This window comes from Fringilla coelebs, assembly GCF_963513975.1.
Source record: "Fringilla coelebs genome assembly, chromosome: 1".
Classification (NCBI taxonomy): domain Eukaryota; kingdom Metazoa; phylum Chordata; class Aves; order Passeriformes; family Fringillidae; genus Fringilla; species Fringilla coelebs.
Window position 1 is genome coordinate 19,408,840 of NC_140028.1, and position 576,716 is coordinate 19,985,555.

Genomic DNA, 576,716 nt, shown 5'->3' on the forward strand with positions numbered 1-576,716 from the left:
GTACACCCCCAAACAGCTTTCTGGCTGACCTAAGTGCCTATTGGCTGACATCAGCTGGGAGAGCTGAAGAGTCCTGAGAATATCCTCATCGTTAGGACCAAGATGTTCAACTCATACAAGAGCCAAATAATTTTTGGACTCTCAAGTGCAGATTGATTAAAAATATATTAATAGATTTACAGGAGCCTATTTGTGTCTTTACCACAAATGCAGATAGAATATAGCAAGAAAAATTTAAAGAATAACTAGAAAAAAATCCCATATATCTTTGATTAAATTATATCATCATTGTTACTTTGTTATATTATAGCATCCTCTCTAGATTTTTCATGTACTGATCTGCTTCTAATAAAAGGCTTTAATGGAGTAAATAGAGGATCAGTAAGACCCTGACATGTAAATTCAACACAAGCAAAGAACTGACTCTATCCAGTCCAAGCTTTCTTGAAATCTTTACAGTTTTGAAGATATTTTTAAGATCTATAAATTTACATTAATTGTAATAGCCCTAAAATTAAAAAAAAAAAGTTTAGAAACAATGTAATACGGTAGCTGGAAATTATCTGGAATGTAAACACAATCACCAAGAACCCCATTTGGGGGAAGTGGGTGCATAATACAGGAGTTGGGGCAGCTCCATTAGCATCACTGGAATTACACTAACCTAGAAAGACTGCTTCCATCTGGGATCTACTTTAAAGACTTTACACTCCTTTAAATAATGTGAATCATCTGGAGTCAATCCCAATACCAACATGCTCCAATACCTGTGGTATATAAAACCTCATGCAGGTTACTTGAGACAAAGTGAATCTCATGTTCTGCCATTTTCAAACAAGTCATATGTTGGTCAGTTGAAGACAAATTCTAAAAAATCTCTCTGAAAGACTGTCCTAGTCCTTAGTGCAAATCAGATAATTGTTACGACAAGAAAAGATAATCAGGTGTTCAGGTGCACCCTGTCCCCTCCCTTGCTGTTGTCTCTGATAGGCAATATGATTTGTCCAAAGATCAGAACACCGGGTAGGAATTTCAAGAGGAAGTGTCTGAATTTCTCCCATAATGAATGCATTAGGGGCATTGTGATGATTGGATTGAATTTGATACAAATAGGCTTGAAAAGGAGTATAAAATTCTGCTGGAGACTGGGGCAGCTGGGCAAACTGGCGTCCTAAGGTTGCAGGAAGCTTCTGTGTTGATCCTTCCCCTGGCAAGGATGTCTGCAGGGTGCATCCAGCCCAAAGACAGGGAACACACACCTATGGAGAGGTGAGTAAAAATGCTAAGATCTGGTCACATGCAGAGATAAAACCCTGAAGCAGCTACATAGGTGCTTTGCTGCTTTCCTGTTGTTCACTCTGTAAGGCCAAAGACTTTAAACCTGTATGCTTCTAGCTGGACCTGCTTATCATAAAACTTTAGACCTGCTTATATTTTATACTACACTGATGATATTTAGATACTGTATTAGCAATAAATACAATCATATCCATCCACATAATCAGTGGCATTTCTCATGCCTGACTGGGACACTTCTCTTTACTACTTCAACACAGTTGTTATTAAAAACAAGCAATTTTCTTTTTGCTTTTAAGTATTTTTCTTTTGCTTTTAAGTAGAAAATGAATTGTCATCAAGGCTGTGATTCTCAAAAGTTGCATGGCCTTACCAGAGGATACATCACCACAGAAAAATGAAATCTCATCAAAAAAGGTTAATTTTCAAGAGTTATTTCAAGAGTAAAAAATGTCTTACTTTCTGATACACTATGAGTGTATCAGGAAGGACTCAATGCAGTCGCCCAAACAAAGGCTCCTGGTGCCATTTGAAATGTCTGAGGGTAGCTGACAAGGTGTCACTGGGGAAGAGGAAACAGGTCCTCCCAGACAACTGCGTTGTTGTGGAGCAGCAGTTGGAAGCTGGGTTGTCTGTGTGATTTACCTCCTCCTTTGAGGCAGCTGAAAGGAGGATGAATGCTCACACATTTATAAGCAGTAAGGCTTCAGATTATAGACAAGCTCAAAAAATGAAGACGTATTCTGATATCTCTAGCTCTGAAATGAAGACCCTAACTCATCATAGCATTAGTAGTTTATATCCAGTTGAAGTTAAAAATAACTTTGGGGTACTAGAGCAATTTTGCCATGAAAAAGATGGAAGTTAAAAATTCTGGGAAATTCTTTTATTAACTTGAAAAAAAAATGAATATAAACATCTCAGTTTCAGTAAACTCTTGGGAAACAAGTCAATAAGATTCTAGCTAGATAATTGATGAATCTGAATGTTCTTTGGATTTGCGTGACCTACTTTGTAGACATTTAGCTGACAGAGTGCTGAGAAATATTGTTGATGATTTACGACTGATAATGTTCTTGTGTTTTAGGGTTTGCAAGAAATGCTTGCTACTATCTTCCACTGGCTTTAGGATAGCATCTGGTCTTCTCTGATTCAACGCCAACAATGATAATTCATTTCTTCACCATGTTCCATTTTGGTTACAGCAATGCAATTTATGGAAACTGGAAAGCATCAGCCCTGGGAAAGTTGCAGCGGGTACAGATGCAGGAGAAGTTCTCTTCCTCACTCTCATCAGTCACAAACTCTTTGATTTGTGCTTGCAGCCCACACACCATCTGAGTTGGTCTCCAGAGATGAACTCCATCTTCTCATAAGTTCAATAAAATCCTGTGGGTCCATGTGGTGCCTGTTTGGGACACTGGGTCAAGGCCGGGTCCATGCTGTTGGTGAGATGAACTCAGGCCTAAGTGTGACTGTGGTGTCTGTGACTGTGGTGTCTGTGCCATTCTGCTTCATAGGAGACACTCCCCAGTCCCTTTCCTGGACTTTATTCCTTGTCTAGAAAATTACCGTATTAAAATTCATTTTACTATTTGGAAGCCAAAATAAAAGAAGTGGATTTTTATCAAAATTAAATATATTTAGATTTTTTTCACTGCTCATGGGATGGAGGGAGTTCCTGGGTGTGAAGGCAAGCACAGATACTGAAGTTGTTGGCTTATATAAGCAATCAGGTGTCTAATACATTAAAAAAAAATTTTGTAACACATCTTATTGAAAATTCTCCAGAGTTTCTTTTAGATATTACTAAGATTTTGAGTTACACTATAAATTAGAATTGCATCCAAATGCAGGGTTTGATAGAACTTTAGTTGAAAGCCTTCAGAAATATATTGATGGACTGTCATATTTAATACTAAGACTAGAGGCTAGACAAAGACTGTCACTTTTTCCTGGGTTTATGTACAAACATAAGTATAAAATAATGTATCCTAGAATAATAAAATTCTTTGGGTTAGAAGGAACATTAAAGATCAGATAATTCCACCCCTCCTGCCAGGGGCAGGGACACCTTCCACTAAAAAGTTGCTGAGAGACTTTTTCCCTTTGTACACATAACCATCAGTCAAACCATCAGTCTACTCTGCTTGCTAACAGGAAGATATCCAACACCTGAAGGAAAATGGACTTTGTTAGTTTGATCTTCAGGATTTTTTGTGGAATATTTTTGTGTATATTTTGCAATAAATAGAAGTGGATTATATGCAGAAAGCTTTATGGTTTTTGTTCCTTTTATCTATCACCTAACGTCTCCTTTGAAAATGCCTTAATCCAAAGCAAACTTGAAAAATAACCTTTTCTCTAGAGGGAGTGAACTGTGCATTTTAAAGTCAACAACAGCAAAGCGCATCCAATTTACCTCAGACAGATACATTAAAAAAAAAAGGACAAGGACTTAAAAAAGCACAAAGAAAAAATCTGGTATTAAAGGCACATGCATAAAAAAGTAATATAGAAGAACAAGGAGAAAAAAAGAGAGGGGATAGAGAGACAGAATGTCACCATAAGCCATACCAGCTAAAATCTTGATAACAAAATATGCAAAATATTTCTAAAGTATACTGCAGCCTACCCTCTAGCCACAGAGAAATGAAGACCTCACATAAGCAAAGACATTACTTAACATCTAATCTTCATGGAGAGATCAGTTCCATATAGTCCCAAAGTTCAGAGAGGAGCAGTCAATTGCATTTATTGTGAATGTGTTGCCAAGTATAGACATGGTTCAATTGTACTGAACGGTTCTTAATGTCATTGAATATCATTTTGCTGAGGCTTCCAGCTGGCAACTTCATTCTCTCACTGACTCCTTTATTCTCTTGTGTTTATTTTACAATTGTACTCATGACAGCAGAATTACTGAACCAGCCTGTGCAGTCACAAGATGGTCGTTCTCAACAGAAAGTGTGTGAAAAAGGGTCTGTAAGCAAGTGAATCAGATTACACTGTTCAGTCTTGACCTCACATTTATAATTCATATCCAACCTTTAATTTGATTTTTTCAGGGCCTTTTCAGCTTCTGAAAGCCCTTGTCTAGGAAAAGGAGGTGAACTGTTTTACCAGATTTTATTAGTAAGTAATAAAATTAGAGAGTCCATTTGTAAATTGTGGTTGTGTAATCTGGGAAACCAAGCTGGAATTAGTGTAACATTTATTGCCCATAGACTATAAAACCAGCTGTGTGTTGGGAACCAGCTCTTTGCTCTCATTAGTTAATCCACTGTCTGCAGCATGACAGCAGCAGGGCCCTTTAGCAATATGGACAATAGAAGAGTTTTACTATTGAGCAGTCAGATTCTTTTTCCTCCAAATCTGGCAACATTGTGCTCGTTCTGTCTTGGCAAATGTAAAGTTGAGAGCAGCCCATTGCTGAGAATCTCACCAGCTACATGACTGTACACAAATCTTGAAAGTTGCACGAAAGGCAATAATTAAGGAATCCAGTGGAGTCAGAAAAGAAGGGTATTTCCTGATCAAAATTGAGGGATGTCATCTTCAGGTGTTTACATATAGGCAGTTCCACAAGAGAGTGGTGATTGCAAGGAGGATGAGCAAGCAGAGTCCTGAGCAGGTCCAGACACTGAGTCAGCCCTGGGTGATCAGCTGAACATCTCTCACTGCTGCTCTATTGACTTGACATCCACAGACCATCAATCTGAGTGCACACAGACACACAGATGGATACCCAAGGTTGTTCATCTAGATCTGCTTCCCCCTGTGAAGTTGCCTGAACAGAGAGACAGAATGGCATCTGCTGTGTATCTGAGGGGCCTCTGTTCTCTCCTTCAGGTGAGGTTTTTTAGCTCCTGTGTCTTACATGTCTGTGTTGCATGGATAACAACCTGAGTAACAGAACCACAGCCTAGGAGAGCAAGAGAGCACTCCCCACACACACTCTTTGGAGAGGGGGGGACATTTAATTCAGGATTTTATATCTATAAAGGTTTCTGCATTGCACTGGCAGAGGACATCTGTAGAAGTAGGTTGACCTGTTTTTTGCAGGACAGTGGAGAAATTTGCACTATAACATTCCTCTTATCACTTTATTGTTATTTTTTAAGTCATATGTCTCTAAAGTGACTTCGGCATTTGCTTCTAATTTTCTTTTTTTGTTTTGCATTCAATTCCTAAATAACTGCTGTGGGGTTTTGTACAGCAAAAATGCCAGGCTTGCAGTATCCCATGTTGCTGCAGCGCAGAACATTGGATTTCATTCATACATTTATCTTCCCATTTGCCCAGGCCAGCCACTTTATGTTTAATGAAAACATATATTTTTCAGAAATGGATGGCTAAAATTTCCTGGTTTTTTTTCAAATTTGGTATTAAAAATGGTTGGATAAAATCCAGAAACATTCCAAAGAGGAGATAAGGACCTTATAGCTGTGTGCCCCAGCCTGCAGAGATCATGTCCTAGTGGGCCTGGGTCCAGGGCTCAACACTAAACATTCAGCAGACAGAGATTTTATTGCATTTTTCTTTTAATTATTTCTTCTTTCCTTTAGCATTTGCTAAATTCATACAGATTCAGTTAGGCAAAGGAATTCTTGTTTTTCTTTCAATTTATACCCACCTGTTCCTCTCTAGCAACTTCTGCTTACAATCTGTGACATCCTAACACTTTGAGATTTGCAAAAATAGACAAGATTATAGAGGAAAACAAGGGTTCCAAACCTATATTTAATGATATTTTCCCTTTTTTTGATGTGGTCTGCAAACCAGCATTTCTGTGTCTGGAAATTAGGACTCTCAGACAGAGATGTCACGCTCATAGTACTGTAATTTTTGATATTTTCTTTCCCTAATTGTAAATTCTTTACCCTCCTGAAAGTAACATTTTCCAGAAGTGGAAAGCTAGTCATCCTAGTACTTAACAAACAGAAAAACCTCTCCAGATGCTACTATCATGCAAAGGAATAAGTTAATTAAGCACTGAGTATTTTTTTTTTAAAGTGTCAAGACTGAGCCAATACTTCACAATAAACTTCTGCTTTTTCAAACTGTGAACTCCAACATGAAAATGCAGCACTGAACTGCTAGGGGGTGATAGGTTCTAAATGATATTGTTTTTCTTACTGTTGCTAAACTGATAGAAGATAATTTTAATTTAAAACAAACAAGGAGTCAATTTATGCCAGGTGTTTTTCTGATATATAGAAAAACAGGAGAGGAAGACAAAGATGTGGGCATAAGAGAATTTATTTGTGAAGTTATATCTATTTTAAGAATGTCAAAATCTGGGAGGATTCTGGCTATGAATAAGATGACTTCACTTGCTCTAAATTCTTGCATTTATAATTGAGGACATTCCTGCAAGAAAATATATTGGAAAAGGAATATAATAATTCCACTGCACTATGAAGGAAGAATTGAAAATCTTCTGCTTTTCCCACAACATTGAAGGCTGAAGTTCTTTAAATACCCTAAGCTGCTTTAATCTGTTGGAGTCCTGCACCTTGAGAGTCTATAAATCTCCAGTGAGATAGTTTTGAAAAATTCAGTTCCAATTTTTCTGGAATGAAACATTTTAAGATGTTCTTCCAAAGGAAACATTACATATTTTTCTATATTGTGAATGGATAGATAGACCTACCTCGTCCCTGCTAAAGCTCTTTGGTTTGACAGTAAAAAACCCCAACACATGGGAAATTTAAGTTCCTAAACAGGGCTTGCATCTTCCTTATCACACACACACTTTGATGCTGGAGAATTTCCCCATTTAATGGTGAAGTATGTGTCCTTTCTTTCAAAATCAAAACTCTGAAAATGTGACAGGCACTTGAACTTGCCCCGTTTACAGTCAGTGTTTCAGGTGATCTGACATTTATTTCCTTTATTAGCAACTTCCTCCCCCTCCCCCCAAGTAGTAGTAGTAGTAGTAACAATACTAATTTTTAAAAAGAAAAAGAGACGGGGAGCTTTGGGAAAGAGGAATGCAGAAAGGTTGAAAGGAAACTTTAGTAGAGTGTTAATAGTTTGCTATTCTTCCACCTAATAATAATCAGAGTATCTTTCTGAAAAGAAGGTAATTTTTCCACTATGCTGCTAAAAGACCTTTTAATTTAATTCTTATTTTTTTCCTCGCTAACCTTGCATCAATAGAAATTAAACAGGAATTTGACTTCTAAGTGATAAGAAACTAAAATTATTTTTTTAAGGTTAAATAGTTCAATCTAAACTAAAGGAAAGTATTGTTGCAAGTGATTTAGGTTTTTGAAATCCAAAAGTGGAATTTTAGTCTGTGTCACCTTGTATTTTGGGTGTAGGTACAGGAGGTGCAAAAGGCAAGAGGCAAGAACCTCTTGTTTAGATGGGAGAGGAAGGGAAGCAAGAAGAGTTCCTATAGAGAATGAGGCACTGAGAAGGAAAAGGCTCCCCAGCATCAGCTCCTACATCCCTCACCCAATGCAACATGGGCACGAATCTTAACCCACCTGGGTGTGTGAAACTTTCCCCCTTGTGCAGGCAGCCAGTGCAAAACCACTGCACCATTTCCTGCTCAGTTTATAACTTCACTCACACAATGCCTTTCCTTTGCAGAGGAGCACAGTCCTGAGATAAAAGCAGTAGTTATGCTGCATGAGCTCATGTCAAATACTTTCATCAGTCAGTCCTTAATACTCTGTTCTGCTTTTCTTATTGAGTAAACCCAAAGGTATAATATTTTTGGTTTAACAAGACTGGACCCCGCCTGCCCACCCAAGGAAAAAACATATGCTAAAGAAAAAAACTATCTTTTGTTCAAATTTTTAGATTTAAAATGTAAATCACAGCATTAGGTCATTGTTCTGTTTTAGGGGTGAATAAGTGATGTTTATAAAGATTTTACTACCCAGTAATGTCTTCATTCAAAGCATGAACAATTACTAGATAACTATTTCCAAATTTAAGGACAGATGGGGAATTCTAGTCACTGGAAGACAGAAAATTCTGTATGAAAATCATTAATCCTCTGGGCTGACTTGTCTACATCTAAAGTTGGTGATTAGGAGACACTTTGTTAAGCATCCAGCATTTCTATCATAAAGATGTTAGTTCCTTTCTCCCTTGTCTTTCTTGCCTTTCTGCTTATCTTCTATGAATTATGTCTGAAATTTTCAAGGATGTCCAGTGTTTAGATCAGCAGGATTTGACTTGTAGACTTCCTGAATGTTTCTACAGAGTTCATTTCCACAAGATGGAAAGTGTCAACCAGGGTTCTTTATATACGTATATATGCTTCATTCCACAGATTTTATGTGCATAGAACCAAAGAGACTAATGCATAAACTGCTGGGGAGAATTCCATTGACCTTATGTGAAAATCACTATTTGTGAGAGTTTTGTGAAATGAGAATGCATGTTTTTACAGAGCTGTGGGGTTCTTTAACTGAAGAATAAAATTGAATTGTGACCCTCTTTGAGGGGAAAAACAAAAAGTTTTCCTGGGGTTTATTAAAAATACAGGCTAAGAGATTTTTGTTCCTTTTTTAATTCTTGGTTACAGTTATCTCTCTGCTAGCCTGTGGGCCCTTACTGTGAGGACCTTTGAACCACACCTGGTCTGAGTAATAAACTAACTTTTAAACTTTAGGAAGAATAGTATTGCTAGGGAAACCTAGCAAAATATTCACTTTGATGTTAGCATTATGGAGCAGAGCAGTATATAAAGGCATCAATCTACCACAGTGCTCCATTAGTCTTTACAATGTACCTAACTAAAATGAGGAATAGATGAAAATAAAAAGGGAAAAAAAACCAAACAAGCTTCCCCACCCAGGCCCTGCCCTTGATTTTCAGAGTGAACAAGCAGCAGGGGAAATAGATGAAAATATCTTCATTGATTCCATTTATAGGTTGAGAAGAGAGCCACAGAAAGACTGAACCACGTGATGTCACAGAGGTTGTTTGTGGCATCCTGGGACAGAGCCCTGACCACCTGGATCCTGGATGGCAATGAAAACATCTAGTTTCCAGAAACTACTGTAGATTAAAATGCATGGTCTTGCCACTGATGTGTAATTAAATTGCACTTAAAAGGGTCACGTTATAAAGGAACTGTTTGATTTAAATAGGAGCAACCTGTTTCCTTGACCACAAAATACATTCTTCTTGAGCATCTTCAGCTTTCAAGGACAAGCTTGATCCTCAATTGACCCAATATAATTGCATATAGAAAATTAAATATTGCCTAAGGTTTACTTCCTCTGAAGTAAGCAGGAGTATTATCATTGTTTTATGGAATATTTGAAGTTCATCATATTGTGGTCATCTGAAGTCCTTGCTAACCAGAAGAGATATTTATTGCTGTGCAGAACTATTTGCAGGTCTGAACTCTAAGAGACAACAGAATACTGACTTTTACACAAATGGGGATGGGAGGGTGGGTACAAAAAATTAATTTAGTAAAGCAAAACCCAGATAAATAAATAGCACGTTATTACCAATGCATTTTTTCTAACATGAAGTTCTGAAATTAGTTTGGATAAAAACCTAAATACAAATAGATGTGGAATAGATATACAGCAGAAGAAAATATTTTTAAACCCACTTCTGATTTTAAAAACTCAAAATAATTAGCAGCTTATTCCAGATTCATCTCAAATGATACATTAAAATTATTTCCAAAATAGCAATTATTATCCACATCACACATAATGAAGCTAGGGAAAAAAATATGTTAAATGTTAGTTACTGTCAGTTTCTTCTCTTATATAAAGGTGACATTTTACAGCCACTATATGTCTAATAAAAATACATGTATTTGTAGGCCAACTCCTTTTTTTAATATTTACCATTTTGAAATTGCATTCTTTTCTATTACTGTTCATAGTAAGCAACTTCAGCAACTGAAGTTATTTATTTCCTCTCAAGGATTTAGTGATATTAAATTAATATTACTATATTACATTATTTGTCAATTAAAAAATCTATCAACATAGTTTTTTTTACATTTTGCAAGAGATCTACCTTTACAAAAAGTTGCAGCCACTGTATCAATTCTCATCTTCTTTCCAAAAAACTGAAACCTGATGTGCCTTAAAAATTCACTTTCTGTTGAACAGCATCTTTTTCAGTAATCTCTGTTACTGAGGATAAAACAGTCGTGCATTAATGGACAACTGTTGTAGGAGCTACTAAATGATTGCGTGTTTGAGACACATGAAAGGCCAAACAGCTCGGAATTAACTTCAGCTATTGATAAGATGAGATAGGAACTTGGTTTGCACATTGAATTAATTATCCTAAGATGATAACTGGCAACAGTTAAATAAGTCCTAATTCTTCACCTAACCTAGTAAGGCTTATATAAGACTTTGGGGCAGACTAGGTTAAAAGTTTCATTTGAAATATTTGTCAGGATTTCCTCTGAGAAGCTTGGAGAACAAAGCTGTCGTTCGTTCCCACAAGGTCTTCAACCACAAAAACTTCCAAATACCTTTTTCTATTACATTAATTTTGTACCTCAACATTGGTGCCTCTACATTTATTGTATTTGGCTCTTTTGCAAACCACCTCTTTCCTATTTAAAAAGTCTCACAGTTATCATTTACACCTACATCCCTTTACACCATGGAAGAGAGGAACTCTTACTCCCCTGTGCATACTTCTACACACCAAGCCTTTTTAAGTAGCAGAATTACTGGGGTCCTAGATGTATTGGTTGGTCAAGTGTGCAAGTAACAAAGTATATATACTCAAATACAAGTTACTGTTTATCAGGATGTAAAAGAATCCCTTGTCAATCTGAATTAGAAAATAATATTTCTGATATGGGAAAGGTTCAGACCACTGAAGAACTTGGGAGCAGCTTTGAATCCATGCTGGGCCGTTATTGCATTAAGTGTGCAGAATCTTGAAGTTAAGTACAAACAGAGCTAGGATATCTCAGAGCATTTTGAAATATGAGGTTATGTATTGCTTAAGTATAAAAGTCAAAAGGACAAGGTTAATACAGCATAAGAGAAAGAATGAAGGTGGAGAAGAGGCTATATCGGCAAAAATTGTTAGAGGACGAATCAAAATAAATGAGTCTGTACAATACATTAGCAAGGACCCTGCCATTTCTACTGAGGATAAAATAAGAATGCACAACAGGAAATCTGGAAACTAGAAAAAGACATTTTGTTTTATTTTTATCTTTGTATGGCAATAAAATTACTGATATATATTCTGGTGTCTTCATTTGGATTAAGAATCCCTTTTTTTTGTTAAATACAGACAGACAATTGCAGGACAAGAAATCAAAAAAATAGAAAATGCTACATAGTACACAAGCAGGGCTGAACACAGTTTTATTTTCTAGTTGTTAAAGTTAGATAATTATTACAGAAATTTTGTTATTACAAGGTAAAATTGTCCACAACCTGACATGTTCCAGAGAAATGTTATTAGGTGATCAACTCTGGGTTCTGAATACACTCTTGTGTTAAAGTAAAATTTCTAAATCATTTAGCTTTCAGTGATCAGAATCCAGGGTGTTTCTCTTCCTAAGTGTGCTTTCAATAAAGTAACTATTTAAAATTTTCTAATTCCTTTATAATGCAGCTGGACATCCTAAAAAGTCTGTTTTTTCATTCCATTAAAAATATTTAAGGATGTATTTAGGTCATTGCCTAAAATTGGTCTCTTGCTGTTCCAATATGAGTGTTAGAAACTATGAAATATAGAAATAGAACATAAATAGCTAGAACAGAAATAACTAACATAAAACTAATTTTACTTGCAGGTGTACATGTGGGAGCTTATTACAAAGTAATGGCTAAAGAAAGCTCTCGAGGAGCAATGAAGTAATGATCTTTTATGATGTATTTGCATTGCACAGCCAGAAAATGCCACGGACTTCTTTCCTCATTTTACTGTCACAGGAAGAGAAGCAAAAACCAAATATTTGCTGGAGAGTAGGAGAGAATAAAAATTCCCTTTCCCTCCATCACGTCCAGTAGCAACATGAAGCTAGAACAGCTGAGAAAGTGTGGTCCTGTGCAGTTAAGAAATAAAGATGAAATTAAATTCAAGCCCATCCTGCAAGGAAATAAGGGAAGGTAACAGAAGGCAGTACCAACAGCAAGAAACAATGCTCACTGAGATGGCTCATACATCCAGAAGCAGGAAACCTTAGTGTGAATAACCTTAGTGAAATATCAGCAATGTCCTCTACTGCTGAACACAAATACTCTGACACATTGTCCATGTTAGCAAAACTCTTCTGATTTGAAGCATGAAACCTCTAGTCTATGATAAGGGTACAGGCAACTATGGCTAGGATTAAAAAGTTTAGTGTAAATATCCTGTGTTCTGTAAAACAACTGCCAATCCCCTTACATGGTACTTTGTCAGAACTTTTGAACCAAATCTCCTTCTGGGTAACATGCAATACAGAAGATGAGGTAAACGTTTTGATTGCTGTGAGTCTCCCAAAATAATTCCAATCTACTTTTGGTGAACCAGATCATTGCTTAATCAGTCTGTACAGCAACTTCTCACTACCTGTGTTGAAACTTAACTCCAACACTGATTCCCCTTTCTGCAGAAAGGGGAATCAGTTACAGGTTACTTTACAGGTCTTTAGATTCTCCTGATGAGCCACACTTAACATTTCTAAACATTGAGGTCTTTTGTTTATTATTTTCTGTCTGGGGTGGGGTTTTTAGTTTGTTTGGTGTTTTTCCTTTTTGTGTTCAGCTCTCGGGTTTCCATTCATCTGTGCTGGCACAGGTCATGTTGGCAGTGTAGGCACATTTAGTTATTTTTTTCTTCCTTTCCTGGTCAGTAATTCAGCAATCACCTTTGGAACTGCTCTATGGTATTAGCTCTGCAGATTTAGAGGAACTGAGCAGTCAAGAGTTATGACTGTTCACCTCCCAGCTTATCCATTTATAACTAATTTCTAAATGTCTGTTCAGAATTCAATTTCCTCATTACCTCAAAGATAAATCCCTGGGGAATCTCCCATGTCCCATGTTTCTCTTTATCATGAAGATTTCACTTTCTAATAAGGTGAAATGTGACCTGTTGTCAGATAATATTTTTTTATTTCTTTCTCAGATGAGAACTGTTGGCAGGAACAATTATCACAGCACAAATGGATTTTGCTGTAAATGTTATCTCTGATTACTGACCACAGGATTCTGGCATTGTAACAGGCCAAAATGGAGACCCTTGTGTTTTATCTGATGTCAGCTGCAGCTCTGCTGATGAAAGTAAGAGACGGGTGACAATGTATAAATCACTGTCATAATATGATGAGTAGAAAACAACATTTAGAAAAATTTCACCTCTGGTATTAATCCTAGCCAGTGCTGTAAACTTAATGCCATGTTCTGGCAATTCCTTCATGCCACATCATGAGCAAAGTTTCAATTTTCCCTTTAATTTCCATCAAAAATGTATTTATTTATTTCTTAGTCCTTATTTGGGCATCAGATTAAGATAAATTAAAATCAAGACAAGTAATCAGACATCATATTTTTATTGCTCATGGAACAGAAATAGCAGTAATGTCACAGACCATGAAGGGCACCACTATTTGCTCTTCCTTGGGTTCTCTGCTTTCTCCAGAGCCATAACAGACATCAGGTGAGCATGCAGGTTAAGTCCTAGGCTACAGATGAGAATCTATATTACATGCCTCATGCAACACCAATGCCTCTTTTTCTGAAAAAGATACTGCTCCCTATTTTTATAGATGTTTCTGAAGCAAACATGTTCCCATCCTGGTTTGCATTAATGGATTATTTACAATGATGCTATTCAAAATATGCTACCTGAGACATGCATGTAAGAATATGTGGTCTTTATATGTTGGCTTGCAGGCAATTGCACCATCATGACATAGCATGGATCATAGATCAGATATCAGAGAATAGGGAGAAGCATTTGCAAAATATTAATATCCTGAAATAGCAATAAAAAGTACATCTCAGGAAAAAGCCTGGTTTTCATTAGAAATAGCCTCTAATATGTCTTGGTACTTGGCAAGGAATAACCCTTGCCCATACTTAATTCTGTTTCCCTTCAAAATGTTGTTGGCCATATTGAAAATGCCCACTGAGAATAGTTCTGTGCCGAGTCCTTATTTATGCCTGGAACTTGTTGGTCATGGCTGTGACTGTTATGGAGATCAGTCCAGCAATTTATTGGATGATGGAGTTTCAGGGTCAGGGGGCAGTATTTGGGAACATTCTTTTCACTGGGAATGATGTAGTCCCAAGAACTGCTCCTGGGCTGCAACATTGTCTAGAACACCTTCAAAACTAGGGAAAGATAAACCCTCTTCATGGTTTGTATACCAAGTACTTATTTCTGTGAAAATTATTTACAGAAAGAGAAATGAGAAAACTCTTTTTATGTCAGTTAATGGGAAATAAAAGGAAGAATGCGGTGAGATGGTACAAAGAATGTTGCTCTTATTTTAGGAAAACCCAAACTAGAAATGCATTTGCTAATCTGCTGATTTAGATTTTTACAGAGGTCTTTTTTTTTGTAGCCCCAACAATTTCAACTCTTATTCTGCAAGAAAAGTAAGACAATAGATCCCAGCAGAGTGAACTGAGAGCCCAGCAGTCAATATAATAAGCATTCATTATTAAGCACCACATTTATATAAATTTCCAGCTAAATTAAGGAGTTAATATCTTCCTAAGCATAAATGATACAAATCTGAAGTTAAATGGCTGGTTTTTGGAGGTAGTGGTCATCTGCTTTACTCATAGACTTCTGAAGATAAAATATCCAAAATATTTTAAAATCAAAAGTTTTGGACTGGCAGTGGGTTTTAGGCATTTTACCCATATGCATGCACTTGCAGAGGCACTTTGGTGTCCTGGATGGAACACTGAACACCCCAGAAATGCACATTTGCGAGTGCTCTATAAAAAGGTTATGTTTGCCTGTCAGGCCACTCAATGGAAAATGGCTCAAGGCGAGCCAGGAGCAGAACAGTGATTAACAACTCCCTTTTTGCTGTTTAACCATCATGTATCAAGCAAAGGAACAGCTAGACACTCCTAGACTTTACAAGACTTCTGGATTCTGGGAAAATAAAAGATTCACAGCTTCAGAGAGCTTCTTTGAGCAGTGCACTTTGCTCGCTTGCACTTTGGGAAAACCCGGGCTGAGTCTGGGCCTTCAAGTGACCCTGCACGCTAATGGAATGATGCCAAATTAAGCAATGGACCGAGGCTTCAGGTAAGATGTCTGAGCTACTGGAGGCAGAATGAAAAGAAAAAATGCTGACACATGTGTGAACAAAGCTATAATTACATCATGTCTCCAAATCCAAGAAATTTCTCAGCAGCTCTTCAAAGAATTTCTGTCAGATGCCATACATCATTGAGATAGCAAACCTGAATAAAGACAGTACGGATTACATTTCTTGGATGTGAAAGCCCAAGGCAGTCTCCTCCCAGAGATCTACCAATGGGATTTTAAATTACATGGAACTTCTAAGCCAACACAAATACAGGATCAACATTGGTGTAGTGCCTATAAAACATTTGAGAAGCAAAAAAATAACAGATAACAAATGTGAAAAATCAAACACATTAAAAGCTATACACTACAGAGACTCTGAAATTCACTGTGAGACCATATTGCTGAAGGATGAAGAAGATCAAGAAGAATAAATTTAAAAAGCTATAAACTATATCCCACAAAAATAAAATTACAATGTCAAGAACATATTTATGTTTTATTGATAAATGGAGACTTAAATGTAAACAGGGAAATACTTCTTTATTTTAAAGATGAACAACAATAAAGAATAGCTGTGTATGTAAGAAGAACAAAGAAAAAAATGTAATGAAATTATAAATAAATAAATAAATGAACCGGATTTGGTTTTGGAAAAAATGCAAATAAATGAACTTGCTGGTAATTTATTTTGCCATTTTGCAATAACATGGTGGCATATGTAGTCAATTGGAACTCTTGAAGATCATGTCACTGAAAGGGACAATGTGCTTGTCAAATAGCATTCTGAACTTTGGCTGATCCATATAAAGAAACATCTCCAGCTTCTGTGATTCCAGCAGTGTCCATCTGCATCCTATCATGCATGGTGATATGCTCTGAAATCAGGTCCTGCAGCATTACTTCACATAAAGACAGGTAACAAATGGAATTTTAAATTGAAGTTTGTGCCTGTAGGAAATGCCCTGCTTCTTTTACCAATCAATCATGATGCCAAACTTTGATCGTGGTGTTCTCTGTTCTCTGTTCTACTCTACTGCACCTCAGTGCCAGCATGGCCTTTTCTGATGCTTTTTAGTTCTAAGATACCACCCCTCCATTTTAACTTGAGATGACAGGCACCAGAAACCTCACATTGGGATGTTTTTATTCTTCACCCTGGCCAAATTCCTAAGAGTATATGAGACCTATAGATCCCTCTGCAGCAAGCAGGACACCCTCCTCCCTACTTCCCTTTCTTTGAATACCTCTCCTTGGCCTAGTAGAAAAGGAGGACATTCCATACCTTCTACAAACAGGTTTTTGATCTTTATTCAACACTCACTATGTTGAAAAAATAAAAATAAGTTTTTAGATGATCTGAAATGTTAGAAAAACACCATAAATAACCCTAAAATCTTTGTTCTAGAAGCAAAGTACGTAAGAGAATACATACAAACAAAGTGGGGCATATAAAATAGACTTCCAGTATTTAAAATACAATACACAAAATACAATCGTACCATTTCAAAATTTTGAGATTTTGATGTTTTACATTAGAAGACCTAGGATGTTACATTTACTAGGATTTCATATTTACTTTTAGAAAGAAAGTGCTCCATGACAGGAATTCAGTCTTCAGGAAGAGGCATTAAGATTGTGTAAATAGTCAGATACACAGATTGTTCTGTGCCTGTACAGAATGTAAAACACATTACAGACTTAATCCTGACTGAGTCTTTAGACATTAGGATGATTCTAGATAATTGGAAAAATAAGGAGTGAAATGACAAAAAGATCCTGATAAAGTCCTTAAGGATGTGACAGGTTACACTAGTTAGGGTGTGAGCAATCTCAAGGGCCATTGAATCACTTGGTTGTATTTCAGATTATACAGCCAGAGTCGCTGCTTAGCATCTCTGAACAGCTAAAGCATGACAAGGAGAATTCAGCACTCTTTGGTAAGAATGAAGGAGAGCTGAATTTACTGCAGGAGTATTTCTGAAGTATGAAGCAATGATCTTTTCCTTTTTGGGACCTGACTTGTCTTGCTGGGCATGTAGATATAAGCAAACATCAATACTTGAAGGAGTGAAGAAATATCCAGCACAAGTCCATGTGATATCTAGGACCAAACACGAGAAGCTGTTGACACCTTTACTCCTCATAATATATTTTCAGGATCAACACTTGCATAACCCTGAAAATAACTGTAACTGGCAGCAAGTGACAGTTCCTATGACAGACCCATGCAGGGCTTTTTTTATGTCATACTGAGGCCCTGTCCTTTAAAATAGGTTAACTAAACCTTGTTTGCCAGAGGAAATTTATAGCACTCTCTTCCTTTCACACGTGAAAACTGTTCTTCAATATTGCCTTAGTGTAAGGCATTGTGTTAGGAGAAATCTGTCCAGCTGTAGTGATCATTTTCCTAACTACAAAAATCACTGCAGATTCCAACATCTGCTAGGCAGTGACTTGCAGTGCTAGAAAGAGGGGCGCAATGTTATTTATGCAATGGAAGTTTTGCCATAAAAATGCGGACTCAAAATGTGACTCTGGAAGATAACATCATGTTTTAATGTACAGAAATTACATCTTCTGTCAGTTTTAGTGGTTTTAAAATACCTGCAAAGGATCTCCATTGTGTAAATAGTAAGAGGAGTATGGAAAGGACAGGAGTGGTGTGGCAGGGAGGCGCTTTGCCGTTGCATAACCACCATAAGTGCCCCCATCCCACCTCTGGCACCTCCTTACCATGTACTGTGGAGAGTTCAGGCTTTGTCCACGTGGTGTTTGTGTGGTAGTTTCTCTGAGCAAAACTCCCAGAAAGCCCAAATGTCAGAAATCACAAAACTGCATCAACAAAAGCAGTCATACTACTGACTGGATCAGCCTCTCCAGTAACTGAGAGCAGAAAGTAACTCTCAGCTCCTTTTCCTCAGCTGGCTAATTTTTGTTGAGCATGTTGTGTAGGTTGTAGCCAGTTGGTAATAGACATTGGTAGTTGATGGCACAACCATAATTCTTTGCTAATGAAAATGTGGGTATGAAAAGGCATTTTTTACATTTTCCTGGTTTTTACAAAAATGTAGCAATACTTATATTTACGTTCTTACACTTGTGGAAAGTACTTTTTTCAAAAGAAAATCCTTCTTTAAGTGGTTATGCATGGAAAATATCACATAGTAGTAATAAAAAGCCAGATAAAGTGAGGATTAGGAGGCAGGATTAAAATTTAATGGCTACAAAAGCAACGATGGCAATATATAAATTCTGTATGCTTAATCACATGATCAGCTATATTCATCTGTGTTTTATCTGTACAAAATCATGCTAAAAGAAGATGATAACCTGAATGGAAGATGTTCAGAGGACATTATAAATTGCAGTCACATGCTTTAAAGCATTTGAATAAAAATCCCAAACTGATAATGTTGCACTTAAATTTAGAAAGGAAGCAAAAATGTAATTGTCAGCTAAATCTATACTAATGCATTATTCAATTGTAGAACATATGCGCTAAGAAAAGGCCAGATTGAGAGTCATGAGTTTGCAGGTGCCAAAACAAATGGAAATCATTGCAGAAACAAGCCAGAACAGCACATCTGCAGCAGAAAAGAAATTAGTTGTCAATCTGGCAGTAGCCACTACAAAAAGAAAAGCAATATGTTACTCGATGGTAGAAATTTAGCAGATATGAAGCCAGTTTTGTGCTGAAGATTTACATACTGGAAAGAAGTGTCTTTATCTGGAGAAAAGGATTGTGGATGCCAGGAAAGCTGACTGTCTGCTTTTCATGGTTTGTGAGGTTTTATGGAGGTCCATGTCTGAGGCAAGAAAAATGCCCAATTTTGCAGTCTTGAGCAATTTTTACATTTATATAAATTAATTCAAAAAATTCCACATACTCTTATTTGCACACGATATGCTAGGAATCATGCAGGCAATAATCAGATAGTAAATAAATACAACAGTGAAGAAAGAATACCATAAAATCCTACACACAACACAATATCCACTATCCTTTCTAGAGCCCAAATCCTTTCTTATATCCACTGTGCTCCATGAGGAGTAAATTCTCTGAATCTCACCATTGCTCTGTTTGAACACCTGCTCAACTCACCCTTTGCCCATTGCTAAAAAATACCCAAAAGAGCCTTTTTTGCTCTCTTTATGGGACGAATATAGGCACTCTCCCACAAATACAGGAACTCTTGCAATGAGTTGACAAGTAGTCTGTTTATTTCTGTTCGTTTCTTAAGCACTGACACACATAAGCAAGTATTTTTAAATGTGTATGTTCAATGTCGGTGACAGTTCTAGACATTTATAGGAAACTTTTCAAGCTTTTAGTCTGAAATCTTTCAAGACTTTGAGCTTGCAAACAGTCATAATCACCAACACAGCATGAAGTGCTGGGATATAAGACATGCCTTTATCTCTACATCACAAATGCATACCTGTTATAAGGTGTTTCAATGTTTGTTGATTCTTCCAGACCTCTAATTCAAGGACATAAAATATAAAAAGTGTTTTTCTATATGTCTATAATTTTATACACTTAATATAGGAATGTCACACAAAGCAACCTCCAATTGCTATGCACATTCCACCATTATCAAATCTATCATGGTGTAGGTACACAGAAGTGGTGATGGTAGATCTAGACAAATGTCTTGGACTCCATCCCTCATTTCAGCATTTCAGCATTAGGCCTGCAACCTTTCTTTCTTATTTTCATTTCAAGAACAAGCAGGAGTATTTTTAATCTAAAAACATAATTCCTCACTTAAGATTACTTAGTTCTTCCAGACAGGGAATAGTTTTATGTGACTTTGTACTTAGTAGGCTAAACAAAGCATGTATCTGCATTTACCTGCAAGAAAAATTACCATGCAAAGCTTCTCTTTAGCTTGTACTTCATTTTAGATTTAAGAATACTGAAAATCACATGTTGAGTCCTGTGGCTACTAAAACCTATTGCCTGGAGGACTTCTACTATCTTTTGATGTGACTTCTTCTAAGTCACATGCTGAATTACAAATATTTTCATTATTGTTTATTGTTGTACCAGAAAATTAAAAGTAAAAGACAATGGATATTTTGCTATTTTGAACACCATATATATCTTGTGATTATGAAATCTATATTAAGATCCATATTGCAATGAAGGTTTGTTCCCGAGTCCAGCATAATTATTCTGGCCTATAAAATGTTTGAAATCAATATTATGTCTAAAGGTTTGCAATACATTTCAATGGAAGTGCTTTTCCTATCACTAAGATGTTCTGAAATCAAAATGTCTGTATGTGTGTCTGTACATGGATTAAGCTGTATGGCAAAGAGTGAAACCATGTAACTAAAAGCAGGCAATATCTCTTTTCTTGTAACTTCCCCTAGAAATGTCTCAAGATTTCTGATAGTTATGGAGGCTGGCCAAATTTCTGGGCTATATCCAGCCCTGGTCTATGCTACTCCATGAGATAAGCTAACTTCTTGAAACTAAACTCCAAAATCCAGTATAAAGGTCACAAATTAAGACACCCTTTAAAATTCATCTTTTCAAAATAATTTTTTCAGACCTATTTTATGCCTCTGAGCAACTAAAGGGTTTTTTTACAGCTATATTTAAAAATACCTGAGAGCGCATGTTCTGCTGTGAGAGCTCCATCAACTGTACTTTGCAGTGAAGTAACTACCCCAATTAATGTGGGGTATTAACATGTCTGAAAGCTACAGTCAGTATGAAGGAAGCAGAACTGAACCACCAGAGTGTCTAATGAACCAAAGCTGCTAATTTATTCAGTGTTAGACAAGAAAAACTATTTATTGCAAATCTCATGCCATCCTCTCAGAAATCCCTCTGGGAAGCAGTGCAATGTGGCAGTGTGGTGCAAGTAACCCTAGAAACCATTACTGAATCAGGATATCTGAAATGAAATATTTCCTGATTAAGAGCAATGAGAACATTCCAAGTGAATTCTGATCAAACACATAGCACAGTTAAGGACAGACAGTCTGCTGATTTCAAAGGGCCTAGGCACGCTGTTCACAACAATCAGAGAATGGCTTGGGTTGGAAAGACCTTAAATATCATCTAGTTCCAACCTCCTGGCCATGGACAGGGACACCAGCCACTAAAACTATGGAAATAGCAATTTATGCATGCACACAAATAAGCATACATATATTTATAAGGCATTTACCTACATATGCAAGGAGAGTAGATTGTAGCTAGAAAAGGGGAGAGGGAAACAGGGAGGCTCTGGACAATATAAATGAATTTTCAGGTTATCACTAATTGTTTTTTTAATTTTTATCTTATTAACACTCTGCTAAACAAAAGATTCAGCTACATTTTAACCTCAGTCCATTCTACACAACTTAGACTCATGGGGTCATTTTTAAGGTTGGAAAAGGCAACTGAGATTATCCAATCCACCCATTAACTCAGCACCATGTCCACCACTAAACCATATACCCAACAGCTACTTCCAAATACCTTTTGAAAACTTCCAGGGACTACGATTCCATCACTTGCATGGGTAGTTTACTCCACTGGTAAAAGTTTGCAATGCAAAGGTTGGTGGTCCAAAACAGCTCATAATAGGAGCAGGATGTTGGGCTGCTGACTGGAGCACTCTGTAAGTGCACTTGCCTCCTTTTCTGAGAAGATAAAGAGCCCTGACAACAAACAAAGGACCCTGGGCTGGATGTCTGCACTAGAACATGAGCCCTTCCAACAGAGTCTGAGGTGAAGCAAAATTAGATTTATCCATGCGTAAGTTTGGGAAATTATTAAGGCATACCCAACAACTCCAGGACAGGCTACAAATTTCAACAGAAAGTGGTAGTTGTAAATTGACATCCTTCATATGTTCTGACCCATAAACCACTCATCACTCCCTCTCTCATTTCTACTGTACAGGAAAATGAAGAAATCACAAGAGACGGCTTTTGGTTTAAATTTTCTTGAAGGGTCAGGCCGATGACAGGAACATCTGGCAATTGGAAGTGGCATACTTCTAATAGCTACCTAGGAGATGAGGTGAGAGAAGCACTATTACTCAACTGAGACCTGAAAAATTGAACAGACTTGACAGAAGAGAAAATCATAGCTTTTAATTGCATCCAGTTGTTACTTTGGAAATAAAACAACCAGCCTTAATGATGGCTTGATTATCATATTGGCGTCCTGTCATCTTGTAATACATTTAGGAGTAAAATTGCTGATAGTCTGGTATTTAGTGTTTATCTACTGTGTATTTTAAGGTTATTGAGATATGCTTGAAGGCCAAAGTCATCTGTAGTGTAAGTGACAAAGCACAAACTGCATTCTACTTAATCTCTGGACAGGTGCTGGAAAGAAGGCCAAATAGTGACAGATGTATCAACACCTCCGCTTAGAATTTTTTACCAGTGGCATATTTGCCACATCAGCCAAAGGCTTTTACTCCTAACACTCCTTCTGCTGGAGTATAATCATCTTCAGTACCACTAAAATAGAAAGTTATGGGGTTTTTTTAATCAACAAGGAAGAAGAATCATTGCAATGAAAAAGCAGGAAAAAATACATGCCCTGTCAAATTAATAAATTGCCAGACAAAAATAAGTGCTTCTCATATTGTGCATGTTTTCTCACCTCTTAGTGCCCTATAATTACATTGAAAATGATGGGGGAAAATGTGATATATTAAATAGAACCACATAATTTTCTCACCTAATGAAACTTCTTCACCTTCTGACCAACAAACTCAAATTTCTAGGCAAAGCCATGCTGGCTGTCTTGAATCACAGCCCTGCCCTCCATGTTCCTTAGCAAAGTTTCTAGAAGGATCTGTTCCATGGTGTTCCCAGGCACAGAGGTGATGTTGACAGGTCAGTAGTTCCCAGGGTCACTCTTTCTAAAGTTTTTTTTTTTTAAAGATGGGTACAATGTTTCCCATGATTCAGTCACCTGGAACTTCACCTGATTGCCATGACTTTTCCAATATCATGGAGAGTGGCTTGCCCACTCCACCACCAGGAAAGACTTGTAATTAAATTGAATGTTTTCAGAATAGACATCAAACAGGAAAATAGAGAAAAAACTCTCTTGTGAAGAAATCAGTGGTTAAAATTTTTAACACTTCCAAAAGCTTTCTTTTCCCAGATATTGAGAGACCAGACACCACTAGTCCAACACACAGTTTTTATACTGCTGTCTGATGATGGTCAGAAGCCAGACCCTCACCACAGCCTTTGAATTTTAACAGAAGTGTCTACAGCAAAATGTAGTATTTTACTTTAAATTTAATTCTATGCTTCTGAAGAATTTTTTACCATTTTCTGGAACTGCTATCCTAATTTTTCCCATATCAATATTATTCACTAAAGCAGTGGATATTATTCAATTTTGTGGCACCTATTTATCACCCAGGGCACCATTTATCACCCAGGACAAGCTCTGGATTTAAAGAGGCTATTTGGATTCAGAGAGTTTTGTTCTGAAAGCTGTGGTTGTTCTCCATGTGTTGCTGTTTCATATGCCTGTACTATAGCCAGATAGGAGAAAAAAAATCCACTTTTAATTGAGCCTCACAATGATTTAGTGTAATTTCCTACATCTTTTAGCGGTGTGGTTCATAGCAAGTGCCTTTGTCTTAAATCCACAATCTGTTCCCTTGATCTCCTTCAGGAAACACAAGCTGCAGTATATGACTAAACAGTCTCTCTCTTTTGTTGCTTCACTGGGAGTAAAGCAATGCTGTCCAAGAATTGGGGTAAACATTAGTAAAATGCTGAAAACATTATAGTTCTTTTACATTCTTTACATAATTATGTCATCTTCTTTTTTCAAGAGAGAAGCTTCTATGGGTGCAGAAAAAAATAAAACCATTGAAAAAGCAAGAATTTATAGGATGTTTCCCAGTGCAGTTAGAGACTCAGAAGTTTTAGGGCTGAGGAGTGAACTTTGTTATCTGGGTCAGTTCTGACTCAGACTCTTCTTACACTTTCTGCATTAGTAAAGTTAAATAACTATTGGTCAACATAGACTATCTAGAAAACAAGAAATCAAGAGTGGTATAAAAATCATATGGGAAATTTGCAGAGTGCAAAATAATTGGTACCATTTTCATCAAAAACTACACAGCCAACAGAACAGAATCAGGGAATCATTTTCATTTGACTGTCAAGTAGAGTTTATCAATAATGATACAGAAGTATACATAAATATATATACATGTGTAAGACAAAACAAATGAGTATGTCTAGTACAGAATACTGAAAATCATGTTAAGCCAGCAGAGAAGTGTTGTATCTGGACACATATTTCACACAAAAATTGGTGTGAACAGAATAAACCCCATTTGCCAAAATACAAGTATTTTGGTTTTTATTTTTACTTCTAGAGTGCTTGATTTAAGGACCAAACAAGGCATTTCTATTGGGTGAGAATTCAGTCATCATTGCATTGGAGAAAGGATATGAGAGACAGAGGAAAGTAATTCAGAACTGATGCCTTAAGTAACATATGGACCCCTTTCTCTTCCATCTTAACATTCAATGTAAGGTTTCTCAATGCTCTGGTTAAACACACAAACATCAGACAATAAATGTGAAGTCCAAGGCCTCCAATAGATAATGAAGACTGAGTGTTCTGAGATGGATAGCTAAAATCATTCAAGATTCAATCCCTCTTCCATAGTGATTTTCTGGGAGAAAAATTTCAATTATATATCTAAATATTCTCTGAAGTTACACAAGTAACTTCTCATGTTAATTGCAGGGATGCCTGCATAAATAGGAAGTCATGATTTTTTGACCTCTTATTAAAGTCACTCTTTCTGTCATTAGGAATGCTCATACACTAAAAATCCATGTTGACCTCAAGCCCCATGCAATTTTTCCTGGCATGGTTAATGCAGCTGGAATTAATTTTTTAATTTAAAAGCCTTCTATGGTTTTAAGATGTCCATATAAATTAAATTTTTCTATTTGAGGCTTCTGACAGCATGGCAGATGCTTCTGTCAGGCCTTGAGCTGTGCAGGCAAAAGCAGGGAAAAAGGCAAGAGAAGGGTTCAGTTGCAAGAGTTGTCTCAAGCTATTTCTGTGTACACAAGGGCACTGCAAATGGAGTTTGCCACTTAGGTGCCACCTCCCTCTGTTCAACCCTACCAGCAAACTCAGAGGCAACTAATTGACAGGCTCAAAGCTTGCTCTTCAAGCCACAAAGTGTCCCCCGATTCTGCACTGCCCCAGGTCTGCATCCCCCTTTCCCAACCCATGCCCAAACCCTTGAGATACTGCCTCTGCTGCTCACAACACCTCCTGCCCAGGCTGATTCTCCCCGTCCCTGGTGTGTGATATCAGCCTCCCCAGACCAAGGTGTTTGCCCTTCCTCATACATCTCAGCTCCACAATCAGTCCAAACACCCTGGAAAAGCTTGTGCTGAGTTGATGTGAACATAAGGGCTTCCTTAACCTCCAGAGCTTGAAGGGACCACTGGGGAAGGGAAGTCTGAAGGAACATCCTTCCTCTGCAGTACCCCAGGAGGAGGATAGGATGGAGGGCTTGTTGCAGTCATATCTTGCAGCTATACACAGGCCAGCCTCTGCCTGCTCTGAAGGAGAGGGCAGAAGAATCTGCTCCCATTCACCATCCAGGCTGGATCTGCTCTCACCACAGTTTGCAAACTTGAATTATACTTTGTACGTAGTGGCAGACGAGAGAAGATGACTAATATGTGGGCAAATTATTAGATTTTTTTGTTTCTTATTTCCCTCACCCTTAGAGCTTTAATTATTTTCTTAAGAACAGAGCAATATTTTTCTGGACGGCAACAGAAATAAGAAAATATAAGGGCATTCCAGATGTCTGCATTTTTGGTGTCCCTTTTTCTTTTGCCTGCATAGATTCAAAAGTTCTGTCATAAGACCAAGAAATATTGGACTAATTAGCCAAAAAGAGCTGGCATGGAGGAGATCACAATGGCTACACACATTTGCTTGTATCTTAAGACAAGCAAGGCAGAATTTTTGCTTGTTAATCTTTACTCCTAGGGTAGAGTTTCAAACAAACTTTATACTCATTACAGGAGAACCAAAGATAATTTGTTATGACTCTTTAATCTACTTTAAAAGATGACTTTCACATATTTATTTTGGAGTACTCTTATTTTACCCTTGGGATAAGAGATTAACCAAATTCAAATGCTCTAATTCAGGGTTTATTGACTGCAGTGGCCTCTTTTCCTCTGTCTTTACTGGAAGTCTCTGGCACACTGAAAAAAATTACCCTAAAACATTTACTGTACAGAAGTGATTCTGCCAGAGACACCAAGTAATTTCCATGGGGTGATTAAAACCTGCTGATGTTTTTCCATGTGAAAAAGTTGAATTTTATATAATAGTGGTAACTGAAACAGCAGTGGTTATCAAAGTGGATTAATGGGCTTTAGGGAATTTCTGTCAACTGTGATATGGGTGGCTCGTGCTGACAACTTCCTTTGTATAACAGCATATCCCAAGACTGTGAATACAAACCAGAAAGTACCAAGATAACAGCAAAAAATATGTTTCAATGTCTAAAAATATTCCATGTAAAAAAGGTAAATATATAGTTAAAAAACATTGTTTTTATTTAAAAGCAAACATCAGTTTAAATTTTTTAGAGTTTTGTTAGCAACAGCTTTACAATAGCTGTACTTTTTAAACTGACCTCATCCAGCTCTGACCAACAGCTTTTTTTTTCTTTTTGGAAGTGCATTTATTTCAGCTAACTATTTAAAATAAATTCCTTAAATAAGCTCCTTGGTAAAAGTCTTGCCTACCATTTATTTTTCTATTTGTTTCATTAGGTTCCCTATACAGAATAAAAATAAAATTGTTCCTCTCAAACAATCACAGAGATCAGATCTTTTATTAAGCCTGTTCTAGAACATGTGAGACTTCTGAATTAAATATAATCAGAATTAAGTGGCAGTAAAAAGGCTCATGTTACCTACTTCCCAATCCATTTCAGTGTAGTTGATTTATGATGACTCTGAGAAGACTTTGTACATAACCCCATATCTGTGTAATTTACCACAAGGACTAGATCAGTCAAGAAGGATATTAGACAATTTTTTTATTACCAGCTAAGAATAATGCTATAAACTCAGGGATTAAACAACATGTACAGACTCATGTCTGGACATTTCAGTTTTCAAGTCACGTTGGTAGAGCTCATTTATAACATTCTCTTCTTTGGCTAGAAGTGTAGATTTAGACATTGTCATTTTCCTGGAGAAGTGGCCAAGGTGAAATATTTTCACAAGTTTTGCTGTATAATAAAGGGGTTTTTCAAGAGTATCCCAAATATAGTCCAAAATTATCCCCAAAGTAGCCCGAAGGATTTTGTCTCATCTGTATCAAAGAAATAACTCTTCAACACTTTAAAACAGAGTAGGAAACATGTCCTATTCCTAATGGCATATTTTGAATGTAAACTCATTAAAAAATTGAAATTAAAATACTTACTTTATTTTCACAAGGAATGGTTCCAAAACCATGTCTTTATATTATACCTTAGTTATATGAGTTAAGGGTTTTGGCTAAGATCATCCACGGTCCAAGGAAAAACCAAAAGCCACTGGTTTGTTTCCTTTCTTACTCTTTGCATGTTTTTGTTTATTCATAAAGCTAAAAATTACTTAATTTGTTCCAGCTACATGGGAAGGAAAGGGTATGCCCTGCTCAGGTGAGTGCCACTCAGTTTGATCATGGTCAGTATTACCCAGATGTGACCCAGCTCTCCGCTGCAAAACCAGAGGTTGCATAAATGGGCTGTTAAATCCAATTCAAATTTTCTGCCTGAAAAACTGGAAACAGAGCAGTCAGACACTGCTGGATGGCTTCCTGGCCAGGGCTGGCCTGGGTCAGGTTAGCAGAGAGCAGGATGGGCAGAAGCTCAGCCATGCTCATCCTCATTCAGCAGGAAACAAAAGAGAGTAATCCTTCTGTCTTTGAATTCCCAGGTTTTTAGGTCTAATGCCACATTTTAGGATATTTTAGAAGAAAGTAAAAAACCAGAAATTTTCTGTTGTTTGACATCAAGGGCACCTTATTGTCACGCAGTCTTTGATTATGTAGGTTGCTTTTGTTACTGGACAGTTAGTTTAATTCACTTGGATAAAAAGGTCCTCAGGATCTTTCACCTTCTCTGGGTCCTGATTCCACTGCTGGGAAAACACTGGGCTTTCAGCCCACACCAGACATGGGTTGTTTTTTTTTCACTGAGAACCAAGGATATTTTTGAGCATCCTTAAACAAGTTCTATGCATGTGTCTTCCATTTTATCAGTCAGAGAGATTCTAAGGAGATAACTTTCTTTTCCAGTATCATCAGAATGTCATAAAGCTCTTAGTATTTTTATATTAAAAACAACAGGATATTTGCCACTGCTTTTAATGAGGGTAGGATTAGGGCCAAAATCTTAACTGAAGGGTTGTTTCTTTTAAGAAGAAGAATTATTTCATACTATTCCCTTGCTTGTGCTTTATCTGACTAAACTGCATACTCTATGTTAAGTATTTATTTTCAACTAGATAAGGCAAAAATCATTTTTGTTGGCATTTATTCTTAAGCGAACAAGTCCTTAGAAAGCCTTCAGAAAAGGATTGCACTCAAACCTTGTTTTTTAAGCATGGTTTAATATTCTAATATTTTAAAATTAATCTTTCATGTTTTTGAAATTGACTGCAACGGTGGATAGAAATTGCATCTTCGAATAAAACATCTTGAACTAAGGAACTATATTTTTAGTCCACAATTTTAAAATTCTGTGGCAAATATTTTCAATTGTATAAAATACTTTGTATGTACTATCTTAGACATTTCTTTGTCAAAAGCTTTTTTATATCCTGAAACTTATTTTATTTTTGTTTTTTGTCTTTCAGTTCAACAGTGTACATTGATCAGTCTTAAAATTTATAAGGACAGCAACTGTAAAAATGTCAAAATATGCTTGAAAAACATAGCACAGAAAATAGAATCCAAACAGATTTTCCCAACTAGTTCATCATATGAAACAGGACTGTAAAAGCATTGAATAAGAAATAAAAATTTATTTAAGTATTTACTCACTTGAATACTGTCCAATGTTCTCTGAAACATAAGGTTAAAATAATGGAGATAAGAAAGAACATGCTATCTTCCTGTATAGATCCAGTTTTACTTTGATGTTTAACAGCTCATTATGCGTTATTTTTAGTAGTGGTAGGTCAGTTTTCTGTTTTGATTTTATGGGTGTTTCATAGAGTGAACAGTGGGAAATAGCATTGAAACCATACAAAAAAATGGTAGCCCTTCAAATTGTTGGGGTTTTTTTTCTTATGAGGCACATTTTTTATGTAAACCACTTATGTACTATTTTGTCTCACAGTATTTCCCTCCTTTTAATTCATAGTTACCTTTAAATACGCTTTCCAAATGACTGTGAAAAGCCACTAGTATAGCTGCAGCAAAATTTACATTTTGCTCAGTGATCTTGACAGCCTCTTTCCCATCTGCGTGTTACTAACATTGCCAGACTTTGGAAAACATATATTTCTGTTAAGAAAAAAAAATTGAGTTCAAGATCTTCAGTATTTTTTGGTAAGTTATTTGCAGTACATATTCTGCCTTACTTTAAAATATTTTAGAATATTTATTATAAAATACCCTTCTAACTAATGCATTACAAAACAGTATTGCCCTGGTTTTGGAACTCAGGTCAGTGGGAGAGGGTGTGGCCAAGACCTAAATGATATTTGATGCCACTCCACATCATTGTTGGAGCATTGTTGGGGCATTTTTGGGGCAGGGCAAAGAGAGTCCCACTTCTGTGGAGCAGGGTATTCCTTGTGGGCAGAGAAAGTGTGTCAGACAAAAGAGTCTGGTATTGTTTCCTTTTGTCTGTAAATAATTTCTTTGTCTTATGCCTTTTGTTATTATTATTGTTGTCCTTACTCTTTTCTTCTGTGTTCTAGCTTGAAAGCAAACCAGTGGGAGATCCCAAGTCAGAAATACAATTTAATAGGAAAATTAAGATAAATGCAAAATAATACAGAAACACTGATGGAGTCAGAATACAGCCTGAGACCCTGTTGGTCAGAGTGTTGGTACAGTTCGATTAAATGGTAGCTGCCGTCCTCCTGGAGTGACAGATGTGGTTCTGTTGAAGCAGTGAGCCTGTAGAGGTCTGGTCTTCCTCTGAAGATCCAGTGGTGGTTATGTAGCTCTTGTCCTCTGGGAATTCAGTGGATAAGGCTGCCTGTGCTGTTTCAAGCCTCAGATTATATCCAGGTATCTCCCCCTGGGCAGAGCATCTAACAATGGGATGAAGTAATTTTTTCAGTCATGCAGTGAGATTCAATAGCCCATTAACAGAGGACATCCCCCTGAAAGGGAGGATGGGTCGTGGAAGAGATAAAGAACACTGCCCCACCTGGTTTTAACAGCTTATGAAGATGGTGATAGAACACATACTTTTGGTACATCTTACATTGTAACCTAAAGCATTAAGTCATTCCTTTTTTCCAGAAAGTGGTTCTTATCTTAACCTGGGATCTTTGTCTTTTATGCTTTCCATTCAGGAGGGGAAAGGAGTAGCTCATGGTCATTTTAGTGAAAGTACTATATTGAGGAAAACAATTTCTAAACCACAACAATTGTGGAAAATGCTACTGAGCCAAGAATGATATGGCAGTCAAGCTGAGTTTTCTTTAGCAAAATCAACAGATACTGCTTTCATTGTTCCTCATTACACAGAAAATCATGGGCGCTTAAGAACCCATGGCATTCAACTATTTGTCAGTCTTCAGTATTTACAGACCTAACTCAAACTGAATGAAAACATCCTGAGGTTTTCAGTTTTCTGCATGGAATTGTTTCCAATGAGCAGTACAGCTGTCTTGAACATATGATAAAAAGCAAAACTTTCATCAAACTAGTCCTGATGGGACATTACACAACAGATTTTGAAGAAGATGTAGCCTTCTTTTTTTTTTTTTTTTTGTTTGACTGGCTTTGAGCTATCCTGTGAAATTATGAGGACATTATACATTTACATACTTTAGACATTCTTAAAAATCTAAATTTCTGGTAGTAACTATCTTCTGAACCTGTAAATTAAATTTCTCCCAGAAATATATCTGAATGTGAATTTAACTGCATGCACATATTGGAAGTCATTCAACAGCATTTTATTCTAAGTATGAATTTCAAAAAGGCTTGTCAACGAAAAAAACGCTGATTTTGCAGTTATCAACAAATAAAAATAACCTCATAGATCTGCTTCTAATGGAATTAGGTGATACTGTAAAAAATGAAGGAAATATATTGCTTTCAGTCTTTCAACCATGAACTATTATACTGTACTATTATAACAATACTATGCCATTTTATAAACTGTCATTAGTAATAAGACTAAAATTTTCTTCATTTGCTGCAAGTTTACAACATATCTCCCTGGGTTAGTTCTGGAAAGCATTTGAGGTGACCTATTGCTTTATTTTGCTCATTATTTGAGGCAGGGTTGAAAGCCAGACACGGATTTATTACTGTCACCTCATCTGAGGGAATGGCCCCCAGCTTTCAAAGGCTCAGAATATTTTTGCTTCTGCTACACTGAAGTGTTCCAAGATCATACTGAAAATCCTGCAGCAACTGAGCTCTGAGTTAGTGTTGGTCTTTATTTATTTTTGTTCTAGTGTATGTTGTGGTGTTCTAGTGCAGAAAAGCCTGTTAAAAAGCAGAAAAAAATTATCCTATTTGCTTAATTTTCATGAGATAGCAAGTATTTTAAATTCTAATAGCAATTTCTCTTTTTCTTAATTTTGTTTTCTAATCTCCAGGCTTTTGATACTCATCAGAAAGATCTAAGAAAGTCTTCCAAAAGTTTCCTAGTGTCAGTGATATATACTTGAGGTAAAACACTGGTTCAACTGAAAATAAAAACAGCACTTGATTTTGTATTATTAGTAAAACATAGTCAGGAAACCAAACTAAAAGAAGCACCCAATAAAAATGAGACTCTCTCTTTGACATCAAGCCAATACACATTTCTCTCAGAAGTAACAAAGTATCCAATGTATTTTCCCTGGCCTAAACTTTACTATCAGAAAGATAACTAAAAATCCTCTTCCCTCTATTTAAAAGAAAACTGAAAAGGTAATACCCAGCTGATTTCCATTTGGACAGCATGAACTTAGACGACTGTGTTAGGACATCTGAAATGGAATCTCTGACCTGGGGCAGCTATAAATGGTCAAAGAGTACAGTTGAGCGATCAGGTATTACTGCTGATGAAGAATCTCATCCAACAGCTTGAGGGAAGAGCTGAAAGAACAAAAGAAAGCAAAAAAAGAAAGTGTTTTTCTTTTGTTGTATTTAACTTAAAATTAGCATAAGCCTTGTTTTCTTAGGGTTTTTTGTAATCAATCTGTAGTATTACCAGAAAGTTGCCTATCTTTAGGGAAAAAAAAAGTTTTTCCCTGCAATAATGACAACTGCTTACCTAAGTTTCCATTATGATTCTGATTTAGCTTTAGAGGAAATCTAAACCACTCTTTGGGATGATGGAATTAAATAGAGCTCCTGGAATCTGAAGGCTCAGTACTGAGGTGGAAATGATGGACCTCAACTGGAGTAAGAGGGAGATGACTGGAATTACCCACAGGCACTAGGTCTAAGGGAAAGCCCCTTGGTTCAACCCACAGCAGCAGGGAACATGCAGACCTAACCCAGAGAGTCACACCTGGTGAGATGAGAAATAGCTAATTGGCTTTTTGGGGTGGGGAGGGATAAGACCACTGTCTGGCCTCTCCATTAAGGCTGACAAAGGAGCAGGATAGCACTAGGTTTAAGGGTGAATAATTTTTTATTTTCATAAGGAAGCAGTGTAATGGGCTCTCCAGCAAGGGAATGGGAAATTATATTCCCAAGCCCACATAAACAGTGCCAGTTCTGTTTGACTGCATTTCCCTATTAGCATATCTTTAATCTACGATATCTTTTCCTTTCCCTATTAACATACCTTTGTTTTAAAGAGCCATTTGTGGTTTCTGATGTTTTCTAATATACACATATATTAACACAATATGATGCACAAACATTTAGGAAAAACCAGTTGAAAGCAGTAAGGAAAAATCTCAGCAAATTAAAATTCAGTGGAAAACCAAACTGTTGTTCTTTTGCTAATTCACAACTGAGAATGTCTTTAGCTTACTTAGAAGGTACTCATTATTTCTTAGTTGCAATCACAGAAAGCTAAAATTAGATTTATACTTCATATATCACCCACATTTGCAGACTGGTGACTCAAATTTTTTGGAATTAACTTTCTCCTGTGTGAGACCTCTCCTGTCTGCTTTTAATTCTGCCTACAAGGAGCAGCTCTTGCAGTCATTTCATTATTCAGCTTCTTTATAAATTCATGGGATGGGTATATTCAAAAATCCTATAGATATATGAAGTCATAAAATATACTAAATATGTATTAGTAGCAGTCAAAAAAGTGCATTAATCCTCTTGGCTTTCCTGAGCATCTGGGAGTGGCGTCTAAATATTTTCTTTTGCAAAAGGTTTATGTCTGCAACATCTGAAACACTCATTTGCCCCAGTACTTTTGAATAACTCCTTGACAAGGAAAATAAATTTCCTACATTCTCTTTGTAGTCATCAGTGGGGCTACCTGTCTGCATTCCAGAGTATGTTAACAAATCATATTGCATAGCTTAAAGTTGCTTCATTGCTTTCAACTCAAATTCACAGCTACAGCTATGTAAACATGTTCTGGACTTCTAGAGTTGTAATTTTAATGTCTCATGATCTCATACTGTCACTGTTTATTGTAAAATGATAAACACATTGAAGTAATAATGATACATTTAATTTAACTGATTTAATAGAGTACTCAATACTCAATAGGTTTTTCCCAAATTAGTGTATAGGTCTGACTTCTGTAAATCGAAATTGTTATACTGACTCCTGTTTTGGTATGATCTTTCTGGAAATAGATATCTATTTGTCTTGTTTGCAATTCAGAATAATTTACTTTTACTCAGGAAACCCGAATATTCCTAGGAGCTATTTAGGAGCAAGTGGATCAACGTGTATCTATTATATTCAATATTTATTTCCATATCACCCTGTAGGAAGGGACCCACAAGGTTGTCAAGTCCAGCTCTTAAGTGAATGGCTTGTAGGGAGATTGGACCCACAGCCTTGGTACCATTAGCACCATGCTCCAGACTCTAATCTCAGGGTCATTCAGAAATGGAGAAGAGGCATTCTCTGAGGGAGGGTCCAGCTTGAGCTGCATTGAACAGTAAGCATTTTATATCTAGCTGGAAACAGAGATATTTATCTTAACTTTGTATAAAAAAGCAGTAAATAATGTCATAATATGCAATGGTATCATCATTGTCTTTGGCTACTGCCAGCATTTCAAATTCTCCTTTTCGTTTGTAGGCATATATTTTGAGCTAGTAGATCAAGGCAAGTCACAGTTGGTGCAGCTCAGAGGTAAAGTTTGCATGACACCTGCAGCAGCCTCAAATATCAGCCAGAGCTGGTTTTGACTCTGCTTTTCTGAGCACTAAATTCACTCAAGTTCTGAAATGTAAGTGAGATTATTACATATGAGTAATTTCTGAGCATTTGAAGAGAATGGGGTATGCAACTAAGTCCTCATCTGGATTTAACATTTGGGCATGCCAACAAATTTACAGCAATAAGAAGATGGACTGATATCACTAAAATTAGATACTGGTTAGATTTTTCAATGGAAAAATAGATAATAAGAATATATTTTTATTTCTAATGAAAATGTTTTCTTATTAAGACTTTCAGTCCTGGGCTTGGCCATTGTTTTTTTCATATGTTCAGACTTTTCTCACTCTAGGCCAGCTCTCCTGATAATGTACATTGTCACAGTGAGCTCATTCTCACGTAGTTCTTTGGATTTCTCAGAATCTGGAGATTGAAGGAGCAATTAATTTGGCTGGGATAAAATTAAATAGACACATCCAGAAATATTGGAAACTTACTTGTTGATGCTGGCTACAATGGCTATCTATTTTTATTGTACTGTTTTTCTTTGCAATAAACCATTGCAAGTTGGAAAATACTCTAAAAGCTGAAAATGGGCTTGGAATGTTACAGTATAAAGATCAGCATTACTCTCTACTAGAATTATTGACAGCATCAATTAATACTTTTAAGTAGCGCAGAGAGTGTAAAAATTAAATGCAGTTAACTTCAAACTAAGCCCTACTTTGTGTTCTAATCATGCTTCAAAAAACTACAATAAATTACTTTTGTAAACATAGAATTTGGCATCTACAACTTCAAGTTGCAAAAGAAATGGCCTAGGAAAGTGCTCTAGCTTCTGTATGGCAGGCACCAAGGAAATAAAATTTTCAGTGGGAAGAAACAGATCCTGAAGTAGGAGGGAAGCAAAATTCATCTCTTGCTTACCACATGTCTCTAAGCAATTTCTCTCAAACTTATGCCAGCACTAAAATGAGATGTGTAGCATTGCTTTAATACTACACATTCAATACTCTGTGTGCTAATGGCTCTCCTTTTATGTGAGAAGCAATGTTTTCATAGTGGCCATAGATTTATAAATCCTAGCTCATTTTTTTCACCCATTTTTACTGGGAAGTTTTGATAAAGTTCATCAGAAAGCAACACTCAGGAGGGATTTTTAACTAATTTTTGGTTTGATGGAGATTTTGTTTGAATAGAGAAATTTCCACCTCTTCTCTCATTTTCACAAGAAATAAGAGCTGCTCATGGAAATTCAAGTTCATCCAAAAACATGAGAACTCTGGAGGGAACTTCTACCATAGAGAATCTGGTATTTTTCTTTTGATTACAAAGCCCTTCAACAGACAAAAAAGGATTTACAACTGCACCTACAATTTCAAAGTATGCTTTTAGGATACCAATGAAGCTACTTTCTGATGTGGAAAGGTTCCCACAATATCTTGTTTGCTATAATTATATGATAGCATGTCAAAACATGTAAAATTGAGAGGCAGAGGCAAAAGGCAGTTTTGTGCCATTGGATCTGTTTAATTTCGTAAAACTACTATTGTGCATGAATGTAATGAATCATAAAATCTGTTCCAGTGGCTTTCATTTACCACTGCATATGCAAGTCCTTACCTTTAATTTACATTGGATTTCTTGAGGTAACTGTGTCAATTGTAAAGGAGAGAGAATTCCAATGGGGAAAAACAAACAAAACAAAAACCACCAAGAATAATGTGCCACCATCATCCTTACTGCTTTCCAGGGAGGAGTTTATCTCACCAGCAAGGAATGAAGGTCTTGTGTCAGCAGGGGAGACTCTCTTACATCTATGCAGAAGTAGTAACCCTTAGACATAAGTTGATAAAACAATGTCCTAAGATGAATGAAAGTATTAAAAGAAATATTCTGAGTAAGAATTGGACATAGGTTCTGTACCATTAGTATTTATTTGCTGATATACAAGATTAAATAATCATTTTATGACAAATCTCCATTTTATGCAATATTTTTTATCAAATGAGATAATTAATAGAGGTAGAAGGGGAAAAAAATCTGTTTAATTAGCTGATTTTTAATTTTATTATCCAGAGCTCTCAGGAACTAAATAACACTATCAAAGCCAGATAAGCATATGGGCAGAAACTAGTAAAGCCAAGTTTCCATTGCCAGACAATTACATTAAACATGTGCTGATTTCCAGGTGCAGGCAAATATCTCCATAGGAACAGTGTTACTCCACCTAGAATTTAATGAATTTGAACTAACTTCTTTACCACTCAGTGTGTATCTCACCTGCCATATGAGATTCAGTCATTAGTGGGATGTCTGTGATAACTCTTGGTGAGTAGCTTTTAGTTTGACTACTTGATATACAAAATGTCTGGGTTTGTCACATTTTAGCCTGTTAATTGCTACATTCATTTGGCTCTGCACTATAAATGATAAAATGATGACTTCCAGTCTCTTCTTCTCATACTTTTACAGGCTTCTGCTGGATACCCTCAGACATCCTTTTTCAGCTTGCCAAGTCACAGCCTACATCAGATGTTCTTTGTACAGAAAGTCTTTCACCTTTCAGACATCTCCTGTTCCAGTTTTGTATCTTTCCTGAGATGGGAGGACTGTGCAGAGCAGGCAGGACAAGTGCACTTCCTAGAGCATACAGTGCTATACTGATGCTCTGTTTATGTCTGTTCAACATGTACTCCAAATACAGGTAGTTCTGCCTGTCTCACTTTACAGCTTTGTACTTTGGAAACAGACCATTTCATAGGTTCAGTATTTCTTCTGAAAACTTTTTTTCCAAATATGGCATTTTGCTTGGCAGTCTGTATATGATAATAGGTCCCCATATGAAACAGAAAAGTGTTATTTAAATTACATATGAAATTAAGAGTCTTCCTGCTTTTTAATGGGAAATCAGAAAAATCACCCCTCACTCAAAGTAAGACATGAAAAATAATTAAATGCATTGTAATATGAATGCTTTATACTTCTAGAAGAAAGCATTATTGATTATCTCTTCTGAAGTGAGCTAGATCTGGGAAAGAAGGGAAACTTGGTCTGGTTCTTATAGAGAGAGATTTCAATACCATATAGACATAGAGGAGAACTCATCTAAAAATCAATAAAATTTGAAAGAGTCTTCATCATTAATAGAATTTGAATAGTACCATATGTATGAATCTACAGATATGAGCAATATTCATACAACTTGAGCTTCAAGACCCTAATATATAGAAAATGAGAAACATAACCCTTTTTCATTCTCTTTTGCCCATTATGGATGAAATTACAAGCCTCTATTGGATAGCATAAGTTCCAAACCAGGGATCAATAGTGGATTCAGCTGAAGGAAGTGAAACATCTACAGATATCTACAATCAAAAAAATGAAGACAAAAAGAAGGTTATACAATTATACTGACTTTTTAAAGAAGTCATATATTAACAATAAGAGTACATATTAAAATCAGATATAAAGTTAAGAACACTCTTTTGTAACTGTGGAAAATTAACTTAGCCAACAACATGGAAGAAACAGAACTGCTTCTAAGAGCTGAATTTACCAAGAATTTGCATTGGTGTGGCAACTAATTAACATAAAAATTCACCAAGAACTTGTGTAACCTTGAGCAACCTTCATTTAGATTCAAAACCAATCCCCCTCTGGTGAAATGCCCCTGAAAAATATAGGAAAATTATAATTTTCTTTCTATATTAAGCTTCTTTATTGTATTTCATATAAACCAGTTCCAGCTGAGGTTAAGTCTAAAATCCACAGTACACCCTAACACCTAGTGCTAAGGTACTGCTCTTTTTTTTGGCAGTGTTGTTATTTTCACAGTCATAGGTCAAGAGATAAGTCTTTCGCACTAGAACTGGTTCTCACTTGGTTTGACCCACTTTAGTGTGAAGTCCTCCAAATCTGAATGTTTCCAGTGATTTTCTGATATCATAAACCTTTTGTAGTTAAAAGTAGATCTAGTAATATTATTCCTCTTTTTGATAATTTGTAGCCAAAAAAAGGAACTTTGACTTAAGGGAGAATTAAAAGAGAATTACGAATCAAGCTACCTTGATTGCAAAACAAAACCTAAAACCTAGGGGTGTTAAGTTTTTCTTCTTGAATGTATCAGGTCACTTGCACTAAGGACTTAGTCCAAGATACTGAAATCAGTTAGAGGTAGGAGGTAATATGGTTGAAGTTAACTTATACTAAGTTCTATTTGCTTTATGTAATCTGCAGAAGCAGGCAGAAAAGGACTCAGTACAGAAATGTAGAGAGACATTCCTCTGAATGCCTGCAGATTCCTCTCTGCAGAAATGTGCAGGGGAGAAGATAGAAAGGGATCAGGATGGGATCAGAAGGGGTTGTGTTCTGGTTCTTGAGAAGCATAAATCTCTTTTCTGAAGCAGGAAACTCTTCTTAAGCAGGCTTTGAAAACTGCTGAAAACACCAAAAACATATTTAGTGGTCTGTGTTAACAAGTAAAATTGAGGATAAGCATGATCTTTACTGAGACACTAAACAGATTCTAGTGTGACTCAGACACACTGAGGCATATAAGTTAGTGAAAAGGTATCATTCTGCATTGACAATTAACAAATGAATGACACTTTCTTGTAATTCACTAATTTAGCTGAAGTATAGGAAGGCATTAAAAAGATAACAAGTAGGGAGTGCAGAGACAACTGCTACACTTAAACATTTTAATGGTATCTTCAGGTTCATTAGTTAGTTTTAGATATTAGCCAGAGTGTTTTATAAATCTCTCCTGCTATCCATAACTGACTCATCAATCCATAGTCAGAGCTAAGTTTCTTCAACCTCTAATTGTAAACCTTGTTCAGAGGGGCTCTGTGTCTATTTCCTCAGAAACTAAGAAAAAGCACAAAAATAGATTAATGGATTAGGGAGATTTGGAAAGCATTTCTAAAAGCAGAGCAGAAAGAGAGCTTACATCCTTCCTCCTATGAAACATTCAACAAACACTTGTGGGCTTACTCTATCAAATAAATGGTAATGGAATTACACCAACAGAAAATTCACCTCCCATTCCCTTTCCTCCTCCTTGCACCATTTCTTTGTCCCTCATGAGAGTCCATGTGGATTTGTGGTAGCTAGAGAGACATTTTCCATTTTTCACAGCAACCACAACTAAACAATGACATGCAGCAGCATTAGAGGCTGAGGAGGTACAGAAAAAATTCAGCACTGAAGATACACCAAGGAATTTTAAAAATATTATATTTCCCTGTAAATAAACTTTATTTCATAAGTCAAATCCTGCCATAGTGTCTCTCCCTTCAATCCTCCTATATTCATATAGGCACTGTAAAGGAAAATTAAAATAAAGTTCACAAGGTAGTTAGAAGTGCTCTTTCTTGGTCACAATCAATGTATTATTCATAAAGAATACTGAATATTTTCTGTTATTAGCAAACATCTTGTGTTTGATGCTTATATACAAAAAGAACACAGTTTAGCTTAATTTAACCCCTACAAATCAAAGCTGAAATATCAACTAGACCAGTAGGCAATAAAAAATGCACTAATGTTGCAATTTCACAGGCTGGTACTGTGCAAACTGAATTTGTAGTTATAGGCCAGGCTGTGCCTTTGAACAGTGAAATTTTCTTACACCTATTTCATTAGTCCATTCTAGTTGAATCTGTGTCTTGAGACATGAACTGCTAGTGAGTCTTCACATGCCTCCTAACTCTCCTGCAAGTGAAAACAATGCTTCTGTTATTGGGGTTCTCTTTGAGCTGATCAAACAATTCTTCTTGCAAGAAATGCCATCCCTCTCCTGGCAGCCAGGGGTCCAGTTTCTCCTACAGGGCAGGAAGCTGCCTGGCCAGAGTTCTCCTCCTCCTTTCTTACCATACTCAGCGTTCCTTCTAAGCCTGCCTCTAAAGGAAACGAGATCTACAAATCTGGCATCAGGGTCACTTGTAAAATGCCTGTGTCACCTCTGACAGCCTAAGAAGAATGAACTTTTCCTGGCTGGGTCCTCTCAGGAATTGTGGTAAGGATGGCCCATCTGACCTGAGTTTGTATCCCAAGTGAAAGCAGCAGTGCTGAGACACCACATTTATTTTTTTAATCTTAGGTCTAAACAGTTTTCACATCTCCTCCCAGTCTTCCTGGAAAAGGCTCAGATTCAGTTTGGTTTAAGCACTGGGCAGAGGTTCAGTGAGACTGCATCCGAAACAGCAGTTTTCCTGAGAAGAGAGATTCGTGTTCAGAAGAAAAATAAAGCAGAATAAACAGTTGAAGAAACCCAAAGCCTCTTTCTACTCCATCTCGATGAAATATCAGCAAGTGATTAGATTGTATTTCTCCTTCTCATTTTCTTTAATATAAGAAAGGGACACACATAGTTTAACTCCCAGCAGTAACTCAGTCTAGTGTGGAAAATACAGTTCTCTCCTGGACTCTGTTTATGTTTAACCTATTAGATAAATGCTCAGCCAAAGCCTCCTCTCATTTACACAAAGAAACCTACCACTTATAGCATGGCTTCATTGTTACTTGAGGGAGAATTTGTTCCAGTCTCTTCTATATGCTCTGCACTTTTGGATAACTCCTCACAAAAGTTTATCTTACCACCTTTGTGCCCAAATACTCTCAGGCTTGAGTAACTTTCAATCTCTTTTTTCCAGCCTTGAGACTCTCATCATGGCAGTTTGGCTTTGGTATAGGTGCTGAAAACTAGGTTAGATGAGGGAGAGTAAAATGACCTGATAGAGTGCTGTGGATTGGCATGAAGGCTGTGTTGGCACTTGCATGAGTTAATTGGATTACTCAATAGTACCAAAGATTCAATCAAACTATTCAATTCACCCCAAAATCTTCTCACTTTAGCAGTTCTTGTAATATATATACCATAAATACTCATTTAGAAGAGTGAAAGCATTTTTGCTCAATATGGATTAAACAATACCAAGTACATTGTAATATTATTTAAGGAGATAGTACTGGTCTTCATTAAATGCTTGTTTCCTGATTGTTTTAGTTTGAAATATGCAACATGGAGAAATAATTCACAAGAAGTTTTTCAGTGAAGTATGTTCAAAAGTACTGTAGCACAGAAAGAAGTAGTTTAGATATCTGTAGAGGGTTTCTGCCTCTCTCTTGCTCCCCCTACATATGTATTTATTAAAATACATATTTTTAAATGGCCTTCTAAGGCACTCCCTAAAGAAAACAGTAATCCAGTAAGTGGAAGGCATTGTGAAAACAACTGAAAAAGATATTGAACCAGCAAGACAACCCTCTGCAGGGACGAACTGCAGATTTGAGGGGCACAGCACTGAAGGCAGACTGACTGAAGGAATTCCTTCTGAAAGCTGGTGTTGACAGGGTAACAGCAGTGCTGGCTCCTACAAGGGCATGCCAGCATATAACTCAATATGCAAGCTGTGACATACATTAGCTAAAATTAAAGAAAACATTAGTCAAATCAAGAGAATGGATTCTCAGCTAACAACAGGGTCAGTAGTAAGAATGTAAATTCAAGTGTGAGACTTCATCTCCCATCAATGAGATCAGGCATGATGTATGTGGCTTCTGCTATTAAATTTAGTGACCAACACCAGTACAATTTTCATGAGAGAAAATGGAGAAACAATCAAAGGCATATGTGACTGCACATCTGCATGCGGATCTCTTAGGGATCTTTTCCTCACTAATATTTCTTATAAATGATCACCAGAATCAACGGCCTCAGTGTGATTTTATATTTCCTGTACACTTTAATATGGCCTAAAAAATGGGAAGAAGGGAATTCTCCCCAGTACTGCATACCTCTAACAGAAGGTTTTCCACAACAGTTCAAAACAATTTATAGTATTCAAATAACGTTTTCTGAAGGCTCTATCTTGTTAAAGTATAATGTAGGGAGGGAAATAACTTGCACACAGCACATGCTTTGCAGCTGTCCAAAGTCAGTGACCAGGGATAATAAAAATGTTGGGCAGACACAGAGCTTCTCTGGGTCTGGGTGGTGGGATGTGAGAGGGACCTGCAGGGCTCTTTGGAGTGATATAAACAGTGAGAGAGGAGAGGAGAGGAGAGGAGAGGAGAGGAGAGGAGAGGAGAGGAGAGGAGAGGAGAGGAGAGGAGAGGAGAGGAGAGGAGAGGAGAGGAGAGGAGAGGAGAGGAGAGGAGAGGAGAGGAGAGGAGAGGAGAGGAGAGGAGAGGAGAGGAGAGGAGAGGAGAGGAGAGGAGAGGAGAGGAGAGGAGAGGAGAGGAGAGGAGAGGAGAGGAGAGGAGAGGAGAGGAGAGGAGAGGAGAGGAGAGGAGAGGAGAGGAGAGGAGAGGAGAGGAGAGGAGAGGAGAGGAGAGGAGAGGAGAGGAGAGGAGAGGAGAGGAGAGGAGAGGAGAGGAACCAGCTATTGCAAATTAAAGTACTTTTCATTATTTACATTTTCATCAAAAGGCAAACATATCATCAAAATATTTTCTATTTTAAGCATAAAGTTATCATCTCCTTTTAGAATATATTTGGCTTGCTCTGCTCTTTCTATATGCTGGTATGAACTAACAGCAGTTTTATTTTCATTATCTGGTAAATCTATTATCTTGAAATATCCTTCTGTAACACTCTTCTAACACATCTAAAATTAATATATTGTAAGGGAACTGTAGCCAAAAGCTACATAACCTCGCTTATACATTAATTTTTAATCTGGTTATGGAAACAAGCCCTCAAAATATGAAAGGCCATTCTGATCTTTTAAATATAAGATAGTAATTTGATTTGTACTTGATAAATGAGTTTTTAAGATGGAAGTTTTTAGGAGGAACTTCTAAGTATAGCGCAATCCCCATTATATTCACTTGCCAATCTTACATATTTTTAAAAACTATACTTTTTTTCCATGAAGTAAAATTTTGTAACAGTTTTACAAACTTTAAGTGCATCTTTTCAAATGATTCTTAGGTTTTAAGTCCAATTATATTCTATCCTTACACTGTTCTTAGGAAAAGAAGCAAGCTACTTTTCTTCATTCACATCAGCAAAAAGCTTTTTAAATTTACACCAAAACAGATTGTTACTTAAAGATATTTTTAAGAATGGATATTAAACACTTACTGTTACATTTTGAATATAAAGCAGGAACTGTGAGATATATGCCAAGCACTTAGAAAAATATGCTAAGCGGGGGCATCATACAACTTTTATATCAGCAATAGACGTTCTTAATCCAAAATTTAAGGTGAAAATTTTTTGTTATGCAACTTTAATCTCAGCTAACCCTGAGTTAGTTGTTATGATGAACCCTCTCCAGTATCAACAGAGGGAGTTGCAGTGTGACTGAGGCTGGAGCACCTTCATTCCCCTCAGAGAACTTCTGGAGCTTGTCCAGTCCAGTCCAGTCCAACCCCACTTGAGCAGGGTCAGCCAGATATGGCTGCTCATGTCCAGTCATGTTTTGAATATCTGCAAGGATGGAGACTCCACAACCTCTCTCATCGACCTACTCCAATGTTTGACCACCCTCATAGCACAAAAGTTCCCTCTAACATTTAAATGGAATTTCCTGTACTTCAATTTTTGCCCATTGCCTCTTCTGTCACTGGGCACCACTGAGAAGAGTCTGCTTCTCTTCTTCACTCCTCCCTGAGCCTTCCCAAGTCTGGGCTAAACAGCCTCTGCTCTCTCAGTCTCTAGATCTGACAGATATTTCAATGACTGAAGCCATTAGCATCCCTTTCAGATGGAGTTGTGTGTATAATACATCCTCGTTGTACTGGGCTCAGAGTTGGATGTTTTGATACACAAAAGTTCAATGTGCCATTTGTGTATAGCTTAATTCATTATTAACCTTGTTGAAGTAATGTGGTGAGAGAACCACATTTTAACTTTCCATCTAGCTTGTATATAGAATTTTGCAGAAATTATTCTGAAATTTGAATCATCCAGTGTGTATATCAAGATACACAGTACAGAAATCTAAACTTATTTTTTATCTTCCATAAAATGTGCCATGGTTACCACAAATGACAGTTCATAAATCCATCTGAACTGCCAGTAAGAAAGCAGTGAACATTTTTATCTTTCACATTTCCTTTTAAACTTGATTCCCAGAACTTTTGTATTCCATTTCATTGTTACAGTAATGTGAGGGCTAATGAGTTTATTGACTTTATAGATAGTTTTCAATTTAGAGGAAAGAAAAATTCTTAGAAACAAATTGTGCCTAAGATCTTCTGTCATCACTGAGAACATCTCTCAATTAGAGGGTAATAACTGTCTCCAACAGAAATATATTCAAAAACTGGCTCAGGAATTATTATCTGCTCATATCAGATACCATTTCAAGTGCAGAAGAATAGACACTTCCACTGCAGGAAATAAAATGAAAAGCTAAGGCAAATAAAAAGCTCTGAGCAAGAACAGCAAGGCACAGAAGAGTAAGGCAGTATAACTTCCAGTATCAGTGCACATGGACCTTTTATGGCCCCGAGTTAGGAACTGATAAGCATCTTCTCATAGGAGCTGGCAGTCACCTAAAAACCAACAGACATTTGCAGTTCTGAACAGAGATAACCAAAGTCACAGAACACGTGCAAACTCTTAGTGTTCACAGAATTGTACCTGAAATGGAGAGGGAGATATCATTTCCAGGCCCATCAATTGCATCCCAATCACCTAATTTTGCATTTCTAGCTAACCACTTTGTCAGTTATAAGAATGTTACAACTGGCTGATTTGAAGTTGTCTAGTTTGTTTTTTTTTTAAGGAATATCTTCCATAAATTATGTTTCTTTTCAATATTTTCTCTTAGTTTTGCCTTTTGTTTTGCTAAGGCTTGGTATTGGTAAAGTAAGGGCAATGGATTTTAACAAAATGATGAGGAAGATTCTAAGCCAAAAAGAATAACAAAATTTTACTATAAAAGTGTGTTTACTCAAATTATATTATTAAGCTTCTGATCATGACATTAAAAATATTTTGTATAATGAAAAAATGCATAATTTATAAAATTTTAAAGTGTCTAACACTGAGAGATATCATTGCATTGCTTTTTGTCATCATTATACTGTTCCAATTTAAAATTTTTTTATCTATTATCCAAAGGCTGTCTTCAAAAGAGTGTTTTCTACTTTTTCCTCATTGAAAAAATGAGGAAAAAGTAGAAAAAACTATTTTTTTCCAAATTTATTATAAAATCTTGACCTCGGTTCATAAAATAACAGTAAAACTTATCTTCAGCAGTTTAAATGCTCCTCCATATCAAAGACACGACCAAAATAGAATGAAATACCTTAGTATGTACCATCAATCTGTCTCTAATACCAGATATAATTGAAAAAATAGGTAAGAATAGCCAAAGTAATTTTGCTCTTATATTTTATCAATATATATAATTCTACCATTGGTCTCTCAATAATTAGACATAACTCATTTTGAAAAAGAACTGTACATATTTCAGTAGACAAGGTATTGTTAAAAAAATCCCCATTTTGTTTCAATACCCTTTTTGTTTCCAAAAAGACTAAACAATACAACAATAACTTTTTCCTTCAAAATATCTGTATTGTTTTTCTCAAACATCAGTGATCTAGATGAAGATTAAAATATTTAAATATATAATTTTCTTTGTAGCTATTCACACATACATCTGCTCATTCTATATTCATATGCCATAAATATATCAGTCAATACTAAAGAAATCTGAGAAGAAGAAGAAAACATGGCAAATTATTTTTTGTTCTTTTGCCATATATAGCATTTCAGAGAGAAAACAGTTGTGCCAAATGCTAAAGCTGCTCTGTGTCAATGGTTTATGGAAGTTTATAATATAAAACACATTCTTCAGGATTTCAGCTCAATTTTTTCCCTGATGTAATATTAATACTTTCATAAATATTACTGATAAGATTCTGAACAATATTATTTCCAACTTAAACTTAACTTCTTTCTCCCACAGTAAAACAATGATGTCATTTAGCCCACTAGAGTCAATGTAAATCATGTTATTAATATAGTAGACTGTTATATGTAAATCTAAAGAATCCTTTGAGCTATTTCTTTAAAGGTTTCCCAGCCTGTAGTGGTTCCACGACAATACATTTGAAGGGCAATGCAGAGGAAGGTCATCAGTCTGAAAAATGAAAATAAGTTCAGTTCCCAAATATACCTTCCTCTCTACATCACAGACATATCCTCCCCTCTTTTCCCCTCAACTGTTACAACCATTAACAAACTTCCACTTACCAAGGGATCATTGACATTTCCAGGAAGCAATTTTGTAAAGAAGGCAAACTTTCTTGTTTTCCTATTCCACTTGGGAAAGCACTTAGTGGAAAGCAAAATGAGGGCTGACTTCCAACATCAGAGATATGTGTCATTTGTGGGGGACAGGATGGAAGAAGCTAATTTGAAAAATACAAGACTACAGTGATGTTTTCTATTTGCGCCTCTATTTTAGAAGAAGTCTTCAATCTTGTTCCTTAAATATTATGCAATGAAATCACAAAACGTAGAAAAGTAAACTGACAAAGAACAAGAAATATTTAACTTTTTGTTGGGAGATTTGGGCTGATTGTGGGGTTTCTGTAGTAGGAAAAGAAGCAAAAAAATCGAGGAGGACAGTGAAGAAGGAAACACTAGGTTTTGCTCATATGTCTAATGTATGCTGCCCTAAGGAATTCGATACAATAGAGATTATTTGTTTTGTGAAATTGGAACCCACATGAAAAAGAGCATCATTATGCTGGGTGTTACAGGGGAATGCATATCTCCAGCAGTTTACAAAGCAAATATAATCTCTATCCTTAATCTAATTTGCAAGTGAAATCTTCTCAGTGTCAATATTGCTAAAGTACAAGAAATACAAGTTCAAAACTTCCCGTAATTCTGCGTGATTTAATTTTTATAGTGGCTAATCTGGAAATATGGTAAGTCTCAGCAACTTCTCCAGCTGTTCATAATTTCCTTGATCAACTTACAAGAAACAGGAGTATTACCCAGAGTACTGCCACTTAGAGACATAAGGTGAAAATGTACATGGCCAGTGAAATATTAAATTTTTAGCAAAAGTGACAAAATCTACGTTACGATAAAATATTTCCTTTCTGACAAAGTGTAAAGTAAACATTTCTTATAATTAAGGACAGAAACATTTTCTCATTTTCATTTTCATTTTCAAGACAAGCTTAATTAAAATAAATATTGAAAGAAATCAGACATGTATGGAAGAAAAAGTCTTCCAGTGAGTGAAAGATAATCCCTAAGGGATAAAGTTACAGATTCAAGGAACATGTTAATGAAACCTTCATGTTTTAAGACCATGACAGTATTGGCACTATAAAACATCCATATGGCACCGACAATAATAGCAGTACTATCACATCAGCACCACACTGTTCTGGTATTTTGTGTAGTTTCGTGCAGAAACCTTGACACTGGACTAATCTCATTAGTGTACTGTGCTTTCTAGTGGTTTGGCTTTATTTCAACAGGACCCAGTGGTAACAGAGCCACTTTCCTTCCACTCTTCTGTGCATAGTATTGATCGCAAATCTTATGTGATTTTAAGGACTGACTCAAAGTATAATAATATATTGAATTTGTTTATGAATTGAAGAAATAAAAACACAAAGTTTGGAAGAAGTTTAAGATGGTGACCCTGAGAAGACTGGCATAGTTGGTGTTAATCTCTATTCACATTTGAGTCACAGTCATATAGATCAGGAACCAAGTCAAGAGAAGTGACTACATTGACGAAACTGTAGTGATGAACCTTTTATTTATGGTCTGGTGCACCAGCAGACAGCATCAGCAAATATGTTAATAAAATGAACTTCATGTACAGGATTTTGAGGAAGCATGTCCAGAAACAACCCCTTCACCTTTTTTACACATGTAATATAGGTTCCTGAAGTATTTATTGGAACATTGGGGGAAAGATTTCTAAGTAAGGTAGATGGCTTTGTACTGTGTCAGTGTCACATCTGGCTCTAGCCAGATGTGGAGGGTTACTGGATACTGCTGATTCTGCCCAAATGTGTCAGACTTGACATTTAAGCCAGGGTTCTCCAAGGGAAGTAACTTCTCAGGCCACTTGTCTATGCCATATTTCCAGAAGGCAGGCAGCCAAGGATTGGAGGTATCACATCACTGAAAAGTTGCAGAGGGTGGCAGCCTGCTCAGTCATAGGAAGGACAAAAAAGCTTAGACACCTAGAAAGTTAATGTAAAGAAAAAGTAATTTTAGGTGTCTCAAAGGGAGTCTATCAGAATCCTCTTTTCCTTCCAGTTTATTCTTTTCCTTGTTTGAATAAAAGCAAGCATGCAAGTAAGCAATAAAATGCCCCTGGAAAAACTCAATTATACAGACAGTTTCACTTATGCCTCCACTTGCTTCCATTGAGTGAATTACGCACAACGAGTTACATCAGTTCATGGCACGCTATTTTTACAGGATTTCTCCTTGAATCTGAATATATTCTGAGGGAGATTTTTCTGAGGGGTGTGGATGCTTTTTTAGAATTGGAAAGCTCCCTTGGGGAAGTTTTCATGTCAGCTAAACAATCTACAGAAGTGTACAAGTGTTCTGTATTAGTTTGTACATAGGCTTATGCATGCATAACCGTGAGTATTACACTTACTTCTCTCACGTGTTCTTTTTCCTTTGGATTCCAATCTCAAAAATATTTTTGTTAGCAAGTTTGAATCTTTGAGGTTATTGTTCTTCCCAAAAGAGATACTACTAGTGCCAACACAGTTCATGGATGACTGTATGTCATTAAAGTTGGAATTTATCTTTTGTTTTTTCTGATGATACTGACAGCTCAATATTAAGAACTGAAAAATAATATTTAATTTCACTGTTTTTATCTATCTGTCTGACAAGTTCAATTGAATTGATTGCTACCTAAATTGATCTTTTTCTACCTAAACCCTTGCTGAAAAGAAAGGACTATTTATTCTATGTTTTATGTACTGTCTGGTTATTGTCCTGGCAATTGATACTGCAAGCTTAAAGCATTCTCTGAATTATGAAAAAGGATTACATAGAGAAAGTGTTTACATGCCACATTATGCACTACAGTAATGAACATCTCAGTTTTTGCTTCTCTCATTTCCATCTTCCAGTATGTCAGGTCTTTTATTTGAACCTGAATGTTACAATTGCTGGTTTAACTATCCATAATGGAGATCCACGTTCTGCAAAAAGCTTCATTCAAACCTGGATATTAATGTGACTTCTGTTACTTCACTGAAAACAAAAAGCCCTGACAGTTTCTGGGTTCATTCCCAGGCATATTGCTGTGGGAGATTCCTTCTTACAAGTCATGCCCATGTTCTGCACTCTGGCATGAGCCAGGTTCCCACACTCCTGGGTCCATGGTCCCTGATGCCATGCTCTGGAGCTGGCGTAGCTGAGCAAGGGCTGGGCATGCTGATGTAGCGCCCACCATTCAATTTCCTTGCTGTGACAATGTTGTTCCATAAAGTTTCCTTTGGTATTAAGCCTTCTCAATATAACAACAGCAGAGAAACAAGACAGCTCCCTTACTAGAAACAAAATGGAGCTGAGAAAATAAGGTTTGGCTATGTTACAGTGTTGCTACTAACCTTAGTAGTGACTCTATCTCTTCAGACCTCCTGTCTTCAGTTCATTAGTCAAAACTCCTCTGACACAAACATGGTTTTGGTATGTTGCTATCTCACAGCCCTTGTTTCTGTCAGTTTTGATGTTGTTGCTATGCATAAAATCAAACTAAGTCTTGTTTTACAATCCCAGTGTTGCCTGTGGAATCTGAGCAGCGCAAGGGCTCCATTAACAATGTTATTCTTCTCTATGGTCACTGTCACACTCAATTTAGCTTCAGTTTTATTTTTTGCCGTAAAACAGCATTCCTGGTCACAGTAATTCTGTTACCACAATGATCCAAGAGCCACTAAAGGACACTAATGGATTAACAAAGCGGATGGCTCAGTGCACAGTCCCCAGGCTTCACTGAGGTGGGAGGGCTGAGGGCTGGATCAGTAAGTGTCCATCCCTGGGGATGACCACAGCTCCTAAGAGTGGTCTGCTGAGGTTGGGCATCAACTCACAGACAGACTCTTGGGGGCTTGGACCTCCAAAGTGAAGGCAGGACAGAAAAGACTGTTTGTTCAAAGGGGTCTGGGAAGAAATTGCAGACTGGAATCTGCTGGTTAGGAGACCTCTGTCAAGAAAAGGAGCTTTAGAATAAAGCAGTTCCCCAATCTCCAGTAAAATGCACTTTCCAAATGTCATAAAACTCATGGACTGAAAACACATGCACATGGCCCTCTGTTTGTCACCTAGGGGTGTTCATCCCATCCCCTTTGTTATCTGTGGTTGTCTCTCAGCTCTTGGGTGCTCTGTCACTTTGAATCTCCTGTTGCTTGCACCAGAAAGGAATGCCTCAGCATTTGACCAAGGCTCTGCCTGAAATTGGTGATTGCTCAATGATGGTACAAAGATAGGAAAGAAAGGCATTGTAAAAACATCAGGTGGTAAATTATTCTAGAAACTGTTACCATATTGCTGGGCCTAGGAATGAGATCCACATATAGTATATGGACCGTTGGTCTTCCTGTGGGATCACTAATGACTCAGGCACATATTAAAGACAAATGAAGACTGAAGTTCCTATTTTCCTCTTTTCATATATACCTAAAAGACTAGTAATTTAAAAACAACTCTGAAAAAATGAAATAACACATTAGAAATAAAATATAAATGAGTCAAACTCACAGTCGAGGTCATATTGTGCTGTCCACTGTACAAGTAGAGGACAAGATATATATTCCTGCTCCAAAAGTGCAAGGTTGGCAGTCATTACAGCTCACCTCCAACTTACTTCTTCTTAAAGATACTATAAGACAAAATTGTGGTAGAAGGGGTAAAAAAACCTGATTTTTCTAGTAAGTTAAAAATAAAGTTTTACATCTTATTTCTGATACTTTCCATGTTAGGCCCATGAGTTTTATAAAGGTGAGCAAGAGTTGGAAATCTTCTATTTCACTCTACCAGAGTCTTTTGAGTTTTTTTCCAACATTTTGTCCTACCTTTTAAAATATTATAAACATGACAATTTAGCAGTCACTTTCTCCAACATTCTAGCCTCTTTCATAGGATTAGGAAAAGGAGAACTGGGAATAAAAGCACATATTAGGAGCCGGGCACATGGAATGTGGTGGCAGAGTGTTGGCTTCTCCAGATGTGAGGCGACAGAGTGGAAAATTGTCTATTGAAATGACAAGGAGAAACCCTACAAAAAAGCTGAAGAGGCTGCAGTGATGAACACAAAAATGCAAATTTCCAAATGAAGAGTTCACTCCAACCCTTGCTGAGGATATCTTATGAAGTTCTGGTTAACTCAGTCCCTCTGTTCCTCAGCTATCTACCTGGAAAGTCATCCACTCACATAGTTCTTTTAGTCTTTAGGTTCCTCAAGGGGAAAGGTTATTTTGTGTGGCTGTCATTCAAGACAGAGATGTTTTAGGCAACAGAGTGATAGTATCTACTCACTTTCATTCCCTAAGCATAAATAAAATAAAACTGAACCCAAAATGAAACCACCAGCAAAATCAAAACCCAAAAAGTACATTTTTCAGAAACAAGAAATCATAGAATTAGTATTCCTGTACATATATACTATGTTATGATACTAGATCTATTCATATAACCTTCACTGTTGCTAAATACAATGGAAGTTAGCATCTGAAGTTTTAGTAAGAACATATATGGGGCCTCAGCAGTTATAAAATTGGGAAAAGAACAAAGGGTCCAAAGACCATGACCATTAAGGTGAATTGCTCAGTAGATATGTTCGTGCCTTAGGATGGAGTACAGAGGAAACCTAGAGGACTAAGTTATGATTAGACACTTCACTTTGAGATGGCACAGGTTGCTCAAGTTAAACCTTAACCTAAATGAGAAATCGACCTTAAATAGTAGAATGTGAATGTTTATTTTCCAGAAACTTTTATAGGAAAGACTATTCTTAAATCCTATACCTCCAGGAATTCTGTTTAATTTAAACTGTAGAGCTCTCAGCACCTTGTAGGGATTATAGTCATGAAAGAATAAGAACAAAACACTGGTTGTTTTTCTTGTGAGTGAACATAAAATAATAATGTTTCATGGTAAGTAAACCATTCTTTCTGCTGCACAGTCAACCAGTGTAGAAACTTGACAACAAGAGTTACTGGGAGATGAATGTTTCAGAACTTCATTCAGAACCATGCTATAACTAAGAAAGTTTTGGAGGTTTTTTTAGCTTTTTTTTCCTGATGTTCTTAAGAATATGAATAAAATTACTCAGTGGAAGAATTCTTAACAGATGGTTGCCATTTCGGCCTCAGATGGCAGAAATCCCTAGAACCAAGCAATTACAGAATTCTTTGATGCAGAACCAGCTGAACAGATTTTAATAATTTCTTCCAAATTGGAGACACCTGGCCTCCCAGAGAGTGCTGCAAGCTGGATGATAGGGGAGGGCAATAGAAATAAATTCCTGATGTCACCAGCATGGTTTTGGTGACAAAATCATGAAGACCAATAGGAAATATTATGAAAAATGCCTTCTTCTTTCTACTGTTGATGCAATGAAATGTTGTAAATAGCCCTGTAAAATAATTTTAAAAATACTCTGAGGCAAGATTGTTTTGTTTTGATTTTCCATTACTAGAACATTTTATCTCCCGTGGAAGAATGTGGTACAGGATATGGATACTCAACAACACCAGCTTTTATTGCTCACCTTTTTAAAGCTCATGGGCCTAACTCAGAAAGGATTTAAGAAACACATGTAAAATGTAACTTCATCGAACTTACTCTACTTTCTTTGTGTAACTCCTGCCTTTGGGAAGTTCAGATATATTCCTCTAGATGCACCACATGCCCTAGGGAAGCCACTAGGCCAAACCCATTGGTATGACTCTTCTGTGACAATTCTCCTGCACGGAGAGAGAAGAAAAGGGGCATTATTTCCAAGGTTCTGCTTCACCTGAGTCACTGCCAAATTCTTCCATTCTCTTCTCATTCATTCAGGTCTGTCTCTGCTATTGTGAGGTTATACCCATCTCATGCTTGGCAAAGCCCTGTCCCAATGCTGTCCATGCCTCCAGTGCAAGGAGCTGCAGCCAGCCAATTGCATGGCTCTGGCTCAGGATATCAGTGCTATGGGTGCTACAAACGCTTTGCAGGAGATCTGGTAAACCAGTTTGCTGTGGTGGCTGACAGCTCAGCTTGTCCAATGAGCCAATTGCACTTGATAAAGCTGAGAAAATAGAAAGGAGTTTTACAATGCTGTCCCTCCCTGGACTTCATAACCTTAGACTTCTCCCATCCTGTGGGTCAATTTTCCTTAAAACCTCTCCTTTTTGGTAAAATTAATTTCTTGGTATAAAATATTAAAGTAATTTTGACTGTGTTTATAGAATATCACATATACTTGGGAACTCAAATTGTGAGTGTTGGAGCATAGAAGGGACTGTAAAAATGCTAAATATTACTAAAAAATCCAGTTAATTGATTTTTCTGTGTTCATGAATGTAAATGAAACCACTGAATCTATCTTTGGTGGATTTACTAATTCTCTGTGTACTAAAGAACATTATTTGTTATTAAAGATTATTTGTCTTACAAATAATGTACCAGAATAGCATTTCTGAATAATTCATTTTTTTAAAAAAATGGAACAGGAGACACAAATAAATTTTTCTGATTTTCTCAGCCGACAGTATTTTTGAACTGTAGTAAAATGGGGTGAGTAAAAGTGAAGGGGAAGAAATGCCATGATTTTATTTATCAAGTCACATGTCCTGATCCAAAATGAGCATTTAAAAGGCTAAAGTTTACATCCCAAAGCTGTATGTACAGTACAGCCAAGATAATACATTTTTAACTTGGCTACTTTTATATGTTTAGAATCAGATTTCATTTCCATGAAAATCAAAATCAGAAAACTCCCTGTGCATAAGATACACAAACTCAGTACAGACATCACACATCCTTCTGGTTTTCCATGTCCAAATTATATTTGACTGATTTATGTTATGCTATCATATACAATAGCTTTTTACAATGTATATCTGGCAAAGTTATCCATAAAATTGAATACAATAAACATTATAGTGCAAGCATTCCGTTTTGGTTTGAGATTTGGGAATTAGTTCCATTTAAGTGGACTGCTTTTCACAATATGATGCATTCAATTGCATGTTTTCTCTCTTCATTGGAACAACCTCAGTAACAGAGTAGATTTGTACTCAGTGCCTTGCAACTTAGTTTAATCTCTTTGTTTCCTACAAAAAGAAATCAGTAGAATCAAACATTAGTGATCACTTTTACAGTCAGAACAAAGTGAGGTCAAATGGAAAGCAAGCACCTAATTTCATTCCCATGTCTCATAGGATACTTTCACATAGCACATAAAACATACAAAAATACTTAAACAAGGTTACACTGCAATCTATTTTCAGACCTTTATTCACCTTCACTGTAAACAGAGACAAAGCATCAAATTTGCCTGTAGCCCTCCTGAATATTTAAAACTCTCTCTCAGTGTTTGCTACATTATATTTAAATGCCTTTTACAACTGAAATTTCCATAAAGTAAGTCAGAGTGTTCTGTTCCTGTTCCAAGCCTGGACATTTTAAAGTTGCAGGATGGCAAAACCCAAATGATGTCAGCCATGCTATGATGATTAAGGGTCACGATGCTGCAATAATGGGGAATTAAAGGTGAAGTATAGCTTCACTTAAAAAAGGGATGAAGGAAGGAGGGGTTGATAAAAGAAACTTCCATGGGCCTTTGCAGCACCTCAGATTGGTAGAGATAACTGGGAAATGGTGGCCCTAAGCAGGTGTCAGGTATGGAGGTTGCAGGAAGATTTATTCCTTAATTTAGAAATACAGTTGCAGTTGCCATTGCCTGGTTGCTGTGAAAAGAGCAGCTACTGCTTGTGAAATCTGACAGTGTTATGCCTTCAACCTGGAGTGAAGAGATAAGTATAAAACATTTAAGGTTACAAGTACTTGAATTTTTTTTTGTTATAATACTATGTAAATCACATTGTGATGGGAAAATATAATGAATTCTGATTCAATTTGAAAGAACTAAACTAATTGCTAAAAACCTTTGTTTAACACATTATAAGATGGACAAATTAATGGTATGTTAAATTCTAGGACAGCGTTTATGTAAGATCAGAGTATGAGCTCTTACACTGCAGTTATTGGCTTATTTCACTCATTATAATATTGATTCTTCTTTTCCACCAATGACAAAATAATTTTCATGAGACTTTGCAGACTTTTCTAAAACAATTTGACATAGTTTCTTGCCTTGTAATTGCTGAAATTTGACTGAAGTAACTCAGTAGATAATTACCTAGCTCTCTCTTGAAAGCAGGAAATACAGCTTCCACATTTTGCAGATCACACTCAGGATGGGTGTAGCCATGCTGTGCTTCCTGATTCTGCACAGCTGTGTTGGGATTGATGTGTGGTTGACAATGCAAAGATCATGCTGTGACTCCAGCAGTTCATCCACATTCTTCAGCTCACAGGCTGGGTCCTTGGTAATGGTCTATAATACCAATATAGTGGGATGTAATCTTTGACTGTGCTTAATACAGATGAAATTAAAACTATAGTAATGAGTGTCCTTTAGGAACTTAGTCAAGAGTACATATTCACCCATGCAGCAAGCCTGAAATGAAACATTACTGGTCAAGAAATGTGTTTTGTTTCTTAGTGTGGTGTTTTCATCATTAGATCTGCAACAGTTCAAAAATTATTTCCTTGGTCTTTATTTATCTTCTACTTCTCACAAAAACTCATCCTGAAATGGCTGGTCAGTCTTTTGCTTCCCTAGTCAACTTTTCCAGCTCACAGTGCTGTTAGTGTTGTTGTCATTAATTATCAGAAGGAAAGTCAATCTTCTGCAGCAGAACCATTAAAGTCTCTCAGAAGATCATACAGACCCTCGCCCTGGCTCCAAGAATGACTGATTATAGACTGATGTGAAGGTCAAATTCCATCCTACTTTTAGGCGTTCTTCATTCTTTCGGGTATTAACATTTGTATGTGTAGATCTCCTGTCTTCTGTGTGGTTATGATGTGTGACTAAGAAATACTTTCCTACTGTGTGGTAGGGTCTGTGGTTTTGGTCCTGTTTGTTTTCTATGTCCTTTGTTGGAACCTGGCCTCTTTTTTCATTATTTTTCACAATTCTTACTTGCCAAGCACTGCTTGATATCTGCTGTCACTGTGTTTTTTCTCAGTCAAAGAAAGGAGAGGTTTATGAGCCAAGATCAGACAGCCCATTGACTTCACCTCCACAAACTCTTTCTCCTTTACTAAGGCCAAAACCAGATGTCTGGTGAGAAATTTCAGAACAGAGAAAACGTATAGGATATATTCAGTCAATGATTAAGTAATTCAAAAAAATTCTTCCAGCCTCCAATGTTTTATGACTCAGGAACTTCCTAAGCCTGCAGCTCTGTGTCTGAGCAAAATGATCATAATCATCAGAAGAGGCAAAATTCAATATTATTAATTTTTGTTTAGTAGCATGTCATTAAAACTGCATTACCAAAAGTGAAATGTTTTCATTTCACACATGATTAACAAGGGCTGAAGAAGTTGAATTCAGCCATGACTGTACAGGTGGCAGGCTAGTGCTGTGTGCCTTCATCTTCAGCTGCAGATTACTGACACCATAGCATGGGCAGCAGAACAGAAGACATTCAGCACAATTCTGATACTCTATTAGCACCTTTCAGGCAAGTGATGCTAATCTGTGGTTTGATGCAACTGTGAGCTGTGATGGCTGAGAGCTTTGAGACATACCTGTCCCCAGGATGATCTTCAGCACAGGACCAGTTAGGACAGCTGAGGGTGACACTGCTGCCTAACCTAAGGAAACCCTGACTTCCTAAGCAGGAGACTCAAATCCACTCTTGATGCAAGCTTCTGCATAAATCTGAAGCTAAACTGAATGAAAGAACGAACATCTGGACTCTTGTTCCTATGAGTGGAGGGTTCTTGAAGATCTCTAGTCACCTTATGAAATTTTCAGCAGCCCAAACAGAAGTGGTAAACTTCAGTAAAAACATATCTGTTACTTATTGACATTTAAAACAGTTAGGGAGCATTATTTGGCAGTAAATCTACTGTGTTTCAATAGTAAACATGCTTTAGTAAATAACTCATGTTTGTAAAACATCTGTGTATCACATTCATTTCAAGGCTACAGGACTTGCTAAAAAGAAGCATGGACTTAATAGAAAACATTGTATGACCAAATTCCTAATTAAACTGCTATAGCCAATGTAGCATAACTTCAAACTCTTCCTGCCTTGCCTTCTTTTACCACTGTATCACATCCCCCATAAAAGGAAAATCTCTGTTGATAGTGTTTTATATTCTTTAGTCTACTGGAGCCAAGCATAACCAAATCATATTTTCATTCTATTTCATATTCTGCTTACTAATATTTGTACTATGTGACTAAGTTTCACTAGAAAAACAGTCAGTGTACCCAGCAACAGAAGTAGAATGGAGAAGAGTACATTAAAAGAGCTTGTTTCAATACTGTAATTTATGGACTCAACAACGTAAATCTTAGACTGACACACTCTCTGGTTTCTCAGAAGAGCACCTATGGATGCCTGCTGCAGCACAAAGTTATAATATTTGTGCAGGTTTCTTCAACTCTGGCCTTAGTTATAAAGATTTCCATAAATATTATTTTTAAATAGATTTATAGCTTTCGTGTCTTGTTTCCATGACCTTCCCAATTCAGTCACACTTTTGTCTCATCTTTACAAAAATGCCTTGGGTCATTTGCTTATTTTTATCAGCATGAAATAACTCTATCTCAGTATACTCAGAGAGAGCTGAAATGTTTAAGAAAAGCAAAATAAATCTCATGTGTAACCAGCCAGGAGGTATCAGGGTACCAACAATATTCCTGCTTACTTCTGTTACCACAAGGTACTTTGAAACCCCAATTCCTTTTAGGCCTGCATTCCTTGGAGAATTTAAAAAAAAAGCAGGACTATTTAGGCTTGTACTATGGGCATTTCAGTTGGACAGGCTAAATATAACACATGCTTGGCAGTGAGTCAGTTGGATTACAACCTGGACAAGCATTTGTTGGGACAGGAAAATGATATTTTGGTTCTTGTTCTGACACCACCACTGAGTTTCTATCTCACTCTGAAAAGCTCACATGATCTCTTCATTTTTTTCCTTTTCTAATTATTTTCTGTCTCGTATTTTTATTTTTGTTTTTTTTAAAACCTCATCAGCGTTGGGACTGTCACATCCCAGGATATTGTGAAGTACTTCACATAAACCTGGTCCCCATATGAGACAAGCACCATTCCTGAAGTACTAGTTGTAAGCATCTGGGAATTGTCAAAAACAAATTTCAGGGATCCAAAAAAATTAAAAATGTTTTTCGTATCTGTCATTCTGAACTTTTATTTTCTTGGGAATTTTCAAAATATATTTGTTATATTACAGCACAATATCCACCCACCCTCAACTGTTAAAATAAAAAGTCCCCTTTTCTTGACAGAGTACTCAACAGAAGAGTCTCTGAAGCTTTTGCTGGGAGAGAGGAAGAACCAAGAAAGGACACACACATAAACATGGTGTTAAATTCTATTAATGGGATAATTCATCATGCTAAGGTTACACCTGCTTGCAGAATTGCCAGGGAAGATTTAGGAAGAGCCAAGATCTCAATCTCAACTGGAAAACAACTGTGAAATTCTGATATCCAAACTGATGATTCAAGCGTTAACTGAAGTAAAAATATGTATTCCCAGGCTTTGTCAGATTGTGCTGTTCCAAGCATCATACTGAATATGCAGCAGATGTACAGAAGACAGGAAAAATCATGAGATTTTCCTGTGTTTAATGGCATTTTCAGAGAGCTCTACAAAAAAACCCCAAAAACTTCTGATGTAAAAATGAGCTATCAGCTGAGCATGATTTTTAAGGTGCATAAAGTAACAGAGTGTCTGTGTAGATTTAGTGAAAAACTACCATGTTACAATTGGAATGGAAAAATCAGCTAGCTTTATAAAGAATTTGTGCACCTCAGAAGTGATGATTAGTCTTAATTCCGATTCTTTCTCCTCTCTGGTCTCCCTTCAAATCCCCAGAAGACAAGGGAGATGGCTTCGACACCAGATCTGTCACTTCTACCATTGCAGAGAGAGGAAGGAGAAATCACTTTACTGATCCTACCAGCAATTTCATTAACCAATCATTCCCCTGAGAGCAAGATACTCAGCTAAATTGAGTGGAATAGGAAGGCTTATGCCCAAGAGAAAGCAAAAACTTATAGAGCTATTTTCTATTCTTTTCCCTTACTTGAAGTCCTTGTGTTATCTTAAGAGACCAATTTCACGTACTGGGACTGAGATGTCCATTGTGAATAATGATGGACAATGTAGCCTCCCGTTTTGCAAGATGGTTTCAAAATCCTAGAAGGCAACACATTCAAAACTGGGCAGCCTGCTGTGCGTACAAAGTCTCAGCTCACTGGGACTCCTGGGGGAGTCCAACAGGGTCCTTGGTATGTATTTGGATGCTCAGGTGTTGGAAGCAAATTTGACACATGGGAAATGTAACTGCTTCCCAGCACATCAGCAGCAGAGACACATGGCTTTCTATGATTTAAATCTTGGCTTTAAATGTCTCACCTTAGCCCCAGCACTCTTGCTCTCTACTGCAGGAAACACTTTAGCTGCAGAGACTGTGACCAGTTTGACATCTGTCCAGAATTCCCTGTGCTAATAATGTTTTATTACATTTTAGAGAACTCCCAGCAAGGTTCCTGCTACATAACTCCTCAGGACAGGTGGACACCAGACTATAATAATACACTACTATAATTATATATATATATTGGATCCTATATGATGGCTATTACATTTTAATTACTATGATTATTTTACAGATATTTCAAACATGAATTTTGTCATCGCAACTGTGTTACTTATTGCTAAATTGAAATAAAAAAATGCCTTACATATTTTTCCATCTTGGAGAAAAATCCTCCCCCATGCCTCCTAAAGTTTGCACATTTATACAGAATTTACTACTCACAATGGAATTCTAGCTTAAAGGATTGGGCAGCTCACTCTGCTTGAACTCTTTTCTCTGTAAAACAAAAAACAGTGACTCAAATGCAAGAACATTGATATTATAGAAACTGCTCTTTTATTTTTCACTTACCACTGTACAAGGAAAAAATGTGTATTATAAAGCGTTATGACTTTCAGATACTAATAAATTTGATTTTCCCAATCACACACTCTCTTTGTTTTGGTAAAAATCTAATAATTTTTTTTTTACCAATACATCACTTTTAGTATTAACATAATTCATTACCTGTTGCAGGTAACAATTATACGTAAAAACTTATCCTAGCTAGTAGCTCTGATTAATATTGATCTAATTGGTCTACTGATATTTTTTTTAGTCATAACCTCTTCTGGTGACCAGTGTTCACTAGATGAGAAAGAGAAAAATTAGGCACAATGGTTTCAGTATCTTAGGGGGATATTACTAGGAGGCAAAAGTTCTGACATTTCATATTGAAACACACCATGTGAATACCTTTTATGCATGTTTGGAAAAGATCATGGTCTAGGTTTGTATCACAGCAGGTCTACCTCTGACATGACTGCTCATTTCTGCGTGGCCCTGGGGCAGAGAATTTGCATTGTAAAGAAATGCTTGAGTCTGAATGCTGTTCTTTAGCATTCTTTATTTGTATTCTAAATCCAAATCCACCCCTTGTTCATATAATTTGTGAGTTTTCTTGGTAGTGCTTACTGGTAGAACTGTATTTTTAGAGAGCAGAATGGAAAAATAAAAATATTAAAACCAGAAGGACTGAAACATATATCCATTTTACTGACAGATATGACTTTAAATATTTACCTCCAGTTACACTACTTGCAAAATTAAGCATTGTTATCACATTATTGAAGTTTTCAAGCTTTTGTCATATACAATTCTACAGCACAGATGTAGAAATAAAACCTTTCCCAGCTCTTTCCCTTCAAAATGAATTTAGGAAACTCAGGCATATTATTAAACATTCATTATTCCTCCTGTATTGTTTTTTGTGTTGCTTTATTTATTTTCATGTCCTTGGAGTAAGATTTTTAGATTGATAAGCCAATATTTAAACATATAATTAAGTTTGTATTCTGGGGGTTTATTAGAAACAGCAGAAACATTTTATTATACTGCTTTTGGTGTGGGCTGGTGTTGCTGTCCCTGAATCACTGCTGTACTTACTTGGAGATTGAGACAGATAACCTTGGTTTTCATGCATGAAACCTACACAACATTTTTAGGTGTGTGGCCAGAATTCACACAAGCAGCAGCAAAGACAGCTTTTCCATGTACTTAAAGTTGAAGAGGATTCTGAAAGGTTTGTTGCATGAGGATCATAATGCTACCTCCAGTCATATGTCAAAAATATTTCTGAATTTTACAGTTCTTGTCACTTTTATGAGACAAACCTAATTCTTAAAAAGGTTTCCTAAGTGGATATTTGGCTAGTGTTATGAGCTTCTACATATAAAGGGCTTCATTTTTGATAGCTACTGAATGACTGCTGAGTGATCAAGCTTGAGATTTGTCTCCTCTATTCTTTTTAGTCTGAATAATTTAATGAAATTTTCTACTCATAGATCACAAGGGTGTTCTTCACCTGGATATTTTACAAGAAAAATTGAGTAGCAAGTCTTAAAATGTTGCTGAAGTGTTCTCTACATTAGACATATTTCTCTTTGTGAGTATGTGCATTTATTACGATTTAACAGAGGGTTGATTTTTAACCTTAAGGAGAAAGAAAGATCTCGTTCATGCTATTTATAATATCACAATAGTTCTGAAAATTTGTGAAGGATTGAAGCTATGCTTTATTCCCCTATTAGACACACTGCCTCAAGGGTGCAGCAACAATCACAGCTCTGTGTAGTCCAAGCTTTCCCCTAGTTTGCAGCGTATGCACCAATCTGGATTTGCATGATTGAAGATTTTGGCATGGAGATAAAACCTCCCTCATTTTCCTCCAGAAGACCAGGATATCACAAGCAGCTGTTGACAGAACTTTGACATATCTTCTCACTGTCAGCCCCAGCTCCACCCTGAAATGTAATCTGGGACTTGGTGGGATTTAATTGACCATATTTGCTCTTACACATGCATGTGAATTTACTAACAAATAGAATGTTGCTGCTCATGTGGACAACTAATTGTTCATTGTTCTCCCAAACATATCTCTCTTTAAGAAAAATGGTAACAATCTTTTTAATACAATGGATTTCTTGGCACTCATATCCAGATAAATAAACTTGAATAACAGAACACAAGAATGACTTGTAACTTGTATTGAGCTTTCAAGAAGAGCAAGCAGCTAAATGAAACAATACTATATTATATTTGAAACATTAAATGAATATACGTATGGAGATTTTGAAAGTTGAATATCAAATCTTGCTCTTGCAATTGATGAGTTTTAATTGATGCATGGGTTTGATTGTGCCTTAAGTTATCTGAACATGGTTTTGTTTTTCTTTGTTATATTATTACTGCTACTAATTTGGGCTCAGGTTGTACCTGTGACGCATTATGCAGGAATGAAGGCATGGTACTCTGCCAGCCATAGCCTTTCATAATTAAAAACTGCTACATGGGTTTTCTGCAACTGTGGCAAAAGAAGGAAAGTGAGAGACAAAAAGTGGTGTTTTTAATTAAAACTTATGGTACAAAAAGATAAAAATATTATGGAAACATCTCTTCAAGGCTAATACTGAACTACCAGACTGTTGACCCTCAGGTTCAACAATTGAGCAATATTAGGTTCAACAACATGTAGAGTGATATAATGTTATAGGGGCCTGACCCTATTGAAACCAATAGGAAGAATTTCAAAGAATTTTGAGAGCTTTGGATATGATCCAAAAAGTAAACTGATACTCCTGGGGGAGACATTTTGCATACCACTTTTGGATTGTCATTTGCACTGTTATTGAATGTGTCATTCACCTTAATATTAATGCATAGAACGGGTAGGGATCTTTTAGTAACCAGAAATTTTATCTCATTCTAGCAATTACTACAGAAATACTGTCTGTTTAATAAGAACATGGGTGTTTCTTCCCTATAAATATTTAATGACACCTTATCTTGCCACACATGGTAGATGAAATGCCTTTTGTCAAGTACATCTAGAAAGTAACTACTGCTTTTCTTTTTTTCTCAGATTTATTTGCATGTAAAATGGCTTTTTAATTGTTTGTTGTTTTAGGCTTGAAGTCTACAAATAGAATAGAGTATAATCTGAGATTCTGGTCTTTCATCTGTAATGACAGAGATCACACTGAGGACTGGTTTTTTACTGAATTTGTATTCTTGTTTCATAAAGACTGTAATGTTACACTTGGGTCAGTAAGGGAAGAGCTTTGCTGACCAAAGGTCTCAGATTTGTTTATTTCAAAAGAAGAATGTTTTTGGAAACATTTTTATGTTCTCGTTATGCTCACTATAAATCACCAGACTGCAATTTTTTAAGTTTAAAAGCTGACAAGTTGGGACTTTGAAGCTGTCACCAAACTATTTCTCCACTGGACTCTTACTCATGATGGTTCAGAGTGTTACTCTCTGCACAGGAGTAGTCAAGCTTTCTGTGCTGATGAAAATGCCATTACTTCATGAAAACTGAGGTACTGCCCTGCTCTATTTCCCTGGAAGGAAACCAGACTGAATCTCTCCAGAGCTTCTGGAGACATGTCTTGAATCCTTCCCACAAGATCACCCAAGTGTGTCCCACAAGGTGAAAAAAGGGAAATTCCTTTCTACGCAGCAGAGAGGGAGCAGAGAGGTCAAGACCCAACAGCAATACTAGTTCCTCTGATGTCTCTGGTTACTAATAAGCATGGGAACTTCTTCTGGAGGACTTAGAGAAAAGTTGAAGAATTGGGGTGTTAATGTCCATATTTCTTCCATGTCATACCAGGACATATTCAGTAACTTTGGTTTCAGAGCTGTGTTATAAAGCATGAGGGATTTATATTCAGAGTGGATGTTCATTAAACACTCCCCCTCAAGGACAGCACAGCTGGCAATCTTGACGTGTGACTGACACTCTGTCAATGGTTTCATTAGCTGGACAGAAAATGTCAGAAAATCTGGATTTTCTAGATTTAGGATTTAGGCTCTCTGACATCAGTTTTGCTTCTAGGTTTAGTGAACTTTGAAAACAGATATTACAAAAGGAAATGCTTCACTTTCTGAACTACTAGGAGAGATCAATATCCCTGGTTAGTATTAGAAGGAGTCATTTGGAATAGAAAGACATAAATAAGAGATAATTGTTTCCATGGAAAAAATAAAATATCCTTGACCTTTCATTTCACTTACAATTGCGATTAGCAACTATTATTTATCCATAGCTTTAATTGTTGTCCTATAGATATCGTCTGTTTCACACATTACAAACCCAAAATAGTTGCAGAATATTAAATCTTTAACTTTCTTGAGTTCTTTTCTAATTCATCTTTTTTAATTATAAGAGATGGCTTTTCAAGCTTAAATGAATTTTTTTCATATTTTGCTTGTGTTTTGTATGTCTTAGAATATAGCTGTGTATAATAAAATGATTACTGAAATATGAAAATCAAATTTGTGAGGGTTTTATACACATTTTAGTATACAAAGACTAAAACACCAGGGAGACTTTCTAGAACCCTTACACTACATAAAGGGGGCCTACAAGAAGGCTGAGTCTGATCTTTGGTTTTAGCTGTAAAAGACAAAATTTTTTAAAAAGTCAAAAAATCTAAATCTGTTAAATGTATGATTGGAATATTTTCACAGCTCTACAAAAAAGTGCACATTTAAGAGCCTGTCTCCTTGCCTGTTAACAGCTAAAATGTATCAGCAGAAACACTAAAAATTTCACTGGTGGTTTATCCAGGTTATCCCGAATTTTGTTCTTCCTCCTAGCTGCATATATATATATATATATATATATATATATATATATACATATACATATATGTGTGTGTGTGTGTGTTTGTATATATATGTATATATATGTATGTGTGTGTGTGTGCATGTATATATATGTATATATATGTGTGTATATGTGTGTGTGTGTATATATATGTATATATATATATATATATATATATATATATATATATATATATACACACACTTGTCACAGCACATTGATGGTTAAAGAAGATGTTCACGTGTGGTTTTACCTGAATTTATGTTCTGATGCTCCTTTTCTTGTTCAAATATATCAAACATCAGAAAAATGGTTACAAACAAATAGGTGAGAGATTTGAAAACAGGTGTTTCTATGCAACTGCTTAATCAATGAACATTGGCATGTTCATTGATTGAACCTTGAAAGAAAATCTTGACTGAAATCAGTCTCAGCTGATGGATAAAAAAAGAATCTCAGCTGATGGATTAAAAAGAAGGCTTTCAGGAAGCTGTGGAAATGTTTAATATGGAGGATAGCCCCAGAAATTATTTCAAAACTAGGTGCATGAAATGCCATTCTGAGCAGAGAAATATTTTTTCCTGGCTGGTGCTGCACTGGTGTCAGTCATGAGACTGACGAAGCCACCACTCTCCTTATGATTAACCAGCAGTGAACACACACTTGACACATGTGAGATTTGTATCTGCTCAGGGGAGGATGGGGTAATGTGAGCCTGATGTTCTCACTCTGACTGGGGCTGGCTATTGGCAAGCACTGATCCTTACAGGATCTCAGGCTGACATGCTCCAATACTGTTAATCTGATTCATCTGTGTTTGCCTTTCATATACACTCAAATGTATCTTGAGGAGGAAGGGCATGTTTTTTAGAAAAACAGCATATACTAGCCTGAGGGATGATCTATTTTGATAGAGATGCCTTTATTTGCCATACCAAAAAAAGAAAATTATTTACTGTATCAAGCCAAAAATACTTTGTATTTCCAGCCTTTCCCAGTAAAATATTATGTTTAATGCTCTCACTACTTTTGAAGGCATGGTCAATAAAGCTGCTTCTTGACAAGTTCTTGACTCCTAAAGCTGTTATTTTTTTGGCCAGGATCTGCAAAATAAGATAACATATGTGTTAATAACAAAGACCTGATGTATAACTCTTGAAATAAATGTATGTATTTCAATGGTTTGAAGTGAATCAATCAGCAGTAATTTTGTAGAGTGATTTGGGCACTTAGACACCAAATTCCATTGGTTTATCATTGAAATTGAGGCACAGGAACCAGTCTCTTCTGGTTTCTAAGTCGCTCAACTCCTGCTAGGCATAGAGTAGTGCAGAATCTGAGGTGTCTAAAGGAGTTGATAGCAAAAAGATGGGGTAAGGGAGATGAAGAGGTCCTTAAGCAAGTGATCTTCAAAAAGAGTTAGTGGAAAATTATTGGGATAGTCAGAGGGACAGAAGCTGACAAAAGTCCCAAGCTTGTGATTTGAATCTGCTTAGCTTTCCCAATCCCTCAGTCTCCTCTTGATCTCTGCCAGCTGGAGCTGATCCCAGAGGGGATGCCTTTTGCTCTTTCACAGATGTGCCTTTCCTCCACCCAGATCCCCTCCCTTAAACCACAGACCACCTGATAAGAGGAAATTATAGAAAAAGTGCACTTGCTGGGTAAATGATGTTACAATTGATTCTAGCATAGTTTACAGAGATATAAATCATTAGAGTGTCAGAGCTAGAAATTAATTTCATCGAGTATATTAAAGAAGACAACATAAAAGAATCTGATCTAACAGTCAAGCCAAGATCTCATATCAGTGTAAGAATATCATCTGCTTTGAAAAGAAATATCAAAGACTGTTCTTTCTGTCCAACCTGAATTCCATACCATCATTGCTTTGGAACAGGCTGCTCAGGGAAGTGATTTAGTCAACATCCCTAGAGGTATTTAACAGACATGCAGATGCAGCACTTGAGGGTGGTAATTAGTGGTGGACTTGGCAGTGTTAGGTTAATGGTTGGACTTTGGGAATTTAAGGATCTTTTCCAATCCAAATGATTTTGTGATTTCTTGCTTTATCTTCCAGGACTACTGATTAATTTTTTATATTTCCCTCACTATAGGAATAACATTCTGTAGTACAGGACACAAAGACAATGAGACATGAAGGAGAGGTACAATTTCCAGCACCAGCAGTGAGAATGCAGTGTCACCACAAAAACCCAAAGGATCATACAAGTTGTGACCATGACAAAAAGCAATGTCATTAAGTACATTGGGTTCTCTAGACTACTTAGCAACATTGGCACAAAAATAGGTTTCTCATGACCAAACGTGGTGGATTTTGATTCATTATAAGGAAAGACTACTCATTGCAGGGGCCAGTTGAATGAGTATATGTATTAACAAAATTAATTGCACAATATCTTCTCTGATTCCTGATTTCTCATTGTGCAGCTGAACTTGTCTTTCAGCTACTTGACATCTTTTTGTCTCATTATTTACTCCTGCTGGCAGAATAACAGCAGAACTAAAATCAGTGCTGAAGCAGTCCAAGAACTAAAGCCATGTGATCTCAGCTCAGCCTAGAGCATGAGGAATGAAGCCTTGCTCAAAGCCAGTGTCCTGGTGAGTGACAGTATAAAGCTGTGGCATGAAGTCAGTTCACTGGACTGCATCATAATTTACTTTGTCCTTTCACCAGGATCACTGCTGGCCACCTTAGAGCATATTGTATGCTGCATTCATCAAAAGGAAACTTGTTCAGCCTCCCTTTCCAGAAATCATAGCCCACCTAAAGCAATCATGATTTATTTGTCCTCACAAACCCTTCTACTGACTTAGCTTCTGCATGAGGTTCAGAACTCCTATTTTCTTTTACTGCCTAGGTCTGATGCAGTTTAAGATAACCCTGCAGACCACACTGCAGCTCCTGTGAAGTTAAAAATTCACTTTGTGTATCTGAAGAACCTCTGCCAGGAGGCCTGCATGCAGACCAGAGCCAAAGGGACTACACAGGCTGCTGGCTGCTATTTCATTCCTCAGGTACCATCCCTTCCCATCTTGCAGAATACTTCTGAGCTGCATAAAGCAATGTACCAGGGCAAATCTTTCCTCATTAGATGCTAGAATTATAGACAGCAGAAAACACAGTTGTCACCAACATGGACTGAGTCACAAGAGACCCCTGCAGTGCATCAGTCATGTAAATAAAAACATGATCAGCATGTTATTGCTGTGAACTGGAAAGGCTGTGAGAGGAAAGATTAAGCAATCAATTTTGTTTCCTTAGCAATGTTAGTCTTCAGGACAGTAACAGAGATAAGTCCATTTCTCTGTATAAAACTATTAACCCTGATCTCAGTCACTTGATGATTGAGTGGTCTCAATCATTTGGTGAAACACTAAATATGTAGAAATGTAATTATAGAAAAGTAAAGAGAAGTAAAATATCCATAAATTAAATCTATAGTAAAAATGAGGTATAATTGTCTCAGTTACAACTTTTGCTTTTCTATAGTGATCTATTACTGTAGAATTTCAAACTAAATGTAATATAAAAATCAACTTAGTTTTCATTTTTAGACAGTAATTCCGTGTAACCAAGGGAATTAAGCACTCCAATCACCATAAATACTTTCAGCAAATATTTTTGTCTTAAATTTTGAATAATTTCAGACAATATTTTTTTCTCAGTGTGACTGTAATATCAGGATTTTTTACACACAGATTATTAAGCTTTGGGTGTCCATGTGTTATTTTTAAGGAACTCACTAAATATAGTGAAAACACGCATGCATCTTTTGGGAATACAACAAATTCTAGATATTTTAAGTATCTGTGCACTGGTAAAGTTGCTATAACCTATGTATCCCTGCTACAAGTATAAGCAAAGACTTACATGGAATGTAAGATGCCAGAATTCAAAGAGTGTGAATGAACTGCAGATAGGACTGAAAAATTGCAGTTTATCTGCAGCATTTGTGGTAATAACAGGTTTGGGATCCTAAAATTAGGTCTATTTCCCTGTGTTTAAACTCAGCTTCCTTTTCCCAGACTCATCCCAGACAGCTTTAGACTCTTGACTAAGAAATATCATTTTTCTCCACCAATTTGGTAAAATGTGTCTATCCCATCAGTCTGTGACTAGCTTGAGATTCCTAAATGGCCAAAAGCAGTATGACAACAATCCTATCACTTGCTTATTAATTGCAGATAGTTGAAAGAAGAGGAAATATGTTTTTATTTTCTGTGCCAGCCACTGTGGCTCATGAGAGATGGGTCTGTTTCCTGCTTGCTCCTGATGTTATTGCATTGAATCACACCATCATTCTGACTTTCCAAGCTTTAAAAGATTAACTTATTTTATGAGTACTACTTAATGTAGCAAACGTAGTGAATGTTTATCAGCGAACTCTTTTTTCAGAAGTCCTGTCTGCATCATTCCAGATATGTTTTATAAGGATCTTTCTGCTAGAGCTCAACTACAATTAAGGTTTTGCTTGATTGATGCCTTTTCCTTTGCAGAAGAAAAGGCTTTTACATTTTTCATAAAGAAAGCAATGCCCTTTTTTTACAGTCAAACATTTTCATGTGAGTAAAAGTATATGAGTTTAAATACACTCTTTTATATTTATTTGAAATTTTTGTCCTTTTAGTGACATACTTTCCATGAGTTTATTTCCAGGTATTTTGACTTAATTTTAAAAATATTTTTTTTACAGCATGATGACTTCTGATGATCATATGGCCTCATACAATTTTTTTGGATATGTTTCACCGGTGGCTTCAATAAAAAAAATGTGACTGTCATTTTTCTATCATTTTTGAAAGTATTGTTGAATTTATTTTCTATGTACTTGTTATAGTAGGCTGAGGTATATTGTGTTATGAAAAACTGAAACTATAGTCCAATCCTGTAAGCCTCATGATTTGTAAGCCTGAACAATGGTATAGCAGAAGTGGCATAGCAGTGGTATAACAGTGGTATAGCAGCAGTATAGAATGAACCAGACAAGAGGATGAAGTATAGAATGAACCAAGTATAGAAGTATAGCAGAAGTATAGGATGAACCAAACAAGAGGATGAAGTATAGAATGAACCAAACAAGAGGAATCACCTGGAAATTTTCTCGACCGCGCTACCACCCCAGATCTCAGAGTCACAGAAGGTATGGTTGGAAAGTAGCACAGTGAGTCCTGTGGCCCAGCCTTGCTGCTCAGTTAGGGTCATCCCAGAGCACATTACACAAGGTTGTGTCCAGAAGGTTTTTGAATGTCTCCAGTGAGGGAGACTCCACAAACTCTCTGGACAATCTGTTCCAGTGCACGGTCACTGCACTGTAAAGAAGTTCTTCCTTACATTCAGGTGGAAGCTCCTGTGCATCAACTCCTGTGCATTTCCTCCTGTCCTAACACTTGGCATCACAAGAAGAGCCTGCATCCACCCTCTCGACACCTTCTCTTCAGGTACTGATAGACAGTGATAAACACCACACTGAGGTCAGATGCAAGCTCAAATCAATCAGTTGGAGCTCATACTGAAAGTCATTGCTCTCCTCAATCCTCAGTCCAACATTCCCCCACTTTTCTGCATTCTATATGCAGACATGATTTTTACTGTGACTTTGGAAACTCCTAACTGAGCAACTGACAAAATATGGCAAGAATGACCCTGGAAGCATTCTAACTTTTCCATCTATATGGTTGATTTGTCATTCTTCCACCTTAGGTATGTTCAAGGTTCGATTCATTACATCTGAAAAAAGTTGAGTCTAAGTTATGTGGTACTATTTTCTCCGTATTTAAAAAAAACATATTGGCAAAGGAACAAATTTCAGCTCAGAGACAGACAGATTGACACCAAATGTTATCTGTGTCTGTTGTCTGTGGGCTTTATGCTCACAGGTAGATAAAAGCAAACTGGACTCTGGGAACTGGGTTTACAGCAGGAAGGAGATGCAGTTTCTTCTGCCTGTGTATGGCTCTGTTTAGACTAAAAAGACCTCACTGAGATAAAACATGAGGTTTTCACCCGTGCAAACAGAAGAAAAATCAGCCTCTTGGTAATTGTTTTTCATGCTGGAATATGTTATTTATTTCATATTCATCCTCTTTTCTGTAAAAAAGTGGCTTTAGGGATCGCCAAAAGGCTTAGGACAGATTAGATACAGACCTGTGACACTAAACATTTATTTTCAACTGGAGATTCAAAATGTTCTATTTAGCAGACGTTAAAATAACTCAAAATGTTGTCTCTGTCTTTGATGTATGAAGCCTGAAGAAATGTGGCTGCCAGCTTTATCTGATTACTGAATCTTTATGGTCTGATACATTCTAGGATGCAGAGTTCAAGAGATGTTTGCATTAGAGTGTATAGGTAACCTAGGAATTGTCAGACTTAAGCAGACCAGTTACCAATTATTCTCTCTCCAAGTATTAGCTCCTTAAGGGAGAGGCTCCAGAGGTCATTGGTAGGGGAAGACTTGTGTACTTTATGTAACTCACTCTGCAGTCTTGTTGTATATAACAAAGTCAGTTATCCATTTAAGAGTTATACTCTATACAAAAAAAGTTATTTTTTAATGTTGATGTTATTTAATTGCAAAAATTCCCATTATATATATTTTTAATATCCATAGAACTAATCAGAGAGGAAAATAATTTTCTTTTTCTAGATGTAGAAGACTGCCTATTCATTTATCATAGATTTCATTCTTATCCTTCTTAAACTAATGAGGAGCAGCTGTAGTTTAGAGATACTTAGTCTAATGGAAAACTGTGATGAGAGAGATGCAGCTCTTCATGAATTTAATAGGCTTTAAATTAATTTGGTTTCTTCTTTACTTTCTTATTCAAGTCCAGCTAATCAAAGTGGCTAAAAGGAAGGAAGTTTGGACTTGAAGATTCAAAATCATCTCTATTTCTTCTATTTTTCCCACTATATTTCCCTTTCTCTTCTACATATATATATATATACAGTATTTCCCAGGATTCAGAGTGAAATATTAGAGATTTGATAGGATAAAATGTGCTATAGAGATGTTCAGATTCAAATTAATTGGCTCTGTCTTTTTATTAATTCATTTTTCTTCACTCATTTTTCCAAAACCTTAAAATAACCTAAAACATTTACAAAATCATTTGATCTGTCACAGGCAAAAACCAACTCAATTGAAATTTCCTTTAAAGATTTCCCCCTCTTATCATGCCTGCTTCCCCCTCCCCTAGTTTTTTAATTTTTCACTTTTTTCATTATTTTCATTTCCCAATCTCACCTTTTACCTGAGATCACTTCTCCTTGATTCTTAATATTGTACCAAGCAACCAAGTTCTTGTATTCTATATTCAAATATATATTAGTATTCGATAGTGGAAGGAACAAGTTACAAATGACCTTTATTTTATGTATCTGGATGACCAGAAAACCTCTTGATTTATTCAAACCTAATAATTTTTTATTACAACTGTCATGTGAAACTCTGCCTTGCCTGATCTCAGCAGCCTCTTTCCCCACAGCTTCCATGCTTAGTTTTAGGAGGGAGAGCCTTGAAAAAGAAGTTGTGCAATCCTCTTATAAAAGAAATGGTTTAACACTTGGCTACACTAGGAATCTAAAAATCTGAGAAAACAGTTCACCTTTTCCCATTCAAGGAGCATTCTGCATCTTATAAATTTTAATTTCCAATGAAAATGACACATTCTGGTTTGGTTCAGTGCTAGACAGCTGAGGCCAGGCAGGTGAGGCATGTCTAAAAGAAGATAAGACATTATTTTGTTACAAACTGGTAGAAGTCAGGCTTGTTTAGCAGCAAATATATTGCTTTTTTTCTCCCCACCCCCAACAAAATCATTAGAGAATATGTAATTATAAAGAATAAGCTCACAAACATTGTGCACTTTGATTTGCACAGAAGTTTTTTAAAAGCCACACCTTATTTGATAATATTACAAAGTTTACTTCCTTGGCCTCCTTCAGAGAAGTGCCTTTAGCTGCTTTGCAAAGGTTTAGAAACTGGGTTTCTGCTGAATGGTCAAGCTCTTAGACAATGTTACAGCATAAAGAAGCAATGACAAAAGAGTTTCTTTCTGACATGCTTTGCCATAATATAAACCTTTGAAGAGAAGGCAATTATTTTCTTTCACCTTCAAAAGCTATTTTAACCAATTGTGAGATTTTGCTGAGTTTATGTTATTAATTGCCTTTTATCCTTCTGAACACCATTTTAAAAAAGACCCATAAGTATTAAATTGAAATGAATCATTATTGTAAATTAGACCCAAAAAAAGAGTGCACCCTGAAGCCTCATAGAAAGAATCTGGTTTTACCCCTGAGTGTCAATACCTTTTCCCAATTGTGAAAATTGTGATACAGGCTGTTCAATCAGTGAGAGGTTTAACAAGTCTAGAACTGAGACACTGATATAATTATAAAATCAGAACTACCTTTGGATTAAGGGAATGCTTTTGTTTAATTCTGACCTTGGAAATTCGTTCAACAATGGCTTTGAAAACAGTTACATTCATGAAGAGAATAAATCAACTTTAAGTTAAGTTAGCTATTTTTTTTCCTTTTGGTGCTTTCTTCAGCTCACAATATCCTTAATGTACAAGATCTGGTTTTAAGCAGGGAAGTAGAATTTACACCCGATACACATTATGTGTCCTACACTTATGCAAATGGAAGCTTTATTCCAGGAATAAACAAAACTCAATCAAATGTCTACTAAAATGCCTGGAAATTGGAACATTCCCACTACAGTTCTGTGCTCATTAGCACCAGCAAACATGTGAACTGATGCTTCTTGGGCAGTGCCAAGCATGCATACCATAACAAGGAGTTTAAAAATGCTCCCCAAGCAATAATAACTGAGTACATGAAACTCAAGCTAAAACTTCTTAGCAATGGCCAACAGACTTGCAGCTTACCTGGTAGTTCCTGTCTCCCCCACCTAACCTCAGGGTCCTATTTCACTGTGTTTGGTTTGAGAGAACTTTTAACAACTGTTTTCTAGAATATTTTCCTCATGGCTAAACTATAATGTCCCTCCCCAGTGTTACTCACTCCTCCCCAGTGTTACTTCTCAGGAAGAGTTGGACTGAACTGATCCAGACCTCCTTGAAAGGTTTTAGTTTTAATTGGCTACCCTGGTGCCTCAAAATGTAAGTGACTGAAAGAAGGAACTTATGACAAGAAGTCTTACTAAACTCTAATGACAGATAACACTGAAAATCCAGCCTAAAGTGGCATGTAAACTAAGATGTCTAACTCTATATTTTAAATTAGGTCCATTTGCAATTTTTGCTTCCTTCCTTTCTTTCATTCTTTTTGGCTTTGTTTTGGTTTTTGGTTTTGTTTTGATTTTTTTTTAAATAAATTATTTAAATCTAAATCACATCTATTTAAAGAATTTCTGCTTTTAAGGTATGGGGAGATGAATACGATTTTGGCCAAAACCTAGGAACAGTCTATAAGTAACCTCAGTTGTTGAGCATCTGGGACTGATTGCACTGAACCTGTGTTAAAAAGAACACATTTGATGAATCCCAGATGTTTTAATATGACACTCCCTCCCAAACTAACTGGATCAGGATGGGAAAGAAATAAAAGATAAAAGTTTTAAAATTAAAGACCCAAGCCATCTTAAATGTAGGCAACTTGGAGGTGATGGAGATGGTGTCATATCCAAGTAGACACAAGTCCAAGCAAATCAGTCTCTATATTTTCTTTATTTGGTTGTTTTAGAGGGCTGAAATCTCATATGGACATAGAACTGGAGGAAAATGCTTAGTCTTGACAGTGAAGATGGTGTTTGGATGCACTTCTCTTGCTGGTAGCCGTGCTTCAGCCTTGTTTCATTCTACAGATCAGCATGGTAATGATTTCCTAACAAATTTTAAAGACAAACTAATGCGCATGGTAACTTCAAGGATAAGAAAAGCAAAGCAGAAGTGGCAGTCAGATAAAAAGCTGGTAAGTTTTTACCAATTTCTCTGTAGCTTAATAAGAGATAGACCAGCTAATTAATTAAAAAACACACTCTAGGTTTATTAACATTTTCCTACAGCTGACACACACAAACATAGAACCATCTTTGTCTCATTTTTCTCTTTTGGGCTATTTCCTCATCCTTGGTTTTGGCTAAGTCAGGCATAAAGCATATTGTTCTTCATAAAATAATCTGGCATTTAATATTTTCTTCTTTCCTCCCTCCAACCCCTTTAAATTGTGAGAAAATAAGAAGTTTGCTGTTATTGCAGCTTGGAGAGTTGTCCATGGCTTTTGCTAGTACAAGGAACATGGAGAGGGCAAGGATCTTTTGCTTCATTGTGGTAGCAGATCAGCAAAAGCATAATTCTCACCTTCCCAGAGTGCTGTGCAGACATAAACAGCCAATACTTACCTTTGAGGCCTTTGATTAGGCCAAGGAGAATAAAAAAAAGAAAAAATATGAAAGTATTTTCTAAATGTTATCATTTAAGCCTAATGGGAAAGGAGCATGAGATATTCTGAAATAAAAGGCCATTGTCTGTGTTAGAAAGAATAATTTTAGCTGGGATATTAGGTAAATTTTGTCCTCCAGTGTGTCCTTCTAAGCAGAGGCAGGAGTGTTTTTCTGCTCCTTTTTACTAGTGGTAGTGTGGCTTGAGATGCAATGTGGGAGTCTGTCAAATCTTTTATCAGAGTGACTTTGGGGTGGTTTGGCCTTGGCTGGATGTCAGGTGCCCACTGAGGTGCCCTATCACACCCCTTCTGAGCACGAGAGGGTGGGGAGAAAGTAAGATGGGAAAATCATCTGGGTCAAGATTATGCCATTTTAATAAAGCAAAAGGACAGGTCACACACACAGAAGCAGAGGGAAACAAAAGATTTTATTCTCTGTTTCCCACCAGCAACCCATTCCTGGGAAGCTTCAGTATACATAGAGGTTGCTCAGGAAGACAGGTAGCTAATAGGGAATATTCTATTTCCTTCTTTTTCCTAGCTTTTGATGCTGGGAATACTCTATTGATTTTGCCCACCCCCAGCCTGCAGGCCAGGTGGGAATGTTGGAAAGGGGGACTTGGTGCTGTGTCAGCACTGCTCAGCACCACCAAAACACCTTCCTCATTCCCAATGCAGAGCACAGAACAGTGAGAGCTGCTGTGGAGAAAATGAGCTGCATGTCAGCCCCAGCACAAACACAGAGCTGATTTTGTTTGCCCCACTCTCATGTGGAAATTGCCCTCTATTTTTCCAGGAAATCCTGGGCATTAACATCTTGATCATCCATATCACTTTTATTTTATTTATTTTCTTTTGCTCTTAGTTGAACCTTTTTTGTTAGTTTTATTTATAGCCAGGAGTAATGTATATACTGTCCTCTAAGCATGTGCATGTGTGCACACATTTGCTACCCTGTGGAGTATGGAAGAGAAATTGTTACCAACATGAGTTAGTTTCACTGGAAAAATATGTGCTGCATTATGGAGCAATAAAGTGTTTCATTTCGTGAACAGGAATATACTGCAAGCCTGTACCTACAGAAATGAAAGCAAGTGCCTTTACAGGGCACATATTTTTATTTTGAGACAAAGTAATTAATTTTGGAACTTGTGACTTTAAAAAATTACATTTGAATGTCTAAAGTATTGAGTCCTTTTTTGTCCACCAAAAATACCAAAGTTTATCTAGTCAAGACAACTCCTAAAGTAAATGTTATGAATTCATGATGAATAAAATTATTAAATCATTAAATTATTTAAATTGGATTGGAAAACATTGAAAGAACACGTTTAAAGCTACATTAAAGACTTGATCAACATTCCAGAAAATTTAAAACTAATATATTAAAAGCACATAAATCAACAGTGACAACGCAAATCCAACATGAAGACAGACCTTATGTGATATAATATTACAAATACTTTTACTTTAGAAGAACCATTAATGATTTAATCAGGATTGATAAAAAGGAAAATAAGTCAGAGATAAGGCTCTTACTTTGAACTACTCTTGACCTTTTTTTAGGAGTTTTGTCAGAATAAATGATCTTATACTCTTCAGCATGGCATGTCTCAGGTGCAATGAAGTACAGTCTGGTAACTTGTTTTTTGGAAAAAGCCTTGTTTCTTGGGGAAAAAAAAGCTGCATTTGAGCTCCTGTGAGCATGTCTGTGCTGGGTTGGACTAAAGATTCTTCTAGTCCAAGATCCTGTCTCTGGCACTGCCAGTAGCAGCTGTTTCAGAAAAAAGGAATAAATATTGAATGAGCATAACATGATAGTCCCCATGGCAAATCCTTCCAGATGCTGGCAATCTGGGATTTAGGGAAACCCTGAGCCAGAGGTTGTAATCTTTCTTTCCCATTTCACAACACTCCATGAAGCTACTGATGATTTTACTTAATATCTTTTTGCACCATTTATACTTCTGGCATTCTGCACACCTTGTGGCAATGAGCTCCAGAGATTAAGTAGAAAGCTGTGAACAGCTGTATCTTCAGTTTGTTTCAATCTTAAACTTGATTACATTTCTTTATTCTTCTAATATGAGGCCTAGTAATTTCTTTATTCTTCTGATATGAGGCCTACTCACCACCTTCTCATTACTTCTGCTTTTACTTTCCCTCTAGTTATAAATCTTCTCAGTTGTCTTTTCCTTTGCTGAGTTTTTGAGGTTTTAACTGAACTCTCCTTCAAAAAAGGTCATTCTAAATCTGTCTCTTGAAAATGTCTTAATCCACCTACCTTTCAGAAGTGAATTGTTGAAGTTAGGGTCTTGTTTACTTATGATTCCTGAAGTGACTGGTGCACACGTGTACCAAGACATACCATAACTTTTTATCTGCCAAGATTAAATGAGAGCTGCAAAGACAGGCATGGCATTTAACTTTAAAAGGGTGTTAGAAGCCAACTACAGTCTCCAAACCACTGAAGAAAAGTTGATCTAAGGGCAAATTTTGGCCCTAAAATTGCATTACATGAAGTAGGTGCTATGGGGAGCAATTAACAACTCACCATCTGCCAATAAATACATAGATATTTTCTGTTGGAAGAATAGGGAGTGAGTGATAGATTAGGTACCATTTTGTAATGACAACCACTGTACCAAAGTAAAAGTTTTAAAACACTCAAGAGGTCTTTCAGAAACTAAATCTTATGCCCTTTGTGTCATCAGACCAAATATATGACACACAGAGGAAAAACTAGGAGACATCAGAAAATGTGTGTTGTGCGAATACACTCGGACCACAGTCACGGGACAAGGTTGCATAAAATAAAGAAAACAAGGTTGCATAATACACAACTCCAGTTTTAAGGACTTACATTTATGGAGAGTTTGTAATTAAAATTATAATGCAGTTAAGAATTGCAATTTTTCACCTTAGAGAAGTTGCGGTTGAAGTTCAAGTCATAAAGAAAAGGAATGTATTTAAACAGAAATCCTAGCAGGCGTTTTAGAGTCGTGTGTTACCACTGAAGAGTCCCAAAGCTTTATTAATGCACATCAGTAGCATTCACCCAGACAGTCTAGATCTGTCATGAGAGGAGACAAGGGCTTTTCTGACTTGGTTAGCTTGACCAAGGCCTTCCCTTCCCCAAGTCCTGGATAAAACACAGGCTGCCATGCCTGGGAAGAATGGCCTCCTACACAGCCTCAGCCACCTGACTTCATGAAGGCATATTGTAACAGAAACCTGCTGATGAAAAAGAACAATTTTAAAATTTCCAGAGATAAATGCTTTTTATAAACTTTAAGAATTTCCCATTACTCCTCAACTTTTGTCATATTATTTTCATGCTACTGCTATATTACTTGTGTGTCTCACATTACATTGGCATATTATTCTTATATATACCTAAACATACTCAGTTTCATATTACTTATTAGTAAGTATTGGTGTTTAATTATAAAGTGACTTTTTCTACTAATGAGTTCCATCCTTTCAATTTTTAATTTTTCTCTTACATTTCAGCCATCCACCTGTGAAATGGAGCTCTTCTTAGAGAATACATATAAACAGTGCTCAATCAGCCTGAAATCTTCTCCTTGAAAAACAGACTATTTATCAATCCTTCGTTATAAAGTATAATTTTCAAACAACTGGTTACCCTCTGAATGTTTTTAGAACCTCATTTAATATTTCTATATTTTTCTTAAATTATATGTACTTAATCTGAATCTCTTTGAGAACTGCAAAGGCAAAAAATACTAATTTGTACACTATGTACCTACTCCTTCTTAATATTTTATCTTCAGTCAAAGAAAATCTTCAAAAATTTACAGCGAACTGACTGTGCTTATCAAGGTCACAACAGCCTTTGCTATTTAAACAAGTCATTAATATTACTGTAACTATGACCCACTTTTTGACTTCCAGCAAGTACAAATTTCTCATTTTGCCATGAATCGTTTGCCTCCCATGGGTTGTCTCTCATCTGTAGGGTGATCCACATCACATCAGTCAACTGCTTTATCTCTTACCTAAACGTGGAATTAAATGTAACTGAATTCCATGATAACTTTATAGTTTTTTCATTTATGATAATTTTTTTAAGCCCAGGACCAAGAAATCTTTAAAAAAGTGCATTTTAACACAGTTTCCTCCTCCATGCAAGTAATAAACGCCAATTTGCATTCACATACACTCAAGGTTTATTCCATTCAAAATGTATAATTTGTAACACTCTGATTTCTGAAATGAAACCACAATGGTATAATAATTCAAGTATTTAATAGCACATTCAATATACTATGTCATTAATATTCTATCTATGGACCAAAGGGATTATGCAATGTTAATATGACTAGTGCTACAAGACCATGCTGACTATTGTTAATTTTACTTGATTTTTTATTAATTGATTACCATACCATCATTTATCAAAGTTATGATGACAGGTCTATGAATTATTCAGATTTTTTCATATCTCAATTTTGGCTTGACATTAGCTTAGATTGGATTTTTTTCAGTATTCCCTGGTTTACTAAAAATAAATGAGACAGCTCCCAAGCCATAGTTTTTAAATCTCTTGGACACAGTTTATCTGGACCAGTAATTTAAAAATAACTAAAATTTAGTAATTACCTTATGATATCTGGCTAAGATTCCACTGGAAAGGACATTTGCAACATTATGTAATGCAATCCTATTTTCTTTTCCTAAAGATAGATAATAATTAAAATAATACTTTAAATTTTCTACATTATTCAATCCAACATTAGTATTGTAATTTTCCATGTTTCTAGCACTGAATGAAAATTCATCAGAGCTCTACTTTACATTGCCACGCTAATAATTTTCCTCTTTTTTTTCATTTAATTTCAAAAGAATGCTTAATTTTTCAATTTAGGTATCCCAAAGACATTCAGGTTTCACTAGGAATCATTGTCTCCAATTCCTATCTTTTAATTTATATCCATTGCTATAAAATTAAATTTAGATTGTTCAATTTCTTCTCTAGACAGATTCTTATGCTTATGATTTGGATTTTTTGATCAGCATGGTATTTTTTTCCAACTGGTTTCTGAGGAATTCAGTTAAGTTTTCTTCAGCATTTTCAGATACAAATCATAATTTTCTGTTTAAATTTTCTTTTAGATTCCTTGACTCATATTAATTTCACCTTGGTGAAATTAGTCTCTTATGGCATTATATATTTATTTATATGAAGCAATTTGTTTTAATTCATTCACAATATTTTAAATCTACTTTTATAACAATTTTTTGACCGTGTCATTAACGGTTCAATATGTGACAAGATGGGGAATAGTAAAACATCACACTTACTCCAAATATTTCACTTATTTGTTGTAATTAATTTACTGAATAAAATTCATCTATAGAATTTCATAAAATTAATCTATAGAATTTCACTTATTTGCTGTAATTAATTTACTGAATAAGATTCATCTATAATTTCCAAAAATTGTGACATTTAAATATAGGCAACAGGATAGTACAAGCAGCTGCTTATTTTGAATTCCACCATGATAATGTTATTTTACCTTCCCTCTGCAGTTCTGTCTTCAGGTGTCATTTGCTGACTGATTAATACTAGCTGCTACCTAAGTGACTATATTCTGTGTATGTATTCAAAAAAACAAGAGTAGGCAATGTGTTTTTCCTTCTCCCTTACAGATTAGAGGTCTTAATTTTAGAGTCATGCAAATCTTGTGGAAAGATCTGGTTAACACTACAATTCCAATTTCGCCCTTTACTATTGCTCTTAGGGTGAAACTTTTCTGTCTTATACATCAGTTTGTTTTCTCTGAAAATGGAGGTTCTGTTTCTGCTGGGCTGTAAATGCATTCAGATCACATAATTTCCAACTGAGCTCAAAATGTTCATGCCTACAAGTCTCAGGATTCGTATCCTCTGTTCTCATGTACCTAAAGTTATTCAATTACACCTTTTGGGACTAAAACGTAGAGTTCCTTAAACTGGACTATGAAGTGCTTTGCACTGGGAACCATGTCCACATCCTGCTGGAAAATGCTTAATTAAAATCTAAACAGCCATAGGGAAACAGTCCAACAGGTATGCTTAAGCTCCCAGCTCCCTTGGATAGAACTGAGTTTAATGCAAAGCTTACCCTCTTTCATTCCAAAACACAAACAGAGAAACACAAAGGGAAATAGTAGCCTGGAAGCAATGGCCTACACATGAAAGCATATCCTCAGGAAATTGGAAAACAGGCTTTTAGGCTCATCTCCACCTTAGGTGGCTTGAATTCATTTTGCTGAGCAGCAAGGTGCAACTGCCAGACTGGAATTTTGCAATTTTAGTTTTGCAGCTGTCATAGTGCCACCAGAAATGTGGAAATTGAGACGCCAAATAAAGATTTAAACTAGATCTTGACCCTCTGTTGAGCAAAAATAAATGCTAATTTTGTTCCCTTGAACACTGGAGTAAGTGGGATCATCCTTGGTGTCTCATCTTACCTAAAAAGGATCAGGGAAATCATCATCATGTGATGCAAGAGGGGTAATGCTGTTCTAGTTGAGTAACATCACACCTCTCTGTGGCTGGTCACTAGTTCCACAAACGCACAATGAATTGCGTATTTTAGAATTAAACCTTTTGTTTCCTCCTGTAGCTATTCCCATTGCTACTTTACCCAACATTTGACTTGGAGGCCCCTGTCTCATGGCCTGTCCCAAAGTGAGATTGTCCTGTGCAGAAGCCCTGTGCACAGGGCCTGCTGGGGGCACAGCTGCTGCACTTGGCCACACATCACAGACCTGGGCTAGAGGGACTTTAGACAGTGAGGTCTAAGACAAAGAGGTCAAATTTTTGTCCTTTGAATGAGTTAATTTGAAAATCTTAGGAGCAGGAGAAGTCACGTGGATGGGCAGAGAAGAACACCCCAGACTTCCCACCGTGTAAGGCAGCGAGGCTGCCAAAGCATGACCACACACAGAAACACGGCCCTGTCAGACAAGCACGAACCACAGAGGCATTCCTCCAGCCAGGGATTCCCACAACATCTCCCAATCTGTCTGAATTTGTCACAGACATGCTCTTTCACCACAAACAGGATGGTGTTACACATCTTACCCTGCTCCCTCTAAGACATAGAAGAATGACATAACGGGGTGTTAAAACCCCGACACAGCTGGGAAAGCATTCTTTCAGAGCAGGCAAGACAACATCACACATACTCCAAGAATCCAATCCAAAGCCTTGGAATAATTCAAGCATGTGTTATGCTTCCCTGGACCCTGAGTGCCTCCTAAACTCAAGCACTTTAAGAGATGACAGCACAAACACCTCTGGGGCAAACAAACACTCATGTAAAGACATATTTACTATTTCCCTTTCCCCAAATACACTTTTGGATGGAATCTGAGATAAGAATTTCCGAAGGAGAAGAATGTCAAAGAAAAGTGTCTATCGTTATTCAAATGAGCATTGATAGATTTTTTGTTTGGTATCTCAAAGCTGAGTTTGTGACACCTGAAAGAAGCTGACCTTGGAAAGTAAACCATTGGTGAAAGCCTGTGTTTCTAAAGGAATGAACTGCATGCAGAGATAGAAAAAAGAAATATAAATAAATAAGATGAATATTGAAAATATTAGCTTGGCCAGAGAATAGTGAGACTCTGTATGTGTTAATAAAGAGAGAACGCTATTTGTTAATAAAACAATAAGACTGAAATTTATCTGATAAGAAGTCTTCAAGAATGAGAGAAACCCACATCACAGAGAGTATGTAAGATTCATTGCTGTGTTTCATAAACTTTGCAAGCGAAAGATAAGGAGTGAGACTGATTAGAACTATATGGCACTTTTATTTATAACTTTTAACACAATGTGTACTGTGTTAAAATATTTGTACCCATTAAATGTGGGCTCACAATTTACCATCTAAGCTGTCCTCGCTGAATTCAGCTTAAAGAGAAATGCAAACACTGTCATATACATGGTAATTAGGTACAGATGTGATTATTTGACAAATAATCATAACGAATAATTGTCACTTCCTTGTTTATAAACCACTAATTTAAAACATGTGTGTGCTGACCTAACCTCACTGGTGCACCCTTTTCTGATGTGGGTAGAGAAGAGGGAGAGGGGTTCAAGCTGTTATCTTTTCTTCAAGAAAACTAACCTTTTGTTCTCTGGTTCTAACTTTCTGCTTCACAGAGTTACTTTGCTCAGAAGCACGTTTCCCACTGGCTTCTGTTTTGCAACACTTGTCATGAAAAACCACTTTAGGAGAGAGGAGCAGGAGGACAGAGGCACGAGACACGGTATGTGGTTGATACCATTTCTTCCAGACATAGCAGTGAAAGTGGTTTACATCATTAAAGGGCTGCGCACTCCCAGACATGAAGGATACACAAGTGTCTTCTCAGTCAGAAGAACCATAGCTTAGATTAAGGCAACAATGTAATTGAGAGATATTTCTTGTGTGAGAGAATGAATCATTTCATAGAGACAGAGACCCAAACTACCTTCTCACTTTGCACGTAAGCAAAGTTTTCAGTTTGTTCATGGACCAGATATGAAGTTAGTAATGGCCTTTAATAACATCTCCTAAATTCATAACAAATACATGAAATTTAGTTGTTTACATATTAGAAAATAAGAATTTAAATTTTCCCAATTCCATCATTAAAATCAAAGGTAATTTCACTTCAATTAATGATGTTATACCAAGGACAAACAAGCGATATTGTCAGTAATGATTAAAATTTCTAAGGTTGCACATGTCACAAAGCAGTATTCACTTTGAAGTATGTTGTTTATCTGTACTGAAAAATGTTAAACTCACTCTTCAAACAATTTAATTTAAATTTGCAGTCAAGTGCTGGTGTGGAGTCTTTACAAAAAAGAGCAAGACTCTTAGTGAGTCTGTTTATGTAAAAAAGTACTGTTTACATTTCAGCTTCCCCTCAGGCTCTCTAGTGCAATGTTTATAGAAAGCAGACAGCAAAGCTGTATAATTTTATTAAAATGAACAAAACCATTTAAATTAATTATTATGACTTTCTCCTAGATCATCATTATTAAAAATGGAGATAACAGGGGTCTTGTACAATCACAGGTTTTTGACTTGTCTTTTTTTTTTTTTTGTAGATGTTTCCTATAGCACAATAGAAACCCAACTTTTGACATCCCTGACGATGCTGCCAAGATCTGCTCTTCACAGTGATATCAGCACTGCTCTCCATGCAGAGACTCTGGCTATGGAGAGGATGCAGGATGGTGCACCCACAACCCTGGTCCTCAGAATATGCTGTCTGGGAAGATATCAGAGCATACCACAGATTCCACCCTGTCCACAACCCCAGGTTGTGTTTTGAAAGGAAACCAATGTACATCGGAAGATGACAAGCACACAGATCTTCTCTTGGAGCTGAGTGAGAATGAAAAAGATTCTGGTAACAAAACAATCAGAACTGGAAGTGAAACCTGAACCACATCCTCCTGCTCAGCAAGGATTCAACATGTTCTTTGGGTGTAATTGAGATTTTGTGCATCTGAATCTGCTAGAGCAGTAGAGCATGCAGGTAAAAAAACCTTCCAACATTAATACTTCTCAATTAACTAATATTATTCTCAATTATGATTTTGAAAAATATTTATTCAACTCATACCTTAAGGCAGACTTAAAGGGCAAAATCCATTCAAGATAAGAGAACCATACTTTTCTGAATAAAGTCCTTGGTCCTGCTTTTGAATTTATGAGTTGATCAAAATTTTTCATGCTACACTCTGAATGTTAGTGTCGTGCAGAGAGCGTGCACAGCTAGTCTGTCCCAAAAATGGGAGACAACAATATCCTTGAGCAACATGTGACCACGGGTAGAACCACAGCACCTCAGAATGATCCACCTCAGGGGAGACTGGGGGTCATAAACCAGTCTCTTCTCTCCAGCACCATGCCACTGCACTGGCACTCCCTTCCTTCCTATCCTCTTTACAGCAGCCTGTGCCACATACTACCACCCCTCCCATCCCAGCCATTTTCTCTCCCTCCCTTTCTTTGGTTCCATGGCTCTGCACTCCCTCTGTAGAGCAGCCCCAGAAGTTCAGGAGAGGCAGCGGGAGCCAAGCTGGACAGGTTGCAGCTTTAGCTGTGGGACTGAGACAAACTTGCCAATCCAGCAGCTGAGGTTGAACCAGGGGCTCTGACCACCCACCACAAATAAACATCTGCTTTTGGCTCCCAGGCCTCAGAGAAAACCCCAACAACCTCACCTGATACTACCAAACCTCTCATCCTTCCTCTTCTCTCTACTTTTTTACCAGAGAGAGCAAAAGACTAAAATCAACCTTGTGCTTCAGAGTGCTTTATAGAAACCTTCAGCAGAAACAGTTTACTTTTCTCTAATAATATTTAAGATTAATGCAGACTAAGAGGCCCTGACCAATATCTCTGACCAAAAAAAAAGGCTCAGGAAACTCCCAAATAAATTAACTTTAACAATAATGCTGTTTCCTAAACTTGTTTTGGTTTGGTTTGTTGTGTTTTTTCCTCCCTTACAGTCTAATCTAAACTTTGTATGTGTGTGTGAGTGCGTGTGTTTAGCATGAATATTCCAGTTTATTTATCATGGGTATTAGCCATGGTGATCCAGAGTCTCTATACTCAGATATTTGAAATACTTGTGACTGCTTTACAGTGACTTGATCAGGTTAACACCTTTGTGATCCTTGGGTCCATTTAATCTGTCAAAATTAATACCATATTTTGATCCATAATGATTGTAAATTTTTTTTAATGTTATTTAAGTGCAGATAATCTAAAGTAGATAATCTACTAATCATCTAAAGCAGATAATTTGGCCTCACTTTATTCTACAGAGATCAGCTCATTTTCTGAATAAAGTACATGATGTTTCCTCAGAGAAATTTCTTATGGAAAAATATGTGTACATTTAAAGCTCAATCTGTGTTTTTCTGGATTCATCACTAAATAAATGCAAATAATTAGACTTGATATCAGGAGATCTATTTCAATATAATTTGATTCAATTAGGAAGAAAAAAGGCCAGAAAACAACTCTTTACTCCAAAACAATTCAGAAGGTAAATTCTGTTGATGCAACATCTGTTCTCAGCTCCCCTTAGTGTCTGATCTCAGCATACTGAGACATCTGTTATTTTTGTGTATGACTGAGGTCAGAGACAGAATTTGGCTTCTTTCATGTCCTGACACAACTATGGAAAGAAAATTTCTAATACCAGGGTCAACTTCTCCTCACCCTGCAAAAGACAGAAACAAGTGGAATGAGTAACTGACAGATAGAGTGAGAAATATATATATATATATATATATATATATATATATATATATATATAAATCAGTTTAACACTTAAAAAGGGATACATTTACTTCTTTTTTTTCCACCATTTTAGGAGAGTGAAATATGCAAACTCTAGAGTGTCAACAAAAGAAGTGGATTCCTTTCGTTTATTAATGTATCTTTGACTATGGCACTGGGAATAATTTTTCTGTGGGTGGAAAAGAGCACCAGGAAAACACAAAAGATGCAGTGAAAACCTGAAATTCAGGGAATTATGATAGCTTTTCTGACTTCACTGAGTAAGCTGGCTTGCTAAGCTACATCAACCTGATGTGAAGCTTTTCTGTGTCCTTGATTAACATATGCATAATCGATCTTAACCAAACACAACTCTCATACTCTTGCTCTGGCTTTGGGAAAATTATTTAATGGGGTAGGTCTACAGAAAAAGAACTGCTTAGCACTTGGCCCATAAATTTCCACTGTCTAGTGGCGCTGCTCACCCAGACCTGGTGCTCACTTGCTCTCCTCAATGCCTCTAGGTGACCACTGGAGGTTTGATGAAATACGAGGTGTTCCTTGCACCCGCAGTCTCGCTGAAGCAGCCAGCAGTTCAAGTGGTCTTTTTCCCACCCCCTACAATTTGTCTGCAGGTTTGTGTCAGAAAACAAAGCAAAATACATCACCACTGCAAAGGAAAAAAAAAAAAAGAGAGAGAGAAAATTCAAACCACAAAAAAACCCAAAAAAACCCCAAAACCAAAAACACAATCAATCATACTAAAGGCTCAGTGTATGTGGTTACCTTGTTATAAGTCTTAGCACCTTACATTTCAACAGCTCCTCACAGCAAGTCCCCTGTGTGCAACTTGTTACTTGAAAGCTCAGATGCAATTTTTTTACATTCCTTTGGACTGAGGCTCACTCAAGTGAAAGAGCTAAATTACACATCCACTTACTGGCCAGAAGCAATACACTTCAAGAAATATATTCACCTTAGATCATCCATGGAATGAAAAATGGCTTACTGCAGAACTGTGTTACAGATATATGGTCTGGTACACACTTCTTTCAGTCAATTTTTTTTTTTATTTTTGTAAATTCCTCTAAAAACTACTAGAAAGAAATTTTTAAACGTATCTTTTATTCACTAAGTAGTATAGAAGAAGAAAACATACTGGCTATCCATGAAAAATTGATTTTTACAAATACTTTACTGTATCACAATTTAAATGTTTCCTGAGTGAATATTTCAGCTATTCCAGGGTTCATTATTTTTCCCTGTTGGTCAGAATGCAGTCTCCATTTCTGTGCTGCATTAGTTACGTCAAAATGCTTGCAGTGTGAATTTGGGAAAGTCACTCTGATAAGAGCAGGTGAGTAACAGTCAACTAATCTCTCCCTAAGAGTGTTCAAAATCCTACTGAAATAAAAAGTATTATAAATATAGAAACATTAGGGTTAGAAAAGACCACCACTGAGTTAAATCTTTATACTCATGTTTACTTATCTTCTTTACCTCTAAGGATTTTTTTCCACCATTACACAGAAAAATGTCATTGATTCAACAATTTCAGAGGTTGTGTAAAAACAAAATACTTAAAGGTGGATGGTAAAATATTGAAACTTGTATTTAGCACATCAGTAATTGTTACTTGTCATCAAAACATTTCAATTTAGGCAGAAATAATGGGAAAACAAACCAAGATACTATCTAACAGCTCTACAAAAACAATTATGTGTGTTTTGGTGAATAGCAACCTAATCACAAAATAATTGTGATTTTTTTTTTATACATTGAAAATTCCTGAAAATTGTATAACACCTGGAAAGACTCTGGAGGGAAGTGGTAAATGATGTCTTGAAAAGGTCTTCACTGAGGAAGGGATGAAAGAAACAGTGCTGTGCATCTTAAGGAAGGGGAGGATGGAGGAGAGTGGAAGACAGTAGTGCTCCAGTATGCAGATCATTGATACACGAGAAACAATTATTATTTAATTGGAGATGCTGTTATTAGCTATGCCCACAAAAAAGTGGAAAAGAAGATGAAGGAAAGAAGGTTGAGTGAGTCACTGAAAGCCCAAAATAATGGAATATCAGGGTGCCTTGCCTGGAGGGAGGCCTGGGAGGGTCCATGGCTGGAGGCTTTAGGGTCTGGTTATGGAACTGTCACTGGGGACACAGGCAGACCTGACAGCCCACATGCAAGCTGGATACTGCTGACTTTCCATTGCTGGCTGTGCTCTGATCTGTGTCAGAACAGGAGGAGAGCAGAATCCAAGTGCTATGAAATTTCCCAGCTAAAAGTCACTCAGTGTCTGCTTTGACTCTTGATTATTTATGCTAAGGGAAAAGTTACTCTATATTCTTTCAGGTTGTCTCTGAATAGTTTTGAAAACAGAAGACCAGTGGCCAAAATGACAAGAGAGCAAACAATAAATTGTGAGAAATGGATACTCTGATATTACATGTGAATATGGGTATTGATACAAATAGAAACCATTTATCAATGTTTTCTCAGAGAAGAAATCAACGGTTTATTGAAGACAACAGGTTGTAAATTGGTGAAACAAACAAGTTTTTAGGATTCCACCCATTGTTATAAACTATATGCAGGGTTTGTCCAACTCCACTGTAGGTTACAGATACAGGGCCAGGTCCCCCACTGATGCAAGCGCTGTTCAGCAGTTAATTACATTAGCTAAACATAGGTAAAGGTCACCAAAATTCCTCTTTTCATCTGGATGATTTTGGACTGAGCTGTATTTCCTCCCCCTAACCTGCTCATTTTGTCAAAGACAAACCTGTCACTTCATGGATCTGCAGCATTCATTTCATCAAGTATTTACAGTGCTGAGGTCAGTTCTGGCTCACTAAGACAGAGGAAAATTTATCATTTCCATATCTAGAGTCACAGTGAAGTGTGTCATTATTGGCTCCATTTTTCAGTCATCTATAAGACTCATTTCTATTTCATATTATCAGCTCTTGTTTAGCTTGTGTTTCTCTTGGTCTGAGATGTTCCTCAGTCTGCCATTAGCTCAACTGTCCTCCCACAGAATTGTCATTCCTGAGCAGCTTTTGGTCTCTCTATCTCTCTTTAACTTGGGTTGTTGGCAATTTATAAATGTGACAGCTGCTTTCAACAGAACTGAGCACTGGATGTAGCACAATGTGTGTTGGGGGACATCTACAGGCTGATTCCTGACACAGAAATTTAACAAAGAAGCTTTTGCAGGCAAGTCAAGGACATCTCAGTCCCACCTAGGTTATCTTCCTTATTTGTTTTAATTGGTCAGTCTTGAAAAGTTATATTCTCACTCCAAAAAAAAACCAAAAAACCAATAAATCCATGATTCCACATGATACATGCAATTACAAGAAACTGCTTATTGCTATCACAATAGCAGGAAAGCAATTATTTGATCTCAAAGTACTAAATTTTATGATGTTACACTATAGCTCATGAATGAAGATTTTGGCAAAGCAAAAAGAAAAGAAAACAAAACAAAATTTAAATACTCTTACTCCAAAGCAATTTGTGTTACACACTACTCAGGTATCATAGCTGTGAGGTAAGGAATAGGTAAGTTCTTCACAATATTTTCCTTTCTATTATCTTCCAAAAATCAAACTAGTGAGAAAAATGGTCTGCCTGACATGACAAGAATATGGGTAAATCTAGCTGAAAATTCAATTTCTCACACATAAAATTAATATCTTTCTTCTGAGCCTATGAAGATGTCATTAAGAAGCAAAAATCAGGTCTTCAAGGAAATTCAGGCATCCATTTCATAGTGAGCCCAGGGATGCTGAGAAATGGAGTAGGCCTAATTAGCCCATAGGAAGGTGAATATTGAAATGTATACAGTATATCATACTCAATGTTTGCATAAAAATGTTTTGTGAGAGACAGAGTTACAGATGAGCTTGGAAGATTTCCACCTGAAAAAGTCCAGTGACTTTCATATATCCTGCATGGCAGAAATCATCTCTCTGCCAGTATGGCCTGGCTCACCTTTGTTGGAAGAAGTCATTATGAAGTGTTTAGTTTATATATTCTCCAATTCCCAAACTGTCTGGTCACATTTTACTTCAGTGACCACTGCTGAGAATTCCCTCAGTTGGGATAGGGGAAAAAGCAATTTCATAATTCAAGGTTCTCAGCCATACCTTCCTAGTAGTTGAGTATATAATGAGCCTCTGTCCCAAAAAAAACCCCAGGAGTATGTGAAGAAATATCCACTGAAATCATATTTTTGATCTGTGGCTCAGGGTTTGTTTGTTCAACTCTAGTTTACACTTAACACTCAATTCTGTGTTTATAGAAGTGAAAGTTGCCTCATAGTGAAATTTTCACTAAAAGCCTAGTTTGTTGGGATTTTAGTGGACAGAAGGAATCCAAACCTGATAGAGACCCAAAGATTTTTAATCAGGAGGCAGAGGTTGCATTCATAGCACCAAGCAGATCAGTCCTATTCTCTCCTCTGACATCTCATACCCAGATTTCTGGAGATTTCAGAGTTCAGCTGCATGAGTGCCAAGCAACCAGCACAAAAAAGGTTTGTGTGCTTTCAGCAGATACTCAGGACTGTGCTCCCTGTGCTTACACAGCTGAGCTATTGGCAGCATCCTATTACACATTTTCCAGCAGAGAAAATCTTTTCCAGACCACTGATTTCTTTCTCTTTGCATGTGCCAATGTATTCAAGTGGCTCCACACTTGGTAGAAGCAAGGTGAAACAGTTTCCCATGTGAAGCCAAAGGATGGAAGGATCTGGGGTTTAGGCTGGGAGCCTTTTGTGGAATACAGGCACCTACTTCCTATGATGGGATTTCTTCAAATCACTGGCTAAAGCCAAGGTCATTTCGCTTCCTCCCATCTCTCCTAAGACTGAGCTATGATGAAGAGTGACCAAAGGGATAACTAGTGGAAGAAGTGAGGGGAAGCATGGAGGACAAGCCCTTGGGAGACTCTTGTGGTCTCTTCAGACCTCTGCAACAGAGGGCTTTTGTAACACAAATAATACGGTATTCTCATTTGAGTCTATCCTAGAACTGCAAGAAAAATACAAATTAATTTTCAATTGGTAGTTAAAGACTCTAATCAACTGGGTTAAGGTGGTCTGAAACTCTGCAGAACATCTTTTTTAAAAGGCAGTGTGGTAGTATGACTTGATATGAAGCTCATCATAGAGGTTTCCAGCCATAATTTGCTTGTTTATTAACTTTCTTCTTGTAATTATTCACTTTCCTTTCTGTAATAACTAATTTTCGATTTGCTTTCCTAAAATTTCTTGTTGAAATACATCCAATCTACATCAAAGTCAAAAACATTAAAAAAATTTTCTTTGTGTTTGGAGCAAAAGGTAGGTTCAGTGGTGTGTTCGTGATATTCTGAGTTACTCCAAAAATATAATTCACAGTCCCAGACCAAACTTCAGAAAGTTGTTTCAGTAATGAAATTTTATCCATACACTTAAATACATTCTTCCCTAACAGCAACCTGAGCTAGACAGACTACAATACCACCATTAGGGTGTGGGTTAGATTTTAATATAACAACACTTTCTACGCTAAAAATATTTATCTGTATATCATATGCTCACATTCCAGGCACATGTATAATAAAGCTATTCCTCCCTCTCAAGGTTTTCAGTCAGCACACAGTTCTTATGAAGGTACTGAAAAATTGCTAACTTGCAGAGGTAAATGTCTCAGTTGTGAAATGAAGCCATATTTATTTTTTATTTGCCTGAGAATCTAGAAAGTGACAGCTCTCTGCAGGTCATGTGGTGATAAAAGAGAAGAAAAGGAGGAAGTGAGCCAACATGAGAACTGTGATGCCATTTCCGAACACCTGAATTCCCTGGCAATTGGTGACATCATCAGAAGGACCATGCACAAGCTTGTAGATTTTCTACCTTTACACTCAAAAATTATAATATTTTAAATGTGGATTTCTTCCTCTAAATTGGTTGATATGAGATTTAGGAAAGAACTTTTTTTTATATGCCCACAAATATTTTACTACCTTGAGGACATCATAAAACCTGAAGCAATCTGCTGCGGTTGAGAGATTCAGAAGAGTGAATTATTATATATTACCTTTCCATGTTAACATTTCAGCATCCATTATTGACAGTGTTTCCTAGTAGCAGACATATTGCAGTTCTTGGAGGATAACCTGTCTGCTGAACACCACCATATTAAACTAAATGGGAGACCAGGTTGCCAAAATGCTCTGGCAAATCATGATATACAGCTATGGAAAGGGCCAGAGAAAAAACTCCTTGTGACAGAAAGGCACAATTTCAGGGTCATTCAAGTGCTAGTCCAAATCAGCTCTGCTTCTGCTAGTTTTGTGTCTCACAGGAGAAGTATCTAACAGGCATCATCCCTTGGCATAGCTCTCTCTACTCCTGCAACAGGTATGGAAACCCAGCACTGCACTGTGGAAGAGAAGGCATGACAGTGACAATCCTCATGGGCACAGCTACCCTGTATTCTTCACAAAATGCTCCCTAAAATAGTCACTAGCAAAAGCTAAGATAGTAAATCCACATCTTCAATCTTAAAGTCATACTAAGGCATGGTGTACATGCCTTTATAAATTGATTCCCTGAGGATGATCTCTTCACAGGACTGAAAGTTTTCAGTGCTCAGTTTTTTTTCCAAGGGAAATATTTGCCTCTGTCAGGCCAAGGCAAGGTCTTAGAAGTGTCTCTTGTCCCTCAGCTGCCTCTTTCAGCAGATACAAAAAAGCTTGAATGTCCATAAGGTACCTTATTCTCCTGAGAAGAGGTAAGGTTTTCAGGCACAGCACAACTACTTTTCAAAAGGTCTTTTTTGGTCAGCTTCTTTATTTTAGAAAGGGATCTGTGCATGCATGGCACAAGATAACACATAATGAATACTGATAACACAGCCTGCTCCTTTGCCCAAAAGCCAAGGATTCCCTCTTGCAGCAGCACCGGCCACCAGCACCCTGATGGTCTAGCAGCTCTGTGTTATCTCCTGCTTTCCTGGCCATCCTTCCAAGTGGGGGATATGATTTTCTGTCTAGCCACAAGACTTGCCATTACCCTATCACCTCCTGCATCCTTTCATCAGATGGAGACCTCATTCCCCATCCCCATCCCACAAAATCTGTCCTGCTCAATTCCTGCTCTGTCCTCTTCACTTGACTGACAAAAGCAATCCCTGTGTCCCAAAAACATTTTTTGCTTCACCTGTGTGGTCCCTGCCCTAGTAACCTGGAGGGAAATGCAGATTACAGGACTAGGGGTGTTTCCAAAGCAGGCCCTATGAACAAATTAAAGATCACAGCAGGAAGTTATCAGCATTCAAGTGACCAGCACTCAGTTACACCATCTGCAAAAACTGCTTGCCTTATGGCAAACTAGGCACAAAGGCATAGACCAGATTGTGCAAAACTCCTGGAGAAAGTTGTTCTACACCTCAAGTAAAAAACCACAAGCAGGGAGGGCCAGGAGGAAAATATTACTTCACGCAGAGACATCACACATGAAGGAATTCTTCAAGAAAGGAAAGGGAGGGGCTGCATCTATAGAGTGAGGACTAAATTTATCAAACTAAACTCAGTTGCAACAAGGACTATATCCAGGCCCAAGGACTCACTACTTTTTCTATTAAGTTATTAAAATGGTCTCTGAACATGTTTTGGCTTCCCAAACAATCTTCTTTTCTCTCTTTTGTGGATGTTTTTGGAGTCTGGATGGGCCACTGTTGCCATCAATAGGCAGCTCTCCTGCAAATGACCATTTGGATGGGAGAGATGGCAGAGTGCAGTAATGACAATGATCCTAATCCACTCCAGGATTCAATGTCAGAGAATGGACATGACCAAATTTAGCCAGAGTGGTTGAGAAACCCATGGACTGCAGCTGCAGCTCTTGCTAAGAGAGCCAAGCCAGGAAAGCTGTCACGGGCAGAAAGCCCAGCTGAACAACAGCAGATCCATCCTGCTCCATCCAGCACTGAGCTGCTCTCGCCATCCTTTGAGGCTGAACAGCCTCAGTCAGGCCTCCCTCCCTTGGCTGAAGGCTCAGCAAACTCAAACAGCATTTCCTGTGCCCTGAAGATTTGCCCCAGAAAGCTGTAATTCTGTGCAGCACTACTACATTCACTTTCAAGGGATCCATGTATCAGCAGTGTACCACAGCGTGGGAACTCCACTTCATGTATCATTAATCCTGCCTGGGGATAGGAAAATGAAGTAGGTGACCTTTTGAAATCTCTCCTAGCCCTTTCTTCTATGATAAATATGGATTCAGGATGCAAACTTTCCATTTTAATTTCTTCTTTTTTTTTTTTTTAAGTTATTCCCCAATTTCTATACTTCACCAAAAAGAGAGAAAATATTTAAGGAGATAATCCAAGCCATGCTCATTTAATGCCTGAGAAAATAAATAGGTCTGCCAAGCTCTGTCAGGCTCTGAGACCAATCAAGGAGGCCAATTTTTAATTCTATCGGTGTCCCATGAGAATAATGGGCTAATATTTATATTTCTGTTCCAATTTGGGTGATTGCCCAACCTCCTCAGCTGAACTCATCCACTAACCCAATGTCAAGAGAAAAGGGACAGTTGTTTCTCTCTTGTGAAAGCTGCACCACCGGGCATCCAGCCCAATGCCAAGTCTCAAGCTGTAGCCACCAAGAATAAAAGATGTGCAAGTCTAACTGCTCTTTTGGGTCAAGAGATTTGGGGGCTTGTTTTGCTGATGCTTGCTGAGACTTACAGTGATGCTCAGAGTATTTATTTATGCTTTCATATCTAAGTTCTGAGACATGATCACTGAATACACAGAAACGTGGATATTTTCTCTTAAAGGTCATGGGACTCCTCCTGGGTAGCATGATCAGGGTGCGCTTTCTCAGACAGAACATGGATTATCCAGTTGCTTCTAATGCTATGGCTTCAGCTGTGCCACTAGCAGCATATGGGAGAAAAAACTCAGAAATCTTCTGTCAGAATCTTGTATTTTCTAGGTCCCTCATTCATCCAACCATATTCTAGCTGTCTGCATTGTAAAGATATATTATGGATCAAAAAAAGAGCATAAAAACATTTGAACCTGCTAAAAAAAAATCTAACAAAACTCAAAATATTTTCAACTAGGAGTGACACAAAAGAGCTTATCAACATGGAGTTTATCAAGTTATATGTAAGATCAAAACATCATAATGGCCATGGCCAGTAAGCAACTCTTCAAAATACCACAGTCAAAATCCTGCAACTCTTCTCTACATCATTATTCACCAAAGCCAACTCAAGGAAGAGAAGGAAGATGTTCTTTAGTTGAGAGTATTTATTTTAGGCCTCTCATAACTATGTCTTTAGGAAAGCCCTTTTAGAAAGCAGAACTGAATGTGTTTGCTTTTGCTCACCTTTAAGCAATAGACTCCTGATGTTCCAAATTCCCCAGCTTTCCTAGATCAAGTTATTTTTAAGATACCAAATTGTTTAAAGGCAAGTGCTCGTTTTAAAGTCACATGACAACACAACAAAAAGAATTGTCAAAGGTCCATCATGAAATATGAAATAATGTGCTTTATAAATCAATGGCTCTGCAGGTAAATGAAAGGGGGTCCCATCTCTTCGTTCGCTCACAAAAGACCTACAATTGCAGAAGCATGATTTTCACACCCTAACTACTGATTTTTAAATATCAGATTGACCACAAACCTTCCTGTTCTAAAGTATTATACTAAAAATGCAGTAAATTCCAGAAGAAAGGTTGCTTATGCATCCAAATTGGTGAATAACTTCTATACTGATTGAATTTTTCCCAACTTGGACACAACAACCTTAAACCACGGCATAAATGAAACTATAAACAGGCATTGCAAACATATTCCACATCCACCATGGATTTCTAGTCTGAAAATTCCATATTTTGTAACTCACTAAAAAATGAATGATGGAGTCTGCATCTTTTACTCGGAAATCTACTCATTTCTGTTAATTTCTTCTTTTTCAGCTCTGGGTCACAAGAATTTTGTCCACATCTGAAGGCAATCCCTGGCAGCTTCACTCATTAAGGTTTATGGAATTCTATTTCAAACCTCAGAGCAAACCCTTTGTCACAAATTTGAAGCAGAACAGAGGAAAACCATTCTGATTTTAAGAAAAACAAATCCTGTCACTCCCCTTTTGCTGGTTCCTTCTGCTCACAGTGTGAAGAGCTGTCTCTGCTAGACCAGCAAATTTCTTGCATCACCTTCTGTTACACACTCCTACAAAAAAAAATAATTTTTTTTGCATTTCAGGTGTGACTATGTTATTTCTCAGACTAAAGTCACACAATCTGTTGTGTTGAATACAGATTAATCAATTCCAGTCTCCAGACTTTCCTTAATGGTCATTCCCGCTATTCTACTCCCATGATGCCAGCAGGATATAACATTTTTTTGACCATTTTATGGTCCAGATTGATAATGAACGGGCTTTTATAGCAGGCATAAGTTAAGGAGCAGGAAATTCAGGTGGGTTAGTTCAGACAAAACTAACTGGGAGTGAAGAGGGGATGAAAAAAACATGAATCAGATTTTTCTTGAATCTAGTTAACTTGTGCAAACAGGCTCTAAGTGCACTTGACAAGTGGCAAAGCTGACCAGGAAAGTTTAAAAAGGAGATATCCTGGTATAGAGGTCAGGTTTACATTTTGTTCAACAGCAATTTTAACAACAGGAGCAAAGGAAGAGGGAACTGGGACATGGAATGAGAGCTGTGACTGAGGATGGGAACAAGGAGGCAGGAGGAAAGGGTTTCCTAAACCAGAGTCCCTGCCATGACTGCTACAGAACCTCATCCCTTGCAGTGGTTCTTGCCTTAGTTTACCACCCCCAGGATCAGATATTCAGGAGCAACACTGGGCTCTGTCCCTGGGCTCACAGCACTGGATCATACAACCCTCAGCACCATGAAAGCTGTTTGCAGCCTCCCCTTGGGAGCACAGCCCCACCAGCCTGCCTCCCACTGAGCACCCACTGCCTTCCTTGAGGAGGAGGCAGACCACCATCCCAGCCAGGACTGCCAAACATCTCTACAGGCTCTTCAGAGACTAACTTGGATAATTCAGGACTCAGTCCCCAGAAGAGTTAATAGTTTATCACCTTCTGTCACAGATTAGCTATTTTCTCACTTTAAAGATGTCTGTCTCTCCCCTGTCAGATCAGTTCCTGTGTCTATACAGCTCTCCTACACATGGTGAGAAATTCAGTGTTGTGAATGGAGCTCTGTGTCCTTGCTGAGCTGGGGGCTGACTGTGTTCCTGCCAGTGCTCGTACAGCAGCCTGCTAGGAGGGAGGAGAGCCTGGCTGACACTGGAAGTACACCCCAACTGCCAGAGTAGTTTGATCTGAAGAAATGATGTCATTCTTCCATAATGGCAGTATTCCCAAGACATTAAAAGCTTTTTCAAAGTTCACAAAAGGCAGGCACATCTCACAGCCCAGAAAAGTGTGTCTTGAAAGCCAGAGTAAAGGACGACAAAGTGCTGAAGGGAGCAAATCTGTTCCTGTCTGCTCCTCTGCATTGCCAAGGACACCAGACTAAGCTTGATTTGTATTGTCCCTACTCTCTGTTTCTAATCCACATAATGCTAAATTATACAAGTAGAGAAGAGCCAAATAAAAGTGATATTTCTAGTAGCAAGTGCTGGATCTGCCTTACAAGCTGAAAGATGCTTTTCCTCTCCCTCTCAGGTGGTCAGAGTATACCCTGGAAGAGCCATAAGAGGTACTGGTGGTCATAGACTTGTTAGGAAATGTAAGCCTATTGAAATCCATCTTAATCCACAAAACCAAGATAGCACTACAAAGTACTCTGCCTAAGAAGGAGCTGGCCTTCCTACTTCTTTAATCCACATAAGGCAGTGGCTTATAAGCTTTTAGGCATTAGTGCCAATGATCATTATTTCAAAATGTCAAGAATACTATTTAAAGTCTTAGTCCCTTTACCACCCTACCTCCCCTTGTTTTTATTTTTCTTGCATTCTTGAGAAATTGAATGGGAATTTAAATCAGTTCCAGTTCACCCCCCGTGATAGATTTCAGCTTCCCCAGAGCAATACATCAGTGTGCTGAGAACTGTCTGCTAGGCAGTTCCCTATAAGTATAGGCTACATTAATTCAGTAATGAATTAGTGGGGGGAAATGCAAGCAGAATGGAGAAAAAGATCCAACCAGATAGCAGATTTTTAGAAAAAACATCAAAGTAATGCATTTAGTGTTGCTGCTTTGATAGCAACATTTGTTTTCTGAAGATTATTAAACAAGTTCATATGTCTCAGCTAAGACCTGGAAATAAATTTCTTCTTTTAGCTACAAAAATGCAGAGTAAGCTTCAGAAGCTACTGTGTGACAAACTGGCATGCAGCCCAGAGAAGGGAAAAGCTCCATTCAGGTAGGCCTTCTTGTACTCATTTATAATTCTAGATTAGAAAACCCCCACTTTGTCATTTCATGTTGTCGTGAGAGTAAACTGCATTACGAAAATATTAATTAACCTAGAATTGCCTTTTTGCCAAATGAGGTGCAGCCAGAAACGGAGATAAGTAAAAAATAATATCATAAATAACTAAGGAAACCTGGACAAAATGCACAACATTACACTGCTTTACAGACAGTCAAGTCTACTGGCACTAGCATAGATGCTGAGCTGTAAACTTAAAAAAGAATTAAATTATGTTCTCCTTATTCTGTGCATACCCCACTCTCCTGTGGATTCAAGCCATTTCTGAAGGAAAAGAGATGTTATTCAACTGGCAGAAACTCATCCAGAAAGCCCAGACTGTGAAAAAAGGTTTAACCACGGAGAAGAGTTTGAAAAAGTGCAATGAGTCTGTAACTCAGATGAATAATGTGCAAATTTGAAGAGAAGTGAAACATAATGTTGCTTTGCACTGAGCATGTTGAAAGCATTTCACAATGCATTAGAAGAACAAAAAATATTCCATACTCAGTTATACCAACTCAAACCATTCTGTGATTCTACAGTTCTGTGATCTGAGTTCTCCATCAACCCAGAGCAGTTTTCATGTCCCCTTCAAGTTTGGGAGGAAACATTTTCTGCTCCACCTGCCAGCTATGGCCCCTGTTCCTTTCTTTAAACCAGATAAAAGCTTGCTATCTTCTCCATTCTTGTTCCCAGCTAACTGAAAGCTGGTGAATGATCTCCTGATTTTGAGGAAGGGCAAGAAGAATGACCCCAGAAAATACAGGCCTGTTAGTCTCATGTCAGTGCCTAGTAAAATTATGGAGGAGGTATTGAAAAACACCTGAAAGGTGCTGCAGTCATTGGTCCCAAACAGCGTAGCATCCTGAGGAAAGTCTTGCTTATCAAACCTGATTTCCTTTCATGACAAGGCAGCCACTTACTGATGAAAGGAAGCCAGTTGATGTAATCTTTTCACTTCAGTACTGTCTGTCATAGGACTCTTCCAGAAAAAATCTCCTGATCCCAACTGGATAAACACATCATGTGATGGCGGGAGCAACTGGCTCACAGGTTGGGCACAAAGGGTTACAGGGGCTGGGGTGACATCAGACTGGAGATGTCACTAGTGGGGTTCTGCAGGGCTCCATTCTCAGCCCAGTTCTCTTCCACATCTTCATACATGGGATACTGAGCCAGTTTGCAGATGCTGCAAGACTGGGAGGAGCTGCTGACTCCCTCCAAGGGATGGAGGCCCTGCAGAGGGGCCTCAGCAAATCAGGAAACTGGGCAATGACCAACCAGGGAATTTCAACAAGGGACAGTGCTGGATTCTTCTCCTGGGATGGGGCAACCCTGGATGTAGATACAGAATAGAGATTGAGATGCTGGAGAGCAGTGCCATGGAAAGGGACCTGGGGGTCCTGGATGATGGCATGATGAACATGAAGATGAAGATGAAGATGAAGATGAAGATGAACAGGAGCCAGCAGTGCCCTGGCAGCCAGGAGGGCCAAGTGTGTGCTGGGGTGCATCAGACACAGCATCACCAGCCAGGCAAGGGAGGGGATTGTCCTGCTCTGCTCTGCACTGGGGCAGCCTCACCTCCAGTGCTGGGGGCAGTTTGGGGCACCACAATATAAGAAGGACATTAAGCTACTATAGAGCATCCAAGGGAGGGCAACAAAGATGCTGAAGGGCCTTGAGGAGAAGCTGTATGGGGAGCATCTAAGATCACTTGGTGTGTTCAGCCTGGAGAAGAGGAAACTGAGGAGAGACCTCATGGCAATCTAGAGCTTCCTCCTGAGGAAAAAAGGAGGGGCAGACACTGACCTCTTCTCTGTGGTGAGCAGTGACAGGAGATGAATGGCCTGAAATCGTGTCAGGGAAGGTTCAGGTTGGATTTTAGAAAAAGTTTCTTCTCCCAGTGTGTGGCTGGGCACTGGAACAGACTCCCCAGGGAAGTGATCAGAGCACCAGCCTGACAGAGTTCAGGAAGTGTTTGAACTCTTGAGCACCTGGTGAGACTCTTGGGGATGGGGCTGTGCAGGGCCAGGAGCAGGACTCAGGGATCCTTGTTGGTCTTTTTCAACTCAGCTTATTAATCAGTGATTCTGTGATTCTCAGTGTGTACCGAGCTCTCTACATGGTGGCAGTGCTGGTTAGACTCATGAGGCTCAAGTGAGTAGATTTTATGCCAAGATAGAAGCAATAAATTACAACAAAGAAACACAAAGAATAGTTTTTGCAGCCAGCAGTGTACATGCAGTAATAACACTGTGTGTGATAATTAATGAATGACTTTTCTGCAGCTATTTAGAAGGGTACTGTAGATTCAATCTTCAAAGAGCTGATGGATGACCATTGGAATATGTAAGGAAGAAATTATTTGTTTAATCATTGAACACAAATAAATTAGGATTGCACATTATTTTGATTCCATGGGAAACATGGTTCATTGCATTTATATTTTCAAAACTATGCTTAAAAATGGCCAACTCTGTAGCCTAAAACCAGAACTTTTTGCTGCCAAACAAGGACACACATTCAAATCCCAGGTTTGGCAGGATTTAGATAATACTATCTGATATAGAAATGAATAATACTGGTTTATGCCACAGAAATATAATGAGCTCACAAAGGTAAGATTGATTTGCTGAAAGTGTGGCAAGTCTTTCCAGAGATCTCCATGCAACATAAACCTACACTCTGTATAAAGACATAAATTACACAAATAGAAATGCAAAGAGGTTTCATCTTTCTGTTTTATCTCATCAGCAACTTAGTTACTCGATGTCAACACCTCTAACCTGGAAAATTCAGCACATACTTGTGCTCCCCTGCTGTAAGAAAAAACAGCAATTTACTTCATTGCAGTAGAACATATCAGGGACTAAATGGAGAGAGCACTTGGAATTCTTGAGCCTCTACCAATTGAGCTGGTTAAGAATATCATAAACATTCATTTCTTTGAAAATAAAGCCTGCATGATTTAGTGACCTTCGTACATACTGAAGATTTCATAGATTCCATCTTAAAGGTGTGCTTGAAAGTAGAATATCCAACTCACCAAAGGGAAACTTTCTCTTTTGATTGTTATGATAAGGCTTATTCTAAATAAATTTCTTACCAAATTGCTTAAGGAATATCTTGATATAGTGCAAGATGCAGCAGAGTGTGACTGTACTTATCTGCTTACGCAGAACCCAGAATCTCAAGGAGATAATTAAACTGGATTAAGTACTAAAGATTCCTCTACCCAACAAGTAGATACAAGGTAGCTCTTCAGTAAGTCACTATTTGATAAGGATACACAAATTAATCTTAGGGAAGCGAACCCTGTCAACTGTAATTCCACTACAAGCAGGAAGTTGGGTGAGTTTTAACAGTGATAAAACTGTCCTACTGGGGTACCTACCCCTTTTCCCAACAAAAAAATTTAGAAATCAAGTGTTTTCTAAAGCACAGTCAGAACCTAATTCGGGGGGAAAAGAAAAAAAATTGCAAGGGAAGGATGGAAATAGCAATGCTATCACCACTCTGAAAGACTGGCCAAAAAATTACCACCCCATATATTGTCACTGTCCTAGCAATTGGATAGATATTTCTTGATCCTTCTACCTTGTCTCAGTCTTTATTTTAATATTTGCTACTTTAACTAGTATAAACATTTTATTCCATCATTTTTTGGTAAGATTTTCTGTTTACATGTATTTCTGTTTAGTGGTTTCTGCAGTACAGCAAATTTTGTTGGTTTTTTTTATCTTATCCTTTTTTTTCCAAGTAGCAGGTAATATGACATCAAAGCCACATTGAAAACATTGAAAACTGTCACAAACTACTATAACTTAAAGAAGTTCTAGATAGAGTTTATTACTGTAAATTGTTCTAGCCATTTAAACCTCTCTGACCCATAGAGGAAACTTCACAAAAAGACACATTTAGGTGAGTCAATTTCCTTTACCTTTTCGAGACATGAAAGTGAAGTTATCTTAATTAGTTACTGTGCTCCTATAAACTAAGACAGCCTGGCTGCACCTGCTCCTAGAACTGAGCTTTAATAGCTGGAACCTGATTACACATATTTCACATTTGAAAGCATGGATATTTCTGGTGTGTGGTTAGGATTGCAATTAGAGTGTTCCTTGATTCATGCCCATAAGCCTAAGCACAGGCAAGTGGGGTAATGCACAAATGTAGTTCAGGTTTCTGTTTCTCTCTGTGCTGAGAGCTTCCCTGTGGTTGCAGAAAACAGATCAGGATGAGGCAGTAAAGAAAATTTCTTAATGACACAGTCAATAGTAATGTTCCAGCCTGAAATATTTCTTTAATGAGCACACTCAGAGTAATATATTCTTTATGTTCAAATTAGGAAACTGAGACATGGGCTTCAGTCATATAACCCCAAGGGAATAGGAGCATGGAATCCCATTCTAGCAAGTTTTCTTAATATATTTATCAAATGACGGTAAAGAACAGTTAAAGTCTATTATACAAGTTTAAAAAGCAGAAAACAGTACATACAAATACAGATCTGATTTCTTTCCCCTCACATTTGTGTCTGTGTCCTCTCTTAGCCCAAAAATGTTTGATAAGCTGAATATGTAAACAGGGGTGTCTATTAGAGGGGTTAATTCATATCAGTTCATTAATGACAGGCTATGCTAAATTGAGCCTGTGTCTGTCTTTGCTGGCTTTCTTGGCAATCTGATCTATCTAGACTGAGGTGAATATGATAGTCTATTGCATGAGATATTAACAGATAAACCATGAAAAATAGAAGGAATAAGAGCATTGTGAAAGGCTGAAAACAGCTGTGGGTAGTGTTGAGAGGTGAAGTATGAGGTTGAGAGAAGAAAAAGGAGCTACAACAGAGCCCTGTGAGGCTTGGTGTGGGGAGGAGTTTCATTACAGATTTTGTCACAAAAAGTGGCGTGGTTGTAGGGCTTGCTGGTGACACATAGCTGGAAAGCAACACCAGAGGAAGATCAAAACAGCAGAAAGATAGACTGGTGATCACTGGGAAGAGAGGGACAGAAGGAACAAGAGTGGGAACAGGATAAATTCCCAGGTACGTGTGTATGTACAGAATGACTAGTACGGATTTTAGGTGTAAATTGGCACAGTCTCACAGTGTAAAATGAGAGGAGGTGAGCAATCATAAAATGGCTACATGTTCTGAAATGTTATAATTGAAACAGGACATACAATGCAAAGGGCTTTTACCTCCACCAGAGGCTGAGTTGATACCATTCCATAAGGTATGGATGGAATAAGAGAAATCGGGGCAGCTGTGTCTGAAAGGAGGTTTGAATGCTTGAAAGTGCTGAAGAGAAAGAATAAATGGCTTTTATCCAAGCTTGTGTAGAGCCTTTCTAATTCTCTAGCCTGAGTTCTTTTCCAATTAATTGTTTTCTACCTAGGAAACAGAGTTTTCTTTTAACAGCTAATCAGAGTAGAACATGTTTTACAGCATAGAGGTAGAAGATGACTACTGTTCTCATTAATGCTTGTAGGGTTACTGAAGATAGTTATCTGTTTTTAGTGGCACAGTGCTGGGTCTCAAGAGGATTACAGGAAAAAGCAGGGGTAAAAGTTAGAGCTGGTAAGATCTTCAGCTTATCAGTTACTAGAAAGAAAGGGCAGAAAATCCAAACTGTCTCTGATGAAAGTAAGGGCAGACAAATTGTGTCAGTGGCTCCTCTCTGGTCTTTCTTGGTGATCTATGAAAGGACACTCAAAGGGCTGATTTTGAGATGACATTAAATTTGGCACATCCCTATGTATTTGGTGTAAGGCCTTCAAAAAGGACAATTTTAACAAGAAGCAAACAAGTTTGCTGCTGAGCCATCTTAACCTTCTCAGTTGGGTTTCCTCCCCAATACTGCTTTGAGAGCAGACAGTTTGAATTGTTTCCACAAGCCTGAGAATAAGGGATCATACTGTTTATTTAGTTGCATTAGCATGTAGTGTTAACTTGACACAGACACAGTTAGATCAGGACTAAGATCACTGTAACTTTTGTGTGTTAACTCCAAATTAAAAAAAAAACCAAAAACAAAACCACTGAGATTGTATAAGAGGTAGTTGATTTAGAAGTCAAATTTGTTAAGTTTGGATTTAACCAGTGATTGAATTAAAAATTCAAATTCACTCTCAAAAGGCAAAAGTTGAAGCAAGGAGTTTTTTATACTTCCTGCTGCTGCCTGAGTGGCTGAAAAAGACTCCAGCTTTGTTTCCATATGATGCAGTAGGAAGATCCTAAGCCAAACAAAAGGGCAATGCTTTCTCTTGCTCATCAGTGGAAATCGTGATGATCATCTCTCATGTGAGATCTACACAGATCTCATAAATTCTCAATTTATGGGATTCTCAACAGAGGCTGGAATAGCCTCTCTGGGTGTCATTCTATGTTTGCTCACTGACAGAGACAGGGAATGCAGCCATTGTTTCACAAGGGTTGATTACTCTGTGGATGACACGATGTTGGACAGGGACCATACAGTCTCCAGAAACAGAACATCCCACTCTCCTTGCCCAGGGCCACCAGAGGGAGAGCAGGTGAGGGTTTTGCATACAATATTGTCCATCTGGGTAAACTCACAATCTGCTACTTTAGATCTCATATTTGATCTTGGTTTAGGAGTTTGGAGGGAATTGGAAAACAGAAGCTGGAATAACATTGCTCTGCTTCTAGTATTGACAAGGACATTTCTTTGCCTGTTTGTGCTAAGCATCCACATCCAGCAACAAAAAGCAGCACTGACCACATATCCTATAGGAACCTACCAAGAGGCTTGAAGAAAGATGTCTGTTGCCATCTGATTCAACAACACCATGTAAAACATCATAAACTTGGTTGTGGTTACTCTGTTTTGTATACAAAAGGTCACAAAGATATTTTCTGTTTGCAGGGCTGCTGTTCCTGCTCTGTGGCCAATCCAGTGTGCTGAGAAGGATCCTCTGCTGAGAATCTCTGGTAGAAAGAACGGATGGGTCACGGCTCACATTGCCTTGGCATCCTCCCAATGAGTTTGCAGTACTGATGAAGCCAGAAAAGCAGCACTCCTGGCTGAAGTGATTTATTTTTATTAGTTAAAAACTAATATAAAGTATGGAAGTAATGTGAAACCATCTTTACTTAATAAATTCCCAAAGGTTTAATGAATTTTTCATTGTCTTAAAGTTGCATCCTCGTTCAGTGCAGTCTCAGTTCCCCACACGAGATGGCAGCTCCTCTTTCCTTCTGCTCAGCTATTCCTCAGTGAGAGCTGTCCCTCTCACACTGGCACTGCAGGGGCTACTGCAATACAGCAATTAACCAAACCAGCCCCGAGAGTCTCATCATTATTCACTCCAAAAAGAGCATCTCACACAGAACAGCGTGGTTTGTGAGGAGCAGCAGAGTTTTATTCTATACTCCATTTATCTAATTCCAGCAAATAGCAGTAACTGGTTTGCATTTGTGCTGGCTTTGACTGAGATAAAATTAATTTTCTTCACAGTAGCTGGCACAGACAGAGCTGTGATTTGAATTTGGGCATGATAACACGGAGATGAGTTTTTACTGCTGAGCAGAGCTTGCATAGAGCCAAGGCCTTTCTGCTTTTGTCCAGCCATGCTGACAAAGTTGGGGGTTAATGGGAGACTGGAGGAGAAACAGCCAGAACAGGTGACCCAAACTGACCAGAGGGATACTCTGGTATCCCAGGGTATCTCTGGTACACAAAGTGGGGGCAAAAAGAAGGGAGGGAGATGATGGGGTTTGTCTTCCTAAGTCACCACTGTGTGTGATGGAGCCCTGCTCTCCTGGGGGTGCTGAACACCTGCCTGTGGGAAGGAGTGAATAAATTCCTTGCTTTTCTTTGCTTTTGTGTGCAAATTTTGCTTTCCCAATTAAACTGTCTTTATTTCAATTCAAGGGTTTTCAAGGGTAATTGTTACCCTTCTGATTCTCTCTCTGGATCCTGTTGGTAGGGGAGTGACTCGGTGGCTATGTGATACCTGGTTGCTTGATGGGGATTAAACCTCAACAGTACTGCATGTTGCAGTTTTTGAGGTTTGGAACTGCAAACTAAAAGGCAAAAAAAAAGCCAAAACCACTTCCTTCAGTTCAGATTATAGGGCGTTCACTTGCAGAGATCAATGTGAAACCCTATGCTCAAACTTTTAGACTGTGTCTCCTACTATCCTGGCTGCACTGTCATTTAGAGAAATGTAAAGTTATTTACATTTCACATTTTTTTTAGTCCACTAAATAAGTGACTGCATTTCAGTCAAGGCAACAGAAAATTAGATCTTTCTGTAACTCCAGCTTGCTAGAAAATAAGTACTAGATTTTCCAGCCTGATACCTGTTTGACCCCAGCATTGCATTGAGTATCCCTGTGAAGTCAGAAACTCTGAAGTAGTGATAACAATTAATATTTCATAATGTCCTGTCATAAAAGATGCCAAATAGCCAGCACTGCTGTTTCATTTTGAAACATATGATGAGTCAATTTACACTGTACATCTGCTCAGCTGAAACTCTTGTCTCCTCGAATAGGTTGTGGGATGCCTCGTTCTGTGGTGAGCCAGCCCCCAGCTGGTGTGAAGTGGAACTCTGCTCCATGGTCACCAGCTTGGCATGTCCCATTTTCAGAAGAAATACTGAAGCATCTCAGGATCATGTTTACAGTCCTCCCAGGTGCAGAGTAGAGATATTCTTCTTATGCCATGATTGTGGCATAATGTAGGCTTAGCCCAATAAATATTTGTTCTAAATATATAAATCTCCACTACAGTTCAGCAACCGGCAGCTCAGAGCCTCGAAGGCAGCAGCAGCAGCAGGAGAAGAGAGCTGGCCCCTTCCCCGTGCAGATGTCCCCCAGCACTCTGAGCTTCCCTCCAGCGGGAGGCCAGCAGGTGTCAGCAGGAGTCTGGGAATGGGACAGAAGCTCACCGACCCCGGGAGCGGCAGAACCTCCTCGCTGACAGAAATAAGACAAGACTTGTTTACCAATTAATAAAAAAAAAATTCCACCCAACCAACCAAAAAAACCCAACCCAGAGCCGAACCCCAAAGCAAAAGAAAACGTAAAACCCCACGACTTTTTAAGTGTCTCGAAAGCGCCACCGATCCCTTCCCTCGGGCTGTTCCCGGTGGAGCAGCGGCTGTCGGGCCGGAGCCGGAGCCGGAGCCGGGCGCTCTCGCACCGCGCCCGGTCCCGCCCTGTCCCCGCCCGGAGCGCGGCCCGTCCGCAGCTCCGCTCTGCACGGAGCTTACCGGGAACCTGCGGGGCTTTGGCGGAGCGCTGCGGGTCTGGGGCCGCCCGGAGCTGCCCGGCTGCCGCCAGGGCCTGTCCCGCTGCCGGGCTGCGGCGGGGAGCGGGCGGCGGCGGCGGCGGGAGCGCAGAGGGAGGCGCCGGCTGCGGGGCTCAGCGCCGAACCGCCGCTCCTCTTCAGCTCCCAGCCAATGCACCCCTGCGCACCTCCTGGCGAATGTGACCTAATTAATTGAAAGTTACTTACTTTTCAATTAAGGTACAAATTAATTTATTTTTCATCTCTTGAAGCTGAAGAGCATAGGAAGATAGTTACCATAGAGAATTTCCCATGGTAACTTGTCTTTTGACAGCTTGTTTGTATATCAAAGTCTTTATTTAAATATCTGCCTTCCTCAAAAAGCACTGAGAAGTCTGGCTTGAGATACTTAGCAGTTCCCACAGTTGAGAGTTAACTGTCCATCACCAGCCCTCTGCACAGGTCCTGCACTGCAGCCCTCATTCCTGCAAACACCTAATGGATCCCTTTTGTTCCAAACAAGAGAAAGATCCCACGGGGGCCTCAGCACCATGGAGCACTGTTGCTATCCACCAGCAGCTGTGGTTGACTATCAGGGTATCTGACAGGTGAAAATGCATTGCATTATTTCCAGCTATGTTTGTTTCAAATTAAGTGAGTCAGGCCCTTTGATTTTATCATAGGTTGGAAGGGACATTAAAGATCATCTATTTCCAATTCCCCTGCCATAGGCAGGGAACATTTCACTAGACCAGGTTGCTCAGAGCCCCATCCCACATGGTCTTGAACACCTCCAGGGATAGCGATTCCACAGCTTCTCTGGACAAAGTGTGTCAGTGTCTCCCCACTCTTGGAGTAAAAAATTTGCTCATAATATCCAATATAAATGTATTCTCATTCAGTTTAAGGCCATTTCCCCTTGACCTAAATCACTAAATGTCCCTGCAAAAAGCCCCTCTCTGGCTTTTCTGTAACCTCCTTTAGGCACTGGAAGGTGCTCTAAGGTCTCCACAGAGCCTTCTCTTCAGCTGAATAGCCCCAGCTTTCCCAGCCTGGCTTCACAGGAGAGGTGTTCCAGCCTTTGGATCATCTTCTTGACCCTCCTCTGGACTAGCTCCAACAGGTCAATGTCTTTTTTCTGTAAGGGAGCCCAGATGGACACAATACTCCAGGTGGGGTTTAACAAGGGCAGAGTAGAAGGAGGAAATCACCTCCCTTGACCTTCTGGTAAGGTAAGATAACGGAGCAGTTCATACTGAGTGCTATCACACAGCACTTACAGGATGGCCAGGATATCAGACCCAGCCAGCAGGGGTTTGGGAGGGGTAGGTCACACCAACTGATCTCCTTTAATGACTGAGTGACCCACCTGGTGGATGCAGGAAAGGCTGTGCATGTTGTCTATCTGGACTTCAGCAAGGCCTTTGACACCATCTCCCACAGCACACTCCTGGGAAAGCTGCAGCCCAGGGCTTGGACAGGAGCACTCTGTGCTGGGTTAGGGACTGGCTGGATGGCCAGCCCAGAGTGTGGTGAATGTTACTGCATCCAGCTGGCAGCCAGTCACCAGTGGTGTCCCTCAGGGGTCTGTGATGGGCCAAATACCTGTTCAATATTTTTATAGGTGACATGGATGAGGGCATCAAGTCCTTCATTAGTAAATTTGCAGACGACACTAAGCTGGGAGCTTGTGTTGATCTGTTGGAAGGTAGGAGGGCTCTGCAGAGAGACTTAGATCTGTTGGATGGATGGGCAGAGTCCAACAGCATGAAGTTTAATAAGTCTAAGTGCCGAGTTCTACACTTTGGCCACAAAGATCCCCTACAGCATTACAAGCTGAGGACAGTGTGGCTGGACAGTGTTCAGACAGAAAGGCACCTGGGGGTACTGGTCCGGCTGAGTGCGAGCCAGCAGTGAGCCCTGGTGGCCAAGAAGGCCAAGGGCATCCTGGCCTGTGTCAGGAACAGTGTGGCCAGCAGGAGCAGGGAGGTCATCCTTTCATCCTTCCCCTGTACTCAGCACTGGTGAGGTCACACCCTGAGTGCTGTGTCCAGCTCTGGCCCCTCAGTTTGGGAAGGACGTGGAGACGCTTGAGCGCGTCCAGAGGAGGCAACGAGGCTGGAGAGGGGCTGGGAACACAAACCCTGTGAGGAACCACTGAGGGAGCTGGGGGTGTTTAGCCTGGAGAAGAGGAGACTCAGAGGTGACCTTATCACTCTCTACAACTCCTGAAAGGTGGTTGCGGTCAGGTGGGGGTTGGTCTCTCTTTGTCCAGGCAGAAACTGACAGAACCAGAGGACACAGTCTCAAGCTATGTCAGGGAAGGTATAGGTTGGATATTAGAAAAAAAAATTTCACCAAAAGAATAATGAAATACTGGAATGCTCTTCCCAGGGAGGTGTTAGAATCATCATGTCTGGATGTGTTTAAAAAAAGACTGGACATGGCACTTGGTGCTATACTATATTTGAAGTGTTAGGGCATAGGTTGGACTTGATGATCTTAGAGGTCTCTTCCAACCTCATTATTCTGAGACTCTGTGATTCTGTGGTGCCTCTTGTGATACAGCCCAGGATACAATCCTTACTGACTTTTTATTTGCTTGATTCTTTTTTTCTTTCTTCTATAAAGAAGCTTGGCAATGCAGCAATATAGTCACTTTAAGCAAAAATGGGAAATTTACTATTAAGTTGGATCTTTGAAATTTGTTACTTTATGAAAATATATAGAGCTAATGTTACAACTTGAAAAAAGGTGAGAAAAACAAAAGAACAGGAAAACCATTATGGTAACAAAGTTTTGGGTTGCAAAAGTAAAAATGTTGGGGGTTTTAAAAATATTTTGATCTGTCATTTTGAGATACATTTTCTGCTTTAGGAGAGGGTAGTATAATAAGATCTTCCAGCAGTTCTTCAAGAAGTATGAGAAGAACTAGAGTACAAGCTGTGTAAAATCAAATCACTTTTCCTTTGATTTTCCAGGGTGTTGGTGAGCTAGTCAGGGTTTGTGTGTATCCTGTAATCAGGACAGTGAAAGCTGTACCACAGCTTGTATCAATGCAGTGGGAAAGTGCTGCCTTAGTCCAGCCCATAATTACTGACAGTTTGTGCATGCATATTTTTTTTCTCTCATTCCCAGTTTTACAGAACCATTTTTCATTACCAAATAGTAAAAATCTAATACCTATAGAATTTAGTGACTCCACTCACTGATTGAAGTTCTGAGTGCATAATGACTTTCATTGACAGACAAAACGTTGATGAATAAGAATTCCTTGTGGAGGTAACATAAATGGCATAAAGTACAAGAAGGTTCTTGAGAAAACAGTGCACATTGTTTTTATTTAAAGGGATGCCGCAGGGTGTGTTAGGACCCTTTTCCTGAGATAGCTATATGAAGTGTAAGGTAATACTGATTTAAAATTTCTTTTTAATGTTGGAAGAGTAGAAGGCTCTGTAGATAGCAACATTACAAACTGGAAACAACCTGCTCCTTCTGCACAACGCTGTGCAGCCAGAATGGCAAAGTGCAGGTGCCTGGCCACAAGCTGAAAATACCCACTGACCTCAGGGGGAGTTGCACATTCCAGAAGAGTCCTGGGAACAACCCTGGGACATCACATGGGCTGCAGCCAACTTTGGTGGCAGTTTGGCATGCCCACCCCAACAGAGCCCTCCTGCATCCGCTGCATTTGAGTTTCCTTGAATGCTTAGAGGATGTGGCTTCTCACTGCTCTAAGAGAGAAGCTGTGTGCTCACAAAGCAGCTGAGAATGAAGGAGAGGGCTCAGGGCTGCCCACACCATGCATCTCCCAGCACACAGCAGTGGCCCAGCACCAGCAGAGCCTGATGCTTGCCCACATTCCCTTCCAATGAGCAGCAGAAGGGAAGGAAGTACATATTGCTGCAACTGCACCTGGGAAAGGTGCTAGCCCAAATGCAGGCCCAAATTCCAGGAGAGAAAAATGTTCTTCTCCTCCCTGCAAACTCCTACCGCCAGTGTTCCTTCCCCAGAAAAGTTCACCTTGCTACAGTGACTGCTCTACAAAGAGAGGAAACAGTTGCAAGACTTAGTTGAATATGTCTGAAACATTTTTTGCTTTCTCTGCTTGGAAAGAGCTGGGTCAGGTTTCCCGGTACTTCCCAATTAAAGCATCTAAAGGAAATATCCTGCTGAACAGCAGGACTTACAATACAGGAAGTTGTCACTGGAAATGCTGAGTAATTGTACATAAATGTGCTAGCAATACTCCCTTAAAAAGTATGTGACCATCTTTGATCCAAGTTTATAGAAATACTTCAAAAATAATTGCTCCTTGATTTGTTTGACAAGCCGGGTTCAAAATTCAGTTTCCCTGACAACATCCAAAAACATTAAACTGTGCAATGCATTTGGGAAAGAAAATAAAGGGGAATGGAAAATTACTCCCAAAAGGAGTTAAAAGGATATGCAGAGAGAAGGAAAAACAAGAATGGGCAAACAGTCATGCATCAATAACCTCAAAGATCAAATATTTCATCTCTCTAACTCTTGCAGGAAATAAAGGACTGAAGCTGGTAGTTGCTGCTGTTGCTTTATCACCCAGTTGATTTGATTGCTGCAGTAAGCAATATGTGGCAGAACTATTTTGGCTGCTTCCAAGAGACAAAGCAGGCAGAAGACTGCCCTGTTCTCCTTAAGCATGGCTGGCCAAGGCAGCCTTGCACAAGCTGGGCTCAGTGGCCATCTGCAGAAGTGACTGCTGGCACCTCTTGTTAATAGAAACCCCACAATGTGTGGAGATGATGGGCAGCCATTTGTGAGACACCAAAGCTAATAATGATCAGAGAACACAGTCAGGGTCCTTAGGGTCCCACCCTGAGCCTCAGCACAGCCTCCTGCTCACCCCACCCTGCACAGAGCCCATGTGAGACAGAGCAGGGCAGTGAGCCATGCCCAGCCTGCAGCGCCAGCTCTGGCTCCTGACCCATGGCTCCCTGCAGCCACAGAGCTCCTGACAGGCAACATCCCAACAAAGCCACTGCTGAGCCCACCAGAGTGGGGGGAAAGCTTGGCAGCACTATTTGCACAGAGTGGCTCTGTTTGCAGCCTGGCATTTCTGAGGTTCTCATTTCTATTAAATATAAACCACAAATGTGTTATCTTTACCTGAGTTCTAATCAGCAGGCTGACATAGTTTGCTAGCTGAAATATTTCTGGGCATTCCCAGAGCAATAGCTGCTTCAGAGCTTTCAGAAATGCTTCTGTACTTCCTTTCTACCTCCTGTTCAAATGATAGGAACAAGTCCTTTCTGCACAGAATCACATTCTTTATATTGAATAAACCACTAGACCTTCTGGGCTATTGGGTCCACACCAAGGGAATACTACAATAGAACAGTGGTACTATCCCTACCTGTCCTCCATATACCAATAATGATTACCTGGAAAAACAACACTGGGAAAATGTGACTTGTTTAAGAAACAGACAGCTGTGGCATCCAAAATGATTTGTGTCTGTGTACTTCAGTGCTCAACTCTGCTAACTGAAAAAAATAAACAAAAGCCTGAAATTGCAATGAAGTACCAGGTATTTATGGAGTCATTTATTGTGTTTCCAGCCTGTTTGTCTCTAGATTGATTTAAGAGCTCCTCTTCACCTTTTGTAAATTAAACTTGTTTTCTAGCCTCATTTCACATTAAGAGTGATTTTAGAGTGATCTGGCACATTTGCTGCCCCTTTCCTCAGGGAACTGTGAATGTACTTAATGTGAAGTATTTTACACCACCCCCCTCAGCCACAGGAGTCTCTCCCTGTCCAGAGGGCACCCTCCAGCAGGCTGGCTGGGGGCTGACAACATCAATTGTCAGATTTCAGGTGAAATATCCCCTCTGCTACCACTGCTGCACAATCAAATTCAGGAAAGCACGATGAAAACTGCCACAGCAAAGGAACAAGCGGCTCTTTTTTCACATGAATGGTCCAGTGTTATTGATGATGCTCAAGGGGGACACCAAATACCTAATACTATTGTGGATGGCTGTGGCACTTTACTGTCATGCTCTTTTTGATTATGTTTAGCAGGAGCCAGTAGGAAGAAATGAGTGCTGCACAAGGTTCGAGATCCTCACTGATCATAGTTTGAACCTCCTTTCAAGAAAAGTTCCTGTTTCTGTACATGCCCTTCCTTTGTGCAAATTAGAGGAAGGAGAGCAAATCTGGTTGTAGCAAAGTAAGATCAGTCTTAGTTATGGGAGAGAGATGAAGCTATTGGGAAAAAATTCCTTAAAAGAAATTTAAAAAAGCAGTTCTTAGAATCAGTCTGTGGCTAAGAAGCTTTTTAGGTAATACCAGCTAGGATTTGAAATTTGATGTGAAATCCCCTCAGTCTTCAATCCTGTAGCCTCAGTATGATTTCAGGATGACAGGACTAGAAAGGCTGTAGCTGCATTCTGAGTGCTGGGTTGTGTGCCACTGGCACAGAGCAGCAGACTGCTCCAGCCACCAGCTTCAGCCTCGGACAGAGGGAGAGCAGCAGCAAATTATCATTGAGGTGTCACGTCTGTGCCCACTTCTGCCCAGGCTCCAGTTTCAGGAACATGACATGATCTGAAGCCATCCTCTGCCTCCAGCAAAATAAACATCAAGTGCCTTTCCTAGGAAGAAGCAGTTTTCCATTTTTGTACCAGCCCTGGGTGATTCCTTGTTGGCAAAGTTCTGCCCTTACTTGCAAGCCAATATTGCCTGAGACTGTTCTGCCAAAATGATCATGCTTCCTTGACCTGTGACTTTTAAACTTTAAAGGCTGCTCTGAGCTGCTTAGACAAGCAGTTTAGGTAAGCAGGTGCTCTATGAGGAACAGTAATATATGAACAGTTGTTTGCTGAGGAAGGGTGACAAAACTTATTCTTGCCCCTGTGGAGCTTTATTTCAGAGAATGGCCCCAGTAAAGACTGCTGCTTCCCACATATCATTACTACAACTGGAGGCTTCCTTGTACCCAGGAAATTATTTTTATCAGTGACCATCTTCATACTAGAGTTTTATGCAATCATTAAAAAAAAAACAAAAACCAAACAAATCATTTTACTCTTTCTGAAATAAGAACAAAGTCTCCAGTCTGGCTTTTCTTTTTCTCCACCACTATGGAGAAAAGCAAAGGTTTGTGGTGCTTCTGAAAACATTTGGTGTTGGTTAGATGTGCAGTACTGCTTTGTCCTAGCTGAACCTTCCTAAATACACTTTCCTGTGTGTTCATTGATGTCATCTGGTTCCTAAATAAGCATATAAGCTAACTGAGGACAATTTTGTATCCATTAGGCTGGAAGGCAAGGTTTTAGTAAAGCTGAGAAAGAACACTTGCATTGCTTAAGGAGCCTTTTTGGGTTTCCTTCACCAGTAAACCCTGAGGAAGAGCCATGGAAGGAGGGGGAATGATAACAAGGCAGCTGACACCAGCCATGGCTTTCACAGCCCGCAGCAGCTGACATCCAGACAGCCTCCGTTTCCCACAGAGCTTCACTCGAGTTTTGATAGACTTGAGGAGAAAAGAAGAGAATTACAGAATATGGCTGTAGGAAGAAGACAAGGTTTAGTGGCAGACATTCCTTTCTTAACCTTTTGGGGACCCCCAAGAAGAATCTATCAGATTTTAGTACACTTCTCAAGGCCTTACTGTTTTTCTGCAGTCTGCAGAGAGGTCTAAGAACCAGGGATCAGTTCCTGCCCAGCATCTATTACCAACAGGGGACCATCCATCACTGACTCCAAAATTATTTCCATTCCTAGTCATGACCTGAATCCATGTTGTCAATGATCCAGTGCTACCTTCAATTAGAGAAACTTGTACAAATCTTAGCATTTTATTTGTGACTGCTGGGGAATGAGAGGTTTGACAGCCCATGGCAGTGCTAGGTGGCATTTCTTCAGGACTGGCCTTGCTATGATGCCTTGGCCGTAGGAACAGGAAGGTTCTCCCTGAGTGATCTGCTTCTTATTTTAATCAAATCTGGCAGCAGTTTTCCATGATCCTCACATTAGTTAAAAGACCATGGAACAGATCACAAGGTTTGGGTCAAGATGCCATTAAGATAGTCTTTCAACATATCACATCACACACATTCTTTTTTTTTTTAATGTTTTGTGTATTTGGAAGACTTTAAAAAGTTTCTTTTTATAATAAAATGCAGTTAATAGATGTGTTGATGTTTAACATTTGCAATTCAGTTTAAAATTTTTGATTGGAAATTTTAAGCCCAAGGCTCTATTTAAATAAAACAAAAGCAAAATACCCTCATCTTTGATGCTAACTCTGTTTATCAACTTTTTATGCCATCAGCTGTATTCAAAGATATATTTCAGAACAGTCACTATATCAAATGGAAATACCAGTGAACAAAGATGGAGCCAGTGAGTTGCAATAAAACAAAAATCAAGATACAGCGTGACCATAGCACTTTGTAAAATCCAAATTAACAATGATAGAACTCATACACAGAATGTTATTAAGTTTAAATTACTCTGAAACTTATCTGGGTTTGGTGAAACACCAACCTTTGCAGACAGTGAGAAAAAAAATTCAAAAGAAATCATAGTCCACAGAATTATTGAGCAGCCTAATTTCAGTGTAAAAAATATTTGAATTGACAGAAGTCTAGCCCAAGGCTGAGATGAAGAAGTCCAGAGAATTGTGTGGAAATGAAGTTCTCCTGCATGTTATTACAGAAACACATAAATAGGTTCTTTCCAGAATTTCTGAGAAACTGCAGAACTGCTGAAGTCTCAGACCCTGGAAACTGCTGACTGAAGGTGTTGCAATTCTCATCAGTTTTATTTTGGGAAGACCAAGCCTGGTAATGACAGTGAGGATGAGGATAGGAGCTCTGACAAGGACTGCAATAACTTAGTTCAGCAGCTGGCCGTGCTCACAAAGTGCACGTGTGTGAGACAATAAGTAACTTTCTTTTTTCGATGCAGCAAAAAAGAAAGTCTCCTGCTTTCCGTCCAAATTAAAAATCAGTGAAGGAATCAGAAACAATTAATTAACTAAGAAACCCAACAAAAACTTTTTGATTTTCTTTCATTGCAGAAGTAAGGCTTACAGCGTGAGTTTACATTTAATATTACATACAGTAAATTATTAAATAAAAGTGAAAAATGAACTGTAATATTTTTCATTTTCAAACTTTGAAAGGGAAAAGTTTTGAATTTTTACAAACTGTTTTCTCTTTTTCCTGGCAAACTCTTTCGGTTTCAGAGGGTGCAGGTGAAAGGTCTTATGTGGCAAGAAAAGATGAAGTTATGAAAATTCCCAATGTTTTGTCAGAACTTTGTTGAGACTGAACTCTTTTCAAGAAAATTTTGGGTTTTCTATAGCTTTATGTTCCAATAGAGAAGGTGGTCCATAGAAAATTTTCTAACAAACTGTGATATGCTTTGTGGCATGCGGGACGCTGCTTTTGTTGTATTACAGTATTAGGGGTACTACTGTACAAAAATAAAAAAGAGCTGTGCTTTTGGAGACCTGCTCCCCTCCTGCCCCAAGCATCTCTCTCCACCCAGGAACTTTGTACACCTTCCTCAGAAACTTGTCCTCATTCAGTGCACAGGGACAAAAATGTTTTGCAACAAGCCATTATTCTTTTTATCCGAGGTTTGTTATCACACACTACCCTGAGAACATCAACAATAAAAAAATGTTGATAGCAGTTGTCTGCACTGATACTGGTCAGCTGTCATAAAGCATCCAGCAGCAGGAGATTCACCATTCTCATCATTCAGATAAGAGCTATTGATTGTAAGAGCTCTTCTAAATGTGCAGTGTAAAACATGGCATTTAATACAGCTCAAATACAGCTTAGTGGATCGTTAGTAAGAGTTATCAAACACTGTTTGCTACTATTCTGGCAATCCTTTTAGGTGAGTTCAAAGGCCACCCATATTTAAAAAGGAGAAGCTTTATTAGTCCCTCTTTCTCCTTGATAAACCCTTTTACAAAAGCCATGGAGGGAGGGTTAAGTGGTTCCACGTGCAGAGGAGCGTGCGCCTTCTGGGGCGTCACGCAGCACCAGAGGGCTGACCGAGGCTGCTCTCAGGTTTCCCTCAGAGCCCTGGTGGGAAGCATTGCTGCTCAGTGACCGTGCCAGTCAGATCAGAGCTGAGTTTTTCATGTTATACTAAACCCACACCAGGCCCTGGCAGCATGACCTCATTAACCTCATGACTCTTGATCTCTCAATTATGTCCAAGTCTCCGCTCACTGAAGAATTTGGGACAAGTCTGGCTCCAACACTAATTTATTTATTTCCATAAATGATCTATTTACATTGGCTTGGGGGTCAGCATCTTTTTTTTAAAGACAGTCACACCTAGAAGAGAATATCTATGTTTTTGAGGTGCCATAATGGTCTAATAATACAGCTGTGGGACAGACAGTTTTGTAGAAGGAAATTTAAGCTGGGAATTCATTTACCATCCAAAATTTCAGCAAGAAACCAAAAATTATGTGTTTGAAGTGATACTTGAGATTTATTTTAGTCATGCAACTATATGAACTAATCCTGCCTAAGCAATGAAAATGCCCTTGTTCAGAAAGCAGCTGAAATACAGAAAAGAGCTAAGCTGTAGGAAGATATCAAACAGGAGCATAGACAGACAATACCAGTGTGCAAACAGAGGGAGGTGATAGCACTGTGCTTACAGAAGTTACATGCACTGCTCATTAACAGCAGAACATTTCTGTCTGATCCAGTAGGAAGGCTCTGGATCAATGCTGGTATCTTAATCCTGTTACTATTTCTTCTGCAGCCCTTGGTGTCATGTTCAAAGTTAAAACAGTCACAAGGACTTTTGCTTCTTGTTCTGTCCTAGACTCAGGATGCAAAACGATAAACACAAAGTCAATGTGAATTTGGCAGAGAAGTCTTCTGGCTATTGCTTCAGAGCTTCATGTTCTTCTTACAAATTCTCTTCAAGAGAATCTACTGAATTTTCATTTACAGAAGTACCTGAGCAACCTGATCAAGAGCTTCATTTTGATGAAATGTTTTGCCCAGAGAGGCTGTGGAGTCTCCCTCACTGGAAATATTCAAGAACCTTCTGGATGCAATCCTGTGCCATGTATTCCAGAATGACCCTGCTTGAGAGGGATGTTGGACCAGATGACCCACTGTGGTCCCTTCCAACCTGACACATTTTATTATTCTGTGATTCTGATTCTGTGATCAAAGTCCTTCTAGATTTAGGCATACATATAAACATCTATGGCAGAATTCTATGGCAAATGCTCAGGATTATTCAAGACAGTAAAGACAGACAACTTTTTGTAGAATGGAGTGGGTAGGAGTTAATTCACACTAACCTACAAGGATATTTCTAAAACTAACTCATGATACATTGATGTTTCTCTATTTTTCAGTGTCACTGAGGTACTTTTACAACTGCTGCCATTGTTATTCTTAAACACATTAAAGTTAGCAGTTGCCAAATGAGCAGGAGGAACACTTTCCTAAAATTCATATAGTAAGATGCACCATGTGTTCCACAGGGAAAATCCATCCAACACTCAAAGGAACACTGATCATGTACTCAGATTTATTTGGGTGATCACACAGTGGCTGTTTACCTTTGTGTTAGTATGTGGTATGTGCATTCATCACTGCCATCATTTAACCCTGCACTCTAGCCAGGGCAGCCAGGAACCTTGAATTCCATTCTGTGCCCTTCACCATCTGGTTTGTCCACACTTGTGCATATCTTCCAGTCCCAATAACAAGAGGTTTTCTGTAGCTCAATTAAAACAGTTTTCTCTTCATTTGATGGACCACCACCCTTTATTGGATCATATGAAAATCACTTATCTTGCCAGTGCACTCACTAGTGTCATTGCAAGTCCCTGTGTAATGAGCCTTAAGCAGCAGCAGTAGATGTTAGAATCTGATTCTTTCTGATTTCTCTAGATTTGAACTGCTTTCTGTACTAAAACACTAAATATGCTTAAAGTAAGATATCCAGTGTGCTTTTCATGTAGGAAAAAAATTAAAATAGGAGAACTGCTGCACTTTGATCTGTGTCTAATACTGCAACTTCCAAAAAGTACTGTTCCATAGATGGACTACAATCTCTGGTCTGTGTTAATAAATGTCAAGGAACCATCCTGATCTACAGGCAACTGCACAAATATGGAAGATGGAATGGTTCAGTACCATGATTTACTGAAGATTAGATAAAGTTAGATAAAACTATGCTCATAGAAATCAAATCTTCCCTTAAACATTCTTCTGCATTGCTAACCTACTTCATTTACTACCAAGGATTATTCCCATAAACATTCCAGGATCACAAATTCTCACTAATAGACAACAAAAGAAGGCCATCCTCCCTTTGACCTCCTCAGCTGGCCACTTGTTGCAGAGCCCTTCTCTGGGTATCTGACTCTTGCCATGACACTCTTTAAAGACCATAATTTCCTGGCACCCTGGACTCTGCTCAGGGTGCAGCGGGCAGGCAGTCTCCTGCCGCACTGCTCAGCCTCCTGGCCTCTCCATGGATCCAATCTCACTGGCACAGCACAGGAATCACGGGCAGCACCAGTGGGAGGAGCTGCTCAGAGAGCCAGAGCCCTTCATGGGAGCGCTGTGCACTCCATGGGAGCATTGTAACTCCATGGGAACATTGGGCACTCCATGGGAGCATTGTAACTCCATGGGAACATTGGGCACTCCATGGGAGCACTGTGCACTGCATGGGAGCATTGTAACTCCATGGGAACATTGGGCACTCCATGGGAGCACTGTGCACCCCATGGGAACCTTGCACACTCCATGGGAGCACTGTGCACTCTCCATGGGAACATTGCGCACTCCATAGGAACACTATGCACCCCATGGGAACACTGTGCACTCCATGGGAACACTGGGCACTCCATGGGAACACTGGGCACTCCATGGGAACATTGTGCACTCCATGGGAGCGCTGTGCACTCCATGGGAACATTGTAACTCCATGGGAACATTGTGCACACCAAGGGAGCACTGTGCACCCCATGGGAGCCTTCTACACTCCATGGGAACACTGTGCACTCCATGGGAGCAATGTGCACACCATGGGAACGTTGCACGCTTCATGGGAACACTGTACACTCCATGGGAACATTGTACACTCCACGGGAACGCTGTGCACTCCACAGGAGCACTGTAATTCCATGGGTGCACTGTAAATCCACGGGAGCACTGTACACTCTATGGGAGCACTGTACACTCTATGGGAGCGCTGTGCACTCCATGGGAGCCCTGTGCACTCCAGGGGAACACTGCACACTCCATGGGAACATTGTGCACACCAAGGGAACACTGTGCTCTCCATGGGAATCTTCCACACTCCATGGGAGCACTGTGCACTCCATGGGAACACTGTAATTCCATGGGAGCACTGCGCACTCCGTGGGAGTGGTGGATGGGCAGAAGTTGCCCCAAGGGTTCATCGCAGCAAGGCTCCCCCCATGGAATAAAAGGAGAAAGTACCCTTGGAAGGACTTCATAACAAGTACCTCCTAAACAATAACAATGAGAAATGTTCTTCCTTCACCCAATGCTTGGAATTGCGCCTTTAGTGCATACACAGCAGATCTACTTCCTGGGAAGGATTCTTCCTAAGCTGCAGAAAACTGTATCCCTGGGACTTAAGTAAACTGTATGCTTTTTATTATTCAGCTCTCAAAATAGGAGAGGCCTTAGAGAAATACCTACCTCTGCTCATTACTTTTTCTCATACCAGTTTTTGCCTGTGGATTCCACTCACTGAAATGCTTCTCATGTGATTCCCATGGGTTTCAAAGGTATGACGAGAAGATTTTATCTTTATTACATCTTTCCTACCATTCAAAACCTCCCAATCACTTTCTCCTTCTTCCCTGAGTAAACCTGGAACTTTATAAATCACTATCTGAAGAGAAATACCAAGAGGGAAATAAAGACCACTGTTGAAACACTGCAGTAATTTCAACAACAAAAATTATTGGCAATTATATGGCTAAGAAAAGAGCCATAAAAAATAGATTACTTTCAACTGATTTAAAATTCTGATATTGTTATTATATTGGGACACTTGTTAGAACCTCAGGGACAGATCCATTGACCTCTGCCACAAACCTTAGCAGGTTCCACAGAGAAAAAAGAAAAATGTAATTGGCCCAAAATTACTCTATTCAGTCAAGTTATATGAGTACCAAAGTACTCTTCAAATGTAAACACGTGTTTCTCCTTTATTTTAAGAAAAGAGGCAGAAAAGCTAAGAAAGCAGTTGGTGATAATACTGATTTTGTTAGTGCTCACTGAAATTCCAAGCCTACAAATCTCCTGGGACATACAAGACTGGATTAATTCAGCAGTGACTAGTGATGCAGGGAAGGAGCTAGGAAGGTCCAGGTCTCCAGTCTAGTGAGAGCTACAGTTTACCTGCCTGAGAAGCAAAACGCTTCAAGCTGACCAGTCACATATTTTTAAATATCAAAAACCACCCTTGAAATTTCATCACCTTCTCAAATTTTCTGTGCTGAAACGGCTGACCCCATTGTGAGGGATATTGTCGTGGTTCAGTCAAGTGAAGAGGATCAGGAAGTTGATTTTTCCCTCAAAGTCACTGTTAGTACTCTTAGTATTTTCAGTCACTAAGTCATCCACTGCATTAACAGGCACAGCTGTCTCTGTGCTGAAGCATGAGGTAGCCACACAATTAAAGATCAAGTTGATGACAAAAACAAGTAGATACTTGCCACTGCCTCCCAGAACAGCTCATTCCAGTTTGGGTGCTGCTACTAGCAATTAGATATCCTTGTATCCAAGAGGAATGCACCGCTTGCTCCCATACTGCAAACCAAAAGATGAGCAGTTTTAGACAATGACCTCAAATTCCCACTCCTACTCTCAGCTTCTTTTTGCAAAGAATTTTACCCTATAATCATGGCCTGTTAATTACTGTTACATCATGTGAGAAGTAAGGCAGATGTCTGAAGTACAGTTTAAAAATGAGGTAGGTGTGGAATTTAATCTAATGAGGTTTAAAAGTTTCTGATGAAAACTAGGCCCACCATTGGGCCTCTCAGCTCTTCATCACCAGCTTCCTTGGCAGCTGAAGCTTAGCCATGAGCCAAGGCAGCATCCACGGGGCACTGTAAATATCACATGATCTTCCAGTAATTCCCATCACTCACTTCTTGACACCTAAAGTCAACGGGGCTGGGCACCAGAGCTCCCTCAAAGCCAGGGGTCTGCCTGTGCTAGCAGGAGCACAGCTGCACGCTGCCAGAGCAGCTGGTGGCCGAGGAGAGCCGATAAATAAGGGTCTGCCCGCCTGTGGCAGGGGAATGTGACAGCGGGGAGCGGCAGAGCCAGCGGCGCCCGCGAGGATCCACCCGCCTCGGCCAAAGGTCAGGAATCAGTCACAGGGCACGGCTTCAGCACGCTGCTACCACCTGTAAAACAAGATCCCCCACACTGCAAGAAAAAAACACAATGAATTAGTCAAGAGGACTTCTGGTTTTTACCGTAGATACTTCCAAATCTGAGCCGTGACATCAATTGTTTCAAACAATCCTCTGTGTCGGGGTCTTTCAGGATATGGAATAAAAAAAGAGCTGAGTAAGGTTTTGACTGAGGCATTGATTTTATGCTAATTGCTTTAGATTAGAACAGAAATGCAGTATTTACCTAATTCAAGGTATTTCCCTCAGTGAATATTTAAAAATCTTCACAATAAAATATCAAAATTATACTGAGGCTTTTTTCCTGAGTTCTGAGACTGGTTCTAAATTACACTTGAAAGCAAATAATGAAATATTGCATTTCTATTATAATGAATATTATATTCATTGCATTTGTATTATATTCAGGCTCAATTTTTGTTTTTTTTTTCTTTTTTTTGTATAGAGTTTTCCACATTCAAACATATTTCCTAAAATTTGCAGTCTGTTTTCCACTCCATTCTCAAAAGATAATTTTAGAAACAAAGATTTTAATTTTTTTTAAGTTGCAATACTTATAAGGTAAATAAAATAACTAGCAACTCTATTAGAAGTGCAAATGTAAATTTTCAGTGATCCTTCCAAAAACACATGCTAGGTCCACTATACACATCAAAGGCATAACTGTTTATGTTTATACTTTTTATTGGCAGATTTTACTATGCTAATAAATATAGTAGACTGCAAAGACAATACAGAAGAACCAAGTGGTGCAGTGATAACTGGAAATAAATGCACTTTAAACAGACTAATGATAAAGCAAACATAAAGTAGTCCATTCAGGTCAGATTTGTTCTGCTGCAATTAAGTAAGTGGACACTGTCCCTGACAGGACTTTTTTTTTTTAATTGTGAAAATTCTATTTTCTTCTCACATTTGCCACCTTGAAATCTGAGAAAGAGCCATTAGCAGAAACATGCAGTTAATATTACCCTGAAAAATACAAGCCACAATGCATGGAAGCACTGCCTGGAGAACACTGATTTGATTATGCCTCTTATCTCTTGTCTGTAACATATTTTGACTGTATAGAACTGTACTTTATTTATTTTTTTACCTGTAATTTCTTTCTTGTAGATGTGTAAAATACATTTATCATCTCTCACATTACATCCAGGTGTCAGATTTCGAGTTCTCCCATTCTGGTATGCCTCCCATCCATCTTGTATTGCAAAGTTATGTGAAGACTTTCAATTCCTCGTATCGAGTGTTCTTCTCAGATTTCAATAGCAGCAAAAAGGCCATATTCTCAAAGCCATAAGACTATTTCTAGGTAAACTTTAAACTAAGATACGTCAGCCAGTTGGAACCACAAAATTAAATTAATTATAATATGACAAAATTTTCTTTTCAGAAAAGGATAACTATTCACTAAGAAATAGATATGACCAATATAATCTTGAATAGCAACATATTTGTGGATTTATTTCAAAGGCTATCTTGTTTAAATTATCTTCAGAAATTCCTTCATAATGCAAGTGGAACTAAATGCCTGATGCAAATGATTTCCTGCAAGTGTTTGCTTAGATTTTTAAACAAAATTCTTTCATTACTGCTTGTTACTTGTTTCTGTTAATTTTCCATAGTTATTCAAATAAGAGTTGTATTTATGCTCAAAGGTAAAATGGGACTAAAAGCATGTGGTCTTACCTCTTCTTCCCTTTCCTGTATAAATTTGATTAAACTTGTACAGATTTCTTGCAAGCACCTGACTCCAAAACAAAGCTGTGGTCACTATATAAAAAAGTAGGAAAAGTGTGCCAAAAGGCTTTAAGGCTCCATATCCCAGTCTTAGTTTTCATCTTCTGAAACGTGAAGACAACTTTACAAGGCAGCTGAGAGCTTTGTCACTTGAGTAGCAGGGCATGGGGAGGAACCTGAAGATCCACAGATGTGTGCAAACCTGTCTTGAACTTGGTTTGTTTCAGCTCTAACAGCCAGGTCTCCCTACCAGACTGCAGTGAAAAATTATGCTGAACTCCCATCATCAGCCAGTTGAGAATCTGCAGGGCTGTTTTCTATTACTTGAGTGATTTGCATTTAAATCAGTCTCACCTGAGGGGAGAGGAGCTTGGGGCTGCACTCCACAAGGAGGAGGGAATTTGTTTGTTGTGAGCTCTAAAAATAAGGAAATCCCAAGCTCTAACTCTCCTTACAGGTTTCCTGTGATAACTGGCAATGTGTGATGTTATGACACAGTGTACTTTAACTGTGTCGTGGTGAGAAGAATTCCTGAGATTCCTGATAACTGCAGCTGGTTATGCTTAGGAAAGAAACACATCTTGTTTTTGTTATTCACCACTAACTCTGGGGAGCAAGACAGCATTGTTCATACACTTACAATTGGTTCAAAATTAAATTCTTTGGAATCAAAAACATTGAATAACTTATGTCAGCGTCTGGCAAGGTAAAGTGATGTATGAAGGATGCAGTTCTACCTTTAAAATTAATCATCCTTGAAGAAAACAAAAATAATTTGATGGCATACACTGTTAGTCTTCTACAGCAAAGAGAAAATGAAAGGATTTTAAAACAGCTTATAACCATACAGGGAAAAATCCACCGGTGGGGGGTGGGGGGGAACCAAACCATCACACAGCAAAAACATCCCAACTTTTATCTCTGACACTGGCAATTCCTCAGCTGGTCCTTCTCAACTTTGGATTCAGGAAGTCAGAGATACTATGTGAAATGCATCAATCCACAAGCAGCAACAAGGTCTTAGGGACATGTGCAGACTTATCTAAAGGTGTCAAAGAGATCTAATCCCAGAAATGTAGGCAGCCAGGGTCAAGGAAAAAGAAGTTTACAACGTCAGCATGTGTCAAGCTTGCTCATCAAAGTTAAAACTCTCTCCAATTACCTTTTCTCCTATAGATATTCTGCAAGAAATGGTCCCTCCACTCTGGCCTCAAGGATAGTTGCTGAATTTGTGAAAGTCTGTGACAGTCACCCTCACACAGCCTTGCTAAGCATTTAGAGTGCATTTTGTGACCTTGTGATGTGTGGAAGACACACAGAAAATGTGTTTGGGTCCAGCCTGCCTAAAATATTCCTGTGCCTTTAGGGCTGGCTATTGACTTGTGAAAGTCACAGTAGGGAAATTACATGCAGAAATGTAACTTTGGCTGATTATCTCATTAAGAATAAAAACTTAAAATCATAAAGTAATAAATTTTAGCCTTACAGCAATAAAACATTTGCAAAGTAAACAACACAAGAAGTATGAATATCACTGGCTGATTTGGACATAATTTATACTTATAATTAACTTCTGGCTGGCAGCACTATCATATCAAATGAGACAACATTCAATACATTCAAGGCAACATCATTGTGCACCCTAAAATTAAGAATTATAAAGATAATTATCCTCAGAATAATTATATCAAAGTTTCACTGGCACTTTGGACAAGTCTGTGATAACACTTCAGCTTAATACAGTGACCAATTTAAACTGAACATTTGTTTAACATATAGTTGTGCAATATGGATTTATTAGTAGTTTAGATCTGTAATCTTGGTGGTTTTCATTCGTCTGGAACCTTTCATTGTCATTTATCTAAACTATGTAAGCATTAAGATTGTAGGACTTTGACCAGTATACTAAGGTCAAGTCTGTTAGGAAAAAAACCAGAAGTCTCTATATTAACAACTTCTTTGAAATGTGCTGTAATTTCTAAACATTCCTCAGGAATGCAATTATTTTTCACTGTTATGAATTTCAATACAACTACTTGCAAATTGTGTATGAGAGCAAAAGCGTTCAAGAACCTCAAGAGTATTTGCAGTAATAAACTGAGAAGAGGCCTTTGATTGCAAAATACAGGCAGTTAACCAGTGGAATAGATTGCCTAGACAGTGGGGAGTATCTGCTCCTGGTAGTCTTTAGGAGCAGGTAAGAGGATCCATGCAGGACACATGGAGGTGGAGCTGACCCTGCCTTTTGACAGGGATCTCAACTGCCCTTATGCTCCAGGATCGTCCTTCCGCAGTCCCTTGTTTTACTGCACTCCTTCCTTGGCCTGACCCCTTATCTGTATTTAGCTTTCAGCTCATTCTAAAGGCCTCAGCCACCCTTACACTCCAGAAACCACACAGACTGACATAATGAACTGGTGTAATGCTCCTGTTTTGCACGTGCATTATTTTCTTTCAATTGACTCTTCCTTGTATTTCAGGGAGCATACACCACCCTGTGTACGTGCATGGACATGTGTAAATTCTATGCCCAAGGAGGTCCCACTCTCGATTAGCCTTAAAATTACCCCAAAATAAATGTTTGGTGACACATGTTCCTTAATAAAATTGTATGGGTACATCTCCCAATGTCATCTCACAGCTATGACGCAGTAGGCAATAGCTGAGACTGTACAGTACACAGAGGTGACACATTTTTTTCTAAAATAAAAGCATGAGTAAATATCTAATAGCAACACAAACTTACATTATGTCATCCGTTCTGAAGAGGAAATTAGTCCATAGATTAATGAGGAATTCTACATGGAAGTCAAAAGTATGATGTAGTCTTATAGCATTAATCAAGAGCTAAATATGATCTGACCTACTTCAAACAGCCCAGCCTTTAACAGAGAGAAGATTAAAAAAAGACAGAGTATGAGAGTCCATATTTATCTCTGATGTAACACCAACAAAGCCAGCAGAATTCCTTGAAGTTCTGAGTGCCTCAAAGCACCACATGGCAAGTCCCACAGGTCATCCTGTAATCTGCAAGGTATGATGGATTGAAAAAGCAATGACATTTTCCGTTCCTATTTAGGAAACATTGTACTAAGAAATAAGATATCACAGGACTGTATCTCAGAAAAATGTTTATTACCATGCAACAATGGATGTATCAATTCACTAAACAATTTTACAAGTTTGAATATGAACTCACTCTATAAAGTCCTCTGGAATTAACAAATCATAAGGTTTCCTAGAATAACTGATTTTTTCTGTATTGTACACAGTAGACATAATTCTGCTGCATATAACTCTATTGAAAAAGCAGTGAGAAATTAAATAGGTTATATTTTATTTTCTCAAAACCCTAAAACTTGGAGATCATTTATCCATCTGATCAAGTCAGGCTCACTATACTGATCCCCAGACAGAGTGATTTCCTCTTTCTTGGCGCTGACACCAAACACGATAGTGTTCCCAGGCCCCCCTGAAGGTACATTCTAAAGAGAGAGACATTAATAGATAATGACTGGGAAGAGAGCACATAAATACCTTTTAAAAAATTAACAAACCTCAATTTCCTTGGATACATGAGCAATAAGAAAAAATCATCCAGTATCTTTTTAGGAAATACCTCTAAAAATTTCTCAGTCATAACTTGCTTCTGGCTTCACACTCCATGACAAGGTCCACTATTTTCTTGTGATGATGAGGAGTATTCACTCTGGCCAAAATTCCTAGCCACTGACAGCCCTTCACATTTAGCATTTTCAGTCACTCTCATCAGGATCTCTAACTCAAATGATGCATTTCCAACAGAACAAGACCCTTGTCAACAAACTGGAAAGTCAGCAGTCCCAGGGAGGGGGGGGGGGGGGAGGGTAAAGGAGCTGTTACTTTCCCACTATTTCCAGAACAGGTTTGTGTCACACAGTTTACATCATGCATCATTTATCTGCTGTGATGAAATGTAACCCTGCATTTTAAAAAAAGACTTCTGCAACAGTGAGGATACTCTATCTTTGTGAGAAGCATGTCACATATTTTCCACAGGCATCAACTGCTCCTGCTTCTATTTAAATCTGTGTGGCCCTCTTCAGAGGGCATTATTCACTTCAGGAAGCCCATTCAGGAGGTGCTGAGCAGAAGGAGGGGAGAAGCCAGGATGGCAGCAGACAGCAGCATGGCTCCCGAAGAAAAGCCGAGCGCTGCTCCTGTGAGAAGGGCTGTCCACAAGATCCGCATGGCCAGCCAGGTCTTCAGCTTGGCACGAGGCTGGCAGCAGTGGGCATCTGACCACCACGTAAAGCAAGAGCAAGAGCCCTCTGGATGGGTCCCCTGTGCAGAAAGCTCCTCAGCTCAGCCCGTACAAGAAAGTTCCTTTGAAAAATGGCAAATTCCGTCCGTCAAGAGGGACCAAGAAAAAGATGATGAAAAATCCTTGGCAAAGGATTCGGTGGCAATAAGAGATGCTGAAAAAACTCCAAGGGAATCAGATGAAGACCTCAAAATGTTCAGCATTAAAAGCAAAGAGGTGACCAAAACAGTTGTCAGCAAAGCCTATGAACGAGGAGGCGACGTCAGCCTCCTCAGTGAAAGATACGAGAACAACAACAGCAGCTCCGAGATGACCAAACTCAAAGAAGAATCAAGCGCTATTGACAAAATTCTTAGCAACAAATTACCTTCAACCATAAGGAGGAAGTGTTCAAATGTGGTATCAGAGCTGACCAAGGGCTGGGAGAAGATGGAAGACGAGGACAAGGATGGGGCCAAGGGAGAGCTGCTGCTGAAGTGCCGTGATGACAGCCTGGATGCCCAGGACAGTGGCTATGGGGAAGCAGAGGACAAGCTCGAGCAGGAGGACAGTGACCGGGAGGTGACAGCTGTGAGGATTAAACGGCCTGTCCCATCTCTGTAAGTAAAGCATCTTCAGTACATCAACACAAATGGCAGAGGGGCACAGCTTTCCATCAGGAAATTGGTGTTTTGGCAGGGGTGGTTTGTAGGAAGTGGTCAAAGATAAACTATTATTCTTGATTTAGAAGAAATTAATCAAAATTCGGAAGACCTTTCACTTATCCCTCCACACTTAAGTAGCTACTCAACAACATTGGACTATGTACCTAATACAAAAAGTTAGGAAGGTATATCTGGGACATGTTAATTATACTTAATTTTCAAACTGGATTTACCAGTTCATCAAAATAACTACTTATTTCTTAGTACTTCAGTCCATATTTCAGAATCACAACTTTTACCTCATTGAGAGACTTTATCTACTTATTTATTTGAGAAAATGTTGCCTAAATCAATATATTTGACAAATAGCATTTCCAAATGCCTATTCATTATTTTGCTTAGTATAAATTGTAAATATTCTCAGGAGCAATTTGAAGAGAATGTCCCAAATTAATGTTGCAGGAATTACTTCCACGTATTTCTTACCAAAAGTTGACTTCACCGCTTCTCTTTGGAAGCTTTCTGTAAATTTGGAATTCATCAATTCAAAGAAAGGAAAATTATGCTACGACCCCCAAGTTCATACCATAACCCAATGACATTTTCAGAAATTAAAAACTGGGACAGCACCGACAATGAAAAACTGATGAAAGTGCCAAAACAGACTTTGTGATCCCTGTGCAGGCTGTGTCATCGTCACTATTTCGGTTTTACACCTCACTACTGATGACCATTATCGTGACCATTAGGCTGTGACTAACAGAGTTATGGATTTCAACCATCCAGTACCTTTAAGCACAGCTATCTGAACACACACCCCCAGAGCTATTTTAACTATTCAAATGGAATTAGAATGATGCTTTGCTGTACAGCTGAGCAGTCAGCTCCTGTAAGAAGAAAATGGTTAACAGCGCAAGTGAAAAAAACTCCCCAGTAACCTAGGGCTTGAAAGTTTTTGGTACCTGCTTTTGGCAAGGTCTGTGGGCACCACCCTTTCACAGAAGTTATGACCTCAAAACAAAGATTCCAAATATACAGTGGAAAAAAGATACATTTGCAGCACTTATCTGTAAACAACTTCAACTAAAACAAATTTTCTCAGTTTCAAATGTTATAGTAGAAACAGACCAACCATCTACCTTCTGTTTAACTTTTCTTATATTTTCCTTGTATGGCTAATTTTACTGCTGCTACCATGAAAAGAGATTGATTAGCCATATTTACTGTGGTCCAAATTATTGAAATAACACCCTCTATGTTACTTACAGCTCTTTCCTCCACTGAAATTAAACACAGAACTAATTTTCTACACTTACAGTGCTGCTATCAGGACTGAACTTTTTTAACTATTCATTTTTTAAAATTTATTTTACAGCCTAAGAATATAATATTTCAGCCTGCTACTTTTATGAACATTTCAGTGTGGTTTAAGCTTCTTCAAAAAGGCCATAAGTACACAGTTGTTAAACCATATCTCCTATTTTCCTCTCCACATTCCAGGAAAAAAGCATCAATACAAGTATTTTGTTTTCCTCACATCAGCACCTTCATTATTTCCAGCTTCACTGCATACTAGAATAAGGTTGCTTCCTTAGTAGAAGGCTTGTTGACTCCTACTGGCATAAGAACTCTTCTGAACTCTTCTGTTCATGCTTAGAAGCAAAAAGGATGCAACAGAAGGGATATGAAACTCAAAACATTAAAATGGGTTTCATACCTTTCCCCTACAGACAGAAACAGGGCAAATATGCAACATGGACATTATTTGCCTAGAAGGTCAGAATGCATTTAGGATAGTCATCCTGGTTAACAGGTTAAGGTACTTGATTGTTGCATGTAAAGCACTTCTTAGAGTGGGTAGAAGTTCAAAACCTTCACTTTGGGCGCACAATCCTTTGTGTAGGTGCAGTAGAAAGATGAAAAAATGCTTCTATGTGTACACAATTCACATTTTAAACCGGCCATTAAGCTAAACAACGGCAAAAATAGCACTTCATCGACTAGAAATGTCTAAATTACAAGCTGCATTAAAAAAGGTAGGTTTTTTCAAGCCCACATGAGGCACGATAAAAGCAAAAAGATAAGATGGCTTTCTCAACCACTGAGAAGATGATTTGGATGAGGAATGCAATAATTATCTGCTAGAAAGGAAAATTAGTTTCAGTAGAAAAAGGAGGGAATACATTCTAGACCATTAAATTAAAGTAAGTAACAAAGACTGCACAGCCTCCTGATGTCTCAATCCTGTTCTTGTCTCCACCAAACCTGGGGAACTGAACATGTAGAACTTTCTCAGCGGTCATAGTCCCTGGAGAGAAGGGGAAGCAGGTGGCTGTGGCTGAGGAATAAGCCCTCCATGATGATATCTACTCATAAACTCCACTGAGACTGACGGCATCACTTCTTCAAGGCAATTTTGATTCCCTTAGGATCTTTTTTCCCCTGCCTTAACTGATAGCTTCCACATGGAAAGCTAGGGAAGCAATCTGATCTTCAGCTGGAGTTCAGACTGTGCTGGCACAGGGTTTCTGTGACTTTGGAGACAACCATAGGATTCAGGAGACAAAATCCTTTGCATAGTGAAATCCTGTGCCCACAGTTCCTCTGACAATGAAGGCACAATTCAGGTGAAGGGACAAAGAATCACAGCTCTCCCTTTCTCTTCATGACAATAGCTTATATAGAGCAGCATTTGGTTTATTGCTGGAAAACCAAATTTTCTAGATTTACCCTACTAGTATATTTTAATGCTTTCCTGCCAACACCTACCTGTTAGTGTAATTTACACAAAATTACACGTACAGACATGCTGCCTAATCTCAGTATGCTCTGTAGTCACACCAGAAAGGTGCACTTGGCAACTCAGTGTGCTAGATTCTTCTGATGGTATTTCACCAAATTGATAGGGAATAGTATTTTCGAGCTTTTTAAATACAGTTCTTCAATACAGCTAAGCCAATCTTAGGGCAACTCCACAGCTAATTAGGTAGTGCAGCTCTCCTAGTTTTTTTTCTATCCCTGGCACTTGGTGTTTGCAATTCTTACCCTAGCATAGCCTTGTCCAATACTGACATCTTTCTGGTGCACCAATCTGAACTAGGGATATGTCTATGACTCCTATTCTCTATTTCAACCAGCTTAGTAGAAAACAAAGGAATGTCCAAACAGCGGGGGAACAGATTTTTCTGCAACTTTGCAGCCCTGTGTGCTGTTTGCTAAGTGCATTTTGATTTTCTGGTGTTAATATTCAGCTGACGCTACTGGGGAGGTTGCAGAGCAGCCTTTTGGGGAGTAAAAATATTAGAAAACAAATTACTTTGGCACAGTCACAGCACAGCACAGTCCCAGCAGATTTCAGTACATATACATTGACAGAACGTGGACAGCACAATGACTAGCTCAGACTATCTATAGCTCCCCCACAACACGTGAAATTGGCCACAAGAGGATAGTGTGTCTGCTTGGAGTCATCCAGAACTATTACACAAAGTAAAAAAGAAAAAAAAAATCTCTGAAGGTCTTTTCTTATCCTTTGTCCTTGACACTCATAGGAATGTGAATTTTGAACTCCAATATTTGGTCAGAACCATACTCCAAATACAGAAGCATAGACAGAGCTACTGCACGCAATTAGGTTTTTGCTGTTGCTATAATCATTGACATCTATTACAAAGGACAGATTTTTCTAGGCACTGCCCTCTAGTTTTCAGCCAGGTCATACACCTATAGCAATCAGCATCTCTAACCTCGGGGGAGGCACACTTCAGGCTTGGCCAAGCAGGCAGGAATGGGGAACTGCATGACTGACCAAACATACAGAAAGTGCAGGCGACCAGCAATGTACGGTTTTGTTCCCTTACAGAATTAAGTCATTCTGGGACAAAGTTTGTGAAACCAGGCTCAGATCAGGGCTGGAAGGTGGTAGTGCAAACAGGATAAAGCTGTGGTCATGGAACTTGCCTTTGTGTGCAAACTGAATGGGATGAACAGCCCCCAGAGAAGTAATTTAGAAGTGGTGAACTCGTGCCACCTGGTGGATTCCAGCTCGCCCCTAAAACACAGAACTCAGTTACAGCAGAGACCAATAAACAGCAGAACTGCGTCAGCAAAGCAGGAGATGCAAAGCTCAGGTGTGTTTCTGTGTCTTTCAGCGCCAGCCGGCTGAGCGAGGAGGCGCGGAGCAAGGCGCGCAGGAAAAGCAGCGCCGTGCACAGCCTCAAGGACAGGTGGCAGGAATGGGCTGACCAGCACATCGCCACGCAGAAGCTGAACCCCTTCAGCGAGGAGTTTGACCACGAGCTGGCCATGTCCACACGCCTGCACAAAGGAGACGAAGGGTACGGCCGCCCCAAGGAAGGAACCAAAACTGCCGAGAGAGCCAAGCGAGCCGAGGCGCACATCCACCGGGAGATCAGGGACATGTGCTTCATCATTGAGTCCATGGCCAAGCCACGGCCCGACGGCAAGATCCAAGTCACCTTTGGGGAACTCTTCGACAGATATGTTCGTATTTCAGACAAGGTTGTTGGGATTCTGATGAGAGCCAGGAAACACGGGCTGGTGGACTTTGAAGGAGAAATGTTATGGCAAGGAAGAGATGATAATGTCATCATTACTTTATTAAAATAAGTTAGGCTAGAACCAGAACAACTTTTGGAAAACTTTTCTCCTCTTCTCCCTTGCCATTAGCATTTGCACATTTTGAACATAAGATTCCCCTGTTCACCATATAGAAAAGTGTACTTTTTGAAATATGTATTTTATAATTAGTGCATGAGAACCTAAACACCCAAATGGACTTCGTTTTGTACCAGAAGTGCTTTCAGGACAATTAAGTTAATTACTACATAAAAAATAAGGAGAAAAAGCTATATGGAATATAAGCAGCTGATGATAAAAGTCCAATATAAATAGCTACAGGAATATGAAACATGCCAGATCAGAAGCTGAATGACAAAATAAACTCAGACAAAGGTTTTGATCTGAAAAATGCTCTTGTGCATGCACTTTCTAAGTAATTGATTTAAATACAAATAAAATTACCTTATTTTAATACAGAATCAAAGATACATTTGTTTTCTTTACAAGCACAATATGTAACTATTACTGCAGTACTCTCTTGTTGATACAACTGTTGACACAGCTTTCTCTTACATATCACAAAAAAAATCTTTTTATAAATGAGATTTTATATATTTATTGTATTTATATAACTAATTTTTTGATTGTTTAATATTTAAACTTATGGAGGTTGGAATGTAATGAATAAAAATGTTTTGATTAGACAGCTACAAAAAATACCTTCTGTGTAATGCTGTGCAATGTCTTATCTGATTATCTATGCCGATACTGTTCTTATAAATACAGAGAAAAAATAATATGTAACATATAAAAACTAGCCAGGCACTTGTACTTTTATATACAGCAAAAAGTGACTAACATCATCAACTTCCATTGAAATGTACTTCTGTGAAAAAAGAGAGAAACAGCATTCATAACTTTGAGGAAAATGTTGTTCCACATTACACAGAAATACTGACCCAATTTTACAGTATTTGCCATTCCAATGTCACTAAAATAATGTATTTCAGTTCAGGTGATGCTAGAGAGGACTAAGTGCTAATGAACTAATACTTTTAGGACTTAAAATTGTATTATTCACAAATCTGAGATCTCTATAAGGTCTCTGCTACTTGATGGATTAGAGAGAACACTTTCTCTACCACTGTAAAAGTAGCTATCCTGGTAAAATGTGTGTGCTTCACAGGAAAAGCATTTGTTTCAGAGCAGATGCCTGGGCAAGTAATGAAAAAAAAGTAGTTTTTTCCCCCCTTAATATTCTTTCAAACTGAAAGAACAAATATGTTCTTACAGAAGTAGAGGTGTCTTAACATCTTGTCTCTGATAAACAAATATTGCTGTCTTACTATGAGTACAGGTACTCCAGTTTGGAGCTTTGCTGTATAAATAAACCAAATATTTTATAACTTAATGATACAAGAACTGACTACTACATCTATTCTAAATCTATGCAAATCATTAACACCCAGGCATAGTTATATTATGTAACTACAGAAGAAAAAATTGTAAGATGGAATCCATGGAGCTTATTTAATATTTTCTTGAGATCTCTTAGACTACTCAAGCTGACCTACAAAACTGATGTCTTAGTGCAATACTTACATATAATAATTTTTACCTGCATAGTCTTACCTTATTCTTTACATCTTTATATAATGACCTTTTATAGCTGTCTAAATTGTCTTGATAAAATTTTGTTGTCAAAGGAATACATGAACTCCTTAATTATTTCTTGGGTTATTCTCCCACACACTAGGAAACAAACGTGTGCATATTCAGTGAAGTAAGATGTCAGTAAGTTGCTTCAAAATATAAGCACGGATATATTCTCCTTTTCATAGGCTGTTAAAATATTTCCTCTGAAGCTTTCTCTGTCCAAAGTACAAGAAAAAGATTTCAGAATACATGGCAACAGACCTTATACAAAACACCTGTTCAAAAAATACACACTAAAGGCATGAAAGTGTTAAGTGAATTAAACTCACAGACTGGTAACTCACTGCAGGTAACTTGAGCCTCCTATTCAGTCATCCCTATGCAAAATAAGCCAAACCCCCACCTTTTTCCTATTCTTCCCCTCAACTATTTTATTTCCAATCAGATGATAAAACCATGTGACATAATATTTTGCTTTGAGTAGGCAGTATCATACAAAATTTCTGAAAAGAATTTATTATTTTTGTCAAAAAGAAATATTAAATGTTGATATAAGCAATGGTGTTTGGAAGCATTTCATGTAGGTTATATGCTTTATAGCATTTTTTCCATTAAGTTGTGTGACAAATTTATCCATGGTGTGGGAGATAATAAATCTGATCTCACTAAAAATCAAAACTAAAAGTGTTCCCTGAATTACCCACCCTAACTCTCCTACTATACTGTGTTACATTCCTGTGCAACTAGCACAACCTCTGCCAAATTTAAATATTCTAAGCAGAGATGATAAGGGTCAAAACCTGCTTGATTAAAGCACTCTAAATTTTTATTTAAGACCTGCTTTTCTCATTCTGACTTGCTTTGAAAATAAAACTTTTAATATTTGATGAGCAACTCTCAGCTTATAGTTGCACATTCTTTTCTTAAATACTTTATTCACTCCCAAAATGTTTTACTTGAAACAGAGCTCCTGCACTCTCCTGTCTGAAACTAGTGCTGTTTTTGCACATCCTTGGTAGTGAAAAAATTCTATCTTCTTCTGTAGCAACTTAGATACATTTTTCATATTCTAATGCAAAGTCTAGGTGACAGCATGAAACTTGTATCAGAAGAAATAAATTTGACTTTTACACCTTTGTATTTTTCCAACTCTTACCACAGTGGCTTGAAGTGACTGGAAGGTTCATTGGACACGTACTGCACCCAGTAGGAATCAGCTCCCTCCTTCACAGCAATAATTCCTTCTTTACAAATATTTCTGTACAAGCAAGGTTCAGTAACACAGCTCATTTTTAGATCAGGGGAAGGCTCTTGAAATAAAATGAGCTGTAGTGAAGAGCATACTATTCATGGTGATATGTTCAATCATCACTCATCACAGAACAGATACTGGCAGGCCCTCCTCCCACAGCCATTTCAGCTGCTATGTACACACTGCCCTGCCCCAACATCTCAACTAAAGCCACTGCTGAGACCTCAGGGCACGAAGCAGTTCAGCATTCAACAGCACGTGTACTATTAGCAGTGTAATTATCACAAGAGAAAACAAACTAAGATGCACAGCTTGTAAGGTAAGCAGGACAGCAGAAAGCAGAGTTGGCACTGGCACTTCTGCAGTGAGACAGCCAGCAGGACTGGCTTGCACATACTACACCAAGTGTACACCATTCCCTCAGCTGGACAATTCCTCTCTGTGCTCCAGAAGCACAGGGTAGCTCTCCATCTTTGCAGTAGCACATACTCTTTAAGAGGAGAAAGAGAAGTTTTGCTCCCTTAATTGAGCTCTAAATGGCAATGCCAACAGTAAAATACCCTGATAACATCTGCTTTTTTATGAAGGGAGAACATATCAGTGAGATTTAAAATTCAAATACTGAATGAAGAATACAAGATTATCTTTATTTGAAGTCAAAGGAATAGTCAATGTTCTTACTCATCTTCCAAGAGCAAATTTTATGCAGACATTCTAATTCCCGTACAAAAAATAACTCTAATGCAATATAAACAGGTGAGCAGGAAGATGCAAGCACAAGACCTATGACATAAATTATGACCTTTCTGCAGATGACACAAAAGCAGTAACGAACACAGACAGGATTTGGAGCCAAAAGGTGTTAATTTAAGAATCCCATGTTTGGATCCCAGCTACCCAAATAAAACATCGAGTTACTCAGTGAATCCATCTAAGTACTGGATGCTGAGAAACACTCTTCTGGCAGCCAACTCCAGATCATGGGTCTCATAAGCCTTCAGGGAATGTCAAATTTTCAATGCTTTACAACCACAGAAATAAACCTTTCCAGGAAAGATGTAAAGGAATTCTACTGTAAAAAAAGGATAATGAACTGAAGGCAGAAGGGACTGTGCTTTTATGTGTGTCATACAGAAATTAACTGCACCTCTGATAATAAAATTCATGGTCTTGCCTAAATAGATATGCACTACTTTCAATAGATCCCTTACACAGTCAGTTGCCTCACCAAGCATTGCCACAGTCACTTACGCTTCTATTTCTTAACTAATTTAGTATTTTACAAGCATGATTGTGAATCTACTGCTTACTAAACACTAGTAAGCATTAATTTTCACTTTTTTACTTCCCATTTGCTTTTCCAAGACTGGTCTAACACTTGGCAACATTCAACTACTGAAGATTTTTGCGTGCGTTCATTTAATTATTCAAAGTATAATAATTTACAAAATTCTTCACACCATCCTCTAAAAAACTAAAATATGCTTTATTTGCAATGTGAGCTTAGGATAGAGATGATACAGTTGAATTAATGGTTTTGTCAGCAAGGACGATCTGGGACTTTTCTTTTTCTTTCTCCTTCTTCAAAATGGTTGAAGACAATGTATTTCATTCCCATTGCTTTCCATGGGGCTTTAAAAAGCCCCAGAAATGCCAGAAAACATGAGAAAATGCATCCTATACATTCAGTTGTTAAATGAAGAGCAAAAAACAGCCTTTGTGCTTCTACATAAACTCAACCTTCTAAATAAACTCCAACTCAAGTTTATTTTTACATATATTTAGATTTATTTGCTATACATCACTGTGAGCTTATAGTACTTGAAATCCATTACAGGATTTTTTTTTTGTTGTAATAATCAGTTGTAACTCCACAAAGACAATAATACTGCTGTGGAAGACCAAAGGGGAGAAAAGCCATTTCAATTTATTTACAGTTCCTTATTTTGTAAACATTTACTCTACACATTGTACTAAGTTCTAAGAAGGATAAAGAGATATACATAGAGACAGGAAACAAAGCCCTGTTTTTCTATTCATATTGAGCATTAGCATATTATAGATGAAACATCTGCCCTTTCTCGTTACCATAGCAGTAAGCTGTCTTCAAATAAGTTTTTTTTTTTAACTTTCCAGAAATGTAAATATTTTGAAATATACAACTACATCTACGTAAGCCAACCCATTTGGCTTTTATTCCATTTCTAGAATAATTTAAAGTGCTATAAGCAACCCGTCAATCAACACTTTTCTATAATAACAAAACTACTTTAAACATTAATTTACAAGATAATATACAATGTCTGTCTGAAATAGCTGAAATTTCAGCACAAAGTCAGTCACTGTCACACTTAACAGCAATTTTTTTGTTCTTTTTTGTTTGGTTTTTTTTTTTGCAGAACATAGAATAAAAGCTTTGAAACAAACAGTTTTGTTGAGCTGTTATTGCCACAATGGCTTATCAAGTTTTCTACAAAAGTGGACAAGAGCTACTGGAACTGTATTCTAGCCTGTCATTTATTTTTTGAGGTCACATGACAGTAATTTGCATATTCCACAAGTCTACTGAATTACAATATTGTCTACCTATGATACATGATGTCATTTTAATCAGAGCTGGTGCTAATTGTAAATTTACAACATAGACCCACTCAAAAACATCACAAGTTTTTTCTTCTTTGGACAGGAATAAGCTATATTCTTGGAGCTGATGTGCTACACGGCTACAACAGTATAACAGTATATATCTGACACTTTATGTTGAAGAAAGATGCATCTGTTTCTGTACTTTTAATGCCCTACTATAGCTACAAATTGTTCACTGAGTTTTGCTTGCTTTAGCCTTTTAGTTTTTTGGAACTATCATATTCTTACATTCTTCTGCTATTTTGTAAGTCTTTGCCACTTAGCTCAATATTGTCAGTATTTGTCCCAAACCTGTGGATCATTAACAGCATGTGCAAAACACTCTTTAAATACAATCAGCATGCAGCTACAACACATATTAACTGACTTTTTTCTACACATGAACAAGAAACAAGACAAGTGGCACTGTTGACTTTGGATCTCTTCTAACTTCACCACATGTGTACTGGGATGCATTTAGAAGGAATGCTCAGCTTCTCATCCATTTGTGGCACCACTTGAATAACCCATCATTGGTCTGGACCAATCTCTGCAGTGCTGCTGCCAAATACCCACACGCAGCTTTCTTAGAGGTTCACAGAGGGCAACTTCATTCATAGACATAATTTGAATACAAAAATAATAAGCTATATTCAATGAAGCAGCCCCCTAGCAGGATTGCAGGAAAGGTGTGTGTGGGAAACCTGGGAGACATCCGTAATATGGATAAGAAAATTTTGCAGGCCACAAGGCTCAAAGTAACTAATGTTAATTTTTAGTCCACAAGGTCAATATTTTGTACAAGAGTCTATAGCTTAGAAAAAGTATGATAGTATATTACAGATGCAAGAGCATGAAAAAACATCTGCTATTTAAAAATAATAACTAATGGCCACACTGGAAAATTAGAAAAAAAACCAAAACAGGTAAGAAAAATACATTATATTGCTCCTAGGGATTTTTAAGCTGCACTGATTCATGTCAGGTTTGGGACAATAACCTGTAGGAATAGTGAAATACTTATTCAAAAGCCCATATTTCTATGTCTTGAATAGTGAAGTCTTCTCGCTTAGAAAGTGTGTGATTCCCAAATGTTTTACACGAATGACTTCTTCCATGGTAGAGATCACCATCAAGCCAAAGAGCAAACTCTCCTCTGCAAGACAGACAGTGTATTATAGCAAAAGACTGAGAGAAAAAGCATTTAATCCATTGATGCATTTTGCACTCAAAATTTAGAAATGAGAAGGAATTAAAGGATTAGTTTTTAACACAAGTACCTCATGGCTGTTCATAAATTTATGCTACAAGGATTTTATTTATTTTTACTATTTATTATTAATTTGGGAATATCCCTTTTGCAGATATTCTGAAATAAGCTAACTAGAATTCCTTGGTTTTCAGCCTCTTCCATTTTTATTAAAGAGATGGCATAATAGCACTTTTATATCTAAAGAGAATGCTAGCAACAAATAAGGAAAGCATTCTAGAAGCATATGCACCTGCATGGGCAGAAAAAAGCCAGGACATGACAATGCATGATTTCTGGAGACCCTGACATGTTTTGGGGTGGCTCAGATTCAATTCAGGCCTCTTCTAGTGACACATAATTTTCACATTTACATCCTTCCACAATCATATCTTGTGCCCATTCTGAATACAGGAAGACACACATGCAAGTCAAGCATGGAAGGCATCATAACCTTGCAGGGCTGAAACTTTATGCCACACTATGGGGAAGACAAATCTTTGTCAGCATTGGAAGCTAAACACCTGACATACTAAAGTTTCTTGGCTGGTAACTGTTGAGTCCTGAGCTACCAAACAGAAATTTACTGAATTCCAATTTTTCTTTTCAAAGGTGTTTAGACAAATATTTTTAACAGATTCTAACTGTAACTTACCCGCCTCCACCAAAAGCAAGAGAGTCCATGTCTCCTTTAATGAAGAACATGTTGTCTCCTGTCCATTTAAAAACCTAAGGGGAAAAAAACCCACAAAAACAGACTAGCAAGTAAAAATATATGAACTTTTCATTTTGGCAGAAAGGAAACCAACCATCAGTAAAGACAGACTATGGGTGAGTAGAGGCCAGTTTAATGAAGTTGACACAGAAAATTCAGGAAACAGATAGCTGAAGATAAAAATTCTCTGATATTTTATGCTAATTAAAATAAGACCATTCCAAAACAGGTCGTTTTTGAGCACCAAAACTCCTACACAATGAAAAATGCTAAGGAAATATGCTTAGATTAGATGATATGCCCCTAAAAAGGATGCAGTTTATAAATTTTCAGACATACACCTAGAAGAATTTAAACAGTAGAAAAACCTTCAGTACAATTAAAGAGTCGGGTTGAATGTGTTCTTCAGCATGCAAACACTACCAATTCACTCTGCACTTAAAGATTCCACAAAAAACTAGTGTGATGACTTTTTTTGGGCCATCTTGTAATATTTTTCAGATTTACAGTTAGATTTATTCCTTAAGGATTTTAATATCATGCACTTGAGGGGGTGGTGAGGAAGGGAGCAAAAGCCTACAAAGTCATTACTACTTACCTCAAAATCTGGAGAAAAAGTGAACATAAAGGTCTCCCCAGTGCCATAAAAGCCATCACTCACTTTAAATGGTTCAGATGCTAGTGCACCAAAAACCTGTAGCAAAAGTACATCAGAGCAAGAAAAACTTCAGAGAAACAACATAGAATCCAAGAATCTCTTATAATAGTAACTGATAAATCAGGTTGTAAATAATGTCAATTTGAAATTCACTCTATGAATTTCACTGCACCATGGTTCTGAGTGCACTGAGATATGGTCTTTGCACAAGTAAACTCTAAAAAGCAGGACAGATGAGACACTTTTTGTTATTTAAAGCACCTGGCTCAATAGACTAGACTTCAGAAAACTGGCTGTAAACTTTTCTCTGTCAAAGATTTTGTGACCTTAGATTGCACTTAGTGTATGCAGTTATATAGAGCATGTTTTAGAATAAAAATCCATATTGAATTAAAATTTAGTTTCATCAATAAATATAACAAAATTGGCTGGTGAAACACTTAATATTCTATATTTAAGTAACTACATGCATATTTTCCAGCAATGGGAACCCTTGCAATTATTTCTTAGTCCTCAAACTATTTGAGTCTCTGTACCCTAACTTCTTTTAAGGGCTCAAGTCATTCTTTGAATAACTGCAGCGGTTCCGGTAGCTAAGCTACATTCAGGTAGCTATGACATGCCTTACTTCAGATAAATATCCTTAGGGCTGATACCACATCTAGTAAATAAATATCAATAAAAGAGATAAAAAGTAAATTTAAGATTTCATTAACAATGTAACATTTCATTTCCTTGAGAGGAATTAACCTTCAGGTAAAGTACCAAACAGAGTTTTGTCAAACCTAAATCATCTCAGTTCAGCCTCTATACAGGTGTAAACTTTACACACAACACTTAGTCCAGTGTTTGTCTTGGATCCTCTCAAAGATGTTATCTGTACATCCAGTAAAACACAAAACTAGTCCATTCCAACCGTGTAGAAGACCTAATGTATTTTACTTAAGAGACTCTGAAGCTTTATTTCCAATTATGGAATAAATTTAGCTATTAAGAATTTCAGACAGCCTCCCACATAATTTCCTACTCAATGGAGGACTGATTCTGAAGCTATTAGGTTGACTCAGTTTTGTCCAGTTGAGCTTCGAGTACCCTCAGGAATCAGGATTTGACAATCTCTCTGTGTTCTAGATACGTCAAGCTGACTCTTGAAAGATCACCTCTTTGCTACAAGCAGCAATAAAAGAATAAGGCTTGACAGAAAAAGTGCAATTTTCTTCTCAACAGTCACTCTAGTTCTTGAGAAGCAATGTCCCTAGGATTTTTCTATGCGTTCCAATTTTTGTGGCTAGTTGTTAGGGTGGAAAACTAGAATTCCCATGTCCTAGGTTCCATGTCTCACACTTCTGCAGGGCATACAATGTGAAGAATGACTTTTTATAAAACAGACAGTCTTTGGAATGGTTAACTGCATTAATCCCATTTCTAGACCACCACTTATTTAGTGACTCATGTTCAGGAATCAGGTGCCAATTCCTTTTTAAATGGCTCTCTAACAGAAGCACAAAACTGTAGACAGACAATCCCTAACAATTGTAATGATGCAACTATAGATTTCATGGATTTTTAAGGAATCTCCTGGATTTGACTAGAGCAGGCAATTTAGGTTGCTTTACATTCCAAATTCCAACTAGGCACTGCTCAGCTTTTACACAATTAAAGTTTGCAAAAGTTCAGTGTTTTGCTTGTTTTTTTTCTTTTGTTTGTTTGGCCAGCCATTTAAATAAAATTATAAATTGATCTGAAAAAGAAAGCAAAATTGGAAAAGGTTTTTTAATAAAAAAATTCAGTAGCATGAAGCTTAGCAGCCTTTAATAGAACATTATGAAGAGTTACAAGGTACACTTGCTCCTTACTCAACCTATTATTAACACAATAAAAAAGCAGTCTTCATAAACATGGGCAACAAAGAAACATATCTGGGGACCCAGGGAAGCATCCCAGGAAAGAAATAAATTCTAGTTTAAAAGAAGAGTGCCTCAACCAAGGAAGGATATGACAATTCCACATCTTTCACAAAGGTGGAAGATACAAAGGGAGCAGAACAACTAATACCAAAGAGGACTGAGCAGATATGCTCAATGTCAAGAAAATGGCTGAATCTCATTTGGGATCCTCTCTGAACTAGAATCTCAGAAAACAGGCACTGATCTTCAAGTGTAAGGTATGAATAACCACCTGGTCTCCTAAAACACATTTTTGGAGGGCATATACAGTATTTATCTTAGCATACTGCTAGTGAACTATTCCTGGACACATTCTCCTACAAAGTACTTAAGAGGTTTTTTTCAGTCATGGAAAGCAGTTTTAAAGGGCAATCTGCCAGGAAGATACAAGACATTAAAAATAAATTAACCTCTTTCAAAAAAATCAATAGCTTCACAAATAAAATGAATTACCCAGACTAATTATCAAAGAGCATTGTTAGTTACCATTGTCTTATGTTTCATGATTGTAGATCCTTGCATGAAGAGGAGAAAGACTCTCTGCTTAATTTCCATATGTTTTGAACAGAAAAATAGTGCAAATTGATTTTCTGCTGTCAAATGCAGACATTTTTCATTAATAACACGGGACAGAGCTACTGAAAACACCACTCCCATTATACTGGTGAAGCACTGAGCATGTAAAACTCATCTGAACCACTCCTTCTGCATATGCTGCTCACTGAATAGACACAGATTTCCCCCACACTTGTGTGGAGTTCAGTGACCACTTGATCCAGAATTCCAAGGCATGCTTTCATACATATTCCTAGGTATGAGGCTGAAATGAACTCCACGTTTTCACAGGGCAACCATGACATTTTTGAACATTCAAGCAAAGATGCTCATACACAAAAAGTAACATGAATTCCTTCAGCAACAGACAATACTACATAGTGGTGGCAAGAAAGCCCCACCAGAAAAAGGACATTTTTTTCTGGGACAGATTAGGTACTAGGAAGCAGGTATATCTTACTAATTTATCCTGAGAAGCTAATAAGTGAATTAGAGAAGTCATCAAAGTACATTTATGAGACTGATGAGTCTGCTGAGACATCCCAACTCTATTCAATTGTTTTTTTCTTCAAGAACAAAAGGTAAATGAAGAAAATATTTTTAAAGAACTTCTGGGAAAGAATCCACTACTAGCAGAGAGAGTTAGAAGGGATTTTTCTTTTTAAGGGACCCCTGGGGTAGGAATAATGAAAAAATCAGGTTGTGACTCGAATAAGAAAAGATATACTTCCTCTACTGTTTTCAGACCCCCTGAATGAGACCGTGCTTCCTGAGAATAAAAACTGTGGCTACCAAACAGGAGAGGTAAGTGAACTGAATGCTACAGACTTTATAGAGGTTCTGTCAATTTTTCATGACAGCAGTAACATGCTTCCACAAACAAACACAGAAGTTGCAGAAAAAGGATCAAGAAGTTTCATACTGCCTGCTGTGTTCACGTGTTACTACATTATTCAAGAGAGGATGTTTGCTATTCAAATGGTGAGATTTGAGCCACTTCCTGAAGTTCATAACCTAGTCAAAAGAAAACAGAGCACAACTACAGAGACTCAAAAAACAAGTTAATAATGTAACAAAGGCAGTACAGCTCTTGAAAGATGTTGGTTGCAGCCACAAAATATACCAAGAAGCACCAGACACAGCTAACAGGCTTCCAACTCAACGAGACCTTCCAGCATTGGAAAGTTTTAGAGACTGTATTTCTCGTGCCTTAAATGCATTAAAAAAAAAATTAAAATTATATTGATTAATTGGATATTACCAGACTCTTGCATTACAACAGCTAACTTATATCATTAAAGTTTTTCCTAGGCATGTAGTATGTTGGAGGACTGCTTAAGAGTAAAACACATTTCTAAGGAGAAAATTTGCTTGATATGCAACATTTTAACTTGCTTGATACACATAATTTTATCTCCCATGATGGATTGAAGCATCAGCCATTCCTTTATACTTCTCAAATATTTTTCTTGATGGGTCCCCTACTGCCACACAAGTATTTTCCTACCTGTCCATCACTGTCTTTGATAACCAACAGCACAGGTGTGTCCAACCCCATCATTGTCCGATACAAGGTCTTCAAGCTCATGCCATGCTTTGCAGTACTGTAGACAAGAGTCCATGGATAGCCAATAGTCCGTGGTGGAAGAGACTTTGTGAGCTATTAACAAGAAAATAAAACCCTTTATTTAATATGTGTTTAATACTTAAGAATGTATTACACGTAAATGAAAGCAGATTATGTTCTGCCCAACCATTTTTACGTGGCCTTAAAACCTAAGACCTAAACCTGAAGTTTCACATGTGTATTTTCTACTTTTTGTCACTCAAGCAGGTTTCTTTTCCTACCTCTACTAGTGACCTGCAGAAGAATGATTTATCAACTAAAGAACATGTGTTTGTTAAGGTCTCTAAAAGGTTTACCCATGTAATTATTCTTCCATAACAATATTACATGTCCCACCAGTGCCTTAGTATTGAGTAAGCAGATCATTCAAGTCAGCAAGTGTATCATTCAAGCTGAAGGGTAAATGCTGCTTGTTGCCCTGTTCTTGTGCTTTTTAAGCCAAAACTTCAATTAACACATTTGCAATGAAATCACTTTGGACTGGACAGCAAGAACTGCCGTGTTTCCACTGATGTTTTCAAGAAAGAATGGAAGTAGGGCAGAGACAGACAAAAGTCTGTCTGAATATATTGTGTATTCAAAGGTAGGATTTTTAAAAAAACCAGTATTTTAGCTATGAATTGTGCTCTGCTTCGACACTTAGACACTCACATGTCTATGGTGCCAGATGGGATCCACCCCAGGAAACAGACAGAGCTGGCAGATATGCTCACTGAGCCATTTCCCACCATTTACCAGTATTCCAGGATAACTGGGGACATCTTGGTTAGCAAATGTGTGTCCATTTACAAGATGGGCTGTAGGAAGGATCCCAGGAAGTACAAGCCTGTCAGTCTGACCTCAGGGCATGGGAAGGTCACCTTGAGTGCCATGACAGAGCACATGCAGGAAAACTGGGGGATCAGGCCCAGCCAGGGCGGGTTCATAAGAACTTAGTACTTGGCAAATGTGATTTTCATCTATGACAAGGTGACCTGCTTGATGGATGGGGCTGTCAATATTGTCCACCTGGACTTGAATAAAGCCTTTGACAGCACTTCCCACAGCACTCTCCTGGAGAAGCTGGCTGCTTGGACAACTGCACTGTTTGCTGGGTAAAAAACTGGCTGGATGATTGTGGGAGTGAGCCACAGGGAGGACAGGACAGAGATCAGGCCCTGAGAGTAAAATCCACTTTGTGGCCAGTCACTTCTGGTGCTCCCAGGGCTCAGTACTGGTGCCAGTCCTGTTTAATGTCTTTACTAATGAACTGGATGAGGGGATGAAGGGCATCCTCAGTGTGTTTGCAGATTGCAGCAAGCTGGGCAAAAGTGTCAATCTGCTGGAGGGTATGTAGGCTCTGCAGAGATCTGGACAGGCTGGACTGATGGGCCATGGCCAACAGTATGAGGTTCAATAAGGCTAAGTGCCAGGTCCTGCAAAAGTCCCTGCAGCACTCCAGGCTGGGAGAAGAGCAGCTGGAAAGAGGAAAAGCACCTAAGGGTCCTGCTTGACAGAGAGCTGTGCATGAGATAGTGGGTGCCCAGGTGGCCAAGAAGGGAATCATCACTTGCCCCCCTGTACTGAGCACTGCTGAGGCCACACCTTGAGTACTGTGTGCTGTTCTGGGCCCCGTCACTAAAAGAAAAACATTGAAATGCTGGCATGTGTCCAAAGAAGGGCAGTGAAGCTGGTGCAGGGTCTGGAGAGGACTGAGGGAGCTGGGATTGTTAAGCCTGGGAAAAGGAGGCTCAGAGGGACCTCATCACTCTCTGCAACTACCTGAGAGGAGGTTGTAACAGTCAGTCTTTTCTCCCAAAACTGGACAGGAGAAAAGGTCCTCAAGTTGAGTCACCGGAAGCCTGGATTGGATATTGGGCAAAAGTTCTTCAGTGAAAGGGCTGTCAAGCATTGGAACAGGGCACCCAGGGAAGTGGCTGAGTTACCACCCCTGTAGAAATCTTTAAAGGAGGTGTAAGCCACGGCACTTAGGGAAAGGGTTTAGTGGTGGACTTGGCAGTGCTGATGTAACAGCTGGACTCAGTGGTCTTAGCCATCTTTTCTAATATACACAGTTTATTTTCTTCTATTTAATATCACACAAGGCTTCTTAATGGTGTGCTTTACACTGCAGTTATAGCATTTGTGATACATTAATGTGCAAGAGTAAAAAATAATATATCTAAATCCATACCTTTTCAATTTGTTCTGGCTGTAGTAATTCACTTGGATCACTAAGATTTGGCCGGAATGCTTCAGGCTCCAGGTCTGTTTTGATATTTGTTGCCTGTTGTGAATTGATATCTTCTCTTGTTGTTATCTACAAAAAGAATAGCAAGAAAATAAGTATATGCCACCCTATTAGCAGACAAGGTAAAACTTCACAGGTTTAAAATCATGCAGTTATCAATTATGCAAGTCCTTCCAAAGTTTAAAAATCCAACAGATTTGATCTGATAGAGATTTTCACTGCTTCCAATAGCAAACTGGTACACAACTATATAGCAATAACTTACATGGACACCTACACAGAAGAAAGCTATGGTTTTATGCTAAAACAACAAACAGTTCTCATACACAGCTGAAGAGCTTCAAATGCTTTTCAGATTATACTTTAAAAAGTTCTTGTATTTTAATAATGACATAGCATTCTAAGTGTAATTAAAAAAAATAATAGAAAGGAAAGGAATTAAAACTTCAACACTGACATTTCTTAGTAGCTTCTGAATCAATACTCTTTTAGAGTACTTAAGAAACTTTTCAGATATGCAGTAGACTCTGGGAAGACTGCTGCCATATATTTTGAGCAAACCATTTGAATGGAGCCTTAGAAATAGTGCTGCTCCAGAAGCTGATCTGCTGGAGTACTTATGGGAATCAAAGAAGAAAGAATTGAGCTGGTGGGGTGGGAAAGCAGCAATAATGCTTAAGTTGCATAGTGAGCACTGAGGTCTGGCAAAGACACACTATGCAGGGTCCTGCAGTAATTTAAAATACCTGACCTACATATCAACCCTACTGAGTGGAGATGGCAAAAGCCACAAAATTCCTCATCAGATGTAGCTCACAACAGCTTCTTACCCCAGTCAACACTCACTGGCACTTCCAAGTTCAAGTGCCATGACTCAATAACTAGAATAGCTGCAATCCAAACAGATTTCCATCTATAAATCCAGCTGCAGGGATACTTAAAACTTTCTAGGAACAGTGAAATTCAACAGAGGAGTAGGAAAAAGTGAGGAAGTTAATAAAATAAGCCACTGCAGCAAGATTTACTAAAATGTTGAGAGAAAAAAGAAATCTTAACAAGATTAAGTGCATCTGAAAAATTTATTGGCCTAAATCAGGTTTCACTGAAAGCCAGACTATCTAAATTAAGTCCTGAATCCTGAAAATTTCAAGGAAATACCTGCCAAATCCAGTTTGTCACACCCCTCATACTTCAAACATACAGGACACAACTGCAATATTTCACAGTATCACCATGGTAAACTTTGCCAACCTTTTGTGAACTTCCTTAGTTAATCAAAAAAATAGGCAAATCAAAGAAAACGCGGAAATACAGATAGGAATATGTACACAAATACAGCCACCTGAGCCAAAAAAAAGGACACCCCTTTCATGTCCCTCAAGAACTGCAAAAAAAGTTCCTATCACAAACTCTTGTTATTTAAAAATCGGCTAATAAAGTCAACATATCAAAGTATATTCATACAATAACTCAATTACAGGATTAATTCCAAACCCAAGAAAAGGTGTGCTTAAACTGAGTATCAAGCAAGAAAAAACTGAAACTTTCCTTTTTTCAATGCAAGGTAACAAGAATTTCCAACATAGACTAAGCACAAATTTCCATGTCGCAACAAAAAATGCAATTATCCATACAGCTTCATGTACAAAAAGATGATCTGCATGCTGCTTTACAGAGTGCTATCTCTAAAATGTTATTGCATATTCCACGTATTTTACACTTTAAATGCCTGTCATCCATCATATCACTGCTTCAGCTCCAGAGAAGTTCAGCATTGTCCAACTGTAAAGCAGGAAGTTTTTTCCCCTTGTCATTCTTTAATTTTCATTAAAGACCACCATGCAAAACATGAATTATTTGGATTCAAGTGGTGTTGCAAACTGAGTTTTTTGGTTAAGAGTTTTTGGCAATTGGTGTATTTTTTGGATGAATTTTTTTTTTAATTATCATTAAAGTAAAGCAGTTTTCTTCTAGGAAGAACGCTGCTTTGTAGAAGCAGTCAAAGAGTGTCTGTTCAAGAGAATCTGAGAGAAAGCACTCTAACTTCAAAATTTGTAGATTTATTTCCTGCCAAAGTTGGACAGAGCAGACTGAGCTATACTAAGATTTCAGGGGCTTCCACGATTGGTAAATGCCACACCACATTTGAGAGCACAACTCTCAAATGGCCTCAGAGCAGAGTTTGTAGGCTGCAGCCCATCACATCAGATTTTTCTAGTCAGCCTAAACCATGAGTTTGGGCATATCAGGTGAAAGGTATTTGGAAAGAGCTCCTACACTTCCAGAACATTAATACAGGGATTCTCCTCCACCACTTGCCAAAAACAGAATAGTTCTGTTCTCAAGTGGGAATAATTTTTTTTTCCAAGATTTTTGACTTTCCTATATAACAGTGCAGCTTTTGGGTTCAAGGGTCATACTCATTATTAATCTATGTAACTGTACTACTTACAAAAAAATTTAAAGCAATTAATTTTGGATTATTAAACAAACTGAAATATCAGAGCTAAGAAAATGTTTGCTTATTAATATGTAGAAAAAAGCCAAGATCAAAGAAATAAAAAAATACAGAAAAAAATTTTAAATTTTCAGCAGCCAAGTACTAGAGAAAAACAAAATACTCAATGCTTCTAAGGAAATCTAAGCTATGTTTCCATCAGTAAGGCATATACAATGTGCACAACAGCTAACAATTTTATAACTCTCACAAAACTATGGAATACCTAAAGAGAATGCAAATATCAGTTTCAATCCATAGCCACAGACCTTCAAAAATCCAAACTGATTTCAATGTAGTGTTTTGTGTATGTGTATGACCTTTGCCATGTTGAACTGCCTCAGTTACCTGCTTTTATAATGGGAAAAATACTTACCTATTTCACAGAAGTTGTGACGCTTCATACTTGCCATATACTGTGAGATTCTTGATGAAAGATTCCTATATAAAATTAAACACCCATGCAACAAGGTTTTGATTCTTCACCTGTTTTGCATTCTTTTTAGGGAAGCTTCTAACACAACACACCAGTCTAAAGTAGAAGTTAAAACACAACACTGCAAGTCAAGTAGCACTGAAAACAAATTTTCAAATTCTAACAGAAAATTCCTGTGTGAAAAGGGTGGAAATAGTAACTCCATCATAAAATTACTGATTCCATCATAGAATTGCACAATTAAATACATCCAAAACAAAGGAATTTTCTGCTGGATCCTTGTAGTGCTGTAGACAAGACAAACCCACTGAGTGCAGGAATTGCCCTGATCCAAGACACTACAAAGAAAGATGTTTTAGTATCTGGAGATGGGGTTTAAACTACTGAAGAGGGCACCTGGAGACGTCTGCAGAGTGTGCGCAGTTCTTCGCTATTTAGAGCATCGATCCTGCGGTGATACTCAGCCACTGACACTACCTGAATATGGAGACAGGAAGACAATAATTCCACTGACAGTTGAAGAAAAGTAAAAAGGTATGAAAGAAAAAAACTGGAGGAGAATAATGAAGGGAAAATGTGCAATGACAACAAACAAACAAGAAGGGCCAAAAGATGTTTGTTTCTGCAAGGACAGTGCACATGTAGGTGATTTTAGACATATGAGTAAACACAGCAAGATTACAAAATCAACACTAAGGGCACTAGCAGTCATATATCTCACTGATCTAGGATGAATAAAGAACTGATATAGGAGTGCATAAAGTTTCCAGTATCAGGATGCTAAATGAAAAGTCAATCTGAGTTACATGCCTTAACCCAAACTCTTCAGCCCAAGGTCCTCTCAAACATTCTTTACACTCAGATTAATGAACCTTGTGAACCTGGTTTGCTTTCCTAGATGAAGACTAGAAGCAAATCTCAGGCTTTTTAGTAAGCTCTAACTCTTGTGTCTGGCAGTGAAGATAAAGACAACGTAGCAAGACTACAGTTTAATAACATCCCAATACCACCCGACAATTTCTTTGTCCCGGACTTTCCATTCCCCTCCAAAGCTTCTGGAGTTGCTCATCTGTCATCACATTCACTTCAAATGGCATCTCCACTTTGGCAGGAGGTGTACAGCCAGAAAGTCTTTAGTCAGAAAGCTCTAGAACATGCTGCTCTGGTGCAACAAGCTGGCTAAAAGGACTACGACAGTCATTTTGATGTAACTAGAGCAAATAATGTGATTTTGAGAACAACTCAAAATCATCATTGGTATGAAAGCATCTTTAAACAGCTGGTGAAGAGATTAAATGGATGTCCCATGTAGTAAGAGCATATTAAAAACTTCTAGAGCCTACCACAGTGCAAAGGAAGACAACCACAAGTCCAGCAGCTCCCCATCTACCTGTCCCTACTACAAGGAGTTTGGCCAGATACTCGCCACTGTCCTGAGTACAGAGCCCACAGTCATGCATGACTGGCTCTTGAGCAGCGATGGTTCACTCTACCCCATGCAACTGCAAGGCAAGGAAAAAGGAATACTTGTGACATCCAGCTTTATTACTGAATAATCTGTCATTACTAGCACTCAATTTATCTCCATTATTTTCTACTGTTCTCTCAAATCAGATAACAAATATTGTTGTAAATTGTATTGGCTTGTGCATTCTCAGAGTTAAACAGCTATATGTAAAGCTTTAGCAGTATACCACTCAAACATGTGATAGTGTAGTTTTAGCCTTTTATTTGCTATGACACTTCATTGCAAATTTACACTGTTCACACCAGCAACTTATGAATGTAACCCTGAAAGCAGTAATGTGAGGAGCCTTTAGCCTTACTGTTTCTTTAAGCTACACCCTACCACTGTGAGGCAGTAGGTAACTTACAATAGTCTGTAAAAGTGTGGTTACTCAAGGAGATTCTTGAGAAAAAAGATCTCAAAATCTCCGACACCATTATATAGTTGTTGTTTCACATAATGGAAATGTAGACAGTTTTGTGGGCACTGCCATCTCGCCTTCAACCTCTCAAATGCATACTTATCATCTTGCATCTGTGAATTGCTTATCAGCTTTTTAACTCAGAGATCGACCTTTTCATATGCCATGGAGATGCCTTATTTTTCTTGCTTGAGAGAAACATGAATACCTATTCATGTGTGTACAATATAATAGCTTCTTGGCATGCTGAATCTGTTGCACACTGTCACATTCCATTTGTTTTGAGAACAAAAACCTGCATAATGGCAGACCATTGGTATGCAATGACAAACATCATAAATAGCATGTCGTAGAATGTCAAACTAGCCACAGGAAAATTAAAGGAAAAGAACCCACACTCTCAAACCCAGAGTTTATTTTAAGTATACAGTGTGCACTAAGTATACAGCCCATACCAAGTTCTGCAAGTAAGCCATGAGACACTGTCTCAAGTTTATCCACTCATCACTGAACCAGGCTTCAAATGATTGTGTTAAGATACTTAAACCTTTCAGATGCAGCACCTGGCCTTCTATATAATGCCTGTGGTTTAGGCCAACATGCTTTGCTCTTGCTTTGCAGTAGACAAGACTACAAACTTTATTAAGTGAGCTACAGAACCTTGAAGTCACATATGTCTAAGCTTACTAGCAGCTACCTTCAACTTCATTCAGGAATTAAGATATATCTTGCAAACAGACAGCATTTGGTCACTTCCAGGCTCAAGAGCACTGCTTTGAAATGTTAGTAGTAACATTAGAAGTTTATTCTTCCTTATAACCTGGTTCAATTCATAGACTGCTTATGCTATTTGCTCTTCCATCTAGATTTCCTCATGTTCCTTCCTTGCAATCCTATTAATCTTCTATTCTACTTCATCAAGCTAAATGAACCAGTGCTTTCTTCCATTTCCTGCCCCACTCCCTGCCCCTCATCACCTGTCTGTTTTCCTACCATTCCAGAACCTACTTCTACCTCATTCTACTTTGAACTTTGATTCTCAAACACAGAACGTAGTCTTTCATACCGTATGATAAATACCTAGGAAGCAAGACATTTCATAAATAGAAGGTAGATGCAGATTCATATTCCTCATACTGGACTGTAGTTTTCTATAGAAAATTTTCTTTTGAGATAAAATTTTTCCACCAAAATAAGGAGTTTAAGGTCTACCTATATGACTCTGCTATGTGCTTTACTTACTATGCTCTCTTTACTATGTCATCTCAGCATCCAGTTTCCTAGATAACCAAAGCTAATTTTTGAGGATCAGGAAGTGTTCCTGAAGGACGCTTTGTTCTCTAGTTTTTTCTGCTTTAAAAAGAATGTAGGAGAAGAGAAAAATAGCTAAACCTCTTATGGTTAATCTGGGCACTGGTTGGAATACAGCAAAACAAGTAACGTGTATAGCCTGGATTGTTAGTGTACTTCAGGGCAAAAAGGGTTCTGGAACTGTCTATTGCAGATGATACAGCACTGGGAAGAGCTGCTGACTCCCTCAAAGAGATGGAGGCCCTACAGAGAGACCTCAGCAAATCAGAGGATGGGGCAATCACCAACCACCTGCAGTTCCACAAGGGACAGCGCTGAATTCCACTCCCGGGATGCAGCAACCCTGGATGTATGTACAGACTGGGCAAGGAGATGCTGGAGAGCAGTGCCATGGAAAGGGACCTGGGGGTTCCTGGTCCTTGGCAAGCTGAACAGGAGCCAGCAGTGCCCTGGCAGCCAGGAGGGCCAAGGGTGTCCTGGGGGCATCAGGCACAGCATCACCAGCCAGGCAGCCAGCCAGGCAGGAGGGGATTGTCCTGCTCTGCTCTGAGATGGGGCGGCCTCACCTTTAGTGCTGGGGGCAGTTTTGGGTGCCACAAGAAAAGACAGATAGAAAACTATCAGAAAGTGTCCAAAGGAGGGCAACAAAGACGGTGAAAGGCCTTGAGGGGAAACTCTATCAGGAGAGGCTGAGGTCACTTGGTCTGTTCAGCCAGAAGACCTTGCTGCAGTTACAACTTCCTCATGAGGGGAAGAGGAGGGGCAGGCACAGATCCCTGCTCTGTGGTGAGCAGTGACAGGACCCAAAGGAATGGCCTGAAGCTGTGTCAGGGGAGGGCTAGTTTGGGTATCGGAAAAAGGTGGGTATCAGAAGGGGGTTGGGCACTGGACCAGGCTCCCCAGGGAAGTGGTCACAGCACCAGCCTGACAGAGTTCAAGAAGTTTGGACAATGCTCTTGGGCACATGGTGTGAGTCTTGGAGATGGTGCTGTGCAGGGCCAGGAGCTGGAGTGGATGATCCTTGTGGGTCCTTTCCAACTCAGTCTATTCTGTGATTCCAAGTTTGAAAAGACATTGAATATATCCTTAGATATCTAATACTACCTGCTGTATTCATATTGGCAGCACTGGTGAAAAACACAGGATGTATTGTATGACTCGTGGCATGACTCTTCAACCTTTTTAATCTCTCCACACTATGTATATGTGAGTTAACCACTTAGCAAAACAGCCAGCAGTTCTAATATTTAATGCAATAAGTTGAGGGTTTGCATACTAATGATTCAAACAATCAAGAAGGCAAGGATTCTCCTTCTGGAGAAACTCATGTTTCTAAACTTTGTTTTTCTGAAAATATCTCAAAAGTACCTAGCTTGACAAGCTATGCTGGCCACTTGCAGTGAATGAAACTGAAGACAAAATTCCAATTATGGAACATTTCTTGTCCTTCAACAACACACATGAAAACGCAGGTAATTTTTTAAATGTTTGATCAACCCCTTCAGCCACTGATCATATCATCCTGCTACAGGCAGATGTAGAAAAAGCTTTTTACACCAGTGAGGGATTCCTCAGTTTAACAAAGCCACAAGTGACATGTCCCACCCCCTGCTGCCCCCCCATGCCTGTTTGCTAATAGGGAGCAGCTTTCATTGCTGCCCTCAAAACAAACACAGCTAACTGTTCAGAGCTAACAAGTAGCTCAAACTGTCTCCATCGAGAATGGGAGGGTCTTATCAGAGCTGAACAGTGCTTCTGGAAGTAAGAACAGATAAAGCTTGTTGGCATAAACAGCTCTGAAATGTAAGTTATCTATAACCTTGATACCAACTCAGAATATGAAATAAAAAGACAAGTATTAAGAAAGAACACAAGCTGAACAATTTTACTTTGAATATTAATATATAGGTGTAAACTTGGCTGAATTGTAAACTTCATGAATATTAATTCCTGAGATTCAAAAATATTTCAGGATATTTAATTAAAGATAAAAAAAACCAATGTAGTTTTATTAAGCCACCTACAAAATTACTTTAGAATACCTTCCAATAAAAAGCTGCCTATGCAAACTGAATGCTGTTATGAATATTTTAAGAGAAAACACTAACTTCATTTTTCAGACAAATTTAGTTTCCTCCCACAAATATAAGACTGCTGGAGAGAAGACAATATTGAGAAAGCACTCTGCTCCACCATATCAAATATGATTATTTGGGATATTTTAATTACATCACAAAAATGCATTAATTCAGGGGTCATACTGCACCAGATAAACAGTTGTAAGGTATCATTTGAAAAAAACTCTAAACCTTAAGACTAATTTAATTTGATTAATTTTTAAAGCATGTGGCTGCAAAGGTATTCATTTTCTGTTTTGTGTGGTATTCAGTCAATTCAATTTCCTGCCACTCTACTGGTGACAAGGAAGTGAAGGGATGACAGCTGGCCATTTTATGCAGAGAAGGACCATAGAATGACAGCAGTCCCCTGGTTTGGCTGTCACCATGGCTCTTTCTCTCAGTATTTTTAAAGCTGTCCCTCTTCAAACTGTTGTGCACACTGGGGTGTTTTCCAGAGCAGGGACAGAAATGCTGAGTAGGTCACATGAGAGCAGCATTGTCCCTGTGACCGCTATTGTCCCCACAGCTTTGCAGGATGAGCTGTTAAATATCTGCCTCAAAGTGCTCTAAGCCCACAACAACTGTACCAAGCTGTGATTAACATATACTGAAGATAAACTGAAGTATCTGCAATAACCAGAATAAATGAACCTGAAAAGAATGCAATCAAAGCCTGAAGCACACAAAGTGTTACATCAAGTCTGTAGACCTTAATAACAAGCTATTTTTTTCAAGATAGGAGAAAACACTCATACGAGAGATATGATAATGCCAGCAAGATAACTAAATTTAGCATGCATTCAACAGTTCAGGAGGTTTGTGCAAAGAATTAAGAACTAAGATTTAAGAAAATTACTTTCTTAAAGAGGCAGGCCAGACAACTTTACTCATTTTGTCCTAATAATAAAAAGATCTGTAGCAACATGACCAATAAAACCCAGCTCCCTTGCAAAACTATTTCAGGAAGTTTCAGCACTTGCAAGCAGAGAAACCAGAGGTTCAGCTGCTGAAACCACAGCACCTGGTGCTTGAGTGCAAGCTGCCATTACAGGAGAAGGCAGACCGAGCGAGGTTACATCTCAGCCCTGATACTGCCCTGCAAAGATCCTCTCAGGTATGACAAGAAAGCATTACACAGGCTTAGAAATAACTGAATCACAGCCCAGCATGAAGATATTTGTCTCCTGCTTTAAGCAGAAAAAAGTCAATTAAGGACCAGCTTCAGATTCCACAGATCATTAAAGACATACAGGAAAAATATAAGTCTTTACTACTCATTTGCTTTCTTTTAACTTATAAACAACCTTTTCAAAAGCTCCTCTGCTACTCTACCTCAACTCTGTCAAGGTACACTAATATTTCATAACTATTAAAAATGCAAACAACATAACACCCAATAATTCAATGGAATAACCACAATAATTGAATAGTTCAGGTTGGAACAGACCTTACAGATCATACAGCTCTAACCCCCCCCCAGTTATGGATAGGGAACCTTCAACTATACTCAAAGCCCCATCCAGCCTGGCATTGAACACTTCCAGGGATGGGAATTCCACAAATCCTATTGAGAAATCTATTCCAGTGCCTCACCATCCTCATAGTGAAGAATTTCTTCATAGTATCTAATCTAGATCTTTCCTCCTTCAGATTAAGGCCATTCCCCTTTGTCCTATCAAAACATGCCATTTTGAAAAGTCCCCCTCCAGCCCTCTCACTAGAGAGCCCCTGTAGGCTTTGCAAGGTGCCATAATAAGGTCTCTCCAGAGCCTTCTCTCCTTCAGGCTGAACAGTCCCAACTGTCTCAGCCTGTCTCCCATAGCAGAGGTGTCCAGCTGATACCAAAACACAGCCCCTGGATCAGACCAGTGGCCCTCCTCTGGACTTGCTCCAGGAGGCCTGCATGAGACCATGCAGTCATGGCAAAAGCACAAACATGGTGCATAAACCCCCAAATTATCTAGGACAACAGGTACAGCAAATATCTGTCAAGGAAAGGTTCTAGGCCAAATGACCTGTATAAGAAAGTACTAGATTTCACTCTGCTTTTTTATTATTAAAAATATATAATTAGTTCACTCAATTACTCAAAAAACTTAACATGGAAAACTGAGTAAAAAATATTTCAGTAGTATTACTGAATTGATAGTGTGCAATTCTGACATCTACAGAGAAGTATTAAATTCTCATCTTTCACATGTAAGCCTCTATTATTATACCTTCATAATTGACAAAGAAATACAGCCATTAGCTTACCAAATAAAGTTAACCCATAACTCAAAATGTCAGAAGTTGTGCAAGTGTCAAACAATTCAAGCTATTAAAACCAACATTTTAATTCTCTTTGCACACTAATAACTTGAGAACATAAAAGCCAAAATCAGTTTTCATTGGTTTTGTCCCCTTTGGCTATAGTGCCTATCCAAGCTGTGCAAAGCACAGACAAGCATTCCCAAAGATGGCAATCCACCTTTTGTTCCCTTGCATTGTCTGATGTCTTTTGTCTGAAATGCTTTAATAGGAAGAACCATTGCCTGCATTTTTGACATTCTAGAAACTTACTGACATCTCTTGTATTGCCATAAAATAAAGAGACATAGTAAATACCAAACATTTACTAAAACGTGGGAAGCTGACATTACTAGCTTTTTAAAGGGGAGCATAATACACCAGTAAGTCACCAAAATTTTGATTTCTTACCCTGGGAAAGTACCAAACCCTCTCAAATGCTCAGCTCAAATTAATAGTATCATCAGGAAAGGCCTTTCTGGTAAATAATCTAGAGCAACTTAGTTGCTTCAAGCATTTCTGTTTTATTGTATCACTTAACCTAGCCCAGCAACTGTTATTTCATGTCAGATGAGACTTCATCCAAATTCAGAACTACCACTAATGAGAGATTCAGTCAGAAACCTGTACACTTTATATGCTGCCAGGCTCTTTAGTATGCTTTCCACAGGTCTTGCATAACAGAAATAATTATACCAATACTCTTTCCTTTCTGTAAAAAGATTACACTTGCACACTAGGTTAATGAACATTCATTGAAGAAAAAACCCAACTTCAAGAATAGAGCTTATTGACATAGCAACATTTTAAAAATATCCCCACCTGTAGGTACTTCTGTAACTTTTTTTCCAATTTGACTTTTTACATATTTTAATAACTTCTTCTCTACCTCTCCCACAGCAAAGTTGATCCTTATTATCACTGAGTCTTCTTTAATTCAAACAGTCCTTAAAAGCTGATAAGTATTGTTTTTATAACGCAGTTAGACTCTGGCTAAAGTGCAGAATTGGTCCTAAGGGAAACAATTACAATGAGGGATACTATTACTTCTTAAAATATCTGTGCAAGTTACACCTATGTATCTATGTATCTAGATACATGTTAAAAACCACATTCTTTGTAAACTGAACTTCAGATAGTTTTTACACTGCTACAGGGTATGCTACAATAACATTTCAATTCATTTAGTTATTATATCTCCCTTCTACTCCACTACCACAGAGGAAAGTTAAGAGACTATTGCTTCAAAAACGTGTTGTTGTTTAGTAACACACATTTTATAGAACCACTTGTTTCAACAAGTCAATTTCATATTTTGCATGTATCCTGGCTAAAAATAAATATAGAAACAATACATAAAAGATAAAGAATAAAAGCATGTTAATAAATTTTAAAAACCAAACAAACAACTCAACAGCACCCTGAAAGAAGTATGCTTCAAAGCCCACTAAGATATAATTCTTAAGAAATAGACTGTCCTGTCACAAGGAGAGTCTAAATGAAAACTATCTTCCAAATTTACCCAGTGGCTAAAAGGACAGTATATTGTCAAGATCACTTCTTCCCTATCCTCAAGTTGTTGTTTTGCAGGTCTCACTGAAAACCTTTTCCTTTAGATTCTACTACATATTAAACAGTACTACAAAAATTCTGTTTGGGAAAACAACACTGAAAAATCCCAGTTCCTTTCATTTATCTAATAAACTGCAAAGCCACTGTTTTTTCTTCCTCCCCTTCACTATAAACATGAGAATGGGACAACAGTGGACTCATGACCATGGATGTAGAAGTATCATCAGACCTTTATAGGTTGATTGACTTCTGAGAAGGTAATGGTAAGTCAGGAAATTTATATTTCTCTAATTGCATGCACATGCAAACTCTTGGTCCTGGTACTTAGGCAAAAAGCACATTTTTTTGTGAAAAAATGCATTACTGCAAGAAAGGGGGAAAAAAAACACCTTAAAACTGCTGAACTCCTTAATGCTCAAAGTAGTTTCTATTACCTAACGCAAATGGAATACCAGTAATTTCAAAGATAATAAAAATTTGTGACTTGGCATCCTGTTTACATATTCAAAATTTAAACTTCCAGAAACTGTCTCTGCACCACAACATTTAAAGACTGCAATAACAGACATGAACACACTACACTGAAAATTACCAGAGTGCATTTACGATTAACTGGCTGGTGCTTTCTTCCCTTCTTCCCATACCAGAGACGAGACATTTCCCTTCTAAAAATAAAACGTGACTAAAACCAGAAATGAAACAAAACCCACGGTTGCAGGCTGTTTGAAAGCATTCTCTGTACCTGCTGTCGGCTCCAGGCAGAGGCAGAGCCCCACGACGCTGTGACAGGAGAGTTTGCTGGACGCTCGCATTTGACTGACAGGGCAGGGAGCAAATGAGCGAGTGTGCAGCAGGGGATGTATCGCAAATGATGACGATACACCAGGAGGAAGGCTTCCTGTGCTCAAGTGTGGTTGCAGAGCACTAGTTTGTCAAAAGGCGAAAGTATTTAAAGATACAGAGCTGAATTGTTCGTACACAATATTGATGAACACAAAAATAATCCCCAAGAACTGATTGCAATAGTTGGTTATAAGGCAATTGCTCATAAACAATTTCTAATGGAAAAGTGTTTGCATTCAATATTAAACAAATAGTTTGTCTTCCTTATGCTGACAACCTTACATAAACCATGTAAGTAATTTCTGAGAGTCCAGAAGCAGTTAGAAAAGTGGTCAGTGAAGATTTAAAATATTTTTAAAAAGGGGGTTTGAAAGCATTTGGAAACTGCTAATCTTGCAGCCTTTTCAGTTTGTAAGCTACAAAAAGAAAATGAATCCTTTTGTCTATAAGCTAAATTTGCTGTATGAGTTAAATGCTAGTCCCAGCAAGAAAGTATTTTTGGAATCACGATTACTTTTTCCCTTAGGGAAGGATGTTTATTTAAACAGGCATGTGCAATACTAAAAAGCATGACAACCCTGTAAAAAATCTCCCTGCAGAAGCACTTGCAGTCTTTCTACCCCACACCCAAAATGAAACACCTCCCTTTCCCCCACAACATCCCCAAAACAAACAACAACCACCAAAGTAATCCCCACATACCCGCGCTCCAAATTCTGTAGGAAACTATTAAATAGGCCAGGGCAGCAACAGAACAACATTAAATCATTGCTCGCTCAGGCTGTTGTGCTGTGATCTAAAAGCCAAGACATCCAAGGAGAAGAAAACCAGAACCAAAATTTGTATTTTACTGCAAATTATGTATTGGAACACCTCACCTTGTACTACTGTCTAACATTCAGATGGATAAAATGTTTTTCTTTTCAGTAAAACCTTTTATGGGAGCTGGCATCTGTAAAAGCAAATTTGTTCTAACTTATCAGAAGCATTAAGCTGGCAAATAAAAACATTATCATTGGAACATTGAAGGTGGGATTTAGGAAATTCAAATATGTAACAATGATTTGACTAAATATATATAGTCAAATGGTGTATGATTTCAATAATTGGCCATATGTCTATTTATGTGCTTAAGTTTTTTTACTGGGTTTAATTTTCAAATAATAAGTGAACTAATACTGAGGCTTAAAACAAGAACAAAACCAAGACACCCTTAAAACTGTTTTAAATTAGAATTATCATCTCTACAAAAATATAATATAAGCTACAGATATCACCCCCTTCTCTGCAAAGTATGGGAAATCTTAAAGGAATGGAGAATATGCAGCAAAAGTATTTCAAACTTTCTTTGGAAATAAAACCTTTAAGGCTGAAAGCAAAAACTAGTAATACAACTAACTCTTCCACAGCCTACTTTATCAGTCATCTGTCCCCTGCCCTTCAAGAAAAAAAAAATTCTTTCCTAGCACAAGCCAACACTTTGTTTCTGGGAAGGAAGAAAAGAATCTGCATAACTGAATAATTTTTCATCCTGCAACATTTAATCTTAAACAATTCTAACAATTTGCTTAGAAGTTTAAAGCTTCTCTCTGAATAAAAATGACTTTTCTTATAACTTCTCAAAAGGATTTTAATAACTTGTTCAAAAGAAAAGTGAGCAACTCACTTTTTCACTTAATTACAGCTGCAAAGTTTAACGGGAATGAATGCACAAGTAACTTTATGAAACCCCCTGGCAGTGTTTTGCTGCTCAGCCCTGCAGCAGCAGCTGATTCCAGGAGCTGGCAGCTGCCCTCAGCTGGGAGCATCTGCTGCAGAGGGAGTGGCAGAACCTGAGCAGCACCGAGACACAGAGCACTCAGGGAAGTGGCAAAATTGTCACTGGTGACAGACCTCCACCCCAACCACAGAAAGAATCCCACATGAGAAATCTGACCTCAGGGGCAACACTTAGTTAAAGATTAATAAACTGCCCTTTTATTTTTTCATGCATTTGGGGATTACAGTACAGATCTGTTAACTGGAATTTAGAATCTCATATCTTGTTGCAATTAATGTAGGCCTTGCCATCAGTGTTCTTAATAAAAGATTCTAATGAGGAGCACCAGCTCACACATGACCTGTGCAGAACAGCAGCAAACACTTAAGGGCATCCACCTATTTCTTACACAGACAATAGAGCAACAGAAAATGTATCTAATTACACTGAATGATAATCTTGTTATTGTCACTGTTGATTCATAACCAAGATAAAGATCTCTACACAATCAATGTGCATAGTCCTTTCAGGATTTTACCTCACAATTTCACTTCTTCTAATAAACTAATCTGTCTCAAAAAAAACCCCTTAAGCAACGACAGAGAAAAAGCAGAGTAACAACAAATAAAGGTACAATTATGGAATGTCTTATTTCTATTCCAAACCAATTACCTGGTTTAGACCTTTTGCCATACCAGATTTCAAGTTATCACATGAAAAAATAACATAACACTGAAACAAGGCAGTAACTCTCAACTTCAGTAGGAAGACTGGACACCAGGTGTGGAAAAAGGTTTTTGCAGCTGGAGAAGATGGAACTATTTTGTTTCACATAGTCACTAACAATGTCCTGATACCACAGCAACAGCAAAGTCGTGACACTGAGTTCTACAATCCCTACATTTAACATTCATGCTTTTTGAGTGAGGTTACATTAGTAGAAAATATATTTCTCATGCTCCACCCCTCTTAAGAGACAGAGGTTAGCCCAGAAGGATAACAGGACAGGCAGGAAGGGGCCTGTTTATTTACAGTTTCTTTACAACTTGCTGTTGTAAATAAACAGTGTATTTACAATTTGCTGTTGTAAATAAACAGTGTATTTACAATTTGCTGTTGATTCCACATGAAAAAGTGTAAAGTTCAGGAGTAATGAAGTTAGAATGCAGTTGAAATAAAAATATTAAAAATCAGGTACTGGCTTCTATACAAAATTACTACTCTGTCTGCTAGAACAAGTGAGTTTGTAAAAATTATCAGAGGTGAAGCTAACATTCAATTACAGTTAAGTAAGGTTTGATCCCTTTTCCCTTTACAGGTACAAGAAACACTAAAACCTTACAAAAAGCTATCTCCTGTAGTGTCAATACAACATGGACTGGCACAACTACTTAGTTGGCTGAGAAAGTTTCCATAAGAAAGGAAGTCTAATTTGAGAAGTAATCCTTTGTTTCCTGTCAACAGCTTAAGGAAAGGGAGGGGGGGAAAAAAAAGGAAGTATTTTTCCATCACAAAGTTTTCCTGAGGATTTTCAAAGGTATGCTGAAAGCCATTAAGAATCTCAAAAGCACAAGCTTTTTAGCTGAATTGCTCTGCTTTAACTGTTAGCAGAGGGACCATCCCAGATCCCTCTATTAGATCCAAGAAATAGCAATCAATTAGCCAACTGCACATTCACGACTTCAACTACCGTACAGCTCCAAGTCATCAAAACCTCTGAATTTTCACTTACAGGTTAAAAATAGATTTGAAATAGATTAAGAAGTGACAATAAATACAGCAAAACAAGAAATACCCTAATGAAGTTGAGAGACAGTACAATATCATTCAAGTTAACTGCAAAAGAATGAAATTGCAAAGAATGAAAGTTACCAATCCCTGCAAGGAGCATTGGATTATGTAAATAGGCACCAAAGTCCTTTTCTCCAACCACACAACAAATTAACAGAAACATTTCTACTGTCACATGACTGCTAGAATTGAAGAGACTCATCCTCCAGTAAAAGAGCAAAGCCTATTAGAAATTCTGTGGTAATGCACAGCAACACATGCATAGTGACACAACCAATTTCTTTACTGACAATACAAAATGTAAAAACCAAATAACCATGTAGCTTGTAATTCATTATCATAAACAGACAGCTGCTCCAGAAACATATTGGGAAAAAATATTCTTCTTCTGAAGACTGTTAGCATGGTTCATCCTTACACATCCTGTGCAATGTTTCATTCAAGAAGCCTACAAGTTTCAGGCTTCCTCTTCTCTCTGCTCATCCAGTATTATCCAACTTGTCATACAGCATTATGTTCATATCACATTTTAAATGCAAGACACAACAAGCAGATGTTGCACCAGCATCCAAGCACTGAAGTATACAGCAAAGAATGGAAGCAAATTTACAGAAAGAACATGACTAAGAAAACAAAAAAATTAAGATAGCAGTGCATTCTAAAACTGCAACACCCACTTTAATATAGGAACATTGTAGGTTCCAGTCCAGATCCAATAAAGAACTTAACATCTGAAAAAGGCTTCAAGATTGGGATATTGGACATAGGTACTTATCTAACCAGGAGACAACCACTGTTTGTGACCTTCACGTTTCCATAAATACACAGAAACAGAATTCTGAGACACTCCAGAAGTTACAGCTCCAGTAATGTTGGATGACTGAATGTCTGAATCAAATACCATTTCAAGAAGACAGAACTTCAATTGCAACTAATGGCTTGATCTAGCAAGCATCTTCAAACCACATGAAATTCAGTTGGACAAGTGAGTTACTGCTTTCCAGAAGCATTGTGTCCATGTTTCCTACAGACATTCAACTGGCAAAACCAAAGGTAATTACTACGAAATCCAAGTCCAGAACATGATCTACCATGTCTAGGAAAAAATATCTGCAAGTATCTATCAACTCAAGCTTCATTTTGGAAATAAACTTCTAGACAGTTTAAAATCAAAATTTCTGTATTTCCTCCACAATTAATAAAGTTAATGAAAAAATCAAACTGATGAGTTTCCAACTACTTTAAGACCAGTTTGTGGGTCATAAGACAAGAAATTTCCCATTTTCAAATATCTTGTGAATGAGGATTTATATTTTCATGGACATTAAGTACGACTCAGTCTTGAATAATGGCAATGAGATCAAGTGACAGGGAAGAGAAAGGAAGAATCAATGCTTTAAACAAGATTTACTGTAATGCAGAGCAATTCAAGTGTTTCCTTAACAGATTTCAGGTTTAAATAGGATCCATAGTGTACTAAATACACTACTTGAACTTAAAAAAGAAACAGGATTAGACCCTAAGTAACAATGGAAATAGTTTCTGAGACACTGCACAACAGAAGGAGTCAGCTTGCTGTCAAGTCTTGCCATGTTTAGATGCAAGTACAGAATATGCTTAGGAGAATGAGTTTGTTTATTAACACATAACAGTATTCATCATTTGTGCTAACAGATATAGAAAGCCATTAGCACTTGAACTTAGACACATCAAGTAAAAAAAGCATACCAAGATAAATATACCTTGTAGCTCAATACAGATGGTAAAAAAAACCAGCACCAAAACAAAAAACATCCAACAACTCCACACAAGTCAAAACACCCTCTCTTTCTTGGTGTAAGCCCATTCACTAAAGTGCAAGATAAAAGAGATACTCAAGAAAAATAGGGATAACACAACTGAGAATTTAGCATTACTTTCATTTCTTAGATAGTATATTAAATAAAGTTATTGCCTATTCATTTCTAGTGGATACCAGAGACAAGCCCTTAGTATGGGCTGACAGAGTGTTTCAGACTCTGTGAATTAGTCACCTTTACTGATGGTAACATGAGACAGCAGTAGATGAATACTTATTTCTAGTAAGTCAATTTTCTATCAAGGGTGCATCACATAATTGCTGGACTTTTCCCTGACACTATGTACAATGCAGTATTTCATCAAGGTAGAAGCAAGCACACAAAAACTGAAGTTTGAATAAGCATTCAGTCCTATTTGTTCATAAACTTAATAAATCTACTACTTATTTCATGTTACTGATCTTTGCCTTTGCTTGTTACTTCTTCCCATAATTTCTTTTCCACTAAACAAGCATAGAGTTTCTTGTTGATAAAAAGCTGGACCTGAATGTATTAACCGAACTTGCAAAGAAACAAAAGCTGTTTCAGAGCACCACATCTGGTTTACCCATTAATCCTCTTCCCTGTTCTTCTAGTTTTAAGATACTGTACAATGACAGCAGGAAGAACATGTTTTGGAAAAGAAAAGTACTCCCCTACCTTCATCCTTTGCTAAATGAACAGCACTTTGTCATGCATTTCCACTTCCCTTCCACCCAGAGTTCTCCTATCCTTGTAATCTGAAAAAGGCAGCCTGTTTTTCAGCCCAATACCCAGAAAAATGCTTCAATTATACTATTCACCTGCTATTTTAGATTGCACCTGGAGCAAAAGCTGACAGAAGAAAAGCTTGTTGCATTGAAGGAAGGAAGTACATTGGTTAAAAATAATGACTGAAATTCAGTGGAAATAATGGGTATGACAATAATGGCTACAATTCCCCATATTTACTTATATTTTCTAGCATACATGTTAAAAGCCACTAAAATGCAGTTTTATGTAACGACAGCTCAAACCATGCAGCATTGTCAAACATCTCTGATTAGAAAGCTTTTAAGAGCTTTCAGATTTGTGCTAAAAGTCATAGGAAGTCCCATTACACAAATTAAAATGCACATAAGACCACATTTGCATATTTCTTGTACTTGCATAAAGTTTTTTAATAAAGTTATCCATCTCACTAATCACCTTATCATATAAATCCAGAAATTATTTGATAATATTAAGAGAACCAGGCTTGACAATTTTACATAACACATAGAAATAAAAGTATTTTTGAAATGTTTCCTATGACTGTTTCCAGAGCAGACCTAAATACAAGCTTAAGGTGTGGCCTCATTCTGTGGTAAATAACTTACAGATTTTAATACTTGCAAAAAATGTATTGCCTCAATTATTTTCAGAAATAGTTTCTAAAATCCATCATGAAAAAAACATTACATCCTGAAAAAAAAAATTCACTCTATTCTGTGGGAATTATTTTGTAGTTATATTAAGGCACCAAATTACTTCAGAGCTCAATAAAGGAGAGATATACTGTGCTTTAAACCATAATAAAGATCACTATTCACTGATAGCCTTGTTCCAAAAGACCAAATTTTAAAACTCCAAATATTTACAAAGGCTTTGAGCAAGAGTTAGCACCAAAATACACTGCTAGTAAAAATTCAAGCAATACATATGCTGAAAATATGAAAGTTAAAGAGACGTGTTTTTTATGATACTAATTTCAGTGTTTCAAAGCAAAAATGCTCCATGCACAATCACTGAGTTGCAGGGAATCTTTTACAACCACGGCCTAATTCTTCAACTAGCTACATTTCAACTCTGAATCCAGAGTTCTATGGTTCTAAGTTTTGGAGCTAAGCAGAAAACTACTACCTGTAGTTAGACTACTGCAGTTCTTTAAAATTTCTTTTATGCTCTATGCTCTACAGTATAGACTTCCTTAATTTCAACATGTTCCACTGCAGGGTAGGGGGAATAAAAACAAAACGAATCTTACAGTCAGAGATTGCAATTGCTGTTCCAAGACTCAAATCAAACAGTGCTGATGGGATACTTCTACTAAATATATATATATATGACAAGAATCATCAAACTTTTGACCAACACTTGAATGTACAAGACTGGAAGTGCTTTAACTGTATGTACACTACAAAACAAAACCACGTAGACGTGTAAAGATGTGTCCATAGAAACACAGTGGACACAGATTCACATGAGAGAAATGTGCTTATTATTAAAAAAAAAAAAGAAATCATTCCAGTTACAATATATTTCTAAAATACAGTCAAGAGCATTATAATGCATGAATAAGTCACAACTGAAAAATTAATTACTAAATTATTTAAAAGACATGTCATTAATAGCTGTTCTTTTACTCTTCTTCTGTCCCATCTCTTTTTTAGAATCTTGCCAATAAACACTGAACACTCTAAATACAGGAATAATAAATATCAGAAAACTCAGTTTATAAGACTGAAAAGTAAGTCTGCTTCACCAAAATTCCAACTTTGTTGCTGTACTCACATTCCTTTCCCTAGGAGTTTTAAGTTACAACTTGCTCCACACAAAAAATGATTTGGAATTGTGAAATGTTGCCCTGATCTGATGTTAGAGTAAAGCATTAGGATGGCATAAATTGAACAGCCATGATCATGATAATCAGACTAATAAGATGTTTTTTTTTTTTTCCTCTTGGAAAATACTTAATACTATTTTAATATGTTCTAATGAGTATATTAAAAAAAATCTCTGATACTGCTCTTTCTTACCTCCCATTCTTTAGCAGCATCTTCAGTACTTGATTCTTCACTCGTTTCAGGCTCTTCCTTCTTTTTTACCACTATAAATCCAGGTTCCCGAAGAGACTCCCCAGTATCTTCTGCATATATTTCTGGACTCCACTGGATAAAGAAGACATACAAGTGATCTGTCCTAGAAAAGTCAAGTTATGACACAGAAAAAAAATAAGGTAAGTTTGTGATGTTTAATAATATTAAGTATTTAAAGTTAAAATAAAAATACTATTTCATATTTTACTAGATATTAGAGACACACACACATTTGAAAAAAACCTAGTCAGTTCTTTAGGTTTTTTTTTTTCATTTTTAAATATATGAAGCTGACTCTGGAGAAAGAAAACAGGAAACAAGTTGGCAATAGATTAGCTGTGGTTTCACACATAAGTACAATGTTTCAACCACTTTGTCCCATTGGATACCTCCACTTAAAATTGAAATAACTCCCAAAATAAAACAGAGACTTTTGTTATCTTATTTAGAAAGAGTTACATAAAACCAAACAAAATTAGAATTTAAAAAATGTCTGCATGTTTGTTTTCCCTATGCCTGAAGAACAGCTGACCACTTCTAAGACATTAACAGAATTATACAAATTGGGGGAAGTACTACAGATGTGGGGGCAGACTGCTGAGAGCACGCACATATATAAATGAATCCTAAAATCATAAACTATAGACTATTCTAACTATAGTAAGTACCAAGATTCAAAGTTACCTCATTTTAAGTTATGTGCCACAAATGGCACTATTATCGAGTTAGAAGAGAAAAATCACCCAAATTCACAGGAGAAAATTATTTGCAACCCTAAGAGATGTCAGTCTATTCTGTATTTGCTGCAGGTGCACAGACAGAGTACTCAGGAAAAGGATTTGCAATGAATCCACTAGTATGTCTTGATCATGGAAAAGAGTCAGAGCTAGAGCTTCATGGCTCTGGTTGCAAGAGTTTGAATATTCCTTATGTCTTTCTCCAGAGATGTTTGCTTTATCTGGGTATTGTATTAGCATGAAGAATAATATTTGAGCCTTTTCTTCTCCCTTCCTTAATAATCCTTGAAAACCTGAACACTTAAAGAACAGCAAGAGATACAGAACTGCAAAGTTTCTCAAAAGTGCAGTTATATTTTTCATGCACCACTGCCCAAAAGATTTCTGCACACGGGTATGTAGTAACTGTCTCTGGACAGGGTCAGTTACCCAGAATCACCCTTGTTAAAATTGAGGTTCCTGAATAACAATGATAAAGGGGGAGGAAAAAAAAAGGGGCAAATCTTTCTCTGGCAGTAGAAAAGAATAAAACATTCTGGAAGCATAAGTTTAGGTAAATTCTATCACAGAAGTCCAAACCGAGAAGCTACAGACCCCTCATGGACTGAATGAGGCATCAATTTTAAGTTGTCATGCAAGTGTGAAAGTTTCTTTAAGTTCCTATTTTAGCTTTTCAAGAACTTTGAGTTATGTACAATTATAGCAGTTAGAAAAACTACCTGAAACTTGATGCTTAAGGAACTATCAGACTCTCCTTCCCAGACTGGCTCCTTTGAGAGTAAGAACACTGAAATAATGCTTTTCTCTCTTTTGTACCACTTGGTGACAAAGACAACTGGATTGGCAATAAGTATTTTCATCTATGCAGACTAGCATTCAACAAGGTTAACACCAAATTAAGAAAATAAACACCCCACTATGAGGACATAGCTTTTTCTTTACATAAAACATAGGACACACATTGAAAGAATAAAGAACTGATACTGATAGTATACTCCCCCATTCAGTCAGAGAGACCCTTCACAGATGAAAATAATTTCCAAGGAGGTCAGGACAGACTGTAAAAATAAGCAACATTTCTTCCAAAATAGGTGGTAAATTCTGCTTTATGCTGAAGGTAAGTACTTGCTACATTAGAAAATGAATCAAAGAGACAGTAATCATTTTAATCAACTAATCTAGACATCATTGCCATATATGAAACATTTATATTTTTAAATTAATTATGATACTTCTAGAACAAACAGATTTGAGTTAACTGTAACTACAAGAGAACTCCTGGCCTAGAGAGAATTAACAGCAGCAGAATTAGTGGGACAGACCTTTTGACTCAAAACTTTGCATCCTCTCTACCACTTAAGAGGTAGCAGGTGTGGTGTTTAAAAGCAGGTTAGTGATGCACTACCACAGACTCAATTCTACCTGTTGGATAAGTATAACACTTGATATAGTTTCAGTCCATCACACATTTCCATCCATAGTGGACAAAAAAAAAAAAAAAAAAAAAGAAAAAGAAATACTGCCTTTCTTGTTGCAGCCAATTTCAGTATAAAATAATTTTATTGCTGTAATTAACCTCTTCTCCTTTAGATTAAAGAACCCCACTTACTTCTAATTTTCTTTATATGTTACACTTTCTAGGCAATAAATAGTCTTGCTGTTTTCCTCTGGACTCTCTCCAATTGATCCATATCTGTCCTCAACTGCAGTGCCCCAACTGGACATTCTATGCCATTCAGCTCAAAAGAAAAGATGGAAAAGTGACTTGATCATTGTGGGTAGGTACTTATACCAGATGATAACTGATAGTTATTTCTTTCTTTCTTTTCCCCCCACTCTTTGACAAGGATGTAACACCCCTAAAAACCTCTTTTGGGCTGAAAAGTCACAGTTTCCTAGGAATAAAGATCATTGCAGAATACAAGGCTGTACCAGTGAGTGAGCGTGACCAATCTCATGTCTTTAGATGAGTTCAACAAATTCAGGTATTCTTCCAGTAGACCGCTTAAGGCGGTTAATGGAAAGGTTTCACCTTCCATATACAAAGATAAGACAAAAGAACCCCAGCTGTCTCTTCTGAACTCAGAAAGGACTTTTAGAAAGTTTCCAAATAATGGGAAGCACAGATAAAGACAAAAATTTGCTGCAGAACTTACTTCCTCCACCAGACACCACTTGACTATTTCTTTTGTAATTTGGTGGCTACAGACAAGAGCCTAAATAATATAATAAGAAACTACTTGCCAAACTCACAATTAACTCAAGTAAATCAGTAAAATGTCAGTAAGGTAATGAGGCAAATACAATACAAGCCAATCAACAACATCCTCAGACATTGACCCTTTTTTGTGATTACTTAGAGAGATACAGTCGCTGCAAAATTTTGCATGGTGCAGAAAAAATGAAAAGCTCAAACACCTACGGGCAATTGCTGATTTTTACAGTTTGCCTCTGTCTTACCTTTCTTGTGGAACTGCAAACCAGTACTCATGTTTTTTGTCCCTTTGTGCATACTGTTGCATTGTTGCACTTGCTTGAGAAACAAATGTTTTTCTCATGGGTTTTCCAACCCTGAGACACAGAAACTTGTGAGATCGATGTCGTCTTTTTTCTTTCATAACAGAAGAACCTAATAAAAAAGACAAAGTAAGCTGTCTACAAGGTACTAAAGAGCTTAACAAAATCATTAATTAATTTTATAATAGACAATTATAATAGGGATATAGGACATTTATGTAAGCAAGTAGTGGGAGATGGGGTAAGATAAGTAGCAATAATAACCTGCCCTTTTTTGTTATGAATATCACAACAGCAGAATTAACTTCAGAGTACAACACACTAAATAACTCCAACATTAATTTCTGCTTCCAACTACAGATCACAGATTGTTATAGTATTTCATCCAAGCTTGCAAGTATTCAGACAGTGCTCTTGATACATACTCTCAACACTGAATTACCACCCTCCCACTATTAAACAGCTATCCCACATATATGAAAAAGAAATAGTGTTAAATATGTATTAAAAAAAATTGTAATCTATATTTAATACACTTGATTTACACGTGTCAGAGCTGTTTGTTAGTTACTTATCATTTACAAGGGAAAACATTCTGGCCCTACTGATACAGGATTAAGATGAATTTTAATTTTTTAGCTATATCTATGGTATGAACACCACCTCAGGATGAAGTATACTGGATTCTGCAGTACAGGATTTTTCTCTCTGGTAGTATATTTAATTGAACTAGTAGAGTTATCTGATTACCCTCAAGGTCTGAATTGTCAACTCAGCACAAGGTAAAGAAAGAAGCCCTCTTAAAATTGTTTCTTTACTATATTTGCCAAATCCTCCAGCCACAAGAGACATTTTAAAGTGAGGAAAATGTAATTTAAAGAGCTATTACAATCAGTTATGACAATAAAAGGTTTATCCTAGCTCTGGTATTACATGTACATACAGATAAATTTCAGTTTCCCAGGACACATCTTTACCACAGATCCACTAAGCACAGAAAACATCACCTTTTCTTGCTCTATAAACGTTTTCTCAATGAGATTTTCACCATGAAGTTTGGAACAGCACTGTTCCACAAAAGACTATTTTTTTCTAGTAACTATTTAAATGTGTGCCTCCTGTTGAGTTTTCAGTCAACATTCTAGAATTATACTGGCAGCATATAGTATAGTAAATTAGCCATAATAACATGCATTATTTAGAAGTATTTTATTAATGTGTAAGCTCAAAGGTAAATTGTCAGACTGAAAAAAAACCACTAAAAAGAAACAAAAAGAAACAAAAAAGCCTGGTTAATAGGACTGGCATGCAAACTCTGTGGCAGTGCTAGATAAATACTCTTCAAATGATTTGGTATTTGTGATTTTGGTCCTTCAGAGGCACAAGATTAGGACTTTCCTGAGCTCAGAGAAGTGGGATTATGGTTCCAGCTATTAGATAAAATAAAAACAAACAATTTAGTTCTGCCCCAGATCTGAAAATTACTATTTTGATTTTTTTTAGTGAGTTCTCCCATGTCTTCTTGCATATTTGGTACAGAATTAATGAGAAAAGATTTCAGCAATGGCTACTGAGTCTCATTCTTCTTGTCTTTCCTTTTAATCTCTGCCAGTATTCAGCTAAGCAGCAAATATTTTGACATGTTATCATTAATGATATTTTAAATTGTTTATACATACAAAAAAATTATAGATTTTTACAATTTCTCCAAAGTATCAACCACATCTAGCTTTATTTCAGTCCAGTGGTTAACAAAGGTGTCTATAAAGACAGAAGCTTGGGCAACTAAAAAATAAAAGCAGATACAAGTGAGACCTTTTTAGTTATTCTAAATTTGATGTGTTTACTCATAAGTATCTACTTGCATTGTTCACCTCAACATTCAGAACAAACACTGAGATCACTAATTCCAAACTCAAATATCTGGCCTCTGCAAAGTTCAAAAAACAATAGTTCTCAAAACCTAAATTCTCAAAACTGCCAGAAAAGAGAAAAAATTCAACAAAGTTCCTGCTATATGAAAGTAACAAAAAGACTGTCTAGGTACGTTATTGATCCAAAACTCATATCATGACTACTTCAGAGTTTTATTTTGAGAAAGGCTACTTGAAAGTGTTTACTATATTTCAAATTTTAAATGACCTGGTGTTTTTAGTGACCTTCTATTAATAGCTGTCATATTCAGTCTGATATTTTTCAAGAGTTATAAAGAAGACCTATGCTTTTCCTTCGTTCTGTTTAATCATGCTGTAGAAGCTTCACCAAATCTATCTAGTTTAAGAAACATTACTTCATAATTTATTCATTTATTTGCATTCTGCTAATACAACATGCAAGAATAAGAGATGGAATAATTCCTACTGAAGTTGGACTGAATTGGTATAAATCTCTAAAAGACATCTTGTGCTTTTTGTGGTTTTTTCTTTGTACTTCACCCCATCAACTTGGATGGCAGCAGCACTACGTGTACATAAGGTTTCTAGTCAGCACTCTTCTGTAGGACTGTATGCAGACACTTTTTTGGTTATATATATATTTACTGTGCAAATATACAGATCACATAACACATGAACAACTTGCAGTCAGTCAATGATACCATCTTACAAAAAAACAAAACTAAAGCATTTAATGCAACTGAGTTACAAATATTGATTTGTAAGAAAAGCAGCAATTGTGCCAAAGAACACTTAGTACCTGAATTTTTTTGAAGTCATAACCAGCAAGTACTGCTAGCTGACATCTGGCAGAGGTATTAGAAAGTAGTATTAGTAAGTATATTAGAAAGTAACCAGAAGTATTAGAAATACTTCTAGTATTTAGGGCATAAAGGCCAAATTTATCTCAGAATGACGCAAGTAAAAAACCCCAACCCAACCAACCTAAAAAAAAAAAAAAACCAAAAACCAACATGCAATACCATTAAATAAGATTTGGAAGTGTAGAGGAACTTCTGTTAACCAAAGATGTACTTCTATTCAATATAATTTCAACTTTAAATTAACATAATGAATTTAACCTTCAAATGCACTTCACTTATCTTTAATGCCTGTCACACACTAATAGTCTTTTCTAGTCCTCCAAATATTGCACAATTAAAACAAATAGTTATCTCCATTAGTAAGATGGGAAGACATCAGAAAGTAACTTGTGAATTTTTTAGAAAGCAAATTCAAATTTAACCAGAAGCATATTTAAGTTGTTTAAAGGCACAGCATATTTCTGTATGATAAACTTGAACAGACTTTAAGGGTAACTTCCAACTAATAATCCCAGGACCCTGATCTTTGCAGAAGAATCAAGGTATTAAGAAATAAAACCTAGCTGTTCACTGTATCCACAGCACTAGCTTCCTAATATCTAGCCCTTATTTTTCCTGAATCATGCTTTTTGGATGCTTAACCTTGTTCTAGTCAGCATCAAAGTAAGACAGGATGCAAGTGAAACAGCATTCTGAAGGCATCAAATATTTTCTTGAAAAGTTTACGTAAAGTTTAACTTTGAAGTATCTTCAAGTCAGTGAGAACTATAACCAGCACATGGAGAAATATGCTGTACAGAATGAAAAAATCCAAAATTTCCATTAAACTGGAGGGTGATATATTTTAAATCTGAGGGTTAATATTGTACTCATAAATACCCACTGACTCACCTTCTAACCGCCCATCTCCTGCTGATACAGCTTTCTGGCTGATCTCTTTTTGTGAATCCTGGTGCATGTTTTCTCTTTGCTGTTTTGTTTGTTGCATAGTGTGGGTCTTCCAGAGCTTGCGGAGCTCTTCAACTTCTGCCTCTGAATCTTGACTTTGCTCTCCCACTGCTTTTCCTTTGCTAGGTGTCTCTTTCTTTTGAGAGTCTGTGGTATCTTCACAACCCGGACATTCCTCTTCCATCTCATTATCTGCTTCTTTTCCTAGCGAGGAACCCTGATCCTTGCCTACTTCTGTCTCCTTGCTGTGCTCCTCACTATGCTGTGATCTTTGCAAAGACTGCTGGAGGACATCTGCAGTGTTTTCACCAGGTTCTCGTCCTCCCTTTAGAGACATTTTAGCACTTTCTGAACTTAAGTGGGCACCAAACTGTTTAACACCTACAACCATTTCGGCACTGGGCTTTAAGTCACTGGCAGCTTCATTGGAGTCTGAAATGACTGTCAAACATTCAGCGCTAGTCTGGTTTATTGTTTGGACAGATTCCGATGATGCTCCGGAAGATTTATCTTGTCGAAGCTCATCTGAGGAAACAAGTTCCTCCCGTATTGGAGAGAGTTCTGATTCTGTGAATACATCTTCTGAAAGAGACTCCTCTGTGCTTCTTGGGGCAGTACTAGCACTGTCATTGCCTGTGTCCCGAACCCTGGAATCCGTGTCATCTGTATTGCTCTTTGCAGCTTTCTTGGAATGGCCAAGTTCCCTTACTGACAGCTGTTCTACATCTCTGTTGAGCAAAATAAGAATGTTGTTATAACAGGTACCTCTAAAGTATCAAGCTCGTTGCTTCACTATTTTGTTCAAGCTCTTAAAACAAACAAATACCCTAAAAACCAACTTAATCCAGAACTTCAGTAATAAACAAGCATAAAATGTCATATCATAATGGTAGATGTGGCTGACCTTTTGCCAGCACAACACAGCTGGGACTTCCCAAGTTCATGACATTACTTTCACAAGAAACTCTCCTATGAGACTAACAAGATTGTGAGAGAGGCACTTAGAGTGTAAAAATAAAATAAAAATCAAAGTAAAACCAACAAAAAGCTACACACAACCATAGTCTCTAAATGTAAAAATCATCCACAGTTTTTTAGGTTTTGTCTCCCCAAGCAGTCAGTGCAATTGTACAGACATGTCCCACCCTCCAAGGAAGCTGACACCTAGCTCACAGGTAACATGTGAATGGCAGACATCATCTGGTCTTACCTCAGAGATCAGTAAATGCAGAATAGTAGGAACCACCAAAGTATATCTCACTATTCTGCCCATATAAAATACCTGAAACAGTGTTTAGCGTCTTCAGAGGGTACCTAATTTTGAGGATACCATTGTTTGGCAAAATAAATCCCAAACTACCTGATACAACTGAAGATGCTGATAAATAGCATAAAAAAAAAAAAAACAAGCATAAGAATTTATTTTACCCAGAGGAAATAATCTTGCTTAAACCTGCCTTTCAAAATACACTAACCAGAAATTCTATGACTTTCAAAATACACTAACCAGAAATTCTATGACTTTTAGAAAACTAGAAAGGTACTATGAACACCCTCAAGTAGACCTATAGAACTCAAGCTTTTCCCTGTTGTCAAAAAACCTGGGCAGTACACAGCCATCACAAAAAATTCTCATATTTAAACTTACTCATGACTAGAGTTCTCAATGCCAACTTCTTTGCTATCAGAAGCATACCAACTCTTCCATTATCTAGTACTAAATGCTTTGAAGAAGCTTGTGTATTAATCTCTGTTTTGAAGGACAATAAATTCACTCCAGTCTCACAAAACTTCATATCAGTTAGATCGTATTACTGAGATGCTGCTAAAACTCGGGATGTTTGCAAAGCATATGCACCCTCTTACCTAAGCGTTAACATGGAACTTGTAGTAAGCTTTAGCTGACTGAATGATTTTGCTTACAAAGCATGTGGATTCAGCTTTAGAAATCATTACCTATTAGACCAGGCCATTTCTTTAAATTGGCAGGAATATGCTCATTATAGGTGCTCTTATAGAAGCACAATGTAAGGTTCAGGAAATCTGTAAAACATCTAGATGCAGTCAGATGTTTTTGTCCAGTTTCAGCAGAGATTGTGGCTTATATATAGAAAGCATACAACACAAAATTTTAGTTTTAAGAACCAAAGCATGCGTTGGGCTTATGACCATTTTCCATATCAACAATCTGAACACTGGAAATAAGATTGCTTCCCCAAGTTTAAGCAGGTTTGACAGTTGCAAAAATTGGGAGAGTGGAAGAAGGTTAACTACAACAGCAGAACATGTAGGAAAAAAGCCAGTGAGAAAACATGATTTAAGTGTCAAATACCTCAAGACACATGGGTCTTGTCAGATCTAGCTGAAGCTGTTAGGACTTCTGTTTAGACTTAGAAGATTTTTGTCTTCCCCCAAATTTACAAATATGCCTCATATTTAGCTAAGGCACAAAAGTGCAGGGACTGAAGAAAATGCTAGCAGCGACCATCCACTAGTTCATACAGCTGACAAGAAAAATCAAATTGGGCATACAGGCCTCTGAATGCAGAGTATGACCTTTTATTAGCAGACATGTTTTCATTCCACATGCATTCATATAATAAACAAAAGAGAAAATGCATGTGCTATGGGAGCACAAAAATCAATGGCATCATTAAGTCATTAACAAACAAGGCATTTTAGAAAAATACTTGTTTTGCAGCCGCAATAACATGACTCAAGCATAGAGTTATCTAATTCTTTCCGCTGTCTATCAATTGAAACAGGAACTGTGAGCTACTTTTTAAAACTCAGTCTGGAAAATAAACTTCCAGAAAAAAATTATTCTGAAGGCATCATCATCATCATCAAAAGCCCCAAAAGTACTACTGTAGCAACATGCATTTCAGTTGCCCTTTCAATAGACACAAGACTATTGTCATGTCTCTACATGTCATGGGCAGCAAATGAGACCACGCCAAGATACCAGCTCATTCCCAGGTTTATGCCAAAATTGTGCTCATAAATGGTATGAGAAGTTACTACTTCTGAGTGTCCATATAGTTAAGAGTATCAAGAAAGATGTGCTTAGGGTACTACCTATATGAACTGTAAGAGGATATTTTAAAGAATTATTAAGTATCTTAAAAAATTGAACTATTTTAAGTAGGGTATAGCATTACATATCAAGCAAACAGCTTTACACTCTCCCGGTTAAAGAAGCCCACTTCCCAACAGCTAGATAACTGAGGTAGTCTGCAAATGTTAGTGCTTTATGGGCTGTGATAGGTAAAGGAGGCATGATTTTTTTTTTAATCCTTTTTGGATTTCAAGACAGAATTTATCTTTTTCTGATGATAATATAAAAGCTCACCATAAAAAAACAGAAAGAGTGGAACAAAGATTTCTCGTAATACTCTTTAAATTTGATTTTTAATGCCCGCTGCATTACACACCGGTGCTTAGACCCCACCAATCCAGATTCACTGTTTACTCAAAAAAAAGACTATACCTAAGGTGAATACGCAGTCCCTCCCCTAGCCATAAAGGGAGAAAAATACACTCCTAGAAAAATACAATCTTAGAAAATGAGTTTAAATCATTTGTCAGAACAACAAGATTGAGAAGCAAGTGAAAAATGCTAAACAATAAAAATTTGTTCCTAAAATTGTCAAAGTTGCACTTTCTTATTGTGAACACCAGTTTTTAAATTACTGAAGAACCAAATAACATCTACTACTGTTTCCATAGTGGGGAAGGGGCAGAGGAAATGACGTGGTACCACAGATCTTTATAAGAGGCTACTGGAGGAAATTAGAATACATGTATATAGAAGAAGATTTATCCTGCATTATATACAGGATGTGAGAACTGAAGGTAAAGCAAACTTTCTGTAGGATCTTTCCAGGCCAAACTTTGATATCCTTTCCTAACAAGAAAAAGAAGGAAAATGCTGGTTTGCTAGTTTTTTGTGGTCAACAATGTGGCTACAGTTTAGATTTACTCAAAGTTTTACAAATACTGTTCTATCTTACATGCTTAATGACTCCTTAATTTTGCTGTCCACAATTTCCTTATACAGAGCAGCTGACATCACTTCTTCCATTGGACACATGATGCCATATTCTTCACAGCCATTCTCTTGGACCAGAGGATCCATTTTATGAGGATCAAACATTATATTATTTGGCGTCACTAGCAGCACACCATTGACCGTACCCTAAAATGAGAGGGAAAAGAAGTGGTAATTTTTCTCCTTCAAATTCCAGCTTATTCTTCATTTTTCAGTAGGAAATAGGTGTTTTCTATTTTTCTAAAAAAAAGCCATTTTTAATTTATATTTAAGCAAGCTGTTATGCTACTAAGTCACTGTTAAACACAAGAAACTAACTTTTTCTGGGGAAGCGAATTAATACCACCTGCTTTCCCAAAAAAACCCCAGTTTTATTTAATTATTCCTCACAATTAATCAATAACTGGTTTTAGTAAAGTAAGAGAAACCTTACACACTGAAAAATACACTAAACAGCTCCTCTGAGATAAGGAGACATCCTTCCCAGATAACCACAGGGCTTAACTGGCAGGTTTGAAAGCAATTTTTGTCTAAAACTTGACTCTCAACTCTTCTCTCTCACTTTCTAGTAATTATTTAGAGAGACCTCAAAAACCTATCATTTATCTTAGCTAATTTTACACAGAAGTAACAGAGAGACTGATACAAGTCCTTCCAACTTAATGGACACGTTGACTGATTGGAGAAACACATTTACAGAATGAAACTAGAATTAAAAAGACTCAAGATTATCAAAGATGAAATTTTGGATGGTTTTAATCAGAATGATACTACTGCAGTACACAAATGCAAGTAGAGTTTAAACTTTAATTATGAAAAACTTTGAGGTTTATATTCATACTATGAACTGTAGGGTTGTTAAACAATACAAGTATAAAAACAAAGTTAATTTACAGTATGTTCAACTCTGTTTGAACAAAAAAAAGTTAGAAACACATGCAAACAGCAATTGCCTGCTACAGAAATTCATTTAACTGTTCGAAAAGTGGAGTTAGAGCTAAAACTATGAACAGAAGAAAACCTAGCTTTAAGTAGAGTGACAGAAACACTTCAGTTACAGATCTCAGCTCCTAAAGACTTTACAAATCTTGTCAGACATTCCAAACTTTCCCACAAGAACTCAGTTCACATGCTGTTGAAGGAATTAAATATTTATCTTACTGACAAACCATTCACAACTACTATAAAGGGTGTGCATTGGAGGAGACTTGTTTTCACTTTTGTTTTGAGAAGACATTAGCACAGCACAAACAGATAGATACAGTTCTGAACTCAAGAAATTTTGTTCCCAGGTGATGGTTGATGACCTTCACAATAGGAAAACAAAGATGCCAAGTAGTAAAAAGAAAAGTGCAAGTTATAAAAAACCCCAACCAAACAAAAGTGTTATTAAAGTCTCAACAATGACCAATGCTATTTCTAGTACGGAAAAATGAAGAAGTCTCAAAAGCAGCCCAAGCACCTGTACTTGAGTCTTTCAGTTGTTCAGTGCTTAATCAGATTTCATATACATCTTTTAGAGTGCAACATGTGCTGAAGACTTACTCTGAAGTCAGCAGAAGACATCTACATCATTCCAAGGTGTTTAAAGTACTGAAACAAGGCTATAATGGCCATTTCTTTCCTAGCACTGTATTGTGGAAATACACTTTCAAGGTTGTCCTCCAAGAGGACAACCGTCAAGAGAACACTACATTTTGTTATATCTATTGTAGTCTAGAAAACAATTTTAACAAAACTGCAGAAGTCAACTCTGCAGTCAACTCTGTCTACTCAGAAGAATGACTGCTTCTCTTTAAATTCAGTACGTAATCAAAACAAAAAAGCAATAGCTTTTCTATGTCTGAGCTCTTTCATTAATGGTCATGAAAATGGAATTTTATTAATACTCTCTAGATCTGACCCAGAAATCTTGATTGCAGTTGGATTAGATGATCATTGTAGGTCCCTTCCAACCAAAATATTCTATTCTATTCTTTCACTGCCCAAATATGGCATGTCTATCTTCAAACCAGCCAGGCTGAAGAGAAAATGGTAAGGTTGTATGACTGCTCTATCTGAAGGATTTAAGTGTTCAACACCAACTTCCACAATTTCATATTACTCAGTAGAAAAAAAACAGTAATTGAGTTCATTAGAGAGCTCTTCATTTCCAGAATAATATTGTCTTCATTTGTCTGCTATCTCATGAACCTTCTTCAATAAATTAAGTGCACAGGAAGTGCTAAAGCTTTTGAGGCAATAAAGATATGGTATTTTTCTGTCACAACTAGGATATCATTTGTGTCAACAAACTCCAATGCTTTATAACTTGCTTTCAAGAGCACAGATAAGACTGCCTCAGCTGAAAGCACAGGACAAAAATTGATTAAAGAAAAAAAGCCTTATATGTTTGACATTGCTTATCTGAATATTAGAGAGTCACATCATCAGAATAACATGTATGAAGAACCAGTTACACATCAACCACTCATTTCAGTTGTCTTGCTTCAGAATCAGTTTTAGCAGTTCAGAAAACACCAACTTACCCCTCCCAAAGCCCACAAGCCAGGCTTGTTAGTATCTTAGGCAAGCACCATAATATCAAGGACAAAAATCTGTGCATGTGCAAGGCTACTTACTATATAAGAAAAACAAGTTTAAGAGAGCTTCTGATGTAAACAGAAGCTTCCTAGAGAAGACTGACAATGACCCACCTAATGGCAAAGAATCCCAAACTGGTACATTGACATAGCCTTAGAAGATATGGAATTAAGGATTAAAGCTTACCTCTGCAGCCTCAAAGACACAGCTTGAAATAAAAAAAAGCTTATCTTGACCTTGGAAGAAACTCTCAACACCAATAGGTCGGCAGTATTCGACATGAAAATTAATTGGAAAGTGTATTTGTATTTCCATGTAAAATTTACTAGAGCAATAGAAATTGAGAATTAAACACTCAGACCTAGCAGACTTTTATCTGGATTTGACAAAGGGGCTGATCAAACACTTCACTTGCAATTACTATAAGGACAGGAAAGATTACAGAGGTATCTTGAAAACCACAGATTTATAGCACCTTAACAAGACATGACCTGTTTCATTCTTATCTATCTAAAAAACATAATGCAACAATTCTGATTCACAAGTTACTAGACATGGTCCACAGTTACTAGATGAACACTTTAGTATACTTTTCTAGAGAAGAACTGCTGCTCCAAATTAATAAAAATTAAGTTCCTAATAATACACTAATTAGCATTAGTATTTCTGTCACTTTTCATTGTTACCTCCAAGGATCACTAAATGTTAAGCCAGGTAGCTAAGCAATGCTCAGCTAAGAGCCAGATAAAATAACATTTTGTTTGGCTGCAAATTTTAGTTACTCATTTTCAGACAAGACAATGTTTCTGACACTTGCTCTTACAATTTCTATGACTCTTACAGGAAAAATACCTTCTGTCCTTACTACCTTGTTTGCTAGAGTGAAAGCTTCCTTTTACTCCTATTACTCAATAGATGTTGTTTCTAGTATGGACAGAAACCAAGTGCTGTTGATTCTGGGAGGAAAAAAGAACATCAGAACAAAACATACAAGTGGGAGCACACAAGCCTTTAGCCAGCTCCCTAAGAGATGCTCATTGCATTATGCTCAGTCTTCCCTGAGAGATGGAAACTGCAGCAACTCCAGCCCTTGAGAGCTAACACCACAGCTTTGCATAAGTCAAGAAAAAATTGCATCTGTTCTTTAAAGGAAATACCTGAAACTTCATTTCCTTGTTGCAAATGAAGGATCAGAAAGATTTCTATGCTAGCATTCCTAAAATACTCCAGAACTATTGTATCAGAGTACACAATGATGAACTCATCATTTAAGGTTCTAAAATAACTTTTCTGGTTACTCATACACATTTATGCACTATGGCAGCAGATGTCACAGTCATCTCATAAAATACCCAGGAATGGGCAATAACAGTGACACCAGAAAAAGCCCTGGAGCATCTCTGTATCAATAGTGTGGCTGGCAGGACCAGGGCAGTGATTGTCACACTGTACTCGGCACTGGGGAGGCCACATGTCAAATACTGCGTTCAGTTCTGGATCCCTCAATTCAGGAAGCACATTTAGGTGCTCAAACAAGTCCATAAAAGAGCAGTTGAGTTGGGGAATGGTCTAGAGATTAAGTCCTGTAGGCAGCAGCATAGGGAGCTGGGCTTGTTCAGCCTGGAGAAGAGGAAGCTCAGGGGGATCTTATTTCTCTCTACAACTATGTGAGAAGAGGTTGTAGCCAGGTGGGCATTGGCTCTTCTCCCAGGCAACCAGGGACAGGGCAAGAAGAAATGGCCTCGTTTAGGCTGGGCATCAAGAGGAATTTCTTCACAAAAAGGATTGTTAAGCATTGGAATGGGCTGTCCAGTGAAGTGGTGGAGTCACCATCCCAGGAGGTTCAAGAAATGACTGGATGTGGCACTTAGTGCCATGCCATGGTCTAATCAACAACATGGTGATCAGGAAAAGATTTGACTCGACCTCAGAGGTGTTTTCCAACATAAACGATTCTGTAATGCTGCTCTTGGTAAGTCACTTCCAACAAGCTAACTTCCCCTGCTATCTTATAAGCACCAAAGATGACTGAGAGCCTAGTCTGCTCCCTATATATAATCTCCTTGGTTCCTTGCCTTTGGAGCGGGGAGAAGGTTCCCAAGCTCCTTCTCTGACCTGGTTGAGCTACTGAAAATATTTTCAGTGCAAATATATTCTTCAAAGTGAAGAATACCATGGGGCTAATTTATGAAAAACAAAGCCCTTATCTACCAATATTACGAAAAGATGAACTCAGCTTCTCTGCAGTCTATTAAATTGGGTCTTCAGCCCAGACCCCTTCAAAATAAATCAAATACTCACTTAACATTTCAGAAAAGGCCTTTGACTCCATTTTTTACAAATTCAATTTTTCAAAATAGCCACAAGAATTACTTGTACTAACAGTGTTGTTAGGGACTTGCAAATCAGAGCACAAGCTCAAGCAAAAACACTGGACATTGGCATGCACACTACCAAGTGCTACATGACTCCAGTATACTGATGTTTGCTCTAATCTCCTAATTTTCTAGTCCTTGGGAAAAAATAATTTTAAAAATGAACGTCTAAAAACAGCTCAATTGTTGCTACAGAACCCTGGGAAACAGATTTTTAGGGCATCCTCCACAAAAAAACCAATGACTTGTTTCTCTTGGACCATAATTACTAAGTAGCTGTTGAGAGAAAAAATACTAAAAATATTGTCTATGAAAATGAAATACAAAGTAGACTCTGCTACTATGTAGCTACTAAGTAGTTCAACACGATACTGTTACAGGAAGTTCTGGTTCTGGAACAAAACTCCCCAAAAGTAGAAATCAAGTTTCCTGTATGCAATAGATTTTAAAGATGTGAAGTAAAATTTTGTTCAGGTGAAATTCTGATTTAAGATCCTCAAAGAGAAATGCTAAGTCATTCTATTACTAAAAACCAAGTGGAAATTCTAGGTTATTAAAAAAACTAGATCCCTTGAGTCTTAAAGCTGCTCCAGAAGATATTAATCCAGATACATAAAAACATACATATGGAAGATAGATTAAACTGCACACGTAGATATTCAGTTCTGAATCAGTTGTGTCGTCTTACCATTAAAATTCCTTACACCTCAGGAAACAGAAGCTCTAACTCTCATGTAAAACCTGAGATGGAAATCTGAACAATCATTATAAAGGAAGGTTTAGAGCCAAACTATCACAATGGTGAGCCCACACATTAAGATTAGGCAGCTCAGTAAAACAGTTCTAAGAAAGTTTGAAAGGACTCCTAACAAGAAATTCTCAAAGATAAGTTCTCTAAATAATTCCATTCATTCTTGAACACACATGGTCGAATAAAAACTGTAATTTATGATTTATGAAGCTTTTATCATGAAAATAACACTTATTTTATGTCTTGTTTCTTGTAGAAGTTTTCAACCTCATCAGTGCCCTCCTTTTCACTTAATGAATGATAAATGTGTGTTTTCTGTGCTTTCATTTCCAGGTCAGTGGTTTGGGTTTTTTCAAGCCTTGGTATTAGTAATTTTCCTTCATCTACTGCATTTCAAAACAGTTAAGAAAGTTAGCAAAAATAACAAAGAATTCCAAACTTCCCTAACTAGTTTCAGTTACAACCACACAGACTTTTTAAAGTACCTTTCTTTTGGCACAAGGAACAGTGCAAAGGAGAAAAAAAACCAGAACAGCACACTTTTCTACAGCAGAAGCCAACAGTGCAGCTGTAAGACAGGGCACACCTATGTACACAGGAAGCAGCAAGTCAAGGTGTGACTGCAGCACCCTGGTCACACTGATTTATTGTCTGTACAGAATATTCCCATGACGCTACCTCTCACTGTGCTCAACACCCTGCCTCTACCGGCACCAATAGCAGCTAACACGGAGCAAGGGCAATGAACAGAGCAAGCATTCCAGGTTCCACACACTGCTCCTCAGAGAATTCCTCTGGGCTTGTCCAGAAAGTCACAAGTGTGACTAAATGCAACTCCAACCATATACAGAATAAGCAGTTTTAAAAAGTGAGAAATGAGACAATCTTACCCTAATGAAAGCCCTTTTGCATAGACACACTGAAAAATAGGCCTTCACCAGATTTCAGTTTACAAGCAGCAGTCACAGTGATGATAGACTTCACAGCTGAAGCCCTAAAGAACAACTAACTATGAGCTTCACAAATCACTTTCAGAGTAGGAAGCAGAGGATGAATCTTTTAAGCTTTCTCCAGAAAACTTCTGCAAGTTTATCAATCTGCATCATGAGGAAATGTATCAAGGAGAGGCAAGACAACATTCAAGAGGACATTCTTACCGTATGGGTCACAAAGTCCAAATTACATGCTAAACTTACAACATCTGGCACTCGAATCTGAGCAACTCAGTATTCATTTTTCTCCCACCCACCTCCCCAAGTATGGACAGTGCAATGGGTTATACAACATTTCACAAACAAAATTCTCCCTGAAGCTCTCAGAAAATAGGCTGTAAAGCTGCAAGTCAAACAGCATTAATACCCCCTGTAATATCCTGAGGAAAAATTACAGCACATAAACAATATGCTGTAGATTTTAACCCCAGATTTTTTCCAGTACATCCAATTTCTAACAAAGGCTCACAGGTCTCAATTCCTCTGCAAACCAGCACTTAAAACTGATAAGTAAGGATGTACCTAGGATCAACCTAAAAAAGTCACCTACAGACAGAAAGCTACAAGTGAAAAAAATTACCTGCAAAGTAGAACAAAGTAAAAAACAAAGCTGGTTCAGTACTTGCCTCACCAAGCAGCTTTTGTCAATAGACATATATTGTCAAAAGGCTTCAAGTCTAGACATACATCGATCTGCAATCCATTCCCCATCAGCTAAAATCTAAAATTGCACTTTATTAACCGGTTTATCGTTAGTGTACCTTTTGCTGAACCTATTGTTGAACAACACAGAAACAGTGGTATTTCTATATACACACCTGAACTTCAGGCAAAGGAGGAAATACTACAAGCACTTGGAATCTTATTGCATTCATTGAATGAAGGTGTTTTTCATAGACAAAGTGTCTAATAGTAATTTTTCTGTGATGTAGGGAAGCAATACATTTTGATTTTTGGTAAAGTGTTCTGAGATAATGTCAAAACACTTTACCTCAGTTCCTAGAAGACTGTGCAAGACTTGTGCACTTATGAGCTAAACAGAGGTTAATTAAGTGTCACTAACTTTGAGGCATTTTGCATAATGATGCTATTGAGAGAACTGTAACTGCTTCAAAGAAAAAAAACAAAATCAAGGTTTCTACCGTACTACACCAAGCCAAATGGTCAACAATACAGAACTTGTTTGCAGAATCAAAGTTTATTCTGCTCAGCTGTCCTGCTTTAAAAAAAAAAAAAAAGGAAGCAAAGCTACGCAGCTGTAGATTTCCTAGCACAGTTTAACACATGTTTGTGTCCACTGTAAGTAAAGAAAATTACCTAAGAGAGATACTAACATAAGGAACAAGCAGACCTCATGCCCTCAACATACAAGATTTATGTAACAGTACAGCAATGAGGATGTCTGTCACATATCAACTACTTGCATCAATCATGTCCTGAACAAGAGACCTGGAGAACCCAAAGGAAACAGTAAGTTAAAAAAATTAGCATATTTATAAAGACATATGCATGTGAGTTGATTCATCTATTCATCCCCAACTAAAGTCCACTCTATGTTTATACTTTAAACATGTTTTATTATTATATTCTATACAGTAACAGTAAAACCTGAATGTTTCAGTACCTTGCCATTAGTGATGTACTTGCAATTAATTTTTAGAAATTTCTCTGTAAATGCTTCCTCCTCTTCGGAGGTGGATGATACCACTCTTGAAGGACGAACACATGCATGTGCTGGCGAGACAGCTGGCTCCTTCTGTTGGACTCCATCTGAATCCTGAAAGGAAATATAAAGAAACAAAGAAGAACTTAGCAACTTGCTTTTTTCAATATCAACTTCTAGAGATTTTCTGCTGTGTAATTTGACCAGTCAGGTAACTGATAGGCAGATTATAAAAGAACTGCCCCAACAGGGACTCAAGGATTTGAAACTGACCACCAACACAGCAAACAGTGTTCAAGGCCAGGCTGAATGAGGATGTGAGTAAACTGGTCTAGTGGAAGGTGTCCTTGCCTGCAGCAGAGGGGTTGGAATTGGAAATCTTTAAGGTCCCTTCCAACCCAGCCTATTCTATGATTCTACAAAACATAAAAAAAAATCACATAGACAAATGCTGAATAAGTTTGAACACAATGATCCTGGTAATGTTTCTGGCCCATGTTCTACTCTACCCATTCAGTTCACATTTTTCCAGTATTTTAGCAACACTGCTGCTTTGGAACAGTGTCAAAGGCCTGGCTCTAGTCAGGGTAAGAAACATGCCTTCCCTCATTTGCTGAGCCTGTCATTTCCTCACAGAGAGCAATCAGTATTGTCAGGCATGATACAGCCTTGGTAAGTTCTCTCTGGCTGTTTCCAACCATTTCTGTCATTCACATGCCTGGATTTAACTTTCAGAGGATTGCCTTCATTACTTCCCAGGAAAGATAATAGAGTTATCTACCTCACTGTCTACCAGTATATCCAACTATGTAGTGAACATGGAACCCTACCAGGGACAGGACAGACAATGAAAAAATTTGTTTTCAAACTAAAGATAAACAAATACTAGACAGACGTCACCAAAGCCTATTTTACAGGCACAGAAACCCTGTTTTGGAGCTTCACTCACATCTAAAGGCTTCAATTTCATAATAATTGCTGGTTTTAGTTACTAATAAAATATTACTATTTTTAGAAAACAGGAAGTCCCATACTCCCTTTGGTTTTCTGCTTTCCTGTCCAGTTCTATTCACCAGTATAGACTGCAGATAAATGCCTTTAATCATATCTAGGAACATTATGCACAACTCTTTTCAGTTCACCATCTCTCTGGCACTACTTCAGCCTTTGCCAGCATCTTTCAACCTTCATTACAGATCAACCAAAAAACCAAAACAATTTACAGAACACGAAACTGAATTTTGCTGAAAAAGCTAATCAAGGCATAATTAGGAAACAAATCTCCTGGAGATTAATTCTCCTTTTACATATGCCTTCCTACTGAAAACTACAGGGTCCCTCTTGTGACACATAACTCAGCCAGTGGCTCTGAAAGTGCTCAGCTGATATCCAAGCCCACTCTGAATAAGCCAGCTATTTCTCACAATCTCAGATCCCAGTATAGCCTGGGAAAAGGAGGGGCAGGGTGATGCACCACAACAATGGTACACTTTCCAATTTAATGACAATGCCTGTGTCACTACATATTATTTTGAAGTGGAATTTAAGCTTTATAGGTAGCAAAGCATATAGGATCTTCTCAAATATGTGCCTAAGACTGCTGAATGAATAAATCTTCCAAAAACCCAGCAGTACCAGAAAAACTTCAAAATCTAAGCTAGTTCTTACACAGTCTTACTGACAGCAACAAAATTATTGAAATACACAATGAAATCTAAGCTTAAGTGTAGCAAAATTAAAACAAAACAAAACAATAAAACCAACCAAAAAAAAAAAAAACCTACCAAAAATTCCCCAGTTTTAACAAAAAGTTATGCAGGTTTTTTATTAGCCACATGCTGGTTTGTATCTAGCCACATGGCTGTGGTTAGCTACTCCAATTTTCAATAAAACAAAAGAACAAGAATAGAACATGTCAGTTTATTTTTGACTGAACAGGTATTCAGATATTGTTAACCTTCTTATTAAATTTGTAACAAGATATCACTGATTCTATTGACTAGAGCAGAGAGAAGACTACTTCATATTATATAAGCAGAGGAATACATCTTTATAGAAATACCTTGAAACATGCTCAAATTTAAACTTCAAAACTGGAGGACAGTCAAAGAAGACAGAAATCAAGAGAGCATTGTTTACTAGTATGCTTTTCCTTCATCATGACAGCAATCAGCAAAAAGAGAAAAGAAAACCATGAAAGAGTTGCCATGATGAAGAACAAAACCCTCCAGCCTTAACTGCTCACATAGAAGTTGAGTGCCTTTTGAGTTGTTAGAGAAGACTGAAAACAAAACCAAACACACAAATTCCACACTGACAAGTACAAGTGATTTCTGTTCCTTGATTTTTTGACAAATATTTCTTCTTTCCTTAGATGTACTTTGAAAGGCAGCAAAAGCAAAATAATTACATTATATATTGTCTCATTGCTAATCAATCTGACCTTCCCTGAAGCATTTAAGAATTGCTTGTGATGATCCATGACACGTAACAAGATACTTTATTGTTCCGTAACTATTTTGTGCATCAGTTAAATGAAATTTAACAGTGCAATTGTAGCTAGCACAGAACTGACTATAGTAAATGAAAAAAATCTTTTGCAGAAGAGGTTTTTAAGTATTTTCATTTTCTTTGTTGCTTCTACACTTGCAAGTTTCTATCTCTCATATGAGCATACAGTCAACAAAAAGTTTTCAAACAAATTGCAGTTATGGTTAAATCTCCTAATCTACTACATGCTAAGAAATACACAAAATAATTGACAAAATAAATATTCCATGCCTTTTCTCGCATGGAATCTGTAGGAAAAGCTCAGATTTCCAATAGTAAAATTGATAATTTTTCTGTCTAGTAACTTCTCACAACTTATGTTACTTGGGTAGGTCTTTCTGAGACTGATATAGCTAGAAGATATATGATACAAGAATATATTCTTGCAGGCAAGTCTGCTTACTGTGCTACACCAGCCTCAGTTTGCCATCAAACATCAAAGAAATTATTCAGCACAAATGATAGACACAAGAAGTGGCATGCTAAGACAGAGAAAAAAATATCACAGCAAAACCAAACAGTGATCCTCAGTAGAAGGGCCACCATAGACTTTGTAATGCAGCTTGAGAACCTCATCAGCAACAAAGCAAAATCTTTATACTTAAACTCATCTGGACCAAGTCATATAAGCAAATAGGTAAAGCATTTAAGTCTCAAACCTTCCTAAATTTTCAGCACACAGAATCCAGGAACAGATGTTTGACAGTTTGACTGAGTAGTGTCAAAATATGCTAACAAGAAAATTTCTTATTTGAGAGGAAAAGACAATAACTGGGGAAAGAACAGTGGTGATGCATGAAGAAGCATCCACATGAGATCATAGTTGCAAAAACTGCAGAGCAGCTCAGGCTCAAATAGTGAGTCTTCCTGGTTGGACTGTTCCCTATGGCATGCTGATGACAGCAACCAGTATTCCTGGAAAGACACACTTCTTTCTACAAAGCCAGCTCCTACCCAAAAATCTACATTTGAGCTGAAGTACAGCACAACGCAGGTGGCGAAACATTTTTAGCATTTTGAAAGTCTACAAATGTAGAACTACTGAGTAAAAGTCAGCTACAATTAGTTCTGCATTAGTCCTTCACTGAAACCCCCTTTTGTAACTTCATTTTGTGAAATGAAACTAGAGAACCCTCTCCGATACCTCTAGAGCAAGCAGGGGGAAACTGAGCATTCCTGCCAATACATCTTTTCTGCCAAAACCATCAATGAGATTGGAGACAAATGTTTAACAAGATCTGAAATGTAACAAATACAGAAATGCAATAGAACTAATTAAGATTTCCGTGTGCAATGACAGTATTTTGCTACGAGTAATTTGCCTTTAAATCAGTTTTCATATTGAAAACTATAATTTACAATAATTAAAATCTTGTATTTACTTTTTAAAATGAGCCATTTTACTTTCAACTCCAAGTAGTGTCTAATACTTTCTCCCCAAAACAAAAGGACAGTTTAAGAAGAAAGCATAGCATCTGTAACATTTATCTTGTAAGGGAAAATTAATTTTAAGGACAACAGGTATACCTACATTTACTGCAGCCTTGTCAAGCTCTGCTTCGGAAGATGTAGGTGATAGGGGACTTACAGGACTTAGAGAGGGGGAGCTGTCCACACTAGATATGTAGTCTGGGTCAGGAACATACAAAATCTATAAAGAAGATATAATGTAGTTAGAAGTTAGTTATGCTTTCAGATTTACTTTAGATTTCCCACCAGTTAAGGTATATTTACTATGCTTTCTCAAAATAAGCCACAAAAACCTTTCTGCTCCTGTTGCTTTTAAAAGAATTATGAGTTGAGGGAAAAAACAATACTAAACAAAGCACTTGAAATTTTAGCACCTCAAGTTTTAAATGCTATATTGGCATAATTTTGATTTTCAGTCATAATAACAGAGGAAGAAATTTAGATAGAAAGCATTAAAAGTATACAGCATGACAGAAATAAGAGTGTGCAAGGAAGATGTGTCCAAATATTTCTCTTGCTATGACACTACTATTTGAGCAATAAGGAAACAGACTCACGGAATGTATAAAAAAAATTTCAACCAGAAGTTGGATATATTAAAGTTGAATATATTATTTTAATATATTATTTCAGCCATGATAGGCATTCAATCTACCTAGAGAAAGTTCTGCAGCAATCAAAAATGAACACAGAACTTTATCAAACAAAGGGCAAATACCAAATGGCTGATACTGCAGCTGACCTGTCACTTGTTTCCAGGCCTGACTTTTAAAGAGAAGTGAAAATTGAAGGCAACAGTGACCTATAATAAGTGAATGGTAATTCAAATACTGCTGGTAAAAACATCAACTTTCCAGAGCGGAACATAAACATTATTCAAGTTATTAAAATAGAATTGCAGTCAGCAATATACAGTCACAGAATGCTGTTTGTAAGCTCTACCCTGAATGTGTCTGCTGAGCTAGAGTTCATAAACAGCTTGCTATGTTTGCAAAGCAACAATTGGGCTTGTATCTAAGTGCTATTATTTATATAAGGGACGTAGGTAGCTTCCTTACATGTTTCCTTTTAGGCAGTTATTTAATAGGCACAAGGAATAGACTGGAGAAAACGGAAAAAATCTTTCACAAAGCCAATAAGAAAATCAGTAAGAGAAGTACTTTAGCACTCTGCTAGGAATGAGAAATATAGTAAAAGAGGACTTTGTTGAATAAGTAACATATATAGTGTAATAATACCTGTCCAGGAACGACTGCTCTGGAGAAAAGCTTATTTAATTGAACCAGTTCATTGGGTGTTGTATCAAATTTCAAGGCAATACTGTTTAAAGTATCTCTTGATTCCACCTGTATCAATTGGGGAGAAACAAACAAACAAAACAAACCTGTAAGAAGTTAGTTCAAATAGTGGCTTACATATTTTAGCATGTGTACATTTACCAAGATTCTGGTGAACGTTAATATCTTTATTTCTTATGATGCCCACCCCTTCAAAAAACAACAAAGCCACCACAAAAAACATACCTACCCCCTAAATACTAGTCTACTGAAACCCCTGTAAAAGCACTCGCCTTCCCACTATGTTTCCAGTGGCCAGAAATGTCAGTCACACAGTTTGAGCTCTCGGCTCAGCTACTGCACCAGAACTTCTCACCCACAAATGCACTGCTGGTTACCAGTGGCCAATACACCACTGACTGGGTTCACAGAATGAATCATGCCCCTTTTCAACTGCTTTTCTCCACTTTTCACCTACAGAAAAGCTGAAGAGTTCTCTCTATAAGTATAAACACACCCTGTTACTATTGAAATAAGTTTCTGTTAGACCCTGACTTTCAGGTAAAATCCATGGCTGAGAAAATGCAAAAATGCTGAAGCAAAGCAGGTTGAGTACTATGACAGCAGATGGAGCATAAGCTTTTTGAGAAAGTGATTCCCAGCCAAGGAAAGCATTTTTTTTAAGCTCAGATTCTGACCTCCATCTCCCAAAGTGAAGTCAAAATTACCTACTAGAAGAAAGAAAAAGGAAAAAAGTTTTACACTGAAAGACTATTTCAGAATAAAGAATTCAAAGCCTTAGGAATAATGGTTATACAAGGAAACAAACAACCAAAAGGTTTGCTGCATAATGGCACAAGTGTTCATAAACACTGTACCAGGAAAAAACAGATTTTATCAGTTAAGACAAGATAAAGCTATATAAGCTAAGATACATTTGCAGCTAAAAGTAAGTAGAGCTAGAGAATTCTTTTCCATATAATTTTGTAAAGATGCACTTCTCAACCTAGATTCACTAACAAAAAGATTTAGGCATTGCCAAAGAAAAGGCAATTAGCTTAAGATAGGATTAGAAACCTATTTTGAGATTTTTTTTATACAGGAAACCAATAAGCTAAACAAAGCAGCAAACATCTTTCTATACTAGTATTTTCAGTATGGAAGACTGTATTGTAGTAGCTCTCAGTCATTCAGTACTGTATGATCACAGATACACACACAAAAAAAAAGAGTATTTTCATATGCCATGTTTAACTGGTACTACAGCAGAAATCAGAACAGGACTGTAACAAGACCAGATATTTACTACATGCTTCACAGACCATAACAAAACTAACTACCAAATCATTGAACAGTAAGGTTCCATCAGAAGCTCTACATGATACCGAAAGTTTGTTAAAACAAACCGTGAAATTCAGAAGTTTTGCCAAAATTTGTGCTCACATAAATGTTGAAGGGCAACAGCTGCTAGGTAAATCTTTTTTATGTATCACTAAATCATTAAAGCAGTTGAGATTTTAGACTAACTTATGGCATAAAACAAATTAAAAGCATTCAAATTTAAATCACAAAGCTTACGCCCTTTTCAGCATGTATTCACTCTTTACAGCCTTCTGAAATAAAGGCATCTTGTGAAACAGCTTGGCAACTAAAGGGTTTATCTCACTCATGACAAACATATTGGCAAGTATAGGCTTCGTTTTTGTTTGGCTGTCAAGTTTGCACAGGTGAATTCCCACACTACATAGGAATTCAGGGACCAGCAGAGATATCTTCTCAAAACAATGACACTGCTCACATAATAGAGACTTCCTGAAGTATCTTCCTAGATTCCAAGGCCTATTTTGCAGTTCTCAGGCCCTCAGCTATTCTAAAAAGTAGACTCTGAACACTCAAAACCTCAGAGAATGCCTTTGTAGAAAAGCACAGAACTAACAAGATTTACATAGTGCCGCCACATAGCATGGATTCCCAGCCTTTCCCCTAACAATTCACCACTACAAGAGAAAGCAAGAAGTGATTACTTCCCTCTCAGAAAATAAACTTCTTATATATTAAGGTAGCTACTTAAATTTTATTCTGAATACTAAAATTTTATATAAATATTTGAATATTAAATCTTTATTGAGAATGCACCCATGTTTCCCAGGTGTACTTATGTATAACAGCAGACAGAGAGCTTCAGCCACCACTATCTCTGGTTCAAACTACCTTCATTTCCCTCAGATCAACAGCTGCCAAAGTTATTAAAAACTTTATTCTACTGGTATTTTAATGAACTTCACTGTAATTGCATCTCAACAGTCAGAATTCACTAATTCTTCCATTAAAAATTAAACATCAAATACATATGAATCAATGTGCAGAAATAATTATTTTTTATTTCAACACTAGATGTCTAACAGCCAGAAAATCAAACATAGTTTAAAAGCATTTAAATAAACTAAGAAAATCAAACAGATAGGCTAAAAAAAAAAAAGGGTGAGAAGAAAAGGGAGCAAATAACATAGCTTTGGCACTGTACCCAAGCCTTAAGAAATACCAACTATGACTATATTAACTAATTGTTAACAGGCCTAATTTATATAATATGCAACATCTGTAAAACAAACCCTGTAAATATCAACTTCAAAAATAATTAGTAAAAGACACAGATGAAGTAACATCACCATTATGATCTATATTTCCAATATTCCCCAAAGCAGGTTAAAAGATTATGACAGTGGCATGCTCAAAGAAAAGCGGCAGGCAAAAAAGAACACACTCCTTGGGTTTGAAATGGAAGAGCCAAGAAATCTTAAAAAAAGAAAAGATCACTAAAACTCTTAAGCATGTAGCTTTCTTAATAGTATGTAAAGGCTTAAAATGGCAGTAGAACTAGTAGCACCAGAAGAGAACCCTCAGTACTCTCTATATACAGGCTGAAAACTCAGTCTCAAGGCTATGGTCTTCTAAAGGCATTGGTGACCTTCAGGAATTGATACTGGGCTCTTTCTTAACCTGAACAACATAATCTGTGTATTAAGTACTTGCTACTTCAGGAGAGCACAGCCTCCAATCCCCAGAGAGATAAAGGGATATCTTAGATTAGACCCTCCAACACTCACAAACCAGATCATCCATTTCAGCTGCTCACTTACAAACATTCTTCTAAACAAAAATCAAACCTATCTGTAAATAACCACAATTCTTATTTTCTTCCCCTCAAAAGGAAGAGCAGTTGGAAGGCTTTCACTGAAGTCACAAGACTGCTATCATACTACAATCACTGGTGATCAGTAAGCAGCACTCTGCTCATGCTCCATCATTCACCTGGCTCTTCTGACACCTACAGGCAGGGACCAGTTGTGTTTGTACAACATCGAACACAATAGGCAAGGGGAAAACAAATGGCTTGAGCAGCAGCTGTGAATTCTGAAATAACAGACAATATCAACTTGCACCTAATGTGCTGACTCACATTGAGAAAAGGATAAACTCTATTAAAAGATATCTGTTCACTGTCTAAGCAGTACCAGCAAAAATGAAGCAGTTTTTTCTGTATCCTTTAGAGGCAGTTCAGGACTTACTTCGGTTCATTAGTACCATATCTGTTGACATCTCTCTGCTGCTACACACAGAACAGCAGGTTCACGTTTCCATGCCTTGGGAATTTTCAATTAAAATCTCAAACATTACCTACATTCTGTCTTTAGCTTTAGCTTTAAAGAGAAAATTTATTTTACTGTTTATTTGTCCCATAGTAATTTTCTAAAATTTCTAAAAAAAATTCTGGTGTGAAGTCTACTTCATATTAAAACCCCATAGTTTGCACAAGTGAGATGCCAATTCTCTCCAAACTTCATGAATACAAAAAAGACCTTCCCTCCTAAAAGCATGCAGCCACTGGAAAAATGAACATATTAAATTATTATCTTAAAGGCAAAAAACCCCATAAACTTCAACAATGCTGGAAGGTGAGGGGGAATATGGTTTCTGCCTTTATTCTCTACTACTTCTCAAAGAAGCAACACATGCAGATATATAAATACAAGTGTGCACACACATGTGTTGGCACTGTGACAGGAAGTAGGATGAAATCAGAAACAAGACACAAGTGCACCTCTTCACATATAATAAAGTCATAAATAACAACAGTAGCAAATTACCACAATAGCTACCAGACCTCTCTTAGAGTGAGCATAAGGTCAGTTCCTAAAGGTTATATTACTGCATTTTATTAAAATATATGCACACAATATTAACCAAACATGATGCTACTCAAGTGTTCTATGAGCCTCATGAGTGAAATGTACAGCAAGACCTGACAGAATACAGTATTTGTGAAGCTGAAATGCACCATGTTCCATACATGCAACAGGCTCCTTTTAGAAGGTGGACTAAGTTTAATGACAAAAAGCCTTTGATTCCTGTGAATCATCTTTTTGACTCACAAGGAAGTGATGCATACTTCAGTACATATTAAGACAGCTATTTTTGGATCTAAAACTCCACCTACTGGAACACAAAAACCTGCAGAAGTACATGACAACTTGACACAAACACACTAAGATAAAAAAAGGAAAGCTCGTTGCTTTTACTTTGCCTGGAATGTTACATACCAAAGTAAAAGCACACACATGGTGATGAGAGCCAAATGACTGGATGGATGCCACTAATACAGAGCTACACCTGACTGTTTTTCCCAGGTATTTCAGACCAAATGGAGTTAATATAACATCAACAACAGTCACATTTACATTCTTCAAGTGCTAGAACCTAAGCTGCAGGAATTTGTTTTGAATTCCAACTTCAAGGAAGTCTTTAGAGCAGGCTAGAATTATATTTAAATTCCAATAAAAGCCATGCTAATGAAATGCTTCTTGCTCCACTACCCACATACTCTGTCTCTATCCAAAAGAGTATCACAGACCTCTCAGTACTTAAGCAATTATCACAGCTTGGCTTAATGTAACAGAGTTAAGTCTTCCCAGGAATAAGTATCTCTTATTCCTGGACTAAGAGAACACCAAAAGGTCAAGTAAAGACTTTTCATAAAGCAGTTGTCATTTTTATTTATCATGTCCCGCTTCAAAAGCATTCAAAGAAAACTGTGGCAGACCATCTCTAATTTAACATCAACTCTATAAGCATTATTTATAGGCTTAATTGTATTTCCAGTACATAACACAAGACACATACTTCTCACTTCTGTTTCCCTTAGTAACCACAAATGTGAAAGCTGACTGCAGCACAGTTTGAGGGTCATTTCAAGAACAGAACAGTGAGAGAAAGGCTCCATTTTCAGATACTGATGCAGAAACTGAGTTATACAGTAAAAGGCACATATCTACGGCAATTATTGTAAGAATACCAGAAAGTCAGTATCAAGATACAGCTTCCCTTTCCAAGTTTATTCTGTTATTTTTACTGACAGCAACAGTTTGTTAATAATGCTGAAAGCAGAGAACTTGCACATAATTATATAACTATTGTTACTTGTTTCTAACTAGTTACCTAAAAGTGAACCAGTCAACAGTTTGATTAGCTTCGAATTTCTAAGGGAAAAAAAGGCACATAAAGGGAAAAAACAGTATTAGTACTACCAGCCAATTCCCTGATTTAATTTCTGTCAAACTAAACTATCAGATACACAGAATTCTAACATTAAAGGCGATGCACATGACAGTTTTGCTTATATTTTGTAACGCAACTTTTACGCCAGCATTTGCTTTGCAGTAACATTCTAACAATAAAGCAGTAACTTACAGAATATTCAAGAGTCCCTCTAGGTCTTTGAAAAGACATTCGCCGCCCATCTTTCTTGTCTGGGGTCTTCTTCTGGCCAGCATCTGAAAAAAATTGAGGCAATGCGTGTGTTAAATTCATTTTCCTCTCTCAGTACTGTCACAGGCTGCTGACTACAGCCCCGTGGGCAGACATCTAATCCACCAGTTACACAGCTTACTCCTGCTGATTCCAACAGACACCAGCTGCTAAAATAGGGACTTCATTCCTCTGCAATGCTTTAAGAATTTGACCAATACAAACAACTGATAACTGGAAACCAACTAACTGCAGAAGTACTTGCTGCTATCCAGGAAGGAATTAATGAAGACTAAATAGGACATTGAATCCATCAGGCAAGAAACATTTGTGGAATTGCTGTGCTTGATTTTGTATCATACACAGTCTGCTCTCATCTGAGGAGAGATGATCTAGAGTTCTTGCATGTTTGATCTAATCACTGGAGATATTTTGTCACTGTTTGATAAGTACAGAGTATTTAAAGCTTTTTTTATAAAATAAATAGCATTAGTATGAAATTCATAATTATCCTGTCTGTAGCAAACACACACAGCTAGTAAATAAACACTAAAGAGTCTACATAAATTATACAAATGAAAGACTGTTCTTTTTATTGGGGCACTGTATTTTGATGACTTGTTTCAGAGGGCAAGCAAGCAACCATCTGTAACTAAAGTATACTCTATTATTTTATACTAACTGGCTTGATATTTATGTAATCACAATGCACCTATGTAGTTATATGGTTCAACAGAAAGCACATACGTCTCTAGAAAAGTGAGAGTTTTAATATCTGCATCTATACACACACATATGGATTTTTAAAATTCATCTCCTCCACCACACGGCCTCCACCCTCAACAGTCAAGTATCTGCTATTAAGGAGCCCAAAATACTTATGTGAATGAGACACTAAGTTTTCATGCTACAATGGGATTAGTTATACTCTCATTTTGATACAGTCAATTTTTTTACCATAATTTACTCAAATATTTCAAGCAAAATTCAATAGAAGCAAGAAACCTTATAAAATGTATTTTTAAAAAAATATTTTAGCATGGCAACATTGAGAATAGAATATTTAGCGTAATCCATTTAAGCCTCACCGGAAGTACTAAGGAAACATGCTATAAACCAACAGCATCTTTAGTGCACTATTAATTAGTATCACAACTCCAACACTGGAAGAGACTAAACAGGTATCAGCACAACTTTCCTACACCCCCTCCCAAACTTCTACATGGATAGCCAAAACTATCAAAATATAAAGGGCAGGGAAATCACAATGCGAATTACGCAGCAAGTTCTGCCAAAGAAGAAACAAAATTAAATACTGGGAAAAAAAACCCACAAGAGGAAACCTACTTCAGAAATATCTTATATTTGCTATATAGGACAAGCAGCAGAGGACAACAAAATAGTGATTTCCAGCAGATCCAGCATAAATAATCTCCTATGGTACTCCTTATATAGATTAAGAAAGGATATAAACTTTGGTCTAATTCATCCTTTTTTATTTAGCCTGAGGAAGAATGCACCCATACCTAAAACTGATCTAGGGATGGTATCAATTATTATATGTTTTTATAGCTATGAATGACATTCAAGACTAAACCTACTTCTAAGAAGTTTCTAGCAATTCTAAAAACCTATACACTAATTCTGCATACTGCTGTCCTCATTCAATACATTAAAACGTTCTTCTTCACTTATTTACTAATAGCAGCTTTTTAGAACTTAGCTGGAAGAAACATTCATTTCTGATTATATTAATAGTGTTCAAACATACTACAAATGTCTCTGAGGGAAATGAAGCCAACTCAGTAACAATAAAATACACTAGAAGCCAACTCAGTAACAATAAAATACACTAGAAGTTTGTGTGTGGGCTTAGCAGCAGCCAATGTTCTCCTGATCTAGGTCAAATATTTTGTTACCAAAATTTTTACCTGACCTTGAAGCACAACAGGTGCCTCCTCAGCAAGCTACAGAAAACCTAACAGTTGCTTGACTGTAGCTGTTCCAAATTTTTCAGTCCTTATCAATTTGCCAATAGCCTAATTATTTTCTTTCAAGAGCAGTCTGGGTCAAATCATCCTAAGAAATAGAAAAAGGATGCAACTGAAAATAGGCTGATCTCATCCAGGATGCCATACATGCCTTAATAACCTATAAATGAAGAACCCTTATTCCAGAACAAGATGTCTTCTTCCCCTCCTCCTCCCCCCTATTAGATGGAAGTAAAGAAGCCCCATACAACAAATACATGTACACACACTTCAGTTGTATATAGCCCAATGTAGTTTAGGGGTTTTTTGGTCAACCCAACTTTAACTTTCTTTTTTCTTTATTAGTTCAAGCGTCTGAAGAGCTTGCAGACAGGTGCCACTCAAGAGGTCAAGATAAATTATCTTCTCCCTCTCCAGTAACTGAGCAGCAGAATGAAGTCTTGCACAAATACCCACTTCTGTTCCTTATGCCAGAAATAAAAAAAGGGGAATTATTTGTTCTTCCCAGCAGAACCTTCACTGCTGCTTTAGACTTAGAATCGCAGAATGATCATAAAAAATCCTGAGTTGGAATGGACTCACAAGGATAACTGCATCCAACTCCTGGCTATGCCCTAGACAACATCAAGAATCACATCACATGCCAGAAAGCATTGCCCAAACTCTGGCAGTCTTAGCGTTGCAACCACTTCCCTGGGGAGACTGTTCCAGTGCCCAGTCATTCTCTGCTTGAGGAAGCTTTTCTTAACACCCAGCCTAAAACTCTCTTGACATGGCCTTATGGTGTTCCCTTGGGCCCTGTCACTGGTCAGAGAGAAGAGACCAGTGCCAGTGCCTCCTACTTCCCCCTTCTTGAGGAAGCTGTAGGTCTCTATGAGGTCTTCTCTTCTGCAAGCTGGACAGACCAAGTGACCTCAGCCACTTCTCATATGGTTTCCATTCTAGGCCCTTAATCTTCAGGGATTTGAGACAACTCTGGTAACTTCAGGAAAGTAAGATCAAACAGAGGGTAGGGGTGGGGAAGACAGGTCCCTGTTGAAGACATCTTGTAGGAAAGCCAGGAGAGCTCCTCCCACAAGTTTTCCAGGAGTTTATAGTCTACAGTTAGGGTTTTTGATATCCCCCCCCCCCATACCTAAGGCAGTAAATCCTACCCTTCCCATTAGTGCCCACTTCCATTCCTTCAGTCTGCGAGGCATTACCTCCCACTCACTATATGGGTACAGATGCAAGTGTTTCATAACCTGACACGATGTAACTCTCCTGAGTCAACAAGAGATGGAGGCAGGCAACACTCCCTGTGTGCTGACTACCCAGCTGGCCAAGCTACCAAAATCCACACCTCTGCCCACAGCCCAAGTGCTCGAGCTGTCTGTTCATACAGAACACATCAATTTTGACCTAACCTCTCAGAAACAAAACTAGGATGTATTTCAGCTCTGAAAATAGGTCAGAGTAGTACAAACATGAATTCAACCTTCCTGATGACACACTACAAAGCCTCTATCTCTCACTAAATGAGCCAGCTATTCATTTTTGAGGGCAAAGCAAATGCTTCTTTCAGCCATTCCCATGCCCCTGGCATTATAGGAAGTACAGGAAAGCAGAAACAACTGCCAGCATAGAATGCAGTGGTTTAAAAAGTCCTCAGACCCAACGAGAGTCAGTCTGATGCTTTGATTTTACTTACTTTCCAGGTAACTGTTGCACAGGCTCTCATTTTGTTAGGTTACACACAACCATTACTTCATCTGCCAGCAGCAAGCCAGTGAGGCTAACAAAGGCTGATGCTCTCAGACCACATCAAGAAAAACCTGACACCACTGACCACACTTAAACACAACCTCAAGAGTCAAGTAAATTGTTTAACATGGGATCTGGGGTACTATGTTATCAGAGCTCTTAGCTGTGCTGTTTTAGACAGAAAAAAGACAAGACTTTTTTTAACATCAGGATTCATGCTTTAATTCAGGTCTGGGTGGGCCTCCACAACAGCTTGAAACACTGAAGTCAAAAAGTGCATGCCAAATCCACAAATGACAAAAAAGTATTTCAGCTAGGATTTAAAATACTAGAACGAGAAAGATGCAGAACACGGTGCTCAAAATGACACAAGACCAATATTTAGTCTGAATGCCTGGGCTCGATTATCCAACACAGAAAGGAGGCCTTATTGTTCCAACATACTTACATAAGATAGGAAAAGGGGGCTTATGGACATTGTTTTAGGAAGATGCAGTTTTCAATAAGGCAGCTTTGACATTAAAATATGAAACAGTGGAATTCAACTCAAAACAACTAAAGTCAAACCCTAACATTCATAGCAGGCCTTCTATAAACTGACTCTATATGGCCCTGTGCCACTGAACTTTGTTTGACTGAAAATATTTTTGTGGCACTGTTAGGTCAAATTATTATAACAAGAGTGGCATTTCTCATTTCTTAGTATGCCACCTCAGCTTAATTGTAGAACTCCAATTTGCTGTTCACTGATGCTTTTAGCACATCCTTTGGAGTTCTGGCCCTAAGAGCTGGTAAAGACAAGGATACAAGCCGGGAACTGCTTAGGAGGATCTACAAGCTCTACATAGAGCAAAATGAATTCACTTTCCTTTAACCTTCTTGTCTGCACAATAAGATTAAATCTCAACTTGCAATGTTTCTCAGCTGCTATGCCATTCATTCCAATATAACAAAAATAACAAAAATCACTTTTTCCAGAGAAATAATAAACCAAACAAGTTGGAGGAATAGCAAAGAATCTGGACAAGTCCACAATTACTGCAAATGGTTTAAAATTAATAAATGAGCTTGAGGTATCAAGCTTATTATGATCAAGAAGATTATTCATCCACTGTCCAACACCCAAACAAGAACTGCACATTTGTGCATCAGAAAAAAGGAAAAGGCAGCAACTTTGTCAAATTCTTGTCTAGGACACATATTTTCACAGGATCTTAAATATGCAGCACATATGGGGTAATGAATCAAACTAAGAAAGTAGTCTGAAATATTTTCAAATACATCTTTATTTAGCAGTGCATGGAAACAACTCACTAATTGATAAAACAGGAAGCACAGATATTACATCTTTATTAGATTAGCTCTGCTCAATAACAATTAGATCATTATAATTTATTCATAAAGAAACAAAAGAGATTAAAGTAGGAAATCTTTATATTCCAAAAGACCCGGTGACCTGACTCTCCTAACAACAGGGACTACATTTCAGTCAGCAACTGTCTCATTAACCCTTCTCCCCTCCTGCAGTTAGATATGCTTACAATAATTACAGGAATATTATTTACAGTTATCTTCCAATGTCTTAGGAACCAGAAAGAGAGGCCCTAACAGTAGCCAACAAGATACTTGTAGTCTGCAGATTTTTAGCCAAAATGGTAGGCTTTCAGACCGAGGAAATGTCATAATGCCTCCTTCAGTCTCTTCTTGCTAAGCAACTGCTATTTATTCTGATTGAGTTTTTCCAAGACATGCTCTAAAAACTCTTGATTCTTATCAGTGCTCTTCACATAATGCTTTTATTCAAATTTTTCTGGAGCAAACCCCCAAGGCTCAATGAATCTGAGACCTTGCTAATGTTGCATTAGCACATCGAACACATCAAAATAGCTTTTTCCTGCAACAGATACAGCATCAGTCCAAGTTGATTTTGTGATCCCTTTACACATGACACTCTGCTATCCAGTCAGATGCACAGCATGTAGGCAGAAATAATTAAATTTATTATTTCAGGCATAAAAACAATTGAAGAGAAACAATCTTAAGACACTTCTCCAGGTAGCTAGGATGAGCTCTGGGCATGATAGTCCTGGTATGTGCATCACATGGGCTTTCTTCTAAAATAAGATTTCACATTCAAAGTAAACAGAAATGCTTTACCAAATTTTCAGATTATGCCACAGTATGTCTTAACCAACAGTTTCCTTTCCTGTTCCATTTACAATATACATGTGTATACTTTAATACATTAGAAACCACCCAACTCCAATCCCCACCCTCTCTAAAATATCTCTGTAGTCCAAATATATCTTTTAATGGAAACTTACAGAAATCTTGTCTGCACTATTGATATAGCAAGCCAACTTTTCCAATGACAACTCACCATCTCTTTCAGATATTTAAGCCCATTTAGTCATACAGGCTCAAGCCTACCCAATACCACATCAGCAGTTTGACCACCAAGCAGCAATATCAAGTTATATCCTTACATATCTTCAAGAATTTACACTTTGCCTTATCACATTTAAGCTCATGATACCTACCCCTTTCTAAGAGTTCAAAGTCAGTCAGCTTATCCTGCTGACTTGTGCACTACAACTGCTCTGCTCCCATGCAAAGGGATCTGCTGTGGATGTGGAGTCATTTGCAGAGCCTCTGTAAACATCTTGCTGTACAAATTTATTGCATTAGGTTTGCAGATAAATGGGGGATCAGTCAATATACATGATGGCAGGGCTGCTGTTCAGCAGGACCTGGACAGGCTGGGGAACAAGCTGAAAGGAACCTAATTGAATTCAGCAGTACAAGTCTTATGCACAGGAAAGAAGAGCCCTTGGTATTGCACAATTGGCACTGCTCAGCCAAGGAGCAGCTCTGCTGAAAAAAAACCCCCAAGGCTCTTGGTAGGCAGAAGCCAAAACAGGAGACAGAAGCATGACCTGGAAACAAGGGGGGCCAACAACATCCTCAGCTGTATTACTATGAACAGAGGTCAGCAGACTGAGAGCAGACCTATTATCCTTGCACTGCAAAGCCTTTAGAACACTGGCTCTAGCATCCCTCCCCCTGTCCCCACTCAAAAGAAGGAAGGTATAGATAAACAAAACTATTTTGGTGAAGGGACACCAAGGTAGTCGGGGGCTGTGAGAAGAGGCCAGGAAAACGGAGCCTCTCCAGTCTGAAGGAGAAGTGGTTTTGAAGGACTGTAGCAGCAGCCATCCTGTACCTTCTAGATAGCTTTCCCAGAGGTGTCAAGATGACAGAGCCAATCTCTCCAGTAACATATAGCAGGAGAACAAAAGGTAACAGACAAAGAAGAAACAAAAGCACTTCTGAGGAGACAGAAGGCAAAAAACCCTAATTGATCAGTGCAGCTGCGCAGTTTCCCTCTCTAGACATTTCTAAAGCAGAATAAAGCATTGAGAAACCTAGCCTGAAGTCATCATCTTCCCAACTTTAGCAGGGTTAAAGAATCTTACTTGCAATTTGAGTTAATCTGTAACTATGATTCCTTACATTTCTCTGGCAGGCAATACAGATACATAAAGTCACTCCATCAAACCAAGCCAGAGGGAGATTTACACATTCTAACACTAGTTGTGTTTCTTGATGAACAGAAAATTATTATTCATACATGTAGTGACCTGAAATGCTGCTATGAGTACCCAGGTTCACAATAAAATATCACCTTCTAAACTGTTTGAATGCTAGAAATGGAAACTAGCCAGGAAAAATTAAGATAAAAACACAACCAATATAACACAATAAAACAAAAATGCAATACAGTCAAAGGATATCAGAAAAAAGTATGTTTCAGTCATCTGCTAGATAAATATATAAACTAAACTTCAGTTAAACATTTGATACATCAGAATCCTGCTTAAGAGCAAAAACTGGATAAAGAATTGTGAAATACATGAAAGACTCAGTGAAGAGGAGAGAAATACAAATCAAGAGAATGGGGAGGTATATTAATGAGATCCCAATGGAATAGTTTTTAACACAGCTCAACTGCATATCAGCAGACAAATTCAAAAGGACAATCAACAGCAAGGGCTGTGTAAAAGGACATACAATGAATTTTGAAGTTCCAAAGCTTGGAGGAATAAAAGCAAGGAAAGATGCAATAGTACAAAGCAGAAACTGAAGTAAAAGATCATTTAACATCACATACACCAAGGGAATACTGAAGAAACCCTGTACACTAGTAGCGCAGAAGTCTGAAGAAGAGCTTGTGCATACATTAACATATCACAAGATGACTGAGTCACCAGCCTGATACATTCCAAGATCACATTTGCTTCTTATGCCTGTACCAACTGAATTATTTTCAGCCATGAAAGCAAAGCATTAACGTCTTTGTAAAGGGTGTTGGTACATTTCATATGTGCTTTATCCAGAACAGCGTGTACAAGAAAACTCACAGAAGTGCATCTCCCCAGTTTGAATCCTCTTTCCTACTTTATCATACACCTGGTAATTTCTTAAAAACGAGGTACTGAATAAAGATGAAAGGAGAAAAGAAGCTGCCTTATTCTTATATTTGCTTTATTCTAAGACAGATTTTTATACAGAAAGATACTAACTTTTACAGTAGGATTTGAGAAATTTATTTTAAGTTGTCACTGTACATTTATCCTTCTAATGAACTGTTGCTACCTTGAGCATAGTAACGAGGACTGACAAGCCACACAGTTTACTGGATGTACTGTGTATGGTAACCTTACCAATCAAGACTCCAAAGCTGGTATGAAAGAAATGTAAATAAGCCCATAGGCCAGATGGTTCAGAACTGAACAATCAAGTTGAACCTGAGGGAGAAAAACAACAACAACAAAAGTTTCAATAGAAGGCAGCTATAAGAACTTCCCTGATAGACTGGTTGAGAGGAGTCTCTGAACCACTGATTTTTATTTAATTTCTGTACTAATGAAAGACACACTGCAGGAAGTCAGCACGAGCCATGCAGTGTATCTTCTCCCTCCATGAAGTGAGGTGAAAACATCTAGGCAGAAAGAAGCATAGGACTCCGGGTACAAAAGTATATCCTCACAGAATCAAAGGGTTCTTTAAAAGAAAAGCCTCTTGAATACGTTTACTCCAGCCTCCAGTTTGAAGAAGAATTATTGTCAACATCAAATCAGGTCAGCTTAAAGCTGTCCCAGTGATGGACCACTCTGTGTGAAGTTTTTTCTATTGTCCAATTTGAACCTCCTAAGCTAAAACTCACAGCTGCTGTTCCTCCTTGATCTCCTAGCACTGAGAAGAGTGTGTCCCTCTAGGAAGATATAGGTCATAATTAGATTGCCTCTAAGTTGCCTTGGTCTCCCCTCTGCATCACTAAAGCCCAGTTCTCTCAACCCCTCCACAGCTGCATGCCCTGTGCCCCTAAATGAACTGGCTGGACCCTCTGTATTTCCTCAGCAGCCTTCCTGAACAGTGGTACACAAACCAAAGAGCACATTCAATGTATAGGCTCAGCAGCATCACAGAAAAGCAAAACCATGTCCCTCACTGCTGGTCACACTCTCCTTACACAGCAAAGCAGACCGAACTATGGGGTGTGCTGCTGGTTCATTTAAGTAAAAGGTTTGAATAGATGAGACTCAAACTGAACCTTCAAGTTAATTCTGCAGAAAAGATAATTCTTAGTCACACATTGCCAAAAAGCCTTGAATTACATCTCGAAGGAACTAAAACCACATGCAACTTCAGCACGCTAACATCTATAGTACATAACAAAAATCAAGAAAATGACTGTTCTAGCTAAAGTTTCTACATAAATCCAGGCTTGAATACATACATATTAGCTCATCCTATAAATTATCAATAGATTAGAAGTTACAGTTCAAAGCTTCAGGCATTTTTAAAAAAAGAGTAACTTTACACTCTGACATTGAGAGTGTCTTTACTAAAGCCAGATGTTTTCTCTTGACTTTCTGATTATATTTGCATTTTTATCCTCCATCACAACCATTAAAAGACAAAAAATCTTTATAAAAGTCCTTCCACTGACTAGGCTGCTGACACAAACAGTGTAATCTGGATAAACAGGTTTACAGCCTCCTATGGCACTACTCAGTCCTCCAGTGCATACTTTCTCCCTACCAAGAAATACTAGTGACTGTTCTGCTTGTGTCCAAAGAAGTGATTTAAAGCACAGCATTTGAACAGAGCTGCCTCCCTGAACCTGGAAACTGGATAGAAAAGCTGTTCAACTGCTCAAAAAGACAAGCATGAAAACAGTAAAAGTAAAATTATTAATATTACATTAATTAAATTGAGATACTTCATTGTAGAAGCTAAAAAAGGTTGGGTTTTGTTTCAAAGAAGTTGAAACATGGTTTTAAGGCATTTATGAAGAACTGCTCTCTTAACAAGTAATGCACAGTCACAACTGCATCACTCAAAAAAAACCCCAACCAAAAAAACCCCCCAAAAAACCCAACAAACAAACAAGAAAAACAAAACAAAAAACAAAACAAAACCACTGAAAGCTCTAAGAGCCCTAGGCAGGGAGGAAAAACCACAGTAATAGGTAGGCCTGCATTCAGGACACTGCAGAGACTAAGCAATTGGAGCCTTTAGAATCTGCCATTAAGTCTTAAGCTAATGCCAGGGACCCATCTCTAATTAAAACAGAGTTTGATTTCAAATGCAGCATTGTAATCATTGTTACAGCTTCCACAGCACCCATTACCAGGGCACAGGTGGTTAATGAAAGCCAGCAAAATGCTTGACAGAAGAATTCTATAGTCACAAGAATTTGTTTTTGCCCATAGCTAACAGACACCCTGGGAAGGGGAAGGCAGCACAGGAGGGCCAAGGTCTACTTGCCTTGAGCAGTATGCTTCACCGAGGTGAGGAAAAAGGTGCATTAAAGTCCATGTACACAGAGACCCACCTTGCATTCTAGAACTTGTCATTAACACAAATTTTAAGCATTACATTAAGAAAGCATCCGAGAAGATACATTTTCTGCTCAAAGCTGAAAGAAAAAAAAAACCCAGAACATTACAATGCAGTCTGAGTTAAGCCTTTCTCCCAGAAGAAGGGGGGAAAATGGAGCCTTTCCCTCCAAGAAATCCCATGTATCACAGGAGATGCATTATACTAACAGCTGAACACAAGGCATTGTAAGAGATTAAAAGACAGAAGACTGAAGCATTTTACTACCATTTTGGTTCCACAAAAGAGTGTAAGAAAACTATGTCAAAAAGTCTTTAACTTTTTGCAGAGGCCTTATTCAAGGTACTTCATTTCACTGCTGAGAAACAAGTTATTCTCCCTATCACCCCCTGTGTATGTTGCGGGGAGGGACATAAAATAAATAAAGAGTGGCAATGTAAATACAGCCAGTTACCAATTATCCTTTCTGTGCAAGAACTGTGACCCAATGCACACAAGGAAAAAACATCTACATCTGACTGACTACGTGGGCATTCCTATTACCTTCCTACCACACTGAGTAGCAGACCTAGTTTCCCTTCAAGGAAAACAACTACTTTACTCTTCCATAATAACCTACAATAACAAAGAAACTTAAAGTGTTTCAGTGTTGCATTTCAGTAGAGACCTGACTACGACCTCACCTAGAGACTATAACAAACATTCATTCATCCACTTCACACAAAGTTTCTCAAAACAGGAAAAAAAAGAAAAGGATTTACTATTCCTTGTACACTCCTCTTTATTTATTTATTACAAAATACTTTCACAAACTTAACTTCATATGTTTTTTTTCTTTCCAAGTAATCATTAGATCATGCTGCTCTTACTAGTTATGTCAGGACTTGTTTTTAACTCCCAATCAATAGCATTACCTCTCTAAGACTTCTCACTGCACGTTCCTCTTCTGCATGAACAAGGGTGTGTGCATTCACTGACCACCCCTCCAGTTTTCATGGCATTCCTTGCCGATGTAAGTGCTCACATCAGATACTTACAATACCTATACCAACAGCCACTACAGCATTATCAAGAAAAGGGGTGACAACAGCAGCCCTCTTCCTCCCAGGCACAGGATAAGGAGTCACCTACTGATGTCTCCTGACTGACCTGTTTGGCCACTGAGTGGCAGAGGTACAACTTCTGCCCTTAGCATCCCCGAGCCTGCTTCCCAGTACTGCTGCCTGTTCCTCAGGGCCACCTGAGAGGCAGAGGGAACCTCGCAGACAAAGGACATCTCTAGTTCAGGAGCTTGAGCTCCAGGTGCTTTCCTACACCCTGGATAGCAGGAAAGGGAAGTTAATAAAGGAAGTGTCGGAGTTGTGTCACGGAAATCAGGAAGACGTTCAGTCGGTTTTCTGCTGCTAGACGCAGCCCCGCTGCAACCGCTCCGTGGCGCGGCGCCGGCAGCGCCCGGCCCCGGCCCACGTGCCGGCCCTTCCCCGCCCGCCCCGCACCCCCTTCCCCGCCGCCTCCTCCCTCTCGGGCTCCCCCGACTGCCGCTCGGAGCGGGCCACCAGCCGCTGTCGGTCTCCCCGACCGGCTCGGCTGCGAGGCCGGGACACGGCGGGGCCGCTCCCGGCTGAGAAGAGACCCTCTGCCCCGAGTGCTGCCGCCTGCCCCCGAAGCTTGCGCACTCCCAGAAGGCTCGGGAGGGGCGCGGAGCCGAGCCCGCTGCCCGGGGAGGCCCGGGCCGCCCGTTGCCCGCCGTTACCCCCGGCCACCCCCGCGCCCTCGGCCCCTTCCCCAGCGGCACCTGGCGTCGGCTTGGCGGGGCCCGGCTCCCCGCGGCTCCGGCCATCCTGGCAGCGGCCGTGGCGGAGGCCGCCGGGCACGGCGCCCCAGAGGCGGCTGGCGGTGCCGCGGAGCAGGCGGCCGCCCTTGCCGGTGAGAGCGGTCAGCGAGTCCATGGCGGCGCTACCGGCCGGGGGGCGCCATGGCCGGGCCGGGACCCGCGCGCCACCGGCCCGCGCCGCAACTTGGGCAAACTTTGGGGCGGCCCCGCCCCCTTTTAAAGGGGCCGCGCCGCCGCCGCGGGGCGCGGGCGGGGCCGGGACGGGCCGGGACGGGCGGCGTGACACCGGGACAGCCGGACACCGGGACGACCCGACACCGCTTCCTTCTGGCCTCGGGCAGGCTCACGGCCACCTGTACACCTTCATGGGCTCACCCGCAGTCCGGGAAGTTGGCTGTGTTTCGCGGAAGCGCGGTGCTTTACAACCCTGTGCTGCAACGCTTTCTATGAACTTTCAGCTCTCCTGTCTCAGCATTCCCAAGCGTGAAAATCAAGGCAATCCCTTACTTTTGAATCTTTTCACAGTCGTGAAGTAGTTCATCCACTGGAAGTGTAAAACAGGACCAGCCGTGACACTGTGTGGTTTTGCTGTTCTTGACCCCTGCCTCTCTCGGAGCGTCCCTGCCGTGGGATGCCACCGCCCTTGCTGTGCCCTGTCCCGGTGCCCTCCTTGGAGGGTTTGCCAACATCGATACCCGGCTCAACCTTTGAACCCACTAGGTGACTTTAGACTCCCAGCAAAACTTACTAGGTATGCTTACTAGGTATACTAGGTATATCTTTTTTGAAAAAGACATTTGATTTGTGGTATTCATTTGTAGCTTTGCGTTCTTCATCGCCATAATTATTGGAACGTTTTAAGTTTTGAAAAAATAAAACTAATCAAAACACGATCCAAGAGTTTCACAGAAAAAGAAATAACTAAAGCATTGAATCTCATTGTTAAGATCTGCCTTATGATGTGTTCTCCAAGTATTGAGGCTGAAAAAACAGCCATATAATGATATTTATACTTGTGCCATAGACCTAGAGAACACAGAACTGTAAGATAACGTGCTTATATTCTAATATGAGTATGATACAATTATATGCTGCATCTAGCTGCAAATGAAGGCATTGTTTAATAAAAAATGCTCCTGTTGAGCCAAATCTATTGTGTAGAAGCAGAACTGTCGAACAAAGTGCTGAGCTATTTCAACTCCTATTCACTTGTAGCAGCTGCTCAATTAAATCAGAGTTTAATGTCAGCATTTTAGAGTGCTGATTTCTGAGGGTTACTTGATTTAAGCAGTACACTCAAATCAACCTTTCTACTACTCAAATCAGTTCTTGCTCAGGAGATAATGATGTTCAAGACTTTTTTCTAATAAAACGTTTCACTGAAAGAGAACAAGAAAATTTTGACAGATTTAGCTCCTCCTTCCTTTCCCCAAGATCTTCCAGTAGAAATGGATGACTAATCTGTCTGTTCCAAGGCTAGTGAATAAATCTGCAACTGTGGAGTCACTGCATGGTCTAAGTACCACTAGATGTTTAGAATATAAACAGTCCTGACAACCAGATATTTCTTGCCCTAAGCAGTGTAATTAGTTTTCATTTTATGACAGGATTTCTGCCATGAAGAAGTTATCTTTTGCCCTGCTGATTCTATTTTAGACAAAACCTATTACATCTTTGCATAAGAAATGGGTTTACAAATGTGGTGATGAGCCCATTTGAAACTTCTAGATCAGTTGCCCACCAGTATTCCAGCCACATACCCATCTCTGCTATTGCATTGATTGCATGTATTTCTTCTGTGGTTTGAAATAATCCTTCATTTTTTTTTTTTTCCCTCTTTCAGGTTTATATTTATACCATAAAATTATTTAGGTTAGAAAAGACCCTTTAGATCATCAAGTCCAACAGTTAACCCAGCAGTGCCAAGTACACCACTAAGCCATGTTCCTAAGTGCCACACCCTCTAGGGATGGCAACTCTACCACTTCCATAGGCAGCCTGTTCCAAGGGTGGACAACCCTTTTGATGAAAAAATTTTTCCTAATATCCAATCTCAACTTCCCCTGGTACAGCTTGAGGCAGTGTATTGCAGTAATAGAGTCTACAAATTCAGATTCATTCATCATTTTATGACATTTTCAAGGTAAATGTTTGATAATTATGAATTTATTTTAGCTGCTTTCACCTGCTTTGCTTACAAGTAGTCTTTCTGAACTAGTCTGAAAAAGACTACTTCTTACTGAAATGTGGGTTTTTTCATAGTATTGAAAATCATTGTCTATGCTCAAAAGCATCCATTTAGCCATGGTTTTACTTAACAAGAACAAATCCTTCAGTTAAACAGTTTTAAGTATAAAATCAAGATTTAGGTATCAATGCTCAGAAAAGTAACAGTATTCTTTAAGACACGTGACACTCACAAACTACTGATAAAATTTAAAGGCATTACAGTAATACAAGAATTAATATTACACTATTATTAAATTGTGAAGAATATAGTCAGTTATACTCCTTGCCATCCAGAGTGACCTTGAGAAGTGGGCCCATGCAAAACTCACGAAGTTCAACAGGTCAGTTATGAGGTCCTGTCCCTGGGTCTGGGTAATCCCAAGCACAAAAACAGGCTGGGCAGAGAGAAGCACTGGTGAGAAGGACTTGGGAGGTTGGTTGATGAGAGGCTCAGCATGACCTAGCAATGCACACTTGCAGCCCAGAAAGCAGCCTGTATCCTGGGCTGCAGCAAGAGAAGTGTGGCCAGCTGGTTGAGAGAGGGGATTCTCCCCCTCTGCTCTGCTCTCCCACCTGGAGCAGCCCCCTGGAGCACAGCATCCAGCTCTGGGCCCCCAGCACGAGAAGAATGGGGACCTGTTTGAACCAGTCCACAGGAGAGCCACAAAGATGATCTGAGGGCCAAAGCACCTCTTCTATAAAGACAGAGAGGGCTGGGTGCAGGCTGGAGAGGAAGAAGCTCCAGGAGATCTTAAAGCACCTTCCATCTGCAGGGGACCTACAAGAGCATTGGAGAGAGAATTTTTACAAGGAGTAATGGCTTTAAATTGAAAGAAGTCAGGTTTAGGTATTAGGAAGAAATTTTTTACTGTGAGTGGTGAGGCACTGAAATAGGTTGCTTAGAGACATTGTGGATGTCCCATCCCTGGAATTGTTCCAAGCCAGGGTGGACAGAGCTTTGAGCAACCTGGTGTAGTGGGAGGTGTCTCTGCCCATGATAGGGGAGTTGGAACTGGATGATCTTTAAGGACCCTTCCAACCCAAACCATTCCATGATACATCAGTAGATATCATCAATACAAATATCCAGTGGTATGGGCTTTAAGATGCTGTTTCAACTTGGTTATGCCTTAGTTGTACCACACCTGTGCTAGCAAGATTTCTAACAAAGATCTCTGCTCTGAAAACTGACCAGACTTAATCCAGTGTCACTTTAAAAATCTAATGTACTGGTACTTAAGATTGTAGCCTATATTTCCATGTGAAAAGCTTTGCAGCATTCTGTTTTAATTGGTAGGAGCAACAGGAACACTCCCTACATAAGCAATGTCTGTCCCTTTTACTGTAAGGCTAAACCAAATATAAATGGGTTCTACAATATTTATAATTTTTCACACTTACATTCATCTTGAACACCTTTACAGATCATTCTACCTTTCTGTCCTCAAAATGTCTGGAAACAACCAGGATTTTGCTTAGAAGGACTAGTAAATCTGTGTTTGATTTGTTGCAACAAGGATCTCTTCTGGCCTGTGGTATCAGTGGAGAAAAGAGTGTCTCTGTAACTCAGCCACTTAGAACTCTCTCCAATAAAAAGGAACAGGTCCTACCTGCTTTTAATTGCTTGTTTCTATTCCCATGCTACGAGTGTAAGCACAAGGATTCATTTAGCAGGTGAATGAACTGTGTGTAAAGTTGATCAATTCAAAAGTACCTTTTTTGTAACCTTTTTTGTTAATTTGTTATTCTTTGGCTTTGAGGCTACAATTATCCCCAGTTAGATCTCCAGATCTGTTTGAGTTGTGTGTAAACGCCTGTGGAAGCACCAGCTGCAAAACAACCGATGAGTCTAGGTGGCTGGGAGAGTGGAAAGGGAGGGAGGGAGAAAGAGGGAGTTTCATGGCAGCCTCTGTCTTCAGTGCCAGTGTATATGAGCTCAAAATGAGAAGTCAGATTGTGGCACAAATAGAGATACCTTCATATTGGTATTATGCACAAAGCCACATTCAGTGGCTACAGAAGTGTCCCACAGAATATGTCTGCATTTATGATGCAATATTTAATAAGACCTTATGCTAATCTATTGCACAACCTGGTCTCGTAGCCAGATCTCCAAATCCTAAACCAGAGCAGGTACAAGCTGATTGAGCTGCATCCTAAAAGATGAAAAAGAGATCAGGGTTCTCTTTTGGTCAGATAGACAAGGACACAATGGGGTAAAAGTATTTCCAAAGTCTGAACATATAGTTATATATAAAAGTTTTTTATAGGAGAATAAAAAGATAAACCTTAGCAAGTGCTTGCAATATCATTTCTTCAGGGACAGATCTGCTGCTTGTGAAAGTGCAAATTGTAGCAACTAATCCAGCAAAATGCCAGCAGATGCTGTTCAACTTCCTCAGGGCTGGGCCAGTTCACATGCCTGGTGTGCAGGGTATGGCCCTCTCTCAATAAGTCTTGCCAAATTTGCAGTGGGACCAAGCTGCAGGCAAAAGTGCAGCAGGCACTAACCCAACCCCTCCCTCTAGTTTGTGAGAAAAGAGCTTTGTGCATGCTTTCTGAGGTGACAGTCTTGGGGTCAGTCATTTGGCAATTAGTCAGCGTTCATTTGTGTATAAACAACCTCTAGGCAAGTATGTAATTCTGGCAGCTTGAAGCAAATGCCCCATTTCAGGTTCCTTAGTCATTCTGGACTGCCATGTAATGCTATGGGGATGCTGCATGCCTTTGTTAGGTATTCTAAACTACTACCTCTGGTCAAGACACTATCATTTGTGTGGTTGCAAAACCCATAATTGGCAAAAATATGAATTTAAATTAGAACTTCTTAAAAGCCTAACCTCTTTCTTAATTTTTAATGAAACCTATTTTTAGTAATTTAAAATAATTCAGGATTTGTTTGGGTTTTTGTTTCCTGAAAAAGATAAACTCTAAGACACAGAAAAACATCCTGCACTCTGTTTCCAATGCTGTTTCAGTAAAAACTGAACAGAATGCTGAATGCACATGCAGTCCCTGAAGGAGGGACCAGAACTCAGGCATGCAGAACATTCTCAGGCCTATTTCCCTAGGAACAAACTAATTTGAATGATGAAGTATGGAAGTACACAGTTCTAGAAGCAAAAACATTTGCACTGGTCTATTTTTGTGATTAAGAATGTTCAGTTTATTCCAAGGGGAAATTCAGTGTCAGTATAATTTTGGAAGAAGTTGAAAAGAGATAACCAGTAGGTGACACCAAGTAAATGGGTGTGTTTAAAAGAGGTTCTTCACAGAGCACTGTGGGCTAGGTGTGGCTGTTCATAAGGTTTCACAGACCACATCCTCTATTCAGATTAGGCACTCACCAAGAAAGAAACTCCCATCTGCATGCTAGCTTCAGAAATGGCAAACCTGGAATTTCAGACTTCAGCAGGTAGGGATATAATTCTGATTTTACTAACCAGCTCCCTGCAAGATTGAAATGACATGAGGCACATTCTCTAGCTTGACTACTGATGCTGATGTTCACTGATGTTCCCTGATCAGCAGAAGGGACCAGACAGAATAAACACGGGCAACAAGGGAATTTGGCAGTCCCTGATTCGGGACTGGGGTACTTCAAGTACAGGTTATATTTTGTATACAATTATTCTTGAAATTACTCTGAAAAAGACAGGAAGCCATAACAGCAATCTCTTTTAGGAGAGTTGTTTTCTTAGTAGAAAACTGAATCAAACGCCTGCTGTGTTTGTATTTTAAATATGGCTCAATAAATCTTTAATTTCTTAAGAAGCTGTACAAAATAAAGGTACCACACCTAGATATGAGGTTTCTCCAGGCTGAGGAGAACATTTGGATATCTCAGCATACCTCTAAAATATATTTTAGCATCAAAAGATGCACTGCTCCTTATGTTTAATTTCATAAAAGCCAAGTACTGTAACATTCACTGTGTGATTTTCTATTTTAACCAAGAAGTTGAATACATAAATATTATAGTTTTGTTTGTTTGCTTGGTATCTAATCTAGTCCAAGAGAGACTATTTATAATTAGGAAAGCCCAACAAGTCCATTTCACCTAAAGACAAAGGAATTTTTTGCTTTTCTAGCCAGATTTCAAAAATCTTCATACAATAATTTAAATTTAGAAGTAAAGATAGAAACCGCATGCAAATAAATTGTACAAACCAATCTGGTGCATACTGTAACACATATATGAAAAATGTTAATTGATTCACAAGTGTCCTGTACTGGCATACATAGCAAAGTTACAGGAATTCATACTAAGCATATGAAACCCAGCAGAAGTGAGTATAAATTAAGGGTATTTTACTCCACTTTACTTCATCTTGCAAAGTAATTTTATCAGATTTCAAAAACATGCCACAATTTTTTGACACTTTTGGATGTACCCAATTTCAGCTGCATATGGTCTGAATTTTCAAAGACTCAGGTAACTGACAAGCTTTGTTGCCTGCAGTCACCCAGCTTCTCTGCAAAATTATAGAATCATAGTCCCTATCCAGCTTGTTTTTATGCTTTTATTTTTCATGAAACAGCAAAAGAATTAGAATTACAAAAATGAATATTCTAAGACTAAATATGTATTTTTTTCTTATTTTCCCAAAGTATGCATATGTTTTGATGTTGAAATAATCCATTCTCCAGTAACATGTCAACATTTGTTAGAATGTCAGGGATATCAACATGGAAGTTTTCAAATGTGGCCTTGAGAACAAAGGCACATCATAGGGGGACTTCTCCATGTTTATGGCAGAACTTCAGTTTCAGCTGCAATTTCTCAACTCTTTATATAGACTACCTTATCAAATAAACATGAAATGACCTTCAGATCTTCAGTTCATATTTATCTGGTCAGTAGTGGCTGAAGAGCCACTAAAAAAACAGAAACAGAACATTCTGTTCTTTCAGGGAGTTGTATGAAATTGAATGTGGACTCCAGGGGGTATGAATACATGTACACAGAGACACCCATGCAGCTTAAGGATGTTGAACAGAGTCAGTTTTCAGTGGACACATCTTCTGTCTTTGTGTGATCAATTCACTGACATTTTTTTTCTTTCATCATGCGTTTTGCAACTGAATTTGGAAAACACTGACAGTGTAATTGATGACTCTGTAGTATTTACTAGCTAATCTCGTCCTCCACAGAGGCATAAATTATGCAAATGATAAATAAGTGCTTATGAAAGGTGTTCAGAAAATTGATTATTCATCAGATATTTGAATCATAAGCAAACAGTATTGACTTAATCTTTTGTTTCCTTTTTGCCATATAAGTGTAACTATTTTTTTCCTTAATTCCCACTTATCAATTTGTTAATGCTCTATATTCCTGCAAGGAAGTTGCTTGTACTTGCTCAGAAACAATAGAGCCAGATTCCAATTCCCTTTTTACACTGACTGACTGGTTCATAAAAAAATAGAATGTCCCTCTGGTAGGACACAGTTGTTAAAGTTCAGTCTGGTTCCAAACCATTTCTGAAGACTAAGCAATCATAGCACAACTCAGATTTCAAACAAAAGCCTTGATTCAGAGCATTAATATGAAAAATGTTTTTAGATCAATATCTCAGAAACTCATGACTGGATATATTCCTCATGTTTACAGGAAAAGCCACATACTTTAGAAATCTACAGTCTTTCTTGGGGTTATAACAACACAAATCTTCAAATTAATAATGTCTTTAAAATTGTATAATGAACTAGTTCTGTCTGTTTGAAGAAATAATTAACTGCTTGTCACCTATGCTTGTTTGGCACCAAATCAGTTTAAAATGCAAAAAACATTATGGCTTTTAGTAAAGGGTTATGTGCTTTCATTGCAACCTTTAGACCTGAAGATATCTAAGATACAAGATATTTTCAATTCACTAGAACAAAATTATTCTTCTCAGACACCTGGAAAAAAAAGGCTTAAGAAGATGAGCAGTCAGTTCTATATAGAAATGCCATCTAAAGTACAGTGATATTTACTAGAAAAATGGGTCCAAAATATCATCAGAATTTATCTTAAACCACAATATGGCAAATGGCAACAGCTGACCCTTTTGATTGCAAATTTTTTATTCTAATAAAAATTACTGATTTTCTATTTTCTTGCTCCTGCTTAGGCAGTGCATTCTAGGATTAAGGATTAGTTAAAAAAAGACTGAATTCCGTTCCAGCCTTTGCTACCTGTTTGTTTTTGGTTTTTTTTTTTTGTGGTTGTTTCCCTTAAGTAAGCATATGAAAGCCTTTTGTACATACCTTTTCCTGTGCCACCTAAATTTGTGCAGGACATTCCTGAAATTTTCTTTTGAATTAAAACCTAGAAGAAGTATGTTGATCTTACTAGGAGGAAGTTCTGCTTTTTCTTTCTTGTTAAATCTTGCTTCTTAAGGAACATCTGGTGTCTCTCCCCTCCCCCACTGGCACCACATCACAAGCGTATGCCTGATTCATTTGCTCCCATAATATCATGTAGAAAACTTGTGGACAGTTATTCACTCTGTCCTTTTGGGGATAATTACTACAATTTATCCTCAAAAATCAAATCCACTCCTTCTAGACAGCTAAATCATTTGAAGGCTCTCCATTACTGTATTATCTCTGAATTAAGAAACTTTATCCTTTGTACTGTAGTTTTTTTCCCTGAGATTTCCTATCTTAACTCCTGTGTCTCTCTCACATTTTATTATCTTGGCTTTGATTGCTGTCACAATTTCTTTCCCCTGAAATGATTTGCAGTGTGTTGTGTCTCTTGTGTTCAGTCACATTTAGCTGCAAGGCTGTACACACCATTAAGAACCCATGCACATACACAGCTTTACAGATCCTACTTGCCTCTTATTAATCTCCTTCTATTTGTTTAGATGGGATCTTCTGTAGGCTTCATTTAAAACTACTAAAGGCATGTCTTGCTATTTTCCTTGTATTTGAGGATGAAATATTGTGAACATAATAAATTGTGTACAAAATCTCAGAAGAGCAGTTCTTTTCATAGGTAATTAATGGTTATCTGTCAAGGTTTTTTACACCCGCGCTTCAGGATCAAGACTTGGAATTTGTAAGTGATTTGACTCACAGGGGTTAAGGGTGAAGCACTAGTGACATGCTTTTTATCAAGAAAACAGGCTGTTGTATTTCTCAGAAGTCAAAAGCTTGTTTCTTCCAACAATAGGTCCTAATATTAATAAATTATGCTATGCTGGAAATACATACAGCATACTAGTTCAGTCATGAACCTTAGTAAGGTCAGCAAATCTCAGTGAGAAGAGAAGGGAAAAGCAACTATTGTCTAACCTTCATCTATCTTTGTATTAAATACAAAGGAAAAATTCAGTGATTTGAACTGGAGCTTGCCTCCTGAGTTCCTAACTTACTGCCTTGGCTATGGCTCATACCTCAGTGTCATTGAAGAAGACTGCAAGGCTGCTCCAGCAGACATGCTCTGGAGCTGACACAGGCGGAGCTGCCGTGAAAACATCCAGGTGTTGGGCTGCAGGGTGTGCCAGGGCTGGGCAGTGGCACTGGACTGCAGCAGAGGTGACTCCTGTGTGGGGTATGGCCAGAGGGATGAGCTGCTCAGCCCGGTGGCAGAGCTAAAGAGGGGGTAGAAGGGTCAAAAAGCATCAGGGGCTCTGAGCAGGAGGCTGACTGGTGGAGACAGTCTCTACCATCACTGGGGCACAGGCACCAGATCTCGCAGCACTAGAAGGAAAGGATCCCTTCTCACACTTTCCCTTCCCCCCTCCAATGGGATGGGGAGGGGAATCAGGAGAGAAAGAAATAGAACCCTGGATTGAGATAAGAAGAGTTTAATGACTGAAACAAAGGAAAAGATAATAATTATTAACAAAGTAAAAGGTAATAATAACAAACTACTACTACTACTAATTGTAATAAAAAGGAGAAGGAGGCAGAAATGTGAAAAACAGGAAAGACAAGTGGTGCACAACACAACTGCTCACTACCTGCTGACAGATGCCCAGCCCATTCCCAAGCACTGATCAGCTCCCTTCCAGGTAGCTGCCCAGTTCATACCCTTGGCATGACATTCATGGTACAGAATATCCCTCTGGCCAGTTCAGGTCAGCTGCCCTGGCTGTGGTCCCTTCCAGTTTTTCTGTTCCTCCTCACTGGAGGAGCATGGGATAGTGAAAAGTCCTTGACTCAGAGTAAGCACTGTTCAGCAACACCCAAAACATCAGTGTGCTATCAACATTATTCTCATCCTGAATCCAAACCACAGCACTGTACCAGCTACTAAGAAGAAAATGAGCTCTGTCCTATCTGAAGCCAGGATAGGATCACTAAAGCAGTTCTGAAAAAACCGAGCACCACACCCTTTTAATACTTTGGACTTGTTTTATAGCCTCAGTAACTTTCCTTTTTATTTTGTTTTTTTGCACAGAAAGCTTTGATGGATTCTGTGGTATCAAAGTACCTCTGGTGTTACTCAAGATTTCATGAAGAAATTAAATTATAATAACAAAGTTAGAAGGCATCTGGATAAGTAGAATACCAAAAATCAGCAACTGTTTTAATCATGTTTGGCAAATCTGTAGTTCTCTATAGGAGTCAATAATCATGTGGATAAGAATAATCTGGGGATAGCAGTGTACTTGTACTTTCAGGAAGTTTTTACAAAGTCCTACAGCAAGGAAATATAGCTGTTTTAGGACAAGATGGCTCATCATTTAATATCCTTTAAAGTACAGTAAGAAAGAGCCCAGACTTCATGGCAGAGGAAGAAAGATTCTCAATGCTGCCCAAAAGAGATGCATGTCTTGAACTTACAGCATTATTAGGCTAAGGAAAGAAAAACAAGGTGATGGAGTTTGCTGATGGTACTAAATTATGTAGAAAAGTAAAAGATGGTGAAAAAAGTTAAAAATTGATTCATAATACAAAATATAAACCAAGGAGCAAGTGAAATTTATTGTTGATAAATGCTGGATAAAGACAAGTTTTCCTCTAAGTGCCTATGTTTATACATACACAGTGATGAGCTTTATGTGAGCTATCCAGCAGAGATATATGAAAATGTCAGTCAATAGACATCAAAAAGGAAAAATAAATATGAATTATTAGAAAAAAATATAGTTACACTATACTGTAAATTTTTCAAGTGAATGTAGATTTAACTGCTGGTCACACTGTCTCAAAAAAAGACACAATGTACTCAGAAAACATACTGAGAAAAGCAACAAAGGTGTTGAGCTGCTGCTTTCTAGGAAAGCAGAGAAAATAATAGAATGTAGATAAGCAGAAAATAGATCAGAGAAAAACTATTCACATTTCTTGTGATAAGAGAAGTTGGGGCACCTAATGAAATTACTGTGAAGATTTTTATAAAAGGGAACATTTTGTTACACAACATAACTGAATCACAGAATTCATTTCCACAGGATGTTGTAGAAAAATTCAGAGAAAACCCATCAAGACCCAATAAGCAAAAGAATGCAAATGCAAACTGGTTTCTGGAAATCCCTATCCCACAGATTGCCAAAAGCTCAGAGGAAATATCAGCAAAGTGTCCTTTCATACTTGACCTCTTCTATATTATTTCCTTAAGTACCAGCAGCTGCTGGCTGCTGTGGAAATGGGACATTAAGGTGGACATGAGTAAAACATTACCTTCACCTCACTTGCCATGATACCACCCTGTCCCCCTGCTCTGGAACCAAGAGAAGTTCTTGGCAGGTGCTTTCCTTGGGTCACTTGCAGTCTGAAGGGGATGGGTGACCTCTGCAGATGGAGGAAGCTCAGAAGATCAGTTCTGGAGTCTCAAGGAGATACAAAACACCTCAATCGCTATGGTTGTTGAAGTAGAGAGAGAGAAAAGCTATTATTTTGCTTTAATTTTTCTCTCTTTTTAGTCTGAAGTGAATACAAGATGGTGTGACTTTTCCACCTCAGTTGCCTTATCCAGAAAATTGGAAATCTCACCAAGTACCAGTGTTGATAACTTAGTTTGAAGAGGAGTTATGAACATAAAGTGTTTCTGGAAAAGATTCCAAATAGATTTCAGAACATTCTCAGATATCGAAATCTTAAGAGCTCTGAAGTTGTACTCTACAAAGGGAAACAAATGTGAAAAAAAGAAAGCACTGAAGAACAACCAGGAGGTTTTGCCAAACAACCTGGGTATGTTATAGTGACTGTGGACTGTCCTGAGAAGCCAGCTATGATCCTGGAAGGGCAGGGAATGTATCCTACAGCAGGTTTAGATTTAGCACACAAATATCCCTCTGTGCTGGTGCAGCTGCACTGCCAAGCTTGCTGGCAGGCAGGGAGAGGAGTCTGCTCGTGCCCTGACTCCACAGATGCTGCTTTGCACTCTGTAATACAAAGAGTTGGCACAGGAGTTTCATAGCACTGTTCCTCAATGTGCAGACATAGGATAAGGGATTCTTTGGTTTGCAAAAGTTAAAGCTAATCTTCAGAGTTCAAGGCCTTTAGGAAAACAGATTATATTTTATGGGTTTTTTTAAAAAACAAAATAACATTTTTTACTGTCATGCAAAATTATTGTCAGGAATGGAAAATCTGTTACAATTAAGAGATGAAGTGCCTACAGAAGGAAGGGGTACTGAGAAAAGCTTTGTAACCCACTATGTAGATTTCATTTTTAAAAAATCAACCTGGAAACAGTTTATCAAGTATAATGGTCTATTCACGTGTGACTTACCAAACAGAGTGATACTGTACCAAAATAAAGCAGCAATACCCAACATTTGTTTCCCAAATGAGTCATTCCTCTAATGAGGTACAAATCCCTACTTGAAAAAGGTGCAAGATTGAGCTAAAATAATTTTAAAACATAGTCAGAGGGATGCCTTGCTTACTAGTGATGCACAGCACAAAGCACTGGGAACTGTTACTTTGCTTTCTTTAGCAAGGGACTTGGAGTGTGACAATAACTTTTTCCCCGAAGTTTTGTTCCATGCCAAAATGAAGAGGAACCTGAGCTCTGTACCATGCAGCTATGATCACTTGTGATTCAAACTTTCAACACTCAGGTGTTCTGACTGCTCAAGCACTTTGATAAATTACCCAGGAACTATCATTTATTTTCTACCAGTTTGAATCAACTACCTCCTGTATCACCTGGTAGAAAGCCACCTTTCACCTTACCTCTCTTGATGCTACTACATTTCTCTCCTGTTACTGATGGGGCAGTTTGCTGGCTGCTCTTTTAGAGCATCTTTCTGATGGTTCAATAGTACAATTGGAGTAACAGCACAGAATTCACTCTTTATTCTACCAGAGACCAAAGGAATCAGACACTGAATTACCAGAATTAGTATTTTAATAAATACCATCACTGACTGTCAACACTTTTAGGAAAAGTGAAGGGAAGCAGACAATTTAGATTTGTTTGGCACTGAGACTCTACTCAGCTGAATGAAATACATGGATATAAAACAAGCTAGTGGCTCAAACAATTAATCATTTAAACAGACTTCTGCAAACTAAAGTCATAGCTTCCTGATGTGAAATCCTTTTTGATTAGGCATCACAGGTGTGAATTAGTAGATGTATAATACCTACCCACCTACAAATATTTTACATTCTTCATATCTTCCTAGCTTCCCATGTCCTGTGGATCAACAATATTCTACCTGATTATTTTATATATAATTCTTTATTTGGCCATTGGACTTTGTTTTCATTTTTTAAAAGGAATTTTATTTTCTCTGTTTTTATGAAATTCAATTGTCATAAGCCTTAATAAATAAATAAATAAATATTTATAAATAAATATGTACCACTTGTTTTCATATGATGCTCATTTTCAAGTTGCATGAAATGAGCAATTTTTAAATTAAGGTGTTCACCTCTAAAAAATTCTTTTAGCCTCAGTACCATAAGATTCCTAGGCTTTTTACTGTGTAATTTGTATTCAGCATTCTCTGCATAAGGACATCAAATTAAACACCATTTCTGGTATTAAATATTTTATTTCGAGCAATAATTTTTCTAGAGGCAGATATGTGTTTTGCTTTGTAATTCACAGAAAAACATTAGTCTTTCAAATGAGATGTGTAGTAAATTTTAAACTCAATAGTATTGGCCTTTCTGTGAAGACTAATGTTTTGCCTTTACATTTTGAAGCTAGCAGGTACAAAACAAGATAGTCTCATTTTATGTGTTTTCTTATGCATACAGCGTTTGTTTATGGGATCAAAAATGTTGAGGTCAATGAGAACTTTGAGACAGCACATTAAAGTTCACTATTTCTCAATATCTTAACATGTAATATTACTTTTAAGAGGCTTGATGACAAGGGAGCATGAGCTAGCAATACCATTCACTTTCCAAAGTTACTCACTGGATGACACAAGGGTTTGCTTGTACCATAAACATTCCCCACCCCTCCTACCAGGACTGCATGAAAGCTGCAAAACAAGCTTTAAAGTGCTGCAGGGCCTTGGAGGAGTGGTTTGGCAGATTTTTACTGCATGAATAGCAAAGGGGGGTAAGCCTCTAGTGGTGATATAAATAGGGATTTCAGGAGCATTATAATGGTGTGTGTCCATCATAACAAAGTGCTACCTGTGACACATTGTGACCAAATGGTCTGGATGTAGAAGCTGTGTTTCCATTTTGTAAATTGGTCTGAATCAGGCCATTGGTGTCTCAGTCAACAAACCAGCATCACTGGGTGGTTAGTCTAGGCAATATTCTGTCCTGGGAAACAGGGTGTATCACACATCTTTGATATCCACAGCAGTGTTTTGACTGTTGAAATGCTTTTCCATTTGATTTTATAACAAGAACCTTCTTCAAGTATCAGCATTATTCCTCTGAAGAAAAAGAATTAGGAATAAATTGTGTGCAGCTTGCACAATCACACAAGTCTTTTGAAAGAGGTAATTGGCCTTTTGAGGGCAGATTGCCTTAGCATATTGCAGATAGGAAAATCTTGCTAAATTTTGTGGTCTGCCATGCCTCTTGCATTTTACAAAGGCATCTTGCATCATGTGAGGGTAAAGCATTCTCATAAACATTAAAAAGCAGAAGAGCTATGGGTTTTTTACTGTCAAGCAATATTGTCCTTTCTTCCCCCAAAATTAATTTTTCCCTTTTCTTAAAAACTTTCATACAGTCAGATATTAGTACCACTAAATTCTAACACTCCCCTTTAAATGAATTGCTCTTCCAACACTTTTTCAGCCTTGGCGCCAAACAGAATCTTGTGGAAATTATGAGCCAATGAAAGCATAACCACCCTGGCCAGTCAGCCCTGCTGCAGCACAAAACACACTTCATAAAAAATATTTTATTGCCATCTACATATGTAATGCAGAGTTGTGTTTCTTTGATAACAGGATCTTCAGACAGATCTCCAGTGTCTGGAAGTGCTGGGTTTGCAAATGCTTTGCATTTTGTTTCCTGGAACTCATGCTTCAAGAAGGAAATACAAATATTAGTGTAAGGTTAAGTGCAAATAGATCCAAGCCATTTTCTGTCTTCTTACTTTCTTTCATATACTGAAAGATGATGTGCAATCTCCCCCAAACCTACTTGAAATATTTCACATTTATTCCCTGTTACAGATCATAATGATTTTAGGAGAGAAAAAAACCCCTGAATTTCAGTGAACAGTTATCAGTAAGTGCAATAGATTCTCCTTCCATTAGTTAAAGTTGAAGGATCCTGTGAGCCAATTCATTACTTACAGCAGAGTAAAAAGCAATTGATTCTGTTGTACTTCAGTAACTTAAATTCCTCTGATGCCCTTTTTTCTTTTTCCTTTCATGGTTTTACTTACATAAAACAGAGGAAATGTTTTAACTAATGCTATTGTACATGTCTCAATTAAGTTTTCAGATGCTCAGTGGGCTGGTTCTATAACAAAATATGGTGCATTCAGTGAAAAGAGGGCTCTTGCAGATCTAGGGAGAAAATTCTTGGTTTCTCTAATAACTGATCAAAATAGCACAGCAAGGAGACAGCAGAAAACTGTAAGTGACAAAGTGTTTTCACATATAATAATAAACAGTGGATTACCTACTTGGAAATCTTATTCTTTGCATAAACATACAGAGTGTTTGAAAGAAAGTGTATGAACAATCACCTCAAAAAAATATTACCTTTCAAAATATGGCATTTAATTGAAACAGCATTGCTAGAAAACAGTAATAAACTGCCTGACTCACACAGTTTTCTCAAGAACATATTATGCTAGATGTTGTGCATGAAGTACAGCTGTTTTTCAGAGTTACAGTGCTAAATGCTTCATATAGTTTTATATGCTTTATATGGTTTCATTTATAGTTTTACACAGTTGATGTTAAAGATAGAGACTAAAGTGAGAGACACCAAATTGTGTATTAGCATAGTATCAAAAAGCATCTTTAGAGGCTTCTTTTCTTAAACACCTGGTCTCACTTGATTCCTTTTACTATCAAGGACTGTCTACTGGATCCTTCAGGGTGGATACTGGAGGGAAAAATCTAAGAACTGTTTCACTCACAAGAAGTGAAGCCCTGTGGCCTTTTATTTCACTGCTAAGAATGTTTGACAAAGGGTGTGAACATTTAAGGCTGTATCTTCCATTACAACCCATGGCTATTGTTCTGCAGGACAAAATTTACAAGGGAAGAAAGCAGTTATTTTCCACATCTGATATGATTTCCTGCAGAAAGGGCAAAGTATCATGACATGATTTTCCAAAGAAAGGACACAGAACCATGAGTCACATACCCTGGATGAATTCCTTATATGTACAGGAACAAATCTTGCATTACTGACCTCTAAGAAGGTACAATCTCTGGTGTTAGCTTTATAAATCATATCCTGGAATTTTCTTCACAGGGCAGTCTCATGCAAGAATATTGCTTCAGTACAGAAGTATTTGATGGCACTGGTGTAACAGCTTGACTCCAAGGCATAGGACTGTAATGAAGGGGCACTGTCAAAAATGTGAAAGATTCTGTAGCCAATTTCTTCTGGCTACTTGGGTCATACTCTTAGCTCTGTTTCTGGGTCAGGAGGGGGTTTGTTTGAAGAGCACAGAGAGAGATGGAAAGCATTGAAAGGGGCTCAACAAGATTTTACAGAAGAACTCCTGTGGTGCTACTGCAAGTCCTGAACTTTGCTTCTCTTATTCCACTCCAAGATCTTATTTCCAAATGTTAATAAACTGGTTAGTACCCTGGGCAGCAGAGGGTTAATCAAGAAAAAAGTGAAAGGTAAACATTCTCTACTTCTTAGTTGTTTGAAGAGTTAACCCAGCATGCAGTAGAAGAATTAAAAAAAGCATTTGACCAAGATTTTTTCATGCCAGCCACACCTTTTCTTGCCTCCTCACAGAATACAGAAATGTGTGTCTCCCTGAGGACATTCTGCCCAGTTTTGAGATGTAACATCTTTACAGTGGAAAAGTACAAGTCTAAATATAGTACATTTTGTCAAACTTTCTTTAAAGGAATGTTCCAATAGATATCTGTTCAAAAATCCACCTTGCTATTGGTTCCTATGCAAACCCCTTTATTAATAGGGATTCTGCAAGCCAATAATACCTGTATGAGGCCATATAAGTGATTGATTGTTTTGGCAAGTATTCAGGCCACACAATGGCCTGTGGCTTTGCAGTCATATTTGCCATAGTCTGGAATGCAGGAGGTCTTACTATTTTGTTTCTTCCTTTTTGTTTACTCACTGGTTCCTCTTCTCTGGCACATAACAAACTGTGTCCTTAAAAGGCACAAAAAGTACAGTTAGCTACTTCATTGCCAGAGCATTTCTTTCCATGATGGATTCTAACCCACAGCTCAGAAATCTCCATTTAGACAGAAGGAAGAAAACCTTGCAGTGAGTAGGCAAAATGAAGAAGACAAGTCTTTGAGATATGGAAATCCAGTATCTGAAAATCTACACAGCACTGAAGTCACAAATATCAGAGCTAGAGTTTTAAGGGGAAAAAAGGTAGAACTAGTAAAATACCACTTTGTCTATCAGTCTATGCCTCCATGATTAGCATTCCCTTGTTATACAAAAAAATTTATGATACCACACATTTCATACCATCAGGAGAAGTGGAGGCACGGGCACAGTTACTGGAAGAGAGGGAAAGAAGCATATTCATGCAATTTTTATTGGCCTCCTTAAAGCTTTTTCTTGGTGCAAGTGCAGGACTCATAGGATGCACTTCATCCTCTCCCCCACTTCTGTTTTTGATGGAATCCCGGATCAGGAGAAGATTACCTCCAGGAAACAGCATGCAGGGGGTAGCAAGCAGGTCAGGATCTCCTCATGAATAATATCACTTCTATGGAAAGCTTAAGAAGTGTGATTTTTCACACTTTCCTGAAGCATTAAGTCCAACCTTTCATTCCTCCTCTGTGACTATATGCATGGTTTCTGCATCACCTTCTTACCTAGAGAATACTTTATATTCCCCTCTCTGTTTTCTTATTTACTTCTAAAGCCACCTATTCCTTGCAGTAGGTTTTTGCTCACATTTTATAAAGAGCTCTTCAGGCACTGCTGTGATACAGTACATACCTACTGGAGTGAGAATGTGAGAATGACAAGAAAACAAAAATTATGAAGGCACAAGAAAAAATCTCAGCAGTGATGAGGCAGCACATGGTGCATTTTGCAGCACCCCAAGTTGGAAGATAAGGTCTTAAATTTCAAAAAATTTTTGAAGCAGAAATTATGTCTTCTGCACACTCTGATGACAGCAATTCTTTCTACTATTTTTCTTTGCAGCAGTGAAACTCTGCTGGAAGATATGGCTCCAATTTCCATGTAGGAAACACTGTGCTGGAGGATACCCTCCTCCCACCTCCCACCAGGACTTGTTAGCAGCAGGTGAAGATGCAGCAGGACACAGAAACTAAGCTGATTTTTTTCAGTTCTTTTCCCCCTGGATCCTGACCCAAGAAATGCTTAGGCAGCCCCTGATCTGGCCCCTGGCACAAGACTATAATTTTCCTGCTGAGGAAGCACAAACATTTCAGTGTTCCCCATTCCTTTTGTGCTGGCACTGTGACAAACTCACTGGCCTCTGTGGAGGGACTCGCAGCCTCCATTGACATGGATTATGAGAAACTGATGCTACATGTGGCCACAACAATGGCACAACCTGAAAAGAAATTCACAAATGCTCGTAGATAATGTAGCTGTGCAAAGCTGCAAGTAATTCCATGGTTCAGGCTCTCTAAATGTCAACTGTGAAGACTCATTTATATTTAGTCAAGACTCGTCCTCAAGTTTTAGTCTATTTTTGACATCAAACTTAAACAGCCTTGTCTTGGGGAACTCTTCAATCTAGAGGCAGTACAGCTCTGGAGGGTGAGACAGGATTGGAAAAGATTGCCTGTATAAAAAAATGCTTAGATAAATTTCTCCAGTGTCCAAAACCATACATTATCATTGCCATGAAAGAAGAACGAGAGATTTGCAAAGGATTCTGGGTGTTCTAGGTATTTTTCCACTGAGTAATTTCCATGTATGGGAATCTTCCCTTGGAGCCACACTGGAGACAGAACTTTCTCTAAACTCAAAATGAGGAAGCCCAGAATTTTATCTTTCCAAGGACTTTATACACACAGCTCCAAGGAGTTTATACACACAGCTCCAGAATGCAAGGCCTGGGCAAACAGTGGCCAATAGCCATGCAGAGGTGTGCCTAGAGAAGTCCCTGTCACATCAAGTCCCAGCTGGGGCAGAGATGATGTCCCCATCCAGCTGGGAAGGGTGGGGATCACGAGCACAGCTACCAGCTTCTTTTAGCTAGTTAGTAGCATGAAATCTTAAGTAATTACTTAGAAATGCCCAGAAGTCTAAACTACTGCATGGAGATTGTCAGTTCATGGCTTTAAGAAGCCCTGCATGAACTGTCTGTCCCAAAATCATAGAATTACAGAATCATAGTATGGTTTAGGCTGAAATTCATCCTTTAAAACTATTAAGTCTATTAACCCAGTGCTGCCAAATCCACCACCAAGCCCTTTGCCTCCAGCTTGGATCCTCTCTGCTGGGTTGTATTTCCAGCAGACATCTGATCAGTTGAAGTCCCCCATAACAACAAGGGAAAGCCAATATGAGACTGTTTGTAGAATATTTTCTTTGGCTCTTTGTCCTGGTTGGGAGTCTAAAGCAGACTCCCACCATGATAATGGCCTTTTCAGCCTTCCCCCCAATTCTGATACAGAAACACTCAACCCTAACCTCACCATCATTAAGCTCTAAACCATCAAAATCCTCCTAACACAGAAGGCCACCCCAGTGCCTCCCCTTCCTTACCCATCCCTTCTGGGGAATTTATAGCCATCCATTGCAGCATTCCAGCTGTGTGACTCATTCCACAATGTTTCCATGATGCCATGAATGAGGGTAAAACATGAAGGCTGTTTGTATATAAGACAGCATTGTACACACACCCAAACAACCCCAACCCACCACACATTTTAAAACAGAAGTTATATATTTGTTCTCCACTTGGCTTTAAGGTAGCAATCACTTATCCAAGTGTAAGTGTATTCTAAAGACATCATGTTCTCATTTACTATGCTTCTGAAAGTTCTCTGTAATTTCCTTAGTAAAGGGTGCAGATAAATATTCTTGCCAAACTTGCAAGCAGGAGCTGAAGATCATCTCTGACTCAACTTGGATGTACCAGTCTGAACCCTAAAAATTCTAGTTTCACTTTTTTTGTTCCTGTAGAAACTCTTGGTCTACCAGAGGCAGATCCTTCAGGAAAGACAGAGCACTGAACTTCAGAGTCTCCCAAGCTGTATCTCCTGACAATTACCATCTTGCATAAAGAGACTGCCATCACAAGCTGTATCTGCTATGTTCTGCCAAAACTTTTACCTGTAAGTAAAGATTTAGCCAGTCAGAAGGGCTTTTAACAAGAGTAGTGATTTCTCCCTGCTCTCTTGCAATCCCTTTTACCTTCTAGAGAGAAGCTCTTCACAGCAATTTGAATTTGCAGGTGGCACTTCTGATGTTATTTCCTTAAGTGTTTGCAGTGCACCTATATGCCTACAGACGAGGCATAAGAGAATGCAGTTAAAAATTTTTCTTCCTTAAAATTGTATTTGTGGAGGATAAAGGATATGCAAAACTATGCAAGGAAAGCACATTTAAAAATAGGAACTGTGGTCCCTCTTTATCAATTTTGATGTTAAATAAGAACAAAAAGCAACTTTTTTGATAACTTTTCAACCCCTGAGTTTAAGTTTGCGTTGAAGGAGAAGAATGCATTCATTTTAAATTGCTTCTCCTTTTTATTACTGGTGATAAGATATCTGAATCATTTTCTTATAACAAATGATGCAGTGCAACAGAACCCACACTCAAGCAGTAAGAGCAGCTCATGCAACTGTGCTGATGGTGACTTCTGAGTACTCTGGATGCAAGCTGCAAGTTTTGACTGAAAACATTTTGCAGGCACAATATTAATGCTAAAAGGAATGCCCATCAGGACAAAGTCAGTTTAAGCAAAGCACATTTTAAATTCACAAGGGAGCCAGATGTTGGAGCCATTTGAGAATCCAATCCAAAAGCTGCCAGCAGTGGAGGAACTGCATGAGGATCCCTCAGCAGTAAGGTGAGCACTAGTTTGCTATCAGACTCAACCCCAGATTTCTCTCATCAGACTTTTGCCAATATGCACATTTTGTACATGATCTTGGTCTGTGTACTGCAAATCTGCATTTCAGCTTCACAGATGGCAGGTTTGGTCTTCTGGATGGAAATATTACAACTTGTCTTGGAAATTTTAGATCTGGGCTTCCTTTCAAGAGAATCTCAAGTGTATGTTCTGTGCAGAAATTAATCTATTTCATTAGCTAGCCAAGCTTACAATATTAAAACTCTGCTCCAGTTCTCCTTCTCTGGCAGAATGTGGCACTGTTGACATTCTATCAAATCCAAATGTCCTGGGGTTGTAAAATGCAAACTGTAAGAATAGTGACTTGTAATAAATTTTTGTAGAGGTGAGGAATTCAAAGCCACAAATACAACTTTTCTAGTTACATACTAAAATAAAACTACATTTTATGGGGAGATAATAGGTATGAAACTACTTGTGAAGTTCTAGTAGCAATGCAGTCCTTAATTCATATTTACAAAACTGACATCCTCATTCTTGGTGATTCAGTATATTGCAAACGTTTTTCTTAAAAAAGGTATTTCAATAAACCTTAAGATATATTTTAATCCTTTGGAGGTAAATTGAATAATTCTTCCATGAAAATGTACTACCTTGACATGGAATGGAATGAAAAAAGACAATTCTAGTTGAAACTTTATGTTAGAACGTTGGACCTGGAAAGTATATAATTAAGTTCTTTTTCTTGCTCTTGCTGTTTTATTGAGGAAAAGAGTTTCAAGCTAATACTTCTGTACGGTTAAGGTTTCACATTTGATAATTCTGTGATTGCTGAGTTCTTTCTAATAGACAGCAACATGCTCACACTCCATCCAGCTGCCCAAGATGAAGGGGGCTGGACCTTTAAAGGCCCCCTCCAACCCAAACTATTCTATAGTTTGTGATTCTAAGACTAAGACTAATCTGTCACAGACTAGCCTAGACTGCAAATGTCCAGTAAATATAAAGAATACAGACATCACAATAATTTTAAAGGAAAATTGCACATGCTGGAAAGGAACTAAATAATGAAACACATGAAGTTCATCAAATTTGTTTAGGGAACAAAATAAACATTTCCTTGTGGCAAAGGACGAAAAAAATCTAGGAGAAATGTTACTTGCATTGTTTCTTGCAATAAAACCCCTCAAATAATACTTCAATATTTTGTTAAGATATTCTTTCACATTTCAGGTATCACTTATAACTGAAAATTACAAGAATTTAATATGGCAATTTACATCCATATATATCTGTATTTTAATCTTTTTTCCCCTATAGCAGGTTGCTTCAAATTATAATAATAAAATATTTTGAGCACTAAAGTGTTTTGCTAATCTTTTGTAATATATGCAATTCTGGAAATAATTATTTCCACTTCTCACTTTTTTTTTCTTTATTTTTTTTTTTAATTCATAGCAACACAGGTTTATACAGCAGATAAAATTTCTATTTAAAACTCTGAAATATCAGAATTGTTTCTGAAACAGTTTAGTGAGGTCCCAACGCAACCTATAATTATCATAATTACTTTTATAGAAATTAATGTGTGGTTAGAAATGGAAATGGAATGTGGAAATTAAGGTGTGATTAGACACTTTGCAAAGATAGGGTTCAATTCTAAATCTACAGTCAGTTGGATCTCTGCTGTTCTGAGGCTGGTTCATCAAAGCCCCAGTCCATAGTAACCACATTGCTAGTCTGACATATGCCAGTTGAAAATGTCCCTAAAATGCCAGCCACCAGCTGGGAACAGCTAAAGCACAGTAGCTACTGCTCTGATCCTTTCTGTTCCTCCAGTATTCTTCAGGCAAAGGAGCCAAAACAAAACCAACTACATCAACAAAACTACCTCAATGACAATGTTATAATTTATGAGTATGTCTGCATTTTGTCTAGCTTTGTAAACAGTCTTTTGCTATTTTTTTGTCTCCAAGTTATTCTCGGCTTTCCCACTCTGACCTCTTTCATGTCTACATCTTCCCCCACATGCCCAGATCCTGAGCATTCACACCATGCATAAGCTTGGGCGCACTCAAAAGTGCTGGAAGAAAGTCTGAACAGGCATAAGGGGGTTGCTAAGACCTCAGGACTACTGATCCTCTGCAGCACTCTGCATTGGATACTCACTGGCACCTTGGGTAAAAAGTTGGCACAGGAGCGCCTTGGTCACTCTCATGTAGTGAGCCAGCAAGTACCACAACCTGTGCTCCCTCAGGGCTCACAAACCTTCATGTGTAGGAGGGGTCATGAGGAAAAAAATGAAATGGCCTAAACTTTTCACCTGGAGTCAGTTTGGCTCGCGTAGTTTTTCACTCTGTGCTGCACAGACAAATCAAAGTTTCCTCAGATGGCATTGGACTATCTCAAAAGCCAGTCCTGGCAGAGCCTGGGTGAGAGCTAGGACAGAAGCTTGGAAAGGCTGGGGCCAGGGGCCTCTGACAGGTCCATTAGAGGGCTCCTCTTTCTGCTTCTTGTCCCCTCCCTCCAATCTTTGTTTGGAGGCTGATGGAAAAATAAAGAGTATGGTCGGTTTTCTTTGGATGGCTCCACTGCTACTCACAGGTGTCACCGACATGTTTTATGAAAAATCCTTTCCTTAGGATTTTTTCCGCCTGAGAAGTTGAGAGGCCTCAGAACAAAATGTAAACCATGATTATCTGCTGCTGTGGAATGCAACAGGTGGATCTGTGATTGGTCTCATGGGGTTGTTTCTAATTAATGGCCAATCACAGTCCAGCTGTCTGGGATTGTTTTGGTCAGTCTGACCCCTTGTTATTCATTCCTTTACTATCCTTAGCCAGCCTTCTGATGAAATCCTTCCTTCTATACTTTTAGTATAGTTTTTAATATAATATATATCATAAAATACTAAATCAAGCTTTCTGAACATGGAGTCAAGATTCTCGTCTCTTCCCTCATCCTGGGAGCCCTGCGATCACTGTCACACACAGGAGCAAATACTGCCAGAAGCATGCAGTTCTTTGGGGGAAAGGTGGGCATCTTGGAGAGGACAAGAGGCTGATCTTGGTATTGGGGATGAGTCACATACAAAATAGGGAATCACATATAAAGTGGGCTTGAAAACAAGAAAATGCTTCCTTTACTTCAAGATTCACCAGGTGGGCTCAAGGTACTAGAAAAGAGATCTCTAACAGGTCTTCAGAACACATGGCCTGAACAAGAGACTGGCTGGTTGAACGAGAGATTTATAGGAACTTTGGTTTTTTGGATGTGCATTTCCAAAATTCATGCTAAATTGTGGCACATTAATGTATATAGATATGGCTGATCTCTGACAAAACATAATCTAAAAAGGCAGGGTATATCCAGCAAAGTCGATTAAAAAATAAATATCAAAAAAAGGAGGGAATAGCCATGCTTTGCAAGTCTGTTCTGTGTTCCAGCAAACATCATATTCTTTGGGGTTTGAAAGTATTGATTGACAATTATATCAGATCTAGTCAACATAGCACATTTAAACAAACTTCTTTTGCAGGTACATACTCTATTTTTTCATGTTTTAATATCCTAAATTTCATTCTTGTAATCTGGTTTTCATGTCTGTTATATATAGGAAGTAACAAGAAGTTTGAAAAACTAAGAAACGCAGTCCATTACAAACATGTATTTTCTGTGTTGCATGCCCTGTGTAAAGGGGCCTGTTCTCCCCAAATATAGGTGCCTATGGAACTGGAACCATAAAAGCCAATCTCTTCCAGGAAAGGAAATGTACAAAAACCACAATATCCTTTGGTGGAGTTCATGTTTAGACAAGCTTCCACAGTCAGTGGCGTTTTGATATCCCAGCACATCAGTCTGCAGTCAACTCCAAGCAGATGGGCCATGGGCTGAAGCTAAAGCCAGAGCCAGAGCCAGAGCCAGAGCTAGAGCCAGAGCCAGAGCTAGAGCTAGAGCCAGAGCTAGAGCCAGAGCTAGAGCTAGAGCCAGAGCTAGAGCTAGAGCCAGAGCCAGAGCCAGAGCCAGAGCCAGAGCCAGAGCCAGAGCCAGAGCTAGAGCCAGAGCCAGAGCCAGAGCCAGAGCCAGAGCTAGAGCTAGAGCTAGAGCCAGAGCCAGAGCCAGAGCCAGAGCCAGAGCTAGAGCCAGAGCCAGAGCTAGAGCTAGAGCCAGAGCCAGAGCTAGAGCCAGAGCCAGAGCCAGAGCCAGAGCCAGAGCCAGAGCTAGAGCTAGAGCCAGAGCTAGAGCCAGAGCTAGAGCCAGAGCTAGAGCTAGAGCCAGAGCTAGAGCCAGAGCTAGAGCTAGAGCCAGAGCTAGAGCCAGAGCCAGAGCCAGAGCCAGAGCCAGAGCCAGAGCCAGAGGCAGAGCCAGAGCTAGAGCCAGAGCCAGAGCTAGAGCCAGAGCAGCATCATGGTCTGCACCATCACAAGGCCATGAATGAGGAAAGATGGCAAATTATGCACACAAAGAGAATGTGCTGCATTCAATCCCTCTCCTTACAGCTGAGTAATTTCCACAAGCATCATGCAATAGCTCTGGTTGCTCTAGCCACAGGCAGTACATGTCCTGCCCACACCTTCCTGCATCAGACACATAAGTGAATCAAATAAGTTCATTAATCAGCCAAGATTCCTTCTCCACAGTTGTGACAAGCTTCTGAGAACTACTAATCAGGAAATAGATTTTCATTTTCACAGCAAGGTCAAAGTTTCACCTTTTATTTAATCATGCAACCCAAATAAATTCACAGAACGTTTTTACATAAGGTTGTGAATGCACATACACAGATCTGCAACTAGAATAATGGAGCTGACTTTCTATTATCCCTGTTGAATTTAGTGAGACATTTACCTAACTGTATGATTCAAAGAAAAAAAAACCCAACTTTTTTGACATGAGAAACTTAAATAAAACGGAAGTTTCTTTATTTCTAAGAATTAGAACTTTCACATCCAATTTTAAAATCACATGAAGGAATATATGTTTTAGAATTTACCTAACTGTACAATTCAAAGAAAACAAAACCAACATTTTTTTGACATGAGAAAAAACAAAACCAACATTTTTTTGACATGAGAAACTTAAATTACTGGGGTTTTTTATTTCTAAGAATTAGAACTTTCATATCCATTCTTAAAATCACATGAAGGAATATATGCTTTAGAATTCATATGCGATTTTACTTAGCAGCAAAGTTCCTTTCCATGAGAACCAACGTAAAAATAAATTTTCTTCTACAAATACACAGATATTGGCAGAGAATTCATTTTTTATCTTTGAAATGCAACAAATGCTGAGCTAGATGAAAAATAAAAAGAAAATGAGAATTGAGTTATCAGTATTAAACTGACATCCTGTTTTCTTTAGCAATCAAAAAACTGCAACAATAAATCCGTCACAGCATTCCTTGATTTATATTTACAGACCATTAAAATTGTTGTCAGCTGACTCTTCAGCAGGCCAAACTGCAATCTGCTTTTGCAAGCCCATATTGAATGATTTCCCAATGTTTTAAGGATAAAATATATTTAGGCACATTTTACAGAACACTAAAATTGACTGTAATATTTGAAAATAGCCCTAAAGCACAGTTAAACTTTTTAATGAGACATGTAACATTATCTTCTGTCAGCCTAAAAGGCCCTTGATTTTAAAGACAACCACTACCTTGCAATTTCACAGAAGAAAAATGTGCAGGTCTCCTGCCCACTTACAACCAATGATAAATGACATGCAAATCTTTGAAGTTTCTCACACAGTTCTCCTTTTTAAGTTAAAACAAATTAAATTATCTTAAAAAAAAAAATCCTTAAAAAAATAAAAAATTAAAAAGCCTACAGTGCAAAATTACCACAAAATATTGTGTTGTTCTTTTTTCCTTTAGAAACAAGAAGCCCATTCCTCTGAGCCCAGCATGATGTAACATTATTTCTGTGAGCCATGAGCCTTTTCAGTGCAGCAGTTTCCTTTTAACCTCAGCTGTGCTGCCAGCAGAGGTCCAGCAGCTGCAGGCAAGGCACCAAGAGCTGTCACTGAAGTCCTGGGTGCCTCCTGCTGAGCCACCCTCCAGCCAGCCCTTCCTTCACCAATTTAGGGCACCAGGATGCACTTGGGAGGGGATGGGGACAAGGTAGCTGAGATGAAGAAGCCCTCGAGGAGGATGAGGGGAGGAGTGGGACACAGCATGAATGCTCCAGCTCTGACCTGTGCCTTGCTCACTAAAACACAGGTGTGTGTGAATACTACTTGCAGAGTGTCTTACTTGTACACTGACCAAATTTGGATTGAATGATGCTCAGATTCTTGCACAGCTGATCTGAACTAATTTTTGCCATATGCATGTGCCTTGATTCTGCACTTACTTTGCCTTCTGGAGGCAAGCAGACAGCACCAGAGCACACTCAGTCCTAACTAGGATTTACCAGCTTTTACCAGGAGCAAAGAGTACATCCTGGAAAAGATGTAGTCATACGGAAATTTAGAAGAATTATATATGATCATGAAATCATAGATTCATAGAATATTCTGAGTTGGAAGGGGCCCACAAGGGTCATAGAGTCCAACTCTTAGTCCTGCACAGGAGAGCCCCAAGAGTCACGGCATGTGCAAACACATGGTCACAGATTGTCCAAACCCTTCTTGAACTCTGTCAGGCTTGATGCTGTGACCACCTCCCTGGGGAGCTGTTCCAGTGCCCAGCCACCCTCTGGGTGAAGAACCTTCTCCTGATGTCCAACCTCAACCTCCCCTGGCTCAGCTCCATGCCATTTCTTTGAGTCCTGTCACTGCTCAGAGTGAGGTATTGGCACCTGCTCCTCCTCTTCCCCTCACGAGGAAGGTGCAGACGGTGATGTGGTCTTTCCTCAGTTTTCTCTTCTGTAGGCTGAACAGACCAAGTGACCTCAGCTTCTTCTCATACATCTTCCCTTCTTTGTTGCCCTCCCGTGGACACTTGCTAATCTTTCATATTTTGTCACCCAAAACTGCCCCCGACACTCAAGGTGAGGCTGCCCCAGAGCAGAGCAGAGCAGAGCAGAGCAGAGCAGGACAATCCCCTCCCTTGCCTGGCTGGCAATGCTGTGCCTGATGCACCCACCAAGGCACACCTGGCCCTCCTGGCTGCCAGGGCACTGCTGGCTCATGTTCATCTTGCCATCATCCAGACCCCCAGGTCCCTTTCCATGGCACTGCTTACAGCATCTCATTCTGTCTGTCCGTACATCCAAGGCTGCCCCATCCCAGGAGCAGAGTCTGGCACTGTCCCTTGTTGAAATTCATACAGTTGGTGATTGCCCAGTCCTCTGATTTGTCCAGGTCTCTTTGCAAAGACTCTAATTGAATCCTTAAGTGTTCTTCCCTTTTTTGATCAGAGCCTATGTTACCTGAAGGCACTTCATATGATGATCCACATATTTTTTTCTGCTAAGTTGTTTTGCCTTCATGTACCTGTTTATTTCTGGAGTGAAATATGTGGTAACTTCTGATGACTAACTCTCTGTGCCTTTCACAAAACACTATTTTCAGGGGCTTTTTTCTGCAGGGGCTTTTTTGAAGATAAAAGTTTAAAATATAAATACATACACATAACTATATGTCTTTCCAATATATTCTAAATTACTGATGTGGAGCAACATGAGTCTCCTAAAATAACAATGTCTCTGATGAAGTACAGCAAAGCAGTACACTTAAAATCACAGACAAATGATTTTAAGTCAGGAAGCATCAGGAATAACCTGGCATGACATAAGAGAAAGAAGCATGCTATAAGGGAGAGTTCAAACCCTGGAAATGCGAAAGGCAAACCATATTCTTATTCAGCATTCATGTGGCTTCAGGGTTTAAGCACAGTGCATGTCAGTACTACTGCTGTTGCTGCAACAATTTAGGACAAGTGAGAAATCAAAGCACATGTCATCTACATGGGCAGAAATCTGCTACTATTCATGTCTCAAAACAGGGAACAACTACAATGGATGGTAACTGGCACCCTAGAAGTGGAATCCCTGCTCTGAGCGCCTTATGGCTCAGGAGAGCCACAACACTGGCACCTGTCACTGGTATTTCAGGTTGTACCTCTGAGGAAGCAAAGGTTCAAATGGGGAATGCTCACAGCAAGAAACAGTGACTGGCTGGAGAGATTGTTTGTGTGCAGAGTCGCTAGCAAGGCTGTGAGGATCCCCAGCCACATCTCCTGGAGCTGCCCCACCACTTGGTCCCAAAAGGGGGACAGCAGTGATTGAAAATATGGGTATGTCAATACACCTGTGAGGTGAGGAATGGGACAAGAGATCTATGGCTGGAGCTGCTGAAGAAAAGGAATCTGCCCAGCAAGTAGAGGTAGGAGTAAGGCAGAAGAGGTTTTAAAGAGATTTTGAGGTAGTCTTTCATGATATGTCTATATTATTTGAAAAATTGAGAATAGACTTATGCTGCCTGCTGAGACTCTTCCTGACTGCCAGCTATATCTACAGATGACTTCCTGTAGAAGTAGCTACTCTGTGAAGTCTGAGGAGCTAGACAAGATCAGTACTACACAATAACTTGTTCACTCTTAATAAAACTTCTAACTTAATGTAAACCAATTTCATTCATCCTGAAAATCAGTCTTACATTATGCCGGAAGAAAAATAGAATTTTATGTTGTTGCTGCAGCCAATGAAAATACTGAAATCTGCATTAAGCCAGCTCTCTAATAGTACTAAACCAGCAGGAAAACAAAGTTCAATGATAAAAAGAGAAATAATTTCCCCTGTTTTCTGTCTTTTTTATATGAAAGACTGGATTGATGGAAAATAATGGACAGAAATGCTTTCTAGCCAAGAAGCTGCTCCTACCATCTGGGATGCAGCAGGGGCAGCCCCTCATCAGACACTCAGCTCCTTTGCTGCTGATTTCCTTGTGTTTCAGGGGAACAGGTTTGGCCTGAAGTACGAAGTGAAAGGCAGAGCCTCTCACCTTTCATCCAAGCAGTGACCTCGGGGGGAAATCCCTTTGCTCTCCCTGCACTGACACTGCATCAGGTCTTCCAGCACAGAATATGGAGGAAATACTTTTGTGTATTCATGCAAATGGGTTGCCACAGGTATCTGCTTTCTGCTGGTTGCATTAAAATTTCAAGGTGATCAGCATCTGAGTATAATGAACACTGAAAGCTCAGTTGCTTAATTGAACTAAATTTCTCTCAACCAGATTTAATCCTGGATGAAAATCAGGAATAATAAAAAAATAAGACCTATGACAAGTAAGCACTCCAAGTACTAGTACAGCTCATGAAATCAAGGCTAGAGATCTCTTTTCCATATGAAATATATTATTTTTCTTTGACCACCTTGCAGTCAGTCATGCTAGCTGTAAGCAAACCCATACACATTAATTGGACAAGTAAACAAGACCCAGTCCTGTCCTTCTATTTTGTTTTTCCTGCAAATTCTCTGTTCATTTCTCCTTGCAGAAATGTACTATTCCAGCATCATGGCAATTACAGTGAGTTAATTCCAAGCACTGGTATGGTCATATAAACACCTTTCTGCACATTAGGAAAAGGTATCAGGTCATCAAAGTCTTGGCCTCTGGAGCAGGGATTTCAGCCCCCTGAAGACACAGAAGTGCAGGAGACCTCCAGGGTGTGAGGCACTGCCCCTTCATCCCAGTCTGACCTGGCACACACAGGTGCATCGATGTGCAAAGACACACTTTGGATCTAACACAGACTTTTGGCCAACCTATTTGCAAGATGCATCGTGACAGAAACAGATTCAGTAAGAAGGGCTCTCTGTCCCAAACTGACTGTCATCAAATATGGGTGCAGAAGATTTCAATCAGTAGTTATTAAGAAACACTTCATTAAAGTGGGAGAGGAAAAGAAAGAACAAAGCAGGCTTATCTCCTGAATCATGAAAGGAACAAATCCACAAATGCTGACAAATTTCTTCTAATTAGTCTTTAGTAAACATCTGCTGCCTCATTAAAAAAAAAAAAGAAGAAAGAAGGAAAAAAAACAACAAAAGAATTCAACAAACAGCCCCCCAAAATATACATTCTGCTTAGTAATAAATCTGTGTTATCTGCCATAGACTTTCATGAGGGCAGAAAACCGTTCTCTTCAGATGTTACCAAGGTTATTTAGCTAGACATTTATCATTACTTCTTTGAAGTTCACATGAAAAAGATCCTAGAAGGTCCTACAAGGATATAATCTATATTTTACCATTAGTGACTACAGAGGGTTTGTGACTCATTCTTGATCTCACCCCAATCAATGGCATTACTCATTCACTTTGATAGGCACGAGATGAAACTCTAAAGTCGAATTCCTGTTTTCCTGAAATCAACAAAATTTTCTATCCATTTTGCTGGGTTCAGGATTTCAACATGAAGTTTTGAAGAGAACAGAAAATATTCACTCCTCTGTAGAGGCCTAACATGTTGTCTGTGTGCCTAAACTCTCCCTAAATCTGGTCCAAAGACTCTGATAACGGCAAAGTTAACCCCAGAAAGTAATAGAGCACTTCTGGCATATTTTAAAATTGAAAAGTCTATAAAAGAAACACAAGTCTGTTTTTTGGTTTTTTTTTCCAAACAAGACTCTATATACCCTGTATGTGCACCCAGTTATCTTTCTACACTCATTTTTAGCCCTGTGTTGAATGGCAAAATCTGTTTCCTACTTACACTCCAATACCATTTACAGACATTGTGGTATCAGATGCATGGGCTACACAGGTGCTATCCTGTTTTCCTTGTTTATAGGGTGAAAGTTTTTCTTCAGTTAAGGAAAAAAAAAGAGAGGAAAATACTCCTTTTATAACCAGCTGTCTAGACTACCTGCATTACAAATAGACCAAAATATTCTCTTCCATATGTATTTTTGATTCTTATTGATTAGGTAGGAAGAATGCCAAAGACTTAGTGTTCAACTTATATCTTGTACACTTCAGACTCAGCCTGAATTAACGTGTAAGAAATGTCAGGGAACTCACTGGCCAACACTTGGATGCTGCATATATCCCATTTGCAGAGCTCCCACTGCTGGTCAAGGAATGAGCTGGTCAATTCCATTCCTGTTTGCTAGCTTAGCATTTTATCCTCAAAAAAGAACCCCACCTATCTCTAGAGAGTCTTCTCTAGTCTAATTTAGATCAGGAGTAGCCCCTGGAAGTCACTCCAAGGCACCCACTGCTGTCCCTTCACTCAGTGCTCCAGTCACCTTCCCCGAGGATGCGTTTGGTTTCCCAGGCACCGCCCTTGGAAGCCCCAAGCTGGGTGCACCCAGTCATTCCTCAGCATCTGGGGGCCTGCATGAGGCTGCTGCTCCCACTGAGGGGAGCCTGAGTGCTCTAGATCCTCTCTGCTGAAGATGGGAGTGCATTTGTTTATTTCCACCACCCAGGAATCTCCCTGATCTGCATGACCTTTCAAAGAGACAGAGATAGGCTTTACAATTGGCCAACTCCTCAACACCTTCAGAAGCATTATGGATTCATGCAAACTCTAGTACAAACTTCATATTTAATTAAGGAACTGTCTTTATAATTTTGACCTTACAGATAGGGCTTTTAAAGCATTACATTGCGTATTCACATACAGAAAAAGAAAACCCAGTTATGTTTTTATTTCATTAAGAATACCAAAAAATGTAAGGCATATTTATAAACGTGTTCTAACAGTAAGTTATGTAGCTTCAGTTTATCAGCAGCATTCTGGCCCCCTGGAGTATAAGGTCTACTCAGTTTCCTATTCATCTCTTCCACCTTCTTTTCTTTGCTCTTCCTGTCATTAGTTTTGTTTATGTCTCTCTTGAAAATTGGGGATTTTTTTCCATATTCCTTATGACAGCTCTGCCACACCTACTAATATTACAAGCTATATGCCTAAGCTCTGGAAGGCTAAGATAAACTTTCATTACAAGGTATCTTTGTAATTAGCCTTTTGTAACCATGTAGAAGAACAGAAAAGTTCACACACAACTCTTCTCTTCTTAAAAAAAGTAATAAGCAATTCTCTTTATTAAGGAATAGTAGACAATTCTAAACAAAATTTTGTGGTAATAGATGTGACAGTACTAGTGCTGCACTCACCTAGTCCTGGCACATGGGACATCCAGGCAATGGTACTACAGCCATTCTTAACCCATGAACTTTACATAAGTGGGAAGGACTTAATGTTGCTGCAATGATTTTTACTTCATGACTTTAACTATATAAATGGGAAGCCCTTTATTTTATGTATAAAATACTTCAAAGAAGCAATGCAGAATCTCCCAATGAATTCTGCACATGGACACCAATTCATCTGAAGCATGGCAACAGGCTTGACTTCAAAACATCCTGGTACCAGGGAGAGGACAGAGCCTGAATGAGTGACACTTACACTGCAGGGCAAGTCCCAGAGGGCAGTCAAAAGGAGCCACAAACTCAGGATTGCTCAGCAATCTGTTCAGCTCTCTCCCCAGCCCAGGGCTGACACAGACACAGGATCACACACCGAAAAGATCCCGAACCTGCTGGTCTGGATGGACTGTGTAGACATGAGGAAATCTTAACAAGAGATGGTGTCAATGACTGCATCAATCAGGCCTTTGATCTCTAGGCAACATTAGATCTTATATCTAGGCAGTGGCAGTTCATAAACTGAATGGCTGTGCTAACAGCCCTCATTCAAGACACAGGAAAGCTGCAGCTGAACACTTCAGTGGACTGAGATAACAAGACTAAAGAAATTACTGCCCAGGGCAATCCTGCACGTGATAAAACCTTGCCTAAGTAAGGTGATCCTTTCAATATCCCCATCTATCCTATTTGAAAACAAAAAACAAACAACAAACAAACAAAAAACCCAACAACTTTAATTCATTCTCCATTTATCCAGGGAGAATAGAAGTCAACATATCCATTAGCTTCCACTGTATCTGAAATTGCCTGAAAAAAATTCACAGAGGAGGCAGCACAGTTCATTAACTCAAGGGCAATGCTGCTTTTGTTGCTTCCAGGATCCATGGACAACCTAACCACTTGAGTTACCCAGGGCAACCATCCTGCACAACCAAGGCAGCACAATAGGAACTGAGGAACATGGGCATACTAATGGCTCTGCAGAGTGTGTTAAATCTAATGGGGCTTTCTTGGCTCTGCAAGGCTCCCAGAGTCACTGTTTTGCACCGATTTTCTCAGCATGCATGGCTTCACCAGCCCTCTCTCAGCTAGGTCAGAGACAGCCGAGCGCATCTCTGTTCAAGCTAATACAGTCTTCCAGAAATGAGAGCACTGAAAAGTAAAATGAAGGGATGCAGAATAGTTTGGAAGGAGCCAGGCTGTCCTTGACATGGATGGCAAGCAGATCCTGCTGCTACCCAAGCAGCTGCACACAGCGCTGCTCTCACGCCTTCGCATCGCAGGTCACGTGTAAGCCTTCCCTTGTCCAACTGTCACAGGTCTCTCTCCTCCCCTTCCCAGTCTCCTGGGCGATAAAAGCTGGCTATTGGAGACAAATCCTCAAGCAAAGAGACACCAAACTGGCTGCATGGATTTTTGTGTGGTCAAGTTTTTTTTTTTTTCTTCTTCTTTCAGAGCTTGTTACTTTTGCCAATATTATTTCCTAAAGAAAATCCTACACTTGCTTTAACAGGTAGTACTAAAATACCCACCAGTCCTCTGAAGGCTCAAAATCAACCTAGTCTATGAATGCAAGAGAAGACATATCAATGAACAGTAAAAAACCCCACACAACCACCTAAAAAACAACCCCAAACTCAAATGAATTCAGGTTTTTTCCCTGATTTTTTCTAATATGTTTTCCTCTGTCAAAAATTAACACCGCCAACATCTGGTTCTATATAGTGAAACTATGATATTCTAAAGCCATATAATTATTACCAGCAACTAAATTTATATTTCAAAGTACTACTATTGTATACAGATATTGAAAGACAAAAAGTAATGACAAATTATTTACTATATTTCTAGAAACTTAAGGCATAGATTCATTTAAAATACACTATAGTATGATTGCTTCCTCTGAATTATTATACAGCTAACATCTCATATAAAATTGAATGATTAACAGGGTAAAACAAACTTACTTAGCAAAAGAAAAGCTCTGTCACAACATTGTATTTTAGGCACAACACTGTATTTATAAACTCTCCCGAAAACATACTGGAACTGCCAAATCTGTACTTGACACACAATTCATACAGCCCTGCTAAGAAATGAGTGAAACCAGGCAGTGCTAGGGATGTAGGCGTGCAAATGCCATCTGAAGACAACTTTGTGGAAAAGTGCCATTTTGGTTGTGTAACTGGAGGCCCAGAACTCTCATCAAGGAACAATTCTATTCTCTGCTACTCTGACAATGATCTGATTAATTCAATCTAGTTTGATAGATGTCCTTAGCAATTTTAGTTAGCAAATTGACTCCATTGTATTTGCAGGCGTGACTTTAATGCTGTTTGGGGGCTGTGCCATGTCAAGTGGCAGGATTTGTGCCTGACCTATGTCTGAGAAAGTTACCCACATCATATGTCAAGAAGTAAGCTTGCTGAGCACATTGTGCCCTTTAAAATGCTATTCCAGGAAAAAGCAGTCACCACGCAGGTTGTTTCCATAGTTCACTACTGCAATTGCCTGTCCTACATGAACTCCATAGGCTAACAGGAATGATCTCATTTGGAACACAAACTCAAAGAGAAAAGGAGGACTAAAATATCTAGCAAGGAATCACTCACCAAAAAAAAAAAAACAACCAAAAACAAAACAAACCAGAAACAAAACCAAACCAAACAAAACACACACAAAAAAACCCCACTAAAATACCTCCACAAACCAAACCAACCAAAAACACCCCTCACCAAACAAAAGCCTGAGATGCTTGTGTGCTAAAGGTTAAAAATATTTTCAGACTGTATGGCAGCGTTCTGTGCACTTTCACAGGAGCTTCGAGTCTCTGTGGTTTCTGCAAAGACATACATAACTAACATTTTCTTTTCTTTTAAATCATCCTACCATTATTCATCTCTTTTTGGATACACAGAATCTGCTGATCCCTCCTCACCTCATTTCTACTCATTTTGTGTCACATAAGCTTCCAGTCTGTCACATCTGCAGATCTTGTAGCTATTTAAATATAGATCTGATCCCTGAAGGCCCAGCTTTGTGCCCTGGGGCAGAATAAAACCACAGCAAAATATGGTGGGTGCTGAGAAGACACTTTTATCTAGGGAACATGCACATGCCCATCCTCTGGAAGTGACTGGTCTAAAGGCTTCGAGGCAGAGCTCTCCCTGTGCTCCACAGGTGCCAGCAGTGCTCCATACAAGCCTGGATGGGTCTTGTTCTGGCTTCATCCAAGCAGGATGGTTCACAAAAAAACCCAAAAAACCAAAAAAATCCAAACCAAAGTCCTCAGCAACCTTTCCCTCCGTATAATCAGTTTGAAGGTGGAAGCAGTTTGTCCCCGAATCCCTACACATTCTAAATGATGCATGTCTTCTAAATTAACATACCATACAGCCATAAACTCATGGCTACTTTGTTTTTAACCATACAACAACTGAATATTTAGAAAAAGGAAATAAAAAGGCATATTGTGTTAGTTTTATGCTGTTTTCAAGGTGCTTAAATGGTCCCAGTTTGGGCTGGTGCCATTGTGCATGATAGCCCTCCAAGGTACAAGCACAGGTTGGGCAGCCTTCAGATGGAACTGCAGGTTTTGCTGGCATAAATAAGCAAAATGTTTCCTTGTGCTACACACAGCTGGTTTGGTACCTGTTCTCCACAACTTGCAGCAGAATAGAAAGGCAATGATGGTATATTAAACTGGAGCACTGCAGACTGGAGACCCTGCTTAATTACCATGACAGACAGACTGCCCTGCTGCAGCCTGAGCACATTCTCAGTGCCTTCCTGCTAATCAGGTTAAACACCACTCTGGAGAGTCCATTTCATGGGTGAGACTGTTTACTTGCTAATGTTTACTTTATGTTTCTCCACCTTTCAGACTTGATGCCACAGCTGCTCCTACAGCAGCCCATCAGTATTAATTGGTGTAGTCTTTTATGACACACTTGAACAGTAGAAACCATTCCCATATCACCAGTTCATTTCAGAGGCACAGATCCTGCCCAGCACCACCAGCCTAAATTGGTTCTGGGCTAGTGACCAGAGTGGAAAAGCTGGATGTCCCCCTGTTAATTCAATGAGCTCTTACTAGAATAATTGCAGAATATTAGCTCAAATGAGGGTAACACGACTTTTCTTATCAGTTTAAATATATTCTTTTCTTTTTTTAAAATTTTATTTTAAAATGTAACATTCAGGGCTCAGTTGGGAAGCTGCTTATATTCTCTACAGAATCACTGAAAAACATTTGACCTCTCAAGAAGTAAATACTTCAGTAAGTTCAAAATATCACAACATTGAGTTATTATTACACATGAAGAATTATAGAGGACATTTAGTTTTTATATTTAAAAAGAAAAGAGTTGTTCTTGAGAGTATGCATGGTTATAATATATGAGTTTGTAAGGTAGCTGCTGTTTGTCTTTTCACAGATTTGGAACATTTTCCATATATATTCCTCTGGCTGCACCAATAAGATCACCTCATATAAAACATAAACTGCTGTATAAAACATAAAACTTACAGCAAATTCTTTAAATATGCTTTTGTGAAGTACAAAGCATTAGATAAATAATAAACAACCTGTAGGAAATCATGAACATCTACAACTTCAGGATATCAAAAACATCATCCAAAGCCTGTCTAATGGCTCACAGATCTTACTCAGCTTGCTACAAAAGAAAAGAAAGAGCTGTGTTTTCTACTTGCCTTACAGGCAGGCAGATTTGGTAAGTTTATCTGCTACAGCAAAGCTTTGTGCAGAGAGGCAAAGGCTGTTGTGGGAGCAGAAGAGACACGGTTCTGTACAGGATCTATTTTTACCTTAACATCTGTGCTGGATCCCTTTGGCTCAGTTCATCACTTTGTACACAAGCCCAAATCTACAGGCAGGTCTCCTCAGACCAGCCTCCTGAACTGGGTCTAGCTCCCACAGGGCCAGCTCAAGCCCACCGTGGGCACATTTACCCTCTCCCTGGGCTGTTTATCTCCATGCCCTCCTCAGTAGCCTCTCAGATGAGAAATCTGAGCCTGAAGAAGGGACAATGTGGCTCTCTGGTCCTGTTTGTAATGCACCAAGCACTGGAGGTTCACTAATGGGGCTCCCAGGTGTCAGAGTAATTAAGAGTTTGACCCCTTTGCATTGCTCATAAACTGCTAAATGAGATAGGTACTGGGAAGACAATGTGTTCATTAAAGATGCTGTCACTGTTTAATAAAGTAATCTTATAATTAGCTTGAATCAGTCAAAATTTTTAACTCTAAAAATAAATAATGGGCTTTAACAATGTTGGGGTGTCCTCATTATCAAAATTTAATAAGTGTCCAACATTTGAAAAACTTGACATGATGAGGGAAGTAGTTAATCAGTTCTGTGTTCATGAGTAAAATGTTTAGAGGTAAGTTTTTTAATTAAAATCTTACAAGGTTTGAGAACAGAACATACAGAAGTATTTCTGTTTTTATTTAATGAGCCATTTTTCTACATTACATCTCCTGTCTAGATAAATATGAACACAAACTCTTTGTGTTATCACTGCTATAAAAATCACATCATCTATTTACACAACAGACACAGAGCTCATGTCTCACGAGCTGTGCTTTTGTACTGACAGTCTAGAGCAGTAGCAGTAACAGAAGTACTACACATGTCTTGAAAAAGTATTTTGCTGCCACATTAGTGTCACAGCAGAAGTTAAGAACTCTTGGATTTGATTGCACATAGGCACAGGACAGATGTGTTTTGGGTGGATGGCTGTGAAACCGCAACAGCTGCGCAACCGTGCGCAAGACAGACCTGGAGTGAAGAGGTTTATTTCCTTTGCTGCTATGATTACTTCATGCACCAGCCAGAACATAATTTCCACTCCCTTTTGTGCCTCAAGAAGTTTTACTTCTAGAAATTCCCACATGGTGCTCTCACTGCATGTTTTTGTTTGAAAAGAGGTGAGTGGTCTCCAAGAAGGCAACACTTAAGCTCTGCAAACAGCAAAAGCAAAAATGGCTCCTTTCCTAGCTAGCTTCAATCCTGCTAAGTAGTTTGGCTGAATTATTTTCTGAGTGTTGTTCAGCTGTTTCAAAGAAAAAACAACACACAAAGTAAAAAATTATTAAAAAGCACCCATTTATTAAAAACCACCATCATGTAGGGTGCAAATGTGGACCCTACTGATGTGGACACCATTCAGGCACGACAGTGGTAAATAGCTGGAGAAAGCTGAATTAAACATTTCCAAATAAGTTAGCAATTCAAGTTTAAAAGGAATTCCAGTTCTTGGATTGAAGCTGTGAGTTCACAAGGGTAATTTACAGTTCTACTTTTGGTGCAAGTCTGTTGTGACAGGAAGGGGGGAACAAACAAACAACTTTTGTCCCACGCAGCGCTCTGCTTGGGCAGTGCACCATGCACACACACACACCCTGCCTGGAAGGGAAGAATCTGCCAGACCCTTCCTGCTGCCAATATAATTCCATACTTGTATTTGAATCACTGTAATTCCTAACACAACACCTTTATGCAGGTGAAGCCAATTTCTCCATTTCTCCCCACAGCCTCCTGAACAGCACTGAGCAGAAATGATGGGCACAATAGCATTGTGCAGAAATGATGGGCACATTCTGCTTAAAGCTTTGATGAAGCAAACTCAGAGTCAACTTTATGAACACTGACAGTTTGTGCAGATTTATACCTTCATCTAGGACTCACTCCTGAACATAGGAGGGTGGATTATATTTATATTGTACACAAAGAATTGCATATTTTTGCCTCTTTTCCCAAGTTTTGTGAAGCTTAATTGTTGTTTTTAAATTATCTGAATTCATAAATTTTACAGAGCTAAATAGAAGGCATTTAATCTAATTTGATAATCAGACTTGTAGGCATTGATGCTTTGAAGTGGTTAACTGGGTAACAGCTAATTTCCCTGTGGGATGAGCAATGCACTAACCTCTCTTCCCTCTGAATGATGGCAGCATATAAATATCTGCTGCATTTGAAAACCTCCTAAATCACTAGCCATTAAGAAACACTAATAACTTGACTGTTTTTATACATAATTTATTATGAAGCAACTAATGTGCTCTGTATTCTGAGCATGTCTGCAACCCCTGAATCTGTTGAAGTTTCTTCCAATTCTGGTGAATTCTGCTAGGATTTCCAGTTGGTGCAAACTATCATCTGCCAGCACTGCCCTTTACCAGGAAATTTTACTTGTCTGGTTAGGACAGCCTGCCCTCACATATTTGTAGAGTTGTTCACATGCCAGAAATATGAGCTGGAATCAGGAACAAGGGATGTTATAAGACAGCAGAGCAAATAATCTGCCTTGCAAAGAAACTAATTTACCTGCTGGTATTATCAGCAAAAGAAAACAAAGGGGATCAGCACTCATAAAACAGAGGAGAGCTGCCCATTTAATTTAGCCCATGGTAACAGTGACTGAATTTGAATTCCATGGGAGCAGTTCAGTTCACTTGAACAGGAATTTGTATATACTTCAATACAAAATTTAAAGCATTACATAACTAGAAGAAAGACTCTTGATTTCTTAAGAAACTAATTAATCTCTTTGATTTCAACAGCCTTTCTGGTGGGGTTCTGCTCAGAGAGGTGGTGGCAAATTGTTCAATCCTGCTTGCATCAGTGAAAAAAAACCCAGGATAAAACATAACGTGGTGAACAGAAAAAATCTGCATTGAATAGCTTGAGCTGAACCTGTTCCTGTAATATTGATGGCAGCAGTATTATAACAGTCTGTTGGATTATGGGCTAAACAGACCAAAACCATTCTCTTTATAGGTCACTTAAATACAACAAGAAAAAAGTGCATTTAAACCCTCTACCCACCAGCAAATATTGCAGCTGTCTTCAAAGTACCCTTCTACTAAGTTTTTTTTACTAAGAGAAGTAAGTTTTATAATGTACTTATCTTACATACAACCCTACTTCTTCAAATGAAGAAGGATTCACTCCAAAATCACAGAAAATATCAGAATGGCACGTAAGGTAAAGGGTCTCATAAACCTCAAGACACCCTAATTCTGTATTATCTGTTTGCTGTGATTTCAAAGAAGGAGGGAGGGAAGGAGGGGCAAACATCATCTTCCCTCCCTCACCTAAACAAGAAAAGTAATTTCCAAGAGTGGGACAATTTGTTCTCTCTTTCTTCTATATCCTTGTGCCCCAGGAAAAAAAAAAGCTCTGGTGAAGGGCATACAAGTGTTAAACTGAAAGCATTGGTTCCCCCACCATACATTAGCTTAGCCACTTCTAGCATTTCCCTGAGTGGGATATGCTTTGGGGGCAGCTCGCTTCAAGCAATGAAATCTGATTGCACTTTAACCAAAGACCCTGTTTTTATTAACAAACTTGAATACAGCTAAAGAATAAATTATTTAAAATCCTTTATCGTTCTGTATGACTTTGATCAGTGCTTCCTGAATATACTGCAAGGGACTCTGTCCATTCAATTTTCTCTTGCTGTGGTGGTAGCCTGCATGACAACAGGTTTATTGTGCTAAAATATCTACAGTGTTAACAAGAGACTGACACCAGTTGTCTGTAAAACTTCTTGGAGTCAAAAATACCTTCTTTTGTTAATATGAATTTCCCCACTAGGATAGAATCACATTGCTAGGCACTTCTCTACATAAATTACTCTATCAGGATCACCACAGATAAATCAAATCTGCCTTCAAATAGCATTAATTGATGCTGAACTGTTCAGCATCTGTGTGGACAGCGTGGATCTGCTGGTGACACCAAGCTGTGTGGCGTGGTCAGCACACTGGAGGGAAGAGATGGCATACAGAGGGACCTGGACAGGCTTTAGAGGTGAGGCTGTGCAAACCTCATGAAGTTCAGCAAAGTGAAGGGCGAGGTTCTACACCAGGTCACAGCAATCCCAATCCAGGCACAACCACAAATTAGGCAGAGATGTGATTGAGAGTAGCTCTATGAAGAAAGACTTGGGGGGTGATGGTAGATGGAAACCATCAATGTGCACTGGCAGTATGGCCTCACAGCCCAAAAAGACAACAAAATCCTGAGCTGCATCAAAATGAGCATCGCTGGCAAGTCAAAGTAGGTGATTCTGCCTCTCTGCTCTTGGGAGACCACACCTGGAGTGCTGCATACAGTTCTGGTGGTCCCAACATAAGAGGGAACTGTTGGAGCAGGAACTGTCAGACTGTGGAATTTGCTGGCAACCCCAACAAGGGAAGAGATGAGAATCTTGACTCCATGTTTCAGAAGGCCAATTTGTTATTTTATGATATATATTATATTAAAAGAAAACGATATACTAAAACTATATTAAAGAAAGAGAAAGGATACATCAGAAGGCTAGAAAGGAATAAGTTATAAAATCTTGTGACTGACCAGAGTCCTGACACAGCTGGCTGTCATTGGCCATTAACTAAAAACAATTCACATGCTGGGTAAACAATTCTCCAAATCACTTTCCAAAGTAGCAAAACATGGAGAAGCTGAAGCTTCCCAGCTTCTCAGGAGAAAAGATCCTAGCGAAAGGATTTTTCAGAAAATATGTCTGTGACAGTTGGAGCAAGTTGGGCCATGAAGATGGCATGCTGAGAAAGCTGGGACTGCTTAACCTGGAGAAGAGGAGGTTGTGTGGAGACCTCAGAGCACCTTCCAGTACCTGAAGAGGGCTTACAGTGAGCTGGAGAGGGACTCCTCATCAGGAACTAAAGTGATAGGATAACGGGCAACAGGTACAAATTGAAAGAGGGGAGATTTAGATATTAGGAAGAAATCATTTGCTTGTGAGGGTTGCGAGGTACTGGAACAGGTTGCCAAGGGAGGTTGTGGATGCCTCATCCCTGGCAATGTTGGGGTTGGATAAGATCTTGAGCAACTCAGTAGTGGGAAGTGAGGGTTGGGACTAGATGATCTTTACGGTCCTTTTCAACTCTTAACATAACCTAAATTCAAACTGCCATTGTAACAATTAAAACAATTATCCTGCATGCCTTGGGTGTCACAAAAATAACATTAGACTGGTATTTGTTAGAACACTGTCCTGGTTCTTCTCTCATCTGTGCTGTATTAGAAGTAGGCAAGTTCAAAGAGATGGATCCTTCTGGCATAATCAAAACATGCCTCTGTGATACCCAGAGAAATTGCAAAGAACCCCAAAAGCAATCTGTTCTTCAACTCCTCCTCCCCCCCTCCCAAAAAATCAATAAAAGCACCACGACAGGCCTTGTATTTATGATGTAGCTTACAGCAGAAATCTGTTAGTTTTGTCTGAAGATTTCCAAACACTAGCCTTGGGAAGAAAATGATGCTTCACCACGGAGCTGATCTGCAAATAATTGTTGAACCAAATTCCCATAGCAGCAAACCCTACATTTTATGCTCTCACCTGGTGGCACTGTTATACAGCCTGCTGCATCTCTGTTTTCAGCACTGGGCTCTGGCAGTGCACACGGTGCTGCATCTACCCTGGGGCTACCCAGGACCTCCCAGGAATCTTTGGGATGCGGGGAACCAACTGACCTAGACACCGCGTTTTGTTTTGGACTTCAAAATATAGCTGGTCTCCCAAAAGAGGCATTGACATTTGGGAAGAACATGTATCTAAACTCCACCTCAAGGCTGGTGTTGGTATAGATAATAACAATTTGCAAGTTTCATATTTCTCATACTTCTTCCATAAGCGACACACTAGCAAGGTAACTGAAGACCTAGGAGGTTTCAGTGGGACAAATACCAGAAGAAAGCTTTGTATAACTGCAGATGGTTTTAAGGGAACTTGTTTCACTGAGCAGATAAATATGAAGGTCATGTAATATAACCCCCAGAAAATAAGAATAGCTGCAAATATTAACAATCTGTCCAGTTTGTAGAGATAATATTTTTAATTGCTTCCTTTAACAAAGACAGAATAATCTATACATTGTGCTAAAAAAGCCCAAATCAAACTGACCAAACCTGCATCTCCTACCTTCCAGATAGTATCCCAATTTACAGGCAGCTGATGAACATTCCAAACTGAAACATCAGTTATGCTAATAAGCAACAGAAATCTCTTCAGTGTATGAGGTTAGATAGCACTGTACATAATTTTGCATTCATACATATGATGTGTATTGGTTAGAAAAACATGATCCCACTCAAGTCTTGAACAACTAAAAATCAAATTATATTTAGGTTTTCCCCCTCTATTTTTACATCCTATTCACATGTAAGTCATCCTGACAGTAGGAAAGGGGAAGTGTAAGTCTACAAGGCAGTGGGTACCTAAAACATACTAAATGTTTCCACATTTTCCCCCTCACAAAACTATAACTGAAATTATCAGTGTACAAGAGCTGAAACTTCTGTATTTTTCCTAATAAGGTGCATTACCTAGAAAGTCTCTCCCTGTTTAAAATTAAAAAGGTCTTAATACCAAATGTGATTGATAAGAATGTTGCAGCAGAACAAGGATTTGAGAAGGCTGATTAATTAACAGAACACTGGATTATGGTACGAGACAGGGCTTTTCTGATGTTCTGTATCTCTACTTGTGCTTTTATCAAGTAAATATTTTTGATAGCTCTGCTCCTCTTCCTTGCCTGGGCTCCACTCTCATTTACTTGCACACCTGGCCTTGTGCTGCCCTCTTCTTGTATTGGTGCTTCACTGACATTATAATCTCCATATCTGTGATGCTGCCATTCCTTGACTCCAACACCTTTCCTTGCAATCTCTTTCTTTACCCAAGCAGAGTTTAATAACTCAGGGTTTATTCAGATGACTTATACATCCCCCAGACATATTTATTTCAACCCTATGAAAAAAAGCATCTTTTAGCATTTCTTTCCTAAGTAATTTAGACTGTAGTTGTAATAAGGAGTTTTTTTCCTTTCTCAGTGTAAGACAGCTTCACTATTCATGTTTAAAAAATAAAGTATCCTTTTTTCAAGTTGTCCTTAAGTGTCACTTAGCACATTCTCCCTCTTGAAAAATACAAAAATTAAATCAGTCAAAAGAACTTGTAGCATCTTGTTCTTAGCAGAGTCGAGAAAAATATTTATTGTTCTAAAGAATAAGTTTGCCAACTATCCAAAAGCAAATGAAGACATGCTTTTTCTGTCTCTGGTAGATGAAATAGGAAAATCAATTTGATGGCAAATATGGTGGTAAAGCAGTGAAAGAGATGGGTCTTTTAAAAGACCATCAAATACAGGGACCTCATTCAATGAACACTGAGTTGAGCCCAATCCATCTTTATTAATGGGGCTTATTGGAGAAAGTGTTTTCTGGCAGGTTATTTACAATCACATGTAGCAATGACATGATATTCCTAAGCCTACACTATTCCACTTGGTTGTATTCTCATTCAAACTGGCAATCCTTCAGAACCACCTTGTCAAGGAAAAATAAATTCTCCTCTCTTGGAAGAGCCTGCTGTAGGGTTCAAGGTGAGCCCTTTACCTCTCAAGTTATCTATCTTTATTGTAGGTAGATATTTTTTATATTTTTTTATCTAGTTTTTACTTGCGATGAGTTACAGTCCCACTAGTAACCCTAGCAGAGAAATGTGGTGTTTAAGGAAGGTTAAACTGCTTGGGCTTGGTTTGTTTTCCAGCAAACATTGAATAAGAAATAAGTTTTATATTTTTCATTTGGCATATTATCTTCTTCTATCTGACAGGTTTGAAATATTGATTAAAAAAACCACAAGAAATCAGTGCAGATTTAGATCAGTGTCAGATAACATGACAAAGGTGCACTACTCTAACTAAAAATATCAAAATCAACTCAACTGTGCATTATGTAGTTGCAATCCCACAGGGATTTATCTTTTACTATTGGAGCTGAGTTTGGGCCAAACCACTAGACAGCTGAGAGTCAGCAGTGGTGTAATTCAGCATTTTCTCAGGGTTCACACTGGTGATGGTTTCTCTCCAAGATCCCAGCAGATTTCAGTGCCTAACTCATGCCAACATTAGCAGTTATGTTGGGAAGTCTTGACCTGTGAACAACAAGTGTCTCATGTTTTATTAAAATGAGAATTTCTTGGTTTTAAATAGAATGTCATCTACTTTGTAGACAGAATTTAAGCAAATTTCTCAAATCATATTTTTATTTCCTAGTACATTTATGTTTTTAAAAATGATTGTAGGGAGAAGCTATTTTCTCTGAGATTTATTCAGAGCAAGAACATCAGAAACTTGGCAAACTATCAAAGAGCCAACCCCAGCACTGTTTTACATACAAGTGTAAAGGGGAAAACATAATCCAAACTGTAGATAGGTGACAAAAGCACCTAATTCCATACCCAAGTGGTCACACAGGTTCCTAAATAAATGCATGGCAAAAGTGCCTGAGAAACTGCAAGTCAAAAACCCTTAGAACAGGTCACACTTGTCACATTTCCTCTGGCAGAGGAAACAGACTGTCATCCTATCTTCTACAAATTAGAAGAACAAAAGAATCTCTCAAGCATATTAATTAATGAGATTCATTGGAAACATAGCAGGCTGCTGCCACTATTTAGTTTTCATGAACATATCTGGCCAATTAGTATCTAAATTTATAAAAAGAATTTTTGTACATGTTGAATATTTTATGCTTGTGAAGTCTTTGCATACTGCTATGTGCATACTAATGCCCTGTAATTGTAGGATGTTCAACAGTACAATAACTCCATGATAAAATCTGTTTTTCCTGGTTCAAGATAAAAATCAGGGTTTAGTGACAACACTCAGTTCCCATAATGTTTTTGAGGGAAAGAAACAAAACAACAAGCCAGTTTGTTAAAATCCAAGAGGACCTTAACAGCAAGCTGTTCTGGAGGTGATCCTAACTCAGAAGATCTGTCTACTGAAAATCACATCTCACTCTCATTTATCTAGAAAGATCTTTATCTAGCAATATTTATCGAGCAACATCCAGCAAAATAATATGATAAATAATCAGAAAACATGAATACAGGAAAGGGTAAAAATCTGTTTAAAAGGAAGAAATAAAATGACAGCTTGTTTGACGCCCAGTGCAGGCTTTAAGGTATTTGGTAGCCCCTCATGTAAAGGACCCAGAAATATCAGGCAATGGGTAAGGTCTGCTCTAGCATGGTATAAATGGCTGGAATCAGGTCCTTGCATTGGATCATTCTCACAGGAAAACCACCTCCTTGAACAGGAGGGAGATGGTCCCACCCCATCATCACAGGCCACCTGGAGGTGGAGGCTGGGCTGGGTCAGGATCAGTGTCCCTGCACAGCTGGATTTGGTCACTTTATTCCAGAATGACTTTGGTTTCAGTGTAGCTATTCTACAATAAATAAGTCCAGATTTTGGTCTTAGATTTCATGCTCACATATTTGCTGTATGCAAAGAAGCTCAATGGCCTCATTCACCATCTCAGGGTCAGCTTCTAAGGGCCAGGAAGTCACTTTGCAAACAGGTCACCAGCAGTATTTGTGGTTTAACACTTTCCATAATATCTTTTCCTAACCTCACACCCCTCGTCTCAGAAGTGCTTTTTATGGATTTAAAGAAAGTTTAAGGGAACAAATAAAAAACATATGAGGACATTTGACACCATCAATAAAGCTGAGTTTCTGCTTAATGCCCCAAAATCATAGCTTTCATGATATATATACAGAGAACTGAAACGATCACTAAAACAGAAATATCACACTCCCCTTGGACCAAGAGATCCCCCATCATATTTTAAGACCTTTTAAACATTCTTTTTTTTTCTGAGAGTGGAGAATAAGAAAAATTTGGCTACCTTAAACTTTATTTTAACTATAAAATACAACAAATTTTTATAATCAATTTTAGTACATTTTTTAGCTATCTAGAATTATCAAGCTGTCTGAAAAAACTGCACTTGATTTCAGAATTAATAAAATATGAATAATCACAACAGGTGCTTTGGTGTGCTAACATTCCCTGTACTTATAGAAGATGGAGTTGTCGGGTCTTAAAAACAGCACAACCTCTTTGTACATTCTGTTGTACAGAATGTGTAATATAAGTTTTTCCTTATATTAAGCCTAAACCTCTTATATTTCAATCTCCAGTCTGGCTGTGTGCCATTGTCCTGCCTTGCAGCACTGCAAAGAGCAGACTACAGATATCTCATTGGCAGCCTCCTTGCAGACAGCAACAGGCTGCTGTAAGGTGCCCCTCAACGTGTCCCTTCTCCAGCTCCCTGAGCTGTTCCTCACAAGGCCCCTGGTGACCTTGGTGACAGCTGTCTTTAGAGTTTTGCAGCCATGATTAGTCCAACCACCGTGGCCACAGTGCCCCAACGTGGACACAGGGCTGCTCTGGAAGATGGTGGCCATTGGAAGTGGAGCTGAACAGCCTGTGGAACAGCCCTGGACAATCCTTCTGGCCCTTTTTGAAAAGAGGTCTAGCATTTACCTTTTCCAAAATGTCATGGGCCTCCCATGATCTCCATAACCTTTCTACAGTGAGAATCTCACAGTGACCTCAGCAGTTCCTTCAGCATCCTTACTATGTATTCCAATGGATCCCATCAACTCCTCTGGATCAAGATTTTTCTCAGAATCACTGACTTAGCCCTTTTCCACTACCAATAATAATTGTTCTCCCAGAGCTATGTCTCCAGATTCAAAAGCCTCAGCATTATCTGCCTCTGCTGCCACTAAATCACCCAACTATTTCAGCACTGAACCAGTATTTCCTTCTTTGCTCTTGCACTGCTGGGAGGAAGACTTTGCTATTTCCCAGTACTCAAAAGAGACACTATGTTAGAAATCATGTTCTTTTTTCAGTCACTTTTCTCTTCTACAAAAAGCTCCAATGGGAGAGAGACTGAGGGTGATGCAGCCTCTATCAGCTGAGAGCTTATAGGTCAGATTAGTTTTTTTTTTTTCTTCCCCCAGAGATTCAAATTTTAGTATCCCAAGAGTACGCACAATTAACTGATCTTGCAAACTGGGTAGCTTGCCTACAGAACTATAAAAGATTTCATCTTTATCCTGATGAAAAGCAAGAAAATTAGAAAATCCTGAAATATTTCGTGCCCAAAATGACTCAGCAGATGATATGATAGCATTCTATATGATTAAAACCAAAACCAGATGCTAAGAAAAGGGAAATACTGAGATGAAAGGACATTAATGAGCATCACTTTTCTGGTGGATGCTGTCTCTATAGCTCAGAACTAATTTATATTCAAAGGATATGCAGAGTATCTGTAAAGGAGAAAAGAAGGATACAACATTAAAAACTGGCTTGTAATGGCTCCAAGTTTGAAATACTAAAAAAGAGAAAAACAAAGACATGAATAAATGCTTGCTTGCTCATCCAGAGTAGCTATGTGATCTGAATCACTAATAAAAATCTTCAGAAGGGTTGAATGAGTAAGGATTTTGCATAGTTACTGTTGCTATGAGAGACACTTTCCATATTATCCGCACATTCCACAAATTATTTCCCTTTCCTTATCACTCACAAACAGGTAATGAGGTGCTAGGAAAACAGCCTCCTCCTTTAAAACTTTCTGAAAACATATTTGAAAGAAGGCAGTCAGAATGATGCTTTTCAAAAAGTACTGAGTGTTCAATAAAGAAATTCTGAGTGGAGTGAATGAGACAGAGTCAAACTCTGCAAATGTGTCCAAGCAGCTTCTGGATCCTCTGAGGCAAAGTTGGAAGCTCCATCTCCCACCTGTTCTGCTCTAAAAGGGAGAAGGTGAAGCTGAAATTTACAGCACCTACTGTATCAAGCTGCACCATTTATCTAACAGCTAATATACCTATGTGTGTTGTGTGCTTTGCTAGTATCAGCAACAAATAACCAAAGTAATTTGGGAGTCACTACAAAAAGGAGCCACATTCAATTATGCAGAAGAGTAGAAGCAAAATATATTCAATGGCCAAATGATAAGAACATTATTTGGGAAGAAAGTGAAGCCTTCCTTGCAGGAAAACCTCTCTACAGTAAGTACATCAAATATCAGACAATGTCTTGTAGAAAGAATCATATCTTTCTAGAGCATCCCAAATAAAATCGTGCAGAGCAGGAAGAGGTTTGCACACTGAAAACAAGAGTACCACAAGTCACAATGTCTGTCTTTCAAACAAATTTTATGCTTATTTTAGAGAAGAAGGTAAGAGGCAAACCCCTAACTCTGTTTTTAAACAGTGGGGTAGTCCCATGAAGTAAACTCCATGAAACTCTCAGCTTGATTGTAAATAAGCTTGTATTTTCAGGTGTATCAATGTAGTCCCTTTCCAGTTTTGAGTGCAACAGCAGATTCCCTGTAATGTCTGACCAGCTGTCTCTCAGTGGCTCCAACAGCTCCAGCAGGGTGTGAGTCCTGAGATATGAAATCCCCACTTGAACTGATGTTAATGGCACACATTAATTTTATATTGGCAGAGATTCTGTGGCACCATATAAATTTAGTAACAAATGTGTATGAATTCACATTTAAACATATATTCCAGACATATTTTAAAGCAATATTTTTATGGAAGCAAACTGGAATGTATGCAAACAGCAAGAAAATTAATCTATTGCATATCTAAACAATATTTTTTTTTTAATGTTTCCATATCATTGTAAGAGTTATGGCTTAAACAGGCTGGATGGGGCTTTTAGAAACCTGGGCTAGCTCAAGGCGTCTCTTCCTATGGCAAAGGGGTTTGAACTAGATGAACTTTAAGATCCTTTTCAACCCAAACCATTCTGTGATTCTAAACTAATCCCTAAAAAACTAATCCCAGCTAAATTTGAAGCAACTACCCACTGAAACTTTGTCTCTTATAAACAAGATTAGAAACCCACATGAAAATCAGGCTTTTCCCAGTTATCACTTTGGCATTAACTACTAGACAATTGTTTTGCAAACTTAGTCAATTAATATGTATTTATTCAGATTTGCTTATCCCAAAAGCTTAATTTCTCTTCCACACTGATTTTATATTAGTTAATTCAGAGTACTAATATGGCAAGGTTAAGCTAGCAGAAAATATTTTCTCTGTTAAGAATTCTACTGACTTCATTTGCAAGAGAGTCTGAAGGAGAAAAGGGCTTGTTTCTTTTTTCCTCTTTTTTTTTTTTAACAAATGGAATATGAAATTAACTTTTTTTTTTAAATGGGCCACTATAGGGAAGGGAACTTTGGCAATTAGTATTTCCCAAGTGTCCTCCTGCTGCATATTATGTACATATACACATACTTAGGCATTCTGTCTAAACTACTAAGTGTGTGTAGCTGTAGCAGCAACACCTTCCACTGGTGACAGAGATTGTACCAACAAAAGATGCCTCCTGAGACAGTTGATAGTTGTTTTCTAAATGAAATTATCTGTGCTAGCAACAGCAACACTTGCATGAAGGCTTTTATTAGAAGATAGAATGAAAAAAAAAAAATCAAACCAAAAAAACCTGCATTCCTTATCTCCCCACCAATACTGTACTATAACATTTTCTAGGGTGAACTTCTGTCCTTTTTCATAATTTCTTTTGCCTGATCAGAAAAATATTTTTATCCAACCTTCTTATTTTTAAATCATGTATTTACTCTATAGCAGTGCTGCAGTTTTATTTTAATGTCAAATAGAACAAAAGAAGGCCTTTTACATCTACAAACCAGGTACTGGGTAGGCAGTCCACTGCCTGTGTCCTCTTAGAGGTATCTAAGCACAGCTGGGTGTACACCTCAAATGCATGTCTCTATAGGGTAACATTAACTACTTCATTCACCTTAAGAAATGGCTAAAAGTATATCCTGAGGCAGCAGACTGTGAAGAATAGTCCTGCAACCCTTCAGCTGGGTCCTAAAAACAGCACACCTGTGATGCAGCCACCTACAACTGGCTGCTGTAGCTCTTGGAGCTGGACAGGGCATTAGGCTGATACAGCCTTACTGCTTTCAGTCCAGGTTACCCAAATTATTCTCCATCATTTAATAATTCCAGCCCCTCTTCAGAGTGCTGAAGACCTAGGCACCTTCTTTTTCTCTTTTGAGGGAGTTGCTCAACAAAAAGCACTTCAGAAATAAGTGGCCTGAATTTTTAAGTTCCTGAAGCATCTAAAAAGTCTAATTTAGGTTTTTATTTTTAAGTGTCTTGGGTGCTGTTTCTAGAGTTCTCCAAAAAACTTTATCCAACCCACCATACAGACTGTTTTTCCTACACTCATCTTATTAATCTAGAGGTTCCCACTCAATTTCTTCACACCAGTTCAGCACTGGAGGTGCTGGAGCCTTCCTGCCTGCTGAGCCTGCCATATGGAAGAGCTATTTATCCCCCTCAGCGACTCTCCATTTTTTATTTCATTTCAACCAAGCATACAATTTGTTCCTTATTGCCTATTCCCTTCAGTTCTTCTCTTTCTTACCTACTTTCCCCCCCAGTTTTAAAAAGTACAGCTAGACTCACTAAGTCTGGAAAGCACCTGAAGTGTAGTCTGTGGGAAAGATGAAATGCAAAATAAGGAACTTGTTTATAGCTGTCTAAAGTAGGAGCAGTGCTGTTGAAATTTTAAAATCTCTTGGAATTACCAGACATTCCTTCCTCATTACTCAATCAGTTTTGGAAGGTCTGGATAAAACTGTGTGCCCATAAGGTGGCACAAACAACAAATTAAAAATATTCTGATGCTAGAGAGCCTTTAGAAACACAACCTTTTAGACAATTGCCTGTGCCTACTCACAGTAGCTGCAAGCATACACAAACTGCTACAATTTATTCTGCAAGGCATATGTGTGCAAGATAAATGCTCTCATCTCTGGATCTGCAAAGCAGAGTCTGATTTATAGAAAGATCTCTGAAGTGCTTCCTGCATAGTCAGGTCAAAAAACCCACATATTTTTAAAATATCTTTGATTTTTTAATACTTTCCATGAATTGATAAAGTAAAACTGGTTACACATTTCTGACACAAAATCATAAGTTGCATGGCTATTTAATAAAATGGGCAGATATTAACAAATCCAGATAGGCCCTGAAGTAAGTTTAAGTTTAATAGAAAATGTGATGCTGACAGTTCCATTTTAAAACACAAACTGTCTGTATGCACAAGTCTAAACATAGATGTGATACTTTTTTTAACGGATTTGAACTCGGTTGTCATATCTATAGAGACTTTACACATCATGATAATTACTTAAAATAAATTCTTAAAGAGCAAGAGAGTAACACAAAGCACATTTGGCACTTGTTAGCTCAAGCTCAGTTACTCACTGCCACAAACACTGTCATTTGCCAATTTGTTCTGAGGTTAATGTAACAGAATACTGATTTTAAAGTAAAAGAAAAAAGTTAGCCGATATTATTGATTTTCTAACATACTTTCTTAATCCATTTACTTGATCTTAAACACAGGTTGCTTTTAGTACAGCAACATGAAAAAAACAAGGGCAAAACAAGGTAAATCTCTGTGTAATTGTATTAGGTCAGCCACAGCTCTAGAGTGCTTGTTAATGCTAATAACAGCCAATCTTACACACAACATCACAGGAATCTGAGGGGTTTTTATATTTTAAAGTAAGGGTCTGCTACAGGTGTGTCAGTACATTCATCCTGAGAAAGTAACAAATGATTTGGTTATATTTTAAATATCAGAAATTATTTTTGAGACAAGTGACAGAAAATTTATTTTTTGTCAATAGGGTGATATAGGTCATAAATTAACATATGCTCTAAGAAGATAATTATTCTTTCAGGTTACCAAAGCCATAGACTCAATATTGGAGCAACTCAGTCAATACAGTAAACATGTTCATCTGGTGTCAGCACTGTGCTGTCCAAGATGGAACCATTCATGTTCAGTCATCAGGAACGTGTGCCATCAAACATTTGAGAAGATACTGAGAAACTCTTGTCTCTTTAATTTGCCTGTCAGCAAAAGTCAGACATCATGCACTATGCAGTAATACTGGCTCTAGAAACTTAATCTTTGTGGTTTACACAAGTGCCAAGGTTGCATGTACAAGAACAGAAACCCAACACCTCTCCCTTCCTGGGTCAGTCCGGATGGCTCTGGACTCTCCCAATGCTCTGTACAAAGATAACAGAAGATGATATTTGGAAAAAACACGCAAGTTTGCCACTTTCTGTGGTCTGTTCCCCTCATACTTCCTTAGGGTCTGCAACTGTTGTTCACTAATATCAGCATCTGTTTATGGGCAAATTGCCTACAACTGCTGTTTTCTGTGGACACACTGTCCATGTTCCAGCATGACAGGCAGAGAGGCAGTGGAGTATCCACCCCTGGAGACTGTCAAAACTCAGCAAGACAAAGCCTTGGCTGTTCATCTGGTGCTGGCTGAGGTCCTGCTTTAAACAGGACACCAAACTATGCAACCTTCAGAGGCCTTTTCCAGTCAACAAGTCTGTTGAAAAAGTGCTGCACAATATCCAAACAAATTATTCAAAAGTATGAACAACCTTCTGTTACTTCAGCACAGAGGTTACATCCTGAGCAACTAGGGCTCAGAGCCTGTGATCACTCAAAGCAGATATAGATTGGAGTTCACAATATAAAGATTGTATAAAGAGTCCCAAAAGAAACTGCAGAGAGTCAAATTTAACAAGCAGATAAACAGAAATCTTAATCTGTAGTTCCATATGCAGACTGTGTTTTGGGTACTCACAGAAGAATATTCAACTATGGTCAAATGGGCAATAATATGTTTTAACATTGAATTGGGTTTAGAACTGATGTTGATGATGCGGTGGATTTCTACTCTAATTATTACTCTTATGAAACCCACCCTGCACTCCAAATCCTGCTTCATGTGTAAAGCAATCTTGGCTTATCTTTGATATTTCTGTAAGATTATTTGAAGAAAATGGTAGAAAAAAACACCACAGAGCAAAATTTTTGGGTGTCACAAAATGCAAACACATACAGTCACTCACCACTTAAAGTACAGACTTCATTATTAAAATGGGTAGATTGCTAGTGCAGTTTCCTTCTTTAAAAGCAACATGACTTACAATGACAGCCAGTTTCAAGGGATCAGACATAACACAGTGAAAGATGTCTAAGGAAACACATTTTTCTTGATCTTTTAGACAAGTGAAAGACATGTAAATAGTTCCCTTGGAGCAGAAGAAACAATCACATTATACTGCAATAATTCAACAGCTCACAAACTATTGCCAAGCAACAGGACAAGAGGCAATGGGCAGAAATTGGTGCATGGGAAGTTCCACCTGAATATGAGGAAGAACTTTACTGTGCAGATGACCACTAGAATGGGTTGCACAGAGAGGTTGTGGAGTCTCCCTCACTGGAGATATTCAAGAGCCATCTGGACACAATCTTGTGCCACGTGCTCTGGGATGAGCCTGCTTGAGCAGGGAGATCAGATCAGATGACTACTGTGGTCCCTTCCAACCTTGTCAAAAGGAGTCAAGCAGAATCTCAAAATTATTTATGGGGAAGCAGGCTGCAAAACACGTTCCAGAGTGCCTAAGATGGTTTTAAAGACTCATGTAGATGCTGACATTCCAGATTAAAGTCCAGAAAACCAAAATATTCAGGGAAAGATACCAATAAGCCCCATAAAAAATTCTTTACACTCAGTATGACTCCTCCCTCTCCAAACTGGAAATCCTTCCTAATCAGGAACCTTCTAAACAACCTCTGCTGAAATTCCAATGCAATCCATTGTAAGAATTACAATGGATTTTTCCTAAGCATTTTTTCTAATTTTTCCTAAAGCGTTTCCTAAAGCATGCCTTCTTCAATACTTCTTCTTATGGAGAAAAAAATAAAAAAGGAGTAAGAAAGAATTCAGGTAAATAAAGCAGGTTAATTCTTTACAGCAATTTGACATCAGCATTAAGGTATGATAGCTTATTGCTCGCTGTGAGCATTTGTAAACTTAGTAGCCAGCTGCCATGAAGCAAAAGAAATAAACCACAAATAAAGGAACACACCCTGCTTTCATAAAGAGCACATTTGATTTTTTTCCTGCGAAAGAAAACTCACCAATGGTGTAGAATCTCTTCAGGTCGCTCCTCCGCGGGTTGCGCCGCTGGCTGTTGGCGCTGCTGTCCTGCTCCTCCTCGGAGGCTGCTGTCTGAGTGGCAGGCAAAGGTTTGCTGGGCTGAGGTGTCTGAGCTTCTGCTGCCTCTGGGTTGCATCCTGGCCCGCTAATATCCACCGACTGGGACTTTTTCTTTAATCTAAAGGCAATTTAAGACAGTAAAGTACTGCTGATCATCATTCTACACCTATATTATGTGTAGAATAACAGTGATATTCTACTGTGCGTTGTACAATAATTCATGCATGTCACAGCCATACAGGGAACAGCAGTGATAAATTAGGCCTTGCATTAATTTCCCCTTTCAGGTTTTGCTAAATCAGTTACAGCACATCCATCTCCCATGTAGCTGCAAATGGTAAACTGCCCTCAGATCAGCCTGCAGAGCTGCTGGAAGGATCAGTCCCTAATCTATTTCCAAGCCAAGCTGCCCACTGTTACCCTATCATTAAGTTGCTTGGCTTAAGTTTCCACAGATTAGGGGAGTACAAAGAAATCAAATAATTTGCACACAGTCACTGGAAGTCTTGAGAGAAAAGAATTTAAATATGATCTTCTGAATTCAGATGCAGCTCTACAACTGCATTTCCCATTCTGCAATATTTTCAACATATTGTTTCTCAAGAATCCCACTAACTTCAGGTATCGTTTTTGCAGCACAATAGCAGTTGACAAAGAGAAAGAAATTCTCTTTTCTGCAGAAGAAATTAGTGTTCAGCTCATTACTGGTAGACAGGTATTGTATGAATTATTCACCACTATTCTCTGGGCCCAATCATCGAACGAGTTTTTTACCCCTCTAGTGGCATGCACATCCAGACATAACATCATAATTTGTGCACAAGTATATTCTGAGACATTGTCAAAATCCTTTTGAAAGTGGAGGCAAATGACATTATCACTCTCAACTCCTCAGATCTAGACATTTTATCAAATTTCTGAGGGAAAGACTTAATTAACTCTCAAACCCTACTTTGGAGTGGGGTAAGTACACCCCTGTCACTGATTCACCATAGTCCTGATATCTCTAGCAGCATAAAATAGGGGTTACTATGCTGCTAAAGATACTGAATAGAGACAAATAATCTGTTACAATGAAGTTCGCATCATATACATTGGATTTTGTCAATACTGTTCTTAAACTAGGTCTCTATATATGTATATAGCTGACTACATTATTTGATCCTGGAAATAAAAGAGGTTTATGACATTGCAGTGAGATATTGATTTGAGAGGAAGGGATCATAACAACTCTGAAATTTCAAAGTGAGTGAAGTAAAATGATAAAGTTCTGCAATGCTAGAGGATAATTTTATTAGACTAACAATTTAATGCTAAGCATCCCCCTCTTAACTCTGCACTTCCTTATTTTTCAAACAGTTTCTCCAGGTATTGGCTGCAATAGAGTACTCCACTGAGCATGGAATCTGCTAGTTTAAGATATTAACTGATTAAATATTGTCGTAATAATAACAACTGCCCTAAATATGGAAAATACACAGGTCGTGATCAGCCTCTGGAAGTTATGTTAATGTATCAATGTGTATGTAGAATATTATGAATTACACTATGAGGACAAAATAACTATACTCATACAGACTATTGCTTAGTCCAGGGAAATGACTAGAAGTTAGAAAATTGTCAGTTAGAAATTAACTTCTCTATGTCATTCAATTTTCACTAGAACCTTTTTCCTGACTAGTTCAGGGTGTCTTGCATTTGAAGTAGGGGTTCTCAGCTCCAATTGCTCCACACAAACAGTTTGGGTTGACAGGGACATTTATCACTCCTACATAAAAGAAAGGCTGTACTGCATCATCTAGACAAATATCTCCAACAAGTCCATCAATGGATATCTTTCCAGCCTCCAGGAGATTCTGGTTTATGGGTTTTCTGAGTTAGATGTTGCACCTTTGGAGTTATATTTCTTGGGTTGTCCTCAATTACTCCAGAACTCATTTAAATTCTGAGGTAGGCAGCATCCAACCTTGATGGTTTCTGGTCTAGCTCTGCACTGTGTTCAGACAACAACACCAGTAGCTTATTTCAGTGACTTATAAGAGTGACATTATAAGAAACAATGAACAACTACTGCTCCACATAAACCAGCTGCTTGCATTTGTTCTTGCTGTTCAAAGAGCCCTAGAGATATGGGATAAAACTATCACTGTGATAAAACTATCCTTACTTGAAGGGCCTTGGTCAGTGGATCCATACATGGAGTCAGTGGAGACACAGCTTGGGATAAAGTAACAGCACTATGAGCACTGATACATATCAAATCAAGAATGGGCAGGGAACCCTCTGAGTAAACATTGTGGGAGAAGAAAAGAAAGCTCTTTTGCTTGAAATTATGTTCCTGAAACTGAGATCTTGTTTTGAACACTGCTAGCTTTAAGCCTACAGCTGGTCAAATATATTTACCTAAAATGAAGGCTGGAATATTTCATTGAATTATTAACAGTGAAATTATGTTCTATCATAATGTTATTCTGCTATACTCTTGAATAAACTATCTCTCAGGTGATATAAAAAGTCTTTATAATTCCTTACCACTAGAAACCTTTGAAGATTTAAAGGATGATTTTTGAGAGGAAAATCCCTAGTTTTTAATAAGCAATGCTCTACCTCAGACCACAGCTTTCACTGTGATTGCAGGGTATTGCTTCTGTGTTGTGCAAAATAGCTGTGGGCAAAGAGGCTGCAAAGTGTTCAGCACCTCTCCATAATCCTGAGGCCTCCAGATCAATAAGGGTACATATGTCCTGCATTATGCACGTCTGTGTTCTGCCCCAGAGGAAGACAGCAGGTAACTGGAAATAAATTTTTCAAATTGAAAAATACTGTGATGATTTATACTTTCAGCTGTGTTATGAACACATTCTTCACCACCAAGGCTGTCTGAAGGACAGTCCAATTAATAAAGCTGTCTGGGGGTAGCTAATAAAATAGCTTGCTGCACTGTGGGGAACACCAGATTGTTATTACAAATACTCTGTCTATTCCTCTAGCATCACATAGGAATAAAGGGATAATACCTGTCATCTGCACAGAAAAATTTTCACATGGCCTTTTTGAAGTGACTTATGATTAATAAATGACTTGGTTGAAATGCCTGTAGCAAATTAATGTAGAAAAAATATCTATTCTTGCAATTGAGAATAATTTAAAAGTAAGACTTCCACAGAAATAAGTACCAAAATTAACAAAGCAGGACTATGACAGCCAAGCAAGTGCATGTAATATTGTCAAACTGTTCTTGAGAGACCATGGTGACAGTGCTTTTGCTGGCAGGAAAGACACAGGGTCTGAATTAATCCAGACTGCAATAACAGGGTCAGCTGAGTAGGATACAGGTTCAAGCAAGGACACAATTTTATGGCAATGACTTGACCAAAACCAAGCAGTTTACCCCAATGCATCTTCCTTCAGCCCACCTTAATTGTATATTGACACAGCCATGGCTAGCAAATAGTTTGAAAAATCGCCACAGTCATTGAGTTCAGTGACTGTATCTTCAGTAGACCACATGTCTCAAAAGTCAGCCTGAGTTCTGCATGCATTCTGAAGCCAAGAGAATGAATTCTCCATAAGCCTGACCCTTCTCCAACACCCTGCTCTACTACTAGCTTTGTGTTGCACTTGGTTTGGGGTTTTCTGCTGGATTTTTTATATATATTTCAGCTGCACATTTGGGCTGAAATGATTTATTCCTTGTCAGAAAGGAATCTAAACATGAAATGCCTTGGGATCCCATTCCTCATTCTCCCTCTGTTTGAGGCTGCCTGCTTGTAGAAAAATAAATAGAAGTTATAAGAAATACTGTGGCAAAACTTTTTTATCTTTTATTCCATGTATTTTGCAGCAGCCTTCGCCTAACTTTTCAGCAGTGGGCAACACAGGTCTGTCAGTATTGCCTGGTGTGACACAAAGCGCTGCTGCTGCAGCCTCCCAGCCAACAGCCAGATGACGACGGCTGCAAAGACAGCGCTGCTCTGGTGGGGCTGGGAAATGCTTGTCTGACTGCAAGGACAAAATCCTAACTTGACTGAGATCTGAAGTAGAAGGAGCAAAATTTTCCTTTTCTGCAACTATTCTTAAACCATAAGAACTCTAGGGGAGAGAAAACCATGCAACAGAACTAAGAAAATCTGCATCCTTTGGAACATGTGGAACCCTTGTCTGGTTACTGCTGCTGTCTTCTGGCTACTGGCAGCTTCTGTGAATTTTGGGATGTTAGAAGACACAGGCGTGTTCCTAGCAAAAGTGGCTCATTCCGAGGAGAAGCTAACATGGAATAACTCTGAAGGAGCAGCTGTTGACAGGCAATCAAGACAACACATCCTAGGGCCAAAGCTGGGGTTACTCAGCTGCTGGTGACCAGGTCTGTGTTTGCTTGGAACACAGCTGAGCAGCACCTTGGTTTGACACCACCCTGTTCAAACACACCTTTGATGCACCTGTTTGTGTAGTTCAATTGCACTATTGCTTATAAGCCATTAAACTCCCATTTTCTCAATTTCTACTTCACTGTATTTTCGTAGGACCTAACTGTAGCATTCATATTCTCTGAAAAAAATCCCTTCACCCAGGATTTTTCTCCTGGGAAGCTGAGAAGCCTCAGAGAAAAAGAAAACAATTGTTATCTCATTTGCTTCTCCTGTGTTGTGCTCACATGTGTTTGGAGATTGTTTACCCACAGGTGATTGTTCCATTGGATTCTGGTGTGAGCTGTTTTGACTCTTTGGCCAATCAGGGCCAAGCTGTGTCAGGACTCTGAAAAGAGTCAGGAGTTTTCATTATTACCTTTTTAGCATTGAGTAAGAATCTTTTCAGTATAGTATAGTATAGTATAGTATAGTATAGTATAGTATAGTATAGTATAGTATAGTATAGTATAGTATAGTATAGTATAGTATAGTATAGTATAGTATAGTATAGTATAGTATAGTATAGTATAGTATAGTATAGTATAGTATAGTATAGTATAGTATAGTATAGTATTTTTTAATATAATATAGTATCATAAAATAATAAATTAGCCTTCTGAGAACATGGAGGTCATTCCTCCCTGCCACGGAGGTCTCTGCAAATACAATACATAATGCTGCTCATCCCAGTAACTCCAGCTGTTAAAAACCTTCTATGCAGCCTTGGTACCTCTAATCTACTGAACAGAGGCACAAAACCCAAATCTGCCTCTCAGCATGCCCTGGTTACTAATCAGTGAGGGTTTGCTCATTCAGCTAATCCAGGAGGAATGTGCATCTCCAAGCTGTGTGATATGACATCCCTGTAGGTAGATACACTGAGTAGCTGTTGGACTTGCACTTTATTTCTCTGTCCTTCCTTTGCATACAACTGCAAGGTTTTCTACTGCATCTTAGAAACCACCTGACAGATGTTTTTACCTCCTCCAGCTCAGCTGGCACCCTGAGCTGCCCAGCAGCACTTCCCAGGAATGGGTCACTTTGAACAGTTTATAACCAGTTCCCTCAAAAAAATAAAAAAGTCACCAGGTGCTTGGTAGGCCATACATATAGGATGTCCTGGGGCTAGTGAATTACTCAGGAATTCTGCTTTAGAATTTATGAGCATTAGGATTTCATTCCTGGCATTCACTATCACAAACCTATTCCATTCCTAACAAAATCTATGCTTTTTTTTTTAATATTACGATGTGAAACTGAATCTTTTGTGAAGCAGGATGACAAAAAAAAGACATTATTTTCTAAAGTGATCTTGAAAGCACCTAAAACCTTCATGGCTAGCAGTATAAACTGAAACAAAAGGGGGAAAAAAAAGAAGAAAGCATTTATGGTGGAAACAAACAGCCAAAAGAAGCATCTCAGGAGCTGGGAATCTGTACAATAAAGTCTTTATGAATTTCTAAGAAAAAATACCTTACTGCAACAAAGATTTGGAGGAAAGCCTAGCTCATCCTTATCTACCCAGTACAAAAATCCCCTCTCTGTGCCCCTTGTGAGTATTGCTACCCAGTACAAAAATCCCCTCTCTGTGCCCCTTGTGAGTATTGCAGAGATTTTACTACACAGTTAATAGGAGAAGCAAAACCTTTCCTTAGAAAAGTGATGTTTACTCTTCAGAGATGCATTTAGGAATTTGGAATGCTCAGAAGAGCTGGTTATGAATTTGATTTCTTCGTAGCAAGAAATGTGATTCAAACTCATGTCAACAGCCAGGTTTTATCTGATTTTGAAAAAAAAAAACTCAGGCAAACTTCTGTTTTAAACCCAATAATACAAAGGTCTGACAACTTAAACACAGGAGAAGGTTTAACCCACTGATGTCTGCACAGAGAGCCCCCAAGAAAGTTATTTTATTCTCCTGTGGACACACTGGTTGTCCCCCAGAGGCAGGACAGAAATCTGCATTTGCACAAGGTTGGGGCATTCTTTGGCTGCTTTGGCAATTCCGAGGGATCAAGCAAAAGGCTTGAGGTCTGCAGCCAGGCTCCACTTACCACCTGACACTTCTGCCTGCCTGCAGCACAAGGCAATGCCATGGAGGGCTGCTAGAAGATCTTTTGTTTCATGCTCTTGAATATCCCCTGGTTATGGCTCTGGCCATCCCCTCCCGAAAGGAAGATAGCAGAATTAGACTGGCACAGAAGAAAACACCTGTGATGATGATGAGCTGGTTCCTCATGGCACAAGGCAAAACAGACTGTGGGAAGGAATTACCAGCAGGGAATCAGCCCAGGGATCTCTACAGCCATCAACAATCAGAAAGGGGGAGACAAATCGTTTTACACCGACGGAAATTGCAGAAGAACCAAAGGAAGGCAAGCAACATGTTTGGAGCAAACGCAGCTGAGTGCTTCTTTGAATGGTATATATAATTGCATGGCAGAAATAATTGTACAGACCAGGAGTATCACTTGGTACAGAAAAGAAAGACACGAGTCAGGCAGAAAGCATCCATTAGAGGCTATGAAGCATGCAGGTACTTCAGCAAACAATTTCCCTGAGCCAGGGATTGCTGGAAGGTGGAGGTTTTTCACAGGGAAAGAGCCACTCAGTGCATGCTCCATCTTTTGTATTATCACTAATTATCCACTACCAAGTACTGCAGGCGACCGAGTGCAACAAACCTGCAATTCCAATCTGAATTGGCCATTGTGAATTGCAGAGGAGAACAAACCAAACACCACAAAGCAAACTAGAATACAGGACGGCGCTAAATCAGTGTCTCACAGTAAACAAACAAAAACCTGCAGAAAAGCCCTTCAGTCTGTTCTTTAATGTGTTGATCATGCAGCAGAGTTTTCAGAAAATGCAAGCAGCATATGAGATCATTTGACGGCACAGAGCAAACACTACGTGATCTTCACATGGGTGGCGATGGGAAAGGATTAGGAATGAAATTCACACCTACTCAGCCCACAGAGCAATTCCAAGTGGCAGGTATGTATTAACAATGCTACACTGAGCCCAGCTTCAGCAAAGAAAGCATCGCAGGCATGAGAGCTATGTGCAAAAAGAGGCATTTCAATATTGTATGTTGCTTTATGCTTTCAGCATTATGTATTTGAGTAGAGGAAGCATGCAAAACACTCTTTTTTGCCTGTATACACATTACTAAAAATTACCACGAAAAGACACAGCAATTGTTAATTGTCAGAGTACCAGAAAGGAAACCAAAACCACCTATTTTTGTGGACACAGCACATGCAGGAAAATTGCCACCATTCCTCACCCTATAACAAAGGACAATGTCGAACCAGAAGTTTTGACCAGGCTTCAGGGAGAAGATGAATAGTATCTAAACAACTGAAAAATAGCTTTTTTTGCCGTGTGGAACAGGCAACCCACACCCTTTTAACAAGATTTATAGACAAAGCTGGAGCCTCATGGGTTTCAAGGGCACATCACAGAATAAAGAGTTACAAAAAGGAACACAAACCTTGTGATTATTCCTGGGAGCATGACAGCACTGCTACAGGTAAACCCTTGGAGGATCATTTACAGAAGACATATAGATTGGTGGCTGCCAGGTTAGATCCATGAACTCCAAGCGGGAGAATCCAGAATCCACTTGTGGTTCAAGTGTGACAAGGCATTCTCACTGCCTGGGAGAGAAGCGTTAGTGAGTCCACGGTCAAAGGAGTCAGAGTGCTCTCCACACCACACATGGGCCTGGAGATGTACATCCAGGAGGATGAGGCATGGCAGGAGCAGGGAGGGAGGTGATGATGATGATGATGGAGAGGAAAATGGCAGCAATCACACTAAATACATAATTCAACGCCAATAGTCACGGCATATACAATTCATTCTTCTTTTTCTGCCTAAGCCTGTGCAAGGATTACCAGCTCAAGAACATATGGTTTCTCCATGGCTGTATAATATTTTACAGCTGCTTTACACGTTGGAAATAATATGCTCTGCTGCTAAGGTTTGTGTTTTGTCAGGGATGAGAATTTCTTGATCTTTCAGAATTTTGAGAAGGTGGGTTGCAAGGCTGTACTATTTGCTGACAGATATCTTGATTCTGGACATGTTTTAGAAGAGATGTGTAAAGTAAATTACTATTTTGAATCTCACTATTTTGTTAATAGCTGCTATACTGTTATTTAAATAACTCCCACTAGTTCCATTTTCACAAAAGCTCTTCCAGTGCATTATGCAAATCTACTTCAGTACAATTTTCATGGGTCTTGAAATTTCCAGCTCTGTCATATTCAGCATGGAAAAATTTTGCATAATGGTTTAAAAGGGATAACTATTTCTATTTCATTCTTGTTTGTCTCATTAATTCTGCAGGACTGTATCTATTGCAGCTTTATTTACAAGGATGGATTCAAACTGTCCAGACTATTTTAAGGTTGTCTCTCTAAGTCTTTACTTCACCTGGTTAGAAGTTTCTGAAATTGCTTTATTACAGGCTATGCAACCAGCACCCAGATCCTATTCCCCTGAAAATTACTGTGAGATTGTCACACATCCTGTACTGTGGAGGATCACATTCTACACTTTCATCTTGCCTCCCATACACTGGATTGAGAGTTTTCAAGGGCCAGTGGATCCAGTGGTCTGGGAGCTCCATGGCATACTCTTGGACATACAGAATACCTTGCTTACAGTGAAGCCAAACAAACTCACAATATTTTTCCATGTAATTAATTTTGTCATAGTATCAATTATTTTCCGTGCTAGCTGCAAGTAATTTATACATCAACAAAACTGTTTTATCCACGGACTTTAATTCAGTCAATTGCATTTACATTTCTGATTCCAGCTCTATGCTTGACTGTTTTCTGAGTTGTTTACAAGTCAGCTGCAATGTCCCTGGGCACTTAATGTTCCTGAGATTGCTGTGCTGTAAGCAGTCATAACATGCATACATTTATGTAGTCAAATTTGGAAGTAAAAGGGCCTTTTAACTTCTCAAAGGGATGGCAGAGCAGGTTGAAAGTTCCAATGCTCTTACAGTACCACAGGTTTGTGTGCTCTAGTTCTACCATCTCAAGAAATAATCATCAGCACAGCAGCGACCACAGCTCAGGTTCAAATAGCATGCTGTGGATACGCTTGTCACAAGATATGGAAATGCAAATCTGCATGTTCTTCTGCCTTGTCCAGTAAATCATAGAGCTTGAAACAACTTTAGGGCCTCATTTGAAATATAAAGCTAATTTATATGTCATTATTATCTCTATTCCATGAGATATAAATGGGATAAGACACTCTGATCTCACCACTGAAAATTCAGTGAGGTATAAAGGCATTTTGTGAAAGGGGAATTGATAATAAACCATCAGTGATTGAGATCCAGCCAGCAACATCTGAGCCCAGGCAGCTACAACAGCCCTGAGGCTGCAGTGCCTGCAGGCAAGTGGGGACCTTTTGGTCTGGCCTTCCTGCTGCAGCTGGGCATCCATCCTGTGCTGCCTCCTGACAGCCTCTGCCTTGTCACAGGGAGCTGCTTGGCAGCTGAATGCCAGCCCTGGGGCCAGAGGAGCAGCAAGCCAGAGAGCCCTTGGTGAGGGCATTAAGACATGCTGCAGAGGGTAAATAGCATTCTCTGAGACTGCCCACAGATCACAGGGCTGAGGAGGGCAGTCAGTCCAGGGCAGCAGAAGCACAGACCTCACAAGAAATCATCCAAATTCTCCTCATGCTCCTTTCCAAATGGAACATCTTCTTCCTTGAGCCGCAAGATTTACCCCTGTACAGAGGCTGAAGTGCCCTTTGGGCAAAGTCTCTATGAGGAGGCTAAAACACCTGGAATTTCTCCTTGCTAGGAACATCAAGTGGTTCTCAGTGTTCTGCAGGATATAACTATATCAGGTAGATCTCTGTGGAGACACCTAACTCGTCAAAGGCAAGTTAAAGACTAGGCAAAATGAGAAAGCTTTCCTCATCATTGCCAAAGCAGAATTGAATTTTTGCCTTCCAGCTTATGCATAATTCAACTATTTTGAATACTAAGTATCATTTTAGCATTTCAGTGAAACATGCATATAGACAGTAAAAAATGAGCTTTATGTTGCTTGGCTTTTTTGAGTATTTGATCTATACACCACATTCTTCTCTGAAAATGTTAATTTAAGCTCTGTTTATTTGAGGAGGTTTCACCATGCACTGGCCACACAGGTTGTAAAAATTTTTGTCTTGTTCTTTTTGCGCTTCTTATTCATAAATCAGGTTAGCCTATACTAGATGGGAAGTAAAGCTCTTCAAATATACAGGAATATTTTATACTTAAGACAAAATTACCCTCCTACCTTTCTGTCAGGAGACCCTCCTGCTCTAAGCACTGAGCTCTGGTTAAGTACAGCCAGCTTTCTCTTTTCACCCAGGGTCTTTAACACGGCCAAGCAGGTTCTGGCACTTCCACCAGAGCTCCCAGAGTGGCCCAGAGGGCTGAGTGGGGTTGCCAGCCCAAACTCTGCTCTTTCAGACACTGCAACTGCACAGTGGGTGAGATCCAGAGCCCTGGTAAGGGCCCACCAGACACAAACCAAAACAGGAAGTCTGTTAACGGCACCTTTTGAGAAAGTGCTATCTTGGGCATATATGTTTTCATTTCTTGTCATCCTAAGAAGTAAGAAATGCCCCTTCATAAGCTGACTAATAGCAGGCTGTACTGAGAATCTATATATAAAGGAGAAACATACTTCAGAACAGATAGGTTGTGAAATACTGCTTACTTATTTAAAAACAAATGGAAAACCCACACAACTATTCTGTTTCTCGGTTTTGTGGAAGTAGGAGGAACATTTTCAACAACTTTTTACTTTGTGTTCACAAGAGTATAAAGGTTGTAAAGATATTTCTTTATGTTTTCACCCTCCAGGCACAGCCCACAGTGATGGTGATTCTGCACCCCCTTGGCTGCAGAAGGGACTGTGCAGCAGGGGAAGCTCTGCTGCACCAAGCAGCAGAAGCCTCAGGAGACAGAAGCTGCAGGAGTGGGAGCCAGGGCATGAGCAACCCCAAGAGAGAATGAATTGGCTCAAGCAGGCATAGACACGTGCTTGCATTGCATGTGCAATGATCAAAGCTGCCAGAAGCCACTGAAGACACAGCTAGCAGATTTCCACTAATTTAAAATACCTATAGTCAATAAAAATGCCGTGATTCATTTGGATTTTTGCCACTTAGTGGAATAAGGGCACTTCTAGACTACAGAAAATGTTGTCACCACCAGATCTCCTGCTGGAAGGCCGTGTCTGTGCACAGTGCCAGGGCTGTGGGCTGCTGGAGGTGACACTGGTGTCCCTCTCACCTAAACTTCAAGCAGGCAGGGTGGACTTTCCACTTACAGCTGCCACAGAAAAAATAAATATGTTGTCCAGTACTTACATAATTCAGATTTATATAAACATGTAAGATTCTTTAAAGTTGTATAGTTTAAAAAAACTTCTTTTAAAAAATATTTAAGCACACCAAAAGACATTTTTCAGACTTTTCCTGAAAAAAATCCGTATCTTGTATCTATACCACATAGTAATAGTTTAGCATTAGGAAAGGATAATGCCTAAGAAACAAAGGCACTCATGTATTTTACAAGTTATAAAGTTCATTTTTTTATCTACAGACCAAAGGCTTCATTTTTAATTTTTGTGTCTAATAAACCCAACTTGACATAATGTACTGCAATTATCAAGTTTGTCAGCATTTTTGCAGAAGCTGAACTTTCTTCTGACAAGTGTTACCTGTCAAATTAAAACAGAGAGCAGCACGATGAAGTGTGTTACTGCTCAGTCTTTAATAAACCAGTTGTGTATTCCTGAGTCTCTCCCAGCTTCCTGCCAGGGCTACTCATTCCATGGCATCCTCAGGTCCCTGCCTGATGCTGAGGCCACCAGCAAGGTGGCTCAGCTGTCTCCATCCTGGGAAGGAGGTGACCATCAGTGCACCCCATGGCTATCGAGAGATTCCACCCAACCTTTTTTACACGTACAACGTAAATCTCCAGCTGTCAATTTTGATGTCAACAGTAAAAAGAAAGATCTGACTTGCAGGAGGTGAAGGTACCTGGGCTCTTCTCAGCATCCTACTCTGGCAGGACTGCATTTCTTGAACCAGCTGTGGAGGCAGGTTACAGCTTGGCAAAGACCACTTGCCTAAGTAGAAGCATGTACATGCTGAAGTTCAAGAGCAGACAGCCTCTTGCACCCTTCTGTGGAGTTATCTACCAACTCACTACACCATAAAAACACTTAAATATCAAAATACTGATTATGTTGTAGAGCATTTAGAAGCCTTGTAAGAAATTGCATGAATAAACATGAAGTTCTTGATGCTTGAGAGGCAAGAATGTGCCCAGGATGATACAAGGCTGTTTAGATCCTTGCCTTGAGGCCCTGATCTTGGAAAGCAAAACATTCCAGCGCAACACCAAAGCAAAATGATCCCTCTCAGCTTTTCCCTTACATTTTTTCAGACACATCTTGCCCCTGTGTTCCTGTGCTTCAATGAACTCCCCTGGTCAGCAGTGTTTGAGCTGTTTTCAGTACTGTCTTCAGTAACAGCGCTCTCTGTCAGGACCATGGGGAGGATTTTTGGGACCACGGGGGCTGGGCATGCACACTGCAATAAGCACAAGTGTTTTATTCTTCCCAGAGATTTACAGAGAAGCTGCTGGACATTTAGGAGCAGTCACCACCCAGTCTTGGTGGGTCGAGCAGGAAGGAACATGTGGAGAGGAGACACCCAGAAGGGCAGTGTCACCCTGCAGTGACATTGCAACAGCTTAAAATGAGGTGATCAAGCTTTATCCACAGACTGGGGATCTTAACTTTCAGCTGCAGATGGGGGAGCCACTGGGGCAAAGCAAAGAAGAAGAGGAAGGAAGGGGAAGACGAGCAGCCCTCCATGCAGCCAGCTGTGCCTCTGTAGAGCTGCCCAGGCTGCAGCTCCTGTAGGCTGGGCAGGGCCTTTTCCCTGCAGTGGGACTCACAGGCAGCACATACTGAGATTCAAGGGGACAGTCTAAAGCCATAATTCAGTTTCATACTGGAGTAAAGACATGTCCTCTCCAGCAGACACGGATGACCTTTCCCTTGAACCACCATTTAGATTTATGCCTGTGACAAGCAACAATCTTTTCCTAATTTTTTTCTGCTCATAATGATATGAAATAGAGTTGGACAAACATAGAAACAAGAGATTGTATAACACAGCTGCCCTGCAGTGTTTTTTATTTAATTTTCAAATCAATAAATCCAGAGAGCAGAATAAGCACTGCAGCTACAGACACTGCCAGCCACTGGCAATCTACAGGTACAGTAAATGACATGAATGAAAGGAGAATCCAACCAAAAAGCACCAAACTGAGGTTTGTCAAAGTTTTTTTTTTCCTAGTCCAGAACAAAGAACACCTCAAGGCTGGTGCCTGGCTGACACTGCCAGGTTAAGATCCCCGTGATCAAACATAAGCCTCAATGGATAGATGAACAGAGAAATACAGGAGATGAGGAGTTAGTGCCTAACAGTGTGAAAAAAAAGAAGCCAAGGAGAGATTTAAACAGTTTCAAAGGATCAAAACCAGAGCCCAGAAGACAAACGAGGCCACAGCATGTTAAATGAGGCAAGTGAGTTTGGAAACATTTGTGTATTTAGCTTCCTAACGAGAGCTCAGCTCCAAGGCAGAAGTGTTAAACAACCACCTGACCAGAATTTGTAAGGAAGCAGCATACAAGCTAAACATGGAAGCTGCATTTAGATGCATGCAATAAAACTGTCAAGATTTTAGAAGTCCTGTTAGATAAATCAGATGCTTTTTGTCTACATGCGAATCAGTAAATCACATTTCCTTTTCAGGAAGTATTAGCAGTATTTCAAGATGTATCTAACTAATCTCACAATGTGTGTTTTTTTTTCCCTTGGTTAATCTTCTCTGAAAAGGAGCTATTAGAAAATCAAAATACTATGGCTAAGCCTTGCTAATTGTTCTTAGGCGCAGAAAGGTAAAACCTCTTTCACCTCACACGTGAAAAATGTGAGAAATAGGAAGAACTTAGGAATATAACACAACAGAAAATAAAAATAAGAGATTGGAATCCATTCCCTTCATGCTGTTCAATAGCCCTCTGTATATATATAGACTTCATTCAGGTAAGTAAATTCGTACTCCCAGTAAATGTGGGGGTAACTTCTGACCACATTAGTGGTAGAACACATCTATTAAAATCTTTACATAAAACTCAAAGGAATAGAAAAGGAAAAAGGCAGTGGAATTGCTCTCTGTCCTGCCCATCCAGTCTGGATGGAGGCACTGTTTGGTACCTGCCCTCAATGAGCATATCCTGCTCCTGCCTGCTGTACTGGCTCTGCTCCAGCTGCATGTACCAGGCAGGGTCCTCTCCTTGAAACTCTGGGAGCATAAATACTCAAGCCTCACTGCTTCAGCACAGACCTCCAGTGTTTCATGAAGTCAAGACTTCCACTTTCAGAATAGTTTAGGCACAAAACCCCCACCTTTCAAACAAAGTCAAAACCCAGAAGTGGTCAGGCTTTGGATTGGGAAATTCTTTTCCTTCCCAAATTTTGTCTAAAATACTAATTCCCCCTAGAAAAATGCCTGGTTTTGGTAAACTAACTCCAGAATTAACAGAGTCAGTCTGGCTGTAAGATTAATGCCAGGTTTGTATTTTTACAGAAATATTTTAAAGCAATCACAAAGATTCATCTGGAGATACCTAAAATCTGACAGAAATCCAGTCCAGTGTCTTTCTTAGTAGTGATCATTACAGTGACCTCCTGCTGATCCAGTCCCACAGCTTTTCCAAGATAATTGGGTGCCCAGAAGATATATATTTAGAGCATCCTTGTACTCATAATTTAGGTGAACAAAATACAGAGTCTCTTGACCTTCCATTACATTTATTCTGCAGTATATACTGCAGGGGAAAAAAAAGGCTTGGAATTCAGTCAACCATTAAAATACATACATTCTGAGAATATAATGCTTTTAATGTTAACATGGCAGAAATTAGTCATTTCCTTCTATAAAATGACAGGTAACAAACAGGAGAAAGGGCAGATAGAGTATGTTATGTATGAGAACTGACATCTTCATCTGTGCTGCAGCTACTGCATTTCATCTTTACAGAGTGCTGAGAAATCAAGAAGTTATATAACTTAGTGAAAAGCTGATAGGGCCAGTGACATTTTAAATCCTACTCTGTGAAAATCAATTGCAAGATGTGAAAGAAAAAAACCTCTTCAGGAATCAAAATCTCCATCCCATAATATACCTGTATATATGTGCACTTCAGAAATAAAAAAGAGCAATAAATCTTTGAAGAAGAAGGGAGTGTGGGAGGGAAGTGGAAGAACAGGCAGAGCAGAGAAGGAACAGAATAATCACAGATCATTTCAAGATACTGTTATGACAAAGCAAAAAGACAATTTATTTTGATGGCACCCTTTTGATTCTGCTTATGCTAAATAGTAAATTGGTAACATAGCAGCAATTTACAACATGGAACTTTATTGGAATAAGAAAGCTAAACAATCCTTGCATACATAAAAAAGCATATGCTTTCTTAACCTAGCAACACAGGAGTCCTACTTGGATCTGTCTTTACATTTCTAAGGGAAAATGGCCTCAGCAAAAGGATTTAAAGCTATCTGTGATTGGAAGTAGGTTAGGAAAAGTCAACAGACCTAATTTATTTTCCAGTTGTCTCAGCAAGAAAAAACAAAAGAGACAATGATACTGATTCAGGAACCATAAAAGAATCTCTGCAATCCACAAAAATTGATTTCTTAATATTCAGAAGGATCGCTCTGACTTTTCATGCTTTCAAACATGGGTCACCACAAAAATAAAAGATCTGGTAATTCTCATTTGATTCATATACAAGTGAAGTGAACTTTCAGAGAAAGAAAGCAGAAGAAGACATTTTCTGTGAAAGGGGTGTAATGGATGAGAAGGAGCCCATTCAAAATACACCCAAAGCACATTAAAAGAGAATTCACTGAATGAGTGCCAAATTAGAATCATGTTCCTGTTCATCCAGCAAGCAGTTACTGAAGATGTCCACCAGATCAAGGTCTGCACATTTTTAGGCACAGAACCACATTTGGATCCAGTCCTGGGAGCAAAGGTGAAGCAAAGGTGGGAGCTGCACAAGCACCTGGAGGCAAAAGGCACCGCTGCCCATTCTCAGCCAGGGAACACCTGGCACTGAGGAGAATGCCAAGAGTTAAAACTCTGGCTTGATCATCACCATCAGCAAACTGCGAGCATTTTGATGAGCTGGGCTGTTATAAAATCAAGGCTGACTCTTGAGCACAGCGAGCTGGCAAAACCACAAACCTGCCCTGCCTGCACAAAGCTTCCTGCAGGAAACAAACAGTCTATTTTACCAATAAAATTTGTGTGATAAGGACAGATGCTCGCTGAACCTGGCATCTGCTAAACTTGATTTCACAAGAACTCTTTTTCCTCCCAGAATTATATTTAGTATCTTTTAGAAACATAAACATAAAAAAATGTTCGCTGCATTTTGTTCGACCATTTCAGGTTTTCCCCCTACTCAAACTGCAGCAGCAGAATTTTAATGACTGGAAAAATGCAGCAGGGCTGTAAGAGAATATTGTACTGCAGCAAATCACTGCTTCTGTAGGTTTCCTTCACTGTAATTCTGATCTCCTAAATCTGCTACAGCACCAGTACATATTTCTGTAAAATGCAGCTCCTAGCAGAGATTATGTAGGAAAAAAAAAAAAAAAAAGGCCTTGAGAACTTCCTAATCAAGTTCTATAGTTACAACACCTAGGAAAAAGCCCAACCCAAAGTTCAAAAGCAGAATTCCCAATCCCATCTGATGCGATTTCTTTCTTTACCTCCTTCTTTTTACCCCAAATGCCTTTGCATTTTAAAGTACCCATACTTTCACTGTACCTTTGTGCCAAACTGCCTTCCATAAAGCAATTAAATGCATAATTGAGACCTTCAAGTCATTACAAAGCAAATTCAGTGTCTTTTGGCATGATTTCAGGGAGTGAGATGACACAAATCAATTTTATGCCAAGACACAGTTTTGCATGCATGCATTCAATATGTATCACACAATCTCTCATAAGCCTGAGGGGCTGCTTCTCCCACAAAGAACACTTCCAAGGTTTTCAGGGAAGGCCTTTTCAAAGTTTAAAGATAAATTTCTCTACTCTGAATGAATGAGTTTGTCAGTCAAATATTAAAATTTTAAACTTTTTACTGGTGGTAGGTATTTGAGGCTAGATTTGTAGACAGCCATGTTGGTCCAAAGAAAATTTACCTTTCTCCTCTCATTTTGTTCACTAGTCATTAGTGGAGCTAGGTTGAATGTTCTTTGAGACTCATTCCCCCATTTGCATCTTCAGGCTTCTGAAAAGAGACTGACAGGAAGCACTTTATCCCTACCTTCTTGCAGCTGACATTCTTGTTTATTCATCACTGCTTCAGTTCACCACTCACACAGATTATTTAGTCACTCATCGCTACTCAGAAAGAGTCATTGATAAAATTGTGTTTCAATGGAGGTAACAAAGCTAAAAATTAAAATTGCTGCTTCCAGGTTTTGTCAGAAATTCCAAAATTGCAAGAACAATACCCCTGCCTTTTGCTGCCTTTTCCACTTTATTCTGATACTAAATGCCTAAAAGATTTTCACACAAAGACAATATAAACTCACTGCAGATTTTCACATCTCCATATCTTCACATCCATAAAAATGGCCCATGATTCAGGATGTGTAGGCTCAGCTGACAGTAAGTGCTATCTTTCATCGGGATGACCCAGTAAAACCACAGCAAGTCTCCTGTTTCCCATGCTTAGCTCTCTTCTGATTCCTCCTCATGCTCCCATCAAGCACTACTCTGAAGATTCCCCCCACCTTAACCTCGTTGTTTTTCTCTGATACTTCTCCATCCATATTGCTCCACTACCTCCATGATTTCAGGACTAAAGGAACACACACATAAGAAAAATGCATATAAAAAAATTCATAGAACTGAGCTAGGCTACTTCAATTAGTATTTTCATGTGAACTCCTCTCTGCAGGGTTTTTTTTTCATATTTCTTTTTTTTAAGAAAACATTGGTGGAGGAATAATATAAACAATCAGATTTTGGAAAGCTTCCAAGAGCAAAAATGTCAGGAAACTACTGCAGATGCAGTAACCTGTGCATTTTAATCAAGAATACAAATAATAACTAAAAATCTATTTAAACTAGCTGTACACAACACTGATAAAAAATCACTTCCATTTTGTTTCTTAGGCCTTTGTTTGAGCAGCAGTTTGAAATGATCACTGCCTGACAGAGGCCTTCACTCAGGAAGGCAGGGCTCTATCACAAAAGGTGTGGCCAAAAGACATGGGCCATCCCTGTCTTGTCCTTTCAAGTTCACTCCCTCTTGCTCTAGCAAACTCCCTCTCCTCTCCTCTCCTCTCCTCTCCTCTCCTCTCCTCTCCTCTCCTCTCCTCTCCTCTCCTCTCCTCTCCTCTCCTCTCCTCTCCTCTCCTCTCCTCTCCTCTCCTCTCCTCTCCTCTCCTCTCCTCTCCTCTCCTCTCCTCTCCTCTCCTCTCCTCTCCTCTCCTCTCCTCTCCTCTCCTCTCCTCTCCTCTCCTCTCCTCTCCTCTCCTCTCCTCTCCTCTCCTCTCCTCTCCTCTCCTCTCCTCTCCTCTCCTCTCCTCTCCTCTCCTCTCCTCTCCTCTCCTCTCCTCTCCTCTCCTCTCCTCTCCTCTCCTCTCCAACACAGTCACCAACCTGCAAGTACCATTTTGGATGATCATGCCCTGCTCATGGGCTTTTTTGCTCCTGTTGTTTTTTTCCTCACAAATGGCTTTACAACAAAAGGTATCTCCTCTGATAATGTTGTAATGTGGATGTGTCTCTATAAACCAGCTGGAATTGTTTCACCCATTAGCCTGCTTATGAGACAATGACAGAGCCTTCATACCAAGGCATGAAGTTGGAAGCACCTTTGTCAGATGCTGCCAGCAGTCCTAAAGCCAAAAGCCTGCTTCAGAAACAGGGCCCTTTCACAGACCATATACAAAAAAGAAAAGCTGTTGTTAAATATTCCTAATCTCAGCAAAACAAGACCTGCATTAAGAACTGACAGTAGCATTCAAAAATCATTTCTCCATGGTGTTCCCCTAATACCAGGAGTGCTTGGCTAAAGCAATGCATTTTCTAAGTGACCTTCTCAGCAACCACTTGCAATGACACTGATGTCAGCCTTTCTCAGGTCAGGGCCTGTCTGTCATAATCAGAGTTTCTCTCTTGTCTCCCCAGACTTCTTGGTGCCTTCACAACTGCTTCATTCAAGGGACTTCTTAATCAGTGCCATGATTTATAATTTCAGGGCAATTCATCTCTGAAATGAATAAAAGAGAAGGCTGAACATTTCCTTCTCCAGGTGCAAATCTCTATTCACTTTATCCTTTGACTCGAGACTGCCAAAGATGCCACATTATCACTGATGGAGCCAACTCCCTTCATCAAAACTGTTAGGCTCATCAAGGAACCACATCAAGTATTTGTTTTTTTTACCCCTAGATACTCTGTGGAGAAAGAAAGCATCTGTTTTCCCCTACCTCTCATCCCATCTCCTGTCCCTCATCCCAAATATACCAGGGACAGACTGAAATGAAAACCCTTGGAGGCAGTTCCCTTCTCTCATCACAAGCCATCTCACTTCTACTTCAGTGACTCATCCAGGGCAACCACATAAATAGGAATTCTCCAGCTTTTCTGCAAGTCACATTTTATTTTTCATGCTCTTCATTTTCACCAGCAGTTGTTGAACATACTAGCTAGTTCTTAGAGCCATCCTGACACATGAGATGTGAGAATATAGGCAACCACAAAATTTTATCAGGGATAAGAGGCTTGTGAAACTGCAGTTTTAAGAAACTTTGCAAAAGGTTTCTGCCTAATAAACCCCATGAAACACACTGTGCACTTTTAGAGAACTAAAGGGTTTTAATCCTGTTGGAAACTGGGGAACTGCAATATGTCCTTTTTCTGATTAGAGGAAGGATAGAAACACAGAATGTCATCTCTAAAAGGAGGAATACATCCCTAATTTCCCAAAAGAAAATTAGGTTTGAGATATGAACAACTTCTTGCATTGACTTAATACAAATATGGCAGGAAAGCAGAGCAACACCAGGGCTGTTTACAAACATCTCTGAAGTTCAGAAAGCAGGTGGCTAAAAGTAGCAATTGGAAACAGATAGGCAATTTATTCCCATTTAGCTGTCATTTACAGGAAGAGTGAATATAAAAGTAAGAACTATCTCAGTTATTTTCCCCATAAGGTAACGTATCATTGACAACAGCTAAACCTGTTACATTTAACATCATGTAAGAGTGAGCCATCCTTTTGACAAGTGTCTTTTAAAACAAAGCTTCATGAAAAAATAAAGAAGGCATTTAGGTTTCTATTTGATTCCTAGCTACTGTAATAAAATTAATGTTCCAAAGGCCATAACAGTAAAATAGTAACAGGAAATCATAAAAGTGATTGTTTTAATAGTTTTGGACTCTAGGTTGCACCTTGAAATAAAGGTTTCAGTTGGAAACATGCTGACTCCTAGTCTAAATTTTTGTTCTAGAAGTGGCATCTAAGGGACATATATTGTGTTTCAACACTTTTAAAGGGTTGAATGCAAATTTAGGAACTGAAATCAGCAATGACCTTAGGCTTCACCATTTGCCTTTACCAAAAAAACACTGATCCTTAAGATCACCTTCAAAACAATCCAAATCACATTAGGTAGCCCACGGTGTTAACATCTATGCTATTATAAAACATTACTAATGCAGTTTTGTTTTTCTGCAATGGTGTCTTTCTTCCTGTCCTTTCAAGGAGAATACATGGACAGCCTTATAAATGACACAGCCCCTGCCCATTGTTCTTCCTCACTTCCACCTTGTAAACTGTCAGATCAAATTTCTTCATCTTGAAATTTATGAAACAGAAGTATAACATTAGAAAGGCTCATTTCCTAAATTAAATGGTTAGCTAACATCCTTCTCTGTATTACATAAAGGACTTAAAAAGAAAAGGTACTCAAATAAGAACTAGCCATTAAAAAAAAAAAAATTAGACCACTCATGCTACAATATTTTCAGTTTGGTATTTTCTAAGAAGCTCTATGTACAGTATTGCTTGCACACTTTGCACACCCAACCCTATATTGCATGGTATCCTCTCTAGCAAGAAGGTTCCACTGCAATTTCCCTTGTTCCTTCATAATGTAAAAGGTACAGAGATGTTTGAGCACTAAGGAACATGCCCATAAATGAGAGAACACAGTTGGGCAGAAATTAATGTCTAGCAGGGAATGTCCATTCCCTGTAAAATCTACTGATGGATGCAGATACACCAGAAAACTGATATGGCAATAACATCTCTCCAGTAATTTAGGCAGTGCCTAAACTCAGCTTCCCACTTGGGAACTTACTGCATCACTGGTCAGAATCCTCCCAGCTGAAAAGCTACAGGTTTACTTCTCCACACTTGCCCCTAATCCTCCACAGCTCCATCAAGTGGGTGGAACTCCTTTCTTTGAAACATGCAGCAAATCCACTGTGCTCAATTCGAGATTTTCAAGCTTCAAGACCTTGTGTGCAAGGAAACTAGGCAGCATTTTAAAGGCTAAGAAGCACAAATAAGCCAATAAGAGAAAAAAACATGTACTGTGATATTCATGGCATGGACTCTACAGTTAATTTTGTCTTAGCAACAGTTTTAGGATCAACCTTTTGGGAAAATAAGCGTGCATATGTACCTACACTGCTTTGGAAGGCAAAGCTTTATCAAGTGTATTGGCTCAGTTGGTAATTTCCAAATTCAATAGATACAAAGTAGAAGTGCTGTATTTCTTTCTCAATATTTACATTGACATGTTTCCTGTGCATTCAGGAGGAACGTTTAAATTCAGGCCACTGAAAAAGTACAAGTTGTCTCCCTGTTCTGTTCTCTGCAGCACAAATCTTTCTCTTCAGCAGTTTTCTCTTCTCTGAAAGGCAATGCAATCAGATGCTGAGCAGTAGAATGGAATGACTATTTCAGGCCATGAATTGCACTATTCCCATTTAGAGGAATTTCCTGTGTTCAAAGCATTGAACAGCCAGAAACACTTTTTGAAATCAATGTTAGTTAGTGCTCAGAACCACAGCTACGTAATAATTTTTTATTTTTTACATTGAACAAAGTGTTTAGTTTCAGCATCCAAAAAGTTAATTCAGTATTAACCTCCAAACTCACGGATTTGAGTTTGGTTTTGTTCACAGAGTAAATGCCTGTGCCTCCATCTTTACCACACAGTTGCTAACACCTTCACCTGTGAGTAGAAAATCAGTAATGAACTGAAAATCAGTAACAAGCCAGTCAGAACTCAGGAGGGCTACTGTACCAAAGCTCCCTACTCTGCACATCTATAACATCTTCCACTGCTGTTCATCTTCCATGATCATATTCACCATCAAATACAAGCAGAAAAAACTGAAGACAAAACAGAAGCCACCAGCCACATGAGGTGTAGGCAGCTAACTGGGACACAGAGCAGTTCTGGAAAGTGACACCCACAATTACAAAACCCACTGTCTTTTCTCAGACTGAGGCCTAATGGCTGAAATGACCAATCTGGGGTTTTGCCATAAATCTAGGACATTAAATAAGGATCCATTGACATGGAATGTGTGGTCTGTTTAATTAAGACAAATTGAACTGTGAGTCCAAGATGCAGTGGCAGAGGCTGGCAATGTGGTACATGGACACACAGGTCCTGTGCTTTCCTTGGAAGACCATATCCCTCCTCACTCCCCAACAAGCCATACATGATAAAAAGCTGGGTTGTTATAGGTCTATTTAATTGTAAATCACCAGTACTGAGAAGCTTCCACCATCTCTGCACAGCCATTTTCACAATGCTTATATTTCCTCCCACTGCTCTTTAACCTTCTCTCTTCTCATGTTCATAGCTTCATATTTGACCCACAGCTTCCCAAAGCACCACCAGCTCTTTAGAGGGTCCTCTAAAGCTTCATGTCACAGAAACTACCCACAGATGAATGATATCACAGCATCACAAGCCTCCAGCCTGTCCACTCAATGGACAAAGAGAGGAAGAAGGTTCTGCTGTGTAATCCAAGCTCATCCCTTCATTCCAGTGCTCTTTGGTTCAACTCAAGTCCCCACTTTGTCAGCTGGGAGTGGTATCTGTGTACACCAGAGGAAGTGTCATCTGTACCCCCATCTCCAGCTCTGCAGAACACCCATCTCAGGAAGAGCAGGCAGGGATCAGCCAAAAAGGGAACAGGTATGCCAGCATGGAGGAGAATTCAGGTAGCATGAAACTTCTGGAGTTTCCACCACTGCTCCTAAGGAAAGGCAGGAGTGACACCTTGCTAACACTGCATCCTGAAAAGTCTTTGGGAAGAAAGAAAAAACCATGCAGCTCCTCTGGCCAGTAGATTTGGCCTTTCACTCCTTTGAATGGACAGGGATACCACATAAGTAATCATTCTACCTATGATGGTGGGCACACATCAGTTATTTATAAAGAGTTTTTCTCTTTGCATGTTCAGTACACGTGCATCTTCCTTCAGGACAGATATCCTAGAGGAGCAAAACTTGACTGGCAGTGGGTAAGGCCTAAGTATACATTGTGATGTACCTCTGCTGATACATTTTCCAAACCCTTAGAGCAAAGGAAAAATGCAAGATTGAAAACAAAGCATCATTGTTTTTCATATCAACATTTTATTCCTATTTTCTATACATTATGGTAAAATAATTAATCCTAAGCTACAGCAGCAATCTCCCATCTTAAATAAGCTCTTGAAGAAACCCTGACTTGCAGCAAGAAAGAAAGGAGCTAGGGAAATCCTAGGAGCTGGAAACTAATGTCCTGATGTGGTAAAAAAAAAAAAAAAAAAAAAAAAAAAAGAAAGCAGAAGTGTGCTTGTGAACTCACTAGGGGCTCCTTTGGTGCAAGTAAAGGATGATGACAGCTCAGGACACACTCTATTTTGACACAACCTACGTTAGGGCCAAATTCTTGTACCAGTGTAAAAAGAAGCAGAACCATTTTCCTGATGCAACACTGCACTCATGAGGCTGGAACTGAGGCTTGCATTTCTGTAGGCACACAAAAAAGCAGCAGGTGCCAGTAGAGATTGTGGCACATTTTCCCTGCTGCCATGGCCTGCTCTGATCAAGGCTAGACTCTACAGCCAGACAGAAATAGTCATTGCAACCTCACTACTCCATTCTGCCAGAAATATGAGACTGATAGATAACTGCAGGCAAATTCATGGACTTCAAGATTTTAAGCCTTATCTAAGCCCTGGTTAACATATCTTTACTTATTTACCATATTGCTTGGAGAGAAGAATGAGAATCAGGCTCATTTCTGGTACCTGGTAGAGCCATACCAGAGAAATAAAGCTTGGCCATAGGTAGGAATGAAGAATTAAAATAAAAGTTTTGTCACTCTGCCATTGAATCTTGCTGAAAGAACTGTCTGTGACTCCAAATACAGGTGTTCATAAATCTTCCATAGCAGAGAAGCAAACAAAGACAAGTAATAAGATGTCTGCCTTTGCAAACCAAGGGATAAAATTAAATTATAGCTGAGTAAAAACCTGAATAACTGTTTTTTTAAAAATTATTCACTACCTTGTATTATGTGGACACCATGTATAGTGCATCCCTAAGTATTTGGAAGAACTTTAAAAGACTTCACAATTCTACACTTAGACCTAATACTTGCACAGTAAGGACACATCATCCTGCAATAGGCAAAGGTTGGTTTTCTTTTAGGCTGAGTGGTCTGCTCTGCCCTCCTGTGCACTCTACCAGGTCAGGGAGTTCATCTGATGGGTACTGGGAATTCTCAGAACAGTAAATGCTTTACACCAAGGGAACATTACACTTCCACACTCCATTGCCAGCACAAACAGAAGCTACATGCACTGGAATGTAAGGTTACCTGAAATTGATCCATTCTATCTTATATTTTTAATTGGGTATTCCACTAATTTTTTTCAATGTTTCTTCACTTTTAAGTTTCTCTTGATATTTTGCACAAGTTTTAAGCGATCACAAATATTGTACGGGTCCTCAACAGAATAATACATTTTGGCACACGTACATTATTGTCACCATGAGATTTTCTGAAAAATCCTCTTTGCCCAGGATTTTCTCCAGGGAAGCTGAGAAGCCTCAGAGAGGAATGAAACAATAATTATCCGATTGCTGCTCCTGTGTTTGGTGCTTTGGAATGTGGCTTGGACATTGTTTACCAACAATGATTGGTTCCATGTGAATTGTTTTAATTTAATGACCAATCATGGTCCAGCTCTGTCCATCTCTGAATAGTCACAGATTGTTATTATTCATTGTTTTCCTGCCTTCTGATGTATCCTTTCTCTATATATGATATGATATGATATGATATGATATGATATGATATGATATGATATGATAATAAATTAGCCTTCTGAGAACTTGGAGTCAAATTCTCATCTCTCACCTTGTCCTGGGGACCCTCACAAACACCACACATTATCACTTCCCTTTGTCTCTATTTTATATTTTCCTACATATTCTACGTCTTATTTCTTCATAACTTTTGTCTTTGTTCTTCTCATTCTTATGTCTCATCTATTTTATTGCATTATTTTTCTTTGCATTTTCCTTTCTCAGTAGATTGCAAAAAAAAGTTTGCAAGTACTTTAGTTTTACAATGTCCTAACAGTGCTTTAGGGATGCTTTAGAAAAAAAATCTCAACTGATGAAATTTTTTGTGAACCTCTGTTCTCTCTAAAGGAACATTTTTATGCCCTGTCATCATTATGTTGCATAATGAGCAGTCAGAGAGCATCATGTGGACATGGATGAATTCTGCCTCCATTGGCTGCATGGAGGGCTCAGACTGACATTACAGGACTTGTCACATGTCTTTTCTATGTGACAATCTAGAAGAATCTTGTGGGAATGTACTTTCCCAGAGAAGTGGGGTATCAATAATGTCTGAACAGAAACAGTTAAAAAAAAATTTGGAGAGGGCCCAGATAAAAGAAAGGGCTAGAATTTATAATATGTGTAGACAAAAGTGCTTTTCTTCAAATTCTTTTGCATTACTATGGCAAGTCCTTCTTTTCATGGCTTTTCATGGCAGGTTTTGACATGGCAGGATTTGCCTCCCAATTTTCCCTATTCCAAATGAACCAGTAACACAAACTATAACTGGACCTGGCAGCCTGTTAATGTGGCACCCAAGCAGAAACTTAAAATGTCAGCTGTATTCAGGAGTGGAGGGAGAAGTGGCTCTTCACAGAAACATCTCTGTTGGAAAAGATGTAAGAAAACACAACAGAAGAGCAAGGAATGTCTTTGTCAACAGTCTAATTGGCTTAATTACACTACTGTGGGGCTGCTTTATTCTGCCCCATCTACGTGACTTTTAAGTACCTCCAGGGATGGTGACGTCATCTCCTCCCTGGGCAGCCCCCACCAACATTTGACAGCTTTTTCAATAAAGAAATTTTTCCTAATATCCAATCTAAATGTCCCCTGGTAAAGCTTGAGGCTCATCTTACCACTTGTAACTTGGGAGACGAGACCAACACCACCTGGCCACAAGCTCAGCTCAGGGAGTTGAGGAGGTCAGTAAGGTCCCCCACCCCAGCCTTCTTTCCCCCAGACTACACAACCCCAGCTCCCTCAGCTGCTCCTCCTCAGACTTGTGCTCCAGACCCTTTCTCCAGCTCCCTTGCCCTTCCCTGGACATGCTCTAGCACTTCCAGGTCTTTTTTGACCCAACACTGAGCACAGCACTCAAGGTGTGGCCTCACCAATGCCCAGCACAGAGGGACAATCCCCACCCTGTTCCTGCTGGCCACACTATTCCTGATACAGGCCAGGATGCCATTGGCATTCCCCCTTCCCAGCCACCTGGGCACATCCTGGCTCATGTTCAACCTCTGTTGCCCAACCCTCCCCAATGAGTTGATGAAGAAGACTGTACTGAGAGTTTGCCACTGGAGTGATAGAAAATTATTGGAAAACCTTACATTTCTTATTTTTTAGAAGTTAGCAACAAATACTTCCCATTTTCTCAGACAAGTGTGAGATTTTCTTTTTCTGTATTTTTTGCATTATTTTTTATTGGTTCTAATGAAAACACAACAAATACTGCAGTAAAGTGATTAGTCTAGGAGAACACATCCTGTTTTAGCAAAAGCCACAGTAATTTTGACTTCAGTGAAAACTGTCCTATAGCTCCTTTCCCTCTCTTAAGGAACTCTGAACATTTTAAAGGCTATATATAATAAACACTGAATATATATATATATATATATATATATATATATATATATATATATACACATATACATACCTTCCAGCATCTAATATGAAGTAAACAAGTGGACTGCATTAAAATACAATCTATTTTCTATTTCTAAACAGGCACACAAAGGAAGGCTCCATTCCAGCAATTCATAATGAAGGCAACACACAATGGGGCATATTCTCAAAACTGAAAAAAGCTCTTCATCTTCTGTCTATTTGTTAAAGATACTGGCTAGAAAAAATTGGGATCTTAATTTCACCAGTTTCTAATAACTTTCTAGCATTCATATCTTGAGAGTTAAATTCAAATACTCCTCTCAGTAAAAATGTCCAAGAAACAGACCTATTGTGATATTTTTGCATTTCAAGATTTAGTTATTTTGCACCAACAGCATTTCCCATTCTCTACAACTCATCTGGGTTCTTCTTGAAGCTATCATACCAGCTTAACAGTAACTTGAAACATATGGCTACAGTGAGAGGAAAATCAGTGTAATATCTTGGTTTCCTTGTTATTTCATTCCTGGGAATCCAGCAAATGGCAATATTCTACACTAGAGGACTATTTATTCTGAAAAGCTCTTTCCTGCTTTCTGTAATTCTAAAGTTTTTTTCTGTGGTCTTTAGCCTGGATCCTATGGCATGACAATATCTGCTAAGATGAGCAAGAGAAGCTGAAGAAACCCTAAGTTAAATGCATTACACAAGAAGAAATGAATCATTGTAAAATAACATCCCTCCTTCAAAATTCTTTTAGATTTCTGGTCACAATTCACATACCATTAGACAGGGAGAAAATTTAGAGCAGGGATCAAATTTAGACCCAAACTTTAAATAATTCTGTGCAAGTGAAAAGTGGCCACCTGCACAGACACTTCTGGCAATTAAAGGTGACAAATTATTGCTGCAGAAAGAAGTAGCTTGAGGTCAAAACCTTATCACTGTAGAAAATTATAATCATAGTTTTGCTTTTCAACAGGAAAAAGTGGCTCATGTCTATGCCTATTCCTTGTCAAGATAGAAGTTATATTTAAAAAAAAAATATACAATGTCAGCACAAATCTTCTAATTCTGGGACAATCAAGCTAGGTATTTCCTTTTTCAGCCAGTGTCACTTTTTCCTTTTTTTAAGAGCAAAAGAGAGCAAGTTAATTTCAAGTGGACCATGGCTAGAAACACAGGATTTTGGGTGCCTCTTTTTCCCTGAATGTCTGAAACAGAAGCTATAGTGGGGCACGTGCTGGTATGTTACATCAGTAAATTATATTGATTATGTTTAAACTACTTGGAAACAGTAAAAAATGGAAAGGGAAAGAAAGGGGAGGTAAGGAAAGGGGAGGAAAGGGGAGGAAAGGGGAGGAAAGGGACCTTAATTGCGGACATTACATTTCTAGAAGGTGTAAGGAAGATCAGTGTGGAAAAATTTAATGATTGACTTTTTATAATGGCAGATAGTAACAAATACTGGGAAAATATGTGTGGAGAACTTAAGAGGTGTAGATTGCTGTGGTGGTTGATCCCACCTGGCAGCCAAGCAGCCACCTAGCTGCTCACTCTCCATCCCCAACGGGACATGAAAGAAAATAGGAATAATGAGAATGAGAAAACCTCTGGATAGCAATAAAGACAGGGAAATCACTAACCAAGTACTGTTGCAGCAAAACAGCCGCACTTAAGGAACATTAAATTTACTGTCATTAAGTGTAAATATTTAATTAATGATCCATATATTGGGAAAGAAACAAAAGAGAAAAAGAAACCTTCTCTCTTCTCTGCCACAACCTTGTTCCAGACCACTTTCCTTGTCCTTTCCTGGTGTCCTCTCATCATGTTACCCCTGTGGGCTATAGTCAGCCCCTTGGGTGATGGCCAGAGGATGAAGAGTCAGAACACAGCTGTTTATCTCAGTCACTCTCTTTTCCCCACTCCTCTCTTCCACTGCTCCTTCCTTCTCTCTTGTTTCTTCTGCTCCAGCACAGGCCTTCCATGGGCCATGGTCCCTTTGGGAGGGCACCTGCTCCAGCACGGGCTCCCCCAAGTGCTGCAGCTCCTCTGCTGTGGAGCATCTCCTTCTGCTCTGGAGCACCTCCTTCTGCTCTGCCCGTGCTAGCTCTGCCCTCCTTCTCTCTGTGCCAGTGTCCCTTTCCCAGGCTGGTTCCACAGAGGTGCCCCAGGGTGGCTGATGGGCTCAGCTGAGGCTGAGCTCCCATCAGGGCTGGCTGGGATCTGCTGTGCTGAGCACAGGGCAGCCCCAGCCTCTCCTCCCCCAGCCCATCCCAAAGACCCCTCTGGCAAAGCCTTGGCAGGGACACCAAATGCAACTGCTAGGTGTGAGAAACAGCCCGAAGATTTAAAGCATTTGGTAAAAGGCTTTTGTAAATAGAAAGCATGGAGGGAAGTTTTAAAATACATGCTGCATTCTAAACAATGTGAAATATTTGCCTTAGCAAAAACAATGAAATTGAAAGATCTTATTAGCAATAATAAAAATTCTTATTTGAGAAAATTAAGTAGATCTTCAAAATTTTATTAATCTGCAACCAATTGCTTAAGTCTGGGGTAGTGAATTTCTCTGAAAGGGTCAATGAATCTGGAATTGATTTTTGTGTTGATATCTAACATGAGAAGGATCAGATTTTTTTTCTGAAAATAAGATTTTCCTAAAAGTTTTTAAACTTAGACTTATACAGATAACATTTGTTACTTTTTAAAATTCTATTAGTAAAACATTCTTTAAAGTGCTATTTCTTAGGTCTATCTTTATACTTACTTTGTATAATACATATTAATAGCAGAGAAGAACTCTAGACAAATGTAGTTGATGGCTTTGGCCATATATTTCTCAAGATTTGGTTAGGAAAATTGTTAAGTTTGAGAAACTGCTTGTAAAACAAATAGTTTTTTCATTCAGGTCTTCTTTTCCCCCATCCCTGTTCCATTTTCATCTTGCAGCTTCTAGCTTCAGCTAGAAGGGGAGAAAAAAGCCTCACAAAGCTGCAGGTACCCAAGTCTGCACATCCTGGGGTGGATTGGCCACAGCCCTCCAGGCTCCACAGGGTACTTCTTTCAGAAGTTTATTTCACTGGTGGTTCCTTGTGGAGTTCAAAGCCCATCTGAGCTCCTGCTGAACACATTTATATACACAATTTGGTGGTGTATTGGAGAAGTTCAAAGGATTTTGAAATTCTTCTTGATATTCATTGAAAGTAAAACAAAGAATAGTTGTGGGACACTTTTACTGAAACAACCTAATCTTCCAGTAAATCTGATAGTCAGGCTGTACTCTGACAGTATTTGATGTGAGTTACCAAAGGCAACTGTAACAACACTCCAGAGTACTGCCTGAAAACAGCAATGGAAAGATTCAGGTATTGAACTACTTCATCTGGCAATGAAGCAAACTTCAGAGGATTTCAATGGCTGGGTGATTTACATTCTTATGGACTTCCAAATAGTTTCTCCCATGAAAATAAAGTCTTAAGAACATACCTGCTCCTTAAGTTTCCCACACACAACTAAATCTAATAATCTCAAGCAAAACTGCTGCAGAACATAAATCTGCAGCACATTTTGGATATCAATCAGAATGCTCTAGATGCAGTGAATCCCTACACCCAACAGTGTAGGGATTCAACAGTGCACAACTTTCTACACAGATTCCCAAAGGCCAGAGCACTCCACAGCAGCTGCAGGAGAGGAAGCAGAGGCAGATCTGCCAGCACCAGGCATGGCACATCCAACCAGACAACTCGGGCAAGACCTTCCAAGGGCTTTGAAGCTAACAGAGAGGTTCCAGGTCTGATCAGAGATGTGCCGGCAGAGACACACTGAGGACATGCTGGCAGACTACAACACACATGACAGCATGTTCTTGGTTCTTTGTGGTTCAGAATCAATGGCTCTACCTTGGCCTGGCTTGGCTAATAAAAAGGTACCAAACATTCAGAAAAACCCTTGCAGCGCAGCTGGACCGAGCATTATGTTTAACAGCAGTGATCTGAACCCTATTTCTCAAACAGCAATGATCTGAGCCCTATTTCTCACCCTGTTCAGCAATAGGCTCTTGGAGTTTGTTTCCTCACCTATTGTGACTTTAAAATTGAAGAGCAGCTGATATGAATAGACACCATACATGGAAAGTTATTACTTCAAGAGCAACTGGGATCAATATTTTTCCAGATAGGAAAATGACTCCACGCAAGTACCACAGCACTGACCAACCTCAACTGCAGTGACACAAACACTTACAGTGACAAACACGTGTCCAGAGAGCTGAGTGACACATTACATCAGCCAGGATCAGGCAGATCCACAGAATTCCAGCAACTATCCATCAGTAACACCATCCTCCTTACCTTTCCTCTGCCAGGAGATCAGCTCTACCACAAGTCCCAGCTGGTCCCCACAAGTGCAGCAAAGTCACCAGCTCCTTCCTAAGGACCACATCAGTCAGTGAGCTCAGTCCAGCCCTCCCTACTCAGGAAGGCACATCTGTGTTACAACAGCTGGCTTGCACGGATGTGTGCTGCGAACACAAAACACATCTGGAGCACACTGACGCAAGCTTGGCTTTGCTGACGTAGAGGATGACAGCATAGATCTAAAAACATTTTCAGCTTCTCTTTGAAGAGAGATTTCCTTTCTTGGCTTGCACTATTTATTCAGTGCAGAAGAGTCATTGGGTTTAAAAACAGGATGACTCACCCTTGTTTAGATGTTTATAAGTTATGTGCAGTTACAGGAGATGTTTGGAGAAAATGTCAGGAAGGTTTAAGCACTGTTCTTTGAAGGTGGGGTGAAGTGATAGCTAATGTACTAATTTCTGAGAGCAGATGGTTGAGCACTAAAATCAAAGTGACTTGGCTTTTTCCTTCATCATTTTATCAGTGTACAACTCAAGCTAATAAAGATCTTTTAAATATAAAACAGAGAGTTTTATAACTGTTGTGCACTGTTTAAACACATAGAGAACATGATATGGATTGTCTTGATGTTACAGCCTCAAAAATGGCACCTCAGCACTGACACTTTACAGCAAAGACACACAACTATGGCTGATAGGACTGTAGAGCTGATGTAATAATGCTTAAATAACCCAAAAGACATTTGTTTCGTACTCCTGTCTGTATAATTAGAGTGCAAAATTTATCTACTGCACACAGTGGGAAATATTATGAAATTATTATCACTAATGGCTTTGTTTTCTCTATTTAACTTGCTTGGATACCAAGGACAGAAGAAGAAAGTTGTGTCATACCATCCACTACCAGCTACTCTTGAACTCTGCTGCTCTGTACACATGACAGTCCCCACAACCCACAGAAGGTAAGACACAAAGAGAAATAACTTCTTATGCCATATGGAAGCCTTTGTTCTTTTTATTCAGGGTAAAAAGGTTGGGTCCAACTGAGTCCTACTCCACATCTTTTCCTATCCCCTAGAAAAGGAGGCAAAACAAAGCAGATGCACAGCACACCCCAAGCTAAATCTCCTCTTCCCTACCCCTCATAAAAGCTAAGTAAAGACAAACTAATCAGAGAATAATTAGTTACAATTTGCACAGTTTTGTCACCATAAGTAAAAGAACTTTTTCTCAAGATTAAAGGGACTGAAAAGCACTATGTAAAACCTTTCTTGACTTTTTCTTCCCAGGGGAATTTTTGCAAAGCTTTCTTCCAGTACTTCATGCAAGTATCTGATTATATATTTTAATTTACTTTCTCTGTAATTAGTCTAAAAAGCTGGGTCATATGAATATTTAAGCTACTTTAATTTGAGCAAATCTTCTACAGGGATACACATTATATGAGTTAGAATTTGGGGCACTGAACTCAGTATGCCCACTGGTTTAAGAAGCATTAAAGAGCCTCAGAGGATGGGCAATTGCAAATGAGATTCTGATTCTCTCCACCCCAAAGAAACCAAGAATTCGTACATTTGCCTAAATTTCCAAAAGGTCTAGAGAGCAAGATCCCAGAATAGCAATCTATGCCATGCATAAGGATATGGTCAAATGTTCACCTATCAAGCAGAAGCAATGATTTAAAGGAGTTGCACCTCTGTTGCTGAGATGTGTGATATTTTACCTCAGTGCTCTCATAAATTGTGTCAAACTAATTTATATTCCTTTCCACTGAAACAGATCACAAATACTCATATCTTTCAGGAGAGGGGACAGCAATATTTTGAATACTTTTTCTCATAAGGAAACAATTATCTTAGAGCAAGGCTTCCTGGCTGGATCCCAGCCTAGCTGCTGTTACATGTTGCCTACTGCACAAAGAGCTGAGTTCCTCTTTTCTCTTGCCCTTGGATGCTCTGTCCTATGAGCAAAGCAAAACTTTGCCAGATTGTTTGGTTTTCTAAACCCCAACCAGCAGTGAAGGCAGCAGAGGCATGCACTCCCGCATCACTGACCATATTTAGGATCAAGAGAATGGGTTAAGAATTTTCTATAATTCACTGTCTTGGAGAATTCCACACAGAAATCAGTTAGCCTTGCTCTGAATTCCAGATACACCAAGGAGCTGCATGACAAGCAATATATCTACCTTTTAATACAACTATATTGTGGGGGCAATGTTTGCTCATTGCACAGCACAGTCAGGACTTCCTCAGAGGTTTTACATTTCTTTTCTCAAGAATTTTTCATTACTAAAGCAAGATAAGTGCTGTTAATATTCCAGAAGTTTACAATCTTCTGCTATTGTGTTTGAGCATGAGATGATTATATTACTGCAAATTTCATTAAATATTTTCCTTTATGATCCTGACCTCGAGCATTGCCCATATATTTTTCCTTGATCACATTACGATGTCATCGCTGTAAGTAGTGGAAACTGCTAACGTTTTATTGCACTTCTTGTTCTCCTTTAATAAAATAAATTAGTCTAACACTGTATTAATGCACGATTTGGTTTGGTATTTTAAAGTTTTAATCTTTAAAAGATGATCAAAATCGCATGTTCAAAAATGCTGCAAACTTAGAATCCAACAGCAAGTCTTCGTTCCCCAAAATTTCTCAACCTAATATTTTTTCAAATGGAAGTGTTTATTCTACAAATCTATTGACATCTGAAATCAAGGATATCAAATTGATTGTCCATTTTAACAAATGGACACCAGTCTATCAGTATTATTGACAACAGGTAAAAGGAAAGTATTTATATTTGCTAAATTGAGCTTAAGTCAGATGATGGCTGACTGAAAAAAACAATCTTAGAAAGAAAAACAACAAAAAAAAAAAAGGCAGAAAGATTTTTGCACCTGTAATAGAAGAGGGACAATTCCTTCCAACCATTTACTACTAACAAAAATGTCAATGAATCTGGAGAGCTGACAAAATTTAAACCAAAATGAAATCGAGTCTAAAATGAAAACCTAACTAAAAAATGAAAATACAAACCAGGGCTTGCAGAATTTTACATTTAACAGGCATATATTTAACAGACTTTGCATTTCTATTGATACCTACTTCTACCTTATGTGTAGCATTACTATGAACATAATATTGATACTACTAGTAAAAGATTTGCTTATAGCTGTATTTTCTGGAGCTGTTCCTTAAGCAGTATTACAGAGGAGTATTTCTCCCTATCACCCAGCCATAAGATGAGCTTCTTTTAGATTGGACAAACTAGTTATTTGCTGGAATACTCCTCATTATAGTCAGGCCTTCTATAATTAGGCCAGTTGTCAGGTCCTTCACCCATTCTCACTTTATGTTCCTTGTAAATTGTGACAGGTATTTTTTTTCATGCACAAAGTCCAGTGACACTGTCTTTTTACTGTTACACATGGAGGAGTTTCATGCTCTGTGACAGATGTTCAACTAATACACACATTTCTGTTGCTTAAGTACTTTATCAATGCAATATTAATAAAATTTTATAAAGATCAACACTAATCTGCCATTTAGAAAGTCTCATCATCAGTAATGGTTACAAGCCAAGGAAGAAATACCCCCACCTTACACTTACAACTGACATCCAACACAAATTTAACCCAAAAATACAATCTGGGAAAGGCTTTGCTTAGCCAGCTCCTGTCTGATGTCCAGACTCCACAGGTCCAGCCAAGCTTGGGCTCAGCTGTGGGCACTGTGCAAGCTTCAGAAGAGCAGCAGGAGCAGCCTGAGAAGCACAGCTGCAAATCATGGAACCATGGAACCATTCTGTTTGTTACCCAGCACTGCCAGGTCCACCACTAAATTATGTCCATAAGTGCCCCATTTACAGGTCTTTTAAAAATACCTCCAGCAGCGGTGACTCCAAGCATTTCCCTGAGCAGCCTGCTCCAATGCTTGACACCTCTTTCTATGAAAAAACACTTCCAATATCCAAACTCTCCTGATGCAGCTTGAGACCATTCCTTTTGTCCTATTGCTTTTCACTAGGGAGAAGAGACTGACCCCCACCTTGTCACACCCTCCTTTCAGGCAGTTGTAGAGAGGGATGAGGTCTCTCCTGCCTCTCCTTTTCTCCAGGCTAAACAACCCCAGTTTCCCCAGTGCTCCTCATGAGGCTGGTGAATAAACAGGGCCTGGCCATGACCACCTCTGCTCAGCCAGGTTTTTAACATATAGGCAATATTTTTCTGTGGTGACCTCATGATATGAGAGACACTCAATAGACAGGATGGCAAAGCTTTTTTCAACATCACAGGCCTGTGGTGTTGGGATGTGGGGATTGCAAAGATTTCTCTTGAAGACTGCATTAGCACAGAGTTCAGGAGAGGGAATGTGCTGCTTTGCAAACCATCTCTTGAGCCACTGATGATGACAGAGACATCCTCAATTAACAGAGATTATGGAAAAGAAATCTATGGATGTGCCAAGAAGCAAAGCAGCCGAGCGCTCCTCCCCTTTTGTCTCAACTTCAAATTTTTCAGGATCACGAGATGTTTCTGTCTTTCCTACCCACTCCTTCCAAACTCAGGTAACTCTTAGTTATAGCTCCTTCAGAAAACAACTTTCCTACAATCTGTCTTGCACAGAGCTGGAAGTTCATATTGTGTTTTGTTTGCTGAGGCACTTCTTCAGCCTGAGCAGAGCGCAGACATGCAGATCAGTTTGCATATTTCCCTGTCTCCTCTCACAGACTGTCTCACACTAACATGTTCCTCACCATCTCAAGGCTATGCTGGCTATAAAAAGAGTTGTGAGGCACTAGCAGCAGGCAGCCAGTCCTGCAGCATATTCTGGCAACCATGAAGCAGATGTGGCTTCAGAAAATGTGTCTGATTTACATCCTGAGCTTTGGGGAGCTTTGTATATCAGAGAGCACATGGAATAAGAATTAATTAATTTCTCATTAAAAGTTTTAATGACAAAATGGATTGTGCTCACTCTCCTAATACAGCTGGGAATTTATCCTTGTCTCCAGCCTGTAGTTTCCCTTCTGGTGATGTTCTGTGCTTGTTTTGCACAGTGAGGTGTTTGCTAAAGTCAGCCTTGTCCAGGATAAATCCAGAACAATAAAATAGATGTCCAGCTCCTAAAAAACTGTTTCATCTGCTTTGTTTCACCTTCTGCTTGGCTGGCAGTTGAGTTCACACAGTCTATTTTTCAGTTCCTAGGTGGGGCTCAGGCTTTGGACAGTTTTTCTTGTAATGTGTTATTTAAGCACTTCACAGCAATGGAGCAGATAAACAAAGAAATAAGTGGACACAGAGTGGGGAGCTGAGTCCTTTACGTGGTATTGGATGACAGAGTTGAGCCAGGATGATGGAGGACACAGGAAAAGCAGCCCCTGTACATGATTTGGGTCTTCTCTTCCAGCACAGTGCTTTTGTTACCTCGCAGTTCACTCTTCAAGTTCACTCATTTGCTGTGCTGCTTCTGTACAGCCTGTCTACATAGACACTGAGCCTTCCATTTCATGTTCAAAGTGCACTGTGACCACTTTGAGAGACTTGTTAAGATGTTTTTCATGACAAATGCAGATGTGTGGGATTAGTATAAAAACCTCCCTCTGTTTTACAGAGGCCCTTGAAATTCTCTTTGTACACAAACAAGGTCTGCAGACAAAACACAGCAGAATTCTGCAACACTTTGTTTGTGGGACACTAACATATGGATTCCTGCACTCAAAGTAAGCTATCTCTTACTATAAATTAGGCAAAATATGGGGAAAAAAGATACAGTTTTATCTGATTCTAGCTTTTCATATTTTCTTTTTGCAGTTAATTAATTAATTAAATGTACTTAAAGAAAAACATGGAAGACAGTAATGAAAATTTTCATAACTTACCACTGCAAAACTTCTACATACGTAAATTTTCACCATATCAGTAAGAACAGAGAATGAATATTTGGGTTGAAAACTTCTTTTACTCTAGTAATCTGAATGTGTATGAACAAAAGTAATACAGAAGCTATTCAGATTTATAAACTAATGAAATACTGCAAAAATATCATTACACATAATATGCATACAGACTTTAAAGCACTAAAGAAGACAACACTGAACACCTAAGTACTTCTGAGCTTTTATCTTCCCCAGGAACTGATCCAAAACCTGCTGACATTCAGCTCTGTTGAGAAAAGTTGATTTTAAGTGGCCTGACCCAGAGAACTGCTTGGGTTAGACACTCTCTGACACAGCAAGGAAAATGCCCCACTGGAAATCAAATGATTAAGAACCATCTCACTTTTCTCTTGGCTCTCTTCTGTAGTTGTACAACCAACACCTTTGGCAGTTCTGATTTAGAAATACTGGTATTTTTAAAATAACTCTTCAGACCTGGCATATTTCTGTAGTTTTGAAAAAGATCTAATTAAAAACAAGAAAAAAATTATAAATCAGAGGATATATCAGTTTAAAACAGCAATATTTTCAGTGCCTCAAAAGAATAGCAAAAATATACCATGAAAACAATCCTTCAGAAGCACACGATGCTATTTTACATCTTAATACACCTTTCAGAACCAGCACTTTTCCATCTCTCCCCATTAAATCAGAGGTTAACTGGCCTTAGCAACTTTAGAAAAAGCAATTTCTTCAATTCCCATGATATCTGGCACAAGGTGGGCACTGGTAATTTCAAACACTTACAAGAGCACATTACACCTGCTTTAATGTTGGCTACTTTCTCTGCAGGATATAATTTTAGGATAGGATATAAAGAATATAAAATGTTTAGGAAACAAGATGCTGACCAAAAGTAACTTATAGCATTATGTAATCACATAAATAATTATCAGTCCTGATGTAAAAGACATTACAGACAGATACTGCAAATCTCCTTGAAATGATATCAAATCATTCTAAAAGATCTGTGCTTTGCTTGATTGCAAATTAAACACAAAGCAACTACAGGTAAAAGCTCTTGGATACTCCACATACACCCACAGCTTCTGAATACCAAGAATCCTGATTTTCATGCAAGTTTCATAACAGCAGTTATAGACCTTACTGACCGTGAGAGAAAGGGGCATATGCACTTCACACAGGTCACTTGCAAAATGTTTAAATACATTGACATCTTCAACAGAATCGGTATTTCCAAGCATTAATGTTGAATAGCACTGTTATTGGATTTTGTTATTCTACACATCCAACAGCAAACAGGTATTAGCTCCTACATTTCTGTCTTTGAGCAGTCAAAACTCCAGCAGCAGATTCCTGTCTTATCCACCAGGAAGTCACTGTAAATCATGGTGTCAGAGACCAAGCAGCAATCCTGAGTTCCCCACCTCAATCAATGCACAGACCATCAATATTACATGGACCCTCCCAGCTGCATGCACAGCCTGAGAAAGGCAGCCAGGCACAGCTCAGCTAAGCAGGTATGTTTGCAATAACAGAACAAGGGGGAAATTTTTGCTTTGTTTTTTCCCTTTCTTTTCTTTTCTTTTCTTTTCTTTTCTTTTCTTTTCTTTTCTTTTCTTTTCTTTTCTTTTCTTTTCTTTTCTTTTCTTTTCTTTTCTTTTCTTTTCTTTTCTTTTCTTTTCTTTTCTTTTCTTTTCTTTTCTTTTCTTTTCTTTTCATATTCTTTCACTTTCCATTAAATACCCAGCATAACTGTGACAGTACAGGAACTGTAGTATCAGCCCAAGAAACTAATTTTGTCTTCATCAATCCTCTTCCCAAGAGTAGCCAAAAACTGGAATTTACAGAAAGAATATAAGGAAAATGGCAAACATACTGTTCCTCTGTATTTATCCTGCTGAAAATAGGTAGCTTAAGAACTTGCTAAATAGATCAAAGAGATTATATCTGGACTACTGTGTTTGATCCTTTTTTCATCCTACTTATGCTTCTTTGTCCCTTCAGGAACCTGTGGCAATTTACTTTGGTCTGTGTGAAAAAACAAATTCCTGTTTCTGTGTCTGGTACCCCATTCCTGGGCCTGGGAATATGTTTAGCAGAAACAACACCACTTTCTAAGACAAACACCACAATATGTCAGACTGCTGATCACACCCCACCCCTCTCTCTTCCCCTTTTCAACACTGTGGCTGTCACCAGGATGTGATGACCCTGGAAGAGATGACCTCCTGTCATCAGTACAAGAAGACCATTTGCCCACCAGGCACTGTCACCAGGTTGTGGAGACACTCATTAGGGAATAGGGAAGGCCACCAGCCTGTGAGATATTGCCCATAAAATCCAGCAGCTGCAAGTCTTAAGTGGGATACAGACTGGAACTGCTGCTGGACACGAAAAGCCATGGCCCCTGGGGGTCTGGAGCATCCCTGCTATTGCCTGCTTCCTCTGAGACACAGTGACTCCTGTTGCTTTGGGAAAAGTCTGAGCCTTGGCTCTGGTAATTGTATGACACACAGATTATTGAGAGCTGGACCCAAACTGTAGTAGGTCCATGTAATGAAAAGGCCTAGAAAGCAGGAAAGCTACACTAATTACTAGAAATTCTGTTTAACTGAAAGCTATGATAATTGCTATGATAATTGCTAAGGATACTCTGCAAGCTATGCTAAGAGTGGCTAAGCTGCACTAACTGCTAGAAATAGCAGATAAGAATAACCTGTGTTGATTATTAAAATTTTAATGCAATAATAAGGCTCTAATTATAACTACAACCCTGCAGCCAATCCTTACTCTTCCAAGGATCCCTAAAAGAACCTGCATGTCCCAGGGCAACAATTCAAACCTACAGACTGTTAAATGTAATGGATGCTGTACAGACCATTGTGTGTGTGTATGTATATACACATACTCTAACCAGTCCCTGCATACTTTCTCCTTCTGTGGAGGTCATGCCACACTTCTGAGCAGCTTTGCCTCCCTGCTCTGCCTGTTTCTGGTAAAAACTGATTAAACAAAAAACCCCTAGCTAATGCCAACATTTTGCTATATACAGCAACCATCCATTCCCATTGGTAGGCACATGCTAAACCAAATGTGTAAAACTACTTGGAAGTTTTCCACATAAGTACAGACAGCTGAAGATGGCCGTGCAGCTAGAATTCAGGTTTGTGTCTTTGCTAAATTGTTGTTGTACTTAAAATAGGAAAAACAAACAAACAAAAACCAACAACAAAAACTGAATCAGGTAATTTCACTTTATTTGTTATAATACTTCCATATGTAACCACATGTAATTTTTCAAATTACATATATAGGGCAACAGTGCTGGGATATTCCTTATTCAAAGTAAGCATGATGAATTACAGAAATGAATTAAGTATTTTGAACACAAAGCTGCCTTGGAGAAGCATAATTTGAAATAAATGTGTTAACTTTGACTTGCATGCTAAAAATCAGTTCCAGCACTGGTAATAATCGTGCATTCTGGAGTCATCTGCAGTGCTCAAGCAGAAACCTAGGGCAGACCTGTCTGCTGGTTAACAAACTACCACAGCTCAACTTACACAGTGGAAGAGTAACCAAAGGCTTACATTTTGTGCTTGAAGGAGCCTTTTCTGTCACCATGGAACACGATTTGCCTGTTCCAGGATACAGGGCAGTGCTTTCCCTTGAGCCTCTATATTCTGTCCAAAGTGCTTATTTCCCAAGAGATGTATGACACCTACCACATGTTAACCACATGTTGTGGTTAACATGCCCCAACATCTTTTGTGAGCTCTCAGGTTCCATCACCACCTTTCCCTTCTGCAACCACTAAGACAGGTGGATCTGTTTTATTTTGAAGCCTAACATAACATGCAACCTCCCATTATACCTAAGTAGGTGAGCCAAGGAGAGCTTGGAAGCTTCCCAGAGTATGCTGGTTGGAGCCTGAGCAGTGACCTCACCCAGATCTTGGTTATTTGAGAAGGAGACAAAGACATGTGGGTGAGAAGGGTCCTCATTTGAGACAGGGAAGTGTTCAGAAGTGGAAGACAGACACCACTCAATCTAGAAATGGCCATAAGGTACAGTGTCAAGTTTGCCAAAAAAGGCTAAAAATGTGTACTGCTGAGCCCAACAAACTGTCAGCTCCCTGCCAGACCTTGCTACTGTTCTACCCAAAAGAAAGAAATGAATTTACATGAATTTACAGACATGAATTTAAAAAACTAATTTGAAAACAAACTGAGCACTTCTGGATAAACAGTTAAACAGTTCTACTCACATGTAAGGAAGGGCAGTTTGCTAAAATAGGACCTCAAACCCTAGGACAGGTTCCATTTTGCTGCAAGGACAATACATCCCAAAATATGCCAAATGCAGGCATCTCTGGGCTCATATTACACTCTTGACCATTTGAAAAGTGCCAGCTCCTTAGATCTTGCATAGAGATGCAAATTCATATGAATTGAAAAGATCATCCTGAAGTTTGAGAAAAAAACAGGGCACACAAAATATGTCTTGCATGCAAATAAAAAGCCCCTTTCTTCCTTCAAAGGAGAGGTGCATCTGCCTCAGACTTTGGCCACTTGACAAAATAGTATTAGACCATTTAGACCAAGTTCTTGTTTCTTTCATCACAGTTTTCCACTTTCTGGCTTGATATGACTTAATTCAAATAGTCCTGCTCAAGACACTAAAAAGAAAACTGAAAAGGTAAATAGCCAACAGGAATGAGCAAGATGCTAGCACTGCCTGAGGCACTTCTGCTGAGAAGTGACTAACTAATTAGCTGAAAGATGCCCAGTTGAACCCAACAAGGGAACCACTAAGCCCCCAGGTAAAAGATCTGGAAGATGTAAGATATTAAGAGGTCAGACCTATCATTTTAACAGCACAATGCAAAGAAATAAAACTTGAATCAGTGATTCAGCAATAGAAAATCTTTCTACAAACACTTGTCTGAACATTTAGCTTCATCCTAAAATTACAGTCACACTGAGAATTTAATTATGTTAATATTGAGTTAATAATTTCAGATTCATTCATCTTTTCATTTTTGGAGGCAGAGTGGGACAGGAGGAAAGAAGTATAGAGCTACATCACCATCCTTTTAAAACAAGCAAGCAAAAAGTAAAACCAAAAATAAAAAACCCCAGGTTAAAAGACGAATAAATAAGAAAAACATTGCAACCGCTGTAAATTGAAATAACAACTCATTCATCTCTAAAGGGCAGGAATTCTGAGGGGTGCACAGAATCTATTATCAGGGATTTGTTACTGCAGACAAGTTTGCATGAATCATGCTCAGTTGCTGATGGAAGTACAACAGTGTACTTCCAGCATATGTCAGGAAGGCCTCAGAAGCAGAGAGCCCATCAGTTTTGCATCGTGGTCAGCCTTGTTGGTCTATGTCCCTGAGTGTCACTGAGATCTAATTTTTCACCAGTCTAACATTTCTACCAGTTTCTAACATTTGTAGTGGCCCCTGGGACCTGCTCAGAACAGCCAGAAAAGAGGGCCCTTCAGGCTGCTGCCACCAAGAAGCTGTAAGATGTGCAACAGCTCTGCACAAATCACTTCAGGTCTGTCAAAGCACATCCAGACAGCTTAACTTGCTCAGTCCCTGCATTCCGTGGTGCTCCTGTGTTGTGTACTGTAATAGAGGTCACTGACACCAGCAGGGCACGCCGCCCTTCCTACACACATTATACAGCATCCTGCCAGATCAGGCATGACAGCTGCCTCCATCTGCTGGGAAGGGGCAAGTTCATCATGGGAGGTTGTGCCTGTGCTCTTCTGCCTATTGATAGCAGTCTCAGGAGGAAAGGGCATCGCCAGCGGGGCTCGGGGCAGCTCTGCAGCGATACCGGCGCCGGCCACCTCTGACCAAGCAGGAGCCCTGCAGCCAAAGCAGCCACCAAGGACTGTGTCACCATGGAAAGGCTCGAGAGAAACCAGTTCACACTCCCTGCAAAAGGCTGAGGAGGCAAGCCCTGTTAGGCAGGGCTGCATACCTGCAGGGCCAGGGCTGCAGCTAGGGCTCCCTCTCACTCCTCCCGAAGCAGGGCACAAGTTAGAGGTTACAGCCACAGCAGAGGGGCTGCAGAAAGGCACGGATGCTCAGAGGCTCTTGCACAGGAGGCCTGGGGGAGGAACAGCTCCCTGAAATGTGGGTCAGCACATGCAGAAGGGTCTCAGAGGGCATCTTCTGGGCTGGGTATCCTTTCAAGAATGCTGCTGCTGCAGCACAGACTCTCCTGATTAATTTCAAGGTAGCATTAAAAGGGCTTGGGTGTAAAAGGTATCACAGAGTATAACAACACAACAGACACCTATTCCCTGAAACACACTTTCACAACATTTTCATATTGTTTGCATGCTCTTAAGTGATGGTATGTGAATGAAGATATTTTGCTAAGAATTGTGTCATTGGCTTAATAGCAATAATATCAAAGCCTTTAATAGGTTTTTATCATAAATTTATTGATTAGGTTGTTAGGGGATTAGACACAAATTTAAGTCATTTAGAGAAAAAAAATCTTCTGTTTAGAAAAAATTTTAGGTAAAAAATTTGTTTCACTTAGGAATGTAGGAAAAATTTGGGTCAGGCTGTTATTTAATTTTCTTTCCTTTATCATCTCAGCATCATAAAAGGGTAAAAGCTAATATATTGGTGGAGATAACATAACTAGTTTTAATTACTGTCATGTATGCACTTTTTTATATTCCAGGAAGCACGTCAGTGTATATTTCAGTCTCTGTGAATTTGTTCAAATGTTGGAAAAGAAAATCACAGAATTATTTAGTTTGGAAAAGACCTTTAAGGTCATGGTGTCCCACGGTAAACATAACACTGACAAATCCATCACCAAACTGTGTCCCTAAATGTCATAGCTATACATGAAGAGATAGTCACAGCACTTGCCTACTGATTAGCTTGACTTTAACTGTTTGAGGGTTATTTAATCTCTCTACTGATGAGAGGGGAGTCAAGGGAAAATTTGTCAGCAAAATGTGATGTGAATGAATACAACCCCATGTGCCAAACCCTGTGCAGCTCTCTGAATTCAGGCAGAGAGTTCATTTGAGCAGAAGCTGTGCATTGGGGATTAGGCTGTTTTTGTTAGAAATGCTCATAAAGCAGAACCGACTTCAAATGGCAACAAAATTGAAATTAGGCACTGTGAGAAGATCAAACATCTCTGTCTGAAGAAATAGCTAATGATATTGTTTATATTCTTCTTCATTTTAAGTCTAATATATACCAAGAATTTTCATTTACCAGAATAAAACATTGAGTAAAAACTTCAAGGGTACAGGAAGCTAGACAAGAAAGGAAAACATCCATAATAAAACAAAGCAGGAACTCCCTTAATAAAATTAGCAATCGAGAGCTACTGTGCACATGTATGTTCTGTGCATCTATATCCTGATGTGCATATATGCCAGTTTTCCTAATACCTCTATTAACTGTATAGAAACACTATGCAGGAAAACAAAAAGCAAATAGAGGACAATGGATGATCTTTTTTCAGTTTGACACCTTGAGTATAATAGGATTTGGGGAAATAAATCCTGGTTTTGATGTTACATGCAGTTTTCTGAACAGCACAATTTCTTCTAAATGTTCAGTTCAGTAACTAGAGCAGATACTTATTTTGTTTAATCCCAGTTACAAATTATTGTTTAGGTTCCTGCAAGGATTGTAAGGCAAAATATTTCTGCACACTATAGCTAGGAGAAAAAAAAACAACACAATACTAGAACTGAGAAATTTCTTACAATTTTTCTTCATGTAAAGCTGGAGGTATAAAAGACAATAGAGTCTCTGTCTCATTACATATCTTAGATGAAGTCAAACCAATGGCATGGGAATTGTTTGTCCAAAGTGACTGTGAGTTTCATTGCTTGATATGCAGATCATCTCTCATGCACTGGCATAACAAGTTGTGTTTTCATGGGACATGGTGCCAGGTTTTAGGGATGTATTTATCAGTTCTTGAGGCAAGCTAAACAATGGACCATGAAACATTGGAGCTTACTTACAACCAATGAGACAAAGTCACAAAAATGTTTCTAAAGCTGTCCCTATATGAACTGTCAAAAAACCCCCATAATAAGCGCCAAGAAAAACCCAGAGGTTTTGAGGCTTTTTCTTCATTCTGAAAAACTAAAATTGTTCAATGCTTGCATAGCAAACAAGGGTTAAAGTATTAGTGCTGAGTCTGGTCTGTGGAGTACAAAAAGTGACGCTAGACATGCTTTTCTGTCTGACTTTTAAATCTTAGAGATCTGCTCCAAATTTTTTCTTTTAAAATCTGGTCTCTTTAGCAGCACCTGATGTTTGTGTGTGAAGGGCCTAGACTGTCTGTCAAGTGCCAACCAATTGCTCTCACTCCCCCTTTACAGCAAGACAGAAGGAGAAAATAAGATGGAAATGTTCATGGGTCAAGATAAGAACAGGGAGATCACTCACCAACTACCATCACAGGCAAAACAGACTTGACCTGAGAAAATTAATTTAATTTTATTACAAATCAATAACAAAGTTGGATGGTGACAAATAAAGAACAAAACCAAAACCACCCTCACCAACCCTCTTCCTTCCTAGGCTCAACTTCACTCCTGATTCTTCCATGTCCTCCATTTTTTTTCCCCCTTTCTTAAATATTTTTACCCACATTGGCTGATGGGCTCAGCTGTGCCTTGCAGTGGGTTCTCAGAGAGGCCACCCCACAACCCCAACTGACACAATGCACACTGGTGGGTTCAAGGCACATAAAAACCTGTTTCTTTAGATCTTATTTACCACTTTTAAGGAGGAATTTTAAAATCATGTTAATTCACATCTCCTCCAAGTTACTTTCAAGTAATTTTAGATACATCCAAAGATCTCCAGAGAGGTCTGTGAAACAGAAGCCACAAAGATGGGCCTGGCTCACCCACCCTTACAGCTTTTTTTTGGTGCAAACATTGCATTTTTCAGAGGGAGGAAAAGCCTTACAGGATATCTGTGACACAAAGTGGCAATTCAGAGGGAGGAAAAGCAGTGGCTCGGGAGGAGAAAGAGAAACATTTTTTCATCCTGTCCAAGAAGGGATGAGCAAACTTATCCTGGGTCATGGTTTCTGAAACACAGCCTCTTCAGAAGGCAGAGATGTGAGGGCTGTGATATCACACCATGTGGACTTGTGTGGATGAAAATGTAACTGCTGTCACCTTGTGAGGTTTATTAACAATACTGCAGCTTCATAGGAGGAGTTGCCCTCTGCAAGTCCAAACTAAAAGCTTCTGATGGTCCTTCCAGGATATTCATCTTTCACTGGGCTTTCAAAGCACACTGCAGGTACAGATAGTTTTCCAGACAAGCTAGGAGTGTGGTCTGGGTTGCAAGGGACCTTCAATTCTCACCTAGTCAATATCCCTGTAATGAGCAGGACATCTTCAATCACATCAGGCTGCTCAGAGCCCTGTCCCACCTCACCTTGAATGTTGCCAGGGATGGGATGTTTACTACCTCTCTGGGCATGTGTAATATCTGCTTCAACTTTCATAAAAAGTGAATTACCTTCTATACTCAGAATAGCTTCAGTAAATAAACATATTTGCTCTCTAAGAAAAGAGAATATGTAAAATTTTCACAAAATTACAAACATCCTAAATTAATTGCAACCTACGGAAATATTCTTTTTCAAGAGACCAATGATAATTAAACATTCCTTTGTGATATCCGTGCTACATATTCAAAAGCACAAACTCTTTTTTTCCAGTTTCAAAGCAGTTTTTTGCCCCACACCTTCCCAGTACTTGTGTAAATTTGTAGACAGTCCAGTCACACCCAAAGACGTAAAAAGCCGAGAAGTCAGTCCCTTGTCCGTGCTGCTGTGTCCTCCGTGGCACCGCCAGAGCCACTCGGAGCTGGGGCAGAGCTGAGCATCCTTTAGAGCGCAAAGCCAGACAGCAGCGAGGGCTGGGCTCGGCTCAGCCGGCGGGCCGGGAAGCGCCTACGGGACAAGTCACACTGCAGCCCAGAGGAGCTATTCATTTCACGTGCTGGTTCACTGCAAAGGCTCCCACAACCTTGTGCAAGGCTCCACCTCTGCAGGATTCCATCGCCCGCTGCGGTGGGAGAGAGAGAGGGACCGCCACTGGCGCAGCCACCGCGTCCCCGCGGATGGGGCGGGGGTGTTGAAGGGCAGCTACCTACGGCCCATGGAGCGTTCTGTGCGCCGGGCGGGCACGGCAGGGGCACCGACAGCGGCTCTGTGATCGCCCCTGGAGCACGGACACCGCCGGGCTCGCAGCTCCCTTCGCTGCCGGGCAGGGACGGGCTGGGCTGGGCAGGGCCGGGCCGGAGTAACGGTGCCACCCCTACCCTGCCCCTGCCCCTTCCCTGTCCCCTCACTGCTCCTGTCCCTTCTCCGCCCCTGTCCCCTCACTGCTCCTGTCCTCTGTTCATTCCCTGCCCTTGCCCTGCCCCTGTCCCTTCACAGCCTCTGCCCTGCCCCGGTCCCTGCCTGCCCCTGCCGCAGCCCCCAGCCCCCAGCCCGGTACCGGTGGAGAACGGAAGAGTTTCCGCGGGCCCCGGGGCGCTGCCGGCGGGCACGGAGCCATCGGCAGCACGGGCACTGCGGGCAGGATCAGCCGAAGGACACAGAGACGTGTAACATCACCTGTGAAAGCGTGCCCGATGTCTAGGTCGGGTTTAGCCCTGAATGCCGAGATAAATTTTAGTTTCACACGCAGGGTGTTCCATAGAGTGTGGAACGCTGCGGAATCGCCAGCACAGGGAGCACATTGCCCTGTTGGAGAGAGTCTGGAAGAGGCCTTAGGGATGGTGAGGGATGGAGCACCTTTCTATGAAGAAAGGCTGAGAGAACTGGAATTGTTCAGCCCAGCAAAAGGAAGGCTTCAGGAAGCACCTGAAAATTGCAGACTTCCAGCTCCTGAAATGAGCCTGCAATAAAGTTGGAGAAAGACTTTTGCCAAGATCATAGATAGGATATAGAATGGGCTGGTTTGGGTTGGAAGGTGTGGGGGGATGGAATGTAAGAGAATAGAGATAGTGCAGAAGGCAATCTCACCTGAGGAGTTGCAGTGCACTAATTACCAAGGATTAGGAACAGGCCTGCCCTTAATAGGCCACAGGTATGTCCAAAAAGGATGAGTGCTATAAAAGAGTGGGTTAAGTAGCTGAGAGGAGCTGCTGGAGTTTGTTGGCTGTGCTGTGAAGAGCTGCTCATGAGACATCACTGAGATGGTATGGAAGTTTTGTAATAAAATAACAACAGGGAGAGACCATAAAGATCATCAAGCTTTAACGTCCCTGCCATGGAAAGTTGGAACCCACCTGGGGCTGGCTGTCTCAGAGCTGGGTGCAGTACTCCAGGTGGGCTCTCAAGAGATATCTTGAGATCAGCTTTTAGATACTTTGATCAATATTCTAAATAATACCTTTCTTTCATGTATCACCTGGTACTTTCAAACAAGCAGTGTGAAATATGTCACTGCAACAGTGTATTTTTTAGCAGATAAGCTCTAACCTGTTGGACCTATGTGCTCCTGGGAGTACAGAAGTAATGTCTGTAGGGACAGAATTTTGACTGATATGTGCAACAGACTGCACATGCCAATGCATCTGATCCTCAAAAACATCACCAAGCACTAGCACCTGTCCCAAGTGTTGTGTATCCCTTTCTACCACACATTTGGACTAAGCACAATGTTGTCAAATTGCTCTTTCCTACCCTGGTCTGTAGTCTGAGGAACAGGAGGACACAGACTTTGCTAGAGTCTATTGACAAATCAGAGAAAGGCAAATGATAAGGGCCCATAGAGAAGTATTTAGCTTTTCTAGCTAACACTTCTAAGTCTGAAAGACAATTTTGTTCGTGTTAGTTTTCAATGAGACATTTGGTTCCAGGAGAGCAATTTTTTATATCACCTAGCAAACAGTGTTAGATGTCTGCTTGTGTCAGAAGGTCGGGGGCTGCAGTATATTTAAAAAACCCTATTTTTAAGGAAAAGTTGTTCTTTTTTTTTCTTTCTTTCTTTCTCTTAGGAGGAAAAAAGGGAACCAAATAGTTTGAATTAATCTGTTCACTCTGAGACTTCTCTGAAAAGAGACTAGATCTTTTCAAAACTTGACAAAATGTTTTGGGTGGTTTTTGCGTGTTTTTGGGGTTTTTTTCCCCACACCCCACAGAATTATGCTGTTCCATCAGAGTACAATGTTTCACAGGGATGTACAAATTCCAATGGAAAGGTTTCTGTATGGCATATTTTTGCCACTTATGGTCCATTTTTTGTTAATTCCAAAAGAAGATGCCAGATTTAAAAAAAATAGAAGAGTTTTTCTAATCTGAAAACAGACACTTCACACAATTTCATTTGTGATGTTGATATGAGGGGTTTGGATCTATTCCAGCACAGAGCAGAAACAAATGGCAAAATGAACTTGGCATTGTTCAGAAAGTTCAACTTGGAAACCATAGATCTGTGTCAGCATGGAACTTGTGTGGCTGAGCATTAACATCAGCGTCTCTTTATCTGCATGCACCATGGCAGATTTTTGATCTTGTTTTAGACCATATTAAATAAGAAAAAATATACATATTAGCTTAGAAACAAACATATATATAAATTTAGAAACAAACATTTATAGACCTTCTTTCTGAGGTTTTTAGTTAAAAGGCTGTAGATATTTTGACAACTTCCATGTGGGCCAGGCAATGGTTAAGAGTGATGCTCTAGAAATGCAGGCTGTATTTTGATATTTCACCATTGAACAGTAGACTCTTGTGTCTTGGGATCTATATCCAGAGCATATGTCTGTGCTACATCAATCTGTCAGATTGAGGTACATGAAGCCAATGTCAGCTGCTGCTCTCCTCTCAGGTTTCTCTCACACTGGTGATTTCAGGTATTTTATTGTACTCATGCAGCATGTTGCCCCTACAAAAGCCCCCATTTCAGGTGGAGGTCCTTGGCTTGCCCAGCCAATACATCCCCAAAGAATTGCAATGCTGTGTTGAGCTGGTCACCAAGTGTCTCTTACAAGCATTTTGTGTTCAAAGGGTCTTCCCAAGGGAAAAAAAAAAAAAAACCAAACATATTCTTGCTGGTTACAGCCTTCTGTCACTGCCTACCATGTGACACAGTGCATAGACACAGTTTAATTACAAAGGGATAAAAAGCTGTTAGACTTAACCCAAATCTGAGAATTCATGGATAAAAGCCAGACAAAGTGTCCTATGCCAACATAAAGAAGCAGTGACAAGAAGTGGGGGGAGAAAAGAGACTCAAATCCAGCAATGAAGGTTCAGCAGCTGGCTTCCAGAGAAAACGATTGCTTAGTACCTTTTCTTGCAAATCAGAGAAATCCAACTAGTTCAAACAAATAGGAGATCTAGTTACAAATGTATTTGGAGTAGATTTCTATCCACCACTCATCTCAAGTTTACATATATTCTTTTCTTGTATTGGACTCTTGAGAAGAGAAGGAACTTCCCCTGATGAGAAATAGCCACAGTGGTAGTGATTTCAGAAATATCCATGTATGCTTCCCATGCAGCAATATTTTGCTAATAGTTTATCCACGAATTATGGGACCTATAATTTTTACTTTCCATATTCTTCCCATGTAGTTACAGGTTTGAGAAGCCCAACAGATGGATGAAACAAGAAATCTCTGTTTCTTGCTGAATTTCCAATGTGCTTGATATACTAGATTTACTCCACAGTGCAACAGAAAACTGCTCACAGCAGCAATGTGAATTGGTAGGAGTTACTAATGTGATGACTGTCATCATCCCAAACAGGGATGATCCTATTAGATGTTATAATAAAAAGATTCAAGCAAATATATAATCAGTGCATGGAGATAAGTTTCTCTAGGCTAAAAAAAACCCTCTAAAAGCCTCTTGCTATAAACAACTCTAGCTCTGCTCCAATGTACATTTTCTTCCTACATGCATTCCTAGGGCTCATGTGGACACAGAAGCCTGCAGCTTACATTCAAGATAACAAATGAGAAACCAATGTAACGTAGCTAAAAATAAACAAATCTCCCTTTAGTGCTATTGTTGCTGCAGTGTAGCACTATTCACATGCAGAATGGACTGGGAACCAGTTTGTCCCTCACCCTCTTCCTCTCCAAACAGGCCTTTCTTTGTCTTCCCTAGCAACCATTCAAACAGCACAAAGGCAGAAGATATTTGAGCCCCCTGAAAACAAGGGTTTCACACTCGTGTTGCTGTTGCTAGACCCCTGCCATCACTGACAGAAAGAACCACAACAGCTGGACCAGTGCTTGCGTGCAAAGTCAGGCACTCTGTGTCACCCTGCCATCACGTGTTGCTGCAGTAATGGCTTCTTCTGCTCAAAAGCAGTTGTCAACTGTCAAGTGGCATTTATTTCTTCACTCAGAGAATAGTGCTGTACTAATAACAGCTTAAAGATTTTTAGTACAACACAGGAAAAAGAAAAAAACCTACGCCAAAACAAACTCAAACCCAGAAACACAGCTAATGTAATTAAAACCTATTTTAACACAAAGGGTACTGTGGAAACAAAAGAAAACATGAATATTTCATGTGATTATGGACAACCTGTTCTAGGGTTCATTCATTTTTATAGGCATACATAGACATGTGCCTATTGAGAGAAGGTTATGTCTGAGATTCCCAGGTAAGAATTACAGCAGTGCTGCATCTACTCCAAATTAGCAGCAAACTAAGGATGCAAGTGTTTTTCTTACATTATTCCCTTCCAGACAGCTCAGAAAGAGCTGAGATAAGATAAATAATAAAGCATCAGTAGATTTTTCACGCACAGCTTGAGTGCTCTGCAACCTTAAGACCTGAGAAGAGGGAGAAAGAAGAGTAGAAGAGAAGCTGGGAAGAGGACCCCTCCTTTGCTCTGTGGTGACATACAGTAGGGAAGGAAGAAACTAATACCTAAAACAAGGCATGAGTGCTGCTGCTACTGCACTCTCTGGCTTCTCAGTGAACCACAAGGAGATTTGTGGGCTGGAAGTCTTTTGCCTGTGTTGAGGGATGACAGGAGAGAAGCGACAATCCGCAACTCTGAAATTGTTCATGAGCAGGGTACCACAACAGTGAAAGTTTCCATATGTTTTCTAGATTTGGTCTTACTTGCAAGATGATCTAGTCCAAAATATTAACTTTTGTTGCTTTTTAAATCACTGATAAAGAGAGACTGGCATGAGTTCCCAGTCTATCACATTGCACTGGAACCACCTTCACAGGAGGAACAAATATTTGTCTAAACAGACGGGAATTGCTGTCTGAATCCTAAATAAGTTTGAATGTTTTGATAAACAAACATTTCTAGCTTTCCTTCATCTTTGCTGCCAAGGAAAGAAAAGTGATTTGTTTTAAATCCCCAAACTGAGTTTATAGCTTTTAAGAAAATCTTTCAGAAATAGGTAATAGCATAAATAATTACAGAAAATTGGTCTTAGAGGAGAAAGATCAGTCTTAAAATTCAAACAAGACAACACATTAATATTTACAGAAGGAATATGGAAAGAAGGAGAGGGACAAGAATTACACAAAGGAGAGATTGAATGCCAATATAATGATAAGCTCTGTCCTTCTGCAGAGCAGCAGCAGATGCCTCAGCGCCTGCAGTTCTGCCTCTGGGAGCAGGCAGGAGAATCAGAAGCTAGTAAGATGCTGCAATAATTTTACTTGCACACATTTGCACCCATCTGAGGACAAAACTGGTCAAAGAAGACTTAAAGACTGTTCCTTTTAATAGTATTTTCATGTCAGACTTGCAAATGTGTGATGAAACATATTTTCTTCCAGAGAAGACTAGTAAAAGGACTGATGCAGCAACTCTGCTATTCATAAATCTTCTGGCAAAAGACCACAGGAAAGCTCAACACTAAACTGTTGTTTTACACAAAGGCATTTAGTCTAAGACTAATAACTTACTCAGCTACGACAAAAGGATGCTGTATTATTACTTCCCTTCCGTAATACTATTGTACAACAAATATTGAACTGTTTCCAGCACATAATTTAATGGCAGGCTCTAGCAGACAATATGTATTTTATTAATAATATGTCCTCGGTTATGAATAGAAGGTTTGCAGTGGGAAACTCACTGTTTGGAAGCTGAACATCACCTGACGTAATAAAACTCTGACTTAAAAAAAAGGAAATACATATATAAGGTAATAAAGTTATAAACCTTTCAGAAAGGTGTTTGGCTTTAAATTTTGCACTAATTGCTTGGAACTTACTTAGCTATCAGTGCAAAAAAAAAAAAAAAATAGGTCCACAGAATAGTTCCCTAAACCATCAATCTCAAATTTTCATTACTTGAGAATGAAAAAAATATGCTTTTCAGAAAAAAAAGTCAAAATATGCTTTTCAAAAAAAAAAGACTTAAACCAATATCTCTAAAATATCTTTTTTTTTTTTCATGAAACATGGAAAAAAACCTAATTTGTTTAGATATTTCTAAACTTTTCATCAAAAAAAAAAATACAATTTTTTTTCTTTTTTTCTGCTTTTCAAGTGGAAATGTTACCAAACTAATATGCAAATGTTTCTGTTTTTAAGCTCTCATTTAAAAGAACAAAACAAAATGTAAAAGTTCATAAAATGTTATTTATAGCATTTATCTTTAAAACTATTTTGCTATTCAAATTGACCACAGTCAATTCAAAGCTTCTCTTGTTTTCAAAATATTCAAAGGTTATGGATTCCTTTTGACCATAAATTTTATGTAGTTTTAAAATTAGACTAAAACCACTCAACATTTTTGCCAATTTCTTTAGCAAAATGTGACATCTGCAATATTTGCTGAATGAGGATTTTAGTCCCCACTCAATTTCTGCAAATGCAATGAGTATTCTTCCTCCATTTCAAGGATTAATTTTGCAAATGACACTTTAAGCGCTCCCAGCACAATGGAATAAGTCAAAAATAAATCCTTTAAGTGCAAGAGGCCAGTGCAGATGTGCAAGAGGCCAGTGCAGATGTGCATGAGTCCCAAATGCATTTCATTCCCCATGCTGACAGTCTTATGGAGTCCAATAAAAAATGGCCACTGAGACCACCACACTTGTGACATGAAGCTTCATCGTCTCTCCCAGCTGGAAGGGCATTCAGGTTTATGTAAGGCAGCTATTTTATTTTCACCACAGTTCTTTTGCATGGCTGGGCAATGCAGGCAGAAGGCAGAAGTGGTTGTCCACCCATACATCAAAGCAGACCAGCCCTCAAGTAAGGATTTTGGGGGGCTCATAAAAACCTCACACAGAGCTGCTGTTCTGTGGGAGCTTGGGAGCTCCTAGTGCTCCCTATATTCAGTTTAAGCATTATCCCACATTGTTTCTTCTGCCAGTGCTTTAGCTATCCCTCCCAGTCTTCCACCTCCAGACTACAGAAGCCAGACTCTGATGTAACAGTATCAGATGCAGGAGCTAGCAGAGACTGTCACCACTCCGGGGGACACAAAACGAGCAGGATGACTGCTCCAGCTCAGTGCCATGGGCAATAAGTGCTGCTGAGTTTGTGCACAAGCAGGCAGGGTTCCTCACCATTTTATACCTCCTTGGGATTTTATAGCTAGTGCAGACCTACACTGCACAGCAACGAGCAAGACATGGCACCACTGCAAAGGAAGTAACACCACTGCAGTCTGCAGGAGTCCCTCTGCAGCTGGGACATGTGCTCACACTTCTAAAGAAATGTCTGGATGCATTCCTTGGTTTGTTTTTGAACCCTTATTCACTGGATATAAAAGGCTGATTACTATTTCCATAATTTTCCATCTAGTTTAACAATACTCCGAAAAAATGTGTTCAGAAGTTTCTGTTGGGTTGGACACCTTGAGGCTCCCTGTTGGAGCTGGAGTGAGAGAAAGGGACTGCAGGCAGAGCTCAGAGCCAGGGCTCAGAACTATCGAAGATTGTTTAATAGCCAAAGGCAAAAACACCCCGAAGGTCAGTGACGCTCCCCTCTCTATTTCCTGAAAGCAGATGGTGGAAGAGTTTGGAATTAATAGCCCTGCAGGGCCCAGCTTGGCACCAGCTCCCTGCAGAGATGATCAGCCCTTTCTGCTGACAGCCTGCGAGACAGCTCTCGATCCACGTGGCAGTGTGTGTGCCCAAGAACCACCCTGCAAATAAATCTGGGAACACAGATCACTGGATGGCATCAAGTGCACTGAGAAAACTTGTTTTCTTGTTTATAGTAGATTTTACTGTGCAATTCTGTGAAAGTCACTGACTCTTTTTTTTATTCAGTAATTCTAATAAAGAAATGTGCATATCAAATCAGGACCCAAACAGTGTTTTGCTCCAATGAACAATGTAGCAACACAAAACATTCCTTTTGGTAAAAGACCATCCTCTCCTCTCCTACACACACTCAAAATTAACTGTAAATGTCTATATTTAGATTCAAAAGCTAGTTCAAAATCTTTTTTCCTCATTAAAATGTGATAGCATTTACTGCTACCTAAACATATCCTTACCACTCGCAGAAAAATTCAAGACCTCTAAGGTTTTTTCCTTACTGTTGTCATCCTAATGATTACCAGCAATTAGATGCAAGAAAATTAATTAATGCCAGTCAACAAGATTTTTGGAAGAAGTTTTGTCACTTCAATGTTCTTTTTTTGTTGTCCAAGATAACGTGTTCCAAGTAAAGTTGAAAGATTTTGACTTAGAAGGAGACAGCTCAAAGACAGACTTGGTTATCTAAAGCCATGCCTGCCTTCTCATAAAACCTGAGTCTGCTGCTAGGATAAAAATAATTTAATCTTTCTCTGTTCTTATGTGATTGAATTAAAACACTACCAGATTAAAATGACTTTTCTGATGATAAAATTTATTATTTCTACTTCCTGAAAACTTTGAAGGAGAACAAAAGTAACCCTGCAGCTGAAAAATAAGCCCCAAAACGCTAAATTAAAGGAGTCAATCTAGTCAGCTCATAAGAGAAGGATGAAAGGTGAATTGTCACTGAATTTAAATTATTAGGTATGGAAAATACTAGAGGAAAATTGCTTTCCAGTCTTGAAAACAAATGCAAAGCATTCAACTGTTCTAACCAGAGCTTAGATGAACAAAATCTTAAACAGATTAAATTTCCAGACAGTAAGGGAAATTAAACTTTTGCCTATACTTGAGGCAGGGAAAAGGAATTAAAAAGGTGTTATTCCCCAAGCGTGGTAGCTCTCATTATCCACCATGGTGATACAACTCTTCTTTAAGTACAATGACAGCAAAACCCAATGAAAATACAAGGCTTCTATGGATGAAATTTTTTTTCTTTTAATAGTCCCTCAGCAACAAAATTTCTATAAAAGAGTTTGTTACTTCTATAGAAATTTTTGTAGGCAGAATATATGAGGTGATAAGCAGTCCAGCTATAATGTTACCAAGGGCAAGACTATGTAAATCTCATCAACTTTCATGTTTTATGCCATAAACTTACACTTGGTTAACAGCTCATTTGTGACCATGATTGCAAGGGTCTCAGAATGAGGGAAGAGACGAGAAAGTTGACTCCATGTTCAGAAGGCTTGGTTTATTATTTTATTATATATATTATATGAAAACTATACTAAAAGCATAGAAGGAAGGATTTCATCAGAAGGCTTAGCTAAGAATAGAATAGGAATGAATAACAAAGGTTCAGACTGACTGAAACAGACAGCTGGACTGTGATTGGCCATTAATTGGAAACAACCAGATGAGACCAATCACAGATCCACCTGTTGCATTCCACAGCAGCAGATAATCATTGTTTACATTTTGTTCCTGAGGGGTGTCAGCTTCTCAGGAGGAAAAATCCCAAGGAAAGGATTTTTTATAAAACATGTCGGTGACACTCATCCAGACTCACTCTTATCACAAGAGATATAATATTCAATGTTCTAGGCAAGTCAGAAGTAGTCCTCATAAACTGTCAGCAGCAATTAAGAGGCTGTCTTTTTGAAGGAATTTTTTTTTTTTGGTGGAGTAGAAATTTATTGAGGATACCTGGAAACGTTTAGTTGAAGTACTCCTAGTGTTTTCGGAAGATGAATTGGAGATCCATTGGTCCTAGGAGCCACCCATCTAGGTCACACTGTCCTCAGGAGAGTCCTCTTTGCTCCCACCCTCCTCTTACCTCCTGTGTTCCTTGAGAAAAGACAATCTCTGCTACCAGTCTGCAACACTATCTGAGCACCTTCTCATATTCTGCCCAGCACATTCACCTGACATTCAGGGCGTTTCTGTATTCTCCTCCACAAAAGAGCCGGATTTGTTCAATCTGCTCTGCTTTGATCCACAGAAGGATGCACTGAACACAGTGGGGGTTAGGAAAGTCCAAAGCAAGGTGCCTGCACTCTCCGTTCCAGAAAATATTTTTAGTTAGCAAACAGTGAAGAGCAATGTGCAGAAATTCAGCACCTATCTGTGAGCTAGCTTCAAGTCTCCCAGGTCTACACATAGAGAGAGTTCAACTTTCTCAGATTTGTCACCTTTCAGCTGCTGTTTCTTCTGCACCGTGCCTCTCCAGAGCCCACAGAATGCCCTATTTCATGTTGCTGCCACTACTTTGTACTCCCCACCTGACTTCCACTGCTGGCATGTTTTGGAAATAAAAGCCAGGAGAGGCAGTAGACTCGGAAACAGGATAATATGCAAACTACAGTGTCCAGCAGAGATGTAGTATAAAAAGTTTTTATAATTTTGTCTCCAGACAGAGACTACTGGAGAAAAATTAATATAGTACTCAGTTTTGGGGGTATTTTATTCCTGAAACATACCACCCAAAAAATGCAGTTACCAAGAAGTCTCAATAATAGCAAAAACTACTCCTGAAATCATGGTTAGAAATTGTTTTTCAATCCTCCAGCCGTGAAAAAAAAAAAAAAAACCAACACTAAAAAAAATTTTTAAATGTACTTTTCAAAACAATCCAGGCATCTACTCTGCACGTCAGTTGCAATCCACTACTAATACATCACAGCAGTCCCTCTCTCTCCAGCACACAAGCCAAGCACTCTCCAGGCCTCCTGACAGCTCTAATCCCAAGGGCTCTGTTCCACCAAAACTCAAATACTAGTTAAAGATCAAAGTCAGACCTTAGAAACTCAGTACTGCTCGTGAGGAACCTTGCATGCCCACCAGGACTATTTCACAGCCCTTTGTAGAATAGTAGTTCTGATTAGGAATATTAGAGAAACAAAAAAACCTAGTTGTAGTTATGATTTTCAGTGCCATAAATTATTTTTTATTTCAGAGTATTTGTGTCATTATTAGTCTCCTGAATTATTTCATACATGACATATTTAACTACACTGTCTTAGCAAATAAAAGGAACTAGAAAATTTAAAAAAATAAAATGCATCCTTTTAAGTTGCCTTCTTCCTTTTATAATTTATCTGAAGAACTCTTGGTTGAGCATCTCTTCAGATCTTCATAAAGTCCATTGCATAGTCTATAGAAGCTCTGTGAAGTACTTCTCTCTCATCTCCTAACCTACTGCTATAAAAACAAAAGAAAAATGCCACAATCCTCACATGCAATGAACAAGAACTTGCAGGTTAACCTGGTTCTATAAATACAGCCTTGACATACATCCAGAATCTCTTCCCCTGAACTTCAAGAGGGAAAAAATAATCAATATCTCAGTGGAAGGAAGAGGATGTGAAGTTTTAGGAGGTTGTTTTGTTTCTGAATTTTTTCTAAATTGAAAATTTGGTTTATCAGAACAGAGCAGGCATTAAGGCTGGTGGGATGGCTACTGTAACTCCATAGCAGCCCCTCCCCACAGGAGTCAGCTATCAAAGCAGTCTGTGAGAAACTCTGCGCCATTCCTACTGGGAATACAACTAAAAATACCAGCCCAAATTAGCAGTGTGCAAAGACAATCATCGAGCACCTTAACACCTTCCTGACAGAGCACATGCAGAGCTTCTCCCCAAATTTTATTACCATGTACCTGAACTGGGGATCTGTATTGAACCACAGCATTTCAAACTATTTTTAGGCTACTGCTGGGAAAAACAAAGAAACAGCAAAACAACAGAAAAAGTACTAAAAGCAGCCTATTCCAAGAAGAGTTCTTCTCTCTTTCACATATCCATGGAATAGCTACTCTTGCTTTTTTCCTAACCTGGAAATGAAACTTGAGATAATTTTAGTAGGGAGGTAATATAAAAGAGGATCTTTATTTGAAGGCTTTCAGGAGCAGTTATGGAAAGATGCCTACAAAAGTTCACCCCCTTGAGCGGTTAATACACATTTTAGGAATGTGTATTTTCCTAAATGTGTAATTTCCTAAAACCTGTATTTTACACAGGTTTTAGGAAATTAGCATAATTGATAAAAAAGCACCAATTAGGAGGACAAACGGTGTTACAATTCCCCCCCAGGTCAAGCCCCTTCTCTGGAGCCCCCTTCAGCACTACCTGTACTTGTCCATGAAATGTATCTCCAAGAATTGTTCTCAGCCTTAGTTTCCAGGAGGAACCAAGATAGGACAGGGGCCTTGTACCCCAACACCCCTCAGGGCTTGGAGCTCTGGAATTTGTTTTGTCTTTCTGCTTAGGGAAAGGCCATGGAAAATTACTGGGAAAACTAGCTACTAATACAATAGGCTACAGAGCCACAAATATATGTGTGAAGAATACAGAGAACATACAAATGGGAAAAAAAAGGCAGAACCCAAACCAGCATCACTACAAGCAGCATATTTATGTGCAACCATTTTATCAGCATCTGCAATATCCTTCAGAAAAGGTGAGGTTTTGACACACTAAGCTCTGCTGCACTGTCTTCAACTCCACAGATTCTTTTTACCTTCCTATTACCAATAGACACTATTGAAAACATAGACCATATGTAGTATGAAACAACTTATATTTTCTTCTGCAGCCATAGTTGCTCGTGTATCCCTGCTGGTTTTTAACTTCCAAAATCCAAGTCTGCATTTACAACATGATTTTAATAACAGAAGCTGGTCCAGGTACCTGGTTCAGAATTGCTCAGGACAGGTGATGGCCAACAATTTATAGTTATTAGTGACACTGTTTCACCTTACTGGTTAGTTGGTTTTGCTTTTTTCCCCTGAGCCCATTTGTGAAGAATACAGCATCGAAGCAATGCCGCACAGGAATGAGGAAGATTGGGATTTTGCTAATTCAGAGGGTGCTGGTGTTTGGCTGGGGTAGGAGAAGGAAACAGCCATTCACTGTGCCCCTGACCACTGGGAGACAGTGGCAACAAAGCCAGCACTGTGAACCTGCCACACTTTTCATATCGCTTGGATGATATGAAATTACCTGACTGCTTTAACTGCCCTTTTCTCTGGGTTTAGCAGGATCAGCTCTGCCTCCAGCTCCTCTTCCCCTTCCACCTTCCATCAAATGGACACACATCTAGACCTTTAACTGTGACCCTTATTCATATAATCCTTTTATTTCCTTTCATCATTTTAATGTCATTGTTCATCTCCTTGCCTCCAGGTAATGCCAATGTCACTTCAATGTCATTTTCAGTGCAACTCTTGATGTTGGAGGCTGAAATATGCAGGTGACTGAGCATCCCTATCCTCTTTTTTTCAGTACAACCAACAGCTTCATGTATTCACAGTGGAGAAGTGAGCAGCAGCAAATGCCCCATAACTAGATGCCACCTCCTCCAGCTGTGCTGCTGCTCCTCTGCTGCCTGTCAGCAGCCAGCACTCATATGAAGACCACACGTTCACTTTAAAAAATCAGATACAAATATCAAAAACTCGAGTTCCCCTTCAAATAAAAATGAATTGAACTCTTCTCTGAATCACCTCTGAGGATTGTCTGGTTCTACACATTTCAGGATAGAAGATGGTAACTGCTACACTATTTTGTGTCATTTTTTTCTCTTCATATCCTTCAGATCTTCTAGGTGGCAGCTAACTCACATTCAAAAGAAATGGGAAGAGGAAGGGAGCCATCAGCATGCATGTTCTCTGCTCTTCATTTCAAAGTTTTGTGGACCCCTGTCTCTTACAATACTCCTCAGGTGAAGCTCTGCCAGGCTTTGACAAACTGCTTTGCTCACAGAGCCATGGGTTGCCTGTGCTAGCACGCCTCCAGCCCTCAGCACCAGCTCCTTCTCCCCTCCTTGCAGGTTCTGGCTCATCAAGAGAGGATAAAAAGACCTTTTTCTTTCTGCAGAGGCAGCACATCAGCTGCTGCTGTGACCCTGCAGTGTGGGACACATGCCCCACAGGGACTGCATGGCTCCCAGCCTAGTCTCTGCCATCACAGCAGCAAACGCAGCACCAAAACCGCTCATCTGGGTGTGAAATATTGTACATAAGCATTTCAGCTAATCAATCTTGGACTGATTTAGTTACAAATTTTCAGGTATAAGGGATTCTAAATACAGACTCTCAGTGCAGGTACCTGTGCTAAAACTTTGCTTTAGCTGTGGCAGAAATGCTCGTCAGGATGTTCTGGTATAGTTCAAGATTTTGGCAGTCAAACAGACAGGATGGAATGGTTACTGTACTTAGCAGTCCATCAATAAGCTGCAATCTAATTTAAGCTGACATTTTTACAGCTCTAGAAGAAACAGGAAAATTAGACGGTCAGCTTGTTTAATAAAGTATGACAGGGGTTTTTAATATGATATTTTTCTTTTTTATACTCTTATTAGAAATAATTAGAAATTTAATTAACAGTTGATCGGACTCACTGATGCTGCCATTACTATCCACATATAAAACAGGCTGAAAAGGCCTAAGGCTAAAACAGTCCCTAAAAGTAAACCTATATTAAGGCAAAAATGCTACAGACAAGATTCTCAACCTGAGTTGAAGCAATCCTTCTTTTAACAGGGTAGCATCCACTTCCACAAACACTTATGGCCTTAGACTGCCTGGGTAGAGTGTTGGGTCTCTTGCATCTAACCTTCCTTGTGAGCATCTTCTACTCTCTGGTTAAAAAGGAACCACTAGAGTTAAAAGTACTTCAAAGTATCTGACTCCATTCTGAAGTTCTGTCTTCACCTAGCAGTAAGAGCTGTCTCTCATTTATTGCATGTAAAAATCAGGATTTAAATAAATAACAAACCTTCTTATTTGAGAAAAAATCACAACAGCAGCAGAACAATAGCTGTACAACAACAATTACTCAAGTGACAATTTAACAAAAGAGTATTAATTTTGCACTCAGTCACCAGTTTGCAGTAATCTGGGATAGCTGCTTAGGCTAAATGAAGTCCTTCTACTCAGAACAGTAAAGTTCATGGAGACTTCTAGAAAGTATATTTTTCCATATTATAATTATCCCAGGCTTTCATATCTGAACTTCCTTGCAAAAGGAATATCAACCAAACAGCAAATCTCATTGGAGAAGAAAAAAAGAAAGATGGTTATTTCTGTTATTCAGAATGAGAGAGAGAAGCTTCAGCAGACACCGGAACAATTCACTGAGGCATGTGTCATTTTGAAAAAACAAAGCTCATGCTTTGATCATGAGAATTACAGCATTCACTCAAAAGCTTGCCTGCAGTTAGGAACTTAAAACATAATTTTTAATAACTGAAGTGCACAGAAGTGAGCTTGAGAATCTCAAGGCAAAGGAGAATAAATCACTAAAGATATCAACAGCCAGCCCTCCTTCCCCTCCGTTCCTGGTACCATCAATGCGCCCTAGATGGATTACTGAGATATCCTCCTGCATGGCCTTGTGAGCAGAGCCAAGGGTGTTACAAGGGCAGCTTTTCACCCCCTTTGGCTGTGGGTTGGGGATTTCAGGCATGGGTGGTCCTGATCATATGTGCAATGTGATGAGACCTCCACCAGCACAATTTCCACACCCACACAAAATCTGTCCCAGGCACCACAAACATGGGGGTCGCTAATGGAAAGTAGGGAGAGATCTTTCACTATGTGAAAAATTCTGAGCCCTGGCATGGACTATTTTATGTGCCTCATCAATTTCTACTCAAAAACCAAATTATTTCATCTCTTGCTTGATTATCACAGACATAGGAATACATCACAAGGTACAACAAAAAAGGTGGAGTGATCCTTGACTCCCCATAGGGTACCTTCAGGAAAACTGGCCACAGAACCTACAGATATGCATCAGAAGGGATCAGGTTCTGGATTTATAGTCTATTTTAGCTTTTTGTGCTTTTAAACTTTACAGAGATGGGGAACACCAATACATTATGACTCAGTAAATCAGCCAGCGACTTGTAATATGGATCTATTGAAATTCTGGGGTTCTGCTCAGATGCCCCAATTCTTTCCCTAGGTCAGCAATCACTTATTCTAAGTGCAGGAATACCAACATTGGAAAAGGCACTATGTGCCAAATTCTTTAGAATATAAGATACTTTAAAGTTCAGATCTAGCGTTAGTCCTGAATAATATGTTATGATCAATTACCTACATTTTTTTTTTAAATATAGCTTTAGGCCTATAAAGCCTCTGGTTTACCACAGGCTAGGAAGATGACCATGACCATTTTCTTCCATATGTGTATTTTAACCTGGCAGGGACACTCAACAGGCAATTACACTATAAAATTACACAAAATAATCTTCATGCCAGTCTCTCCATATTTCTATGAAGAAATATGAAAGATAACCACTTATAAAACAATTTCAAATACCAACAGTCAATCTGCTTGCAAAACCAAACCAGCAACCCTTGTTTAATCTCACATTATGGATCCTGCTGCCTGGAACTCCAAGTGTTTGATGTACCCATTCAAAGTTTATTTTGCATTTCGTGACTTGGCTCAGACATATCAGCCTGCACTGTATCAGGCCTGCCACCTTGCAAGGGAGAATAGTACATTAGTAACACCCATTTGCCTTCCTGCTTTGATTAAAGGCTGTGGTTTGTCCCTTCATGGTCTGTGTGATGATGTTGACTGTTCCCCAGAATATTTCTTGCAATGCCACCAGTATTTGAGGATGTATTTCCCAACTGTAAATAGAAACTAAATCATTCTGGAAAGTGGAGATAGAGCTGAGGACACCAACCATATTGATTTTTGTTGTGTTTATCTGTCTCTTTATATCTCTGTAAATCCCTAGTGTTTCTGATATTACTTTCTAACGATGCAGTTTTCCTGTTTCCCACTGAAATAAATGTCAGCAGATGACAACCTAATCTTTGTTGTTGCCATTTGGTAATTTAACTGCACTAAATAAGGAACAGAATCTGATTGCAGAATCTTTTTGCACTAGCTTTGTGTTATCTTAACATCTTTTTCTGCTGTCTTACTAGGCTGAAGATCAAAAGCATAAATGGTAAATCTGTTATCAGCTTATAGTTCAGCATTAACCACTTAAACTGTGATTCAGCAACTTTGCAAAGATGACAGGTAAAACTTATATAAGAATCAAAACTTTGGCAAACATGATTAACTGCTTAGATTTAAGGGGTTTTGATAAGGTTATCTCAGGAAAATATGAATAAACAGTCCAGCACATCATGCAGAATCACAGAATCATTTAGGCTGGAAAAGACATTTAAGATCAAGTCCAAGCATTACTCACGATATACTATACTATTCCCAGCAATGTAAACTAATTTCTAACTATTTTCTTGTACAAGACCAATTTTTTTTGTCCTGTGCTGCCAACTCTTCTGTTTATTTTGGTGCATAAACAATCCATAGAGTTGGTTCAGCCTCCCTGCTCATTCAAGACTAAATATCTCAGTTCTGCTTTTCTACTCTTTTTAGCCCCTAAATCCATTTATGCTGTATTTCCAGATACCCTTTAGAAATATTTTCATAAAGACTAAGAGAGCTGTAGCACCTTGAAAGAGGAGTTCTGCTGCCTCTGGTAGTTTTTTAACCCCATTTCCTCACCTTGTTCACAGGGGATGCAGACTGTTCTCATGGGGCTCCAGGTCAGTGAATGTGCTGGTGGGGGAACATGGTCTAAGATCAGCCCTAAGGGTAGGAAACAACCTATATCAATTCATCTTTAAAAGAATTTCATTAAAAAACCCCATGAATTGGCAAAGAAAACATATGCATTTCAGTATTGTTGACTAACAGTTTATAGAAGCTGCTCTAGATCTTGAGTAGCTTTGAGAATTAGGCCCAATACATAAGCAAAGCAATTTTTTAACACCTATAGGACCACAAGTCCCAAATGCTAATGTCTGCAAGTAAAACAGAAGATTCAATGGCTAAAATTTTAAATGGTTGCTAGCAAGCCACATGCCTTAAGACTTTATCAAGGCACTGTCAAATCAGAGAAAATCACGTTTGCATGAAGTTGTCACCCGTCACGTTAGATATTCATTTTTATTTATTGGAGCTTCATCTCTTGTGCAATGAGTGACTCAGGCTGCTCCAGGATCCAGCATCTTTCACAGTAATGGGTTCACTAAAGCTGTAGCTCTGTTCTTGGCTTCTGCTCAGCAGTTGGCCTGAGGTTACAAACTGTACTGTTTATTGAGCCTCATTAAAACCACTGTCATGTAGAATCAGCTTAGCTTGGCTTTAAGAAAATGTAGAATTGCCTAAACATGCAATTGCTTTTGAAGTCAGAATGCTAAGTTTGTGTCATATTCCGGTGATTCTAATAATGATTCTCATCTTATCCCATGAGCAATAAATGGTCACATGTGTTTGTTGGTTTAAGACCTGATTCTGCAAAGGTAGTATTTTTACCAAAATAATTTGAAGTCAGCTTGCAATTAATGTTGCAAAATAATATTTTTCCAGGTAACAAAACTCAAATCCTTACCATGCAAGAGTTGTAAATTCATTGTATGTGTCCAATACTTTTGGTGAGAAACCAATAAAGTATTTTAAATTTCATATTTAATGTTCAGTTCTGGCTGGCCCAGAATATTTATTGAGCTGTTATCTCACATACTATAAAGCAGTGACGAAGTGGGTTCTGCATGAGTGCTCTTAAATATCCTCAATGTGCCATTACAACTGGCAGCCTTTTTGTAAAACAAGACCATAGCAGCTTGTGATATACAGTAATTGATATAACAAGCCTGTGATATATCATCATAGTGTTCCTGCTCCAGAAGTGGGGCTGGCTTCTTGGAGATACTGAGGAGAAAAAAAAGGTCCCCTAATATGTTTGTACATTCCCTTAGAACTATTTTATTAGTCCATCCAGAAAGGAAGTGTTAGAAAAGAAATATGACAGAAAAGGGTATTTAAGCCATCATTAGAAAAAAGGAACATGGTTAACAGTTTTAAAGTGGCAGAGGGACAGGTTTAATAAACATTTCTAAACCTTTTTTGGTATCACAAATTGTGATAAAAAACAAAAGAGAGAGAATGAAGTCAAGCTACAATAAGGAGATAATTCTGAGCAGTAACATCAATTAAAAAAGAAATCATCCAGGCATTGAACTTTCTTCTGCTAACATCAGCAGTGAAATTCTTGGCAATTTTGTAAGATTACATCCAGTGCAGGAAAATTAAAACTTCCTTATCAAACTAGATGCTGCAGCAATTTCCTTTGGGAATAAGGCTCTTTTTTTTCCTGAAGTTATTCCTATCATAAACTATATTTAAATGAACTTTGACCTACACAGAGAATGGACTTCCCTCTCTTGTGTTACCCAAAACTATTCAGAGCTGGGATTTAGCATTAATTTATATAATTTATAGATGAAAGTCTAATCTCATGACCAGAAACCCACTGTTAACTCACTGGGCAATGCATTTGAAGGGAGAGTGGGGACCAGAAACAGGAATAAAGATATATTTGGTATCTTGGGGTACAGCCACCGGGAAGTGTTACCATATTCTCCTGGACCCAAATTATCTCCATAATTTGTTAATCCATAATTTCTTAATCCATTCTTCATATTCCTTCTTTGAATTATCTTCACTTCATCAGTTTTCACATTCTTTCCTGTACTTTCCAGGGAACTGCTCTACGCTACTAAACATGTATGAAAAGAAGACTACCAAGCATATGTGTTGGTCAGAAAAAAATCAGACATATGAATTTCATCTTGTATATGGAATACTTGATTACTTCTACATTTTTATGTGACTATTTTCTGTCCAGACATAAAATGGAAAGAAGGCTGTGAAAATTCTCTGCTAGCTTGCTCACAGGGGAAAATGTAGTGCTTTCTTTCTCCTTTTATTCTGAGTTACGTTTTTCTTTGTTGCAAAGGGAGTTTAAGATTCAACAGTGCATCAGGAATTAGCTCTTCCAATGTGACATTATCTTTACATTTAATCCAGTGTTTTTCTGACTGCTTAAATTTAATGCCATTATGGTTCTTAACTGTAAATTATACTCTCAAGTAATCATGGTTTGCAACCATGAAATAACCAGATCAATTCAAGAATCCTTTCTGCAGATGAAAATCAGAACCTAGAGGAAGAAGTGAGTCCAGCATGGTTTATTGTCCTCCACTAATTGAGCAGGCCAGAAAGAATTGTGAGAAAATAAATTCAAAACTCTTCAATGCCACATTTGATATGATGATATCAATCTTGTCTTTTCCTGTTTGAAAAGTTATGTAAATTTCTTTTAATCTCTCTGTCACTATGATCATTTCAAGTGAACAGTAATCTGATAGTCTGTTTTATAGCCTCTTTGGAATATTCTTAAAAGTCTAGGCTTTCTTTTTTTGTTACTATATCAAAAGTGGCTATTATTGAACTCCAAAAAACAGTTTAAAAGTCAGTAATTTTAATGAAAGAAATCAAGAAAACTGGAACAACCCCACTCCACCTCAGGGTGACACATAAAAGCAATAGATTAAAAAGAATTAGCAAGTAAAGAGCAAACATATGACAGAGATGGCTATGCAGGAAGCAGTAATAAAGCAACACTTCAGCACTGAAAACCTCAACTCTCCTTTCATTAGCCCAATGAAGCAAACATTTAACTATTGTTTAACAACAAAACACAAATAATGAGGAAAAAAATAAAAAAACTCCTCTATTAGATGAAGTAGTTCTATGCTGAAATAAAAAGGCTCTTCATGACCCAAGAAAAACTAAAACAAATCTAAAGAGGCAAAAATAGCAATATGTGCCCTCATCTTGTGAGCAAATTTTCATTCAGTTGTACTCAAACACTTCACACAGAAGTATAAATTATTATGTTTTGATTGTGGTCCATTATTATGGCAGATAAAATGTCAGCTAATGTGACTCATTAGACCTTCATCTAAAAAGCTTTTCCTTCACTGCAAAAATGGGAAGTGGATGGAGTGGTGGGCTGTAACTATGATGCCTGCAGTCCCCTTTTAGCTTGACCATTATTTCAGAAGCAACCTTGGCTGATCACAATATTTTTAGAATGGTTTATCACTTTCCACCACTTTTTTCTAGCAAGAGCTGTGTAATTTAGTCCCTTCACATAATAAGAGCTAAAACACCACAAAAACCAGTGTACAAAACCACTGTGAGAACAGGGGTCCTACTACTGACAAGCAGCCAGCACCCATGAGCAAAACCCAAGGAAAGCTCCTTCCAGACTGTTGTCAGCCAGAAGTTTCATTCCTTGAGCAATATAGATTTTTCCTATAATCCTTAGAAAAAACTTTGCACTGTCTCCACAAAATCTTTAGTGTTTCTTTACCACTGACTAATGTGAAGGCCTTTTTGAATTCCCAAGAAATTTTGCCTCTGTGACATCAGCTCCACAGGTTAACTAACTTTTTGTGTTAAAAAAAAACCATGAATTTTCTGTAGGCAGAAACAATCACCTTTTAAATTCTTTGAAATGTTTGGAAGCCCTAAGTATGACTCAGAACATAAAATGCACCAGGGCAAAGTGGATTTAGGTAGCCTTCCCTCTCTGGTTTTCTTCTTTTTGGTCACCTTCTTCATTCTGTAGTCCACTATTCAGTTTTCCTTTTTCTATATTTGCTTCAATTTTATTTTCTAAATTCAAACACTTAGGAAAAAACCTAAAATTTATTACTATGATGTTAGACACCTGGAATGTTTTCCCCATATTTTAATAGTTGCAATTTCTTTTGTTCTATGTCTTTCCTTAATAAATAGTCCTGAGTCTACTCATTTTTCTAGAGACATCAAAATATTTATACCTATGTAACTTCTCTGTCCCTAATTTTCATTCACTTCCACTCCTTTCACCTCTCTTTTCTCCAACTTTCTTTATTCATTCAGTCTTCTTGGCCCTCCTTATTCACTGTAGCACACTGAAAAAAAAAAAAAAAGCAAGCAGAGTGCTTATAATGAACTAGTTGTGATCAGAAAAGAATAATCATAGAAAATTTCATGGCCATTTAATGACAAACAGATTAGGAAGCAATTAGCATCTGCAGGTCTGTGTGGCACTGAGGTGTAAGATGCAGTTCTGGCTGAACAAAGCTCTCTTCTCCCAAAGCACCCCCAGGACAGGCATGGATAACAGCAGTGCCCATTTTAGGTCCAGGATCCCCATGACAGCAAGCCATGTCATCCACATTACAGAAAACATCTGTCATTATTTTCAGCTCATCTATCATGGTCCTTAAAAGCAAAAGACTCTGCACAAGCACAGTGAGAGACAGAAATCTGAGCCATACTCTCGATTCAGTGTGTTTACTAAATACTGAATTCAAAGGTGGATATTAGATGGCTCTTTCTCCTGTATCTGCCAAACATTTAAAAAATTGATTCGATAAAACCATCCATCCTGAAGAGCACATTAGCTGAACATGCTGTAAATCCAGATTTTTGCGTGGCAGAAAGCTGCCCTTCCTACAGTAATGAAAAAACTGAAGACATTATTTTACTCTTGAATGAACCAAGCAGTTTCTGTGGAAGCTAATGTACTACTCACAGTGGTAACTGCTGCTCTGCACAATAACCAGCCGTGGTCACTGGGTACTTCAGATAACACTCCTCATTTGTGTAGCACCCCATACACCCCATAATAAATGTCACACTTTGTGGCACTCTCCCATGACCTGGGGAGCAGAACATTTAGCTACCCTGTACTTTGACACCTACTCACAAAGCAGAGCAGGCCACTCAGTGGGAAGCTGAGAGAGTTTGCCTATTGAACCCATGATTCTCAATTCCTGAATCCTACAGATCATCTTTCTGAGGCCAAATGCCATCTCTACTTCTTTACATCCAAAGCATACTCAGAGAGGACGCCTCTCACCTCTCTGCTTTCCTATCTATTTCCTATCCCAGCACCTATTTCACTACCATTATGTGTAGAAAAAAGGGACAGGGCACTGGGTTTTTTAATAGCATACAAATAAAACTCTACACTTCAGAAGGAAAGAAAAACAGAAACACTGTGCTGCACAAATATTAGAATTTACATAATTTGAAAAAATTCCCAAATATCTGACAGTAGGAATGAGATTTTTACCTGCATAATACAATTTCTTATTTTTCTTATATTCATGTATCCCTGGTTTTACTAAAATGCAATGTTTTAAATTAAAAGACCTCAACTTCTTCTCTTCTTTGGGAGACATTCATAGAGATTCCACTGGGAAGGGAAGAGTAGTGCCTGAAACCAGGTGGCAGCAGACCTATTCTGACAGATATTTCTGATCTTAATTTAGCTGAGAGGATCCACCTGGCTCATTGGGTTACATCTCCCCTATAGTGGCATGAGGGTGCAGAGATTTCTCACAAGGAAGGGAAAAATGATACTGCAAATACATCCTGAAATTGCTGGAGGTTCATGAGACTGTAATATTGTCAGAAGTCACAGCCATCTGCCTTTATATACATAAATCTGAGAGAGTTTCATAAGGAAGGTGCAGCACACAGTTGAAGCCTTTTGCAGGCATTACAAGGAAAGCCATTTGATCTTGTCACGCCACGAATGCCTCAAAACATGACTTCACTGGGCAATTCCTGGCTGGCTGCCTCCAGCTAATGATCCAAGCAGGAAGGACCATCTGAGAAATCCTTAATCAAAGCACTAATTGAAAATGTGTTATATCCACAGGTCAAGGTCAGCTTTTCTCCTTATGAAACACATACAAGACAGCCAAAAGGACAATTCACTGAAATCAATAAGCAGTGATACCCACAATGATTTACTGCAATAGTAGAACAACACGCACATTTAAAAGAAGAGTATCTTCTCATCTGGGTTACAAAGCTCTTTAAAATAGAGCCAGAACAGCATTCAGTTTCCTTTGGCTGCAGTGAATAGTTTGAAGGTTGAAATTACATTCTCTGTTGATCACTGGAAGACAGGGATAGGGACAGACTATTGAAAAATTTCAGTGTCCTTTTGGCTGCCTTCCAGTCCCATCTCCAAGTGGCTGCTATTCTATTTAATGTAACTGGAGTCTACCCTTAGGATGAATATCTTTCTTCCTGACAGTTTTTGTTCTTTTTCAAGGCAGGGGAACAGCCACAGCCCAACAAAGACTGCCTCTTGAAGCCTCAGCGGAAGGGCTCAGGAATGGAACAAACATGGCCAAAATGCTGCTGCCTGACTTCTTGCAAATGAGTTTCTCTACACTTTCACTGAAAATGCAGACAATATAATAACTGAGGTTAGGATAATCCCAGAGACAGAAATGTTTTTCAGCTGAAAAGATTTTAAAACAGCAATGGGTTTTGAGGAAAATCGGTTCCCTATCTGCAATACATGACCAGTTAGAAAAAGATACAGCCTTGCTAAAGGATTGTAAGCTGTAACTCATTCTTGTAGGAACAATGCAGACATTTTTAATACAGATGCCTGCTAAACAAGCTGGTTGCATATAAGAGCTTCAGAATTTTAACCTGGGATTCCAGAACAAAACCCAACCTGCTTAAAAAGTCTTCAAAACCTTAACTCATAAAAGGTTATATAAATTCTCTAAGTGGACAGCCCAGGGTTAACAGCTAATATAATTACACCCTGTTTGTACTGACCAGACAGTGAAGTTATGGCAGTGCACAGGTTAACCCACACACATCAGTCTGTGTCTGACCTACACTGCCCTTGGGGCCCACACTACACGTACAAGGGCACGCTCCACTCGGTGATTCTTTTCATGGCTACTGATTCCAAAAGTAGCCAAGCCCCAGACTGACCAATTTCTGCAGGCAGAGTTACAAGCTTCCCTGGCCTTCAGGCTCCACCAATTACCAATGCTCCTCATGGACCTTCTTCCTGTTCTGCACTGCAGATATTTGTGCAGCACAGAGGCTCTGAGGCACACGATAAATCGGTACCTTCTGCTTGTTATATCTGCAAGAAGCAAAACACTGAGGAGTTTAGCAGACACTTATGCTCCCCAAAATAGCCAGGACTGATTCACATTTGCCCTGACTCACATAAGTTATCACAATCACATTACTTTCAGCAAAAACATCAGTTAAAAGGAATTTGTGTCAGGGCCACAAGCAAAGAACTCTTCCATTACAGCATGCCTGTGCTGGGAAGTTGTTAACATCTACAGCAATTCCCTTAGGAAATGTCAACAGCAGCACCAGAAAAAAGCAAACATATTTGTTTGTCTAAATATTAAGAAGAGCTTGGAACAGTTTGTAAGATGTCAACAAGAAAACCACACTCCAAACCAGCATGATTTCTTTTTGTTGCAAGCATAAATAATTCTTATGTTAGTTTGGAAAGCAGTCGATGGGGAGTCAGCCTGGGTACCAGAGAGAAGCAGATATTCCTCTTCACAATATGCAAAGAACATATTAATCATGCAAATAGAAAGCCTTCTGAGGGAAAGAAAAAATGATACTGTGTCTCTTTGGGATAAGGAAAGTAAACATGTAAATATGATGCTTTTAGAAAAAGAGGAAAGTCTAAGGGACGGCTAATATTTGACAGTTATTGTGATACTGTTTTCTGTACACAGTGAATGATGGAATATCTTGCACTTAAATTATTTCTTATTTCTTTTACAATCTACATAACACAATCACAAGAGTTTAGTATTGACAGTTGCACTAAAAAATCCCACTTTCCAAATTACAACACTCTTAAGAAACCTTTCACATTTTATAATACGTTAATCATTATTCAATACTTTAGTGTTCTTATTACACAATAGATATAATATCATTGTTATTTCTCATTATCTTTACTGTGTGATAATTAGCAGTTCTGCCCTCACTGGTTGCATGCTTTTTTTATGGCAGATAGACCCACATAAAATCAACTGGAGATTCATTCCCTCTGCTCCTCAGAAAAAAACATTCACCTGTGAATCAGAGAGCAAGTGGCCACAGATCCCATCCATTCCATCTGGAGAGAAGGGCTGCAGTGTTCAAAAGGAGGTTTCAAGCACAGCTAATATCCAGTACCAACAGGCCTGGGATTTACTCTTTCCACAGAATTTTAGTAAGCAGGAAGTGACTTTATAACATGGAAATAGAAACCAAGCCACAGCCAGGTATTGTCCTTTATTCAAAACTTGTTTCTTACCCTGGAAAATATCTGGAAAAGACAATCACCTGCAACACTCCAGATAACCCCATATGGTTCTCCCTTCTCTAGCTAGCACGAGGCAAGCCCTCCTTGAGCTCTCCTTTCACTAAATCCTCTGTTGGCTACATCAGCTCTCCACATCAAGGTCTACCAGCCAAACCCTATTTAGCCCTGTTTAAGCTAAAACTTCTCGACCATGTCTCAGCCTTCCAGGAAACTGCCAAGAGAGGGCCCAGGGCCTTCACCACAGGTTACCACAGTAGTGATAAACTACTTTTGTCAAGGGATTTTCCACTAGAGAGTCTGGGATACACAGCATCATCATCTGATTCATTTAATATAAATAATTGACAAGACTCCTTCCAGTTCAATAGTTTGTTTTTATTGCCTTTATAAATAAGGACAGAACTTTAATAGAGTATAAATGCAGTTGTGATTCAAATATTTGAGGAATTTGCTATATAAAAGTAAAAAGAAAGTCCCCATTAACAATAAAATATAGTTATTCTGTCACTGTAATTTTCCATGCTTATCACATCTCCAATGATTTACAGGTTCTTTTCTTTTTTTACTTTTCTTAACAAGCACAAGGATATTTTTTGCTGCTGAACACTTGAGCTGGAAGCTGAAAGTCAGGTAAGATGCTTACTCATCAATTAGTAATCAGGATTTTGCAGGTCAAGTTCTTCCCCAGTGTCAGCTATCAAGTTACCTTTTACTGCAGCCTTGTCAAATGCTCTGTACTGATACTCTGATACTCTGTACCCCATCCATACCCTGTACTGATAACCATAAATGTAACTACTTTAACGCATGGGAGTTGATGGTTACCAGACAGGAAGAGGACAGGTTAGGAATAGAACTGAGCTCAGCTCTTCATCTGAGTGTGTTCAAGTGAAACCAGAGAAGAAATCCACTGACTACCCTCACAGCTCTTAATGCCTTGCTTTAAGAAGGAACAAAAGCCCACACCTGTGACTTTTGTGAGCAGCAGACATGAGACATAAAGACAGTTCTATCTTTTTGTTTGGAAGAACTCCTCAATTTCACTTGGAGTTAAAGAAAAGAAAAAAATTATTCCAACTCAACAGACAGCAATGACAGAGCAATAAATTCTCCAGTTGGTGCTCACATTCCTGACAAAATAGTGATTTGGGAGGAAAGAAAAGCTGATCCTCAGCATCCATACCAAGGGGAATAGAAGGAATCCTACCTCCCCCGCCTCACACACTGATGCTGTATCTCTCCTGGATCCTGCTGATAACATATGCTCCTGAGGCATCTTCTCCTATTATCACAGACAGTGCAGACAAGCTGCGCCAGCCTACTCTAGTATTCCTGATCTCCTATAAACACCACATGGTTCCACACATTTAATATGCTTTAGATCTTCAAAAGGAAGATATTATTTGGGGAATTTAAGGGATTGTACTTAATTCAAAGGAGGTTTATGAGCATTCTTGCTTATAAGGTGTTTTGAGGATGAGTTATCTAAAAAGAAAGACCCATTGAATTGAGTGAGATGATTCTCAACATACTTTGAATATAGTAAGATGATTACTTTTTTCCTCAGTTGTGCCCCTCAGATCTCTAATTCCCACTGGAACAGAGGAAATATGCCCAGGAGAAAGCCTCTATTACTATTCCTACCTGTGGCTACAACTCAACTTGAAGTTCTGCTGCAAAGACAGCTGGCAGCTGAGACAACATGGTTCTGATGCAGAGCAGTCTCATTTCTAGCCTAGAGTTTCTGCTACTGATATCATTTTTTTTTCATATAAATAAGTGAGTCTGATCTGTACAGGGGGCAGGAAGAGAGCTTCCCACCTTCTTGACAACATTCTGAGTCTATGCATCTCTTTATATTTCTCTTTGTGCAACCAAAAAAGGCCTGACAACAGGATTAGAGATACTTGTAAAGTCAAGCACACGTGCTTTTGCAGAGCTAGGTGCAAAATGTGGAGTTATAAGAACAGTGAAAAGGCATCATTATTGGAAGTCAAGTCTCCATTTAACCACATTTGATCTCATTATCACCCATATAACATGCTCGATTTTCTCTTTGGAAGGAGAGAAAATGGTTCCACTGGATACAGTCATTCTTTTTGAATTCTTTCAGGGCCCCAGCGAGACACCTGAAACATGGGGTGGAAAGCAACTCTCCTATTTGAAGCAAAAAAAGCACAAAAGATGCTCTCATTATGTGAGAAGCTTTACTTCCAGCAGGACAAAAACCCAACAAGTCCAAGGAAGGGCTACTGAGTAACAGGAGGGATAAGCAAAGGTGGGAGAGAGGCCTCTTATCTGTGATGCCTTTTATCTGCAGTACTGGAGATACTGGACCCAGCACCTAAATACATCAACTGCTGCTCTGTGCTGAGAGCAGGGCAGAGCACTGCTGGGCTTGGGCACCAGCATGAGGCAAGTGTGAGACACAATCGACAGTGATGCTTTGGCAAAGAGTTTCTCCTGCCCCTGCTATCATCAGAACATGCACTCAGGAGCCAGCAGAGCAAACCCTTTCAGGGGGTGATACCAGTGCACTTTCCATCCCAGGGACTTTATCTTCAGTGGATAGGAGCACATCTGCTGGGTCCATCAACATCCTGCAACACAACAACCTCCAGCCTGAAGTCTGGTGAGTCTGAATGTGTGATGGACGGGCAGTTACATGAGTCTGTGCCAAAGGATTTGGGGAACACATGCAGCTTTTTAAACATGACCTTTCTATTGAGGTTTTCAGTTCACTTATTAGAGCTCAGTCAGGATGGCAACTGCATACCAAGTACCACTACACTTCAACCAGCAAGTCAGCCAGATCTGCAGATTTTTAGGGAACAGAGCTAATGCTACAGATCATTAGCTCTGTAGTTAATGAAGTTCTGAGCCAAAAAATGCCCCAAAATGTTAAGGAAGAGCTGTCCAGGAGTAGACTTGAGCAAATTCTTCAGCAAGGTCACTGTGTGTTTGGTATGCACTTAGTTAATCTTTCCAGAGTGATCAACCAGTCTAGAAGCCAATGGGTAATGTTATCTTTACAACTTAGACTGGGTGAAAATTAAGACTTATTTAGTTAATTTCTCAGCAATTCAAGACACATTCAGTCAGCTTTACACCATCAATATGCCTTGAAGTAGGGAACACAAGGTTTTGGAGCTGCTGGCTGAAGACCCAGAAAGCTCTGTGCTGACAGCAGAAAGAGTGTAGGCTGTAACTGCTGCTCATTCTGGAGTTACCACGTTATGAGTAGACTTTTATGGTCAAACTCCTGCCATCTCTATTTCTGCTTATTGCACTCTGCCCATCTTGCTAATACCAAAGCTGGAAAAGGTTCTGATCAGTCCACCAGCTATTGTTTAGAAAAAAACCAACCACCCAATCAAAGAGCACCACATTGGCCAAAACTGTTATTTCAGCACATATAAACATGTTTTGTGACCTTTCCAAGGTTTCTATAGAATTTAAATATATTACTAATTCTAAATATGAGAAAATTGCATAAAATTCCAGTAAGTCAACCAAGACTGCTGAAATGGAGCATGAATTACAGCATAATTCCTGACTCCCAACATAACAAGAAGCATAATATTTCCAGCATGTTACAAGAATATTGATTACACAGGCTCATCTTTTCATTCTGCTAGGCCTCAGACAAGACTGCTTGCTGCCCTAGAATGAGTACAAGGATAAAGTGCAAAGGTTCAGGACACATTACAGCACAGCCAAGATACAGCATTAACACTCTCAATTCACAAGCACTGTTACATAAAATTGTCCAAAATTATGGCACAGAGCTGTAGAATCACAGAAGAGTTCAGGCTTGAGGGCACCTTTAGCACTTACCTGCTCTAAAGCCTTGCTCAAAGCAAAGTCAGCTTTGAAGACAGGACTGACTCTGAAGTCAGGACGAGAGAGAGCCTTGTCCAGTCAGCTCTTGTGTGTCTCCAAGGAAGGACATGGCCAGGAGGCCAAGAGAAGTCATTATTTCCTCAACTCAGCACCCATGAGAAGGCACCACAGTATTGGGCCCAGCACTTTGGGCTCCCCAGAGAGAAAGACAAACTGGAGCCAGAAGAACTGGTTTCTTCATACAGAAGAAGCAGTATCAAATAAAACCAGTACCAATTTTTGGCCAATCTAGTAGAGACAGTTGCCTTTTTTTGTCATGGGAAAATATTGCTTCTTAATGTTCTAAGAAATGATTATGTAATTTAATATATAAATTATAAATATATTATTTATATATTAAATTTCTACACATTAATATATTTTATATATTAATTTTATAATTGTTATTAAAGCATCTAATTTTTATATTATTTTTATTAATGTTATCATTTTATATATAATTTACATATAATAATTATATAGATTTGTTAAGTTATAAATAAATTAAATTAATATATAAATGAAATATTTTATATGAAATTATTTAGTCATTCCTTAGAAACACATGAAGCAATTTAATTATATGATTAACATAAATTATATTATTAATTTATATTTTAAATACAAATATTTTATTTGCCATTTCTGACAGTCAGTTTCTGGTTGTCCCATTTCTTTTTTTTTCTCTAGTAAGTTTATATTCCAAACAAAGACACTGCACTTTGACCTGATGCTTCCAAACAGGCACACCTCTTGTCTTTCACATTTAGTTTTACTCCCAAATCCTGACTAAATTTTTATATTTAGAGGTTCCTAGATTCAGTTTTCAAGCACATGAATTTTTTTGAAAAAAACCTTCAGCAAGGAGACATACAATTTGCTTCAGTATCACAGTCCCCTTTCAAATATCAGAGGACTCTTACCATGAATAACTTGTACATACCCCAGAGGGATTTTCATAGACATTACAGGAAACAAATCAACCTTAAGCAATTGTTTCCTTGTGAAACATACTGCATACCACATTTTTATTAATTTCTCTACATGTCTGCTTCATGGCATATCTAATAAACGTGCAAAAGTACCTGCTTCTTTCTCCACTCCCTCACAGAAAGAACCCAGCAGCTGCGTGTATAAATAAACATCATTTATTATGGTTACCAGAGAGTCAACACAAAATACGCTGTCATTTGGAATGTTGTTTTAACATCCGCTGGGTGTAGAAAAACAATAGCGCGTTACAGAAAAATATCCACAAATACACAGTGAGAGCGCCGCCGCAGCACCCCCACGTGGGTCAGGATGGCCGAGCGGTCTAAGGCGCTGCGTTCAGGTCGCAGTCTCCCCTGGAGGCGTGGGTTCGAATCCCACTCCTGACAATTTCCTTTTGGGGCTGCGGCTGAGGATTTTGGCTTTGTCTACTTCGGAAAAAGAGAGGCTGAGTGAAGACTTCATCGCGCTCCACAGCTTCCTGAGCAGCAAAAGGGGAGGTCCTTCTCTCCTTGTCCTGGTATCCGCTGACAGGAAGAGCGGGAATCGTTCGAAGGTGTGTCGGGAGAGGTTTAGACGGGACGCTAGGGAGCATTTCTTTCCTGAGAAGGCGATAAAAAACTGGAACAGGCTTCCAGTGAGGTGGTCAAGAGCCCAAGCCTGTCAATGTTGTAGGGGCTTTTGGACAATCAACTTAAAAACTTGCCTTAACATTTGGTCAGCCCTGAACTGGTCAGGCAGCTGGTGATCACTGCAGGTCCCTGCCAACTGAACTTGCTATTCTATTCTGTTCTATTCTAAGATTTTAAAATTAAATTAAAATGGAAAATCTAATTGTTTCAGCCTAAAGCAGGGAGCAGCTCACAACATCTGCCCCAACACAGCCCCAAAACCTGCTGGGGTTTTGTTGCTGTCCAGCAGCACGGCTGCAGCAGCCCTGCGCCTTCCCTGCGCTCGCTCTGACGCCGGGTGCCAGGGCAGGCACCTCTCCCTGCAGTGACAAATGCCACTGCCCCAGATGGCCCCAGATGGCTTCTGCTGCTTTGGGGACTGGCACCCACTGCTGGGCTCTGACACTCGCTTAAGCCACAGGAGGAGAGTGAGCAGAGGACAGCACAACAAGGAGAAGGCAAAACCTCCCTCTCTCCCTCTTTTGACAGAGGTGAGCAGTTATTTTGGTTCTGGATGTTTCCCTACAGCTTCCAGCTCAATCCTAGATGCTTTTTTCCTTACTTTTAAGTTGCTCTCCAAAATATGGATGTTGCTTTGTGTTCTTGATTTTTTTAAATTTAAAAACCTCTCAAAAGCAGATATGATTCAGTGAACTAATTAATTTTTCATGTTATATATTTAGAGTTAAATACACATAGAATACCAAGTATTTCTGAGAAACAAGACCACAAACAATAGCCACAAGAACATTCTTCCCATGAATGAAGTAGAAGACTAGGATTTTTAGTTAATGTTAAATATCCAGCACTGCAAGCCCTCAGCAGGCATACAATAATGACCTCTGAAAACACAGAACACTAGATCATTATGAATGAGCAGCTAAAATAGGTGAATCAATGAATTATCCCAGTGGAAGAAATAAACAGGTAGTGTTTTAATTATGTGATAATAACACCAACTCTGACAAAGGTAACTAATTCCCTCCATCTGCAAATTCCACTAAGCAATCCTTGAGTAGAGTGCTTACCTGCACAAAATACTTCTCTACCACACTTTGTGTACAGAGGATATATATCTGTTTTTCTCCAGGACTTAACCCAAGGGGTAGTGTTAATCCATCTATTCTTACTAGACAAGCAGCACTGCAGGCTGTCAATATATACAGGGATGCTTTCATCTGCTGAACTGTTAAAGTGTTTAATTCTACATTCCTGACAGCAATTCTACCAGTCCCGGAATTATGGAAGCAGCACATTTGCCTGCTATGAATGCTCAGCAAGACCAATGTGTCTTGATCTGCCAAACACAACAAAATCAACAGGCAGCCACCCAAAGCCACCTAAAGCAGTAACCCTGAACTCTAAAGTTGCAGGACTAGCTGGGTTTCCTCTGGGATCCATTTTGGACAAAACCCGAAATCAAAATCATCAAATCCCACCAGCACAATTTACAATAGTAATATGTCATCTATAGAGGCATCAAATCAATATTATTAGAAGCAATTTGATCTAAACTAAAAGTGCAGACTCTTCCTGAAGTTTGAAGAAAAAAATACAACTGAGGTAGAGATATATATAGATATACATATAAACCATTAAATAATTAAATATCAGAAGATAAACTATTTGAAGTCTTGAGCCTCCTGAGCTTCATTTCAATAATAATATGAATATTGAGATCATATAAATCAGCCCAGGTGTACCTATAGTATGAGATGGTTTAAGCATCCTGGAAAACTACAAATGAGGAGACCATTAAATAATTATGCATTCAAATACCTATTCAGGACTGTAGCTTTTTTCTACAATCCCTTCCTGGCCCTGCTTTAATCCCCACTGAGAGTCTTGCATGGGGGCAGAGAGAGAGAGAACTACAAAGGGCTCTGGCCACCATTCAAGACAAGAAAAGCCCCAATTCCAGTGGCTGTTCACAAGTTACTTCAGTGGTCCTAGGATTCATCCCATGATGCAAATCTCCTGTGAGACTGCAGCAACATTACAGATGCACAGAGCCACAGGATAAAAACTCTGCAGCCTAGATCTCTTTATAGATAGTTAACAGCATTTCCCTTCTAGTAACATATTGTAATGGGTAAATTATATATGCAGATAAATTTAATTTGGATTTTCAATATAATCACAAAATATAACATAATATTCTTCCAAGCCAACTCCTCCATAATTACAGACTGTATAATAAACAACACTAAAGAGAGAGGAGAGGAAGGATTAAATCCTAGGCCACCATAAGCAACAGAGAACATAGGACTTCATTTGGAAATCTGTATAAAGTTCAATTCCTTTTCTCTCAGATAACTTTTCCTGAATTAAAGGCCTGAACAGAACAGAATAATCTGTCAAATTCTTCATTAATGTTATGTATGTAACAGTCACTTTTACAAATATGCACCAAATTTCAGCAAAACACAAGGAAACTTACAGAGCTGACAGAAATTAATTCTGCGGAGACAAGCCTCTTCCTGTAAATTTGCTTTCAGAAACTTTCACAAGATGGGCTAGACAGAATCTAGAGAGGTATTTGAGGGGAAGGAAACAATCACTTTTTAAAAAATCTGATTATCACCATGTATGCTTAGAATTTCATGATCAAATGGTGATATCTGCACTCTTTTATATACAGGCTGTTTAGTGAGGCTCTTCACGTGAATATATTCAGATCTGTAGTCAATTTAAAACTAAAATAATCACATTAGCTAGACAAGATCTTCAGACTTAAACTACTTTCATTATTAAAGGAAGCACATGATCAGCTTTTTCTGAGATAGAACCTGAATATATCTTATCCCTTGCTGGTCACAAGGATTGAGACCGAACTCTCAACATTTGCATGTGCTGTGAATATTTCCTGTGAGAAAATGTCACAAGGTGAGAAGTACAGAAAAATGAAGAGCTCAGAATTTTTTTCTCTCTATGGCATGGTGCACAAGGCTGTGCTTCTGTAAATAAGATACAGAGAATGACAAATCTTTTTCTTTCTTTTTTTCTCTCTCTCTTTTTAATTTCTTTTCTTGTCTTTTTTTTTTTTTTTTTAAGAAAGGGACTAAACACTTTTTCAAACAAATGTATTTCAGGGTGCCAATGCAAACAGGAGGTAAAAGACACAGAAAGCTGTTGTGGTTTACCAAAGGCCAGTTTAAAATAATAAGGAATAAGGATTCCCTTGCAGCTCCAGCCAGAGCTGTACATGTGAGCAGAGCCCTTATTGACCAGAAGAGGAAAGAAGAGAGGCAGACCCCCCCACTCTGTGTGAAATCCCCTTGAAGGGGTTTCAGGGAAATAGATAATTTTAGACATAGATAATAGATAATTTTATAAGATGAGACTCTACCATTACCACTACTGCACCACCCTACATGTGAGGATATTTCCACATAGAACTTATTCATTCAGATAGAATTTTTTCTCACAAACAAATGGTTATCAGCAAACTTTCCTCCTCCTGGCTTTATGAATGTTGCCCATGGACTAGAGGAGAACACAGCACAGGAGAGATGTCTCACATGCTCATCACAAAGCACAATAGATACCCAGCTCTGATCTGATCTTGCCACTCAGCATGAGTCACTGAATGACTGAAATAGATGGAAACTACTTCCAGTATTTCTCTCCTGACACCAAAGCCAGCAATCACTTTGAAAAGATTTAGATGAAGTTCACACAAGTATCTGCTAAGTATGTGGACACTGAGGGAGTTTTGAGATTTCTCATTACTTCTACTGCTCATTAGTGGATAGGACAGTACATTTCCAACACTTTGTGGTTTTCAAAGGTTTTTTTTTTTTTAAACCAAAGTAAAAAGAATAATCAGGATACCACAGCTCACCTGCTCCCTTTGACATTGAAGCAAGCCTACACTGACAGTTCAAAGCACATCTGAATTTGCGTTTATCTTTGCGAGAAACAATCCATTACCAGCCGCTAATGATCTTTCTTTTTGCCCTAATGAATCTACCTTGAAAGGAATCTACCAGGGGTTCCATGCTGTTCACAATTATTAAAACATGAAAACTGGACTGACTCTGTTAAGGACATCGATGGTTAACTCTGATGTTAAATAAATGCCAGCTTTATGAACTGGAACCAATTCAGACAATGCAAGTCAATCACTGTGCTAAAGATGCTGCATGCTGCAGCTCATCTTTCAGTACAAGCGTCCTGGATCTCTACTGGCATAACTCATTCTGCAGAGGGGCAGGTCCAAAGGGCAGTTTTGGCATGAGGAAACACACGTGCCTGGAAAGTGAAAGTAACACAGAGCTGTTTCTGATCGCATAGAGACCCTTGTGACAGCAGAGGCAAAAAGCTACCTGCCACAAGCCATGCTTGCATCTGGATCTCCTACAGACAGACACAGTCAGAATATGGGGTAGCTTGTTATTCTTTCTGCTGCTAGTGCCCTTCATAAAAATTATTGGATAAAACAGTGTTTTTTGGTAGACATGCCTGTCCTTAAGCCAGTCCTGCTCCATTTTCAAAAGCTACATTCCCCTTTCAAAGATAACGCTGTCTTTTTACTGTCAGCCAAACCACTAGTTGTTTGCTGCTAGAAATGGTAACCTTTATCTCAGAGTGGTAATGTCACACTCAGGTTTAACTGGAATTAACTTATCTTCCTGTTCCTTCAGTGCTAGTCCCAGTGCTAGGCTAGGCTCTGGCAGTTCCCACTCTCCCCAGCACAGCATTAGTTGGATGGTCCCCACTGCTGCTGCACAGCTACACAGACTCCTCATCAAAGCACCCAGGATCTTCAATGTCTCCTCAAAGAGGAGGGCCTCCCAGCCTTACATCATAGAACTGATAAGAAAACAAAACTTCATGCCAAATCTCGGTGTCAGAACTCTTCCTGGCCTGCCCTGACTGGATCACAGGTGTAGCTGCATTGTCTCCTCTCCTAAATAATCTGTCCTCCACAGTTAGACTTACTCCCTACCTGCAGTCTAGCCCAACATCCTCTTAATACATGCAAGGACATCCATGCTGGATCAGACCAATGCCCAGCATCAGCATCCTCTGGGATAGTGGCCAAGACCAGCCCTGAGACAGAAATCAATACAGACAGTGGTAATCAGCAGGACAAACAGTAGGGCATTGCTCCCAGAAATTTGGGGCTCAGAGGTTTCTTATTGTAGTGGTATTTCTGCAAGAAGGACCCTGCAAGAAGGTCACTGGAGCTGGTGGGGCCTCCTGGGATCCTCCCCACCCAGAGCCAGCTCAGCTGCAGCAGATTGCTCAGGGCCCCAGCCAGTTTTGATTGTCTGCCAGGACAGAGACCATACAATCTTGTGACAAACTCTTTCAGTGTTTAACCACCTTTCCATTAAAAACCTGTGATCTGGACATTTTCTGAAAGTATTAGCATTCACATGCTGCTGCAAAACATTCCAGAGCCTGCCTGTGCACTGCCTGAGGAACTGTGTGCAAGCCAGTGCATGGGCGAGGGCAATGTTCTTCATGTCTTCCTGCACTCTGAACAGGACCACAGCTCTACCTTAATGTGAAACTATTATCTTATAAAGGTTTTAAGACCACAGCATTCATTACTTTAATTGGAATACTCTAAGATACATAATTTTTCTGGTTTCTGGATTTTCCCTATGTTGTTAATAAGGATTCCTGTCTTTGTCATGAGCTGTGGAGGCAACTAGCATTGCTCCGTAATACCCATAGAAACAAGATCATTCTGTTTACAACTCACTTATCATAATAAATGCCAAAATATTTCTCATCTCTCATAGTAATAAAAGTCAGACAAAATGCAATTATTTGCCACAAGGTAAATAACCTTTTAATGCCATCTTCAATTCTTGGAACTACTCTCATAGCGTTTTTGCTTTTACTGTGCATCTGTTGCATTTATGTCTCCCCCTGCCAGGAGACTCCACATCTACTGTATACATTTGAAAGAAGTATACAGGCTAATAGGTAGCTTTGCATGTTTCAGTCTTCAGATGCACATTTTCATAACAATAGCAGGAATAAAGACATTAGAATAGAATTATAGAAAGGTTTGGGTTGGAAGGGTCATCTAGTTCCAATACCTGTGCCATGGGCAGGGACTTCCTGCTAGACCAGGGTGCATCAAAGTTCCATTTGGCCTGGCCTTGAGCACTTCCAAGCACCCACAACTTCTCTGGGCAGCCTGGTCCATGGTTTCAACATCTTCACAGTAAGGAACTTCTTCCATATATCTAATCTAAACATACCCCCTGGCAGTTTGAATACATTACCCCTTGTTCATATGTCCTTGTAAAAAATCCCTCTTCAGCTCTTCCATAGCCCCTCTTTAGGTGCTGAAAGGTGCTGTGAGGTCTCCCTGGAGCCTTCTCTTTTCCAGGCTGAACAGCCCCCAATTCTCTCAGCCTGACTTCACAGGAGAGGTGTTCCAGCCTTCTGACCATCTTTGTTTCTCTTCTCTGGACTCGTTCCAACAGGTTCATTTCCTTCTTTTGTTGGGGTTCATTTCCTTCTTGTGTTGGGGACCCCAGGGCTGGACACAGAATTCCAGAGCAGAGCCGAGGAGCAGAATCCCCTCCATTGCCCTGCTGCCCACGCTGCTTTTGGTGCAGCCCAGGACACATTTGGCTTTCTGGGCTGTGAGCACACATTGTTCAAAGCACATCCTAAGCTATTGATTCACCAACACCCCCATGTCCTTTTCTTCAGGGCTGCTCTCAATCCATCCTCTGCCCAGGAGGATGCCCCAGTCATTGTGCAGGACCTTGTACTTGGCCTTGTTGAACTTCATGTGGTTTGAATGGGCTCACTTCTCAAGCTTGTTCGTGTCCCTCTGGATGGCATCCCTTCCCTCCAGTGTGTCAACCACACCACACAGCTTGGGGTCATTGCCAAACTAGCCAAGGGTGCCTGCCAGGTTCAATCCCCCTGCCCATATCCTCAACAAGGCTGTTAAACAGCAGTAGCCCAATACTGACCCTGCAAAATGTCACTTGTCACTGTTCTGCAAGTGGACATTGAGACCTTGACAGCAACTTTTTGAGTTTAACCAACCATCCAGTTCCTTACCCACCAAGTAGTGCATCCATCAAATCCATGGCTCCCCATGTTAGAGGCAGGGGATGTCATGTGGGACAGTGTCAAATGCTTTGCACAAGTCCCAGTAGATGACATCCATTGCCCTTCCCTTATCCTCCAACACTGTAACCCCATCACAGAAGGCCACCAAATTTTTCAGGCATGATTTGCTCTTAGTGAAACTGTGTCTGTCACCATCCAAGTCCTTATTTTGCATGTGCCTCAGCACAGGTTCTAGGAGAATCTGCTCCATAATCTTGCCAGGCACAGAGGTGAGGCAGACTGGCCTGTAGTTCCTCAGGTCTCCATTTTTTTTCCTATTTAAAGCCAGGGTTATGTTTCTCCCTTTCCAGTCAGTGGGAACTTCACCAGACTGCCATGGCTTCTCAAGTATTATGGACAGTGGCTTAGAAACTTCTCTGAGAACTCCATCAGGTCCCACGGATGCATCTCATCAAGTCCATGGACTTGTGCATCTTCATGTTCCTTACATAGTCTTGAACCTGATCTTCTCCTCCAGCGTGTGGTTCTTCATTCTCCCGGTTCCTGCCTTTGCTTTCTGCAACTTGGGCACTGTGGCTGGAGCATTTGTTGGTGAAGACTGAGACAAAAGAGGCATTGGATACCTCAGCCTTCTCCATACCCCAGGTAACAAGGTCTCCCATTTCCTTCTGGAGAGGGCCCAAAATTTCCCTAGTCTGTCTTTTATTGCTCATGTTCCTGTACAAACTTTCCTTGTTGACCTTGATGTTCCTGACTAGATTTGATTCTATCCGGGTTTTAGTTTTCCACATTTGACCCCTGATTTCCCAGGCAATTTTTCTGTATTCCTCCTAAGAGAAGAGTCCTTGCTTCCACACTCTTTTCTGAGTTTGAGTTTACCCAGAAGCTTCTTGTTCATTCACACAAGCCTCCAAACATTTTTGTCTGATTTTCTATTTGTTGGGATGCATCTCTCCTGAGTTTGAAGATGATCTTTGAATATCAAGCAGTTTGCTTTATTTCCTCTTCCCTACGAGTCTTTATGCTACAGTACTCTACCAAGAGGAGTACTTCAAGAGGGACAAGGTCTGCTCTCCTGAAGTCCAGGGCAGTGAGATTGCTGTGCACTCTCTCTGCTGCCCTAAAGGGTACTGAACTCCACCATTTCATGGTCACTGGAGACAAGGCTGTCCTTGGGCTCCACATTCCCATCCAGCCTCTCTTGTGTGGTCCAGCACAGCACCTCTCTTTTCTGGCTCCTCTATCCTTGGAGAAGGAAGTTACCATCAATGCTTTCCAGGAACCTCCTAAACTGTTTATGCCCTGCTAAGTTCTCCCTCCAACAGATATCAGGGTGGTGGAGGCTCCCCATGAGAGACAGGGCTTGAAAGAATATGAGGCTGCTCCTCTCTATCTGCAGAGAGCTTCATGCACTAGGTTTTCCTGGTTGGTGGCCTGCAGCAGACCCTATAATGTCACCTGTCCCTGCCCTCCCTTCCATAAGCCATTGGTTGGCTCTTCATCCATCCCAGAGCTCCATGTACAGCTGGTCATTGACATAAAGGGTGAGACCCCTCTCCATCTTCCCTTCCTGTCTTTCCGACAGAGCATGTATCCTTCCCTTCCAACACTCCAGTCCCAGGAGCCACATCTCTGTGATATTAGGAAATCAGACATAGAATTCTGTATTCAGAAAATAACCTTGTCCATGTTAAGAAACAAACAAACAAAAAAACCACCAAAAACAACTGGGGCTTTGGGAATGGGGGAAGCTTCCATCTGACAGTACCGTTCACAGAACATTCATTAAACTAAGATGTCATACAGACGAACGAAAGAATTCACCATGTCAAGGCTAAAGTGTTGTTCTTTCACTGTGGTTATTTAATGCAAGGAATAACTCACAGTTACATTAGAGATGGAAGATCAAACAGGGACAAAAGTTAAGACTGTGTGGTCAACCCTAACTCATCATAGAGTTTGTTGCAGAGTTTCAGCCTGGGTGTTGAGAAAACTCCAATTCTTCTGGAAAAAACATTTATTGAGCAATAAAGCAGGTTTTGGCCTTGGCTGAAAAATGGATAAAAGGGTGGAAAGCATTTTGTATTAAGGCCTTAAAAAGATTGTATGGGATAAAGGCAAATACAATATGATGTAACAAGTCCTGTTAAAAAAAAAAAAGGGTTGCCCACTTTGAGCTTTGCTGTAATGCAGATAGAACAATAAATTTTATACCATACATTATCCAAAACAAATAATGGACCATATCTAGTGGTAAATGAATTATCTCTGCTCCTTAGACCTTCACTTTTTCATAAAGAACAATCCCTCTAGACAGTCTGAAGAGAACTGAGTGCACTTTTTTTCCTGTGACTGTGAGAATGAGGAATTCGGGCTAAAATTCTCATGTGATAAGTTCAATTGCAACAGCTAAAATTTTAATATGCTACCTAGTTATAAAATATTTGCTATAAAAATTTCATTTGTATTAATGAATTCTTGGATGTTTGCAAGATTAGAAACTGCTACAGAAAGGATGAATCAAAAATACTGGCTCCAGACAAAGCAGTATCCAGTGTTCTTCTCATAACTACAATTAGGGAGCTCAATAAAATCCTATATATCAGATTAGTTTTACAACCTCTACTCCTCTAACTTCTACTACCATGACATCTTACAACAAGTATGGGGAAAATGGCTTAGATCGACAGAATAATGTTATAGCCTTCCCTTCAGACTGATTTTTTGTCCTTTCTGATTATATTTAAGAAAATATTTCCCAATTCATTGAAAGCCATTTAGCGCTCCCACCAAATTACTCCTCAGTGACTTTGGAGCAGGTACACTTTCTTTTTACCAACTGCCTTTGATTTCTTCTCTGCACACACAGACATGCACTTAATTAAAACTTTCCATTGGAGTGGCATTAGTTAGGCACATAAGCCATACCAAGTTGCTCTTAGGCTTCCTGCCAGAAAGGCAGCAGTGCTGATACCATCCTTCATTTACTTTAAAATGTCAGCAAAACAGGCAATTTATGGCCACATAAATAAGGAGCCAAGAGCCCATGACCACTCTGCAGCAATACAGCACAGACACAGAGAGTGATTTGGGCCCATTCCCTGGGACTGATTCATGTTGCTGCATACAGAATCAGAATACACTTTACCAAAGTATTTTCTGTAACACCATAATAAAATACATCACCAGTATGAGTGTTTAAAAAGGTATCAGGGAGCAGCATAAAAAATCCCATTAACAAAGCATGGGACTTGTGCAGATATCTATTATTCACCATGCTGAAAATTTAACCTGGGGATTTTGTACCCACACAAGCAGGATGCAGACATATCACATTGTGAAATGAGATCTGGTTTTTATCAGCATATTGGGATTTTTGTTAAGAAATAAAGAATAGGGAGAAAAGCCTTTCAGTCTGATACAGTGTTGTCCTTGTGGGCAGGGATTTAAAAAAGCATCCAAAACAAGGGAGACATCTGAGAATTCATGTTATTGCCAGAAGCCTCTCAAGAAGTCCTTAAGACACAGCAACTGCTTTCATTATATGGTACCAGTTCTGCTTCAGAAGGCTTCAGAGATGTATCTGGCAAGCTAACCCCGAGAGGAAATGTGTTTTGACTACCAGTGTAGCCATTCTTCCATATGAAAATGCAGCAGAGGTTGGATGATGCCACTTAGGTCTATTAGGTGCTGGTTGTCACATGGTGCTTTTCACATTGAAGTTGGAATTAGACAAGAGTGATTTCAAATTGAGAGTAAGTTACACATGTAGCAGCAATAATAATTCTCTAATCTACAGATTTCATTTCCTAAAAATCAGAGAAATGTTACTAAGCTATTTTTGCAGCCAGAATCCAGCAGGAGCAGCTCTGCTAAGACTAGATATGTACCACTAACAGGAGATATCTGCAGGGCACTGAGGCCCAAGCTCAGCATGAAATCTGAGCATGAGGAAAAGTTCATCCTTGCCTGGGAAATTTCTTCATGCTTTCCTGTGCCTGAAGAAATGACTGAATTGGGGCATGAGTACTTTCAGCTGAATTCATCATTCAACAAGACTGACCTTCAGTTTATATCTTGGCATATTTTTCCTGCAAATGCAGTTTTTAAAAAGAAAAACAAAACATTTTCCTCATCCTGCATACTCTCGCTAAAGACTATGATTGTAAAATTCATGTGAAATCCTGACTTTCAGAATAGAAGCAAAAGCATTCCACTGATTATGGAAAGGCAGCAGTTTGCCCTTCTGCAGGAACTTGAACAGGGTGTAAAAGGAAACACATCCCTGCAAAGTAAAAAGCCAAGCCACACACACAATATATCTTAAGGTCTTGCCCAGAAATTCTCTGCCTCCTGAATCTTCTAAAGCATAAGGGATCTGGAACCACAAAAAGAAATGTGCCTGTAGTTTTGCTCACACATTTATTGTTTGAGATCAGCTGAGAAACAAATAAACACTGCAAAGAAAACAAACAAAAAGAAACAACCAAAAATAATCCTGTCACTGAGATGTTAAGTCCTTTTTGTATTTTCAAGTGCCAGCCTTTGAAATCTTCTTCCTTTTTAAGAAGGAACTTGTGGTACTAAAGGTTGTAGCTGAAATGCAAGTGTAATCCTATAATGAATTAATCTGCAGGCAATGACCAGACACTTCAACAGAAACTCCAAGATATAGCAAATAAACACAATTAGGATAATTAAACACTTATGAGTGTTAGACCTACAGCATGAAGTTGTTGTAGAAATAGAGATGACTTTAACAAAATATACATGCCAAGTTATCTGGTTAGCTCATGTAAATGCCTTTAAAAGGCTCTACATAAGACAGAGTAGAGCCTTATTTTGAAATAGAATTCTGTAAAAATAAAATTGAGAACATATTAACAGTTTAGAAAAGTTTAAACAGACTTAAATTTATTTTATATTTTCATTTCTTAAAACATCCAATATATTCAAGTATTGATTCACTTTTTCTAATTGAGGATGCAGTTGCTTCAAGAAAATTTTTAAAAGCTGTTCATGATTGTGTAAAAATTTTGTGAATTTATTTGTGTGTGTAGGAAGTCAGATTTTAATTGGATGGATTGTAAAACTAAAAACATGCATTTTCTATCTTTTATTAGATATATAATCATTCTATTGGAGCTTAAGCTTCAGCATAGGAAGCCTGATTGGGGTTTTTACATTGTACTGGGTTGGGCTGGGATGCAGTTAATTTTCTTCACAGCAGACCATATGGTGGTGTGTTTTGAATTTGTGATTAAAAAACTGTTGGTAACACATCAGTGCTTTGGCTACTGCTTACACAGTGTCAGGTTCTGCTCTGTTCCCCACTCTGTACCCCTGTCTGTGTCTGTTACACACTGTGCTGCCCATGTACATCTGTATTCTAGACTGCATCTGTTCTGGCTGAATAAAATCCAAGTGTCACAGCTTCCTTATCATTTTACACTAGTCAGCCTCCAGATCCCCAAACAATGAAACAGTGCAAGAAATTAAATGTTTATATTTTGGAGTCGGTAGTGAACTTAAAAAGAGTCCACGTCAATAGATATTATTTTGCAGTTCACTACCATAAAAAGTTCAGCAATAAAAAAGTTAATTCTGTAACAGAGAATACATACACAAAGTATGCTATAACTTCATTCAAGGAGTGTCACTTCCAATTAAAAAGCAAAAGAAAGGGGATGGTGAGCACCAGAATTAGGGCCAAACCAGATAATTATTTTTGTACACTTACAAATCCCAAAGAAAAAACTTTGGCATGTGGTCCTGGTGTTCAGTAATGGACAGGGTTTTATGGGCATCCATTTGCCATGCTTTAGAACCTGGCAGGGGTATCAGCACAAACACAGCAATAGTTCAGGTCTAATGCAATTAAAACCATGAAATTTAGAAACCTTGCGTAAACATGGTCTCCCTACAACAATAAGAAAAGAAAAAATTAGACTTATATTATCTTGAAAATAATCTTGAAAACCCTACACTCTGTTCATATCAGGAGTTTATAACATAAATAAACATTGTTTCATTATTCACTTTCTAATCAAAATCAGATATGAGAAAGTCAGTAATTGTCAGTGACTAAAAAGCTGATATGTCTTTCCAAATCTCATCATCCTCCTATACCAATCATACTATTTGTCCAGCTTAACTATTATCTAAGTTTATAAACATGGCAATATGATTAGACACTGGAAGAGAGGTTTGTTTTCTATTTATCACAGGACTCAAATTGCTGCTGACAGACCTGGCCCAAGAAAATTGACTGCAGCTTTCCAGGATGGCTGATTGGAGCACAATTTGGAAAGAAAACTATTTGCCTCCAGGAAAAAATGCTGTGTTATAAAACTCTTGGACCACTGGCCAAGACTGACCTGGCCAACCATCACAGAACACCAAAGCAGCCATCAGCACCCAGCAGAAGCTACCAGCTGCATTGGCCACAGTGCCTCAGGCTGGAATCACACCCTGTAAATAAAATGCTCTCCACAAAGAGGAGTACAGTTAAAATGCTGAGTTCATATCAGGGCAATCAGAGTCCCTAGAAATCAGAGCCCTTTCTTCTTTTTTTTTTCTTTCTTTCTCCAAAATAGTTTGAGTTAAACCTGGTAACACTGGCCCTCAACAGTCTAAGTGCTGGCAGCAGACACACAAGAGGCACTCTCTTAGCCCTATGGACCTCCCTGAGGTTCAAACCAAAGGAGGAGAAGAAGGCACCATACTTACTGCAGAAAACAGAGAGAGCTGGATGTGGCAGCTAATTTCTAACTACCCAGAGGAACTAGTGGACCCTCAGGACTAGTGGACTTACAGGACCAATGTGGTATTCTCTGCAAGCCCAAAAAAGCATATACTATGTGCAAGGCTCTTAACAAAGGCACAAATGGATGCAGCTCCAGGAACAGAGCACTGTCACACACACACTTCAGCAAATGTCCTTGTACTGCTCACAATCACTTCCTTCAATCTGCTAAACTCACTTAGGGACCAAACAGCTTGGCTCTGAGGGCTGGATTTGTCACTTAGGCTATCTTTTGAAGCACTCCATTCTAGGCTAGAGAAGGAGAAGAAAACTGAGCATGCCAAACTCTCCAGAAACACTGGAGAGTTGCATGTACAGTTTAAAAGAGCTATACAACATGAGGTTTCCAAACTGCAGAACATAAATAACTGCAGGTAAGAATATCCCTGAGTGGCATTCTCATTCTCTGGAAAAATCCCTTTGCCCAGGATTTTTCTCCTGAGAAGCCTCAGACAAAAGGAAAGCAATTGTTATCTCATTTGCTTCTCCTGTGTTGTGCTCACATGTGGAATGTGTTTGGAGATTGTTTACTCACAGGTGATTATTTCACTGAATTCTGGTGTGAGTTGTTTTTACTCATTGGCCAATCAGTGCCAAGCTTGTCTGGACTCTGGAGAGAGTCACGAGTTTTCATTATTAGCTTTTTAGCATTGTGTAAGTATCCTTTCTGTATTCTTTAGTACAATATAGTATGGTATTCTTTAATATAATATAGGATCATAAAATAAAAAGTTAGCCTTCTGAGAACATGGAGTCAGATTCATCATTCCTCCCAGCCACAGGGGTCCCTGCAAATACAATATCCCTGAACATCATGGTAACAGTGGTAGGTAGACAGTCAGACCTTCTATCTTGGCTCTCATATATTACTATATACTAAAATCTTAAATCTAAGTTTTTTCACTCTGTGACATCACTTTTCGAATTAATTACACACCTCTACTCCCAGTATTATTAATCAATTTTGGAAGCCTTCTCTACAGTCTTAGGTCTAATGCAGTGTTCTCTTGTGGCTCTGTGCCTTTCAGCACAGAAAGTTTAAAGTTCTTTATATCTAGGGTTCCAACAAGACCGACCTTGCAGATCCTGGGGATGCACTGATTTGGGGCCTCTCTCTGCAGAGCATCTTCCAGACACAGGGCATAAGGCTGGTTCCCACAAAGTAAAAATCCCTTCCCTAAAGTTATTTAAATACTTTTGTGTTCCACATGAGGAGAATGGTATCAACAATTACTCTTGAAAATGGAAGTAAGGATAAAACATGAATAATACAACACGCAGGAACTCATTGGTATATGTACTGACCTCTGCTATTTCAATGCTGGTGTTTCTTGCAGATTAAATTAATTGGAGAAAAAAATAGCACGATAGAGAAACAGATGAGAGGAGAATACAATAAGAACACAGAGAACAACAGTTCAGCATTTAAAATCATGGGATCAGCTCTCAAATTAAACTGAAATGAAGAGGAATTCACCTCTTTGTTACCTTTGTCAGTTCAAATTAACAACAGTCTCTTATACAGCAGCTGAGAAATATCTGCCTCACACACAAAGTTTGTTAAAGCTCTCGTGATTGGAGAGTCACTTTTACCAGCCCATCCAACAGGGATTATCCACTAAAAATTAACTTTATTTGCAAAATTAAGAGAAAGTTATCAATGAAAGAGCAGTTGAGATACTATATACACCCGACAACTTCCAAAGATCTGGTGACAGGAGATAACTCCATTTTTGAGTCAAAGTTATGCAATAGCATGAAAAGTTTCATGGAGATTATAATTAGTAATGTGTTATTAGAACAAATTAAAACTAAATTTTTAAAGAAAATAAACCTTAAGTTATCCTTTCCTCCAGAAAAATACATTTGTTCTTCATTTTATTTCCAAATTAATACAGTATTTCTTTTTAGGAAAAGAACTAATGTATCAAACAAGATTTCAAAAACTCTCAACAGAGGCAGTTTATTTATAGGAGTTCACAGCCTTTAAAAATAATCAGTAGAACCTCAAGATTTTCTCGGTCACAATAAATAGTTCTCTATGAAAATGAAATTCAAGACATACTGCAATAGTTAGAACAGAACATCTGACAAGTACTCAGTCACTGCCTAACTAAAACATGGTACCAGTCTCAAGAATACTTGATGTAATGTCCCAGTCTACACAGAAGGCCACTATTATGGAGGTCCACTGTGACTCTTTCCCTCTTTTATTTTATTGCAAGTGATTCAGACTAATCTGCCTAAAGTGAGGCATAGCAGAACAAAGTACAGCAGAGAAACAAAGAGCTTCTGCTCCCCAAATGCACTTTGTTTCATAAAACCTTATTTGTAGATATGGAAGAGATATTCACATTGCCTGTAATATTCTTTATGAGGAATTTTCATTTGCATAGTAATCAAGATTAAGTTTGTGAGGAAAAAGATAAAAAATAAAATTTCAAGCCTACCAATCAAACACAATTCTTAATTTTGCCATTGCTTTATAACACTAAGAAAAGATAAAGAGGTGATCCTAGGAGGGAAAAATTATTTAGGTCAGGCCATAGAGAGTTCATAAGGGGTTGGCAGAAATAAATAACCTGCCTAAATATAATGTAATATAATAAATTATTTCACTTAGTAGAATGTCTTTGATTTACTTGAGTGCTAATATTCTGCAGAGACAACTTATTAAAAAAAGAAATCCTCAAATGAGAAGTTGTAATTGTTAATTGTTACTGTACCCTCTTCAGCAGCCATCTCATACTCGTCACACTGATGACACAACAGATTCTGCCCTTACTGAAAATAGTTTCCTTTGACTGGAAAGACACCCTAAAAATGTATTGCATTTGCATCTTGTATACCAGGTAGCAGTCTGGAGTTGGCTGCCAATCCCACTTCAGCCAGACACAAACCCCCTGCTGAATTCTTGCCCATGTGAGCAGGAGCACAGGAGATGGGGAGCCCCTGGCAGCACCCTGAGCCCAGCAGTGCTGCAGCTCACACTGAGCAGGACCTTCAGAAAACCAAGCTGATTTTTCTTATCATTTGCCATCTCTGACTCCTGCAGACATGCAAGATGCTGCTTCAAACATGCCTCTTAAGGCATCCTCCCCTCTTACAACAATTCAGAAGCGTGAGGTGTTTCTCCAGGTACCAGATTAAAGGAGCTCTGCTGCTGCACAGGGCAAACATTTCACTAGGCTGCCATGCAACTGGGGCACAGGTGCTGAAGCCTTTGACTAGCTTCTACTAAAACCCAAAAGCCTGCCAACAAGCACAGAAACCAGGGAGTTCACAATGAGGAGAATGGTCTATAGAATCTCTGTCACACAGGGAAATCTCCCTCCCCTGCAGAAGACCCACAGGTGCAGCAGCTGATAACCTGACAGGGTGCTCAGGGTGCCAGGAGGGCTCCTGTGGCTGCAGGAGCTGGGGGGAAGCAGGGGCACACTGTCTGATGACAGATACAGATTACCTGATGCTTATCAAAGATGCAGGAGGTAGATTCCATGGATTAAAAGCCGTTGATTTTTTTAGAGATATTTAGGGTACAACATTGAATGACAGAAAAAAACAGATGGACACTACCTTAAATCAGTACAGACTCCCTAAAATGACGGAAAAGAACCTATCTTACACTCGTGCTTTGTTGTCCTGGTGTTGTTTTCCATACTAGAAAGCAGGAGGGATGTCCTCCAGCACTAGTACAGTGGCATTCTTACACATTATACATTTGGCATTCTTGCCTTGGGGATTCCATTTGCCATTTAGGCTACCTGGCCTGCATTGCACATACCTGGCAAAGTAGACCAGAGCTTTACAGCAAAGAAAACCTAACCATTATAATAGAAAAAGTAACATATCTAGCTGATGTGTTTTGTATAACAATATTTTTAGAAAATGTAAAAATTTCAGATTAGTCACAACAGCCATACTATTTTGGATTTTTGAGATGAAAAGCATAACAAAAACAGTGGAAACTGACCTCTTAGAGCCAAACATGATGGTGTGGTCTTGTTTCACATTTATGGATGCAGTGCTCTGCACAGGCTGCTTATATAGACCTGGATGAGAAGAAAAAGAGATATTTTTAAATCAAGAAACTCAGAACCTTGATTTTAATATCCTGAAAAATAAATACACCTAGTAAACATCTTCCAGTGAAACTTCAGAGAATACCTGGCAATTTTACAGAAATAAAAAGGTTAGCAAAATTATGCAAAGGCTAAGAAACAAGAGATAAAGTTAAAAAAACCCTAAGACTAAATCCTCCTAGTAGGGCTTAAACCTGACATTATTAGAGCAGTTACTCAACAAGAGTTAGGCATAATACTATATGATAGTGCAACATCTCAAAGTCCTTGCTTCTTACAGTGAAATTCATGTGTCCAAGTGAAATGCATGCACTTTAAAGCAGAAAAACTGGCCTTTCTGAACTTCCAGTCTGAACAAAGCTATATAAATTTATATCTTAACTGTGTTTTGGTGCTCAATTTGTTGAATGACTATCTCAGTATATTAGTAATTTTTCCAGAAAGAAAATATTATTATAAACAAGAAATTTCCTGGAGTGGGTCTACTTAGTAGAGACCTCAGAAAATATCATCATCATTATTATTATTATTGTTACTGTTACTATTACTATTAAAGAGAAATTCCAACTTTTACATAAAAATATGAGATTAGAATATTAGAAGAATTAGGTCAGGAGAAGAGCCTAGTCCAGCCTTCAGCTCAAAGTAAATATAATTGGATCATTTTGCTCAGAGGTGTGTCAGCTTGGGTCTTGAACATGTTCACAACCTCTTCTAGAAACCATTTCCTGTACCTCATCACCGACACAGTAAAAATATTTTTTCTAACATCTAACCAGACTTTTCCATATTATACCCTGTGTCTACTGCCTCTTATCATACACTCACATATCATATATACTCATATATCATGTGTCTACTGCCTCTTCTCACACCTCCAATAAAAACCTAGCTCTATCTCCTCTCCAGCCTTCACTCAGGTCCTTGTTGGCAGTACTAAGGTGGTCTCTTGCCATCTCTTCTGACCCTGAGCAGATTCAGCTCTCTCAGCCTTCTGTTGAATGCCATTTGCTACAGTCCCCTGGCCAGCTCATTTGGTCTCCATAAGCTGACATCCTTCTTGTTCTGGGGAGCCCAAAACTGGACCCAGTGCTGCGCAGTCAGTCTCACAGATGCCAAGCAGAAGGCAAGGATCCTCCCCTGACCTGCTGGCTAAGCTTTTGCCCATACAGCCAAGGGAAACAGGGGACTTTCTTAGCTGTAAGGGCTCCCTGCTGGTTCTCATGCAAACTGCAGTTCACCAAGCCCCTCAGATCCCTTTCTGTGCCACTGCCTCCCAGGCATTTCATCCCCAGCCCATCATTTTACACAAGTCCGTTCCACCCCACTGGCAAAACCTTGCACATGCTTTTGCTGAGGATTCCTGTATGATTCCTGAAAGCTCATTTCTTCAGCCTGCCCAGGCCCCCCTCAGTGGCAGCACTGTGTGGTCCCCAGGAGAGGCCCCTGGGGCTCTGCAGCCCCACACAGACAGCAGCAGCCTCCCTTGATGTGCCACCCAAGTCAGGGGCTCCAACATGCAAAGGGCTTTGGCACCAGTCTGTGACAGGGAACGTGCCCTGTGGGGGTTGAGGCACCCCTGCACCCCCTCCACACCACTGCAGGCAAGTGTGAGCAGAGATGATGGGGCAAGGTTGCACTGCTGCTCCCCAGGAGCTTCACCCTCCAAAGCAGGATTCAGCCATTCCCAGGAGCAGCCCCCAGAAGAACTGAAAGCAGAGGCTCAAAATGCTGCACAAGCTGGGAAGAGCAACTATGATGAGAAGCCCAGGCAGTGCTCTGGGTGCCCTGCACACTCCCAGCTCCTCAAATCAAGCCACTTTTGCAACACCTGTTCACAGCACTCTGGTCCACCATGGCCTAAGGAGCAGCTAAGTACACCTGGAAAGTGCAGGCAGGTGCCAGCCCCTCCAGATGAAACTTCTGCCAGCAGGTCCTGCCCACGGGAATGCAGCAGCTCCCAGCCCTGGTTCACCTCCCTTGGGATTGCCACTGCACACACCCACTGCCCTCCCCAGGCATAATATTGATGCTAGGGCAACCTTTCTGCCCTTCTCCCAAATTCTCAGCTTAAAGCAAAAACAGCTTACAAATTCAGACATTCTATCTAGTTTAGCTGATTTGTTAAATGTAAATGTGATACCTAAATACTTTTTTTTTGTCCATCAGGAAGAAGCTGCAATTACATGATCTTGACTGACAGGAGAATTTTTGTCTACAAACTCCCTTCTAAATTTGTAAGATGCTCTGGGGGACTTCACGTCTCCATGTCAGATCAGATAAAATGACACCAGGTGAAATGGCTTGTTACTTCCAGATGAGGAAGCAGCATTTTCACAGCACTATATTTCATTATGGGTTGAGGCAATGACATTTTTGTCTCAATTTACCAGCTGCTCTTAAAGCATTTTCTTTTTTGGTTTGTGTAGGGGTTTTGGGTTTGTTTTTTTTTCAGTTTGTTTGTTTCAGTGTGTCCCCTTAACTTGTACAGCTGCAATGAGCTGAAGGGAACCTCCTTCTTCCTTTCCATGCCCTCTTGTTCCAGAATCACAGCCTTGCAGCTGGGCAAGAAGCACAAGTATCATCAGCCTGAAGTACATTTTCCTTCCCATGCAATTATTCTTCCTGCCACTTACTAACACCAGTCCCTCTACACTGAGAGCATAACAAATGCCTGCTTCCAGTTATTTGTCTTGATTGGGAATTTCTGAGAGCTTTAAGTAGGCCAAGTGTCCACTCCAACTGAAAATCAATGGTTTTGGGGCATACACATTCCCAGCATGTTCTGAGAAGTCACCCTCCAGCGCCCTGTTTGTGATTGCCAGGCTAACCAGAAGCTATGCCTATACTGTCAGATATGCAGCTCAGAGATGAAACATGATGAGATTAAGGATTGCAACTCAGCCCCTGCCCCAGCGCACGTATTAAGTGTCTCAAGCCATGCAGACAGCTGATTATACAACATAGAGCCTAAATGTGTAAATGTGCTAAGAGATCTGAGCCAGGCATTCATTTTCTCTTAGAAATAACAAGGTTCAAGCTCCAGAATCCAGTTTTCAGAGGTATTTAAATTGTGACCCAGAAGTCCAACTCCCATATTTAAAAAAGGCAGTTGCTTATGATCTCGTGAGCATCAGTGGAACTTTGGCATGGAAAATTTTAGGCCAAATTTATTCAATCATGTGATGATCTTTTCCAGAAAAGAACATCATTCATAAGCATCTTACAATAGTAGGCAGGACTGCCTTTATGTTTGCAACTTTAACTGAAGGGCTCTGATGCTTTCTGTCTCTTTTTGGATATAAATGAAAATGTTAAGGATTGACATAAGGTACTGAAGTTCTCAGGAAACAGGACAAGCTATTTGAGGGAAACCAACAGGTATAAAATTGATGAGTAGCTGAAGCAGGTTCCCTTGCTCTGAGGGTGGCAGGTGCAGAAGTAGGAGAAGTAGGAAAAGGAAGGTGTTGGATACAGAATCTCTGAATGGTTCAGGCTGGAAAAACCCTTTAAGATCAAGCTCAACCATTAACCCAGGACTGCTGCCTATCTCAGCAGAAACTTTGCTGGCCTCATCAACTTCCTTTTCCTCCAGGCACAACTACCCTTTTTGGGGAGAAAAAAGAAAAAAAGACTGATACAGTAACACAATATATTAAATGAAACTAACTCAAGCTTTGGACTTTTTTCCTTTGCACAGAAAGTTTTTGGTTTTACACAGAAATGTTTCCCATAGCATTTCTCTGGCTTATTGAGGGTAACTGTGTCAGCTGCTGCCTTTCAGCTGAATCCACTCCCACTCTGGTGGAAGGTACTGTCCTCAGGGCAAAGTGGCACAACAGCCTTGGAAAACCACTTTCCTGTGAACAGTCACTTTGCATGGAAGCAGATGTGAAATATCATTTATCTACTTGGAGATAAATTCTGAAAGCTATGACTTAACAGCAATACTGATTTCTAAAATGTCTTAAAGAGGCCACTAAAACTGGCACAAAATCTCAGTGAACCTTTTCATTTGCACCAGATATATTTAAGCATAATTTAGAAAGATTCACACTGACTGCTTAAAGCCATGCAAATCTGAGCACAAGGATCAAGAATAAAAATATTTTCAGTTAAGAAACAATTGTATTAGAGCAAAAAAATATGGCAAAATATGTTCATGCAGAATTACACAATAGGATCTTTATCAGAGACCTGGAGGAGGCAATGGAATGCACAACCATCCAGTTTGTGGATGGCCTCAAATTAGGAGAAATCAGTTGATATGCTCAGAATCACACAGAATCACAGAATCCTTAGGTTGGAAGAGACTTCAAGATCTTCAAGGCCAACCCAGCCCTAACACCTCAACTAGACCATGGCACTGAGTGCCACATCCAGTCTTTTTTTAAACACACTCAGGGATGGCAACTCTACCATCTCCCCAGTCCAGAACTTCATCGCTCTGTCCATAAAAAACTTCTCCCTGATATCCAACCTATACTTCCCTTGGCACAGCTTAAGCCTGGGACAGGGCTTCCACCCAGGGAGAGTTGGACAGGCTGGAGGCATGAACTGACAGGGAGCTCATGAAATTCAGCAGATACAAACTCCTGTATCTAGGAAGGGAGAAACTCTTGCAATGGCATGGGCTGGGCACTGCCTGGCGGGAAGGGCAGCAAATTGAGCATGAGTCAGCAGCGTGTTCAGGCAGAGAGAAGGTAAACAGCATTCCAGACTTTATTAGCAGGAACATGGCCAGCAGACAGAGGGGAGGGATCACACTGCTTTATTAAAAAGCCATCAGACCCTTCCTGAAATACTGCATCCAGTTCTGCAGCCTGCCCTTGATGCGAGAAGGGCACTGATAAACTGGAGCAAGTTCAGGTGAGCACTGAACCTCATGGCCCAAACAGGTTCTGCAGCCTCGCTCATTCGAGTGTCTCAAAACTCATCTGAATAAAGCTCTCAACAAGCTGGACTGACCTCACAGCTGAGCTTGCTCTGAGCAAGAAGATGGACTGGAATCCTTCAGAGGTCCCTTCGAAATTGAGTTATCCTGTGATGCTGTAAGTCTAGGTATGAAGAAGGGAAAACATAGAAGGGGATGTGAAATGATGGTTGAAGCTGGGATCATTAAAATGTAATGCTGGTACAAATATAATGACAGGATAACAGATTGTTTTCTGCTTGAAGGAAACAGCAAGTGTAGCTTCTGTCACTAAATCCACACAATATATTCAGTGTGGTGGTGTAGTTGTGCTCTATCACTCATTCCCTATTAGATCATCCAACTCTGCCTGTAGGCAATTCAAGACAACCCCTAACTACTGTAATAGAAAATAATTTCTTTGCATGATCTCTGTGGGCATGCTAAAGAAATGTATTGATTTTTAAATTGGAGAAAAAGACAGAAAAAACCCCCAAACATTTGTCCTGGGTATTTTACCCTCCTTCATCTTCATGGTAGCACATAGAGCTTCCTTTCCTGATTTCAGGATAAGGGGGCATTCCTCCACATCTTTTAGATGGTCTTAAAATCTAAGTTCCTTGGAAATCTAAAATGGGAGGGGAGGGGGTAAGACTGCTAAAAAGTGCTTGCCCTTCTCTAGGCAGAATTGCTGGACCATCAATTATTTATTATTAATTAAGCAGTGGATGTGGAGAAAACAGCATGAATACAGAAAAGACTCACAGGCAATAGCCAGGACTGATCAGGTTTCCGTTATTTTTCTTTATTTACAAAGATTTATAAAGCTTGATTAAGTTTCTCCCAGCCTCTCGTCTTTCCTGGCTCAACTTCACTCTTGACTTCTATCTCCCCTCTCAGGCAGCACGGGGGGATGAGGAATAGGGGTTGTGATCACCCCAAAACTTCATCTCAGCTGCTCCAGCTCCAGTGTGGGGCTCCTCCCGCAGGAACCAGCCCTCCATGAACTGCTCCAAGGTGGGTCCTTTCCAGGGGTGCCCTGTGACCCTGGGGACCCTGCAGGTCCTGTCACCTGTGCCAGCAGAGCTGTGCCAGCCTGGGCTCCTCTCCACGGGCTGTCTGGGCTGCAGCCTCCTTCAGAGCTTGCACTGCTGTGCCACAGGCTCTGCACTGGCTGCAGAGTGGATCAGAGTGGATCAGAGTGGATCAGAGTGGATCAGAGTGGATCAGAGTGGATCAGAGTGGGTGTCTGCTCCCCATGGCTCCCCATGGGCTCAGGGAGGGCACTTCACTTTCTTCTGCTCTTCTCCACAGGCTGCAAGGAATCTCTGCTCTAACAGCCAGACCACCTCCTCCCCCTCCCTCTTCATCTTGGTGTCTACAGAGTTGTTCCTCTCTTTGTCCCCTCACTCCTCTCTCACAGCTGCCCCACAGGTTTTTTAACCCTTTCTTATAATAGTTATGACAGAGGCACCACCAGCATCACTGATGTGCTGAGATTTGAGCAGCAGCAGAATCACCTTGGAAAATCTGGAGGTAGCTCAGTGAGACCTTGGGATGGCTCCTGATGTCACCTCAGGGAAGCCACCCCTGCAACTTCCCCACCACCAAATCCTTGCCATGTACACCCAGTTTTACTTCTGTCTGATTACAAGCCATTTGAGAAAATGTATCAGATTTCCATATGCAGCAGACAAAATATAACACAGTTATATAATTTACAGCAGCAGAGGGAGGACTGCAGGGATCATAAGTAAATAAAGATGTAGAGATAAGACAATTCCTGGGACCAAAGCTGATGAGCTGCTCTTTTCTGTACTCTTTTGCTCTATTATGAAATGTAGTGGCACTGTAAGCTAATCCAGTATTTCACAAGCATTGTGGTTTTTTAACAGATAAACACCCTCTCTCCTCAGAATAAAATAATGTCAGCTACATGTGATCAGCAGCAGGGAGCAGAACTGTACAGACCTGAGTCTCCAATCAGCCAAACCAAAGGCAGAAACTTCTGGAGGATAGGGAAATGAAGATAAGCTTTGGCTGTCATTATCCAAACTGATTCAAGAGACTAGAGTGAGTACAACTCAGATAAATAAAAAAGATCAAATCAAATACATGAGCTTATTAGCTATTATCATAAAAAGAGGTGTAACAGGGGGGTTTTACCTAATTACAGAAGCTAGAGACAACAACAGTAGTAGATTCATCTTAGGAATACATAGATTCTGTTCTTCAAATTTTGACTTTTAAACTAATGCTATGATAAAGATTTTCATTTTAGCTACAGCTCCAGTGGTAATTACTTATATCTCAATTAAAGATGTCACTTAACTACACAGAAATAGTGATTTCAATATATCAATTTCTTATTAAATAGACACTCAAACACTTTCATTTTGTTTAGCTTGTTATTTGAAAAGTAGAGAATAACAAGAATGACATTTATTCAATACAATGTGAAGAGTATTTGTGCTTAGTCACTAGCTGGTTGAAGACTATACCTCAAGATTTAGTAATGCAGGTTTTCCTAACTGTATTAAATAAAGCTCTTCTCAGTTCACTTATTAAGTCTCCCCTAATCAGCTGCCAAGTCTATCTATTTATTCCTATGTTACCAACACTGAAATATCCTTTTCATTCATAATCACTGTGGTTGTCTCACTGCCATTCACCTAATGACATTAATGGTTTTCCTGCCATCTTTTGAGTGCTGCTGCCTATAGACTGTGTCACTCTCAGACCAAAATTTTGGACCAGATCTGTAAGAATGAGTAAAGAGCTCTTTTAGAGCAAATCTTACCCTTTCAGTTTGGTAAATAACCAAAGTATTCCACTTCTTGGCACTAGGCAGCTTTCACAGCACTGCTGTAGCTAAGATGGATTTATCATAACACAAAAAGCTCACGTGTGACTGTGGCCCCTAAAGGTAATTTGTTACTAATTTCTCTTCCAGTACCATCCTGAAAAACACTGGCTGCAGCCACAGTTTTAACTTTCCATTCTATAGATCAACAAAGCAAGTTCTACTGTTTTTCTTTCCAAGCAGAAGTTATAAAATTAACTCTCACAGAAGATATTATTCTTAGAAGACACATTTATTTATTTTGCAAAGTCAGCAAAAAAAAACATAGAGAGAAAAAAACCCAGGAGCACCCCAAAACTGAAACCAGCCAATGATACACTCAACAAAGAACATGCTCAACCTTTAAGGCTCTATTTGGTAGAACAAACAATAAATGGATCACAGGAGTAATGAACACATTAGAGTGCTAAACAGTTAAAAGCTATCAGGAGACTACTTATTGTTTAATCTTTGTCCAAAGAAAAATATGATTTATTTAAGCCATTTCTAATATATATTGGCCTAACTATAACATGTTGTTAAAAACCTCAAAGGATGGAGATTGTACAACCTGAAATCCTTTGTGGTTCCCAAACAAATTTGGTCATATCAGACCTTCAACCTCAGCCAGTCTAGAGGTGAAACAAGTCCTGAGATGAGGCAGGGATGGGTTGGATTCAAATCTCCACAAGGACTTCCCCACTCCCGTTCCATCCTAAGCTGCAGCCTGGTCAGGAAGCTGGGCTGGGTGGGGATCAGCCCACCCAGCAGGTCAGACCAGGCTGTTTCACACCCCCTGTATAAAGCAAGTCTGAACAGTAAGGCTCTGCTGTCACATGGGGTCTGAGGGGGTCTGTGGTCCCTGTCTCCCACCACTGACCCCAGGAACAGTTCCCAAAACCAGAATTCTTTGCCACAACTCAAGCTTGTTATTTGTTACTTTCCCAGCAGACAAAGAGAACAATTCTTTACTCTTTCTCACAAAAGCACTTCACATATTTAAGCACTTTTCCCCTGTGTCCTCAGGGTTGTTTTTTTTACACAAAACATCCATGTAAAATTAATTTTTTACTAGACATAATGTCTTTTAGGTTTATGATGACCCTCATTCGCATTTTAAACCATAGATGCCCAAAACTGGAGATGGTATTCAGTGAAAACTGAGTAAAATAGAAATTATTTACTATCTTTCATATGGAGATACTGGTTCTACATTCCATTTTGGTATTTTTCTTCTTCATCATCAGTCTACATCAGTAACTAACATTCAGTTTGCTGTTCTTCTCTCAAGATTTTTTTCCCAGTGCTCCTATACAGCTAATCATTCCCTGTCTCATATCTGTAAATTCTTGGAACTCAGCAATATATCACACTTCTCAAAAAGAATTTATTAATGTGATTGCTTCAGCCAGCTTCCTATATATCTTAGTGCAGAAACCATTAAGCTCATAGGAGTTAAGGTTTGACTAATAAATAAATTTAAAAAAAAAATCTAGTCCATCAATTATCTGTGGGGCCAAAATATCTTTGATACTAAAGGTAGACCAAGTAGCCCAAATGCAGCATATTTTACCACCATCACCCTGCTCACTGTCATGTAGAAGTACAGGAAACACTGCACTGATGTTAACTTCTGCTGTCCCCAGGCCAAGAGCTGGTAAGAACAAACAAACCCAAAGAATAGATTAAAATGATTTTTCCATCCCTTACATCTTCAGATAAGAAATGCCTTATCTGAATTGCATTAGAATACAAGATATTTCTGTATTTTCTTGACATGTCTCCTTTTGTCTCTTACTCTTGCAGCTTTCAAATTACTTCATCTACTGCTCTCCCCCTGCCAAAAAAAAGGAAAAAAAGTCAGATCTAGACTACCAGAATCCCATATTCTACAACAGCAATATAGCCTTTGACCAGAAAAGCAACTAAAGAAATGTGTTGTACAGTCCTGAGCTGCTACAAGTTTGCCAAAGCTCTGAACAGGCACCTCTGTCATACGTACCTTTCTCTAGCAGCTTTATAGCCATGGGTACAAGGGACAGACCACAGAATCACAGAACATGTTCAGTGGGAAGGGACCCACCAGGATCATTGAGTCCAACTCCTGGCCCTGCACAGGACACCCCAAAAGTCACACCACGTGCCCAAGAGCATTGTCCAAACACTGCTAGAACTCTGTCAGGCTGGTGTTGTGACCACTGCCCTGGGGAGCTGTTCCAGTGCCCAACCACCCTCTGATTTCCACTATTTTCCTAATCTAACCCAATCCTCCTCTGACACAACTTCAGGCCATTCCTTCTGGTCCTGTCACTGCTCACCACAGATGAGCCCCCAAGAGCTCAGCCACTCCTGACAGGATGGTGACTTCCAGCCCTTTCACCAGCTCTGCTCTCCTCTGGCCACATCCAAGCGCCTGCACATGCTTCTTAAATGGTGTGGTACAGAGCTGTGCTCAAGATGAGGTCACATCAACACCAAATAAATGGGATAATCCCCTCTTTAGCCCAGCTGGTGGTGCTGTGATTGATGCACAGGATGCAGTTTGCCCTCTGGGCTGCCAGGGCACACAGCTGGCTCCCACTGACGGGCTGTCCCAGATCCAGCACTCCCAGACTCCTTTCTGCAGGGCAGCTCTCCAGCCACTCCTCTCTGAATTTATACTTGTACCCAGTGTAACCTTGTCCTAGGTTCAAAATCTGCCATTTGGACTTGTTAAATTTATGATTAGGAAGGTAGCAGAGCAGATACCAAGAGTTAAAGCTGAGTATTAATATGATCCCTTGAAGTACATAAAAACATCTCTCAGACCCCACAGGCTGTTGGAATGAACAACCCATAAGGCTACTCACATCAAATAGTTTATTAATAAAGAATAAGATATTTAATTTGGCATTTGAAATGATGTTCCAAGAAAATTTTGCATGGCATGTAACTCCTCCCAGCAAAAGGCTAAACATGGGAATTTTAGATCTTTAATATAAATACTTGTGCCTGTTGTACAGTTTAAGTTATTATATCTATTCACCAATAATGGTATTCCTATTCCTACAAGAAGTTTATAACACCACCAGATTATAACTTTTACAACTTTTGTGGGAGACATCAGTCTCAGGGTTCCATTTTCTCAAGTGCTGATGAATTCCCCATCTGCACCCCAGCTGAGATGACAGCCCCTCTGGGTTCCAGGTGTGCCAAACACAGATGGCTGTTCTGCAGGGTTTGGAAAGGGCTGCTCAGGTATCAGTTAACTATAATGAAGACCCTGACTGCCAAACTACCTTCAAACACAGGATCTATCACCTTTTTTTCCAGGCTGATTTTAGGGAGAGAGTATCACAAGAGGTAAGACTATCGTAGCTGTTGGCCCTGGCACAGCCCTGGCACTCCAAAAGATGGCTACTGGAGAAAATCATCCTTGTCAAGGGTAATGGAGGTGTTACAGGATTTGGAAACCAGAATAAGCATTCTGAATAATATGGGAAACTGATTACAGCTGATTAACAATACAGGTCAAGCTAATGATTTTGGGGTAAAATCTGGACTGGGTCACATGCAACTGTTGGAATAGCTTCAAAGGACTCCATTGAGAGTATCTCCTAAAAAAGTGTAAAAATGCCACACTGGGAGCTGAGCCCAGGAAACCCCAGTTGCAGAGATGCCATAGCCCTCAGCAAGGCAGAAAACCAGGAAACCTGCAGGCACACTGCAAATCCTGGCACACCTAATTAAAAAAACTGAGACTCTACAGTGTGTGCAAGTGAAACTGTTCTTGCCTCTCTTTCCTGGCGTGTTATTCTAAATCAAAATTTATCACAGCTGTTGAAGAATCTTTGGAAAGCATTGCTTTTTCCAGGTTCCAGGTATTGGGATGTTCTGTTTGGACAACAGCCTGCATGTCCATGTCACTACCCTGCAAGAGTCTACAGCTTCAATAAAGTCAGACTTAATTACAGCTTTTGGGAGTAGACACAAGCAATGAATAAATCATTCTGGTTGCCTTTGCACCCTGAGGAATCAAATATGTCTGTTGCATAGTAGGTTCTGAAAGAATTAGGAGCAACCTGTTAGAGGGAAACATGCCTAGTGTAGCTTTGCTGTGACAAAAACATTGCACATCATCTCTGAAAGTCAGGAAAATATTGTAGGAATAATTGGATTGACCCTAAGATTTGAAACCAAATAATGTAACAAAAGCTAAAGGATTTTCACAAATCTTTATAATCAGAATGCTACAGTTTGTATCACAAACTTTTCAAGATACCAATGAAACCAAAAGCTAAATGTAAAATGAATAAAAATCAAGCATGAGATAACAACCACAGAAGGAAATTTAATCTTAGAAATACTTTGAAATTCCAAATTCATCAAGAACTGATAAAATTACTGCTGCAATTATCTAAATACATGAAAAGAATATTCCTACAAGCAGATAAATGCAGCATTCTTGGGTTTATTTTGTCTGAGAGAAAAAAATCAAAATCTGATCAATAAGAAGTCTTGATCAGCTTTATTTATGAGCAGCTTGGAGCAACTGTACATAAGACAGATGTTAAAATACATTTTTTTGAACCCTTGAGAAAAAATAAAAATGAAAAATAAAGTCACCAAGCTGTATAGAGAAGACTAAAAAAACATTTTTCCTCCATTTGTGTTAACTTGCAGCTCCTCCCCCTATTAACAAAATGAATTTTGTTAGTTTGTTACCTTGTACACAACAATAAACTGATTTTTTTTTTTAACACTTTGAACACTTTTCCTTTTTTTAGGATTTTTTAAAATTTATTTTACCAGTTAAGATTAAGTAACAAAACTGAGGATCAGTTTATTCTCTAAGATCTTTCATACAGGTCTGCTGGGAGGCACAGTCAGCAACTCAGAAGTGAAGTCAGGAGGGATGTCATTGCCCTTGGGTAGCCAGCATTCATCACAGCAGGCAGCCTTTATTGTCCAGCCTGCTATAATAGTTTCTCAGTAGGGAAGGCAGCATGTAGTAGCATGATGACGTGCAAGATAATGCCTAAAAACACAAAACTGTTTGAAAGGGTCTGTTAGGAGGCAGTGTTTACAGTGGCAGTGGAAGGGAAGAAAGGCAGAATGACCTGGTTCTCTTTTTAGTCATGAACACTGGTAAACATTTTTCATTCTGAATCATGCTCAGGGAACCAAAATAAGTTTCCTTCCATTACCCATTATGCAGTTTTTATTTGGTCATTGCTTGCTTACCTCTCTTCTGCAGTTCTCTCCTTAACTCTGCCATTTATGACATCTTTTTTCCCAGTAGAGAAACTGAATACAGGCTAGAAACACTTAGGTCTTTACCATACTACAAACTTCATAGCTCCTTATATGATAGGCAGATCAATCATCACTGTCACTGAATATATTTTACTTAGTTAAAATGGCTGGAGAAGCTGAACTGAAGTCACAGAATCATAGAATGGTTTGTGTTGGAAAGGCCTTGAACAGACCATCTAGTTCCAATCTCCCTGCCACGGGCAGCAGCCCCTTCCACGAGACCAGGATGCCCAAAGCCACATCCAATTTGACCTTGAACACTTCCACTGACAGGGCATCCACTGCTTCTCTGGGCCAACTCTTCTAATGCCTTACCATCCTCACAGACAATCATTCCTTCTTTAGCTAATCTACTCTTTTTCAGTTTCAAGCCATTGAAGTCAGCTATGGTCATTAGAATTGGCTGAGAAGAAAAAAGAAAACAAAAAGGTTTTCAGCCAATAGTTTTATGGAGGAAAATGGGTAATTCAGATCCAAAATCTTTCTCTGAATATCTGGCCACAGTAGAGCATGTCAAGCCAAATTACAACTGGCTGCAAATTTTCCATTGGAGACAAAGGTGCTGTGCACATGGGTATTGGTGCACACACGTGAATGGGAGCAGAAAAGGTAGTGCTTTGCAAGACAGCCATTCTCCTGTTTCTCAGTAAGTCTCTTCCAGATTTCCTCGAATCAGATTTTGAAACTCTGTTCACAGCTTTGCTCCTAATTAAGTAGCCCCACTCACCTCAAAGAACTCTGTTTAGTGTGAATTAAAATGGCAGCAGTTGGCATTCTACCACACTGAGTAATGATAGCTTCAGTGAAGGACTAAAACACCTGAAGTCAAGATCCAAAATACCTTCCAGAAGCCTGTCAGCTTTTCTAGGGATGCAAGGTGACTCTGATATCAGGTGCAAGAGGCATGAAGCCAAGACAGGTAGCAGGTGAGACAGATGCTTCATCTGCTATAGAGTTACTCAATTTTGCTTTACAGAGTATCTGTCCACTGATTGCAAGATCCAATGTGCCAGGAGATGATGTGCTGCATCCATCTTTGCAGTGGTGCAACAGTCTCCAGTGTCAGAGCCTACTCTTTTACTTTGGGAAGATGCAGGAGTTCACTGAGCATAAGGAAATATGGCAGCTCCCGCAAGATTTTGGGAGACTTCACAAATCAATTAATATAAAATCAATTAAAAGTTCTTCTGATTAAGATATTACTTAACCATGTGCTCTTTGGTTAGCTTCAGGTATACTTTTGGTTTAAAAAAAGAAGAAAGAGTAAATTGATTGCTTCTCTGTTAGCAGGGAAAATGGCTGCTCCCAGCACTTCTGAGTAATTCACACTGTCCAGCTACTTCTTTCTGGATTTGACATTTTTAAATCATGGGGTAAAAAGGTCATGTAAAAGGAAAATGAGTTGCTACAGAGCAGTAGTTAGATCCAGAGTCACCATTACACTCTCACTCTGCAGCTGGGATTCATGGATCAAGGGCTGACACTCTGAATGGACATACTGCATGAAAAGCTGTCCAGGGATTTAACTTCCCATACAAAAGGCAACAGGAATACCATCCCCCCCTGCCAAACTAAAGCACACAAGAATAAATATGATTGACAGGGCATATACTGGATTGAGGAAAATGCAAAAATATGTAGTTTTTGTGAAATCTGGTCCTATTTTCTTGATAAAATCTCCACAGTATTACCCAACCTGACACCTTTTGGTTGGCTTAATCTTAGAAAGATAAAGGTCTGCAAGCAAACTTCCAAGGATGAGATGTCTCTGAGATTGCCACTAAGTAACTTCTGCTTTCTGTGTGAGAAATGGAAGATACAAGCACTGGATCACTATTTTACATGTTCACAGCAGTAGTATCTTTTTAATAAATTTAATTCTTTCTCAAGTACCTTATTAGAAAACAAATCTGCTTGATGTTCCTTCAGTCTTGCAGATGTTTTGCTTTCTCACAATTATAATATAGTCACATTGCCTCTCAAGACAGTTTCTACTGAGAAGCCAAATTAACACTCAGCACTTTAAGGAGGCAGAATTTAAGAGTTTGGTGCTCACCTTTCTTTCAGCCAGCTAAATGACAAGTATGATTTATTTTGCCTAATAAAACAAGAATAAAAAAAGTAATAGAAAAAGACAAGAGGCCCAGCAGCAGAACACTTAAATACAGCTTGTTATTAATCAATTTATTTCGCACAGGGGTTTCTAAACAGCACAAGTGTATGTGTGCTGTGAGCCCATAAAAATCATGGGAGTGAAAAACTGGACACTAATTCTTAAAGGATGCTGATCACTGAGGATTAAAAGCATTACATAAGAACATGAAAACAGCACTAGGCCCTCAGCTATGGGATAATGCAGTTATTTGAGGAATCCATGGCAGGAAGCTCTGGCTTCCATTTTTTTTTTTGGTGCAATTTAGGTAATGGGGAAAATGTGTTATGCTTTTCTGAAGCACATCCAGAACGAGCAAGGTCAAAAACTGTATCTGTTTACAAACAGGCAGATTACAAATCTGCTAACTTGCACCCTCAAAGCTCCTTACTAAGTCAGATTAACATGGAGTTTCTGTTTATCATCCTGACATAGCTAAAGAACACAGCCCAAAGAATACAAATCACTCCCTGTTTTTTCAACACTGTAAACTTCACTAAGAGCTGCCTGCCTATTTCCTGAATTTACAGCAGAATGTGTACAATATTTCCAAAAAGCTATATAGGAATCACAACTCATCTATCCAGGTACATCAACTGTAACCTCATCTATTGCCTAAATTGATTTCTGAAGGTTGAAAAAATAGTTACTATATTTTATAGTAAAGCCTTCAGCACCTGTATGTATGCAAAACAGAACTAAGAAACTCTTTGGCCAGCAATGAATGAACACAACCACCATGTTTAAATGCACAAATCTAGTGGGGCACCCACCCCACTTATGGAGGTTTATGGAGATATTAATTTTAAGTCATTCAGGACTAAGTCTATGTAGCAAATTACAGTGAGACAAGCAGATTGCCTGGATTGCCCTGTCACCCCATCACAGGGTATTACAGTGGGCCTGTCTTTTTGGGAAGCAGAGCTACTGTTTGGAAGCATATTTGCTTCCATCAGGAATCCCATTTTGCAGTGGATGCTGTTTGTCACAGCTCTAAATGTAGTTTTTAGAACTGACATCCTTCCTTTCACTAAGATTAAATTAAGGGTGCAGAAGATGACAGAAATTAAAGATTCAATATTACACATACACAGAACTTAGGAAAAATGTTGGTTTACATATTCTGCCTTTTAATAAACTAAATATTGATTGCTCTAAGCCCTTAGTCTGCTCCTGGGTTAGAGAATGCAAACCATCACTGTTCAAGACAAGCTGGTTTATGAATACACAAATACACACAGGACAGAAAATAGAAATGAACAAATATCAGTACATATGTTTAAGAATGTGAACTCCAGGTGAGTAAAGCAGCCCAGATGGCAGAAGCAGCTCTGGGTCCACACCTGCTCCCAGAGGGACCTCCTAGCAGGCATCCCTGCAAGAAATCACAGTTTCCCAAGGAAAGGTGGGCAAAATCTGGAAAATAGGAAGATTTTATAGAAGGAACACACTCCCATGAGACTGTGAGGAAAGAGAGCAAGCCACTCACAGAGTCTACTGAACACCAGATTTTGTCTGTGATTAGGCTTATCTTTAAGCTATTATATTTTTTATTTGCTGCTATATGTCTATGACCTAGCTATTGTATTTTGCAGCAGCCAAATGTAGCTAAAGATTAGAAGAGATCATTCTTTCTGAAAAAATAGACTTGTCTTATATTTTATTTTTATTTTTCCTAAGCAGTTTAAAAAGGAAAATTAAATCTAAAATGAAAAACTGCAACTCACAAGACTGTCTCCAGGGTTCTGCTGAAGAACTTTTTTTTTTTTTCTTTTTGCCTTATCTCAATGCTACATTTTTCCCTAGTTTTCTTCCTGATATGAAAGGATGCTGCTGGGCTTCTTTTTGTTAATTAGAAACAAGATCCAAGATCAATCCAATCTAGCAACATCAGAAAAAACCATTCCCTCCATGAATGCTTCACAGTGATCCTCTGTTATATGACAGGAATTTTAAATATTGTAAAAAATTGCTCACAAAAGGCTGAGTCTAAATTACCAACTTTCAATTGCACATGGAAGAAACAACACTTCACACAATACTAGAAACAATATTTCATCTGACAGCTAAAATCCAATTAAAAAAAATTAAACCTTCCCATTCAAACTGAACTATAATTTCCAAGTAGTACATGCAATAGAACCTAAAGAATTTGCAAGAAATCTAGGTCAAAGCAATTTTATTTTTGACTTCATGAAATTAAAAAAAAAAAAAAAAAAAGAGAATAGATGAATCCACATGAAAATTAACATGTTTGAGAGAGAAAGAGAAAGTCACAAACATACTCAAGACACATAGATCACCTAGGACATGAAACAGTCCCAAGCTGTATGTACACACCTAAATATACTAAAAAATATTTCCAAAGGAGTCACTCTTTATCTAACATACCACTGGTCAGTCCCAGTCTGAAACAAATAACTTCACAACAAGCTGCACCAGAATAACAGTTGGAATTAATATCTTCCCCAGATGGAGTTTTCAGCTTAATGAGCAACAAGTAGAATGAAATCTTGCTGCTGAAATTCCACCCACTCCATTCTGAAGAGAGGAAGAAGCACAGAGATGAATGGAGCAATGCAGGCTGCACTGCCCACCCTAAATCCAGATCTAACACAGTCTCCATCCTGAGCACTCCAAAGGACACAGATGGTGAACAACTCAAGATATTCACATCAGAGCATTCCCCAAAACACAGACTACAGAAATCCTAAGGAAATGTGTATGACAAGATCAGAGCTGGATCAAAAAACCCCATCAAATTCCTAACAAAAGGCTGTAAAATCAGTTCAGTGCTTATGTTGTGCATAGGAATTTGCCTCGCTCAAATGGGAAAAGCAGACTGATTTCACAGAAGGGAGCTTCTTGCCTCATAAAACTGAGGTCATAAAGTCACTCTCAAGAAAAAATTAAAATAAAAAACAAATTAAAATTCACCACTTGAGTAATGAAACAGCACACAGGTTTACTTTGTCAAATGAGAGATATTGTAGAAAATCGATGGATCACACTGACAAGGAAGTAATTCAGCAAAACCTACAGCATTTTCAAAAGCAAGAGGCATAAGACTCACATTGAGATACTCAGGACATTTAACACCACGACTAGAAAATTTAAAACCGGTTATATGATTCCAAAAGGACCACTGTAAAATATCAGAAAAAATGCTCAGTTTGTTAGCATCTTCTAACATCTGGTTTTGCAGCCAAACACCTAACAATGACTCCTTGTTTTTAGTTTTCCTATAACATGTACACAAACAAAAGAAGTTAAAGGCTTGAATTGAGTTACCCATACTGCCTCTTACAATACATGAAAAAAAAAAGATGCCATTCTCAAACTTAACCTGAAAAATAAAGACACAGTATTTGTGAGGGCTGAATTTGAGAAAATAAGGTAGCATGTCAAGTAGTTAGGGTCATCCATGGATAGGAAGATAGACACCCTCATTGGGAAATTCAACAGCAAAGTTCAAATTCAGCTATGCAGAATTCCAAGATGGAACCTGGCAAGACAAGGTTTTGTGTATACTGTGCCCTGGCATGCAACTTTCTGTCTGATTTCAACCATCATCCCCACAAACAGCTCTTACTGCCTTCAGTAATGGCCCAAGGATTTTTGAACTTTTAGAAACCAGTAAGAATTTAGCACTGCAGAAAATAACGTCTAGCAATGGCTGAATTTAATTCTATTTAGGAACAGCTAAGACCCAAGATTTAGAACAGCAAAAAATATCAGCACAGACATTATACTGCTTTGACTGTAGCATTTAAAAGGAGTAGCCAATTATATGAACCTTTTATTGTGATATTTCTTTTGCTTTCTGGCCAATTACACGTACAGGAATAAGACAGGAGCCACAAGCACCACATCTACTCTTAAGTCATTATGTTTTGCTTTCATCACTAGGAATGCTAAAAATGCTACCAATATTGGCTAGAGTTTTCTTATTTTGAGGATAATTTATGCCATGACAATTAAGTTGTGTTGGAACCCTAGATTCTGTCTTATGAAGCTGTAATTCCACTAAAAATTCAAAAGAGAAACAATCTAATTATTTGGTTTTTAAAAAACCATGAAATTATGAACTGTTACTATTGCTTTGTTAACCTGTACCAATGAGGTTGTTTGAGAATATTTCTCTAAATCTACTTGGGACTTAGAACAGCATGGAAACAGAAAAAAGACTGATAAACCTGGATAGATTCAGAGGTATTTGCATTATAATATTAAAGTGCAAGAAGTTCTGAGTGACAGCAAATGGTAATTGAAAAGACAGATCTCAGACAGAGAAGCCTCATGAGAGAATATCATGCAAATGGCAAGCACTTCAATTTTAAGATGGATTTGCAATTGTCTATTTGTGAGTGTTGACAATGCCTTAAGATCAATAAGACAGAAGTGAAACGTGGTGTGGGTATTCAAGTCTCCATTTGCAGAGTTTCAAGGTTTATAAATGCTCACATGGGACATTTCAACTACAGAAGAAGAAAATAGGACCTGGTTATGCCTCTGTAATAAAGCTTATTATACAGTTAATCTTTTTCTAATTAAAACTTAGAATTGGTTTTAAATTTTTTCTTATTCTTTTTCCTCAGAAACATATCTCTAGTTGTTTCTTAATGTTCTTTCTTTGCAAGTCATTATTAATATGAAAATCATCAAAAAGGCTAAGTAATATCTTACTTTTTATTATTAGATTCAACTCTATATGTAATGAGATCAATAATAACAGTACTGCTTGCTCAAGTGCTACTAAAATTACACAGGACATTCATTCCACTGTTTAGTAGTCTGATTTTTAGGATTACAACAGTAGGATTGAAATCAGGGTTGAGCAAAAACACCACACATTACCTACCAAACATTTTGACAGATCACTGAATAAAGGTCAGAAAGGTGCCTGCTTTAGGAGGCTGTTCTCAGCAGATTAAAACAGCAAGTCACCAATATGGGACTGCCCTGGATGTCATTAGCTGAGGAGCAAGGGGGTTTTTGTGTATTCTTGCAGTTCCAGGTGGAAGTCCAAAGGAAAGCCTACACGTGCGTCATCCTCAAGCTTAGCACAGTTCTTTTTTTAGCCAAAGGGGGCTTATCTTATTACCCTTCTTAGCTGGGATGTCCACATATAACCTGAGAACTGCATCATCCCAAAAAGTACAGCAGCACACAGGAAAAGGGGACATCCAGACACCTGTGCCCTGCAAATGCCTAACTTGACGCTGTTGTTAGTTCGTTGTACATCTCACTGATGTAAAATCACACTGCTTCCTTTCTCTTAATTCAGGTAAAATTGATATGCTGTAAGAATTAAGCCCATGCCTAGGAGTTTTAAAAACTCATATGGCTTTGTAGAACTAGAGTGGAAGTCAGTATTTTTTCTGCCTGGCTGGATGCACACACGAGTTTTTCACCAGCAGCTGATGATTCAGGCTGTCTATATTTGTGCATAGTTTCCTCTGTTCTGTTTCTGGTATTAAGGCTATTGAGGCTATTACAAGCAGTTTTCACATAATTTCAGGCTGTCTGCATTAGGCACTTTTTCCAGCAATATTCAACTGTGGCACTTGCAAAGCAATTCAGGGAATAAGAGGAGCAAGAGTGACAATGTACATGCCTACCAAAATTGCTTCACCACTACCCAGCAGAACATGAGGCCACAAATTACCTTCCCTTCACTGCAAATGCATGCACATAATGGGGGTGCTGGAGAACAACAGAGCCCTCTGACAGAAACCAAACACTACCACATAATTGAAATAAAATTTCAACACTTGTCAGAGGTTATTTATTTAATGTTGGTGCAGGCTTACAAAATCTCCATTCATGTAGAAAACTCACTACCATGACTATAGCCTCATAAGTAAGGGATGGAGCTGCCTGCACCAATATAATTACAGCATTTTCTGAGTCACAGACAGAAGTCTGGCCCATGCTGATACACTATGCAGAACATCTATAAAAATGACTGTGCTGAAAGCATTAAGTAAGAGCTATGACCATGGAATGCGAAATGTCATTATTGATTCCACAATACTAAATTTATCCTTCATACAACAAATAGAGGGACATGAAAAAATGAACACCTTAAAAAGATAATGAGAAATTCAACAACAAAAGATTCTACTGCCTACTAATTCTTTTTATTCAGGTCACCCAGTATATAAGCCAATCTTTACCAAAACATTTGAACTGTGACATACAATGTTTCAAGGTCATTCCTTTCCAAACATAAACAGGATTTCAGCAGGAATAAAATTAATTGGAAGAGAATGAAGGGGGGTTTTGTTCCTGTAATCTCTGTTTTACTAGCAAGCACAGTAGAAGTACTTACAATTTTTGAAACAAAAGAGTTAAACAAAACACTACTGTATAAAAAACTTGTGCAAATTATTTTTCTCAGCAGGTCAGGCTGGACAATGTGATGAACAGAACTGAGGCATTTGTTCCTATCTATACTACAATTAAAATACTCAAGGGTTTATATCACAGAAGGAGTTCTCTCTTCTGACCACACCACCAACAGCAATGTGTTTGCAGCCATTCTGTCCATTGGGGTGAATAATATTTAGGTACCTCTCACTTGCAAAAAAAAAAAAAAAAACAAACAAAAAAAAACCCATAAAATCAGTGGTGCTGCACCAGAAAATGCCTTGTGTGCTTTTAAAGCTGATTAAGAAAAAACTACAAATTCATGCTTTTAGTAGCATGCATATCCAGTTCATGGCAGCTTAGTTCCACCAATTAACCAGAAAGTAGAAGACAAAAAGTACACATGGACTTAATTATAATAAATATATAAATATAAACATGATTGCTTCTCTGTTGATGAACAGAAGGTAGGGATATTATCCACACATGGCTCAAAACTGTTAGCAATACACTATCTGACCCTTCACTAACCCATGGGAAGAACCTATCTTTCACTACTTGTTGATTTGTAGAGCTGTTCAAGGGAAAATTATCCAGCTCTTCCCTATGTTAAAATGAAATTAGTCAAAGTCTGTCCCTGTCCTAGAGTCTAGAGCCTGATGAAGTAGCTTCTTAAGGGGTGGGTTAAGCTTCTTTGTTTTACTGAGGAGCTATTGTTGCCCTGTCCAGTTTTATTTGGTTTAGATCATAAATTCATAGCAAGAACATCTGTTGATAGGAAAGACCAGAACCAGAACTTCCAAATACAGATAGCATGCAAGAAAGAAAAAAAGTACAAGTTTAGGCATGAATTTCAATGTGGTAGTACTCATAGAGACTCAGCCATAGTTTCTGTAATCTCCTGTCACAAGCTTTATTAGCCAATACCTTAATATAAGGTTGAAATTAAATGTTGTTCTTGTAGCTCACCTTTAACCAACCATTCTCAAGTTATTTTATGAGACTAGGCTCCCAAAGTGCAACCATCCTTAAAACACTCCCCTAGTGGTCTCACATAGAAAAATGCTGCTGCAGAAAAGTAGTTTAAGAAAGGAAAACTTAGTGTAGCCAATTAGCAATACTAAAAGTGTATCCATAATAACTGAAGGTTCAAAAAAGCCAAAGTATGCAGAGGCAGACTAGATGATTTGGGGCAGGCAGAGAAAAGTTTTGACCCAAATGGTCACCTCAGATTCAGTGTTGTTCTTCATAATTAGGAGTCATGCGCTATTACAGGTACATTAAATCATTATGATATTGTATAAATTCAAATGCTCATTTGCACAGAGTAAAACTTTCCTTCATCCAAAGTGATATATATATTTTATGCATCAATACTACTATGTTCTCTTCAACATCAAGAGCCTACTTGAGACACAAAAAATTACTGTTTCAAAGAACAGAAACTTTTTCTAAATATCACATACTAGGGAACAATGACAATAACCTTGTTTTAGCTGTGATAATCAACCAGAAAGAAGTCTTGCCTGTGTTCTCCTAACTGCTCTTGCATGAGGCAATAGATGTGTGCTTGGAGAAAGCATCTTACAAGGTTATAGTCTGAAGTTCTTCAGGAAGAATGTTGCATTTCTAATCCACAGTCAAGAAATGGCTGATAAGCTTGTTTTCTCTGGAGAAAATACTAACATTTTACCTTTCTTGGCCTGTGAAGAGGTATGATTAACAATGCACCAAGAACAGTCTGGAAGAGGCAATAAGATTGCCTTTGAAGTTAGCCTTGTATCTTTAACATAAACACCTTTGCAGGATTCAGATGTCCTACAGCTCAGAGTTGGTCGCAATCATTAATTCATCACAGTTCAATTTGTATCAAATGGGAATCTTCCTACACAAAGACACACGACAAAACACTAGTGGTTTAAAATTGCAACAGTCCAGAACTCCAAACAAACTTGAGTAATATAATCCTGGCATGGAAACTGAATGCTGGATGCACTGAAATTTGCATGGTGCCACTGCTGAAGCACTGAGGTATAAAGTGTCAGGCACAGGGACCTAGAACACTCCAAGCTGCTGACACCAGCTTCACTGCCTCACACCATATCAGTGTTTCTGTAGATTGGCACAATTTATATTCATTTATCCCCACTTTTTTCAGACTGCTCTTTAAAATCCTTCTAACAATCATCACAGAATGATTCAGGTTGGAAGAGACCTCAATGTTCATCTGCTTCCAGCCCTCCTGCCACAGGCAGGGACACCTTTCACTAGACCAGGTTGCTCAAAGCCTCATCCAGCCTTGCCTTGAGCACTTCCAGGGATGGGGCACCCACAGCTTCTCTCTGTCAGTGTTTCAACCTCCACTAAACATGAAGTGACCTAACTCATAGGTATTAAAGCACATTGGTCACTGCTTTTGACAGGTATAAAACTGTCTCATTTTGGCAAATGTGAATTAGTACACATGAAAAATATTTACAGAACTTTGGAAAACTGACATACTGTTCTTTTCAGAGAAAGTTATTAACACCAAATCCTCTTATTATCTAAAGATGTGCTGGCTTACATAGAGGTATACATTTGGAAAACTAAAACCAGAAAACTGATCTGCAACGTGACTATTTTTAAAATGTGGAATAAATAAAGAACTTTTTTTTTTTCTTCTTCTTCTTCCTTTTGAATTCACTCAGTAACAGACAGGTACTTTCACTGTAGTGAGTTGTAATTAAAATAACTGCAAATGGGAAGTAGAAAACAGGATGCAATTAGCATTTACAGGAATTTAGAGATGGAACAATTTCCTCCCTATCAATGACAACTTTCATATTTCCTCAAGATTTCCTTTTTTTCAGCTGAAGAAAGACCCATGGGCTCAAACCACTGGTATCTTGTGCATCCCAAAGGAGGAGACAGAAGATGACATATCAAATCATCAGGGGAATTCATTTTTACTGCCTATTGCCAAAAAAATCTTACAAAACTTCTGCCTTTCGATGTGTACCTGTGAAATAGAAGTGGTTAGAAGTGACTGAGGGCATACTGGGAAGAGCAGTAACAAGTTTGCATTCTGCCTGTGCTACAGTTTTACCATGTCTGACTCAAGGACCTGGAAATCTGGGGAAAGCAGAAGGTAAAGGAACTTGAGGAAAGTATGGGAAGGTGAGGGTATCTCTTCTGGGTGTTTCTCAATAGTACTATATTTGCAATACCTTCCCTTTAAAGCTTCACTGAGGTCAAGCTCTACATCTAGGAATAATCTAAGCCTCACTCAAAACTTCCTGCAACACTTTCTGCAGCATCTGTGACAGAACTGCAGTGAGACAATTTGTTGTTCACTGTGTCCCAGTAAAAAAATCAGATACAGATTGCCCCCAGAAGTTGTGGATGCTCTATTCACTGGCAGTGTTCAAGGCTTGGCTGGATGGGGCATTGGGCAGCCTGGTCTAGTGGGAGATGTGCCCATGGCACGGGGGTTGGAACTAGATCATCTTTAAGGTCCTTACCTATAATATCTGTTTACATTTCATTCCAAACATTGCAAACTCTGCCCAGCCATGCTGTTCCTCCACATGGCCAACAACAACCACTGCCTCCATCACTGGGTCTAAGCACTTTGCAGACCTCTGCTAGTGCTGTTGGATATGATGTCCGTATGAACTGGAGTTCCAGCAGACATATAACATGATTTTGATAATATTTCCTTTATGGAGTGTAAGGAGAAGTATCACACTCACCAGAATCAGGACCATTTGTATCTTAATTCTGTTTTACCTGCTGCTATCTGTATTCACTTACTCTCACTAGTGATTATGCAGGCTGTTACACAGATCTCTTCTTTCACAGTCACATTATCTGTAAAAGGAGTTTTTCCCCCCCAGTTCAGAAGGTTGTTTGTAGTTTGATGGGGACTTCATCAGGTACCAACACCTCATAGACTGTGGCTGCTATTTGCAACACAGTTAAGAACCACAGGTCACCAAGAGTCTAAACAACCTTCTCCAAAAGGAGAGATTAACAGCTTTACACCATTTTCAGCTATGTCTTGACAGAGCACTGCACTTGTTTCCACCAACACTCAGAGAGCACCAAAGGTATTTGGTGTCTAGTCTGATCAGAGTTGTTCAGTCTATAGCCTCAGGGAACTCTAGTTAAGCTCTGCTAGGATGCCAGAAGTATCAATTTCCTCATGAGCCTCTCCAAGGTGATCATCACTACAGTATCAGAGTATTTCACCAACATTACTGAACTTATATTCCCATATCATGCTATGCTGTGCAGCTAGTAAAATCTTCATTTTACAGATGTTACAGTCACTTCAGTTAGCGCCACCTCAAAACATTCCTTACAATTTCTAACACTTATCTATCCAACTGTTCCCATTTTAGAGGTGTCTAAGTCTCTCATTGCTTCAGGAAAAACTTCTCAGTGGAGCACAAACTCAGGTATGTAAGATTTCAGGTGAGGCAGACCTCAATTAAAAAAAGAAAAAGAAAAAATAAAAAGGAGGTATGAGAGTTTGCATATGGAAAGAGTTTCACAGTCAAGCATTCCACATGGACCAGCCAATTCCTGCTACTATCATCTTTTCTGGCATATGGAAACTGCATGCAAAGAAAGACACAATTTATTTTTGCCATGGTGATACAGTAATGGCAACAGAAGGTATGAGTGGGAATTCTATCAGTAGTTTAAGTCCACAAATGAAATTAGAGTAGTTCTTTGAAAACTAATTAAGCAGAAAGTACAACAAGGGGATTGAGGTTTCATGTAGAAGTGAGATTGACTACAGATGAGTTAGCATTATTCCTATGGCTATAATATTTCACTGCAGTTAGTGCTTACAGTCAGTCCAGGAAAAATGAAAAAAGGAAAAAAAAAAAACTAGTCCCAGAGAAAATTACCTAAAACCCAAGGATACTAACAATAGGATCTCAATGGAGAATTAAAGTCAGAAGAAAAAACATTTTGCTTGCCATTGCATCCTTTCTTCTTACAACTGCTTCTTGTAGTCCTTGATAAGAGTCGTTTCCTTCTCTAAAGGGGATTTAAAAGCTGTTACAGTTTCTCTTTTCAGAAGCTACAAAAGATGTAATATTAATTGATCAATCACCTTGGAATATCCTTTTATCAACCATATGGATGCCCTGGCTTTTTTGTGCAACAAAATGCCTAAGACCACTTGGAATTCAACTGTCAAAGATTTACATGACTGAATAGATTGGATTTACATCAATGGTGTACAAATATCAATTTCTGAAATAGAACAGTATTAATAATTTAAAATCAGAAAGGAAGTATAAAGAAGACTTGCAAGTGAATCCAATTGCACTGCAGTAACTATAAATACTAACACTTTTAGTGTGCTCTGTATTATTTATGAAATATGATTTATTACTAAGGTTTTATATAGCTACGGTTAGATTAAGGAATAGCCAATAATGTATTTACAGTTATTTTAGGAAGTATCATCATGGAATCTGGTTGTGTTATGCTCTGGGGAAAAACAGTTCTGACTACAGTATCAAAGTCTTATCTTTGTATGCATGTCATATATAAAGTTTATGTAAAGATATCTGGATACTATTTATCTATGCAAGTACTTCAGTTGAACTGTGTTTTACCTATGAAATTTGTTTCACATCTATGTGTCCCAAAAGCATTTTATATGAAAGAACACAGGAGGCAGACAATTCTTTTCTGTTTCCACAAGTCAAGTTCACAGTGAAATGAATGACAATTGTATATATAATGTCTGGAGAGAAAAAGCATATCATTTAAGCAGCCATGCTATGTGTTCATGTTGCATATTTTTTCTCCAAATTTGATGCTTGGGTGGGTGGGATCACCCACTGACAATAGACAGGATGGATTCTAGTAATCTATCCTGATGGCCATGAGAATACCTTCCAGAACAGATGTGGCTACAAATGGAATCAGCTGAGCAAACAGGTGCCAACACTTCCCGGAGGCAGTATTTCCAGTCATCCCAGGTTTGAGACAGAACTGCTACAACTTTATTTTACATGGTCAGTAAGAAAAAATCACACATCCATGATTGCAAATATGTCAACTGTTCTTCATGGGGATGCAAAGGGTGTGTGTCCCAGGCTGACCCAAAGTGTCAGTCTTTGGTCACTGATGACTGAATAATGTGTAAACTACAGCAGTGGACCTTGCACAACTGAGGCTCCCATTCCCAGCCTAACAAAGTTCCCATCTTCCACAGAAATGGTCTTGCTTTTGCTAAGGTCTGTCAAGCTCTGCTTAGTGTTCAAAATTCCTTTCATTCATTTTTCACTGTTGACCACTGATAGATTTCCCAACAAAGCATAAGACAATCTGTACCTACTTCACCATCAGAGCTTCCTTTAAACTCTCTCCTTCCTATCAGGGCCCTGACTTTTGGGTGCAGTAGGTGCATAGCTTCCAAGAGACACGAAATCTAACTGACCAGACACATAAAGAAAACAGGATTGATAATAAGTAGAGCAAAAGATTTGATGAACTCAGTCTTATCAAGAGGCCTTCATCATAGCAAAAACTTGAGCTAATTAATAGCTGGAAAGCACACTCTGGATACACTAGTTTTGAGAATTATTTACTCCAAAATATTAAATAAGAATATTTTTTTTTTCTACGTGGTAAGTCTCATCAAGTCACTTCAAGTCCCTCAAGGTCCCTTCAAGTTTTACAATGCCCACAGTTGTCCTGGGAAAATCTCCTTGTTCCTTCAAAAGTTTTGACTCTCATTTTCAAATCAGTCAGGTTTCCAGTGTTGATCCACTATTTCACAGAAAATACTAACCTTGGGGTGGGGGTGCATAGTGAATAGGGCCCAAATCATAAGGAATAAAAGCTCACCAGAAATATAAAAATTGATTTAGACTTATTGCTCTAAGCCTGAAAACAACCTGCTCCAGCAAAAAGCAAATAAAGAGGAGACTGATACACCTTTTATATTCTCAAGCTCTTCATGAAGGAACTCACACAATCCCATTTTTTTTCCCCCTCATGTTACCATCCCAGTGCTCTATGGGCAAGTCATTACACATTGGCCCCAGAGAAAGTGCAATCCTCTGTTTTGTCACAGGCAGTGTTTTTGCTCTGTGATCATGCTCTGCTGAGAGCTCCATTATAACACACATCCAGCTTGTAGCTGTCCTCTCTGTCTTCCCTTTGCTCCCATGTCAAACACGCCTCTTCTTTCATAATTTCTCAAGTATCAAATAACCAAGAAAATAAGTATATTCCTGAGGAGTAAAAAATTGGGGCTCATGGTCCTTATGACATTTAAGACTTAGGGAGCCAAACCTCAAATTAGCTCTCAATATAATATCTGTGGAACATGGAAGACTGACACAGGTTTATGATTTTCTCCCTACTTCTCTCTCTCATTTCACCTTGTTAGTAGGCAGTAAAATGACAACAACAGCAACAAAATTAAATGTGTCTTCAAACTCTGTTTTGCCAGAGTAATGTAAGAAAGCAGGAGGTCATCACTGGCTTCAATGTGTAGTTGAGAGATATTTAGTTACAGGAGGAGCTCACTACTTGTACTGCTGCAGCCTCAGATAAGATTTTTCTGACAGGGGCCTCTGCTCCATCTGAAAGATTTTAACCTGCAGATCAAATAACTTCCTGTCTTAAAGTGTATGAGACATCATGAGATACCCAGGAGCTACCTTTTCTGTATCTATATCTAATCTTCAGTAAATCTTGTTGGAGCAGATGCTGGAAGAGCAGGGTACTTTACAGCTCACTGCTGCAGGAGCCACACAAGCATCTGGCCCCGGCACAAAACGCCCCCGATGATATTAAGAGAGCAATGTCTGAACACCTGAAGGGCTTCCCCACGGGTTTCAAAACCCTCAATTCTTTGCCTATCTCAAAATGCTCCTTCTGCCTCTGATGGCAACAGTTCAAGCACCAGAGACACCCTACTTAAGAAATATCTGCTGCAATGAACAAGGAAGCCATCCCACGTCCAAGTAAACGGCTTTACTAAACAAAAGTATCAGTATCTCCTGAGCTAAGCCATTCACAATCATGCCACAATCTTGCGCTAATCTGACACCCGACCAGGCTTGCCAGAAGTAACTGTTTGCTTGGGTAAGGTTGTCACCCCCCATATGTTTCAATAGTACACACAGTTTAATGTTTTTGCTACAGTAACTTAAGCAACAACAGCAACTCACTAAAGGGCGAAGAAGTAAGACACAGCAGCTCATCAATAAAAACAAGTGCGCAAAGGCCTTGCAAATTAATACATGATCGTTAGTGCTGACAATCCTAGACTCTGCCTTCTGCTACCAGCCTTAAATAATCATCACATCCCTATGAAAAAAAATTTATGTCATTATTATCAGTGTTTGGGGATTTGAAGACATGGGGGAAGGACCAAGGGGGGTATAGTTTTTAAGTGAAATTCAACTTAAAAAAGAGTAATTTCACATTTCTTTTAATAGTTCTATTATTCCCCCAAATCCAGGAGGAGTAAGTATGCTTATTTCCTACAATGCAAGATGACACACTTTTTTCAAACAAACAAACAAACCCATAGAAGATATTTCTTTAGATTAAGCAAACAGTGGAGGGAAAAGTTTTAACAGAAAGATATGCACTGTGAAAGAAGATTAGTTACCTCTTCTTTTTTTCTGCCTAAAGGGAAACATAGCTGTGCAAACACTGCAGCTGCAAACTAGACATTCTCAAACAACTAATTTGTAACACCACTGTTACTATCATAATTTTCTCATCTCCATTAGTTGGGCTCAACCTGGACAAGAAAAAATAATCAACTGAGACTGCACAGGAATTATAATTCACAGCATATATTTTATGGATATCCTTATATGCACTATTAGCATATGCTTGACTATCAAAGAATCCTTATCTGGTTAGGATGCTGAAATAATTCTATTAATATGTATGAGCTCTGGAACTAAAATAAATAGTATTAAAACATCCTAACAGTAAAATACAATGCAAATAATTAAATTATTACTCCAGGAACATAAAGAAAGGCATTTTTAACATTCCAACTTTGACTATTTTTCATATTTTAAATGTATTCTTTAAAATACCAGGTATTATTTCAGATCAAATCTAATCACATGAGAAAAATGGCAGGTTGCCATGCAGAAGAATTTCCCTTCTTATTCCTCAGCATGCTGTCAACATAGGCTGTTCTTTCTTGCTGCACTTTCTTGTGGTCTTTTACAGCAGGCAAAAAGCATCAACTCAAGAATTCAATTTTCCCCCATTACTGCATACTCATAAAAATGGAACTGACAGGACAGCAGTTTATTTGTGCACAAACCAGGGCCGAATCACGCAAACTGGCTTTCAGAAACCCAGGGATCAATTGTTACTCTCTGGGAGCGCTGCCTCGGCGGGCGGAGGTGAGGGAGTTTCATCTGGGAGAAGGGAAAAGTTGAGGAGTTGCAGAGGTGCGGAATCCAGCAGTCTTCCCGTCTCCACTGCATAAAGCTAATTAACAGACTCAAGTATATACTCGGTACCAATGGCATCTTCTGCGTCTGTAACTATTTTTAAATGCACCTAAATTCTGATGAGGCTTAACATACAGGCATTTAAGCTTATATGAATATTCACGTTTGAGTACTACACCAAATCTAACTCACTGTGCAAAGATAAGCATGGCTTTAAAGTCGGGTCTTTAGACTGACAATACCTACAGACACTGCCAAATGAAAATTAAGACAGGCTGTCCACTAAGAGCACCTTACTGGCCCTCAGTCCAATTTTTCCATCAGTGACAAGCTAAGCTCCTCAAATTCCCCTTCCTCTATTATGATTTTAATTAGAAAACTATCTTAATACAACTTTACAAACATCAAAAAGCTTCCTTTGAATAGGGAAGCAGCTTCTGAAACGTTTACTTGGTTTAGAACGCAGGAAAAGAAACTAGCTACACCGTGCCGCTTTCAACGTTTAGTGAAAAACTTTACATTCCCTAGTACCAGGAACACGTAGCGTTAAACCCATTTACAGGTGAACTGAAAAACAAAACAAGCATTTTTAAAATGAATATAAAAATCCCATTTTCAGAGGCAAAAATCTCGGGGCATGCTGCGGTATTTGTTGGTTACTGACAATAAGTTAAAACACTGTACCGCTCCTAAACTGAAAGAACACCTAGAATAAATCATCACACAAGACAGCAAAAAACCTGTGCCGTTACATTTTCTCTCCGCAAAATCTTTCCTGCGGTATCATCCGTTAAATCAGAAACTCCTTTGAACACCGCAGCCTCTCTGACTCTTACGGTGCGCTGGCTGCGCCGACACACGCTCGGTATTTTCGCATCGCGCCCTCTCCGCGGGGCCAGCGCAGCCGCCCGCCTCTCGCAGCGCCGCTCGCAGCCGCGGACCGCGCTCGGAGCGCACCGCGCCGCGCCGCGCTCGGGCCGTCCCCGCCGGCGGGGCCGCACACGCACCGAGGGGACGCGCTCTCCCGCCGCCGACCCGTGAGGCGCGGACCCGCCGTGGCCGAGCCGAGCCGGGCCAGGCCGCGAGCCGCTGACCCGGGGGCGGGCAGCGGAGAAGTTGCGGCCGCCCCGAGGCGCGCACCGAGGCGGACGGGTGCCGCTTGTCCCGCCGCGCGTCCCGCCGGGCGCCGACCCCCAGGGGCGGGGGGGCGCCGAAGCCCGAAGCCGAACCCCTGCCCCGGGCCGCCCCTGCGGCGCGGAGGCGGCACCAAGGCGGCGGCTGCTGCCCTCTCTCCCGCCCGCCCGCGCCGGCACCGCGCCCGCGGACAAACTTACTTGCGGGCGGCGGCGGCAGCGCCCGCGCCCTCCTTCCCGCGCTGCGAGCGAGCGCAGCCCCGGCGCGGCGGCCGCTGCCGAGCGCGTTCGGACATGCTCAGTCCCCCCGCCGTGCGGAACCTACCACCGGGGGGGACGGGGGAGCGCGGAGAGAGAGGGGGCAGAGCTGGATGCTACCAAGAGGACGCGCTAAAAATAGGCGCCGCAGAAAGGAACAGCTGGAGCTTAAAGGGGCGGCGGCCGCCGCGGTCCCCGCAGCCCCGGGCAAGGGCCGCCTCCTCCCGCCGCACGGGCCCTCCCCGCGGAGCCGGAGAGAGGCTCTGCGAGCGGGCCGCTGCCGGCATCCTGCCGTGCCCGCGATGCCCGCGATGCCCGCGCCGCCGCGTCCGCGTCCTGCCCGCGCCTTTGCGGCGGGAGCGCTGCGGAGCGCTCGGCTGCGGCTGCTGCCGCCGGAGCGCGCAGGGGTGCGCAGGGCGCCGGGGGGGCTCCGGGACCGTCCGACGGGGCGACTGCCGGGCTCTGCCCCCCTTCACCCCAGCGCCAGGCCGGCAGCGTTCCTCGGGACTATGCCATTTACCTCGGGGCCGGGAGAGTATCTCGGGCCGGGCCATTTATCTCAGGGCCAGGCCACCCCGTGAAGCAGCAGCTTCAGAAATGAGTGCTACATAGTGAGGGAGGGGATGCCGAGCGGCGTTTTCATGCCGTGTTTCTCTGGAGACATCTCCATCCTGCTCCGAGGCGTTAGCTTATGCGGACGAGGCTTGGGGAAGGACAAGGAGCTCTCCCGTGAAGCTCAGAGCAGTCAGATGAGAATGTGGCAGGTCCGAGGCGAAGAGCGTGAAGAACAGCCCTCCTAAATAAAATTTTCTAGGCTGGAAGATCTATGCAGCAAGAGAAATTACGTTATCACCTCTTACTGACACTACTGTGTTTCAAAACTGAGAGCTGTTGAAATTGAAAGCCGCCTAAGTATTTGTGAATGGGAATTTCTAATTGGGTTTTTTAGCCTTGACTTATCATTCTCTACATTCCTAAAAGACTGACAAGAATAAACATAAGAGCACCACATTGTTTAGATTTATATAGATACTACAGAGTCTAAAATTGTATTATCCTAGCAGGAGTTCAGAGGTATTACTGAATTCTGCTTTTATGGATACAGAACATTGCTATTGCACAAAAAAAAAAAAAAAAAAAAAAAAAAAAAGCATCTTTGAAAAATACTAAACTACTTCTAAGAAAAAATATCAGACAACATCTGCATCATGAGAATTTGCTGTTCTGATGAAATCATGTACAATATTATGTACACTCAAGACCACATTCAGAATGCTTCATTTATTTCATTAAACATGAGAGATCACTGGAAGTTTATCTTCATCGGAACTCTTAACACAGCCTTCAGCAAAAACTACTGCAGGAAAAAACCCTCAGTTACACGTAGGTGGGTATAATCAGGAAAGGAAGTGTTACTTGTCAGTGCTGTCAAATAAAGTGAGAGCAAGGAAGCAATTTCCCTTGCAGACTGACAAGCAATGGCATAGATTATTAGACAAGGCTGTGTAGGTAACTACTGCAGTACTTGTGATGGAAGATGACGTCACAAAGATTATAGTATTAAAAAGGGAGTGAATCAGGTTGTATTGGGTTTTAAAGGCCAAGCTTTCACATGTGGGAAGTGGGGGGAGGGGGCACGCAAGAGGTTGGGGAGGTGCAGGGGTGGCTTCTGTGGGAAGCAGCTGGCAGCTTCCTCCAGAGCCGATCCCTGATGGCTCCAAAGATGCACGTGGCACTGGCCAAGGCTGGGCCAATTAGAAATGCTGCTAACGACTCTGTGATGACAGATTTAGGAAGAAATTTAACAAAGATTGGCAGTTGTAATTATGGCTAGATAAGAGCAGAGTGGGAGTATATGAGGAACAACTCTGCAGAACAAGGACAATGGAGAAGGAGGGAAAGAAGGTGCTCCAGTCACCGAAGCTGAGATTCCTCTGCAGACCATTGTGAGGCAGCTGTGCCCTGCAGCCTGTTGAGGTCCAAAGGGATGCAGAGATTCACCCACACCTGTAGATGAGACCCACACTGGAGCTGTGGGTGCCTGGAGGAGGCTGTGCCCCTGTGGAAGGGCCAGGGGAGAGAGGGCCCTGCCCCCAGGCTGGAGCAGCCTGTCCTTGGAGCACTGCACCCGTGGAACAGTGACCCACACTGCAGCAGTTGTGGGAGGACAACTGCCCATGGGATGGGCTCATGTTGCAGCTGTTCACAGAGAGCTGCTGCTCGTGAGATGGACTCACATCAGAGAAGGTCATGGAGAACAGTCTCCTGTGGGAGGGACGCCCCTCTTCTTCCTGAGCAGCAGAAGCCTCAGGTGATGAACTGATCATAACTCCCATTCATGGCCTCCTTGAGTTGCTGGGGGATGAGGCAGATCTGGGAAGGAGGAAGGGGTGAGGGGAAGATGTTTTCAAGGTTTTATTTTTCTTCTCATTATCCTGCTCTGATTTTGTTAGTAATAAATTAAATTAATGTTTCTAACTTGAGCCTGTTCTCCCCATGATGGTATTTGATAAGTGATCTCTCCCAGTCTTTATCTCAACTCATGAACCCTTTTTTATATATATCTCTTCCTTGTCTAGCTGCTGAGGGGAGTGAGAGAGGGTGCCTGGCATCCAGCCAGGGTCAGCCCACTACACATGTTCACTAATTCTCCTCATTCTCCTCATTTTCAGTTCCACTATATTCTCTAGAGCATATCTAACAGCCACCATTACACCATGTATTATAATAAGTTGTAAGCTAGGCAGGAGGCATAACTGTACAAAGTGTGGGGGGGAATTATGTAATTCTTTTAGCTGAAGCTATTGATCTTGAGATAGACAGCAGGGGAAATAGAAAAGGCAGTCTTCTGAATGCAGACTCAGATTTGGGGTAACGGTGGGATAATGTAGTTCTGGCTGCATCTGGATCTCCACAGCAGCCGTAGGCAGCCTCTGGAGAATTTCCTAGAACAGTTTGCACCTTGACAATCTTACAGATCAGGGTAAATCAGGAGTCTGAAAGAGATCCTGAGCTTCAGGAGAGCAGCTTCCAGCTGGGGATTCTTACTGTCTAGGGAGTTCAGAACACTCTTCATCATGAGAACAAATCTTAAAATGCTAGCAAAAAAACCATGGAATTTTCTGCAGTCTGCCTTATCATTCTGTTCATATCTATCCTATATGGGTAATTGTACTATAATTCTCACACTTTTCTTTGTTTATAAGGAATCTCTTTAGAACTTGTCAAATATAGCTGCTTTTCACAACAAGAGACAAGCATATATGGATTTTCCTCACCCAAACCACAGTGTTGTAAATTGCATGAATTTTATATATATATATATATATATATATATATATATATATATATATATGTATGCACACACATATATATACACATATAAAGCCTAAGATAGCGAGTTCCAGCATTCAAGACCATAATCAGCCAGATGCAGATTACCAAATTGGACATTAGCAAGTAAGTGGTGGCTGCATCTGCTGTACCAGCCAGTGATCTATATTTAGACATAGACACCCATCTGAATATTGAAAGCTGTTCTTTTCTTCTTCAAGTTTTGCTCAGCAGAAATATCCATAGAGTTGCATCTTGTTCCTATGCAGCAGCAAAGATTTAAATTTCTGCTGTGCTGCTGTGTCCCATGAGACAGAAGGGGAGCAATTCCTCATTGCACAGAAAATGTGCAGCTCTGCACTCTATGCAAAGCACAGTGCTTTATCAATCTCTCTTCATATTGCTTGAGGAGGCTCTAGTGAATCTTTATTTTTCAAGTATGTCCCCTATCATTCCATATTGCTGATGAACTAAGGCTCTGACATATCATTGATTGCTCCTGGCTCTCAGACTTTCACCTCAGCCCTCCCAGCTGTCTTCTCTCAGTGTTGTTTTCACCCTTCTCCTTGACAGCAATATTCAGATTCTCTGCTGTCTCCTTGTATAGCTCAAAGGTACATTCTAGCACCCTTACCTTTCGAGTTCACTGTCCTAGGGAATTTTTCCACATATTGGAGTACCCAGGCTTCCTGTGCAGTAGGTAGAATATTCCTTTTTTTTTTTTTTTTTTTTCCAAGGGATAGGACTTGGATGTTTGAGTATCATAGACTGATCATAGAATCATAGAATAGGATTAGTTGGAAGGCTCATAGGAGGTCATCCAGTTCAATCCAGCTGCTGTGGGCAGGGACACCTTCAACTACCCCAGCTTGCTCAAAGCTCCATCCAGCCTGGCCTCTCTTACACTCCCAGAGATGGGCCATGCACACAGCTTCTCTGGGCAGCCTGTTCCAGTGCCTCACCTCTCTAAGAAGGAAAAATTTCTTCCTAATATCTAATGCAAACCCCACTCTTTTTCACTTAAAGCTATTACCTCTTGCCCTACCTGTCCCTCTAAAGACCCTCTCCAACACTCTTGCACCCTTTTTTATGTACTGGCAGGTTGCCTTAAGTTCTCCCTAGAGCTTTTTCTGCTTCAGGCTGAACAACCTCAACACTCTCAGTCTGTCTTGAGAAGAACTACTCCAGCTTCTGATCCCCTCTGTAGTACTTCTCTGGAGTCAGTCCAAGGCCTTCATGGACTTTTATGTTGGGGGTGCCCAGAACTGGGTGCAGTGCTCCCGGGGCTGCTCTCACCAGAGCGGAGTAGAGAGGGAAAATCACCTCCCTTGACCTGCTGGCCATGATGCTTTTGATGCAGACCAGGATGTAGCATCACATGAGACATGCACAGAGAGAATCCACCTATCAGTCTGTGGTCCAAATGGGAGATGTTCTTCAGAGTAACAGAAAAGACTGTGTGATTAATATGTGTAAAGTTGTGCTCGAGGCAAGAGATTTTGGGTTAGAGTCAAGAAGCTCAAAATAAAACCAAATGACTGATGCTTCATAGGGCATTTGGATCGCAAAGGGGACCAGCTCCCAACAAGCTGAAAGTACAGAAATTCCAGGGTGGGAATAGCAAAGGTGGTATGGGTAATAAAGCAGGTAACTTTGACACATGGATGTGGGGCACATAAATCTCCCTGTTGTGGAGACTGCTTTTGGAGGGAAGGAGAACAGAAAGCAAAGAACATTTTTGTTAGGACAGGAAAATAAGACATAGGAATAGAGAAATGTGGGATTTCCATAAGGAATAACTGAGACTATTACATGGATTCCCTGGAATGAAGGGGGAAGAGAAGGATTCACAAGGCATATGATAATAGGCTTAGAGGAATAGTCTAAATAGTGTTTACTGAGCTCAGAGTTTTCAACTACAACTCAGTAATGATTTCTTGGAGTCATTGCTGACCACCCTCTGGAGTTCCCAGTTCGATGGATAGCAGTGGTCAAAAAAGCCAATGAAGGGTTAGGCATCCTTGGGAGCAGAGGCTGGGCTTCATCTGTGACCATGAAGGACAGAGCTGGAAACGATACAGAGAAAGGCAACTGGCACGAGCAGGCAACTGCCTCGTGAGAGGAGAGTAAAATGGTTGGGATTCTTCCCTGTGAAGAGAAGCATGAAGGGCCATGTTGATGGGATTTACAAAATTGTGAAAGCAGTACATGCAGCAAAAAGTGGATAAGAGTGATTTTTCACCAAATCCCACAGTACTGCATAAACTCAGTGAAAATACTGAAATACTGATGGAAGAAAGAACTTTCACCCCCTTGCCTGGACATGGTGGACAGTGAGGAAAACCCCAAGAAGTTTTGTATGCAGACCAGCAGGTTCAAAAAAGCATCAGCAAAACCCATAGGCAACACATGTGTAAGAGACCAGAGAGTGCCTTCAGTACTTGGAACCCAAGGGCTGTGAATTCTAGGGCAGTACTAGGGGAACAGACTTCAAAATTTTAGTCTTCCAATAGTATCTCCTCCTATTACTGCTGGGACACTATGCTGGGCTAGATAATACCCATGATAAAATCAGTTGTAGCAAATTGTGTGTGATCCCCAGGGTGGATCATATTCATACTTTCAACCACGAGTGTGATCTCTGTTAACACTGCAGGTAGCTGATAGTGTGATGCTGGGTTTTAGAATTTAAGGGTTATGCAGCAAAAATTTTCATTATGTTTGGTAAACCAAGATGTTATATAAAAATTCCCACTTCCATTATTAATATTCATTGAGCATTAAACCTTTGGAGGCTTGGTATAAATAGCCTTCCCTGAACTGGAATTTACAGTGGCCAAAATCCTATCTCCCATCTAAGTCCTGAGGTATCTACATATAGATAACTTGCAGGAGCCATTCAGAAGACTTCTACAGAAGGGTCTAACCATATCCCATAATTCTTGATAATTGGTGGTTGCTATCAATGACTGTGCCTCCCATTTAGCACCCAAGGGGGTTTGCTACCATAAGCTCCATCAGAAATGGCCAGAGGACTTGAGTGGTTTGGAATCCTTGGAAACACATCCTTCTATAATTCATTATCTTTATGATATGCTTTCTCCCTCCCTGACCATGTCAAACATCCATTTGTGTTGCTAACAGCTCAGAGCAGTTTTTGGTCCATGAGAGAAAAGCAGTGACAACCCACAGGTTTTCTACAGCCTCCTGAGAGAGGAGTTTGATAAGAGCACAGCTGTAAGGGTCCATCCTGCCATTGCTACGTGGAAAATGCACTGACACCAATGCAAGTGCTGCCCAGGGAACCTTATTGCAGAAAGGTTTTGCATGTAAGAAATAGAATTGTTAGAAGAAACAACTCAAAACAGCTGGATTTCAAACAACAAATTTCATTTCATTCCTTATGAAAGTGAAAGGAAAATAGCTTTATATACTAATATAGGAAGAATATGGAATGTGTTTGTACTCAGAGTAATTTCAGCATTTCCAGCATTTGAAATTTGTTGACAACCATCGTCTCAGACATTTTCTTTATTGTGATCAATATTTTTCTCCCAATCAATCTGAAGTTATCTACTTTTCATGCCCTTTGTGGGCTTTGAAGGTTTTTCCCTTAGACATTGAATTTAAATATCCATCCTTGACTTCTTTAACTGAAAGTTCTGCCAGGCACTGGGAGCTTGGAAGTGAACATTTTACTGTAAAATTTTTTGTGTACTGTTTCTCAGTAGTGTATAGGAAACTTTTTCACTTCTTGCATTACTTTCACACATTATAAAAATTTGCATACATGAGATTATTTTGCTTTGTTTTCAAAGACACCAATAATTGAGCAAGGTGTTATAAAAACAGTCACAGGCTTATATTACTATGGAAATTTATTAAATGCTTCAGAAAGCTTTTCTTAGTTCTCTTCAGTAATAAAATTAAACATAGATCAGTTCCAGGCTTCCTTCAACATTACTCAAGCTGAGCCCCTGTGAAATAGAAAATCATAGCTTTTCTGTTATTTAATTATTTTAGGGCATACCCAAAATAAATAGAGAACATGAGATTTTTAATGTGGGAAGAAGTGCATGTGTGGAGTACTCTGCCCCAGGAAGCTGCTGGAAGCATCTGCCTCAGTGTGCAGCAGTAAAAGCAGTGTGCTATTAGCACTGCTATTAAAAACTAAAGAGAGAAGTGCAGCATACTGCTTTGAGATCAATATTCAATCTAATATGGCTCCCTTGCTTTCCCTCAGTCATCTCTAACAAGTCATGTGCTTGTTTACAAAGGAAGATGAGGCTCTGGTAGCCAGCAGAGCCTGGCCAGCAGCGAGCACCAACACAACCGAGCCATTGCTTGTCTTCTGTAAATCAGTACAAAGAATAGAGGAATGCTGAGATCATCTGGGATTCCACAGAAACCATATATTCCACTATTGTAAAAGCTAACAGAAATCAAGGTATGATCATCTTTAAAAGGATGGCCTTTAATAACTAACAGAACTGGAACAGCTTTGGAACTAATTAAAAACTTTCCTTCCATGTAATTTCCATATGGATTTATAAAGCAAAACCCATTAATAAAAAAAACAAGACAGCAAAACCAAATAAAGAAAAATGAAGGTTTTCAGTAACCTTTATTAAAAAATAAAACTTGCTGAAAATAGCAATATTTTACAGATATTGTTTTAAAGAGAATTAGTTATATGCTTAAAAAAGAAAGACATGACAATGTTTCATAAAGCCTTTTGAATTTTCAATAAGCTCTGGAAAGCATGGCTTTCAACCACCTAGAAAACTGGTGCCACCATTTAAAATAAATCTCAACAAAAAATGCAAACTAGAACCAATTGAAAAATATAAGTGAAATCTCACTTCTTAAATACTTCATGTTATCCCTGTTATTCCACCTCTGGTGGAAAAATACAGAGTTGTAGTAAGCCAAAAGGTAAACTACTTCTGAGCTTGTTTAAGGATAAATGCAAAATTTCAATTCAAGCCACTGGAGAAAATTATTTTAACTAAACCAAAACCTAGATCTATAGCATATGTGCTGTTATATAATGACATATAGGCTGCCCAAAAATAGCTGGTCAGGGTACGTTCTTGAAGTGGCATTTCAGTGTTTGCATTCAGGCATCATGCAGGGCTGGCATCCAGCAAAAGCAATGTTAAGGAGCATGGAGGATGTTACAAGGCAAGGAAGGCACAAAAAAGACCATGAAACATCCATGCATTGGAGAGTTGGCTGAGATATTGATGAAGATGAAGGAATCTGCCTACCTGATTGAATGTGCCCCACTTCACTCATGGAATCTCTGCGAAAAAGTTGCCTTGGGATTTGGTCATTTCACTTTGGGCATAACCAGCCAAATTTCTTTTGCATGTTTTGTGCAAGCTTTAAGAAAAACTGCCTAGAATGAAGCATTAACACCAACTGCTAGCTGTCACAGGTGTCCTTGGGAGATTGTTGACAAAATATCAAGGCAATAAAGTTTTTCTGTTGATGCTACTGAAAATCAAATGGATGTTTTAGGATCAGGGAGCCCACAGCCATGCTTGCCTGGTGAAGGCAGCATCATGATGTCCATGTGCTTCTGTCTGGAGGTAGAAAAAGGAATGACTGGATTGCAGAATTGTCATGGCTGATCTCAGACAATGCAAACATATCACAGCTGCTGAAAATTTCTTGTTCAACTCCAGCTTTGTTTGAAGCTAGATTAGAAAAACAAATAAATAGACAAGCAAATTCTCCAGCTACCATAAAAATGCTGAACTAGCTTAAATAAAAATTAAAATTTTCTATATTTTGATAGAAATTACATAAAAACACACCAAATTAAGTTTTCAAAAGGGGGGAAATGAGGATTTTTTAAGAAAAAACCCTAGTGTTTCTTTTTATATGAAATAAAAAGAAGAAAAAAAAATCTCTGCTCCATTATTTGACCTTGACATTACAGAAGCGTTTTTCTTTCCTTTAAAATATGTATGGATAATTTTTTTTAAATTTCATTTCAAAATAAGAACAAAATTATTCAAAATTATGCAAGTGAAATAGTTCCAAATTTTTCAATTCCATGTTGGAGAGAAAGGTGGAAAAATGCAGAGGTCTTTCCTTTATTGAACCCACTTTTTAAAGGTTTTAATTTTATACTTTTGTTTTTTGATCAAATACTCACAGTAAATTTTCCCATACTTAAGACCTGAATGTCCATATCACTTTTTGCTGCCACAGTGAATTTCTGGTCCCATTATCTTTTCTTTGCTGAATGATCCAGAGATAAATGGCAGCAAACAACCCATATCATATTTTTAAGTACTATTTAAGCCAATGCAAACAGGGGCTCTGATGTTGCTTCTGTTACAGCAAAAACCTGCTATTTCTCAGCAGGCTGGACACTTCTGGCATCTTCTGCTTTCAAGTCCTGCTTTGCAAATAGTTTCAGAAATGAAGATAAAGCATTTGCAAAAACAAGTAAAAGGGTCACAGGTGCACATTACTGACTGTTTTGATTGTGGATTTTCAAAGATTCTGAGTCACAGTAGATATTTTTAGCTGTGCTTTTAACCACTATTTCTGCTACATTGCCTAGATGGAAATTATTTTAATAGTGGTTTGATCTTGGTGCTCATTTGCATTGAGATCCTTTGTCGAACAAGTAAATCTCTCAAATTCCTTTCAATACACAGAACTCCAGCTACCTGATTCTTGCACCATTAAGCCTGCATATTAAAAAGCATATTCCTTTTATGTCTTAGGACAGAAATCTCTTTAATTACATTTTTGGGTGTATTGTGCATGATATACAATTACCAATTGCATTGTTGTAAATTCCAAAAAGGGGGCTGATAGAAAATTTGTGGGGCTTTCTAAAATAAATACCTGTGTTACTATTGTTCTTTAATATCCTAAAACATCATATGCTATTTATTTTTGACTCAAAGAAGGTTTCTTTACAAGAGGCTGAAATGTAATTTCTGCTCTTACAGGCAAAATAATGTTTAAATTATACAAAATTATAGAAATTTTTAGAAAAACATCAGGTTTTTTCAGGTTTGTCTTCAATCTGCTCACTTGTGAGTTCCAAAATCAAAACAATTTTTATCCGTAAATTGATGCTCATGGGGGATTGCCTTCTGATTATAGGTTTATTTCTGATTTATATATTTTGATTGAGCTTTTAATTGAAGAACAATAATTTTTGGAGATATTTCAGAAAAGACATTTTAGTAAGAAACATCCCAGGGGGCAAAAACCTGAAAAGTGATGCAAATATAGGTCTGACAGATCTTTTCTATTTCTGATTTTTCATGTCCTCACCTAAATTCATAAATATAACCAACTCACTCTTTGATAATAATTAGTGATGTAAAGTAGAATAGGCATTGCAAAGTTTTACCAGGGACATGGAATGTTCACTGAGTGAGAAAAGGAAGAACAGTTTGGCTCATTTAGCTTTGCAAAGCAGAGGCTGAGAGAAGAGATTTTGTTTTCGCTAAATATACAAGAGGAATGGTCATTGACAAGAGGAAGAGCAACTTCTTTCTCTGAGGGCAAATGTTAGTAGAGGAGTAAATCACTAAATATCAGCTATATATACACACAATAAAAAGAGGAGAGGATCCTTGTATGACAAAACAATAAGTTTCAGAAAATTTCATGGACATGATTGGGCAACCTGTCTGCTTAGAAAGCCAAGGTTTGAAACCAGTGACTGGAGAGGTCTTTCCTCTCCTCTCTTTCTGACCTCTAGGCAGCCCTGGTTAAAAATTGCATTATTTCAGCTCCTAAGAGATTGGTCCACATGGGGAAGAGATTGTGAACCAGATCAATTTTTTGATTAAAATTTTATATATGATACTAATATTGTAAATCAGAAATTTCATTGCTATAAATTATAAAGCATGCTGGAATCTCTGCACGTTTTCATCTTAAGGCTCTAACTCTCATTAGGATTATATTTTCCTGCCTCTGGGTATAATTTGTTGGTTTTCTTTTTTTGCTCCTTTGTGAAGAAAATGAAAGGATATATACAACTCGAAAGAACCTGTGAACTCTGAAAAGGATTGAAAATAGCACACACACAGAAACTGTTGAGTATTCTTTTTTTTTTCTTCCTGAAGTAGTTTATTTTATTATATCCCAACTATTCTCAATTTCAAACTTAAATTCTATTATGATTGAGTTCAGTTCACTTTACTGAAGTGAAATCCTCATCAGCCTTCATCAGAAAGCAACCCAACTGAATACGGTCTCATGGTCTATTTCCTGTTTGCTATTTAAATAATGCATGTGAGAGCTGGACTCTGACAATCTCACTGGGTGGCCAGATACTTTGGAAGTGATTTTAAACTAAAACTAATTATACTGAGGGACATGAGACATCAATGATAAAATGCCTTGATCAGATGGATATAATATACTGACTGACAGTAAAAAACAAATCAAACCAAACCAAACTGAAAACCAACAATAACAACCTCAGAATTTTGGGGCATTTTGGTGACTTGAATTCAAATTCCTTTTGTAATGTGGGCTTCCTCTATGTTTTCAACTAAGCTGCTGAGGCCTATTTCAATGTGTGTTTGTGTGTGTAACATCCACACTGTACACTACCAGTCCTCCAGAATTCATAGCCCTGTGTTAGATGCTCATCATTTCTATAGAGAGCTCCCCACTGGAAGAGCTGGCAACCTGAGAATGATGTTCAAAAATGAGGGGAGCCACTTAAACAAACCAGTGAAAAGCTCCAGGGAGGGATATCAGGAAGGAGCTGTATTCCTCAGAATAAATGAAAATGTAATTCTGTGCAGTATGGTGAACTCTTTTCTGAGATGGTGAACTCTCTTCTAGAATGAGCTAGTTAAAATAAGGAATAATCTTTGTATTTTCTTGCCAAAGCTAACACAATGATTTTGGCTGGTTTTTTCTCCTTCATAAATCTAACACAGGGGTCTATTTATTCAAGAAAAAATTCCCTGCCCAGGACTTGCACAGATCTGCCCTTTACCTGTGTAGGTCCCAAGCCACCTGATGCAAACATGCTGCAGTCAGAAGCTGCTCTCTCTGAGTTAAAAATCCCACATAAACAAAGTATTTTTTGTCAGGGCTGGTTTGTTGCCTGTGGCTTGGGAATCAAACACAGGTGAAGCAAAAAGCTGTAAGCCTAGAAGGACCTTTAGTGTTAGATAATGGAAAGAGTCCAGGTAAAAGCTTTCCTGATTTTTCCTCTGAAGTGCAAATTCGAAGCTTGTCATTTGGATGTGGCAGTTACCATGTCTGTTGTTCACACCTGCCTAAGAGGCAGACCAGACATGGCAGTGTTTGGGCAGTTCACAATTTCCCAGGTGCATGGGAATGATGGATGAATGTAGTTTGCTACAGGGGACTCTCTTACCATTTAGTGGGATCCTTCCAGGAGCTATCAAGAGATAGAGAGTATGGGGGTATAAGTACAGAGGCATAGCTGTGTGAATACCTACTTGCCAAATTTACTCTTTTTTGTGATATATTGAATGATGAGGAGATGCTTCCTTAGAACACCTCTGCAAACTCAATTATAGCCTATGGTTTTGTTAGATATGCTTTAGGGTTGAAAGCTCAGGGTATTTCCTTTAGTATTTTCATATTTAAAACAACTTTTAAATGTTTCTTGGAACTGTAATTTTTTCCCCTGATGGCAAAATGAAAAATTAAAAAAATCTTAAAATGTCCAGTTACTATATATTGGCAATTCCAGAATTCTTTTCACCAGTGTTTCCTCCAAGGCTGTTCAAATTCAGATAATAAACACTACATGAATGGATGTCCAATGTCTTTAAAGCAGCTCATTCTTCAGATCCCAGCATGCCCTGAATACTTTGTATAGATAACAGGTAAGACCACAATGAGTAGAGCTTTAATATTAATTATATTTTTTAGACAAGATTAAAATGGAAATTAGTACTTTATTAGTCATTTATTTCCCAACTTTGTCTAAATATCTAAAGTTCATGGGCTTTTTTGATAGATTTTCTTAAAAATTCAAAGTAATCCAAGCAAATAGTGCTGAAGAAAAATCCAAAGCCTGATTTCATATGGATTTCTGTCTACTTAGAATTAAGGAAAGAGATCTGAGTGAAGCATTTGCTATCATATGCAGAATTTTTAACTATGCTCTCATTTCTGGATTTTCTGACATTTGGTAAATCATAGAGTGGCACTATAGCTATTTTTTTTCTCCTTAGTCATTCTGCTTGGATATTTTCTCTTTAGTCATTCTGTTTAGATATGTCATAAAAGTCACCTTTCTTAAACTAGTGTTATTTTCCTGCCTTGGAAGTTCTCAAAAAGCACAGACAGAGAGGAATGGACAGAGCAAGGCAGCAATTGAATACATTTCATTTACAAAACAAACTGTGAGGAAACACAAGGGCACCAAGACCTTCACTCCTGCAGCAGAAATAGAATTTTAACCCCTCTGAATATAATGCTGAATTCCTTTGACAATATAGATTTCTTGCCCATAGACAACAGGTAAAATAGAGATTACATCCAAAGTTACTCCCCAACTCTATCAGCCATTTGAAAATAAAAATCACTGCTCAAGATTTTCAGGGAACCAGAGAATAAATCAGATATTCCTTGTGTTTCCACATCATACTCTTCCCCGTTTCTGGAAAGAGAGATGATGGTTTTCACAAGGACTAGGTGATCATATTGTCTAAAGTAACATATTCCCCTGAATATAATCAATGACAGTTTATCAGATTACTGACAGGAGCTTGGTGTATTTTAAAGATGTATACACTTCAAGACAACATTTCCCAGTGTCTGATTTACAAGTATAGTGAATCTGTTCACTGGGTGAACTTGAATGCAGTGCAGTCAGTAGATACCGTTCTGGTACAGGAATGTGAATCAAACACACACTTATGATGGTATGAGGATGAATGCTATCTAAGAGGATAAGTCACAGAAAGATTATATTTATTTTGAGAATTACATTTGATGTACCTCTGCACTTACATAGTTTGGAATTTTTTTTTACTAGGTAAAAAAACTTCTCTTCCTACAGTAAACCTAACAAATTGTTTTAGAACTGTGGGATGCAGCACACCCTCAATGGTGGGAACAAAGAATAAACTTGTTTCCCCCTTTCTGTGCTGCATTCAGGCCTGTAGCATATTTGCAGCACAGAAGCAGAAAGACTCGTGGATGGTGAGAGGAGACTGGGGAGGTGGTTTGGTAGCTGAAGTACAAAGAATTCATGGCCCATTGCCTGATCCCCTCACCCACTAACAGATGGCAAGAGGAAGATTTATCTGCCTTAAAACACAGAGAACAAGCTAAGACACTGTAAGGTTTTGTAAACCTCTGAAAATGTTGTTCTCAGTATCATTCTCAACAGCCTTTCATGCTGCACACTGGTTAATAGAGATTTAAATGTTTAATATTACTCTTGAAAGTCATAAACCTATAGAACCATTTCAGATGGTTAGTAATATGTGTGGTTGAACTTTACAACAGATGTATTGACAGTTATAATGAATTCTACAGCTTTTAGAACTAGCTCCATAAAGAAAAATTAAGTCAAGGATTTACAGGGTGTCAATACAAATTTATTGAGAAAACTTCATAGTAAACTTAAGGCGCTCAATAAGGGCTGGTTCTGAAATATCATAAAAGAAACAAGCACCACAGTATGTACTGCACTGAATAGGACATGCACAGGAAGTTACTTTAGAAATTTTTACTTATGATATTCATTATGGAATTTCATTACTATGAAGTATTTCAGTACTTCACAGTAACCCTATAGGAATAAACGGCATTTTCTTACTTTGTTTCTAAGTTTAGAGTTTGGAGTGCAGCAAAATGAAGGCAGGCTTGTGATAAAAGCTTGTAAAAATCTTGTTCTTAATAATTTTCACTATGCTACTGCCAAATCCTGATCATGACCAAACTCCCTCATTATCAAAGGTTTTGGTAGTAGTGGTCCTTACACCTACAGATCTGATCTGGAAATGAATAGAAATGTTTTTTCAGCCACTGCAGTGATGAGTTTCTCTTACACAAATCCTCCCAGGATTGACGGGCATACGATGTTTCTTTTATTTGGATGAAGAAACAATTTAAAACCTGAACAGATTAGGTTTACACAAGAATACAGCTGGAAGAGAAAGAGGTATTGTCATCTCTCATATTGTTTTCAAACTCTTGAGCGTTCATCCAAAAATCAATGATCTAATTGCCTCCTCTGCCTGACAGATCTTAAATCCCTGTCTCCCACTTCCCTGTAGGATATCCAGCAGACTCCTGAGTAGTCTAAGGTGAAGAGCTATGTTTGTCTCTTTTGCAGAAGCTGTTTCATTTTGCATGAAGAAAGCAGCGGCTCAATGGACTGTTCAGTGAGGATGGGAATGTCGCTCACTGTGCTAAGGATGGTACTCAGCTGGGAAGGGGGATACTTGCAGCTAAGGAATCCACATGTATTTCAGATTAAATAAGTATTGGAGAAAAGTGCACAACACGAGTTTCTCTCTTTTCTGCACAAATTTCCTTATCAACAGGCTGGAGGAAAGCTCACTTCTACTTGCTCTCTTCAAAATATACAAGATGAGTATTTCATTATCATTTGCAAGCAAAGTAGTCCTGCAGAGGAGTCTTACTCCAGAGCACCAGGCTGCCTCTGCTGCTCAGGGCACTCTTCTGAGAGGTGGGGAAGAAAAAGTGGTGGGTCTACAGAGGAACATTCAGCTGTGACATTAAGTATTTCTTAGCTATTTTAGACAAATTATCTCTTAACATTTTGGGCTCAATAAATCTATTTTGTCCTGTCTTCTTCGCAGTTAGGGGCTCAGACTTCATTCAATAGTCAGGCAACTGAAAGTCTATAGTTTGAGGCTTGTCTCATTGCCAGGAGGTACAGATCATGCAAAGAAAGAGATGTTTGCTGTCCAAGAAATTACTGGCAGGATCAAAACACACACAACGGGAAGAACCTTAAGCTTGCAAATTAAAACCTTAAAAAGCAGGGCTGAGGATGTGTGAATAATATTTAAATTCTCTTTATTGCATTTTTAAAAAGGTTTATGATAAGACACACAAAACCTGTTTTCTCTCAGCTTGCCTTCTATTTAAGTAGCCAGAAGGAACAGAGGGGGAAAGCCTTTTGCAAATGAAGATATGGCGACCGAAGAGTCTGAAGCAATTAGTCAGTGGCAGATTACATCCTTTCTTTATTGCAGAACAATCTTCAATGAGATTAATGAGAGAAACAAAATTAGTTTAATAAAGAAATTCTTAAGGGATAAAAAATGTTCATGCTATGCATCTACTGTTGCCATGTAATCTTGTTTTAGCTGATTAGATTGTTTTATCAGAAGCCTGGGTAGAAATGTAGTGGAAGATGGAGCACAGCATGATACTTCCAAATTAGAGCATATAATAGTAGTCTCAGGTCATGCTGTTTGGTGTGACTGATGCCCATGCAGGAAGAGTTAATAGCACTGCATTTCAATAAGCTGTCAGATTTCTGTGCCGTGGGTGGATGGGCCATTTTAGTGGGAGGTTACTCAGATAATGTAGAATAATATAGAAAAGTCCCAAGAGTTGGTCTCACATTGTCTAAAAAAGGAAATAAGATTCAGGTGTGAAATTTACTTGAGGAAGATCACCTGTGGGATTTTTTTCTACAGAGAACCTATCTCGTTTAATGGCTATGTGAAGTGTTGTGCTCTCTCTTAAAAAGTAACTTATAGATCCCTTCCTGTTTGAGCCTTATTCCTTTCCTAGAATACAGAAATACAGGTATACTGTATAATACATAATATTTAATACAGCTATACAGATTTTTTTAATTATTATTTGAATACAAAGAATGAAGTGACACAAGTGTTAACTGGACAAATTACTGAACCATTCATTTTGAACCCCCTTAACTGGTAGAATGTCTGGTTGGATGGTGAGGAAAGGGTTATAATAGCAGAGAAGAGCTAGAGCTGATTTTAGTAAGCATACCTCAACATCACAAATAAGAGAGAAGACTGAGCTGATTTAAGAGTGGAATTGAAGGGTTCCATTCTAACAGTCTCCCAAAAAATGTGAAAGCAGCAACCAGTAAATCTCTTTTTTTCTCTTTTCTTCTTCTTTTTTTACCAAGAGACCTGAACAACATGCATTTAAAACCACCAAAAAGGAATCATCAAATAATCTTTCTCAGCCATGTATGTTGACTTTTAATAAAGCCTAAAACACAGGGGAAATTACAAAGAACTGGAAAAAATCTTATGCCAATATTTTAAAAGGGCAAACTGCCCATCAAGTCTCAATCCTAGCCAAATGATAGAATGCTTGACATCATCATTAATAAATAATTTTATTCCCCTTATTGTAATATCAAATTTCTTTTATGAAAAATAAATTTTTTCAAACTTGATATTTTTCCTAGATTATTGATAAATAATATAAGTGATGTTTTCTTTTTGAATAATTCTGTCAGGCATTTGCCCTAAAAGTATTTCACATTTTTATTAGGAAATAAGCATCTCAGTTATTAACTTAGCCTAAAAACATTAAATGGATTCAAAGACCTTAAAACGGGGTTGCAAAGAGAAAATGGTAATGTGCAATAGAGGTTTCCTACAAAGATTGATTTGAAATCTATATTATTTATCCCTAATCTATTTAACATTTTCATTAAAAAATGTTAAATGATGAAAACCAAAATTCTTTATTCTATATTTTGCCAGTACACTTCTGTATAATTTTGACCTCTAGAGAATATCTGGTGGATATTTTTCCTGTGTGCTTAACCCAGAATAAAGAATAAACGCCCTTGCATTCCGGTATTTTGGGGTGTTACAGTGGGTCACACACACCTGTCCTTGAACAGTGCTGGTAAGTGTGAACAAGTTGGGTGTTCTCACAAGCAGCAAAATACAGCTTAAATAGTGCAGCACAAGCAAGCCTGTGTGTGTTTTCTCAGAGAGCCTACAGCTGCTTCCCTTCTTTGTTGCATCCCTATCTGCTCAGAGCAGCTTTTCTTGCTAACTTGTTGAACAGTGATATGTGCATTTGAATGCAAGGCACACTGTGGGGTCTCTGAGCTTCAGAAGAACTGCTGCTTGATCTGTTCCCACAAGACTGCAGTGAAGTAGAAACCATCAAGTCTTCCCTTGGGGGAAGTTTACAGTCCACATGCTTCACATACTTATTAACCCTGAACTTCTGTGTGGCCTGTGGTCATCTGCATAAGGATGATAAAGTCCTAGAGGAGTCAAGCACCATCAGCTCAGTCTTAACAAGGAGTACCTAATGGAGCTGGAGTGTTTTACTCTGGAGAAAAGGAGGCTCAGGGAACACCTTAGCACACTCTAAATCTGCCTGAAAGGAGGCTATAGCAATGTGAGTGTTGGGTCTCTTCTCCCAAGTAACAAGCAATAGAACAAGAGGTTATGGGCTCAAGTCAAGTCACATGATGTTTGGAATGGAAAAACTTCTTCATGGAAGAGATTGTCAGGAATTGTAGCAGGTTGCCCAGGGAAGTGGTTGAGCTGCCATCATGATGATGTTTAAAAGATGTGCAGATCTGGTGTTTAGAAACACGGTTTAGAGGTTGACTTGGAAGTGTTTGATAAACAGTGGGATTCAATCTTAGAAGTCTTTTCCAATGCAGGAAATTCTATGACTCTTTAATGCTACTAACTTTGTGTCTCTGAGGAGGTAGATAAGGTAGATAATTTGCCACCTCTCTCTGAGGTGGCAAACACTGTACAGTCAACCAGTGCCCACAAATCCTCTGTGATCTAGGAGGACCTGCATTAGCAATACACAACAAAGGCACACTGGAACAAGTTTCATGTATACAGACATTGCTGATCAACTTGCCACTTCCACTGGCCCAGGGAACTTCAGCACTACTGACTGCCTTGAAAAGCCCAAGGTATTGTAGGCAAATAGAATAAAGGTGCCCAAGTCTGGTCTGAGGAGTGAATTTCCCTGTCTCAAGCCACGGTCCTGGTGAAGATAACCAAAATCCAGGTTTGCATCTGGTTTCTGCACATCTGGGCATGAGGATGACGCTGAGCATGACCCTTCCCAGTCAGGCTTTCCTTACGCCCACAGTCTGTAAGCTCAGTGCAGAGCATGCGTTTGCTCTGACCTCGCATCTTCCTCCTTCAAAATAGCTACATTTTAACCAACAGCCTGGCTCAAGCCTGGCCCTAAACTAGAGTTTCAGGAAGGAGAGAAGGAATAGTTGATTTCTCAGGCAGTGTGATTAATTTATCCCAGCAGTGGTGCACAAACTAAGGGCACTGTCTCCTAGTTCATCTGGGTTTGCCTTATAGGATGGCAACAATATTACATAAAGCAGAAACTCATGAAGAGTCGTAGAAAGCATTCTAAGAGGGGGCTGGTGCATCCTGACAGTGACCTGGAAGGAGAGCAGGGGCATGTAAGATATTGCACTGTTCAGTTGCAAATTTGCATGGAGTAATTCCTGTGAAAAATTTTGTCGTTACACTGGCTTTCATCAAAAGCTCATCTGATGCACTCTCAAGATACCCCTAAGCCTTAACACTACTGACAAAAAGAAGTCTAAGAACTCAAATACTGCTGTGAAGGAAAGTATTGCCACACCCTGATGACAGCAGGGTGAAGGAATCAGTGTAGCTGTGATAGCTGTAATACCAATGCCGTGGACAACAGCGCTGAAAGCGGGGAGAACAAGGCTTCGGTCCTGACAAATGAAGAAAACACAAAACCTGTGGGGACCCTCTGTGTTTACTCTGTCTAGACAGTTTACATGCAGAGATTCTGGCATGAGCAACTTTCCCTTGTTATGCAATATGGCCTGACCTGAAAAACCCTTCGCTTTACTCAGCAATTCATTGCAGGCTTGAATCAGTGAACCAAAGATGAAAGATCAGCAGTTTATTCAGTATCATTCAGCTTCATCAAGCACACCTAAAATATGAGAATGGACGTTGCAAAACTAACTGTTCAGAGTCAGAGCTGGAAGATCTCATTTACATTATCATCAGGAAGCTTCCTGCCTTTTCAAAAGCTTAGTAAACTTTGTAGCATAAATGCAAGACTTGCATAGTGATAAGGTATATATTGGCAATAAGGTACTTCAGTAGGAAGATGATATCCACTGTAAGCTAAAATTCTATTAATGCTAACAAAATGCCAGAACTGAGATGTCACAGACATGTTTTATGAAAAATCCTTTTCTTAGGATTTTTCCTCCTGAGAAGCTAAGAGGCCTAAGGAACAAAATATAAACCAAGATTTTCTGCTGCTGTGGAATGCAACAGGTGGATCTGTGATTGGTCTCATGTGGTTGTTTCCAATTAATGGCTAATCACAGTCCACCTGTCTCAGACTGTTTTGGTCAGTCTGAGCCTTTGTTATTCATTCCTCTTCTATTCTTAGCCAGTCTTCTGATGAAATCCTTCCTTCTATTCTTTTAGTATAGTTTTTAATATAATATTTATCATAAAATACTAAATCAAGCCTTCTGAACATGGAGTCAAGATTCTCATCTCTTCCCTCATCCTGGGACCCTTGTGATCACCATCACACTGAGACACTTAATTCAAAGCATCTTTCCAGTAGTTACACTTGTATCTTTATCCAGTGTCTGTTTTAAAGCTGAGATCTCAGTACTTTACACCTTTCATGCAATATCATGCTTTTTTCATGATATGAAAGGTAAACATGAAGGTAAATATGGATTTGAAGCATGAATCTTATCCTTTGCATTATTTAGTGAAATCTCACAGCAAATGTTGCAAGCCTTGCTCTCTCCCTTCTCAGTACAGACAGTTGCACAAAGCCCAGCACATTCCCAGATTCAACCCTGAAGGAACAATGACAATCTCCTAGTTAGTGACAACTCATGTTTTAACTCTTTGTGCATGCCAAGTAAATGTCAGCCAAACATATTTTTCTTTTACTTTCCAAGAATGGCTAGAGACCTGGACATGAGCAAGTTACAAATAAATAATATTACACAGAGTGTATGTATGTATATATATATATATATATATATGTATATCTTTCCTTCAAGGAGAGCATAAGCATTTCGAACATTAAGTTCCTCATTCAGTCATATGAAAGAAGTGGGAGACACTATTTTTTGAATTTTTTACTCTTCCTCCTCAAAAGGTTTTTCTTCTAGAAGTTCTCACATGCAGAAGCCACAGCTGTTTCTCCAGTTTACAGTTACTCCTTTACCCTATTCTGCAGTTCCTAGTCATACCCCATCTATGGCTCTCAAAGGCAGCATCCTTCAATGGCATTCTAGATCTTGGAAAAGATGAAAAGTGCCCTTGAGAAAAAGCCCCAACAGGCACCAAGAGTTCTGAATCTCAGAAATTTAATGTTATTTGTTGCCCTTACAGTTCACCTGGTGATAGTAAATACCTGGGCAATTTATGGGTAGCTCTGGCAGTCAGAGAACATATGAGATATACATTTTTGAATGGTTTGTAACTAGGACAGGTGTGGGCTGCTTTTCAAAATTCTGTTCCTAATGCAAAGGTTTCTGGGACAAATTTCAGATCCATTTTTAAATTCTTAATACACATTTCTTCAGGTGTGAAAATAGATACTTTTGTCTTGCCTTGTTCTCAAGAGCATATACATTGTCTTATCTAAATTGAAAAGAAAGCAACCTCCCTCCAAATCTTACTATATTGTACCAGACCAAAGTTAAAGTTTGGCAAATGGTACAAACTGAAAACAACATGGTACACAGTTGCTAGCAACATACTGTGAACAGATAGGTGTACAGTATGACTTTTAATTATTGAAGGCACCACTTTAAAGGATTGCAATTTCATATATTATCATAGAATCAAAGCTCTAGTGCCCCTTAAATGAATAACAAATTTTACTGTTGTAAGACTGATTTCATACTGTCTTGATCAGTGGAAGCAGAATGTAAAGTTACTTCACATAGGTACTATATTAGTGAATAATTCATACTGGAATTTACTAAACACCAATAACTTCCAATAACTGTCTGTTTTATAATATGCATGCAGCTCTAAGTCTTCAGTAACAGGAACTACTTGACACAAGTCAAGAGAAAATATATTTAACCCTCCTTTACACAAATTTCAAACAAGCATGATATTCTTGTGTTAATCTCAATAGCAGTATATAGGGAGGAAAATGTTCTGGTAACACTGAGGATTCATTTTTTCTTTAGTCTTGTCAGAGGTAACCACTTAGAAGAAAAGATACAATTGCACCATTCCCATACAATGCACACCAGACCAGTTCTCATTCATTCAAACTCACATTCCTCCAAGTAAAAAGATGCAGCTTAAAGGTAGAAATATTACCCCCAACGTGGAATAGTCCCTGCCAGCTCTGTAGGGTTCAAATACAGGAAGATAAAATCATATTGCTGGGCACCTCTAGAGATTTTAAGTTATAGAAATATTTTTTCAAGACTGCTCTTCTCTCAGGTTTTATTTCATCACTGGCCATAAAAAAAAATCAACCAACTTTTCCTTCCTCCCACTCATCCTCAGTCCTGTGTTTAGGAAGGTACTTTGGACCAATTTCCCCTCATTTAACCCTTCATCTTGTGCCTTACGACAAGGCTGTTCTACTGGGAGACTATTTTTGAAGATTTTCAACTCCCTGTAAATCTTGGGGTACACTAGCAGAATCACACACCTTTTACCTGCCTTTCCATGGTTAATGTATTTCATGTTGCATTAAATATACTTCAGATCATGCAATACCCTGCCAGACATGGGAAGAACACAAGAATAATTTGTCCAGCACAGTTTGCGTAGTGGTTCCATCTATCAGGTCATGAGACATTGCAAGTCACCACAGGTCACTGTTAAGCATCCTGTAACAGAAATGCCCAAAATTGCAGAGTTTTCCTGTAATGCACATTAATGTTGTATTATAATTCACCACATGCCATAGCTCTTTGGTTGTTCTATGACTCAGAGACCTTGTCTCATGATTAATCGTTTCTAAACCAAAAAATAAAGATTAATGTGTGCACTTTCTTTAGCCACAAACACCAGTGTGGATAAAGCACAATCTTTGCTCTAGCAGCGTTTTGCACTCTCCATACAAGCATATAAATGATGAGCCTCTTTTCTACCTTGCAGTAATTGCTCTACTCTGTATTCCTTGCACGAGCTGCTAAATATTATATTTCTAGTAAGGTACTCTTGCATTCTAAAGATAACTTAAATGCATCCTGCTTTCATAAATAATATATTGGTGACTCACTGATGTATCATAAGACACAGTTAAGTAAGAACCATCTGCAAAACAAATCAATATTAGGTATAGGACTGTTTTAACATCTGTTGGTTCTTTTAAAATGAGATTGTGGAGACTTGTTAAACAATTAGTTTCCACCTTCTGCTTACACTTACAATCACATCTACCACATGTTTTTTCCTTCATGAGATTAAGTTAGTTTCAATCTAAGCACAGTACTGTGGTTCTGAGAGCCCTGCAAGTGCCAGCCATAGGATGGCATTGTCATTGAGCACATCTGAATGGAGATGTTGGTGTAACAAATAGTCTTTGGAGTGAGAGAATAACTGAGCTTTACATATACTGAAAAGCAGCTGAAAGCAGTGTAAAAATCCCACATAAATCAAAATAGAAAATATTAGAGAAGGAGTAAGTGAAGAAACTAGTAGTTACAATGATTAGGTAAGGCCAGTATTGCTTTAAGAAGCTTTTAAATAACTTTTCCTCTGGCATGGATTTTTAAATTTGACTATTGAAATCCATGTTTGCAGTCATTACCAAGTGCATTAAAATGATGTAAAGACCAGAAAACCTATAACTTCAAGGAGCAATATGAAAAAGGGAGGGTTGTAAAGTGACTTTACACTGCTTTCCCCATGGGTTTTCCAGTTACCCTGTACCTCTTCTCCCATTTTCAGGTTGACCATGCAGCTGAAACAGCATCATCAGTGTGTACATTTCCCACCTAAAAGTTCAGGTTCTTTTTTCTCAGCTCTGTATCCAGTGAACACACTTTTGTTCTCGTATTCCTAAAGCCCATGGTAGGCAGACAAGGACATCCACTCCTCGTTGGTGCTCTCTGCTTCTGGAAGATAAGAGGGAGCCAGCACAGTCTGGGCTTTCCACAGGGACCAGCTGATTCTACCTGTAGGCTGTCTTCCCTTCTCTCCCATTAACTCACCCAATATCTTAGAAATTAGTGTATCTCAGAATGAGCATCAGTTTACAGATATTTTCAACTCACTTCAATAAACATACATGTGACAGGGAAAAAATTATTCCATTAAGCCCCTGGGGTGAAAATTTGAATTTAGATCAGTCTAGCACAGGTGAAAACATTTGAACATCTGTGTTATGGGACACACTGGGTGCTGTCCTAGTAACTCATTTTGTAGTTATAAAAAAGCTTAGTGATGCATACTGTCTACATGTCAGGTTTAAAAAAAAAATGGGCATAGTGCAGAAGTACACACTTCAGAAATTACCCCCAGCACCCCTCTTTTTTCATCTATCATTAACCCTAACAATAGCTCGACACTAGCAACGGTCCAGTCATATCAACAATGTAATTCCTTAAGTCATTCCTTACGGTCTGTTCAGGAGCACATAAAGATCTGAGGAGCACGGCTAACAAGACAGCAGTTCCTTAAGTGGTTCAAAAAGAATTCAGCCTTCAATTCTCAGAGAACAGAGGCACAACCTCCTTCCTGCTGTTGCAATTTTATTGGTTTGATCCATAATCTTCATTTTCTCCTAAACTCTGACTTTTCTACATACTTAAAAATTGCAGAGGTATCCCCTTAAAGATCCTCTTCCATCAATAGATATAATCCTAGCACTATCCCTAAACTTAACCCTAACCTCAGTGGAGAAGGTCCCCTGAGGGGTCTCTCCTTTGCCATGCTCCTGAGAAAGCTGCACAACCAAAAGCAAAGCCAGAGCCCGCCAGTGTTCATTGCACAAAGGCTTCTGCCCTGCTCTGCTCCCAGGGTCAGAAATTCCCCTGGGTTGCAGGTCCTCTCCCTCCTCCCTGCCTGCAGATCAGCTTTGGGCTGACCTAGATTTGACAAGCTCTTCCTGACAGTGTCTGCCTGCCGAGCAGGGCTCTGCCAGGTGCTGCTGTGTCCCAGAGCAGCTGCTGTGCATGGCAGTGGCTGCCCACACACCTCCTTGCCTCCCCACCAGCCAGGAGACACGGCCCTACCAGCCCTGCAGCTTCCTACAGGCAGTAATGCAGCCTGCAGCCAACTTACAGGTGCTCCAAGTCATTGCTAGAGAAACAGGGGCAGCTTTTCCCTGCATGCAAAACGCTGTGTGTGCTGTGCTGTGTGAGGAGGGCTGTGGCCTCAGCCCTGTGTCCCTTTGCTGCCCCTGCCCAGCACAGCAGTGGCAGGCAGGCTTGGCTGAGGGGCAGGACACTGCAGCATCCATGAAATCAGCAGTGCACCCTGACTGCTGGGGGCAGATGCCAGCCTGACTGCAAGCGTGCCTTGGCAGGGCAGCTGCCAGTCAGTCAGAGCCCTGTGATAATGGCATGGTTGTGGGCTGGGTCCTTGCACAGGCCATTCTCTTAGGAGCTGGACTCCATGGTCCTTGTGATCCCTTCCAACCCAGAATAATCTGTGACTGCATTTCAGTGGAAGTGTGGGCACAGCCTGGTGTTCACAAGCTTTCCTCACCTGCAGCTCCCAGCGTATCCCCTCCTTGTCAGACCTTCCCTCCCCGTAACTTGTTTATCCTCCACACACTCTGGTTGTCAGATGCAATGGCCATTGCTTTGGGAGGATCCAACATGTTTAGTGCTCATTGTCTGTACAGGAGGTTTCTCTAGGAGGGAGATTTCTTCTGCACAGGTGGCCAGCACATGGGGGCAGGCACTGTGCTGCCCCCACACTCAGACACTGTATCTACCACTGATAGTGAGGGAGGTCAGGCCAGTCAGGGTTGTTCTGATGGTTCTTTCAGGGACAGGAAAGAATGAAGAGTACTTTATAAAAGGAGTTGGATGTTTTCACACTTTGGTGCAAGGTTATCTAAAATTCCTCCCAGAACTTGATATTAGGGATCTGCATTTAAAGCCTGCTATTGTTATTTAGAATCTGCCATAAGAACCTTGCTCGTTTCTCATATTCCACCATCTCCTGGCCTTCCTGAGTTACTGTGAAACCAGGCAGCTGGCAGAGCTAGCCTAGAGGCCTCAAAAAGGGACTGTGAAAGGCAGGAGGTGCTGTGAAGGTCCTCTTTGTCCATGGTGCCAAAGAAAAGCCCTGTAGAATAACTCCACCTGATTTCAAGAGCTGTGCCTTCTGAGCAGCACAAAACCTCACCAGAGCAGGATGCTCTGCAGCTCTGCAAATGCTCCTGGGCAGGAACAGGAGAAGATGTTACAGGCTGTGGGCCATTATGCCTCAGCTGTGGCTGTGAGAGGGGGAGGCAAGGGTCCTTGCCAGATCCTGGTGATTAGGAAGGAGACAAAGCAGATGTCCTCGGTGTGAAGCCAGTGACAAGCCTTCCTTGCTCTTCCCTCCTCCCCACATGGTCCTCCCTCGCAGCTGCCCAGCCTGCCAGCCTTGACCCCAGTGGGAGCTTTGCACTGCCCAGGACACTTGGGAGTAAAGTGAAACCTTGGGGCTGGAAAGGCTGAGACATGGGCAGAGCACAGCCAGGGTTGGACCCGTAAGTACAGCTGCTTTTGAGGGTTGGTACTGGAAGATGTATGTACCTATGAAAACGCCTGGTATCCAGATAAGGATAATTTCCACAGGCTTTTATCTTTCTGCATGCTCATGCATTGCTGTGAATTGGCCATGAGGGCATGGTTACTTACTCCAAAAGGCCAGTGTGGGCTGACTGAGAAAAGAGGCATGCAGGGCACCTGAGCAGTTGCAGTGTGTGCATATGAAAACATGCCACAATTTTTTCCTGCTGATCAGGTTCATATGCAACTGTTTATGAGGTAATTTGGGTTGCTTAGCAATGCTGTTTGTACTTCTCAACTACAAATGTTGGGCCAGAACCCTGCAGTGACCCTGAGGAAAGGGACGCAACTGAAAACCAAACACCCAGTGTTTGATTTTAGCAAGAACTATTGCCCAGTCAGTTCATCTGGACTGCTCTCATTCCACCTGTGCATGGAAAGGAAGCTAATTGTAAAAGGAAGGCAGTATAAATGCCAGGGAATATGGTCTCTGTGGACAAAAAAATACCCCATTGTAATAAAAATCTTATGGCAAACCACACAATCTCTGGTCTGACAGCCTAAAGATTGTTTTAAGAAACAATGGTTCCTCACTGCTGTAGTATGTGACCAGCAATGTCAGACTGACACCATCAACTTTGTATGCAAATCTGCTCAAGTGATGAAAGACTTTCTGCTAACCAAAGTCTTCATTTAAAAGGACTTAGAACAATATTCCTGTGAAACTTTCAGTGAAGGAAATCTTCTTTCCCTGTCTTAATTTCATAATTGATTGTTTTGAATAAAACTTTCCAAATGTCATCTTGAAGTAGCACCTGGCAGGCAACCATGAGAATGAGAGTCTAACACAGTTATAAGTAATTGGAAGAAGAGTCTTATAATGCAAAGTGCCAGGCAAGCTTAATAACTGCCTGTGTTGCTAACCCTCTATGAGACAATGGAATATTTTTATTCATGATATTGGTTTAGCTGAAGTTGTGTAGGTGGGAGGTTTTAGCATGTGCAGAATAAATATTTCCTGAGAAATATCACTGAAGAAGAAATTAATTTGAATTATTAATTAAGGTGTTAGGCTAGGCAAATTAAGTACAGATAATGCTCGTATTAATTATTCTGCCATTTCACTGATCTATTTTATACCTGGAACTGTAGATCTACCTCATCCTCTTCCTATTCTGATCTGACAGAAGCGGCATGCAAAAGAGAGGCTTTTTGAAAGGCACCTTTCTGCCCTCCTGTAAATGTCAATACATTTCCATGTAATGTATGAAATAGTTGTCACTTCAGTTTGGTAGGGGATTAAGGGAAGGATTTTACCTTTTCTAAAGTGTTTAATAAAACCAGCAGCAATATATATTTTAAAGTGGATCTTTCCATGCTTATCCAGGTCCTTTTGATACTAGTTGGAAACTAGTCGCTGCTTTCAACAGGTTTGGAGTCAGTCCCTAAGCTGTTATTACAGTTTATGAAAGTCTGAATTCCATGAATAATTGAATCATTTTTCAGAAGCAGTTGTAAATATTTTTAGACCAGCTTCTGAGAAGAAACTACACACACACACATACACACAAAAAAACCCAGTTAAAACTGTGGCAATGGTAATGCTCTGCTCTAATTCAGGCTCATGGCAAAATCTGCAGAGAAACCATGCTGCAAGCCTGCTTTGCACTCATTTCTATGCTTATCACTGACATAGGCTCACTACCTCTTTTCTTTTTTCTAAATAAGAAGTGCAGGAATGCTGTCTTACATTTATTGTGAGATTGGCTGCTAATCTGATAACGCAGGATTCCTCCTGCTATACTTACACTATCTTTACATGGGAATAAAAGCTAGTAGATGAGCAATTTACCTTCATTGTGGGCTGTCTAATCCAGCACAATCTGATACACCAATGTACATGAACAGGTCTTGTTGGCCGTATTTTCCCGTTATAATTTCATCGTCTTTTTAAACACCTTCCTATCTTGACTCTTATGTCACATCTCCAAATGTTTTCTTGCTGTGTAGGCAGCAAACCTATATTTAGCAAAAAAGGGTTGTGAATCCTGGATCCAAAACAGGATACAGAAAGGTCCATAAAAACATAGCTGACAGATCTGAAGCAAGTCTGCATTTTGGGGGAGAGGATGAAGAGTTTTCAACAGGAAGACAAAGTTCTGAAATCAGTTTTCAGTTTGAGTATCTGCAGGGCAAGATGGCTACAAATCTGTAATATTCCTGCCTACTTAATGCCATGGATTAACCTCATAGATGAAGAAGGATTTTGTGAATATGTGAGAGAACTTTGTTTTGGGGTTTTGGGGTGGCTCCACATAGTGGCACTGTGCTCTTGCTGCTGCTGAGCCCTCCCCACCTTGATGCTGCAGATGGGTGACCAGGAGATGAAGGCTTTCCAAAGGGAAGAGGCAGAGCAGCAGTACCAGGTTCAGAGAGCAGCAGGCTGAAGAGGCACAAGGCAGCTCTGCAATCAGCAGCCTACAGGGTAAGGTCACCATTGGCACTTTGGTAGGGTTTGTGAAGTGCCAGAAGAAAGCATTGCAGCATTCTTCTGTGGAGGAGAGGTGAAGCTGTGGGAGATCTCAATCACATCTGGGGGAACAGAATGGGAAATGCATGGGGCAGGATATGGATGACAGTCCTGGAGGAGGAAGTCTTGACAGGGTGCAGGCAGAGGGGATCAGCAAAAGTAAGTATTGACATATTTGCTCACATAACATACGCTGAGAATGGGAAGGACAATTTGTCCTACACTGTGGATATGTTTAAAAGAATTGATCAAAGACTGGGAACTGGCACTCTGTCTGTCCCTAACCACACTCTTCAGAATGCAACTAGAGGTCTAAGATGGAGCATGTAGATTTTGAAGCCTCAGGTCACTTCAGGAATTATTTTTTCAGCTTCTGCTCTTTGGAAGTAACTGTTCCAGTCTGTTCAAGGGTATACATTGAGGAATGTGTTCAAGAGCTAAAATACCAGCAGAAACTGTACATGTATTTGCATCCTGTTCTCTAACTCAACACAGAGCAATGTTCTGCTCTTGCACCGTCCTTGGGGGAAATGGCTGTGGTGCAGAAGGAATTTCTTGTTGAGTCACCACATGGTGAGGCTGTAGTGATGAGGAATTAATTAGTCTATGCACTGCTGACCTTCCTGGTATTTAAATTACAATTTTTCATCCAATCGTGGTATATGAAAGGAAAGCAACTTACATTTACATTTCTAATTCTTCTAAATGTGGGTGCCACACCAGTCAGTCATGCTGAGGGATTGACAGCAACTACCCTCATGTGAAAATTTGGTATAGTGAGTGTTGTCATCTTTGTTCCCTTTATGAGTTGCTAGGCATTATCCTGTGAACTTCTTCATTTCTCCTGTGGTTTGTTCAGGGCTAACACCAGCATGCCAATTGTATGACAACAAAAACCCCAAACCTTCAGTTCATGCAATAGCAGCCCTTTGGTGGCAATGAAAAAATGTGTAATGGGACATACAGAAAATCACTGGGGAGAAGTGAGGGGGAAGAGGAGAGACTGCCATGAAAAGATGTACAGAATTTATAGTGATTCTCATAGCTCTGCATAAGATTTATTTTAAAAAAACAAGATTTTTTTAAAAAACCAATAGGTTCATAAAGGATGTTCCCTATCTCCTTTCTGCAGAGTTGCTCGGACACAAAGCAAAAAGCAGCCAAATGTTGCTGTCCATAGTGGGGAACTTGGGGAGGAGGTGGGTTCACCAAGGATGGATCTTCCCCAGTGCTTCTTATTGTTCAGGCCATGCCTCTTAAGTCATTAGATATATGTTGAATTTTCAAGCTGGCAGAACTCCCATGCAGTACCCTCATATCATAACACAACAGTTTCTTTCACACAGTTCATGGGGGCTGAAAAAGAGAGAAGTATTTGTGACAAGATGGCAGCAATAAGGCAGATGTGTCTTTGTACACAGTAGTAAGATTTTATTTCATACAAAACAGGGATTCAACACAGCAGTGAATAAGGAGAGAGGCTGCCAGTACTCCTCTTGGCACTCTTTAATCCTCCACATGGCCTTTCATGTAGCCTCTTCTGGTGCTCCCCATTATCTCAGCTATTCCTGCAAGACCTGTCAAAATGTTACAAAAATTCCTTTTCCAAAAGCTTAGAAAGAGCTATTTAAAATGAGAATTAATACAAATTATAATTAATGCACTTGATTAAGTATCTTTTATATGTAGTATCTCTTAAATATTTTGTTTGCAAGTTAAAAAAAACCCCAACATAACAAACCAGCCACAAAAGCCTCCTCTCCTACTAAAGATTTTATTTAGACTGCTTTTGTAATAACTCTTTTCCTCTTTTTAATAGTCTTGAACTATCTCATCACAGCTTTAATTAGGATAACCTTTTATCTGTTTATGTTGTACAGTGACATTTGAAGATTGGCCTTCAGTGAGAGCTTTGGGTGATGTGTACACAGAGGCTTTGGAAACTTCTTCTGGACAAGCTGCCAGCAAACAATTACCCTTCTAAATGTCAATAAGCCAGACATCAATTGTCAGCTTGCATCATTTCTAAAAGCCTGCTCTCTCTGTAGATTACATCAAAAGTGGAATGCACACTTTAAAAAATAAAACTTGATTTTGATCATGTATTAAGCATTTTTATCCCTAGGGACTTCGGTAAAGAGTGTTATACTTCAGAGACTTTAAGTTACTCTTGTACTGTTCCAAAACCAAAATATTTACTGATAAATTTTTAGAATATTGAACAAAGGCCCTAAAGTGTTTTTTCTAATATAAAGTTACATCAAAAAAGGATGTTTACTGATAGGAAAAATATGTAACAGCAGTTTTAAAGGAGCATTGGCACTTGCTGGTTTGTGTTATGGGACCATGAATTGAAAAGTAGTTGTGGCTGATGTTGAGTGCATCTAGTGATGAGACCATGTGTTTTACAGATCAAAAATACTAGTGTTGAAGAAAACACACTATTTATTTTCACTGTCAAGTAGCCATTTTTTTTCCCATCTCATATTGGTGAGTCAACTTCTGTATCAGAACAAGAAAATCACTAATTATTACCATCAAGGTAAGCTAATTTTATTAGCTGTAAGCTAATTTTAATTCTCTTGGTGTTACACTGTTTCTCTCTTTTGGCACATCCAAATTTTTCTGGATTGGTAGGAGATGGACATTCCTTTCAGTAGGTTCTGTGGCTGGGACAGCTTCTAACACAATCTCCCTCTTCATGGTAGTGATATGCTTGAAGAAGAAATTACAAAGTATTTCCATTTATAAAGATACAAAAATGAATGCTGTACACAATACATACATATGTACTAATGAAAAATACCTTGGAATGTGAAGAATATAGTCCACATAATGATTCTACCTTCCTTTCTTCCTACCTTTCCTGGCTAAAGGACATGTTTTTTTCAATTATTGACCATCCAAAACAATTTAAAACCTCCAACAGGGGCATGATCATGAAACCACAGAATGGTTTGGGTTGGAAGGGACCATTAAAGACCATCTATTCACAACCCCCTTGCAGTGGGCAAGGACACCTTCCACTAGACCAGGTGGCACAAAACCCCATCCAGCATGATCTTTGTTCAAGATCCCAAATAGGACATTCACTATGAAGATATCAGACCCAGTTCTCTGGATACTGACTGTAAAACCTTAGTCAGCTGCTTAACCAGCTACAACACACATTTGCAAACAGCTCCACTTGCTTTTGATGCTGCCACTCTTGTAGACTGTTGTAGACTTTGGGCTTGGCTTTGTCCTCTTAGGGTTTGATGGAGAAAGCAAAGCACAGCGTGATAATCCTGTCATTAGATCCTCCCTCAGCTTACACCTCTGTGATGAACCACTTCCTTTCCCACTCCCTCTTCATCTCCTCCACGTGCTTTAATTGATATTCATTTCAGAGCTAAGAAAACATTTGTCCCAGAGATATATAAAGCATTTATGGTTGTATTTCAAACATTTATACTTGAATCTATAAATCTATGACAGAAGTCCCTCATATATCACCTCCCGATCACAGCACTTTACTCTGGCATGTGTCTGACAGACAAATTGGAGGTTTGGTTCTATCCCAACCAAACCTCTAATATCCCTTTTTAGGTTCTCTCTTACTTTGGCCTTTATCACAACTGTTGAGTTGCAGGGAGATACATTATGCTACCTCTATCTGGTAATAAATGATGGGGGATGGACAGATCCCTTTAGTGTGGACTCCGTTTGCAGAGCTTGGAAGTCATTGAGTGGTTAATTAGAGATATGATATTGATGTAAAATTACTAGCTTGACTTATTACCTGTCTCCCTGTCTACAGAGCTTTACCAAGTGCAATGATGTACTTTACCAGTGAGATGTACTGACATAACTCTCTACACTACACATCATCAGAAATACTGCTAATATAATTGTTACCACCAGGAGCCAATCAATGGATGAGCTGAAGGTCTTCCTCTTAGTAAGCAAAAAAATACATAATACATTTGTCTTACCGTTGGTTGCTTTTCTAATACAGACTTTTCCTCTCTGCCACATCAAATAATCTCTGTTAGTCTCTTTTAACTTGAGTAAACCAAAGAGAATATGAAAATTGCTCATCTGCGCCTTTGACTGTGGAGTGGTTTACCCCACCTGGCAACTCAGCCCCACACAGCTACTTGCAGACTCCCCCCTGGTGGGAGACAACTGAAAGGGCAAAGGTGAGAAAACTCATGGGTTGAGATAAAGTTTAATAAGTAAAGCAAAAAGTGCATATAAGCAAAGCAAAACAAGGTGTGCATTCACTGCTTCCCATGGGCTGGCAGGTGTAGAACCATCCCCAGAAAAGCAGGGTTCCATCACGTTGAATGGTGTTTTGGGAAGAAAAACAGCAGTACTTTGCACATCCTCCCTTCCTTCTTCCCCAGATTTACATGCTGAGCATGGTGCCATATGATCTGGGATACCCCTTTGGTCAGATGGGGTCAGCTGTCTCAGATGAGTTCCCTCCCAAATTCTTATCCACCCCCAAACACCTTGCTGTGGAAGTGGGGTGTGAAGAAGAAAAATTCTTGACTCTGTGCAAGCACTGTTGAGCAATAACAAAAACATTCCTAAATTATCAATACAGTTTCCTGCACAAATCCAAACCACAGGCCCATGTCAGCTACTATGAAGAGAACTGACATTATGTTAGCCAAAACCAGTGTGTGCTGCGTGAAGAAATGAATGTTACAATGATATGGCTGTGATGCTGTTGCAATTGGATTTGTATTCTACAGAAATCATTCATTTTTAGCACTCTAAAAGTTGGGCAGCAAGTCAAGGCTGTGATCAAGGCTTCACTATAGTCAGGGGATGGAGGGCGGGTGATTCCTCCCACCTCTTTTAGACATAAGCTCAGAATGAAATGAAGCACACTCTGGAGATGCATCCAGTCATGCATTACATTGGAAACAGAGATGTGCAAATAAAGTTAGATAAATCCAGTGCAAACACATTGTTCATGGCTGTTTAACAACCTGAATTAGCTTGTGTAAAAGTGAAACCTCACCATTCATGTCCATGGGACCAAACCCACATTCAAACAGCAATATAGTTATGATATTGTGTTACTGCCTTGTGCTAACAGTTGTGCTGATATGTGATCACTGAAATTACTCAGGACATAAAATTGGATGACAATTATTTCTGAGGATGGATTTCTTGTTGACCCATAAATCTCTATTTCTTTGCCCTTCTTTCATTATCAGACAGTTCATGGCTCAGAAATAAATGTCTTTTCCATTTTAGAATTTTATAGGCTGGATTAGATCACCTCCATTGACAAGCATTATGAAACCAGCATAGTTACCTACTGAGTATTGACTGAAAGTTGGACTTGTAAGTGATTCATCTCTTCATGTGTTCCTAAGCACTTATTAAAAAAAATATAGGCCTAAGGCAGATCAAATAGAAAAGGATAGAGGGGATTCAGAGGGATCAAAGTGAGAAAAGGTTACTCCCAAAAGCCTTCTGAAATGGCAGTCTTCAAGTCTTCAGCACTGAACTGAAAGTACTCTACAGTTATTATCTATTTGCAAACAGAGCTTGGAGCATGCCAACCGGGAAATGGTCTTTCCTCTGTAAGGATCATTCTATATCCCAAACAAAACCTTGTTTCTTAAATTACACTTGTCTTATGAATTAGGAGCTTTCAGCTCTCTTTCTGCATTCCTTTTGCATTTGTATAACTTACCCTAAGTGTTGCTATGGTGTGCAGTGGGATGGCACAGCGCTGATTGAAGCGATATTGCTCTAGCAGCTGAGCTTACTCAAAATGTTCTAACACTCAAGGTATTTCTGAGCATGCATAAAGCTTCACTTAGACTTGACATATTGTTTATGATATCTCCTTCTAAGTTGTGCATTCACTGTCTATCATTATGAATTATAGGCTCAGGAAGACACAATCTTTTGAAACAGCTTGGTTCAAAAACAGTTACTTTTTGTTGATCATTTTGTCCTAAAAATCCACTTTTTTTTTTTAGTTTCTGGATATATTCTTACTAATATGTTCTATATTCATTAAAGATTTTTGCAAGCCAGTAATCATCACTTTACTTTACACATACTCTTAATCATATAATTTGTCCAGAACCCTTAACATCTCTTCTTTTGGTTTATTCTGAATCTTTTGCGTTCTTACCCATTCCTTGTGTAACTCATCTTGTACTGCAGCATTTCATTTACCTTTTTTTTATTTGTATGTTAACTGACATTCAGGCTGTCAAAATGTTACTGCACCTAACATCACCTTAGAGTCATGGCTTAAGCTGGAACTTGGGTTGAAACTTCTTCAAACTAGACATTCTCTCATTTAACTATGTTAAATTCCATTAATGCCCAATCACATATATCTCCTAGCGATAAGTTCAGCTACAATTATATCACTTTCAGAGACAGTATTTGAGCCTCTGTTCCCCATAGCCCCAGAGAATTGGCTATGCTAAGGAGGACCACCTTTTCTTTTACCTATTCAACCTGCACTGTTTTTTATAGAAAATTACTTTTTATACCAGGGGCAGGACAGAAGATAGGGGTAAAGGAGAGCAAGTGAGAGGTTGCATCTTATTAGTTAAGACCTCTTTTAGAGGGTGCAAATATTGGTCGTGGGTTGCAATAAATAAACATAAGAGGTAAATCCACTTACCTACTTGTTACCTAGTTTAGTGTCCTAAGTATTTGGCTTACTGTACTTACCCAGGGTGTGATTTCAGGTCCATGATCTGAATCATACAGATCTGAGCACGTCTGCCTAACCTTTGAAAACATTTCCTTGTGTGCACCACTTCACTAGGTTAAGGCTCAGCAGACATTAGGATCCATGTTCTGTGGTACTTTATTCTATTGCCACTGCAGTGATGACAAATATTTTCAACTTTGGCCATAAGCCTTAGGAATTTTTATATTAAAGATAGTCAGTAAACTATGAATCTGCACCTGATAGATATGTCTGTCCTGAGTGTGTTTATTTTTCCCTTTCTTTATTTTGTCATTGAATAAAGCTTAGCACTTGGAAAGGGTACATCAGTTATGATATTTTAGGATCGAAGGCCTTACACAGCCATCTCCAGTGAAACAAAATAATAGTTGAAGGACTCCTTTAACAGAACAATAGTAATATAAATTTCAAATCCACAGAGGGGGTGGCTACCTTTGGTATTCAGATTCAATAATTTCATAGGAATGTTGACTTTTCACTCTCTTCTCACATTCATGACCAAATAGTCCAGAAAACTTCAGCTTTGATTTGCCTCTGTCTTTTTAGGCAGTACCATATGCATTGGCAAACTCTGGCCTGGATTTGTAATATTTTTGAAGTTGAACAATTCACTGACTCATTAATGCTGGGGACTGCTCATAGCACACTAATAAAAGGAGACTCCCCAGCTGCCAGAAACATCAAATTTTGACAAGATCCAAGGCAAATGTGAGACATCTCCGTATCTCCTACCCTGCAAAAGGGCTTAATTGCTCTCACCACTCTCTCCCAGTGGCAGTCTCTGGACATTTTGTCACTACTGTAGCATGAGCTGTGGTTTACAGCTGCTACTGAACACAGCTGGTGGCATTCAGACTGCAGCCATTTGGGATGCTGCAGGCTTTCCAAGATATCTGCATGGGCTGGCAGAAATTGCACTGGAGCTGGTGCAGCAGACCACTGCCCTGCAGAAGACATAAAAGGCAGACAGGAAGGTACCTGTGGCATCTCAAATGACAATGCACACTTTTGCCAGGACAGCCTAATGATACCCAGTAAGCCAAGGCAGGAACACTGCAGGAATTCACAAATCTTCAAAGTGTACTGACTCCCTTGTTTTCCATCCTGTTTTATGGGTATGTTCTGATTTAACAGCCTCATTTCAGCATCTTTTAAATGATGTATAAAGTGATAAATCCAACTCACTAGAGGCATGGATACTTTTTCTATCTTTATGCTGTTCAATGCAGTTAGTTTCCCTACTTGTTGCAACCAACCACCAAGCCCCATGCCCCTCCCTGTAATTTCCAAAATAAATATTTCAAAGTATTTATGAGACATTTATCTTTAATTATTCCACTCTTCATCTTTGCAGGGTCTTGACTGCCTTGATCTGGAAACCCTCTATTTCCAGTAGCTGGAATAAGATATAAAAGCATATTTGCCTACACAGCTTCCCTCATTACAGATTTTTGTTAAAGATGCAGTTAAGTGCAACTTATCCTGTAAAGAGATGGGACTAGAAATACTCACAGTTCTTAAATTAAAATACTTGAAATTTTTTTTCTGTTTTTTTAGTTCATGTAAACAGTATAAAACGTCAACATCAGGAATTATTTGGGTAGATCTGGCAAGTACCCCAGACAAGGTAGAAGTGGAGTACAAGGATGGATTGAATATCTTTCCACAGTTTCTCCCAGCTCTATTTTCTTCAGTTCAAATAAATGACATAAACCTATGTGGAAAGCTTCACATTAGTCAAATAATATCTTTGCTTTACAGTAATTGTAAATATTTACAATCTTTAGAGGAAAGAATAACAGCACTGTTAATAACTACTGTCATTTAGTAGCTAATAACTACTATCCTACATCATTTAGGATCTGGAAAAATGTTTGGACTGAAACTCTGACTTAAAAGAGAACAAGAAATCACCTCCAGTTCTTTCATGTTTACTTATGCACTCGGACCTCAATGGGAGTCAAGTAATGCTTCAAAGTTATTTTAAAAATTCAAGCTGGTAGTATTTGAGTATATCTGACCTGCTTCACATCCAAATTTAATTTTCCTCTTTTGTCTTTAGATAGTTATTGTCATCTTTCTTTATCTGTTTTGGTTTGAAATGTGCATTAGTCATAGTCCCTCTTTGACAAAAACAGGTCATCTGGCTTGATGATTAATGCCTCTCATCTTCAATAAAAGCACAAAGAATACTAAAATCCTCATCAGACTAATTAGTAAGAATGCCCTTGAGTCAGCCACAAGTCTTAGTGAGGATCTGTCATGAGTTCACAGAACTGCAGTGTCTGATCTTTTTAGTTACTTCTTTTAAGTAATATCTGGACATTCAATGGAGATCACAGACACAGAAATCACTGAGTTGGGAGCATCAGTATTTTTTCCTATATAGTTAATTTCAATGCACTGAGTTCATCACAGTTTTCATTAATGAAAATTGCTCATATGCAGCTGATTATATGGCACAGTAACAAACGCTGGCCAAGGAAGAAAAATAGCAAAATATAAAATACTTCACTTAACAAATTTAACAGGAAATCAATGAAGAGAAGATCATACTCTCCTTCCAAAGATCTGTATTTTGCATATATAGAAAAATAAAGGTGCAGTTGTCCATTTATTTCTAGTTTTGCTTTAAGAAGGACTATATTGGGCTTTAATAACTTTTCTGAAATTTGAGTCAATCTTTTATTTACTTTAGTTTTGCTGTCATTATCACTGAAGTACTATTATTCCTATTTCAAAATGGCATAATTTATCAATGAGTCAGAGTCATAGTTCTATATAGCCTTTCATTGTTAACAGAGAACAAAAACAGTGAGAGATTTGCTTGAAGACAGAGCAACCAGTCCTTATGTGTCAGTGTGAGCTTACTTCCCCAGGTCACTTCAAGGCTTGATTCACCACTTTGTAAGACTGTATAAACATTTCAGGAAATGGTAATGAGCACAAGTCTGCACTAAACACCTCTAGATTTTTTTTTCATTAGCTGTCTGTTTAGATTTTAATTCCCCCCCACCCCCCCCAATTAAAGATTTTTGCCCAGAACTGAGGTACTGGCATTTCTGAGAAGTAGCTCAGGATTCATTTTTGAAAACCTCAAACTTATTCTACCGTTGATTAACAACATTCCACAAAGCAAAATCCAGCGAGATTCCTTTTACTCTTCAATATTTAATGATGCTGTTGTTAAGCTTCAGGATCAGCACTAAGGCATGTCTTCTATCCTGGAACCCACACTCCTCAAATCCTAAAATCTGTATTTTCACACATCATCTTATTTGTAGCTGTGGAAATTATTCTGTGTGCCTAACTTGCTTTATGATTTCTCAGTTGCATACTGTGGGATGGAATCATAGAATAGTTTGGGTTGGAAGGGACTTTAAAGATCATGCAGTTCCAAACCCCCTGCCACGGGCAGAGACACCTTCCACTACACCAGGTTGTTCAGAGCCCCATCCAACCTGGTCTTGAACACTTCCAGGGGTGAGGTATTCACAACTTCTCTGGGCAATCTGTTCCTGGGCCTCATTACACTCACAGTAAAGAATTTCTTCTTAATATCCAATTTAACCTACCCTCATTCAGTTTAAAGTCATGACCTCTCGTCCTGTCACTACAAACCCTTGGAAGAAGTGCCTCACCAGCTCTCTTGAGGCCCTCCATAGGTACTAAAGGTGCTTTAAGATCTCCACCATCTTCTCTGGGGTGAAAAACAGGAGCATTATCTTTACTGCAAATGAACCATTAACTATATTTGCCTTACTGTACTCAGAAAGCTGAAACCTTCTTCTTCCTTTCTGTCTGTTAGGGCCCAGCCCACCCCTGGAACTTCAGGGCTGAAATTTCAATTCGTAGATCTAGATAGGTAGATAGATAGGTAGACATCTAGATAGGTAGATAGATTTCCTTAGAAGCCTTGTCCCTGAAACAAACTTCCTATATTCTCCTACATGAAGTGCATAGTTTCTACTTGTTGCTTGTGACTTGGCTGTTTCCAGTATCAGCAGAAATACTGACAATAACCCAAGAGCCCCAAGACACGTGAAACTCCAAGAAAACAGTTTTCCTGCCCTCCTTGCTGCCCTTCCCCTGACAGCTACAAGACTGAATAGCACCAGCAGATTGAGCCAGGCATTCCTGACACCCTCACAGAAATACCTTTTGTGATTTTGCATTCCATAGGCTTCCTCGAAAAAACTGTGAAAAGTGATTTTGGCAGTGTCAGTGGGGTGACTTCACAGTAAAATTATTTCATCATTAGTTGACAATTCCAAACAGAGATGTATTTGAATAGGAAAGCAAGAATGACAGCTCCATCCTCTGACTGGCTGGGCAGCAGATCCTTTAAGATGCTGCTCTACTCTCAAAAGCAATGCTGCAAATAACAGCGTTGTGCGTTCAATTATCTTTCAGGGATTTCCATAACAGAGGGGACTTGTAAGTGACAAGATGTTTCACCTAATGCCTCCTTTCAGAAGGGAAAGTCAAATGTAAGTCAGTGATGTACATCCAACAGTTAAAAATATTAATAAACTCCTCTGTGTTTGCAATAGATTAAAAAAATTTTTGTTGATTCACTAAAAAAAGAAAAACCCAAAGCATTCCAGCTCATTTTCTTTAGGTGTCAGCTCTGAAGCATTTATACCAGGTGAACAACCAACAAGGTACTGAATACATAAAAAAATTACAGTTTAATAGGCTGTATTTTCAAATAAAATTACCTATTCAAACAAAAGAGACGTGAACATATCACCTTTTTAGAACTGTAGTTTTAAAAGATGAAAAGAAGAGGTAATTGTTTCAGTACAGCTGCCTTGAATTTTGTTGCTGCTTTTGTTTAAGAACCTACAACTCTCTGAGCAGCTCCCTATAGAAGTAAGTTTTGTGGCTGATTATCTTTGATTATGCTCCTGTAATTACATTTTGAGTTCACTGGAGAAGGGATTACAATTGTTCTACCTCTTCAACTGGTTCAAGGCTAAGATATGACCACAATATTTTTTTTTAGGACCAAAATTTTACTGTTTCTTTCTAGAGCTGTTTACTGATATTTCCAGCATATTACCCTGCCAGTAATGTTTCAGTTATATAAGTATGTTTGTATGTGTCCAGATATGTTGTTGGGGTGATTTTTCTCCTAAAATTGTTGCTTTGGTGTTTTTTTATTTTCAATTTTCATTTTCAATCATTAGTACATGATCCTCTGTAGAGGATGAATGTCACAAATCATTAACAGATTTCCCTCAATGCTTTTGCTTTATTATTTTTCTTGCCAAAATCTTGGCCTAGCAGACAAATTAGGCAAACCATCTTTTCTAATTAGTCATTTAATCCCAAACAAGACCCCTGATTGTACATGAGAACTACACATTAGTGTTATATATTTTCCAATTTTTCTTTCCTCAGTTGATGTTAGTTTTCTAATCACAAATATTTGCAGGATATTCAGCATATCATTACTCTCTTAAGAACAGTATTTGTTATATTTCCACAATGCAGTGTAAATAAAATGTTGTTTATGGTAAGAAAACAATCCACAATCACCAAGTTACCTGAGAACCTTTGTAACCTATTCCTTGCACAGAAGGAATCCAGTGCTTAGGATAAATTATGGGGGTTGCTGATAACATTCAGGAAGAATGCATGGGAAATTACAAACCCAGCTCTCCAGTCCGCTGCCTAACAGATTCCTAATTCCAAATGAATACTTTAATACTTAGGTGACTGTAAATTGAGCAAACAATATGCATCACCCATATTCCTTGTTTTATGGAGAAGATACTGGCAGTCTCATTCTAATGCCAGTCACAGCTTCATTCTCTCCAAACATATAATTTTCTTCTTCTGCATTTTAATTCTGAAGGTGTTTTGCTTTATTCAACATTTTAATACAGTATTTGATTGCTTCAAGAGAAATCAGAAACTGGGACTTTACTTTGGATTTTTGGACAAGGCTTTTTTTTTTTTTTTTTTTTTAATATTGTTTGGTTTTAGAGACCAGAATTTCAAAAATCAATGTCCATTTTATTGATAAGCAGTTGAGAGAAGACAAATGGGGAATCTGAGGGTAATAATCAGGGTGGTTCCCACCTAATTTGAGCTGTGTTGATTTTCTAAGGGACTAATGTGTTAATTTCTATGTTTCTTGCCTCATAGATGTTATGAGGTAGTCAACTAGAATCCAGCCAAAAATACCCAGGTCCATTGGACTGGCTGAATTTCCCACATAAAGCAGAGCTTGGTCCTGATTTCTGACACCCTTAGGAGAAGTGCAGTCAGTCAGCACCACATGAGCTAAGTAGGACCTGAAAACAACCAGGGCTTGGGCCAATGATCCAGCTGGCCAATCTCCTCTTGTCTCCAACATAATTTTTTTTGGAAGGGTGAAAAGATGAAGGCAAAGAATTAAAAATTTTCTCTAATTAAACTGCTGAGACATTTTCCCAAATACTCCACTCTTACAGAACAGAAATGACATGGGAAGAAAACTTAATCTTCTTGCTTCTTGATAGGAAAGAAGAAGCTTACGAGGGCATACAAACATGTTTTCCTCCCCACTAAGTGAAGAGACAAAATTTCCATTTGCTCTTTCTCTGCTATGGGGTGGTTCTGCATACTTTCACTGCTTCAGATGAAGGATCAGATTTTTGTGCTTGCAATTTCTCTGATAATATTATGTAAAATGAAGAAGTTTTGTCTTGTTTCCTCCAGACTAGTGGAGAGAAATAAATGGTCAAGAAATTAATAAGGTTTTAATTTGCACTTTTATTTAAAAAACCTCTGGCCTTAGATTCTGTACATTTTTCCATTAAAACACCTAAACAGATAATGATTAAGTGCTTTCTGCATAAAATACATGTACTTAAAAAACTCTGTGTGGAAATGAACTTAGTCCTTTTGCCCATCTTGAACTTTTTGTTGCTTCATCAGGATATTATTCCTTGGGACTAGTAGAATTTTCCAATTACTTATGATATTGTCTTCTAGTGGCCATTTGAACATTCAGGCATATTACCTTCAGTGGGAGCTATACAAATCCTGATGCATTCCCTAAGGTTTGGAACCATCATAGTCAAATCTTGATGAACATTTTATGTCAACAATAATACAATTAAAAAAATACAAAAGTATGCATTAATTGTCTACAGAAATACGAAGAGTAAGCTATGCCTAAAAAGGAAATTTATGCTATTATCTGATATTGGAAAATTCCTCTGAATTTCCATTTCCTTGTTTTCAACTATATGGGAACTAATTCTACTCTTGTCACTAGCTGATGCCATGGACCTGAACACAGGCAAAGGAGAACCTGGGAAGGGCTGGGAATTTTGTAATTATCTGAATGCTAACTGTCCTGACATTTCCACCTGCTAGAACAATGTACATTTCTGAATGTATGGATTTGCACTCTTCTCTGGTGATGCCATTCTTAGATTATTTTTCTCTAATCTTTTCCAAGATTTACGCTTGACAGAGTACAATTGAGTATTTATACACATGAACAATAAACTTCAGCCATCACTTGGCTTTTAATGTTTGTAGCACATTATGGCACGATGTCTGCTATAATTCACCAAACACGTAAGCAATCTGTGACAGAGCACTGTAGATGAGATTGATGAGGATTAGGAAAGGAAGTTGTCATATTTGTCTCTTCCAGACTTTGCATACCCATCCTAAATGTAGGATATATTGATTGAAAGATTCTGACATTTCATTTTCTATTATAGCAGCTGTCCCCTTTTTCCTAAATGACAGCCAATAAACGTGACCAGTGCCCTCCAGATATTTACAGGCTTCTAATTTTCTAATGGTTCATTATACATTCCCCACACAGTGTGTTTGCTATGGGATGGATCAGAAGTAAGACATAGCATTACATCAGCCACTTAAAAAATCCTGTGATGACTCCATGCCAGTAAGAATATTACTAATTCCCCAGTAAGAGTATCCCTATTTGTTCCCTGAGTTTCAGCACTCACCTCTTGAGGTGCTGTGTGCCTTCATCCTGCTTGAGTGGGAGATACTTAGCCCACTAGGGTAAAGTTTAGCTACATCATTGGACTGAAGGGAAGCCTTGTGAAGTTAGGTCTGCACATTGAACTGACACCATTCCATGGAAAGTGTCCTAAACCCACAAACGTTAATCCTATTATTCCATCAATTTTACACAGGATCTTTTTAGCTGAAATATAAAACCCTTTTACCAAATAGGTTTCTGTGTCCCATTTAAAAATTCCTAGATTTAAAAATCTAGGAAATATTTTCCATGTTTACCTACTGCAGATCTCCTTTTTTCTAAATGCTGGTCACTTCACAATGGCAGAATCCAGAAGTATGATAAGAAATGGAGATACTGAATAATTCTGGATATTCAAAATGTAATTTACATGTTTTCCCCCCACTTCAAAGAAATTTTTCTAAATGAATACTCAGGCTGTATATCTCTGGTATCACAAAGCAGCAAGTGAAGGGTGCTCACGAAGCCCCAGTTGATGGGATGTGCAGCCCAGCGGCCACTGCACCTGGGGCTGACAATGCAGTACATTTGTCTCTGATCTTTAAACCATTTAGCACTTGCTTCCCTGGAGTGATGACTTCAGAACTGAAGATGATTCAGAGTTCCTTTTGATAAATGGTTCTTGAAAGCCCAAGACAGGCTCTGTCTGGAAGAATTCACAGCCATCTGCTGGGAAGTTAATGTATTCATCTCACACATACAAATGGCTTTGTGGATGATGTTTCAGTGCTTTGCACTAATATGACTTTATTGGCATTGAAATCAACCTGCACCACTGAAAAAATGGATTTATAATCTGACCCATGGATTCTATTTAATGACACAAACCCCTCAATTACAGCAGCAGCAACAGGAAAATGTGTGGAAAGAAGGAATTCCTGTAATCTCTTCTTTTCCTTCTAATTGCTCCTTTACTAAAATGTGCATTTGTCTCACATCAAAGAAGAAACCTAAAAGACTATGTTTCTCTCTTTTATTGTCTTCTGCCCCCTCCTCTCCCCTCTCCTCCACCCTGCCCCCAGTTTAATGCAAATCCTTTGGTTATTCCCAATTTCATAGATTATGCTGTAACTGAATGTGAATAGTTTTTAAATGGGTTAGAAAATCCCTCATATATTTTCATCACTGTCATTGGGATAAATGTTTCTGAGGGATATGTATTATTTTTTATTTCCATGTTGGTGATTAATATAGTTTTCTTCAAGCTACAGAGACTGTACTATTTCACCAGTATGATCTGTCTTTGAGACTTGCCTTCTATGCTCAAGACCTGGAGAAACCTGGGCCTTGCATCTCTGCAAGACATTCTGCTGGGTATTTTTCACCTTGGGAAAAATCTCACGTGATGGATTTCTTCCCTTACATTAACCTTCTTGAAGTCACAGGAAAGAGCCTATTGACCTCAAGGGTGCAGCTTTGGGTTTTAAACTGACTTGGAATTCAAATCTGTTGTTTCCAGCCTTCCCTTAGTAATAGTCACATGAATTATAAAATCAACATTTTCTAAGCCAGTAATGCAGAAATTATGCACTCCTATTCTGATGCCTCAACATATCAGAGCCTTGGTTTACAGTCACAGCAATTCCACTGAAGTCAGGGAACCCACCTTGGCTGGGGCACGACACAGGTGTAATTGGAAATAACTCTAAGTGAGAGAAAGCATTTAACAATTGTAAACCAATTAACTTAAAGCACAACCAGGGGCATATGTTTGGGCTTGTGAATCCATAAACATCAATGGGCATAACTTTTTTGCTTCAATAAAATGAAATTAATTTAGACTCAGAGTCAATGGAGAATTTGGCCCCTCTCTTTGGAAACCCAATAATTATTCCATAATCTCTTTGCAGTTTAGATAAATACAACTTAATATCTAATTGGTGTTGTTTACACATCTTTTTGTGGTTCTCATAAATCGTAGTACCATTTTAATCATCAGTATTTCTGGATAATTTTCCAATTAATTCCCAGTAAGCAGGACTGAAGAATTAATGAAATAGCCTTTAGCCACTCCCCAATTTCTTATTGTAATCAGGTGTTCCATAAAGAGCTAGGTCCCGTTTTCCATAGATGTCCTTCTAACAGCTTTACTCATATATCAATAAAATGTGTTTTCAAGCATAATATTCTCTTGGCATAATCATCTGTTCATTCAGAATTACCATCTGTGCCTTGCTGGAGGCTTCATTCTTTTATCAAACTGGCAAAGTTCATTTGAATTCCCAGGACATGCAACCATCAAACAGTTTGAAATTCTCTTTTCCAAGCCAGTTTTCCACACTGGTAGAACTTTTAAGAACAGAGAATTCCTGATTTTTTGTTGTTGCTGTTGTTGTTCCACATTTCACAGAATACTGTCCACCATCCTTCCTCTCCTCCCACCATCATTTTCTCTACCAACTTCTTAGCTAAGGCTTGATGGATGAGACTCCCTGTGAAGGCCATCAGCACTTGTATTTTAATCAGCAGTCAGATTGTTGTTGACTTAAATGAAGCATATTTCCCACCCAGGGACTGAGCACATTGCCTTCATGCAGATCATGTTTAAAAATAATCCTACAAAAAGATCCTATATAGTATAAGGCATGAGAAAGATCCTATATTGTAGAAGACATGCACAAGCAAATATCTTTTGAATGTAAAGCTACATATCTTTCCCTTATCATATTTATGAGAGGGAAGGTTTCTTTTTTCTTCCTTCTTGTACTTTACAAGCACTGAATTCGCTGTTAGAGTCCTGTAGCTTTTGAATCTAGCAGCTAGAAGACCAAAAATGCTCATCTTTTCTTGTTGTTCCACTAGATATTTTCTTTTTTCCACTAGACATTTTCAAAATGTCCACGTTTCAGTCACAGAATTCTGTAGCAGGTGACATGGTAATTTACTTTTTTGCTGATTTTAAGGATCCTTTTTATAAGGAAGATAAATGTATGACCTTGGTTCTTGGTACTGTGCAGGTCTTTCAGTCGCAAATAGGAGAATTAAAATCCCTGAAACCTCACTAGGAAATATAATGTATTGAAGATACCTAGTTCCTTGAGTTATGTCTGAATCACATCCCCTTTTTTCAGAGCTTTCAGTAACAAATTTCTACAAGATTATCATGTACCATTCCCTGCACATTCTGTTGGCAACCTAGAAACCTGACCTGGAACGTGAATGTTGAGATTCTGAAGTGCCCAAGTGGCTCTTCCCAGTGTGGAACTCTTTAGGCCAGCAGAGATAGTTGTACAGGAGCCTAGAACTGGAACTGGCCTCAGTGTCCCTCTAAAGGAGTCCATACCTTTACAGTGATGACAATTCCTAATGTTTTGCTCAGAAGGACCTGAATTCCAGATCACCGCAATGGAGGGGAGCACTGGGACATAGGTAACACAACTTGTAAGGGGGTCTCTGGCCTGAAGAAATAGGGAAAAAGGTGGGGCAAGTTCATATTGTGAAGCTGAGCTAGAAGTTCAGTTTCACTGTCTGCACTGGGTGCATACCAGGTTGGTTTGCTGTTGTCATTGACTAGAAATTTCTTTCCATCCTGCTTCCCTTTGGTTGTGTGAGACAGCCTCAGAAAGCTGTTTCTTGGTGATGCGGTTCAAATTCCAGAAAACCACTGCATGAGCAGAGACGTGATCTGGACATTTCAATTTGGCTCATATATAAAATAACTTTCTAGAAACACCTAGGGTAAAACTGAATCACAAGCTGGTGTTCAGTGTGCAATGCATAATGTCAGGGAGAGATGAGCACCCCCTGTTTCCCCAGTGCCACAAAGCAGAGCCTTGTGCAGTGGAATTCTGTCTGCTGAAGTGGCATTATCAACTATTATCCTGATGTTAGACATATTTGCCAGAGAAATAGAGGTGTTTCAAACTGTTAATAATTAAATTATTAAGAATAATGGAAATATAAATGAAACTGCAGGCTTTTCAGGATGTGCACCAGAAAGGCAACAGAGTTCCTGCCTTCCATTAACTTCCATGGAGGCTTCCCCTGTCAGCTTCTTCAGATCCCAGGAGGCAGCCAGTACCACTGGGGCTGTGAGTGCTGGCTGCTGCTCCAGGTAAGCCAGGAGGGAGTGCAGAGAGGCAGCAGAGCTGGCAGGCACCCAGACCTCAGCCAGAAGGGGCTGGGGAGCTGAGCAGCACCTTGGGACTGGACTGGGTCTGGAGACAGTGACATCCCAGCGGGTCTGCAGGGGTCAGACAGCCCCAAGGCCAAGCCAGAAAGCCCTGGCAGGGGGGCTGGACCAGAGCAGGAACAAGAAGCTGCTCCAAGCTCCTGCTGCCAGTAAGGGAGCTGCCCTTAGGCTCAGGACCCACACCTTCACCCTCTGGCGGCATCCCTGGGAGGGCAATGCACTGAGGGCACTGGCAAGGTCTGGTAAATAGAAGCTGCAAGTGTTAAGTAAAAACTTTCCTAATAACCAGCCAAAATAGCTGAAATGTATTTAGAAAGAAATTTGTTAAGGAAGGCAGTACTACAAGTTTTTATTGATTGGCTCTCAGTTTCTAAATGCCAGTGATTAATTTACACCCTGAAGTGTGACTTTTACCACAGTCATTAGTGGGAACATAGAAGATTTTGAACTCTCAGCAAAGGCAGCAATATAACCTGCCTTTTGGCATTGTGCTGTTTGGCATTACTATGAGGGGGAAAAAAAGTAGGAATCCTTGTAAGATGCCTAGTTTAATGACTTCTGTGATATCAGTAAAGGGTTCCATAGTTTTTCTAACATTAAATGGGGGCTTATTTTTTATCCCTAAAACCTCATCTCCCTGCTATGCTCTACAGATCAGTTTAGTCATATCCAGCTATTAATTCTGTTACAGCTATGGGTTTAGGGGAATAATAAATATGCATTTCCAAGATCTACTAAAGCAAAGACAGGGTTATTGCTCTGTATGCTAGATTTCTTGAATCAACAAAAACTGCCACAAAAACTCCCAGGCTTGATTAGGCCACTGGTTTATCTACTGCACTATCTTGTTCAGAACTTACAGAACTCTAATAACAGCATGTTTCTGAATTTTAAACCTATGCATCATAGTGTCCTGCAAATTCACTTTAGATGGCATAAATAGCCCAAAGTGATCTCAATAGCTTGGAAAATCTTCCAAGTTCATCTTATAAACTTGCATAGCTTTGACTATTTACTGTGGCACTTGCCAATTGACATCATAAGATGCTGAAAAACACTTCAGAATTTTACTGCATTTTTCACCTGTAGCTTTGTGCTAAAGCCAGTGAAGTTTGGAACATTTCTGGATCCATGCCCACAGCTCACAATGGCTAATCAAAGACTTTGTAAGGCCTTCTGACTTGACTTTACAAAATACACTGCAGAAGCAGATCAAGATTTCTCAGTAATGTAGACAGAACTGTATTTTCATCTAAGGAAAACAGCTAGAGTCAAACTCTTGGTGTGAGGAGAGAAAGGGAAGCAGGTAGAGCAGGCAGGGCCACTGCTCTGCTGTGCTGGAAGGAATGCATGACTTGAACATCCCAGGTTAAGAACCTTTGTTCAGTAGATACACCAACTTTGGAAGTTAACACCTCACCACCTACCCTGAACAGTGGAAAATTAAGCTCTAAGCTCCAAAACTAGCAGAGGATTTTCAAAAGTTGTTTGAAAATGACCAAAAGGGATTCTGAAATGCTCCATGAGAAGCATTGTTTGAAAACAGAGAGCTGGCAGTCCAAAGACAACTTCTCAAAAACATCTAAGGAAAGGATCAGGTAGAACAATTGATAACTTTTCTCGCAGCTTTCTTAAAGATAAAATGAGGTTTTGAAGATTTAGTGTATCCATGGTAAGGCTCTTTAACTTTTGTTTTTTCTTTTTTTGTAGTAGTAGTGAAGAAGCTTTGCAGGTACTGAGCCCATGGTGCCTTTACTAACATAATTGGTCTCTTTAGGTTCATAACTGATGCTGCTGTTAGGCTTGTCTCCAGATCTGTGGCATGATGGAGACTGAGATTAATTAGGTCTTCCATCATAGACTGCTCCCCTTCAAAGTAAGTTGCATCAGACTCTGCAAAAGCCAGAATTACTTGTTTTGCTCAGGAAAATTTGTGCAAACATTTGTCAACTAAATAGACCTGACCAAAATAAATTCACAGTATAAGGAACTAGTAGTACAGCTATCCCTTCTTTTAGTAAAGGAATTATCTCAACCAAGACTGTCCATAGAAGATACACTTTTGATACATAAGAAAAGGGGAAAAAAAGTAGCAATGACATCTTTCTAGCAGATTCCTTGTGGTGTACAAGAATACACAGAGGTTACAAAATCTGCAGTCACACAGTGACTGTGTTACCTTTCTTATTGCTGACAGTGGGTTTGAAGCTGGTGATGACAGATCCAACATATCAGCAATTTGACTGGTATTTTAAACCACATAGATCTGGTGAGGGAAACAACCACAATGTCACCTTGACAGGTCACTTGTGAAGTTTTGTGAAAGCTGAAAAAAGGCAGGAACTTGCTTTTCATGTAGTGGCCTAGTAACTTAAGAGGCCTTTTTTTTTAGAAATGTAGTGCAAACCAGTATGTTAAATACATGATTAAGTTAAAATGAAATTAAGATTTTTTTTGTGTGCTTACAGAGGACACATTGTCCTGATTGTCATTGCTGTGTTCTGAGCACTACACAGCCAAAAGCAAACAGGCAGACAAAGCAGTCACATTAGAGAAAGAATGTCAGCATAACCAACTGCTGGTTTCTTTCTGCTTGCACCAATCTGCCAGCAATGTTGGAACCAATGCACTGAACCAGATTATTCACACTTAATTCAATTCCTTTATTGCACAGATCTTTGTTTCATAAAATGTTCTTTTAATTTGGAAGCAGAGGGAACACCTTACACTTCCTCATCTGTGCAACAAGTTATATACATTTATATTCATACTACACACACACATATATATATATAAACACAGAAACACAGAAATAAGTTAAGAGCTTTGTTGGGTTTTATTCTTTTTTTCTTTCTTCATCACATTAAGCACCAGGAAGGGTGACACTGCCTAAATAACTTTTATTCGCAGCAAGTGATATAATTATGTGATGCCACAGTTATCAGCTGCTAGGTGGACTGTGCATTGTTTACACCTGTTTATTCATATGCATATTATTTTTGACAGCTTGAAAGGAAAACTATATTTGTATTTTTTAAGGAAATGTGATTCAGACAAAACTGGTGGCAAAGGGAAAATGTACTTGAAGAAGTATGGGTTTACTTCTTTGCTGTTGGCTGATTTCCTTTTCTGCATAAAAACATTTTATGATAATCACTATGAATGGAAAATACATCTAGTCTGACTTTAAAGTTTATTTTCCCAGATGATAAACTATTATTAATAATTTTGGTCAGGAAAATTACTGTGAGTAGCAGGCAAAGGCTGTGGCTTTACTTTTCACATGAATTGCCAGTGGTGTCATATCACAGATGTGGTAACTGGGTAAACTAATACTGAGGTTTGCATGAAAAATATTTCTGGTGAGACATTTGCCATCCATTCTAATATTGTCAGTCATCTTCAGCAGGAATGAATGAATTCTAAGTTTTAAGTCAAAACCTTGTGATAGCAGAGAAGTTCTTGTAACTTAGCAGGAATAGACTTTGAGTGCATGTTGGGTGCATCAGGTCTGATAATAGCTCATCCCCCTTTGTGAGGAGAGGATAAGAAGTCTCAATATATTGTTGCACCTGAAGCATGAAATTACTTATTTTTAAGACCCAAATTATAAACTTCTAAAACAAAGGAAAATTTTCCTGGAAGAATAATTGTTATGACTGAAAGCCTGTACCAGCAAAGTAACTGACACCCTACACCCAAAAAATCAAGCAAATACGAATGTTTATTTTTCTCTTTCTGATGAACATGGTATAATTTCAGCTGGATCTTAAATTAATGAAGTCTAATGGAGGCAGCTGACTGGAAAGCATTCTGTGTGCACGTTGAATAATAAGCTCCTGTGTGTTTTCTATATGTGTATATGCATTGCAAATCTGATTCTACATATTCAGAGCCTTATGTTACAACACTTCAAAAAATAATATCATATTTTACATTGTGTTTTTACGGGCTTGCTTATTATTTAACCATCCTTAAGATTATAACTGCTCCCGATTATTTAACTGCAAGCACAAGCTAACTAGAGGATTTCTTTTCCCAGGCTGCTGAACATCACCTTGCACTGCCATTGCTTCTTATCCAGCCACATCCATGATTGGTATAATTTCTCTGTCCTTAGCTAACTGGATTTTTAATTCTCAAAGCAATTCTTTCACTGTGAGGATGGATAGAGTAATTTTTAAGAGAGTGAAAAATCCTTTTTTTATATATGCTAGGAATAAGCCCCACACACATTTCATTTTGACCTTTTCTTTACTCCCCAACTGCCTGGGGAAAGAAGGACAAGACTTTTGGAGCAGGTGAATGACAGAGCTCACGAGGGCAGGGGCATGGATGTGTTTTCTCTCTCTCTGCAGAGCTCCTCTCTTCTCTCTCCACCTGAGTTTCTGAGCCACATCTCAAAGACACAGAGTGCCCATTGACTACATGGAAATCAATACCATACAAGAGGACATTTGATTAGTTTCTAAATTAAGATGAATTAGTGTTTTCTGTTGATTTTGAGGGGACAGTCCCAGCTTCCAAGGCATGGCTTGTGGTGAGCCTTGCTGGAAGAGCCTACAGCGAGCGTGGGGAGATCCTCAAGCTTTCATGGATAAAATTTAAATTTTCCCACTCCACCATTGTAACTCATGCACAGAAGTCGAAAAAATAAATAATATATTAGTAGCTGATAATTACCATTGAGGAGCATTCATAGGCTCAGTTAGTTACAGGTAGTTTAGAAGAAATTACTCCTAACATTTCTTGCAGGTGAGAATTTCTCCCTCTGGCCCCATGTATGAGTTCAAGCTCACCCAGGTAGGGTCTTTGACTTTGAATACTTTGTAGGGTTTTAAGACATAGGGAGGATGTCCCTTCCATGGTTACAAGTGTGATTGTCTATGAAATTAATTCATGAGTGGGTGTGTGGAAATCTAATTTTTTTAATAAGCACTTAGGACACTTCACACATGGAACATTGGTACTAGTATGACAGAAGTAATTAAAATTTACTACAATGTGTATAGTTGTGGTATTTTTAATATATTAATGATAACATGCTCAGAGAGAATACACATATTAACTGAAATATTTAGACAGTGTAAATTTTTCTTCTCTCTCCTCTAAAACGAAATTTTATTCTTATCAATATAGCCTTCAACTTTTTTGCATGACACAGCATCTTTCGGAAGCTGCAGTTTAGAAAAAATCCTGTTTGAAATTTTGCTGGCATATGCAAACCTGCCATCTATGGAGAAATTGGAGGCATTTCAAGTGACTGATGCACAATAACAGTGGCAGATTTGCAGTGATCTGAGCAGACTAACATTAATATGAGTCTTAAACAAACTACATCAGGAAAAAGAAGAAATCAGAGGGATCAGTTTCCAGGAGTTAGACACCCATGTATATTATCTGCTAAATCATAAAACCAGGAGGACTTTTTAGAATGGATTTTCCAAAAGGTGTTTTTTATTTGCATTCAGTATAAAGCAACAAAAAATTTCATTATGGGTCCTACAGCACATTAGGGAAGTGCATTGTGATCAGCAGTACTCTGCATCATCCTGGCAGTGTGAGAAACCAGGACTATCACAGATCAAGATTATGAAGTTTTCCCCAAATTCAGAGCTTCATCCCACATACTTGCCAAGTCAGCATAGGTAGCAGTAAAGGAGCTGCAGCATAAAATCAAATATTCTCATGTGACTGTAAAGGCAGTTCCCCAAATCTGCAGATGTACATCACAAGTGAATACATTGTCAGAACTCTGCCTGAGATTGTGTAGGTTTGCCATGACAAGTCAAAATTTGTGTTTATGGTTATGCAAGCCTAATTATTTCTGACTTAGTATGAGAAGGAGAGTCTGACCTTGTAGCAGCCCATAAAACTACTGTGAGAACAAATGGGGAGCAAAAATAAGTCCCATGGACAGTTCAGGCTAGCACTGAATTCTTTGCAATAGCCAACATACAGTGCAGTGCATTCTGAAATACGGCATCAGCTAAACCTGCACAATGTCTCTTGAGTGTAACTTTTGAGGGTATGCAGTGTCAGGTTCCCATTTTCTGTACTGTGTTTGTGTAGGAAAGTTTTGGTAGCTGGGGATTACAGGGCTGGCTTCTGAGAGAAGCTGCTAGAAGCTTCCCCCAAGTCCAACAGATCCAGGACAGATGTGCCACTGGCCAAGGCTAAGTCCATCATCAATGGTGGTAGTGTCTCTGGAGCAATGTATTTAAAAAGGTGAAAAAACCACCTGTGCATCCAACTGCAATCAGAGAGGAGTGAGACTATGTGAGGAAAACAGCTCTGCAGGCACTGAGGTCGGTGAGGAAGTAGGGAGAAGAGGTTCTCCAGGTGCCAGAGCAGAGATTCCCTGTACCCTGTGGTGAGGACAGTGGTGAGGCAGGCTGTCCCTGTGCCCATGGAGGTCCATGGCAGAGCAGAGGGATGCCCAAAGGAGGTTGTCACCCCATCAGAAGCTCAAACTGCAGCAGACTTCTGGCCAGGTCTGTGGAGCCCAGACTGGAGCAGGTTTGCTGGAAGGACTTGTGATCCTGCGAGGGACCCACGCTGCAGCAGTGGCAGAACTGTAACCTGTGGGAAGGACTCACACTGGAGAAGTTTATGGAGAACTGTCTCCTGTGAGAGGGATCCCACTCTGCAGCAGTGTTAAAAGACCTCCCCCTGAAGGAAAAGGTTGCCCCTGCCCCCATTGCCCTGCACCACTGGGGAGGAGAAGGGAGTAGAGAAAACCAGGACTAAAGTTAGGCTGAGGAAGAACGGGGGGATGGAAGTTAGATCTTTTTTATGATTTGGGGGTTTTCTTCATTATCCTACCCTTTCCCCCCCCCCCCCCCAAGCCTGTTTTGCTCATGATGAGAACTGCTGAATGAAGCTCTCCTTACCTCAACCCACAAGCCTCTTTGTATTTTTGTCCTCCATCAAGTTGAGGAGTGATGGTGTGGCTTTGGTGGGCTTCTGGCATCCCATTAGGGTCAACCCATCACACACAGCAAATTCTGCCAAGGTACCTACACTGATAGAAATACTGATTATACACCAGCTGGTTTTATCCATTCTGTATTTGCATTTATGTACACATTATGTCCTCTTCACAGTTGTGCAAATATTTATATGCTTAGTAGTGGAAAAATCCTTCATAACTTTTCAAATAAGATGAGTCTGTCTTTAAAACTGGAGATGAAACAATGCAATACACAAGTCTGTGACTCATCATTGCTATACATTGTTATTATACAATGTTATTGTTAATATACATTGTTATATTGTTATATTGTCAATATACATTGTTATATTGTTTATATACATTGTTATTGCCACTTCCACACCTAGACCAATACCTTTTGAAAGATGTTTAATTTAAGGATTTACATAAGTGAACTGACCAGGGGCTTACAGCAAGCTTTATCTCTCTTGGAAGAATTTTTCAGTTCTAACACCGTAAACTTGTGATCTCCCTTCTGTCTATCTTTTTTTCTTCTGGCTGCGCAGTGCAACATGTGAATTATTTGATATTTCTTTTAGATTTCTGATATCTTAATTTATTGTCATGTCCATTTGATTTGGTTCTCCACTTAATTCCCTCTCCTTCCTACAGATAGTGAGAACAGAATTTCACTTTGCTTTTGACAAACTACCTCTTCAGTGACAGTATCAATGCTGGAGAAATTGTTAGGTTTTAGCAAACTTGTGCTAAAGATACTGATGTGCATAACAACTATGAATGCACTCCAAATAGATCCTACTTCCATTTTGCTTTTACCTTAATAGGCATCAACTTTGTTACTGTGTAGGAGCTCAGCATCAATTTTGCAAGACTACATTTTCATTGTTTGCATTCCATTTCTTTAACATGTCTTAGTCCCCAGGCTGTATTTGATGCCACAGCTACTGAGTTCTCTCAATTATCTGACCTTTTAATTTGCTCAGGACCTTATTTTGACAGCCTCATTTAAAATGAGCAGTCCTTTACTCTATCATTACTCACTCACATTGAAATAAATTGCCATCTTATAGATCATCTCCAGGGCAAAGATAGCAAAATTTTGTTTTCCCTTATCCCTTTCTACTGGGTTTGATTAAATTATGCATTTCAGGTTACCTTTTTGCCTATATATGTAGCCATTGGACTGTATCCATGCATTGTACCTGTTGAGTAGCTTTCCACTCCAGAGTCCACTGATTCTCAACAGCAATCACCAGTACCATTTTCTCTGAGACAGATTTTTTACAAGGTGGTGATAATCTGTTTGCTTTTCAAAAATTTATTTATTCTCTCTTTTTTCTCTGTTTTTTCTTCATACTGATTTGCTTCTAGCTTTCCTCCTTGTTTTAATTTAATTTATTCTTTACTGTATTCAGCTAGTTGTGCAAGTTAACTTGTGAGAGTTATCTCACTGAATTTTAAAAATCTAATTTTCCAAATTTAGGAATTTATGATAAATTAAGAAACACCTTCAGTGATTCAGGCTTCCTAAAATTTCAGTAGTCCCTTGAACATGATTATTCCTCTGTACTTACTATAAAACTCCTGAAATAGGTACTTCAGTTATTGAGGTTGTAGGTGGAGTGAATCTAAAGGCTATTTCAAGCTTTCATGCCTCAGATGAATGACTGTGTTTCTGGAGAAGTTATGTCAATTGGTAATCATGTTTCTAATCTGGGTTTACTTGACTTTAACTCCCAGCAACTGCATCTTGTTGCTTCTTTGGTAAAACATAATGGGATTGTTAAGCAAATTATCCAGTCTCCAAATAAACTTCCTACTGTCTTTAAAACCTCTTTTATTTTCCTCCTGTTCTTTCTGCAGTGCTGACAGTTTAACAGAAAGCAGCCTTCCAACAGTTCCATGTGCTGCAGGAATGCACAAAGGTCCCTCCGTGCCTTGGCTATTTCATCTTCATGTGCCCAACCATTGCATTGGGTCTCTCAGGCACTGGGGGCATAGATCCTTCTGAGCCCCTGAATAATTTTCTTTTTCTCTCAAATACCACATGTTGTCATGCAAGATATTGCCCAGCTGCTGCTCATGGATGCTTGATTTGTGCTTGGCTGTTTTCACCTGTGTGCTGCTGGCATGGGTGCCCCTGGGCAATGGGTCCATAGAGCTCGGCAGAGCTCTGCCTCCCCCTCTATAGAAGTCTGTCAAGTTATGACTTTTTAACACTTCTGTTCTGTTCCATTTTAAGAAGACAAAATACTTGAGTCCCAAACTATACCTTGATTCTGTTCAGGCAAATTATTTCTATAGAAGTGAGCCTTAAGAAGTAAACCCTCAATGGCAGTCAATGCCTTCCCTTCAGAAAGCCATTCTCCAGAAATTCTAGGTGAGTTTAGTAGCAATGGAAGAGCTGATACAATACATTATGTGAGAAAAACATTCTGTAATTATAGTAATCCTAATATCAGAACCCCTCCCCGTACACAATATTGTATTCCAGGACAAACTAATGTACAAACATTTCGGATTTCAGTATTGCTCCATATCCCTGCTTACAGAACCAGAAAATCTGTCTAATGTTCAAGCAATTTTTTTTCTTTATAAATTATGCTGATCCAAATGTTACTTTCTAGCTACAGGGCTCTGATGCAGCTGGTGCTGTCTCACTCACACCAGTAAGTCTTTTTCTTGGACATTTCTGTCATCTGAAAACCATATGTACTTTTTAAACAATATATTTATACCCTCTAAGTGATTCATTGAACCAGCATACTTTCCCCCCACTGTTTTTCTGGTAAATTCAAATTAACTTGTGCTACAGTGCAGAAATGAAAAACAAGTGCATCATGTAATCCATTGTTTATACATAGAATCAATGCATCTAATAGAGATGTAAGCTCTCACTGCATGTGAACTTTCTGTCTACCTTGTTCACTATTACAGAATATTAAAATTGAAGACACCAGCTTCTAACAGGCTAACAGTTTTCATGGGATTCATACAACATTTTCATTTTTGCAGGTAGACACTGATCATACCATAGTTTACCACAGTGAGTAGATGTTTATTTTTCTCTACAGGTGAAGCATGGTAGATACAAAAAGGTACCGAGCCAGTAACCTCCAGAGATCTCATCTCTATTATACAATGCACAGGTAAATATGCAGCATTTGTGTTAGTCATTTTCAGCAGTGTAAGTTCCCTGAAGCTGTTACCTCACATCAGCACCAGAACAAATGTGGGTACTGACCAAAGCCTGGCTGCTCCCTTTGCAGCTGACCACTCAGGGTTCAGCTGTCCAGGAGTGAGACCCACTTTGGTGGAGCTCAGTTCAGTAACTTTAAATCGGTGTTTCAGAAGAAGAAAATATTCTTGAGCTGAAAGTGAATTCACAGGCTAAAGACATGTGACAGAAAGAAATAAAACACATAGGTGCTTACTGAGCACTTGGTAAGCCATAAACTCAGGAAAAAGCAGAGTGAAGGAAAGGTAAAAAATCATGAAGGGGAAAAAAAAGCAGTGTTGGAGGTTTAGCCCAGGTTTTCAATACGAGCAGTTTCCAATGAGTGATGGAAGCCAACACTTCCCTGCTGAGCTCTCCACCATCAGTCACCAACAGTCATTCCTCAAATGCCTTTGTTTGGGTCTTGAAGAAATTGATGCTTCGCTTTATATCATTTTAGTCTTGCCTCTCTACTGTGTAAATAACTGCTATATACTCATAAATAGTTCATGAACTTGCTTTCAGAAGGTCTGTATGTACCCAAACGAAATTGTTCAGGTACTAGGCCTGTTTTAAAGGTAGGAAACAACATATCTCTGTTGTGTTCCATAAAGACATAAACAGACTCTGGTCTTTACACGTTATTTCTCATTAATAATTCAGCAATGTAAATTCTTTTACACTGGTAGAAATAAGATGAGGTGATGAAAAGCAGTGATCCAGATGTCATTTAGATGCATCAATTCTAACAAATTAATTTCCTACATCCTAGAATGGGTTTCAATAATACCAGGTTCTGGGAAGGTTTAAAGAACAAAAAAGCTCATGTTAAAGAGGGAAGAATTCCTCAAACATAACTTTCCCAGTGGGATACTTTGTTGGCTTTATTGATAAACTCCAAAGAATTGTTATTGTCATGTCTATGCTAATGTAGAATTTGTGTCTGTGTATCTGTGCATGTGTGTGTATGTATGTGCGTGTGTATGTAGAAAGGTAAAGATAGCTGTGCTAGAAATTTTCACACTGCATCAGTCATTTGTCACCCACAGAATATATATTCCTATGCACACTGGAGCATATTACAATTTCCAGTGGGAAAAGGGAGTCTTTCAAATGAAAACTAACAGCCAAATGCTAGGATTATCACTTGTCTTCTCTTTGTAATTGTAATGTAATTGACATCCTACATTATATTTCCATTTCAAAGAAACAAGGAGCCCTATTCTGCAGCTGTGCAATCACTCTCCAATTACCACTCCCATTTAGTCTACACAGATACTCCTGGTGGCCCAGGTTTTAGATTTCACTTCTGTATTAGAATAAAACAAATTCATTTTAAAATGAATCTGTCAGTAATCATGCAAGTGAAAGACATTTTTAATGGCAAAAAAAAATTTTCACATTCATTCCTGAAATTATGATAGCCAGTGCAGTGCACACTGTCCTATCAACATAGGAATCAATTAATAGAGCTGCTGTTGTGATTAGTTTTGGCTTAGATCTAAGCCACTGCTCATAGCAGTTTAATGCATGCAGTATCACTTACCAGCTTTCCTAATGCAGTTGTGGTCAACATGTCTGTGAAGATAAAATATTCAATAGCATTACTTTTTTTGTCCAAAGGCATAGGCCAAACTCTTCCACTTACACTGTATCTACTTCTTCAGCTAATAATCAGGTTTCCCTCTGGAAATTGATAAATTAATTGTTTGCTATTCAGGCAGTTTTCCTACTAAAAAGCTGTGTGTCCTGAAGGACATCATCATAGGAGTAAGAAGTCAAGTTCCTCAGTGAATTATAATTGTGGAAATTTTATTTCTGTATTAGAATACAATCTGAAGAGAGTGATTTTCATTGATTTGGAGAACAAATAATACAGTCTTGATGACTTAGAGAACTCAACAGAAATAATGACCCCTGCAGGCTGCAAAAGACTGAGAAGACCCCTGCGCAGCACATGTAGCCCAGCTCTCAAGCACATAAAGCTTCTACTAATACTAGAACAGGGCCAGTGTGGTCTAAAAGGAAAAAGACTTATAAAAATGCAAAATACAGAATTATTGAGAGACAAAATTTAGACTAAGAGGACATTATATACTCAATAAAAGCCACTGTGGGTCTGTTTTTTTCTGAAATAATTCAAAATATTTATTACTAATTCAGAGCTAAGACACAAGGGGAAAAAATCCCTTCTTTACAATTGTGAATGAAGAAAAAAAAGGTGACCCACTTATTTTTTCATTAAAGTGTTGTAGAAATGTTCTAATAAAATGCTTATTCTGTGTATCCTTCATATTAAACTCTTGCAATAGTTTTCTCCATTGCAATTTTCTATGCAATGTAACAGAGACTTTATTGATTATCTTTTAAAGGAAAGGTTTCATATTTTACTTATTGGAGCAATGAGATTTATTTTGCCTCCTTCAATCGTGAAGACACTTTAATAGGAAGTCCCCATTTTCATTTGTCCTGCAATTCTAACAGAAAACTCTCTTTGAGAACTCATGCTGGTAATCTAATGCAGTTTCAAAAGCTGGCAAAATGAAGGTGAAAATATGTAGATCAGAAAGAAAAAGAAAATGCTGCTTGAAATGAAGTATCTTCGTAACAGACAGGTAAGGGTTTAGATTTTCTCAAAAATACTAGTATTTCATGTGGCATATAAATTGTATATTGCATAGGCCATTTAAGGAGTATAGGGAAATCTCTGAGAAATATCAGAGTATCATCATCCATGCTGCTTTCAGATTTACTTTGCTTGGACAGTGAAAAGTGTCTATCCAGGTGTTTTGAAGATACTTTGAGCTTTAAGCCTTGTTTTTGGTTCTCTGTATGAGTAGTCTGTAAGTTAGACCTATTTTCTTTCATGTTTGCTATCTCTACACTCAACATGGTTGCCTCACTGAAGGATCACAGACTCCAGTTCTTAAGTTAGCTGTCACATGGACTGCACTGTGCAGTTCATGAAATGAGCTTTGTGAGTATGGAAACTCACTTTAGCTTCTTATTTGTGTCTCAAGCTCACCAATAAAATAATGTATTTGTCTATTCACCAGACCTTCTCCTTTATAGGTCCAGGATTCCACAGTTATGAAAACATTCATTTATTTATTTACTTCCAAGTGAAGAAAACTGATTAGTATAAATTCTGATGAATAAGTTAGACATCTTTAAATATGTCAGTCCTATATACAAGCTTTTTGTGTTTGTTGATTTGGAGCTTTCAAGTGTTGTGGTTTAACCCCAGCTCTTTACTGAGCCCCACACATTTACTTGCTCAATTTCCCTCCTCTCCCTGGTGGAGAATAAGAGGAGCAAAAGTGGAAAAAAAATAAAAGGGTTGAGATAAGGACATTTAACAGGTAAAGTAAAAGAGTGTAATTCACTCACCACTCCCCATGGGCAGGCAGGTGCTCAGCCATCCTCAGCAAAGCAGGGCTCCTCCCTAAGGGTGCTTTGGGAAAACAAATGTCATTTTGAGAAGGCTCCCCCCCCCCTTCTTCCTTCTTCCCCAGCTTTTCAGGCTGAGCATGACACCATGGTGTGGGATATCCCCTTGGGCAGCTGGGGTCAGCGGTGCCAAATGTGCTCCCTCTCAGCCCCCTCACTGGTGAGGCTGAGAAGCAGGAAAGGCCCAGCAATAATGAAAACATCCCTGAATTAACAAGACTGCTTTCAACACAAATTCAAAACACAACCAAATACCAGCTACCATGGAGAAAATTAACTCTACCCCAGACATAACCAGCACATGCAGTTTCACTACTTTTTTCTCTTATTGTGGCGAAAATAATTTAAATTACATAAATACTACATTTCCCATAAAATATACTGGATACATGATGGGAATATATTTATACACAATGGGAATATATTTATAAAGCAGCTATGGCTTGGTTTGCATAAATTTAAAACATGTCTGCCCAGGCTGTTTTGTCTGTATTTATCCTTTGAGTATGTTTCTGGACAGACCTACATGCCAGAGAAATAGTGATGGAAAGACTGCTGTCAAATACAGTCATGTTAAGAAAAACTGAAAAACCACTTTCTTAATTTAATCCTGTAATGACCTTGATTTTAATAATTCTGGACTGGATGTAATTGCTTCTGGAGAGTCACAGTACTACTTCCTTCCTTGTACTGGAAAATTATGTTCCTAGATGAGTCAACGATGGGTTTGAAGCTTTGCTGCAGAATTAACTCACATTATCTTAAACTGAGTTAAAATAAATGGTTTTCTCACACGTCCTTTAAAAAAAAAAAAAAAAAAAACGGAAAAAGGGAGAGAAAGTGGTTGAGAGAAGAAAAGAAAATGCATGTAAACTACCCATTTACACTGCTGTATTGAACCTAGTCATTGAATTTGTCTAGTCTTTGAAGCAGGAAGCAAATTTATAACACTTATTTGCTTGTTTAGTTTCTGAATTCTGTTCCTGTCACGGAGGAGGACAAGGTGATCACTAAGATACTGTCACCCACAGCCAGAGAAGGCCAACTCGTTCTCACTGTGGTAAAATCTTCCCTCTAGCAAACAAGGGTCACTAGCTAATCCACACACCTGGTTAAAAGGGTTCTAGGAAGGTTTGAATTCACATCTCAATTTCCCAATCTCTGTGCCAGGGTCACACAACCAAACTTTCTGAATTACTCAGTGGTTCCCCACATTCATGTTGTCATTGCCTGTCAACAACCTGTGCTCAGAGGTCAGATCAAAACAAAACAAGATTCTTTTTTCAAATTTTGCAAGCTGTAGCAACAAACTAACTTGAAAGTTAGGAACAAGAAAATATTGATATTTAAAGGGAATGAAAATATTCACCCTTTGGTCAAAATTGCTTTGTCATAGTGAATGGCATTCTTTGTTACGTCATATAAATATTGATGAGTGAGTAATTTTTAAATTCTTAAGTGTGGTTAAGTGTTTCCATTAATTTGTATTAAAAATGTGTATATGCAAGATTTATTTTTTATCTTGTATGTAATTGGTTCTTTTCAAAATGTATGGTAAAAATTAGCTCTACATATTATGATTATTTTTAAGAATCAAAATATAATATTTTCTTCTATATCATTCTTGTACCTGTTAATAGATTTTTCTCTCATAGTATCACCTTTTCTTTAGCCTGAAATATCTGATAAATTTTAATTAAAAATTTCATTTTTATCTCATTCAACTCTGAGTAACAAATTATCCTAGTGACAAATTTAATGAGCATAATCTTGGAAATTTGCCTACGCAATATACTTTTCTTTCTTATAATCAGTTTTGCATCCTCTGCCTGAAAAGGATCTGCAATGACATGATCTTTTTACTCCAGTGACATCTAAAGCTAAGTACAATCAGGGGCATCTTAGGCTTCTTGGAAAATGTCTTCAGGAATCAAAGGAATTAACACTAAAATGTATCAAATTAAAATATGATCCATCTGAAATAATGAGTGGTAGGTGTTCAAAGAATGGAACCAATTTGCTCATCTTAAAGTAAAATTGCTGTCACCATGTGGTTTTCTGACTGAATCATTCAACTTCTTTTATCACACATACTTTGGCTGATACAGTAATATTCCATTCTCACAATGTTCCACATTAGTAAGCCTCCCATTGTTTCATAGTGGCATTTCTAAGATGAGCAAGCTGCTCACTGACAAAAGATGTTTTTCCTTTTATCAGACCATTAGGAATAAAATCTTGATCGTTTGGATCAAACTCGCTGCTGTCTCAAAAAGTTTATGTAGCATTGCAAGAAATTATATTGCATAATTAAAATAAATAAAACTTTTGTTTAGAAATTTTAGAGTGGATTGAAAAAATTTAAAAAAAATACATTGAAACCAAGAAAAATTCCTCTTTTTTTCCAGTTTTTTAATCCATCAGAATTGCCAGGTAGGTTGGTGAGAGAAACTCTGATATGGATGAGAAGGTGAAAATTTGGCTTATAATACAATTTGCTTTATCTTAGATTGTCAGACGTGGCAGCAAAATTCTGATTTCACAGTAGGTCACTGGAAGACACTGCCATTCCCATGACTCATTGCAGGGGTGAATGGCAAACCTTTAAAATAGGAAAGGAGGCATAACCTAAACTTTCTAAGAGTTGTGCTAGTTCCACTGGGAAGCTCTGCCATCTTGTGTTCAATTAGAAGATAAATCTGGTTTCCCCAGAGGACAGAAACTGTGGGGCTTTGTGAGTTCTTACCTTTTCTAAAATAAGTGCAGGCATAAACTCATTGACCTGTGACTACAGTGTAAGGGTAAATTCTTAAACTGGCTTTTCTTTATGAGCATGGGTGGTACATTTAATGTCACACACGAGTTTGTGCTAGTTTATCAAACTCCAGATTGCCTAAACTGGGCAAGATCAATGCCTTTGTGGTAGGTAACACAGCTAGCTAGCTGAGCTTGTCTTCACAGCTACAGGATTAGGGCACCACTAAGAGAGTTCACTTCTGTAGAGTCCCTCTAACAAGTCAGGAGAAAGTGTGCTTCTTTAGGTGCTGAGATGTTAGTTGTAAATTGGATCAGATTATCACTTGTTTGTGCTAAAAAAAAAATTGAATCATGTCAGTCATTAATGGATTAGCTGATAATGCTGTTAAGGTACAGACAGATATTGTGAGTGACTTCTTCTGGAGCCTGCAGAAAGAAATCTTTAAAGTCTTGCTTCTGAAGAATCCCTCAGAAGTCTTTCTAGAGAAGGAAATTGTGCCAAAGCATAGGATGTTATGCGGCAAAAAAGAAGGGACAATGCTATCTTGAGAGAGATACAAGGCAGGAGGGTTGCTTTTCCAGAGGAGTACGAGATGTGTCTGGGAATCATTTTGCTGGCTTTAACAGTTTGCTTCCATTTAGCTTATTTATTTTAGGAAAAATTTTGCTTTATATGAGAAGCTTGAGAGCTGGAAAGTTGCCTGAAGACTTGAAGAGGACACAGCAGGATCATTGAAAGATATGTATTTTTTAGTTTAAATCTTAATTGCTGTATCACTGTTCTATGTAGTCCTGTGTTTGTTTATTGTTATGTCACAACTTGGCTTTTTAATGTTCTTGGAATAATTATTGGGTTTGTGGCAGTTCCTGGAAGTTTTATAAATTTCTAGGTTGTCCTAGTACTTGTTGATTACAGAATTCAGGAAACAGATGTTGTTCAAGCACAACCAAAGCAACAGCTTGGCTGAGAGATCATAGCTACTGATTTTTGGAGGGGACCAACTGAGTTTTCAGACCTTTGTTATCTGGATTATGTCTTAGCTGTACTCAGCAAATCAAATTAACTGACTTGAAAATCACTGAGGGTCTTCAATGGCTACCTTGTATAAATGACTATTCCTTAGTACCGTGCAAGAGGAGTTCCAGGCATTACACTCATGCAAACGAATCACCTTCTGTAGATATTGATTAGCTTCTCCTTGCAAAGAGGTGATGCTCTTCTCTCTGTTCATGTGGATGCTTCTGCCCATGTTACTTTTCCAGGGAGGGTAGCCTTTCCTGTGCCCAGAATATTGGACATGGCACATGTGAAAGTGTAGGGTGCTGTGTGCACACCAGTCCTGCCCTCTTTAAACTATGGTTTTGCAGAGTGGAGTGATGGTGGTTTTAGTCTAATGCTGATCAACAAACAAAATAATTCTGTGGCTGATTTTACTTTCAGAAGCACACGGGTAGCAATGAGCACCTCTGTTTTCTAAGGCTCAAGACAGACTACATAGCAAAAGCAAGCTAGAGAGTTAATTTTCTGAGGATAAACACACACTTCTGTTGAATTATGATGAATGGAAACCTGAAACTCAGTCTGTTGTTTAGGTTTTACATTTATTAGAGAAACAAACACTATTCATGTTTTTCGGCTGATCTACACTAAAACCAAAATACCACAGGAAAATAATCATGAATGGAAAAAAAATAAGTGCATAAAAACATAACTGCAAGGGGATTTAACTTTGGCAACAAATGAAAGTGAAAGTACTTGGTGCCTGAACATCTGTCTGTGTGACCAATGTCTAAGTGGAATAACAGCCTTTTACAGCTTTTTTACAAACTGGTACATTAGTTGCTACAACCTGGCCTTTCAGTGTCAAGGAAGTGCATCATAATTTTTTTCTGGTCTCATTTTGAAGCCTGAATTGAAGGAGTATGACTCATCACTTTAACAAGTGAGAGATGGCTAATGTGATATTTGTAACACCACTCTCTCATGCATTTTTTGCTGTAAAACTAAAGAGCTCTTTAACCCTATGAGCCATTTTGGCTTGAAGTGTAGATTAGTTTGTAGTCTCCAGTGTTTTCTGCCCTGATTATCTGCTCACACTGCTGCTTCCTAGAATGTCTGCATTGCAGGTACTGCAGTTCACATTTAAGTTTTCCTGGATATAATGATTCTGTATTTGCTCTGTCACTGTTGTCTTTGAGAGGATAAGCATGGAGTCACTGGGAGTTACTGGAGTTCTGCAGCCCTTTTTTGATAAATGGCATTCTACTTCATGCTTTCAAGATGTTATATAATTTTGACATCAGTCAATATTTTTTCAGTGTTTATCTAACATGTCACACAGAATTCTTGTCTTACAGATCCAGCAGACTGTCACCATGAAACTGAACTTTCCTTTCTTTTGAAAATATTTCATAGCTGGATTACTGTCTTACCTGATCTAAATTATTGTCCTTATTTCTGAAATCCACTTGCGTTTCCATGCCAAGAAGTGAGATCTAGCAGTAATTTCAAATTAAAGGAAACTAGTAATTAGTTCCTGGCACTAATACTCATTCCATACATATATGCAGGACAATATTTTGTAGAAGAGAAACAACAGAATAAGATAGATAAAATGCTGTTATCTGCATAATGACTGGAAGAGTGTAAAGTATCATTTGTTTATCTCTGAAAAACTGAAAAATAGAGGATGGTCCAATATTGAACCACTGAAACTGGAAAAATATTATTAGGTTATGAATATAACACCAAAACATCATACCAGAACACAAAGTATACTCCTGCTTTCTTCACAGTGGCTGAAGAGGGCAGCAATATTTGCTGACTTTCAAGCAGGTGAGAGCCAATATGCTGCTTTGGAAAAGCAAAGGGATGGCATAGGTTAATCATTGCAGTAAGTGTGCATGGAACTATACTGACATATGATCAGAGTTTAAAGGCCTGTTTTCAGCTGTTTTCTCTACCCAGAAGCTCCCATTGTGATATTTCTGGTCAGGCTAATTAAACAGTTCATTAGATAAGGTACTAGACTCTTCTGCAAACTTAGTTGCTGCTTTCAAAAAAGTGTGGAGGTGGGCTTCTGAAAATATGGATCACATAATGAGATTCTTCTGCTCCTTTAATCTGGGTGTAATCTGAAACCAATAAAAGTCACTGATCTAAGTGATATCTGAGTCAAAAATGTTCACTTTCGGTTTCTAGCTGGGTTGACATTATTCTGAAACATATGACCATATGTATGTATTAAAAAGCAGAAATGAAGACAGAAAAAGGGTCAGTACACTGGCCCATTGGAAAGGTTGTTAGAGAGATATGGTTTGCAAAGAAGTGGCCAAGAGCAATTTTGCTCATTTGCTGAAAATAAGCTTTTTTGGCTCTAGAGCGTTGGTTCAGCGAGACAAGTGTGTTTAATGAAAACACATAGGACAATAAACATCTGATTATGAGAAACAGGCTCTACTCACAGCCTTGTGATTGTTTTTTCTATTGTATTTCAGTCATCATATACAGCTCTCATGCAAAGCCAATGAAAAACAGTCGCTTGTTTTTCTTGACTAATGCTAAATCCATAATAATGCACAGGAGAAATTACTGGATATAGTTTAATGACATCACAAATTGAGTTGACCAAGTGCTACAAACATACAGTACTCAGCCCTAAGAAGCAATTCAGAGCATTTCCAGCCATGGACACCATCCCAAAAATCTGCTACCTGGAATTCTGGGATAGGTTTATAGGCTTTTAAGGTTGGAAAAGAGGCCTCATCCTGACATTCTGCGCAGTCTTTAAAATTGCTGGAGCAAAAGGAATGATTTCTACAGCAAGTACCTCAAAGAAATGCAGTTGCAATGATAAAATTTCTCAGGCATTTTTAAGATTTTAGATTTTCTGTTTTATAGTACTAGGAAGTAGAGATTTGGCTAAACTTTTACATTTGGATTAATGCCATCCTAACATGTAACTCATTAACCTTTCCCCTGCTTTTATTTAAACTTCTGTGTATAGATGATTTGAGTTTTGTCAGGAGGAAAAGGTTCTCCTAAGCTGAAACAACTTTTGTCTATAAAGCAAACATGCAAATATTTCCTTCTAACAAGTTTCTCAACTTGTTCATCAAGTAAAAAACTCCAGACTAAGTACATACCTCACCAAAGATACATTTCAGTTTTAAGTTATTATATTTTTGGCTATTTCCTAGGGAAGTAGCCAAATGCAAATGTATTTTGGAGACTTTTTATCTTTTTATTGTTTGCTAATGGGAAACCAAATCACATAAAACATACAAATTGCTTCCATTTGCTGTTGACTGAAATATATGAGAAGCCATTCTATGCAGACTAAATTTAATCAGAAGTGTGTTACCAATCTACTCCTGTATCTATTACTCTAAGTGTTTCTGGAGTAGGGAATGTGATTTCTCATAGACGTCAGAGATTGCTGTTTAATTATTCATCCTGAAATTTAATTTCAAAGCTTGTAATCACTTAACTGTTTAAGATGGAATTTGTCACTGAAACAAGCCAAGAGGAATTAGAGTATTGTTTAACACTGACTCATTTCAGTTTCAGCATGTTTATTAACTGGCTCATTTAATGCAAAATCTGTGCAGGCCCCTGGAACAAGCCCCATATGATATCGACTTTTTTGGTTTGTATAGAGTAAGTAAATTTCCCCATTTATGAATGGAAATGTTTTGTACCCATTGGAGCCCCATTGCTATTTTTCCTATTTTATTATTTATATATCAGGAGGGCTCCAGTTAGTGAGTAGAGGATAGATCTTTCTTCTCTGCCATTAGTTCCAGCCTACCAGGGTATCTTTGCAATGCCCTTGCTCAGGGTGGTCCTGCTAATGCAAACCAAAAGGTTTGTGACTTGAAACACAGGTAATGAAGTATTTTTTTAAATTTTTTTTTAACATTCCTAGATGCACTTCAAAAATCAATACAGTACATTGCAGAAGGTTTTCTATGGTCAGGTTTTTTTCTCCAGCATAGTCATAGAAGCAGGTGCTAAAGCAGTATGAGCTGTCCCTGCACTTAAAATACGCCAGCATGCAGGGTCAGTGTAAATTAGTGGCAAATAGCTGTTCTTTAAAGCATCTGTCATGTCTCCTAAGATGGCTTACTGTAGGCTGGAGTTCTTTTTACAGAGATTTGCTAGGGAGCACGAGAGGTCATGGTGGGGCAGATATTCTGATAGAGGTCCCTATGAAATGCATTCAAGCTTTGCTTCCAACAAGACTTGCGTTAGCAGATGGCTTCTCCATCCTGCATCTGAGGCTGACTGCAGCAAGTGCAGCTGCTCTGGTCACTGCCATTGCTGTTGCTGCTGACTGAGTTGGTCAGTGCATCCCCTGGCAAGGCGGCCCCGAGCGGGCGTTGCTTTCCCCACGGGGTGCAGAGCATCAGTGTGCAGAGGGCACCGACCCCAGGGTGAGCCCCCCAGTGGGGCTTTCCACACACACCCAGCCTGTGAGCAACAAAGGAACCTGAACTGCCTTGGACCCAGTCGTGGTGTTGGGCACGGCCAGGGATCCCACCCTCCTCTGCAGCTCCCTGGCCAGTGCTTGTGAGGCTGTGATCCCCCCACAGGTGTGTCGTGTCCACGTGGCTGCACGGCCCTGCAAACCCCTCAGAGCTTTGGTACTAGAGGTTCTTGCACAGGGTTGTGAGAGGCAAAATCTGAAAACCAGGGAGCTCCCCAAAAGACGAGAGTCAAAGACATGAACTGTGCATTTTTCCTCTGTGTTTGCTTCAGTGCCTCTTTGTGAGCATTTCTTAAGCATTCACCTGTAAGGATGCAGTGAATAGTCCTCAGTTGTTCACAGACCCTTTCTCAGAACATCTCAGAATTCCCCAGGATGCTGGAGCAGCACAACATTGCTGCAGCCTCTGTGTGCACCACAATTAAGCCAAATTCACAAATTAAAGGTAACTCAAACTTATCCAAAACTTTTATTATCAGAAATTATAACTGTAGAAAGCTGGAAATACACCATAAATTACAAAGCATCTTATTAAAGGAATCTGTGTGAAGCTCTCCTCCAAAACTCAGGAAGTTTATATATGCCTTGACTTTAGAATAATCACATTTCTCTTAAATCTAGGGTGATCTTAAATGAGGAAATTAATTAAAAGTTAACATTTAGATCTCACCTTTTCCTTTGTATAATTCCTACCAGATATGAATTTCCTGCCAATTCAAAGTTATAATTCAATTAAAACTGAATACAAAAGCAACCCTTGCTGTGCCTGCCTAGACTTGAGAAGAGAAGACTGAGAGGTGATATCATTAATGCACATAAATATCTCAAAGGTGGATGCCAAGAAGATGGTGTCAGAGTCTTTGTGCCCAGTTACAGGACACACAGCAGTGGCTGTAAAGTAAAACACAAGAAGTTTCACCTCTGCATGAAGGAGAATATTACACTGAGGGTGGCAGAGCACTGGAACAGGCTGCCCAGGGTATTGGTGGTGTTTCTCTCTCTGAAGACATTCCAAACCCACAAGGACACATTCCTGCATCACCTGCTCAAGGTGACCCATCTTGGCAGGGGGGTTGGGCTGGATGACTGGTGGGTCCCTTCTAACCCTGACTATTCTATGATTTTGTGCTACATTGTGATCCCTTTTGTGAACTCATTTGTGATATGTGAAAACATTTAATTATGAGATAAAGAGGCCCTTACCTTCCAGGGTTTTTTTCTCATGTGGCTAATTTCTTCATCTGCCCTTTCCTAAATAAAAATTGCAATAAGACGTCTTTAATAAAATATTTGAAGAACATCATCCAGATCTCAAAACTAGAGAGTTAAATGTACTCTTTAATGCAGATATTATGACAATATGATTGAACTCTTCATTTTTTCTTTACGTAACTGGAAGTCCAGAGCTTGGATTAGGTATGTACAACTGCGCAGTATTTCCTACACTGACTGTGGAAAGTAAAACAAAATGAGAAAACATAAGATATTAAATCCTTTTAGGTCAATTTTTATGCATCTGTTTTGCAAAAGAAAGGATGGATATTTCCATTTAGACAGAGAACATATTTTTTGAAGTAATCACATCCTGGAACATAAATACTGTTTTCAGTTTCAGAAGAAATAAACAGAAATAACTATTTTCATAGTATATGTGAAGCTAAATTTTCCATAAACACTAAGTCATTTTGCTTTGACACAAATATTTAAGAAAAGAATAAAATGCACCTTAAACTACTCACCATTTTTGTTTACCTTATTTTAGTGGTTGATATTTGTTACTTTATTTCTAAGTTTCCTTGGCAAGCCATTAGGGTTTAACAGAAAACTCATCACGGATAAGCACCAAGCTGAAAGGGAAAAATAACATTGTGTTATTAGTTGTCCAATTGATTTGTAAACACCATTCTGTACCTCCTCTTGCTATTCTTATAGACATGGTCATGAATATTCTGTATTTTCAGTGTCGATGTAAAGTTCACTGAGTCATAGATCAATTATACCTGTAGGGAGAAACCAGTGTATCCCAATTTAGAAGCTTATTTGAGGGAATTTGAGATAACATCCTGTCATCTCCTACTTTGAAATACAATAGTTGGTATAGAAAGCAAAATAAATTAAAGATAAGCTGCAAAATTCTGACTGGTTCAGGAGATTGTTCAATTGCATTTGTGTAATTACTTTCTTCTGGATGCACACGCATAGTTCTTACAGAATTATTCTATTTGATTCAGCCCTAATTTATATCACATTGGTTAATCAATTGTTTTCAGACTTATTTCATGATGGAAACAGGTGGAAAGTCCTTACTGGAGACAGAAATCCTTCCTCTGTTTTGGAAACAGTTTGCTTTTATATTTTTGTATTATCTATATTAGCTGAAAGTATATCACATATAGTAAGTTACTAAAATAATATGAAAATCAGAAGTTTTTACACTGTTTTGGAAACAGTCTGCTTTTATATTTCTGTTGGTTAGAACCATAGAATAACAGAATCATAGAGTGACTTTGGCTGGAAGGGACCCTAAAGGTAATCTAGTTCCAACCTCCTTGCCCTGGGCAGAGATGTTACCCACTAGACCAGGTTGTTTAGAGCTCCATCCAGCCTGGCCTTGGGCACTTTCAGGGATGGGGCATACACAACTTCTCTGCTCCACCAATATGTTCCTCACCACCCTCACAATAAAAAATCTCTTCCTAATATCTCATCTAAACCAACTCTCTTTCAGTTTGAAACCATTTCCCTTTGTCCTCTCACTACAGGCCCTTGTAAAAAGTCTCTCTTCATCTTCCTTGTGAGCTCCCCTCAGATCCTGGAAGGCCTCAATAAGATCACCCCAAAACATTCTTTTCCAAGCTGAAAAGCTCCAGTTCTCTCATCCTTTCCTCATGGAGATGCTCTTAATCCCTCTAATAAACTTGGTGTCCCTCTTCTGGACTCACTCCCAACATGTCAATGTGCTTCCTGTGTTGGGGACTCCAGACCTGGCTGAAGCACTAGAGCTGGGATCTCCAGGTGGGAGAATGGAGTAGAGGACCAGAATCCTCTCCCACTACCTGATCCCAAAGTTGCTTTTGATGCAGCCCAGGACATATTTGTCTTTCTGGGTTGCAAGCGCACATTACTGGGTCATGTCCAACCTCCCATCCACCAGCACCCCCAAATCCCACTCAGCAGGGCTGCTCTCCATCTGTTCATCCCCCAGCCTGGATTGACACCAGTGGTTGCCCTAACCCATGTGCAGCACCAGAACATATTATTAAACCTCATGAGATTCCCATGGGCTGCTTCTCAAGCTTGTCCAGTTTCCCTGGATGGATCTCATCCTTCAGGTTTGTCACCCACGGGTGTGTCAGCTTGGTGTCTTCCACAAATTTGCTGAGACTGCACTCCATCCTTCTGTCTGTGCCATTAATAAAGATATTAATTAGCACTGTCCCAATACTGACTGCTGAGGGACACCAGTTGTCACTGATATCCACTGGGACTCCAAGCTGTTGACCACTGCCCTCTGGATGTGGCTGTCCAACCAGTTCCTTATCCTTATCCATCTGACTGTACCTAACACCCACCAAACCCCTCTTTCTCCTATTTCAAGGGCAGGATGTTGGGGGGCTGTGACCAAGGCTTTACAGAAGTACAGATAAATGACATCTGTAGCCCTTCTCTTGTCCACTGATGCAGTCACTCCACCACAGAAGGTCACTGGGCTGGCCAGCCAAGGCTTGCCCTCGGTGAAGCTGGGCTGGCTGTCTCCCTAAATCACCTCCCTGGTCTCTGTCTGCCTTGGCAGAGCTGCTGGGAGGATCTTTTCCATGATCTTCCCACCACAAAGGTGAGGCTGACAGGTTGGTAGTTCCCAGGGTCCTCCTTTCTACCCTTTTTAAGATGGGTTAATGTTTCCTTTTTCCAGTCACCTGGGATAATTAGTGATTAAAATTTCACTGTTTTCATCTAAAAAATGGAAGTTAGAAACAGTTTCCCAGGAGTGGACATCATACTAGGAGCAAGAAATTTAATGACTACATTGTCATATCAGCTTTTAAACAGTTCTGGTTTGCCTTGAGTTGGTTTCTTAGGATGTTATACACAGAATTAAAAGTTGCCATTAAATTTTGTGTTAATTTACCTACTTGGTAGTTGTTTGGACAGCAAAGGAACTAGTACTGAAGAAAGGAAAATAAAGTGTAAAACCCCTGCATTTACTTTATCCTAAAAACAATGTTAATTAAATGTTAATAAAAGTGCTATTTGTCTTTTACAATATAGAAACAAAGGAATATAAAAAGGCAACATATTTATTAGACTGCATGTAAATAGTGCACATATCAACATATTCACATTCAGCACTGTGAAATGCACTGCCATAGAGCAAATGGAAGCAGCTTTTGTTAAAACTTTAAAAGAAATAAATCTATGTCCTAACTTACTAATTATAAGACATCAGTTCTCAGCTACATTCAGCTATCCCATTGACTGTAACACTATTCCCATTCTCCAAACTCACCTACAAAGAGAATATCCTTAAATCCATGAAAAAATTACTTTCTAGTACAAAGTCCCTGCACACATCATTCTGGAGTTTTATCTCTGAAGTATCTTACAATGACTGTTGTCAAAATAAATAAATATTTAGATCACTTAATATAGCAAATTCTTCACTGGCAAAGTAGCTATCTGTCAGAATAGATATACTTCTGCATTTGTTCTTTCATATTACAAATAATGAGAGTAAATTACAGAGACAAATATAAACTTTTTAATGATACAGCCTAACATACAAGCCATATAGATCACAGTACACTCAGCCATCTAAGCAGATGATGTCCATGCAGTTCTTTGAGCACAGGCACACAGTGGAACTTGAATTCCTGCTTGGTTAGTGTTGAACTGCCTGGGCACAAATCTGTGCTGAGGTCAAGAGCCTGGAGAAGCAGGAGCCCTCTTTGCTGCCCAGCCTGAGCTTAGCCTCAGATGCCCTTTATGCTGTGTGATAATATCATGCAAGTAACTTCAGGCAAACAAGTAAGCCCAGAGCTGCTTCTCCCAAAACTTATTAACTTGTGCAGGAAGGAAAGGCTGCTGTGACAGGAATATAGCAAAGGAAACGTATGGGGCAGGCACAGACTACACTGATCAATGAACAACTGTCGGGGCCACCTGTGAAGAATACACAGAAATAAGCAGAACCAGTGCAGCCTGTAAGTGCTTTTAATAAAATCTTCATGACCCTAAATGCCAGTAATTAAAAATTCTGGACAAATTATATAGAATGAATGGGCATAAGAGAATAAAATAATAAAAAAAATTAACTTAAAATTAATTTTTGTTGCCTATTTTTCCCCAAACTCCAATGCAGAATATTTGCAAGCTGTATATTGTGTTCTCACTACCTAGAATCCTAGAATGTGTTGGATGGAACATATAAAGTCATTTAATCCAACCCCCCTGCAATGAGCAGGGACATCTTCAACTACATTCAGGTTGGTCAGAGACCCAATTCACCCAACCTGGAATATTCTTATATTTAAACACATCTCTGGGCAATCTGTGCCAGTGCTTTACCACCTTCATTGTGAAAAAAAACCTCCCCACTTCTTCCTTACAGATAATCTAAATCAATTCTTCTTCAATCTAAGCCACTATGCCTTGTCCTACCACAGCAGGTCCTGCTAAGAAATCTATATCCCTGTATTTCTTAGGCTCCCTTTAAGACTGAAAGGCCACAATAAGGTTCCTCCAGACCCTTCCCTTGTCCAAGACAAACAACTCAAGTTCTCTCAGCCTTTCCTCACAGGCAAGATGTTCCAGCCCTCTGACAATCTTGATGGCTCTCCTTTGGACCCCTCAAACAGGTCTGTCCTGTGTTGAGGCTCCCAGACCCGTTGCAGCAGTCTGAGTGGGCTCCCACCGGAGCAGAGCAGAGCAGAGGGGCAGAATCTCCTCCCTCACCCTGCTGCCCACAGGGCTCTGGGTGCACCTTTGGCTTTCTGGGCTGTGAGTGACCATGGCTGGGTCATGTCCAGCCTCTCACCCCCCAGCACCCCCAGGTCCTTCTGGGCAGGGCTCCTCTCCATCTGTTCATCCATCAGTCTGCAACAAAAATGGAGCTTGTCCCAGCCCAGGTGCAGCACCCTGCACTCGGTTTTGTTGGACCTGAGGTTACCATGGGCCAAATTCCTGAGCTTGTCCAGATCCCTCTGGATGGTATCCTGACCACAGGGCAGGCTCCTGCACCAGTCTCTGTTGATATATCAGCTTATGGTCTCCAATGGGGGACCATCTTTCACTGCCTTTGAAGGACATCCCCAGAAAGCCAACATACAGTAAATCATCCTGTACCAAACTCCAATTCCAGCTATTACAAGACATGAGTCATGTATTAGCACACATTAACCAGGTTGTGTTGGCAGAAGAAATTCTAAGAAAGGAGAATTGAAGATGAAAAGGAATAAGAAAATAAATAATTTTTGCCTTTCCTCTTTTTTCAGCTATACTTCTCTTTGAATTAAGGCTCTTCTGAATTGTCAGGTACTGCAAGCCTTCCAGCTTTCATTCTTTATGATGTCCTGAGGTATTTCTGCCCACATTGCTACAGCAGCTGAATTGAAGATGGCTGCATCTCTCATCATTCCAGTGCAATGCTTTTTTTGGTGAAAAATTCAACCCACTTGATAGTTTGATTCAATTTTCCTATCTGAAGTGTTGCATCTTTATGATTCAGATTTCATTTTGTAAAGACTTGTTTTCTAATCTCTCTTGTGAAAAGCTGAATATTTCAAGTTGCATTTCAGGAAAATGAGGCAACATTTCCTTCCTGTGCTTGGAAGAAAAGAAAGTCGAATTGTACAGTTCTTCTTCTTTTTTTAAAATTTTTTTTTCCAGAAATGGGGACTGCTGCTGTTAAAGGTGGTAACAGTTGCTAGAGGCATTTCTAATTACTTCACCCAGGGAGCTTTTTTCCAAGTATGGTTTACAGTATGACCTACAAAATGTAGCTTGTTATTGGAAAGGCAAGGACATAGATTTTTCAAGGGCATTTAGGGCACAATCTTTGTTAAACTTGCTGCTTCCCATTTGCTTTCATCTTTATAATCCAATAAGTGTTTTCATTGCTTCCAGTAGTTTAGTCTTTATTATAATTAGATGTAGTCGTTAAGCTGTTTGATATTATATAATGCAGCTGTTTTCCCTTTAAGCAATATCTTTATGCAGGAAAGACAAATTCAGATTTTATTCAAACAAGGAGAATTCCCACAAGACAGCCCAAGTTATACTCAAATTAGAGATATGCTAGAGGCAAATTGATAGTGTCCTTCATTAAAATCTTTTTTGTGGTTTTGGATGCTCGGCTAAGCATTACTTGTAATGTAAAGTACATATCCTGAGGTGTTAGATACACATGTCTGGATTGTCTCCATGTGAATTAGAGTCCATGTAGTTGAAAAAAATTCTCCTGCTTCATGTTTTCCTACCCACTGGTGTGAAGATTTCTATTTGCTTTTTTGGACAGCATTGTTATGACAGCAGTAGGAAGAAATAATGGCACATAAAGAGCTCCATAGGAATATGATAATAAGGGATTATACTTCTGAAAACGAAGCACATAGAACAGTGCATTTTTCAGTATATTTTTAGCAGTTGCCCTCACAATTTAGCTGAATTAAATTCAGCATTTTTTATTTAAAGGAATTGTTCAAGTGGTGTAAGAGACAACACCTGGATTAAACAATTCTGGCATTCAGTTCTGGTTTTGTTTGCTTTCTTTCAGATATTTGCTGTAGAAATATCTAAAGAAGAAAGTGGAAAAGCCTCTCAGACTTCAGTTTACTGCTCTTCCATGATGAGATACATGGCAGACCATTGCCACTGCTCTGGTTCTGATTGCTGTGATTAATACCCTCTTTCAGGTGTTGGGAGGTGGATTTCATGGGCTCTGACAGAGCTGTTTGAACCATCCATCTCAGATGATTGATGCCTAATTGCATGAGTGGTTTTATGGTTGTTTTAGATTGCTTTATTCTAAGATTTTTAGTTTCAAGGCAGCAATACTTACAAATAGGATTTATAAGACAGAGCAATAAAGTCTCCAAGTACAAGGTTGGACATGGCCCATTGAGGAGTACCAAAACAATTCATCTTAAAAACTTAGTGATTTTAGGCTTGTGAAAACTGAGTGCTTGACAGGTGTTTTGGGTATTGCCCCCTCAGCAAGACAACAAAAGTAAATGTCTTAATTTCACTGCTCTTTCAGTGGATCTCAAAATTGGGAGAAATGATGTGACTCCAGCTGCAGTCACTGCTGCTTATCTGGAGCTCTGCTCTTACTGAAGTGTGAGCTGCAAAAGAAAGACTATGAAAATTACTTCAGAAAACAAAGTTTCTGCAAAAAATTTATGTCTGTTCTCTTGAGACAATGTCCATTCTCCAATAGCTGAAGTAATGTAATATAGAAACAGAGCAGCTGTGCAAGTCCATTTTCCTGCAGTTCCAAAGTAAGGAAGTATTCAGGTCAGAGTAACAGCAGTGAGAATTCACACTTTTCCTGCCATCAGAATCAAATGTCACAAAATATTGACACATCATCATGGTAGGAAATCTTGTTAATATGTTCCGACCACAGGGTTGTTGTTTTTTTTTTTTTATGCCACTTCCAGGAGTTTAAATATAATCCATAGGAAGTCTAACAGATGATAAATTTCTAAGGAACTGTAGCTGCTAATACCTAGAGCTATACAAGATATGAGAGTATTGGCATGATTTTTTTCCCACAACATGAAAGCCATGATCTGTGAAAGTCACAAAAATGCCTGGGGGTTTGCTTATGAAATATGGAAGAAGATACATTTAATTATTAAAATCAAAACCTTCCCACACTTTAAAATATTCCTTACTTTCTTCATAAACATTCTTTTGAGAAAAACAATTCTGAAACCAGTTACTAGTTGCTACAGTTTGGATTTTACTAGTACTTTTAGTTGGGTTTTTACTAAAAATTCCAGGTTCATGCAGAGAAAAGTTTTTGCTATTTACATTGTGAATGCTGTAAAACCAGAGTACCTGTTAGAGAGTTTTCACATTTCCTTTGAAGTTTTATTTTTTACCAATATTGATTTTTTATATTTCTTTTAGTCCAGTCTTCTGCAGCGAGTATAAATTATTCTATAGCCCTTAAATACATTATCTATGCTTTGAACCAAAGTTAGTATTTTCTCTTACTTTTTTTTTTTTTTAATCTTGTGAAAAAAGTTCTAAAATCTTTAATGATTCCATTTGGTAGTTCCCCTCTGAACTTCTACTTCATATAGTTCAGCTAATTAGGGAATTGAGCATAGTGAGAAAGCTCAAACTAAGAAAATAAATGTGCATGGCTATCCTTAAGAAAAACATCTTATTGAGGTAGAAAAAGAGACAGTAACTTCTTTTCTACTTCCTGAAGATTCACTTGAACACTCCTGCTGTTTTATTCACTCCTCCTCAGGGTGCAATTTTGGCCTTGAACCCATGAGAAAGGAACAGGTTTTGAACACATCAGTGCTGCACCTCAGAGGGTACCTTTAGTAGAGATGTAGAGGAAATGTGTTCACCAAAGGAACCCCTGAAGTACACCAAGTAACTCACATGGACCTACTGTGTGTGACTCATGACCTGGTTAAATGGGAAGGGAAAGGTTCCTTTGGGTAGTTATGCACCTCTTTTTGCCTGCTTTTCTCCTTGCAAACACACCCTTGACCCACATACAGCAAATTTCTCCCTCTAGTAACTTGGGTAATTTCATAGATAGCATTTGTCTGTGGCAATTCTGATTTATCTGTTCACCCAATAGAAGTTTGTGTTTCATATCAAGAGGTTCCAGTGTTGAAATTTATAAATAAATCACTTAGAATACTATTATTCAGGAAGAAGAAATATGAGGTAAGAATTAAAAACTTTGCAATTTACCAAGGGTAGGAACCATAGATTTAATGTCAATCTACATTTGCTATTTCACTTAGGTCTGCCCATGAATTCAATTTTACTGATTTAACAACGCATACTTTTAGAAAGGGAAAATGCCATTGACTTAAAGAACCTTTGACTCATTCCCTGTGTGAGAAATATTCTGAAAACGTGCTGTTATCTCAGCTGAGATGTGTTACATTCCACAAACTAATGTGGTATCAATTCACAGGAGAGAGTGTGCCTTCAGTCAGAACACGTTTCTTGGAAAGTTCTCGTTGCTTAAACCTGCATGTAAGACTTTCACTGCACCAAGGTCAAACAATCTGATTTTTAATATTTTACCACCCCTAAAGAAATAAAAAGTTTGCATTGATTGTCCTTGTGGAATTACTTCTGAACTGTATACCTTACCATTTCCTCTCATTTCTATTCCCATCTTGGTTCAGAAATACTTCTTGCAATAATCTCTGACTTTTCAGGGACTCAGTTCAGAAGAACTTCTTAGACCCTGCAACAGATACAGATTAGCTAATTCAAGTACCAAAAAGCAAACCAAAAAAGTGAGAATTAACCTGAGTTATACTGTGGTGGGTACCAAAAGCAGCATAGGCAATGCTTGCCCTACAACTCTCATTGCAGCCTAAATTCTGGGTCAGTCCATGAGACCTGGCAAATGGAAGAAGTCCCTGCTAAGACCTATAGGAAGACCTCAGAGAAAGGACCAGGGTTTTGCAGGTAATGGTGCAATAGACGCTTTAGTATTCACTGTTACATTGTAAATACTAAACTCGGACAAATAATAGCATGACTATTTCATTTCTTGTGACATACTAGGGTGAACGGGATCAGACTAGATCAGAGCTGTTACAAACTAGATAATTTTCTCACAAACAGCAAGAAATTATTCCTGTTCTTGAGTGCTTGCAATTAGAATGGGTGTAAGGAGGAGAAGGGCTGGGGAAAGGCAGATCTGTCAGCCGTGCTGTTTCAGATGAAGAATCCAATACAGAGACAATAACCAACACCAGAGTTCAGCTCCAGTCTCCTGTGTTGCAGGTTGATGTGTTAAACACAATGTTGTCCTTCTGTATTCCTGTGCTTTTAAACATTAAACAGCAATATCAACCACCTTATATATATTGTTTAACATTTCTAAAGAATATTAAATTTCAATAAGTTAAGCAAATTTCACCATAAATCATTGCATTAATACTATGTCAGGGCACTGCAGGGTTTTTACAAAAAACCAGCTATGTGTCTCATTTAATGGAAACAGCAGTATTCTCAACATGAACTATATTTCCCAAGCTTGTGTAGTATTTAATATTACAGGTATTTCTGGGAATTTGCTGTTGCTTATCATAATGTCCTAGAAAAAGAGCAAGATGATCAAGCACTTTTTTAGATTTCCTCAATTGCTATTAGATGCAAAATGTAAATCTCATTAATTAGCGATGGAAAATTGGACACAAAAAAATAAAGCTTAGGAAAAACCACTCCATCTATTCCTTTAAACTATGGACAGTGTTATATACAACATGTTTAAAGGATACTGCCATTAAAGGATACACAGTTAAATACTAAGAAGAGCAGAAAGGACAAAAAAAATCACAGCTAAAACTAGGCACAGCCTATTCATTTGTGCCTTGTGATATGGGCACGCCCACCATCACAAAAAAAACCCCCCAAAAACCCCAAAAAAACCCACAAAAAAAACCCCACTGACAGAGTCCACATTTCTAGGGCCTTAGTCCAAGTAGTTACCAAAAGAAAATTTTTTGTCTCTCTAGTAGCTTGTACAACACATGAAAAAGGAACACTGAAGAATAAATAACAAGCAGTCTTTTCTTTAGAGGCCATGCCAATGGCAGCCAAAGTTAAGCTGTGAAGATGAAGATTTTCTCAATTTAAGAACTTGAATGCACACTTCCACCCTTCAACCCCATCACATTCTCTCATCATTTTATAGTGAGTTCTAGAAACTGATGAGTAGAAAGAAAGAGATCATAGCCTTTATCTTGGAGCAAAATAATCTCACTTTCCCTGGGTATCTCAGTCCATAAACTGGTAGGGTGACTTTGCTTGATCTTATTGAATCCAAACTCTTGTTGAGAGGTGTCCAAATGCTTTTGCTCACTGTCCCCAGGTCGGTGAACAGGGTGGGTTCCTGCAATGTGTGCACTAAACCCTTCCACCTGGCACTGTCAACACCCCAACATCTCTCATTTTCCATGGAGAAATTCTCTGTTCTTAAGGATGCTACAGTAAGGGTAGGTCTCATTGGTTGTTGTTGGGTGGATCATCTCCATTCCTCACTAGACCTTGCAAGTGCTCCACCTACAACTGGATCACTGAAAAGTTTTGGATGAGAAATGTGTATGAGAGTAATGCCTAAAATGTTTAGATCCCAAGAAAGTAAGGCAGCTCTTGCTGACAGGCTACTTTACTGGGCAACCAAGGTAACACAGCCCTGGATTCTAACAGATAGATGTGTTAAAGATACTGCAAGGAAATTAAACTGAAATCCCACCTAATTCCTTCTCATATTAATGTATTTTAGTTAATTTTAACATTGTATTTATTCTCATTGCTATATGTACCTTTCATTCATGTATATTGGGGGTGGGTATGGGGAGAGTATTGTTTCTATATGTGTTGTATCTTCTTTGGCTGAGAAAGCAAGAGATGTGACTATGAAAACATACAAAGCATGTATTATCTCCACATCACCTACATATCTCTGTGTTTCATTGAAGTTTAGAAAGAGGATCCTCTGAAGCACTCTTGAAGCATACTACTTCCATTGGAAGGCTTTTACAGAAAGTCAGAATATTACAGGCTAATGTCTGACTCAATAGCCAAGCTTCTTGTTCCAGCAAGAGCACAAGAGTATTAATTTACTCTTGACAGTGTGTAAGTTCCTGGAGATATTTTTAATCTTGTACAAATATCCTGCAATAAAAAATTCCCGCTAACTTTATTACCAAAGGACAAAGTAATTATAGACAAGGTCAATGGGAAAGATCTGCAAATCTTTGATGTTAAAATATGAATCACTATTCCTCTGGATTATGTTTTCAGTAGTCTAATTACTTAAATCTAATTGTAAAACTTTATTTCAGAAAGACAAAAAACCCTGAACTTATTTCTCTAGAGCAGATGAGCATATTCAGAACATAGTTGTTTAGGTAAAAGAACAGTATATGCTATGTTTTAAATTTAAGGAACACAGTATGAGGAATTGTGCATAAAACAGTGCATACGCTTTACCCTTGCCGAAATAAAGTTCTTTTGCACTTCCATGGCTTTCAGTCATCACCTCCAGAGTTACTACAATTCCCTGACATAGACTAGGGGTAGGAAGAGAACATGTGAACAGGAGAACAAGTGAATGTTTACCATTTCACTTTAGTTAGATACAAACCTCATCACTGGCTTGGGCCCATGCCTCAGGTCTTTCCTCCACTGATTTAAGGCACCCAGTGTGGCCCACATGTTTAATGTGAGTAAAAAGGAAAGTGGAATGACAGGGATTTGTCCAAGCCCAAGAAATGCATCTGCCACAGCAGCTGGAAGCAGAACTCAAAAAAAACCCAGTGGATCAAACTGCACTGTCCTATAAAGAAGAAAAGAAAAAAAAAACCCAAAACACCAAAGCTGTTTTATGATTGAACAAGGATTATTGTACATATAAGTTATTAGTTTAAACTATTACTAGACTTCCAGACACCGTGGACATGCAGGAGAACAACTGCAAATATCTCAGGTAAATTTCTTGGTAAATTGCCTCTTGTAAAATAGCTCTTTCTTCTGGGGAAAGAAAACCCCCAAGAGAATAAAAAAGACAACTTGTTAATAGTATGGGATGTGATTTATATGAGATGAAGGTATTTTCACATGGATGTGGCTGCTCAAATTACATCTGCTCTGCCACTGACATTTGAGCAACAAACCTGAATGATGTTATACCTAAAGCTTGTGAACTTATGTGGCTTTTTTTTTTGAGTTAATAATGAAATAGATTTTTCCAGAATTTTATTAATATAATTGTAGTTAAACTTAAGGAACAGTATTCAATACATATAAAACTAGTATCCCACTGAACAGTGAAAAACAAGACATAAGAATAAGAAATATGGTCATGCTGGGAAGTAGGGGTATGCTCATGTTCCTAGAAGATAAGAGAATCCCTAATGTTCTTGTTGGTTTTGAGGGAGAAAGGAAGAAAAGATAAACTTGGTAACTCCCAGAAATATAAAATGAAAAGTAAATTCTAGTTTTTGGAAATAAAACATGTGGCAAAAATGAAAATAAAAAAAAATACCATAGATAAAGTGGAGGCTGTGGAATGCAGCTGACTGCTATTGTATTCCTGAGGAGAAAGTATTAGATGTGGAGTATATTTTAATAACAGTGTGTTGTGTTGGTTTGGATCTTAAGTCTGTAGAATTTCATGCCATAAAATAAAAGACTTCCCTGCACATAACAAGGCCGTCATTCTTTATTGATCTTTTTGAAACACAAAATACCACATGGAAGTAAGGAAAATCTGATATTTTCAACAGATAAGTATGTGGAGCACAGGTTAGCAGAAACATTAGATCAAGTGCCCTGTTATTTCTAACAGCTAACACAGATACCTCTCCATAAACTTAACTAGATCAAATTGAAATGGGTGACATTGGTAGCTCCCAAGTGCTATTTCTATGGAAAGTCTTGTTCAAGAGTTTAAGTGGTTGAGGAGCCTTCCTTATATTTTAGCCCGAATTACATATTTCAGTGTATGCCAAGATGGTGCCTGTGTTAAGATAGCCTAGGAGACTTGAACTCCCTAAACAAATCAATATTCTCTAGCACACCCTCCTTATGCTGAAACCTTGTGTTTCATTTGTTCTCTTAGATTTGCCCTTTTTTAAAAAAGGAACATATCCTTTCCTACATATCATTGCATGGCTTCTGTCTTTGACTAGAAGAGAATGCTTTTATTACTTCGTAGAGAATCAGGTTTTACTGACTTGTCAGTAATCTTAAAGACACAGTTAAAATTGTTAAAGTACATTTTTTCCATCAAGGTTTAAAAAAACTGATTAGTTTTGTATTAATTCCAGTAGCAATATTTACTACAGCATTGGTAAAGCACTGAAACAAATACTAAGGGTGAACAGACTCTTAATTGACATGTGCCTGTTATTGCATTGGCAACAGTTAAGGCAGCTACAGGCAAGCTTAGCTCTTGTTTTCCATGTGATCATACAGATTTGGGTTTGGTTGGTATAGGCTCAAGCAGGAAGATCAGCAAAAGATGATGAAAAACCCACACAGATTTGAACAAATCTATTTGCAAAGAAATATATTGAGAAGACCAATATTTTCAGTCATTTCAGTGAAAGAACAAACTGGACAATGTATATCCTCAGTGAGCCCTGAAGATCTGTGCTTCCTGTCAATTTAGAGTAACAATGAATTAAACATTTGCTATCTTTGCCACCAGATAGATCCTTGAAACATGTGAAGAGAATAGTACTATTTTTTTTCAGAGCAGAAATACATATTTGATGTTTAATGCAGGGATAGTCTCAATTGGGAAATGTCTGTTCATTGAGCAAAAAGAACAATTTTAGCCAGCAGGCTTTTTAAACTCATGGTTTTGCTATCTAAGTCTGTTTTACATTAAAGCAACAGGACTAAATATTTAAAGGGGACATCTTAGCAGAAGTAACTGAAACAAGGCAAACCCCTTTTTTAAGAATATAATTTGCTGAGTATTCCATAATTTTTAAGTTAGGACTCATGGCAACTAATTTTAGCTATCCAAAAATTGAGTAGCTAATTGTTAAAGCAAACCAACAGAAAGAAGGGCATTTATTTTAATTTTAAAATAGGTGAAATTAGAGACTGGCTTATCACAGAATTTCTGTGGGATGTCTCACCTTTGATTGTGGAGGGATCTTGAATGCCCACCTTGGACTCAAAACTTAACTGTTAGATTGCTAAAGCTGGCTGAGAATAACATTTTAGCCTTTAATAACATGTTTTACATTAAAATTTCTGACTAGTGAATTAATTATTAATGACCACTGAATTAATTAAGGTCTTTATGTGCTATAATCATAAAGACCAGTTGTTCAATTTCTTTATAAACAACATTTCTGTTTTTATTGAAAATGCTGAAAGATAAAAACTTACCACAGTGAGACTCAAGTCAATGAAAGCTTGAAATGCTTATGGTCAGAGAGGTATAAAACATACATATATGATTCTCTCAGCTGGAAATATTTGGAAAAGGAAGGGGAAAAATCACATGTATTTTCATCCTTGCAGCACAGATCTGTGGCACCCAGCACATTGTGTTAAGAAATAGAACTAAACTAGGAACATGGTTCCTGCAGATTTTTTTCTGGGAAAGAATACTTCAAATACTAGGCAGCTTTGAAGCAGTTGGTTGCTCAAGTCATGACTCAGTGGTGCCTGAGCATCTGCAAGAAGTCACATAGATCTATAGTGGCTGACTCATTTCCAGTTTTGTGCAGAGATATGTGCGTCACATCTTTGATTAATGGCACTGGTGGTGAGAAAGCATCTGGGAGAAACAGAGGAGGTCACTGCAGTCACACTCATTTGTCAGGCAGAGTCTGGTGATGAACATAATTGTTGTAATTGCTTTCAAATTTCCTGACTTGAAGTATTGTTCTTGCAAAAAAAATTGTACCGAGTTCTCAAATGCAAAGGGAAGAATATGAGGTTTCAGTCTAAGTTGAGGATTTTTCAGTATTTGATAAAGCTTATACCCTTCCAGTTCTGTAGAAGGGCTAAGCACAAGATTTCTTAACACAGGGATGTGGTGTCAAAGATCAGCTCAGCAAGTGAGCTTCTCTCTGCCCAAAGTAAAATCTTTGCAGATGTTCTTATACAAGCAGCAAGACTGTGTTTAACAGAAAAGACATTCTGCATGACACTTTCAATTTTGGAAAAATAAAGTAGTTTTCCCAGTATTTTTCTCAGCTCAACTATTTAGCATCACCAGGGTTTTCTTTCTGTATATTTGCACAATACTGAATACCAGTTTGGTATCTTCCATTCAGCAGCTGTTAGCTAGAAGATACAAAAAGGCTTCTCAATCTTCCCCCTACTCTGTAGTGAGAGGGATGGGCAGAGGCATCTTGGCAGTAGGACCACATGTGGATTTTCAGGCATTATGAAGGTGAGTCCATGGCCAAATGCCAGAAGATTCCTGCTGTTTGAAATATGACAGAGTCTCTTTCAGCAATACTCTCGAGTCTGCCAATGGCAGGTGCAAAATCAGTGACAGATGGAAGACACTGAATGGGCTCCTCTGTCTCTTCTTTAATCAAGTCTGGGAATTTACACACTAAACAATGTTACTTAGATTTTTGTTTCCTTAATTCTGTTATTTAAAAATATATCCAATTATCTCATGGCAGGATATATTTTTCAAGACAAACATTAACACTGAAACTAAGGCTAGTAAATTATATTAGTCTCTTATTCAAAAGTATAGTCATGGAAATGAAATAAAAATGTGTCAGAACATCTTACAGACTTTGCTGGCTCTACTAAGTTTAAAACAAATTTGTGTACAGTTAGAGTTCAATGCCTGAACTCTCTTGTAATTGCACAAATTTTAATAGTAAACTATAGCACAAATTTTAATAGTAAATTATTGTTTTCAATATTGTTTTTAATCCCTTTTACGTGATTTGATCCTACAATCTGAAGTTTTAGATGTGAAAATTGACTAATACCTTCAAAAAAGTTGGTGGCAGTAAATATAGAGAAATTAATCTCTGTAAAAGTTTTTATATTCAGCACTAGCCACATAATTCGAGAGCAATCACAGCATTTAAAAAAAAATCACATTACGTGTAGTATTTGCTCTGGGGATGTTTTTAAACAACACTTTAATACCAAATAGCTCACATCATCTGTGCTGGCTCATCGACTTAAAAGTTATTGCTGCTTCTCATGTGCAATGGAGCAGGAAATCAGACAGTAAATACTGCAAGAATAATCAACAATTTTTGGCAGTACCTAATGTTAACTGAATAAATATGGGTTTTGTGAATATAATTTGTGCTCAGGGAAAATGAGGGGAGCGGCCTGAAGGCATGAAAACAATGGTACATGCTGGATTTGCTGCAGGAAACAGTCTTGTTCATTTGCAAATGAGGAATGAATGAAAGCAACAGTTTTTCAAGAAATATCATTGCAAGGTTTCGTGTGAACCCAAAATTTTGGTAATTTGCAAGAAATTTTAGATCGACACACACACTCAGTACCACACACACACACACATACACACCTCAAAAAAATTACTTACTTTTGCTTCCAGTCTTGATCTAAGGATAATTCTTCAGCATTTTAATCTACCACCTCTAAAGGCTAGCGCTTTTTCTCTCCTCTTGTGCTTTAGCAGGAGTGCATGAGAGGAATGCCAAGAATAATAACTGAGTGCTAATGCAGGTATTTTATTTTAATGACATTCTGAATATCATTTATATTCATGCAAATAAGTAATAGAAAAAGTTTTCAATAAAGAGAAATCCCTCCCCTGCTACTTCCTTATTTTGATCTGTGCAGAGCCAAAGCCTATTTTAAGTTCAGTCTGTTTCCCTACATTTTTAGAATAAATAAATTCAGTACTTAGGATGAAACCATCTCATCTACATCTATAAGAAGGAAATTTTCAATGTATCCTTGATGAATATATATTAAAAGATGCATTCTATTGAACATGTCAACATAAAATTAGCTTGACATAATCTACATTAGTTTGTAGAGTAAAAACTCAGAAAAACTACGGACTTTTTGAAAAAGCAAAACAATTTCAAATAGGTTCTTTGGAGGTGTGTGGTTAGACTGCTCTCTATATTCTTTCCTTCCCCAAGATGAAGATATTGGCCTCACAGACTGCATAACTTGAAAAATCGCATTCTTGAGTCACCAATTCTGAAATGCAATAAAATAATGAGGTCCCTAGTGCACTTAAATTTTATGAAGCCCAGACATGGCCAGGGAGCTCATATATCAAAAAGGAAAGGTCAGTGATATTCTGGTCTTTTAAGAAAGTTAAGTAGCCACTAAATTGCCCTAAAATTGGAAAAATATTCCTTATTCAACATAAGCCTTCAGTAATCCATAGGCATTTTTAAATTTTTCCTTCCAGTGGAGAGGACACTTTTGGGCATCCTCTGTTGGACTGTCAAAGGAGCAGTGCAGAGCCACTCTGACCAGACTGTCTGACGTCCTGGCTGCAGTCTGGGCTGGTGCTGGTGCCTGACAGAGGGCATCCCACCCCCACAGCATGCTCTGCTGCTCCTGCACAGTCTTCCTGTGCCCAACCTTCTGCACCTGAGGCACTGTCTCCCCTGGAGGTGCTGCCTACACACCAATTTTTACTGTTAGCAGTGCCTCAGAGCAGCAGACCACGTGTGATTCCTGCAGGCTGGGCGAGGCAGGCTGCTTCCCAACATCATTTATTTCTTCTCCAGCTCTTACCTGCACCACCTGTGAGGTGCTATCCTGTTATATGAGATATAAACACATGTAGGGAAAATCCCTAAAGAGTACAATGCATACCCTAAGTACATCTTAGACTATTTAGACTCATTATTTGTCCAGATGTACAGCTGCACATGCCATGACTCTGTGTCATGCAGTCAGCCTTCTAAGGGGAATCACTCTGAATTACACATCAGAGTTTGTCTTGTCAGAACAAACTTGGTTCATTTCTTTCAGCATCCTTCATAATCTTCTTGTTCATTTGTCTTTCTCTGTCTGTGGCTCTTCTGACCACACTTCTAAACAATGTGCAAAGAAGGACAAGGTACTAATTACATCATAACTCTATTACAGTTGCTGTCTTTAAAAGGTGTTTTTAATATAGTTCTCTTTTGAGAATACTGGTTTTCAAGATTAGAATGTAAATATTCTTTCTCAGGATTTGAGAGAGGCAATCATGAGTCTCAAAATCATAACTCATGATTAAATCATAACTCATGACTTAAAACCCATAACCCATGCAATGACTTTACAGGTTTTATATTTGCGTAAGAAAATAAGTTGCTACAAACAGAAGATATCCTAAAAATGTATGGAAGATGGCAGTTGGGCAGATTTGCTAGTATATATTGAATGCATCTAAAGATTAGTGAGATGCACAAGATGATTGCCTTAATAGGCAAATAATGACATTTTAGGAGAAAGCACAAAATTTCAAGTGTCTTTGAACTAATAAATAGCAGTCATAGTATCTGGAACAAAGACCAATCTGAAAGGAATGCATTAAGAGTGAAACAGGATTTTTTCAGTGAGTATGGCTGACTTAAATAGTTAAATATCACCTAAAATAACAAACCTGAACCTAAAGGAGCTACTTCTATTGTCAAGGATGAAACAGAAGCATGTTTAAAGCTCAAATTCTGGTGTTCTGTATGTACCTCCTGGAGAACTTGGGCTTTTGGTTTTTTTTTCACAGGTATTAAAAGAGGACTACTACTTCCACTATAGCATGATTACTGTGTCGTTAGTTTTCTAGGTTTTCCCCTTTAAATTAATAGGCTTCCAAACATGGTTGACTCAGTGACAAAAATCTAATTTCCTGTTATGGTTTTACTTTGGCGCAATGCTAGTGCTTTCATGAAAATACTTTTTTTTTTTGGTGTTTGCTGTGAGATGTGATTTTCTGTAGAAATACAGCAAAGAAGGCTCTAGCTTAGGAACAAATGGGAAAAAAATCAACTTCATTAACTTACAACTATATATAAAGAGAAACACACAGAACTTGGAACGAAAACTTTCTAAAAACATTCTTCTTCTCTCTAGTAATTTTTTAATACATCTACTTTTTAGATTATCAACTTTCAGTTTATCACTATCTTTTAGATAATCAATTCTCAGTTTATCAAGGACATAGGAGTCTTTTTTGCACTATTGGTTTCTCTTGGAAACACAGTTGAAACTTCTTGTGTTTTTATGTCACAAGTGGCGCTGCTCAGAGATCATTTTGCTATTGTGACATCTTCTTTCTATGCTTAGTGCTCTCAATACTGCACGTGGACTAGAGCTGCTTCTGGGTTTTTTTTTTTTAAGGGTGCTTTGCTCAATTCTAAAAAAAGCACAGTTTCTCGCTTTTGGGACACTTGTCTCTTCTAAATTTCACCCCCTGGGGCCAAGGGGTCTTGAGAAAAGCGATTTTTTTTTTTCTGAAGACGGAGGGCACTACTACTACTTTCCTCACTTGTTTTTGTTTACACACTCTTTCACATGACATCACTGCATTCTCTTGGCTCTAAGATATCGCCTTGCCCCCACATGCAGTCTTTGTGTCACAGGAAAAAATGGTTTTGTCTGTGGCTATACCAGAAAAGCCTAGCTAAAGGCTACTCTATTACTTCTCACTTAAGATTCCTCTTAACTTCTCTCATGGCTTATCTTTTACTTATTTTATCTCTTTTTTTCTTTTCATTCAGCTCTAGGAGGATCAGCATTTGTAAAGTTTCGATCATCTGAGAAAAGGGTTAAAAATCTCAGGCTCTGCTTGTCTAGAACACTTCTCACTGCACTTCTTATCTTCTTTTCTTTCTCAGCTGGCAGTGCTATCAAATCTCAGGGTGGCACAGGCACAGACACCAGCTCTGTCTGTCTCTCCTGGCGGCGGGGGGTTGCTGCCCGATGTCTCTCTGTTCCTCCACCCTTCCATCCTGCAGGTCCTTCCCCTCCCTTCTCTGCCCAAGGCCCCAGCCTACCTCACCTGCATGGCCTCCCCTCTCCCGCCCAGCCCGCAGCTGGGCAGGGCAGCTCTGAGCTCTTTCACCACAGAACCCAAGAGCTTCCCCCTGGGAGTTCTCTGCTTTTAACCCCCTGTGTTCTCAGAGGTGTATCCATGTCCTCAGTGGCCACACCAGGTGCCAACAGTCAAATCTGAGCGCCTATCGGTCTGACCACAGCATCTCAAAAAACTTTTTCTCAAACCAGGATGTATAAAAAGGAACCCCCAAAGCCCTCAAAAGTGTTCCAGGTTTACAAGTGTATTGTGAAAAAGAAGAAGCTGTTTTTTTTATTTTTCAAGTCAGGCTTGAAGAAGACTTCTATCATTATTCTCAGTGGGAGTAAATTCTAACTGGGAGTTGCAAGCTGGCCAAAGGCAGTCAGAAGAGTGACTCTTTCACCAGATTTTGTTAAAAGTGGGGCTTTTCCTATGTTCGAAACACGGGTTTGTATTTATTGTGGATATCAAAGGAGACGTTATTCAGTAATGAATGACAACTTGTGAGAATAAAATAAAAAGAACAGCTATTTCTGGTAGTGGTAGAAGATATAAAATTGTAGGAGAGGATCACTGACTCCTTTAAGAAAGATTATTCCCTAGCTGGAGTGGTTGTAAAAAATGGCAAAGGAAGAAAGAGAAAAGTGACTTCAAATATTAGATTGAAATGACACTTCTTTCAATAGATGATTCTGCTGATTGAAATCAACTGGTTAACTCAGATTAATCAATTGAGGTGATTTACTCAAGCTGAGACACTATCCCTGAGTTTCCTTCTGGAAGGCAAAGATAAGCAGCTGTAATAGTAACAACTATGTCATTCAGTGCTTCTCACAATTTTTATTAGAGAAGTTAGAAAACAGACTGTACTGCTGAAACAAGGGATTTGCACCATTTGCACTTATTTGAACATTTTAAACAGTCTTCCACAAAGATAAAACTACAAAGTTTTGAGATAAACCTAGAATAAAATTGCCAAAAGTAGTGCACCTGTGATTTTGTTGACATCAATCTACGAAAGTTTCGTGTGTAAGTCTTCAGTGAAAGGACAGACTTGATACTGGAGTTCCAGTGCCTGCAATTAGGCACAGCTATAATCCTGAGGATTATTATAAGCACTCAGCCAGAAGCCTGTCAACAGCTTCTCTAAAAGCTATCCAAGATAATTGTCATACTTGGGTTGGGTTCATTTTCAATGAGAAACAGCATGCAGTTACCTAAAATGTAGTCCTAAACAACTTTCAGAGGTTTAAAAAGTAGAGTAATATAAATAAAAGGAAATAAAAAGTGCAGTCAGTGACAGAAGGAAAGAGAGAATGCTTATCTTTCTCATCCAAAACAAAATCCAGTATTCTCAATATTTCATTAAGTAGAGTGCACTCTACTGACAGTAGAATGAAAGGATAAGGAAAAACAAGGCGAAACAAAAAGCCATCAAAATCTTCAACACTCCATCCATGAATGCTGTAGAATTCTAAAGTTGAGTTTGCTAAAAAAAGAGGAGGAAGGTAAAGAATGCTGCTAAGGTAGACAAAATAATTAAATATAAAATAGTAGTTAAAGCTTAGTAACTGAATTGGAATATGGGAATGGGGTGCTAGAGGTAGCTGAATCCAGCATTCCTGATCTCACTCCCTCCTGGAGATGACACTTCAAGCTCTTGTCCTGTTAGCACCCTAACCCAGCTTGAAGTTCACTAGCAAGTCACACATGTAGTCTTGGAACAAACACACACAGAGGACAGTTAGAAATAGCATTTCTAATAATAATAAATAGCATTTAATGAGAATACAAGATTGGCCACAGCCATCATGCATAGGACTCAGTGAAACAAGTGTGCTGTGAAGCAGCTGACTTAACATCCCCTTGTACACCCCTCTTCCATTTTGCTCTGCCTGGTCCATCCTGATTCCTTCTTTCCCTTGCCGTTGAGCCATCCCTTGAAGATCCCATAATAACTTTTGTCCCATCTCCAAATTTTCTCTCTTCCAACAAAATATTGTCATTTAACATTAAATGCATCCCATAGTGAATCCTATATTTTTGCACAAAAGTTCCTCTTAGTCTGCATAACACAGGGTAGATGGTTTCTTTCTCTGACCTGGTTTTATATATTTTATATATATACGCATATGTATATTTGAAACATGGAACCATGGACTGATCCTTTTTTGATGATTTGATGTGCTACCTGAGCAGTTTACTTAAGTGTCTTGGCCTGTCATTGTTTTTCTGGTCATCACCAATCTCTGTGGTTCATTTAATATGATAACCTAATGCACAGGACTGGAAAAACATTCCCAAGGACACAAGTCTACTCATCTTCTATCACTAGCAACATCCTCACATAATTTTCTTCACAAACTCTTTACGTTCTGCCTTAAAAGTAAGACATTTTCAGTTATTGCAGTGATTGAAAAGTTATTTCAAGCCCCTTATGCTTTAAGTTTAGAAATTTCCTTCTGATTACCTTCTTAGCCATAAAATATATTTGTTATTCTGCCAGCTTAGTCTATCACACTAAATTGCTCTCTTTCCCTATCTGCACTTCCTACATAGAAACAGTGATGATATCTCATTGTAATACCAATTTACCAACTGAAATATTCCAATTTTGATTCGTCTTTCCTCATATGAAGCACTTCCCATTCTCCTGATCAGATTTTAGGGCCTTACATTTAAACAAAAGGAATAGAAATGACAATGATTCCCCCAAACCCACGATTAGGTGGAAAGAGCCTAATGATAGTGTCTCCAGTCTATGAAAAAATAACATAAAACTTCAGCATTTTGATTGTATAAGATATTAAGGTTTATGATGTAGCTATTTCATAGAGTTATAAATGTATTTTTATGATGTAATTTAACTTGACAACTTTAATGAAAAGGGAGATGATGGGTTCATAGCAGTCTGTTAAGTAGCTTTCATATAATTAACACACAAATTATTAAATTTTGAGCACTACCTGATAGATCAGTTGAATCTTAATATAATGATATAATTAATAGCAATGAAAATAATTTTGCTAGATACTTTCTTACTAATTAGCTGAATCAACATGGTGTTGGAGCCTGACTCAGATGGGATCTTCACAAATAAGTCATGACCAGTAAGAATATCTACTACATTTTAGTTGTCATCTTAACATCAGTTTGAAAAACTACAGTTAAAGGTAAAATTTTACTGAAAATTTGAAATTAAGGAAACATGAATTAGTCTAGAAACTGGAAGAAACCATCCAGTTGACAGAATCAGAGGCAAGAATAACCTTTCAATATGAGATATCAGGCAAAAGCCCAGGCAGTTTGATTTAGACATCAGGCAAAGCTGGTTTGACACCTTATTGCTACCCAGCTATGGTATGTCTGCATGTGACACCAGGGGACTTGTCAGCTGCACTCCAGGTCTCAAAGGACACAGTCAGCTGTCATCCAGCTGTGTGAGAGACCACACAGCTGCCATGGGCCCTGCTGCTAGGGAGGGCATCCTCGAAGTCTACATGGCCACACAGGATGAGGTGTCAGCAGTGTTTGTCTCCTCTTGGATGTCACAGAGTATGACATCTCCTCATTCAAGGGCATGTGCTCTGGAATGGTGTGAACAGAGCCAACCTGTCAAATACTGACACATTGGCCCCCCTGTGGTGGAGGTACCCAAGGGTAGTCCCTTCAGCTCCCCTTTGAACTACTACATCAAGTAAAAAGGAATTGTTACAATTCTGGTGCACCTTGCTGGCTGGCCAAAGTGAAACCTACAGGAGGATACAGTACGCAGAAACGTAGGCAAATATTCTTTGCCACAGACTGGGCAAAGCTTGAGAGCATCACACTTCTACAGGCCTCTGGGGAGAGGTCTGCCTTGGGCACAGGAGCAGAAATGGCAGATGTAACCCAAGATTAGGGCTGGCCCAAATTTTAATCCTCCAGTAGATTTTACCACATGGTCAGTGGAGCAGAAATTTGGAGAGGCAGTTTTAAATGGTGTCTGAACCAATGTCAGCAACATGACAGTTCAATGAATGAAAAAGTTACTGAGTTTTGTGTCTGACTGTTGTTGAACCCCAGTTGTCAACTCGGCCCCACAAAGCTGTTTGGTCCCATTTCTTAGTGGGATGGGAAGTGAGTTGGAAGGGTGACAGTGAGAAAACTCATGGACTGAGATAAAGATTATTTGATAGGCAAAACAGAAGCCACACAGGCAAGCAAAACAAAGACAGACATTCACTCACAGCTCCCCATGAACAGGCAGGTTCAAACATCCCCAGGAAAAGAGGACCCTATCATACATATTGGTGACATGGGAAGACAAGCACCCTCAACCTGAATGTCCCCCCTTCCTGCTTTGCCCAGCTTTATAGGCTGAGCATAACACTATATGGTATGGGATATCCTTAGGATCTGTTGTTGCCAGCTGTCCTGGATGTCTCCCCTCCCAAATTCTCCTGCACCCCAGCCTGCTAACTCGCCAGATGAGGTGAGAAGCAGGAAAGCCTTGACTCTGTTTTAATGCTGCTCAGTAATAACAAAAGCATCCCTCTGTTATCAACACTATTTTCAAGACAAATCCAAAACAGCTCCACCACTTACTATGAAGAACCTTAACACTATCCCAAGCAAAACAATATCCTGCATGATCAACCTTTCATAAATGCTGCTGGAGTCAAAAGACACCAATGATGAGCACATGATGTGTAGCACAAGGGAAGTCTGGAGGCTCAGAGACCCAGAAACAGTGTGACTGTGATATCAGGAAACTGGAGACCTCAAGTAGCAGTGATATTGAGCTTGCAAAACTGGTCTTGCGCCTAACAGTTGAGCTGTGCTATTTTCTCATTGGCAGGGTCTTGCTGCAAACATCAGCATACTGCATGGCTGAAGAGACAAAAAGGCAGGACAAAATCTCTGCTTCTGTGACTTAAATGAACAAATATTCATTTGTTCATTTAAGTTTTAGCTACTCTCAGGCTAACACATTTTCTAGAATGACCTCATGCACTGTGTAGACATTGCAGGAGAAGCCTCTGCCCTGTGTGCCTGCCCTGCAGCAGCTGCATGCAGGCTGTCTGCTGAACTGGATTGTACAGTCTCTCGTGTGAAATGCTGCATCCTGATTATCTGATATTACTGGAAGCCTTCCAGGTTGATTTCCTAATCCCTTTCACAATATCAGTGTTACATCAATTTTATCACTGGCAGACTTTATTCCTGCACAAAGCTAGGACTCCAAGAAGTAAATAGGATAAAGTGTAAATACTGGAAAGAATTAGAATGCTCTTTTTTTCTGTCAATGCTCTTTAAGTATCTAGTCCAGATTCAAGTAGAAAAATTAATCCCAGTCTGTAGATTTTCCTCATTCCAATCTCCTTCAAGGCATTTGTATCAGAGAAAAGATAAAAGGAAAGTTTAAGCAAGTGTGAAGTTGGATAGATTTCATGGGCTCCATGTCTTGTTCACAGCTGGGAAACATACCTGTAGACTTTCAAATTTATTCAAAATTTACTAATTACTAAGTATCATTTTGGGATGCAGATATTGAAATGTTTAAAATGCATGCAACCATATTTACATGTAAAATAGGTGGCATACATGCCAAAGACCTTTCCTAAGATCAACTGACATTTTTCAGGACCTAGAAGCTGACTTTAGAAGATAAGTTATCTTCAAATCTGGTTTTATCTCTGACTTTCAAACAATTCATTGTGCAGAAAGACTCATTTTATAAGTAAATTAAATATTCATGACTCCCACTTTCCCTGAGGCTATAGGATTTGGTAATCATAAATAACCTCTGTTGGTGGGAATAATTTCTCAACTACTGCTATGTGAAAGCAATTCTGATTTAAGAGATGGTTAAAAAGGTAAAATGCTATACACCTGGGGAGGTAAAAACCATAAGTGACAACATTCAGCATAGATTGAATAGCTGAATAATGAATAAGAAGTTCTAACTCGTCTAGCAGAAATGAGGAGGGGATAAAAAAGCTGAATCATCAGACACTCAGAGCAGAGTTTGAATCAAGCTTCTGGGACTGGGATAGAAGTCCAAATTTTGTTATTCTGGATGGTTAAATATGCATTTAGATTTCATAATATTTTATTATCTGTATCTCTGGTGTCTAGAAGATGACCAGTTTGTCTTGGTTTTTAGCATTTGCCCATTTGCTTATTTATCATGGATGAATCCCAGTAGGTTACAAGAATGTTCCCTCCAATGTTCTTTACCCTATAAAATCTGCTAAAATCTTGTCACAGTACCTGTAGGTTTTGCATGCCAGTGAGATCAGTTTCAGCACAGCTGACCTTTACTGTGAATAAGGGATAACTCTGCAGATAACTTTGTTGAAAGACTTGTTCTATTGAGATGGTCTGTGCTGCCTACATGGAGAAGTTGAAAATGCCACAGAGTGTCTTCCATTAGATATTTTTGCATTTTCCTAGGTAGTTGCAAACCAGAGCAAAATGGAATCTGAAGACTCACTTAATATTGTTGCATTTGTTTAGCTTCCATTTCCCTCAAACACAATAAAACCCAAATTCAATTGAAATAGACAAGATTATTACATAATCTTGTTCATGGATTTTACTCTTTAGTTTTAAAAGGCTGTTTTCCCAAGTGATATTTTTGGTGATTTATTTGTGCTTTTATTGAATTCTATTGAATAATTCAGAGAGCATCTTGGATAAAGATTTCCTAGCTATAAAACTTTATGATTTATTTTCAGCATTCTATCAGATATTAACTGGTCTATCATATACTGCCTGTTGTCACTTATTAACAGCACAGAAAGCAGAGATCCTAGTTTGGTAAAACAGTCCATGCCCTGAATCAAAACAGGACAACAACTAATATCATCCTTTCAGTTGTACTGAAACCTCTTACTTTCACTGGAGAATAGCTTTGATTAATTTGCAATGGGGAGCCTGGGTGAAACTCAGTCTGGCAGAGAGAAGTACCAAGGCTTTTACAGTACCATAACTCTTGTTCTGTACACTCCTAAAGGGAGGACTTTGGTGAGGTTGTAACACAGAAGTTCTCACTGCTTGCTGTGGTCTTTTCTCTGTTGTAATTTCTATGACTTTTTAAGTAGTCATGAGCAAGTCTGCACATAGTGTTAGTCTGGTGCAGCTCCTTGTGTTCAACCTTCTGTGGATAACACTTGTGCAGGAAAACAAGGACAAAGACAAAAAAAATCTGCTATTGTCTGCAGTGTACATAGAAGGAATGAAGATCTACAGAAGACAGTGAATTTTAAACTGAATCATGAGGGAAAACAGCTTTGCACGTCATACACAGAGTCCCAGTTAATGTACAAGTACATAAATCCATTCAGATCAGTGGATTCACAGAAATTTCTGTAACTGTAATATTTTGAGTCAGCTTATCTCTAGGTCATCAGAAACCTTATGCTCAAGGCTGAGAAAATGTCTTCAGAAGAATTCATCTTTATATCAGTGCCTACCTGGACCCTCTCAGAAATATATACTCTCCATGCTTTCCATGGGGAATATTTCTTCCATTTAAGTGTGCATGACAGAAGAAGTAAAAAAATCATTAGAGACTGAAGGGATGATTATTAATGGACAACAAATGCAGCAATTCAGGTCAGGCAAGACCCATTGCTTACCTATGTAAGACCAACAAATTGAGCATGGGGCACTTTCCATTGCACAGTCACAATGGGGATGAAGACCAGGTTTCCTTATCTTTATCACCTACTAAATTGAGTGGGAATAGTGCCCCATCCTTCTCAAAACCTTCTGGAAAAGTCAGAACAAATGCTGTGAAGTCATCCTTGTGGTGACATTGTAAATACATCTTCCACTGCTGTGCTTGAGGCAAACATTCTGTGAGACAAAACACATAGAACTGACAGATGAGGTCATTTCTTTCCTTTTGGACAGCAAGTTGCCTAAAATTGAAAAGGTCTTTCACATAATGTGCATTAAAGAATGAGAAACATGTCTTAGCCATCTCTCCAGATCCATGATTCAAAGACACCTGCCAAGAAAACAAACTCTTACAGTTAATTCTGACAGCTACAAGTCAAGAATGATTAATTAAAACAAGCATAATTTTGGCCACAAATATTAGGAGACAAATGAAGGAGAATGTAAGGAATGAGCTAGTATTTTGTTAAGATTTGAATCAAGAGTTGCTGCTGCTCTTCAGCAAAGTTATCATAATCACACTTTCTTGCAATTTGTCAAAGAATATGATGGTATACCACAGAATCTGGACATATTTATGTGTCTAAGAGAATGTCACTCAATCTGTTTGGACAAGGTACTGACAGGAAAGTTAGGCCTGCCTTCTCTTCAATATGATGAACATATACATCAAAAGGATATTTCAGAGAAACCTATGTGTTGCTACAAATAGAGGCAAAGGAGGAGTTACAGTGGAACTGAGAGTTCTTCTTTCAGTCTTCTCCACTTACCATGCCTTCCTTCTAAAAATCTTGAGAGCAAATGGAGCCTTGCTACAACAAACCCTTCATTATATATGAAGCATGGTCCACGTGTTGTGAGGAGACAGTGAACCCTCATGTGCTTGTTTTAACCTCTTTGTAAAACAGAAAATGAAATTTTAAGAAGGGCTATTATGAAATAAAGTGAAAATTTTCCCACTGTATAATAGCTCTGCTCAAGTACTATGAAGCCAGTAATTACCTGTATATATTTATAGATTATGAGAAGAGGATCTAATATTTGCATCTCTTCTGATACTGCCTGAAGAAGACAAATGAGTTACCTCTCAGGTTAATATTCTTATAAAGGTCTTTCCTTTCAGACTTCTCTTTATCAGACTATCTACCTTTTCACAACATAAGTTTTTTGACCTCCTAAATACCTTCTCTGCCTTTTGTTGCTTTTAAAAGTAGGGCAGGCTAAGAAGGTACTGTGAACTTGGGGGAAAGATTATTTAAGTTCAGACTGAATTATACAGGTATTTGTGCTCTGTTTTACCAGAGATTTTGATTCTTTTCAGCTTGTAGAATAACCAATAATATCTAGTTTTACCTCAAATGCTACCACTTTTGCACACTGGTAAATATTCAAGAACAAACAATACAGAAAAAAGTTATGCATACTCCAAGCACAAATGCCAGGCTGAAAGTCACTTAAATGAAAGTTCTTTATATGTTAAATAAGTTTCTACATTTCTATACAGCAAAGGTGGTGAAGTATAACACTCACTATATGCATACTCACTCAGACAAACTGACCTCTCAGCTTCTGCACGTGGGCACACATGGGACATTAGATGGAGATGAAATTTCTTCTGTGTTTATAGTTAAAATTGTGAAAAGAAGGATTCTTTACCTGCCCTATATTAATAGTTGTCTCTAGGGCTCACTTCTGTAGACAAGAGAAGGCATGGAGGTTGTAAATGTTGCTTTATACATTTTTAAGGGTACAGAGACTAAACTGACTTAGCTATACAGTTTAGTGGTTTTTTCCTCAGCTGCCACAATGAATATGAATGTCACTATCAAGTATACATAGACTTAAGTTTCTGAATGAAAAAGCCAAGATAAGCAACACCCAGAGATTGATGGGAGACAGAAAATTTGAAAATATCTCTTTCTGAGGAAAGAACACAATAAAAAACCAATCACTTTCATATTGAAAGCAGAACTGCATTCTCCTTGATGCAAGTACTGGAGGGAATGAAGCAGTACTCCCCCATGTCTAAGCTAGCTATAAATATTTATCATCTTATTTTAAAGCATGTTGAATCACAATATCTAAGGGGTTTTGCTGCAGGGTTTTGGGGTTGGGCATTTTTTTTTTGTTTTGGTTTGGAGGTATTTTGGTTCTCTTTTTTTAAAAATAGAAAGCATAAGTGGAGAAATTTTGCAGCTGCAAGAAAGCAAAGTACTGACAGTGCCAGGTGGGGGGTGGGATAGAATGAAAGAGTCAAAGCTTAAAAATAAGTATGCCAGGATAAATAGCTCTTATTTAACCTTGGCGTTGCTTTCTCTTTATATTTCCAAGTTATATAAATTCTGGAAAACCAGACTCTGAAATGGAAGCCATCTAATTCTTAAAAGCTAGCAGGCTCGTTGCTACAGGACTGAGCATAAAGACAACACTGCAATTACTTTATTGGTGCATTTCCATATGGAATATTCAGGTATAAAAGATTGGCTCAGCTCCTGAAGGAAGTAACTGAATAATTTCGGGCAACATTCACATGTACTTAGTTCTGTCTGTGATAAAAACATGAGTAACAATAAAGGAATACTTTCTCCAGGGTTATGTTGTTTCTTCCATTGATTGCTCCCAGTATGTAACTTTGCCTCTTCCATGGCAGAACTGCAGCCAGTTTCTGATCCACTTCTAGCTCCACATCCTTCACCATTATGATAAAGGCTAGCCATCAAATCTCCATTTTGTATTTGCTAACATTCTTTCCCTTCTTTAAATGTGGAGCTTTTCTTTTGCCTCTCTCTCCCTGTTCTTCCTCCTTCTCTCTCCCCCTCCCTCCCTCCTCCCTGTCTAACCTCCTCCCATTCCAGTGCACCAAGATAATTTTGAATTCTGATCCCATCCCACATACCACCTGCCATCCGCCCTGCCTTGGAGCTGTCAGTAAATTTCATAAGCATACGTTCCCTTCCATCATCCAGGTGGCTAATGGAAATATCAAATAGAACCAGCTCTGAGACATTCTCCTGGGAGTCCACTCCAGACACCTTTTTGACAGCAAACCTCTGAGAGCAGCCTTCCAACTGACTGTGTGTCCCAGCTGGGTGTGCTTCTACCCAGATAACAGGTCCCTGCCTTTGGGAAAGATTGCCAAGCAGGATGGTGCAGAATGTTTTGTTTAAGTCGAATTCTGCTCCCCCCTTGTCCCTCAGAGCAGTCCTTAGCACATAAAGCGATATTTTGGTTTAAACATTACTTTTTCTTGATCACTTTTAGGACTTTTTAAATAGATTTTGTAATATTTTACTGTATAAATAAGAGGTAGCTCTTGGGTCTAGTAGATGACCAGTTTGTCTTGATTTTTAGCATTTGCCCATTTTCTCATTTATCATGGACAACACCCAGCAGATTGCATAAATGTTCCCCCCAATGTTCTTTACCCTATAAAATCTGCTAAAATCTTGTCACAGTACCTATCAGTTTTGCATGCCAGTGAGATCAGTTGCAGCACAGCTGACCTTTACTGTGAGTCAGTACTTTTCTTTTTTACATGCAAATCAATACATGCTGACATGCTTCATGAGTGAAATACAGAGAAAGTATATAAGTAAAATTAAATCAGAATCAAACATTGTCAGTATTTTTAGAGCTTGAATACGACACCTCAAAAATTGGGGTTTCTCTGAAATTCAGTCTTTTCAATTAAACTATTATCAAGAAAAAAAATCTCAGCTGCAGGATGAAATATATACTCAGAATAAAAATGAGAATGAAAGAAAAGTCTGTTTCACTGCTGAGATTTAAAAAGCAGTTTGATTTTCAGTAGAAAACATTGCCTTTTTTTTTTTTCAGCACAGAAAAAATATTTATAAGTTTTTTCCCTTAGCTGGAAATTTGGACTACCAGGCCACAGATAAAATACCATCCTGGCCATGAATAAAGCTAAAATAAATATAATAAGCTAAAATAAAGCTATAATAAATTGGAAATAAGAAGAGCTATGAAAAAAAATTATGTTCCAAGTTATCTTCACTTTTTGTTTAGCTCAAGATAAAATCACATTAACTAAAAAACCCTATCCATATCTATCTATCTGAAGCAGAACCAAGCAGCAGCAAAATCTGGTGCATTCCATATGCAGAAAATTAATAAATCTCTTTACTACCTGCTAGCTTTGTAGCTAAATGGTAAAATGCTCTAAACAGAGCACGTAAGACAAACACTGTCAAGCATGTTTCTTTCTTGTGGGAGAGAGCAGAAAGCTGCAACCACTTCTCTGAAGTTTGCATTTTGATTGAGTTTGTGCTTTAATTAGTACCATGATGGGGCATTCAGTGCAGATCTGGCTGCAGGTGTTTGCTGGTTTCATGCTTCTCTGTGCTGTCTCACCCTTCTGCTGGTAAAACACGAAAGCAGCATCCCTTAATACACAATAAAGGCACATCCCAGAGGGATTCTGGATTTGTGTTTGGGAACAGCTGGACTTTAAAAAAGCCAATAAAACTATTTTCTGTCTTTTAAAATACAGATGCTCATGTGTCTACCATGGTGCCTGCTGGTGAGTTGGGAAGTGTCGAATCTGCTGCATTTCACCTGTTGATGACCACATTTAGAGGCTTATAAATGTTTCCAAAAGTTATTTCCTCTTACAAGCAGTGAAATAGCAGACCCAGCTGCAGAACTGCAGACCCTCTTCAGAGGCTTCATGTTGCTGATGACAGAGAGGGAACAAACGATGCCATTCCTCCCTTAGCTTTCTCTCTGCAAGGAGGAACCTTCACAGGCACCATTGCTCACAATGGGAGCTGGGCCTTCTGGACCCCTGAGCACTGAACATAAACAAGAGCTCTTTTCATTTCCTGAGTCTTCCTGCCCCTTGGAGACGCACTTGCTTTATCCAGAGGTGAGCTGCTTGGAAAAAGAAAGGAACCAAAATTCTTAGCAGGAATATCATTTGAAGAATTGGGGGAAATAGCCTTTGCAGTAGTAAGTCTCTTTTGTGATTTAGTGAGAAGGCCACAGGCTCTGTTTTAATCCATTTCCAATACAGTAGAGTTTATATGATACTTCACTTTTTCATTCAAGTAGTGCAGCTTGCTGTCTGCTTACTGCTGAACTCTTATGAGAGGATGCTGCTTACCGTAGACTGATAAATCTTTTAGCTTGGGGCCTTAAATAAAGTAATAAAATTTTAGAACTACTTTAAAGCTGCAGTAAAAATACTGTTTGCACCTACTTTTATCTGTCAGTCTCCTTGTAAAAGTTTTTTTAAGGATTTCAGATATCCAACGATCCTGTAATTGGAAAATGTTTTGCAAAAAATCCTATCTCAGTATTACAGATTTGGAAAACAGATTTGTGGGCACAATGCTTTTCTGGTCAGAGCCAGGACCCAACACTAGCTTCCTGAAAGGAACAAAGAGCTCAATCAGATTACACTATTCAAGACTCTTCTTCAATGCACACTGATATGTAAATCCAGGTTGAAGGGTGAAACATTAATTTGCCCAGATGAAGCCAATCTATAGTGCCTTACACCTGCTCTCCATCAAAGCACAGCTCCAACCAAAGGAGCATGGCTTTGGGGTAGAAAAGCATGGTACTGCAGCTGGGGGAAGTTCCTCATCACAAACCCATGAAGGAAGATAGTGTCACAATAGTATGATAGTCAGTGAGAAGAGACTTCCAGGATTTGTTACAGCTCTTCAGACTACCAGCTATGAAAAAACCCCTTCAGTTCTTCCCTTGCTAGCATAGGTAGGCTTGAGGCTATTTAGTTTAATGGGTTACAGAGGAATGGGGGTACTCTATCACACCATATGCAATCCAATATCCTTTCTCTGGCAATAAAGAGATAGGGAATAAACTGTATTAAGGCATGAGGACTTCTCAACCTCCAAATTAAGGATGTCACCCTGATGAACAACGGCCTGCTTTCTTTCATGTTTTATTAGCCTTTACTGCAGACAGTACAGTGTGATAAATCAGGTCATAAACCAACCCTTTTCCAACCTTCCTGATCAGCATTTCACTGCCTGTCCCTATGGTACAGCTGGGAACATTTGGAATCACATACATGCAAGACAGATGAGCATTACTTGTTAGGTGAAAAGTGCCCTGCCCAATCCAGAAACAAGTGGGCATAAATTACACATTAGATATTCTCATCTCAGAACAAAGCATACAAATATGCAATGAGCATCTCTCAGTTCCTCTCAGTTGTAGGACAGATCCAGAGCTTTCCCACATGCAAAACTTCTTCCCATATGCAAGATACAGGTCCAGATGAAATCACAGAATTTACTGACCAGTTTACATAGCATAAAATTGAGTTTCATAGAACCATTCCACATGGTGAATTCTCCCCAGGGCATCTCTCTGGCTCTGGTGGCATTGGCATTTGGAAACATTGCTTTGCTTAGAAGATTACTAGAGGGAAACCTGGATCACATTGACACTAGAGCTTATTTTAACTAAAATGTACAGCAAATGATATAATTCTGTGATGATATGGATCATAAAGCACACAACAAAATTAATGTGGGTGCTCATTATTGGTTAAATCTAGAACAGCGGGTTGACAGAGAATATAAAATATACTGTTACTCTCTATTAGAAAAATACTAATGTCCAGGGTGCAAGAGGAAATTAGGAAGGTCATAAGAACCACTGAACTGTCAAAAAGTATACAACACAGATTGTGAAGAAAGGTTGTGAGTAAAGCTAGCTAAAAGGAAATTATCAACACACAGAGGAATTAAGAGATTCACCAGAACCTCAGAGTTTCTCAGAGCAGTGCAGCTTTTCCCTTCCACTGAGTTCATCCTTTCCAGGCTATTTTTTTCATCTTGTATTGGTTTACATCCCCTTCTCCCAAATAAGATTTCACATTAAACATCAACTAGAATGAGCTTCAATCATGGTTTTGAGAACGGTTATGCCTAGAGGCCAGTCTAAGCTGATTGTCTCTGTCAGCCTGCCTCCAAGCTTCTGTTTTCAAAGCCAACCAGGCCAAGGACTATATGCAGAGGTAAACTTTCTTCTTCTGTTTTGAAGTGATTGCCTTTTTCAAAGCCAATTCAAGATTATTTTTTGGGTTTTGCACTGTATGATATTTACATTAGTCAGTCCTGTCAGGAACAGTTTTGGGAAGCTGCCTTCCAGGTTCTTTGTTTACAGAAAAGCATGCATCTTTGTGTACTTTGTTATTCCTAGTCAACTCCACTCTTTTAGATTAATAAACTTGATTGTAATTTTTGATAAATAAGTCTAAACTCCATATATTTCCGTACATACATTTCCTTTATGGCATTTCCCTGTCAGTTCATTCGTGAGCTTGATAAATACATAATCCTGCATTTTATGGGTTCAGTTTTTCCCCCTGCCAAGAGGAAATTGAAAGATGGGACTTACACTGGAAGTTATAGTCTTACTCTATGCACTACCCCTGCCTCATAACTACAGTTCTTAATTTAGGACCAGTGTACCAGGAAGAAAAAAGCCACTACCACCAGAAAACCTCAACAACAAAATCTATCTAATGAGATGTTAATAAATGTAACATAAAACACACAGATAAATAGAACAAGTTTTAATTAAGACAAACTACATTTCAATTGCTGTGAGTGGTATTTTAGTATCTTATTTTAAAAACCTTGGGAACTATTATCTAATCCAGTGAGATGGATTTTCCTGAAACCTCATGCAATAGAGAATTATCATTTTCTCTTTCATTCTTTAACACTATATCACCTTACATACAGCTAACAATGAATTTTTCATTTCTCCTTTTCTCATAATGTATTGTGATTTTGCTAGTTGAGTATTACAAAGTGCTATCCAGCTACTGAATTTTACAACAAGGCCCTTTCAGTGCTTTACTACTGTAGTGTTAAATCTTTCCAAAAAATGAGGACCATCATCAATATTTCGGTTTTGTGAAACCTGGCATTAGAAGCCAAAATCTTCATATTTATAGGGTGGTAGTTGTACTTCTCACAGGAATTATCTGCTTTGATACAGTTATCAGAATATACTCTTTAGTGGGAAGAGGTTTCTTGGGCCAGATCTACTGAGTGAAATTTGCTGGTCTCACTGTGATGGTCCTTATTAATAAAATACTGTATTCTTTGTAGAAGTGGGTGTAAATAAAAAGCCATTTGTGGCTTGTTTCAATCTGTAACAACATTGCCAAACTGGGAAATTCAAAGGAATTTAAATAACTTGAGGACAATTTAAATGGACTTCAGGGGACGTCAGCTGCACCACAGCTGCACCATATCCCTGTTGGAACTCCGCAAAGATTCCACTGTCTACCTGCCTGTCTGGAGTGACCTCTGGCCATTTCTGTAGCTGGGACTGCACATTTCATTTCTCTAGCACTGTTACAGCACCTGCATGAAGGCAGATTTCAACTAATATAGATTTAACTTAGTTAACTTATTTTTAAAATTTTTGTGCTTGAAATTTAAATTTTGTGCCCTGATGAACATGGCATAAGATTTACTACAAATTAATCTCAGTTGCTCCAGAAATATGGCTTCTTAGCACAATTATAATCTTTACTGCATCTTACCTTCTTCTCAGATTGTCATCCATTTTTCTAAAATATTGCTCTCATTTGACAAATCTGACTGCAAAGGGTCAAGAATTACATGGAAATGAAAAATGAAAACCAAGCACTAAAATATTTCAGAGATATGATATCATTTGTCATTTGAGTCTAAAATTTTATTCATTCTATTTAGGCCTATGGTACCTTAGGCACAAAATATATCTTGGACTTGAGAACTTATCCAATTTCCTTGCCATCCTAAAGGATCAAAAAATTTATGGTGGAAAAACCTATTGCACTATCTGGCACTAGATGGGTGAAGGTACATTCTGACAATACAGAAAACATTAAATGTAGTACTGATACTCACCTGCATTTAGCCAAATAAATACATTAAATTTATGAGTCAAAATAATACGAGATTGAAAAAAGTTTTAACTCTACTTCTTGACTGCCTGTGATTAATTATATATACAAAAAGACAAATCACCAATTTCTAAACAATAGTGAAATTGTTCAACATAAAAATTCTGCTAATTTTTTTTCAGTACTTTAGTGTAATTTATCTTCTGTTTTGTTCTTTTTTTTGGTCTCTACATAGTGTAGGAGATGATTCAGAGAAGATAAAGGATAACTAGGGCTCTAGGTAAAAAGTGACCATCTGGATTTATCTTGTCACCTCTAAGGTGCAGTGACCCAGCTATAGCTATAACTGGTGTACTGCCCAGCACTTCCTTTGCTTGTTGAATACAAGAGGTTGTGTGTAGCTTCATTGTGGGTTCATTTCTAATCCATCCTGCTGCTGACAGTGGCTCAGCATTGGACATCCAGCAGTTCAAGGTGTGGAAGGGTGAGAGTGATTCAAATATAACCGGTGATCCCTGGTTTCACAGGCTCAAATTCCTGTGCACCTAAAAAGGGACTGAAATCACAATTTTTTTTTCACACAGCCTGATGACCACAAATTAGGTGGTAAGAGGATTTAATTTGCTCCAGCACCTGCACTGCTACGTCTGACAGAGAGACAGCCTGAGCTGTGACCACCACCACGACCAGAGTCAGCATCTTGGCAGCACAAGCCATTCAGATAAACTAGTTTTCCAGATTTTGGGTTGTGCCTGTTTTCCATTGTTTCCAGGCTGGGAGGGAGGAACTTGAGCTGTGGGAGATTGTCCAGCATGCTGCCTGTGTGTTCTTGGCTACCACCTACAGTGATGAATTATTATTGAGAAATTAATTCAAATGATCTTTAAAATTTCACATTCAATAACCTAGGAAAGAATTTTAAAAACCCATCAGTGTTAGGTCTTGCTCCTATTGAAATTATACAACTACTTCTGCAACAGAATAAATAGCAGTAAAAGCTGTTCTGAGAGTTTTTAGGATCCTCAATCTTCATGTAATAAAATAGCACTGCTGACTTTATCCTGAAACATGTCCTTGGGTCCTTGTAGCCCACCAAGTCCATCCAGCAAACAGTGCTGGAGGGCAGAGCAGCTGCTCAGCTCACCTCTCCAGCTGAGATTAGAACACAGCTACATCTCTCTGCTAAAGGCCCTGAGGGTGGCATTATTTCCACTGGAAAGCAGCAGGGTAACAAATCCTACGGCCATCAGTGAACCTTGACATCTCTGTGAGGAATAGTGTCAGCTTTGTGCAAGGCAGGTTGTAGGCTGAGAGAAGTGATCCAGGAGCACAATGACCTCTCTGAGAATCCCCTAAGCACCACAGATGTACTGCCAAAAGACCCTTATCTGAACTGATCTCATAATCTGAATTTGTGCGATCTGTTCTGCCTGCAGAGAACTTTGTAAAAATATTCATAGCAAAAGGTTGCAGTGCACAGCACAACAGGAAGGAGTTTGCAAGGTGCTCTATGTACGCAACTGCTTCTTGGTCTCCTGAAATATGAAATATTTAAGAATAGTCTGGAAATCATATCAGTTTTGTGGCTATGGTGAATGAATTATTTACAGAATAAGTAAGACACCCTGCCCTCACAGTCATGTTCTTTACCAGATTCAGGTACAGCAGCATCAGATATGAGTGGTGCCTCTATAGAACAGTCTCTGGGATATCTTCCTGTAAGTATATTTCATGTTGGCATGTATGTCATCAGTCTGCTATTAAGATTTTAGTTCAATCCATACAGGAAGGAGCTGAGCTGTGATGCAGCCTGATGAAGTGCATTTCATAAGCCAGTATTATTGCAGACTTCCATGGCCATTAATCTCTTCAAATGGGTCTTGGTGTAGGCTGACATTTGCAGACAAATAAGTTGTGTCAGAAACAGGGTTGGTGATGTCAGGTTTCTTTGCCAGCAATATATAATCTTAAAGCATAATATGTTCTTTAATATCTCTGCAAAGTGTCCTGGCAAGAAAATAGCTGAATGCAGAAAATGTCCACGTTACTTCCATTGATACAGATTCACAAATTGAGCACAACCACATAAAGCAGCAGAGTACTACGTCAACATATTAATGGTAGGGTTGAATATGCTATCAGAAGTTAGTGTGATGACTGAAAGGAATGTCATTCAAACACAGATAATTAGTGTTGCTTACAAAAAAGTTTATTAGGTTTGGTAATGTGCTGTGATAATAAGGCTACCCCACCACAATTTGGAAGAATCTGGTGCTGCATTGCCTTTTGCAGACTACCCAAGAGGGTTGTATTCTCTAGATGAGTGCAACTTCATGAATAAGCAAAACAACAAATATTTGCTTCAGTAACAACTAGATCAAATTCAAAATGCATCCCAAACCAAAGATAAATGTAAGCTATCTTTAGGTTCATTGAACATACACAAGTAGAATATATTCTTCACAAAGTTTCAAATGCCAAAACATATCTGAAACTCTGCAAACTATTGAAAACAGTTTGCAAGAACAGCTCTATGTGACCTTTTACAGTCTTGCTCTCTCTGAATGTGCAATATCAAAGTGTAATCAATTTAAGAGATAACTGCCTTCAGTAAAACAAAATTAGTGCATTGAGCTGAACCCTATCTAAAATAAATTCTCTTCCTAAACCCTGAAAATTGTTGCCCTAAGGTATTGATTGAAGGTTTCCCAAGGCCAGTAGATTGGGAGTGCACAAGATGTTAGGAGGGGACATACATTTGGCAGGTATCTGCCACTTAAGCTCTGGAATGACAACATCAAGATACTGAAAACATGGGATCATGATGATGGCAGAAGTGCAGTCTGTACTATTGTCAAGGATGTCATCAATATATCACTAATGCACACCCCTAAAGGGTTACAAATCTTAATAACATGTGCACTTACAGGGCTAGGAATAAATCCCTGAGGAAGGTGAGTAAACATATATTGAATGGATTTGCAGTGAACACAAACTACTTGCAGTCCTTGGGCTGCAGAGGAAACATGAAAGACATGTATTTAACTGCAGTGGCTCCCAGCCACACTCAGTGGGAAAATTCAGGTTCAAGATAGATGGGACTGCCACACGAAGGGATTGTTGATGCTTTGTTGACAGCACAGTAATCTACTGTCAGCTGCCAGTCACCATTTGATTTTTTAACGGGCCAAAAGGGGGCATTCAAAGAGAAGCTGGTGGTGACAATAATCCCTCTTGCCTAAAGGCCCTTGAGGAGGGCAGTTGCTGCCTTGGTGGACATGAGATCTATGTGGTACTGTTCTGTATGCTCTAATGAACTGGGTGCAAAGGTGGTGCAGTTTGAAGGAGTTACACCAAAGCATTTAGAGTGATTGGGATCCACTGGTCTCACTGGCCTCCTACAGCATGGGTTTGGTGAAGGTCCACACCTGAAAAATTGATAGGTCCCAGTGCCATGGCTATAGAGACATCAAGGCCAGAGGGAGAGGTTTGACCTCACTAATGAAATATTGCATGGGATCTTGGGAGGTTTTCACCATGTTAACTGAAGGGATGAACAATAAATTCAACGCCAAGATTTGGGCCTTGGTGTCCATAACAAAGTTGAGTAGGTGCCAGTCATTCATGAAAACTGATAACCAGGACAAGGACACATGGTAAGCAAAAATGCCTTCTGAAAACAAAAGTTGGAGGCAGATCTCCATTGGCAGTGGACTCCCACCCACAAGTTCTGCAGTATGGGCTTTTGTGGAGGCCACCTGCCTATGGCCATCCAAAAGGAGTGACAAAACATTGTACTGCTGTCTCCCAATTTGCTAACTCCCCTTTCCAGCAGATGCCAAAGCTGGCTTATCTCTGTCCTGCCAGTGGAGGTGCCAACCCTCTGTCCAGGTGAACGTTGCTCCACATCTCACCTTCAGATACAGAAGTCATTGCCAAGGGCGTCACCAGGAAATGTGAGCCTTGTCAAGAACTGACCAACCCTGTATGGCAATTTCTGTCTGTGTGTGGGATCTGCATTATTAGGCTGTAGCTAATAAGGCTAATTAGCTAATTAGGCTGTGAGAGTGCTACACCCAAGGGTGTTAGCTGAAGGTTTGTTCTCCATGGACAAGTCTGGACTCGAGATTTCTTCCAACGTCAGCTTGATTGAGTAAACTGAACATGTCTAAGTGCTCCATTGTAGTTTCATATTGCTCAACATTGTGCTTATTTGGGCCCGGATAAAATTTTTCTTCATAGTAGTTAGTATGGGGCTAGGCTTTGGATTTGTGCTGAAAACAGTGTTGATAAATCAGGGATATTTTACTAAAGCAATTAGGTGCTTTAATTGCTCAAGGTAGTTAAGGTAGCGGCTTCTGGGCTATGACTATGCCAAGGTGAGGAAGTGTGGTCAGCAATTTCCTCCTTAATCATAGGATACAATGAGAGTGGAGGTCAATATGGAAGGTCTGCTGGGCAAAGGTGGCCAACATGTACTCCAACATTGATGCCTGGGCTTAAGAGGCCAGGCAGCTGGGTTGCTATGCTCCTTTTGGCCCCTCATTCATCTTCTCCCACCCATCCAAGAGTTTTGACTCAGGTTGTGTCTGGAGCAACTCAGGAGGCTGATCAAGGCACTTTGTCTCTTACCCTGCTTGCAATGGCTTGTCTTGTGCTGCTATTCAAATTAATCTCTCATGGCTTGCAGGTTGATCTTGGACACAATCTGCTGCCCACTGGAGCCAACTCTAACCTTGCTCCTTTCCTAAGGCTTCCAGCAAGTGTTGGAAAGGCTCCATACTGACCTCGATGTCAATTAATGCTGTCTGAACCGTAATGGATCTGTCAGTGTTATAAATCAAACTTTGCAAAGGCATAAGAAACATGATCAGCAACGTGCCCACACGGCTACTTATCCTGTCACATAGAGCAAATAAGGGTTCATATAGGATGCCATGGCTCTCGTAGACAGGTAGGGACACCTACCTGGTCATCTGACAGCAAGAGCACAAATGCCTTTTGAATGCAGCTAAGAGTTAAACTACTTCTTGGTTCCACCAAGAGTGCTGTGATCTGAGAGAACCACTTTTTAAATGGCAGCAGTGAGCCATCTCTAATGCTACAGGCAGCATCCAGCCAATGCACCAATATTGGTCTAGGGGCACCATAACCTCATCTGAATTTTAATAAACAACCAGGAACTGTATGGTCCATAGCCCACTGGTATATTTAATACTTCCCTTTATCTACATGTGTTTCAACTTAACATGAGCATTTCATGAAAAGTTGAGAGGCAGATATGAGAAGCAGGTGCTCCTATCCGTTTCTTTATTACAAACTATCCTGATCTGCTTTTTACACAGTGACTGACATGGAATTTAGATGCACTTCACAGCATGGTGACCCCAGCACAGCAGCTATGAATTCAGTCTCTTCACTGAACAGAGGAAATGTGACCTGTTATTTGTGCTGTTAAAGTTTATGTCACTCTTGGCTTTTGGTTCCCTCAAACGCTTAAATAGAAAAGACAATTCTCACCATAAGAATGAAAGAAGTATCCCCATTATGTTCCTTTCCTTTGTATTTGAAGTTTTCATTCTTCTCTATATTGTAATCAAACATGCTGCCAGAACTCCTCTGCCATGATGAGTCTGGGATGGGTGAAGCCATGATGGTTCCTTGCTTAAGGCACAAGCTCATTTTTCCACGTGGCATTACTACCTGCCCTGCTCCTTAGGACAGTGGCACAACTGCTGTCCTGTGCCACCTGCCAGTGTGAAGAGGATCTGGGCAAGAGACTGAAACCAGAGTGCAGGAACTGGCCGGCTTCAGCATCTCCCTGGGTGTTAAAGATCAATCACAACATTTGCCACATTGTTTGGCTAGGTTAATCTCTTTCTGTTTAATACAAATATTTTCTATTGGAGTAAATTCATACTTGGGACTTTTTTTTCTTTTGCTGCATTACAGGAATAGTACAGTGGTCTCAAAACTACACATGTGGAACTAGAAAAAGCAGTGGTTTAGGTTTCTTATCTTTCTGAAGACCAGTTGGTCATTCTATAAAAATGACAGGAGCAAGTTACTCCATTGTCCTTTCTGATCCTTAATGAAAAAGCAACTAAAAAAGCTATATCCTTTCCTCATAGCAGTAGTATTGCTTTATTGTAGGGTCCACAATGAAGAGCTTTAATCTAGATGAGATTAGGCTAGAAAGGAATCTTTTGTTATAAACTGAAATGTTGAATTTTATATTTAAAAATTACTATTAGGCTTCCCCTTGTTGATGTGTTAGATACTGACAGTGGTCTATTGTACTCTACTGTCCTCCACTAAGATATTTTTATGAAGACTTTGTTCACTGCAATTAAGGTCCATCTATACTTGTCAAAAAATATGTCAACTCTGCAATGTGATATATGCAACATCTCTGACGTTCCTGACTCCATCTCTCTGCTACTTTCTCTTTGCCATCTTTCCCGACTTCATGCAGGGTTCAACCAAAGGATAGCAGCACCATCTTGTGGGTATCTGAAAAAGTTACAGCAACAAAATTATCAGTAAAACTTCTGGCGGGCAGGTTCCTCATTCTGAGCAGCAGCTGGCACTGCCTGCTCAGGGCAGCGATCCCATAGCAGAGCTCAGCAGGGTACAGCTGTCTGCTGAAGTGAGCTTTGTGAGATGGACCCCACAAAGTATCCAAAGCTGAATGTAGCAACTAAAAAAATCCAGAGATTAGACTTGGCTTAACATCGGCCATAAAAATACTGATCAGGCTTAGGGATGAACATATGGATGCCACAGTCAGGAATGGAAAAGATTCTTGGGGGTTAAAAATGCAAAGTGAAAATTACTGGGTTTACTTCAGGGCACATGAACACAAAAAATAAAAAAAAATCCTATGTTGTTCATGAAATAATTTTTCTCCTTGCTATTGCCATCTATGTCTGTACTGTAAGTGCAGCAGTCAAACCAAGTGGCTTGATGTCAAGCCTGCATTCAGGAGTGAGCTTTGGGTGGTTTTCCCAAGAACCTGGAGGTGAAAAAATGCCTGAACCACTGTAATTTTTTAGCACTGGTTTAGTGCATGCAGTCAGCACCTTGCATGACACAGACACAGCCATGCCCAAATGTATTTGGTCCATAATTCACGGTCCATGGAGTTGTAGATGGAAATATCTGTCCTGTGTGTGTCCTTTCCTAGGCAGCCTGAGCTGGTTTGCACCAAGGCAATGGGAACTAGGGAGGGTTTCTGTGCTGAAGGAGCAGCAAGAGGATGAGGGCATCTTGTCTAAACTAGAGGTGGGGAGGCCTGGAAGTGCAGCATGCCCTTCACTCTGCTTCTGCCAGTGAGGCAAACACAGCCATTGCCTAATGGATTCTGAACTAGTTTGTCTTGAGCTTTGTGATAGGGCTGCATTTCCAACACTTGCTTTATGAGAGCTTGTTTTCCCCTCCATTCTCACTAAAAAGCTCATTTTTGCATGGCTGGGTTGTTTTACTTCTGAAAAATTAAGTAATTTAATTACAATTAAGACTATAATGAAGTCATGTATCTCTTAATTTTGTTGCTGAAGACATTCTTTTCATCACTTTGTTGTTTTAATAAATTATTACTTATTTAAATAGTATTCTTAATACAATATATAGTAAGAAAGTAAATATTTAAACATAGATGTAAGTAAAACCACATCTCCTTCACCAAACAACACAGGAATAATTGCAATAAATTAATGGCAGTGTTAAAAGTACCCTTATAAAGCACTTCCCCAGTATTGCACATCTGCCTGCTACACATTTTTACCGAGAAAGGGAAGAAATGAATTTTGTGAGATTGCTATAAGTCTATACATTACTTGAGAGAAACAAAAAAAAGCCCCTTTCACCTGCAACTTGTCTAAAAATTATTTTATGCTACACTTGGAGCACCTCATCATGGTAACTTACACAGGAGAGGAAAGAATAAGGCCAGTTGTTGTGGCTGGTATTTGTTCAATAGAACTCTTCCTTTTTTCTGTTCTTTTCATCACATTTTATAGCAGAGGCTGAAGTTTCAGCAGGCTGTGTTGAACGGCTGCCCTCCTGTGGCTGCAGTTTCTCTTTATCTGAAGCTGAGACTTGCCAGGAACACGTGGCTTGTTACAGAAGCAACAGGGAGCTCACCTATGTACAGGTACTTTGCAAACTTAAAAAGATGGTGTTAATTAAGTACAAAGCAGCATCCACAGCCCCTTTAGAGGACGTGCAGAAGAGAAGGCTCCATCCAGGGACACCTTACAGCAGCCTTCCAGTGCCTAAAGGGGGCCTAGGAGAAAGCTGGAGAGAGACAATTTACAAGGGCCCATATTGGAAAGACAAGGGGTAAAGAGCTTAAACAGAAAGAGTGTAGGCTTAGATTAGATAATGGGAAGAAATTCTTTGCTGTGAGGATGCTGAGGCACTGGCACAGGATCCTCAGAGATGTTGTGGAAAGCACATCCTTGCAAGTGTTCAAGGCCAGGTTGGATGGACTCTGAGCAACCTGGTCTAGTGGAAGGTGCCCTTGCCCACAGCGTGGGGATTGTAATGGGATGATCTTTAATATCCCTTTGGTTGTCACTCCTTCTCACCCAAAGCATTCTACAGTTCCATGATTCTGTGATTCTATGCTATGGTGTTTCCTTGACCAGATGATTTGACATGCATCACCTGAGAGCAGGAGATATGTTGGAAAAACTGGAACTGTGCTTTTATGAAGTGATAGGTGGTCAGTCATATGACTCCAGGCCAGCTGTGTCATCTCAGAATCATTAAATAATTTATAATAGTATCATTTTGTTGGTTCCTTCATCAGGTCTGCAATGTCTCCACTCCACTGTAAAGATAATGAAACACTGGTTTCAGCATTCTTCAACACCAAAAGCATTATGACATCCCTCTCTGCATTCACCACTGATAGCTTTGCAAATGGGGTATTGTTTGGGTTGTTGTACTCTTACTCCAGGCAGAGCATCCTGCTACAGTTTGGGAGTTTCCACTCCCAACAGCCAGCAGCCAGGTCTGGGATCTTTAAATAATGAACGACAATGATGGGGACCCTGCTGCATAAATCAATCACCAAAGGTGGGACAATATGGATTATTTCATACTGCAGCACACACCAGAAATTCAAATACAAACAGCTCTACCTTGGCTTCCAGCCCCTTTGGGCATATATTTATTCTGTAATTCCTTCTTGGTTGAGTTCTCCCAACTTTTAATAACTGGGGCATTTACTTTCCTCTATAAGCCAAATCTGAACTTAGCATGGCAGACCTTCACCAGCAATGAATGGATTTTGAACTGGCAGGATTTTGAACCCCTAGCCCTGCTCCCAAAGCCATCCATTATCAGACCCACCCCTATTCATGGAAGAACACTCAACAAGAGAGGTTGCTGAGCTCCTGCCCAGCCTAGCAAGCGTTATGGGTGCCCTACATTGGCAGTAACCTCACTGCTTTCTGTTTATTTTCTACAGGACAATAAGCAAGAAATTGCATTTCAGTGAAACGTGATTTATAAAAAACAGGGTTTTTTTTTAATTTTCAAGATGGAAAAGTTCAAATAAAATTTAGAATTGTCCACCCACCTTATCAACATAATTAATTTTATTCTATAAAAATAAGTACAATATTAAAGAGAGGGAGTAGGATAAAGAAAATTTCCCTAATTTTTTTAAATATTATAATTTTTTCACATTTTCTTTGAAAGTAATTAAATTTCATAACTGCACCAGATTAGTAAAAAAGATTTTTTAACAAGAAAAAGTACAAGATGTACATGGGCATATTCTAGCCTTAATTTTTATTATTAAAAAATCTGAAAAATTTTTGCAGAAATTCTATTTCTTTCTTCAACCTTTCCATCTCAAAGAGAAACATAACTGTTGGACAGTACTTTCTCAGGTTCTTCTAACAGTAGTCTCAAATTCAGGAAATAGGAACATACATGAAAGACAAACTGAATAGTTTTGTTAGTGGTCTGTTTTTCAAATGCAAATGGAAGGAAATTTTTTTTATTATAGTTTTCATCAGAAAAGGGGATAGAAACAGGTCTTGCCAGTCTTGAGCTGCAAACCCAGTTGAGAATACTGGTTATGCACAATGCAAGGTGCAAAATTCCTTCAAAAGTTTTTTTCTCTACTTACTGTGTCTCTCCAACTCTTGCTAAAGTAACCCTGGAGAATCAACCTTAGGAATAAACAATTGGTGGCAGAGATAGGTGCAGCTGTTCACCTGCACAAACACAGGGTGGAAATCACTGCTTTAACAATAGTTCATAAAAGGGTTAGGCTGTACAGTGCATCAAAATGCAGCTCAACAAAGCCTTGCTGTTACAGAAAAGGCAACCTGTAAGCTTTGCACATTCTAACAGGAGGATGGACTACAAGGTGCATGGGGTCAACCTTTTTGATCCTCCCAACACTGATACTAACCTCAGATCCTTTACTCTGGAGAGTTTAATGCAGGCCTTTAAAAAAGGTTAGAGGAAATGGGGATAATCTGAGTGGAAGGAAAAGGGACTATCAAAAATGCTAAAATGTTCCATCAAACATTGAATCATGGGTTTACTTAGCTTTAAAAGAGAAGAATGATGGGAACAGTTTAACAAGTACAGAGAAGTTACTTTAGTATGGAAGGTAGTAAATTTGTCCTACACACCTATGGCAAATAGGATGGAAAGAAAATGGCATGAATTGCATCAGGAATTGATAAATATTAAGAAAACCTTACTAATGTTGAAGACACTGGACTAGATTGGCAATAGATGTCACAGTGTTTTGAGCACTGATATCCTGAAAGATCCTTTAGACAAGTTTCTCTTGGGTAAAGGATCTATTCTGGGACAGCAAGGATGGATGAAAGGAGCTCCAGTGAGGCCACCTATCCCCACAATTCGGCGCTTGGATGAAAATCTTGCTGTTGGGGCAGGAGTCCTCTCCCATTCTCTCTGAGGCTGCACCTCCCACATGCACCACAGATCATCCCTCTCCAGGTAGCCTGCTGGCAACCTCACAGCATGCTGAATCTGGAGGTAAAAAAAAGGAACAGTTCTGTTTAAAATCAGTGCTTCAAATCAAAAATAACCCACGGAATTCTCTGTCATCTTTCTCCTAGAATAACCAAAGCCAAATTTATGAAGTCAGGTTGGAAAGCAACATCAAAGGGCATTGGTAACTTTGACACAACCTGCCAAAGAACACACTTGTGCAATTTCCATACCACGTCTATGCCTTTGAAACTTGAAGGAAAAGAATCGGGAAATCAATAAATCCAAACTAGAAAAGACCTTTATTGGCACAGCCTCTTTTAACACAAATGTGAGGCTTGAAGCAGAGAATTAAAATCAGGCAATAAGTTTTTTCTGTTCAGAAAACTACTCACAACATCTTGCATAGAGGTTATCTGCAAAGCTCCTGTAAGATATATTAGTGCTATGATATAGTGTTTGAATTTTTGGAGGATTTGTCAGACATTTAGTCAACCCACAAGTTCATACAGCTCTGTGAAGACAGCCTGTGTAGGATTCATGGCAGTAGTCACACAGCTCTTCTGCCTGCACCTCCACATGCCCAGTTCCCAGCTCCAAATGCATTTATAACATTTGCATAAGCAGAAAATATTTCTTCCTTGAAGAGTAAAAAATAAATCACATAAAATCACATAAAATGTTCTACCTAACACTTTTCCACTTACAAAATACTTCTGACTTTGCTATACATAACTGGAAAAAAAAAAACAACTCCCATTTTTCTAAGGATGTAGAAATCTTTTCTGTCTTGTGTTTTGAGCTCATTGTAGACCTCTTCAGTTTCCAGAAAAACATTCACAGCTTTATTTCCTGGGTGTTCAACTGACACAAGTGCCACTGAAAACCAGGAAATAAATTCTCTAACAAATTTGCAGTGTAAGAAAGTCAACATTACTTTATTTATGGTGTGGATGCAAGGGGATTTCTCCTCAAAACATGCCTGAGAAGCAACCTAACAGGCCAGGTTATGTTCATGAAACTAAAACATACCATCCCTTTTCTAGTCATTATGTGTCCTGAATACATGTATGGAAACTTACTGGATATGAGTAGGGGGCTTCTGAGGGTGGTGGGTGGCCATCTGGTGGTCAAATTCCCTATTATGGCTACAGATCTTATTTATCTTCTTTTTTTGAGAGTATCTCAAATGTGTGGTCAGGCTATGATGCTCTTATCATTCTTTACTCTGGCACTCTATCTTTGCTCTCAAAAATAAGAACTAGTACATATTAATCACAAATGTAAGTAAACAAGGAAGTATTTGTTGGCACAAGACTTATTATTCACAGATGTAGGGAGTTAACACAAGGTCACCTTAATCTCTGGCATTGGTACTAAAATCTGTATGGTACAAATCTAAGCATTAACCATGAACACAGGGATCATGCACCGCTGTGCTAAAGTTAAAAGAATTTTATGGCATCTTCCCTCACTGCTACATAGAAAGAAATTAAAGAAATTACATTAAAGAAAAATACATTAAAGAAATAAAAGATACATTAAAGAAATACAACTTCTTTGGTGACACAAGTTTGAGAACCTTTATCAATGTCTGATTTTTCTAAGCACACCTGTGAAAAGTGATTAAAATGGTTCATACAGAACCTGCACTTCTCAGAATGGCAAAATGCTGTCTAGGAGGGCTTTGGAAACTTAGTTTGTTTCAAGTGGAGTGGGTTAGGGAGCACTTAGGACAATCAGATCCACCAGCAGGTCTGAAGGGAGCATAACTTCAATCCTATGGCTGACAATGAGTGCCCAGCAGAGCTGGGCTGGTGACTAGTTCCATCAGCTAAATTCAGAAGATACATTTTTGAGCCTGAAATATTAGACAAATTAGTAATTCTTTTTTTAAAGATTCATCTAGAATTTAGGGAAAACATAAATCTCTCCTACAGAGAATGCTAATCCAATAAACTATTAAATGACTGACAGTGGATCATTATGCTTCTATTGTGCTTCCTTCTCCATAACATGTAAATGGAGAAGAGATATTAACATTAAGTTTCTTGATAGGCTTCTCTAGAGTGGGAACTCCAGCTGTCTTTGTTTCTTCCTTATGTACTTGTATTGAACTAAATAACTTTTCAAGCAGTCAGTAAAGAAATGGAAACATAGATACAACATAGTAATACAGGACTATTACTGTTTCCCAGGAAGAACAGGAAGAATCCTGGACAAAACCAATTTGCCATGGGATCTCTATACTATAAAAGTTTAATGTTCTTAGGTGTAATTATGACAGAGAACATGCTGCACAAATGATGTAAGTTGTCTTCATTCTCCTGAAAATACATTGTAACAGTGTTTGCTTATGAGCTGTCTCTCTAGTAAATGGGCTAGTAAATGGATTTCTTGGCTAGCAAGCAAGTTGCTATGCTATGGACATTGAGATCCTTCCCACTAGGTCTGATTATGCTTCATCCTATTTCCTAGCTTAGGTCAAAAGTATTTCTCAGTAAGAAAGCCCCCCTGTGAAATACTCCTTTAGCTCCTCTCTCAGACAATGTGTTTCCTTAAGCATATATTGTATGCATGATGGGGAAAAAAAATCCACAATCATCTTCTTGCTTTCTGGTTTTAAACAATTAATTGAATTTGCACTCAAATAACTTCAAAGTCTCAAAAGTTCATGCACAGTAGGCAGAACAGGCAAAGTTAAGATCTTGAAGGGAGGACTTACAAGAGCAGAAACTGTAGAGGTTTGGTCTGTCCACTCAAGGATTTCAATATTCTAAATGGAGAGAAATTATTTCTCCATTCAGCATTTGACAACAGGGGAAGTGAAAAAAGTGTGCTTGTGAATGCCTTTTATAAAAGTATGGTATGGTCTGTTCAGCACAATTGTTTCAAAATCCACACTGCACTACAAACACATGCCAGACTCTCATCTATCTGGGGTTTAATTTGTCATTCCCAATTTTTTTTTTTATTTTCTAGCTTTGCTATCTGTAGCAACTCCACAGTTTTATTTCTGTGTTTATTAAAACAATGCAAAGAAGTTATCAATTTCAGGTTTATTATGCATTTTTGCTGTTGATCTTTTACTTTCCCAGGGTATATGTAGAAGCAAGGGAAGATGTCTAGATGGGTGGATAAGGCGTTTTAAAAGGATGGCAATCAGAATGTGATTGAGAAGGATAAGGCATTGTTTTATATAACAATATCAACATGCACTTTTCCTGGTATGTTTTTATTCTATTCACAGTGTGGCATCTGTTCAAAGTCCCTTTCTCATGGGTTTACAACTTGGATTGAAAGCAGACATTTTTCCCCAAATGTTGGTAAAAAGTTTCTCAGCATCACAAGCAAGTAAATTTAAAAGGGGCCTATTGATAATATCCTCTCAATAGAAGCAGGCAGGTGAATATGGTGCACTGTAATCCAAACAGTTGGATGAATACAATTTTTCCAAGTCTTATTCCTTTTGCTGAAGCCATATTACAGTAAAACTCTGAGGCATGTACTTAGCTTAAGCATATGGCCAGTGATTATTTTTTCTGGACTCACTTAAGTACTGTCCAACCTATATTTTATTTCTGAGAGGTGGAAGATGCTTGAAATTCTCACTGCTTAGACAAAGCTGTTGTAAAAATATGCAGCTCCCACAGTGCTCATCCTGGCAGTCCAAGAGGATGGGGAGTTTTGTGCTTACCTTCAGTCTTTTCCACACAGGGGAAAACATCGCTTTTCCCTGGTTACAGTGCTGGGGATTTCATGTCAAGGAGAGTCCTGGAGGCCATGTGTGTATTAGCAGACCTGAGATAGTTCCCAATTCCCAGGACTGTTCTCACAGCCTGTGTGTATATTGCTGTAGGTATTCACATACCCACTGCATCTCCCAGGTGAGAGCTAAGGCTTATCCCAAGCAGAAATCAGGCTGTACTAGACAGGCTAGAAGATGTGGGATCTGAAAAGACAAATTTATGTTCAGCAGATCTCCTCTCCATTGGCATTTTACAGTTTTTTCCTCAAAAACTGATGACTGTGTACACTTGTTCTGAAGAGATACTAAACCTACATGGGTTGCATTTAAAGGAAATCTCCCAAACCCTACAAACTACATATCCAATTTCTGTAGTTCCCAATAGAAAAAGCTGTTCTTGAAGACAAGTATTTTTTTCTACCTTTATACATATTCCCTGTAAAGGAATAATGTAATCATTAGTGGGAAGGAATGAGAAAAAAATTAGAAAAAATGGCAACAGCAGCCTAGACTGGACCATCAGATTTTCATGCATGTACCTTTTATGTCCAATGAGATCCATGTTTTGCCATCCTGTCACTGATCTCTGCACCTCCCTGCACTTTCAGACAGTGGATCAGATCAGCAGATCAGCCTCCAGTGGGGTGAGCCCATCACCTGGGCACTCCCGGGGTGTCTGCAGCAGCCAGGCAGGACCCCTGAGCTCATTCCTGAACTCTGCTCTCCCACAGAAGCACAGGGTTTGCTGCCAGCAGGCTGCAAGGCCAGCAATAGTCAGATTTTTCATTTAAATTTTGGCACCATCTGAAGTCATTTCTGTTACTTCCAAGGACTGTTGCCATTGTATTAAAAAGAGTAAATTTGCTGCTGAGTTACTTACTGCCCAGAAAATCCAGCTGAAACCTGCTTCTGCCAAATCTGAGGATTCGATATTGGGCCAGGGACTTTAAATAGCTTCTGCTGCTGAGGATTTTCTGCTGTCTATGCTGTCTAAAAAAAAATCCTTAAAAAAAAAAAAAAGGATTGATAAAACCTCAGTTTGAGGGATTGGACATGGACTGTTAGAAACTGAAAATTGCCACTTCTGTTGTGGTTACTACCTATCCAGGTTTTTTGACTGAATCATCTAGGTTTTTTTTAAGTCTAAGTTTGGTTGCCCAGGGTCCAGGATAAAGAGCAGAAAACCAAACAAAACCCCTAATACTGATTTCCTAAATGAAGTGGAGGAAAAGCCCTGTTTAAGCAGGTTGGCTGCCTTTGTATACACCACAATTACTGAGGTTGCTCCTCATTGCTGTTCTTACTCTGCTCCTGCATCTAAGTGTGACATTTAATTGCAGTCTGAAGTCTTTTAACTGCAGGCTCCAATTCTGGCATGCTACATTTCCTATAGGGCAGCTCAAGTTGCCAAGAGAAAACCCATCACTATCCCTCTCTGTGTTATCTTCCTCCCATGTTTGTCCCATACACCTATGTAAAGAGATAGTGCAGGAGGTACCCAAGGTGAAAGGTAGCCTTTATTTTTCAAGGTTTTTTTCCTTTTTTCTTTTTTTAATCTCATCTGCCATGTAGATAGGCGCAGTGACTGCAACAGTGCACAGGAATCTGTGAGCCAGCCAGGAAACCACTGGCTGTGATCAGGCTCAAACACTGAGGAGGCACTGGCAGATACTCAATGTGAATTCTCCTGCATGCTACAGTCTGTGAATTTATGATGCACTCTGCTGTGTAGCTATAACCTTAGCAACAGCAACCACTGTACAATGAGCAGGAGTTAGTTGCTGCTGACAGTTTGAAGGACCCCTCCCTTATGGGCAATTTGTGCAGAAAATGACAGGAATTGTAATGATTTCATCTGAAACCATAGCAAAGGCTGCAGTATTTTCTCATCAAACTCAGTAATTCTAGAAATGCAATGAACTGGCAAATCAAGTGCTACCCAGCTTTATAATCACAAGCTGCTTGGAAACATCTCCTCTCTCCTCTCCTCTCCTCTCCTCTCCTCTCCTCTCCTCTCCTCTCCTCTCCTCTCCTCTCCTCTCCTCTCCTCTCCTCTCCTCTCCTCTCCTCTCCTCTCCTCTCCTCTCCTCTCCTCTCCTCTCCTCTCCTCTCCTCTCCTCTCCTCTCCTCTCCTCTCCTCTCCTCTCCTCTCCTCTCCTCTCCTCTCCTCTCCTCTCCTCTCCTCTCCTCTCCTCTCCTCTCCTCTCCTCTCCTCTCCTCTCCTCTCCTCTCCTCTCCTCTCCTCTCCTCTCCTCTCCTCTCCTCTCCTCTCCTCTCCTCTCCTCTCCTCTCCTCTCCTCCCCTCCTTATCATCCTATTTATTTTTCTCCCAAAAGAACTTTCTTTGATTACACCTTTCTGGATCTGTGTAATCTCTTTCACATGACAATTTATTTCCCCATATTCTTGGGGTAACTGTTAGGAGTATGATGGAGGTTGTTTCTGAAAAGGAGTAAATTAATGAACAGACTGAAATAGGTTTTGTGAGCTTTCTTCTTTCATGATGTTGAACACCTTTTTTTATAAATCCAACACTAACATCTGTGTTAGAAAACATTTGATTTGCAAAGAAATTCAAGGCAAGTGTTGTGCATATTCATGCAAATACATAATTGCATATGCAGTCATGCTGGGAATTTCCTCAAATTCAGAACTGAGAGACTTGCTATAGTATTTGACATTCAAAAAACATTCAACCTGTAAGGGGCTCAGTAGATTTTTATTTTTAAATACTTTGTGTGCTGAAACAGTAAATTCTAAAAATAGTAAAATCTAAAAGGAATATTTATATACTTGATGGGGAGGTTAAAAAATAATAGACTTCATTACATGCTATGCAGGAAGATATGGCTGTCAGTGTAGAAGCAAAGGAGGTTATCATGGCCCCACTGACTCTCCAAGTTAAATTATATCATGTAAATGACAGAAAACACATTGAGGATATTTGTAGCAATTAATTTTAGATTTGATTGGCTACTGATCTGATCAATTTTACTTTAATAAACAGCTACCATAAAAATAAATGACAATGTTAAATAATTAAAAAATTTAATCTCTTTTTTTCCAAAAGGTTTTTCTTGCTATCTGTAATGGCCAAAAAATCCTTTTATCTGCTGTTCCTAGATGTTATTGAGTTGTTTCTTAAACTGTATTCACCAACAGCATTCCGTGTCCCAATGGCATTACTTAAAAACAATGCAAACTTTGCATTTTAATTACTATGTGCATCCTATTGACCTCCTATCTACTTTATGCCAGCTTCATTAATAACTGATGCCCAAGTTGCTCATCAAATTCAGCAATGAGCTGTTTTAGTTTCTGAAATGAAATTAGGCTTTTTTTCCCCTACATTTTTGGTGCATGTTTCAAATGCATGAGAGAAAGCAAATTGGAAGAATGTGTCTTCATGAAGAAGAAATTTACTTGTCAGGGGGTGACTATGTGTAAATTGGGCCACTGTAGTCTATGTTTGTCATGTAAACTTTGATCACCCACATTGACTTTTGTATGACCTGTCTCCAGAAGTGAAACTTCAACCTGGAGACTAAGTCTCATGCTGGATTTCAGTTGTGTATCTATCAGATTGCTCCTGGAGTCACCTGAACCTGGTGCTGCTCCAGAGGCTGGACACACTTTGTAGCCATCCTGTGTTTGGTGTCAGCCCAGGCAGCTGGCACAGCTCACTTGTGCCCCGTGGCACAAAATCCGAGTGCTCCAGGGAGGTGACCTCCTTTGCTTTCTCTTTTTGCTGTTACCTTTGAAAGGGATCACAGGAAACCTGAGTGCCAAGATGTTCCTGAGACCAGAGGGAGAGCCTGGAGCAAAGTAAATTTACCTGTGGTGAACAAAGATCAGGTCAGGGAACATTGAAACAAACTGGAAATACCTAAGTCAAAGTGACCTAATGGGATGCAGCCATGGCTGCTGAGGGAGATGGCTGGTGCACTGTGAGTCCACTCTTGAAGTTCTGTGAAAGTTTATGGGGACTCGAGGAAGTTCCTGAAGGCAAGAGAAAGCAAATGTCACTGCCATCTTAAAGAGCAAGAAGATCCAGTAAACTATAGGCTGGTCAGATTCACCTTGTTTCCCTGGAAGGTGATGTAGCAATTAATCCTAAGAACTATTTTCAAACATATGAAGGATAAGAGGAATGTGAAAACTGAATGTGAACTTACAAAGGGGAAATCATGCCTGAACAATCTAAAAGCCTTTTGTAATGAGACAACTGCCCCAGTGGATAAGAGAGAGGAAAAGACACTTTTTATCTTGACCTTAGCAAGGCTTTCAACACTATCTTCCTTAATATCCTCATAGGTGTATTAATGGAGCAGGAGCTAGATAAATGGACAGGGAGGTGGGTTGAACACTGGCCAAACTGCTGGGCTGCAAGGATCCAGCAGCAGCATGGGATCCAGCTCCAGGCAGTCACTGGCATTGTCCTCAGTACTGGAACAAATGCTGTTTATTACCTCCATCAGTGACCTGGATGCTGGCACATCACGTACCTTCCACAAGTTTGCAGATGACACAAAACTGGGAGGGCCGTTCAGAGGGATCTGGACAGGCTGCAAGAATGGACAAAGATGAACCTCATGAATTCCAAGAAAGAGAAACATGAAGTCCTTTTCATGGGAAGAAAAAACCCCAGTGCATGCACCAGTCCATGCTGGAGGCTGACCATCTGGAAATCAGCTTGGCAGAGAAGGACCTGAATGTCCTGATGGACAATTTGACAGCAGTGAACCTTGCAGCCAAGAAGAGGGATCCTTCCCAACTGTTCTGACCTGGGGAGACACATCTGGATTCTGGATGTTGTGTTGGGCTCCCCAGTACAAGAGAGCACATGGATATACTGGAGTGACTTCAGCAAAGAGCCACAAGGATGATTAAGGGACTGGACTGTACAAAGAACGGCTAAGAGCTTGGGCTGTTCAAAGAAAGCTCAGACACAGATTTATCAACATCTAAACCCAGCTGATCAGGAGAGTGAAGGAGTCAAAGCCTCACTCTGCTCAGGGGCACCCAGTGGCATGACCAGAAGTAAGAGGCACAAAGTGAAGCACAGAAAATTCCATCCGAACACACAAAACCACTTTTACACTGTGAGAGCAAAGGAGCACTGCAGCACTTTGCCCAGAAAGACAGGGGAGTCTCCATCCTTAGAGATAATAAAAAACCAACTGGACGCGGTCCTGAGCAACCTGCTCTGCCCTGTTTGAGCAGGGGCTGGACTGAACAAAATCCAGAGGTGCCCACCATGCTGGGATTCCATGAAGCTGCAAGGGAAGTGCAGTCCTGCAGGTGTGCTGACACGAAGAGAGCACCCAAATTTCCCCTTTAAGATAATACTGGATTACTCCAAACTCCATGATGCAAATGAAGCCTAAGGGCTTCAGCATGTCAGCTTGCCTGAGATGTTAATGTGTTGACAAGAATGGGAGGAGAAGGGTAGGAACATGGTAGAAAATAAATTTTTAGTCTGACAACTTGCAGAAATTATTAACATATTTTATGAACTTTTAAACATTCTGTACATATACATATATATATATATACATATATATATATATGTGCTAGAGTGTTAATTTTAATTGTGTTAATAACTACATAATATTTTCTCTTTAATTTCTTATTTAAGGTAGACATATAATTTTAGATAAGTCTGGCCAGCTAGTGAAAAAAAAATCAACCCTGTTTAAAAACTATTGAACTGCTAAAACAAGAGGTACTGACATTATTAAGAAGTCAGGAGAAAAATATATAAGCTGATGGTACCTGGAGTGAGGAAATAATCCCCCACGTACTTGCACGGTTATACTCTTTAGGAAAAAATCACAGATACACATAGTTTGATGTTATTAAATATATATGCATAAAAATATTATAGAAATAATTCTTAACAGTCTTTTAAATGAAAGTCATTAGAAATAAATAAAGTAAAAATGCATCTGGAACAATTCAAAATATCAATAGTGTATGATAAATATTTTTTTAGATATTTAAAACACATTTTATCTTTTCAGTTTATAACCTCAACTATGCAAGTTTCTGCTCCGGTGATGTGTTAATGCTTATTTGCACTGTAAATGTTCAAGCTTTTCAATTCAGCTCTGAACTCAGCCTTTACAGAACAATTTATCAGTACAATAAATATGGATGTTATGGATATAATGGACATGGATTTTTTAATTCTTTTTAAGATGTTCTATGAACTTAAAATTTATTTGCCTTTTTGCAACATTTTATTGAGTTATTTTACAATATAAACAATTCTCTGATAATTTAGTTGCCTTTAAATTTAAAGTTAGGAATGACTAATGGGAAGAAGAGTTTTATCCTCTTATGTAATTCTGTTCCAAAAAAGATACAAAGTGCTAGAAAGTTGACTTTCCTATAGCTTAAATCCATGTAACTCTCAGAGCTGATCAAAATACATAAAAAACACCAATAGCATCATTTTATTGTGATTGTTCTGGTGATGTCAGGTTATTTCATCTTCTCCTTATTAAGCCAAATAAATGTATCAAAATCTTTCATCAGGAAATCTATAGGTGTAATACTTAGAGGTGAAATGGATAAAAAATATCAGCAAACAGGTTTTAGTTTTTATTGTATTTTTGAGGCATTTAGATTCCCTTGATGATAATAATTCCTGGGAAGATAAAAATGCTTTCCATTGGCAAAAGAGAAGTCACTATTGACTACAGTCTCTACTTTGCTTTCCAGATCCTATCGGATGTACTGTACTTACAGTAATCATGTGGAAGATATTATGGCAGTTGTAATAGGTTAGGTGTGATTCCAGTTACAATGCCTGCACAGGATAAAAATTTTTAAAGCTTCAATTTGAGACAGTAAGAGACTGACATGAAAACTGAAGACATGAAGATGATGATCGATAGAGATGATACCACTTAAAGTGACAAGAGCAGAAAAACTCATAAAGCAACAAGAAAGGAATGGATGACCTTGTAAAAAGGCACAGATGATAATCTATAATCTATAATGCCAGCTGCAACTGGGAGTGTGGGTCTGCAATGTGTAAGAATAAGTATCATATATTTTCTGTGTAGGGGTGTAAGAAAGTGATTTGAACTGTAATTTCAAATTTCACACACAGGGAGTGAGTTATTGTAAATAATTTTAGGGCCCAATTCTTCAATGAACTTGAGAAAGAGGTTAAAATAGTTTTGAGAGGTGACAGATAAAACAGTCCTAAATGTAACTGAGGATATTTACACCAAGAGCTTTTGTCAGCATCCTGCTAGCTTGAAAAACATAAAAGAGATGTGCAAATTTCTGGACAATCCAGAGAGAAAAAAATCTGATCTAGTTTATATTTTTGATCTCTTTAATCAGTGTAAGAAGAGAATGACCAGAATACAGTGGTTCAACTGCTGCTGAGCTTTGACCAGAATATAACGTTATCAAAAATCCGTGAGAAGATGACACTAACATTTCTCCTTTGAACTTCCTTTGTGTGCTTCTGTGGAAGGCAGTTTAGGAACTTCCTCTTTCACTTAAATGTTCATTGCCCTTTCCCACATGTTCCAAAATATCTGAGTCTCTTTCACTGTCAAAAGTATTGTTCAAATTTCAGGAGCTAAAGTAATTCTGTGTATTAATAACCAAATTAAGTGGAGGCAGTTAACATCAACTTTAGAAGCTGGCCAACATCTGTGAACACTTCTAAGAATGGCTTTATTTTTTAATGACAGAACTAGTTGGGAAAGATTAGTTGCTTGTAATAATGTTATGAATCCCAATGCTTGACTGTGTTAGCATATCCCTCACTATTCTCTAGAGCTAGGTCAATAGCAGCACTGTCAGGAAATACATCCCAAAGAGGAAGAAGTTTTTGCAATCTTTTCTTTGCTGCTTGCTGGCCTGGCATGCCAGATTTTTTCCCAGAGTACCTAAATGAGACAAGGAGGCAGGCAGGATTTTGAATGACAAGAGAACAGTCTGATGTAATCCACAGGTTGGGCATGACTGAGGTTAGGAAGATCCAAAAGGAAAACACAGTTGCATAGTGTCTAGTTTTAAATTTTTCAGTTATTAAGCTGACGTCTTCAGGTTAGAGGTGTGCACTGGCCACACATCTCCCTTGATGGACAAAATTCTTTGCTAAAATAAACACAGAAATTTCCAATTAAATCTTGGCTTTTAGCCTCTAAAGGGCATTGCATGATGGAAATAAAACTCTGTCCATAAACTGAGGAGGAGGAGGTATCAGGGTGGCAGAGAAGTATCAGGGGCCTCAGCAGGGAAGACAAAGGCACATTTAATGCTGAATCAGACCTGAAGTCTATTGGCTTTTAAACAGATTGCGTTCGAGATATCAAAATGCTTCTTTTCAGCATGTTTGAAATTCAAATGAATATTTGAGTTGGAGAGATTCATGACAGACTTGGCTGGCTAGCACAGAAAGAGGTACAGATCTGTTATAAAAATATGCCAGAATTCTGGAGTTTTATACCAATAATAAATAGTATATAATAATGACTGTTAACTACAAGAGACTCTCCAATGGCAAAATGCACATATTTTCTTTTGAACTGCATGAATGTTTTACAGAAAGCTTTATTTTCCACAAGTGACCTTGCAACACATTGCCACACCAGCCCTTTAATAATTTAGCTCAGCTGCTGAACCACAGCAGCAAAGGCTTCAAAGTGTATTGGTGCATTGTTTATGTTTGGTTACAAAAAACCAACAGGATCCAGCTGCAGTCTGCCAACACATGGCTTGGCCACCTGAACATTGGCTATGCCTGATTAACAGGCACACGTGGATGCTGGGAGTCATAAAAGAGAGCAGCAAATACAAGGGGAGAACATTTGCTGCATAAACCCCATCAAAATCTGCCTTTGATAAAGACCAAATGCAAACTGCTGTTATCCTGTTGAAATCTCCCCACAACTCAGCAGTTAAAGTACCTACAAAACCAAAGATGTTTTAGTTTTGCTTTTAGCTAGTTGCAAAAAATAGGGATTTTTGCTTCCATCTGTCGGGAAGTTCATATTGATCAGATTGAAGCACTTATGCAACATAAAGTCCTTGTGGGACATCCCTGTGCAGCCTTTTGCAAGCATTTCCACAGCAGATTGCAAATCACACAATGGTAAATTCTCACAATGTACTGGTTGTCCAATTTGGATATAATCCTAAAGAAATATGCCCAAATTCACAGAAATTCTGTGCACCTGTTTATCCACCCTGAGCATCCCTGCTACTGCTTGCAGATCCCACAACCGTTGCCTTGTTTTACTGTATTGCATCAGTAAATTAGTGACAGGGTTTGTCCACAGATAGCAAAACACTGGCTGAACCCTGCCAGGCTCCTAATGGAATGACACTCAGTTCCATTTTGGCCATAAATATAAATCACAGAGAATGATTCAAATGATTCATTAAAAAAAAAAAAAAGTAACTGCCAAACAACTCTTGGAAGCTACTCAATGGCCCTTGCTTTTACAGCAAACATGACCTCAAATATCATTTATAAATAACTCTCAAACTGCGTCATAATTTAGCATTCATCTCTCTTTTGAGGGGGATACACAGCATTTAATTTCAAACCACGTGAATATTATTGAGAGAGCTTTGCAATGTCTGAATAGTAAGAACTTTTTTGCAGCCCTCTTTGGAGATACTATAGTTGGTGCACGAGCAGGCTCACTTGCACATCTGGTTTTATCAGGATCAGAACTGATTCCTGCAAGGAGAGCCTGCAAAGCCAGCAGCACTCCTACTGCAGCCCAAAACAGAGGAGCAGCTGTTTTCATCTGTTCATGCTGCAAATTACTCTTACTTTCCATCACAAAATCTGCAGCTTTTCATAGTTTTCCTCCAAAGAGATCCACTTATCTAAGTTATCAAAAATAGTGTCAGTGCTATACAAAGGGAAAAGAAAAGGAATTCTTTCTACATAACCCATATGAAAATAGCAGAAAACTTCTATCTACTCCGTAAATATAAATTGATATGTCTAAGCCTATTTTAAAACTTCACAGATTTTCATTTATATATATGCTTAAGAATATGAGCCCAGTCCTTGCTTTCCCATGGCAACAAAAATGGAATAATGAAATCCAGGCCTAATGGCACTATAGATTTTCACTCCAGTAAACCTGAAGCTGCATGATTTGTCACTCATGCATTTATCTATATATGGTAAAGTGAGTAAACACCGCATAAAATATATTTTGTGCTTCCTCGGTCTTGGACAGATTAGCACAAATTAAATTTCACACTAATCTGCCCATGGTCAGGAGTGCTACATTAGGAGTGAGGGGGATTCAGCTAATTGTGAAGAATATTTTTCTCTAATAAAATGATCTGTGAATATAGCAAATATATTCTGGAGGGCTACCTTTACCAATATGGTCTATCAATACCGGATCAATAAAGGATGAAGAAGAATATCTATATGCAGAAATACGTCATGTTTGTCAGTATTGCTTTAATTTGTTCACCAAATTTGAAATAAGTTTTCTTCTCACTTAATATTTTCAGATGGAGTGTTCAATATTCATCATTTAGGTTGCACTGCTCAGTTATGTTTGATAGCCTGTCACGTGGCATTTGAGTCACGTAAGTCTGGAGAATGCACTGAACTGCCAGAAGAGGGAAGTCCAGGACCAGAAGTTTGTTTCTCTGAGCAAATGTGTAACCTGACATCAGAATATGAAAACCCTACATAATACTACCCTTTTTTTAAGCAAAATTGCTGAAACAGGCTTATGACAGGCATTGAGGAGAAAGTAGCAAGAACACTTACACGATAACTTCTGCAACTCCAGTGTTATACTGATAGATTAAAAAATCTGGGTAATTGTCTAAAGAAAATGTTATCTTTCTTAAAAATAACCAACCAGTTCTGGTCAGCCCTGGTTTTGGCCTAAGGACACATAAAAATCCATTAGCACTGCATTAGCACCTGCCATGCAGGAGGCAGTGCTCTTTCTTTTGAGCGAGTCAGGGTCCATGGGAGGCAGCGCTGTAAATGCCCAGGTGAATGTTAATGCCCAGTTACCTGGCTCTGATAAAGGTCTGTGGATACCTCAAGGGTGGTAGCAGCTAGACTTCTTGCCACTGGAAGCAATAGAGAAAGGTATCCCGAATTTCACCACAGGGATGAAGGTCTGACTGATGTAAAAACCAGTACATGACAAATACACTTGAGACGAAATACCTGGAAATATTTGTGCTACATAGTGGGGAAACTGAGATAATATTATACTTCTCTTTGTAGACCTAACTTTCCCACAACAAAACATGTTCATTTTTAAGTCAGGTTTCTTTTCTGACTTTTGAGAAAGCATTACATAGTTAAAAGTCAGGAATGATGGTATGTAAAACACTGATAAATAAATGTTAACAACTCCCCACTCTCTTCAAACAGAGAATTCTGTACAGTTTCTGAGTAAGCAAACACTACATATCCACAGAAAACACTGTAAACAATATAAAACATTGTGAAATGTATTTACAATACTCTGAATAGCTTTAAACAAAAGCTGTTAAGACTTTAAATATCCAGTCTTTCCTCATACAGACTCCTCTGCAATGTAGCTGTTGGAGATTTAAATTTAAATGCAACGCTTTAGTATAACATTTACACTTCTGCTTTAGCACATTGATTGGAACACACCCTCCCCTCCCTTTGGGGGCTGAGTGGAAGCTTCAGACGAACTTTATTAGAGAAGCCCTCCACTGAGTCACGAGGTACAGAAAGGTACCCCTGCCCCGCTTTCCAAACTCCTCGAGAGGAGTCCGGGCGTGGCTGCCTCCAGCCGCAGCCCCAGACTTTGTCAATGTTTTATATGTAAAGGATTGTAGGGGTTTAACTTTATACAACCTTGTTCCACAAAATAAAGGATGACAAACCAAACACATACATATTGATATAAAATATACATATTTGTACATATTTATACACAAAGATATATTTTTTATATATATATATTTATGTGTTTTTATATTTATATAAAAATATAGTTCTATAAAAATAAAGGATTTACTATGAAAATGGTTAGACCAAAAGAACTTAGTCAGAAGGTTTATTACACTGTATTTGTAGGTAAATGCCTATATTGGTATAACTACTACTGTCGTATCGTGCACGATTTTTGAAGCAATATTGAAGCAATTCTATTAAAACTAGCAAAAACAAGTAGAGGATGCTGTTTCTAATCCCATACCCATATATGGGAAAATCCTTTTTTCTCTGCCTTCAAGGCAGTAACCTTCAAGGGCATCCCCACTCAAGACAGATGTCTCCAAACACATTCCAAGAAGGGATATGTTTGAAGTTAGAACCTGGGACTGAGCTTTTATAGACACTGTCATTCATATGTGTCCAAGCCGACTGTGTCAGATTAGCATCTTTAAATAATTTACTATTAGTGTCATTTATTGGTTCCTTTCCCAGGTATTTTATCAGGAACATTGATCCTCCTCAGAATGATTAATTTTGCAATTGCTGAGTCAGGCAGGTTCCAGCATTCCTCAGCACCAAAAGACAATGAACCCCCTTCTCTATTCACCACTGGTAGCTGGGCAAACAGGATACTGTTCGAGTTGTCTTACCCCCACTCCAGGCAGAGCGTCCTGCTACAGATTCTCAGACAAATCTCAGCTAGAAAGCATTCACAAGTCTTTTTTGTGACCTACATTGGTGATTCTTCTGCATTGCACAGTAGCTTGTCTTGCAGAGAATGACTGGGAGTGATCTGTAGGGAAGCATCACACTGGGAAACACTGCTCCTCACCTTCAGGAACAACTACTGTTTAGGAAAACTATTACCATCCACCTCAGTTTGGTGCTTAAGTCCTTCTCTGTGATTTCCCCAGCTCCATATTTTGTTCAGAAATATGGGGTCTCACCAAAGAAAACAGTGAGATGCTGTTTTGATCCTTCCTTTGCATCCAAGAAAGACAGAACAACGATTCAACGCAGGATGTATTCACACTGGTTTTCCTTTTCATGCAGGGAGGCTGCTCCTTCCACCACTTCAGTAAGCATTCCAGCTCTGTTCCAGGAAATAAAACACAGGCCTAAAATAGCAGTCACTCAGCTTAAGTGATTATCAGAACATTTGCAGGAATCTGATTGCCTTCCAGTTGAATGGATCATATCATAAACCTCCCTGGGGAATGTTCCCTTTCAACCAGCAATAAAACTGTGTTATTGCTCATCTTTTGGTCCACAGAAGAACCGCCAAGATCCATTCACTGAAGTTTTCTCTCTCTCTCTTCATGAATGTACACCATTGCTTGCCAATGTTTAGTATTTATCCTTTAAAACTTCATCCCTTCCCTTTTAAGGACAATACAGTATTATATACTGATGTGTTGTTAGACAAAGAGACTGCATGAGTTGGTCACATTTTTCAGCAGCAAGTCCTACTGAATTCACTAGATCATGACGAGATGTAGCCTGGAATGCACATTAAGGTATTAATGGAGTGTGTATGCTTGATATCAAGTTTTCATGCTGAGCTGCACTGGTGTTAATCTAGTTTGATTACAAAGCCTAATGTAAATTCTTAGACAGATATTCTATTTTAGCTGAGAAACGAATGCTGACAGTTTACTGCAAGATGACAAATGAATGCTGACATTTTATTCTTACATGTTTATAAATCAGTTTAAAGGTTAAGAGTCATTAATGCGGGCAATCTGAAGAATCTATATAGATAAACAAAATATTCATTTTTTGATAACTATGTATGTCCAATGTCATTCACAAAATATGGAAGTCAGATTAAAGAATGAAGGGAAAATTGCAAATTTATCAGTATTAGTTTATCTTTTAACTGGAAACTAAATTACCTGATTGATAGGCCTTCTGATCAACCCACAATGTACAATATGGGTTGGGTTTTTTTGTCATTCACTTTAAAAATATAATATCTACCTAACAATTTGTAAAGAATAAAGGATTAACCCCTCCTTTCCCATATGACCCACAGAGATTAGAAGCATGCCAGCAACTGTACCAATCTTCCAGGCACTCTGAAAAACAAATAATCAATGTGGTTTGTGCTAGGACACATCATAGGAATAATTTATGTTCTTATTTTTATTGCACATTTTCCTGATGTTACCAGAACTAAGAAATAGTCATGGATTCCTGATCTATTCCAAGAAAAGCTCTAAACAGTGCTCTGAGAGGAGCACAAATTCCAGTGGTAGTTTTTAATGGTGGATGAGGGCTGCCACTGGATGAGAAAGGAAGCATGGCAAGTAAAAATTATTTATGGATTTTACTAAAACTTTGATGGAGACAGTCTAGATGAGCATGCACTGTGCTCCATGTTAGACTTATGCACCATGGAGGACATGAGCACCTTCTTCATCATATTCTGACACTTTTAAAATAATATAAAGAGGTTTCTCTGCAAAGGGGAATTCAGGTCAGTACCAACTATTAAAAATGTGAAGTGGAATTTGCTTTGTGAAATGCAAGACCAGAATCATGGAACAACTTCTGGACATGAAAGCACAACAAACTTCAAAGCATTCATGATTGTTTTTCCTGCGTAAATGACCTACACAGGACACTCTGTCACATACAGTCCAGATCCCAGGTGTTTTCCAGATATTTATGAGATTTTTCCTGATACAAATATGATGTTTTGTATATTTGTTACCCATTAGCTAATGAATCAGACTTTCAGAGCTAAAATATATACCTAGAATATTTTGACTTAATATATGCATATATATATAGCTATGGTCAAGGAAAGCTGAGAGCTGAGAGCTGAGAGCACATCTTTGAGTATTCTTTGACTGAGTCTTTCAAACAATTTGCTTTAATTTCTCAACATTCTTGAATCACCTGAGTCAAAATTGCTCAGAATTGGTTTTCTGAACGCTTTCTGCTTGTTTTGTTTTATAAATACCCAACTAAGGAAATGAATACCATTCAAATTCTGAAATCTATTTTATATTAAATAGGAGACAGACTGCTTGGTGTTTGTCAGAAAAGTCTTTCCTGAGCTTACTAGGGATGGACCTGCTTCCCTTCCTCAGAGGAAAGTCAGAAAATGGAATCTGCAGCTCAGGTCTAGGAAATGTTCAGACTGAACATCACTGTTACATGAAAACTTCCTCTGGAAAACATTCAAAGGTCTAAAAGTAACAACAAAAATCCAGAGCATTGCTAAACTGAAATTCACTTTCAAATTCAAGACACTTCTCACTGCCTTCTTCACAGCTCTTTTATACTTCTTCTCAAGATGCCAGCTGGCATTCAGGCTGTTGTTAGGAAAAGTTTAGGGGATGAGCTATTGACAGACAGTCAATCTTGGTAAGTAAGGCTTTTCATTTTACCTCTACAAGGACGTAGTGTTTTTTCTCAGGCAATTGCCTGCAAGTAATTCAAATGTAAGCCTTTTCCTGAACCCCAGCAATAAAATATATATTCTACTCTCTGCTGAGCTTCACTTTGTCTGACCACTGCATAAGCACCTGCCAAACATAATAAACATTTGCAGTGCAGGTATATCATTACATTTGTCTGCCACAATGGCTTGATCAAATTGACCTCTTGTTATTCAAGAGGCTGAACAGACATCTGGAACTGCGTGGCAGTATGGCAGAATTGTGCTTTTTGTATTGAAAATATTTCAACCTTCTGAAAATTGTGACATAGAAGATAGAACTGTCATCTGGATATGTTTGAAGTTTGTGTCTTGGTTTCTAATGATTATATTTAAATACTCCCCACTGAAATAAAACCAAAATATCATTCATCGAAGATAAATAACTTTTAAGCTTAATGTTTAAACTACATTATTTGTTCAGGGAGAAAACATTCACCACCAGTAAATTCGGAAAAAAACATAATCTACATTCACATAATACTTTATGTCTGATGAATAATCTTTTTTTAAACATGTCCACTGCTCAGGATATGAACTGCTCATGGCTGAACCAGTGAGATCTCATTTATGTGCCAGTGATTATATCCCCTAAAGCCAAGCTCCTCTATTTTTATGTCCTATATCTAAACCTGCACAGCAAATCACATCATGAAGCTATACTGTCCTACTGAATCTGAACTTGATTTTCCTGAATGAACTGCAACTGAAGGGCACTGAATGGGTCTTAGAAATCTTTGATAGTTTCAGAGTAGTGCAGGAAGAAAACATATTTCTTGTGAGTTCCCACAATTTACATGGACATCATCTAGAAATTTTCAAATTGTCCATTACTTCTCAAGTCTTCTTCTAAACAGAGACCAGGATAAGTGTCCCATCTCACTTTTGTTTCTTGAGAAGCATAATAATTGGTTCTTCTGAAAATAAGTTTAAAAAATACTTTATATAGATCCGAGGAAAGAAAATGTTTCCAATGATGCCTCAAGACAACTGGAGACCAGCAGATAATTAAAATTGTACATGTACTGTGTTCATACACACAATAAACCAAAAAACAGTTCCATACTTTTTTAAAGCCCAGTTTTTGCTGACAAGAACACAGCTATGGATGTATAAAAATTGATTCTTCTACCCTTCAGATTGGGAAGTCTTGGAACTTGGGGAAGCCTTTACAGTCTTAGGAGCTGGATTTTGAAGTTGTTGTCAGAGAAGATGTGAAGGGGCACATCTTGCATGGTCTCATGGGGGTTTAAACTGTTGGAATCACAGGCTGTGTTGAAGCCACAATATCTGCTTTCTTCTTGTCTGGGAGTCCATTAGATGGACAGGACTGCACCAGCTGGGGAATCAGGCCCAAGCAGACACTGAGATAAGTTTCTGTAGGTGCACCTTGCTTCCCTAAGAAGGGAATTCTTAAGCTGCACCATTAAGAGTGCTATGATGTCTGTGATTACCAGTGTCAAGTCCCACAGGCACACAACCTCTCCCTATTGTAAATAACCCTACAGTAGTCCAGGGAAAAATTAAATCTCATGTAGTTCAAACACTGGTTATGCTCTTTTTACACTCAACAAAATCATCCTCTTGTCAGAAGTCATGAACTGTTGTCTAGATAGGATTTCAGCTGTCATATATATTTCAGAGAAGAAAAGAGTCAAAGAATGATGTGACTGCTTTAATGGTAGCAATTCTCTAAGTAATTGGCCTTTCAACATGTTGCAGGTTATTGATTCCAAAACTAGGTGGTTATACGATGGTAGCTGAGCTTGACCCAAAATGCCTGTAAAAGTAAGCTCTTTTCTTTTAAACATATTTTAATGAATGAGTCCTTATGAAGATGGTAGTATGAGGTATGAATTAGACCAACTAACAGCAGTTTCTGGGATGTATTCTCTCTGTGGCATCAGAAAAATGTGGAGTAACTCCAGCTGCAATTTAGAATAAATTACTTACTTTGTTCTGGTGAAACTGAAAGGAGAATCTAGTCTGATTAATGCTAAATGAAAAACAGCATGACTACTTACTGCATCTATTTTCAGTGAAAAATTACTAGATCTATATTCATTCATTTGTAATATTAATGTGGATGGACAGATCTTGAGTGTACTCCTAGTGATTCATGTGGTGCTCAGCTGGTTTTGTTTTCACTGCATTCCTATTAGGTGAGCACAATTCTGGAACAACTGTTCCAGGTTAAATTTATATATGTTAAAAATCAATTTCCTTTCTGATGAAAAAGTGATACAAAAATCAAGGCAAACTAATTATTTGATTAGGGTCTGAATGAAAATAAACAAATCCAGCACTTGGAAAAAAATAATTTCATCTTCACTGAGCCAAAACTGCCTTTCTCCACAGAAGAACTTCTATTTTTCTTGATGGGACTTGGGATATGATAGCAAAGATAGGCTGAGGTCCCAGTCTGAAGTTAAACTAAAACTTTTCCAAGTTTAGCCTGTTAAGTTCTGAAAGTTTTTCTCACCTCACTGCGAATTATTTTTTCTTATGTACATGTTTTTTTTGGCCAAGCTGAAACTTGGAACTGGAACTGGGGGGAAAGAGGGAAAGGAAAAGTGTGGAGAAAAAGATGGTGTTACCAAGAATATTGGAGGAGGAAAAGTGAAAATGAACTTGACAGCTTAGTAGGAGACAGGGTATTATAGACCTTTCAGGTAACTTTAGACTTTGGCTCTGGAACACACTATTTTCAAACAAAATGATTTTGAAGGCTCTGGAACAATTACTATACATTCAGCCTGTAGGCCTGATGCTGCTTTCAGTTACGCCACTGGTAGCTCTGAAAGTCATGCTGCTCCCCAAAAAACTTCTTCCAGACTTCCATTATTGCAACAAACAATGCACTCAGAAAGGCTGTACAGTCTTTGTCCTAGGAGATATTTAGAAACCTAACTGGCCACATCCTTGAACAAGCTGTCATAGCTGACCCTGCTTGGGCAGGGGTGGGTTGGACTGGGCAGTTTCCAGAGGAGCCTGCCAGCCTCAGCCATCCTGTGACACTGGGTTTACAGAGACATAGCTCTACCCCTCCAAAATTTTCAAGAGGTAATGGCTCCACAGCTAGTGGTACTACATACAAAATAAGCTGTTTGTATAATATATAAATGCAGCAGAACCTGTATAAAGGTCACAAAGACATATTCTCTTTTATCTACTTGTAGGCACTGCAACTGGAGTGACCGATTCCATAATTCATTTCAATGGGAGTTTTGTAAGCATTAGATGTGGGTTCCAAATGCCTGACCTGCATTTTTATGGGTGATTTGTTAGCAGCAGTGGGTAATCCTGGGGAGAGAAGAGGTTTTGATACTCAGCTGAGCACTAACTTTAACTCATCTCCATTTCTAAGAGACATTCAGATAGCAGAGTAGTTCATGTTTTCAAAATGCTGCTTTTTGATTCACACTATTTACTGTAATGAAACAAGTAATTTGTTTTTATCTGAGCCTGCATCACATGTCTCACTTTACTGCTGGTTCTGAACATCAGTAGAAGGTTCTTGAACTGTGCTTGTCTACACCAGTGATGCATCCACAGCATGATCTTCCACAGCTCTGAGTAATGGTTCATAAGTGTCACTGGACAAAGTTGTACAACATTTCATTTTTTCGTTTTAATCTTATCTGGTGATAAAAAAGTTTTGGAATTTGTTGTTTGAGAAAGAAAACTGGCATTTTTATCACCTAAGAATGAATCCTACTTTCACCTTGCTGGTTATTGGTATTAATTATGCTTGTCATGAACTTAGAGCAAATGCACAAAAAGTAATATTTTCACTTAACTTTAATACATGGTTGGCAAGTATACACAGCAGTTTTGTATCAGGAAGGTCTAACAGTTATCTTCAAGCTGAATACTTTATATAGATATAATTTTTTTATTGTAAATGTCATTATAAAATATAACAGGTATAAACTATGATATATTTTGATGTTACAAGAATAAGGAACACAGTATGTTATTGACAAGGAAAGTTCTTGCAGAGCAGACAGCTTTTCCTTGAAGTAGCTATCACAAAGTGACACTGAATCCCTCTAGCACAGTAAAGTTCAAGTAAGTGAAATCATGCCAACATCTTTTATATAATTATTACTTTTAGCTCTAAAAATTGCATGAAAGCTTTGAATGTATTTTAGTGATACTACAGATTTCAGTATGTTAAAAACTACTGCAAACTGTGCCAACTTCTGTTTTCTGAATATGAAAATTACCTACCCAAAACTACACTTCTCATAAAAGGAAAGTAATTTCTGGTATAATTTAAAAAAAGAACACTGCACATCAAGTTTTCTAACACTGAAGATAAGCCTTGGTTGCTGATAGGCCATTTTCCCATTGTCTGCCTAATATAAGTTGTCTCCCTGTTTTGGACATTCTCTGTCTCTGTGCATGTTTGATACATGTGTGTGTGTTTATAGTAAAAAACTCCATGTGTTTGAAAGCTGAAATTGTCAGAATCACAATTTTCTGTTCACCCCAGCATAAAAGCCTTGTCTCACCCTTGCAGTCACAATTCATTCATCTCATGCCACTGTATTATGCAGAAGCTTTAATTGTGTGACTGCAGATTTCCTGCCCACCTCCCTTCCCCATGCTCTGTTTCACTCCACACATAAGTGCCACCATTATTTTAGCTCATTTTGCTGTGACTCTGGTGGTCTGGATTTGAAGCACTGTCAGTGACCTCTGTGGAAGACCTCAGTGGAGGGACCAGGTGGGCTCCCAGGCTAACACATCTGAAGCCTGGGTATTGGGCTTGACTCTAATATTCAGTAGGGTCACACATATCTGCTCTGTGGATGTCTGTCCAGCACAACACACCAACTGTGAAGGTGACCTGGAAGGTCAAAAGACTTGTGACTTGTGCTTCTCTTCCCCATTGTCAGCCTTGGGGAAAAGGTGACCACAGGAGCCAGAACTTTGCATTGGCAAGATTTAGAATTTGGGAGCGAACTACCAAGGATTTTGTCTCATCAGTATTTTAGCATCTCTCAAAAGGCCTCCAGGGACATGTAGCATTTTTATAGTGCTGATGTTTTGTAACTGCTGCCTTCTGCAGCCATCAGTGTACCCATACTACACTCTTGGGATTAACAAAGCGCTGCTTCCCTTTTTCCTTATTTTCTTCGCCCCTCAATAAGTTTATCCCCCACCACCCTTTGCCCATTATACTCACCATGGAATTTTCTTTAAGTCAGGTTTTCCAGACTGCTCAGAGGGCCATCTCAGTTCCACTGTTTTAGAGCAGCTTCTGGTTCATAGCTTATGTATGTACATTCACTGAAGTGAATTAGCCCACCTACATGTCATCTTGATAGTGGTGCTGGAATTAAATTTTTAATTTCTACATTGGGGTTTTTGTTTGTTATTTTTTTTCCTTCCCAATTTGCCAGTGGTGCAGTGTTTATTGTACAAGGGAGAAATCACTTTATTCATACTCTCTATTATGTTTAGGATATGACTTCTACATTCCTGCAGACAGTGTAGACAATTAACATTGTCAATAGTTATCTAGTGGAAATGAGAGAGTGAGAAATTTAGGAGTGTGGATCCACAGTAATATCTATGATGTAGTTTTATGATTATTTGCAATAATGAGAAGATGTCACCAGAATCCTAATGTTATTGCAATTACTTCAAGACAAGCAGACATCAGCTGGTAGCAGTACGCTTTACTGTTTCTCTTCTACAAAGAAAAAAAATCATCATTTTTCTGTAAAAACTGGGAAGATTGTGGTATGAATGTGATATGAATGAGGACTCACAATTGCTTTCAGAGTCTGAATTTTGGGATAGAAACAAATAAATTAGGCAGACAGGGATGTGGCCAAATTACTTCTGAGCACTGCCTGTGGATGGGATGTTCGTTGAATAAGGAAATCTTCCCCAAAAAACCCAAGAGTTGAACATGAAACCTGCCAGGCAATCAGTACACAGGGACTTAGGCAGGAAGCAGCTCTTCTAAATATCAAGTCTTCATGTAGAGCAATTTTATTTTTTGTAACATAAACCCAGGAAATATTTGAATGCCTTTTGCTGAGCGGTTCACCCCATAGCCCCAAAGATTTATTTACTGACACCAGCTGACAGGGATTAAGGGATCCCAACCATTTAACAGAGGTGCTCTGTTTCCTGCTGAATTCCAGGTGTCAAAGACTAAGGGTGGACTCCTTTTGCATAGGTGATTTGATAAAAATATTAGTACCCTACAAAAATCTAAAAGAAGAATTTAGGAAGAGAAGCTTTTAGCAATAGGCAGTTGATCACCTTGGACAAACATGTAAATATAACCTGAAGAGAACACAAATAACCCCTCGGTCAGAAAACAGACTTAAGGTGTTTATTTTGGTAAACAATACTTATCACTTAAATGTAGATGTGCTTTAAACCTCAAGCTGGGATTAGGCCAGTATTATGCAAACTGGTTTAAGAGACAGGAGAGAGATTTCTGGCTGGTCAAAGTGTTTATGTTCTTATTTCACATGAGCAAATTTAAAAAATGAGTGCAATAAAAAAAGTGAAACAATTGCAAACAGTCTATAAAGTTATGGTAAAACACAGTTCCTGAACCCAGGTATGTGAGTAGCTTTTTATAAAATGCCTTCTGTTTAAAAAAAAATATATAAAAAATTTAAAATAATAGTATCTGCTACCCACCTAGCTTGTGTACAGTTTTACTTTCATAGAGTGTGATGGTATAACTTAGGGGCTTAGCACATGTCAGAGTTGCCAGTTGTTCCTGTGAAGTGACTAAAATATATAAAATGTGTTTACAATTGAGTAACTCTGCACCCACAAATGAACAGGTTGTGCTTATTTTGAACTTGTAAAAATGGAAGCAGTCTACCAAATAGGTGATTTATAAAGAGAAAACGCTAGCAGAATTATTCTGTTGTGTGAAAGAAATTGGACTAGCCAGTGGGAATAATATAATGCAGCATGGCAGGCTTTAATTTACCTCTGGAATATATCAGGAACCCTCAGTGTTTCTGGATCAGATACCGTTTGTGATAAGGCTTTCCTCTTTCAGCATCACTTCTCAACTGGGTATTTGCTTTAACCCTGATATTTTCCTTTACTTTCTCACTGTCTAAACACACCCCTATAGCTCTGCAATTGTAAATTACACAACCCCTATAGCTCTGCAATTGTAAATTACACAACCTATGGCCTTCTTACCAGCTTCACCTAAAAAATTTTCATCTATGCATGTGGATCTTTCAGAATCAGGTTATTTTAATCCAGATGTAATCACCTAGTTCTTTAACCCATTATTGCATGATGGATAATCTTCACAATAATGGTTTGCCACTAAAAAGGCTAAAATGTACTATCTATTTCAAATATTGTGAAGTCTTAGATATCCTGGTCAATTTTCTAATGAACGCTTAATTGATAATCATGAGCATTTTGTTCATTTTATTGTCCCTGTGACTGTAATGCTATTTCCCCTTCACAAGTGTTATTATCTGAAGTATTTGCTAGAGGACCAACTTTGGGCCTACTGAAATGAATGTACACATGGGCTATCCTTGTTGCAAGGGAGAATTAGTACAATTTTAAGCACTCTTGACCTGTATTTAAAGCCCAGCTAACCAGCAGAATTGCTAACTATAGTTTTGAAGTGTTTATTATTTTTGCTACTGGGTTACATGTAGCTACACTTACAAATAATTTTTAAAAAAAGGACAGTTTCAGTTAAAAACTACACAGAAATGGAGTTTCTGAAAGCCAGTTGCATTGTATGCTCTTATGCTAGACTATGACTGGTTGCTGTGCTGAAATACCATCCTTTTATGTAGCTTGTTCTGAGTTGTTCCTTTGGCCAATACAGGAACTAAAATGCAGCAGTTTATGTAACTATCAGGATTATGGTTTTTCTTTCTAATTTGTAGGATGAAAGTGCATCAATAGGTCATTTTTATAATCTTAATTTTTTTATGAAAATGGTGTAAAGGAGACCAAACATTTGCAAGTGAATGGTACTAATTGTGCATTAGTTCAGATTTTAATATAACATAAATTATTGACTAATATTTCTATACTAAATTAGGGGAGTAAATTGCTGTTCTCTTAAATGAATCATCTTGTTTTTCATATAGGAACACTGAACACATGAAGAATCATACCAGAGGTATTAGGAAGGAGATTGTTCCACTGAATTTGACATATGGAGATACTGTCAGGGAAGTATATGTTCCTTGGCACCAGTAAAGAGAACAGCCTTCCTGGTTTCAGACCCTCACATTTTAACCTTTAGTTCACTGGGCAGTCTTAGACCCAATTGCACTAGTGACCTGTCAGCAGGGACTCCCTGGAAGTGAAGGCATCCTTTGTACTCATTGTCTCTTTGAATACTTTGCTTCCACTGAAGAGAAGGCAATGTTAGCTTGTTCCTAAGAGCTTTTTCACAGCTTGTGAACTCTAGATCAACCTTCAAAAACAAAATTTAAAAAAAAAAAATTAAAGAAATTACAGCCGAACTTCTCCAATTATCTGGAATTTTATTCCATCCATATACATGCATAGTAACAACATTTGTTGAGAAATTATTTCTATCAGAAGTAGAACATTATCTTTGTGATCACCAGTTGCAGTATTGCTACTCTTATATTTAAATATATCTTATATATGAATTAGATTCATAATTGCAGCATTGAGTTTAGGGTTTTGTTTTAGACTGTGCCTTTCAAAAGATAAAACTGATTGATATGACCTCATTTCTTACAATACTGCTTCCAGTAATTTTGTTCATTCTTTATAAAGTATTGCATTTAACAGCAAAGGTTTAAAAATTGAGACAGAGATGCATCAGCGAAAGAAAATACAAGTACTATACAAGAAAGAAAATGCCATCTTCATTTAACGTACGTTTCAGATTAAGAAAGTGGACAGAAACATACTGCTACATACAAATGCAAAGCCTAATGACTAAGGTACTGTATGTGCTAAAATATAAAGTGCAAACTGAGCCCAATTGTTCAAAAAAATTGAAATTTTAAGGCGAATTTTACAGCATAGTTGAAACTTCTTTGCAAGTTATATTTTAGCATATACGTATATCTGCAACAGCATATAAGAAAAAAAATCAGGATACACAAGTGCTTTTGAAGCTATTTCTAAAATGCTTTTCTGTATTGTTTGCGACTATTTTCTTTAAAATCTACTATACAGTGCAAACCATATGTGCTACACAATAACTATACAATAACATTACAAATGACTTTAATATAAAGTTTTTAAATAAAAAATAACATAACTACAGCTATGAATACTGCTGGTAAAATAAATTAATATTTTTGAAAATGGCACCAATAATACACTTTACTAATGGACTGTAATGAAATTACACCTTTAAGTCTTCAACTCAGCAATAGTGAAATCTCCTGATTGTCCAGATGTAATTCAAACAGCTTTCTTTAAACTGCATGGAACAATATGCTAAACACATGTACCAAAGGTGACCGATTGTTTCATTTGACATGTTCTGCTGCATGTGAAGAGCAATAAAACTTCTTGTGAGTTATAAAGTTTGAGAGATTGTTGAACTGGATGTCACACAGTCGGCAATACTTTCCACTGGTTGGAGCCTGGGTAGAGCCATTCACACCTTTAGCTATACTAGACAATTGTTCCTCTGCTGTAGGAATTGCTGGAGAGACATTTTCATTTGTAGCTAAGGGATTCTCAGAGATCCAAGAAGGAGACTTGTGCCCATCTTCATGCGGAGGATTCTGGGAAATGTTCTCTTGCTGTGGGTTAGCAGCAGGTCTTTCCTCCTGTTTTAGTCCCCCATTAACTATTACCATGCCTCGGTTTTTCGGCAGTAGTGGAAGAGATTCTTTCTTCTGCACAGCACATCCATTTGAAGGCGCCTGGCCTTTAGGAGATTCACTTTCTGTATTTGTGCTTTGATCTAAATCAGTATTATGAATGACGAGAGAACCAGAAATGTAATCACTTGGCTTTATTCCATAATAGGGAGAAAGCTGATCTGCTCCTTTAGTTTTCTTTATTGCTCCAGGGTAAAGGCATTGTGGAAGAAACAAATGTTTGTTTTCTTCTTTTGTAGCAATAAGCTGGGCGGCTTCACTAAAGACTTTCAGTCCTTGAAGTGTTGCTAAGTGTGTGGAAAATAAGTTTCCATTAGGAGAGGACTGTTTTGAGTTTCCATTTTTTTCACATTTGATTATGCTTCTCTCATAACTGACATCTGGGCTGTTTCTTTCACTTTCTGGGTTTTGAAACACCTTACTGTCGAGTTGTCCCAGGTCACCACGCTGATGAGCAGTGACAGGACAAAAATTCTGCTTGTGAGCCAGGTAGTTCTCTACCTTGTTAAAACTGATCTTGCATACGGTGCACTCATGGTAGTCCAGCAGCCTTTTGGGAGAAGTGGACGTCCTCTCTGACGGGGGTAAGCATTTTTTACTGAGATCTATTGGCACATCCATCTCCAAGCAAGACACGGTGGAGTGGGCAGTATCACACTTTGAAACTGGAACACACTTGTTAATAGACAGCGATGTTTCCAGATGCTTCGAGACTATTCCTGGAAAGATATCACATCGTGGGTGGTAACATTCCCCAAGACCCTCTGTTGACTCTTGAGTAGATGTACAAGGATTGCCAAGATTGGCAACTTCTAGAAATCGCTGTTGAACTAGTGGTGGCCTCTGCTCTTGCTCCGGTAAGCACATCTCGTACATCTTCCTTCGCTTCCGAGTACGCATTGTTCTCTGCATGGCAGGCACTTTGTTGGAAGCGGACCTCTTCAGCGGGGGATCGTGGCGAGTGGCACAGTAATACTGCTTGTGGACCATGTAGGTCTCATGTCTGCTGAAAGTAATGTTGCAAGCCTCACACGTGGTCTTGTTAGGGTCACTCTCCCCCTCTACTAAGGGAGCATTGGGATTCTTCACATCAGAAGGTTTTCCATTGATCTTCTCATCACCATTGCTTGCAGTTGACAACTTCTTAGGCTGGGCAGTAAAGTCTTTTTCATGACTTTTATTGTTTGGCCCAATCAAATCTAAAACATTGGAAGAGTTTAAGCAAGATGTCTGCAGAAGCTGATTTTCTGGATCTGATGTGTGAGGAGCTGGATTCAGGATGTTTATAGAGCTTTGACCATTACTGGGACTTACAGCTTCAGGCATTTTTTCTGGAACGCTGGAAAAATCTGGTGACTTTGCCATCTGCTGCCATCGGCTGCTGCAGTAATGCTTTTTGTGTACCAAATAGTTGTCCAAATTATTGAATGTTATGTTGCATTCAAAACATGTAGCCCCTTTAGGCATCAAAGGACTGTAGATTACAGGTGGATAATTGCTACTTCCGTGCCTCAGCCTCCGATGGACCAGTTCTGACATTTTGGCTAATATCTCTGAAGCCTGAGGAACCACAGTGATGTCTTGGGGAAAAGCAAACTGGGAAAGAAAAGGTCCCATTGGGAAAGAAGGACCAATATTAGGCTGAACTGGCGATGAAGCGAGTCTTGGACTGGATGGTTCAGATTTTATTTTGGTATATGAAAAACTCGGCTTATTTGTGGCAGGCTGGGTTTCTGGCCTCTGGTTTGGAAGGAAAAGTGGGGCCTTTTTTTCACATTTATCAAGCTCTGTATCAGAACTTGCATCTTTAGTCTGCATGGTCTTTTGGCTCTGGGGAACATCATTTCTGCTCAACAGGTCCGTTGCTGGCTGTAAACCTTCTTCATTTCCACTTGGAGAGTGTTCAATGTCACTTTCTCTCTGTATTTTGTTGCCAGAGACATGTAACTCTTGGTGCTGAAGTAGCTCCCTCTGAGTTTGGAAGCCAAAATGGCAGTGATTGCATCTAAAGGCAGCTTGAGTAAGATGCGAGAACAGGTGCTGATGAAAGTTAATCACTGAATCTGCAGTGTAAGTACAAACTGTGCATTTCAGACTAGCACCGGGTGGGAGAAATTCTTCCATTTTCACTCCTACAGAAAAGACAAGCAAAATACAAAATAAAGTGACCATTTTGCCCCTCATGAAGAATACTGGGAAATAGCTGCACAGAAAGTACAAATGCAGTGAGAATGACTAATTTTCTTCTAATGAGATGGTATTAGTCACCCTGAAAATACTTGAACTGGTTTTTCCTCGAACTGCTAGGTTATTCCCAGACTTTTGCTCTGCTTTGCAGAGCCCTAGTATTTGCATACATTCATCAGAGCTGCAGGGAGAGAAAGAACAAGGGAAAGGATAAAAATATACTGGACTTATTCTAAATGAAGGGTCTCAGAAATTACAGTTAAAACTAAAGGGACACATTATGTTCCCCATACACAATCACTGGAAATTCTGAATGCACAGAAAGCACACCAAGGTCAAGAAGTTCAAGGTTATGATGTAGCTTGAGGTACAGCCCTCAGTGTGCCTGAAAGCCACAGACAAAGCAGAAGTAGCATTTTGAGTATTGCTGATGCTCAGCTCCTTGCTTGCATGGGTTGGCTGATCTATCCTCATCAGAAAGGACTGGTGACTGTGCTCCTTGTGAAGGGAGGAGGAGCAGTAAGACATGGCTTTACTGACATTTTATCTTTCACAGACAATGGCCATTGGCAACTACTGCTATAATATGACACCTTTTCCTCACTGCATCAAGAACAGTACATTCAAAGACATCTTACAATCACCAATTAAACAAAAAACTCCATGTTTCATGGCATTTTGAAATTGAAAATGCTTTAAAAAGAGATAAGACCAGATCTCTCTACTGCAACAACAGATTCTAGTTACATTTTAAACAATAGAAACTGAAAAAATATTGATAGGGATGATATTCAGAATTTAAAATGAGTACTTGTCCTGCTTACACATAGGCACATATACCACACTTCAGTCAGGTGAAGTAGGTGTGTAGTAGTTGGACAATACAAAACTGTAAGAATATTGCATCTCACTCTGTGGGTAGTCACATTGTGGTACCTGGAGGTCCTTGCTTCTTCCCTAGCATCAATGATCCCCCAAGTTGTGAGTGACATCTGAAATTTGACCTTCCCTTGGCCTCAGAGGCCAGAAGGGAACCAAGGAGATACACAGAACTTCAGTCAGCACTTTGTTTCCCATCAGGCACTCATCCCCCAGGAGGCCATATGAAGCTTTAGCCCTTTCACTGACATGAGATGGTGCTTCCCCATCATGTGATACAGAGACAGCAGCCTCTATAGGACTTGGCATTTCAGTCAGGGCTCTGCATTCCAGTGATGTAGGTCTGCTAGAGCCTCCAGTGGGAACAGCAATAGCAGCTGGAGCAAACACAGGACTTCCAAAGATTACAAGACATTTGGAAAAGGAATGTTTCATTCCTACTGCAGAAGGTGTTACAACTTGTGATAATCTGTATAGAAAAATAAAGACTGACAGGATAGGAAAGAGAGCAAGAATGATTGAATAACTGGTTTGTGACTAAAAAGAAAGGGAAAGGCCTGAGGTTTAGCCTCTCTTCTAGGAAATAAGTAAAGATTCTTACTGGAAATTCACCACAATCTCAGATCTAGGTCTTTAAAGGAGCATAGATCTCTAGATTACATGCAGACATGGTCATTCACAGCTCATGGCTCAAAACCCTCAACACATAAGACAGTAGTATGTCAATAAATGCAAATAGTTGAAGCAAATCTTTTGCACAATGGCTAATATTTCAGTTTTCCTCTGCTTGGGGAGAAATTCATCTGTAATGCTCCCAGAGTATCTGGTTATAATTACCAGGCTGTAAGACACACTGGGCTGCATGCACCTGATCTTATTGAAATTGTTATAACCTATGGTTCAGCTGGTTTACTGAACAGTGAAATATTTGCTAGGCAACAAACAGAAAACTGCAATAGCCTGATAGTATCTTGAAGCACAGAAAGATCTGACCTCTAAATCACACAGAATCACACAGAATCCCTAGGTTGGAAGAGACCAAGTTCATCGAGTCCATCCCAGCCCACATACCTTAACTAAACCATAGCACTGAGTGCCACATCCAGTCTTTTTTAAAACACATCCAGGGATGGTGACTCCACCACCTCCCCAGGCAGACAATTCCAGTACTTTGTCACTCTTTCCATAAGAAACTTTTTCCTAAGATCCAACCTATATTTACCTTGGCACAGCTTAAGACTGTGTCCTCTGGTTCTGTCAGTTTCTGCCTGGAGAAAGAGACCAACCCCCACCTGACCACAACCACCTTTCAGGAGTTGTAGACAGTGATAAGGTCACCTCTGAGTCTCCTCTTCTCCAGGCTAAACACCCCCAGCTCCCTCAGTCCCTCCTCACAGGGTTTGTGTTCCCAGCCCCTCTCCCCCCTCGTTGCCTCCTCTGGACGCGCTCAAGCGTCTCCACGTCCTTCCCAAACTGAGGGGCCAGAACTGGACACAGCACTCAGGGTGTGACCTCACCAGTGCTGAGTACAGGGGAAGGATGAAAGGATGACCTCCCTGCTCCTGCTGGCCACACTGTTCCTGACACAGGCCAGGATGCCTTTGGCCTTCTTGGCCACCAGGGCTCACTGCTGGCTCATGTCCAGTCTGTTGTCAACCAGCACCCCCAGATCACTTTGTGCCTGGGCACTGTCCAGCCACACCATCCCCAGCCTATAACACTGCAGAGGGTTATTGTGGCCAAAATGCAGGACTTGGCACTTGGATTTATCAAACTTCATCCTATTGGACTCTGCCCATCCATCCACCCCTTCCAGGTCTCTCTGCAGAGTCCTCCTACCTTCCAACAGATCGACACACGCTCCTGGCTGAGTGTCATCTACAAATTTATAATGAAGGACTCAATCCCCTCATCCATGTCATCAATAAAGATATTGAAAAGATCTGACCCCATCACAGACCCCTGAGGGACACCACTGGTGACTGGCTGCCAGCTGGATGCAGCACCGTTCACCACCACTCTGGGCCGTCCATCCAGCCAGTCCCTAACCCAGCACAGAGTGCTCCTGTCCAAGCCCTGGGCTGCAGCTTTCCCAGGAGTGTGCTGTGGGAGACAGTGTCAAAGGCCTTGCTGAAGTCCAGATAGACAACATGCACAGCCTTTCCTGCATCCACCAGGAGGGTCACTTGGTCATTAAAGGAGAGCAGGTTGGTCAAACATGACCTATCCCTCCTAAACCCCTGCTGGCTGGGTCTGATATCCTGGCCATCCTGTAAGTGCTGCATGCTGACACTCAATATAAACTTTTCCACTGCCTGACCAGGTACTGAGGCCAGGCCACCTGGCCTACAATACTAGGATCCTCCTTCCCACCCTTTTTGTGAATGGGTGTCACATTGGCCAGCTTCCAGTCATCTGGAACCTCACCAGTGAGCCAGGACTGTTGGTAAATGATGGAGAGTGGCTTCACAAGCTCATCTGCCAGCTCCCTCATCACCCTGGGATGGATCTCATCTGGGCCCATGGATTCATAAACATCCAAGCAGCTCAGCAGTTCTCTGTCTACCTCCTCTTGGATAACAGGGGGCCATTGATGATCAATGACTAAGGGTTTTCTCAGCAGTCTTCTAGTCCTTTTCTGGGAGGTACCAAACTCCTCCAAGGCAGTATGTTGCCTTTTAGAATCGCAATAGGTACCCAAGTATCAGAAGAACATTTTTCGCTTCACCAAATCCACAGAGTAGACTATGCATGCCCCAGGAGTTTTTACACTGCAGCCAAATAAGGCTTTCTTCTGTGATTAAAGCACCTATTAATGTCCTTTAGACTCCATTCATTTAACAGGAGGATCAGGAACACTGTAGAGCCCTTACTTCTTTCCCAAAGCAGCTCTGTACAGCAGACATCAAACACACGACCCACTGACCCTGCAGTCTTTCTTATTTGTGGGAGTTCTCTGCCACTGAAAACTCCAATGCAAAATGTCCTGCAGACTCTTAACTTGTGTTTCCAGCCCTAATTCAAAATTGGTCATCTACACCATGTGATGTGGGACATGGTTTAGTGGTGGACTTGATGATCTCAAAGATCTTTTCCAACCAAGACATACCTATGATTCTTTGTTTTTGTGATTCTAAAACACTATCCCCATTTTATAGGAAGGGAAAAGAATATTTCTATCAAACAATAAGTTTTTTTATGAAACAAGTATCCTGGTAAAAGCAGAGAGTTGTGGACCATGATCCTTAGAGCCTTCTGCCCATGAAGCCTCCTCTAGGGCTAAGGAGGAAGATATTACTTCAGAAAGACATGTTCTCTGGTTGCGTGTATGTTTGGTAGCTGGAATCCTGCAGTAATTGATTGTGTCTGGACTCCTGATCATACCTTCACCAGAAAGGTAAAGAAATGCTGCCTGTATGTGGGTGTACACGCATTAAGAGAGAGACAACAATAAATGAGGATGAGACAAATGACCCTGGTCACTTGGGAGAGGTACTTGGTGTAGAACACAGGTCAGAAACTGTTGGCATTTTGGTATTACCTACATGCAGTGCTTGCATATATTTGGAGAGACATTGATCTCCTCAATGTCTATAGTGAATAATTCTTCAAAAAGCTAAATCTAGAAGATGATGCACAAAAACACACGATACTTACCACTGTGAGAATTGAGGTGCATTTCCAGAGCTCTTGCATTCGAAAAGCTTTTGGTGCACTGTGGAAAGGGGCAGACACTGGATATCTGCTGAGCACTGTCCTCACTCTCCTCTGACAGCTGTGGCCCCTCTCTCTGCCTCCCACTGCAGTAATACATGAGATGGGCCTGCAGGTTCCGCTCACTTCGGTACCAAATGCCACAGGATTTGCAAGGGAATATGTCCTCTACAAGCAAGTACAAGCAGGTGCAGGTTAGTCACAGTTCACTTGGTCCCAAACAATTAACACAGCTAGATTAATTCCCCTCCCTTCCCCATTAAAAAAAATACTTATTTAACAAAACATTGAAAGCAGAGAAATGGGTTTATAAAAATGTCACTTGCAGAATGGAAACTAACATGGGAGACAGTTGTTTCTTTCAAAAGGATATTTTTTTTTAAGTTGCATAAAGAAAACTGCTAGAAGCTTTTGGCACATAATTACTTTTAAGAATTAAATTAAATTAAATGTTTGTTGGGAACATGCAATAGTAATTAAGGAACTATGCAGTATTTCCAATACATCACTACTCATTAGGTGACACCTTTCAATTTTGTTTCTGTGTGCACAAGACTTCCAGCTCTGGGCCTTGGAATTTTTGAGTACTAACTACAGATCATTCTGGAAAATGTGTATTTTCAGTATGCTTATGCATTTATTACTGTAAAATCCTTTTGTTCTGATATCCAGGAGGCAAGGCTAGACTACTTTTTCTTAAGATCCTATGATATTGAATGTGATATTATTATAAGCAGCATGTCTATTTCCTTGATTCCTATTCTTATTAATTATAGAAATTGAAATGTCTTATGTATTTTTATCCTTTTGTTTTCAGTAAATTGTCGCTTTTCCACTTTTCATTATGCATAGAAGATATTTACTAAAAATAAGGCAATTTTTCATTGTCTCCTATCCCAAAGTGTCAGCACCCCTCTGAGGAGATACCATACAGAGGTTCCACAGAGTGTTTTCAAAGCAGAAGTTGGGATTTTGATCATGCATTAGAGGCTACATACTTCACTAATGTGAAGAGTAATAATGGATATGGTATTTTTACACGAAGTGGACAGATACTTGTGTGTTAATACCCTGTCAAAGGACACAGAACCTGTTGTGTATACATCTCAGAAAAAGATCTGTTTAATCTTTTGAAAGGTGAGCCTTCCATCCTATCAGTAGGAACAAGAAGAAATCCCTGCTCTTTTGGGGCATATCTACACTAGTAAATTAAACTGTGGCAGGATCCACACTTCAACACTGCAACTTGTCTATATTGCTAAATCATGACAACAGTCCCTTCTATACCTTTGGTTTAAGTCAATGGACACTATTCCCATTCATGCATAGATTTCAGGAATTATCATAGGCATAGACCATTCTCGAGGTGTGGACACCTCTCGACTGTTTGTGAGACTAAGAGAGGATAAATGATGAGTAACTCCAGACTGTGACAGCTGACCTCAGGATCAGACAATTGCAGTCAGCATCAAAACACATCTTGATCAACATGAAAACTCCCCTGACTTCAGAATGCAAAGGGCTGCTAGAGACTGTAATTAACTTAGTTTTGAAGAATGGCTGCTGCTCTGAAAACATGGCATGTGTAGCTGATGATGTAATTCATTACCATTCATGACAATTTCTGTTTAATTTCAAATATTGATGTGTGTAGGACAACGGCTCTGTTTCAATTCCTTTGGGTGAACAAAGTTGAAGACTCCAACCCATTGACATGGATGAGTCTTTTATTTGCTAAATATTTACAAATGCAGCCAAAATTTACATTGCTTAGTTTGCTCCTCTGATTGCAATGCTAATGCTTGTCTATTTTTCTGCTCATGAATTTGCAAAAAATATTTATACCACTACCAATTTCTATTTTTCCCTTTGCCACTGAATAATTGTGCATGGATTTCAGAAACAAACACTTAATGGAGCAGTTAGTATTCCAACATACACCACTATTAAAACATTAGTAATACAGCTTGCATCATTTGAAATGTCCACCTCTCTTTAAGGGTGACATTTCAACATTTGGTTTTGGCCTCAAATGGTTTAAAAATGTTGAACTGTTGGTGTTTCCACAGAAAAGAAAGTCCAAAAGTACTAATAGGAAATTCTGATATGGGCAACTTGTCCTATTTGAATTCATTTGACTGCATTCCATCACAGATTAGAACTTCCTGATTATCTTAATGAATTTGACTGCCAGCCATCTTTATTTCCTATGGGTCAGATGGCCTGGACAGTCTGTAGCTGCAGTTGTGAATGGTGAATATGTGACTCTCATTACATGCCAAGCAGAGGAAATGCATTTGAGGAGTTTTGCATGGTGAGAGGATGGAATTTCAGGGAGAACAATCTATGGGGATGGGATCTGAAACTATTACTGCTCTAAAGCAATGTGAAACAGATAAAGGCTACTTGAAACTAATGTTTTAATTACTTAAAACTAAAATATTGAAATTTATTTCAATGGATGCTCTCATATAATGAAACATTCAGCCTCACGCTGAATGAGTCAAAGGTGATATTCTAATTTTGTTTTAAGCAGATGTTAGGAAACATTAAAAAAATCCCCCAAACAAGTTACAAAACCAATTTTTTTTTTCAGATGTAGAAAAGGAATGCTTAAGCAATGGCTCACTACAAATCTAGAGGTTCATTCAGCTTGTTGCTCTAGTTCAAGACTTTAATGAAGAAACTGAATTTTACCAACTCAACAATGAAACATGAAAATAGCCCCTTATGATCAGAGGCAGAGTTGTGACTGATGTGGAAAGTTCTGAGCAGTAAGACTTGCTATTTTAGCATTTTCCTTGAGTCAAGAGCACCAAAGTTGCTCTGAGTTGCTGCTAAACTTGTATAGCCAGAGCTGATGCACCATAAACATAACGACTCCTCTTAGCAATGTTCAGTGTGGCTTTCCAGGGCTCTGCAAAAGTCAGTGCTGACAGAAAAGATGTTTCCAGAAATGTGATGCTGTAGAAACCTGACTACTTTGTCAAAGCCCAGAGTTGGCCTCGTAGATTTACACAAGAATGTTATCTCAGCTGAAACAAGCTGTGTGCTTTAGGTAAGGTAACCCACTGTAGCAGCTCCCTTTTTGCTTTCCAGCTTTCCTTCCTTCTCCTGCTGGCTATGAACAGGCCTCCCCTAACAGTGGGGGCCTCCCATAACAGGCATCCCCTTCAGTTAGGGGCATGTTAGGTGCTTCTGACACCCTAATTTGGAAAGGTCCTGTGCAATCCTAATTGCTGGCTCTGTGAGCAGGTATGTCAGCTCACAGCTGCCCCACTGGAGGGGTAGAAGTGACTGTGCTTAGGTAAAGGGCATGAGACTGCTCCAACTCACTCTTGGAAGAGAAGACTTGGATGATGAGGGCAATGAAGGCTTATCTTTAAAAATAGGCTGACATTAAATATGTAGTTATCAAAATTGTTTACCAGAAAATAAGCAATTAAAAAGGAAAAATAAACTGGAAGGAAAATAAGGAATGAAAAGTGTTACCAGGGATATTTTAACTAGTCCTGTGTGAAGAGCTTGAAGATGTTGTGACTGTTTGAGGCTCAGTATTATTAGTTGTGAGTCTGAGTGGCAGATCATGAGCTCACATGTGCATATGCACCTGAAACACTGTGTTCAATAGTTCATTAGAACTAATTAGAATACTTAGAAACCATGGGAAGCACAAGGAAGTGCTCCAGCATGTGGTCTAAATGGACAGACTTGTGCTGAGAGCTAAGAATGTGCAATCTAAATCTAAGTGATGACTGGTGAGGATCATGGTAATAGCCAATATATTTGAAAAGTACTTAGAAAGGGGGATGAGGAACTAGGGCTGTATAAAGGTAAACAGCAGGTAAACTTTTGCATAAGCAAAAGTTACACTTTAATTTGAGCTGAATTGTCCCAGTACAGGAACACTCATGTCCCTCCTCTCTAAGGACAGCACTTGAATGCATGCTGCATTTTATCCATGATAGAGCCCATTGATGACCAGAAGATGTAAAACCATTCTTGGTTAACCACATTAAGTGGAGATGCTACAATAAACCAGGGCTGCTCTAAGGCATGATTTCTGCTGCATTTTGAAACAGTCACTAATAGGATATGTTTCTTTTATTTTTCTGACTATCATGAATTATTACTAGAAACTGCAGTGGTAAGCAACAAGCTTACTTGAACAGCAGAGACTGGACTTTGAGAGCTACCCTTATCTCATCTACTTTTTTAACAGTTTCTAATCCTATTGCCTCTGGGAGCAGATCACAGAACCTCCACACGAGGGCAGGTACTCCGGGTGAGGCTGCTCTCCCTGCTCTTTTTATCTGAGATGATGGGGGAACAAAAGCAGGCTTTGAGCTGTGGTGTGGTTTCTGCGGTCATGAATTCACCATTGCCGCATTAGCTTTTCACATGTGCCTCAGAGTGCTGTTGTTTTAAAAATCCGCCAGAGAATAGAGTTCCTCACTTACTGTTCACGATAGCTGTAGGCAAAATAGAAGCCATGGCAGCCTGCTGGGGGAGCAGCTGTATGGAGTCCAGCAGGCGGGCAGGGTACATGCCTTCTGTGAGAGTCATCTGACTGGCAGCTTGCAGCCTTGAGTCAAAATCCACAACAAAGGCAACCAGCTCTTCGCCCTCTGAGATGGCCTTGGTCGTGGTACACCAAAGCTGCCCTCCTGCAGGAAACAAAAAGGGGAAAGATTTAATTGACAATATCAAATTCCAGAACTTACAACATGAGTGCTATCTTCATGGTTCTCATTTTGCAAAAATTTCAATGGTTTATTTAGGGTAAAGAGGCATACGGTTTTTGTTTTTCCTGTCTTCCTTCTACCAACATAGAAACTTTCATGTATAAGAAAAACAATTTGGGGATAGTTTTCCTAACTATTTGCAGCATGAATAATTATTTTAATTTTTCACTTTGTCTTCTAAAAAGCCGGCATTATGAAAATCAAGATATAGGTGAAAATAACTTATGCAGCACTTCTCTCATTATCATTTTCACCAAAGTTCCTGTAAATTTTTTCTCAACTCCAAGCTTGTTTTATTTTGAATAGCAAATCACAGCTCAGTAAAACCAAACAGCTGCAAGAAAGAAATCAGATTTCCTCTTAAGGGCGTTCTTCCCCTCCCTTATGTTTGTCACCCTCTTTCTGTAAAAAATCTTCCCTTATGTAATATTCTTCGTAACATGACTGCTTTATCTCTGCTTACACTGACTGAACTTCCTGAAAAGAAGATATGCCAAAGATCTGTTTCATAAAGGCTTATTCAAATAAAGGTTTGTTTAAAAGGGAGGGGGGGGGAGGAGGAGGGGAAGTGGAAGAACTTTCATCAAACAGTAAGATACACTATAGCTCTGTGCTGCAAATGTCACGTGTAGTGCATTAAAAAGAAAATTAACTATGCGAGTACATCTACTAATGTATTTGAATGAGATAGTGAATGCTCATTTATTTAACATGTTTAGACAGGCAAAGCACTTATATTGTGTTATCTACACTCTCAGGCCTAGATACATATCCAATACAGTTATGCCTGAAATAATGTTGCATACTTTATATGTTATAAAGCTTTTTTTTTTCCTCAGGTTTTGTATATATAGAGAAAGCTATATGTTGCATTCATTAGGCAAGCAAAAACTGTACTCATTTTGATAAGTAATATTGCTGTGTTTATCTTTCGGCATAACTGCCTTTTCAACTGCACTTCATTTTTTCCCTTCAACGAGATTATAGTTTTAAAACAACTTGTTGCAAAAATCTGGTAGAGGAGATAACAACAGTGTATGATATGCCACAGCTAAATGGAAGAATTAGGACATTGTTTTAGAGAAATCTTGGACAATTAATTAAACCAGTCTATTAGCTTTCAAAGATGAGCAAACAAAAAAGCATCAGTGACAACGTATTTCAGTGGCAAAATACACTAAGCTTCCAGACCTCAAAGTGGTGTAGAAGTTTCAAAGCAGAGAAGTGTCTTTGTATTCACCCTTTGGTAATACAGCAGTTGAAGGTGCTACAGAGTTTACAAACAATTTACTGTGAGGGGACCAAAGCACACCAAGATTTACTGGTCTCCAAGATTACAACATTAAATGCTGCAAATCTGAGTAATTTCCCCCAGAGAATAAGAAGATGAAAAATGAAGATAGCACCAAAAATTTCTACAAATGCAGAACCCTAACACCTGAGCCGGAATTCAAAAAAAATTTGAAGAGCACAATCTGACAGATTGCCTGATATAACTAGTAAATATTCAGAAGCCTTTAGAGCTAAACTGGGAGAAAACCTCTTCCAGAGAGAAACAGGCTAAATTCCTAAAGTGTACTTAACTAGTCTTGCAGATGAAAGTACATGGAGCACACACTGCAATTTGAGAACCTGAAATTGGGTACTTTTGCAGCAAACATTACACAGTTAATTTCCATTATTAACATGCACTTCCATCTTATTTATACACAGAAGGTGTAATAATCAACCAACATGTTTGAGTATATTTTAACACAGAATAAGACCTCTTTCTGGACTTTATTATTCACTGGATCTCTTAACAAAAATGAGTCACTGCAGAATAACCAACTGAGACTTTTTCTATCCCAGCAAACATCTTGACATGCTCTGTGTACCCTTGGGGGGAAAAACAAGTGATTACTGGGTTTCCAGCTGCACTCGGTCTGGACCAGCTAAAAGGCTGAGTCAGGCTCCTGGTGTTGGAGCTCCTCAGGGCGTTGACTCATGTCCAGCAGCAGATTAAACCGGGACAGCTGAAGGGAGCAGTGACCCCGGCTGCCTGCTCCACCCAGCTCCTGCAAACTGTCACACCTACGGCAGGCACAGCCTGGTGGGACGTGTGACAGCTTTGGAAGCATAACAGTTTCTAGTTTGCCTTAATAAAGAAAATCAGAATTAGGGAAGTTAAATCCATTCCTGCATATGAATACAAACCTTCAGCTCAGCAGGATTCAGATCCAAGAAGGACATTGTTATTTTGTTTTCTCTCATCCCAGTCTATAGAAAATGAGGCATTTAAGTAATCATGACATCCACATCCACGTTTTCATCAGAATATGATACTGTGTTAAGTTAAATCCACTCCCAAAAGATGCCATCTTCCAGCTACTGGAAGTGCAGCTCAGCACCTTTGCAGTCACTCATTGGGACAGGACACAGTGCAGTCCCCACTTCCCCCTTTCTACGCTTCCCTGCACAGAGGAAGGCAAGAGCTGCTGTTTTGAAAGATGCAAACGATTTTATTCCCCTTAATGCAGTGAATGCAAACATGCTGACCTTCATGCACAGCAGGAAGATTGTGGAAGAGAAGTCTTCTTGAGCCTTCTACTGCACAGTCAAGCAAAGAGCACAAGTCAGTCAAGAGTGACAGAAAAAGTACTGTCAAGTGCAGAGAACCCGACAGAGGCTTCCAAATTTAATAGGAAGTTCCAATCGTGACTATCATAAGAATTACCACGCCGTCTAGACACCTCTGGCAGGGATAAGGGCTTCCTTACAGGTAGCTAAAAACCGGGAAAACATTTCTTCACACAAACACTTCTACAGGCTAAGACACAACTGACATATAGACAGCAGCCTCTCAGGAGCGCAACAGTTTTTCATTAAGCACAGAGCAGAGTTAACAACAGGCTTTTAAAGGGATAATACAGAAGCCATAGCCAAGTACCAGTGGTGATTAGAAGAAGATAGGAAGATGTTTGCATGAAATGTTTGCAAAGGCATGAAGATTTCATAAAGAAATGCGAAGGACTATTATTTATATGAGATGAAGTTCTGATTAAGCTGGCTAGATTTTTTTTTTAACCAACTGTTCCTCTTCTCAGAAATAACAAGAATGAAATTGTTCTACAAAGCTTTCTCAGTCCTAGGATGACACAGGCATCAGAGGAAGAGAAAGGATGAACAGATGTTTTAACAGGGATGAGTGACTGACAGTGCTTCTGAAATTGCCACGGTTATATAATTTGGTCTGAAAGCAATGGTAGATTTTGGGCCTCTTCGTGTCCATAATGAATACATTGGCCACCCATTCTGCCATAGCAGAGAGAAGATTCTTAGACACAAGAAATATGACACTGATTATGTGGATGACAACAATTATATTTATTGCTCGCACAGAGTCTATTATCAATCCAGTATATAATACAAGCAAGTCTAAAGGATTATAATATAAACAGGTCCAGCTAGAAACACACAGGTTTACAGTCTTTGGCCTTACCGAATGCAAAAGCAGAAAAGCCCCCCCTTTGCTGCTACAGGATTTTATCTCCGTATGTGGCCGTCTTTTACTCACCCATTCTGGACGGAGTGCTCCCTATCTTCGGGCTGGACGTACCCTGCAGGACTTCCTGACAGGGGCGGGGGAAGGAGGCCAGGAACCCGCAAGAAACTCCCTGCAACCTTGGGAGAGCAGTCTGTCCAGGCGGCCCAGTCTCCAGCAGCACTTTATACCCTTTTCAGGCCGATGTGTACTGAAGTCAATCGCACCCATCCCAGCCCCCCCACCTCTGGAACGCATTCATTATGCGAGCAGTCCAGACAGTTCCTCCTGCAATTCCCACCCGGTGTTCTTATCTTAGGGCGATTCCCACCTGGTGTTGTTGTTATCTTTGGACAAATCATATTGCCCGTCAGAGACAATAGCAAGGAAAAGCGTGTGTGCCCCGTGCAGAGGATGCACGGGAAGTTTCGCGCATCCTCTGACTCTATTTCATCACCATCACAACCACGTACACTGAAAGGGGTCTTACGGGTTTTACCTGGTAAGGTAGTAATGAAAGTCTTACTCTTGTGCCAGGGCAGAAAGGAAGGTTTTAGGTCAGCAACGGGCTTTGTAACACTGGGAGGCTGTTTGCTTGAAAAGGGTAATTATAGTTCTGTGAAATCGAAGATAAGCGTCTTGAGCTTGTAATGTATTGTTTAATATCTATGGTTAAATCAAATAAATGTATGTGATATATAACACACACATGTCAAGCAGAAGAAAAGAATAAAAATGTCTGTAAACACTGTGTATTTATTTGAACTCTTCTTGTTGTTCAGAATTCAAGGAATTAAAAGTCCTCATTTGTTTAATCATCAGAAGACAGAAAAGCTAAAGAATATCATGTTGTGCAAACTAGAGCAAAAAATTACACCCAGTTGCATTGGCATGAGTTCTTTACCAAAAGACATCAGGCACTGGAGCAATTATCTGATACCTTCAGAACATCCACCAAATGCAAAGGTTATTTCAGGGTTCTCTTCTTTGTCTGCATCTTTCACTGCAAATATTTCTGCTGTTTTAAAAAAACACCAACATCTTTAATTACAAACAAAAAAAACCAGACCCAAACCAAAAACTTGCTATGAAAATGAAAGAGTAAGGTCCTGATGTCCCTGAAAAACTGTGGACTTACTGTTCTTTGTAATGTTTATGATCAAGATTCTTGTACAAACAGATCTGGTTCCTAACAGGAAGCTTATAAATCATACTCATAATTGCTGTCAAAACTGCAGTGGAGTGTACTGCAAGTTTCGATAATAAAGAATAGAGTCACAGTTCAAACTTGATTACATTTTGGAAATTCATGGTGCTCTTACAAGAATCAGTGGTCTTAAATATCTTCTTCTCCTGCCAAATTTTTCACTTGCACTTTTTATTATTTATGAAATCAGTGTCTGCACAATGTCATGCAGACCTCTGCTGATAAACTCTAATTAAGATTAAGACAAGCCTTTTGGAAAGGATCCCATCATTAGCAAACATGATAAACACAAAAATACTCCCTACTTGTCAACCAGGAGCAATTCAGTAACCTAACAGTATTATCTGTTGCTAGGCTACAGGGCTGACAAAGCTTCAATTATATTGTATGGCCATACCTATAGAAAACTGTATAGGAAAATGTATCTAATATAAAAGCATTTAACTTCATCCATGCTATCTGCAATTCACGGCTTCCCTCAATGACAAAAAATCAGGTTAATAATTACATAGCATGCTGGAAAAATCTTAGTGATGTGTCATGTTTGCACAGTTTTTTCTAATTTATCTCCATGATTGATAGACATTTGCTTTGTAAAAATAATAAAATGCAAGCAATGGGATGCTGTAAACCAGAAGCATAACTACATCTGGACTCATCAAGATATGGAATCACACTTAGTATAAAAAATATATAGTAAATTGAACCAATTAAATCATATTTAGATGCAGTAATACACTATCTTCTGTATTCAGAATAAGGAGTAAAATGGTGATAGATATGCATGCTAATTCAAAACTTTATTTTATGTAGGACAGACACCTAAAATAGAAAAAAATATTTTTTTCAACAGCCCTTCCTTTTTTCTTCTACATTTGAAATATTTTTTAAACAAAGGGACCTCTAATATCCTATTTGAAGCCAGGAATTTGCCCTGAAATTTTAACCAAATGGCCCTTCAGTCATTTTGATCCTCAGAACCTTAGAACTCTATACCACTTCCAGGGAAAAAACAGAATCCTGTACAGGGAGCCTTGATGGTGATGGTGGGCTGCTGCTTTTTTGGATTTTTCCTCCCACTTATGTTTTGCAGGCCTTAACGAATGATAATTTGGAATCTGTAGATCACAGTCTGAAAAGAGATTATATATAAGGTCAGATTCACCTAACTCCAACAGAAAAAAGAGCTTCAAAATGGATGAAACCATTAAGTCTCTTGATTCATATTGTTGTTTTTATAAAAAGTACCTTAAGAGAGCAAGTAGCTCAAACCAGCATTTCCACTGAGTACACGGAATTTCATGGATTGAGAAGCATAATGACACATAAACATATATTCAAAAGCAAATTCCAGTTTCCCTGTCTTTAGTATCAGTTGATTTTCCTTGCTAAACTATCCGAGTCTTGTTTTTTTGACCCAGAAATGCCACACACCTTTCATAGAAGTTTAGGAAATCAATGGCAATTTCTATTAAAAGCAGCTTTCAGTGCCAGTTAATTCCAAAGTATTACTTTTGTGTAGTAAAATTTGAGCTTACTGGACTTGATTGCGTTGCTGCAACAACATAATAGCCCATTTCCTGTACACACATCTTTTTGCAAGAAGGGTCAAAAGACTATCAGAATTTATTTAAACAACAGACTGTTGCTCTTAGCAACTTCCAGGCACCATCAACTGAATTAAACCTTCCTCTCCCAATAAAACATTCCAACTTGCAAAAAATTGTGCTTTTTAGTAATGGTAATGGGTTGGAGTTAATTTATTTTCTTTCTTCCTTTGTTCCACAGGTTAAGCATTTATGGAAAATTTGCACACCACAATAGGATGGGATCTTCATATTTGGGTTCTTTCTGCTTGTCACCCGTGGGGTTGTGACGACTCAGCATATTGAATGCCATTTCAGTACAGCGCAAGTTACTGGGCAGATCTCTAGTTTTTGACATGAACAAAGTACATATATCTATATGTGGACACATTGTTTAATAAAAAAATTATAATTCATTCAAATCCAATACTGTTGAAATTTTTGACAGTAGAGTGGTACAAGGAACAGAACTTATAAATTATGTGTGCCCCTTCTTTGAAAAATGCTTTGGAGGTTCCTTTGTGCATTGGCAAATACAGTAGGAATATGAGTTATTGTGTGAATCCTCCTGCACAGCACCTGATAAAAGAATAAAGAGCTGTGACATATTCTTAAAACAATAGAGGAATTAAAGAGAAACAATGGGCCAGCTGCTTCATTAATACAATCAAAAGACAGCCCAGCACAGAGGAGTCCAGATAATTAAGCACTACTCTTTTAGACCTTTTTTCTGTAATAAAATTGCTAAAAATTTATTAACTACTTCATAGTTGTTAGATAGATCTATGTACTTGTTTATTTGGGTTGATTAATGCCTTTTCAGTATTCTACAACATGCCAACTCATGGTTCATACAAGTTTTTGAATAAAATAATGTAGGAATATGTGATACGGATCTGTGGTATATACAGCAATAAATCAAAGGCATTTTGTGAACAGTCTTTCCATTGCTAAATAATTCTTAGCGTTTTTCACATGCGTACACAAAATATGTACTCTGCACAGCATTTTTGCTATTAATGCACTTTAATGTTGGGGTTCCAACTGTTTGTGAAGTGTCTCAAAAATCACCCCTGCAAATTCAGACTACTCAAACTCTCACCAAAAACAGTTTTAGTGCTATATTATTGAGATGATTTCTTAGCTTCTTCCATAATTTTTCCTTGTTTACTGATCAAAGGAGATTGCCAAAGATATTTGACCTTTAATTTTAACTACTCACTGCATATTATAAGCCTGCAATAAATGGAAAATCTATTAACCTGTATAAAATTAGACCAATATAGGGGACAAACCAGTTCTGTTGCCACTTTTACTATTACCTTTGTGTTCAGCATAGAATATGGAGCCTTCTCAATTTTTAGCTCACTGAACAAAAGGCAAAATGAAGAAACTGCAGTGATATTTTCCAGAAGCAATACAACAGAAAAATACTCAGCTATTAAGCTCTAGTCAAATTAAACCCCTGTATTTAGAGATATAAGCTGTCTGACCAGAAACAGGGAAGAAAATACTCCTTAGGAATATGGCTCTTGCTCCTTCATGTGAGTCAACCTGAGCTTCGGGTCTGACTTCAGCTTAGTCATACGCTGACAGCTGACAGTGTATTCATCTGAATAGATGATTTTATGGTTAAAACTGTCAGGCATTATATAGCTGATAAAGAGGAAAAGAAAAATATGAAAGGAACTTGCCAGTCCTGGGGGAAAGAACTCCTAAACCTGGCATCTCAGTGTGAGTGGCAGGGGTCAGTCTTTGCCTTGCTGCAATACAACTCTTACTAACATCACCATCTTATGGCAGCAGCTCTCAAATTCACACCGCAAAAACCTTCCTTAGCTGAACCCCAAATAAAGCACAGTGTTTCTGAAGAGTAAGGAGTGCAAGGAACAGATTTTGACCTCTTGTTTTTAACACTGTTGTATGCCTGCATTTTGTTAGTTTGAGGATATTTATGCGTTTCGTCCAATTAAATGTCTGCACGTAACACTCAACAGAGTTCTAATAGGTAAAGAGGCAAAATAGATTAGCGCTCCGAAAATATTCACAGGAAAATAATGTGGTAATTTTATTTGCCATTTTCCCCCCTGATAGAGCTGTCACAGCTTATTTACCACAGGGGGAGACAGTTAAACCCATATCCTTAGAAGTTCTATGCATTTAAGAGGCTTATATATCTCTTCTGGGACCCTCGTTCAAATCCTGGGCTAATCAGAATGAATACATATCTTTCTATTAGATGGCTCTAAAAAGTCTTAGGTGATATCAGCTCCTGGTGGACGACAGTCCACAGCGTAAAACTATTAAATGTTTGGCACAAATGGCAATACTTACAAAATGAAGCTGAAAACTGTAATATCCTCCCACATCACAAGAAGTTAAGTCTGCTGCTCAGAGTTTGAAATTAAAGCCTGCCACAAATGCTAAACATGTTCTATTTCCTTAATTCGGCATAAACTCAAACAAGGGAGTCGAAGGAGTTCTTTCCCAAGTTTTTTTCCCTTCCTCTTTTCTTTGTAAATTCTACTGTTTTGAATTGAGTGCTACACCTTTTTTACATTTGAATTAGGTCTCACTGGAGTGTTATTTTAGAATTTACAAAGCTTTCAGAGAGAAAATTATAAACAGCTTGAAAAAACCTGATAAACCCTTGCTGACATTGCCCACATTGCATTCCCACCACCACTGCAAAGGAGCTAAAACTTACTGTCAGAGCACACTCATCTCCCTTTTTACTTTTTATGGGACCACTGAATGGGCACTCTCCATAGAGCTTCCCAGGAGACATTCCCAGGTGACGCCCACTGCTCCCCCCAGCTTTTGTGGATGCACCAGGTTTCACAGAAAGAGAAAATGCACCACTGAAACTGACTACTCCGAAGCAGGGCTTTGGATACACACATTCCTACAGTCCCTGCTTCCATAACAGCACAGCTGTAAGGTGACCTTTTGTAGCCTTACAAACACAATCATGCCTGTGGATTGTCTTTTCAGAGTTATTTTGTGAGGCTGGAGTGTATGAAAAAATGAGGTGATTAAATGAGACAATAGATATGCTTTAATGGCACCTCTTTCTTGCAGGAAAAGCAGAGTACACTTCATCTTATCAATGGATTTTCTACTGTCTTGCACCTGCTACTGTAGGGCTCATTTCTTGCCCTTGGGCAAATGCAGAGTGAATGGCAAAGGCACCTGAGCGGAAGGAAGGATTATATATAGAAGGAGCTGCAGTGATAGGTTGTATTTGTAAAGGAAAGCAACACAATAATATAACAAGAAATAGGGAAGTTTAGAACGGTAAAATCAAAGTAAGAAACATTGGTTATGAGACCTGCCTGCTTATTTAATACAGGGGCCATGCTCCAGAAAAGGCTCACAGCTTTGTGAGAAACAAAAGCCAGCTTTTATAATGACCAGAAGCTGGAGCATTTCGTTATGGGCACTGTAACCCAGAGAAAACAGCTGCTATTATCGTGAGTTATCTTGGACTTTTACTCGTGTTAACGTTCAGCTCACAGGCCAAAGTTCAGGAACTGAAGTTCACCTCAGCTGTAACAACCATGGAAGTAAAGTGGCACTTCCTGATTCCAAAAAGTCTCGCTCCCACTTAAGCCATTAGAATGTTTTACACTGGCTGCAGTGGAAACAAGACTCTGTGACAAATCTGTGTGTCTCTTACCAAACAAGCAACTAAATAAAATTAGATATATATATATAGATTTGAATGTTTAGTATGTTCTAAAATGTAAACACCAGAGAAACTATAATAAGCATCTAACTCAGGCTTCTCTATTTAAAAAGCACCTAATTAAAAAAACCCACCACCACCCACACACAAAACCCCGTTCCAATACCCCAGATTTCCTCAAAAGGAGTTAAATCCCAGTTCTGCCTTTTAAAGTAGGAGCTAGAGGTAAATTGACTGAAAACTCTCAGTGATCAAAAGTATTTTCACGTTCCAAGCAATACATGGTGCCCAAGGTAAACAAGAATTATAAGCCACCACCAGTCTCCCAGTTAGTTCATCTAGTAAGAGACTGCTAACAGCAGAAAGGAAAGGCTGAGCTACTTCTGGTTACAATGGAACTTGGAAAAAAAAAAATATGAATGAGCAAATTGTTAAGATTCTGGCTGTACACACTAACACAGATTAACAATTGAGGAGGATTCTGCACTTGATGACTTCTTCCAAAACAGGCTTAATAAAAAAATGCCAGTTTACTGAGCATCATACAGGTGCATAGGAGCTACCATTGTGCCTGCTTGGTCAGCATGATTTGTAAATGGCCAGGAAAAAAGTGACTGTATACCCAAAGGCAAGCTGTCAAAATTCAGTTTGCAGCTGATAAACTGATTACAAAGCTGCTTAAGACTTTGCTTGTAAACAAAAGCATTTATCAACTAATAATTTGCAATAAACTGATGTAACTCCCAGCTGAGCCCCAAACTGTAATTGTCTTTACCATCTGCCTATTAAAATACCATTCTTCATCACCAAGCAGGAGCAGAAGGGAGAGAATCTCCAACAACTACATAACTTGCATGCTTATAAATAATCTGTGAGCATTTCACACATTCATTATGATTGCCAGGTTTTGTATACTTCATTTTCTCTTTTTGAGAAGCAAAGAGGTGCAGTAAAGTGGCAGAAAAGAAATTAATAAATATCGCCTGGTGCAAGAAAAAATTATGTAAATTCATCATACTCTGCAGTTTCCTAATTTTTTTCTCTTTTTGCTACTCCATAGGAATATCATGATGGAAGCCCCCTCAAGCACAACTTTACAGATTAAACTCTCAATTTCTTTTCAACTTGTCAGTTTTCATTACCTTTCTTTCTTATGTATTCAGTTCTTACAGCTGCTTCAATGGGAAGCCAGTTAAAGCATACTGGCTCCCCAGGGGGAGGCTGCCAGGGTCTGAGGCATTCTGCAGGCTCCCTGGACTTCTACAGGTCACCCTTAAGAGCATTTTGCCTATCTTGCTGAGAGGATGTCTGAAAATTAACTGAATTTACATGCTTTTATTTTCTAACTATTGACAGCCTTAGTCCTGAGAAAGGAGGTAGTGTTTAGACAAAGTTCAAAATTAACAAATACAGATGCTCTAAAGCTGATACATCCCAAGGGAAGAATCACTTTGTTAAATGCCTAAAATATTCAAGTATGAAGGGAGAAAACAGAACTGATACTGCACAGAGAATGGCAGCCCCTCAAGATGTGTCTGCATGAAAAATTGAATTTAACAGAGAATTGCACTACGATTTAGTGCAATGCACTTCACCAAATATTTCTGCAATCTGCACTCTCAGCCACCCACTGGTCTGAATGCAAGGCTGTGACCAGAGAGCGACGATCAGCTTACCTCTTCAGAAATAACTGTACAAAATGCACAGATGTTTTAAATGCAACTTGGCTCCTCACTGACTCTCCAGATTCGGACTGGAATGATCTACTTAGCTGAAGTGAGGCTTTTTATGTGTATGAAAAACATGTCATCACTGGGAGGAAGCTGGGCATATAAAAGAAAAAGAGGAAGGTTCCTCCTGCTAATTGCATAAAAATGCAAGATATTAAGGGACAGTCCTGTCACCCACTCACAGAAGCAGTTCTCATTTCCCTCGCTTTGCCTACCTTGTTGTGCCTTTGTCTGACCCAGTGGTACCTCTAGTGTTGCCTTCATCACCCCACTCCCTAGAATTGCAAAAAGAAATCAAACCATCTTTGGGTTTGATTGGGACCTATGGACTTCGTTGTTAAGATACATTCCACTCAAGACAGTCATGCTTGTAAACGAAGGTAATTTTACATGTATACAAATACATGTACTTGTGAATATACTGGCTGAACCAGGACTTCATACAACAGTTTCTATCCACAATAGTGGGACAGAACCCAAATGGAGTGAAACAGAGGGAAAAGTGAAAAAAAATGAGAAAAGTGTACAGGAAATTTCTTTTTTAATTTTGTAAAGAAGAATTTTTGTTGAACACTAAAACACAGTGATGAAAACCATCTTTCAAACTTCTGCTGTTCAAACTCATCATATAAACTATTTATATTCTATGATCATAGAATGGCTTGGGTTGGAAGGGACCTTAAAGATCATCTAGTTTCAATCCCCCTGCCATAGACCAGAGTCCCATCAGTCCCCCCAGAATGCTCAGAGTCCCATCCAGCCTGGGCTTGAGTGTTTCCAGGGGTGGGGCAGCCACAAAATATCTGGGCAGGATGTGCCAATGCCTCACTACCCTCACAGCGAAGAATTACAAACGTTAAATGACTCGGTCAGCTGAGATCCTTAGCACGATAATGCTGCGCCAAGCTATAAATTTAGAAGAGTCACCGTTTCAAAAAGACTTGTGTAACACTTGCTTTTTTTAACACGGTAGTGGGAAAAAGGGAAAAGATTGGAAAACACTAACCCGGAGTTAAAAATTTCTTTTGGTTACGGCGCAAAGAGGCGAAGTCGCGCCGGAGCGGCGGCGGCGCTCCCCGGCCCGCAGGTGTCGCTGTGGCGCCGCGGGCGGCCCCGTTCTTGATTTCATTTTCCACAAGGCTGCGCAGGGCCCGGCGCTGATAACAGCGCGCTGATTAACCCCGCTCCCGACACCCGCGCCGGCCCGCTCCTGTCACGACAGAGAGCGCGGCTGCCGCTCCCGTGGCGGAGATGTGTCCCCTCACGGGCGGGCGCACCGACGGTGCCGCAGGTGATATTTTCAATGAACTGCAGGATTGAGGCGCAAAGCGAACAGTATCGATTACGATGCTGTCAGCTCACTTCAGGAGCTGTTCAGGGACTACTTCCCTTCTCCCGGGCACCATCCCTCCCTGCTCCGGAAATCCCCCGGTGGGGCACTGCCCTGCGCCCCCACCCCGCGGCTGGGCTCCCTGTGCTCCTCCACTCCCACCAAAAGTTTGGGGACAGGGAACCCAGGCTACGTGGCACATCCGCACGAAGGCGGCTGCTGGCACCTCCGCAACCGGGCGGGCTGCTGTGGATGCTGAAGCCCTCGGGAGGGTCAGTTTTTGAGCACGCCGAAGCTGTGACACAGCAGTACTGGACTGTGTCGCCCTCTCCTCTGGCCTGGCACCCCAGATCTGCAGCCAGAGGGCAAAGGCAGCACAGGGCGATGTCTCTCTGCCCCTGCCTATAAGGTGTTCATGGAAATCACCGGTCCTCACCTACAACACAGGTCCTTCTTTCTACCTAAATCATTCCCCTGCAAAACTGGAAAGTGAAAAGATGCAGCCCGGGCTGGAAACTATCCAACATCAGCCGCTTCATAATATTTCTGTTGCTGAGCAAAAACAGCATTCCAGGGTGCGTGACTCCCATGGAAACACGTGGGAATCCTGATGTTAAAAGTTTGTGAAAACCTTTGAACACTTATCTCTGTCTCATGAGAGTAATGAAGAAATTTGATGTCAAGCATGCAGTGATCCCTGAAGAACTATCTGGCTTTTGGAGGAGAAGGGATTACACACTGAGGTGAAATCCTGCTAGCCCTGTAGTGCTGGCATGAACCCCTGTGTCCTGGCTGGCCCCTTAGAACTGCATAAAATCTTAAGAGGAATGGTATGAGGCTTCTCTTAAGTAAAGGGGTCACAGAGATTTAAGAAAAGTTCTATTAAATGTTTGGGATGCTCCCGGGAATAGAAATTTTTACGAAGCAGAATGAAAGAACTGGCAGCAATTACCTATCAAGCCTCAGCGTCTGCTTGGAAATCTACCCTGCTGATAAGGCTGTTCTCATGGCCACCCCTCCCCACTCCCCCATGAACCCACCGCTGCACTTCTCCAGCCAGTCCTACTGGACACTAAGTGTTATCTACTACCCCCTCTCTTCCTTTTTAACCAGGACAAAGTATAATGAACAACTTGGAATCTCTCTGGGGTATGGGAATGGAATGCAATCTGGCACCATGGAAAAATGTAGTTCATCATTGCCTAACCCACGTATGACTGAGACCCAAACACAGTCTCTTGAACGCTAGCCAGTTTACAAGCAGTGAACCTC

The 576,716-nt window shown here is 39.0% G+C and overlaps 3 protein-coding genes across 10 annotated transcripts in view; 1 reads left to right on the forward strand and 2 right to left on the reverse strand.

Moving 5' to 3' along the window:
* Positions 1-130,943: 130,943 nt before the first annotated feature.
* On the forward strand, positions 130,944-136,894 carry ABRA (actin binding Rho activating protein; the record flags this gene model as incomplete). Its single annotated transcript, XM_084212536.1, has 2 exons — positions 130,944-131,695; positions 135,892-136,894. The coding sequence occupies 2 exons, from the start codon at positions 130,944-130,946 to the stop codon at positions 136,367-136,369; spliced, it is 1,230 nt and encodes a 409-aa protein (XP_084068662.1). The 3' UTR covers positions 136,370-136,894.
* Positions 136,895-140,086: 3,192 nt separating this feature from the next.
* On the reverse strand, positions 140,087-402,343 carry OXR1 (oxidation resistance 1; the record flags this gene model as incomplete). 8 transcript variants are annotated; one of them, XM_084201107.1, is made up of 18 exons in its annotated part: positions 140,087-143,010; positions 143,759-143,832; positions 144,417-144,512; positions 148,485-148,637; positions 150,778-150,903; positions 154,164-154,244; positions 171,996-172,158; positions 175,253-175,421; positions 178,959-179,743; positions 183,029-183,213; positions 191,392-191,544; positions 195,512-195,631; positions 196,689-196,796; positions 202,476-202,558; positions 271,851-272,047; positions 279,835-280,000; positions 369,749-369,827; positions 402,217-402,256. In XM_084201107.1, the coding sequence occupies 16 exons, from the start codon at positions 279,891-279,893 to the stop codon at positions 142,875-142,877; spliced, it is 2,688 nt and encodes an 895-aa protein (XP_084057233.1). In that variant the 3' UTR covers positions 140,087-142,874. The 8 variants fall into 8 exon arrangements, with proteins under 8 accessions (XP_084057233.1, XP_084057234.1, XP_084057235.1 ...); XM_084201108.1 differs by lacking the exon at positions 279,835-280,000 and having other exon boundaries at positions 402,217-402,343; XM_084201109.1 differs by lacking the exon at positions 154,164-154,244.
* A 147,015-nt stretch (positions 402,344-549,358) lies between these two features.
* Positions 549,359-576,716, reverse strand: part of ZFPM2 (zinc finger protein, FOG family member 2) — a 307,035-nt gene continuing 279,677 nt past the window's right edge. The window contains exons 6-8 of the mRNA XM_084227111.1: positions 562,096-562,302; positions 557,579-557,803; positions 549,359-552,987 (exon numbers count right to left, since the gene is read on the reverse strand). Coding sequence (XP_084083237.1) covers positions 550,496-552,987; positions 557,579-557,803; positions 562,096-562,302 — 2,924 coding nt within the window. The 3' untranslated portion in view covers positions 549,359-550,495. The remainder of the gene's footprint in view (positions 552,988-557,578; positions 557,804-562,095; positions 562,303-576,716) is intronic.